The sequence below is a fragment of the Panthera pardus genome, unplaced genomic scaffold (assembly GCF_024362965.1).
Source record: "Panthera pardus isolate Hobbes unplaced genomic scaffold, ASM2436296v1 HiC_scaffold_20, whole genome shotgun sequence".
Lineage (NCBI taxonomy): Eukaryota > Metazoa > Chordata > Mammalia > Carnivora > Felidae > Panthera > Panthera pardus.
This window is the reverse complement of record NW_026526766.1, coordinates 59,554,792-60,131,507: the sequence shown is the minus strand read 5'-3', so window position 1 is coordinate 60,131,507 and position 576,716 is coordinate 59,554,792. Positions and strand designations below refer to the sequence as shown.

At 43.7% G+C, this 576,716-nt stretch overlaps 10 protein-coding genes, 3 long non-coding RNA genes and 2 other non-coding genes across 31 annotated transcripts in view; 5 read left to right on the top strand and 10 right to left on the bottom strand.

The window, feature by feature from the left end:
* The window catches only part of ANP32B (acidic nuclear phosphoprotein 32 family member B), a 24,438-nt gene extending 18,884 nt beyond the window's left edge, over positions 1 to 5,554 (bottom strand). For both annotated transcript variants that reach the window (XM_019454398.2, XM_053908121.1), the window contains exon 1: positions 5,183 to 5,554. In XM_019454398.2, coding sequence (XP_019309943.1) covers positions 5,183 to 5,236 — 54 coding nt within the window. In that variant the 5' untranslated portion in view covers positions 5,237 to 5,554. The remainder of the gene's footprint in view (positions 1 to 5,182) is intronic.
* A 12,198-nt stretch (positions 5,555 to 17,752) lies between these two features.
* Positions 17,753 to 53,878, bottom strand: LOC109270106 (uncharacterized). 2 transcript variants are annotated; one of them, XR_002081433.2, is made up of 3 exons: positions 53,767 to 53,878; positions 53,004 to 53,088; positions 17,753 to 17,801 (listed from the first exon to the last, which is right to left on the bottom strand). It is a non-coding gene; the product is annotated as an uncharacterized LOC109270106 (long non-coding RNA). The 2 variants fall into 2 exon arrangements; XR_008424259.1 differs by lacking the exon at positions 53,767 to 53,878 and having other exon boundaries at positions 53,004 to 53,456.
* On the top strand, positions 31,349 to 48,986 carry HEMGN (hemogen). 3 transcript variants are annotated; one of them, XM_053908120.1, is made up of 6 exons: positions 31,445 to 31,461; positions 32,651 to 32,756; positions 38,083 to 38,208; positions 39,951 to 40,044; positions 44,331 to 45,544; positions 48,320 to 48,986. In XM_053908120.1, the coding sequence occupies exons 3-6, from the start codon at positions 38,130 to 38,132 to the stop codon at positions 48,424 to 48,426; spliced, it is 1,494 nt and encodes a 497-aa protein (XP_053764095.1). In that variant the 5' UTR covers positions 31,445 to 31,461; positions 32,651 to 32,756; positions 38,083 to 38,129; the 3' UTR covers positions 48,427 to 48,986. The 3 variants fall into 3 exon arrangements, with proteins under 3 accessions (XP_053764094.1, XP_053764095.1, XP_019309945.2); XM_053908119.1 differs by lacking the exon at positions 32,651 to 32,756 and having other exon boundaries at positions 31,349 to 31,461; XM_019454400.2 differs by lacking the exons at positions 31,445 to 31,461; positions 32,651 to 32,756 and adding an exon at positions 35,547 to 35,673.
* On the top strand, positions 53,494 to 68,257 carry TRMO (tRNA methyltransferase O). Of its 2 annotated transcripts, none has more exons than XM_019454402.2 (5): positions 53,494 to 53,646; positions 58,225 to 58,399; positions 60,828 to 60,985; positions 63,247 to 63,912; positions 67,002 to 68,257. In XM_019454402.2, the coding sequence occupies exons 1-5, from the start codon at positions 53,571 to 53,573 to the stop codon at positions 67,259 to 67,261; spliced, it is 1,335 nt and encodes a 444-aa protein (XP_019309947.2). In that variant the 5' UTR covers positions 53,494 to 53,570; the 3' UTR covers positions 67,262 to 68,257. The 2 variants fall into 2 exon arrangements, with proteins under 2 accessions (XP_019309947.2, XP_019309949.2); XM_019454404.2 differs by lacking the exon at positions 67,002 to 68,257 and adding an exon at positions 64,491 to 64,799.
* TRNAR-UCG (transfer RNA arginine (anticodon UCG)) lies at positions 56,620 to 56,704 on the bottom strand. The gene has a single exon. It is a non-coding gene; the product is annotated as a tRNA-Arg (tRNA).
* A 37,044-nt stretch (positions 68,258 to 105,301) lies between the features above and the next one.
* Positions 105,302 to 108,726, bottom strand: FOXE1 (forkhead box E1). Its single transcript, XM_019454405.2, has one exon. It carries the CDS (start codon positions 108,063 to 108,065, stop codon positions 106,947 to 106,949), a length of 1,119 nt encoding a protein of 372 aa, XP_019309950.1. The 5' UTR covers positions 108,066 to 108,726; the 3' UTR covers positions 105,302 to 106,946.
* Positions 108,727 to 246,609: 137,883 nt separating this feature from the next.
* XPA (XPA, DNA damage recognition and repair factor) lies at positions 246,610 to 272,753 on the top strand. Of its 3 annotated transcripts, none has more exons than XM_053908118.1 (7): positions 246,610 to 246,896; positions 248,852 to 248,962; positions 253,505 to 253,610; positions 256,519 to 256,684; positions 259,456 to 259,573; positions 262,068 to 262,297; positions 262,968 to 262,997. In XM_053908118.1, exons 1-6 carry the CDS (start codon positions 246,725 to 246,727, stop codon positions 262,187 to 262,189), a joined length of 795 nt encoding a protein of 264 aa, XP_053764093.1. In that variant the 5' UTR covers positions 246,610 to 246,724; the 3' UTR covers positions 262,190 to 262,297; positions 262,968 to 262,997. The 3 variants fall into 3 exon arrangements, with proteins under 3 accessions (XP_053764093.1, XP_053764092.1, XP_053764091.1); XM_053908116.1 differs by lacking the exons at positions 262,068 to 262,297; positions 262,968 to 262,997 and adding exons at positions 267,898 to 269,008; positions 269,270 to 272,753 and having other exon boundaries at positions 246,615 to 246,896; XM_053908117.1 differs by lacking the exon at positions 262,968 to 262,997 and having other exon boundaries at positions 262,068 to 262,955.
* NCBP1 (nuclear cap binding protein subunit 1) lies at positions 270,729 to 308,473 on the bottom strand. 2 transcript variants are annotated; one of them, XM_019454406.2, is made up of 23 exons: positions 308,359 to 308,473; positions 301,679 to 301,767; positions 301,039 to 301,139; positions 299,055 to 299,211; positions 296,578 to 296,685; positions 296,125 to 296,246; positions 293,725 to 293,794; positions 293,050 to 293,265; positions 290,286 to 290,383; positions 289,528 to 289,591; positions 287,779 to 287,889; positions 286,957 to 287,021; positions 285,279 to 285,341; positions 284,970 to 285,044; positions 282,683 to 282,786; positions 280,569 to 280,691; positions 279,294 to 279,396; positions 278,404 to 278,497; positions 278,024 to 278,127; positions 275,868 to 275,982; positions 272,816 to 272,944; positions 272,146 to 272,259; positions 270,729 to 271,261 (listed from the first exon to the last, which is right to left on the bottom strand). In XM_019454406.2, exons 1-23 carry the CDS (start codon positions 308,390 to 308,392, stop codon positions 271,148 to 271,150), a joined length of 2,373 nt encoding a protein of 790 aa, XP_019309951.1. In that variant the 5' UTR covers positions 308,393 to 308,473; the 3' UTR covers positions 270,729 to 271,147. The 2 variants fall into 2 exon arrangements, with proteins under 2 accessions (XP_019309951.1, XP_053764089.1); XM_053908114.1 differs by lacking the exons at positions 301,039 to 301,139; positions 301,679 to 301,767; positions 308,359 to 308,473 and having other exon boundaries at positions 293,050 to 293,173; positions 299,055 to 299,070.
* Positions 308,474 to 308,909: 436 nt separating this feature from the next.
* TSTD2 (thiosulfate sulfurtransferase like domain containing 2) lies at positions 308,910 to 332,883 on the top strand. 5 transcript variants are annotated; one of them, XM_019454410.2, is made up of 11 exons: positions 308,911 to 309,023; positions 309,406 to 309,454; positions 311,250 to 311,462; positions 315,040 to 315,353; positions 317,514 to 317,634; positions 322,604 to 322,729; positions 323,570 to 323,675; positions 326,955 to 327,073; positions 327,586 to 327,744; positions 328,212 to 328,350; positions 330,235 to 332,883. In XM_019454410.2, exons 3-11 carry the CDS (start codon positions 311,298 to 311,300, stop codon positions 330,471 to 330,473), a joined length of 1,488 nt encoding a protein of 495 aa, XP_019309955.1. In that variant the 5' UTR covers positions 308,911 to 309,023; positions 309,406 to 309,454; positions 311,250 to 311,297; the 3' UTR covers positions 330,474 to 332,883. The 5 variants fall into 5 exon arrangements, with proteins under 5 accessions (XP_019309952.1, XP_019309956.1, XP_019309955.1 ...); XM_019454409.2 differs by having other exon boundaries at positions 309,406 to 309,458; XM_019454407.2 differs by lacking the exon at positions 309,406 to 309,454 and having other exon boundaries at positions 308,910 to 309,023.
* Positions 331,757 to 418,080, bottom strand: TMOD1 (tropomodulin 1). Its single transcript, XM_019454414.2, has 10 exons — positions 417,942 to 418,080; positions 397,033 to 397,198; positions 376,724 to 376,880; positions 369,454 to 369,573; positions 360,895 to 360,984; positions 359,812 to 359,942; positions 358,021 to 358,128; positions 352,340 to 352,483; positions 339,871 to 340,015; positions 331,757 to 333,327 (listed from the first exon to the last, which is right to left on the bottom strand). Exons 2-10 carry the CDS (start codon positions 397,150 to 397,152, stop codon positions 333,263 to 333,265), a joined length of 1,080 nt encoding a protein of 359 aa, XP_019309959.1. The 5' UTR covers positions 397,153 to 397,198; positions 417,942 to 418,080; the 3' UTR covers positions 331,757 to 333,262.
* On the top strand, positions 392,404 to 396,801 carry LOC128778618 (uncharacterized). Its single transcript, XR_008424258.1, has 2 exons — positions 392,404 to 392,629; positions 396,574 to 396,801. It is a non-coding gene; the product is annotated as an uncharacterized LOC128778618 (long non-coding RNA).
* Positions 394,460 to 394,567, bottom strand: LOC128778708 (U6 spliceosomal RNA). Its single transcript, XR_008424437.1, has one exon. It is a non-coding gene; the product is annotated as a U6 spliceosomal RNA (small nuclear RNA).
* Positions 418,081 to 418,996: 916 nt separating the features above from the next.
* Positions 418,997 to 421,582, bottom strand: LOC128778617 (uncharacterized). Its single transcript, XR_008424257.1, has 2 exons — positions 421,127 to 421,582; positions 418,997 to 420,895 (listed from the first exon to the last, which is right to left on the bottom strand). It is a non-coding gene; the product is annotated as an uncharacterized LOC128778617 (long non-coding RNA).
* Positions 421,583 to 422,196: 614 nt separating this feature from the next.
* TDRD7 (tudor domain containing 7) lies at positions 422,197 to 499,481 on the bottom strand. 5 transcript variants are annotated; one of them, XM_019454418.2, is made up of 18 exons: positions 499,376 to 499,481; positions 496,334 to 496,404; positions 483,387 to 483,599; positions 480,472 to 480,613; positions 479,294 to 479,507; positions 468,439 to 468,512; positions 465,983 to 466,200; positions 453,288 to 453,874; positions 448,692 to 448,878; positions 444,216 to 444,327; positions 442,353 to 442,555; positions 440,665 to 440,799; positions 438,817 to 438,903; positions 432,983 to 433,117; positions 432,360 to 432,470; positions 430,045 to 430,547; positions 425,517 to 425,677; positions 422,197 to 422,664 (listed from the first exon to the last, which is right to left on the bottom strand). In XM_019454418.2, the coding sequence occupies exons 3-18, from the start codon at positions 483,591 to 483,593 to the stop codon at positions 422,444 to 422,446; spliced, it is 3,297 nt and encodes a 1,098-aa protein (XP_019309963.2). In that variant the 5' UTR covers positions 483,594 to 483,599; positions 496,334 to 496,404; positions 499,376 to 499,481; the 3' UTR covers positions 422,197 to 422,443. The 5 variants fall into 5 exon arrangements, with proteins under 5 accessions (XP_019309963.2, XP_019309962.2, XP_019309964.2 ...); XM_019454417.2 differs by lacking the exon at positions 496,334 to 496,404 and having other exon boundaries at positions 499,376 to 499,479; XM_019454419.2 differs by lacking the exons at positions 440,665 to 440,799; positions 496,334 to 496,404 and having other exon boundaries at positions 499,376 to 499,479.
* A 12,460-nt stretch (positions 499,482 to 511,941) lies between these two features.
* On the bottom strand, positions 511,942 to 576,042 carry CCDC180 (coiled-coil domain containing 180). The gene is given in 39 exon segments (XM_053908113.1): positions 511,942 to 515,797; positions 516,946 to 517,081; positions 517,858 to 517,963; positions 521,372 to 521,483; positions 522,225 to 522,362; positions 522,904 to 523,064; positions 526,000 to 526,141; positions 526,913 to 526,979; positions 532,171 to 532,248; positions 533,849 to 533,982; positions 533,984 to 534,101; positions 534,271 to 534,443; positions 536,052 to 536,171; positions 538,190 to 538,288; positions 541,837 to 541,953; positions 542,369 to 542,513; positions 543,164 to 543,310; positions 544,258 to 544,438; positions 545,812 to 545,987; positions 549,543 to 549,772; positions 551,022 to 551,512; positions 551,640 to 551,679; positions 552,962 to 553,088; positions 554,278 to 554,393; positions 555,246 to 555,419; positions 556,551 to 556,673; positions 558,241 to 558,329; positions 560,860 to 560,939; positions 564,243 to 564,362; positions 565,708 to 565,871; positions 568,219 to 568,314; positions 568,438 to 568,548; positions 568,646 to 568,774; positions 569,859 to 569,962; positions 570,977 to 571,065; positions 573,733 to 573,923; positions 575,186 to 575,281; positions 575,539 to 575,606; positions 575,990 to 576,042. Coding segments are annotated over 37 exon segments (5,025 nt in total). The 5' UTR covers positions 575,255 to 575,281; positions 575,539 to 575,606; positions 575,990 to 576,042; the 3' UTR covers positions 511,942 to 515,665.
* Positions 576,043 to 576,716: the final 674 nt, after the last annotated feature.

The window sequence follows — 576,716 nt, the reverse complement described above, 5'->3', positions numbered from 1 at the left end:
GAAGGGATCCTGACTCACTTGCAAGGGAGATAACAACTGCAGAAGAGGGGGCAGTGGGTAGGGAGTTGGGGATAGATAATCCCGTGACCTCTCAATAAATGAGGGATTCTAATCAAGAAAAGAATGGTCCCAGCTTCTCCTTTGGATGTTCCAAATCCTCCCAGAGCTACTATCTAAGGAGGTAAGGATGGGCAGGCACTTGTACATTTGTGTGTACAAGTCAGGGAGCTGTTTGGTCCAAGATGAAGTTAACTGGACTTCTGCTTGAAGATGGATGGGACTTTTAAGGCCAATTCACTCATCAGCACCATTTTCTAATTAAACTATATATATTTTTTCCAAACATGAATTCAGGATAAACACTTAAAGTAATCCATATTATTTCCTATTTAACTCGTGTTTTTGTTTCCTGCAACTATCGGTAAAACAGTACTGTTTTCTAATACTTTTTCACTGAAAAATCTGAACTATACTGTAGCCAAGTTATGGCGATTGGTGCTAGGGGTCACAGAGAAAAATCAAGCAATTTTCCTTTCACCCTCTCCAACTTGCTCTCACTTCCCGTTCTCCTGGCTACTTAAAAACAAAACAAAACAAAACAAAACCTACCTGGTTTAAATTGCTTGGGTGATCTTCCCCAGTTATAAGTTAGGAGGGGGAAACATGGAAGAATTAGAGTTACCAATTCTTTTAATTAGAAAAGTAATACATGGTTATTGCAGAAAATGAAATCATCCAAAAATGTAGAATAAGTAACTTCTGTCATCCTTGCCAATTTCCATTCTTCTGAGTTAACCAATGTTCAAACCTTTTTCCTTACCATTATTTTAAAATAATGTTTTCAAAATGACAGAACAAATTTAGATCAGTGGTTCTCAGCTGTGTTTAGGTGACAGAACTGTCAACATGAGAGAAGGAAACACTCATATCCTATTGGTGGGTAGGTAAAGAAATGAACCATTCTAAACAGCAATTTGACAGAAGATTCACATTACAAGAAGTTCATTTCAGTACTATTTAAAATGGCAAAAACCCTTCTAACCACCCCATAAGTTATGATCCATGCAGACATTAACAATAAGACTGTAAAATAATAATGACAGAGAGATAAAAAAGCTTACTCTATTTATGTAATAAGATAATATATGCATTAACAGAATTTGACTTTGGAAAAAAGTAGACATTCTGGTAGACCATACACCAGAATGTCTAGATAAAAATCTCACACACACCTGCCCACCCTATTTTATTTCTGTTTATCCATATCCAGGATTTTTGGCTTATCTGTATCTAATTTTTTCTTCAATTTAGATTACTTATAAAGTGAAAAAAAAAAACCCAACAATTAGTTGGCTATGCAACCAATCAGAATACCCCATTGTGCTCAAAATTACATTAATAGACACAAGATGGCAAAAGTTGGGGAAAAAATTTTAAAAGGCATAAAAGTGGGGAAACCGGAGATGTGTCTCTTAAGGAAAGACAATTCTTATGATGGGTGAGAAGTGCCTAGTCTTCGCACACAGCCCACCAGGGTCCCACATGGACATCCACTGTGAACCACAGAACTGCTGGGCTTTCTAACTTTGAATGGAAAACTCAAAAACAGCTAACATCAAGGCTAAGTGTGCTGGAAAAGAGTGTCATGTTTGGTGTAATGGAAGGATGAGAGCCTCACATAAAGAACACATATTTTTTCCCATTTTAGAATATAACTAAATTACATCTCACTATTGAATGCCAGTGTCTCATTTCACATCTGAAAATACCAATTTAAGTAGTGTATACGGTATGTTCCAGCACTGCACAATTTGCTCTCAGTGAAGTAACTGACAATACAAATATTTTGCATAAAGTATTTCTTACCTTCGCCTATAGTTTTAAATGGTGATCTCCATTCTTTATGTAGATGATTTTTAAATGCCATCTTAGGCCATTTTTTCCACTATGAAAACACACCTGATGTGAAGAGCTCTTTTGGTCTTAGAAAAAAACCGAATTATACATTTCTTTGCAAGCACCCTCTTAAAGAAATGTCCATACTTGTTTTAAGGAATAAGGATATGGTAATAGGTGAACTAAACCTATTATCTTGGTCTCATGTATTCTGGCAAGGAACCTAAGAAGGTAAAAGTGTTACCAGGGTCATACTCAAACCTCAAAAAAAAAAAAAAAAACCAAAAAAAACAGCCATGGGCACAATAAAAGCCCATCTGGTCTAAACAAAGAAAAAAAAATGTGATTAAACCTTCATCCTCCTCAAAGTCTTAGTTCTCATTTGATGATTTTAAGGTCAACCATGGGATGCATATATGCATTTAAGAGCTCCTGTCCATATTATACATTCAGTGAAGAAAGGGTTCTTTTTCTTTTCCCAAATGACAAGGGTCCCAGAGGCCAAGTCTGCTCTGTAACTGCTGGCCCCACAACAAACATAAATAGCCATGTGACTGAGTTTGGTTTTAAAGGAGTCATCTTCAAACTTTTCATTTGCCGCAAGGATGATTCTTTTGCGCAAAACACTGTTTAACTCCTCTTTTAGAATTTCCTTCAAAATCCACTGCATTTTTTTCCTGAAAAGCCTCCAGTTTAAGGTCAAAGCTTTCCTTTCTTAAGAACCTGACTCCTGCTGTCTCTGTCTCCTCCTCAGGTTCCCTAGGGCAGCCTTTCTTTGCCTATCCCCCAACCTTGGCAGGCTCCCAGGATGCTCCCAAAGCCCCTAAATCGCACCAGTGCAATAGGCGCCACCGGGTTCTGAGGCTTCAGAGTGGAGGAGGCTGCTCTCTACTTCACCCTGCTTTTCCAGGCCCTGCCATAATGCTGGTACTCAAATATTTATTTAATAAACCAGTGGACTGCTGTAGGCTAGCTAGTCCTGTCCAATACAGTAGCCACTGATCACCTGCTGCTTTTGAACCCTTGAAATGTGGACAGTGCCAAAGATAAACTGACTTTTAACGTTGATGAAACAATCACATGACTCTGACCTGTCTTTGGCAAGAGTGTAAGGCCTAAGAGGATTACCTGAAAAGTTAAAACCTGCACCTATATACCCATTTCTAAGAAGTAACATATTAGATATCGCATAGGAAAAAATTCCATATAGTGGGAACATCATCCCAGCTGTGCTTCCCCTGATGGGAAGAACACTGCTCTTACTTTAGTTTACTACTTTAACAGCACTTTAGTTTGCGGACAAAGAATTCAAATTCCAGATTTTAAAGCGCTTTGAAGTCCCATGTGCATACTTTTAGAAATGTTGGCTAAATCTACTACACATTGCACTGACGTGCAGCTACGCAGTAATAACGCAAAGGTATGAAATTAACAACTCAAAATGGGAACACCACTCTTCAAGTTTTAGGGTGCGAGGAGGCTTAACCGTTCATTACACTAGCACGTGGCCGACACAAAATGTCTGACTGTGGACGGAAGGGACGGCCCTGGTCAAACCTCAACCTTAAAACCCAGAGTGCCGAGCTGAGACGCCCATCTCCCTCAGATCCTCCGGGGACGCTGGGGGGAGGGGGGGCTTGCGGGGCGGCCCGCCCGGTACCCCATTTGTGGGGACACCAGGCAAACCCTGGTTGACGAATTTCCACAAGTTAGCAACTTATTACCCACCGCTACCTGCCTCCACGAAGCGCGCCCATCGCTCGACTAGGATAGGGTGGGAGGACTTCCCCCGGGCTTCCCCAAGGCCAGGGAACGCCACTCACCCGAGGCCCCGGTCTGGCGGAGGCAAGGCCACACCGCGCGGGCGCCGGGGAACATGGCCCCGCGCCCGGCCGCCGCGAGGGCAGGAGTGGAGAAGAAAGAGGCGATTCTCAAAGCCCCGCTCGCCGCTCACGCAGCCGCGGCGGCGGGTGCCGGCCTCCCTGGAGCACGTGCGGGGGCAGAGGCCGCCGGGACTGCGCGGCCCACGAACCCAGCCGAGGCCCGCCAGTACCCCCGCTGTCTAGCCCAGGCGGAGGCGGCCGCCTGGCGTTGCCCTTTTAAGAACGGGGGAGGGGGACGGCAGCGCGCCCGAGAGGAGTCGAGCTGGAGGAGTCGGCTGCGGCCAGAGCGCGCGGCTCCCGCCAGTACGAGCCGAGCCCCGGCGAAGCGGGCGCAAAACAAACCACGGTCTGGGCCCGGGAGCAGCGGCTCGAACCCACAGGCCGGTGTACGCAGCGGAGGGAGACGGGCGCCCGCCAACATGGCGCTGCGTCGGACCGTGGCGCGCCCCGGCTGGCGCGAGGAGCCGCAGCCCGCCCACACCGAGGGGCCAGACTCCGGGCAGGGGCCCCGGGCTCCGCCACCGCGGCGCGGAGTAAAGGCAAAGCCGTCGCCGCCGCCACCACGGCTGGCCTGGGCCGAACGGGGCGCGTCCCGGGAGACCGGGAGCGGGGAAGGCCCGGAGGACGAAAGGGGAGCGAAAGAAATGGGGGACAAAGTTTTATTTTTAGGCTTGAAAAATGGCGGGAACCGCGTCCTTTTTTCAAACTTGGCCTCGGGAGGGGCGGCGGTTGCGCCACCTCCGCCGCCCGGCTCGCCCCTCCCCCGCTCCGCGCGCGCGAGGCCGCGCCCGCCCAAGCCCCCCGGACGCGCGAGGGGGCTCCTTGCCCCCCTCGGAGGCCGACAGCCCCCCCCCTCCTCACCCCCACGGCCCCGGCCCTCAGCCCGGCCGGCGCCAACCGTGAGGCCTGACCGGAGAAGTCCCCGCCCCGCCCGAGCCCCTTCCCAGGCCGTCCGGGAGCGCTCGGAGCCCGGGCGGCCGAGCCCCGGCTAGCCGCGCGGCTCCTCGGCAGGCCCGGCCTCCGCCCGGCCGCGCATCCCGGGAGGCTGCAAACATGGCTCCCAGCGTTACACAACCCCCTCCTCCCTCCCTCGCCGCCGGCCACACGCACACGCGCTCCTCCGGGGAAGGACCCCGGCGGGCGAAGAGCTCAAAGTTTGCTTTCCCCCACCCCACTGCCTTCCCCAGACGGCCGCGGGGGCCCGCGGGCGCCAAAGAGTTAATCCCCGCGCGCTCGCTCCCCCCCTCCACGCCCGCCAACCCGCCCGCCTTCCCTGTCCGAGCCCGCGAGCTGCGCCCTTCTACGAGCCGGGGCTGGCGAACCCGCGGCCCGGGCCCCGCAGGTGGCCACCATTACATGCAAGTCATCGGGGGGAGAGGGCGCCCGACGGGGTCTCTGCTTACAGCTGCCGGAGTCCGGTTCCTCAGCTCCAGGTGGATCCTCCTCTTCATGTCCATGTTCCCCTCTTCCCCCCTCTTCAAACTTAACTTTCCGCGGCGGGGGCGGAGGGGGGAGAGGCGTCCCGGCCTGCGCAGCGAGGGCCGTCGGAAGGGGTCTGCTGGCGGCAGAGGCCGGCGGCGCGGTCCCAGGCGGCGGGCGGCGTGCGGGCAGGCGAGCGGAGCCCCCGGAGCCAAGTTACTCACGGGAGCGGAGAGAAACCATGGAGGGAAAAGGGGGCTGGAGCGCAGCGCTGGTCTCACTACCGCCGCCCCCGGCCGCGGCCCCGCACTGCGCTTAAACCGGCGACGCGGCGCGGGCGGCTGCTCGGCTCGACTCGGCCCCGCGCGGCGCTGCTCGGCTCGGCGGCCGCGGCTGCACCAAGGACGGGGCGGGGAGACGCGCGGCGGGAGGGGCGGAGGCCGGGGGGGGAGAAAGGCGCAGCCCCGGGGACTGGAGCGACTTCCTCCCTCCCTCCGACTGCACGTGGGGTGGCTGATGTAAGACCTTCCTCGGGGGCTTCCCCGCCCGCAACCGATGTGAGACCCCCGCCCTCCCCCCCGGCCCCACCTCACCGCGCCGGGAGGCGGGTCTCCGGCCCGCCCTTGGACGTTTGCCCGGAGGGCTGCGGGGGTCTTTAAAGCCTAGTCTGTCCAGGGAGGCTCCACCAGGCCGGCCCGACGCCCGCGAAGTCGGGAGACGTGAAGGGAGCGCGGGACAGGGGCTTTCGGGTTCGCCTTCCTCTCCCTCATACGGTGCGAAGCCAACAGCCCGAACCCCACACCCCTTGGCCTGGAGGCGGGAGGCCAGTGCTGCGGGGACCCCCGTCGGGGGCGGAATAGCGGCCGTCCCGCGTTGCACCGCGCGGCACCGGGCGGAATTGGCCCTCGCGGCCTGTGGGCACAGGGCATCCCTGGCGCCCGCCTGAGCCACAGAGGGACCGAGCGTCCCCGAGTTTCGGAGAATCTCCCTGGGTTTCCTAACATTTAAACATAGGCTAGCAAGGCAGCAATTAGCATTTCTAATGGGGTCTCGAAGTTTTACGAAGTTTTTCCGCACACTTTTATCTCATTTATTCCTCAGGGTACCCCTGCGAGGTGTGTAATTCTCGATGGGCTGCTGGGCTGCGTTTCGGGGAAGTTTGGCAGGTAGCCTTTGTAATCGTCTGGCTCAGACAGCACCCTGAGAGCCAGGGTTAGAGCACTAAGTTTGTTTTGCAGACCTCCGGGGAGTCACTTCAGGGTGTATTCAGCTTAAAATAAGTAAATATGTCATGGGTCAAGTCAGATACAATCTTAATAGACAGACTCCAAAGATTGAAAACAACTTATGAATGGAGAAAAATGCACAATTCTATGCATTAACAAGGTTTTCTTGAAGTTAAGACAGACTCAATCCCTTCCATTTTACCTGAGTTCGTTTAGTGGCAAACGAAACCACCTATACCAATTTTTAAAGTATCGAATTAAAATTTCAAAGCAAAAAAAGTTTTAGAAGCATTTTGGGAAAAGGCAAAAACTTTTTAGTACGTTGTTTCTTGAGTGTTGTATGTAAAATGTTAGTCTTAGCAGACATCTCTGTGAGGGGAAAATCTGTGAGGGAAGTGGTCTTCAGGATGGCACAGGAGGTCTGTAACTATAAGGTTATGAGAACCACAGGGCCATGAAATAAAGGCTTTAATGAAAAACTAGCAAATCAGTTACATGAGCTAACAAGCAATAATTGAGCTGTTCACTTTTAGGGTTTGAATATGTTCTGTCTCATGTAATCTTCAAACCCTGTGAAGTAGACTGTGTTTTAATCATTTTACAGATGAGGAACTGAAGCTCTGGGTCCTTAAGCTGTATGGCTTAAGAGGCAGAGCTAAGATTTAAACCCAGAGGAGTCTGACTCCAAAGTCTGCCGTCTTTTTTCTGTTACACCATCAGTCCAACTGAAATGAACTCATAGCATGGGGCCTGCTTTGAACAGGAGGTTGAGAGCAATTGTAGCAAGCCTTTAACACCAAACGGAGCATGCAGGTGCCATGTCGCAGGCAAAGGAGAGATGCTGAAGGAGACTGGAACATGGCAGCTCTGTGCCAGAGAGAGTGGTAACCTGGTGGCCCATGGGAGAGGTGGTATTGATCCTTGGGGAGAAAAGGGGCAAATCTTGAGATCCTGTCCTCTCTTTATAACCAACGCAAGGCTATGAAGGCCTCTTTCCCCATGCTACATAGCTCACAGGATAAATGTCTGTTTTATAAGATTACGCTACAAAGTAATTAATAAACATAGCCACAATGTGCAAGCAAATAAAAAGAAAGCAAAAGAGCCAAAGGAGGAGAGACTACAAACCCGGTACTGTCCCTTCTGACACAGCCGGTGCTGGCATGCACCTCTGTGAACAAAGAGCATGTGTTCCAGTGACATGCTTCTTTGTCAGGGGCTTCACTGCCAGAGGCATAAATAACACAGGCAGAACAGGGTGTGTCTCATTGCCCTGCCAACATCTTCCACTGGACGGTCAGTCCACAGGCCTGAAGGGGCTGTTGTCACAGTGCCCTAGTTTTGAGTGTTGCTGTACTTAACATCATTCTGAGTATGCATCTGGGTGTAAGAAAGAAGTAGAATATATAATTGTATCTAATCTACAATGATTACCATGTCCAGGAATTTATGGATTTGAACAAGGGCCGGAAGAGAATAAGCAAAAGTGAAAACCACTTAGTTTCTTGGGGAGTCTGAACTATGGGTGAATCTCTTTTTGCTCCCATTAATGTTAACATTTGCCTAATAAGTTTTTAAAAGTCTGTCAAATAATGCCCGGTTTGGGCACTCATTTGAGTCCTAGAACTGCCCGTTAATCAGAATGTGTATTCCAACAAGCTCCAAAATGTCCGAGGAGAACACTCTGAGCTAGTTTGTAACTCCTTGGCCCTGTTCCACCCCACTGCCTCAGCAACATCATCAGATGACCGGAGCCTTCCACAAACTTTGTCGCTGTGAACAGAATTGAATAAATCTGAAGACGGGAGGAAACAGCCCCACTAGAGCATTGGTGTGACTGGCTTTGAAGCCAGTTTAGCAGAACGGGCACGTTTTCTCTTTAGTGAAGATACTATATGAAGCTGACGTGTGACGTGTGATATAGAAATCATTGTTCTTTAAATACTGAATACTTTTATTCTCCCCCTACTCTCCCATGCATATGTGCGTACACTGGCAAATCTGCCTTTTGGGTTTCCACAACACCCTGTGTGTACCTGCTACAGCAGTCAGACCCCAACTGGGAGTCGAAGGATCTAGATTCTCAAATAGACTATGAGCTCATACAAATAGACTATGAGCTCAAGTATTTCTGAGGGTATGGAGAGTAGAAGTCTGGGGCCATCTTTAGGACACAGGTGCTCTGCAAATGTGTGTTATGTTGAAAAGAATGTCACATGTATTCAAAAATACTGTCTAGGCAGCTGAGATTCTTGAAACAAAGGGAGAAAGAGGCAAACAGTTAGATGAAAATGGAGTAAGGAATGAGATCCTATTAGTCTCCAGATGGTAAAAACAGAGAAGGAGAAGAGTGTCAGGTGTGTAGGCAGCTGCAGGTCTAGTAAGGGGCCCCTGCCAAAGAAACCAGATTCCTTTCTGCTCTCTGAAACAGCTGTAAGTGCTAGGCCTTCCTGGTGCAGCATGAAGAGCTATGACTCGTCAAGTTTAATATTTATTAAACATCATCCTTATGCCAAGTACTGTGCTTGGGACTTTCATGTACATTGCATCTCAGTTAATCCTGGCAACAGCTCACTGGGACAAGATTATGATCCCCTTTTATTGTTTAGGAAACAGGTTCAGTGAAGCCAAGTGGAACTCACGTAGCCAGTAAGAACCTGGATTTCTCTGTCATTAAGGTCTCACTATAATTCACTCTTGTTACTTTGATCCACTAGTCCTCACAACTGCTTCTGAAAAAAGTTTTTGTTTTCTCTGCTTTAAGAAGATTTACATGCTCATCATGGAGGAGGTGGAAAGGAAAAAAAAAAGAAAAAAGAAAAAAAAAGTCAAAACACCAAAGCCCAGACAATAAAATTTTAAATTTAAATTCCTACCACTGAGACATATCCACCATTCCACCATTAAGGCATATATCCTTGCAGCGTTTGTCCACCTGTGTATTCATATTTTTTGTAAACAAACAATATTTATATTTAGTATAAGTATTAATTCTGCTCAGTTTTTCCCTTTTCAGAGAGGGACTCCATTGAGTTGGGAATCGTGTTCTATCACTTATTGGCTGTGTGCCTTTGAACAAACCACATAACCTCTCTGAGCCTCAGGTTGCTCATCAGGGGACTGTTGTGAGGATTAGACCTGATCGTGTAGGTGAAGCTCCTACCTGGCAGAATGCCTGGCATTCTCCTCTGTGTCCCGGGCACAAGTCACCAAAAGCCCAAGTCCCTCCCTTACCCTAAACAGAGACCCAGAGCTTGCTGGCCTCCTCAGAGGCTGTTGAAGTTCTGCTGTGGCCTTCAGTCCTTCACCTCTGCTCCATGTCCTTCATCTCCTGGAGGGACCCTGTGCCTTTGGCTGAGAGAAGGGCTCACCCAAACCTACATAAGTTTTCACTCTCAAAGGGGATGGGCTTATTTTCTGTTTGACTCAGTCCTTGGTCTCTCGTGAGGAATTGGGAATGTGTCCCTGAGCTAGCCTGGAAAATATCTGAGTGGCCCCACAGTGTTGGGCATCCCTCTCCATAATTAGCCAGCGTCCCCACCATCTGGACCCTCTCCTCTACCTCACAGGGATTTCCTTGTCCACACAGTACTAAGACTGATCTCAGAGTCCTGTTCCTGTTGATTGAACTTTCCATCTGTTCTGAAGCTTGCTTTGCCAGCTCCTGCCTGGCCAGGGCCCCTTGGTGGGCACGAAAGGTACTCCTCCCTCACTCTAGACTCTGACACTACTCTGGCAGTATATGTGCTCCCTAGTTTGCTAGGATTTTTTTTTTTTTCTTTTTTTGGTAAAGGCCGTAAGTCCCACTCTACTTCTTCCTTGAAAAGCAGAGCAGTCAGGTTCCTGGGTGGCTTATTTTTTTTTAATGTTTATCTACGTACACACTATAGAAAACTTGGAAACTATATTTAACGAAAAGAAAAAATTAAAATCTCAATTCAGGGCTAAGCACTGCTCATGTTTTGGTGTCTATTCCTCCAGTCTTTTCTCTACACACATATGGCATTTTCTAAAGTCTCAGATTGCCAGAAGCATCGTCTCATTAATAACAGCTTTTCAGGAGGGTGAGGAGGGGGGAGCCTACTACATTAAATATTCATATTGATTATGAGAGACATCCTTATTTCAGAAATAGCAAATAGTGAAAAAAAACATAGTATCTAGGAAATACTGTATATATTACATTAAAATTTTTTGATAAGTGGGATGATACTGTAACCTGCTTTTTTTGGTTAACAATAATATATTATGAACACATTTCCATGCAACTGAAGAGTCTTCCACAATATACATTCCTTGAGGACATTCTTCTACAAAATGAAAATAGCTTTTCTTTTTCTGAATATAAAGACAATACATATTCATGTAGCAAATTCATGCAATGCAAAAAAGTATAAAGAAGAAAATACAAGCCAACCAAATCCCATTACCTAGTGGCAACCACTGTTAACATTTTTGTGAATATTTCCCGAGCTATCTCTATGAATGTAGATGCACATGTAAAATACATAATATATAAATGGAATCCTACTCTAAGTGGTGGTTTGTGACATGTTTTCCTTTTTCTCTTAGCAGTAAATAGCTCCAAATCAATAAATCTAGGTCTCCATCATATTTATTTGTTTGTTCATAAATTTGTTTATCTCCATTTTTACAGTCTGCATCATATTTCATTGTATGGATGTGGCATAATTTATTTACCTGGTCTTCTACTCATAGCCATTTAGGCTATTTCCAGTTGTTCACCACTATGCACAACATCTTTGTACAATTAGTTCCTTGAAATAAATTCCTGGAAGTGCAATTCGTGAATCAAAGTATATATATTTCAAATTTGGATGTGCACAGTGAATTGCCCTTGACAGGCTGGATTTCTTTTATATTCCCATTAGCATCGTGTAAGATTTTCCCTCACCCTTGCCTAAATTAGGCATATTATCTTTTTATAAAAACTTTTAATGTTTATTTTTGAAGGAGAGAGAGACAAAATGCGAGCAGGGGAGGGGCAGAGAGAGAGGGAGACACACAATCCGAAGTGGGCTCCAGGCCCCGAGCTGTCAGCACAGAGCCTGACACAAGGCTGGAACTCAAGAACAGTGATATCATGACCAGGTGTATTATCTTTTAAAGATCGTTGTCAGTCAGTTTTCAACTAATGACAAGGTTGAAAACTTAAGGGCACCAAGACAATTCAATGTGAAAGAATAGTCTTTTAAAGAAGTGGTGCTGGGAGTATTATATATCCACATGCAAAAGAATAAAGTCGAATCTCTACCTCACAGAATATACAAAAATTAACTCAAAGCAAATCATAGACTTAACTATTAGAGCTAAAACTATAAGACTCAGAAGAAAACAAGTTCATCTTCATGACCTTGGATTAGGTAGAGCTTTCTTAGTTGTGACACCAAAAGCCAAACAAACAAAAAAGATAAAGTTGACTTAATCAAAATTTAAAACTTTGTGCTTCAAATGACACCATGAAGAAAGTGAAAAGACAATGCATGGAATGGGAGAAAATATCTGGAGATCATATATCTAATAAGGGACTTGTATTTAGAATATAAAAAGAACTATTAGAACTCGGCAACAAAAAGACAACCCAATTAAAAACGAACAAAAACCGTAAACAGACATGTCTCCGAAAAGACATAGAAACGGCCAATAAACATATGAAAGGGGCTCAATATCAGTAGGCACTGGGAAATGCAAACCCAAACCACAATGATACAACACTTCACACCCACCAAGATGGCTATAATAAAAATGATGGACAACAAGTGTCGGTGAGGATATAGAAAAATTGGAACCTTTGTGCATTGCTGGTGGAATGTAAAATGGTGCAGCTGCTTTGGAAAACAGCTTGGCAGTTCCTCAAAAAGCTAAACAAAGCCAGCAATTTCATCCCGAGGTATGTACCCAGGGTAATGAAAGTATACGTTCATACAAAATTTGCACATGAATGTCTATGGCAGTGTTATTCATAATAGCCATAAGGTGTAAATAAAGCGAATGTCCCTAAACTGATGAATGAATAAACAAAATATGGTATATGCATACAATGGAATTTTTTTCAGCCATAAGAAGGAGTGTGGTACTGATAGATGCTACACCATGGATGAACCTTAAAAATATTATGCTAAATTAAAGAAGCCAGACATGAAGGCCACATATGATTCCATTTATGTGAAATGTGTAAAATAGGCAACTTCATCGGGGCAGAAAGTAGGCTAGTGGTTGCCAAGGGCTGGGAGTAATGGGAAGTGAGTGCTAATGAGTATGGCAGTTCTTTTGAAGTAGCAGAAATCCTCTGCAGTTTGATAATGGTGATGGGTTTAACTCATATGCTTAGTGCCATCCCCTCCCAAATGTTTAAAAGGATTCGAAAGTAAAGTTGAGGAAATTTTCCCAGAAAGCAGAACAAAAAGAAAAAAATTTACTAAAGGCAAAATAGGATTAGAGGACAGCCCAGGAGGTCCAATATTAGATTAATCAGAATTCAAGACAGAGAGAAGAATAAAATGGAGAGAATTAAGTGGAAGTCTATCTGCATCCCAAACTATGAGATATCCTTCCAACTCCCCTTCCCCCACTTAGTTCCAGAAGACTACTAGCTGATCTCCAAAGGCAGAAGATTGGAGGATTCTTTTTAGGGGAAAGTGACTGATTTAAGAGAAAATATCTAAAATAACCAGATTTGTTTTATCTTAGCTATAACATTTTTAATATCCGAGGGCTTTCTCTTCTTCTTTATAATTGTTCATTTTTCATAGCATCCTGTTTTTATTTCATTGATGTAACATCTTTTCTTTGAGGAGATAGTTTTATTATCATATCTGAATTGTGTTCATTTTCTCCACGTTCCTTTTTACTAACTCAGATTTTTGGCTCTTGTGTTAGTCTTTCCTGAGCATCTGATCATTCTTGAATATCCATATTTACAAGAGAGGCACTAAAAATATGAGTGGAAACTCTGTGTGCATTGATAGGTCTTAAAGACTAGGGGGCATCACTCTGTGGTGATCAGGAAGCAAGCTGGTACTTCCACTGAGAGACCCTCAAATGTCAGTATGTTCAGTACCTATAGCTGTAAAGGATGAACTTACCAAGCAATAATGCAACACGGTTCCTTTGGATTTTCAGATTGAAATGGCCCACCAAATCATGGTGTAATGAGATTTCCAAAAAACAGAGATCCTGAAAGTATCCTAAGGGAAAAAACACAGTTCCTTTGGATTTTCAGATTGAAATGGCCCACCAAATCATAGTGTGATGAGATTTCCAAAAATCAGAGATCCTAAAAGTATCCTAAGGATAAAAAATCAAATGTTATGGGGCTCCTGGGTGCTCAGACAGTTCAGCGTCCAACTTCAGCTCAGGTCATGATCTCATAGCTCCTCGGTTTGAGCCCTGTGTCGGGCTCTGTGCTGACAGCTCGGAGCCTGGAGCCTGCTTCGGATTCTGTGTCTCCCTCTCTCTCTGCCCCTCCTCCACTTGCGCTCTCTCTCTCTCTCTCTCAAAAGTAAATAAACATTAAAAATTTTTAATCAAACGTTATGTGACTTAATAGATCATGGGAAGCTAGAAGACAGTGGCGTAATTGATGCCTTATGAGAAAATTCTGAGGAAAAGGATCGTCCTCTAAGTACTTAACATACAGTCAAATGATCATTCAAGAGTGAGAGAAGACTAAAAATGTTTTCAGACATTAAAGATCTCAAAATAGCAACCCTGCATGCACTCTTCCTCATGAAGCTCCTGGAGAATATACTCCCACAAGGGTAGCAGTATGGCAGGCCTCAAGAGCAACCCAGTACAGATTGAGCAAGAGGCCAGAGGACTCCAGGAGGATACTGGAAAATGAAAACAAGGATCACCTCCTGTGTAAGCACACTGAGAGAGAATTTCATAGCTCTGATGGAGAAATGAAAACAATGAAAGGAGGTAATTCTTAACTCCAGGAAAAATAAAAAGTTGTACAAGAAATACAGTTTTTTAGGTGGCTTATCTGCAAACATGAAGTCACATTAACATAAATAACCAGTACTGAAAGGAGGGGTAGTCAAAGCTGTGCAGGAGTGAGGGTGTAAGAGAGCGAAATTCCTATTTTCCATAGTAGGAAGTCAATAGTAATAGTTAATGTGTCAAATAAAAACAAAACCCAAAGAGTAATATAACCACATTCTTTATATAAAAGGAGGCAAACACCAGAGGCAACAACTAAAAGAATGGGAAGCCCTGTCTGGGGAGAATGGGGAGTGAGCTGGGAAGGGCGGGGCAGGAGCTGCTGTTTGGGTAACAAGTGCTATAGACCTATTTGGTGTTAAAAACTGTCTGGTGTATTAAATCTGAAACAAATGAAATTTAAACAGTGAGCAAGCTGGCAGAGGAGGCTCGTGTTGGTGGCTGTGGATACTAAGAAATGGTGTTCTGGCTGCCTTAGATCTGTTCCCAAAGGGCTGGATGTCCCCAGAGTTGGCAGAGGACAGATGGTGTGGGAGGGGCCACGGAGCTTCATACCCTTTCTCAGGCATCTGCTCAGGGAATGAAAGTGGTAAGACATGGGCGCCTGGGGGGCTCGGTCAGTTAAACTCAGATCATGATCTTGCATTTGGTGAGTTTGAGCCCCATCTGGGGCTCTGTGCTGAGGGTGCAGAGACTGCTTGGGATTCTCTCCCTTTCTCTCTGCCACCCCCCTCCCTTGACTGCTCATGCTCTTTCTCTGTCTCTCTCTCTCATAATATATAAATGAACTTAAAATTTTTTATTTTAAAAAAAGTATCATAGCCTGGAGATACCTTAAAAAAAGTGGTAGGATATGATTTTCTTTCCTTTTTTTAAAATATGATTTTCTTAATCCAGCTGCAACATGTACTTTAAAGGAGAAGAATTGATGCCAAGATGCTGGCATTGCATTTCTGTCAGATTTTGTATGGTGCTGGGAGGCTCCGAATTTCCCCAATTCTTCAGATGTTTTTTAGTGAGAAGTTGAGAGAGGGCAGGGGACTACTAAGGAGCCATTGTTTTTCACCAGACATCTGGGTTCTTCTTTCTACAACAGCCTCTTAATTTAAGGAATAATTACATACAGAAAAATGTACAGGTGTTAAGCATATAGTTGGTGAGTTTTAACAAAGGTATACCCATGTGTGACCAACACCCCAATTAAGTTAGAAAGTACATTCCCCTGTATCCCTTCCCATGCCCTATCAGAGGCAACCCTTATCCCAAATGATATCCCCAGGAGATGATTTTGCCTGTTCTTGAACTTCATATGAATGAACTCATACTACAGGTACTCTCTTATATCTGACTTCTTTCACTCAACATGGTACTTTTGAGATTTATCTGGGTTGCTGGGTGCATCAGTAGCTCACTTCTTTGTATTAATGAAGAGTATACTAATGTATAAATACAATGCACCTTGTTTATCCATTTTCTGAGCAAGTTTCTTCTTTTTGGTGACCAGCCTTGTTTCTGAGCTGGAGCAAGTCTTTGCATGGCACTTATGGAGTTTCTTTTACTACGTGGAGTTGAAGGGTAAAAATCTAGGCTTTTTAAAAGACCAGCATAATTTACACACATGCTATAAATGAAAACCAGATGTAATACATGCTCATTTCGGTTTAGGCTATTCCTGCAACCCAGAGGAAGTGAACTAAAAGCCTGTGACAATAACCTACATGTGGGGTAACTCAAGTCCAAATCAGGTTTTTGTGTCTTTGTTGTTGTTGTTGTTGTTGTTGTTGTTTTTTCTGTGAGAGGAAAGAGGGAGGGCCAGGCAGGATATTTCTCAGGAAGACTCAAAAGGGCTTTGTGTCAGATTAGAGGTATGGGATGAAGGAGCACGATGAGACAAGTCCTGTTTCAAGGTGGTCATCTCCCTGTTGAGTCCCTCTTCTCTTTATAGCTTGGGCCAATCAGTCCCTCTGCAGGCTCTGTCCTATTAGGGAATTTAAGAAGCCATGGTTCAGTGGCTCAGCCTGCCCTCCAGGCCCACTTGTACCTTTCATCCTGCTCCTGGTGGCTAAAACCATGGCGTTTTTTTCCAGGCATAGTGACATCGTGGAAAGAACACTGAATTTGGAACCATGTGGACCTAATACCTTTAAAACAAGTAACCACTAAACATAATGAAAGAAACAATCTCTATAAATAGTTGGGCATTCTAGGCCACTGAAAGGGAATGGCCGCCAGAGACTGGCTTCCTCCTAGAACCTTAAAGTCCATTAGACCAGAAGTACTGTCATTCTGGGATAGCTGGGTGATGGGGAATTATTTCAGCTTAATGACAACAAAATATGTCATCTGAGTTGCAGTGGGAAGAACTGTGCTCCAAGAGTAAAGATATCCAGATCCTGGTCATGGTTTTACTGTGTAATTTAAGTTCCTTCCCCTCTCTGTGTCTCCCATTAAATGGAACAGGACTGCATGATCTTTGAGATGCTTCCATCTCTGACATGCTAGAATATAATGCTAGAGGTTATCATGATGTGATATCTGTACAGGATTTGCTAGTGGCATCTTTATATCTAAGACAAGATACCTTTGTTCCCCTTGATACTTAAGTAAATATCCAGAAGTGATAAGTCAAGTGTATTCCAGGAAAAGGAAACTGAGTCGTGTTTCAGTAGTCCTATTGGTACAATCCCAATTCTGGTTGCTGTTAATATTGGGATAAGGGTGTATCAGTGATATTTTGTGAATATAGGACATGTTCTATGGATATCAATGAATAGGATCTCAAAGATCATATACTTCAAATTCTAAGAAGACCCAAACATGAACCTTGGTGCCAAAGAATTCACCTCCTCCTGAGATGCTTCATTCCATTTTCATATTGCTCAAATCATTAGGAAACTGTTCGTCAGGTCGAACTGAAATCTTGATTTCACATAACTATCAGTCCTAGCTTTGCTCTCTGGGGCTACAAACTATACCCGTGTTCTTTCTGGCCAAGATTGCAAACTGCTGAAATGTTGGGCAATGTCTTGTCGGCTCTTCATCAACATTTAAAAACATCGCAGTTAGTTTCCAATGTTAAAACATCATGAGATTCTGGCTTCTCTTGAAAGATCAAAAAAATCTGTATCATTTCCTCCCCAATATGATTTTTCTCTTTTTTATTAACAATTCAGTTTTGTTTCAGTCCCTATCCTCTCTGCTTCAGCCCATGTGCTTTGGGAGAGATTGATCCCAGCCCTGGTCTATAACATGGCGTGCAAACTAGTCCTACTTCATCAGCATAGTCCCACCTCTTGTCACCTTTGTTGATTCAGAAGCTGGCACTGTCTTAGACTGGGGTCCCTGGGAACAGAATCCAAGATGGAGAATTAGAACACACAGGTTTATTGAGGAGAGTTCTCAGGACAGACACCTGTGGGGACATGAAGAGAACAGAGTGGGCGTGAGAAGCTGACCAGCTAACTGCAGTGTAGTTACAACCAAGGCCTCAGCTGATCCCACCAGGAACTTGAGAATGGGGATGGCCTTTCAGAATTGTCCCAAATTGAAGTACAGGAGCCAGGCATTTGTATTCCTACATCAACCAGTTGCTGGCCTCAGGCTGCACCCGGGAAGAGGTAAAACTTTGTAAAACCTTGGGGGAAGTGGCTTTTTGAGACCTGAGACTGACTGCCAGAATATTCCTAGCAGCTATGCCTGCCCTGAAAAGGGGAACTGAGGAGACCTCCCCAGTATCCACTACAGGCACATGACCCAATCTAGACCAACAGAGGTTTGCTAACGAGGCTTCCAGAAATGACTTTCACCTGTCTGGATATGGGTGAGGAGCTTGTGGACTGTTGGCAGCCAACTCACATGGAAGTCAGCATTGATGACATTGGTGTTCGGCTGAATCAAACCAACCTGGAAGCTTGAGTCACCCTGGACTTCTGGTGGAAGCTTCATTGTTAAGGCAGTTTTGGGGCTGTGTTTTGATTACTTACAAATTAACATACTTTGATCCATACTGTCAGCCTGGAGCTGGATTCCTGGCAGTAACCTGATAAGTAGGAGCTGCCTCCCTTTCAGATGGGCCACTTGGCTTCCAGTTGACTGGTGCACACCTGGTTTTTAGGGGTGGCATTGGACAGCTAAACCCTAATCTTCTAATACTAGGAACTCAATATATAATGTCTAAAGTGGGAAAACCAAGGTAAAGCAACAGAAACGTGTTTATAAACATGGAGGTAAAAATCAGAAGCTGAGTTGGCGGTAGTTGCTTCTGGGAAGATCTATCAGGGTGATGTGGGATAAAGAGATACAGCTGGTTTTTGCGGGAAGCCTTGTGCTCTTTGGTTTGAGACTCTGAGTATCCCGTGTAGAGCATGCATGCTCTGGAGCATCTTGTGCTGCTCTGTGGCTCTCCCATCTCTTAGTTCTCCTGCCTTCCCCTGGCCTTTCTCCTGGGTAGGGGGTTTCCTTAGTGCTGGTTGAATAATTGTCTTAAGCTACCATCTCTCTCGGTTAACTTATTCACTCTCTCCGCTTCTGGGAGACCTCTTTCCCCGCTCCTGATCTCCCCGCTTCAGCTCCAGGACCATGTTTCTTCCACAGGACCGGCTGGGAGCACCCCTGCCCTATCTCTAACTTGCACAGGGAGATAGCCAAGGTCCCTCCCAGCTCTAACACTCTGTGAAGTCTAAAAACTATATACAAACATTTAACAAGTCATAAGAATAGAACTCTTTTATTTACCTAATGTTCTTAGCCAGTTTTTCTTTTGCCAGAATAGGCATTTATTGAGCAACAACCATGTGCCAAGCTATAATGTGGTTTTACTGTCACGCAACTTTGCTGTTTTAACATCTTGTGCCCCAAAGTTTTTGTTTCCTCAGGTGAACCATCTATAAAATGTATGTATATAAAGTTATAAGGATTAAATGAGTCAATGTTTGTAAAGCCCTTTTAAAAATACTTAAGGGGCACCTGGGTGGCTCAGTCAGTTGAGCATCTGACTCTGGATTTCCACTCAGGTCATGATCTCACAGTTTGTGGGTTCAAGCCCTGCATCAGACTCTGTGAGAGCCTGCTTAGGATTCTCTCTCTCTCTCCCTCTCTCTCTGCTTCTTCCCTGTTTGCACACGTGCTCTCTCTCTCTCAAAATAAATGAATAAAAAAACTTTAAGTACTTAATATAAAGTTATTAATTGGTACCACATTTGGAGAGCTGTGTGTGTGTGTCTGTGTGTGTCTGTGTGTGTACTGGGATTTTGGGGTAATGAGAAATACTCCCGCTCTTAAGAGTCACCTTTTAGGAGAGACAGATACATTAACAAAAAAAAAAAAAAAAAAAAAAAAAAAAAAAAAAAAAAGATTTATTGTGAGTAACTGTGATACAATTCCTTGCATCAGGAATATGATATAAGGAATATCACCAAAGTACTATAAGAACCCAGACTGGGGGAAAGGGGCCAATTCTTCCTGGGGTAGGGTTGGGGCTGGAGGCCCAGGAACATTTCACCAAGGGAGTGTCATTTTTAGATGGGCTTCAAAGATAAGTAGTAGCTTTCCAGGCTGATAGAAAGGATAAGGCAAAAGGATAAAGCATTAGGCAAAGTCCAAAGAAATGGTTTTAAATAGCCTCGCTTGTCCAGGAAATAAGAAAAATGTTTCCTAACTATAAGAATTATAGCTATTGAAAGGGCCTCACAAACAGGAGAACTTCCATGACTAGAAAACCCTCAAGAAGCTTAAAAATTCTGCATAGGAAGAATTTCTTATGCGGGACAATCTGCAAACTTTCTCCCTCTCTCGTTTTTTTTTTTTTTTTTAATGTTGTAAAATTCACGTAACTTAAAACTCACCATTTTAACTATTTAAAAAAAATTTATGTTTATTTATTTTTGAGAAAGAGAGAGAAAGAGACACAGAGTGTGAGCAGGGGAGGGGCAGAGAAAGAGGGAGACATAGAATCTGAAGCAGGCTCCAGGCTCTGAGCTGCCAGCACAGAGCCCAACACGGGTCTCCAACCCATGAACTGTGAGATCATGACCTGAGCCGAAGTCAGATGTCTAACTAACTGAGCCACCCAGGCACTCCCCGTTTTAACTATTTTAAAGTATACAATTCTGTGACATTTCGGAAATTCACAACCACCACTACCTAGTTCCAGAACAGTTTCCTCACCCCAAAAGGAAACTCTGTACCCATCAAGCAATCGCTCTCCCTTCAGGGCCTCCCCTGATCTCTGGCAATGGCTTACCTGTGTTCTGTCTCTATAGATTTGCCTGTTTGGGACATTTCATATAAGTTGAATCATACAGTATGTAGTTGTTCAATACTGTGAGAAAGACAAATAACACCTTAATATTATTATACAAACAATTTGGTCTTATGGACCTCCTGAAAGAGCAGCAGGATCCCTGAGAGGTCTGCAGATGAGACGTTGAGAACTGCTAGTCTAGGTCATGCAAGGCACGGGGTACCAGGTCCCCAGTACAGCTTCTAACCTAGCACAAGGTGATTATCATGGCCCCATGTCCAACCTGAGGCCCGCCCTCTCCCAGCTCCTCATCACCCTTGTAAACCCTGCCAGCCGTTTTCTGCAGAGTTGAGATTAGCAATATAGCAATGGGTTCACATCTAAACTGCTCAAACGAACCAAGCATCGAAATGGGGACACATTTTTATTAGTAATAAGTCGAACTGGTGCAGCCACTCTGGAAAACAGTATGGAGGCTTCCTCAAAAAATTAAAAATAGAACTGCTCTACAACCCAGCAATTGCACTACTAGGTATTTATCCAAAGGATACAGGTATGCTGTTTTGAAGGGACACATGCATCCCAATGTTTATAGCAGCACTATCACCAATAGCCAAAGTATGGAAAGAGCCCAAATGTCCATCGATGGATGAATGGATAAAAAAGATGCGGTGGGGCGCCTGGGTGGCTCAGTCAGTTGAGCATCTGACTCCGGCTCAGGTCATGATCTTGCAGTCCGTGAGTTCGAGCCCTACGTCGGGCTCTGTGCCAACAGCTCGGAGCCTGGAGCCTGTTTCGGATTCTGTGTCTCCCTCTCTCTCTGACCCTCCCCTGTTCATACTCTGTCTCTCTCTGTCTCAAAAAAAATAAATGAACATTGAGAAAAAATTAAAAAAAAAAAAGATGTGGTATATATATACACATACAATGGAGTATTACTTGGCAATCAAAAAGAATGAAATCTTGCCATTTGCAACTATGTGGATGGAACTGGAGGGTATTATGCTAAGTGAAATTAGTCCGAGAAAGACAAAAATCATTATGACTTCACTCATAGGAGGACTTTAAGAGACAAAACAGATGAACATAAGGGAAGGGAAACAAAAATAATATGAAAACAGGGAGGGGGACAAAACAGAAGAGACTCATAAATATGGAGAACAAACTGAGGGTTACTGGAGGGGTTGTGGGAAGGGGGATGGGCTAAATGGGTAAGGGGCACTAATGAATCTACTCCTGAAATCATTGTTGCACTACATGCTAACTAACCTGGATGTAAATTAAAAAAAAAAAAATTAATTAAATTAAAAAAATTAAAAAAAATTAAAATCTGAATGTGGTTAAAAAGAAACCAAGAACAACAAAAAACACAAGTGTACTGCATCCTTACTTCCAATAAAATTCTGATCACTTCCTGCCACTATCATTACAGTTTATAATCACAGTAATTACCTTTTACCTGTGAGGAGAGCCGTCATGTATTTTTGAATATCAAGCAGCAGCCATGCTATAAATTGCTAGCCCCTTTCTCTTCTAATGATCACGGCTGATTTTATTCTTCAAGTATTCTCAGAGTAATTAGCATGCTTATTATACAGCATATTCAAATGTTAATGTGCATGCCATACTGACGCTATTGTGAGACCCATTTTGCTCAGGAGCTAAAATTATGTTGCCATTCTGCTTGGTGCTAGAGGTTCTGTGCTTGAAACCTGTTTTCCACATGCAAGGAGCCAAGGTTATTTAATTAGAATGCTGAGCTAGAATGAGAAGAATCTGACACTTAATATAGAACCTGCAAGCTAAACGGGGTCAGCAAGTGTAGGGCCTACACATTTGAATGAGCCATCCATCACGATAGAGACAATCCATATTTGAGCAGACTGGCTTTGGGGCATGTTTAACATTGTTCCTCCAGGGTCTCTACCAGACTCTGCCTCTGTAGATTAAACTGCCAAAAATCACAGTTCAATTGGAAATATTTTCCTCCCACTGAGCTGAAGTCTGCTTGAATTTTCACTCATTTGTTTTTTGCTCTGCCCTCTGGAGCCCCTTAAAGCATGTCTGCTCTCTGTTCTGTTACTGCCCTGCAGAGACTGAGGACAGTGACCCTGTCCCTATGGTCCGCTCTCCTAAGGCTCAGTTGTTCCAGTTCATATATGATAGGTTTCCTGTCCCTTGACCACTGTGGCTAGTTTATCAATGTCCCTCCCCTTCCCCCACCTTTTTAAAAGTGCGAGCTCAGAACCTGAAACAATGATCCAGGTGTGGTCTGATTGGTATGGAAATGAGCAGATCTCTCTTGGATAAGAACTTGCTTGTTGGATAGGATTCTATAGTACTTTCCCAGAGTATATTACCTTTCTTGGTATCCAACACTGATTAATAATCAGCAAAAAAACACCAAGCTTTCTAAACTGTGCATTGGTACATAGGTAATTAGCCATTTAGACCCAAACACAGGATCTGGGATTTGTCATCATTACATTTCGTCTTGTTAAATTTGGCCAAATGCTTTGGCCTATCAAGAGCCTTTTTTTTGTACTCTGAATCCATCCTTTTCATCCACAAATGTAATCAATCTATTGATACTGCTATCTTTATACAAATCAAAGTTAAAAATGACCAACAGAAAAGGCCTCAGGATGGAGCCCTTTACCTGTTACCAGAGACCTCAAATCCAAGTATTTATTCAAAGTATTTATTGTTATAACCCTCCCTCCCCACCCTCCATTTTTTCCAACTGTCCCATCCTCTAACTCAGGTTGTCAGGGAGGGAAAACATCCAAGAATAGTCCAGGTTACCAACTGGCTAAAGTGGCCGAGAAAAGAAACCAAGGAAAAGGAGTGAATAAGGCCTGTTGAAGGGCCCAATGTGGCAAGACAGGATTCTCTGAATCCTACTTTATCTAGGTATCTGTTGTGATGAGAGAGAAAATCAATAACCAGGAAACAGAACCAATGTTGGAAGCTGGACGACAGCCAATTAGTACATCAAACTGGAAGGACTAGGCAGACGAGAATAGGGACAGGGGAGGGTCACAAGGAGAATGAAGCAAAGAATGAGCATGTAAAACAGAATCCGGGCATGCCAAATGTACTCCAGAGCTGTGCTGTCCAATATGGTAGCCACTAGCTAGAGTGGCTATTTAAGTTTAAAGTAATACGAATTAAGTTAAAAAGTCAGTTCCTCAATCTATTAGTCACATATCAAGTGTTCAATAGCCACATGCAACTAGTGGTCACCCTATTGGATAGTACGGAAGAACATTTCCATCACTGCAGAAAGTTCTATTGGACAGCCCACCTTCAGAGCACTCTAGGTGCCAGACCGGGTAAGATATCATTTTAGTGCATTTGTTTTTCCTTTGCTTTCCTCCAAGACCCAGCTCAAATATCAATTCTTTTGGGAATTTGCCCCATGCTTGGTCTGTAACTGTATGCTATAGGCAGCAGAGTATTCCAAACTGTACAGTTCTTAGTGATAATGCATGAATCCAGATAGGACTTAGCAAGGAGATCTTAGCACAGCTATTTGCCAATCCTTAACCAAAATGTGGCCTTTTTCTATTTGGGGAAGACATCCTCCTTGACAAAGCAATTGGTTTTGGGACTAAGACATGTGGAGCATGAGAGAAGAAGGAAGGAAATACTGGCTCTGTCAGCCAAATCTGCTGACTCCACCTCTGCAGCTTTAAAAATCATTTGTAAAAAAGAGCTTTTGACCTCCTGTCCACAAACATTCCATAGGCCATCTTGACCGGGCAGTCAAGAAGTTGGAAGTCAAGTTGATGCAAGATATCTTGTCATCTTACCTGTGGGCCCTCACTAAAATTTCAGTCTGCCTTCTTTCTCTTTTAATTTCCTGTGCCAGAAGCTCTTAGACCTTCTCATAATAAGATCTATCAACTCTACTCCCTAAATCTCTCTAGAATCCATCCCCTCCTGCAATACTCTCAGTTAATTTGTCTTCCCTCTGTTTCCCCACCCAGCCCTTACACTGCGACCTAACTGCTCAAAGAACCTTACCTGACCATGACATTCTCCTCCCTAAAATCCTTCGGTGCTTCCCATGACATCATACAGGCCTGCTGCTTGGGCCCCCACTACCTTTCTGATTTCAAGTCTTTTCACTCCCTGGTGTGCATCACACCACACACTCCAGCCTCCCTGTTACCCAGAACCAAGCTGTCCTCCCACATCTCTGCCTTTGTACTTGCAGCTCCTGCTGTCTGAAATCCCCACCCCACCCCCTTTCCCCTGGGGAATTTCTACACCCCTGTGAAGGTTCCCTTTAAATCTCTTCTCTTCTGAGAAGTCAACCCAGAGCCCTCAGCCTGACTTAAGAAGTGATCCAGCGGCTATGCCCGAACACCGTCCGGGCTTTGGTCATAACACATCCTGTGTTTGACACTCATGAGTCTGTTTCTCCCACTAAACTGTGAGGTCTTAGGGGAAGGCAGCATGTCTGACTCATCTCATATCCCCCGTGGCAAGCACAGGACCTGACTCATAACAAACACTTACTAAATGCCTGTTAAAATGAACAACAGTCTGTGCCATTATGAGGTTCCACTGTGACTGAAAACTGAGGACTAGGAGGAACCTCTCTCTGTGTGGGTTGCTACTGCTGGGCTCATTAAGGTTCACCCATGCTGATAGAGGCCTGTGGACAGGTGGTCCTTGTCAAGAATGTGGGGAGGAGCAAGAAGATGGCTGTTCCTGCCAAAAGCCCCTGTGCATGCTGGCCCTTCCTCTGCAGGTGGCAGGCACTGCATGGGCACAAGCCCATTCCTTGTTTGTCATGAAAAAGCACAGGATCCCTTGGTGAACGCTCTTGTAGGGACCCATCTGTGGGTAACTCCATAAAAAGAATTATGGGCAAGGTGAGGAACCCTGTCGTAGAATGGAGAGGGATAAAACACTGCTACTCTTGTACAGCACGGGGCATGTCGCTGGTGAGAGAATATAGAGGTAATAGCAACACTCTTTATGTTTTAAAAAGTACACCATACCTTATGGTTACCAAGACACTTCCACTTCTGTTGTCTTCTTTAGCGTGTTATCCATGCTGAGGGGCAGGCAGGAGAGATCTGGGGTTGTTATTTATAGATGCAGAAACTAATAGCCAGAGAGGTCACAGTTTTGAGCAAAAGCCCACAAAAACGAAGTGACTTTCCCAGGGTCATGAAGTAATAATCATAACTATAACAAATGGGGGTTACTTAAAAAGTCTCTGCTGGGTTTTCTTTAGCAAACTGTTTAAAATCAGAAACATTTTCTAGTAAACTGAGTCTGTAGAGGGCTCTCAGGCGTCTCTTGGGAAATGTGACCAGATGAAATTAAAGGTTTCTTCCAGCGATGAGATTCTATGAAATTTAGTGTTTACTGTGTCCCAGGTTCATACAACTCCATAAAGTACAATTACGAGCTTGCTCGTAATTCCCCAAGTAACTATCCCTCCTGCCCAGCCTGGCATCCCTGTCTGACTTAAGAAGTCTCACGCCCAGTACTTATTTATTCCACCACCTGGTCATCAATCTCTTCTTTCCACTCCTTCTACTCCCTACAACATGGCAACTCTATTACTTGATCAATGGTTCACTTCCTCTGTCAGCGATAACTGGGATTTAGAGCCAGAGGCATGATTTCTATATAAGACGAGAAAGCAGAACTGTCATCATGTATTATTGAGATCTTAATTTAATTCCCATTAAAGGGGAATTAAATTGCCTGGATTAGTGAAGGTTCACTCTATTCTTTCCTCTCAGAGAGATGACTAAATCCATTTTGGTGCCATATTTGGTTGTGGGATATGGGAATGGAGGTTTCCATAAGTCAGAGTAGGTGTGTGGTTTTCTAGAAAGGAAAGTCTGCCTTCACTGGATGGACCGATGAAGTTATTTAAGTTCTGTCTGACAGGATTCTCCCCAGTCTCCGTGCATGAGAATGAAGTATTGTACACCCATCTGAACTGGGTGAAAACAGAAGCTAATAGCAGTTCTGTGGAAACAGATACTCTATTTATCTTCTGATCCAAGAGTCCAGGCTCTATCCACTGCACCACACGCCGTTCAGGGTGGTAGTTGCTTCTTCGAGTTAATGTTTACTGAGAAGTGAAGTGCAGTGTCCAATTATAATGATAAAGGCCATATCAATAATAACATATAACCTCCTATTTCTGTTTTCATCATGAAGCCTAAGGCCCTTCAGATAGAAGAATTATGGGCAATTCTGGGTGTTACTGGCAGTCTTTGAGGATGGCTATTCCGTCTGGGTTTGTTTTAATTTCTCTCTTGATTACCAAGAACAATCTTGCACTCACATATAAGAATAAGATGTGCTTCCTGCCGATGGGGGCTTGGGGGATCCACTACCAAGTGCTGGGCCAGGACTGCCATGTCTCCTGTTGCAGTGGAGTATCAGACATTGTTATGTGACTCCCACACAGGTGTCTATCATGGCTGAGCAGGGCTGGCTTCCTTAAAATGAGATGAGTGTACTAACAATAAAGAGTGGCAATACAACACATAAAGAAGCACAAAGGAAGTCTTCATCCTCACGTTGAACTTGCCCAGGATATATGCTGATAAAATCAGATCTGAGCATATCCTGAACTCCATCTGTTAAAGGCGTTCACAGCCACTTAGGAGAATGCCAGGCAAGAAAGACCTGGCAATACATTTTCTGCCTTCCAGAGTAACTCCTTCTTTTCCTTCCCCAACCTGGCTAAAAATACAACCAAAGTGACACACACACACACACACACACACACACACACACACACACACCACACACACCACACACGTGTATGTGCACACACACACATACACAAAAGGCAAAACAAAAAACCCCAAACACAAAAAACCTAACATTTGTTGAGCAGATTGTGACAGAATATCAATTAGCCAAGTGTTTGGTATGCAAACATCCCCAGTGCTCACTCACCCAGAGGAGGACTTGGAGGGAGGGGAATAGAGAGTGTCAAGAGAATGAGGGAGCCAGGCAGGCTCCGCCAGGGAAAGTGCTGGAGCCAAAGCTCTGACTTAATTGGCAGGTGAGAATGGTGCAGTTGCCATCTCTGTCCACCTAGTGGCAGCACCTCTAGCCAAAGTCACCTCTACCTCAATTGGTTCTGGTGAGGACTACTGGAGGCTTACCTGTGCTAGGCCCTCTGGCAGGCACTGGAGGTGGGACCATTTGGAAGGTTGCAATTCATCACCAGTGGTCCCTTTTAGGTAGGGACTCATCTAGGTTATTCCAACTCTAAACTCCAAGTCTAGGGGATAGAATCTACTGGAAGCAGGGAGTTGAAATTTCCAAATAAATGGAACTAAAGCATCATGTTAGCTTCTTAGTATGTATTCTATGCCAGAATAGCTAAAACTCAAGAGGATGAAGAAATAGCAAAAATAGGAGAGGCTACTGTTCAACTAGAGACACCAACAAAAGTAGCTGATACGAATAATAGTGGGTCAGTAGCAGGCCAGGGAGTGAGGTGAGTCTTGCTTTCTTCCTTCGGAGTTATAAACCAGCCACTGCAAAGGGAAGTTTCACTTTAGGATAGATTTGGACATAATCTAGAAGTTCCATGAAATGAAAAGAGTTCACTGATTAATTACACAGGCCAGTATTTCCCAAGATGTGGTATACATTCCACTGGGGAAGTGCAGATAATTTAGATGAAACATCTTTTATTTTAATAGTTTGGTATTTATTTTAATGTGCCTTAGATGAAATATAATTTATTATGCCACAAGCCTGTGATTGGTTTTCTGTTCATAATGGTGATATAAAATTTCCATTTGATATTTTTTAGTAAAAATGAGTGTATCTGAAGAAAAATTTTAAGTAAGTAATAATATAGAGGACATTATTACAAGAATGTGGCAAAAGTCACAAATAGGGAATGTCAACAATTGTAAAGTTTGGGAAATACTCATTAAGCCAGGGAATTAAATAGACTGATTTATCGACAGGAGAGTTTAGAATACCAGACAAGTGAAGGGAAAACGGTAGAACTCTTGAAGGATCCAGATTCCAGTTCCAACCGTCACTAAGCCTGTGTGACATAGGCCTCCCTCTGGATCTCCATTTCCTTATCCAGAAAATGACTCTATTGTTTTGCTCAGCCTTATTATCTAGCTGTTCTATTTCGCTTACTACTAGTGAGATTATGAACAATCATAATAACAGCCAGAGCATTAAGGTTGGCTGTGAGCTGGATGCTTTCCATAATTCATCATTTAAAATTTCCATAATAGTCATGAGAGGTAGGTGTTATGATGCCCATTCCATATATGAGGGGATTGAAGCTGGAAGATTTTAAGTAACTTTCCCAAGGTTGTACACAACTTGATTGGAATGAACATAGATCAGACTCCAGAGCCTGTGGTTGTGGCTCCCAGCCTTGCTGTGTCACAATAGTTAATTTCTATTCACTCTTCAAAACTAAGCTCAAGGTCATCAATTCCAGGAAGACTTCTTTGACCCTCTCTCTCCATAATGGCTAGTGTTCCTTATCTGTGTTCCCTTACTTTTCTGTGTATGCTGTTTTTTTAGATTTGCCTTTGTAGGAGAGCCTGGGTGCTCAGTTGGTTGAGCATCCGACTTCAGCTCAGGTCATGATCTCACAGTCTGTCAGTTTGAGCCTCACATTGGGCTCTGTGCTGACAGCTCAGAGCCTGGAGCCTGCTTTGGATTCTGTGCCTCCCTCTCTCTGCTCCTCCCCTGCTCATGCTCTATCTCTCTCTCTGTCAAAAATAAATAAACATTAAAAAAATTTTAGATTTGCCTCTGTATCCCTGACACCCTGCATTGTTTGGGGCAGAATAGATAGTCAACAAATGGCAAAAAGAGGGAAAACATGAGGGAGAGGGAAAAGGGGAAGACAGAAGAGAGAGGGGATTGGAAAAGAAAATAATATATATTGCTACTTTATTTTATTAAATGTGAAAGAAGTAAAATTGAGAGGTAGGAGAGCAAGAGGGTTAAATGTATGGTCTCCTAGATCCTACCCACCCAGCTGTGCCACTTACTAGGTGGGTGACTTATGGCACAGGGTCAATGCCTGTGCTTCAGTTTCTTCATCTATAAAACAAGGATATCAATAGTTACTTACCTTAAAGGATGGTGTAGAGACTAAATTAATTATATATGAAGTGCTTAAAATGGTGCTTGGGATATAGTAAGCAAGTGTTCAATAAACATTGGCTATTATTATTATTATTACTATTATTATTGTGAAATGAATTATAAAGTGAAAGAAATCCCACAATACCATCACATACGTACAAAACCTCTTCATTTCCCCAATTCTTTTTTTTTAATTTATTTTTTATTTTTTATTTTTTAATATATGAAATTTACTGTCAAATTGGTTTCCATACAACACCCAGTGCTCATCCCAAAGGTGCCCTCCTCAATACCCATCACCCACCCTGCCCTCCCTCCCACCCCCCATCAACCCTCAGTTTGTTCTCAGTTTTTAACAGTCTCTTATGCTTTGGCTCTCTCCCACTCTAACCTCTTTTTTTTTTTTTTTTTCCTTCCCCTCCCCCATGGGTTTCTGTTAAGTTTCTCAGGATCCACATAAGAGTGAAACCATATGGTATCTGTCTTTCTCTGTATGGCTTATTTCACTTAGCATCACACTCTCCAGTTCCATCCACATTGCTACAAAAGGCCATATTTCATTTTTTCTCATTGCCACGTAGTATTCCATTGTGTATATAAACCACAATTTCTTTATCCATTCATCAGTTGATGGACATCATTTCCCCAATTCTACTTGTTGACCAGTACAAATTCATACTATGGCAGTTCTGAATAAGAATTACAGCCGTAGGGTACACGATATAATATCCTTATCTTTCCACTTCTGTGGCAGTAGAATTAGCACTCCTTTTCTACTCTCAGAACATTTGGAAATATCAATATTAAAATTACCACACTGTATTATAATTCAGATTTACTTGTTGTCTCTCGTCCTCAATCAGACTGAGTTTCTTGAGGGAAAGGACTTTTGTTTCATTCTTCTCTATGTCACCAATTCTTAGTGAAGAGGCTGGCAATAAATGTCCATTATCTGTTTGCTGAATGAATAGTGTAGCAAAGATGTATACATCTGAACAACAAAATTAAAAATATTATGTGATATTTATCATACAAAAGTTCAAATCAAGTGTGATTATAGCTCAGAAAGGAGAGATCACTTCTAGGTAGGAAAAGGTCGTAGAACAGAATGGTGAAATCTGAACTTTACAGACAGCCTACCTTGGTTTTGAGCCCTAACTCTGGCATTTATGAGCTTATATATCTTGGGATATAACCTAATCTCTTTTTTTTTTTTTAATTTTTTTTTCAACATTTATTTATTTTTGGGACAGAGAGAGACAGAGCATGAACGGGGGAGGGGCAGAGAGAGAGGGAGACACAGAATCGGAAACAGGCTCCAGGCTCTGAGCCATCAGCCCAGAGCCTGACGCGGGGCTCGAACTCACGGACTGCAAGATCGTGACATGGCTGAAGTCGGACGCCCAACCGACTGCGCCACCCAGGCGCCCCTATAACCTAATCTCTTCAAACCACTAATGTCCTTACCAGGGAAATGGGGATACTCTGAGTTGGACAAATGAAATGAGATAATATATGTAAAATTTCAGGTACCTATTATAAAGTGACTAACATATCATCATCACCATCATCATCAAAGGCTTTGTGATGGAGGCAACTCAGTACCTGGCATCAAAGGCTTTGTGATGGAGGCACTCAGTATCTGGATGGACAGACACAGGGAGGAGCACTGAACAGTCAGGAGGTGTGAATAAAGGTACTGTGGGTGTTAGAACGAGCCACAGCCAAACAGGGAGGGCAAAGCACTGTTTAATCAGAACAGTGTGGGGGTATTTTCAGGAAAGGAATGGGAGGGAAGGTTGTGAAGTTGGTTTTAAAGGCCAGGCTGAAAAATTGAGTCTGTATCTTGCAAGTATTACTGACACTTTACAGTATTCTACAAAGAGTAGAACCGAGTACCAAGTGAGCCAGTACTGAGTCAGCCATAGGGGGAATGTTCTGGCTGTTAGTGCAGGACAGTCTGGGGAAGGTGAGGGAAAATGGAAGCAGCTAGACCATTTAGGAAGCTTTTCCAGTACTTCCAATGAGAAGTTGAGGTTCCCCTCTGGGATGGTGGCATGGGGAAGGATAAAAGGGAATGAACATGTGGGACACTGGGAAGACGAAATTCATTGAACTGTGCCCAGCTGGAGGCTGTGTCCAGTGAGGAGGCAGAGGCCAAGACAATTGTGAAGGTTTACAGCTGGATGACCAGGAACGTGGCGCCACTACCCTAGCAGAAAGAAACCAGAGGAGACTGGTCTTATGGGGAGGATAAATTTGCTTTTCGCTATGCTAAGTTTGAGGTGCAGTGGGATATTCCATAATGAATGGTATCCAAGAACACGTGAGCTTAGAACTCAGACTGATATTTATTTAGAAGATATCTGTACAGAGATAATAGCTAAAGGGATACGGTTGGATCAACCATCTAAGAAGGGTGGGAGTATACAGAGAAAAGATCAGGGAGTCATCCTTGGGAAATACCTCCTACATCTAGGGATGTGAAAGAGAAGCCTGGGAGCAAGGATGAGGAAGAGGGAGAAAGGGGAAGAACGCACCGCCACAGATGCCAAGGGCAGGGCAGGTTTCCAGGAGAGTGCAAGTGCCAGGAGGAATCACGAGCTATAGGAGGTCAGAGAGAACTGTGGAGGGGCCACTAGGAAGTCACTGATGAGGCATGAGAGAACAATATGTGGAAAGAAAAACTAGACTGCAGGTGTGAAGGAATCTAGGAGGTATGGGGGTAGGGGGAAGAGGTCAAGTTAGTATAGTATGAGTTTGGGAAGTTAGGGAAAGAAAGGATAGAGATGGAATGGGGGCTCAAGGTGGGAGCAGAATGTTCTTCCCCACATAAACCACCACTCACAGCTAATCCAGAGATGCTTATTTGTCTGTACATTTAGAAATAGAAAGAAGCCTTGGGGGAGGATGCCAGAGGAGGAACTTTGGAACAAACTAAATTGAAAGTCAGGTTACCGCCATTCTAAAGTCATAGACCGTGTTATCACTGTGAGTACAGCAGCATCTGTTTTAGCAGAGACAGAACTCATTTATCATGCATCAACAGACTGTGAGAGAAGGAAACCAGAAACTCTCCCTCCCCACTTAGGAAAACAAAGCTTGATCCACACTCTTTGAAAAGAATTCAAAAGCTTTGGAAAAGGATTTTAGCAAGGAAGGAACGCTAAGAGAAATAAATGCACAATATCTTCCCTTCCTTCATTTGTCTACCCAACCGCACTCTAGGAAAATGCCTAGGTGCACTATTAGGACACTCCAATAATACTATGCACACCACCCAAGTTTATGGCACTCTGATCTACACAGTGCTTTTCATTTTACAAGAAGCTCTCACGATCACTTTCATCCTCACAGAATCCCTGTGAGGTTTTACTTTTTTTGTCTTACAAGTAAAGAAACCGAGGGTTAGAAAGAACTGAGCGATTTCCACCCCTACCCGCTAATTACACAGCCAGGAAATGGTACGGCTACATACCCTTTGCTCTTTCTTGTACACATTCTCAGATACCACTCACATGGTCCTCACAGCATGATGTTCTAGGTGTGGTATGACAAACCGAAGTGTAGCAGGACTCTGATCTACCCCTGGTGTGGGGGCTTTATAATTACATCAGTATAGCCTAAAACTACATGAGCTCTGGAGCACTTTTATCAGATCATGTTTTTGACTAGATAGTATCCCGTGCTCCCCTCTCACCCCCATCATCAGAGCCCCGGGGCAGAAGTTCTTAGCAATGTTTCCTTCCTCCCACACCTTCCCAGTTCAATCAGCCCTCTGAAATGCATGAACAAGGCCTCAATATTTAAACTTGCTCCAGGGGTGCCTGGGTGACTCAGTGGTTAAGCATCCAACTTTTGATTTTGGCTCGGTCATGATCTCACAGTTCATGAGTCGGAGCCCTGAGTCAGTTGGGCTTTACACTGGTGGCACAGAGATTCTCTGCTTGGGATTCTTTCTCTCTCTCCCTTTCTCTCTTCCCAGTCTCTAATTGTGCTCGCTCTCTCTCTCTCTCTCTCTCTCTCTCTCTCAAAATAAGCATTAAAACACACACACACACACACACACACACACACACACACACAAAATAAACTTGCTCTAGAGTTAGGAGGCAGGAAAGCAATTCTCTCCCTCAATACCTGGTTTGATCTTGTGGGAAGAAGGCTGAACCAGGAGGCTGAAGGCCCAGGTTCCACACTTACACTGCCAGTCTAGCTCTGTGACCTTAAATCACTCGATACTTAGCACCAGTGTCTTGATCTGAAACATGAAGATCTGTTTTATGTCTGCCGCAAGGATCCGGTGAAACACTTGTGAAATAGGGCCCTGTGTGGAGTTTAATTTTCTGCTGTAGCTGACTTGACCTTCTTAATTTTTGAAAGAGGAGCTGTGCATCTTCATTGTGCACTGGGCCCTGCAAATTAGGTAGCTGGTCCTGCCTGTATGACCTTGACCAAGTAACAACCTCTCTGGGCTCCACAGTCCGTAATTAACTGAATTGAACTGTTAGGAAAGAGACAACCCTCAACCCTTCTTCTATTCTACTCGTTAGCAAAATTCACCACAATTGTTCACCCCCTTCTTCTTGAAATGTTTTTTTCCCTGTGGCTTCTGGGATACTTTACTTTTCCGGTTTTCCTCTGCTTCTCTGGCTGCTCCTTCCCTGTTTTCTCCCTAATCTGTTAACATGTCCCAAACTAAACTCCAATCATCTTCTTCAAGCTTGCTCCTCCCAGCCTTCCTCATATATTTGTGGTAACTCCGTCTTCCAGCTGCTCAGACCAAAACTCTTAGTCTTTGACTGTCTCTCACTCCACCTCCAATTTAGAAGCTACTCTAGAATCTGATCACTTCTTCACCACTCCCATCACAGTGCAAGGCTTCATCACCACTCACTGGGATGACTGCAAGACCCTTTTAACTGGTCTCCCTGCTTCCACCTCCTTTCCTGCTGCTAAGAGTCTATTCTCCACACAGTAGTCAGAATAATCCTTAAAAAATATAAATCAGATCATATCACTCTTCTCTTCAAAACCATCCCATGACTATCCATCTCAATCAGAGTAGAAATCCCTACATGGTGCAACAAACTTACCTCTCTGAACCTACTTCCTACCACCACCGACCATTTGCTGGTGTCCCTTTGCCTAGAATGCCCTCCCAGCTATCAGCCTGGCTGGCCCCTCACCTCTGTCAATTCTGTTCAACTGTCACCCTTTCTGTTAAGCCTTCCCTAATCACCCTATTTAATTAGTTAGTTAGTTAGTTAGTTAGTTATTTTAAAGTTTATTTATTTGAGAGAGAGAGGGCAGGGCGGGGAGAGGCAGAGAGAGAGAGAGGGAAAGAGTGAATCCTGAGCAGGCTCCTCACTGTCAGCACAGAGCCCGACACGGGGCTGGGACTCATGAACCGAACCATAAGATCATGACCTGAGCCAAAATCAAGAGTCAGATGCTTAACTGACTGAGCCACCTAAGCGCCCCTCACCCTATTTCAATAGCAACCAGCATCAACTTTCCCCCTCATTCCTCAGCCTGCTGTTCCCTGCTCAGTTTTCTCCAAAACACTTATCACCATCTGATATATTACATATGTATATATTTTAAATTTGCTTAGTGGTTCTCTCTCCCCACTAGACTGTAGGCTCTGTAAGGGCAGGAACTTTTGTCTTTTAGCTGCCATATCTCCAGTACATAGGATGGTGCCAGTGAATGACAGTAGGCAGAGTTCCAGAACAGATGATGGGATTACTATTATTAAGTCACAGCCACGTCAAGTCCTCTGAGTGTATAAAGTGCCTTCACAGGCTTCCTGCCCTGCATACAAGAGTGTGGACATTTATGGGGAACCACTGTGGCAGCCTCCCACTGGATTAAACTGTGGGGATGGAAAGGTGAATCAGGAGAGGTAACTACCCCCTAAGAGTTTGTGGCTTAGAAAGAGGTTTTGTGTATATATGCAAATAACTCTAGAACAAGGCAGCATTTGTTTAAAAATATCCACCCTTTAATTTAATGGCTAATATCTCACATTCTGGTAATGACTCCAGAGTTTTCCATAGGGAGAAGGGACAATGAACTATGGCTTGTGAACTTACTATGTGGCTACTTCTGTGTCCCAAACAAGTTCCTGCTCTGGCCTGCTTATCACATCAAAGACACCTTGCCTGGCTTCCAATCTACTTTGCTTTGAAGTCTTTCCACTGGCCTCCTCCACCCAAAATTGGCTCTATTTACTGTTAACTCAAGTCCCCACCCTCTTATAGTCCCTCCACACTCTGCTCCCAGATACAGGGAACAGGCAGGGGTGAAATCAACTTAGGAAGGTTGCAACAGGGTAGACAGTCTATTAGCTCTTTGCAATCAAGATGTGGATATATATACCTCAAGTGTACGGTGTACAGAATCCAGGAACTACATCTGTCAGTCTTTGCATCCTGACATTGTTGCTCAACATGTGCACAATATGAGGCGTTCCCTAAGGTTTGCTGAATCATTGAACTGAATGTAATAAGCCCTGAGTAAGGATAAATTTTTTAAATTTTTTAAATCTTTATTTATTTTTGAGAGAGAGAGAGAGAGAGAGAGAGAGAGAGAGAGAGAGAGAGTGAGCAGGGCAGGGGCAGGGAGAGGGAGACACAGAATCCAAAGCAGGCTTCAGGTTCTGAGCTGTCAGCACACAGCCTGACGCCAGGCTCGAACTCACGAACCGTGAGATCCTGACCTGAGCTGAAGTTGGATGCTCAACCGACTGAGCCACAGGTGCCCCGAGGGCCCTTTCACTTCTAATGCCTTAAAAGTCTAGAGAAGTAGGGGGCACATATTCACTTTTTAAAGTTTTTCTCTTTATAAAGGATTCTTTTCAGATTTCCTGAGTTTCTTTAGCACATTTATTTTTTTTTTAATTTTTTTTTTTAACATTTATTTATTTTTGAGACAGAGAGAGACAGAGCATGAACGGGGGAGGGTCAGAGAGAGGGAGACACAGAATCTGAAACAGGCTCCACGCTCCGAGCAGTCAGCACAGAGCCCGACGCGGGGCTCGAACTCACATACCGCGAGATCGTGACCTGAGCCGAAGTCGGACGCTTAACCGACTGAGCCACCCAGGCGCCCCTCTTTAGCACATTTAAAACTATGACTTGGTTTACCAAAATCTGGTTACTGTATTTTATTATTAATAAAAGCAGCTAATACTTGTTAAGCAAGTTCAATATTCCAGGCATATATAAAATGTTTTATACAGACCATTTGATTTAATCACCCCAATAACACCACAAGATAGATACCAATACTGTCCCCATGTTGTAGATTGGTAAAGTGGCCCCTAGACTATCTAACTTGCCGAACTAAGCAACTTTGGAATTCAAACTCTCTTCAATCCAATCTATGACTCTAGAATACTGCTGCTCCTGCATCTCTCAGAAAGGCTGCTCATAGCAGGGTGTGTTCAGTAGTCCTTCCCTACTTGAACAGCCATAGTCCTCTGTGCTTCCTTATCTTCTCAAATGGAGTAACCAACTGGGGATGGGGTAATTCCTTTGGTTTCAACTTAATTTCTGTGACATAACATGGTCATATTTTCATTAAGAAATTCTTTTTGCCCTTCCCTGGATGAGTAACAGTGGATTTCACTAGTCATCTTGAGGCACTTGTGAATGATCAGGTGAGCAGAAAAGGGTTCAGATTTGCTTTGAATTCCTAATTTGGTTCCTTGGGTCTATTATCTAAATTTCACAGCATATACACATGTGAAATTTATTTTGCAACAGATTAAGGTAATAGTGCCACATGCAGGAAAATAACGTAAGGTTAATTTCATAGCTTCATAATTTTCACATTCATGATTTTCACTTTTTCACAAGAACTCTGCGAGGTGGGCAAGTCAGGAATTATTTACCCACTTTGCAAATGAGGAAAGAGCCACAGAATGGGGAGGTGACTTATTCTAGGACATGGACTGGTTAGGTCTTACAGCTAGGGCACTTTCTACACTATGCCATTTCCATCTGGAAAAAGGACCATCAGACTGAGGCACTTCTTGGCAGACAGAAATAAATGACTGCTGTACTGGAGGCTGCACGATGCCAGGCTGTGGCCGTGGGGCTCCCTGTATAACTAGCAACTATACTACAGGATGAAGATAGTAGGACCAACCATGCCCCCTACTCACACCTGTGCAGTGTGATAAAGATAGTAGAAGTAGTCAGCAGCTGTGGTCCAACCAGATAAAACTTTTAGGCGGGAAGTAAAGTGACAAACTCGTGTGTGCGTGTGTGTGTGTTTAACTGTTAGTTGCTTTGATATTTTTAAAAAGGCTGTTTGTGGAAGTCAGACCACATAGCAGGAAGAATTAACAGCAAGATGGATTTGGGAAAGGACCAATCTCGCTCGACGCTCCATCAGACACCTGGTCCTCATCAAGAAGAGAACCATGTTCCAGGTAATGAAAGAGATCTTAAGAGGTCTCTACTGGCCACTAAGATGTCTTAGTGACAGTTGGGAAGAACTGGGCTGTGATTATTTTCCTAATTTTTATGGATCTGGCCCCCAAAAAGCACATAATTGAGTATGTTCATATAACCTTAGATGGGAAGGATTGGGGCTGTATAACCTTCTGAGGTGACTTCTAATACATTAAGATTCTAATAAGCAGAGAAACACAAGGACATAATAAATTCTTGATAATATATTTAAGTGAAAGATAATGTTAAAATACCCGGTACTGAACGGTTGAGGTAAAACAACCATTATACCCCTATACTTCTATGGTAGGGTAAATTTGGTATAATTTTTTGGAAAGAGATCTGGTCTACCTATTGTCAGATCTTTAATAGTGCTTATTCTCTTGACTTCCTAATCTTAGTTTTGGGTCTATCCTAAAGCAGCATTTCTCAAAATGTTTTGCAGAACCCTAGGTCTCGAGACAGTTAATTTTTTGTGTGCCATGGATCCCTTTGGCACTCTGAGGAACCTATAGATACCTTTTTATAATAAATATTTAAAATATATAAAATTAATAGATAAAATTCCAAAGGAAGCAATTGTAAGATATAGCTATTAAAATGAAAAACTGTGATACAGTAATATATATGCTTATTTATAGACACATTACATAACAAGATTATAGTAATGGTGAATCTAACAGCATTGCATCAAATCAAATATATCATCTCAAATAAATTGTGTTTTTAGGTGTCTGCAACAACTGTAATGTGATGTGGAAAAAATCTGTGATTTCTTTTGGTGACAAAGTCACTTACTGCACAAAAATTTCTGTGGTTTGTCACCTACATTCATAATTGAAGGAAATGGTAAATTAACTAGACATCGATAAAAATAGACATATAATATCCCCCAAATCCAAATTTATCATTAAGAACTTCTGTCTTAAGAACAAAAGCTGCTATGGCCCAAGGAGCATGCTCTGCCTTTTGGGGCCCTCCATGCAAGTTTGTCATCACTTTACAGGCTCTAAGAGGACCCATTAACTTTTCACAAACTCAGATGGCAACAGAACCTTTCTTTTGATAATAACTTCCCAAAGAGCTTGGGCAGACATCATCCTAAGGAAAAAACTCAAAAGGAAAAAAACTGTATGCATGAATATTTATTATAGTTTGAGCTACCGTGACAAAAAAAACCCAACAGCCCATAAAATTGGCAACAACCAATACATGTGGAATGACTGGGCAAGTGGGAATACATCAACTTGATTAGAGTTATAATTATGAGGACTATACCATAGAAAATATTTCTGACATGATGTTAGGTTAATAAATGATAAAATTATGGTATGCTATCATTACAACTTTGTATAATATGGAGACTAGATATGAGAAATAAAATGAAAACAGGTTATAATGTTAAGGATGGCAGAACACGGCTGATTTTTTTATGTTTGTGCAATATGTAAAATTATTTTGAAGAAACTAATGGGTTGACAGAACACATATGTATAAAAACTGACCCTTTCATTTAAAAATGCTTACTGAGCATTTGCTCCTAGGCATTCTTTGGAGGCATAAGGATGAATAAAATGTGGTCCTTGTCCTTCAAAAGCAAGGAGAAGAACAGACACCCAGGATGGGGTGGGGGTGGGGGTCTCCACCTTGCCATAGGACTCTTGCTGATAAATGCCACAATTTATCACTATCTCCTATAACTTCCATCTTGATCCTACAGAAATCATTGGAACTTGGAATCTGCGAAACAGAGAACAACTCAGGAAAAGAAAAGAGGAAGCACAAGAGAAGCAAACTTCACAATGGCAATTTGGGTATGGTATCATTGCAGGGGAAGAGGAATGGCTATTTGTCAAGTATATGCTATGGGTCAAGTAGTGCTGAGTGCTTTTACACACTATATTTTATCCAACAATTCCATGAATCAGGAGCTGGTATTCCTATTATACAAAAAGAAAAAAAAAAGAAGCCAAATCTCCAAAAGGTTCAATCTCTTGCCTAGAATCACACAGCTAGTGAAGTGGTGGGAATGGAATTTTATCCCTGTTCTTTTTAAATTAAAGCACCAGGCAGTTGAATTCCATTGTAGAGAGGCCTGGTGTTCTTTCTACTACTCTGGTAATATAAACATAGAAGCATCTTGTCGGGAGCAGGAGATACCTTTGAGGAGAGCTCCTGGCTAGTTTTCCAAGCTTTCTATTAGTAAAATACTAATTGAATGAGTACGATTAACCCTCCATGGAGCAAACCAAAACACTTTATGTAAATAAGTGACAGGAGAGTTTAGGAGTTTTTAAATCTCCAAGCAAAGTCACTTGTACATAATCTTAGGGAGAGAGTACAAGACCACGATTATAAGTGAGACAGCATCTAACTGCATCCGTTTAAAATATGACTATGAAAACAGAGGAGGTGCTTGGAGATAGAAAAGGAGAGCCCAAGGAGCTTGTCTAAGCCTGGGTTTCTCAACCTGGGTACTATTGATGTTGTGGATAGGATAATTCTTTATGTGGGAGGCTGTTGTGTGCATTGTAGATGTTTAGCAGCATCTCTGGCATCTAGAGACCAGTAGCACGCCTCCCACCTGCATTGTGGCAACCAAAAATATCTCCAGACATTGTCAAATGTCTCTTGGTGTGGGGGACTAAGGGGCAAAATTGCCCCCAGTTGAGAACCACTGATCTAAGCACTCTTTTATTATAACAATAATAATTATTATATTATTATTAGATTAGTAGGAGTTATATTTGCATTTCTTCATTGTTGCGAAAAATGTTTCTTTTGGTGGCAAAGATAAAATAGATATACATTAAAAAAACATACAATATAGATGTTTTAGCACTTTTCTTAAGAAAGGGCACCAATCTCCCCTGGGGACTGAGAATCTTCTGTTCTGCTATAACACATGTTTCTATAGCACCAATCAACTCACATATGATTGGTAAATAGGAGAATGATGTCAGTGTAATGTAGAAGCTGTACTGGTCCATGATTTTTCCTAATCAAAAAGGAATACAGTTAAAACCTTCAGCAGGAAAGGGAAAAGCCTTCAGCTTGGCTGCTGCATAAGCAGGGCCCCTTTCAGCCCACATCCAGGGCTCCCTCCCCAGAGGACACCACCAGCTCCCCATAGCTCTCCATGAGTAGGCTGCACTTCCTCCTGGGCCCAACCCAATGGCAGCTGGCTCAGAGCACCACCAGCATTTACAGGATCTCAGCAGCTGAAAGCCTGCGTTTAAACTGTTGCTTTTGCGTATTTTTGCTATCCCCCAGGCAGCCTTCTCATAGTAAGCTGCCTATCTGGACTACTCAAGATATCTCCCCCAGTACCAATTATTGTTTTTGTTAGTGTTAGAAAGTTGCACAAGATTTGAGTTGTTTGCTTTAACTCTATTTTCCCCCATAAGCACTGCACTTTTAGTGTAGGATTTTGCTGAAAGTGAGGCTTTTCAGGAATGCATATATTGTGTTACAGCAGAAACTTCTGTACTCGAGTCCTGTGGCAAGTGACTCTGTTGAAGAATATCCTTATATTCCCTAATTCCATACTCTCCAGGCAACCTTCTGATCATTATTTGGCTTCTCAAATACCTGCTACAGAGAAAGAGTGCATTCATCTGTGAGTGCAAGCATCCTCTGCTGTGTGACGTTGCATTTCTCACTGTTCACTTAAAAATTGGTTTTTAGGTTTATATATCAGCTATTTTCAGCTGGTTGATGAGTTCTATCCCAGATAAATGGAGCTGGTCTCAGTGTGCTGATCCAATTGGATTTCTGGGCTTGCTGGGTGGGGGGAGCAAGGCTGAAAAAGTCACTGAAGTAGAGGACACCTTGGTGAGCCTCTTGGCAGCTGGCCGGCCATGCTCTTAGGACATATCTCTGTGCTACTGAGGGCTATTCTCTCTCTCTCTCTTTTTTTTTTTTTTAACATTTATTTATTTTTGAGAGACAGAGAGAGACAGGGCGTGAGTGGGGGAGGGGCAGAGAGAGAGGGAGACACAGAATCCAAAGCAGGCTCCAGGCTCCAGGCTCCGAGCTGGCAGCACAGAGCCCAACGTGGGGCTCAAACTCACGGACCGCGAGATCATGACCTGAGCTGAAGTCGGACGCTTAACCGACTGAGCTGAGGGCTATTCTTACACAACATACCACACAGCGAAACCTAAGTGGTTCCAGAGAGAAGCAGCAGAGTGTAATGGTTAAGAGCCTTGGCTGTTAAAGCCAGAATGACTACTACATTTGAAGCGTGGCTCCCTCACTTCTAGCCATTTGACTTTGGACAAGAACGTGCGTCTGTTTTGTCATCTGCAAAGTGGAGATAATAATAGTATCTACCTCATAAATTGAGGTGAAGATTATATGAGATAACAGAATAAGCAAATTACTTAAAACAGTGCCTGGCACATAGGAAGCACTATAAGTGTTTCCTATATTAATACGAATACTAATTTATATTTGAATAACTCATTCCTCTAAGTTATTGTATGCGATTCTTACAACGACCGCATGAGGTTGGACAGATACCATTTACTCCATTTTGCCTGTGAAGAAACCAAGGCATAGAGAGTTTGAGTGACTTACCCATGATCACATAGCTGATCAGTGACAGAGTTCAGATTAAATTTTAGACCACATAGATATATATGCATCTTTTGAAAAACTACCAGGAAGAACATGGAACATTACTCAGATTCCCTCATACAGTGATCTATGTGACAAGTTATTTAGTATTCAATATTAGAATAAAATAAGTGTTTCCTGAAAAAGTCACATATACCATCTTTTAAAAATCTGACAATTAGGACTTTATAATTTATCCTGTTACCTTTGTTAGTTGGAATTATACTTTAAAATGGTGAGGTGCCTTTCCATCATTTTTACATAACATTTTCTTGTATATTATTTCTAATATTAATTTTTGACTGTCTTATTACATGTTTACCTTTTTAATATTGATTTCAAACTGGTTTTAGGGAGGCAGTCTTTAAAAAATTTTAATTTTGGAAATTTCAAACATAAAGGCAGAATAGGGTATACATTTAAGTGCGCAAGGACTTACGAGCACTGCGAAGATAGAAAAGCACGGGTTTTATCTCGTTTGCTAACAGAAACAAGAATATTTACTACAAGAATATTTCTCCACAAGTAACAACGGTATGAGGCAGCTCATGTTCCTCACCTAAAAGCATGGCCCTCACAATAAATCCTGAGCAAGGAGAGCATTTCAGCCCCGTGGTTGGCAAGAGGAGGCTCTGTGGAGCAGGTAGCATGGAACAGAATTTCAACAGGTTTAGAAGAAGGATGAAATGTTTATTTTTAGTACCTTTTCCTCCCCACCACCAGCCCATCTGTATTAGCCATCTGTATTTGGTTATAGTTGCAGTACCTAACGAGTTGTCATTGGCCGAAATTTCCATGCATATCCTTTTATCTTTTAGATCCTTAATCTAGCTATTCATTTGGAGCAGGTATAAAATGGACACTCGTACCTTTCCACCAGGCTTCTTTACCTCAAGAGATGTTTTTGAAGCTTTTGACCCAGCTCACAGAACGTCTCATTTGACATGTATTGCTGCTCTTTAGCATTCTCTACACAAGACACTGAATTAGATAAGCAATTAGATATACATCTTCTGTCTGCAGGCTGTGCAGACAAGGAGCTGTGCCTGGATTGCAGATCCAGAAATGCAATTGTATCAGTTTACCCAGGGCATAGTGGGACTAACTCACACATGCTAAACCCAGACAGACCACTGTATAAACCAGAGTGCCAATCTATTAATTTATAACATCAATTATATGTTCTCCATAACCAATCTTTAAGTATATGCTCTCAAACACACATACTCTATGCACTCACCAAGAAGGTTCCTTGTGAGCAAGGCGTCAAGAGACAAAAAGTCCCTGCGGGACATCTCCTCTCCTGACAACTAGCACTGGCTCCTTCATTTTACAAACAAGGAGGTTGAGGCCTAGAGAGATTAAGTGATTTTTTTCATGGTCATAAAACAAGGCAGCCGGAAGACCAGCGGCTGTTATTACTAAGCATTTATTTGAATCCTGTAGGCCCATTGCTGACACTAATTCTGATCTTTCACAGAGAGAAAAAATGCAAGAGGCCAAGGATGGGAAAAGGAAATAAAAGAGGCAGAAAGAGACAGCAAAACACAGACCTGAAGGTGGAGCCTCAGTCACAATTTAAAAAGGACATGAGGGAGAAAGCATTAGCACCTATGGAGAAAGAACTTGAACCACCTAGGACTATAACTGAAGGGCTCTATCTGGTAGCCTCTCCCAAAAAAGTTGTGCCTGAGAAACAAATTTTTGCAATGGATCAAGAAGGCATTATACATCAGGCCAATTCTTCTGAGATACAAGAAACAGCAATACAAAACCACTCTTCTGAAACATGCCAAGATATGGCTGATCCTGAAGTCCTCTCTCCTAAAATAAGCCAAGAAACAGCTGTACTTCAAGGCCATCCTTCCAAAATGTGCCCTGATATGGCTGAACCTGAAGCCCTCTCTTCTAAAATGTGCCAAGAAACAGCCATACTTCAAAACCATTCTTCCAGAATGTGCCCTGATATGACTAAACCTGAAGACCTCTCTCCTAACTTGTGCCAAGAAATAGCTGTACTTCAAGGCCATCCTTTCAGAATGGCTGAACCTGAAGATCTCGCTCCTGAACTGTGCCAAGAAACAGCTGTAGTCAAAGTCCTTCCTTCTAAAACTGAAGACATAGCTAACCTGGAAGGATGCTCTTCCGAAGCATTCACCAAACCAGATGTGCCTAAAGGCTATGCTCATGAAACATACCAGAAAAGAGATGAACCTGAGGAATACAATTCTGAACCAGATCAAGGAATTGCTGAGATTGAAAGCTTCTTGCCTAAAACAGAAGAAATAGCTGTGCCTAAAGACCTTTCTACAAAAACACACCAAGAAACAGTTAAACCCGAACACTTCTCTCATGAAACATATAAAGAAATTGCTGTGTCTAAAGCACCCTCTCATAAGACAATCCAAGAAATGCCTGCTGCTGGGGAATATCCACCTGAAATATACCAAGAAACACCTGAGTCTGAAGACTCTTCGCCTGAAATATACCAAGAAACAGGTGGGTCTGAAGACTATTCGCCTGAAATATACCAAGAAACACCTGGGCCTGAGGACCTCTCCACCAACACATATAAAAATAAGGATGTGTCTCAAGAATGCTTTCCAGAGCCGTACCAAGAAACAGATGGGCCCCAAGGCCAGGATCCTAAAGCACACCAGGAGGATGCTAAGGATGTTTATACTTTTCCTCAAGGTAGGGATGGTTTGTTGGGACAAGTCACTGAAACTGCCACTTAATAGGATTCCCCATTTATAATTAGAGCACCTACATAGGTATCCATATCCCTCAGAGTGATGATTTATAGCCTTCTTTCACAATTTAGGATATCCCCTGTTATCACAAGGGTATCATTCATGTCATTAGCTGGTTTCAAGTAAAAAATGTTTTTTATTCAACCAGGGCCTGTTTGGCACATTTACAAAGAATTAAAATAATTGGCAATATAAGTGTGTATACCAGGTACTTGACAGAGTATCCATTCTGGGAAACTTTAGCCAGTGAAATGAAATAAACCCAATATAGGATGAATTATGTGCAAAATATTTTAAAGAACGATTAAGTTTAAATTAACAAGAAAGTTTGATGAATAAAGTTTTTCTTGAGAATTAAAATGTCCCAGCAAACTAAAGGAAGTAAAGTCATGGTACAAGGTGCCAATGGGGTTATAAAGGTACAAGATATGATCCTGTTACAAAGGGAACTTGTTTTTGTAGGATTTATCAGGTTTGCCAAAAACCCTTTCTATCTCAGTATTTGTTCCTGAAAAGCATTCTCCTAAGCATGACACTTTTAAAGTAATGTGACCTTTCTTCAATTTGGCCTTTGCCTCAGGGATATAACTGAGAACCTTGGTTCTCTTTGTACAAAACCATAGACGGTATATGAAGTGGCCTGAGTCTAGCAGACCATATCCTTTTCTCAAGAAATCCTTCTGGTAGCTTATAAACAAATAAGCTCTTTCCTAAAAGATAACTACAACAGAGACATGGGGTTAGTTGGGTTCCAACGGGTGCAGGTTTTCAAGGGTGAAAACATTAGAGTAAAAAGCAGCCACGTGAAGCACTGTCTGGGCTGACGGGAGCCCCTGTTGGAGAAGCACTTCTTATCCACACAGGGCTCGGTTCGAGCAGTTTCATTCCTGCCAAGGTTAATGTGGGCAATTAATTCATGCTTTTCTTGTTTGGGGTTTTGTCTGGCCAAACAAATGGAAGTATATACCTTTTTACTGATTAGAAAAGGCTCATAGTAATGAATCATAAATGTTCATTATGATAAATTAAAGCAATATGTAAGTGAATATAGAGTAAATCCCCCATGATCCCATCTCCTATCTCTGATCCCCATCCTGGAGGTTGTTTTCCCTTGTTTTAACAAATGACATAGTATAATACATTCTATTCTGTGTAAGCTGCATTTTTTCACATGCAATATATATCACGGCCATCTTAATGACATCTTTTGTAACAATTGTATGGTATTGTGTTATATGTACAATAATTTATCCAACCAGTCTCTGAAATGATGAACGTTTAGGTTACTGCCGAGTTTTACTATTATAACAATGTTCAGTGAACATCATTGGAACTAACATTTATTTGGCACTTTCTATGTGCCACACAAAAATCTTTTGTGTGAATTATTTTATTCAATGTTAAAAAGCTTACCAGAAAAATAATATTATCCCCATTTTATAGATAAGGAAACTGAGGCACTGGGAGCTTAAGTGTGTCTGATTATATCCATTGGATAAATCCCTAGAAATTGAAATGCTGGGCCAAAGGGTACCCACATTTAATGTTTGGATACATTCTGTCAAATGAGCCTCCCAAAATGTTTTAGCAGTCCACACAAACCAAGAGTTTATGTAAGTGCTTTTCCCCCAATACTGCACGATTACATTTAAAAAATCTTTTCCTATGTGTTAGGTTTTAAAAAAACCAAACAAGGGGCGCCTGGGTGGCGCAGTCGGTTAAGCGTCCGACTTCAGCCAGGTCACGATCTCGCGGTCTGTGAGTTCGAGCCCCGCGTCAGGCTCTGGGCTGATGGCTCGGAGCCTGGAGCCTGTTTCCGATTCTGTGTCTCCCTCTCTCTCTGCTCGTCCCCCGTTCATGCTCTGTCTCTCTCTGTCCCAAAAATAAAAAAAAAAAAAACACGTTGGAAAAAAAAAAAAAAAAAAAGAATAAAAAAACCAAACAACCTAATTGTTTTAATTTCCACTTTTCTGATAATGACTGCTTCTAGGCATTAGTATTATTATGAATTTGAATTTCATGACTGTTATAAATTTGATTTTTTTCTTTTTAAAATTATTTTTTTAATGTGTATTTATTTGTTTTGAGAGAGAGCATGCACATGTGAGCCAGGGAGGAGCCGAGAGAGAGGGAGGGATAGAATTGCAAGCAGGCTCCATGCTGTCAGCGCAGAGCCTGACACAGGGCAATATCTCATGAACTGCGAGGTCATGACCTGAGCTGTAATCAAGAGTTGAATGCTCAACTGACCAGGTCACTCAGGCGCTCCTGAATTTTTTCTTTTGAGAATTGCCCATTTGAATTCCTGTTCCATTTTAAATTTGATCTTTTTGTATTGACTTAGAAAATCTCTATGTAATAGTTAAGACTTTACCTACATATAAGTTGTAAATATATTTCCAGTTGTCTATGGTTTAAATTTATTTATAGTGGTTTTTGTCACCTACATGGCAAGATTTTAATTTTAATTTTTGGTAATTCAAACTTGTCATTCTTCTCCTTTCTGGTTTCTGATCTGTTTCCTGCTTAGAAAGGCCTTTCTAATCCTAAGATTATAAGAAAATTTTGTTTATACAACATTTATGGTATTTTAATATTTAAATCTTTAATTCATCTGAAATTTGCTTTTGTGCAAGGTGTGAGGTAGAGTTTTTTAATCTAGTCAATTGTCCCAGTTGACCATTTATTTAACCTATTTTCATATTTTATTTTACAGAAATGAGAGAAAAACCCAAAGCAGAGGAACCAGAGATACCAGCAATTCCAAATGTTCCTCAAGAGATTCATCCAGAAAATGACGTCTATAGTTATGTTTTGTTTTAACGATGCTCAACCATCAGTTGTCCAACAAAATACACATCTTAGTATACGTGTGATTCTCAAAATATTGTATCTCTACAATACTCATTAATATTTTAAGTGGTTTTTTTCCCACATATAGACTACAGCTGAAAGAGTGAACTAAGGTGTTTTTTGAGGCTCTACCACGTAGATGATATCCTGCTAGTTTGTGCGTGTGTGTGTGTGTGTGTATATGTATTTTGGAGTAAGGATAGCGGTGGGGAGAGACAGAAACGGGAAAGGGGGGGTGCTGAATAACTGATTTTTACCCTCAAGAACAAACCTTTCTTTGGTTGATTTTTTTAATTTATTTTTTTCCTTGGTTAATTCTCAAAAGTAGAGAGAGTATATTGTCTGTTCATTTAAAATTTGGGGAGTAATAGTTTTCTTGTAAACTTTGTTCAATTATCAATGTAACAATAGCATCAACATTTTATTCAGGCTTTAGTTGGCTTTTTAAGTTAATTTTAACAATTTATCCTTCTGGGACTCCTTCAAAGGTATTTTGAGGTAATGAGTAATAAATGTAGTTTACTTAAGTATTTGAATTTTGATTTTCTATTTTTCCTTTTTAAATATTGCATTTGTGCAAAAAGTACATTAAATCATTATCACATGCTTCACCGTGTGGACAGCATTGTGGTAAGCACTGTGAGGGTTAGAAGACCTATAGCATATAGTCCTTACCCAGCAGGGGTTTAATCTAGTTTTACGGGGGAATAAAACAGAATATAATTACAAAAGAAAGTAAGAAAGGCTAGTGTCATTTGAATAGTACATAGAATAGAGGAAACACTCCCCTCCCCCCCCCCTTTTTTTTTTTTGCTGGGGTGACCTGAAAAGATTAAATCTCCAAAAGATGAAAAGATGAAAAAGATTTGTATTGTAGGTGAGGATCACAGCATTATTGTATGTGACACAGAGAAGGGTGAATTCGAGACATATTCAAGAGAACTACTTGTAAACTACAGTTAATGCAGGGTCCATGTGGAATAGCAGGCTAATAGGCTAAAAATCTCATATTATTAGTGTGAACAGAATTTTCCATACCAAAGATTACGTAAGGTAATGGGGAACTAAGTAAGACTTTTGAACAATGGAGTGGCAGTTTCAGTATTTTAAGAATATCTATCTGGTGATAATGGTCACGATTAGCTGAAAATGACAAGAGACTGGGGGCAGGAATAGGAACTCTTCCAGGTGGGAAGATGTCTGAAAAACTCCCTGGGATTTGGTTGGGGGGGGGGGGGTCGTTTGCAGTTTTCCCTCTGTAGAAGACTAAAGTAAAGGAGATTTCTGTGAGTAAAGGTTTAGTTTAGCAAGGGCGCAATTGCATAAGCTCTATAGGCACATAGGCACTGTGCTAGGTTCTAGGCTATACAGTGAAGAACAAGACAGAATCCCAGTCCCTCAAGCATTCGTAGTGTAGAACAGAGGTTCTTAACACTCAGGATATATTAGAACCACTGAGGTAGATTTAAAAATTACAGGGGCGCCTGGGTGGCTCAGTCGGTTAAGTGTCCGACTTCGGCTCAGGTCACGATCTCGCGGTATGTGAGTCCGAGCCCCGCGTCGGGCTCTGTGCTGACTGCTCAGAGCCTGGAGCCTGTTTCAGATTCTGTGTCTCTCTCTCTCTCTGACCCTCCCCCGTTCATGCTCTATCTCTCTCTGTCTCAAAAATAAATAAACGTTAAAAAAAAATTAAAAAAAAATAAAATAAAATAAAAAATAAAAATTACAGCTGTGCCTCCCCAGGGATTCTGATTTACCTGCCTAGGACGACATCCAGGCATAGGTATGTTAATTTTTTAGTTTATTTTTTTTTGTTGTTGTTTCAAATATTCTTTGAGGAATAATTTTAGAAATTAAAGAAAATTTGTAAAGACAGTACAGAAGTTTCTGTATACCTCTCACCCAGTTTATCCTAATGTTAACATGTTCTATAACCATGGTCCATTTATCAAAACTTAAGAAATTAAGACAGGTGACATTACCATTATTTGGATTTCATTAGTTTTTGTGCTAATGTCCTTTTTTGGCTTCAGGATCCAATCTCCGATATGACATTGCATTTAGAATATTTAAAAAGCTCTCCAGGTGAACCTTGTGCAGCTACAGTTGAGGACCACTAGTGTATGGGGAGGGTACAATGCTCTTTCCTTCCTGTTTGCACACATTCCCCCACAAACATTACATTTTTTTCCTCTTGGGGTGTATGCATCATACAATGATTACTCATACTCCATTATATTACTCAAGTGACATATTGAGGGCAGAATAACCATATAATAGTCCTTTATATCTGGATGGCACTTCAGAATTTATACTTTGATATACACTGATTTGCTCAGGAGTGTATGAAATTGGCAGGGCAGTGATTATCATTCCAGTTTTATAGATGAGGGAATAACCTCAGAGAGGCTGGGTACTCACCTAAAGTAACATCTAACTTCCTTAGTACTTTTCATGCTGGGTCTAATCTTAGAAAATCTGGTCTCAATTTCATCTGCCAGAGTGGGTCAACATTAGTCAGAAAAGGGTAGATGGAAGTTTCATGTTCTAATAGTGTTGCATTAAAGAGGAACCATAAGAGATTTGCATACGTGCCATGCACAGGGGCATAAAGGTGAAACAGATGACAAAGTAGATGGAATGAAGAATATAGAATGTTAGAAGGAGAGGGATCTTCTCTTTTTACCTTTTAGGACCCTTTCTGCTTGCCCTCTCACCCCACTCCCTGTATACACACAATCTCTGCTTTCTCACTATTCTTATTCAAACACCAGTGTGCATCTAAACATTTTCCAGTTTTCTTCTTGGCTTAAAACGTTGAGGTCACAGAATCAAAAGTTTTGCAACCATCTAAGCCCACTTTGTACTACCCTCCTCTCATGGTAGGTACAATGGTGGTTCTTAAAAATCCATGAAACACATGCTACTAAATCTAAAATGATCTCATGAGAAGTCCCAAAGCTTTAATTGTTTTTCAGGGATCCTTCATCCAAGTGAAAGATTAAGAACCATTGCAAGGGGAAGTGTTCTGTAACTGTAGGCTCATGACCACCTGTATTAGAAGCATTTAGTGTTTTTTTTTAAATTTTTTTAACGTTTTTACTTATTTTTGAGAGAGACAGAGACAGAGTACAAGCGGGGGAGGGGCAGAGATAGAGGGAATCACAGAATCTGAAGCAGGCTCCAGGCTCCAAGCTGTCAGCACAGAGCCCAATGAGGGGCTTGAACTCACGAACCATGAGATCATGACCTGAGCTGAAGTCAGACGCTTAACCAATGGAGCCACCCAGGAGCCCCAGCATTTAGTTTTTTTAAAGGCAGATTCCTAGATTTTACCTCCAAAGAAAAGATTGCCTTATAAAGTTTTTATTTATTTATTTTGAGTGGGGAGGGGCAGAGAGGGAGACAGAATCCCAAGCAGACTCCGTACTGTCCATTTAGAGCCCGACAGAGGGCTCGAACTCACAAACCTTGTGATCATGACCTCAGCCAAAATCATGAACCAGGTGTTTAACCAACTGGGCCACCTAGGCGCCCCAGAAGGTTGCCTTATAAATTACAAATAATCTTACATAACTCTAGAAAGGATAATAAAAACCTCAAATCATATAATAAAAGTGTTACATATTTAAATTCCTATTTTCCAGAACAAAAAATTTTACCTTTGAAATTTAGATGTGGCAATCTACATCAGTGTCTCCAAATCTGCTTTGCATCTCAGTACTTGCCACACTTGGGAATGCATTTTTTTTTTCGTGATTATCATTAGATAATGATATCTAAGGTCAGGAGGGCAAATACATTTCCACACTAGTCTGTCCACAAATTAAGCAATACTATCACTTTCAACACCACCATCTAGTGGCAAACACAGCTATTACAGTGCCAGTTTCACAGAGTGTATATAGCTTAATTGTTCTCAAACTTGTTTCTGCAGACACACTGATTAACAGCATTTCCCCTGGAAACAGATAAATGGCATTTTTTTTCAAATTTTCATGGACAGACGACAGAAGACATATTTATGAATGTGATCAATTTTAAAGTGTGTGTGTATGTGTATGTGTGTGTGTGTGCATGAGTGTGTTTTCAACCACAACCTTCTCTTTCAATCTTTGGCTCCTGCTGGTTATTTTCTGCTAGTGATCTATTTATTACTCCATAACAAATGAAAAGGTTTAGCGACAGCTTTTCATGGTTGTGCGTTTAAAATCTGTGGATTTGCATGCTTTTGAATATTTTATATTGCAAGCCATTTATTCTCCCCACCACAAACAGGATAAAAAGCCCATATACTGAATTACATACGCAGAGAAACTTGATATAGGTGAGAGATGACGTTACAAGTAAGTAGGTAAAAGGATAGTATCGTTACAAGGATAACTGGTCATCGCATGGGATGAAAATACGATTCTATTTGGCCCTTTTCAGAGCTGTCCAGAAACAAAGATTACAATCTCTTCTGTGTACATGGCATATTGACCCTCAATTTCATTCTCGCTTCAATTCCCGCAAAGTATGGAGCACACAAAAAACTCCCCACTTACCCCCTATTCCAGTGTGAGGCTCCCCATCCATTAGACTTTAAATAAGGCTTACTTGGGGTTCCTTGCTGACAATACATCGTTTTTACTGTGGAAAAATTGAATATACATAAGTATAAATAATCATCTGTGTATTCCTACCACGCAAGAATTTCTAACATTTCCCAACATCCGATAATTATGCTAATGTGGTAACTGCATATATCCATCCTTTTTCTTTAAAAATTCGAGAGAGACATCTTAGTGCATAAATCGTCATCGAATGTCCCCACTGGCAAGCAATGGAACGCGGAGTCGCTGACTGGCGGGGAATCGCAGCGGATCCGCTAAAGTCAACGGAGGCCCGGACCCGGGAAAGGAACCGAGGCCGGGCAATGGCTTCAGCGCTCCAACCCTAACTTTACAGGGGCCGCCAGCGCCACCCGCAGTGAGCTCGCGTCCCTCTCCGCGCATGCGCCAGCCCCTGAGCCCGCACCACCCCGCCAGCGCGGCTTCTGCGCAGGCACCAAGTTCGGACACAGGAAGCGGAAAGTCTCCCGAGTTGGGTCGGCACCTCAGTGAAAAGTAGCCATGCGCGTCTTGGAGGAGACAGGGCCTGAAGCCACAGCGACCCCGTGCGGGTGCGTGAAGCCGGCTTTGGAAACAGGTAACTTCTAAGAGACCGGCGGTTCACACCCAAAAGAGGCCTAGGCTCAGGCCTCCGACTTCAGTGCGGAGAGGGACGTAAAATGTGAGAACTTGAATCGAAGTGCGTCATTGTACTTACCGCGAAGCCACGGATCACGTGCACCAGCGACCACGTGATTTTGCTGAGGCGAGTGGGATGATGTCATCTGTTCTGGGTAGCTGTGGTTGGCTTGGTTTAGGCGTGATGGCCGGAACAGCCACGTGCAGTGTAACGGCCTTTCTCTCAGGGGGTTCTTGAGCCTGTGGGAGAGATAGGATGTGAACGTTGGTGTTAACGCGCGTTAGGAACTAATAAATGCCCCAAGAGAGAGGCCTCCTGTGCTGTAGGAAGTGAGGAGGGAGACGTGGGAAAGTTCTGGGGCGGAGAGACGGGAAATCTTTTTAAAGTGGGCCTGGAAAGATGGGCATGGGTTTATTTTCCCTTCATCATAGCAGAATATTACTTTTAGAAATTAGAAGCAAATGGAAGAAAGTCAAAGTGCACCATCATCCAGAGAAAACCACTGTTAATATCTTGGTGTCTACCTACCATACTTGTTTCAGTGCATGCACGCTAGAAAAATGAATTGATATGTGACCCCATTGTTTTGTAACTTCTTTCTAAAACAAGTTTCATATAAATCTGTGACCATTAATAATTTTAAGGGATTGCACATTATTTTTCTTTAGAGATGTGTTCTAACTAACCAGTTCGCTATTGCTGGACGTTTAGGGTACTGCCAGTTTTCATTGTTCTGAAGAAAATTGTTAAAACTAAAATCTTTGTGTGTGTGATAAATGTTTAACTTAGATTAAATTTGCTAAAAGTACTTCTACTTGGTCAGAGGTTGTGCTCATTTTAAAAAGTTGTTGCACAGTGCCAGATTGCAGGCTTATATTTTGACAGGAAGGAGCAGGGCTCAGAGGTCTACATAGCATGGGATTGGGGAGCTGTAAGTCTGAAATATTGGATGGATGAGGGGCGGGGGTGGGTGGGAACCGTTGATTGGATTCAGGATTGTAGAGAACCTTAAATACCAGTGTAAGAAATAGAAAGTCTCTTAATGGTGAAAAGTGGAAAATTTAAAGTTAGAGGGTAGCGGGGTGCCTAGAGTAGCTCCGTTGGTGTAGCTTCCGACTCTTGATTTGGGCTCAGGTCATGATCTCATGGTTGGTGAATTGGAGCCCCTCAATGGGCTCTGCCCTGACAGTATTGAGCCTGCTTGGAATTCTCTCTCTCTCCCTCTCTCTGCCCCTCCCAACTCCCCTGTGCTCTCTCTCAAAATAAATAAATAAACCTAAAAAAAAAGGGGGGTAGCATAAAATTAAGGAACAGAGTCTAGAGGATTGGTGTAGTGTATTTTAACAGGGAGAGGGACCTGCGTGGGGGACATGAATTATATAGTAAGGGTAATTTAACAGTCCAAGCAAGAGGTCAAGAAGACCAGAATTACCTTGTGTACAAAAACTCTGCATTAATAACTGTTGGTTTTTCTCTTATTACACAATTAATACAATTGTAATACTGTTAAAATGAGGGAAAGGCCTAAGTAAGAGCTTTGAAAAACACTCTTTGCTGAGCACTTGGTGTTATACTAGGTGCTTTAAATATTTTTTCCATGATATTGAAGTATTGTGAGATTCTTCACAACTGTTAATTCCACTGTGATAAGAGTTCTTGTTGTTTCTTTTACCCAAAGTTAGCTCAGTGTCTGGCAATTGTATACACCTGGAAAGTGTTTGTTAAATGAAAACAGGACACAGGGATCCCAACTTACTAGGTTAGGGCTGTTTTTTTGGCCATGTTTCTTTATGACATTTTAATGGAACTCTAGAGACTTGTTTGGCCTCAGTTTCTTCATCTTTATTTACTGTCTTTATTCCACAGGAACATGGATAAGGATAAACAAAAGAAGACCTGTAAACATATTGAAAAAATATTTAAAGTCCTCAAAAACATACACAGTATGGAAGTATCTTAGAATCATAATATTGAGAGAGAAAAAGCAAGCCTGAGAAGATAACATGTAGTTTAATACCAGTTTTTATAGAGTTCAAAGACAAAATAAAAATTATGTAGGCATGCATATACATGTGATAAAATTATATTTAAAAAACTACATTAGAAAAAGAAGTGAGTGACAAAGACCCCATTCAGGTACCTGTTTATCTCAGCGGGAAGGATGGGTGTGCCCTAGGAGAGAAACAACATTAAAAGATAACAATTTGTTGGTAAAACTCTAGTTCTTGGGATCTGTGGTGAGTACACAAGATTTCATAATATGATGCTCTAATATATATGTGTTACATATAATATTTTATATGTAGCCAATAATACAGTTTTTATAAGTGAAAAGTAAAGAAGGGTGCTGTGAGGGACACTACCAGGCCTATAATCTCACCACCTATGCTGGTAATGGAAGCTGGAAATAAAATGATGGTCTAGAGTGTCTTTATATCATCTCTTAAAAGAAGTTAGTAAAGCTTTCATGAAACGTAAAGAAAAAAAAAGTTATTTGTAAATTAGTTGTGGATACATTGGACTTTAAACCTATATTGATACTGGCTAGCCAGATTTCCTTCTTTTTTTTTTTTTTTTTAACGTTTATTTATTTTTGAGACAGAGACAGAGCATGAACGGGGGAGGGGCAGAGAGAGAGGGAGACACAGAATTGGAAGCAGGCTCCAGGCTCTGAGCCGTCAGCCCAGAGCCCGACGTGGGGCTCGAACTCACGGACTGTGAGATCATGACCTGAGCTGAAGTCGGACGCTTAACCGACTGAGCCACCCAGGCGCCCCTGGGTTTCCTTCTTTTTTTTTTTAAATTTTTTTTTTTTTTTTGACGTTTATTTATTTTTCAGACAGAGAGAGACACAGCATGAACGGGGGAGGGGCAGAGAGAGAGGGAAACACAGAATCGGAACAGGCTCCAGGCTCCGAGCCATCAGCCCAGAGCCTGATGCGGGGCTCGAACCCGCGGACCGCGAGATCGTGACCTGAGCCGAAGTCAGACGCTCAACCGACTGAGCCACCCAGGCGCCCCTGGGTTTCCTTCTTTTGAAAGGAGTTGCCACTTAGGAAAAAAAAAGGGTTTCTAATTATTATAAAAAGTTCAAATATTCTATAAATTACAAAGTCAAATATAAAAATAATCCAAAAATCTCACTATCCATTTTACATGTTACCACATCCATTTACCAAAATGTTAACATTTTGGTGAACATCCTTCCAAATAGTTTTCTCAGCATACGTGTACATATTTAGGTGAATGTATAAACAAACTTTCATAAATGGGATTATGTTCTTTCACTTTTTCAATTCCCATTTTAATCAGGTTAGACTTAATGCTTTTTTCCATGTAACATGAATTTTTTGAGTATCTACCCCCGTGCATGCAATATAGACAGTGAACACTGCAGTAAACAAGACAAAAACTCCTGCCCACAGGGAGCTTACATTCTAAAGGGGCAGAGAGCTACTGGACAAGCCTAATCTGAAATCTACCCTGTGTCTAGACATTTTAGTAGTATGATCCCATGTACTCCCTTTATTGCTTAAACAACTTTGTTTTGTATGTTCTGTTTTTAATTGAATGCATCCCTATTTGGACACGTTTTCCCCACTATCCAAAAGTAGAGCATCCCTACAAAATGTTTCATAAGCTGAAATGGCATAATGCAAAGTAGTTACCATTAATTTATATGGAAAATATTTTGAGCATTCCTCAATGCAAAAAATAATCTCTCTTAGGCTTTTCTGTTACCTGAGGACACATCTTGCTAGTGGATGCACGAAACAAGATAAACCACAGATGCTCACAGACAAAGTTCAAAAATCTAGTGTCTTGATGCTCAGATGCTTCCTGGGGAAGGACCTGGGTGGGGCCGATCTCACACCTTGAGGTGCACCCTGCATCTATAACAGCTCTCTGCAAAACAGATACTGAACAGTATTTTCAATTTTTGCCTTTTTTGGTAAAAATAAACATTGGATTTCTTTTGATTAGCAAAAACAGGTACTAATGTAGGTCTTCTGTAAATGTGCAGTGGCTTAATGCAGACTTATGAAAAGCATGAGGATATCTGTATACAACCTCTGTCTCCTTATCTTTAATTATTCTTTGCCTTATCTTTCATACTCCAGCCAAGCAAACTAGCTTGTTCCCTACATGTGCTGTGACAGTTCTCATTTAACTTTGTGTGTGTGTTATTCCCTCTATAGTAAATACCGTTTTAGCCCTGACCAAAGTCACATGCCTTAGAAAATGGTAACATAGAATTTGATTTATGGTCATAGTAGAACATCTAAAAATGCTCCCTGTCTTTCTTTTCTTAGACCTGTACTCTTTCTGGCTCATCATCCAAAGGGATATAATAATGCGTATGTAATAATGAGGCTATTTATATATATTCATGATACTATATGAATCATTTTTAATAGTTGCATAACACTTGGTAGATGTTAAAACTATGAATTCAGTGCATTAAAGAAAACATGTTTTCCTACATCTTTATTTGACATTTTGACTAATGATTTCTTACCTGATTTTCTTCTGTAGGGAATCTTTTAACTGAGCCAGTTGGCTACTTGGAATCCTGTTTCTCAGCCAAGAATGGTACTCCAAGGCAGCCATCTGTTTGTAGCCATTCGCGAGCTTGTTTGAGAATTCGGAAGAGCATCTTTAATAATCCTGAACATTCCTTGATGGGCTTAGAACAGTTTTCTCATGTTTGGTAAGTTGTTTTATAATTAGAAGTGGTTCTTTGGGCCAGAACTTGCCCTTGAGTAAAGTATTCCAGTTGAAGGCAATCTTGGAGTCTGCCATCCAGACCATCCTTCCTATTGCATGGAATTCACGTACCATGTTCTCACACGTGATTGTCTGTATATCTTGAGCAACCTCATGGAAGCTTGGAATCCACTTAGGGGGCATGTTCCCATTTGCAGTTGGTTCTGACTATAATAAATGCCTTCTGTCGAGCTGAAATCTGCAGACCTTTTTGATTCTGCCTGTGGGTACCTATTGTCTTCTGGACCAGGGGTCAGCAAGCTACAGCCCATGGACCAAATACATCTACCTCCTATCTTTGTAAATATGTTTATGGGAACACAGCCACTCCTATTCATTTATGTATTGTGTGTAGCTGCTTTTGTGGTTTAGTGGCAGAGTTGAACAGTTACAACAGAGACTGGTTGGCCTGCAAACCCTCAAATATTTACTGTTTGACCCTTTACAGAAAAAGTTTGCATGACTCTACTCTAGACCCATGAAGAATTAAGTCTATTCTTCCTAAAGACAAAAGAGCTTTAGAAATCTGGATACTTTAAATAATAAAGTGTTCCCTATATTAGGACCTGTGTTATACTAGTGTTACTGATTGTCACTTGGAATTCTGTCTCTGTCCATTCTTCCTCACTCCAGCATCACCAGTATGGCTTGGTCTAATTTTAAAGTGAAGACCTAAAATTAGGTATTTATTCTGAAATAGTTTATATTTCACATTAATTTGGAGATGTGGGTAGAGTAAAAACATGAGTGTCTGACCTAGTTTGTAGGATCTTGGTTAAATTAATTAAGTTAAAAACATTTACTGATATAAAAAAAATAGGTCTGGATCTATATAAAGAGATTTTTCTGTATCCCTCCTATTTTTCTCCTCTCTCATCCTCACCCCCTTACACTCTTCAGAGATTATTGTTGTTAACAGCTTGGTGTATATCCTACCAGGCTTTTTCTTTTCCTTTTTTAATACACATAGAAGCATATACATACACATTGGGAGTGAGTGTTTTAAACAATGGAATATGTTTTCTTCACTCAACAGTATATATCATGACAGTACATAGAGATTTATCCTTTTTGCTTTGATGGCTGTCTGCTTTTGGAAAATATGGGTATACCATGATTTGACCATTCTCTTGCTAATGGATAGTTATTTTGGTATTACAGTAGTGCTGTAACAAACCTTCTTAGACACAATTCTTGACACTTGGGTATTTTTTACAAATAGGGTATCAGAAATGGATATCGAGCTAGAGGGGGTGCATATTTATAACTTTGGAGACCTACTGCCAAATTGCACTTTAGTAAGCTTAATTTATGTTTCAAAGATGTATAAAAATGACCTTTTCTCTGCGTTCTTGCTGACACTATATGTTATCAGTTTTTTTTTACATTTTTGCCTGACAGGGAAAAACAGTATTTTATTTTTCAGTTCAATTTCTAAATTATTAGGTTCAACATCTTTTCATATGGTTGCTATTTTTTACTCTTTTGTGAGTTGTCTATTCATGTTCTTGGCTTAATTTCTTATGAGTTGTCCTTTTCTTTGTGATATGTAGGAACAGTTTATATACCACAGATATTAACTCATCATCCATTATACAGGTAGCAGACATTTTCTCCTGAGATGACATTGTGTAGTCATAAACTTAATGAATTCAAATCTGTTGTTTCTCTTCTTGGCTTCCTTCTTTTGTGTTTTGTTTAGGAGTGCCTAGTCAAGTTATTTAACATTTCTGAGCCTCATTTTCCTCATTTTTTTTTTTAAAGACACACTTTTTTTTTTATGTTTATTTTAGAGAGAGAGAGAGAGAGACAGAGCGTGAGCAGGGGAGGGGCAAAGAGAGAGGGAGACACAGAATCTGAAGCAGACTCCAGGCTCTGAGCTGTCTGCACAGAGCACAATGCAGGCTTGAACTCATGAACCGTGAGATCATGACCTGAGCCGAAGTCGGATGCTTAACCAACTGAGCCACCCAGGCACCCCACAATTTCCTCATTCTTAATGGGGATAAATTACAAATCTTACACTTGTTAAGAGAATTAAACGAAATGAGTATAAAATTGTCTAGCATACTGCCTGGCAAACAGAAGGCATTTACTTCGTAAATTTTGCTCATTTAGGCACTTCACAAACATTTGCTAAGTTCCTACCATATGCCAGTAATTGTGTTAGAGGCAAAGGATATGGAAATAAAACTCTGCCTCCCTTCAGGGAATCAGAATGGTATTTTCCCCCTCATTGCTTACATTTTAATACCATTAAAAGCATTGTTTCAGTTCTAATTTATGGGATTAAAGATTGTTTCCCCTCAAATCATTATGATACATTAACTTGTGTTCTTTTCTTACTCAGTGGTTTGGTTTATTTTCAATAGGATTTTGTTTGTTTTTCACAAAAATGGTCATTTGAGCTGTAAGGCGAAAGTGCAGCCTCCTAGGCTGAATGGCGCAAAGACTGGAGTTTTCTCCACAAGGAGCCCTCATCGTCCCAATGCAATAGGATTGACTCTGGCCAAGCTGGAAAAGGTAGAAGGTAAAACATTTCCTTTCTACTTTTATCTTTTTATCCTTACCCAAAAGAAGTCTTCTAAAGCCAATGTAGTATTCACCACTGCCTGTTATTCAGATGATTACCAATGGTGCGAACCCCTGAGAACTGTCAGACGTTGAAGAAAATGAAATGACTCAAGGAATGTTACACTTAGAAATCAGTGCTCATAGGATGCTCAGAGTCTGATTATATCATCACATATGTCAGAATTTATTAAGTTATTTTAAAATAATGAAAGATTTCATAATCTTTACATTAGTAACCAAATTTTCTTTGGCTTGGAATACAATAAATACAAAATAATTCAAAAATAATTGGTCACTTTCAGAATTAATACACAGTAACTGGTTGTATGTGGAGATATGGTAAACACACAGGGTGGTGTTGTATTATTTCTTCCTTGCACCTTTGAGGAACTGGACGTGCGTCCTGGCTGTAGCACAGCTGTTAACTCTGATGTGTGGCAAAGGATCTGTGATGAATCTCGCTATAATATTTAATACCTGTCAGATTGTGGAAGTACCTGTGTAGAATATCAGATTAGTCTTAACTGTGTGTTCATATATAGCCTAGTTAATGGACCATACATTTTTTGGAAGCATCCCTTTCTTTTTTTTTTTTTTTCTTATTAAAGTATAAATGATATGTTAGTTTCAATTGTACTATATAATTCAATATTTATATGCATTGTGAAATCATCATCGTAATAAGTCTAGTAACCATTTGTCACCATACAGAGTTACAAAAGTTTTTTTTCTTATAATGTGAATTTCCAAGATTTACTCTCAACAACTTTCAAATATATGAGACCGTATTATTGACTGTAGTCACTGTGCTATACATCACATCCCCATGACTCATTTATTTTACAGTTGGAAGTTTGTACCTCTTGGTCCATTTCAGCCATTTCACCCATCTCCCCACCCTCTTCTCTCTGGAAGCCACCAATCTATTCTCTGTATTTTTGAGTTTTGGTTTGTATCTTTGTTTTGTTTGTTAGTAAAGCATCCTGTTCTTGAATCACTCTGACCTAATAAGCACATTTGTTAGGCAAAAGATGAAATAGGTATACTGGGAATCAGAAGACCATTCCAGGCCTTAGCTTGCTTGTTTGTAAAATGGGCTCAGGAGCAGGACCTGCCCTCTCTGGAACTCCATAGTATTTTTTAGGGTCTTATGAGACAAAAGTTCTAAGAGTAGTTTTCAGGCTGCTTAGTACTAAATAGGTAAGACCAGTTATTTTGTTTGTTTTATCCCAGAACTTGAACTTCCTCCCCTGGATTGTATTCAGCTGGGCCTTAGGGAGGTTTTCCAGGAAAATTCTGTAGCCAGTTCAACTTGAGCTTTATCAGTTTGTGATGGCTAACCAGCTTGGGTAGTAGTACTGGAACATTTTATGATCATTCATGTAACCCACACATATTTTCTGAGCACTATAAATGTGCCAGGGATTGTTCTAGGTGCTGAGGTATAGTGGTAAACAAATCAGATAAAAAATCCCTGCACTGTAGAAGAACTTAAAATTCTAACAGGGAGATCAAACGAGAAATGTAAAAGGCAAATACAGTAATACTGTAGGCATTCTTAACAAATAAGTGTTATGGTGACTTCTAGTATTTATGTGGTGCTTGACAGTTTGTAAAGAGGGTTCACGTATGTTCAGTGTCTCTTTGGGCTTGATAGGGTAGCAGTCTTACTTCCATGGATGAAGGAACTGAGGCTCTTTGATGTTTGATAATTTTCCTAATAGCATCCAGCCAAGTGGTTGTCTGACTAAATCCCATGAATTTTTACCCATGTTACAATGCCTTTCCTCCTTCTGCAGACGTTGTTAGGCATAATCCATCACCTAGGAAATCCAAAGTCCTCATTCCAAAGTTCCAGGCTCATTCACAGTGAGCATGTTGTAGAAATCAGTTTCCTGTGTTGGTCATGTTTAAAAAAAATTTTTTTTTCTTAACATTTATTCCTTTTTTGAGAGAGAGAGAGAGCCAGAAAGGCTTTGTAGAAGAGATGTTATATTAAGAGCCTTAAAGAACATGCAGGAGTTTGACAAGTAAAGAAGAGGATGGGTTTCCAGGTAGAATGAAAAGGGTGTCTTGGTACCAGGTATCAGAGAGCCTGGCGTGTAAGAGAATTGTGAGTAAGCTTGGTGAGACATAAAAGGATGGTGTTAGTTTATAATTGTTTGCACTATTCTTCATTGTTATTATTTCTAAGACGAGGTATTTTTCACATTATAGGTGGAGCCATATACCTTTCTGGAATTGACATGATTCATGGCACACCTGTCCTAGACATAAAGCCCTACATAGCTGAGTATGACTCACCACAAAATTTGATTGAACATTTACAGGACTTTAATTTACAGAATAACCAATATAAGCACCCAAACACGCCCCGGTCCGGTGGCAAGACTGACAGCTGTGACCAGCAACAGCTCTCAAGGTATGATAAACCACAACACTATGGTCACACTGAGGAGAAACTTAAATGTGCCGAAGACAGAACTTCAGGAGAAAACTATATGAAATGTGACAGCTCAACACAAATCCGGCGAAACTCCCCTAAGCACAGAGAGATAGTGGGAGATTTGGGTGTCGAATCCAGAAGTGATCAGAGTCCAAGTGTGGCAGAAGAGCAAATCGGCCCATATTTCCTGGAGAAGAGGTTCTCAGAGGAAGGTACAGAAAGGAGGCAAAGGAGAGGGAAAGAAGCAGTGATTGCACAAGGAAGTAGTACAGAGGTCCAGCCTGTGGTCCTTCACTGCCGTCCCAGGAGGGCTGATGCAGCCCACTGCAGCGTGGTCCCCGCGTGGGTGAGAGAGGCCCCTGTGGCCACCTTGGAAGTGCGGTTTACTCCTCACGCAGAGATGGATCTTGAGCACCTCAGTTCAGGAGGTGTACCAGGTACTTTCTGTTTCTTATTTCTGAATGAGAACTTTAGTCAAATTTGGTATTTCTGAGGGCAGTCATACAGCATATTTGTCAGGATGACTGGTCGTAAGAAATGCAGGAGTATAAAATAATATTTGGGCAACACCACCATCTGACGACTTCCATTCAGCCACGTTGTTCAGTACAGTGAGTCCCAAAACTCAGTAAAGTGTTTCTGAGAATGGCTGTTGCCTCATGAGGTGGCTCGTGATTTAAGTCCTCTTATCAGTCTGTTACAGTAGTTCCTGGGGTTTTCAAACAGCATTCAGAAGCTAAATTATGCTTGTTCTATACTTATGTCAATTACATTTTTTCATCTGTTTTACTGTCTGACTAGAGAAATATCCCATCTTATTCCATCAGGTGGCACAGAGCCCAAGAGTAAGAGGTAAAGGGTCTCTTAGCACAGTTATTGTCACCATAAAGTCCCAGCCCTAAAGACATACCTTTCACTGTAGAAGAGGGGCCACAGGGCTTTTACTGGGAGCATGTTTACTTTACCACATGGTTTTTAACAAACATTGTAATATGGTTTCCCCTGTCCACAGCAGATCCCGAGCAGCAATCTAGAGTGAAGGAAGGGGCTGTTAAGAGGTAGCTGCAGTGATTCCAGTAAGAAGTAGTCAGTTAAGTTGCCAAGAGTGTGTCTGATTTCGTCCGCCACTCCAGGATGTGTTTCTCGTTCTTCCCTAATGCTTTGTGTTTAAACAAAGCATTTAATTTTTAAATTGACCTCTGTATTTAAGAAGTTCTGTTTATGGGGCACCTGGGTGGCTCAGTCAGTTAAGCATCCACCTCTTGATTTCGACTTGGATCATGATCTCATGAGTGCAGAGCCTGCTTGGGATTCATATTCTCTCTCTCTCTCTCTCTCTCTCTCTCTCTCTCTCTCTTTCTTTCTCTGCCCTTCTCATGCTTACTCTCTCTCTCTCACAAATAAATGAATAAAAAACTTAAAAAACAATTCTGTTTATGAAAGTTGTTTCATCATTGTATACAGTTGATGGGAGGAGGAAGGTAAGTTTAAAAGGATTTTGTGATAGAACAAAGAAAGCAGTGCTGCCTGGAAGATACTTTGTATTTATACTTACTCTTTGGCCTGCGGTTATCAGTGAATGCTTCGTACTTTGGAAAGTTTTATCTTTTTCAAACTCTAGTGCTATGTGTCTGAGAGATTACAGTATGCCTTATTGATTTAAAAAAATCATTAAAAAGAATTATGAAATGTAACTTTAAAACAAGGACTGATTTAGAACAGAATTTGGAGCCAGTACAGAAATAAGAAATGACCTCGGGAAGTTTATAGTCTAGAAAAGAGAAAAGATATTGAATGGCAGCGTGTTGTGTGTGTTGGGTTGGGGGGGGAGGACGTGGGGATTGGTGCTGGAACGGAGTGTTGTGGGTACATGAGGCAGAGAAGGATTGTGACTTGGGGAGCAGAGAGGAAACCTGGGAAGGCTTCCTGGAGGAAAAAGTATTTGAGCTAAACTTGGAAGGTTTAGTTGTCAGAGAAGTGAGGTGCCAGGTGAACAACCAAAGGCCTGGAGCTTTTACCAGTTACACTGTTTAATTAAAGAGTGTGATGTTTTTAAAGCTCCTCTTTTTTGAGTGGCCCTGGAGTCCTTTTATGAGCCATGCAATAAAGGAATATTAGCACTGCATAATTGGTCCTTCTTTTTTTTGTTTTTGTCTTTGTTTTTTTAAAGGATTCTGTGTGATCAGCATTTGAATTGGTTGGTCCTTCGTTTTTGACCAAAAATTGAACTTCATGGCTTTACTTACAAACTTACTTATTGGATATAGCCCAGAGTGATTTTTGGCTGTTGTCTAAAAATTGAATTTACTTGCAGAAGAATAAAGATCTACCACCACTCCAGACGATATTTTGAATAGGGACAACACTGTTTAAATCACATACCTTCCTGGAAGGGCCCAGCCTTCATTTGGATGTATGTTATGTTGTAGCTATTAAAAGTTAGGTCACAGTTGGGGCTCCTGGATGGCTGAGTCGGTTAGGCATCCGACTTTGGCTCAGGTCATGATCTCGCGGTGTGTGAGTTCAAGTCCCGCGTCGGGCTCTGTGCTGAAAGCTTGGAGCCTGCTTCAGATTCTGTGTCTCCCTCTTTCTCTGCCCCTCCTTACTCGTGCTCTGTCTCCTTCTCTGTCTCCAAAATAAATAAACATTTTAAAAAAAAAGTTAAGTCACAGTTAATTTTTTATTTAAGTTTTGTACATACTGTATTTTTAAAAATTATAATACATCCACAATTATATAAATGTAGGAAGTTTGCTACTTAACAGGGTTAAACATCTTTTTACCTGAAATATAAACCTGGGTGGCATGGGGTGGCTTGTTCCCTCGTGATGGTGTTCAACTTTCTCAGCGTATCTGTTTTGTCATGTCCTTGTTCCTTAGGGAATGTGGTGTTACTTTTTTTTTTTTTTTTTATGTTTATTTTTGAGAGAGAGAGTGCAAGCAGGACGGGGCAGAGAGAGGGGGACAGAAGATCCAAAGTGGGCTCTGCACTGACAGCAGCGAGCCCAGTGTGGGCTCAGACTCGCGAACTGTGAGATCATGACCTGAGCCGAAGTTGGACACTCAACCGACTGAGCCACCCAGTCGCCCCTGGGGTGTTATTTTAAGTAGGGGTGTGACACCAACTATCTGAGGCACCTTCTCTTACCTATAGCTGGAGCTCTGGGTATATGTGGGTTTAGTCCTCTTTCTTGTGGCTTTCTGAGAATGCTGGGACTGTGAATGCATTTCCCTGACCATACTTCCTTTCTCAGAAGAAAATGACAAGGAATTGAATTAAAGTCTGTGTTGAGATTAGATAGAAGATTTTGTTTAGCGCATGAAAATTGGGGGCATGCATAAGTTTAATCTAATGATAGTAAATACTACTTGAAAGTGACATTCTGTGTAATGACTGAATAGATTGGCAAACCCAGTTCATTTTACGTGATCATCAAGGAACCAACCAAACTCCACATTAAAGTTCACTGTAATGAAATTTGACGTGCATGACTTTCAGCATTAAGTTGTATTATTCTCATTGCAGATGGCAGTCAGTCTTCATTTAAATATTTTCAATCAGCAGAGGAAGCAAGGCATGCCATTGAGGCTGTGCTGTCAGCTGACCCTCGGTCTGTGTATCGACGGAAGCTCTGCCAGGATCGCCTTTTCTACTTTACTGTAGACATAGCGCATGTCACTTGCTGGTTTGGTGATGGCTTTGCAGAGGTTCTAAGGATCAAGCCAGCTTCGGAGCCTATTCAAATGACTGACCCTACAGAGTCCTTGGTGTCTCTGGGATCGTAAGTAGCCTCTATCGTGTGTTTTAAACAGCCTAATTGACTTTGGATGGGGCTGTTGGATTATCTGTATAAGCTAACAATGTGCCGCCTTTGCAAAAAGAAGCAACACTTTGTGATCTCATTGCTTTGATTGATTTGGGTTGTTCAAAATATTTATTTGAAAAACCTATATTTTAATAAAGTGAGAGATGTAAAATTTAGAGAAGTTGCCATATGCTTTTCAGTTGGTTAATGTTGAAGAATCCAAAGGTGTTGATGTCTCATTGATTTCTGAAAGAAGCTGATTATTCTTGGCACTTGGTAAAACTGGGCGGAGAGCATTCTAGCAGGAACTTACAAGCTAAGGGGATCTGTTCAACAATTCATACTGGTTTTCTTGTCTGGAATAGTTTGACCCCTCTATTTTATTTTAAATCAAACTGAGTTAACATTGTTTTAAGAAACTAACAGATCTGGGGCACCTGGGTGGCCCAGTTGATAGAGTGTCCGGTTTTGGCTCAGGTCATGATCTCACAGTTTGTGAGTTTGAGCCCCGCGTCAGGCTGTGTGCTGACAGCTTGGAGCCTGGAGCCTGTTTCGGATTCTGTGTCTCCCTCTCTCTCTGCTCCTCCCTTGCTTGTGCTTGGTTTCTCTCTCCTCTCTCTCTCTCTCTCTCAAAAATAAATAAACATTAAAAAAAAATAAAAAAAAACGAAACTAACAGATCGAACACAAGTGGTTGTAAAGATTTTTAGAGATTAAACCCCTGTATATCAGAGACTTTGGCCCATACACATATATATGTATGTAGTATGCATATATTTAATCCTGATTCCAAAATAGACACTCTGAAGTTTCTCTGGATGTCTTTGTATCAGAAAAGAAAGTCATTCCAGAGGTCCAAGAAAATAACTTAATTACCGGGTTATTTCTTACTTATTGTGTATTTACTGAAAAGCTACTGTGGGTTAGGTTTTGGTGATAAAAGGAGGTAAAAACAAGATGCAGTTCTTGTTGCAGGTCATAGGGGAGGAATTATTTTATTACAGTTAGATAAATATAGTAATTAAGTCTGTTCATGGTTCCTGTGTAGTACCATGTAGGAAGCAGTTGTAAGAATGTATTGCCTATAGGTGATTTTAATGATGTGATCCCAGATAACTGAAGATTTATGATCAGCATAACCAAATTAGATACCTGTCAACATGAGAGGCTTTCCTAATCACAACTGTAAATCTTTTTTCTTTAATTTTTTTTTTAACGTTTATTCATTTTTGAGAGACACAGAGAGACAGCATGAGTGGGGAAGGGGCAGAGAGAGAGGGAGACACAGAATCTGAAACAGGCTCCAGGCTCTGAGCGGTCAGCACAGAGCCCGACACGGGGCTCGAACTCATGAACTGTGAGATCATGACCTGAGCCGAAGTCGGCCGCTTAACCAACTGAGCCACCGAGGCGCCCCACAACTGTAAATCTTAATAGCTGATTGGTCACGGTTTTGAAATGAGTCCTGCTGCCTGTAGATACTTGGACAGAGTCATTTGCGGCTGATGACACTGCACTCTTGAACCAAACTGGATTGCCTTTGAGGTTGCTTATAACCTCTTGGGGAAGTATCTTTAATTTGATTTTTAAAATCTCTTTATTTTGAGATAATTACAGATTCACAGGAAGTTGCAAAAATAGTGTAGAGGCCATGTGTACCCTTCACCTGGCTGCTTCCCATGGTAACATCTTACATAAACTGTAGTATAATGTTAAAACTAGGAAGTTGACATTAGTATAATCTTTTATTTCGATTTTGATGCCTTTTCTCTTAAAATTATTTTGAGACTAAATCAGGGCTTGAAGCACAAAATGTTGATATTTAATATTGAAAAAATAGTCTGAGGATGATAACAACCAGCCTTCTAGCAACAGGACTGTTCAGTTGTTTGAGATTTTAATATACATTCTCAGGATTTTAGAACTAAAATCCTAAATATAATCCAGGTTAGTTCTCTGCCCACTTACCAGTCTCTTCAGTATTCCCAGTGTTTGGCCTTTAAGCCCCCACTTAAACCCCTGAGTGATGATCCTTCACCCCTGCTCTTTGTAGTTCATTATGTATGATAGTGCTCATTATTAAAATACTCTTTCTTTCTATGAGATAAAGTCTGTTCCCTGATAACCACTGTTATGTAGAGGGGCCACATAACATATGGCTGATAGTGCCCTTGTGTTAGCCTGTCAGATATTATTCTAGCTCCCTACCCCTCAGTCCTGTCTCTCTGCTGAGCCACCCACCCCCTCCCCCCGTTTCCTTCAGCTCTTTCCCATTTAACATGATGTTAAGCCTCTCCCCACTCCCAATCTTTGAATCCCCCATGTGAGCTTTTGTCTCTAGGTATGCATTTTCAGTGTCCTGTTGTGAGGCAGTTTGGATCTCTAAGTCATGAACTTCCATCCCTCATAAAGAGAAATAGTTTGAAGTAAGTCTTACATTCCTTTTCATTGTGGGAACTTTTCCAGAAGAAGGAGGTACAGTACTCTGTATCGACCTTAAATTTTAGCCTTTGCTTTTTGGTGCCTGTAGGGGGAGCCCTTGATAACTGTTTCTTTTCATTTCACTAGACTGGAGATAAATTCCAGTTATTCAAGCTGTTTAGGTAATTTTGGCTTTCAGCCCACTTGTCCCAGCTTTCCTGAACGGTAACTTCCACAAGAAATACTGATGCTTATCAATCTCTTATAGGAATAGATTAGAGGATGTGTGGCATTTATTAAATCTTTAAATTGTAGCTTGGCTTAAGGGCTGGCATGGATTATTTCAGCATGTGGAGGCTGTTCACAACCAGAAAGACTCATTAGCCAAACCCCTGAGCATGCATATACATGGTATTCATGCTTTTTATGTATTTGTGACTTTTTTCTTTGGAGAGAAGAAAATGGAGCTAAAGATACAAATCAACCTCTTGTTGGTAGTTTCCTTTTTGTGATAGAGTCCCAAAGAAGGCAGGTGAAGACTCAGTAATGAAATCTGTATCAGTTACTGAACTTCTTTCCTGTCCTTGGCATGAGGGTACATGCTTTTTCATACATTGATCAGAGGTTAAGTAACATGCTCAAGCTCACACAGCTGGTCAGCCATGCATGGAGGATTTCAACCCATCCAGTCTGGCCCCAGAGTTGGCTCCCTTCCCAGCATGGCTCTGCTGCCTCCCCCTTGCAGATACAGATGCCCAGCAAACCATGCTGGTTTATTTGACGGGTCAGCAATTTCATGTGCTTAGTAAGTGTAGGACACTTAGAGTGATGTTCATGGGAATCCAGCCACTAAATGAAGAACAGGGGGAGGAATGAGAGTAGAAATGCCCATTCCAGATCTCTGTGGGACCTCCTGGGAAGTAGCATGGGAGATGTGGAGAACACTGACTTTGGCCTCAGAAACTTCAAGTGCTGTTTTCTGCTCTGCCCTGTGCTAGCTTTGTGACCTACGGCAAGTCATTTTACCCATATCCAAGTTCCCACCCTTTGTTGTTCCAAGGATAATGCTTGGGAAGGTATTTTCTAAACTCTTCAGTGGTCTACAAATTTAGGTAATATTTTTATTGTGCCTGTTATTACTGACACTATTACTGACCCTTTCTGGCTTACCTGCCTGGACAAGCAGACTCAAGGGAACCAAGGGGTCCTTAAAATACAATGTGTGGGTGACCTCTGTTTTGTTTTAATTACAGTTTTTTTGTTTTTTGTTTTTAGTAAGTAGACTTCATACGCAGCATGGAGCCCAACACAGGTCTTGAACTCACGGCCCTGAAATTAAGACCTGAGCTGACATCAAGTGTTGGATGCTTAACTGACTGAGCCACCCACGTGCCTCCAGAATTTTTTTAAAGGACTCCTGTTAGCAAGTTATAGGATATTTTGCTAAGGGAGATATCACAAAGTGTCCTACCTTAAAAACCCAGGTGACATTAAGCCACATGCCTAGGGCAACGTCTTCCTTCCACCTGGCCTTCCCTTCTGGGATTGCACATGAGCTGCCTTCCCTGCCTGTGTGTACAATCAGAAGACCAACCCCTTTCTCACACATGATCCTCTCAAGTGTCCTTGGTCTTCTACCTTCTTTCCTGATTCCAGCCCAGATACTTCAGGAAAATCTTTGCATTTCTTTTCTTTTTCCTTCTTTTCAAGTTTTTATTTAAGTTCTAGTTAATTAACATGTATGACAAAACTGGTTTCAGGTGCAGAATTTAGTGATTCATCACTTATATATCTGTATTTATTTTATAATAAAATAAAATTGTAGTCATGGTATGAAATTATTAAGGTAAGTTCTACCTCTTTGACAAAGAAGAAGCAAGTCATAAGGATTAAAGCTCAATGAAATATGACAGGGTTTTTTTGTTGTTAAAATAAGGCTCCTGGACGCCTGGGGTGGCTCAGTCAGTTAAACGTCCGACTCTTGATTTTGACTCAGGACATGATCTCACAGTTTGTGAGTTTGAGCCCCGCATCAGGCTCTGCACTGACAGCTGTGCAGAACTTGCTTGGGGTTCTGTCTTCCTTTCTCTCTGCCCTTCCCCTGCTTGCACGTGTACACATGTGCTCTCTCTGTCTCTCAAAAATAAACATTAAAAAATAATAATAATAAATAAGGCTCCTAATATAGGTAGTCACCAAATGACTCTCCAGCATCCACTCTATTCTACTCTGTGTCTTCTCCACCTTTGTAGGTTCTAGCAGGTACAATTCACAGAGAATTCAAGGGTTAGGTCAGTGCATGTGACTGTGAACAGGCACAAAAAAAGCCTTTTTGATGTGCATAGGAGGTAAAAATTCAGTGATTCACTCTGTTTTTTGATGGAGGGGGCCACTTGTCCAGTGAACTCTCATACCACACTAACCAGTCAGTTTTGAGTCAATGTGTGTTTGTGTTATGCTGACAAAAAACGTAGGATTGTATGTAACACAGTGTCATCTACCTGTGCTGCCTTGTAGATCACTTGAGAATTCTATCAGATTCTTTGCTAAATCATGCAATTCAAGATCTATAAACCTTTTTTATTCAGTGTTAACAGTTTCTATTTAAAAAAAAAATTACCCGCATGCTAAACACTGCAGAACTGTCTAATAATTCTTCACATTGGTAGAGACACTATGGTTTACAAAGCAATTTAAAGTATATTATCTCTTTTGGCATCTTAAACCCATTATGGGTTAATCTTGCTTCTGAGAGCTAAGCTTGGCACCTAACTGCTATTTAGAACAGGGGTCAGCAAGCTATAATCCAAAGGCCGACTTTGGCCCATGCCCTGTTTTTGTGTAACAGCCTAAGAGCTAAGATTGGTCTTTACGTTTTAAATTTTTTTTTTAACGTTTATTTATTTTTGAGACAGAGAGAGACAGAGCATGAACGGGGGAGGGTCAGAGAGAGAGGGAGACACAGAATCTGAAACAGGCTCCAGGCTCTGAGCAGTCAGCACAGAGCCCGACGCGGGGCTCGAACTCACGGACCGCCAGATTGTGACCTGAGCCGAAGTCGGACGCTTAACCGACTGAGCCACCCAGGCGCCCCAACGTTTTAAAAAGATTGTAAACAAAAACAAAAAAAACAAGAACATGTGACAGAGAGTGTGGCCTGCAGAGCTAAAAATACTTATATTTGGCCCTTTGTAGAAAAGGTTTGTTGACCCTGATTTAGAATATTACTCCTCTGAAAAGATGTTTTGAGTTCCAGAAAGGTTATTTACAAATTAAGTTTTTGGGTTATTACATGCTTCTAAATCAGGGATTACCTATGTTTTTGAAAGGACCTAGTCATATAGCCATGTGAGAAAACTTACAAATATGACATAAGTACCATGTATGTTTTAAAATATCCTATTTATATGTATAAAATGAGGTTGTACAAATCCATGTTTACACACATGTAGAACATTTCTGGAAGGATAAATAAAAATATGCTAACAGTGGTTGCCTCTGGGGATTGGTCTCTGGGAGCTCATTGGGGAAGGGAACTTTATTCTCTTCAGTATGTTGTGGGTTTTTTCTAGTCATGAACACATTATTTTTATATGTGGAACATAAGGAGAGTAAAATGTCCTAACTAAGATAAGTTAGATTTCTACATCTAAATACATAACAGTGTGCCCTCCTCCTCCTGCCCCAAATCTGGTAAATACAGTTAGAGACATTTTTACTTTTTCCTGGAGCATCACATGTGGATCACAAAACCAGAAACGGCCCTGGTCACACATCAGCTGTGGAGCTGAGCCACTTTGGGGCAGGTAAACTGGTGGGGCCTAGACAGCTTGTCCCTAAGGGTACACTGACATCTGTTCTTCCAGAGACAGGGTTTTGGGTAAGGCATTGTGCCTATAGATAGAAGACAAGCGCCTGTGTGGATGGTGTTGCTGGCAGAGGGCTGAGCCATGGAGAGCACCTTAACCCAGTACTCACCAAGCCTGTGCAATTCATCCAGTCTGGACTAAGGGATAGGTCTCTGCTTGTAGGATCCATTCACTCATCAGCTCCACCCACTGTCCCTGTCTACTTGTATTATTTAGTAAGCTCGCACACTATGTGACTTGGTGGGGATTTCTGTTCCTGCATCCTCAGAGCTGGCCCTTACCCACTGTCAAAATGGAAGCTCCGTCAGCAAGAGAGGAGAAGCTTGGAGCTGGGATCAGCTGTGCCCACTGGGTCAGGAGGCTGTGCTGAGGTAGAGGTAGGGCAGACTAGAAGGAAGGGTAGGCTGGCATGTTGGCAGGTGGCAGAGCAGAGCCTGTGTAAGGGATGGAGTAGGGCTGTCGACTTATTTGGAGGCTCAGGCTCTGCCTGGGTTGGGGAGGAGTTGAGGTCTGAGAGGCAGAACCAAGTCCCAGAGGGGTTAGGCAGGTTATCCAGGGGAGCTCAGGGACCCATCATATCAGAACTGCTTGAAGCCTGCTTGGGATTCTCTCTCCCTCTCTCTCTCTCTCTCTGCCCCTACCCCACTCACTCGCATTTTCTCTCTCCCTAAATAAATAAATTTTTAAAAACTTTAATAATAATAAAAAAAAGAACAGCTGATTTTTCTTTCTTAGTTCTTTGCCTAATGTCCTATCTTTGCCAAGATAAACAGTCACATTGAAAGATACCTTTAATATAGTCAGACAACACGAGTATAGAGTGCATGCAAATGACTATAAGGGGAAAATAACTGACATAAAATTAATGAAGCCAAGCACAAAATATTCACTGGGTCATGAGGTGGGAGGAGCTTCGTCATCAGGGCTTGCCCTTCTGTTCTTCCTCTGGGGAATCCTTCTACTGCCACGTGAACAAGCCCAGGTTAACCTGCTGGATGATTCTCTAATCACGGCTGAGTCTCAGCTGACACCGAACCAGTCACCAGGCATACAAATGAAGCTGTCCTACGTCGTCTGGATCTGAGTTGTCCTAGACCAGAAAAACTGCCCAGCCAATACATAGAAATGAGAAAAAGTGTTAATTTAAGCACAAATTTTAGGGTTATTTGTTACAAAGTGAAAGCTAGCTTTTGTGTATTTAGCTACCACACTCTTGAGGGGAGCAGTAAAAAGCTGATTTATCTAACAGGAGGGGTTAACATGAAAAAGTCCTTAAATGATGAAAGGGTCTTTACAGTAGTATAGATTTTTTTTTATAATAGTAATGAAAGAGTAAATAATGGCTAATGTTTATCAAGCACTGTGGGTCACATATGGAGCTTTACATGGATAACTCACTGTGGGGAAAGATACTACTATCTTTTCCATTGTACATATGAGTAAACTGAGGCTCAGGGACAGTTAATTATAAGATCACATAGCTAGGAAGGGGGAAGACTTAGGATGTAAAGCCTGAGTCAAACTGCAGAACCAACATTCTTAAATACTAACTTCTTAAATACTGGGAGAATCTACAAATGGCAATTCCATTAAAAAAATGAAAAAGCCAGAAAGCCACCTCTTTCGAATCACATCTCTGATTTCTGGATAAACAGAAAGTCCATGCATTTGTTTCTGCTACCTGCTAAAATCCCAATAAACGACAACAAAAAGGGAAAATAAGCTCAAAGTAAGCAGAAGAAGGAAAATAGTAAAGATCAAAACAGAAATCAATGAAATAGAAAACAAAAAAATAGAGAAAAACCAAAAGCTGCTTCTTTCAGAGCAAAAAATTGATGAACTTCTGGCCAGTTGGATTAGAAAAAAAGAAGATACCAGTTAATAATACCGTGAATGAGAGGTGACACCTCTATAGATTCTACAGATATTTAAATGGAATATTATGAACTTTAATATAAAAGATACCAATTATCAAAATTTGCTTAACAAAGAATAAATAACCCTTGTATCAAACTGAAATCACAGTTAAAAACCTTCTCACACAGAAAACTTAAGATGCTGAGGGCTTCACTGGTGAATTCTATCAAATATTTAAGGAAGAAAAATTCTAATCAAACTCAGAATATGAAAAAGAATGTTTTCCAACTCATTTTGCAAGCCCCAAATTACCTTGATACCAAAACCAAACAAAAATATTACAAGAAAGAAAACTGCAGATCAATATCTCTCATAAGTATAGTTGCAAAAGTTCTAAACAAAACTTTAGAAAATTTAATCCAACAATATATTAAGGGATAAAACATCATGACTGAGTAAGATTCATCTCAGGAATGTGGGGTTGGTTTAACATTTAAAAAAAGCAATCAATGTAATTCACCACATTTACAAACTAAAAAAAAGCATGGTTTCAGTAGATGCAGAAAAAGCATTTGACCAAATCTAATATCCATTCCTGGTTCAAAAACCCCTCGAAACTAAGAATAGAAGGGAACTTCCTCAGTCTGATAAAGGGCATCTACAAAATACCCACAGCCAACATCATAATGGTGAAAGACTGAATGTTTTCCACCCCGAGATCCAGAACAAGGATATCTACACACACCACTTCTATTCAATATTGTACTGGAGGAACTAGATGATGCAGTAAGGCAAGAAAAAGAAAAGGCATGCAGATTAGAAAGGGAGAAATAGAAGTTTCCTTATTTACAGATAACATCTATGAAGAAAATTCTAAACAAAAAAAGCCACTAGAACTAATAAATGAGTTTAAAAAGTCATGGAATATAAAGTAAAAAAAACAAAAATAAATTTATCTCTATAAGCAGTGAGCAATTAGAAGTTTAAAAATACCATTTAGATAAAATTTCTAAATACATAGGGATAAAATGTATTGAAATATGTGTAATGTCTATATACAAAATTATAGGACACTGATAAGGGAAATTGAAGAAATGGAGATATCTACAAGGTTTGTGAGTCAGAGGACACAGTATTATTAAGGTGTCAACTCCTCAAATTGATTTATAGATTCAAGGAAATGAAGTAGGCCGACTATCTAAGGCACGGGGCACTTCAGCGGGAAAACCCTGAGGCTTGCTCTGCAGCATACCTCCAATATGAGCCTCAGTCCATCAGCAATCTGCTCTTTAAGGCTCGGCTGTCCCATATCTTGGGCAACCAACACTTGGAGTGGGGCAATACTTCATCACTGGAGCCCCTTGACCACTCAGATAATTCAATTTCTGAGCATCTCTCAGCTCACTGACTCTCAGAACATCTTCCAGTTGTGACTTAGGGGCTGGAATCTTCTTGGACTTCACTATCTCTCTGGACTATTTGACCCTTGAAGGAATCCCTAAATTAATCTCCAGTAGTCTTTTCCTAAAGTGGAAACTCCCAAGAAGATGCTCCGGTCTGTGGTAGTCCCCTCCAGACACTCTTCCCTCTGTTCTCTGCCTCTGGGACACTGCTTCTCCATGGCTGGAGTCTGTTGGTATACAACTCCACTCACATCCCTTGGGTTTTGTCCTGCCATCATTTGACTGGGAATGACTCTGGACTGCCTCTCTTGTCCCCCATACAGTCATACTGTGCCACAATTTGTCGATGATGGGCGAAAGTTTGTCTTCTCTTCTTGGACTGGGAGTCCTGTGTGAACCATGACTAACATCACAGGGCCTTCTGGCTTCCTTGCTCACAGCTGAGAGGGCAGGGAAAGAACTATTCAGGGTAGGAACTGAATTTTTTGTGATCAGCTTGTCTCCTGACTTGCCCAATGGTTTCGTTCAAAGAGCTAATAAGCACCCTTGGCTTAGTCATCCCTGAAACACAGTGCTGAGAGAGAAAAGCAGACCAGGGAAACTATGGTTTGGTCTCTATCAACTTAACAGTTTTACGGATTCAAGGACCTTAAGAGGTAAGTTCTACCTCTGCTGTACCCCAAACCATGTAACCTGGGTTTCTAGTGCTTATCTAATGCCTAGATCAAGGAAGGAAAGCTTCCAAAAGGAATTCAGGCAGTGTTCCTGATTCATTGAAGGTGCCAAATCTCCAGTTTCCTATTGGCTATAGTACTTCACAGGAGGGGGCAATTGGCAACAAGCCTTGAACTATGTACACCTACAGGGGCTCCTGCCAGAGATATCTACCCAACTTTTTGTCCAAGTGAATCTTCAGGGTGTTTTCCAGTTGCTTCTTGATGAGCCTTCCTTGAGACAAGTCACTTTGTCTCCTCAGAATCAGACCCTAGACTCCTCATGGGATAGCTTTGTAAATACTAGATTATTGGGGGGAGGGGCTTCCTTGGGCTATGTTCCAGAGTTTTCGCATGTCATCTCTCGCTGGCACTTTGCCAGGCTCCTCACATAGCAGTTTCCTGGGTGCCTCCATGTCCTCTGGGCTAGATCCTTCCCTGCTGCTTTGGCACCTATGATAGAGGGCTGTAAAGGTCCACATTTGCCCTTTGTTGGAGAAGTCCCTGCCAGTTGGCTTGGAGGCTGTGTCTGTGCTATATGGGCTCAGTGCTGGATGAAGCTTTCAAAGGTGGTGCTGCAGCTGCCCCAGGTCTCATTGCTAGGAAATTCTCCAGCAAGGGTGGAACCTGGTACTTAAGAAAAAGAGGCCCCTGTAGGAGTGTTGGGAGTTGGAGGATTAAAAATTTCCTGAGATCTTTGGGCCAAAAGAGGGTAAACATCACAAATGTTCCAGCTGCTTCTACAATAAGTGCCAATCCAGGGATTGAATTTCCTTTGGGATGAGTGACTGTACTTCATCCTGGGGTCTAGGAAAGGACACTCCACAGGCCCTAATTGGGGCTGAAAGAGTGGGAGAGAAATTGAAGAGGGGCCTGGGGTAGGGGCTGAGGCCAGTGGGGATTCTTTAGTCTGTATATGAACTGGGCCCATTAGGGAATCCACTAAATAAGACAAAGGGAGATGCTAGTGGGGGATCAACCCTGTCCAGAGACCCAGACAGTAGCCCCAAGGACTGGTGCAGACTGGGAAGACCCTGGAAGAGCTGGTTCCATTTCTGCTGCAAAGAGCCTTCTCCCCCCACCCCACCTTCAGTGGGGTTTGGAAGCTGAAGACTGTGCAGTTGCTCTGGTTTATCTATGTTACTTCATAAGGTTGGGAGTCTTCAGTGTCCTGTGTGTCAACAAAAGACTAAAGTAGTCCCAGAAGAATTCACTAATGTGCTTCAATTGTTTGGGAAGTACCCTTCCTTCTGTTCTTTCTCCTCCATAATCTGGAAACTTAGTCCCTTTGTGACTTATGTATTCGGGAGCTCCTAGATATCAGGGCTGAGGGAGAGAGGCTACCACCTCAATGCAACTGCTTGCAGAGTTCCCCAGAGATACCTCTGAGAGAGGGGAGGGCTCAGGCAGAGGAGACATGGAAGCCAAAGGGAACACAGAGGGAGCAGCATCTTCCCCAACCTCCCCAGACATCAGAAGATAAGGTCTCTATCGATCCTCCCGGCAGGGATCTTGCTGTCCTCATTAAGAAGTTAGCCCAGATGGCTGCACAAGACAAGAGGTACAAGTTGCAGCTGGGAACAGAATAGGATGGGGGACCCAGAAGTCCTGGCAAGAGTCACATTCCCCTATATCACTTCACGACACTTCTTTCATTTCTCAAGCAAGGCTTTCTTTCACATATCCTTCCCTATAGATTTACCCTCCCATGCAAGTTCAGCTGCACTGGGGCCCTGGAATCACACAGGCCATGCTAGGAATAGAGGTACAAGAAAGAAGGAGAAGAGATTCATTAATACCTGCTTTTCCAGGGAACAAGCAGGTCCCTGTCATGTGAGCTCCTTTCTGGCAAGCTCTCCAACCTGGGACACCAGGAGAATTGGTCACATGTGGTGAAGGGAGGAGCAAACGGATCTTCCAGGAGGCTGAGTAAAATGATCCTTTGGAGGAGGCTCTTGGGACACTAGACTCTGAGAGCCCCAAGCATTAGTATACAAGACCAGTCAGTGAAAATGGACAGACTCAAGTATGGAATAGTGCTTTATACTTTATCCCAACATATCCTCATAACCATGCTGTGAAGGATGCAGGCCAAGTATATCTCCACAAGGAATATGAGCCTTAGGAAAGTTAAACAGTTTGCCCCAAATCAGGACCTAAAAGGCCAGCCTCCAGATAGTCCTAGCACTGCACCTCACACCGCCACCTAGTGGACAAGACCCACTGGCCAGCTCTCTTACTCTGCCATTCCCTTGGATGGGCCTAGCAGAGAACCCCAAAATATTCTAGGTTCTGACTCCTTCTTATGAGTTCCCCTGCTGAAAGCTTTGTTTTCAAAGAAAGATGGGCTCTGGCAGCTGACATCCTCAGAGATTTATAGACTTCAGTGAGTCTCATGGGAAGGAGAGACTAAGTTCAACCCTTGAGAGTTCTGGACTGTTCAGGCAGAAACTTACCTGCAAATGCTCCCTCTTGGCACCTCTTCTTACCCCTGCATTGATGCCGAAAGACAAGAACAAATGAGGGGCTTGGACTCAATTCTTCCTCTTTTCTCTCTAGGCAGATCAGTATTCATGGATAGTCTTTCTACAGTGCATTAATGGAGCTCTGCGTCCCTTCCCTTTTATTCATTTGTAAAGTGGATAAAAGTATTTTCTATTTTCTTTTTTTAAAAACCTCAGAGAAGGGTCTTTTCTGTAGGGTCCTCAGTTTATTTTCTTCAATTAGCAGACCTCTCCTGAGGAAGGGCACAAAATCTCAAATGGCATTTACTCTAGAAGGTAGGATTCTGCTTCATGAGGACAGCAGTAAGTGGGGTTCCAGCACCTGATTAAAAACTTTCAGAGGCTCAGCATTGCTATCCAGATTAATTGTAACACATAGGAAAGGCTGAGACAAGACACCTAGGTTGGAGGGTGACTGGTGAATGAAGGTTGAGGACTCTGTTCTCCAGGTTTTCTGAACTCTCTGAATAATTTAATTTGTGGTCCCTAAATTGCATGACTGGGGTTTTACCCAGAAACTCTGTACAGCACCCAGACAGGGGGTCTATGAGTGTTGTATAGAAGCCCCTGTCTCTACTCCAGCCCTTCCCTCCCCACAAGGGTGATTCTCTCTTCTTTCCTGAGAGTTTCCATCTCAGTTTTCTCTCTAGGACAACATAATTGATTTAGAAAAGTAGGAAGAGGGATGGGGGATAAAAAAGACTAGATCTGTGCTGGGGGCCGGTTGTCAGTTTCTTTAGGGTGGTGGCTTGAGGGGGGACAAGATATAAGGTGAACTAGCCTCTCAGCCCAGCAGACCCCTCAAACCTCCAGCCCTTTCTAAATCCTCCCTCCCTCCTCTGTGCTCTCCTGTTCTCCAGCTCCATCTTTTCATCATGTCGGATGTATACGTCCTCATGCTATTCCCTCCCTATTCCCCTCACCTAGAACCTAGATATTAACTGGGTCCTTCATTACCCTTTGGAGATCCCAGCTTGAACCCCACAGCCTTTGAAGACCTAAAGTAATCTAAAGGTCTAAAAAATAAAGTTTTACTCATTTCTAGGGATTCACTCAGTAGCCTTTAACTCCAGCTTCTTTGAACAAGCTGGTTTTGCCTTGCATCGACACAGGTGTACAACTCATCCCCACCCCCTTTAGAGTTCCCAGAAGGATCCACTTTCACATGAAAGAACTAGTGAGCAACACAGCCTTTGCTAAAGACCGTGAAGGAGTGACCAGAGGGAAAGAGGCCCATAGCAACACCATGGCAAACAACTTCAAAATCCTCTCTGATTAATTCTTTCCTCCCAAAGTCCCTTTTGTGTTGCTGTGCCCCTAAAGGCTCTCAACTCTCCCTCCTCCACCCATGCAGCATCCCACCCTGCTGACCCTTTCCCCTCTCTCCCAGGTACCTCCCCTTTCCCCAGCATGATGATTCTTCTCCTTTATTTTACTGAATGATCCCCTCTTCCCTGGCCCTGTGCCAGCCTGCACAACCCAACCCATCCTGACCTGAGGAGTAGGAGAGGCCTTCTCTTTGAGGTAGTCCAATTTTATTTTATTTTTTTAAATATGAAATTTATTGTCAAATTGGTTTCCATACAACACCAAGTGCTCATCCCAAGAGGTGCCCTCCTCAATACCCATCACCCACCCCCCATCAACCTTCGGTTTGTTCTCAGTTTTTACGAGTCTCTTATGTTTTGGCTCCCTCCCTCTCTAACTTTTTTTTCCTTCCCCTCCCCCATGGTCTTCTGTTAAGTTTCTCAGGATCCACATAAGAGTGAAAACATATAGTATCTGTCTTTCTCTGCCTGACTTATTTCACTTAGCATAACACCTCCAGTTCCATCCACGTTGCTACAAAAGGCCATATTTCATTCTTTCTCATTGCCACGTAGTATTCCATTGTATATATAAACCACAATTTCTTTATCCATTCATCAGTTGATGGCCATTTAGGCTCTTTCCATAATTTGGCTATTGTTGAAAGTGCTGCTATAAACATTGGGGTACAAGTGCCCCTATTTTTAATGTTTATTTTTCAGAGAGAGAGAGAGAACGAATGGAGGAGGGGCAGAGACAGAGGGAGACAGAGAATCCAAAGCAGGCTCCACGCTATCAGCAGGAGCCTGGCACGGGGCTTGAACCCATGAACTGGAAGATCATGACCTGAGCCAAAGTCCAATGCTCAGCTGACTGAGCCACCCAGGCACCACTAAGGTAGTCCCACTTTTAAAGAGAGCCGTTGGAGTTATTACGAAAATATATTTGGTTAATTTTGAATCATGCTTATACTTACTTCTTCTATGGAGGATTTCTTGATTTTTCTTATCTACGTTATATATTTTTACCAAAATCCCTATTGATATCTTAATATTTTTGAGATTATGTATTTCACATAACTATTCATTTTTTTTCCTTTTTACAGATTTTTTTAAAAAAGATTTTATGTTTAAGTGATCTCTACACCCGATGTGGGGTTTAAACTCACAACCCTGAGATCAAGAGTTGCACACTCTACTGACTGAGCCAGTCAGGCATCCCTCTTTTGACAGATTTTTTTGAGGTAAATTATTTCACATGTATGACTGAGGGGGACCTGGGTGGCTCAGTTGGTTAAGTGTCCAACTCTTGATTTTGGCTCAGGTCATGATCTCACGATTTGTGGGATCGAGCCCTGTGTCAGGGTCTGTGGCACTGACAGTGCTGGAGCCTGCTTGGGATTTTCTCTCCCTCTCTCTCTGCCTCTCCTACACACACACGCTCACATGTGTGCATGCTCTCTCTCTTAAAATAAACTTTAAAAAATGTATAATTGGATGAGTTATGACATATACATATGCCAGTGAAACCATCACCACAATCAGGAAGATGAGCAAATCAACTAATTTTCTAACAAAACAATAAGTTCCAGTCAAGAAGTCTACCTGGAAAAAAAAGAAGTCCAATTGAAGACTCATGATAGACTAACCAGATTCATCTGAGAGTGAGGAAGTGTGACCCAAAAGTGTGGGGATGGGAAGTACAAAGTCTTACAGAAGGTCATTGGGCCTGATGGTTATTGGGGCCACTGCCACTTCCACCCCTTGGTTCCCAGGCCATCTATCCTTCCTAGTGGGGTCACACCACCATATAGGCATCTCTGATTTAATGAATACATTACATCCTAAAGGATGGCTCTCTATCCTTTCAGGGTGTTGCCTCAGACGTGGTACCTGGTGCCTTTAGTAGGGTGTTTCAGCAATCTATGAGGCTAGCTCCTGCGGGTGCAATATGTGATATCGAGAAGTGCTTCCCATGACATTGGGCTCATTCCTATGCCTCGTTCACTATGAAGTGAATCCCCTGATCATATGCTATGCTCGGTGGGATTCTGTGCCTGTGGGTCTGGCAATCCATATGACCATAGTGAGTCAAAAGTAACAAGATGATGAAAATGGAAATCATATAGAGAAAAGAGAGTGTGTCAATATACAGCAATAGGCAAAGGGAAAGAAAAAAAGATTTTGTAGAATCAGAAAGTTAATCTTATTCTGCCAACTTGGACACAAGCTATCTATTTCCAAAATCTGTAAATTCTGGAAATTCCTAAGAACCCTCAGTCTGAGGTCTCCTAATGGAATGGATGTCTTATAGTCAGGAGAAAGTGATGTGTGTTTTTTCAGTTTAGCAAGTATGTATCCAAGGGTTAACACTTTGGAGTTTTATGCTATGTCAGTTTTTTTTTTAAATTTTTAATGTTTTCATTTATTTTTGAGAGAGACAGAGTGTGAGTGGGGGTAGGGGGCAGAGAGAGAGGGAGACACAGAATCTGAAGCAGGCTCCAGTCTCTGAGCTGTCAACACAGAGCCTGATGTGGGGTTCAAACCCATGAACTGTGAGATCATGACCCTAGCCAAAGTTGGACGCTTAACCAGCTGAGCCACCCAGGCGCCCCGCTATGTCAGTTGTTTTAAGTGGTTGATAAGACCCTTTCCATTGAGGTTCAGGGAAGTGTTCCTTGATGTCTTTTCCAGAATCCAAATCTCCATATTTAAGATCCTACAGAGGCTGCCTAGGTGGGTGTTTTGGGAATTTATAAAAACAAAGTAAAAAAAAAAAAAAGTTTCATACACCTTTTTCTCTTGCATGTCTGTTTCTTCCACCAATCTCCCCAAAGATGGGAGCCATGTTTTCATCGGGTCTGTCTTCCTTTGTCTTCTTCAGAGACCCACAAAGGGCCAGGTGCAGATAAATATTTAGAAAAAAAAAATGTTGAACAGAATGGCATTGTGCCCACCTTGCTTGCAGTGGGCTCGCTCTCAGCTAGCAGCCACTCATTCTTCCCGCGTGTCCAGCCTGGCGGATCTGTGCTGTGGCATGCACTGCTTGAGTCCTGAGAGACTGGCCAATTTCCAGGGCAGTACTCACTGCTTGATGAAGCCAGAAGAATGCCTGAAGCGGATGAGCACATTCCCATCCAGTGTGCAAATGGTAGTGAAATCACTGCAGCTTCCTGGGAGGGAGTCAAACGCCATGACCCCAACCCCAGCAGGAAGATGCTGGTGGACACAGTAATAGAAACAGATTTTCCAGAACGCAGAGTCTTTGCATCTTATGCTACCCAGGGCCATTACCATTGGAGTGTAGCTTTATTTTTTCCCTTTGACCTGAACCTGGTGAGACTGCATTTGTAAGAAAAGGTTTTCTGATGTCCTCACTTGCTCAACAGTGGAATGGCTGCCGTGGGAATTATGAGTTCCCCGCCTGGGGTGCTGGATAACTAATTGGCAGAGATGTGGTGGAGGTGGAGAGGACTCCCAGCCCCAAGATGCTATGAGTCCCATTGTCCCCAGGATGCTGCCAGAGGTACGCAATCTGATGCGGATTTCACAATGCAGTTTTGAGGTTAGTGATGCAAGTTCATTCAGGAGAAAACTGTGGCTAGCAAGATGGACCCCAGGCTGCTGCTGGGGCTCAAAGGGCCTGACTCACGCTTCACAGCCCCTGCCAGCATTTCAGAGGGAAGCGATGTTGTCTCTCGTTCTTCTTCCTCTGCTCATCCCCTGAAGGTAGGCGGCTGGTCTTCAGCCCTCCTCTCTTCATTTCATACAACCCCCCACCCCCAGCCTGAGGAAATCTCAGCCACACCCCTGACTTCAACCCCTACCTCTGTGGTGATACATCCTAATTCAGTGTCGCCAGCCTTGACCTCATCCCTTGACAACAGACCTATCTAACCAACAGTTTATTGGACATCTCCCTCTTGTCCTACATTGCAAACACAATGTGTCCCAAATTAGGTTGTTTTCTCCTGCCTTCAAACCTGACACCGTTCACCCAGCCAGTCACCTCATACAGAAACCTTCTCCCATCTCCCTCTTAAGTCCACTTCTACCTTGTGGTCATGTTCTTGTATTCCACCTCTTCAGTACCTCTTTTTGTCAGCCTTTCCTGCCCCCCCCCCACCCCTGCCCAGTTCTATCGCCACTGATTTCATAACCCCTCTCCTGGGCCTTACATTCTAGCCTCATGACTGGTCCTTTTGTGCCAACTCCCTCTTTTCTAACTACCACACGATGCTGCTGTCAGAGTGACCATCCTTTAGCCTAGGTGGGATCGTGTCACTCCCTCCAAACAAACTAGCATAAAACACACAAAGACTGACAATATATAGAACAACCCGAACTCCATGCATTCCTGGTGGAAGTCCAAATGGACAAAGCAGCTTTGGGATACTAACAGTGTCTATTCATACAGATATTTGCATTCCCTATGACTCTGCAATTCTACCGCTAGATAGGTAGCCAACAAATGTACCTCCACGAAAACACCAAAAGACACGCACAAGAAGATTTGCAGCCCCTATCTGGAAACTACGCAATGCTTGTTAATAATTATGATACATTTATACAATGGAATATTAGCAACGGTAAAGGAAAAACTACATTTATGTATAGCAACATGGATGAGTCTTGAGAACATTATGTTGAGTAAAAGAAGCCAAATGCAAGAAAATAGGGAAAACTAATTTATGATGTTAAAGCCAGGCTAGTGCTTTCTTTTGTGATTGGGTAATTCCTGAAAGGGGGCCAAAAGGGATTTGGGGAGTTTTAGTAATGATTTGTTCCTTTTGCTGGGTGATGTTTGCATAGGGGCGGTCAGTTTGGGAGAATGTTTACAATTTTCTGTATGTATGCTATTTTTCAAAATAAAATATACTAAAACACGCCCACCCACACATACACACCAAAACAAAATTGCTTCCATGTTCCCGGTACTCAGAGGAAACATTTCCAGGCCTTAGCAGAACACTCAATATTCTCAATGGGATGACCCAGGCTACTCGGCATCTCCTTCCCTCCCGTGTCCTGACCCCCGTGTGCCAGGCCACCCCCTTCCTACCTGTGGCATGTGTGCCGTCCACACTAGGTCACTCCTTAATCCCCTCGCACATCTCTGTGCCCTTGCTTTTGCAGTTCCTTCTGCCTAGAATTCCTTTCTCTATCTGGCTTTTTGCTGAAAATGCCTCCTCTGTGAGGCGTCCCCTGATTTCTCAGACCAAACAGATCTTCCCTGGTGTTGCACTCCCATGGCATTCTGCTTTCCTTCTCTCACAGCTCTTAGCTCCCTCTGCTTGCTGTGTTTCCTTGACTAGAGAGAAACCTTCCAGGTGGTAGGAACAGTGTCTCATTCGTCTTTTTGAAACATCCTGGGGCCAGTGTCATGTCTCCTACAGTGCTTGAGCTAACAAATGTTTGACAAATAATTGAATGTGTGCTCTGAGGTAAGCTGCAGTCCGTATTGCCAGAGAGCCAAGACACCCAGCGTGCCTGCAAAAAAGCTTTTGCCAAGAGCCAAGTCCCTTTGGAAGTAAACACATCCTGCGGTCCTTTATTGGCTGCTGACAGCCAAGTAGATGTAAATGTGTTGTGCAGCATTGTGGGCAGGTCCAATTAGACTCGGTGAGACCAAGCAGCCCCACTAACATGAATAAGCCGTGCAAATATGTGGTTAATGACCATGTCGCTCCGTGTCAATTCTTAATCCCAGATAATTAGCAGATAGATAATTGGTGGAAGAATGGGAGGTGCTGATGGATGTCCCATCACTTGGGTAAAGCTAATGATCTTCTGTGGATTAAGACCCACCCTCTGTAAGTGTTGATGGCTCCTATTTGAAATGCTCCTTTTGAAAGGGCCTAGATCCAAGAAGAGGTGTCAGGAACTCCAGAGTGGGGCGTAGGCATCAGCGCTAATTCCTGGGCTGCTTCTATTGAAGGTGGGTGGATGGGCCTCATTGCTGCCCGCCTCGTGCAGACAGCTCAGGGTCCTGTACTGCCCCTGACTTGGTGGGTAATCCTGAGTAGATTTTTTTCTCCTCTCTCGGTTTTACCATTTGTCTCATGACAAATGGTGGAAAGGGTGGGGTGGGTATGTAGATTCGCGAACCCACTGCATGAATTTCCCTACTGTTCCTTCCTGGCTACATTGGAGGCATAGTTTGCTGGCCTGGATGATAGGATGCTGTGGAGGGGACATTCTGGAGGAGAAAGCAGTGTCTGAGAGGTGAACTGACAATACCTTACATGAGCTGAGGCAGGACCAGCTAGCTATCCACTAAAATAGAGCACCTAGTTCTGCAGTATCGAGGCATCACTGCCATGAAGCTGGCCAGCCAGCCACTCTGTTTTCCCTTTGCATTGAGCTGGGGTCTTGGGAGTGGTTCTCGCTAGTGGAAGGTGAGTGTAAGTGATGTGTGTCATTTCTGGGCCTAGCTGTGAGGAAGAAAGAGGGTGCTCAGTTGTCACATGGAAAGTCACCTGGTAGCCGGGAACACCCTGGATGGACTGTTCACAATATAATCCCATCGTGTTAAAACTTTTTAATTCTGGGGTTTATTTGTTACAGAAGTCAGACATCCCTAACAGACTAGGTAGGTAATCAAGAAATCAGGTTCTTTCTATGAAGCTGATACTGAAAGCTGGAAAGGGAAATTCACTTATAGTTCACAAATATTACTAAGCACCCTCTCTGTATCAGGTGCTGTGCCTAATGTATGTAGGTACTATGTTGGGTGGCTGATTTGAGATAAAATGAGCCAATATAAAGGAAAATATAAAGTTAATACTAGTATTGGTTGCGTGAAGATATGGCAAAAAACAGAAGGTGGCCTTGAATGACTGGAGGGTAGTCAACATTGACATATATGAGACTATATCTAACACATGGCAGGTGATTTTTTCTCTACTGGTAAACACCTATGTGCCAGGACAATGTTAGACAGGGATACAGTGAGTAAGTGTATAAGTCACTGCTCTGTCCTCGGGGTGCTCATAGCCCAGGGCAGTGGTTCTCAACAAGGGATGATTTAACCCTTAGTGGACATTTGGTAATGTGTGGAGATACTTTTGGCTGTCACAGTGGGACAGGGGTGGGGAAGAAGGGGATATGTATTGGCATCTAGTGGGTAGAGGCCAGAGATACTGTGAAATTTCCTACAATGCATAGGGCAATCTTTATAACAAAATACTGTCTGGACCCAAATCTCAATAGTGTCGAGGCTGAAAAACTGGTTAGTGGAATCCTAAGAACAGAAGGGTAAGGAGATGAATCTACTGGATGCTTCAAATGTATAGAGACAAACACCCAAGGTTGTGCTATTATTGGGTAACAGAGATCCATTTCTACTGGGGAGATTCTGTAGGGGCCTTGGGGGAGGTTGAATGTGAGTAGGTGACAGATGGGACTGCCCCAGGGGACATACAGGAAGAGAGAGGCACCTGGAGAACATCACTGAGCAACTTTCCAAAGCTGAAAGAAACCAGCCCCAATTCTAGATGCAAGTTATGTTAGGGGAAGCATTGACTGGGTGCACCTGAGATAATGGGTGTGAAGATGCTTTGTGAAGGGTAAATTTGGGGCCATGACAATAGTTGTTATAAAGAAGTGGCCTACATGTTGGAGGTTGGTTTGGATTTGAAAGTCTTAACCTTTTAAACTCCTGTGGAATAATTTTGTTGGCATAGACAATCTTTTTGTCTTGAACCCCGTGGCAAATTTCTTTTTCCAGAAGTTCTCCTCCAGTGAGCTAGTAGCACCAAGTTACACAACCCCATGGAGCACCACTTGCATTGCCCGCAAGGGGATAGCAGTTCCATCAACAGTTGTATGCGAGGTGACCTTGGAGTCTTACACCCTGGAAGCTCTGAATACAATGGTTTTACATTTGACGAACCATTTATGTTCAAGAGAATGAAGCTTAAAGGAAAGTCTGCAGTGGAATCAAGTGTAGAAGAGTGACCTCTGGACTCAGGAGGCCAGTTTTGAGGCTGTTACTGTAGGTGGGAGGTGGTTGGGTGGTTGTGGTTAGGTTAGGTTGTGGTTAGGTCACAACCTTTGAGTTTTAGTTAGTAAGAATTTTATGTAGATGTGAAACCTAAGATTTCTGAACCTAAACCCAGTGTTCTTAAAAAAAAAAAAAAAGATTCTAGTGAAATATATCATCCATATAAAAGAAGGAGTTGGTACAATTTTCCTCCTCCTCCTGCTTTTATATCATCATCATCAGCAGCAGCAGCAGCAGCAGCAGCACCAAATGAACATCTTTGAACCAACCACCCAACACCAGAGATCAGAACATTATCATAGATCCCTTGGGGTTCCTCTTCCCTATTGCTTCCTAATTCCACCCAGTCCAAGATAACTACTAACAAAAGTTTTGTGCTAATCATTCTCATGTATTTCTTCTTCTTTTTTTTAATGTTTACTTATTTCTGAGACAGAGAGAGACAGAGCACGAGTGGAGGAGGGGCAGAGAGAGAGGGAGACACAGAATCCGAAGCAGGCTCCAGGCTCCAAGCTGTCAGCACAGAGCCCCACACAGGGCTCAAACTCACAGACCATGAGCATGACCTGAGCCGAAGTCGGTCGCTCAACCGACTGAACCACCCAGGCACCGCTAGCTAATTAAGTTTGAATTCTTTCTTTTTAAGGCTCTAGTTTTCCCTTAAAATGCTGCATCAGCTCCATCCCTCAGGTTTTAATATGTGATATTTTAGTTATGGTTTGATCTTAAGTATTTTTCTATTTCTGTAAGAGTTCTTCTTGGAGTTGTTTTGAATTGTTTTAAATTTTCCAAACATGTAGGGTTCTTTAATTATTATCATCTTTTGTTGTTATTGATTCTTAACTTAAATACATTGTGGTCACCTATGAGGCTTGTTCTGTGGGTTAGCACCTGGTCAGTATTTGTAAATGTGGCAAGTGTGCAAACAAGGAATGAGTTTTCTTCTTTTGTTGGATGCCATAGTTCATAAGTGACCTTAGGTTTATTAACTGAGTTGTTCAAATATTCCTTATCCTTATTGATATTTTTTGTTTGCTTTATTTTTTATTATTGGGAGAGATGTGTTCTCTGTGATGGTGTAGTGTATTTGTTAAAATCCCTTTTAGTTCTGCCAGCTTTTGCTCTATATTTTAGTTATGCTGTTAGATGCATATAAGTTTAGAATTGTCTTCCTGGTGATTTGAAAGTGTTATTATAACGAGATGACCCACCTTATTTCTTGTGAAGGTTTTTTTCTTTTTTGCCATGAAATAACATTTTGTCTGATATCACAGCCACACAGGCTTATTTTATTAACCTGACATTTTTTAATATTAAAATTTAATACTTTTAGGGGTGCCTAGGTGGCTCAGTCAGTTAAGCATCTGACTTCAGCTGAGGTCATGATCTTGCAGCTTGTGGGTTCAAGCCCCACATTAGGCTCTGCACTGGTGGGGTGGAGCCTGCTTGGGATTCTATCTCTCTCTCTCTGCCTGTTCCCCATTTGTGCTTTCTCTCTGTCTCAAAATAAATAAATAAACTAAAAAAAAAAGTTACAAACAGAGAGGGAGGGAGACAAACCACAAGAGAGTCTTAAATACAGAGAACAACTTAGGGTGGATGGGAGGGTGGGGGAGAGAGGGGAAAATGGGTGATGAGCATTGAGGAGGGCACTTGTTGGGATGAGCACTGGGTGTTGTATATAAGCCAATTTGATAATAAATTATATTTAAAAAAAGAAAGAAAAACTTAAAAGCATATGCACTTGTAAACTTTTTTTTAAAAGTTTATTTATTTATTTTGAGAGACAGAGAGCAAGTGGGGGAGGGGCAGAGAGTAAGGGAGAGAGAGAACCCCAATCAGGCTTCGCATTTTCAGTGAAGAGCCCGATGTGGGGCTCAAACTCATGAACTATGAGATCATCACCTGAGTCAGTTGCTTAACCGACTGAGCCATCAGGTACCCGAGATTCATATGCACTTATAAGAAGTAATACAGAGATCCTGTGTACCCTTTACCTAATTCTCCCAATAGTAACATTTTCTAAAACAATAGTATAATAACATAACCAGGATAGCAAAGTTCATATAGTCAAGATGCAGAACATTTCAAACACCACAAGGATCCCTCATGTTGTGCTTTTATATTTATATCCACTTATATAAATGGAATTATACATAATCTATTGGAATAAGCTTTTTTTTCCAGCATGATTCTCTATAGATTCTTCCAAGTTGTTATGTGTATTGATAATTAATTCCTTTTTATTGCTAAGTAGTATTCCATGATGTGGATGTACCAGAGTTTATTTACCCACTGGAAGATATCTGGGATTTTTCTCTTGTGTGTTTTTGTTTTGTTTTGTTTTGTTTTGCTATTAAGATGCTATAAACATTCATGTACGGGTTTTAGTGTGAACATAAGTCTTTATTTCTGTGGGATAAATGCCCAAGAGTATAAATTGCTGGGTGTCTGGTTGTTACATGCTTAGCTTTAAAAGAAACTGCTGAGTTTTCCTCCAGAGTAGCATTACCATTTTGCATTCCCACTCTTACATTCCCAGCATAAGAGTGATCCAGTTTCTCTGACTCCTTACCAGGATTTGGTGTTATCATTCTTTGCCTTATTTTAGTCATTGTGATAAGTGTGCGGTGATATGTCATTGTGTTTTCGATTTGCATTTCCTGACTGGCTAATGATGTTGAACATCTTTTCCTGTGCTTATTTGCCATCTCTATATCATCTTTGGTGCAATATTTCTTTTGCCCATTTTCTAGTTGGATGTTTTTTCTTACTGTTGAGTTTTGAGAGTTATCTATATATTCTAGATCTAAATCTTTTGTCAAATATGTGGTTTGAAAATATTTTCTTCCAGTTTGTAGCTTTTCTTTTCTTCCTTTTAACAGAGCCTTTCACAGACAAGTATTTTTAATTTATTTTGATAAAATCCTACGTAGTGATTTTTTCTTCTATGGATTTTGTTTTGGTGCCAAGTTTAAGAACTTTTTGTCTGCCTTGTCCTACATCCCAACGATTTTCTCCCATCTTTTTTCTAAAAGTTTTAGAGTTTCACATTTTCTGTTGAAGTCCACTATCCATTTTAAGTTAATTTTAATATAAAGTATGAGACTTAGATTGAAGTGGGGTTTTTGTTGTTGCTGTTGTTTTGTTTTATTGCCTTTGGGTGTCCAGTTGCTCCAGCACCATTTGTTGAAAAGGCTGTCTTTCTTCTATTGAATTGTTTTGGACCTTTGTCAAAAATCACTTGGTGATATTGGTGTGGATATATTTTGGGTTTCTCTCTTTTTTTTTTCATTGATCTGTGTGTCTTTCCCTCTACTAACACCACACAGTCTTGATTACTGTAGTATATAAGAAGTCTTGGAATTGGGTAAGTGATTCCTCTCACTTTGAAATGGACTAAACTTTTATGTCCCCTCAAAATTCATATGTTGAAATCCTATCTCCCAAAGTGAGGGTATTAGGAGGTGGGAGCTTTGGAAAGTAATTAGGCTATGAGGGTGGAGCCCTCATGAATATGATTAGTGCCCTTATGAAAAGACCCCAAAGAGCATTCTCATCCTCTTTATCCCACATAAGGAAGATACAAGGAATAGTTGGAAATCGGCAAACTGGAAGAGAGCTCTCACCAGAACCCGACCATGCTGGCAGCCTGATCTCAGACTTCCAGCTTCCAAAACTGTCAGCAATAAATTTTTATTGCTCATAAGCTGCCCACTCTACAGCATTTTCTTATAGTAGCCCAAACTAAGATCTACTTTATTCTTTTTTCAAAATCATTTAAACTATTCTAGTTCCATTGCCTCTACATAAATTTTAGAAGAATCTCGTCTATATCAACAAAAGTTCTTGCTGGGATTTTGATAGGAATTACATTAAATCTGTAAACCAATTTGGGGAGAATTGACAGTTTCATACATTGAGTTTTCAAACCATGAACATGGTATGTCTTTATTTAGATTTTCTTTTATTTCTTTCAACAGAATTTTGGAGTTTTCAGCATACAAGTTCTGTAAATGTTTTGTCAGCTTTACGTCTAAAGTTTTTTTGAGTGATTGCATTTTTAATTTTGATGTCCACATTTTCTTTTTTGTCTTTAAAAAAAATTTTTTTTAACGTTTATTTATTTTTGAGACAGAGAGAGACAGAGCATGAGCAGGGGAGGGTCAGAGAGAGGGAGACACAGAATCTGAAACAGGCTCCAGGCTCTGAGCTGTCAGCACAGAGCCTGACGCGGGTCTCGAACTCACGGACCGCGAGATCATGACCCGAGCCGAAGTCCGCCGCTTAACCGACTGAGCCACCCAGGCGCCCCTTGATGTCCACATTTTCGTTGTTAGTACATAGAAATATATTTTTTGGTATGTTTATATTGTATCCTGTGCCCTTGCTGGACTCAGTTCTAGGAGCTTTTCTCCCTTCTTCCTCCTCCTCCCCCTCCTCCTCCTCCTCCTCCTCCTCCTCCTCCTCCTCCGCTTCATCCTCCTCCTCCTCCTCCTCCTCCTCCTCCTCCTCCTCCTCCTCCTTCTTCTTCTTTTTGTAGAGTCTTTGGGTTTTTCAAAGTAAATAATCATGTCATCTGAAAATAGGAACCGTTTTATTTTTTCTTTTCCAATCTGTATACCTCTTATTTCATTCTCTTACCATAGAACTTCCAGTACTATGTTGAACAAGGGCGATGAGACTGGACATCTTTGCTGTGATCTTGATCTCTGGTAGAAATAGTCAGTCTTTCATCATTAAGTATAATGTTAGCTGTAGGTTTTTGGTAGACATTCCTTATTAAGTTGAGGAAGTTCCCCTCTCTTCCTATTTTTCTGAGAGTTTTTATCATAAATGGCTGTTAATTTTATCAAATGTATTTTCTGCATTGATTGATATGATTGTGTGATTATTTTTTCTTCTTTAGCCTGTCAATATAGTGGACTACAGTGATTAATTTTTGACTGTTGAACTAGCTTTCCATCTCTGAAATAAACTGAATAGTCATGGTGTGTAATTCTTTTTCACATATCACTGAATTCTATTTGCTAATATTTTATTAAAGACTTTTCTGTCTATATTTATAAGGAATCATAATCTATAGTTTACACACACACACACACACACACACACACACACACCTTTATCTGATTTTGGTATCTGAGTAATACTAGCTTCATAAAATGAATTAGGACATATTTGTTTCTCTCCTATTTCTTGGAAGAGATTCTGTAATTGGTATTAATTCTTTAAAAATTTGGTGGAATTCCTTCCAGTGAAATCATCTGGGCCTGGAAATTTCTTTTTTAGAAGTTTTAAAAAATTAACAATTTAGTTTCCTTTATAAGGCTATTCAAATGATCTACTTCACATTGGGTGAGTTGTAGTAGTTTTTATCTTTTGAGGAATTGGCCCACTTTATCTAAGTTGTCAAATTTATGTGTTTTGCATTATTTGTAGACTTCGTTTATTATATTTTTGATATCTGTGGGGTCTGTAATAATATCATTTGTTTCATTCCTGATATTGGTGATTTGTCTCTTCTCTCTTTTTTCCCTGATCAGTTTTGCTAGAGATTTGTCTAGAGATTTTTTTTCATTTTTTCAAAGAACCAGCTCTTTGCTTCCTTGACTTTTGTCTACTGTTTTGTTTTCAATTTCAGTGATTTCTTCTCTTATATTTATTATTGCCTTCCTTCTATTCACTTTGGCTTTATTTTGTTCTTCTCTGTCTACTTTCTTGAGGTGGGAGCTTAGGGTTATTGATTTGAGATGTTTCTTCTTTTCCAATGTATGCGTTTAGTGCTATAAATTTCCCTGTCAGCACTGCTTTTGCTGTGTCCCATAGCTTATTATATGTTGTATTTTCATTTTAATTCACTTTCATGTTTAAAAAAGAAATTCCCTGAGACTTTCTCTTTTACCCATTGAGGTTTTTGGAGTTTTATTGGATGTTTGTTTATTTTGTTTTGTTTTAATCTCTTATACCCAATGTGGAACTTGAACTCATGACCCCAAGATCAAGAGTTGCATGCTCTACCAAGTGAGCCAGCCAGACTCAGCCACTGACTTTTTAGATGCTGTGTAGTTTCCAAGTGTTTAGAAATATTCCTAATATCTTTTTCAGAGAACTTTAGAGAGCTCATTCTATATGATTTCACTTCTCTTATTGAGGTTTTTTTTTTTTTTTATGGCCCAGGATATGGTCTATTTTGGTATATGTTCCATAGACATTTGAAAAGCATGAGTATTCTACTGATGCTGGATGGAGTGTGCTACAAATGTTAATTAGATCCTGTTGTGCATTGTTGGATTGCTCTGCATATTTCTGTTTTTCTGTCTAGTTGTTCTACCAATTAGTGAGAGAGGGATGTTGAAGTCTCCAATTCTAATTGCAAATTTGTCTCTTCCTCCTTTCAGTTCTAACAATTTGCTTTACATATTTTGTAACTCTGTTGTTTGGTACATACCCATTTAGAATTTCTAAGTGTTCTTGCTGGATTTACCTTATTGTCACTATGTAATATCCGTCTGTGTCCCTAGTAATCTTCTTTGCTCTGAAGTCTACTTTACATGATATTAATATAGCCCTTCTGTTTTGGTTTGGATTTCTGATTAATGTTTGCATGATAAATATTTTTGATCCTTTATTTTCAACTTGCCTATATTGCTGTATTAGAAGCGAGTTTCTTATAGACAGCTATATTAATTTCCTATAGCTGCTAAACCAAATCACCACAAACTTGGTGACCATATATTTATTCTCTCACAGTTCTGGAAGTCAGAAGTCCAAACTCAGTTTCACTGGGATAAAATCAAGGTGTCGGCAAGGCTGATTCCTTCTGGAGGCTCCAGGGGAGAATCCGTTATTTGTCTCTTCTAACTTCTAGAGCCTGATAGTGTTCCTTGGTTCATGGCCACATCACTTCCCATATATCAGTTATCTACTGCTGCATTAACAAATTATCCCAAAACTTCGTGGCTTAAAACAATTGCATTTATCATCTCACTTTCTCTGGCCTTCTTTTTCAGGATCGCTCACAAGCCTGCGGGTGTCTCAAGTTTTGACTGGGAAGGACCCACTTCCTAGCTTACTCACTGTGATCCTGTTTGCTGGCAGGATTAGTCCTTTACTACTGGACTAAAGTCTCAGTTCCTCATAAGTTCCTCAGTTCCTTACCATCTGGGCCTCTCCATCCTGCATTTTACAACATGGCCATTTGCTTCATTAGAGCAAAAAAGAGAGAATGCTGGCAAGACAGAAGTCATAGGCTTTTGTAACCTAATCATGGAAGGGACCTGCTCTCATTTTTGCCATATCCTGCTCATTAGAAGCAAGACACTAGGGCTAATCCACATTTATTGAAGTGGAAAGAGCTTACACAGGCTGTAAATACTGAGAGAGGGGAGCCTTGTCAGAAGCTGCCACCACATTGTGCGACTATATGGAGCAGGTAGGAGGGACAAATGGGGTATGAGGCACATCAAACATGAGGTAACCATCAACACTCCATCTGGAAGGTGACTATAATAGGTTGTAGACAGAGGGCAGGGGCTTGCGTATTCAGGCTATACATGGGTCTGACCCTGGGTCAGGCACTCTGGGTCTGAGCAACCTATAATATTGGGCCCAGATCTGGGTAGGTGCTAGCCCTAAACCTCCCTAGACCCCGGCTGAGTACCACGGTGGGAGGTGACTTTCCTTCTTCTTGCTACCAAGCCACTTTCTTAGGTCTGTATGCTGTGAGCAACCACTGCAGGCAAGGCACAGTGCCAGGCACAGCATTATACCTGGGCCAGTAATGTGCTGGGGTATCCATTCATTTGCAGAAATTCATAGTGTAACAGCAGGAGCCCCAGATCAGAGCCTGACATCACAAGTCTAGTGTTGGATCCACCCTACTTGCCGGTGACTTCTCTTTGGGCTTCAGTTCTCCATGCTGTAAAAATAAGTGCAGTAACCGCCCTCCCCCCGCCCCCATATCACACACTTTGGGGTTCTTTTGAGGGCTTTATGAAATAATGACATGAAAGGACTTGGAAATAAACTACACCCTACAATTATCAAAAACTTTCACATTATGCATTTCCATCCTCATTTCATATTCAGGGGAGGGGGACTCAGGCTCACCAAATGCTATGCTAAAGGGACACAGGAGGCCACCTGATTGTTATTGCCATACACATCTACCCAGTGTATAGATGAGACTATTGGAGACAAGAGACTGCCCAAGATCACACACAAAGTTGGTGGCTGTGGATGGGTGAGGCCATGAGTCTTTTGACTTCTAGCCTAGTGCCTCTGTAAGAACCAGGAGCCTTACGATGCAAAGTGTTATCACTCAGAAGCTCTGGTGTCTGATTGCCTAGCTTCAAACTCTGCTCCCACCATTTCTTAGTTCATGGTCTCTATCTCCCAGGGGAGTTTGTGGAGAACCAAAAGCACCAAACCAGGCCTGCCACATAGCTCACTGATTATTAGCCATTGTGATTGGCATTAGAGAGGGAAGGCAGTGTTGTGTCCATTTTTTGTTAGGGAAGGTGAGGCTGAGACTTGCCTAGGTGCTGGAGCCAGGACTTGAACCAGTACTTTTCTGACAAAAGCAGGCAGTCTCTCAGAAAACAGGAAAGTACCAAACTTTGGTAAGATTTGACTGTTATTAATAATATACCATAGACTCTGAGTTCATTTCCTGCATGTGTATATAATGTACAGGGGGGCAATGGAGGGCAGCCCAGGTTTCTTGAGGATGAATTCAGGAGGAAATTTTCAAAATGAGACCTAAAAACCCCTTGCTAAGAAACAAGGTTTCTGCCAGGGCATATAACTTATGGGGCCAGTCAACCTTGCAATAATGTTTTGGGAAAGCTGTTTATGTTAATTGTAGTTTAGGATTTGGGTGGAAAGACTGTTTCAGTTCTGGGGTTTTACTCTCCTATCAGGCCAGCTGCAGGCCCAGACGGGCCCCTGTTGGAAGGAAGTCAGCCCTCCTCCCCCCAAGGAGGAAGGGCCCTCCTGTCTGTGGTCGGGCAGCATTGTACTTGCTGGATTCCAAGCTGTCAGTCTCACGGCAGCACTCCCAGGACGCTTAGGCTGTAGATTGTTTTGTTAGGTTTCTCCTACAATTAATTTGGAAATTACCCAGCTGCCCACAGCCTCTCCCAGGTGTTCTGTAAACTAAGGGCCTGTTCCTGCAGCCTGGGCCTTGGTGGGACCAATGGTGGTGGAGCTGGGGGGGTAAGGTTTGGGTGACAGAAGGCACTGGCTGCCATCGTAGGGCTCATTTTAAGCAACAGTCAGTCCCCTTCAGCTTTAGCACTTACCATCCTACTCTGTAGAATCAGAAGCAACCAGATCCAACACACCTCACAGACATTACCTTTAAGCTTCACAGCTTGAAGAGATAAGTCAGGGGCATCTGATCCACCCCACTCAGAGACACAAAGAGACTGGATTTCCCTGGAGCTCTGGTCAAGATCAACAGGCCAGTCCTCCGATTCCCATATCCAGGAAGGAAAAATCCTCAGACATCTGATTCATTTTGCTGTAGACTTTCTTACGTCGGTTGAGTCCCTCCCATGCCAAGGTCACGTGACCTTGAGCTTATCCTCTCCTCTTGGGACCTCTGTGGCCTCGTCTGAAAAAATGCAGCGGAAACCTGCTGCTTCCTAAGACTGTTGTGAGGACCCGAAGGATGACATATGTGGAAGTGTTTGGTACACTCTGAACACAATCACTCTTTGATAATGTCGGGATTACCAATAGTCAGCCCTGCCCCCGCAGAGCCACTTGAAGCTGGGGAACAACAATGGCATGAGAGAGCCTTGGACAGGGTCTAAGATATTAGCTCATGGCACAACCATAGAAAGTTACCTTCCCTGGCCTGTGGTTTCTCCTTCTATAAAATGAGGGTGGGACTAGACAACCTTTCAGCTGCAAGTTTATAAGAATAGCAAAGGAAATCTCAAAGGGAATAAACTAGGACTCAGTCCTGCCCCCCCCCCCCATCCCATAAGGGTCACCTTCTGTGTCAGTTAGGATGCATTTGGCTGCAAGTAACAGAAAAGCCCAAGGAAAAGCAGCTTAAACTTGGATGATATTTCTTATTTCCAGCAATAGGTGCCTAAAGCTATAATGAATCATTCCGACATTAGTTCAGCAACGCAGTGACATCATCAGACACCTAGATTCTTCCCATCTTTCTGCTCTGCCATCCTTGGCAAGTTGGTTTGTTCTCTTAGGCTGACACCCTCCGGGCGCAATGTGGCTGCCACACTTCCAGGAGTCACACTCAAACAACATTCAGAGAAAGAAAAGGACTGTTTATCTTCCCCTGTCTCTTTTTTAAGAACAAAGACATGTTTCTCAGAAGCCATCAGCACACTTTTCTGGATATCTCATTAGCTTGGAAAGTATCCTGTAGCCATTTCTGAGTAATTTCTGGCAAGAGTGATGGAATTATCACCATGGTTACCTTAGACAAGTCCAACATTGCATCCATGGGTACTCCAAGGGGTAAGTCTTCCCCTAAAACATATAACCAACTGGAACCTGGACAAAATCAGGGTCTTATGAGCAAAGAAGGGGGAAGATAGCTGGGTAGATGACTGTGTCTGGTACACCTTATTCTTGAATATGGCAGAAAGAGGGTGTATTGTTTGTTTTATTTCTGTCCAGAATTTCCACTGTATGGTTGTCCTCAACATGCTCCATTTGATTGCTCTCAGCTCCACCCTCAAGACCCCTGCCAATCCCCACGATAGGATATTATTCTTTGTTTGAGCACCATTGCAGAGAAAATGTGGGCAGACCACACTTCGCATAAGGTTGAATAGTTGTATGAAACTTTGATGAAAATTTAGAGTAAAAGTAAAGTGTTACATGGGAGGGAGAAATTTTGAAAATGCTCATATTAAACATAATTTTGCCATAGTGTAAGAAACCTTTCCCAGGGCTGCTCATGGACATGCCATGCTCCTACTCTCAGTCCCTGGTCCTGAGGTTCAGACCTCTGTGAGAGAGTGACGTGATCTGTTGATGTTTGAGCTGCATCACACATTGGCTACTGGCAGGAAAATGTCTGAGGGAAGCAGAAGAGGGAGAAGGGAGCCCTGTCAGGAGGCTGGTACCTTGATTGATGAGAGAGATAATGGAGGCTCCTATTGGGTTGGTAGCCTTAGAAGTCCCTAGGTGGTATGGGGCTAAGAGGTAATGGTCAGAACAAATTCAAGGTGACAGGAACACATAGAGGTGTCTAGGGAACAGCAAGCGTGCATTGGCTGGAGCCTAGAGGTGCAGGAAGGGCAGCTATGTGAGGAGTGGCTGTGAAGGGGGTTGGCATAGGAATCATAGAGGGTCCTGAGTGCTAGGTGAGGAGTTTGGGCTTTCGGCTGTAGACATCAAGAAGTCTTTCCCTGAAGAACTAAAGTCTGACATCAGGAAGTGAAGCTGGTGGTGGTGGGGTGCAGAGTGGGGAGGCCCTGGCTGGCTGCTGGGAAGGGTAGCCCTGAGAGTTAGGCCCTATGAGGCTGTGGTTCTCACACTTTATCTCTGATTGCTGAGTGTCTCCATGCTTGAAAAACCATGGGGCTTGGCTCTGCCCACACTCCAGGGAGAAGCCGCTTCACGTTCTCAGATACCAAGATAAGCCTGGGCTCTACACCAGGGCTGAGATCCGCCCTGATTCTGGCTTCCCGGTCTCTTCCTCACCCTGGGAGGGGCTTATAGTTGATCCCTGGGCCTCCCAGACTATGTGCTTCTGCACCTGGTTAACCCTGGGATAAGGTGGAAATCTGAGCCTTGGCTCACAGAAGAGGAGTTGTGGGGCTGGCAGAGGGGCACAGGGAATTCTGTAGGGAGCAGGTTTCCTCTCCTGAGGTAGATTAGTGAAGGCTATTCTAGGAACTCTGCAAAGTCTGGCTTTGGCCTCAGCTAAGAAAATGCTGGAGAGAGGGCAGGGATGGGGAAAGACCAGGCACCAAACTCATTAAGGGACTCCTATCCTTCCTGACCCCACCTGTCTGCCCCATTTTTTCTTTGGTTCAGTTTTTAACTTAGGTCATTGCTCAGTTTAGGCTGAGAAGCACCAATCATACTGCTTTCCCTCTAGGTATTTCTAAGCTATTATTTAACCAGTCCCAGCCCAGTTTACCCGTTCATCCAATGGAGGCCCAAACAGGGAAATCTTCCAAGGTGCACTCCTCCCCAACTCCCAGCTCCCACTTTTTTAAAAAAAATTTTTTTTTTAACGTTTATTTATTTTTGAGACAGAGAGAGACAGAGCATGAACGGGGGAGGGTCAGAGAGAGAGGGAGACACAGAATCTGAAACAGGCTCCAGGCTCTGAGCCATCAGCCCAGAGCCCGACGCGGGGCTCGAACTCACGGACCGTGAGATCGTGACCTGAGCCGAAGTCGGACGCTCAACCGACTGAGCCACCCAGGCGCCCCTCCCAGCTCCCACTTTTAACACACCCCCATCTTCACATTGCCTTTTATTAAGATGATAATCAAAGGCAATCTCCCTTGGGGGAGGCATAGGTTCTAGTCCAGCTTGGACACTTACAGCTGTGAGATCTTGAGTAAGTCACATGCCCTTTCTTTAGCTCCTTGGAAGCTCTATACACACCCACGGTATTCCTATTATTGAGAACTCATATGATCACTGAGATGAGAGTCCTGGTTCTCCCAATGAGTTGGTATGTGATCCTGGGTTCTGGCCTCATTCCTCAGTCTGGGCTCCTGCCCCATTCCTCAATCTGGACTCCTGCCCCATTCTTTGGGAGACATGCCCTGTCTGAACTGCTTTCCATCAGGGCATTTTTTGCTCAGTTACCAGGAGTCAGCTCTTCTCAGGAACAGAATGAGCATGGAAACCAGATTCTCCTGAAAGTTGTGTGTTTGAGGCAGGACATGATTCATTAGAGTGTCCAGGATCTTGGGCTGACCAAGGGGCACTTAGAATGTTCTAGTAGAGGATCCCTTGGCCAGAATGGACTCAGAGATAGGGACCCCTTCCTGCTGGCCACTGTGTCCCAAGAAGAGAGCCTTTTTCCTCCTAAACCCCCAACTACCCGAAATTTGGGGCTGGAACTGAGGTATCAGAGGCCAAGTTTATTCCATACTTGGGCAATGACTGCTGCTTGGGGAGGGTACAGAGACCAGAACCCAAGGTCTCCAAAGTGCCTCAGAAGCCTGGGTTCTTGCTCTGGCTCCAACTGGCACCTCAGCTTTCAAGATGCTTTCAGGTATACCTTTGTTGAATGCCATGTCACAGTTACCCATACGGCTGGGAACATGAGGTGAGATGTATTCTAGGGCTAGATTCCAAGACGCAGAAAATACACCCAAGGGAGGAGATGAAATACTTCACCCCGACCAACTTCTCCCCTTGCAGCCCAGCACTCTCCTCTGTGCAGCCAGAGCCTCACAGTAGCACTGGATCACTGGTTGGGGACTTTGGTCAGAAAACAGCAGGCTCCTGGAAGGTAGTCTGAGATCGTTGATCTCAACAACTTAACACATGTTTTTTCATTTCTCTAAATATCTGCCTCTTTACCTAGGCATATGAATCACCTGAGGGTCTTGCTGAAATGCAGGTTCTGGTCCAGTAGATCTGGGGTATGGCCTGAGATTCTGCATTTCTAGTGAGCTTCCACGGGATGCCCATGCAGCTGGTCTAGGGCCCACACTTGGAGTGGCAAGGCCTCAGGGCCTCAGCCTCTTATGTAAAATAGCAGGAAGGGTGTCCTGGCCCTGCCTCCGGGATTCATATGAACAAAAACAGAGAACTTCAAGAATGTGAGAGTAAAAGAGACCTGCCATCTAGTTTTGTAGATGGTGAAAATGAGGCCTACTCAGTGCAGGAAGGGACTTGTTCAAGATCTTACAGGATTTCAGTGAAAAAGTTGAGACTCAGGTCTCCTGCGTAGGAAAAACAAAAACAAAAACTAGAAAACATACTCACCGAGGTGTTTGCTGTGTTTTCTCTGGGCAATCTATGGATTCCTTTGATTTCTTTCTTTCTAACGTGTGTTATTATTATTTTTACAATGAAGATGTACCAATTTTGTAATAAGAAAAAACTTAATTTTAATAAAAGAAAATCCTCACAAAGTTCTTAGTAAATGAGATTATGTTTATGAGCCAGCGGGGTAAACTGTAACTATATACATTAGCTTCGTGTCATGGGTTTGTAATTCAGCTGAAACCGTCCCGAATTTATTTCAACGCCATCACCCTTACTCCTCTGGGCACACGAATCACGGAGATGTGGAGGAAGGCCAAAGACGTAAGGTTACCATCTACAAGCGCCGCCAGCAGCTTCTTGCCCCCCTTTGCCTCTGCTGTCTGGACACTTCCCCCAAACGCTGGCCACAGGAATCTTTCCCCTTAAATTGAGGGAAAAGGTTCCCTAATCCGTTTTCGTAGTAAACGACCTCAGGCCAAGTCTGCTTTTGTTGCTGGTTTCCTAAGCTTAATTGCAAGCAAAGTTAATTTGAAAGAAAATAAATGTTACAGCTCTGGGGCGAATTCTAACGAGCCTTGGGCAATTAGGGAAGAACGCATCTAATTACCCACAGCCCGGGGGCGCCTGCACACGACGCTGGGGTGCAGGGCCCAGAGAGGGGCAAACGATTTTTCTAGTTTCATGCATAGGAAGAAGAAGAAACAAATAAAGAAACGCGCCTCCCGATTCTGAGCTCCCAGATGGGGGAACCGAGAGGTTGTGTTCCACTGTTTGGGGATTCTTAGAGTTGGCATGTTCCAAGACGCTGCAGTGAAATGTTCTCAAGATTAGAGTCCTGAGGACTGCAGTGTCTGCCCGCTCGCTCATCAGGCTGTGGTTGAAGCCGGAGCCGCTCTCACTCGCCTGCGCAGCGCCCATTCTAGGCAGGCCGGGTGGCTCGCGAGCTGCGGATGCGGCCCGAAAGAGGCCGCGAAGGGCTGACTCTCGAGCGTTTCCCTGTCTTCTCCCGGCTGCCGCTGCACACACCCAGTTCCCTCCTCGAGGCGTCCTCTTTCTCTAGGCACAGACCCTCTCTTTGGACAAAATCGCACCTGAAGTCCTAGTCACAAATTGGGGGGAGGGTGCCGAGACGCATGCACTTTCCCACCCCAACCTTCCCGCCCCCGGAGCTTTACCCCCACGCTCCCCAGGCTTCGGGATAAGGCTACGCTTTAAAATTTTAAAGCCCTCCTGTGCCCAGCACTTTATAGTTCACAAGCGCTTTTCACTTCTCTTGTCCCCTTTAGCTTAAGGAGGACACTCCGTGGCAGGAGTCACAAATTCCCCTTCACAAACGTGGACACTGGAGGAAAGGGACTTAAGGTTAACGACCAACGCACTCGACTTGGTAGTTAAAAAAGAGACAAAAGGTCAACTACCGCACTAACTGGGCATATAGACCGCCCTTTCCCAGCCCAAATACGGCTCCTGGGCCCTTGCTAGTCCAGGACTAAACCCCTGAGAGAGGGCTCTCAATTTCTGGCCACTACCAATTAGGCAAGGCATCTTGACTTCTGGGCTGGGAGAGTCAGACTGTCTAGCATGCCCATGGAGAACCTTTGAATTTAACACCCGCAAGGGTCTATATGGAGATGAGAGGGGCCCAATACCTACACTTCTGCAAGGACGCAGGGCTGGATGTGGAATCTGGACCCAGACAGCAAGGTCAGTTCTCCAGAGACCTCCTGCCTCCAGATGGTCATTTACCCACCACTGAAGTCAGGAAAGACCAGCATCTAGACCTGTAGGGTCCAGTACGGTAGCCATCAGCCACATACTGCTATTGAGCACTTGGCATGTGGCTAGTCCAAATGTAGATGAGTTGTGAGTGTAAATGCACTCCAGATTTTGAAGATTTAGTATGAAAAAGGTAAAATATCTCAACAAATTTTTATATTGATTATATGTTGAAATGATAGTTTGGCTATATTGGCTTAAATACAATATATTAGTTAATCTCAACTGTTTATTAATGTGGCTACTAGAAAATTTTAAATTACACGTGTAGTTTCCATTCTGGACAGTACTCATTTAGACAAATACCCGTCTGGACTGAATCACATTCGCATGCCTTTGTGAACAAGAGAGCACAATTCCCAAGATTAAAAATAAAAATTACCACTGGTTTTCAGTCTTTTTTCTCACGCAGCCCCCACCCCTTCGCTAGCAAGTTAACTACTCAGAAAGGTGCAGAGTTTCTCTTGCCAGAACTCACTTGATCAAAGATTTTTTATTAAAACAGTTCATCTGAACACTCAGGTTTATCTGAGAGCTGCATACCGAGCCTCTGAAGTATTTAACCCTGGAAATTTTGGTTCCAGAATAAAAACTTAACAAGGTATCTTAAGAGAAAGGTGGGAAAGTAGTTGAGTTTTCTCTGATTTGGGTCAGCTTGATGTTTAAAACGAACGGATACAAAACAAAGTTAAAAATCCAGTTTCTTTCTAAAGCTTACTTCACTGACGGACCCAGTTAATTTTTCTCTTTCCTTTTTGTACTGCAGAGGCTGCCAGGGATGGAAGAGCCAGCTCAACAAGCTGAAACCAAAGGGCTGCCCTGAGTCCTGTCGTCTCTTTGAATTTTAGTTTTCCAATTTGGTGCAGGGTCACTTACTGAAATGAAAGCGTGGACAATGGACAAATGTATTTTTACCTGTCTCATTGGAAAACCCAATTTATGACCTAGCATAACAGCTGCTGATCAGCACATCATGCTCAAAAGGTTCAAGAAATTATAATATAATTGCTGCCTGGAACCAATCCAGAGACTTCAGGGCAGGAGCTTGTCCTAAGCTCTGTTCCAGTTCTTGGGAATAGGGTCAGGCCCTGGGTGGCCCACCGATGCTGCCAGATTCGCAGGGCAGCATCCAGGATGACGCGGCCCTTAAAGGCCATATGGCGTCGAATCCTGCAGCCTTCTTGTATGGCAGATGAAGAGACTGGGGATGTGGGCGATGGGATTAGGTCACTCTCTGGAGCTGAGGCACAGTCTCCAGACTAAAAGCCAGGTCTGCAGTTCTCAAAGGCAGGGAAAACCAGCCCCAGGTCAAGAGAAGCAGAACCCTCCCCTCCACCCCACCCCCTTTTTTTTTTAAAGGAGGGGGCTACTTCTTTTGCAAACTCATCTTCCTCACCTTAAGGAAGGCGCTATTGCAGCCTTTGCTGTAGTAATCAAAGGCGCAAGAAGCAGAACCGTGTAAAAGGCCCGGCCGAGTTTCTTGCAATACAGGGATGAGTGAAGACATGGTGGTGATTCCCCACAGTTCAGACCTAGACTCTGGCATACGCACTACGCTGCGCCCCCATTATCGCCAAGTACCCTCCCCAGTAGAATGTGAAAGGCATGTCCTTTGGAGCTTCGCCTTACTGAGGGTCCTTTGTCCCAGTCCGTGGGCCCTCGCTGCCTCTCCCCACATCCTCCCATTTCCAAAGCGGACCGGTGTGTACGCGGTGCGCTGGGAGGCTATGCCTCTCCTGCCCTCTCTGTCCCTTCCACGTGGCTCTCAAATCCTCTCTTCAGTCCTGTTCTCAGGTCTCAGGGAAACTTAGTTCATGTGGACAGCCGAGGTATCTATGAATTTTCGACCGAAAGCTCGGCTCACATGGCGGACACATATCGATCCACCCCGCCAGGATAGGCAGTCGCATGGCGAGCATGATAGGCGCCTCCACTGCCGGCTCCGAGCTGCCCCCCAGGATTGTAGCAAGGCCCCAGCGCTCCAAACTGGCCGGGCGATGTGCGCCCATAGAAGTCCACTGCGGTCTCAACGCCACCACTGCTGCCACCCGCGGGGGGCGAGGCAGGCCCCGCCAGCCGGCCAGCCGCTGCGAAGAGGGCACTGCCTGCCCCCTGCGGGTACGCGCCATCGGGGCCTGCGTAGGCGGCCGCGTAGGCAGAGGGGTTGGTAGGTCGGGCCCCCGCGCAGCCTGCAGGCTGGTAGCCGGTGGTGGCTGCAGAGGCGCTGGCCGAGGCAAAGGCGCAGGAACCCGCGGGCCCCGACGACGCGGGGCCCAGTTCTGGACTGAGTGGCCGTTCAGGCACCAGGCCGAACACGCGGCACGGTCCTGGCGACGCAGCGGGGTAGTAGACAGGGGGCGGCGCGGTAAGCGTCGGCGGGGCATAGCCTGCGTAGACGGCGCCGGGGTAAGACGGGCGCGCAGCGGGCACTGCTCCCGGGAAGATGGCGGCAGCGGCGGCGGCAGCTGCAGCGGCGGCGGCGGCGGCCGCGTCGTGCATGTAGGCTGGGTAAGTGGAGAGGTCCGAGCGCTTGAAGCGCTTGCGGCGGCGCAGGAAGCTGCCGCTCTCGAACATGTCCTCGGCGTTGGGGTCGAGCGCCCAGTAGTTGCCCTTGCCTGGACGGCCAGCCTCGCGCGGGATCTTGAGGAAGCAGTCGTTGAGCGTCAGGTTGTGTCGGATGCTGTTCTGCCACTTTTTGGGGTTGTCGCGGTAGAAGGGGAAACGCTCCGTAATGAACTTGTAGATGCCGCCTAGCGTGAGGCGGCGCTCAGGCGCGTGCGCAATGGCCATGGCAATGAGCGCAATGTAGCTGTAGGGTGGCTTTCCGCGCTGCAGGGGGCGCTTCCGCCGACGCCCACCGGTGCCGCGACCCGTGGCCTCCGTTGGGACCCCGGTCGCCGCCTCACTGCGCTCCTCCTTCACGGCCGCCAGCACCTCCGTCTGAGGCGGCGGCGGCGGCGGCCGGCTCTCAGCCGTCATGGCGCAGCCGTCCCGCGTCCTGGGCGTCCCCGCCGCCCGCTACTGTCGAGGGGCGGGGGCGGGTCTCGGAGGCTGCGGGGCCCGGCTGCTGGCCAAAGGAGTGGGCCCTGGACCCCTCTGCGGAGAGCTCTGGGAGTCCTCGCGGGCTGGCACTCGGAGCACAGCTTCTCCAGGGGTGCGCTGGAGTCTTGGCGCTCTCGGTTTCCGGGCTGGCTCGGGGCAGACGGAGGCTCAGGAGTGTCCCGCCCACCGACGGCTCTGCTCGTGTTCTGGAGCTCGAGGCCAGGAGCCGGCAGCGGTGTCGGGAGCGGGACTAGGCCCCAGTCGCGGTCTGAAGGGCCCTTTGCGCGCCGGTGCCAAGCGGTCAAGGGGCCCGGAAACGGTCCAGGGCTGGGGCGCCTGCAGCTGGTCTGCGCCTCCCGCTGACCTGGGGCTAACCGTCGTCGAGTCCTGCGCCCAGAGGAAGCTGCGGGCCGGAAGGCCTGAAGCGAGGGCAGTTAGTGCAGACTTGGGGCACTCCGGTGGGGGCTGCCTAGACCGCGCCTGTGCGGCCCAGCCGGTGGAGGGTAAAGAGGCGAGCTGCAGGCGCAGCGCGGCGACTGTTCCTCTCCGCAGCTTTGGCCTCCGGCCGCCGAGACCGCAGGCGAGGCGCTCCCTTGCACACACCCGGACGGCTCCTCCCTCCACCGGCTTCTCTCCTTAAAGGCGCCAGGAAGCTTGGGGCGGCGCCCCGTCCCCGCCCGCCCCCCGACCGCCCGCCCCCTGGGCCCGCGCGCACCTCTGCAGGTGGGAGCAGCGGTGGAGGCGCGGCGGGAGCCCCACAACGTCAGAGCTGGGAGGGCTCTCGGAGACCGCCCGGGGCCGGCCTCCCTACGCGCCGACGGGGAGACTGAGGCCGGGAGAGGCCGGGAACCGTCTCGGGAGACCTCGGCGCCGGAACTCAGAGCTTCTGGACTTTACCAGCCTCTGCAGAGGGCTGGGGCCCGCGGTGAAAGGACAGGCTCGCTTCATTTTTTATTGTCCAGAGAGGGTGAGAATTGGCGGAGGGGGCGCTTGGTTCTTGTGGGGCAGCGGATGGGGAAGGGAGACCTTCCAGGTGGCTGGCTCATAAGATATTTCAAGGATGATTTTCAAACCCCAGTCAGGGCTGCCTTGCCCATTGCCCGTCCAGCCCCTCATCTTTCAGACGGGGATTCCTAGGCCCCATAGAGGAGGTGACTTGCCCTGGCCTCACCGCGACTTTGCCGGCTAGCGGAGTCTCACACTTGCATCTCTGTTAGGACTGCTCTTTGCCCCCTCTGGGCCTGAGGCAGCCACTTTCTCTTTTTGAGCCCCAGGTTCCTCGACTGCACGGAGGGTTTGCACCTCAAGAGACCTTCCGTTATCGACTTTTAGGGAAAGGCCACCCCACCCCCACCATCTGTCTTTGGGTGACTCAGGACCCCTCTATATGACGGAAAGTGGCACACAGCTTAAAGAGGATGAAGGCTAGGCTTCTGTCCTCTCGTAGTAACCTCCTCCTCCAGTTCACCCAGGCCAGGGAGGGTTCCGCGTGGCTCCCAGGACCCCCGGGGGCCTTCCCGCAGAGGGGCGCGAGGGCTGCGAGAGGCAGGGGCCGAGGTGAGGGCGCTCCAGGTGGGCACGTCTCCCGGGGGAAAGGACGGGCAGGGGGGACCCGTTTGCTTCGCGGGTGTCCGGTTTCTGAGTTCGTTTCAGGCCAGCCCCCAGGGCGGGATCTCCCGCCTCAAGCGAGAGAGACTCCCGGCTGCGGCCGCCCCATTAGCCTGGGTTCTCTTTGTGGTCTTGCACAGGGACACCTCGGGCCCGTCCTTTGTCCCACGCGGGGCCTCAATTTTCTCCTCTGTGAATTGGGGGCGGGAGGGCATATGCAGACCTCGAAGGAGGCTCCTTCTGCCCTTAGGAATCCGGACCTTGGCGCGGACTCCAGAGATTCCAGCCGGGGTGCAGCTTTCCGCGGGGCTGTGGGTGTAGGGCGAGTCTCCAGAGCGCGGGCGACACGTCCTCCAGGGGTTTTAGTCGCGCCCTTCGTGGCGGTGAGCTCTCTGTGGGTTGATCCCCGCTGAGCATCGGGCAAGTACCTTCGGAAGAAAGAGGCGGAGAGCCCCGATCCTCGCTTGGCGGATCCGGGTTTGTAAACAGAAGCGCGGTTTGCATGTGGACCTTCCTCAGCGGATGGGCGCTCGAACGACTGGAGAGTGCTTTTTCACTCGTTCAGCAAAACTCTCAGTTTCCTTCTAACAAAGTAACGAAAATGCGAAAATCCAGATTTCGATGTTACATTTTTTTTTTGTTGTAAAATGGGGGAAAAAAGTTTAAAACAGTTTTATTTTAACCAGATCACATCATAACAATATTTCAGTACTGAATTTTGTGGTGCTATTTTTATTGTTCTATTTTTAATTTTGGACCACTATCCTAACGTGTTTCCATAAATCAAATAATGTGATTCTGTAATTCTAAGAGTCCATGACCAGAAGCCTAAGCTCTTTAACTGTGATTATATTCCTATGACTTTAAGCTTCTGGTCAAATGTAAAAGTGTAGTCCTCATAATGAGATGCTGGGACTAAGATTTTGTGCCTGAAAATATGATGCTACTACTGGGAGCTGCGACTTCCTTAGTTTTTAGATATTTTCATAGCTCTGAAGTATGTATTACTTAATTTGAATTCCTGCCTAAGAGTGTCTGATTAGAAGATTTGGGTCCTATAAATCCACACCTCTATTCTTTCTTAATTCCAAAATGTTAGTAGTACTGGATCCAAAGAATTACCAAATGTCAGTGCTGCATCCACTATTCTGTAACTCAAAAACTCTAATTCTGATAATTCTTATAATATTTGTGACCGTATGCTTTAATGATTGGTCCTATGACTTTATGAGTCTTTACTTTTAAGCCCCAATGGCTGTAGTTAGAAGCCTTGTGTCTCAGGATATCTTAATCCTCAAAGTTTTGTGTCTGTGAGCCCATTCTTCTAGAATCCTGATTCCTCTTTCTCGGATTTTGCTGCTACAGAGCCACACCTGTGCATCAGACCAAGTGTTAGCATCCTGAGATTAGAATTCCTAAGGTCAAGATTTTCATGATCAAAGGAGCCTTAAGATTCTATTCCATAGACGTTTTATTTTAATAATACATTTCAAAATTTTGTGCTTTGAAGATTCCAAAAACCCATGATGCAAAATTTGAATTAAATGAGTTTACTGTTTGGATGAAAACTATACAAATTGATCCCCCTTGATGCCTGGGCATTTTTTCCCCTTTTCTCTGGTCAAGTCCTCCCTCTTCTCTGGTGCAGTGTTCCTTAACATTTGTGGGGGCAGCAGACATCACTGACAACCATTTGGAAGCTTGGAGATCATTCTCCTAGTTTAGCAGGGGTGGGTTGGTGCCGATGTGGGCGGCTGCTGGGTGATTTCCATCTCCTTTGCACCTGCTTCCAGCCCTGCGTGTATTCCTCTTTTGGGAAAACCCCAAAGGCCATTTTACATTCAGTTTTTAGGGGGACGGCGGGGTGGGGGGGGGATGCTGGTGGTCTGTAGGAGACCTTGCAGCTCTTCTCCCAACAATTACTTTCCCCAGTTTTAAAGTGTCCTTGGAGGGTTTGTAAATAAAAAGGAGGGGATCCACAGAGTTATGGAAAATTCCTCCATATCTCTTGACCCAAATGATGCAGATGCAAAGGTAACTAGCTCTTCTCCCTAAGGAAATCTTGGAAATACAAGCCAGAAGGAAACTAGGCCCAGATTGCCAAAGGGATTGCTTAAAGTCTTGCAGAGGTGGTAGTGAGCTGCGAGGGAAACTTGCATCTTGGGCTCCTTATCTCCTGGGCCCACAGCCTCTGTGTCCTTCCCTGAGCTCTCAGAGCCTCAGTTGTGCTTACTGGCCTGGACTGGGTCACTCTCCTAAGCAAATGACAATGGAAACTTCAGGTCCTGATGCTTGCAAATCAGATCCAAGAATCTTGGGACCTTAGGAATACAGGGACCTCTGTTTGGTTTACTCTGGGGCAGTCAGGGTCAGCAGGCTGTATGGCTTCAGAGAACATCAGAACAAGACACTGCCACAAAGGGGGCCCGTGTCACACTCATTACTGGCCCAGAGGACTTGAGCCATCTGCTACTCTTTCAGACCTCAGTTTCCCCATCTGTGAAGTGGGACATCTCCTACCTGTTGCCCTTCTTCAGGAGAAAAGAGAGGATGGAGTAGGACGCGTCACTGACCCGTGATTGTTTTCTCCGCCTTTTAAATTGTTTTCAGGGCAAAACTTCGATCTGGGGGGAAAAAAGCTGCTGGGGGAAAGTCAAGTCGTTCTCACTTATGGACGGAGATAAGACGCACTCCTTGAAGAAGCAGCGGTTGATTAAAGTTCAACGTTTTCGGCAGTTTAGCCCAGGGTGTTTAGACTTCCAGGCCACTTGGGTGTGGTTTCTTTCCACGAATAGCGCGGCTCAGGGACCCCTGGAGCTGGGTCGGGGCAACCGGACTCTGAGCCATTGGCTCACTTAAACTCCGTGAACGCAGAATTATAGCCACTGCCGGAGACAGATTGGAGGAACTGGGGCCCAGAGAGGGGTGCCCTCTGCTTCCCGCCACCCTGCCTAGCTAACCCTGCCAGCAGCCTTCCGACTCACCCCCAGGAAGCGCCTCGCGTCGTTCTTTGCTCCCAATCCCTGCTCCACAACCTTTTCCCAACCCTGCCCGTCAGTCCCCGTGGCGGGGAGCTCAGGAGCCAACTCGGACATCCAGGAGCTCAGCCGTGGCGGCGAATAGGGCAAGCTGGCTCCGAGAGCGCGCGGACTTGGCCCACCGCGCACGGCGAGTCTGGGGCAAAGTCCAGCCTGAGCTCTTCCTCCACCTTGCCCGAGCCCCACTCTCTCCGGCGCTCAGCGCGCGTTCCCCGCCAGGACCGAGGAACTCCAGGCGCGATCCTCGTAGGCTCAGAAGGAGCCGGCCGCCGGGCGGGAGAGAGCTCGGCGTTGGCGGTGGACTCTCCTGGGAAAGCGGAGGACCCGGTCTGAGATGGCAATGAGAGCAACAGCCTGGGTCTTCTCAGCCTGGCCGGCGGGCGCACGTCCTTAGATTCTGGCACCGTGGGCGCAGGAGCAGCGCTCTGGGATCGTCGGGCGTCCGGGTTTCTTAGGTTTTACCGTGCTCTATGTACGGCTTTGGGACTCGGAAAAGCCCGCAATTGGGACGGAAAATTATGGATGTTTATGTTGGGAGATAGAGTTCCTGGTTTGCAAGACAATCTCAAAAGGGCTGTTGATTACTCCCCTTTCTCCCTCAAAGGGGAAATGCACTAGACAGCATTCTAATTCAACCACCTGAGGCACACAGGAAGAGACCGTGACCTGTTCCCCCTCTTCAAGCCAAGCTTGTCCTAGAACCCAGGCCTCCGATTGGGATCCTTGATGTCCCCTGCCTCCTGGCACTTGAGGTCATCAGGATGGTTTGGTGATAGCTGGGTCCAGGTCCCCCGGGGTGGGGAGTGGGGTGGGGCTGGGGTGGGTGCCTCAGGCAGGCCCCTCTGAGAACCCAATACCGCTGGCTGGCTGGCTGGTTGCTCAGGGCCATCGTCTGGGGAACTGGAAGAGTGTATCCCGGAGGCATGTGCAGGTGGTCCAACTCTCCTCTGGCCTCTTTCCTTAGGGCATTTTTGGGCTTCTGTGTATCTCCAGGCCTGGGAGTGTGTGTGTCTCTCTCCGGTCTCACCATCTGTCTTTCTGCCTCTGTGTATGAGTAAGACCGCACCCATCTTCCCCTTCCAGCCCACTGGTGGGAAGTAAGGGGGGCTGCACACTCCAGCCAGGGCCAGGCTGCCCGAGCCAGTCTCTTCCCTCCCAGGGGATGGTGCGGACAGCGGCAAGGAGGGATGGAGGGACTTCCAGCCAGGAGGATGCTACAGCTGGTGGGCGTCCTGATCCTTGGCCTTTCTGCCCAAAGGCCTCTCAGAGTCCCTCACTACCCCCCCACCTCTGCTGAGGTGAAGGGACACAGAGTAATCTGGTGCCAGCCTTCCAGACAAGTCTAAGGCCCCAAACTTTCCTCAGTAGGATACTCCCACTGTCTGTCTCTGCAGAAACCAAGCCACTTGGCTGCTTAAAGATCCTCAGTGGCTCCCCTTGATCCAAGGCCAGATCACATGCCCCTTCCCTGGCCTGGCTACACAATACAGCCCCTTCCCACCTGTCCTCTTTTACTTGGTCTCCACTGCCCCCAACTTCGGAGTACTTCCAGCAAGTGTTCTCCAGTTCCCTTGGGTAAGTTCACGCCCTCAGACTGGAAAAGCTGCCCCCATCCCCACCTCAGCTTAAACGTCTCCTCTTCTGGGAAGTCCTCCTTTTTATGCCTGAGTAAGTCGAACACTCCCTTTTTGAACCTGCCCCAGCATGTTTGGATTTGGGCACTTGTCACATGTTTGGTGGTGTAATGATTTGGTTAATGTGACTGTTCTTCTCTGGGAGCTCTTTCGTGGCAGGAACTGGGATCTCGTGGAGCTGGGCACCCGGGTCACAAACACAGGGCCTGGCACAAGGTACAATGTGGCCCTGCTATGAGAGCCAGTTACTTAGAGTCACCCACTCCTGGGTCATTTCCTGTTTCTACCTCTTCCTAGCTCTGTGACCTTTGGCTACTTAGCCACTCTCAGCCTCAACTTTTCGATCTATAAAATGGGGATGATACTAATGTCATAAAAGAGTTGTGAAGGTTACTGATATCGCAGTACTCTTCTATGTGCACACACTGTTTTAAAACTCTTTACATACTTTAAATACATGAATGTATCAGGACACCTGCAGATCTCAGGCTTGTCACTAACTGGGCCTTGGGGGTACATCCAGGAGAGCGGGCAGAGCACTGGATCTGAAAGGCATGATTGGATATGCCATCTAGCCTGGTGTATGTCTACAGAAAGAGGGGTGTCACAGGTGATAAGCAGGAAATGAGGGAAGGGCCTTGGGTTTGCATGCAGTCTGGGTTTCTGCCCAGGCAGATCTGGCCCAACCTTTTGGCAGGAGGGTGGGGGAAGGCTTCAGCATTGGGCTGGGTATATTCATAGGCATATTCTTTAGTTCTGAAACTGTCCATGTGCTCCACCCATAGGGTAGGACTCCAGGGGCTGCGGGGCCAGTTAGGGGATCTGGGCTTGCCCTCCTGATTGTGTTTGGACATGCTCCAAAAGTAGGGAGGAGGTGAGAGACTGCTGCTGGGGTCCCTTTAGGGGCTCTTACCTTCTGTGGGTGGTGTATGTGGCTTTCTATATTTCCTGAGCTCTGGCCTAGGGCTTTTTCAACGTTCTAACTTTCTCATAGACGCCTACTATTTCCTATTTGTGGTTTGCGGAGCTGCCTCTGATTGTGAGCGCAGTTTTCTGGCCCCGGGATGATTGGGATTGGCTTTACCCAATGAATAGATGGTGCAGACTCAGATAAGCAGCTCCATCTCGTTTAGGTTCACTTTGCTGACCATCTCCTGGTATTCCTCCTTCCTTGGGAACTGGGTTTCTGTCGTTTATGGTATTGAAAAAAAAAAAAAACAAAACAGACTAGCAGCAACGGAAGATTTTCACCAAGAAGAAAAGAGTGTGTCCTTCAACACCACACCCTAGTTCTGTTCAGCATTTTGTCCACAATTTAGAAAACATAGAAGGCAAGCTGATCGAGCTTGTGGCTGACCACGCTGAGGTGCTGATGCTGGTAGCTGATAGATGCAAGACTCAGAATAATCACCAGGTTGGGAGACTGAGCCAAAACCAACAAAGGAAATATTTTAAAAACTGTTATGAAAACATTGTAACATTACAGGAGACAAAACAGGAAGAAAAAAGTCACTCACATGCCAATTACCTATCATTCACCTACTAGGTTTTCCTATGTTCTGTTTTTTTTTCTCCTTTGTATTCTTACACATGTATGTATGTTTGCATAGGTGTTATCACTGTATATGTACAATTCTGTAGTCTTTGTACACAACGCATTTGCATTATTTTGTAAACGTAACTACATGTTGCCCCTTACGTTCCATTTTTCATCTATAATTGTGAATAAAATGGTCTAGTGTTGATTTAACCCTGTCATACTGGCTGGGCAATTACGTAATTCCCAATACCTTTGATATAGGTGGTCCTACTATGAAGGTGTTTGTATAAAGAACTTCTTATTTCTTTTGAAATATCCTTTAAGATAAATTCCTAAGAGTAAGATTTGTGTACCAGCTCTAACTATAGTGCTACCAAATTGCCTCCAGGTCTTGCAACTTACCATAATCAAGATAATCAAGGGGCGCCTGGGTGGCTCAATCAGTTAAGTGTCCGACTTTGGCTCAGGTCATGATCTTGTGCCCTGTGAGTTCTAGACCTGTGTTGGGTTCTGTGCTGACAGCTCAGAGCCTGGAGCCTGCTTCGGATTCTGTGTGTGTGTCTCTCTCTGCCCCTCCCCAACTTGTGCTCTGTCTGTGTGTGTGTGTCTCTCTCTCAAAAATAAACATTAACAAATTTTTTAAATAAAAAAATAATCAAGATAATTAACATATCCATCACCCCTAAAATTTCCTTGTACCACTTGTGATTGATTTATCTGCCCCACCCTGCCACCATCCAAAGGCAATCACTGATCTGTCACTATAGACTATTTTACATTTTATAGAATTTATATAAATGGAATAACACTGTATTCTTTTTGTCTGGCTGCTTTCACTCACCATATTTATTTTGATTCTCATCCATGTTGTGATATCAATACTCAATTCCCTTATTTTTTTTTTTTTTATTTTTTGCTAAATAGTATTCTATTATAGGGATACATCACAATTTGTTTATCTTTTCACTTGTTGGTGGACATTTGAATTGTTTCCATTTTTGGCTTTTACAAACAAAGCTGCTATGAATAGTTGTGTAGAAGTCTTTGTGTGGCCACATGTTTTTATTTCTCTTGGGTAAATACCTAAGAGAGGAATGGCTAGGTCAGAGATGGGAGATGTATGTTTAGGTTTTTAAGAAATTGCCAAACTTTTGTCATAAAGTGGCTGTATTTCGTTCATTTCTACTAGCAGTATATGAGAGAATTCTGTTTTCTCTATCTCCTTACCAACATTTGATATATTCAGTCTTTTAAAATTTTACCCTTTTTAGTGAGTATGTGCTGGTATCTCAGTGTAGCTTTAATTTGCGTTTCCCTCATGACTAATAATATATTTATTATTTATTGCTGTGTAACAAATTACCCCCAAATCATCGGCTTAAACAGCAAACATTATCTCACAGTTTCTCTGGGCCGGGAATCTGGGTGTGGCTTAGCTGGGTGTGCCTAGCAGAACTGACCCATCTGAGTTTGAAATTGCTTTGGAGTGATGCTGGTTGCAGGAAGAGTGGAGAGGGGAACTGAATGGACAAAGGGCTGGAAACGAGGACAGAAGAAAACTGAATTAACAGACTGGAAAGAATTATCCTTCAGAACAAGGTAGTGGTTCTGAGCCAAATGTCAGGCTGTAGCTCTCCTACAGGTTGGAGGAGTTTGTTCCTGATGATTCTGGGAAACAGAACATTTGTTGAGCAGGGTACCTGTATCAGGATCTATATGTTAGTTCATTTAATCAGTCCTCGGAACAGTCCCATTTTACAGATTTAGAAATCAAGATCTGAGAGGTCAAGTAAAATTTGGCCAAGTCTGTATACCTGAGGTGGATTTAAGCTCTGTCTGTTTCTTGCCAGACACTGAGGTCTTTTATCACAGTACCCTAGTATATTCGTGTATTATTACACTTCTGCCTCTGCCTCTCTGTATCCTTTGCCTCCAGGGCCAGTAAGATTTCTCTGAGCAACTTCTAGTGGTCAGTAAGGAAGTCCAACTCCTCCATCACTCAAGTCTCTAGTTGTGGTAGCCTGGGTTCTCTTTGGAGCTTGAGCTGTGTTGCAAAACCTCCCACCTTCCCCCATGTCTGACAGGCTTCAGTGGCTTCTGTAAGGTTGGCCTCACTCAGTAAGAGGACTGTAGATCTTAGCTCTGGCTACCTCCATGAATGATTTTTGCCCCATAATGAAAGTCACTGTGGCCTGGCGCAATATGTCCTCTGCCCTGTCAGCACCCCCTGTTATACGGTTATAACACCCATAGACACAATACATCTTGGATGTGAAACCACTTCAAGTTTTAGCTCCAAGTGTGAGTGGGTTTGAGAAGGTCCAATTTCCTCTCCATCCTTAGTTTCTTCAGCTGTCAAATCAAGGAGGAAGATCTGGTTGGCAAGATTAGTACCCCATGGAAGAAAAGACTACAAAGTCTGCTCCAGTCTCCAAGAGCACTAGACATTGTCTATTGATCACATCATTCACAGGTCTTCATTAAAGCTGTGTCACAAATAAAATACAAATTCATTTACAGATGATACTGAAGTTTTGGTCATTTTTTGGACATGAGACATTTCTCAATGTTTATAAAAAAAGTGTATCTACCTTACATGTATGTGTGCATGTTTTGAGAACTGTGGAATTTATACTTGCTAAGAAGATCATTTGTCCAAATGAGAAGCACTAAGAGATTCTCTATCATCTCTCTAGCCCGATGGAGTAATATTAAACATATTTAACAACTAGGATGTTATTCAATGAGTGTAAAGTTACAGTGATACAAGATGAGTAAGTTATAGAGATGTGCTGTGGGACATAGGGCCTACAGTTAACAATACAGTGTTGTGCACTTAAACATTTGTTAAGAGGGTGCATTACATGTTAAATGTTCTTACCGCCCACACAGGTACAATGATTCTTTTGGAGGAGATAGACGTGTATTTTATTTGGGGTGATAGTATTCACTAGTGTACCCATATATCCAAACTCATCAAAATGTGTGCACTAACTGTGTGCTATTTTTTGTGTACCTATTATACCTCAATAAAGCTGTTAAAAAAAAAAAAACAACAAGACAGGGGTATTGACCAATCAGAATGTATGCACTGTAACACCTGGCAATCAGAATGAAGGACTGCACTACAGCATCCCTGCCCAGTGTTTCAAGCTTTAACCCTTTAGTTATAGAATCTTTGTGTTTCCGGAGAATCCCAAGGGAGGTCCTGAGACAACCAAGAGAGCTGGGAGCATGGGTAGGGGTGGGGGTGGGAGTTTGGGCAGTCACTGTTTATCTATGGCGCATTTCAGTATTTCGGTGTCTCAGTGTTCAGCGATTGCATGTGGGTCATCCTTCCAACTGCTGCACCAAGATGGCATATGATGCCTGGCCTTGGACTCTTGGGCTCTTACATCCCTGTACAGCTGACTTTCCATGGCCAGAGCCCACCTGATAGCAGTGCACTGCACCAGCCTACCCCAAATTTGACTTGAAAATGCTGGGCAGGGGCGCCTGGGTGGCTCAGTCGGTTCAGCATCCGACTTCGGCTCAGGTCATGATCTCGCGGTCCGTGAGTTTGAGCCCCGTGAGTTTGAGCCCCGCGTCAGCTCAGAGCCTGGAGCCTGTTTCGGATTCTGTGTCTCCCTCTCTCTCTGACCCTCCCCTGTTCACGCTCTGTCTCTCTCTGTCTCAAAAATAAATAAACATTAAAAAAAATTAAAAAAAAAAAAAGAAAGAAAATGCCGGGCAGTTTTCCACCCAGGTGGTAAACTTGTGACCCTCCAAATCTGGTTTCAGTGGACTGAGTTAATCTCCTCTTCACTACCTGTGTACAAGTGAGTTGTGTAAAGGAAAGGAGGCAGGATTTGGGGTCAGGAGTTGGGTCTGGGTTCACATCTCAATTCTGCTGCTTTTCTCCATATACCTTCTGGAGATGAAGTCCTCCAGGATTTCATTCCTGTGACCTCAGCTTTGTAGTCAGTTAATGAGATGGTGACATCTGTCCTGTCCCTCTCATAGGGTTGTGTTGAGGTTTAAATGACAGGAAGGAGGGGAAGTGCTTTGCGGACTGTAAAGCACTGCACATAGGGCACCTGGGTGGCTCAGTCGGTTAAGCTTCCAACTTGGGCTCAGGTCACGATCTCACGGCTTGTGAGTTCGAGTCCCTCGTCAGGCTCTGTGCTGACAGCTCGGAGCCTGGAGCCTGCTTCGGATTCTGTCTCCCTCTCTCTCTCCCCCTCCCCCATTCATGCTCTCTCTCTGTCTCTGAAAAATAAATAAACATTAACAAAAATTAAAGCTCTGTGCACACATGAACAAGTCTCTGTTCCATAGACTAGATCTGACTGTTGAGAATGTTGTTTGTCTGCTTCTGATTGAATTGGGGATTACGGATCTGAATGTTCCCTGACTATTCTCAAATGTGACCATAATACAGCTCCAGCTTTTTATGAGGAGAGGGAGGGTGGGCTGCAGAAAGTGAATCTTTCTTTTCCCTTAACTCTGCAATATCAGAGCTGACATTGGCTGCTAGAGAGTACCTAATTCATCTCCTTCATTTAATTTTTTTAATGTTTATTCATTATTATTGAGAGAGAGAGAGAGAGAGAGAGAGAGAGAGAGAGAGACCAGGGGAGGGGCAGAGAGAGAGGGAGACACAGAATCTGAAGCAGGCTCCAGGCTCTAAGCTGTCAGCACAGAGCCCGATGCGGGGCTTGAACTCAAGGACCGTGAGATCATGACCTGAGCCAAAGTCAGATGCTTAACCGAATGAGTCACCCAGGCACCCCTCATCCCCTTCATTTTCTAAATGGGGTTGCTGAGGTCCAGAGAGGGCCAGTGAGTGGTCCAAGGCCACACAGTGAGTGAGTGGTGGAGCCAGAACCAGGTCTGATGCCCTCCATCACAACATGTGATGTGTCTTGTGGCAAACCACTCATTCACATTTTCATTCATTCAACAGCATTATTGCATACCTACTCAGTGCTGGGTCGTGTGCTGTTTTGGGGGTAGACAAGCCAGGTGCAATTCTGCTCTCTAGTTGCTCAGGACACAGGGCAGAGAATGCTCTTTCCGAGTCCTAAGAGGGGACCAGATAAAGTGTTATCCTTATAGGTCAGGCAACCTCTTCTGGGGATGGGGGTAGTTTTTGAGAACAGTCAGAAAGTGTGGTGATGAAGCTCGGCGATGCCACCCTAACACCAGTGAACAACCAACCATCCTCACCTGCCTGTCTTGTTCAGTTTCCCCCAGCCGTTCACGTTGCAGATGCAGGTGTTGAGGCCCCAGGAAGGAACGGGATATGACCAGGGGCACAGAACTGGAAAGTGCCAGTGCCACTTTGAAAACAGAGTGTGATGCCAAGGCCTTGTGGATCTTGTGAAATGGTTCAATTTAGGTAGGAAGAGCACGGGTTTGGATGCTGAAGATACCTGGGTTCCAATCCCAGCTCTGCCATCTCCCAGCTGTGTGAGTTTGGGCAAGTTACTATTTTGAGGACTGTTTTCTCATGTGCAAAATAGAGATCACGGGGTACTTACCTTACAGGGCTCCTGTGAAGGTGAAATCAGTGCCTGGGAGCAGAGCTCCTAGCTAGTGTCCGGCATGCGGTGAGTACCTGATTTGTGTTTTTCTTTGCTGTCCTACCAGCTCTTGATGTGGGTGGCTTGTCAATAGCTGAGGGCCCAAGCACTCCTGGCCATCTGCGCCTGAGTCCTGTGCTTTCATGGAGAAAGGTCTGGAAGATGTTCCTCAGTTGAATAATAAGGGTGGTGGCAAAGGTGAGGTTCGCTGAAGGCTCAGGCTTGAAAGCTGGGCCCTCTCCCCCAAAGTGCTCTTTTGGGCTCTCTGTCTCTCCCTGTCTCTGCCTGTCTGTCTCTCTCTCATGGGTAGGGCCTGCTCAAAGCTCCCTTAGGCCCAGTTTGGATGCCCGGAGTTGCTGCCATGCCTGACTGCACGGGCTGTCAGTTTTGCCTTGTTCCTGCTGCATTCCGGCTTCGTATGTCAGCACCTCATGAAAATCTTCCAGGTCCTGGCTTTGAATAGCCCCTTGGCTGCCTGGGAGTGAAGAGGCTGCCTCTGTTTTGCCTGTCAAATCATCTGCTTTGTCTGTCTACGGGCAGGTAAGCCGGGTCCCCTTACATAATACCGACCGGGCCATCACTGTCAGGGCTGATTTTGTCCTGCTCAGGCTGAACAAACAGCCATTCAGACCCACCAGCAGAGGCCATGCGTGGCAGGAGCTATTCTTCTGATGCAGTTTGATGACAGGCTCTGAGCAGATGCGGAGTGCCCCAGTGGGGAGGGAGCTGAGCTCCGACTTGCCTCTCCCAGCCACTGCAAATCCTCCTTTCCTAGCTGAGTCAAACCTTCCAAAGGACTCCCACGTTCCCTCTTTGCTCACTGGGCATGCAATACAGGGAGTGGGCAAAATGAAACGAGAGGGGGACCCTGATATACAAAGAAAACATACGGAGAGCCTGATAACCTGCCAGATTTCTTCCTTTGCCTTAACTGCCAGGGGCTCTGGAACAAATTTAGTACTGGAGGCAATAATTACCTCATCCCAATCGCCTGATAGCATCTTATTTATTTATTTATTTATTTATTTATTTACTATTTGAGAGAGAGAGAGAGAGAGAGAGTGCGCGCCTTGAGTGGGGGAGGGGTGGAGAGAGAGAGAGAGAGAGAGAGAGAGAGAGAGAGAATATCTCAAGGAGGTTCTACCCTGTCATCACAGAGCTCCATCTCAAGAACCATGAGATCACGACCTGAGCTGAAATCAAGAGTCGGACACTTACCCAACTGAGCCACCCAGGTGACCCCCCCCTCCATAACATTTTTAATCAATCTTTCTTTAATGTATTTTTTATTATGGTAAAATACACATAACATTAAAGTTACCATTAGTGACATTTGATACCTTCACATGCTGTGCAACCATTGCCCTTCTCTAGCTACAGAACTTTTTTTTTATCACCCCAGAAGGAAACTGTTTACTCATTAAGCAGTCATTTTCCATTCATTAACTTTTGAGACAGCACAAGTATCCTTGTGAAGGGTAGGGTAGGGTAGGGTGTATGGTCTGTAAACGAAAAGAATAAGAAGAGACAAAGCATAAATTTCATTGCATCAGCTGGACACATTCACTTTTTATTTTATTTTTCCACATTCACTTTTGTTTCATTCTCTTCTTTGTTCAGTTAGGGACTGAATTATGGCTTATTTCTGATTTGGCTGTGTCATTCCAAATTCCCTCCTTTCTTCTCCCTGCCTTTCCCCTCCTCCTTCTTCCCTTCCTTCAGAACTTCAGATCTACTATCTAACCTACCTATCTTCTCTCTCTCTCTCAAAAAACTATTATCTATCTATCAATCAATCTATCAATCAATCATCTGTCTATAATCTCATCCATCTAACTTCCTACTCTCCATCCATCTATCTGTACCTCTCTTTGTAAACCTAGATCATTGGCTCTCAGCCCTCCACATTGGAATCACCTGGTAGGGTTTTAAAATCTACTGATGCTTGGGTCCCATCTCAAGCCAGTTGAAATGGAAACTCTTGTTGTAGGACCTAGGCATCGGCATATTTTTTAAGAGCTCTCCCAGGTGATTCTGATGCATAGTAAAGGTTAAGAACTATTCACCTAAATTAGCCTCCCTGATACTTATCCTTCTGCAGAAACTTCTTATTTCAGTTTTGGTCCTCTTTTGGGTTTTTTTGCTTGTTTACTTTTGGTGTTTTGTTTTGTTTTGTTTTTTTACATAAATGTTTACCACAATAATGCTGTATAATCTTTTAACAGTATGTACAAACAACTTACTATGACTGAAATTGTTTTTAGGAGCAATATTTTAAAGCTGCCTATGGGTGCCTGGGTGGCTGGGTCAGTTGAACATCTAACTCTTGATGTTAGCTCAGGGCTTGATCTCAGGGTTTTGAGTTCAAGCCCCATGCTGGGCATGAAGTGTACTTAAAAAAATAAAAAACATAAAAAAGGCTGCCTAGTATGCTATTAACATATGTTACATTTATTTATTCAGCCTCCTGTTGGGATTTTGATTAGTATTGTATCAAATCTATAAATGAATTAGGGAAACTTTGTGTACATTTCATATATATATACCTAATTTAATTTAAAATTCTGAAATTTCGAACATATACAAAAACAAATACGATGTCCCCCTGGGTACCCGTTGCCCAGCTCCAACAACTATCAGTTGTATTCAGTTCTGTCCCATGCATATCCCCATCTTATTCTACTATCCTAGTATTTTGAAACAAACCCCAGACATCATTATAAGTTCATCTGCAAGTATTTCAGTATATATCTCTAAAAGACAACAAAACCCCAATACCATTGTTATACCCCTCCCCCCCAATTAACAATAATCCCTGAATATCATCAAAGGAAACTTGATGGCTTGTGATGGTTCCGATATCCAAATGTCTCATAAACGTATTTGTTTTATTTCTACGTTTTCTTTGGGATTAAACCTTTTTTTTTATTGTGGTAAGAAACCTTAGAGTTGTTCTGATTGGTATTAAGTCTCATTTAATATATAAATCCCCACTCCATCCTTCATTTTTTCCTTGGAATTTATTTGTTGAAGGAACTGGATTATTGGTCTTGCAGAGTTTCCCACATTATAGACTATATTTTTATGATGTAGTTTACCTTGTTTCTCTGTTTTCTGTATTTCCCATACCTTGGTGACTTGGGCTATGTGATATTTAGCCTTCCAATTCATGAACATGTAATATTTATCATTTTAATTTAGCTTTTCCTTAATGTCTATTAATAGCCTTTCCTATATTTCTCCATGAAAGTCTTACGTGTCTTTTAAAAAGTTATTATTATTATTATTATTATTATTATTATTATTATTAAAGTTTATTTATTTTGTGTGAGAGAGAAATAGAGAGAGTGAGTGAGGGAGGGGCAGAAAGAAAGGGAGACAGAATCCTGAGCAGGTTCTGTGCTATCAGTGCAGAGCCTGATGCAGGACTTGATCCCATGAACCATGAGATCCTGACCTGAGCCGAAACCAAGAGTCGGACACTTAACCGACTAAGCCACCTAGGCACCCCAATCTTGCATGGCTTTTTAAAAATAAATTTATTTATTTGTTTATTTATTTACTAAGTATTTTTTTATTTTTAGGAAAGACAGAGAGAGAAAGAGCACAATTTGGGGAGGGACAGAGAGACAGAGGGAGACACAGAATCCAAAGCAGGCTCCAGGCTCTGGGCTGTCAGGGTAGAGCTGATACAGGGCTCAAACCCATGAACTGTGAGATCATGACCTAAGTCAAAGTTGGACACCCAACCCACTGAGCCACCAAGGCACTCCTATTTATTTATTTGTTGTTGTTTTTGTTTTAATTTTATTTATTTTGAGAGAGAGAGAGAGAGAGCGTGAGCGAGCAAGGGGAAGGCAAGAGAAAGGAAAGAGAATCCCAAGCAGGCTCCGTGCTGTTTATGGAGCCCAAGATGGGGCTCAGTCTCATGAACAATGAGATCATGACCTGAGCGGAAATCAAGAATCCGACACTTAACTGACTGAGCCACCCAGGTGCCCCAGGGCATAAATATTTTAAATCTGTGAAATAGATTTTCCAAATTTCAGGTAAGTCTTAGACAAAAACTGGATAGCAAACAGTTCATAGCTGAACTCTCTGAGACCAGCTGAACTCTCTGAGATCAGTTTTTCTGCTTGCCCATATCCTTAAAATCTTTTTTTTTAATTTTTAATTTATTTTGAGAGAGAGAGAATGCACAGGAGGGGCACAGACAGAGAATCCCAATGCGGGGCTCAAACTCACAAACCATGAGATCATGACCTGATCTGAAATCAAGGATGCTTAACCAACGGACTGAGCCCACATGGGTGCCCCGCCCATATCCTTATAATCTTAAAGGGTATGAGCAATGTAGCCTTTTTGGAGTGAGGAGTAAAGGCTGGCTGTGTTTGATTTTTTTTAAAGCATTTTTTTTTAAGTTTATTTATTTTTGAGAGCATGAACGGGGGAGGGGCAGAGAGAGACGGAGACACAGAATCGGAAGCAAGCTCCAGGCTCTGAGCCATCAGCAAAGAGCCCGACGCGGGGCTCGAACTCACGGACTGCGAGATCATGACCTGAGCTGAAGTCGGACGCTTAACCGACTGAGCCACCCAGGCGCCCCTGGCTGTGTTTGATTTTTATCAGGTCAGCCTCAACATACTAATCTTCTTCAAACGTGTCTATCCTTATTTTCCTTATTTTGCCTTCAATTTTTTTTAATGTTTATTTATTTTTGAGAGAGAGACAGAGTGCGAGCAGGGAAGGGGCAGAGAGAGAGGGAGACACAGAATCCGAAGCAGGCTCCAGGCTCCAGGCTGCCAGCACAGAGCCCGATGCAAGGCTCAAACCCATAACTGTGAGATCATGACTTGAGCTGAAGTCAGATGCTTAACCAACTGAGTCACCCAAGTGCCCCCTTATTTTGCCTTTTTAAACCATTAGACTCACACCATACCATCCTGTCATAGACACTGACCTTAGCCACAGCTCTCCTCATGCTCATACTATTTTATTTATGCAGTTTATCCAAGGTCCTTCCAATGATCCTCAATTTGATAAGTACTGTTTTTCCCAGAATCAGATATGAACAGATCTGTTTGATGGAAAGCATGTTGAGCCCAGACTCAGGGTTCAGGGTTCATCATTTTGGATTCATCTCCTGTCCTCTCTTAGCCTCCGTTAAAGATGATGAAAATGAGGCTTAGCGAGAGGCAGTGATTTGCCAACATCAAACAAGAGGTTAATGCAGAGTTGGGTTTCGAATCTAGTCCCTTTAAGATGGTGGGACTTAAAACAAAACAAAACCCTTGTGAGTGGCCATGATGAATCTCCCCACTTCATCCCACCATTTCTAGCTCAAGCAGATATTTAATCTGCTACAAAGTTCCAGCACCTTCCTTCAAGATCAGGGCTCTTCCCATGTCTCTGGGCTCCTCCTCCACTACTCCTCCTTGCTTGCTCTTTTCCTCATATATCTCTCTGGCTCCTCTCTTACCTGGTCCTAACCAATCCTCCCCCACCACCCAGCTTTCACTGGGTGACTCCTCATGAGGCACCTCTTCAGGAAAACTGCCCCCTTCCCGTAACTGGTGATTGATCCATCTGTTCTCTGGACTAGATTAGAAGCTCCTTGATGCCAGGAGTGGGTCTGGGTGGCCAGTATATCACCAGCACTGACAGCACTTACACAAGAACTCAAAGCAGTGCTCAGCCCAAAGCGGTGCTGAGTAAATGTCTGCTAAATGGACAGATGAATGAATGAATAAAAATGAATGGAAGACATTTCCTGATTGCCTTGAATGAGGATTTGTTTGAAGATCAGCAGTCAAATTATTTTTTTTTTATTTTTTGTTTTTAAAATAAAAAACGCAGGGCGTGGAGCCCTCAGCAGTCAAATTATTCTAAAGCCCATCCTCACAGAGAGCTAGGGAAATGACACAAAAATGACAGGCAAAATGGCTTCTAAAAATTCCAGAGCCTCAGGGTCTTATTTTTCACACCTGGCTTGGCCAGTTTTGTTTATTCAGAATTCTCATATTTCCATGTAAATCACATTCCCTGATATCAATCTGGTTTTGACTCTCTGTCTTCCTGTCTTTTGGTTAAAAAAAAAAAAAAAACTGCTATGGTTAGTGAGCTTCTGGATTTAATGTCCAGCTATTGTTAAAAGGTACTCGAGCCTCCTCTGTCAGGGAGTGTAATGAGTGCCTGACATCTGATATCTAATACAATCCTCACTGGTCAGTGGTATCTCCCTCATTTTGCAGGTAAGGAAACAGGTCCAGAGAGGTTCACTCATACACAGCCACCTGGGGGGACTTAAATCGTATCCTTTGGTGCTGCAGTTCTTGTCTCCCCAATTTACAGAGAGGCTCCATATCAGTCATCTCAATGGCTCCTTGAAGCTACTCAATGAGGGAAGAGAGCACAGGTCCCTAATCCCACCTTACATGTGTAGAAATTGAGGGAGTTAAGGGCAAATTGAGGACTTCAACTCAGTCCCGCAGGCCCCTCATTTGGCCCTTGCCAGGGATGTGACTGTGGATGACTTACATCCCCTCTCCAAGTCTCAGAGTCCGCATCTGCAAAATGGGAATAGGGCTTTTTTCCTCCCTTGACACCAGAGATGTATGCTTTCTTTTCCAACACCACTTCTCCAACTTTCTGACACCAACTATGATTCATTCAACTCTATTTTTTTTTAATTTTTTAAAATTTATTTTGAGAGAGAGAGGGAGTACGAGCAGGGGAGGGGCAGAGAGAGGGAGAGAGAGGGAGAGAGAAAATCCCAAGCAGGCTCCACGAGTGCAGAGTCTGACATGGGGCTCCAGCTCACAAACTAGAAGATCATGACCTGAGCCGAAACCAAGAGTCCGGTGCTTAACTGACTGAGCCACTCAGGTGCTCTAATTCATTCAGTTCTGACACTGACTACTCAGAGCTGGCGTCAGACTCCACAGGTTAAGGACACAGTCCCATAGTACTGCCCTCACTTCAGATGCCATTCCAAGCATTGGGTCCTCGGGTTACCTATACTTCTGCCAGACTTGGCTACAAAGTCAGGGATTCCCAGGTTCAACAATTAGCTAGAACAGCTCTCTCATTCCAGAGAATGCTATACTTACTACTACAGTTTATTATAAAGGATATAAGTCAACAGCCAGATGAGGAGGTACATAGGGTGAGATCCAAGAGTCCGGAGTGGAGAGACTTCTGTCTCCGTGGATGTGGAGTGCACCTTCCCAGCCCTTGGATCTATTTGCCAACTCAGAAGCTCTCTGAACCATTTCTCAGGTTTTTGGGTGTTTTTTTTTTTTATGGAGGTTTCATGACATATAATTGATTAAATCATTGGCTATTGGTGATTGAACTCAATCTCCAGCCTGACTTCCTGCCACGCCCCTCCCAGGGCAGAGGTGAAAGGTAGGGCTGAAAGCTTCATCCTCCTAATCATGCCTCGGTCTTTCTGTGACCAATCCTGCCTCAAGCTATTTGGGGCCCACAGGAGTGACCTCATTAGCATACACTCAGGTAAGGTTGAAAGGAGCTTATTATGAATAATGATAGAAACTCCTATCACTCCTTTCGCTCAGGAAATTTCAAAGGTTTTAGGAGCTCTGTGTCAGAAACCTGAGATGAAGACCAAATACATATATTTATTACTATGCCTCAGGGGATAATCATGGGACCTACCTGTAGGGTTGCTGGGGACATTTAATGAGACAATGGAGGTAAAGCAGCTAGCAGACATGCTTTGTCTACAGGAAGCCCAAACCTTTCAGGCAAAGGGAGTGAAGACAGAGCACTGAGGTTGGAGTGGATGGCAATAAGGTGGATCCTGGGAGGGGTTGGAGAACAGCAGCCAAGGGTGGATGGCTGGATTTTCCACCGACTACTGGGAAACTGTACCTACACCACGGTAGCTGAGAGAGGTCAGAGCTGAGGGAATGACCAAGCCCAAGCTGCTTAGATGACTTCAGTGAGGGAGAAGTCCTTGACCAGCCCTTCTTCGCTAACCTTTCTTTAGCCCTTTCCCTTCATGCATCCCTCACCAGCCTATCAAAGGTTCTTGTTGCTTCCTATTGCCTTTCAAGTCCCATCTACACACATGCGTGTGAGCGTGTGTGTGCACACATGTGGACACACATGCACACACACACATTACAGAAACACATGCACGCTCCTGGGACTCATGCGCTCTTTCCCCAAAACCAGCCCATCACTTCTCCCAACAGTTAGTAGCATCAGCCTCCTGAGCAGCTCTCAGAGTCATTCATTCATTCATTCATTCACTCATTCATTCATTCACCAAGCATTTCTTGAGCTTTGGGTGTCCTGCATTGGCCTCACTGAACTAAACAAATCATGCCTCCCTAACCAGTAAGGGAGCTTCCCTGTCAATCTCAGCGATGCTTTTTAAGCTGCATACCCTGTCTCCAGATACAGTTCCACCTTGCTGCTGTAGGGCCCAAGGGCAGGCTGCCCCAAGATGGGCCACTTTGGCACATTGGTTATTATTTTATTTTATTTTATTTTATTTTATTTTATTTTATTTTATTTTGTTTTATTTTATTAAATGTTTTTATTTATTTGAGAGAGAGAGGGTGCAAGTGGGGGGGGGGGCAGAGAGAGAGGAAGACAGAAGATCTGAAGCAGATTCTGTGCCGATAGCAGAGAGTCTGATGTGGGGCTCAAACTCAGGAACCGTGAGATCATGACCTGAGCTGAAGTCAGATGCTTAACCAACCGAGACACCCAGGCACCCCCACTTTGGTTATTTTAAATAAAAAAGTTACTTAAGAGACTCTATGCAAGAAGGACACTCAGACCCTTCTCTTTCCCCTTGAAAGCAGAAAATAAATCTCCCCTGGGGAAAGGAACGCTCCATATACCAGGAGGTAAAGAGACATCCTAGTCACTGGAGATGGGAAATTTGGAGCCCAGAAGGCTGTATAAACAACCCTTGTTACTTTTTACTAATTTACTTACCACAGCCCAAATTCTGTTTAGAATTCCTTACTAATTGAAACTCCCAAAGTTAAGTTTTCTTTGTCCTGTCAATTCTTCTCTTCATCTAAAAAGTATAAAAACCACTGGTTTTAGACATTTCTTTGTGTTTCAATTTCATTATTGAGCTTCCACGCTTGCACGCAGTAAAATTTTATTTCTTTTCTTTTGTTAATCTGTCTCATATAAATTTAATTCCTAGTCCAGCTGGAAGACCTTGAGGGTAGGGAAGAATTTTTCCTTCCCTTTACTGCACTTAGGGAATTCTTCATTTGCATCCCATTCCTTATCCTTAAAAATATTTTAAAATTACTATTCAAATAATGTTGGATAAGCATAATGTTATTAATATTATACCCATGACCTATTGCCTGAACTTGCAGCTTTCATATCGGCAAGAATACTACTATGCTTATAGAGTTGATTTTACTGGAAGGTGGTATAACAAAGCGGTTAAGAGCTTGGACTTTGGGGTTGGCATAGACCGCCTGGGTTTGAGTCATGCTTGTATGTCTTAACAACCGTGAGACCTTGAGCATGGTACTTGCCCTCTACAAACCTCCATTTTTTTATCTATAAAAGTGGGGTATTATAACACCCAACTCAGAGAGTTCAAATAATTAGGTGGGATAATGTTTATAATGTGCTTAGCATTCAATGCATGTTGATAATTATATCTGTAGTCAGATTGTATACCTTGCCATGACCTACTTTTCTCTTCTCATTTCAGAAGAATTTTCTATCTTGTTACACATTGTTCATATTTATTGTTTTGAATGGCTACTGAATGTTTCCTCAAGCTTCACTAAAAGGAAGTCATTTCCTAACTGTTAGATATTTAGGTTATTTCTGGGTTTTCTCTAGTATAAATAATGCTGTGATTAATATTTTGCAACTTAAAGTATTTTTTACTAGCAAAACAAATCGAATCCAACAAATTTTTATATCTCAACTCTGTGTAAAATCTGTGATAAATGTGGGGTGCTCCGATCAGATGGGGGGCCACCAAATGTAGGGCGTCCTAATTGGGTGGGGCCCGGTGGTGTGGGCAGTGAAGGAATTCACCCAAGACAGAACAGGGGAGATAGACGTTTGCTGAATACACTGCAAGGGAGCAGTGGGCAGGACAGCAGAGGAGAGACTGTCTGCGATGAGACACAGTTATAGGGCAGGGTGAGGGAGTTGTGTGGACGTATGGGATTTTCCCTTTTTCTGTAATCTTAGGAACTGTGCCTGGTTGAAACTGGTCAGTTAGGGCCTATGGTTATTTTGAGGTGGGTCGGTTAATGAGCATGCTTGCATTCAGCTCAGTGGTCACTGTGGGCCCTTTTGTCTTGCTCTACAATAAATACTCTGGCTACAAAGATGGCTGAGACTGGCTGCCTTCCTTCAGGGATATCACGGTCTGTAGTCAACAGAAGCCTTGGACATACATGTCCATTATGTGAGGCAGAGAGTACCCAGTGCTAGAGAAGAATAGATTGCAAATGGTTGAGGTGAAAGGGAGTGATTAGTGAGGAAGAAGTTATTTGTAAACCTGGAAGCTCCATGAAAGTTCCACTCATCCATTCAGACCTGCATCCAACATGCTAAGCACCTCGACTATGGGGCTGCATCCTGCCCTCAAGAGCTCACACTCTGTTGGGGGTGTGAAAACAGGACTCTAAGCCTAGGTGGGGGGGCCACAGAGAGGTTGACAGCTATTCTCAGAAGCAGGAGAACTTGTGTCAGCTGCCCACTGGGGGGTAGAGGAAGGTTTCTGAGGCAGGGCTTTGGCCTACACTCTGAAGGATGAGAGAGTTGGAGTCTTGGGGGAATTTACAGACAGGAGGAGGAGCCCTCTGGGAGGGGAAATGCAAGAAATAATGACATGTTGTTTCATGCTAGTTGCAATTGTTCTGAGTTCAGGTCCTGGAGGAGGAATTTCTTTAGAAGTACATTTTGCTTCCAAGGAACCTAAAAACATCTAAAGATGAATGTTTGCTGATTTCTGTGTCACTTTCACTCACCAAACCATGACAAAACTGGACAGTAAATGACTGCAGCACTCCCTGGGAGCCAGAAATACATTTTTAAAAAATTAATTCATGTTGGTAAAAAATAAAAACACATCACATTGGATCTTATTTATCATTGGAACCATTTAAAAAATCTCTACACCCATTGTGGGGCTCATACAACCCCGAGATCAAGAGTTACATAGTCTACCAAGTGAGTCAGCCAGGCGCCCCGCACTGTAACCATTTGTAAGCCTACAGTTCAGTAGTATTAAGTATACTCACATTGTTGTGCAATCCGTCTCCAGAGCTCTTTTATCTTGTAACACTGAAACTCCGGATCCGCTAAATAATAGCTCATCATTTCTCCCTCCTCCCAGCCCCTAGCAAATACCATTATATTTTTTGTTCCTAAGAATTTGACTTCTTAAGGTATCCCATATAAGTGGAATCATATGGTATTTGTCTTTTTGTGACCGGCTTATTTCTCTTAACATAATATCCTCAAGGTTCATCCATGTTGTAACATGTGTCAGAATCCTGCCCCCCCCCCCACCCCCCACTCTTGCCTTCTCCTTAGACAACCATTAATCTACTTCTGTCTCATAGAGTTGCCTATCTTGGATATTTCATCATAAATGGAATCATACAATAAGTGACCTTTTGTGAATGGCTACTTTCACTTAGCATAATGTAATGTGTCCAAGGTTTATTTATGTTGTAACATGAGTCAGTGTTTCATTCCTTTTATTGCTGAATGACATCCTATTGTGTGTGTAAAGTACCACATTTTTTTGACCCATTCATCAGTTGATGGGCATTTGGGTTGTTTCCACTTTTTGGCCAATACGAATAATGCTGCCATGAACATCCATGTATAAGCTTCTGTGTGTACGTATGTCTGCATTTCTCTTGGTTATATACCTAGGAGTGGAATAGCTAGATCATGTGGTAACCATGTTACCATTTGAGAAACTGCCTGACTGTTTGCCAAGGTGGCTGCCCCATTGTATATTCCCACCAGCAGTGAATAAGGGTTCCAATTTGTCTACATTCTTTCCAACTGTGATACAGTGTATAGTGGTTTGAAAGGGCCTCCCCAACTCCAAAGATATGTCCATGTCTTAATCTCTTAATCCTTGGAACCTGTGAATGTGCCCTTATTTGGAAAAAGAGTCTGCAGATGTAAGTAAGGATCTCATGATGACATCATCCTGGATTATCCAGGAGGGCCCTAAATCCAACGATGCATGTCCTTTTAAAAAACACATGGAGGAGAGACACAAAGAGGAGAAGTCCATGTGGAGATGGAGCGAAGATTGCAGTGAGCAGCCACAAGCCAAAGAATGCTGACAGCCACCAAAAGAGACATGGGATGGATTCAGATTCCCCTAAAGCCTCTGGAGGGAAGGTGATGCTACCAAACCTTAGTTTGGGACTTCTAGCTTCCCGAACTGTGAGATAATAAAATTCTGTTGTTTTAGCTCATTCAGTTTGTGGTCTTTTGTTATAGCGGCCACAGGAAATTGATACTTGATATTATGTGTCTTTCTTAAAAACATTTTTTTAAATGTTTATTTATTTTTGAGAGAGACAGAGCACAAATTGGGGAGGGGCAGAGAGAGAGGGAGACACAGAATCGGAAGCAGGCTCTAGACTCTGAGCTGTCAGCACAGAGCCCAACACGGGGCTTGAACTCACAAGCTATGAGATCATGACCTGAGCCAAAGTCAGATGTTTAACTGACTGAGCCACCCAGGTGCTCTGATATTATGTGGTTTTTTGATTATAACCATATTGTAGCCATCCTCATAGGTGTGAGGCAATACACTCCAATCTTTCAGTCCCTCTCTGAGTATGGGGCTAGACAAAGACACAGGACTCCAGAAGTGGTCTAAGAGATGTGGAATACAAAATGGTGTCATATATATGTCCTCAGTGCCCATGGCCCCAGAATCTTTGTCCCATATTTTCCCAACTTTTGCCTCCACCCATGAGAAAGTGTTAGCTCTGGATCTTGGCTCCAAATCTCCAGCCAGCAAGCTGAGGTGCCAACATGACATCACGGGTTTGATCCCATGAAGCCAAGATTGCTAGCTGTTGTCCTGAAACACCTCTGCAAATTGATCAATCAGTCCTGGCCATCAAAAGTTCTGGTAAGAGAGTGCAGCCTGTGGACCTGACCCGGCCTTAGAGAGAGGAGCCACATGGGGTTGGGGGTTTGAGTTAGGTCCATTATACTTGCCCTGGCGGCCATCTTACATGTGCAGTGTTTACTACCTTCCCAACATCATTCTAATCCTGGCCCTCTTCTCCATCCCTCCCACCAGTCACCAGACCACTGTAACCATCTTCTTACTGGTCTCCTGCTTCTAGTCTCTGACCGCTCCAGCCCCCTCCCACACAGCTGAAGGAGGGCCTTTCTTAAGGCACAGCAGCCCTGATTATGACTCTTCCTTTCCCAGAACCTGCAATGACTTCTCATTGCCTACATAACAGTTTCAACTGTAAGCCTAGTATTCAAATCCTCCTTGATCTGGATCCTTCATCTCTCTCCAAAATCATTTCCTTCTTCAGCCCACGCCATTCTTTACTTTGACCAAACAGAATGACTCACTCTTCCCCAGATGTACCACTTGCCTTTGCTCTTACTGTTTCTTCTGCTTGGAATACCCTTTTCACAGTATCTTGTGCACTGAAATCTTCCTACTCTTCCAGACTTGGCTCAGATGTCATCTCTCCATAAAGCCTTCTCTTTTCTCCCAATTGTGTGGCAATCCTTGATTTCCTCACCAGGACCAGGGCTGCTGCCGTACACATCTCTGGGGATCAGGGTCGGGGGCAGTCGTTCCATAGTCTAGGAAATTGATTTCCCTCAGAGTTGTGTAGTTAAAACAGCCTGTGCAGCCCTACATGGTCATTGTGGGCAGGGCCACTTTATCCCCTGGAGTTCAGGGGTATGGTCTTTTGAATTTTCCGAGGGCTTTCCAAAGATATATGGGACCTCAAATATAAAAAGAGCATATCTGAAAAGAATCATAAGTTCTAAAGAAAAATTACCAAAATGTCCTACTTTGCAGTAGAAATGCTTACATTAAAATCAGTTTTTATAGTAAAAATTCAATTTTAACTAGGGAGATGTAGCTCCCAAAGAAAAGAGTGATTAAGGCTGATGGTGATGATGATGATGATTGATGATAGGTGACATTTATTAAGTGCTTTCATGTATTATTCACTATTCTAAGTGTTTTACAGAGTTTTAATTAATTTAACCCTTATGGCAACCCTATGGTGTGTTATTATCCCCAAATCAGAGATGAGGAGACGGAGGTATAGCCTATGAATGTCTAAATGGCCCTGCTTGTCTGCCTCATCCTCTGAATCTTAGACAGCAGGGACTATTAATGACTCAATGCTATGTGCAGCTTAGGACTTGGCATATAATGGGTCTCTAGGGGCTGTAAAATGAAGGAATGAATAAATAATTGAATTGAGGGTCCTTTACAGCATCTTAGATGCACCATGTATGTCTTTATGGAATGGAGTCCACTCCTATCTTACAGATTTTTTTTGTTGTTGTTTTTACCTTCGTTCCCAGGCTCTGTTAATGTAACCACTTCAAGTGGTAAGAAATGAGTTTCGGTGATTGCTTTGCTAATGGATTATTGTAAGGATTCATAAGAAAGAGAAATAGAAAACTTCTGAATGGTCACAAAATCAAGATTCAGGAAAACCTAGAGCAGCATTTTGGGTACAACAGGTTTAGGAGTTGTCCTGTAGAAGCAGGTACCTGAAACATTAACCGAGATATTGTATACAAATAGTAAACAAAAGACAACTGGGGTGGGTGTATTATTATCAGACAAAAAAAATTAAATTTTTAAAAAATTTTGACAAAGTTGTATATTTTAAGTCATACAATGTGATGTTTATACTGCAAATTAATTAATTAATTAATTACCCTTTGTGTGTGTGTGTGTGTGTGTGAGAGAGAGAGAGAGAGAGAGAGAGAGAGAGAGAGAGAGAGAGAAAGAGAGAGGGAGAGAGACAGAATACTTGGGATTTATTCTCTTACAAATTTCAGGTATGATATATAATGTGTTATTATTAACTATAGTCACCATGCTGTACATTAGGTCTACAGAACTTTTTATCTTATCTTGTAACTGAAAGTGTGTACCCTTTGATCAATATCTCTCCTTTCCTTCCACTCCCTAGCCTCTGGTAACCACCTTTCTAGTCTCTATTACCCTAAGTTCTACTTTTGTTTCGTTTGTTTTTTGGATTCCACATATAAGTGAAATAATGTGATATTGTCTTTCAGTGTCTGGATTATTTCACTTAGCATAGTGCCCTTCAGATTTATCTATGTTGTTGCAAATGGCAGGATTTCCTTTTTTTTTTTTTTTTTTTTTAAGGTTGAGTAATATTCCATTGTGTTTATATGCCACATTTTCTTTATCCATTCATCTGTCAGTGGACATCTAGGTTGTTTCCATATCCTGGCTATTGTGAATAATGCTTCAATGAATAGGAGATTGCAGATATCTCTTCAAGATAGTGATTTTATTTTGTTTGGATACATACCCTGAAGTGAAATTCCTGGATCATATGGTTGTTCTGTTCTTAATTTTTTGAGGGAACAACCATACTGTTTTTCATAATGGCTGTACCAGTTTACGTTCCCACCAACAGTTCACAAGTGTTCCCTTTTCTCTATAGCCTTACCAACACTTGTTATCTTTTGACTTTTTGATAATGGCCATCCTAACACGTTTGAGGTGATATCTCATTGTGGTTTTGATTTGCATTTCCCTGATGATTAGTGATGTTGAGCATTTTTTCATATGCCTGTTGGCCATTTATAGATCTTCTTTGGAAAAATGTCTATTCAGGTAATTCGGCCATTTAAAAAAATCAGCTTTTTTTTTTTTTCTGTTGAGTTGTAAGAGTTCCTTATATATTTTAGATAGTAACTCTTATAAGATAATTGGTTTGCAAATATTTTCTCCCATTCTGTATGTTGCTTTTTCAATTTGTCGACTGTTTGCTGTGCAGAAACTTAGTAGTTTAATGTAGTTCTACTTGTTTATTTTCATTTTTGTCGCTTGTGCTTTTGGAAACAAGTAGATTTTAAGTGAAAAAGATTACAAGAGACAGAGAAGGACAGTGTATCTTGATAAATTCAACCTATCAAAGGGTATTAAATTATATAGCAATTATAGACATATACACACCTGAAAATAGAGTCCCAAAATCATGAAGCAAAAATTCACAGACTTGAAAGGAGACATTGTCAGTTCTACAGTAATAGTTGGAGACAGGTTGGATTTGGAGTGTCATTCTTCTCCAACTAGTTCAGGCAATTCAGGGTTGAAGAAGAAGAGTTAATTGCAGAGCAATGAGTCACCATGGCCTCCAGAGCCAAGGTAAGGGGGGAATAAGGGCAAATTCAAAATAAGTGGATGGGATGCTGCAGCACACCTCTGTAGTTGAGGGCATGACAATTCATCTGGTGTACAATTACGGGTTTAAAAACAAATTGCTATATTCCCATTATTGGCAGTGGGCATGGGGATCAGCACATCATCCACAGCACCTTTGAGGCTGACTGGAATTTCTTTGGCTGGTAGCTGCCCTCATTTTGGAAGGGTCTCTGGTCTTCATGTGAAATTCCTCAGCCTCTTACTGAGCACCTACAATGTGCCAGGCACGAGTAGGGTGCCAGGCATATGAAATGACTAAGGTGAGGAATAAAGTACTGACACATGCTACAACAGGGATGAACCTCCCCAAAATTATGCTAAATGAAAGAAGCCAGACACAAAACACCGCATATTATATGATTTCATTTATAGGAAATGTCCAGAAAAAGCACATTTATGGAAAGGGAAGGCAGATTAGTAATTGCCTGGGGCTGGACAGGAATGGGAAGTGATGGGTGTGAGGGGTCCTAGTGGGATGATGGAAATGTTCCAGAACTGGACTATGGTGATGAAGGAACAGCTCTGTAAATTTTTGTTATAAATCATTGAACTATACACTTAAAATAGGTGAATTTTATAGTACATAAATTATACTTCAATACGGCTTTTAAAAACAATCATGGAGTCCTTGCCTCTTCTTTGGGAATGTGGACCTTCTTCAGGAAGAGAGACTTGCAGGACACACATTTGATCTTGAGTTGGAGCCAGCATATATCAGGCACAGGGCTAGGCACTTGAGGGGAGGTAAGGAGAAGGGGAGGGAGATGTGAAGTTGACCCATTTTCACTTTGGGAAACATACTGCACACGCTACATGTTTTATACTTCCCCAACAAGCAAAGTGTTCATGCCTAGCCTAGGAGGGGACTACAGGGCCCTGCCAATGTCTGCTCTAATTGGTATGTGTTTTGCTAGTCAGCCATGGGTGGGAATATAAGCCCACTAACCCAGTCTTCTTAGAACACTGAGGCCTAGAGGGGGAAAGGGGTATGATCCTGGTTCAGACAACAACTGAGTGGATTTGAACCCAGATCTCCAGGACCCCACATTCCTGCTTCTTCTCAGCAATTCTCTCTGGGCTTCTGCATAGCAGGCTCTTGAGGACCTGGGTTTGACTCAGAGGCATGGTCTTTTTCTTCTTAGATGGTAGAAATCTGGACATAAGGCCCAGCTCTGGCACTGGGGGGAAAATGTTCCTTCTCTTGGGGACCTGGCATCTGTTTGCAAAATGGGGGCCATTGGACGAGGAGCCATGAACATTGATCTCTTGTGAAATAAAGGCCTTACTCTAAGGAACTTGATAGTTCCAACCTGCCCAGGAGCCTGGGACATCCCCTCTGCTGGGCCAGCCCCTGGAGGTGAGTCATAGGGAAGGAGGAGATAATTCCATTATGGAAGGGGGCCACCCACTGGGGCTTTTATTATCCAACATAATAATAGTAAAGTAATTGCCTCCATTACCCAGTGCCTCATATGAACCTGGCACTGTGGTAGGTGCTTCCCATGTTTTATCCTACTTAATCCTCACAGTAAAATGGCAAAAGGTAGGTGGTATTATTTGTATTTTACAAAAGAGGAAACTGAGGCTCAGAGAGGTGAGGTAAGCTAGCATACGTTCCCTTCCCACATCTGCCTGTTAAAATCTTACACATGACTTGAGACTCATCTCTGGCACCATGACTCTCCTTGAGCCGTCTTAATACCTGCATGCCACTGTATCTGTCTGTCTCCCTACAGCACTTTGGTTGTGGACTGTGGATCTTCGAGTCTAGGTCAGTTGCCCCACTAAGCTAGGAGCTCCTGGAGGGCAGGAAGCAGGCCCTGCTGGGCCCTATCTCCCTAGAGCCTAGCCAGCCCTTCTGGGAATGTGGTTTGGATCAGCACCCAATTTACAAATTGGGTCAAGACCCACAAGTAACAATAAGAAGGAAAAATACAAGGTCAGCAATGGTGAAAGTAAGTCATAATACTCACACCGACCCAATCCCTATAAAGAAGGGATAATGATCCCCCTTTAAAAACAATAAGGAAACTATCTCTGAAACTTGAGTAATTTGATTGAGGCAACTACCAGCATGTGGAGGAACTGGATTCTACCCCTGGTCCATATGATTCAAAAGCCATTTTCTTTTCACTGTTCCAGGGAAGTTGCCCAGATTTTAGTCTTTTGATTCCTTCTTTACAATTTTTGCCACATCCACAAACCACCTGTGAGATTGTTTAATCAATATTTTCTATTTAAATCAACTTACTTTTTTTTAAACATAAATTTATTCTAAAAAGAAACTTCAGATGGAAACCCAGTATCATTTGCCATAATTAATTAATTAGCTATTATAATAACTAAGTTCATCCCAGTGTCTTTTAAAAAAAATTCCTCTTTGATTTCTTGGTTGACCCATTCATTGTTTAGTAGCATGTTATTTAGCCTCCATGTAATTATGTTCCTTCCAGATTGTTTCTTACCAGACTTGTAGTTTCATACCATTGTGGTCAGAAAAAGATGCATGGTATGACTTCGATCTTTTTAAATTTGTTGAGGCTTGTCTTGTGGCCTAATATGTGGTCTATTCTGGAGAATGCTCCATGTGCACTTGAAAAGAATGTATATTCTGCTGTTTTTTGATGTAATGTTCTTAATATATCTGTTATGTCCATCTGGTCCAGTGTGTCATTCAACGCCACTGTTTCCTTGTTGATGTTCTGTCTGGATGATCTGTCCATGGATATAAGTGGGATGTTAAAGTCCCCTACTATTATTGTATTATGGTCAATCTTCCTTTTTGTCTGTTAGTAGTTGCTTTACGTATTTAGGTGCTCTGATGTTGGGTGCATACATATTTATAATTATTACATCCTTTTGTTGGACTGTTCCCTTCATCATGATGTAGTATCTATCTTTGTCTCTTGTTACCCCAGCTTCCTTTTTGCTTCCATTTGTATGGTAAATGTTTTACCATCCCTTCTCTTTCAGTCTGCATGTATCTTTATGTCTAAAGTGAGTCTCCTGTAGGCAACATATAGATGGATCATCCCAGTGCCCTTCTGGGTGGTTTGCACATATACTCTGGGAAATCCATGTCACACATACCCCACGGGTTTCATACTGTTCCCATGATCCCTTTTAAATCTCATCTCTTTTCTCTTATTTACTGTCCATTTTGACACATGATGCCCAGAGTCTTAGAGAGTGAGATTGGAAGGGGCACTAGAGAGGTTTGTGATGTCACTGAGGCTGAGAGAACTTGTGACTTGCCCATGGGAACATGTGAATTAGTGGTCAGATGGCCCAGGTCCCACAGAGGCTTTTCATTGCGTACATTTCATTTGCCAGAACTGGTGCCACCTTTCTGCAAGGGACAGAAAGTTCAGACTCTTATGGAAGGAAAGAATCAAATAATAGTGAGCATTAGTAATATCTCCTACACATTATTCCTTATACCATTCCTCTGGGAGGGGTACTAAATATTATTTCTCATCTATAAATAAAGAACTGAAGCCCAGAAGGTAAGTTGACCAAAGCTACACAAGCCAGGACTTGAACCCAGGCAATGGGACTCTAGAGTTCATGTGCAAAACCCAGTTAGAATGCTTAACATCTAGGCAGCAATCTATCCATATTAGTTTCCTATGGTTGCCCAGACAAATCACCATAGACTTGGTGGCTTAAAACAACATTGTCTTAAGTTCCAGAGGCCAGAAGGGGGAAATAGTTTCACTGGACTAATTTCAAGGTGTAGGTAGGGCTGTTTCCTTCAGGAGGGCTCTAGGGAGAATCCATTTCCTTTTCTTGCTTTCCTGGAATCATTCTGGTCTCTTGCTTTCATTCTCACTTCTCTGTAGTCAAGTCTCCCTCTGCCTCTCTTTTACAAGGATACTTGTGATTACATTTAGGGCCCACCCAGATAATCCAGGATAATATCCCCATCTCAAGTTACTTAATTTCATCACACCTGCAAAGACCCTTTGACACATAAAATAATATTCACAGGTCCCAGGGATCAGCATGTGGACCTCTTTGGGGGCCATTATTCAACCTACCACCCTATCCACGTGAGCTCTTATTACCTGGATTCTGGTTGTCTTTAGTCCATCCCTTTCTTGGGCCCCCCAAGCACTTTCTACGTTGCAAGATAGCAATTTGTCATGGTTTATTTCTTCTTTTGGAATTCAAGCTCCCTGAGGGCAGGGATTGAAGCTGATTCACCTTTTTCTCTGCAGAGTCAGACACATATAAATGATATAATTGTGGAAGTGGTTGAATTGAATGAGCTGAACATTTCCCTTGAGGGCATCAGAAACAGCTATGGTGATGGAGGAGCCAGTGAATGGTGGTGTCCCAATATACCATCTTTTTGAGGAGAAAGTGGTGGTAACCAGCTGTCCCCCAGGGCTCACTGCTGCTTCATCCTGTGCCACTGCCTCACGCCTGTACATTGAGGAGGTGAGAGCGAGGGAAATGTTGGCTGTCTTCTCACCAATGCCTTTGACTCATTGACTCATTCAGTAAATGTTTATTGCCTTTATCTATACATTAGTAACATCTTCAGCTGAGGCAGCCATGGCCTTAGGAGTCTCCTTTTGATGCTTTGTGGAAAGGTTTTGGGTCTTACCTGTTATGTGCTATGTGCAAATTCCCAATCAATGAAGTGAGATGGAAGGAGGCTCAGGACACCCTGGCTCAAGTCCTAACTTTGCTGCTGCCTTGGACAAGTCACACCACTCCTGGAGTGTCCACACAAATCTGTTATTGCATTTGTCACATTGTTAAAATATAATTATATGTGGTTTCTGCATTCTCCTTCTATACTATGAGTTTCCTGAGGAGACGACAGTGTCTATGTTATCTTTGTTTTCCCCTTCACTATCTTTTTAAAAGATGTTTTAATGTTTATTTATTTTTAAGAGAGAGAGAGAGAGGCACAGAGTGCAGGTGGGGAGGAGCAGTGAAAGAGGGAGACACAGACTCCAAAGCAGGCTCCAAGATCTGAGCTGTCAGCACAGAGCCCAACGTCGGGCTCAAACTCACGAACCGTGAGATCGTGACCTGAGCTGAAGTCAGACACTTAACCGACTGAGCCACTCAGGTGCTCCTACCCTCACTATCTTAACACCTGGTACATCATAAGCTCTTAGAAGTAGTAATAACAGTATAGTAATGATGAGGGCAAAAGCTGTTTATGGAGAGCTTACCATGTGCCAAGCACTGTTTTGTGTACTTTCACATTGTAACTAATTTAAGCATTGTAACAATTCTGTGAATTAAATAGTATTATTACCCACACTCTGCAGATGAGGAATCTAAGGCACAGAGAGGTTAAGTAACTTGCCCAAAGTCACACAATTAGTGAGTGGCAGGGCCAGGGTTTAAGTTCAGGTCCTGTACCCATAGTTCATGGTATAAACTACTCTGTGCAACATGGTTTGCTCGAAGAATGAAATAAAATGTGGAAATGTGAAATGAGGATCTCCAAGGTCTCTTTAGCTCTGATATCCTGTCAGTCTCAAAAATGCCTCTCAGCAGATTATACAAAGGACATCTGCTCTGGGATGGCAGTGTGGACCAGGGAAACACTGGTACAGGCAGGGTCTACTGTGAGTGGGAATTTGAATCCCAGCTGTGGTGCTTATGGATATGACCCTGACAAAGTTATTTAACCTTCTTGAGTCTCACTTTCCTCATAGGGCAATAGGACAGTTATACCTGCATTGTAGAGCTACTGGGAGAATAAAATAAAAATATAAAAATAAAACGGAATATCTTATGGAAATGTGCTTGGCATACAGGCATATAGAAAACAGTGGAGTTTGGAATGTAATTGTTACTGAGTTGGATATTCTTGAGAACAGAACTTGGTAGATCATTTAGGTGGGTCAACTTCTCAAGGATTAGTGTAAGAGAGCCCCATGGTAAAAAGTTAAATGAATCCAAGGGTGGTTTGTTTTCTGGATGTATGGAGTTTGGATGGAAATCTAGCAGCTTGCTTCTGTGTGTGTGGAGGGGGGGAATAGTCTTGGCATCAGTTGCTGGGGATGGGGGGTGGTAACTTATAGTAGAATGAAGAGGAACAAGGGAGTGAGGAAATATGTTCAAATTCTGGCTCTGCCATTATCTTCCTGTGCGATCTGGTAGGGTTGGCAAGTCACCGACATCTTTGGGTTTCTGGTCCCCCACTTCCAAGATGAGGGTGCAGAATTTGAAAATCTCCAAGGTCTCTCTGAATACTACCAGCCTGGAAATTCCTGAGCCAAATTCTTCAATGAGTGAAAATTCTTCTAGTATCCATCTCTATCAAAAGAGCAACAGTTTTTCCTTCCTGCTGGCATTGCTATGGATTTGAATCAGGCACAAGTGAGAAGCATTTTGTTCTGGTGTTTAGGCCCCTCCCTTCTCAAGCTGGCAAAGAGCTCTGAGAGGCCTATCTATCCCAGCCAGGTCGGCTCAGGCCTCTGGACAAGAATACCCAATCAGTCAACAAACATTTTATTTTTTCAAAAATCATATAATTAGCAAATAAAGGATTATGGGAGAAAACATAGATAAGCAAAATGAACAAAATTAAAATCTCTCATAATCCCATCATCTAGAGATGATCACTCTTACTATTTTGGCATGCATTCTTCCAGATGCGTTTTTCTATGTGGATTTAAATGAAAAAATTAGATCCCTGAAGTATATACCTAGCATTTTGAACCTGCTTTCCCCAGCTAACATTATACTGTAAGCAATTTTCCATATGTTACATACTCTACATCTTTAATGGCTTCAAAGTATTCCATTGTATGGGTGTGATATTTAACCAATCCCTTGTTGGACCTTTTGGTTATTTCTATTTTTCACTCTGATGAATGTCAGTGTCCTTAAATATTTGTGTACATGTTTCAGGCTTTCTTAAGTTTCTCAGAAGAGGAATTGCTGGGTTGACAGATTTGAACATATTAAAAGATTTTAATACACATTTTTTTGCTTTCTAGAAAGTTTGTATAAAACGATACAAGTTTATATATTACTACTTTAAGAGAAAATAGGAGGGTTGTCTATGTTAGTCAAGGTTTGGGAAGATCATGGAAAGCTATGCAAAGGGAGCAGCTAGGTGGAGATCTGTAGGATAAACAGGAGTGAGCCAAACAAAGAGAGACAGCATGTGAGAAGGCCCAAAGTCATAGCACTCTCAGGACAGGAATAAATTTCATCTGGTTAGAGTTTGGAAGGCAGGCAAGTAACAGGAAACTAATGGGAGAACTAAGGAAAAAAACCGATGCAGAGTGATGGAAGATTTGTATTTTAGGATGGTTACTGTGTCTTCAGTGTAGAGTACATTGGAGGGGACAAGAATGTAGACAGGGTGACAAGTTAGGAGGCTGTTGCAGTCTCCCAGGTGAGCAATATGGCAGTGGCCAAGACTGAGATAATGACAGCAGGAGTGGTAAAGACAGGCTAAAGGGACATTAGAGCGGTAAAAGGATAGGACTTAGTGATTGGATAGGACGAGGATGGGAGAAAGAGAAGCCTTAAAGACGGCTCTCAGGCTCTTTTTTGACCCAGGGGAAGACAGAGAACCTAGACATTGCCCTATGGCTTTGTGATAGGAAGATGATTATGTTCAGTTTTGGAACATGCTAAACGGTTCCTGTAAACATGTGAATCTCTAGAAGAGAGATCTGGGCTGAAGTGGCTGCTGGGACCTGAAGTCTTGGGGAAGATGCAGTGAAGTCACCCCTCACCAAGGAATGTCTAAGACAGAACCTCAAGGCACATCAACTTGTAAGGGGTGTGTAAGGGAGGACAGAGACACTAGGAAGAAATAGCCAGAGGTAGGAAGAAAACCTTGAGTGCCTGTTGTCATGGAAACCAAGGGAAAGGAATTTTTCAAAGACAACGGTTGGCAGAATCTGATACAGATCTGTGCCTCACATTTTCTCAAAGATTACCTCATTTAAACCTCCCAACAGATTACTGGGGTGGGAACCTTCATCATACAATTTTGGAAGAGGAAAATGAAGACCAGAGAGGGAAGACAAATTTCCTAAGGTCCAGCAAGTCAGTGACAGATAAAATTTGAACCCAGGTCTTGATTGGCAGGCTGTGGGCCAGGAGGGAGAGCCTAGCACGTAGAATTTTAGCGTGAGCTCCTGGAGTGGGTGACAGGAGAAATAATTAATGGCCACCATTCAGTGTGTGCCTAATGTGTGCTGGCACTGCTCTAGGCCTCACTTGCATTATTTCTAATCCTCACAACCACCAGGAGAGGTAGTAATTTTACTTCTAGTGCACAGAGGAGCCTGGGGCCCAGAAGCAAGTGACTTGTCCGACTTCATGCCTCTTGGCAGGTGCAGGGCCAGGTTGGGAACCCAGGTCCTCCCCTTCTCCAACGACGAGCATGCGATCACGCTCGCCTTTCTTCCCCGAGTAGGGAGGCGGCCGCTCCAGCGGGAAATCCTGGAGTGCCCCCCCACCCCCCGCCCCACAACCGCTCCGAGACCACCGTTCGCTCGTCGCCCCCGCGCGCATGCCTAGCCGCTGAGGCGTGAGAGCCGCTGCCCGGGGCCCTCCCTCCTGCGCGCCTTGCACAACCGGGCCAGATAAGTGCTGCGTCTCTGGGCAATTATCGCCTTCCTGCCGCCACCGGGGCTGGCCGGGCAGAAAGCCAAAGGCCAAGGGACTCGCAGCCACCCAAGGAGAGCGGGACCCGCCGGTGCGGCTAGGTACCACGCCACGCGGTTGCACAACGCCGGGACGCGGGAGGCGGCACGGCGCGATGACGTCACGCTCAGCCCGGCGCCCAAGCCCCCTTCCCTGCGCCCAGGGCTGACTGGAGGAAAGCCGGCGGGGTGTGCTGCTAGCTAGTCCACTGTGAGGCGTTCCCTTTCATCCCTCCCTCCTTTTTTCCTTCACCTCTCTATCCTTCTTCCTTCCTTTTCCCTCTTGCCTCCCTCTCTACATCCTTCTCTCCCTTCCTCCATCGCTTCCTCGCTCCTCCCCCGTCTCCCTCCTTCCTCCCCCTTATCATTTCTTCACTTTAAAAAATAATTTTCTACGGTCTGTTTTTAATTATGGTAAAAACAATATAAAATTTACCATCTTAAGTGTATGGTGATGTTAAGCACGTTCACACTGTTTTGCAACTATCTCCAGAATTTTTTTTTTCACCTTGCAAAATATCCATCGAATAACAACTCCTTATTTCCTCCTCCCCCCAGCCCCTGGTAACCACGTTCTGCTTTCCTTTTCTTCATTTCTTCCTTTTGCCTTTTTGTGCCTTTTCCTTTATCTCTCCTTTTTCTTCCCCTCCCTCTTTTCATCTTCCTCTGGTTCTCCCTCTTCTTGAAAACCTGATGGCCCTGCTGCACCCTTGCCAGCCCTCTACCGTCTGTGCCAGGGGTTGGGCCAAAAGACCTGTCAGCGAGGCTGTTACAGGGCTGGTGAGTCATCCTTCCTCCCCCGTGTGTCAGGGCCAGTGGGCGGCCCCTGGAAGCTTCACCTGGCTCTTCCCCGGTAGGCAAACATGTCCAGCAAGGAACTTTTGCCAGGACGAGTTAATTAGAGAGAGGCCCTGCCTCCAGTGGAGTCTAGGGTCAGGCTGGGAGCCCCTCTCTCCTCTGGGCCTTCCTCAACCCTGGGGCTCCCCTTCTAGACAGTGCAAGACAGCCATGATGATGGTGATGGTGGTGATAACTTGGACTGACACAAAACTTTACAGTTTACAAAGCATTTCCATAGACATGATCTCATTCTTGTTCTCACCACAATCTTGGGAGGTAAGCCTTATTATTCCCGTTTTACAGGTGAGGAAACTGAGCCTCAGAAAGGTGAAGGGATTTGCCTATGGCCATGGAGCTGGTAAGCTGTAGAGTTGGCAAGGTGGGACCCAGATGTATATCACAAAAGTAGAAAAAAAGTGGTTAGGTTAAAGTTTAAGACCTCTTTAGGAAAAACTCTTGTTCCCATAGCACCTTGTTTAGACCTCTTGAGTGCAGACCCCCCCCCCCCATGGCTTTCTTCAACATCTGCGCATAGGGGACAGCTACTGAATGAGTGAGTAGGTATTTGATGGCATGCATAGCAAGTGTAAAAGAGGTGATTTCTAGGCAGTTAGGAGACTTTTAAAAGTCAAATTGAGTTGCCACTTAGATGCCCCTGGGTTACCCTGAATTTTGGCTCTCTGTTAGGTGTAAAAGAGAATATAGGAGATGTGAGTGTGGATGGAATTGGCAGTTCTCCCACCTTTTCTGGGTAAAATCTCTGGCTCACGGAGTACATTGTTTCAATTCTTTTGTCATATCTTGGTGTGGAAATAATTTTTAGTGCCATGGGAAATTGTGGTACATTATTAATGTTTACCAACATCCATTTCTCCTCTACTTCTGGGCACATGGAGGCATTCACTCCCCTGGCCCCTTGAAATAAAGCTGTACCCTGTGGGCTGGACTTGACCGTTTAGTTCATTCTTCGCCAGCTGCATGGAGGCCACATTTCAGAATGTTGGAGCTTTTTGGCCTGGGTCTCAGAGAGATTACCATGAATGTAACCTCCTATCAACTATTATGGATGTGTAGAGTGAGTAAGAAATAACCCCTGTTGGTATTAAGCCACTCAGATTTAGCTGTTTGTTACTGTGGCTTAATCTAGCTTGTTCTGACCAATACATTTATCATTAGAGCAATCAGTATAATACACTGAGTGCAGTGCCTAGTAAATGTTTTAAACATTACTTTCACCTTTTGGAACAAGATTTAAATATTTTAAAGCAAAAACATTAAAATTGCATAATCTAGTAGAAAATATAAGCTTGATTTATATTTTCTTCCCTAAACCTATATTATCACATATACTTTTAAAATGTTAGGAGTTTCAGTGAGATATAATTGAAATGCAATAAATTCCACATATTTAAAGTGTGTGATTTGATAAGTTTTGGCATGTGTATATACCTGTGAAAAAATGTCTACAGTTATGATGGTGAATATATACTTTACCCACAAAACTTTCCTTGTGTCTTTTTGAAACTCCTTTCCCTGTTGCTTACCACCAACCCCACCTTATCACCTGATCACCAGGAAACCACTGACCTGCTTTTGTCGTAATAGCTTATTTGGATTTCCTAAAATTTTATATAAATGGAATCATACAGCATATACTCATTTCTGCCTGGCTTCTCATCATTCAATTCTTTTGAGATTCTCCCAGGTTGTTGCATTTGCCAATAACTTACTTTTTTGTATTGCTGAGTAGTATTCTGTTGTATGGATATACCATGATTTATCCATTCCTCTGTTGATGGACTGTGGTTGTTTCCAATAGTTTTTGGCTATTACAGTAAAATTGCTATAAACATTTGTGCATGAGTCTGTGTGTGGACATGTGTGTTCATTTTCTTGGGACACCTGGTAAATGAATGGCTGAATCATGTAGTAGTTGGTATATGTGGGACTTTTTAAGAAACCACCAAACTGTTTTCCAAAGTGATAGTAACATACATTCCCACCAGTAATCTACGGTGGAGGCTTCTATTTCTTCCATATCTTTGCTGATAATTAGTATGACTAGTCCTTTAGTTTTTTAAATTTTAATCATTTTAATAAGTGTGTAGTGTATGTCATTGTGGTTTTAAAAATTGCGATAAAATACACAAGCATAACATTTACCATTTAACTATTTTAAAGTGTGCAATTCAGTGGCATTTAGTACATTCACGGTATTGTGAATCATTACCACTGTAGTTGCAGGATATTTTTGTAATCCAAAAGGAAGCCCATACTCGTTAAAAAATTTTTTTTTAATGTTTATTTATTTTTGAGAGAGAGAGAGAGAGGGAGAGAATGATAGAGTGTGAGCAAGGGAGGGGCAGAGAGAGAGAGGGAGACACAGTGTCAGAAGCAGGGAAGCCCCATACTCTTTAAGAAGACACTCCCCATTCTCCCCTTCCCCAGCCTCTGGCAGTCACTAATGTGCATTCTGTCTCTATAGATTTGGCTATTCTGGGTATTTCGTAATGGAATATGGAATAAATGGAATCATACAACATGTAGCTCTTTATGACTGGTTTCTTTTACTTAGTATGTTTTTGGAGTTCATCATGTTGTAGCATGTGTCACTACTTCATTCCTTTTTGTGTCCAAATAATATTCCATTGTATAGATATACCAGTTTTGTTTATCCATTCATCAGATGGTGGACATTTGTTTTTGTTTTTGCCTTTTTGGGGATTGTGAATAGTGCTACTATGAGCATTTGTGTGTGTGTGTGTGTGTGTGTGTGTGTGTGTGTGTATTTTAATGTTTAGCTTTATTTTTGAGACAGAGAGAGACAGAGCATGAGTGGGGGAGGGGCAGAGAAAGAGGGAGACACAGAATCAGAAGCAGGCTCCAGGCTCTGAGCTGTCAGCACAGAGCCTGATGCAGGGCTGGAACTCATCAACTGCGAGATCATGACCTGAGCTGAAGTCGGATGTTCAACCGACTGAGCCACCCAGGCGCCCCTTTTGTGTATATTTAAAATATATATATTGTAAGAACATGAGATCTACCTTCTTAACCAAGTTTTTAAGTGTACAGTATACATCATTTTTGACTATATATATCTTGTACAGATTGTTGTTTGAACACCTACCTTCAGTTATATTGGATATATACCTACGAGTGGAGTTACTGGATCATATTGGTGACTATATGTTTAATTTTTTTGAGGGACCACCAAACTGTTTTCCACAGTGGCTGCATCATTTTATATTCCCACCAGCAAGGCAGGAGGGTTTCAGTTTCTCCAGATCCTTGTCAACACTTAATTGTTTTCCATTGTTTGGATAGTAGCCGTCCTAATGGGTTGAGGTGGAATCTCATTGTGTTGCCTTTGTTTTTAAAAGATAATTTCACTATGTGTAGAATTCTAGGTTGACAGTTTTTCTTCTTTTGTGTATGAAAGACTTTGCTCTACTGTCTTCTACCTTTCACTGCATTTAACAATAAATCCTTTGTCATCTCTTTTTCCCACTGTGCATAATGTGTCTCAGACTGCTTTCAAGATTTTTTTCTTTATCGTTTGTTTTGAGCAATTTGAATACAATGTGCTTTGGTGTAGTTTTTATATTTCTTCTGTTTGGGGTTTATTGGGCTTCTTGGATCTGTGTGCATTTATAGTTTTCAACATAATTGGAAAATTTTTGATCATAATTTTAAAAACATTTATTGAGATATAATTTACATACCATATAATTACCCCATGTAAACTGTACAATTAAGTGTACATAATTATATATATGGATGATGGACATCCATCACCAAAATCAATTTTAGAACATTTCATTATCCCAAAGGGAAACCCTCCTCTTTTTCCTGCTGTCTTCCAGTGTGTCCCCTTTGTCTACTCGTGGTCTCTATAGATTTCCCTATTTTAGATATTTCATATAGATATTTCAGCCATTATTCCTTTAATATTTTTTCTGTTCCCTCCTCCCTCTCTCTTTTAGGTACTCCCATTAAAAAAAAATTATTTTGAAAGCCGTATTTCAGTATAATTGGCTTCCTTTGTAATCCTTTATGTTTTATTTTATGCATTTCAGTACATTCTTCTAAGATGCCCATAGGCCTCACTAGACTGCTAGAGGGGTCCTCGGCACAAACATGTCGAATAGAGTATCCCCATTTTGGATAGAGTTATGGATGAGTGTTTTTCAAACTGATCTTTCAAAGACAGCTATTCCTCAGAATATTGATAGTTGCTGCAGTGGAGATATTCTTTGCTCACATAAGCTTGGGAAACACTGACTGAAACAACATTTGACATCCTTTTGTCATTTCTCAGAGCCTTTTATTTGCTAAAATGCTTTGTGTATCTCTGAGAGAAAATATGATGGGCAACACTTTCCAAGCAACATAGCCCATAGTATACACTTTTTTTTTTCAATTTGTTATTTTAAAAAAGCTTTAATAGCATCTAGTTCAATGAAGTCTACAAATGAAATGCTCCAAAATACAAATCTCCTCAAAAAGGGCCAAAAATCTTTTACATTATATATGTGTTTCTCAGACGAAGGGTAATCATCTAATGGACCCATTTAAAAGGACAAAAATATTATAGACTCCCCTAGTATTGACTTAAATGTATTTTAATTTAATGTAATTTAAATATATATATACATATATAAAAGTAGATATAACCCTCTTATATATAGTAAAATCAAAACAAATTTACAAAGTAAATACAATGCTACAAACCCATCAAAATCCAAACTAATGCATTCATTGTGATGGATTTCTTTTCTTGCTGACACTCACAGGCTATTTGCAACATTACTATGAGGCTGACCTGTTAAGGGGAAGATTCTTTTGAATTTGTCATGTCTTTACTACTGTGTGCATGGGATGACTCAGTTCTCCCACAGTCTTTTTCCATTGAAACTTCTGAAAGCTTGCTTCTTACAGGCCTGTGGTATTGTTTCATCTTTAATTAACACCTTAAGATTAGGTCTGTCTCTCTTTTCTCATTAACTGTTACAATAAAAGCACTATTGGTTTGTCCCTATTCCATCATAAAAATACAAACATGGGCAATGTGATGGTTAATTTTATGTGTCATTTTGGTTAGGCCAAAATGATATTTGGTCAAACATTATTTTGATGTTTTTATGAGGGTGTTTTGGTATAAGATTAAAATATAGATCTTTAGACTAAATACTATTTCGGATTCTCTGTCTCCCTCTCTCTCCACCCCTCCCCTGCTCTCACACATGTGCATTTTTTCTCTCTCAAAAATAAATAAGTAAACATTAAATCATTAGATTGAATAAAGCAGATTTTCCTCCCTTAATGTGGTTGGGCCTCATCCAATCAGTTGAAGGCTTGCACAGACTAAAAAGGCCAGCAGTTTCCTGAGTAAGAGAGAATTCTTACCTGATTGCTTTTGAACTGGGACATTGGCTTTTTTTTTTTTTAATCCCAAACCTGTCAGCCTTCAGACCAGAACTATACCATCAAATCTCCTGGTTCTCAGGCCTTTGGACTTGGACTGGAACTACACCATTGGCTTTCCTGGGTCACCACCTTGCTAACTCATCCTGTGCATCTCTGGAGAACCCTGATTAATACAGACACTGACGTCATGTGGCAATAATTAGGGGTAAAGTATAATTTTTTAGTATTTAAGTATGTCCTATGCAATATCTGGACTGTAATTATACTAAAAAAGTATTTGTTGTTTATCTGAAATTCAAATTTAACTGTGAGTCCTGTGTTTTCTCTGGCAATCCTACCTCTAGATGATACAGGGTATGATTTTATTTTTTTTAAGATTATTATTAATATAGAAAAATTAAAATTCTTCCTGAAAACTTGAAGATGGATCTGCAGACTCCAACTGAGAAACCACCATGGTGTTTACATGAATGACACTAATGGGGAGTGATTTGGGAGGCTGCCCCCACACCACTGCACCACCCAGGAGCAGAGCAGTGGGTTCTGTGTGCCTTGTACTCCAGATTGCCATAACACTGTGTCACCAGAGAGAAAAATGGTTCTAAGGATCCAGTATCAGATATATCCCCTCCTCAGAAGCCTTCACAGTGAACTCCAGGGCTGGCCACCTAGGAGAACAATCCCTTAAGGGGCTCACTCTGTGATTTCTGCCCCACTCACCAGCACAGAAGAGAATTGTTGTCCACCAGCCATGAGCTTTCTGTCTCAAGGCCATCTTTCTCTAGGAAATCCTCAGATTCTTCACACTTCTGTTTGCTTTAGTCATCTCCAGAAACCCAAGCTCTGCAAGTCAGTGGGACCTTAATCTCCGTGCTACTCTAATCTGACTTCATTTCCCACCTCTTCTGACACTCCCAGACTCTTCCTCTGTGGGTTTGTGAACTCATGGCTGTCAACAACACTCTCCCCAATATCCTCAACCTCTTCTCTAAGTGAAAGCTGGATGTCTGCTTGTGACACCGTTTCTTCCACAACCCTTTCAGGTGGAGGAGTCTCTCCTCTTAAACATTGGGTACATGAGGGCCTGAAGGTGGGGCAGGTGGGATAGGTGGGCAGGTGGGGTGAGCTAGGTAGGGCCTCCTTGCTTTCTGTTGTCAATTCCGAATCTGTTTCTTCCTCCTCTTCCTTCAAAACTCCATTCCTCTGAAGTACACCTTAATGCACTGTTTACCCTCGTTCATTAGTATCTTTAGCAATCACATACTGTCTTCCTGTTTGTTCTTTTTCCTGACATCATTCCTGGTGACTTCAGCATCCATGTGGATGAGCTATCCAACATGCTGACCTGTCAGCCCCATGTCTTTATTTCATCTCCTTTGTGATCTCCTCCTTTGATCTGAACCCCCCACCCCCACCCCCACCCCAGCCACCCAGTCCTTTGTCATATCCATGACCATATCATCACCAAAAATCTAGGCATCCTACTCTCTGACCCCCACTTATTCTGATTTCAGCTTCCTGGGGGTAATATTTCCACTTCATCAAGACTTCCAAAACATTGGCCCTCCCACTTTTTCACTCTGTCATTTCCCTCATGTTCTCACTTCTTCTCTTAGCCAGCTTATTTTTGTGGTTCATCATCATAACTGCCCTCTTCAGGCACTCTTAATTCCTTTTTTTTTTCTCTTCTTCCTTCATATTTGCTCTCAGTAAGCCTGCATGTCTGCTTACTACATACCTGAACTCAAGCAAATAGACACCATAGGAGAAAACACATACCCAGACCTGTTGGTCTCACTTTAAACTCCTGGCCACAGATCTCAAGTAAGCACTCAGTCCTGTTCAGCAATCCTCCCACCCTTCTCTGGGTGTTTACTTCCCACTCCCCAACACAATTATTTTACATCCTTATCTCCTTTCTTCCCCACTCATTAGGAGGGCCTCTCAGGAGGGGCTGTCCATTCCATGCCCCTCCCCCTCATCTGATGACCTTACCTTCCAGATCACTGATAAATGTAACAGTTAGATAGGAACACCCTTATCTTCCCACCATACATCCCAATTCATCCAAATTTGTTTCCCTATTTCCTGCCTGATTACATATTGCTATGTATGAAGTGTCCCTGTTTTTATCAAAAGATACACTTTTCAGGGCACCTGGGTGGTTCAGTCGGCTAAGCGTCCAACTTCATTCAGGTCATGATCTCGTGGTTCCTGAGTTTGGGCACCACATCAGGCTCACTGCTGTCAGTGCAGAGCCTACTTCGGATCCTCTGTCTCCCTCTCTCTGCCCCTCCCCCACCTATGCTCTTTCGAAAATAAATAAACATTAAAAATAAAAGATCTACTTGTGAGCTTAATCCTCTGACCTCTTTTTTCAATTCTCCCATCTCTGCTGCATCCCTGGTTGTTTTCTGTCCACCCAGATCTTTTATATATATATATATATATATATATATATATATATATATATATATATATATATACACACACACACACACACACACACACATAACATATATATACACATATATATATACATATATATACACATATATGTATATATATGTGTGTGTGTATATATATATATATATATATATATATATATATATATATTTTAAAAGTTATTTATGTATTTTGAGAGAGAGAGAGTGAATGGGGAAGGGACAGAGAGAGAAGGAGAAAGAGAGTCCCAAGCAGGCACTGTCATTGTGAAGCCTGATGGAGGGCTCAGACTCACAAACCGTGAGATTATGACCTGAACCAAAACCAAGAGTTGGATGCTTAACTGACTGAGCCACGCAGGCGCCTCTCACCCAGATCTTTTCTAACAAAATGTATACTTATTCCGTTATCACTGCTTACAGTGTCTTCCTGCAGCTGATGTCTTATTTCTCTGCTGCCTTTCACGGCAGCCCTTTCCATGCATTTGTCACCTGTTTCTACTTCCTCACCTCCTGTTCTCTGGTTGGCCCTCTGCGATTGGGGTTCTCTTCCTCCCCACCCCTCCCCCGCCTGGTCCACTGGGACTCTGATGAGGTCATCTGACCTCCAGTGGTCACTTTTCTGTTCTTACGTGATCTTTCTGCAGTATTTGATACTCCCTTCTTGAATTACTTTCTTCACTTGGCTTCTAGAGTTATCACATGCTTTTGGCTATCCCTTTGCGCTGGCAGCCTTATTGCTGCTTGCCTTCCAAATGTCAGAGTGCTCCAAGTCTTGACTGTAGATCTCCTTCTCTGCATCCTCTTCTGCTAGTGATCTTCTCTGGTCCAAAGCTTTGGGTACACTCTATGCAACAGAGCCCTCCAACACTCTTATCTCTAGCTCTGCCTGTATCTTAGACCTTGACTCATAAATATCCAAAAATATATTGAGTACCTTCACTTGGATGTCTGATAAATATCTTCGATTTAACTTGTTCCAAATCAAACTTTTGGTTCTTCCCACCTTTAAACCTGTTCTTCCTTCCACCCTCCCTATTCCAATAAATAATACCCATTCACATAGGTTATCAGGCCTAAAACCTTGGATATATCTTTGATTTATTGATCTTTCTCACCCCTTATAACCAAGTCCTATTGAATGTCTCTCTAGAACTAATCAAGAATTTGAAACTTTTCTTAATCATCACTATTTCTGTCTTTGTTCAAGCCAACATTAACTTTAATGCATTATTGTAGTGGTCTCTTAACTGGTCTCCCTGTCTCTCTCCTGTTCCCCTACTCTGTATTTTCCACTCAGCAGCCAGAGTGGTTATTTAAAAGTATAAATCAGATCATGCCAACTCTTCTGCTGAGAGCCCTTAAATGGGTTTTCAAATCACCAAGAATAGGGTCTAAACTCTTTATCCTGGCCTACAAAGCTCTGTGTGATCTAGCCTGTATTTATCTCTCCAGTGTCTTTTTGAACCAGTGTCTTCCTCATCAGTATGCTGGCCTTTTTTTCCTTCCCTTGAACACATAAATTATTTCCTGCCTTAAGGTTTTTGTACTAGGTGTTCCCTCTGCCTGGAACTGTCTCCAGATCATATTTCACGGCTTTCCCTGATACAGTCCATCGAAAGGAGTCATTCTGATAATCTGAATCACATCATCTTGTTTCATTATCTGTGCAGCACTTATCTCTACCTACCATTTTCTTATTTGTTAGGCCTGCTGGGATGAAAGCCCTATAAGAGCAGGGATCTTGTTTGTCTTATTTACAGCTGTGTTCCTAGTGCCCAGGCCAGTATCTGGTACATAGTAAACATTCAATAAATCTAAATGAACAAAAGAATGAGTGAATAAACATGCTAACATAAAACAATTGTGTGCCCCATAACCAGTAGTAAGACTTTCAAGTCTTTAATTAAGGTCTAGTGGAGGTTTGTAGTCTAATGAAGCCTTTTTACATGTGAAGCTCTCCCATACTGGTGTTACCTCCCTACCTTATGCCTGCCCTTGTGGCAGATGTGATCAGTCAATCAACATGCTTTTTCCTGATGAGCCTGGTCAAGGTGCCATAATCCTTTACAGAGAGGAAGAAGTCCATTTGTTATTTCAACGGGGCTGTGGTCTAAACCGCTTTACAGTAGAGTTATGTCCTCACTTGGCTTTGAGAGGTTGGACACAGTTGGCCAAGGTAAGGTGATGGTATGAATTTAGATCTATTTTTTCTTTTCCGTGATCTTAAGTGGTGACATTAATTCTTTGGCAGAACCCCTGAGCTGGTGCTTGGGCTATGGCAGGAGGAAACCTTCAATGCTGGGTGGTGTTGGTTAATTGTAGTGGCTTATAGTGAGTCATGGTGTGGGTATGCAGTCTGTTGGGGGAATCTAGAAGAGATATTTAAACATTTCTCTTGGGATTTCAAGTGAGTAGAGCCATGTGTAGCCCTTGAATGTCATGAATCCTGATCTGAAGGGGAAGCCTTTGGAGGTGGCAATTTTAGAACCAGGCAAGGAATTAGATATTGAAAAGGAAACCTGATACCCTTGTGTACATAGGCAGTCCAAGGAGGTCCACTCCCCTGCTGGAGCAGATTCAGGGATGAAGTTGGTGAGTATGGATTTGGTTATGTTGAGACTGAGGTGTCTGTTGGGTATATGCTGGTCTTAAATCCCAGGGGAAGATTTGGACTGGGGTTAGAGATTTGGAGGTCTTCAGCATCCACCTGGTAGCGGAAGCTGTGGTGAAGGATGAGATCACTTGGTAGGTGTGGCTGTGATGGAGTCATGATGACGACTTGGAGCTCTGATCTTTATGAAACTCTGACCTGTGTCTATCTATATGACCAAAACTAACTCACTGATTAATGTTTCCAGTCAGAACCAACAATCATTGATGTGATCCAAAATGGGTGGATTAACAAATGAATGAATGAACAAATCACTACCATACAGCAACGTGTTCAGGGTCTTCAGTCTCAGCCAGGCTCTTAGTGCCACTTAGCAATCCTTTTATTCATCCTTCCATTTCTCTGAACAACTATTCACACCCCATAGTTTCCCATACCCCTCTCTGTATGTCATATTTCATGGAGCAATTGAGACCATCAAGTGCGACCTTCCCTGTCTTCCCACTTTCTTATCCTCCAATCCAACATCACCCCCTTTATCTCATTCTCAGAATGTCCCTCATTCTCTTCAAGGCCAATCTGTCCCCCTATACTCTGGACCTCATTCATCCCCTCCAGCTTTCTCTAGGATCTTGTTCTAACAATTATCTTCTTCTTGCCTTTCAACTGGTTTACTAATCTTATCCAAATTTCTTTAAAGAATAGTTAGTACTCACCATTCCTACTTCTTTACTGCCTGTTCACTCCAGAGCTCACCATACTCTGCCTCCTGCCCCCACCTAGGTTTCCCTAAGGACACCAGGAACCTCTAATAGCCAAACCTATTGGAAGTGTTTAAATCCTTATCTGACTTAACTTTTTTTTCCCCCTGCATTTTACAGCTGAGGAGCCTTTCCTTTGGTACTACATGCAACACTGAATTTTCCTGATTCTACTCTTACTTATCTCCTTTGTGAGCTCCTTCTCTCCTGACCTTTTAAAAAATATTAATGTTCTTGGGCCATCTAGGTGGCTCATTCAGTGTCTGACTTCAGCTCAGGTCGTGATCTCATGGTCTGTGAGTTTGAGCCCCACATCAGGCTCTGTGCTGACAGCTCAGAGCCTGAAACTTGCTTTGGATTCTGTGTCTTCCTCTCTCTGTGCCCCTGCCTGGCTCGCTCTCTCTCTCTCAAAAATAAATACACATTAAAAAAATTTTTAAAAATATTAATGTTCTTCAGGATCCATCCTTGTTTTACATCCCTTGTCATTCTGTAGACCATTCTTTGGGCTGTCTCATCCACTCCTGTGGTTTTAGTGCATTTGCTTATGTGCTGAGGCAGCATGGGGGTACCATGACAAGGACATCCAGTGGCTTCAAGTTGAATTAGGAGAGCAGTTCTGAACTCCATGATTAAGAGGTGAGGGATCTGGATTCAGAGCAACTCTGGTTAATATTCCATTCCCATTGCTTTCTGGATTAGACCCGATTGTATCTTTCTGTCATCTTGTGTTTGCTTGTCTATTAAAGATGTCCACCTAGGGGTCCCTGGGTGGCTCAGTCGGTTGAGTGTCTGACTTTGGCTCAGGTCGTGATCTCATGGTTTGTGGGTTCGAGCCCTGAGTTGGGCTTTGTGCTGACAGTATGGAGCATGCTTCAGATTCTCTGTCTCCCTCTCTCTCTGTCCTCCCCAGCTTGCATTCTCTTTCTCTCAAAAATAAATAAACATTAGGGGAACCTGGGTGGCTCAGTCGGTTAAGCGTCTGACTTCAGCTCAGGTCATAATCTCACGATTTGTGGGTTTGAGCCCCACATCAGGCTCTGTGCTGACAGCTCAGAGCCTGGAGCCTACTTCAGTTTCTGTGTCTCCTCTCCCTCTGCCCCTCCTCTGTTCATGCTCTGTCTCTCTCTGTCTCTCAAAAATAAATAAATGTTAAAAAAAATTAGTAAAAAAACATAATAAATGTTAAAAAAAAGACGTCCACCTACTAATGACCTATAATCCCTTACAATCTCGGAGTGCCTTTCTTTTTATTCCCTAGTAGATATTTTGGAGTTTTATAATTTTTTAAAAGATTTATTTAAGTAATCACTCCACTCCACATGGGGCTCGAGCTCACAACCCCGAGATCAAGAGTTACCTACTCTTCCAACTGAGCTAGCCAAGCACCCCTAGGACTTTTATAATTTAAGAGTATTTATCTGCTGTATTCATGATGCGCATGGAGAGGGTACCAAGACCCTGAGCTAATTGTTGCACACCCATAAGAGCTCACAAAGTGAGGGTATAAGATTGCCTGGACTAATGTCTTTAAATTAGGGCTGAAGGATGCACTACTTTAGATCTTTTCAGCCTGACCATCTCTTATTTAAGCTGCTGCTAGTTACCACTTTTGTGTGGATGCCAGCTTCCTGTGGGCTCACCCTGATAGTGCCTTATGTAGGCCCATGTTGCATAACTTTCTCCTCCATCCTGGGACTTCCCTGGTGACTCTGCTGTAGAACCCATATGATGCCCATTGATGCACAACCCAGAAATATGGGGGAAATTAGCATCCGTGGGGGAAACTTCAACCACTGGGAAAGGGAGCTGGTGGATCTATTCTTCCCCTTCTTCCCCCAAAACAGTCCTGTGACCAGGGTAGACAAACTAATTCTGATTTGCCTGGGACTTTCCTGGTTTTAGCACTGTAAGTCTCATGTCCTGGGAAATCCTAGGCAATTCAGTACTATGAAAGCCAGGACAATTGGTCACTCTACCTGAGACGCAGATGGCCTGGGGGCATTTCCATGAGCTGGAAAATGAGGCTCCTTTAGCAGCGGCCATCTCCATAATGCATCCTTGTATTGGCCTTCTCCTTTCTGCTTCACTCCCCTTATCCCTCACTGCTACTCCCTAATAAAAGAGTAGCTCATAAGCCCCCTGAATCATGCTCTGCTTTCTGGGGAACCCAGGAAAACTCAAAGGGGTAGCCTGACTTACTCTGATGTCAGCCATAGGTGTTATGATTGTGGGAAGAGGATTGTAAATTATTGCAAGGAGGAAGGCGTTTTTCTGAAATTCATATAACTTTCAGTGGTGCATGTGCAAGGCCTCGTCTTCCAGCCATGTGAGCTGCATCTCTGCTGGCCTTTTTCTCCCACCATACTCCAGCTGCATTTTATCACCCAGTAGCACTGCGCCATTATGTAGTTCCCTATACATGCCACACTGCTCCAGACTCTGGGCTCTGCTCATACCTGGAATCCCCTCCCCACCTTCTTGTGAGCAACTCCTACCCATCCTTCGTGACTCAGCACAGACACTACCTCCCAAAGCCTGTTGGCCAAGGCTGGGGAGAGTTCCCTCATCTCCACCTAGTGCATATCTTTATTATCTCTTTCCCATATTGTTCTCTGTTTTCTCTTTTCACTCACTAGAACATGAATCCCTTGAAGGCAGGGATTTTATTGTGTTCAACTCCATATCTGAGCACTTGTCACACTCCATGGTCAGTATGGATTTGTTGAATGAGTATGAATACATTTTCCCAGCAACTCTGTGAGGTCAGTTGTGGAGGTCAGTTGTAAAAAAATAAAATTGAGGCTTGGAGAAGGGAAGGAGTGATGTGGGAGGTTAGAGGCCAGGTCAGGGGCTCTCTCCACCACACCAGTTGTCTCCCTAGACAAAATAGTCCTGGCTTTTCCAAGCACTGTAAGCAGAGAGCAGTCAGGGACTCCCAGGGAGCCTTCTAGCACAATCCTTAATAAGCTTATCTCCTACTTGGAAGGGAAGCTCCGGGTTCCCTTATTACCTTGACAGCTCCTCTGTAAGACTGCTGCAACTCTCTATCTTTTCTGGGTTTCAGCTCTCCCTTTGTTTTGATCTTGGAAATGCCGTTACTTTCCTGCAACATTTCCTATATATTTAAAATGACTAAAACAAATATTACTCAGCATTTCTGGGTGTTTTGTTGCAGGGAGCTTCTGGGGTATTTCGTCTGCTATTTTGCTGGGAGCCATTCACATCACCTTTACCACCCTCACTCCATCTTGATATGTTTCTCTACAAGTGAAGGGCAATTGTGTCAAAAACCTAAAAGGTTGTCTCTCTTGACACCACAGTTCTGTTGAAGTTATGGAAAGGATTGACCTTGGGGCTGTACAACATCCCATGAGGGTGTGGGCAGGTCTGGGGAGGAGAGCTTCACACCCAGCTGTGGTCCTCTTTTCAAGGCGAGCCCCAGACCTTTGACTGTATGCTGCCTACACAATGAAGTCCAGTCTTCTAGGCCTGATCTTATGGCCTTTTGCCACCTGGCCCTGTTGTTCTCCCCCTTCAATCAACCATATGATCCACCTGCTGTTACTTGGACATAGTCCATCTTTCCTGTCTCCAGACTTGACCTCATGTTGTCTCCTTATTCCATGGTAGCCTTTTGCCAGTGCTTTCCATCTCATATCTCTCCTGTCCTTCAAGAGTCAAGTCCAGGGTCACCTCCCAGGAAGGTTGGGGACTCTTCCTGTCTCCCAGTTCCCTATAGCCCATCTCTGTTCCTTCTTGTGACCTTGTCAGCATGTCTAGGGTCTGTGTCTATACAGTCCTGGTTGGGAAGCCACCTTTGGGTTATTCCTTTCTTGTCAGTGCTCAGCACAACATCTTGCTCATGGAAGGTACTCATTGCATTTGTATAGGATGATGAGAACAGGTTGTGGGGGCCTACCTGCCACAGGGAAGCGTGAGGAGCCTACTGAAGCAGCATGCTCCTGATCACTGGGAAATGACCATCTCGTGGCGACCTTCAACTTGATGAAAGGTGAGCATTGAAGTTGCTCTCCATTTTCTCGTCAACACTGGGGTTGAAGACTCAAAGGCAAAGGAGGGGACACAGCTTTTCTATGAATGGAGGAGAGTGTAAGGCTCTTAACCTTCCAGGTCCTAAAAGGAGACAAGATGCCACATCCCGAAAGATCCCTCAGCCACCATCACTCCATGGCCCAGACCTTGTAACTCCCCCCAATAGCACCTCTTTCAGCACCTTTGAGCAAATTATTGGGAAGTCAGCTGATGGTGAAGGAAATTTAAGAGTAATTTTGAGTATGCTGAGTTTTTACCTTATATGCTTAGTTTAGCCCCCAGCTCCCATGCCAAGTTTGTCTCCACCTCAGCACCAGCACCTGGTGTAGGGCTTGGAGAGAAATACTATTGTATAAATGAATGATTCCTCCAACATTAGAATAAGGAGAAGGAGGACACTTAACAATTGTTAGACCAATCTACATTTTATGGAGAAATAAACTATAGTAATAACCATTTTTTTGAAAGCTGTCTCAGCTCTAGAATCCATGCTGAGCACTTTACAGACATTAGCTAAAAGATATGTGAGCTGGAAGTTACCATCTCTACTTCTTTTTTTTTAAGATTAAAAATATATGAATAAAGAGATAGCATTATTTCCTTCATCTGGTAGTTGTCTTGTGGATTATAATCCACTCAAGGATGATCACTTAGTCTGATCTGATGAAGCCTGTCTCCTTTGACTACTGACGTAAACTGATGGCACATACTGAGACCATATTTCTGGATCATATGGTAGCAGTTTGAGCAGATACAGCAAGAGTGAGAGCTCTGGGTGTAGTTTTGTAGACAACTCCAATAGAGCTGCTGGTGACGCATCTTGTTTTTAGGGGTGCAGGAGGTGAAAGGTTGCCCAGCTGATGACTTGTGGAAACAGCTGTGTCCAGAGCCCCCTGGCTGACCCTGTGCTATATTGCTTCTCACTGCACCTGGAGGAAATAGAGATACACGGAAAGGCAGAAAACTTGACCAGGTCCCCAGCCTCTCAGGACAGCTGCTTTATCCAGAGGCTCCTTCATTCCTGGGCCTTCCAAGACACCTGGCTGCAAGGACACCATGAAGAGGAAAAAAGAATTTCAAGTGCATTCTAAAAACCACCTTCATTCTCTTGCCGTGTAGGGAAGGAGCATGTACTCAAAGACCCAGCCAGGAAGAAAGATTTGATCTCCTGAGCAGGATCCACTTCCCATGGCGACGCCTTCTTGAGTAGAAGCTCTGGTATGAAGTAAGACTTGTTTAAAGCAGTTAAAAGCAGCAATCCCCATTGTGTCAAGTGGTGACAGTATAATCCTCCTTAATAATTTTGTTCCCTCTCCAAACTCCCCTCCATTATGCACCCTTAAAATGTGACTTCAGACTCCTCTTTAGGTCTCTAGTCCTATAAGTGCAGGGGGATTTGGCGAGAGGGGAAGAGGTAAAGACTGTCTCTCTTGCACTCAGATCACTCAGTGATGCATCACTGGAAATACCTCCCTCCATTGTTTTGGCTAAAGCTATTTTTTTTAAGTTTTTTTAAATGCAAATTTAAATTTTATACAAAAAGTGGGGATAATTAGTGTGTGGTGTTTTTTTTTTTTTTGATAATTAGTGTGTTAAACCTCCACATCCCCACCTCCTAGCTTTAATAATATCTACATATATGGCTGGTCTTGCTTCATTTATACAAAATCCACTCCTATCCCCTTACCACTGGATTATTTTAAAGGAAATCCCAGAAGCATCTGGGATACATGTATCTTTTATCTCTAAAGATAAAGATGCTATAAAAAATTATCTACAAAATCCTATCACACCTAAAAAATAAAAATGATTTCTTAAAAAAAATTTTTTTTTATTACATTTATTCATTTTTGAGAGACAAAGAGAGACAGAGTACAAGTGGGTGAGAGGCAGAGACAGGGAGACACAGAATCCAAAGTAGGCTCTAGGCTCTGAGCTGTTAGCACAGAGCCCGATGCGGGACTCTAACCCACAAACCGTGAGATCATGACCTGAGCTGAAGTCGGACGCTTAACTGACTGAACCACTCAGGCTCCCCTAAAAATGATTTCTTAATATCATCAAATATACAATGTTCCAAATATATACATGTTCGAATATATATATCTGTATCTAGAGATAGTCTACACATTGAATTTAGTGGATATATCTTCTAAGTGTCTTTTAATCAGCAGATTCATTCCCCTTCTTCCTCAACAAAAAAGTTATATTTTGAAGAAGCTTGGTTGTTTGGCTTGTAGAATTTACCATGTTTTGTATTTTGCTGATTATACCCCCTGGAGATCATTTAACATGTTCCTCTGGTCCATGGAATGAAATCCAGAAGTGCTGTCAGGCTTGGGTTTGATTTGGGGGCAAGGAAGTTTCAGAGTTGGTGCTGTGTACTTCTTGTTGCCTCATACCAGGAGACCCATAATGGCTCGTTTTCTCTTGTTGTGGTTTATTAAGAAGATATCAATTAGTGGGTTGAAGCGTTTTCAGCCTGATATGTTCATTATAGCGTTCCCCACTTGCTGTTTGCCTAATGATTTGAGCAGTCATTGATGATCAGTGCCTCATGCTATTATTTCATCAGTAATGTCAAACATTCTGTTTATTTTAATATAATAATAAGATTCTAATTCTGGTATTCACTCACATTTATTAGCTGCATTTCTTCTATGAGGAAGAAGTCAATCTCATCAACTCTTTGGTTCCTCTGAAGTACAGTTCATAAAGGAAAGGCAGGATAAATGCTTGATGCTTTACCATCATCTACCTGGAATTATGTTTCTGGAATTATGAGTTTATTCTCAAGCATCCTCCAAAGCTTATGTGCTGGTTTTATACTGCCGCATATTAACTACTCCCAAACTTAGTGGCTTAAAATAACAACCATTTTATTCTGTCCCATGATTTTTTCAGGAATTTGGGCTAAGATTAGCTGATCAATTCTTTTTTTCTTTTTTTTTCTGTTTCATTTTTGTGCTCCATGTGGCACTGACTGAGGTCACTTGGGGGTAATCAGGTTGTGGATGGGCTGGTTGGGAGGATCCGAGACAGCTTTGCTAATATGTGTGATGCTTAGAGGGAACAGCTTGAAGGCTGAGCTTTTCTGTGAGTGTCAACCAGAGTGCCTATATGTGGCTTTTCCAGGATGGCAGTCACAGGGTTCCAGGACTCTCAGAGAGTGTTCCCAAAGACCCAGGTGGAAGCTGGAAAGCTTTTTCTGATGTAGCTGCAGAAGGCATGCATCATCATTTCTGCCATATTCTATAGTTGCAAATGAGTCCCAGGACCAGTCTGGATTCAAGGAGAGGGTGCTACCTAAGTACATGAATACTGAGAGGTACAGTTTATTGGGACCCTCTTACAGTTGCATGGAGCGCAGAATCAAAGGCTCCCCTAGGCTCTTTGAATACACTTGTCTCTCTCTTTCCGGGGGTGGGGAGGAGGTCTGGCCATCTTTTTAATTTTGGCTGCAAGCTGGCTGCAGGAGCACAGCCTTCCTGCATGTGTCCACAGTCTCCTTCAGGGCCAGCAGAATGTGGACAGCCCCATTGTGATCAGAGTACACAGTAAGTTACCAAACTCCTGTAATGTTGGAGTGCCCGTTGCCACCTCCTGCCAGCCCACTGCCACTTTGTATCTTGGGGGCTTTGGCTTAAGCTGAACACCTTCACTGGAAACATCTTGGAGAACTTGGCTTTGACTTACATGAAGACTTGAGCAAGTATCTAAAAGCTTGGCCTTCTCCTGATATGAGAAGCCATCCAACAGTACTCACAGGTTTCATGGGCAGGACTAGGATGCCATGCCCATGCATCCAAAACGATTGCTTTTAATGGCTATAAAATATTTCATCCAGTGGGTGCAACATGCTTTACCAAACCACTTCTCCACTCTTTTAAATGTTTGTACTTTCTTATTATTTATGAGTAATACTATGCTTTTGTGCACAGAGCCTTTTGTGTTAAATTCTTCTCTTAAGATAGATTTCCAAGAGTAGTATTTTGTTTTGGCTCTTGGTGTATTTTATCAGTTTGCTTTCCAAAGAAGCAAACAATTCATATGCAAATAGCACTGTATGTGTATATTGGCTTTTCTGTAACCTCAACAGCGTTGAGAGTTACCATTTTAAAATGTTGTTTTCTAATTTAATAGGTGTAAAACCGAACTTAAGGTTGCTTTGAATTTCTTTTTTCCCTGTTTACTCTGTCCTAAGTTGTCAGTTCTTCCCTCTTAAACCAGTATTATAAAGGGTTAGTTTGTTGAATTTGTATCAATTTGGTACTGGTTGCTTAGGTGAAACTTAGGTCATTCAAAGCAATGGCTCTAGTACAATTTGTATTAAAGCTGTTCTTCTAACCATTAAAAAGATCAAAACATTTAAGTTCTAAATCTCAGAGATAAGCAGCAGCAATATTTTCCTTCTTGGATTCTGCACCTACAGGAAATTCATAAACAGGAGGAGTACCTAGTTATATCTGAAATAACAGAGAAAACACAACACAAACAAAACAAAAAACCAAAACGTTTGGAAATAACCCCTTATGTGTGTAAGACAACTTAGAGGTTGTAAGTAGCTTTCACATTTATTATCTCATTTGAGTTTTATATTCATCCTGGTGGTAAACTGGAGGAATTATTATGACCTTTTAACAGATGAGAACATTGAGGCTCAGAGAAGGTAAGTGCACAGTGACCCAGCTTGTTAACTATGGCAGATCTGAGTAGCATTCAGGCTTTCTGACTCCAAACAAATTTGTTCCACATTTATTTAAAAAGTCATTAGTGGTGACTCATCACATCTCAGGCAATAGGCTAGGAGATGGGGATGCAGTTATAAATAAGAACCTGTCCTCCTGGAGCTTATAGTCTAATAGGAGAGAACAATCACCATATAAACTAGGAAGCACAGGAGACCTAAACTACTCAGAGAGCAGACACTCAGCCCAGCCTGGGGTTGGGGGGCAGGAATTAAGGTAGGCTTGTTAGAGGAAGTCAAGATTAATGAGCTACCTATGCTATGAGGGATGGGGCAGGATTGATTTCGTCCAAGGGAAGTAATTGATCCAGAAGTGAGGGTATGTATGGAGGTAGACATGACAAGCCTTTGTTGGATGTGGGAGGCAAGGGTGAGGGATTCACTGAGGATGAAGCCCAGGTTTCTGCCTGAGTAACTGGAAGGATGGGAGAAGAGGAGTGAGAGGAGTAGAGGAGGAAGAGCAAGTCAGAGGCATGTGGGTGTGCATGCGTGTGATGTGTGGTGATTGTCAAGCTCTGAAAATCCTCAGGTAAACAAGAACCTTTCTTTTCCCTAGAGAAAGCCATAGTCCAATGTGACCCTAACAAATAATTCTGATATAAAGTGAGACGTTCTATGTGGTGGACATGTGTATGAAGTTCTAAGGGCAGAGAGGAGGGCAGGACAAAATCTGTGTGGTAGGAAGAGAACCATCGAGGGGGTTTTGCAGAGGAAGCAATACAAATGTGGAGAGTGCAAGAGGGTTTCCAGTAACAGGTGTGAAGGAGCTGAGAGTTCTGTTTGGCAAGGTGAAGAGTATGAATGTGAGTTCTCTTGGAGCTGGAGAGGCTACAGGGCCGAGAGATATGGACTTCATCTTGATGATGGTCTAGAGTTCAAGAAATCCGAATTCAATCACTAGAATGTAGCTACATCCACTAGGATGTAAGTTACCCAGGAGCAGTCAGTGAATAGTGTCTGACACATAGCAGACACTCAGGGAATATCTCTTGAATGAATGAACAGTTGTTGATAAAGAAATCTTTGCCTTATTTTCCATATTGTTGGGGAAATTTCCCAACATTATCTATTTTTTTTATTATATACATTTCATAGTAAGGCTTAACATAAAAAATTTTTATTTATTTTTTGAGAAAGAGAGAGAGCATGAGCGGGCAGGAGCAGAGAGAGAGGGAAAGAGAGAAAGAGAGAGAAAGAGAGGGAGACTCCCAAGCAGGCTCCGCACTGTCAGCACAGAGACTGATGCAGGACTTGAACTCACGTACCACATGATCATGACCTGAGCTAAGACCAAGAGTCGGACACTTAACCAACTGAGCCACCCAGGCGCCCCCAAATATTTTAAAGACTGTTTAAATTTTATTTATTTTGACAGAGAGAGAGTGCACTCATGTGAGTGCAAGCAGGAAAGGGGCAGAGAGAGAGAGGGAGAGAGAGAGAATCCTAAGCACTCCACACTGTCAGTGTGGAGCCTGACATGGAGCTCAAACCCATGAACCATGAGATCATGACCTAAGTCAAAACCAAGAGCTGGCCACTCAACCAATTGAGCCACCTAGGCACCCCATAAAAATTTTATACCAAGTTAAGAGCAGATTTTGTTCATATGTGATTATGAACAAATAATTCATAAATAATTTTTTAAATAAAAAAAATCACAAATCACAATTTTTTTAATTTTTTTTTAATTTAATTTTATTTTTTTTTAATGTTTATTTCTGAGACAGAGACAGAGCATGAGTGGGGGAGGGGCAGAGAGAGAGAGGGAGACACAGAATTGGAAGCAGGCTCCAGGCTCTGAGCTGTCAGCACAGAGCCGGACGCAGGGCTTGAACTCACAAACCGTGAGATCATGACCTGAGCCGAAGTCGGTCGCTCAACCGACTGAGCCACCCAGGCGCCCCTCATTTTTTTTTTTTTTTTTTATGTTTATTTATTTCAGAGACAGAGACAGAGCATGAGTGGGGGAGGGGCAGAGAGAGAGGGAGACACAGAATCTGAAGCAGGCTACAGGCTCTGAGCAGTCAGCACAGAGCCCGACATGGGACTCGAACTCACAAACCGTGAGATCATGACCTGAGCTAAAGTCGATCACTCAACCGACTGAGCTACCCAGGCACCCCAGAAATAATTTTTTTTAAATAAAAAGCAATGTATAAGTGGTTTTTGTGGGTCTGTAAAATTTCCCCATAAGGGTTGCATATTATGTAAGAATTGAGAAGGGCATTGGACCATTTTGAAAATATGAATAGATGCTAAAGCATTTTACTTGATGCTTTTTTCATTATCATTAAAAAGTTGGGAAAGATTAGATAACTAAAATAACTTGAAAATTTTTATATATTTCTAGACTATGTTCTATCCTGGAACCAGCGAACTTGGTGGGTTTAGCAAGTATTTTCAAATGTCATCCTTGTTGGGGTGATGAATAATACTTAACAACTAACAAAAAGTTATCGGATGTTAGAGATGGGGGATCCCTTTGACTTCTGGTCCATCTTTTCATTGTATAGGTGAGAAACTGGGGCCCAGAGAGGGAAAGGGACTTGTCAAGAAAACACAGTAAATCAGAGGGAGAGTCAAGAATGGCATTAAGATATTTGACTCTTAGTCCCTCACCCTCTTTATTATTCCATGGTGTAGTGGCTACTGTTTTTGTCTATCTAGAACCCCTTCATCAAGTTCAGGAAACTGACTTCATCTCTCTGGCTATAGGGATAGGCATGTACTAGGCCAATCATTTTATATGCTTCACTTTTTCTGGCGTTAGTCATTGGTTCAAGGGATGAGCATATGACCCATACTTGACCAATCAGAATCGTTCCCTGGAATTTGTGGAAAGAAAAGGACCTTTTTCTCTCTAGATGTGAAGCTGTGAAGATATGAACTTAGAGCTGGGTGGCTAATCCTGTGTCACATGGAAAGAATGAGAACAGAAGGAAAACAGAGAGAAAAGAGAGGCAGTCCAGATGGGAGTTGAATTACTTATTCTAGTTGCCAAGGTGTGTCCATCCATCAAACACCAATGATAATATCTTAACAATAACCATACTGTTTTTTTTTTCTTCTTTTGCTTAAACAAGTTGGGCTTGAGTTCCTGTTCCTTTCAGCCAAAGAATCTAGCCCAGGATTTCCTAACAGCAGTAGTATTGACATTTTGGAACAGATCACTCTGTGTTGGGAGGGGCTGCTCTGTGTACTGTAAGATGTTTAGTAGCAGCCCTGGCCTTTTACCCCACTAGATGCCAGTAGCACCTCACCCCAACTGTGACAACCAAAAATGTATCCAGACATTGCCAGGTGTCCCCTGGGGGATGGAACAAAATTGCCCCTGGCTGAGAACCACTGGTCTAGTCTTACTTAAACAAACAAACAAACAAACTAGATAGGAAAAACAAATTCAGTGAGACGTGGGACTTTATTCAAGGTGGCAAAGACAGGGCTACCAAATCAAGCAGAAAGGATCCAGGAAGTGATACTACAAAGATGTTGGAACATGCAGTTGTTGGCTCTCATAGCTGTTGGAATCATAACAAACTCCACAAAATGATTTTGGATTTTACCCATGACACAGGCGGTAACTCTTTACTTACGAATTCTCACGCATCTCATGAGATGGTGAGACAAAGCAATGCCAGTTTTATTTCTGTTGTTTCAGACCTTTCTGGTTAATGACTTGGAGGTTTGGGTTCAGTGAACTTTGGGTGTCTCCAGAAACCTCACCACATACCCTTCTGAAGGAGATAACCAGGAAGCCAAACCTTGTTACAGTTAAAACAAGATTCATTGCACAATGATGTCTGTGTAAGATCAGTGAAATACCATGACGAATAGCTTCATTTTTGTTAGAACTGTTTTTAAGGTATTGCTCTTCAGAGGAGGCATTGTGAGGAAAAGGGGACTAGCCCAGGAATCAAGAGGTCTAGATGTGAGCTTTACCACTAATGCTGTGTGACATTGTGCATGTGTCTGCCTCTTTCTGGGCCTCAGTTTCCTTCTCTGTATAATGAGGGGTTGGATCAGACAAACACTGAGGAACTTTCCAGAACTGACCTTCAAAGATTCTTGTAGGCAGACCCTGTGTCATATTTATCTTGGCACCTCTATCCCAAACCCAAGACCTGGTGCAGCACCAGAAACAAAATAGGCACTAAGAAAATGCTTATTAAATACATACATACCTGAATTACTTAGGAGATAAATGACAAAAACATCTCTACTTCCACAGATGCATAGAATTGGAAAGGATCTTAGAGTTGAAAGGGATCCCTAAGCTTATTTAGTCAAACTTCCCAACCAAAGCTGGAACCCTTTACCTTATTTCTGGCAGATGGACATATGCTTTCTGCTTAATACTTTTGATGACAGGGAACTCACTATCCGTAGGGGAAACTAATTCTACTTTTGGATAGATCTAGATATTAGAAAGTCCTTTTTTATCTGGAACCTAAATGAGCCTCCTTGTAGCTGTCATTTGCTTCTGGTTTTATTTTTTCAGTTAATTTTCATTTTGATCCAAGAATATATGCATATAACTTGAAGAGTCAAGTAATACTAAAAGTCTTATTTATAATGAAAAATAACTGTCTTCCTCTTCCTTTCCCATTCCCTGGGGCTGTTCCCTCCAGACAACTGATTTTCACTCCTTTAGGTGTTCTGCTAGTTATATCTGAATTTCTAATTGATATGCTTATACTGTTATTTCTTTATTTATAAACCTTAGACATTACCTTATTGATTCCTTAGTTTTATTGAAGAGGATTTAGCCCTCTTAACTAACCTCTCCCAATTTTCCCTCCCTCCATCCTCTCACTGTACTACCACAATGTTTGGTTCAGTCAGCATTCAGTGTTTTTGTTAGTATGACTACGTAATACTGTTTAGTGCTAAGTCAAGTAAAATACTGTGTTTTTCTTCTTGTATTTTTTGTTTTTCCTGGAGTTAATTGCTTTGATTAGTTTTCTAGGTACTTTTCTCTGATTATTCTCAAATGTTTTAACTAAACTGTAAAACACTTGTCAACACATCAGTTTTTAAAATGTTTATTTATTTTTGAGAGGGAGAGAGACAGAGCCTGAACTGGGGAGGGGCAGAGAGAGAGGGAGACACAGAATCCAAAGCAGGCTCCAGGCTCTGAGCCATCAGTACAGAGCCCGGGGCTCGAACTCACGAACTATGAGATCATGACCTGAATCGAAGTCAGGCGCTTAACCAACTGAGCCACCCAGGCACCCAACACATCATTTTTAAAAAGTTTTTATTTTTATCAAGGTTATACATATATACAGTTTAAAGAGTCAAATAATTCATAAGATTTGACAGTGATAAGCCCTTGAATTTGTGCCACAGTATGTATACATTTCAGAAAGCACCTTCACCTCTTCCTGAACAATAGCTGTGGTGATAGGTTGTTATGTTTTGGTAACAGATTAATAAATGGAAGCCCAGAGAGGGGAAATGACCTGCCTAAGGTTACACAGCAAGCACCCAGAAGAGCAGAGCCTCTACAGTCCCTCATCTTCCCTGTGTCTGGAAACATTGAGTCCAAACTGGTCAGTGGCAGAATGTGCTTAATCTAAAGATAAGAGGCATGGGATGTGACTCCCGGGATGTGACTCATTTTTAATACGCTGGAAGAAGTCATTTCTGTGCAAAGCAGGACTCAGCAACTGGCAGGACTGAGTGGGGCTGGCAGCCGTCCGAAGCCTCAGTGTGAAAGTTGAGAACGTCTCCACACCCTATAATCCCACAAATAGGGTCTCTATTTTTCAAGATTCCTAAACAGTGTTACACAAACCCTCCAGGGGCTTAAACTTGACACACAGACAGGTAAGCAGGGGCAGGTATGTAATCTCCTCACACGTCCTGCTGCCACCTCCCTAGCTGGTAGAGAACAGTATTGCCTTAATCCCCGTGAGGCAGATCTCTTCTTGCTCCTGTTGGAAACCAAAAGGGAAGGATGAGAAATGGCCCCAGGCCTAAAGTCAAATCACTCTCATTTTGCAGAAATGAGCTCTACAATGTAGAAAGGAAGCTGCTTTCAGAAACAACCAGAATAGTCCCTGCACAGTTAGGACTGTGGGGAGGGCCCCCTTTGACACATGGCTGAGAGGGTTGCTTGAGACTGGCTCATAAGTCCTCCCCCACCCCCTCCCCGGAGGTTGGGAGGATGCCTGTGTCTCCAGTTTTTACCAGAAACAAGGCAGGGAAGATTTGTCTTTCTACCCTTTAGGGCTGTACTGCCAGGGAAGAGGGATGTGATGCCCCCTGTGCAGTCCCCAAATACTCCTGACCCTCTTCTTCAGCCCCAGTCTCCCAGCTCTTCAAGGCTTAAGGTCTCCTAATTTGCAATTATACACAAACCTTCAGAGCAGCACCAGGAGTGACTCAGCAGCCACTCTGGGAATGGACAGACTGTCTGCTGTGGGGACTCACACCCAGAACACCCAGGAGTGGGTGTGTGGAGCTCAGGGCCGGGGCAGGCAGCCTGGCCTAGAAAGGGAAATAGGGAAGTGACGGAGGCTCCCAGCCCACTTCCCTGACTCTGGAGTCCATAGATTGATGTGGGTTGGGAAAAGCTGGTGTTAGAGACCACAGAGCCTTGGAGTTAGAAGAAATCTTTGCGGCATGCCAGTTGAGAGAGAGAAGAATGACAGGCTTTGGTTGGGTGCCTGGGTGGCTCAGTTGGTTAAACGTCTGACCTTTGGTTTCAGCTCAGGTCATGATCTCATACTTTGTGAGTTCGAGCCCCACATCAAGTTCTGCACTGACAGCGTGGAACCTGCTTGAGATTCTCTCCTCTCTCTCTCTCTCTCTCTCTCTCTCTCTCCTGTTCTCTCTCCTCTCTCTCAAAATAAATTAATTAATAAGCAGAATGAGAGGCTTGGGAGGTGGAGGGCCTTGCCCTGGGCCATCTAGCAGATTGGTGCCAGAGTTACTAACAGCAATAACAGTAGTCGGGTGCCCACTGTGTGCCAGCCATGGAGCAGATGTTCTGCATCCATTACTCATTTAATCACCCAACAACTCTCTGAGGTGGGCACTATTATTCTCCTGTCTTCAAGGCTCAGAGTGGTGAAGTAATTTGCCAAAGCCATGGGGCTAGAAAGGGGCAGGAGCAGGACTTGAACCTGGGCTTGTGCCCACGGATTCCGGTGAGAAGTCACGTAGGACAATACTTTGGATAGAAATTGGAGTATTGCATTTCCCTCTGTTTCAGTGTTCATATGTCACTCAACACTAATTTATGGAAGAATCTGGGAGGCTAAGGTGGAGCAGGAGGCCTTAGGTCCCAGCTGCCTGCCTGACTTGCTGTGCATCTCGGAACATGTATCTTCCATTCCCTCTCTGATGTTTCTTTATCTTGGGTGAAAGTACATTCTGTGCTACAAACAGGGATGGTCATGTGTTACAGACATATTCCTTTCCGACCCTCAGTGGCAAAGGGGAGAAAGGCCACCAGAGGAGATTCTGGGTGGTGGCGTAGGCCTGGCCTCCCAAGAGGCTGAGTTGTTTCTAGCCCACCAGCCAGGCCAACACAAAACCTCAGCTTTTGTTTGACTTGGCTTCTTGCACCTTGTTTAGTCTGCAGAGCAGAGAGCTTATCCTGCTGCCTTTGTCACAGGCCATTAGTACACACATAATCCCCAGGGGCTTACTGCTGGCTGCTTTCTCTAGGAATTCAAGGAGGGCCACAGAGGGAGCCCAGCTCTTAGGAGCCATCTCCTTCTGCACCCCCCTCCCTGCCCCCAGCTCCCATCAGAACAGCCTCAGATGAGAACCCATGGCATTGTGTGTTCCGAGTCTGCTATTCTGGCTGTGTGAACTTGGGCCAGTCTCTGCCCCTCTCTGGGCCCCCACCTGCCCATCTGTGCATGCAGAGAGCTGGCTCAGATGGCCTGAAGGGACTTCAGCTCCTCGAGGATCAGAAATACATTCCTGTGTCATTTCCCCCCTCCCCTACCACCCGAGGCCTGCCTTGTCCCCCTACTGTTCCCTCCCCCAATTCTGAAGCAATTTGTAGCATTTTCCAGGCTTTCACTGATCCCATCCCTGCCCTGAGCCTGGGGCCAGTCCCTCTCTCATTCAACCTCCTGCTTGTAAATTGGGGATAATGATAGTACCCAATAACTCACCCTGCTGCTACGGGGATTAACAAATTGGTGGTTATTAAGGGGTGGAGGAACACAGTGCACTGTTCCCATCTAGAACACTTTTCCTCTTCTGAGTTCTACCTATTGTCTGCACGATCCCAGGCAGTAGTTGGAAAACCCTGAGACTCTTAACTTTTAGCACCCTACCGTATAGATGGAGAAACTGAGGCCAAGGAAGAGAAGGAGTAGTCTAGGACCATGCGTTCGTTTTGCAGCAGAGAGGGGACCAGAACTCTGTCTCATGCTCCTCCACCACACATAGTGGTCTTGTCTGTGGCAGTTGGCCCTGGGCTGGAATGGAAGATGCATTCAGAGGCTCCCACACTTGGGCTTGGTTCACAGGGGCTCCACAGCTTGGTGTCAGGGAACAAAATTTGGCTTCAGCCAGACCTGGGTGCCAGTCCTGGCATCTTGGCTTACTAAGTGATCCTGGGTATGTCACCCTTGTTCAGTGCTGAACTATCGGTTTCTTCCTCTGCAAATGTGGGTGATGACACCTCCCTCAAAGGTTGCTGTGAGGATTAGCCCAGAGCAGGCATTCAGGAAACAGTAGGTATTATGTTATTATGTTGTTTTTATTGACTGCCATGATGGCCAAGACTCAACAGCAGGGCTGCCAGCCATTCTTCAGGAGTAGATAACTCACTGAGTGTCCCCGTGGGCTAACCCTGGCTGGGGGCTCCCATGTACAGCACCCCAAGCCAGCAAAGGAGGTATTATTACCCCATTTGATAGAGTTGCTGGTGGAGACTCAGAGAAGAAATGGACTTGCCCAAAGCCATGTTTGCTTTAGAAGTGAGATGACCTAATTTTTAGTTTCTTTTCTTTCCTTGCCGTCTCTCATTTACCCCCACCCTTTAATTCCTGCCCATTTCCCTCTTCCTTTTCTGTAAAGAAGGATGGGTAATGCCTGGCTCACCACAGTAGCAGTCTGTGCCCCTCTTTGCCCTCCCCCCCCATCTCCATTAGCACATCTAAATTGATCTATGAGGTGGGAGCTGGCGAGCTCAGTCGGTCATGCATGTGACTCTTGGTCTTGAGGTCCTGAGTTCAAGCCCCTCCTTGGGCATAGAGCTTACTTAATTAAAAAAATAACAAGGCTCATCTCAGAAGTCAGATACTTGCTGGGAGCCATGAGGGGGTGCCAGAAGCTACTGGGTCTGACCAGGTTCAGCGTGGGAAGGCAAGACTATCAAATATACCTGCCTCAGCACTGCATAAGGCCTCTCTGTAATAATATTGATGATAATATTGGTATTAGCTCCCATTGCTGAGAACTCATGAAGGGCCATGCGCAGTGCTAAGCATTCACTGTTTCTTCATTGCAACCCCCTGGGGTTGGAAGCTCCATTTTACACATGAAGAAATGGAGGTTCAAAGAGACAAAGTGACTTGCTTAAGGTCACACAGCAGGTAAGTGACTGTGATCTAAACCCATGCCTTTTGCCCCTCAGGCCTGTGCACATTACCAGATTCTATATTCCTCTGAACTCCTTCGCCCTCCCTGGGGCCTGGGACTGACCCAGGCTCAAACCTGAATCGTCCCTGGTCACACCCATCTTCCTGATTCTTGCAGTTGTCCTCTCACCTAGGGAGACAGGCATGTATATAAGCAGTCTGTTCATCTGTGAGATGGGAATAATAATAATGATTGCCCTGCAGGGTTTTGAAGGTAAAGTGTAAGCAGAGCATTTATCAAAATGCCTGGCGATTATGGTGAACACATAATCAGTAGTTATTATTATTGACATGACCTTGGCCTCTTGTGGGAGGGGTCTATGGAATAAGGGGGCTTATATGTTAATGCAAAAGGGGGGACAGAGGAGGATAGAGGATCCTGTCTCTGATGACCTGTTGAAGCTGCAGCCAGGACAAAAGCACACTAAGGAGAATGGGTCATTGTCCCTAAGGTGTGCCCTGGGGTAGAGAGAGCAGGTATAGACTGTGGAGGCCCCTGAGGGCAAGCCAGGGGTGGGGGGGCTGCTGGAGAGAGGCTGGTGTTTAAATGCCTGAAGAAGGAAAGGGCTTCCTTGAGTGGTGCTGAGTACCCCCAAACTGGAGGTATAAGAGCAGAGGCTGAGAGCTAACTGGTGCTGGTGTTGCAGAGAGCATTTGAATGGCTGTATCCCATGATTTCTAAGGTCTCAGGACAGGGAAGTTACAAGAAGGTTGATTCTGGCTCAGAATCAGCAAGAGTTTTCTGGCAGGGCTGTCTACAGGTGGATTGTGCTGCTTCAGGGAAAGGCAGTGAGGTTTGAATTATAGGGAGCACTGAAGCAGAAGCTGGATAAACACTTGACAGAAATGTTGTTGAAGGAATTAGTGCATTAGATAGGTTGGATGGTTGGATTAGGTGGCCCCTCAGTGAGAGGTGACAGGGCATTGGAGAAAAAGAAGGGACTCTAACCTGAGGTCCCATCTAGGCTCCAACATTTGCTGGCTGGGTGACCTTGGGCAAGAGCGTTTCCCTCTCTGAGCTTTGGTTCCCTCACCTATAAAATGAGAATTATAATCTCTATCCTGTTTACCTCCCCGGATTTAGTGAAGGGTCAGAGACACAGACCATAAAAATGCTTTGTGAACTCTGAAGGCACTGAGAAGTATTCTTCTGACCCTGTGTGTGTGTGTTGGGGGGGGGGGGGAGGGGGGATAGGGAGGGAGGTGGAGAGGAAGGAGAGAGGAGGAAGGAGGATGTATCTGGCTTTGTGTTGGGTGCCTGACTGGAAAAGAAAGGAATTTGTAGTAGACAGTTTGCCCTTCTTAGAGCTGCAGCAATAATGAGTCTCTAAAACAGCACTGTGCACTAGAATTTTATGCAATGATGGAAATGTCCTATATTTTTGCACTCTCTAATCAGTAGCCACTATCTGCAAGTGGCTATTGAACCCTTGAAAAGCAACTGGTATAACTAAGGAACTAAATTAAAAATTTTTATATTTAGATAGCCACATGTGGCTAAGGCTACCATATTGGACGGCTTAGCTCTAGACAAAGCAACAGGAGCCTCCCTCCTGTCCACCATCTCTACCCTTGCTTCCTAAGCAGGTGCTGTGGCCCCACAGTGGCTGGGCACTGCAGAGCTCACCAAGATGGACAAGACATGGTCCCTGCCCTTGGAGTGCTCACAGCTCTGGGAGATGGGTAGATTGTTATTTGGATAGGAATTACAACCCAAGGTGAGGCATACAGCTCTACAGCTGTCTGGGAATAAAAGGAAGGAGTCACCACTCGCTCAGCTGGGGCTCCAGAGGCTGCATGTGATGAAGTGGGGCATTCTAGGCAGGAAAAAGCCTTTCTGGTGAGGGAGCAGCATAGGCAAAGACTTGAGGGCAAGAAAGAGCACAGAGTGTTTGGAGAGTGAAGGTTAATCCAAGAATGCAGGAGGACCAGTGGCAGGAATCAAATCTCAGGTTCCCTGTTCTAGTCACCCAAGGAATGCCCACTGAACTGATGGGGAGAGGCCACCAGGGGCAGGCCTGACAAAGGACCTGGCTTTCCCGCATGCCAGGCACCATTCAGGACAAGAAAAGGAGATGGCTGTGGGGGTCTTCTCCCTTTGCCTCTTACTCATGGAGTCTTGTCTCCCTGCCTTACCTTCATGGAAGGGCTCAGAGCCCTTATGTCCTCCTTTGGTTGATCCCTGAGAGTCCTCCTTCTGTGAGCATACCGTCTTATCCTCAGCCTTCCCTCCAAAACGTGCTCATGACTCAGGCTTCAGCATTACTGGGCTGGGCTGTCTCCTCATTTCACAGATCCTGGGCTGACAGCCTTACTAACTTCCTGATTGGTAGTCCTGCCTCCAGCCCCACTTCACTCCAGTCCAACCCCCACATCAGCTGGGAGAGCCTTCCTCAGAGTGACTAGAAGAGCAGACAGTGACTGAAAGAATTGCCTAAAAGTTGGTTCTAGACAAGGTGTGTACATGTCTTTACTGACCACCACCCTCTTGCAGAGACTACTGGGAGAAGATACCCTGCTTAAGGATTTGGTGTGGCCCAAGTTTAAAGAAAGCTTTGGCCATAATAGCCATAAGATGTAGTGTAACGCACATGGTAGGCTGCCTGTTCATCACCCTCTCACCTCTCCTACACACACAACCACAGCCATCTGTCTCTGGGGCACTCTGACCCACACCCAGCTTCAGAAATTAGCGTGATTGGTCTAAGGGAAATTCCATTTTGCTTGCCATTGTTTCGCTCCTAATCTATTGGTTGAGTAAAGGCATGAGATCCAAGTTGGCCGATGGAACACGGAAGATACCTGCTCGAGACTTTAGGGGAAAGTTTCCTTGCCTTATCCCTGAGAAAGAGATGTATTAAAAGCTGGAGTAAAAGCCTCTACTTCCTCAGGTTTATGTCATGTGGATATTTCATATGAATGTGATATCTGAAACCACTGTGGTCATTTCCTTTCTAGGCAGTGGGGAGCTTGAAAGAACCTTGAAGATATCATTAAACCCCTGAGTCAACCCACCCTAGAGGGCATCCCACCTCTAGACTTTTGTGTTTTGTGAGAGAATACATTTCTGTTATTTGCAGCTGAAATCTTCTTAACCGGTAGAGTGATGAGGTGTGTTGGTCAGGACTCTTGTCCTTTCAAGTGATAGAAACTCAATACCAACTGGCCTGAGCAAAAAAGGGGATGTGTTACTGTTTGCATAATAATATAAGATGGATCTTCACATGGGCAGAGGAGTCTGTGCAGATTTTGTGGATTTAGGAAATGTTTCTCTTCTAGTAGTCTAGAGTCTGTATTGGCTTTGAGACTTATTGTTTAGCTTTGGAATTGCGTGTGTGTGTGTGTGTGTGTGCGCGCATGCATGTGCATGAATGCACTCGTGTGTTTCCAAACATTACAGTTTGGAAAACTATGGGAAGAAGGAGTAGGCTTATCTCATACTGAAGGAGACACATTGATGAGTATTGTCCTTTTGAGTGCCCAAGCCCCCCCGCCTCCCCGCTTGCCCCCCATATTGACTTTGAGAGAGATACTGATGGAGAGTTACTATGTGCTATTGATCACCTTGACTTTGAGTTAGTCCCATCCCTATGATAGGGGTTGAGCTTTTCCTGACTGGAAGAGTGGAGGCTCCTCTGGTGAAGGACTGACAGAGGCGTTCCTGTCTCAGAGAAGGGAAAGGGAAATGGTCTTGAAAACAAGAAACATGAGGAGACCCCCTGTGCAGGGGTTTTTTGTTTTGGACTCTTAGAAGAGTTCTATTTGGAGTCCAGTTTCATGACTGCAATTCCCCTGTTCTCTCTGGCCTTCAGAAAAGGCTGGTAGGCATATAGAACCTTGTAGATGAATTGTGGGGTGTTTAGGATGGGCTGGGGATAGGAGGGTGACCTTTTCAAACAGTTCCCACATGGTGGAGCCCTGCTTTTGTAGCTGTATCATATGGCATATGACCAGCGCAAAGCAATTGGCAGGCCAACAAGGAGCTGAGAGTGGTGGGCAATTGAGACCCTTTAAATTCCATTCCCCAGTCTCCAGTAGGTCTCTAAATATTTCCCTTTCAGACCCCAGTATCAGGATTAGGGTGGACTTGAGGGTGGGCCCAAGATCTAAGAAGACACACCTCCCCACCCAGCAGCACCCTGCTCCCTTGAGTCCTTTCAGAGCCACCCCCTGGGGATAGGGTCCCCTATTCCCCTCAGAGTCTGAGCTGGGGCCCCAGGTGCCTGAAGACTGGAGTGTTTGTCCTCTACAAGGAGCAATGATGACTGTTACCTCCTCCCTTGTTCTGGGAGGCTTAGGGACTTAGTGTAGCTGTTGAAGAATAAAGCTATTTAAGTGGTGAGCATTACATTTTGATCCACCAGCCTGTCTGTTTCCAAAACTCCCTTGTAGACACTATCAAGCAAAGCCTTGCAGGTGTTACTTATTTATTTTTTCTCCCAAAAGACTGCTAAAGTTGCTTGGTTAGATATGATACAAGAAGCCATTTTTGTGTGTGTATTGTTAGGTTCTACTCTAACCCTCTTCACCGAGGCCACCATCTTAGAAGCTTTCTGGATGCAAGGGGAAGGGACTTCTCCTTGATCCCCCTGCCTTAGCCTGACATTTAGAGATCTTTCATGAATTGGTCCTAACTGTCCTTCTCAGACTTAGCTCCGGCTACTCTCCAGCACATACTCTGTTTTTTTGAAAACAGCAAAGTTGTCTCTCTTTTTAAATCCAGAGACCCAAATATCCCCTTTCCCATTCTATTCTCTTCACCTGAAATACCCTTGTTTCCTTCATCATTTCTGTCTTCCCTTTACATGTCCAAAGTCTACCTAGCTTTTAAAGCCCAGGGCAAATGCCACCTGTCCCACAAAGCTCTGATGAAGTCGTCAGAGAGACCTATGTTCAAATCTCAACTTCACCACCATTAAACATCTGACCTCAGACAAGTAGCATTATCTCCCTGAACTTTATTATCATTGTCTGAAAAGTGGAGATAATAACTCCTACCTCACAATGTTGCTGAGAGGACCAGACACAATGTAGGTGAAGTGCCTGGCACACAGTAGGTGCTTACTGACAGGGGCTTCTCTCTCTGCCTTGCTGGGAGAGTGGTTTGTTCAAGGGCATTCTTGGTTCATAATATGCACGGGCTCCTTCCATATCTGCCTTGAAGCATCATGGCCAAATATGCCTCAGAGTATATTGGGATACTTGGCCCTGCTCTTTTCTGTGTGGAAGCCATAGGACTCACACACTGGCCATCCTGCTCTTGAATGCTGGCTGTAGATTGACTCAGCTTTCCTTCACCACTGCCTTTCTCTGGGATTTTGGTAGAAATGAGTGGCCTGGCCCATAGGCTGTGTAAATTCTTAGGAGGGAATGATCTCATCCAGCTTGGGAACGCTTCCTGGAGCCCTCCATGATAGAGATATAAGCGTTGTAAGCAAAGGCAAAGGAAGCTTGAGGCCTGTTTGGGAAAAGGCAGTGAGTTAAATATGGCTGGAATATTGGATGTGTGATGGAAAATGGTAAGAAATGAGGCTAGGAGTTAGGGTAGTGCCAGATCATAGGGGGATTTGAGGTGTGACTTTACCCTGGACAAAGGGAGCCACTGAAGGTATTTGTACAGTGTAATAGCAGTGTCCAGGATGCCTTTTAGAAGAACACTCTGGGGGCAGCATGGAGGATAGGTTGGAGGAAGTGAGACTCGTTGCAAGAGATGCATGTAACAGAAGCCAGGGAAGAAGAAGGGCTTAGAGAAAGCAGACTTTGGAAGGCAGGATGGAATGAGGGTATCCCCCTAAGGGCATGGACTCCTCTATGCCTGCCTCCCTTTTGGGTTTCCCAGTTTCCCAGACTCCGATAGGAGCTGAGCCTCTCATCTGGGAACCACAGGTGGGACTCTCTCTGTTCCTCTTTATTCTGGCCTCACCTTGGCCCTAGTGACAGCCTTCGTTGTTCCTTTGCTGGTATTGTTAACCTTTTCTATACTGAACACAGCTTTTCTACTCCAATATTATCTGATGCAGTACTAGCCTCCTAACAGTTCTCTCTGCTTCCCTTCTCACTCCTGAAATCTCATATCCACCAGCAGTCAGCAGTATCCTGTGAAATATAAGTCAAATAATGTCGCTTCTGAGGGCACTTCTTGGGATGAGCACTGGGTGTTGTATGTAAGTAATGAATCATGGGAATCTCCTCCCGAAACCAAGAGCACACTGTATACTCTGTATGTTAGCTAACTTGATAATAAATTATATTAAAAAAATAAATGAAAACAGACTTAAAAAAATAACATCACTTCTGTGCCCAGAATTCCGTAGTGGCTCGTCACTCACCCAGAGTAAAAGCCAAGTCCTTATAATGGCCCTTTCTGCCCTGACTCCCTCCCTGCCATCTTCCTGAAATCATTCACCCCTACTTGCCCACCCCCAGCCTCCTCACAGAGCCTCCAACATGCTTGACATTCTCCTGCCCCAGGGACTTTGCACTTGTTATTCCTTCTGCCTGAAATATTCTTCTCTGTGGATGCTCGTGACTCTTCCTTCCCCTCCTTCAGTATTTGCCCAGATGTCACTTCTGTGGTAAAGCCTTCTCTGATCATCCTATTTAAAGTTATAACCATTCCCCTTCTTGCTTGTACCTCTGATCCTCTTCCTTGCTTTGTTCTTTCCATACACAGATCACCTTCTAACAACTGTCTTATTTGTCAGGTTTTTTACCTCTACTAGAAAGAAAGTGATCTCAAAGAGGACAGGGGATTTTGTCTGTTTAGTTTTCTGCTGTATCCTCCAGTACCCAGAACAGTGCCCTCATAGTAGGGCACTCAACAAATATTTGTTGAATGAATGAATGAATGAATGGGAGAGTGAATGAGCTCTGCCACAGTCCAAGAGCCACCTGAGAGCTGTCCCTGGTGCTGCCCTGGCCCAGCCTCTCTCTGTCCTTTCTGCAGCTCTGCACTGACCTCAGCTTGTCTCTACATTCACAGCTCTGCTGGCCTCTGACCCCACTCCTCAGCTGCTGAGTCAGCCAGTCAGAGGGCAGATGAGGAAGCCACAAGGCATAAAATAGGGGGTATGAGGGCCTATGAATTCAACTCTCAAGCGCCCTCAGGGTCAGGTCCAAGCTCCTTGGCATGTGTTACAAGGCTCCTGCCTGCATCCTCACCCTACCCCTGTACTGCTTTCTCTTCCAGCCTTGCTCCCAGAATCTATCTGTTCTTTAAACAGTACATTCTGTTCTGTTTCTTGTTCACCAGTAGCCCCAGATTTCATGCTGTCCCCTCCCTCTGATTCCTTGTCTGGCCAACTCTCAGTCAGCCTTCAGATTTTATCTCAAAGGTTACTTTCTCTGGAAGGCCTTGCTTGATTCCCGGACAAGCTTCACACTCCATGGGGCTTTGACCTCCCCTTTGGCGACAGTTGTTATGCTTGTAATTATTCTTCATTGCTTTGCTCCCCACTAGACTGTGAGGCTGTGAGGGAAGTCTCCAGGTCTGTTTTGCTCCCCTCTGTACCTTTGGAGCATGGCACATAGAAAGGGTTCCATAAATCACTGCTGAATGAAAGACTGAAGAGGAAGAAGGAGGCAGTCCAGAAAGAACATAAGCTTGGACCCAAATAACATGGGTCCCAATCCCAGCTCTGTCACTTGAAATCTGTGTGACTATGGGTAAGTCACTACCCCTCTCTGAGCCTCTATTCTCCTCTCTAAAATATAGATAATACAGCAGCACCACAGTTGTTGGAGTAATTACATGTGATGCTGAGCAGATACTTGGTACTTGGTGCTGACTACATGGGATCTACATTAGTGATGAAATTGAAACACTCATAACATCTCTCCCTGTTCAGCTTATGTGGAAAGATCTTCCAGGCCAACTGTCTTTTTTCATTTTTATTTTTCTTTAAAAAATTTAAAAAATATATTTACGAGTTTATTTCTTATATTCAAATAGACATTATGCCTAGATTACAAGTTGTTTTTTAAAAATATTTTATTTATGTGTTTAAGAAAACACATATTTGTAACATTTCTTCCATGGATATAGTCATATTTTCTGAAACTTGGTAGGCACATTTTAATTATTTTATTACTTTATTATTTTTTTATATTAAAAAATTTTCTTATGTTTATTTTTGAGAGAGAGGGAGAGACAAAGTGTGAGTGGGGGGAGGGGAAGAGAGAGAGGGAGACACAGAATCCAAAGCAGGCTCCAGGCTCCAAGCTGTCAGCACAGAGCCTGATGCAGGGCTCAAACTCAAACTGCGAGATCATGACCCGAGCCAAAGTCGGACACTTAACCGACTGAGCCACCCAGGTGCCCCATTATTATTTTATTTTTTAAATAAATAAATAAATTAATTAATTAATTTTTAAATTTGCATCCAAGTTAGTTAGCATATAGTGCAATAATGATTTCAGGAGTAGATTCCAGTGATTTATCCCCTATGTATAACACCCAGTACTCATCCCAGTGCTAAAGAGACTGTCATTATTTCGTTGTATATTCTTTCCTGCTTTGTCAAACATTAGTTGGCCATACGTTTGTGGGCCCATTTCTGGGTTGGCTATTCTGTTCCATTGGTATAGGTGTCTGTTTTTGTGCCAGTACCATACTGTCTTGATTATTACAGCTTTGTAATACATCTTGAAGTCAAGGATTGTGATGCCTCCAGCTTTGTTTTTCTTTTTCAGGATTGCTTTGGCTATTCGGGGTCTTTTCTGGTCCCATACAAATTTTAGGATTGTTTGTTTTAGCTCTGTGAAGAATGCTGGTGTTATTTTGATAGGGTTAGCATTGAATATGTAGATTGCTTTGGGTAGTATTGACATTTTAACAATATTTGTTCTTCCAATCCATGAGCATGGAGTATTTTTCCATTTTTTTTTTGTCTTCAGTTTCTTTCATAAGCTTTCTATAGTTGTCAGTGTATAGATTTTTTACCTCTTTGGTTAGGTTTATTCCTAGGTATTTTACTGGGCAATCTGGAAGAAATGGAAGAAATGGACACATTCCTAGAAACATATAAACTACCACAACTGAAATAAGAAGAAATAGAAAATTTCAACAGACCCATAACCAGTAAAGAAATTGAATTAATCAAAAATCTCCCAAAAAATGAGTCCAGGGCTGGATGGCTTTTCCAGGGGAATTCTACCAAACATTTAAAGAAGAGTTAACACCTATTCTTTTGAAGCTGTTCTAAAATATAGAAATGGAAGGAAAACTTCCAAGTTAGTTCTATGAAGCCAGGATTACCTGGATTCTAAAACCAGACAAAGACCCAACTAAAAAGGAGAACTACAGACCAATTTCCCTGAAGAACATGGATGCAAAAATCCTCAAGATACTAGCCAACTGGATCCAAGAATACATTAAAAGAATTGTTCGCCACGACCAAGTGGGATTTATACCTGGGATGCAGGGCTGGTTCAATATACACAAAACAATCAATGTAATACATCACATCAATAAAAAAAAAGGACAAGAACCACATGAGCCTTTCAATAGATGCAGAGAAAGCATTTGACACAATACAGCATCCTTTCTTGATAAAAACCCTCAAGAAAGTAAGAATAGAAGGATCATACCTCAAGATCATAAAAGCCATATATGAAAGACCCACTGATAATATCATCCTCAATGGGGAAAAACTGAGAGCTTTCCCCCTAAGGTCAGGAACACGGCAGGGATGTCCCTCTTGCCACTGTTATTCAACATGGTATTGGAAGTCCTAGCCTCAACAATCAGACAACACAAAAATAAAAGGCATCCAAATCAGCAAGGAGGACATCAAACTTTTACTCTTCACAGACATGATACTTTATATGGAAAACCCAAAAGATTCCACCAAAAAATTGCTAGAACTGATCCATGAATTCAGCAAAGTCACAGGATATAAAATCAATGCACAGAAATCATTTCTACTTCTATACACCAATAATGAAGCAACAGAAAGAGAAATCAAGGAATGTATCCCATTTACAATTGTACCAAAAACCATATTTAAAAAAATTTTTTTAAGGCTGATTTATTTATTTTGAGATAAAGAGAGAGAGAACACACATGGAGGGGGGGGTGGAGAGAGAGAGAGAGGGAGAGACAGAATCCCAAGCAGGCCCCACACTGTCAGCACAGAGCCTGATGTGGGGCTCAAACTCATGAACCATGAGATCATGACCTGAACCAAAATCATTAATCAGACACTTAACTGACTGAGCCACCAGGCACCCCTCTTTTTTCATTTTTAGAGTAGCTTGTGGATGAGGGACACTGAGATTGGAGAGGTTAAGCCACTTGCTCAGGGTCACCCAGCATCACAGGACTGGGCTAAGATCAGGCCAGGCAGCATGACTCAGGCCTTTCTTCTAGGGCCCTACCAGTCTCTGCTTTGTATTTTGGTTACTTGGATACAAATCTTACAGATTGTCAAGGGTGAACATTGTGCCCAATTTACCATGGAATCCCTAGTTCACAGTGCAGTCTGACAGCAGGTAGTTGGCGACTGTTGAGTAAGTATACACTTTTTCCATGACTCTCTGCTCACCCAGCTCCCTCTGGCTGCTCAGGTCAGGGCAGGACCCCTGGACTACCTCCCACTGGTAGGGCTCCCAAAGGTAGGCTCCAGAGAGGCAGTGTGCCCTCAGAGGAAGTAGCCATGGGCATCACTGGAGCATGTCCCTGGCTCCACTGAGAGACAAGTCAAGTGTCCTCTGGAGCCCTGGCCCACCTCTCTTTCTGAGTACCTACTTGGGTATCCACTCACCCGTGACATCTAGGTCAGGAGCAGTGCTAGAGAGGGTGTTGTGTGCAGCCAGTTGCCCTGGAATCCCCATGCTTGGCTTCACTGAGGGGCCCTGGGACTTGGATGCCATCTCTGAGCTCTCAGGCAGGTAGGTCAGCCTCCAGGGAGACATCTCAGCTTTGGGTCCTTTGGGAAGGTAGAACCCTGGGTCTGGAGACTCTTGTCTTGGTCGCTCTCTGGGGGAATTTGATTTACCAGGAGTCTGAGGACCTAAAGTATTTGTCTCATTTTGTTATCCCTTAGTACTCCCTGCCTTATGTCTATTTCCATTTGGATCTAAGGCACATAGAAAAATGAGAAGAACCCAAAGGAAAGAATTGGAGAACCTGGGTTTTGTCTCAACTTGGTTCCTACTGTGGTGCATCCTGGGTAAAGTGCTTCACCTCACTGGAACTTAGCTTCTGTGGTTGAGACATGCATCACTGGGAGGCAAGCTCAAAGATACCCCTTCCTTCCCAACCACAGATGAGCAGACAGCCCATGAGCATATAAAGACCACTGAATTTTGAATCAGGAGACTTCTGTGACCTTTAACAGGTTGCCTAACCTCACAGAGACTTAGTTTTCCCATCTATAAAATAGGGATAAATGTATACTTTCCAGCCCACCTCCTAGGTGGCTGGGGGCTCTGGAGATGTCATAAATGTCAAAGTGCCTACTAAGAGTATGAGGGAGTTGACAGTGATCCCATCTTTAAGTATCTACACTTAAAATAGTTAAATCAACTAATTTTCCTTAAGCACCTACCACGTTAGCAATGCATTGAATGCTGGGACACACAGATATATATTTCCAAGGATTTAGAACTTGGAAAGGATTTAGAAAGCCTTTTGCTTTCTAAAAATCCCAAATATAATAATCCATAGATATCATTGCTATAATCACCCAGAACAAGTTTCTAGAGAGTGGAGAAAAGTCAGGGAACATGTGGGGACGATGTGAAACAAGGCAGAGGGGCAAAGTCAGCCCTCACTGAGGGCCCACTGGGGGCTGGGTACTATGTATGTGTGATGTCCTTCAGTCTTCAAGATGACTTCCAGAAGGCAGGTGGGCAGTAGCACAGTCCACAGGGGAGGAGCCTGAAGTGGTGGGAAGCAGGTTGTGGGTCCAGACCCTGCAGATTACCCAGTTCTGTTGCTCCAGTGGGTTGATTGACTTTTTCATCCCTGCTTTCCTTTATTCCATAAGTATTTGTTGTGCTGACATCTGAACAGAAGGATTTGATTTTTTTGTAGGAGCCTCACTTTTTGCCTCCTCCTCACTGGGCTCCTCAACCTGACTGGGTCTTTCCTGTTCCGCAAGGACACACATCAGAGGTCAGCCTGGGTGCAGGCTCCGTGAGCCTGGTCAGCATCAGAAAGTAAAGGTGCAGGAGCTGTTTGCTGGAGCCTGGCAAGGAAAAGGGGAGGTCGAGGGTAGGCTTTTTGACCCCACCCTTAGTAACATCACTTTACATTTCTCATGATCCTTGCTAACGTGATTGAGGGATTTGTAACACTGAATGAAGCTTCAGTTTAGAAGTGAGAAGATTCTTGTGGTAAGGAAAATGCTGGTCAGTGTGGTGGCGGAGTCCTTGTCCACGAAGGGGTAGGGTGTGTAGTGCAGGAGACGTGAATTCAGTCCCAGTTTGACAAGTTACTCTGTGACCTTGGACAAGTCACTTTGTCTTGTCTCATCTGTAGAGGCACTGATGTGCAGTGATTGGGTAATTTCACATATAAAGACTTGGATTATATAGAAATAGAAAATAGGTATAGAAATAGGTATAGAAAAGGGCTCCATAAATGTTAGCTGTTATCTATACGCAGGATGAGAGTTTCATGTGGCTGCCATCACGTGAGGCAAGGTTGGGTATCAGAGTTCTCTATGAAGGGCACAGCACCTTGCAAGAGATAATTACAACTTATACTGTCCACGCTTCCACTCAACTTAGGGCTCAAAAGAGTAAAATAGTCTCTGGCAATTTATTAGCAGATTTATGTTTTGTGTTATGTTATGAATCCCCCATTCACATACTATCCATGCTGTAAGGGCCTATTCAGATTATGTAGCCCTAGGGTCATAAATTCAGATGATAACAATACTAATGAGAATTCATTGAGCACTTATACATGTCAGGCAGTGTTCTGGGCATCACATGTACATTTACTCATTTAATTGTTGCATCATCCCTATGAAGTGGGCATTAACATGATTTCCATGTTCAGGTGAGGAAGCCGAGGCACAGAGAAAATAAGCAACGTGTATCCATCTCAACAAGAAACAGAATCAGGTAGGATGCTTCAAATAGAGAGAATTCAATGAAAGAGTAACACGGTTAAGGGGATAAACGAGAGGTTGGGAAACCCAGAGGCTAGCCACAGTGGCAAGGGACAAAGAGAGGGTTGCCCAGAGAGGGCCCCAGAGAGGGCAGTGCCCAGTGCCCAGAGAAGGTTGGGACTGTGGGGGAGGGTTGCCCAGCAGGAGCCATAGTCTTGAAGAGCTGCAGCTACTGCCCCACAGTAGCTGCCCAAAAGAGGAGCACAATGGGAGTATAGAGTGGTTGCTCTCTCCTCTCACTCTCTGAGCTCATGCCAATGCCTCATGCAGCCAAACCCACCTGGGAGCCAGCCAGCAAGGGAGCCTGGGGAATGCTGTCTGCAGAGTCAGTGTCTCAGAACACAGAGCAGGACAGAAAAGGGCTGAGACAAGATTGAGGTATAGGAGTGGTGCAAATGGAAAACAGCACATTTGCCTGAAGTCATTCTGCTAATAAGATGCAAAACTTGGTCTAAATGCTTAACAGGACCTGGTGGGTCACATAAGGAGGACAGGAGGGGATTGTAGTGAGTGGGTCACCATGGCCCATCCAAAGAGGACTGCTACTGTTCAACTCCAGCTACTTGTTGCCATCTGCGAAGATAGACCCAGCATTACCAAAGCTTCTCTTTTTTAGAGAGAGAGAGAGAGAGAGAGAGAGAGAGAGCGCACAAGCGTGGGAGAGGGGCAAAGGGGCAGAGGGAGAGCAAGAATCCCAAGCTGGCTCCACACTCATTGTGGAGCCTGGTGCAGGGCTCAGTCCCACAACCCTGGGATCATGACCTGAGCTAAATTCAAGAGTCAGATGCTCAACTGAGACACGCAGGCACCCCCCAAAGCTTTGTTTTTAAGAGAAGCTGAAAATATGGACATCAATATGATGCCTTTCATTCTTAACTATTGGCAAATTATTCTAGCTTAAATTCATTGTAGTAAATGTGTAAGGAAACGGTGGTACATCCTTGCAGTGGAATATTACTCAACAGTAAAAAGATACGCACTAGCATGCCATGAAAAGACATGGGGGACCCTTTAGTGCATATCACTGAGTGAAAGAAGCCAGTCTGAAAATGCTACATATTGTATGATTCCAAACATAGGGTATGATAGAAAAGACAAAACTTTATAGACGATGAAAAGATCAGTGGTTGCCAGGGGCTTGGGGGAATGGGAGAGTACAAACAGATGAAATACAGGGAACTCTGAGGGCAGTAAAACTATTCCTATGTGGCTGTAATGGTGAATACATGACATTATACATCTGTCACAACCCATAGAACTGTACAACACAAAGATTGAACCCTAATGTAGGTTCAATGGGCTTAAATTCACAATAATGTAATATGTTGGTTCATCAGTTGCAACAAATGTACCATATTAATATGCAAGATGTTAATAATAGAAGAAACTGTTAAACTGGAGGTAGGGAGAGGAGGCACATGGGAACTCTGCTTCCCACTAAATTTTCTGTAAATCTAAAACTGCTTTATTTATTTTTTAAATGTTTATTTATTTTTTGGAGGTGGGGGGGGCGGACAGAGGATCTGAAGCAGGCTCTGCCCTGACAACCGAAAGCCCCATGTGGGGTTCAAACTCATGAACCATGAGATCATGACCTAAGCCAAAATTGAATGCTTAACCGACTCAGCCACCCAGGTGCCCCTAAAACTGCTTTAAAAATAAGGGCCATTGGGACGCCTGGGTGGCACAGTCAATTAAGTGTCTGACTCTTGATTTCAGCTCAGGTCATGATCCCACAGTTTGTGAGTTCGAGCCCTACATCAGGTTCTGCGCTGACAATGTGGAGCCTGCTTGGGATTCTCTCTCTCTCTCTCTCTCTCTCTCTCTCTCACTCTCTCGCTGCCCCTCCCCCTCTCTCTCTCAAAATAAGTATTTAAAAAATTTTTAATTAAGTTATTAAAAAATGTTTTTATTAAGTTTATTTATTTATTTATTTATTTAGAGAGAGAGAATGAGCACAAGCAGAGGAGGGGCAGAGAGAAGGAAAGACAGAATCCCAAGCAGGCTTCACACCATCAGCACAGCGCCTGGTGTGGGGCTTGAACCCATGGACTGTGGGTCATGACCTGATCCAAGATCAAGAGTTGGACGCTTAACCAACTGCGCCACCCAGGCGCCCCAATAAACATTTTTTTCAAAGTAAGGGCTATTAATTAAAAAAAAAAATACTGAAAGTGCCCCATGGACCAAATACAACACATGTCTGCTGCATCTAGCTATCAGTTTGTGACTTCTGGCCTAATCCAACATGCTCATTTTACAGGTAGGAAAACTGAAGACCAGAGAAAGGAATGGGCCCTGCCCATCTACAAACAGAGCAAGAGCAAGGCCTACCATCTCAGGCTGCTGGGGATCTTCCCAACGAAGGGAGAGCCCCATCCCCCCACCAGAGGTCTGCTTCTTGTGGAAGAAGAGAGAGCTGAGGGCAAAGGCCAGTGTGGAGCTTTGGCTCTGGCCAGACTAGCTGGGCTGAAATGCCCCAGCAGGTCATGAGAGCCTCCAGGAGCCCAGATGCTCTTAGTGTCCATGTTTGTTTAACTGGAGACTAGGCTCCCTCCCAGCTTGGCCTGGATCAGACTCACTGAATTGGATGCGGAAAAGAGTGGACACTTGTGACCCTTGTATGTGCCTTAGAGCAGGACAAGACTCAGAAGACAACAGCTGCCATCTGCAGCTCAGGGACCATGATGTTATGATAACATCAGACAGTTGAGCGCTAGGCCATTTTTCAGCCCCTTATATACTCTGTCTCCTTTAATTCTTTTCTTATCAGGGCTACAAAGCAGGTAGGACAGAGGTTATTATTCTGGTTTTATAGATGAGTAAATTGAGATGAAAGAGAGGTTAAGTGAGTGCCTGACATTGACACAACCAATGGTGGCACAAATTAATGAAGGTATAACAAATTAATAAATCATACATAATGGGAGCCAGGTTTCTCACCTCAGAGAAAGAAGTCACACATGAGCATGGGGAAGACTAGATTGAGCCCTGTGGGAATAGATTAGAGTTGGAGGTATCAGTATGAATTCATGTCCGTTTTATTATTTTTTTAAGTTTATTTATTTGTTTTGAGAGAGAGAGAGCACACAAGCGGGGGAGGGGAATAAAGAGAGAGGAGGAGAGAGAATCCCACACTGACAGCGTGGAGCCCTATGCGGAACTCAGTCTCATGAAACGTGAGATCATGACCTGAACCAAAGTTAAGAGTTGGACACTTAACCAACTTGGCACCCAGGTGCCCTAATTTAAATATATATACAAGATAGATACAGGAGCAAATATAGATACGTGTGTACACAGGGGTTATCATATATCTATATTTCCTTGCTCAGTCTGCTGAGGGGGCCTCGAAGCAGTGACACCCCAGTAGCCATGAGCACATTCGGACTCCAGACCTTGGTTCCTAGATGCCATTCTTCAACAAAATGAGCCAGGTTCCCCTGGTGAAACTGCCAGTTACAGGACTAGGTAAGGAAAATACAAGATGGTCCTAAAGGCTAAAGTAGTGCTAGAAACTAAGGAAGTAGTAAGATGGCACATGTCAAAAGGACATGAGTCTACCCAAAAGATCTTCCAGTGGCTAAAGTAAATACATGTAATATTGGATTATAACTTCAAGAACAACCACAAAAATATCCATGAGTCCATACTGATATTAATAAATAAGGAAGAAGAGCCAAATATTCCTTACAGAAGAATTCCAAATAATAAATATTGAAGGAATGAGGGAAATAGAAAAACACCATGAGAATACCACAGTAATAATCGCAAGATCCACTGATTATGATAAAATTGGAAGGTGAAGCCCTAAGGAGAAACAGGATATTTTTATAGCCTGAAGGGGCCTCTCCCCAAATGTGGTAGTTTTTGCATATGTCCACAAACTCTTTGATATTCCTTCCTCAGGAGGTGGAGTTTAATTCCTCACCACTTGAACTTCAAGTGAAGTGTAGGCTGAAGTCAGTCACTATCTTCTCTGAGCAGACTGACCTGATGCAATGAGGAGGGACCTTTGTCTGTGTGACATTCTTCCGAAAAATGCATTAGCTCTGTCATGTAAGGAGAAAACATCAGACAAACCCAAGTTGAGGATATTGTACAAAATAGCTGAGCAGTGCTCTCCAAAAATGTCAAGATAATGAAAAAATAAATAAAGGAAAGACTGAGAAACTGATTGGAGGTGAGTAAGAAGGCATGGTGACCAAATGTAATGTGTGACCCTGCATTGGATTTTGGAACTAAAAAAAAGGACATAAGTAGAAAAATTTGTGAAATCTCAATGAAGTCTGTAGTTTAGTTAAGAGTTTTGTGCCACTGTTAATTTCTTAGTTTTGGTAATTGTACAGTGGCTATGTAAGATGTTAGTATCAGGGGAAGTTGGACAAAAGATAAATGGGAACTCTCTGTTTTATCTTTTTTCATTCTTTTTTTTTTTAACGTTTATTTATTTTTGAGACAGAGAGAGACAGAACATGAACAGGGGAGGGTCAGAGAGAGAGGGAGACACAGAATCGGAAATAGGCTCCAGGCTCTGAGCTGTCAGCACAGAGCCTGACACGGGGCTCGAACTCACAGACCGCGAGATCATGACCTGAGCCGAAGTCGGATGCTTAACCGACTGAGCCACCCAGGCGCCCCTCTCTGTTTTATCTTTTGCAACTTTTCTGTAAATTGAAAAGTTTCCCAAAATAAAAAAGTTATAAAACAAAATAAATTATATTTGTTGCACAAGGAAGTTGATAGTCACCACCAAGGAAATTTCAAAGCCAATGAGAACTTGCCCCTGCTGTATAGTTCTAACATACACACTGTCAAAATAAAGCCTTCAGTGCTCAGATCCAGTTTACTTGATATTATTGCATGTTGATCCTTCTAACAACCAGGAAGGTGAAGTCAGTTGTTTGGTGCAATGCCCATTGTACAGATGAGGGAACTGAGACACAGGTAATAGTACCCACCTTCTCATTGAACACATGGGAACTCTAGCCCACAGGAAGGGAAGGGTTTGCCCCTGGTCACATGGGTTAGGGGGCCAACCCAGGACTAGAGCTTCTGGCTCTCTATCCATAAAACTGTCTTGGCTGCTATTTCAGGGCAGCTGCAGACAAAGCTTAAATTTGGACTATTTGGGAAGGCAAAGGAAAGCAAAGGAGAGTAATTCTCATCTTGCCTCCACCCCCTTCTCACCTTTGAGTTAAGCAATAAAGCTGAAAAGATCCTTCAACAAACAAATCCCTTCTCATTATAGAATCCACAGGTACATCAACTCTTAGGAAACCTGAAAGGCAAGCTCCTTAGGAAGGAGGGCTGTTCGTACACGCCTGTCCAGGTGCCCTCTTTCCTGTTCACTCTCAAGAAGGCAGAATGTCTCTTCAGGAGCAGCAGCTCACTGGACACTCAGGTTCCCAGACCCCCGTGGCGCAGTCAGCTGGGGCTGGCGGGAGCAGCAGGCTTCCAGGAAGTCATGTTGGTCAAGGCACAGTCTACACTTACCTATTCCAGAGTTGGATTCATCCTCGGTGTTGGGAAATGCTCTGAAGTGTTTGTCGTTGATGGGAAATGACATTTGTGGAGTCAGGCCCATGTGGGCCATCAGATGAAGATTGTCCCCAGGCCGGAGGATGAGCCCTTTTTTCCTTCAAACAAAAAGTGAAGCTCCATTGTCCCTTTCAAATTATGAGAAACCTGGATTAGTAGGAAATAGTTTTGCTTCTCAAATTGGGGCCAGAAACTTTGGGCAAGGTTTTGGCCACACCAAGAGGTGGAATTGCCTTAGAGAAGGAAAATGCTTAAGTTGTAAAAAGGCTGAGAAGAGACCCCACTCAGGCATCTTATTTGAGAGATGGAGAATGCTTTCTCCATTTGCATAACCAAAATATTAAAGCTTTTTGTTCAAGAAGCCTGTATCTCAGGGGAAAGGAATGCAATCATTCCAGTAATTAACAGTCCCCCCCACAAGTGTGGTTTGCATCATGCGGGATCTTCTCATTTTGATCCTCATGGTTCCCAGAAAATGCAGTGTTTCTTCTCCAGGGCCCCATGGAGGAGAGATGGTATTCGCAAGAAGACTTTGCATACCTATGATGTCAGAGTCCAGAGTTTCAACTCTTAGCTTATTGGCTTTTAAGATAAAAAAAAAAAAGTACAGTTTAGTTCAGGGAAAGATTCTGAGTGTTGCTGTCACATTAATCTGGGCTTGAATCCTGGTTCTACTTGGTAACTGTGTGATTGATCTTCAAAACATTGGCTAACTTCTCTGTATCTTTGGTTCTTCCTCTTTAAATTGGGGTAATAACTCCTCTTTAAGGGCATTGGTGGGAATCCCCCCCACCTCTGAGAGTCCCATCACATAGTAGCCACTCAGAAAACATTCTCCTTGAATATCTCTTATCTTCACTTGTTTTCCAGGAATGTGTGTTGATCAATGATTCCTTTTTGTTTCCCTCAGAAAAACAAGAACTTATATCTGCCTGTTCTTTTTTTTATAATTGCCATATGGAGCTATGGAATTTAATTTTAATGATAGCTTTCAAAACATTCAGCAGATTAACCAGAACTTTCTACTCTGAGCAAGTTAATCATAGTATAGCTCTCTCTACCTCTTCTTTGTAGGATTTACTACCATTATAAGTGGCTAACTAATTGTGAAATGAATTGTTCTATGATGATTTGTCTTACTGGAATGTAGGCTTTATGAAGGTAGGGTTAGTAGGGACAGTGTCGTGTTTATTGTCATATCCTTCATCACAGGTGCTGGTGTGTGTGTGTGTATGTTCCAATAAGTATTTGCATGAACAAATGAATTAATGAATGACTAAACTTTGAAACAAAACCAGTCAAAAGAAGGAAGATATGTCTATGTTGAAAGGAAAATATTTCACATATTATGGAAGATGACACAGTGTATTGGCTTTTACTTAAGTTTTGACTGAATTACTTATGACAGTGTAGTCATAAACCATGGAAGATGACAACACGCATATCACTAGAATTGATGGCTTCAGTTCCCAAGTCTGTTACTTCTTAGCTATGTGGCTTTAGACAACTAAATCTTTTTATATCTCTGGGCCTCTATTTTTCCAACTGTAACATGAAATACCTTATTTTTCTCAGAGTTTTGCTATGAGCATTACAGGTAATGTAAATGATTCTTTAACATGGTGCCTGGCACATAGGACATGTTTGGCAAAGACAGCACCTTTGAGAGGTAGTGCAATATAGTGGTTAAGAATATAGCTTTTGGTGTTACCTGGGTTCAAATCCTGATTCTATTATTTATTAGCTGTGTGACTGCACAAGTTACCTAGCCTCTTTGTGACACTTTTTTTCTCATCTACAAAATGGAGGTGAGAATAATGACACTTACCTTTTATGTTCACTGAGATGTAAATAAGTTAATATAGGTAAAATGCTTAGAGCAGTGTTTGGGGTGTGTGTGTGTGTGTACACACATATGTTACGCACAAGTGTTGCTATTATTCTTTGCTAGCAAATGTTTATCCTTTGAGGATACAGTCATTTTCAGAAGCAGCCAAAAGTTAATCTCAGTCTTGTAGATGATCAAGCTGAGAAATAAATTTTTGATAAAAATAAACTGTTTTATTTATTTGTTCTCTTAGTCAATATTTCTTTAGCCCTAAATGTCAGTTGGCAGGAAATCAGGCGTGAATTGGACACTGTCTTTGCTCTTGAGGGGCCTGTGGGCAGGCTGAGGAGACAGATGCATGTAACAGCAGTTGCAGGAAAGGCCAGACAGTCTTGGAGCAGGAGGCAGGAGACTTCAATTCTATTTCCAGCTGTGCTTTGAACTTGCTGTGTGGCCTTGGACAAGTCCAGTTCCCTCTCTGGGCCTTTGTGCCTTTGTATTGGAGGTGTTAAATTTGATATGATCTCTGGAACCATCTTGCTTTGTGGTCCTCGGATCTTAGGGGCATTTTTTTCAGTAATATGGTGCTGCTTCCAGCATTTTCCATCTTTTGAAGCCTGTGCGGCCTCTACAGGATGGTGTGTGAATTCCACTTGCTGAGAGGTTTCCACACTGCCAGCCCCACCAGCCAGCCTTGAGTCAAGACCTTTCTTGGCCCTAAGGAGGGAGTCAGAAACCTGCTCCCTCTCCTCACTTGCTGTGCAAAGAGCACTTGCCATCGTCTGACGCTCAGAACCCCATGTGTACAGTATAGAGGCTCTGCTCAGAGGTCTCCAGGGTTTCTTCAACAGCTCCAGCACAAGCTCTCAGGTTGTTAGGACAGTACCAGGTGATATTTTCTAGCGCAGCATTCACAAACTATTCAGGGAAACATTACATTCTGTGAGATGTGACTAGGATTCAGTAAAACAAAAGGTGAAGATGAGAAGGGGGGTGTGCCAGCCTCAAATATTTACTTTAAATAAAAATCGTCAGGATGTGTAACATGTGAATTACACCTTGTGTTTCCTCAAGGGCCAGAATAGTAGACAGACAAAGGTAGGTTCACAAAGTGGCTGACAGCACCAGCTAGGGTTTGAATCCTGGTTCTGCTACTTTCTAGCTGTGTGGCCATGGGGAAATTCACTAGCCTCTCTGACTGGGTTTTTCATTTGTAGTTCAGAGAAAAGCTGGAGCCTGCCTGTTAGCATTCATTATTGTAGGGATGAAATGCAGCATTGCATGTAAAATGCTCTGCACTGTGCCTGAAATATAAGCACTCAACACATGGAAAGTCACTATTATATCGTCCATGTGGCTCTTTTGTGGAGAAGTAGTTAGAAGCGTTTCTTAAGGATGCTGGTATTCCATGAGCCCTGTGTGGGAAATGCTGGTTGCTTTGTTTGTGTTGAGCACTAGGCTGCCTTGTCACCCTGACATTGGAAGACTCCTGTGAACATCTGCCCCACCTCTTCATCCAGTTGTGCTGATCACAGGGTCTCAGGACATGATCAGGACAGAGTTTGGGCACTGAGCATAGGGTCCTGAAACTTCAGATGAGCCCAAAGAAGGGTGAGTAGGCAGATGTGGTGGCAGCAGGGGCATCTGAGAGGTAACTGTAAAGGATGAAGCTGGAGAGGTGGGCTTGGGGAAGGTCATGGGAGGCCCTGAGGCCAGGATGAAAATTGAGGCTTTGCCCTGTGGTGATGGGGTTGTGCTGGAGGCGTTTGGGCACAGGTGCTTACTCCACAGTGCCCAGAGGCACTGCCTCCTGCTCTGTGTGGTCTCACCTCCTCTGTCCTGGGCATTCAGGCCATGTCTGGGAAGGCAGCAGCCTGAGCAGCTGGACTGGGAGGCAGGAGACAGAGGTAGGAGTGGTGGCCCCCTCTCAGCACTGGGTTCCCAGTACACTGCACCTTGCCTCTCCCAAGTCTCAACCTCCACTTCTGTGAAATGGGAGGAATCACCATTCCTGAGCAGCCTAGCTCACAGAGCTGTGGTGAGGGTTCAGTGACATAATGTATTTCAACAAGCACCTTACATTGAGATCCTACTATGTGCTAGGCTCTGTGTTCAGGCCTCGGAGAAGACCAAGATGAACAACATTGGTCTCTGCTCTTGAGGGGCTCACAATGCGCTGGCTAGGATACAGAGAGATAGGTGGTATAGTCAAGTTAAACCCATGAAAGGGCCCTTCATCCAATGTAGGGGGTGGGAAGGCCAGAAGAGGAGGGAGGCATTCAGGAAGGTTCCCAGAGGGGGTGATGCCTCAGCTGAGTTCAGGCACCGTTGGTAGTTAGTGGATGAAGAAAGAAGCAGTAAGGTTCCAGGTAGAGGAAGCAGTATGAGCAAAGGTGTGGAGAAATGAAATGCCATGGTCTATATGGGGAAGCAAACAGCAAGTGTTATTACTAGGACATTAAATTTGAGCTATGGAAAGAGACTTATGGCACACTGCTGGCAGGAACAATGCTTGCATTTAAACAAAGAACATAGTCCAAAGCTAAAGAAGCAAAGCTCTAACTGGAGAATTTGGGGAATTAGCTAGCATAAAGCTTTGTGTGTCCCCCTTGAAATTGTACCATGGTCCCCTGGATCTCTGATAGGTTACATCAGTGGTGTTGGGCAGAGTGAGGGCCTTGAATGCCAGGCCAGGGGTTTGCTCTGTAGCCTGAAGTCTAATGGGAGAATTAGCCATGAAAGCCAGGGGATTTAGAATGGAATCCTTGGCATTCTTTGCATGTGCAGGGCTGGCTAGGCAAGGAGGTTCCCAGGAGAAAAACAGAGAGACCTTTGCCCTCCACCTGCACTTAGGCAAAAAGTAGAATTAGGGTAAGGTTGGCTGAGTGATCTGGCTATTGTGCCTGCCCTTTGGGCTTCAGCATCCAATCTCCCATAGTGCAGGGGGCTTAAGGCATGCCGCTCAGGAGGCTAAGTGGTAAGCCTTAGCCACTGCCTGGGCTTTGGGGAGCTATTGCATGCAAAAAAGCCTGAGCCATGGAATTAGTCCTGTTGTTACCCAGAGAAAGGAACTTGGCCGTCCCTCCCCAGCTGGGAACACATTTTGTCCAGCCTGCTGCCGTTGGGGGGCGTGTCTCTCAGTCTACTCCACAGGCCCCCCCTGAGCCTCTAAGCATGACAGTTGAAATCTCCCATGTTGGGGGCTGTGGGGTAGAGAGAAGCAAGGGCTGAGCGACACAGGTCAAGCTCTGGCCCTATCCTACTGTGTGACTGTGGGCAAGTCCATTCACCTCTTTGAATGAAGAGGGAGGAAAGTCCTCCAAAGGCTGATATGAACATTAAATAGGATAATGTGTGTGGAAGGGCTTTGCAATGGAAGAGGTATCATTATCGTTATTAAAAGAGGCAGAAGGGGAGAGCAGAGAAGCAGGACAATGAATGGAAATGTGAAGGCTGCCTTATTATTGGATAATCTTTTAAGTTATTGCAACATTTTATGGCATTGTAAGGGTATTTTGGCTATGTTTTTAAAATTAACTTTATCTCTTAAAGACAATTACTGACATATTTATGGATAAAGCTATTTAATATCTGAAATATGCCTCAAAATAAGGAAAGGGTGATGTGGGTGGGGATAGGGGTGAAACAAGATTGGCCAAGGGTTGATTGCTAAAGCTAGGTGATAGGTGCATGGGGGTTCATTATGCTATTCTGTCTACTTTTCTATATTTATATTTTCCCAGAGAAAAAAAGTTAAAGATCATGGCATTTAGAGTCAGAATGACCTATCTTCAGTTAAAAGCTGTGTGACCCACAGTTAAAAGTCAACCACAGTGACTCTTCAGTTAAAAGCTGTGGGACAGTGACTTCACCTCTCTGAATCTCTTTACTCATCTGTTAACAAGTTAACAGGTTATCTTGACTTAACAGCTGTGTGGCCCAGGGACAGTCACTTCACCTCTCTGAATCTCTCTACTCATCTGTTAACAAGTATGCTAATAATAGTACCTGCTTCCATAGGGTTCTCACAAAGACCACATGTGATAATGCACATAAAATGCTTACCCCCATGCCTAGCACACAATGGGTGTGTGGTAAATCCATGATTCCTTTCCCTTCCTCTTTATAGATCTTCATCAAACATTATCTGTCATCTGTCTCCCCTTAGCTGTATGCAGCCAGGCTCTCTGGACCAGGGTCTGTCCCCTCAGGTGGAGGAGGATGATCATGCCCCAAGGCTTTCTCCAGTGGTTGCTGAGCAGTCAGCATGCTGGGCTCTGTTGTGGGAGGCAAAGGGAGCTAATGTGGTATCTCCACCCACCCTGGGAGAAAGGGAAATAAATGGGTGAGGGTAATGCACTTGGATTGGGCATTTTTTCTATACTGGCCACAGAGCTTTGCAACCACCCTATGAGGTCAGGGCTTTCACTCAGCAATAAAAAACTTGTAAGAGTTGCACAGCTGGTGAGTGAAGAGGAAAGAGGAAGGACAGAAGAAACAGCAGACAGGCATAGAGGAGAGTGGAAAGAAAGTGACTCCAGAGGAGTGTCAAGGAGATGAGAATGGAACAAAAGAAGAGGATGAATGGGGAGACAGGCACCAGAAGGTATGGAATGGGGAGAAAGTGAGGGAAGGGAGCAGAAGTGGCCAGTCCCTTTTCTTCTCCTTCTGGTCCTTCAGGTGATGAAATGACTCCAACACCATCAGCCTCTGGTCATGAAGGATGGGAGATGGGAAGACCAAACCTGTCTCCCCCGGGGGTCCCATTTTCCCCAGAAATCTGCTGCTGGTCAGCACTGCAGGGCGGACAGCACCCTGGCCACACCCCAGCTGGGCTGGCATCACCCTCACTCCTAGATCTCTCTCATGCTTGGTCTGAGCCCCACAATTAGCCCTCTCTCCAACTCCACTCCTTTAAGAGACTCTTCTCAGTGGGCTTGGGACCTGATCTAAAGGACCAGGCATGGTATGGGGGTGAGGTGTGGATTTTTGCCAACTACCCTGGATAGGTACTGGGGGCTTCCCAAGAAGTGTGAGTAAGACCCTTCCCACAAAGGCTCAGTGTGCTTGGAGAGTTAAGACAGATGGGTATGAAATCCTTGTAGAGCAATAGGAGGCATCTGGACTGAGCAGAACCTGGAAACCAGCTCTTGCAGCCTCATTGAAACCTAGCCCTTTCTCTCATCAGCTGGGGACAATCTAATCTCTTCACTCTCTTGGCCTTGGTGTCTATATCTGTGAAATGCGGATTACACTGTCTGCCGTGCCTGGCTTTCAGGAGCTGTTGGAGCACATGTAGGATAATGGCTGTAAAAGCACTTTGTGAACTTTGGAACCCTGCATCCATATAGCTGTCATTCCTGGGCGCTAGGCTGTGTGATGTTGAACTTTGTTTCTCTGTCAGGCTAAGTTCTTATGCAGGGATTACATAAGAACTTCCACATGAGGACAGTCCCTCAATCTTCTCAAAGTCACTCGATATTTTTTTATCTCTTGATTTGTTCAGTGTGTGAAGAAACACTTGCTCACTTGTTCTTAGAATAAAATATGAGGGAAAGATGTTTGTTTCTTGAAGAACAGATGTGGTTCCTTTTTATCAGAAAATGAAAATTATATAATCCATCTTGATTCTCTTTTAGCTTCAGCTACCAGGAAGCTCAGAGTACAACTTAAGTTCAATAATAATATAGGTGGTTCTTATACAATGTTCTTTCTCTCCTTTTAACCTGACTTTATTTTTTCTACTGCTTTCAGGGTGAGTAGATGCCAAGCTGATCCAAAGACAAGAACCATGCTAACAAACCTGAAACACTCCATTCAGCCATCAAGAGCAACACTAAACAGGGAGATAGGACACACTTTATATCTGTATTAGTTTCCTCTGGCTGTTGTCACAAAGAACCACCAACTTGGTGGCTTAAAACTATAGCAGTTTATTCCCTTATAAATAGTTCTGGAGGCCAGAAACCCCAAATCAAGGTGTCTGCTTGGCTGTAGTTCCTCTGGACGCATAGGACAGGATGTGTGCCTGGACTCTTCCAATTTCTGGTTGCTGCCAGCATTCCTTGGCTTGTGGCTGCATCACTCCAATCTCTGACTTTGTCGTCACATCACCTTTTCCTCTCCGTTTTCTCCTGCTCTGTCTGTGTAAAACTCCCTCTGGCTCTCTTTCATGAGGGTGCATGTGACCGCATGTAAGGCTTACATGGATAATCCAGGTTAAGCACCTCCTCTGAGGATCCTAATCACATCTTTTGTCAAATAAGGTAATGTTCACAGGTTCCAGAAATTAGGACATGGACATATCTTTGGGTCTGCCATTCAGCCCACCACTCCATCTGAGAAACCTAAATGCATAGAATTATCCATGATCTCTTGTTCATGGTGTTATTTAGTGGTCGGGAGCAAAATCTCTGAGAGTCTGACCCCTGGGCTCCTATCCTAGCTCAGTCATTTACAGTGGGACATTGGGAAAATTCCTTAATGTCTCAGCTCCTGAGTTTCTTGCCTGAAAAATTGGAAATAATATCTCCCTTGTGGTGTTATAATAAGAATTAAACAAAACACTCTGTGAAAAATACATAGTGTAGCACCTGGCACATAGTAAGCACTCAATAAATGTTAGCTATTATTAGAGATGGTGGTTTTAGGATATGTCTACAAATTCTTTAATATTCCTCCCTTCAGTGAGTGGAGCTTAGTTCTCCTCCTCTTGGGCACTGACTGGATGTAGCGCCTCATTTCTAATGAATACAGTAAAGCAGAAGTGACCATGTGTGACTTCAAGGACCAGGTCATGAAAGATGCTACAGCTTGCTACTTGCTCTCTCTCTAATCACTCGCTTTGGGGTTGCAGGTCTCTAGCCAACAACTAGCAGTGAGTAAATTAGGAAGAGGATCCTCCAGCCCCAGTCAAGCCTTCAGAGGCCTGAAGCTCTGGCCAATACCTTGATTGCAATTTCATGACAGACTCTGAGCCAGACCACCTGGCTAAGCTGCTCTTAGATCTCAGACCCACAGAAGCTGGGCGCTAACCAATGTTAGCCACCAAGCCTGAACATCATTTCTCACACAACAACAGATAACTAATAATTATTATTTATTTTTAAACATTAACTATCTATTGCCTGCCAAGCAAGGGGGATTACAGGGATGATGAAATACCTGCCCTCAAGGAGCATTTGGTCTGGTGAAATGTAAAACGGTGTTTGCATAAAGTGTGAGACAGTGCCAATGTACTGTATAACATAGACGAGGTAGAAAAACTCTTTATTAAGACAGCATTCTGTAAAGGGGGCTGCTGCTCTGGTTGGGCCCCTCTGGAGCACTAGAATATAGGCTGACATTCAGGCAGAATCCAATCCATATAACAGTGCCTGGCGGGACTTGATGAAGGAAAAGCTCTTTAAAATGACACACTGCAGCTAAATAGACACCTATCCTATGATTCAGCCATCCCACTCCTGGGTATATACCTCAGACAAATGTAGTCCACCAGAAGAAAAGTACAAGAGTATATATTCATAGCAGCATTGTCTGTAATATCCCTAATCTAGAAATGGCTCAGTGTCCAAAAACAAATTGTAATATACTCACAGACTAGAATACTTCTCAGCAATAAAAAAGAACAAACTACTGATATATGCAGCCACACGAATGAACCTCAAAGACATGCTGAACAAAAGAAGTCAGACACAAAGGGATAGATATGTATATACCAAGATCAAGATATAGGGCATTACTAGTAGACTATATTCACAGAAGCTCAGTTAAAAAATTAAGATAAATGGGACCACTAAAAAAAGAATGAAGCCTATTATTAAATAAGAATCACATATATTTTTAACATATTTATATCTAAGTATATATACAATGCACTATAAACTGATGGGCTGTGCCAGACATCCAGCTTCTTGTTGGAGGGCCCCACTGGCTTAGCTATGTGACTAAAGCAGCAGTCTCTAGCCAGGGTATACTGGAGTACTGCAAAAATGTAAACTCACTTTCAGCTATCATGAGTCCTGATGTGGTTGGAAAACTGAGCTGGAGGGATTCTGGGATGGGGGGTAGCTGGGGTACAACTCACTGTGAGTGAGAAAGAAGCACAAGTAGCAAGGGGTCATCCTGACATAGGATTACACACAGGAGCTCTGCTTTGTGGGTACGTAAGGCAATACAGCCTGAGCAGCCATCAGTTCCCTTACATGGTGTCACCACGTTGAGGGGCAAGCAAGTAAATCCTGAAAACCTGGGAGTACGGTATAATCCCTTCAGGCATGCCTCTAGAAACCCTAGTATTTGACAGTGTGTCCCAATCTCCAAAGATCAAGAATGACCCAACTAAGGAAGGGCCCCCATTCAGGTCTGTTCTGGGCCTGTCTTGTCACACGTCCACACATCTGCCTCTGGACTCCTCTGCCACTTGCAGGAGGGTGATACTTCTTGTCTCAGGGTGTTTATCGATGTTTTAAGAACATCTTTAGGCGTGTCTTAGGACACTACTCAAAGTTCATGACAAGTGCAGACCTTTGTTAATTTATTCCTAGAGAAGTCTGTGTCTTCTGTTCTGTCTTCAAGATCCCAGCCCCTTGCTTTCTGTATCCATCTGGGTGTTGCCTTCTTTGTCTACTGTCAAAGTCAGGCTTTGTCATATGACTTGCTTTGGCCAGTGGACCTTTGCAAATGTGATGCAAGCAGAGATTTCAGGAGCACTTGCACAATGGGGCTTGCCCTCTCTCTTACTGCTGGAAACCTGAGTCCACCATGTAAACAAGTCCAAGCTAGCCTCCTGGAGGATAAGATCATGTCAAGAGAGAGTCTAGCCATCCCAGCTGTCCCACACATCCCAGCTGAGGCCCCACACGTGAGGGAGGCCAGCCCAGCCCAGAAGAACCATCTACCCAAGCTACAGACCTGTGAGAAATGATCAGTGGTTTTTTGTTTTGTTTTAAGCTACTGTGTTTTGGGGTGGTGTGTTACGCAGAACAACCTGACAGATACAGAGAGGATGATGCCATTTACTAAGATCCGGCTGAAGAAGAAGTGGTGGTCTGGGAGGGGGACATCCCTGGAAGGAGAGGCAGAATCAGCGAAGGCACAGAGGCATGAAACAGTATGGCACATGTAGACGCCTCATACTTTGGTCTCACTGGAGCACAGGGATAGAGTTTGGAAATGATGAAGGATACAGCTAAAGAGTAGGAAGGGGCTAGATCAGAAAGAGCCTTCTATACCCGGTTAAGGGATTTCTGGTGTCCTGAGGTCTATAGGAAAACCATGGAAAGCTTTTAAGCAGTAAAGAGGCATAACTAGATTTGCATCCTTAAAACTATTTATAGCTATTATTAATGGAGTGTTTACTGTGTTCCAGGCGCTTTTGACATGCATGGTGAAAAGAAGGCACAGGTTGCAGGGTGGAGAGTGGGTTGGAGGTGGTTAGGAGGCAACAGGCAGACCAGCCAGCAGCTCCCGCAGGGATTTGGGGAGAGTGGGTGAAAGCCTGAACCAAGGCAGTGGCCACCGGGATGGATGAGAAAGGACGGGGCAGATGGGCAAGGTGTTCAGGAGGCAGGACTACCTAACACCTGCACCAGAGGAATGAGGAAGGAGGGGGGGTCTGCGATGACTGTTGAGGGTCTGGCTTAGGTGGCTGTGGAGAGTTTTGGAATGAGTGGCATTGAGGATTCTTGTATCATATAAGCCCAGTTCCAAAGAGCTGAAGGAGGCTTGATGACGGTCTCCCAACCCATTCTTTCCACTTCACTTACCACTGATGATGCCCAAAGCTGACTGTAGGTAGTCTAGGGCCAAGCCATTTTTTCTATGATTGGGGGATTATTTTTATTGTGATAGGAACTACTAGCACGTAAGACCCACGATTTCACAGATATCATTGCTTAGCAAAGGGCCAAGGAAGTCGTTTCAATTTAAAAAGTCAGTTGATAAAAAGAAAAACATCGTCAGTAATGGTACAGGTGTACACAGATATGGCTGAATTTAGGAATGAATGAAGTTCAGGGCACTCTGCACCACCTGGAGCACATATCTTTTCCATAGGATCCCAGGTAGTGAATGCCCATCTCTTCAAGTGGCCAGGTGGGACTGACCTGCTGACCTGCGGCAGAGCCGGGCTGTCCAGTCAGATCTGGCCTCGGCCCTTGGGAACTGATGAGAACATCTGTGTCTTTGAGTCGCCTTCAAAGCCAAGTACAGCTTGTCCAGGTTAAGGATTAGATGGTGGCTGTAAAGAGGTAGAGAAAATGAACATGCCAGTTCCTTAGAGGCCTTCAGGAGCCTCTGGCTCAGGGAGATGAACTTGTCCTCACCTGCCTGCCGCCTGCAACCTACCTGCCTTTTGTGCCGATGTCTGCATTGTCCTGAGAAAAGACTCCTGAACTCAGGCTAAAACTGTGTGCGGATGCGGGGACCTTGTCTTGGGAGACGCTGTGAGGGATTGCACCCATCATGCCCCTGGGAGCCCCAAGCCACCCACTGTGCAGGTAAAGGGCAACACCAGGCACCTGTGAGGGTGCAGCCTCTGGTTTAGCAGATGGTCAGACTAGCTCTGCAGCCCAGCAGCCTGCCCTAGCTACCAGGTGGTGGATTCCCGCCTGGACACAGCCTTTCCCCGTGGGCTGGGCTCCCTTTGTGCAAGTCCGCAACACAATGTGCATAATCCTGCAGACCTGCCCAGCACAGGCGGGGCGGGCAGGAGCGCGCTTGGCTTCCTGTCTTGCTGAATGGCTTGAATGGGCGCTGTGCCTGCTCTTAATCCCCCAGCGGCTGACTGTCCCAGCAGGGGGGCAGAAGAGGAGGGAGGGGTGGAGAGCAGCTCTCATGTCTCCAGGCTGGAGGCTAGCAGGGCCCTGCTCCGACCAGTTCCGCCTATGTTTCTGGGGCAAGACATCGGGGCCAGCAATGACCCTGCTTGGAGTCCCCTCTGGGGACCCTCCGGCCTTCTCCCAGCACTGTCTTTGGCCAGAATTGGGTCTGCTAGGGTTAAAAATAGGGAACTAATGGTGGAGGAGAGGAGCTTTGAGATACCAGCACATCAGAACTGGAAGCACCCTTAGGAATTCCATTGCCTGCCTCTCATTTTACAGATGGGGAAACCAGGCCCATATGGGTCAGGGATGTGTCTAAGGTCATACAACAAGTGGTAGACATAAAATGAGAACCAAAGGCTCCTCATTTCAGTCAGGTGGCCTTTCTAGTAGTCCAGCAACTGTTTCCCGAACTGTTGCCTGGAGCAGCCCCAACTGCTGGGGGACATTTAGGGCTCCTGACAAATTAATTGCATGGTGAGATACACCAGGAAATGCTATATATGCACAAAGCACATTAAGAAGCAAAGGCCATGAGAAGTCTTGCAGTACATAAACTTAGAACTCTTTCCAAACTTACTTGTTTACATGGCATCTTTTCTCACACTCTGAAGCATACAATCTGAAAATTCTGCACTAGACCCTGGTGTGAACTCTCCAGAAGTGATTCCAGAGATGGTGAGGACATTTCTGTTCAACCTCCCTGGAGTTTATCCCACACAGGCGCCTAAAGATAGACAGCATCTCTTTTTAGATTCACAGTCAACCAGTGTTTATTGAGTATCTCTTACTAACAGGGGCCTTCTGCCTCAGTTATCTCTGACAGCCCTGTTGGATGACTAATAGAACCTCAACTATACAATCATGGAAACTGAGGCACAGGGTACTGAGCAAGTTGTTTAAAGTCATTCAGTCAACAGTCAGCAAAATTGGGTTTCAAGTCAAGGTCTGCCTCGCCTTAAATCCCATGTTCTTGGTCTTCTCCATGTTCCCCTCTCCTCTTTTCATAATTTTTTATAAAAAGCCAAAAACATCAAACTAGAAACAAAAGAAAAAAGCCTTGGTTTTTGCCCCACTCTAATCCTGATGCATTGTGTGACCCTGGGCAAGACCCCTATTCCCAACACACGGTGTGACTTTGGACATGATCTTATCTCCCCAGGCCTCATCTCCTACCCTTTACAATGGGAGTGTGAGACAAGGCACTCAGTCCCTGTGGGTCTCTCCTGCTCAGTATTCCATGACTCCATGATTCTGTTCCTCAGACCAAGGCACAGATCATCCTACAGGGTCCAGAAATGGGGTGACATGAGGCTGGGCTCATAGGTGGCACAGGGACATTCCAGTACCTGCCTGAGGAGGCAGAGCAGGTGCCGCTTCACTGCTGGCATCTTTTCAGAGCCATGGGAAACTATCACCCAGGGCTCAGGGATGGAGTCAGCTTTGCATGGTGCTGGTTCTCAGTAGCATGACCTGTGACACCCTCATAGGCAATGACCTCTTTAGTGGGTGGTGGAGAAACTTGTAGGACTGGTGAGGGTGAGTGGCAGGAAAGGGGCAGGCAGGTAGTAAGAAGGCATTGTGGCATTCTAGGCCTGACTTGGATTTGTTTTTTATAGGCTGCATTTGTCACTATTTAGTCAACAGGTCCACTCTCTTTTTAAAAGAAGGTGGTTGTCTTAGTTTGGGTTAAGCTATGAGCAGACTCTAAGACAAAGATTCAAGTGCAAGTAGTTTATTTGGGAGAGCATCCCAGGAAATGCTGCCAGGGAGCATGGAAATAAAGCGAGGCAGGAGAGGACACAGTGAATGGCATGTTATCATGCAAGTGACCCCTGTTGGGCAACTGGGTCTTGATCATGCTGGGGAACCAGTGTGGTACGTATGTTCAGCCTTGGTGTTAAGCCAGCTGGGGGGTGAGACAAGTGGAGTATGTATCCCCAACTTGGGTGTCAGGGCATCAGCCACTGATTAAGGATTGCTCCAGGGAGGGGGCTGTGAATTCCCAGCATGTCTGGCCTGTTCCGGGAATGACCAACAGGGAGAGCTCCCAGGCAGAGTGGCAGGTGCTGAGGGCATGTGGATGAGGCCCCAAGTATCTGCCACAGAGGGTTGTGAGCCAGAAGCTAAATCACCTACCCCTGAGGAGGGGTCTGAGCTCCACTGCAAACTGCTGGGGGCTGGGGTGGAAATGGGGAGGAAGGTTGAGTAAGTCATTTGACCTCTTGGGGCTTCAGTTTTCTCATCCAACAGATAGAATGGGATCCCTGCTGTGTCTATCACACACAAAATCAAATCCCAAATTATAAAAAGATGAGTATACACTCCTCCCTCTCCAGTCTGTCCTCCCCACCTGCCTGCCCCAATACCACATACCAATTGTCATTCACTTCAGCTAGGATTGTCAGCATTTTGGTCCTCCCAGCACCTATATAGCTAGCTCTCCCGCTCATCCTGGCCATGGACCCATCCCCCTTAGAATGGACAAGGACTTTAGATCTAGAAATTAAGATTTTTAGGTTCAAGAGGGAGCAGAGTTATATGGGCCTTCGGAAACAAGAGGTCCGGATTAAAATGTCAGTTCATTCATTCATTCACTTAATATTTATTGAGGACCTACCGTACCCACAGGTTGAGGGTGCTTCTTGAAGAAGACACCATTCCCCAAGGAGCTCTGTGTCCTTGGGTAAGCAGGTTTCTTGCTCTCTCTTGGCTTCAGTCTCCCCAGCTATGAAATGGGCCAGGTGGTTCCTGAGGTCCCTTCCAGCACTGGCATTTTTTGCTTTACATACAGCATCCCCCAATCTCCTTGAGATCTGCGTCCTGGCATCCAAGAGGCGTACAGGGGGACCAGGCCCCAGCTGAATCTGGAGACAGTAGGCAGGAGCAGGGAAAGATCCACGATCTCCAATGAGACTGTCACTGTGCCTGGGCTTTGCCTGCTGTGAGCGCTGCCGTAAGCTCTGCAAACAGCGTCTGAAGATGGTGGATTTGGGCAGCATTAAGCTGTATTAAGTGGAGCTGTTTCTACAAAGACAACGTTTTAGGATAAACCTGGCACCAAAGGCACATTGAGGATGTAGCACTTGTAAGCAGTGGCTTCCTGCCATCCGCAGCACCTAGCACAGAGAACTGTTCCCCCTACTCCACCCACACGCAGGACTCTCTGAGGAGAAAACTGCACAGCATCCCTCTCCTTTCTTACTTCTGGGAACACATCCCTAGCGCCCAAGGCACCTGACCCAGGCTGAGCCAATCAGAGGACACCATCCTCCTGGCTGCTGTGATTGGTCCAAGGGTGACCACGTGACCCAAGTCCTTTCTTGGGATGCTTCTCCTCCTCCTCCTTCTCCTTCTCCTTCTCCTTCTCCTTCTCCTTCTCCTTCTCCTTCTCCTTCTCCTTCTCCTTCTTCTCCTGCTCCTTCTTCTCCTCCTCCTTCTCCTTCTACTTTTTTTGCCCATGAGAAAGAATCCTCTTCTGATGGGTGATGGAGAAGTGAACTTAGAGCTGTTGAAACCATGTCCTCATCATAGAGAAGCCTGCGGAAGGAAGGAATTAAACCAACAGTTAGAGATGAAAAGCTGAGAAGAGTGTTTTGGTGTTTGAGTTCCTGGTCCCAGACCACCCTAAGGCCAGCCCCATCCTTTCCCTTCTTGGTTACTGAAAACAATAAAATGACTTCTTAAGCTTTTTTTATTAAGAAATACAACTTCTTTACCTGAGTTTTATTTCTAACACCCCAAAACCAGAGAATCCTAGATGAGAACAATACCTTCCATGTATAGAGCTTACTGTGTGCCAGGAGCTTTTCACTGTATCACCTTACATGATCCTGCACACAGCCACATGGGCCACAATTATTGCACCCATTTTACGGATGAGGAAGCTGTGAGGCAGAGGGTTGATTTACCTAAGGCCCCTCAGCTATCAACAAGTGACCAAGCAGGGATTCAAACCCAGTTCTGGCTAACATCGAAAACCACATGCTTACCTCTTTGGCCAGAGTGCTCCTGCCCAGTGTGTATCCTGAAGCCCCTCTAGTTCCCATCCTCTGAGTGGCTGCCTTCAGGACAGACACAGCTTTTATTACTTAACTTGACCTTTTGTGTCTTGGTTTCTTGGGCTGCATTTGCATTGCAAATAAAATTACTGCCATAGTAGTTTTTGAATAATGAGGGCTTATGATGGCTCTTAGCAGCTTAGCAGGTTAGAGTCAGTCTCCGCTTTGACCTCTTCTCATACCTTCACTGAACTGAGCAAATCCTTTACTGACATCCTTTGGAATGTGAGCCATTTCTGATCTTATCAAATCCTAGCCTTAAGAACTGCAACCAATATTGTTACCTCCAAAGGCTCAGAGAGGTGAAATAATTTACCTAGGTCACCCAGCTTGTCAGGCAGAGCAGAATTTGGAGCCCAATTCTTTGTTTAATTTATTCCCTTTCTGATAGATTTCTGGATCCTTATAGCCCTCAGGGTTTCAAGCCCTCTGCCGCCAAACCCCCGTATCCAGTCCCAGATGACAGTGATGTTGGAACTAACACTGGTAGAGAGTGGTAGAGAGAGCCTTACCTTTCTGCTTTTACCCAGAAAGAGCTTGAGTTTCCCTCATTAGAACCTCCCATGGGAGCTGTAGACAAGGCTGTGGGCAGGGACTTGGGCTAGAGTAGCTGCCTTACCCTCCAACGACTGAGAGGTCCCCCAAAGCCAGTGTAGACTAGAGGGGGCACAGGTGAACTCAGGGCTGGCTTAGCAGTGGCAGTGAATCACTGAGCAACCTTGGACATGATCATCACCACCTACTCTGCTTCTAAGAAAAAAATAATACAACCCCTCTTATTGAGCAGTTTCGTATGTGCACTCGTAATCACCCCAGTGAAGTAGATCCTACAGTATAGTCACCTCACCTGGCAGATGGGGAGCCTGAGGCACAAAGCAATGAAATCACACTTCCAAGGAAACATGACACACCAGCAAGTGGCAGAACTGGGATTTGGGCCCAGGCAGTCTGGTTCCAGGGTCCATTCGTTTATATCATCTTTCTTTTTATTTATATTTCTTTTCTTAAAACAACAAATGTATTATTGCAGAGTTCTGGAGGCTAGAAGTCCAAAATCATTATCATCTTTCTTTTGAATCATCAACCAGGGTATTTTCTGCCATTGAATCATTCCCGATTTGGTGGGGAGGAAGACAGGGCATGCCAGACAGCATGATTCTGAGGTTGAAATCACCAATTTTGTATTAAAACTAAAGTAAACTTATCTAATCTCATTTAAAGGTAGCCCATATGGCTTATTTTATTATTTTTTTTTAAAAAAGTTTATTTATTTATTGCCAGAGAGAGGCAGAGGGAGAGAGGGAGAGAGAGAATCCCAAGCAAGCTCCATGATGGGGCTCGATCCCACGAACCTCAAGATCATGACCTGAGCCGAAATCAAGAGTTGGATACTTAACTGACTGAGCCACCCAAGTGCCCCTTATTATTTTTTAAAAAAGGAAAAAATCCCTGTACTTTGCCATTTGTGTGGGCAGATTGGATGAGCATTATCTCAGCAGGGTCCTCCCAGTTCTTTACAGTTTGCGCAACCAACTTCTGTGTCTCTGAACTCAGGATCCTCTGGTGAGGCAACGAGCGTTGTCTCCCATTTTACTGATGAGGAACCTGGGGCCAGAGGGGGGAAACACTTGCTAAGTGTGTGCATGAGCTTGCGTGGTTGTGCGCGCACACACACACACACACACACACACACACACACACTTGTGTGTGAAAGTTTCAGTGTGCAGGTGCAAAAGGGCCATGAATGCTCCTGCAAGCCTGGATCCCAGCTGTGAGAGGAGCTTGTCAGTTTCAGTGCTTGGAGGGGAGTGTTCCAGCCCACTGCCTGTGTATGGAGTCACTCAGACTTAGCTAAGTACACAGCAGCCAGGAGCCGGCATTGCAGCAGCTGAAATCAGAGGGCAGCACAAAAATGTAGGTGTAGCTCCTTCCCTCCTACCCCCCTTCTCCTCTTCTCCTGCCTCCCACAGGGTGGAACTGCTTGGAACAGGCCCGGCCCCACCAACGAGTCTGCACATGCAGCATCCAAGAACAACTGCAGGGCAAGACATGTGCCCTGATACACATGCATGCGTGTACATGCAGATGTGGACACACATGGCTTTCTAGGAGGTATGCTCAGGAAAGGTGTGGGGCTCTGGGTTCTGGTCTGGCTAAGCCTTTGCCTCTTTGGTGACTTCTGACCCTTTCCTCCTCTAAGTTTTGGCTTTCCATCTATAAAATGGGCATGATGTTGTCTACCTCCCAGAGCTGTTACAAGTATCCAGAAAAAGATGTTAGGATCTGAGAACTCTAGGTCTGAAGGTGCCCTGGGAGGCAATTGGCCCAATTGTTAATTCATAGACAGAGATACTAAGGCCCAGAGAGGGAGAGGGAATTGCCCAGATCACAGAGCAAGTCAGGCATAGATTGGCTAGAACACAGGCCTCTTGACTCCTGGGACCCACATGCCAAGTGCAAGGCTTGGCCATGAAAAGAGCAAAGTGCTGTCTGAGGTGAGTTCTTGCTCTTGTGTCTAAACATCCATGTAAGTGTGATTTGAGACCAAAATACTTTGTAAATACTACTTATTAACACAACTTCACATGTACTCTGCTGGAGGGATGCCTTTTTTTTGGGTGAAATCTTAGCTCAGAGAGTCAAACAAAAGACATTATGAATCTCAGTTTGCTTAACATCTTTGGTTTGCTTTATGCCTACAAGTTCATACCAAGCGCTTACATATCTGCTGGGCTCTTTAGTGACACTCTATCAATCCAGCTTTCCCCAAACAATAAATGCCAAAATAGGTAGAAAGGCAGGGGAGCCAGGTCTCAGGGCCACTGGGAGCGTTTGCCCAAGTTCTTGACCCGCCACTTGCCCATCTGTTAGCTGCTAGGCTTGCATTCATCTGGTGTGTTTTCCCTGCCCATGCCTGCGTCGGCACCTGGGGCCCACCCCAACTCTACTTCCTCACCTTGATGCTCACTTTGCCCTCTGTACCACAGCTCTCCGTTCACACGCCTGCCTATCTGTCAGGTTGGCTACTGCTGGAGGCAGGAACTGAAATCCCAGTGCTCCTCAGGACCCAGCCTTCTGTTACTGCTCAGGAAATGTGTGTCCCCTGGAGGGGCTCCCAGGTGAGTCCAGTCATGCAGCTGCAAGAGGAAGGAAGAACCGAAAGACAGTAGGTAAGGCATTGGGAGGGTGAGCGTTCCTTCCTTCCACTGCTTCTGCCACCGAGCCCGTGGACTATTCCTGACTAAGTGGCAGCACTTCCTGGGTGACTGAGATTCTCTTCATAGTAATTACATCCATTCATTCCGCACATACCATGTGTGAAACACTTCATATATTTGTTAGCTCTCATCCTAACATCAGCTCTAAACCCATTTTCAAGATTGGGACCTGAGGTTCAGAAACCTCCATTCATTTGCTTCAAAGAGGAGTTAGGATTCGACCTCAGGTCTGTCTGATTTTAAAGGCCACGCTCACTCTGATAACACAGGCCTCTTCCAGAACACTGATACTCTCAGGAAACTCGCAGCTAAGGGATTTCCTTATCGTAGACACAGGGAGGATAGGACCCTCTGTCCCTGTGGACTTTCCTTCATCTCCTTGACCTCAGTTTTCCCATGGGTGCAGTGAGGAACAGGGCCAGATCCACTTAAACTTATTGACAATTCTGATAAACCATCCACATTCTTTATTTGGGCTTTTAGGAGTGAAGACAAGGAGGAAGTGGGCTGGGAGAGAACCCAGTTATAACTGGGGTTCTCAGTAGGGGACAGGGAGGGACTCAGGCTGCCTGGGATGGTGATAATTCACCTCACCAATCCACAGTCGTGGAAACATGGAATCCAGGAAGGTTTGACACCTCGATGAGCAGTAGAATTACCTGGGGATACTTGCTAACATGCAGACTCCTGGATCCTATTCCTGGAGAAACCAAGGTTTGAGGCAGAGACAGGATTGGGGATTTTTAACAAACACTCCTGATGATTCTGAGACCAAAGTTTAGGAGCCACTGCCTGAGAGATCTGGGTTCTAGGATTCTTCTAAGTTTGAACAGTAGGGGCCAGCAAATCTAATATGGGGGCAATACTACTGTGAGTTATAGCTCCTGATTCATTTGACATAGTCACACATAATAAGATATTTTTATATCCTGCCTTGATCCAAATAATATTTAAAATGATATAGGAAAAATATACTCAGAATCCCAAAGTTGAAAGTTAATTAGTACTGGGCGCCTGGGTGACTCAGTTGTTAAGTATCTGACTTTGGCTCAGGTCATGATCTCATGGTTGGTGAGTTCGAGCCCCACATCAAGTGAGCTCAAGCCCCGTATCGGGTGAGCATGAGCCCCACTTCGAGTAAAAACACGAGCCCCGGTGAACCTCGCTTCTCTCTCCCTCTCTCTCCCTCTCTCTCTCTCTGCCCTTCTCTCACTTGCATCCTCTCTCTCTCTCTAAAAAAAAAAAAAGAAAAAGAAAAAAAAAAGAAAAGAAAGTTAATTAGTACTTTCATATATATACCTATTAAAAATGCATGTCTATATTAAAAGATATTTATGAGAATGTTCAGAGCAGCATAGCTATACATTGCTAACAACCGAAGTGTCTTGCAACAGTAGAATGGATAAATAAATTGCAATGTATTTGAACAATGGACAGCTATTTTTCAGTGGAAATGAAATAAACCATTGCTACACTGAAAAACATGAATGAATCATACAGACATAATGTAGAGAGAAGGAAGCTAGACACAGAAGAATACTTATTGTATGATTTCATTTATAAGAATTTAAAAAAAGTATGAATGGAAAAATGAATCATGATGATACCTCTGAGGGGTGTTGATGGGCAGAGGGCAAGAAGAAGTCTCCTGTGGTCTCGTAATGTTCTATATGTTGATCCACAGGCAGAGTCATAGGCATATATATATTTGTAAAAATTCATTAAGCTATACACATAATCTGTATGCACCTTCCTGAGTATATATAATACTTCAATTTTTTTAAATGTTAAGAAAAAGATAGTAAGTAGTGGAAATCTCAGTGAACTACAAAATGTTGCTGCCATGCAAACCATATCCACTGGCCAGAATGCAAAGCAGTTAGAATTCAGTTATTGAAAGATAGCTCCATCTCGTAAATCCATACATCTGGAAACAAAAGCACACTTGTAAATATCAGCTCTCTTAGATGTCGCCAAAGCGGTGCTTGGAGGGAAATTTATAGCTTTAGCTATATTCGCTCTTAAAAGAGAAAATTTTAAAAATAAGCACTGGGATCAGTAAACTTTCAATTCAAGAGGCTAGAGTAAGAATAAAATAAACCCAGAGGGAATAGAAGGATGAAGCTAATGAGGTTGAAATTAGAAATGATTGGAATAGAAACAACCACATCAAACAAAACCCAGTACAGATGATCAACAAAACAGAAAGCCAGTTCTTTGAAAAACTGATGATATAAACTAACCTTAGGAATAATTAAGGGAAATAATAAGATACAAACACTATCAAGGACACATCTAAGGGTAGGAGTTGCAGGAGAAATCTGACTACAGACACAGATGTAAAACTGTATAGAACGGGGGTGTCTGGGTGGCTCAGTCAGTAAAGCATCTGACTTTTTTTTTTTTAAAGCTTATTTATTTTGAGAGAGACCGAGCTTGGGAGGGGCAGAGAGAGAGGGAGTGGCAGAGAGAGGGGTACTGGCTGTGAGAGGGGGAGGGGCAGAGAGAGGGGGACAGAGGATCTGAAGCAGGCTCTGTGCTGACAGCAGAGAGCCTGATACAGGACTTGAACTCACAAACCATGAGATCATGACCTGAGCTGAAGTCGGACGCTTAATCAACTGAGCCACCCAGGTGCCCCACATCAGACTCTTGATCTCAGCTCAGGTCTTGATCTCAGGGCCGTGAATTCAAGTTCCACATTGGGCTCCACATTGGGTGTGAAACCTACTTTAAAAGAAGTTAGGTAGTGTGGAAGCCATGGTAAAAGTAAAGTAGGTACAGGAATGCACGGTGAAGGGCAGACAGCTGCTTGGACTTTCCTGTCTCACTTGGATTCAAAGATAGCAGAATCAGGTAGAAAAACAACGCAGTCAGGCACTGCAGTGTGCCCCTGAAGGGCAGAAATGCTGGTCCAGGATTGGGTGTGCAGGGCCCCCTGAAAATAGCCTGCCCAGATCTCCCACCCCTGCCCAAGTTCCCCTTCTTGAACTTGTCTCCTCTTTGATCTCAAGTGGGTTGGCACTGTGTGAGGAGATAATCTGTCTTTTTCTCATCTCACCTCTGAGATGCTTTGAATGTCCAGGGTCCTCTCTCTCCGGTGGCCCTAAGGTATTTCTTTATGGGATGGTTGGGCTCAGCACAACCTCCAGGCAGGCTCACTCAATGGGAGGTCGGAAGCCACCCCACCCAGGGCTTCCATTTTCTTCCAGAATGCTGTTTGGTCAGGGACCAGGACCAGAGGAATCCAGGGTAGGGAGGATGCTGATCCCTGGGAGATAGCACCCACCTTGCCCCCTACAGTGTCGCTCTGCTATAGAACCTATTTGCAATCTCTTCTTCACCTACTCCTGCCTGTCTCTTCCTGCCTGAGTCCTTACCTGTGGTGTGTTAGTAAATGTTTAACAAAAGCTCTCCTTAGAAAGGATGCATCCATATATATCTGTATATGTTTACTATACCTTTTCCTGATGTAAAGAATATGTAGCATATGACTTACAAATAATATGCTGTAGTCTGTTGTAAATTCCATATACCTTAGCTGCAGTGCTGCTATTCCTTGTAAAATCCACTGTCAGTTTTTCTAATTCTGTCGCCAACAATAGCATTGCAAAACCCAACTATGAACAAATGCTTGGTTACTTCAGGACGCAGCCGAGAAGTCACTCGTGTTATGGAGTGAAGTTCTTTCATGAAGGTTGGCTGGTATTTTCATTTACACTGTGAGTAAGACAAAATGAAATAATGAAGACATACAGTGGAGCTTCACTCATTCATCAGTGACAAAGAGAACTTGTTTGCTAAGCAGTCATTTTCACTCAAATACTGGAAGAATTTCCTCATATTTTGATGCTATTCATAACATAAAAAAGAAAACTATAAGCATGGTAGGCTTTTAAATTTACTCTGAATTATTCACATTTTCTCCATCCCTTTTTAAAAGTCCAAGGTGGGGGCGCCTGGGTGGCTCAGTCGGTTGAGCAGCCGACTTCGGCTCAGGTCATGATCTTGCACTCCGTGAGTTCGAGCCCCGCGTCGGGCTCTGTGCTGACAGCTCAGAGCCTGTAGCCTGTTTCAGATTCTGTGTCTCCCTCTCTCTCTGACCCTCCCCCGTTCATGCTCTGTCTCTCTCTGTCTCAAAAATAAACAAACGTTAAAAAAAAAAAAAAAAGTCCAGGGTGTAAGCTCTAGCCCATCAATGAAACATTAAGCCAAGTTCTGATCTGTAGCATTTGCCCCTCTCCGGGATGCAGATGCTCCCAGAGCTACCTGGGTTCAAGCTGGTGCCACTGAACATGGAGTTGGGAAGGGATGTGCACGGTTAGGTAGGTTCCCATTGCACAGGCACAGTAGGTATAAACAGCCTCAAAGCCATAGATAATAGTAAGATAAAGTAAAATAACTTACAAGTTTACAGACTTCCTCTTTGATGCCTTCCCTGTCCACTTCAGGGAGAGGACATCTTTCCCGCTCATGTGCTCTATAAGGGCAGACACCAGATCTGCCCTGCCTCCGTTCCTTAGGGCCTGTCACTGAACAGGCTTCCTTGCTCAGTGAACACGTGCCAAAGCCACTTGCTGAACCAGCCCTCCCCACCCCCAGCCCCAGATGTCTTCTGTGACATGACCCTCCCAGTGCATGGTCACCAGCTTCTCCAAATTGTGCCCTTTCAGGTACTTCCCCACGTGGAAACTGTAGGTACAGGTTCTCAACAACAGAGGCAGCCAGTTGGCCTCAGTTTCCCTGCCTATAAAGTGCTAAGGAAGGAGGGGGATGGAAAGAATTAAAACACAGTGATATTCCTTGCAGTCCCTTTTTCTTAGAGAAATATGGTTTGGGGCAGTTGTATGTAGTCTGTACATGCAATTTAGCATCTTGTGGTTTCTCATTAACATCATAAGCGATTTTCCATATTCCTGTATAGTTTTCCAATTTTCTACTTTTGGTGGACGCCAAATGTATTTTTATTTTATTAAAATTCACTTTCTCTTTGCTTGATTTTGAGATATTTATATAGTTTTTGGTTTTCTGGAACCAGTTTTACCTTACCATCACCAGTGAGTGTTTTTCATTTCAGAAAATAACATGCTAATTTCAACACCATAGATTTTTATTATTGTTTAATGTGCTTATGTTTTAATGCCTAGTGCTATTGTACACTTTTTTCTGTCAACTTTTCTACTAGCTGTCTCTGCACTATTAAATAGAGAGCACAGATCACAATGCAACTTGATTCTTAGTGTCTTGAGTCATTACCAACACCAGGGCCTTCTGGAATGTGTAGGCTTTTGACCCCAGACTATGATTTTGAATGAATACAGCTGTCATTTATACTCTTCTGGACATTTCTCCTGTCTGGCTGTTAAATACTGCTTTTTCGCTAGGGTCAGTGGGCCAACTTCTTGAGTCTTTGTTTGCTTCTACTCTGAGAAACCAGACACAATAACAAAGCTGGTTAGAACTGCTTGGAAGAAAATACGCTGGGTGTTAGAGCCTGGTTGCTTTATTGTGAGGAAGATGCATGGGTTCATGTCATCTGGTACCTCCAGCCGGAGGCCTTACGACTTTCTATTCTAATGCTTGGCTGGTGTCTGGGTGTCCGAGGATGCTGGATCCATGATACTGAGAAAGAGGAGTGACTGCATTGGGTTTTATAAAAATCAAGCTGTTAGAACAAATGTGGGTAAGATACCTTTATGTGTGCATTAAGCTTGACACTTTATGAAGCCCTTAGATATATTGTGGATCCTCACAGTACCATTATGGACTAGGTATGGCTTTACCACTTTATGAACAAGGATGCTCAGATCTGACAAGATTATACATCTTACCCAATATCTCTCAGCCAGTGTGTGGCAGGGCTGGCCATGGAACTGGGGCTCTGGACCATTGCTTCCTAGCTAGATGCGAGGTCTGCGTGACTTGAGCTCCTGTGTGTCTGGCTCCTTCACATGTTCGCTCATGTTCAGAATGCAGGATGTGGGGTAATTGCCTTTAAGTACAATAAAGGAGAAACAAACGAGTGAGCTCACAAGATCTTTTGTTTGGGATGGTACCTGTTTATCTAACTGACTCTTCCCAAGTCACTAATAATGTTTTTGTAGCCAGGAGACAGGCCACCCTGTATCTGAAACATAGGCGTCTCTCTTTGGGGTTCATAAGGTCATGGTTCAACCATCCTGGTGCCTTGTATTGGACAAATTCAAGAAGAGAGGGGTGACTATGGGGAATGGGCCACTAATGGCCATCCTGAGGACACTCACAGGGGTCTGAGCGTTCTAAAGGCAGGGGCGAGGGTGCGGTCTATAAAATTCTGTGACACATGAAAGATTTCCTCTGGGTGGGCCTCCATAGAAAAGACCCAGTGTAGTGAGCAACATGGAAAGAAGAGGGTGCACAGGCTTTGGCAGACCACATGGACTTCACCCAGGCGGACCAGGGCTGGAATTTTGGCTGCCGTCTGTATGACTCAGGGCAAGCCACTCGACCTCTCTGGGCCCAATCTTCATGTATTTAACTGGTACCTCCCAAAACCTGTCCTATGTGTAACACTGGTTCTCACTTTATTTCCTTTGTTTTGAGTGTCCAGCGCTGATGGACACTTTGGGGCTGATGTTGTCAGTGCTCTACCTATACGCACTCGGATCCCCTTACCATTTTGGAGGCCACCTTGGCCATATTTGCATTTCTTTGTCAGAGGGGCAGACTGCTGGAATCTGCTTTGCCTGCACACAGGAAAGCTGGAAATGCCTGGGAGATTGTCCACTCCCATCCCCTTTTTTGGCGACTGATGGGTACAAAGGCATAAAAGCTCCAGCTCCCTTGCCCCTGACCAGGACACCTCTGGGGGTACAACTTTCACTGGAGTTCATTTGTGGGGTGAGCCAAAGTTATCCTCGGTGTGACTTGTGCGATAGGGTACCTTGCTGGGCCTCCTTTCCTTTCTGATCCTACTTCTCCACTTCCTTACCTGTTTCACTAGGAACACTCTCTAATAAATCCCTTGCACACAAATCCTCCTCCCCAGGTCGCTTCTGGGGAACCTGATTTAAGATGCAGCCATGGAGATGTTGCTGCTTCGGCTGTAAGATAGACCCAGGCGGGCTTCCAGAGGCTCCTTCTCAGACACCCATTTAAAAGGAAACTGGTAGACATTTAAGCTTTCAGTAAAGCACTAAGCAAACATTTTTTAAAAGCTCTCTTGGGGGTGCCTGGGTGGCTCAGCTGGTTAAGCATCTGACTTCAGCTCAGGTCATGATCTCACAGCTGGTGAGTTCGAGCCCCACATTGGGCTCTGTGCTGACAGCTCGGAGCCTGGAGCCTGCTTCGGATTCTGTGTCTCCCTGTCTCTCGGTGCCTCCCCCAGCTCACACTCTTGCCCCTTTTCCAGCTTACACTCTGTCTCAAAAATAAATAAACATTAAAAAAAAAAAAAAGCTCTTGAAGAAAACCACCTTTGTAGTGTTTTAAAGGAATTTTCGTATACGTGGTTTTGTTAGAGTCTTGTTACACGGCTGATATGGGAAGAGCTTGATGATCTCCGTTTTCAGATAAGGAAATAGAGGCTCAGATTGACAAAGTGATTTGCCTAAAGTTACCCAGGTGCACGTGGCAGAACCAAGTTTTAGGAAGCCGCGTTTTCTAAGGCTTGGTTTCCTACTGAGGCACAGAGTTTGTTTTGACAGTATGACGACGATGAAGTGCTTTCTGCGTGTTTCCAATACTATTTGTTAACATCTGAATTTATCCTTTTAGAATGTTCTCAGAGCTGGCCCACTCCCTTATTCTTAGAAAGAAATATCCTTTTATGTGATTTTTTCATTATAAAAATAATACATTCTCATCACATAAAATGTGTGATATACAGAAAAAGAAGAGCAATGTGAAAACAATTCTCATAATCTTCACAGAGTTTCTTCTAGTTTTCTAGCATTTTCTTCTAGTCCTTTCTTTTTTTTCTGTGCCTAGTTATTTCTCTGTGGGTTAAACACTGAGGATAATTATTCCGAGTAAACACCTGTAGTTGCCAGTGCACAATCATCTTTATTAATCTGTAAAGTACCACTTTCTCTCTTTTTTCTAATCCCTATGCTTTTTTAAAAAAATTGTTTTTTAATGTTTATTTACTTTTGAGAGAGAGAGAGGGAGAGAGAGAGAGAGAGAGAGAGAGAGAGAGAGAGAGCATGAGCGGGGAAAGGGCAGAGAGAGAGGGAGACACAGAATCTGAATCAGGCTTCAGGCTCAGAGCTGTCAGCCGAGAGCCACACACGGGGCTCGAACTCACGAACTGTGAGATCATGACCTGAACCCAAGTCAGACGCTTAGTGGACTGAGCCACCCAGGTGCCCCGACCCATGCTTTTCTTTTACAAGATGAGCTTGGTACATCCTGTTGTGCTGGAAAGTCAGGCAGTGCTCAATAAAAATGATGTGGGCATGTCAAAGAGGCATGGGAATCAGCTTGAAGAGGCTCCCATCAGCTGAATCTGGGATAATTCGAGCATCAAGATAATTAAGAAAATAATTGAGAAAATAAACCACTAGAAATAAGAATCTATAAATCTCTACTGATAATGAATACATTGGTAATAAATGGATGAATACCTAGGGAAGAGGAAAGGGCTGTTGCTTACAGTAAAATGCCAACCAGTCAATGCGAAGGGAGTTTGAGGGTTGGAAGATCATTTTGCAGGCATCGTGGTAAAGCTTGGCTTGAATCAGAATTGTCATTCTGAAAAGAGCTCTTCAAGGTGAAATGACAGGCTGCTAATTAGCAATACGAGGACATATGAGAATAGAAACCACGCTGGTAAAGGTGAGTGTGTGGTTCCCAGGAGGCCTCTCTGGAGTCATCATTAGACCCTCTGATCTGTTCTAAGTGAAAGCTGATTGATTCCTTTCAGCTCTGCTGTGTACTTGTTTGATTTGCTTCCCTGTCTCCAGGTAGGAGAAAAGGGAAGGCGAGGCCAGAGCGCTGGTTGTGTGCGGCTGTTGTAGAGAGAGGCGGGCGGATCTCCTTTCTGCCATTCCTGCTCATTCAGATGCCACTCTTCCCCCCTCACCATGTCAGACATGTCGCCCTGTTGTTTTGTCTTTAATGGTAGGTAAAAAGAAAGAAGACACCTCGTCTTGTGTCGGGACAAACATTTATTAGAAGCCTCCTAGGCTGTTTTCTAGTCCCATACAATTTGGAGAGAATGAAGTCCACGTCAGGGAGGCAAATATTTGAGAGTTACGTGTGGGCTTAGGGAATGTTTACCCAATCCAGGTAAGAATCATTTGTCACTAAAAGCCTCCCCATGGCTTGTCCCCATTGCCATGTCACCCTGCAGAAGGTCAAGTGGCCTTATGCATGAGGCTCGTTCTCTGCATTCCTCATCAAAGGGCACAGAGGGGTGGGTGAAATCACTGCTGTCACAAGCCAGTGGTCAGGAGGGGATTAGGACCAGAGGCCCATGGTTGCAGGGGTAATTCAAATACCCCATACCCTTTCTTCAAAGGCCAAAAAGCAGAGGACTGCGACTTGCATCCTTTTGGGGCAGAACTTTAGAAAAAGAAACAGGTAGACTGAGGACTAGGCATCGTTAAGACAAGTGGCCTCAAATGACACTTACATAGTATATTATGGTTTATATTATGGTATGTCTCCTCAGCCTGCTCAAGAGAAAAGGGGTCTCTCCTAAAGACCAAGTTCCAGGCCCAACTCAGCTACTGATTTGTTGGGTAATCCTGGGTAAGTGACTTGCCTTTTGTGGGTCTCAATTTTCTCATCTGTAAAACTAGGAATGGAATAGGTAATGTCCAAGTTGGTACCTGATTCCTCTCTTAGAACCCACATCACAACTCTGAGAAAGGTATGAAAAAGAGCATTATCCCCATTTTACAGATAGAAAAAACTAAGGCTCACCAAATGGAAGGTCCTGGCCAAAGTTGCAGTGTAGACAAGTGGCTCTGAATTCCCTAACTCCTTTCTGTTACCTTGATGACCCTACATAGGTAGGTGCATAGTTGCCTTGGAATTTTTGTACTTGGGACAAAGGGCATTGCAGGTGAGGGAACAGTATGGGCAAAAGCCCAGAATCCTGTCTTTGTAGCCCAGGCACATATGCTTCCCCTTAATGCTCACTACTTTCTCTTTAGGCGTTTAAAAAATTGGCTTATTGATGTTTTGTAACCTTGGTTTTCCTTCAACACTGAAAGAAGATACCATGGGAGACAGTCAGAAATAACCCCAGAATGACAAGAATGCAGCCATCTCTCTTAAGCATGTCAGCAAAGGACACGCCGGCTGATTCCAAGTGGAGAAAGGCTGAGCTGAGAAGCACCCCCCAACAGGCCATGTGAGCAGCAGTGACAGGAGTTCACAAGACGGGGACTCCCTAGGCAGCCTCACACCGGTCTCTGCTGGGAGATTTACCCTTATCATCCCATTGAATCCTCACAGCAGTTACAGAGGTGGGAAATGTCATCATCCCCATTTTATGGAGGAGAAAACCAAGGCCTTCTGAGGCTGGGGCACTTGCCCAGACAGTCTCCACAGATATGTCGGAACTGGAAAAGAATTTGAACCACATCTGTCTGTCTGTAAGAATAAGGTCTGTTTTTTGTAACCTCATGACCACACACTACCTTCCAAATTATTTGGTGATAATTGCAAAATTCTGTAGTCGTACACACACACACACACACACACACACACACACACGAGATTCAATGGTTATTTAAAGCCAATTATAGTGGATGCCTCTGTGGAGGAAAACTAGTGGCTTGTGGGCATGCAAAGGAGGGAGAATTCCTTTTCACTATAAATCCTTTACCCTTAAAAAATTTTGAAACATATGCATGTATTATCAATTCAAAATGAATTCAAATTTAACAAAAGGTTATCTAGTATATTGGTTTCCTGTGACTGCTGTAACAAACGACCACAGCCCCGGGCTTAAAACAACAGAAATTTATTTCCTCAACAGTTCTAGAGGTCTGAAGTCTGAAATCAAGGTGTTTCAGTGCCACACTCCTATCCAAGGCTCTTGGGGAGAATCTGTCCCTTGCCTCTTCCAGCTTCTGGTGGCTTCGGGCACTCCTTTACTTGTGGGACATCACTCCAATCCCTGTGGTCACATTGCTTCTTTCTCTTCTCTGTATGTCTGTCTTCTAAGGTTATGCGTGATTGCATGTAGGGCTTCCCAGTGACCCAGGATAAGTTCCTTTTCTTGAGATCCTTAACTTATTCAATCTTGTGCCGCGTAAAGTCGTATTCGGTCTTTTGCTATATAAGGTACGATTCACAGGTAGCAGGGATTGGGATGTGGACATACCTTTTGGGGACCACTATTCACCCCATTCCAGCTAGGAATTAGCAAGTGAATCTCCACCCCTTCCCATCAGATGCCTCCCATTGTGTCCCTCTGGGTAGGATACTGATGTCAGAACATGGCAGTTGTAGATCTGAAGCTCATCCAGAGTGTTTCTGTGGCCTTCTTGGAGAGTTGTGTGCACAAGCTTGGAAGCCAGCCTGGGTGGGCTCTAATCTCAGCTCCTCCATTTGTCACCTGGGGAGACCTTTAGGAAAACCAATAAGCCCATTTTGCCAGATTAATGTTCCTAAAGTACAATTCTAGGGGTGCCTGAGTGGCTCGGTCAGTTAAGCATCTGACTTTTGGTTTTGGTTCAGGTCATGATCTTGTGGTTCGTGAATTTGAGCTCCAACTTAGGCTCTGCACTGACAGCATGGAGCCTCCTTGGGGGTTCTCTCTCTCTCTCTCTCTCTCTCTCTCTCACTCTTTCTCTGCCCCTCCCCCTTTTGCTCTCTCTCTCAAAATAAATAAACTTTAAAATTAAAAAAATAATAAAGCACAGTTCTAATGACATTACATCTCTTCCTTTAGGCCCTCAATAGCTCCCCAGTACCCACCAAATAAACTACACACCCCTTGCCCTGGTGTTCAAGGCCTGGTCAGGCCCTATGTCCGGGCATTTGTATCTCAGGATACTATGGACTCACCTTGCTTTTTCCAGCTCTCTTGCCTCCTCTCATGCTCCTCCCCTGCCTAGAATTCCTTTTCTCCTCGTGTTCCCTCATCCTTCAAGGCCTACTCAAATGCCATCTCCTCCACAATGGCATTGTTTTCATCTGGGCAGGACCTCTGCTCCTATGACTCCCTCTGCCCACCGCATCTCTTGCACCATAGATGTACCGGGCTTGCCTTTGTTTGTATTGCAAGATTCTCCACTGGCCTCATCGCCCATGATGAACGGTGGCTCCTTGCAGGCAGGAAATGTGCACCTTAGGCGCTGTCGGAACTGGGAACCTGCCATAGGAAAAGTGTAAAAAACGACAGAAACTGTACAAGAAGCCCCCTCGGTGGTTGTGTGTTCAAACCCTTTGGTTTATGGACAAGGAAACTGAGACCCAGTCACATGTCTTCAGCCTGGTTTTTCAAGAAAACTTGAGCAATTAGAATAAAAGATTGAAAGGCTCCCTTTGGGGCCCTAATAGCCTCTGGCTTGCGAAAGTATGTTTCTTGTAATGATGTCAAGTGGCATGCCTTTCGTGGTGAAGTTTACCTGTTTAAAAGAAACAAATGTGGACAGCTTCGTTCCTTGCTCACTATTCTCTGGCATCACCAGCACATTTCAACCCTAGTCTCACACATGCCTGCTTAGAATGCTCTTTTAACTTCATTCTGTTTTCTTTCTAACCTTCCCTTATTCTGAGTGAAGCCTGAACTGCCCTCCAGATTCAAAGTTCCGGAGCTGTTTTTGAGAGCCCAACTTTTCCCGGGAAAAACACAGGAGGCCAACGAAAGCTGCTCCTCGCAGCAAATCCTCCTAGTTGTGTGAAAGCTCAGCAGGTAAACCAGTGTTCATCATCTGTCTTTGTTGTCTGGCAGTGTAACAAGGGGGAAGCAGAAAGGCGGACCGGAACACCTGTGGCCATTATGAAAGCCAAAGCCACCTCCCGGCCCTGCGCGCTTTTTTATTCTCAATGTACAGCATCTGTCAGCGTCTGTCAGATAAAAACCCAGCAATGGAGGACCCAGAACCCAGGCTCAGATGACTTGACTGAGGAATTAGGAGGATTTTGCAATAAGCCCATTAATTCTGTCGGATTGAATTATCTTCTAATTCCACACAGCTAAGGACAGCTGTACTTTTGTCTCACATTTTACAGGGGGTTTTATGCCTGCTTGGAAGCAGGGGTGTCGGCCTGCACAGAAAGGCAGAAGGTCCAAAGATTTGGACACCAGAGAGATGGGGTTCTGGAACTATCACTCAGCAGCCAAAGGGGAGCCTGGCCAAATCACTTAAGCCTCCAAGTCTCGACTACCTTAGATTATGTATTTTACCATAAATTCAGACTATAAGGCAATGTGCAATTGTTCATTTTATCACCACATTGGGAGAAAAGGAAAAGCAAAACTTGATGCTTGAAGGAAGGCCATTGATCTCAATTTTCTGTTACATAAAGGGAGAACTCACCAGTCCCTCCTTGACCTTGGCCCTTTGACTTACCTCTGACCTAGGGAAGGCATGGTCTTAGCACCTCGAGTGGGAGGAGCTTGCAGGGGGACCCAAGTGGACTTAACTATGGAGAGGGGACACTGCAGGGGCCAAGATGCTACATCACTGCACCCAGGGTCATCATCTAAGACAGCCCTCCATTTCTCTGCATTCTGTGTGGACTACTTAATTACTCTTCTGGGTCCCAAATAATTGAAACCATCAACATCTCTTAGAAGGCAGAGAGTCTTATCTTAAATTGTTCTCTTTGTTTATACATTCATTGAGTATTAAAAAGAAAACAATGCCTGGGTGGCCTCATCAGTTGAGTGTCCAACTCTTGATTTTGGCTCAGGTCACGATCTCACAGTTGTGATGAGTGTGGAGCCTGCTTAAGATTCTCCCTCTCTCTCCTTCTGCCCCTCTCCCCCGCTCTCGTGTTTTCTCTCTATAAGATAAAAAAGGGGGGGGGGCACCTGGGTGGCTAGTCGGTTAAGCATCCTACTCTTGGTTTATGCTCAGGTCATGATCTCATGGTTTGTGAGGTAGAGCCCCACTTGGGCTTTGCGCTGACGGTGTGGAGCCTGCTTGGGTTTCTCTCTCTCCCCCTCTCTCTTTCTGCCCCTCCCCTGCTCACACCCTCTCTCTCAAAATAAATAAATAAACTTAAAATAATAACAATAAAAATAAAAGCAAAAGACACACAAATGCTAATATCTTGCTATAATGTTAAATTAATAAAGAGACAACAGAGTGGGATCTCCATGATGTAAAAATTATATATGCATAGAAGAAAAGACTTGATGAAAATGTTAGTAGTAGTTGTATTTCAGAGAATAGACAATGGACTTTTGTCAGCATTTGTATATTTTCTTAAAAACTTAAAAGTGTTCATCAGTTACTCTTATTATAAAAAAATATTCTATTCAGAAATATTTTAGTGCCCCAGAAGGAAAGTTCATTTTTATATTTTCATGAAAATGACATACATAACTTCAGTAAAAATTAATGATGGGGGCACCTGGGTGGCTCAGTCAGTTGACGGTCAGACTCTTGATATTGGCACAGGTCATGATCTCGTGGTCATGAGATCAAGCCCTGCATTGAGCTCTGCTCTGACAGCATAGAGCCTGCGTGGGATTCTCTGTTCCACTTCATTCTCTCTGCTTTTCCCCTGCTCATGCATTCTCTCTCTCTCTCAAAATAAATAAGCTTAAAAAAAATTAATGACGGTCGAGTGTAATACTGAAGAATTTTAAAGTAGGATGTTTATGAATACTAATAGAGATACTAAGTCTGAGTCCATCAGTAAGTGCAATATAGATGAAAATATATTGCAATAAATTTCTTACACAATATAAATGACTGTGTGACCAAAAACTATTCAATTTTTGAAAGTAGTACACTCAATAACAAGGAATGTTAGATACATTTAAGAGCACAGCACAAAAGTGAAAGAATTTGGGCAGCCTCTTTTTTTTGTTTTATTTTGTTTTGTTTTTACAACAACCTCTTTTTTTTTTTTACTTTGTTGTAGTAGAATTTAACCTGCATTTATATAGGCTCCAGAACATTGTCAGCCTCCTTCAAAGTTGTCAATTGGAATTAGTGGCAGATGCATCAATGTTTTAAAATATCGCAACTGTTACTAGCACATGCATGTAATAGAAATGTATGTTCTGTAGCAACACTATGCAAAGTTAAGCTGCGTGGAACCGCTGATCACAAGAGGTCTTGGATGTTACCCGAGTAAAGGGTCCAGGGGCTAGAGATGCTGCACATACCGTAGGTTAATGTGTCCAACAGGCCTCATCCTTGCACCACTTCTTGGAGCCTTAATTATACTGATTTTCACTGTGACTCTCCAAGAGCAGTGTGCAGTAAGTGCCATTTGCTCAAGGCATTTGACCAGAACTTTTTTTTTTTAATCCCTCACAAAGGACACTTCACACTGGGAGGTGCCATGTCATAGGATGCAAGGACTTTATCTTTCTCAGTTAATCTTGAGCCCAGGAAGCAGTGTGTCTATCTCTATTGCCACAAGAGGGGTGTTTTATGAAACTGAAGCACACGCGCAGATCACAATAAACACCCAAGGAGCCATGGCGCGAGGCACTGAACCTAGTTCCCACAGGCAGGTAGAATCTCGTTGGGAGTCATTCCCTTGCGGAAGCTGGGCTCTGATGAGACGGCACAAGACCAGAAGGGACTTGTGAGCTTCATCCCAGGTTCTGTGCTTTGACCTTCTTTATAAAGTGGCTTAGGAATGACGTGCAACTCTGCAACTCTCCCCCTTCCACCCCCGACACACAGCCGCACACCCTTGGCTGGCATGCAAAACGAGCTTAGAAAGGGGAAGAAAAACCCAAACCACAAAACTCTGCATTCCTTTTGAGGGCTGTATGTGTACACACCCCAGACCTTTGACCCTCTTTCCTTGCTGAACAGGGGTTTTTGAAGCTTGGAGTCAAGAGTTCTGGATGGTTACGATGCAGCTCTACCTTGTCCTAGTCTTATGGTTTCCGCATTTACCCTCTTGGAGGCTGTGTTTCTTCGTTTGTCAAATGGAGCCAAGGAGCCCTGGGTCCTGTCTAACCTTCCAAGATTGCGGTAAGGATAAAACTGAATAAAAGTGCTATGAGAAGTTGAAAATGTGAGGCGTGGTTATACCATTATAAATGGAAACAGTCCACTTTCTGTTTCTGAGGTGGTGGGGAGAATGAGAAAAATGGGAAAGGCTGGAAGACCCAATGAATGCTCCCCAAAGACGCCTAGGCTCCTCCCAACCTCCCCCAGCCCCGTTCCCACTTACCTGGTCAGTCTGTCTGCTCACCAAATACAGGGCTTCCATGCACTCTAAATTTAGACAACAGAAGTGGGACAAGACAAGACTCATGAGGTAAAGCGTGTCGAGAACACCATCCACAGCCTCTTTATTCCCATTCTGATAAAACGTTTACACCACTGAGAAATAATGCATTCAAATGAGCAACTTTCTTTAAAAATAATATGTAAAAAAAAAAAAAAAAAAGGCTAGAAGTATCTGAAACAACCATAAAAACTTCTGAAGAAACAAAAGATTCCAGTAACAATTCAGCACACCTCTGAAAACTGACAAGTGAAGCCAGGATCTGGGAAAATTTGCCATTAATTATAAGGCAGAGGGGTTAAAAAGTCTACCAAAGAGGCAGAAAGGGTAGGAAGACCTGGGATTGCATAATGTAGACCCCAGTGTTGTTTATTTTTTTAATTACAAACAAACAAACAAATACTAAAAGAAAAAATAGACATATCTTATATAGACTATTTCTATAACCTGGAAGTGGTGAAAACCTTTCTAAGAATGACTCAGAGACAGACCATAAAGAAAACCATTGCTTTATTTTGCTATGGATAATTTAAAAATTTTATGCATTAGAAAACCATAAACAGGGGCTCCTGGGTGGCTCGGTTAGTTGAGTGTCTGACTTCAGCTTAAACAGGGGCTCCTGGGTGGCTCAGTTAGTTGAGTGTCTGACTTCAGCTCAGGGCATGATTCTTGCGGGTTTGGTTCATGAGTTCGAGCCCCGCATGGCACTTGCTGCTGTCAGCAGAGAGCCCGCTTCGGATCTTCTGTCCCCCTCTCTCTGCCCCTCCTCCATTTATACTCTCTATCAAAAATAGACATTAAAAAAAGAAGAAGAAAACCATAAACGCCTTATACATTGCTGGTGGGATTTTAAAAATATGCAGCCACTTTAAGGGCACCTGGGTGGCTCAGTCAGTTAAGCATCCGACTCTTGGTTTCAGCTCAGGTCACGATCTCAGGGTTCATGAGTTTGAGCCCTGTGTCAGGCTCTGGGCTGGCAGTGCACTTGGGATTCTCTATCTCTCTCTCTCATTCTCTCTCTGCCCCTCTCCAATTCATGCTTTCTCTCTGCTCCTCCCCTGTTTGTGCTAAATAAATAAGTAAATAATTAAGTAAGTAAATAAATAAATAAATGCAGTCACTTTGGAAAACAGTCTGGCAGTTCCTCAAAAATGTCATAGTTACCACTGCTAGGTATATACCTGAGAGAAATGAAAATATACATCTACACAAAAACTCGTATCTGAATGTTCATAGCAGCATTATTCATAATAGCCCCAAAGTAGAAACAACCCAAATGTGTATCAAGTGATAAATGCATAAACAAAATGTGGTGTATGCATTCAATGGAATATTATTCATCCATAAAAAGCAATGAAGTTTTGACACATGCTACAGCAGAGATTAATTCTGAAAACATGCCGAGTGAAAGAAGCCAGTCACAAAGGATCACGTATTGTATGTGTAGTTTGTGTATGTTCACGTATTTATATGAAATGTCCAGAATAGGTAACTCCTTTTGTTCTATCCAGAATAGAAAAGGGAATGGATTAGAGGTACCAGGAGGTACAGGGTCTGGCGGGATGCTTCCGGGACAATGACTACCAATGGGTTCAAGGTTTCTTTCTGGGTGCTGAAAATCTTCTGAAATTAGATGATGGTGATGGTTTCTTAACTGTGAATGGACTAAAAACCATTAAATTGTTTACTGTAAAAGGGTGAATTTTATGGCATCTGAATTATTTTTTCATTAAAGCGATTACTTAAAATATATAAACAGCTATTATAAAAACATAAAATGGTAAAGCTAATGACAAAAAAAATTCTAATATTTCACTAGGTGGTTCATATCTGTAATACCCAAGTTCTTACATAAAAATTTGAAAATAAATAAGCCATTTTAAAAATTGACAAAGGCTGGGGTGCCTGGCTGGCTCAGTTGGTAGAGCCTGTGACTCTTGATCTCAGGGTTGTGAGTTCGAGCCCAGCCCCATGTTGGGTGGAGAGATTACTTACCAAAACAAAAACAAAAACAAAAACAAAAAAAAACCCAAAACAAAACAAAAAACCCAACCTTTAAAAATTGGCAAAGGCCAAGATATCCATTTCATAGGCTAAGCAGCACCAAAAGTCAATAAATGTTTTGCTTATATGTATGTTTATGTATGTTTATGCTTATTTTGAAATTTTGAGGTTCCCGTGATTATGAGGCCTGCTGCTAGAGGTCATCAGGTAGAGTGTTAACAAGGACGCACATATTTTACTACGCCAGGTTCTGAGAAGAGGTCCTCAAGTTTAGCAGAGAACCAGTGTGTGTATGGCACAAAAAGGGTTAAGAATCCCTGAATTACAGGAAACAGGTAAAATGAAGCATGGCACATCCATATGGTGAAATGCTATGTAGCCATTATAATTGGTGTTGTAGGTTAGGATGTAGAGCAACTGAAACTCTCATACACTGCAAGGCAAGTGTGTAAATTGGGAGAGCCATTTTGGAGACCATTTGGCATTTTCTACTAATGCTGAACATTTGCATACCCCATGACCTAACATTTGCGCGTCTAAGCTTATATGCAACAGAAATATATACATATGTTCACCAAAAGACATCTAAAGAATTTATAGCAGCTATAATAGGCAAAACCTGGAAACAAGCCATGTGTCTATCAACAATAGAATGGATAAATAAATTGTGATACATTTGTACAAAGGAATGACATGTGACAGTGTGAATGAACTGTTGCTATATGTAACAACATGAATGAATCTCCTCTCTGTACTGTTGAGTGAAAGAATATAGACACAAGAAGAAATATCATGTAATTCTATCGTATAAAGTTCAAAAACCAGGCAAAACTCATTAGGCATTAGAAGGCAGGAGAGTGGTTTCTTTTGAGGTTGAGGAGACAGTACCTAGGAAAGGGTCCAAAAGATTTTGGGGGGTGCTGGTAATGATCTGTTATTTTATATTGGTACTGCATGTAAAAGTAGACCCCATTTGTGAAAACACTTTAGGCTTTCCATTTATACTTTTTGCATATTTCTGGTTTTTGTTATACTTGAATCAAATGTCTGCTTCAAAATGGCAGAAAAAATTGAATGACATGGGAAGATATTCATATTATCATATTTAAAATTTTTTTTTTTAACATTTATTTATTTTTGAGACAGAGAGAGACAGAGCATGAACGGGGGAGGGTCAGAGAGAGGGAGACACAGAATCTGAAACAGGCTCCAGGCTTTGAGCTGTCAGCACAGAGCCTGACGTGGGGCTTGAACTCACGGACCGCGAGATCATGACCTGAGCCGAAGTCGGCCACTTAACCGACTGAGCCACCCAGGCGCCCCGATATTATCATATTTAAAATACAGGTTAATATAGGTGCAAACTGGGTATATAGTATGCTACTGTCTTTCTTAAGTATCATCACACATAGGTGTTTGTAAATATATAACATCTTTAGGAGAATATACAAGTATGTGATGGGAGTAATTGCTTCTGGAGAGGGAGACTGGGAGAGAGATTTATTTTTTACTTTATGTTCTTTTGTACCTTTTGGTACAAAAGTTTTTAACTATGTGCCTGTATTGTCAATTCAATGCAGCAAGCAGATTACAAACTATCATCTCATTTCTGAGGAAATGAAGTACCATCTGTACTATCAATGTCAAGTTGATAACCATGTTTACCTCTGGGTAATGGGATTATGGATGACTTTTCTTTCTTTTAAAAAAAAATTATCTGTATTTTCTCAGTCTTCTAGTGTGAACATGTATTTCTTTTGAGAATGGGAAAAGTCATAGCAATTTCTTGCAATTCAGTTTTTTTTTTTAATTTTTAAAATGTTTTTATTTATTTGTGAAGGGGAGAGAGAGAGAGAGAGAGAGAGAGAGAGAGAGAGAGAGAGAGAGCGCGCCAGAGAGCAAGAGTGGGTTAGGGGCAGAGAGAGAGGGAGACCCAGAATCCGAAACAGGCTCCAGGCTCCGAGCTGTCAGCACAGAGCCTGATGCGGGGCTCAAACTCACAGACCACGAGATAATGACCTGAGCCAAAGTTGGACGTTTAACCGACTGAGCCACCCAGGTGCCCCTCCTGCAATTCAGTTTTAATCAGTGTTATTCAGGTATCCTTTTTGTATAGTACAGTGCACTGATTTTAAGTGTACAGTTCAGTGCATTTTCCAAAGGCATGTGCATCCATGTCTTTACCACTTAAGACTAGAACGGTTTCCACCGTTAGAAAGGCCCTTCATGTTTCTTTGTAGTCAGCCTTTACCTCTCCCAAGGAAGTAGCCTTGATCTGATTTCTATCACATAGATCGTTTTGTCTGCTCTAGAAGTTCCTAGAAATGGGATTATACTGTAGATGCTCTCATGTCTGGCTTCTTTCACTCCACACAATGCGTTTGGGGTTGATTTATGTTTTGTATGTATCAGTACTTCGTTACAATTTTTTTTAACAAAGAGTAACATCTTCAGGGCTTGCTACTTTCTTATCTGTAGAGACACCCTACACGGGGAAAGCAGCCCTCCAGAGCCTCTCCAAGCATGTCTGCTGCAGTCCAGAGTGATCTGAGAGCCTACATATCCTGGGAAGAGAGACAACAGCCCCCCCCCCCCCACCAGTCCTGTTCCGCACCCCTTCCCCCTGGCGAAGCCAGTCTCAGGTGAGAGCCACCCAGCTCCTTGCCATTGTTCTGCGAGTGACAGCGTCCGGGGCAAATGGAAAGCCGTCAACCTGAGGGCTATCAACTGCAGACAAGAATTCTTTTCTTTGTCAGGCTGGGTGGTCTCCCTGGCTTCGGCATCAGCCTGCACAAAAGATAAGCACGGTGTGCGCCCGCAGAAAAACATCGCCACCACCCGACAGCTCTAACCGCTCTCCTTTGAAAGGCCAGGATTAGCTCTGCGTGGCTTCCCTTGACTGTGTGTAAATCATCAAATCCCAGCCCCCGCGAGGGCATCCAGGGGTCGTTTGGTCCATTCCCCCCCATCCCGACCCCCCCCCCCCCCCCCCCCGCTGTTTCACGAAATGTATGTGCCTCAGAATCTTGGTCATAGACAGCTAGAAAGGCCCTTAGAGATCACCTGGTCCGACCTTCTCCCGCTTCAGAAGGGGGTCCACACACAGGTCACACAGCACAAGGAGCAGGGCAAGGACAAGTAAACGAGTCCCTAGAGGTTTCCTCTGTGGGGTGCTCTTCCCCCGACTCTAAGCTGCTTTTGTTATACCCCAAATAGTTCAGTGTAAAATGCAGGTTCTAATTTTCCAATAAAAGAGGAGAACATGTGCACAAATCTACATACTTGTATGTCCCCCGCAGCCTTTGTACGAAGGGTTTCCTGCGCTTGTGGCCCGGACACCAGGCCGGTTTCGGCTATGGAGTAGTTTGGTGCCCCCTAGTGGTTATCAGTAGCAGCAACAGTAGCTACCCCTACCCAGGCGCCTTAAACATGCAACATTACTTCTAATTTACAATCTAAAGAACAGGACTGTAGAGTAGGCAGTTTTATCCCTGTTTAATAGATGAGGAAACGGAGGCTCATGGAGATGAAATAAGCTGCCCAAAGTAGCTGAGCCTAGATTCAAACCCAGCGCTGTGGAACTCCAACTTCCTTCCACTCCATGTCAATACCACCCATCACCATCCTGACTGTGTAGCACTTTTCTTTTAAGAAATGATTTATAAATACCTGAATATATGCCATGAAGTGGGGGTTAACACCCCTGTTTAACACATGGGGAGGCCCAGGCTGGGACATCAGTGACTTTCCCAGGGCCACAGATCCAGTAAATGCCATGTACCTGCTTGTCAGTGCCCAGGTTGCTGCCTAGAAGGAATGCTGCACACAAGGTCCAGGAGGAAGCTTCTTCCCTCAGGCAGCCTTCATCCAGGAGAGGAAGAGGGAGGCTGAAATGTTCCTACGCAGGCCCCATGTGGGAAGGAGACTCCAAAGGACTCTGAAATAAAATACATTTTCCACTCATGGGGAACTCATACCATGATCCACTGGATTCAGCAGATGGTGTGCAGCTGAGTCCATGGTGTGTGTGTGTGTGTGTGTGTGTGTGTGTGTGTGTGTGTGTGTAAATGAGTGAATGCACGAATGCACGAATGGATGAATGAATGGAGTGGCCTAGGGACCAGAGGCCTAGAGGCCATGCAGGGCAGGAGTGGTTGGGCTGTTGTACTATAAAAAGATTGATTTCCGTTGAATTTGAAGTGTTCATTGCTAGCAGTCAGAGCAGTTCACAGGGAAAGATGGCTGCTTTCATGAGTGTGAGTGCCAATCCCAGGGATACAGGCAGAGTTAGGAAGACCACAGGAGACATGTTGTGGAGGGATTTTAAGCTCGTGTGATGTTTTCTGAACATCGGCATCAGCATTTAGAAGTTGGAGGATTTGGGGGCGCCTGGGTGGCCCAGTTGGTTAAGCATCTGACTTGGCTCAGGTCATGATCTCATGGTTCATAAGTTCAAGCCCCGCATCAGGCTCTGTGTTCTCAGTACAGAGCCCGCTTGAGATTCTCTGTCTCCTTCTCTCTCTGCCCTTCTGCTGCTCTCTCTCTCTCAAAAATAAACAAAACAAAAAAAGAAATTGGAAGATTTCACATAACCCCCCCCCCCCCCCCAGATTCTTAACGCCTTTTTAACAAAGTGGAAGGCTTGGTCTCACTGGACCTGCTGCAGTCCTGTCGGCTGTCCCCTTAGCTCCCCACGGTCACCCCAGCAACGAGGATGACCCGTGATGCCATTTCTCATTGCATGTGTGTGGTTGTTCTTCTTATCGTAAAAACAAAAACAAACATATTTTTCTTATCGGCTTCTCACCGAAAAAGGAAAAATAAGAGACCAAGTCATTTGTTTCAGGAAAAGTTGGGCACAGTATATTTATATGTGGACGTGAGGAAATTTTTATACATTTAAAAGGCAAGTGCCTGGAGTGCCTCACTGGCTCAGTAGGTAGAGAGTGCAACTCTGGATCTCAGGGTTGTGAGTTTGAGCCCCATGTTGGGTGCAGAGATTACTTAAAAACTAAATAGATAAATAATTAAAAACTAAAATAAAAGACAAGTGCTCAACTTGCTTTATTTGTTTCCATTACCAGCTTGGACCCCACAATAGCTTGAATGTGTTACACTATAGAGTCTTTGGTAACATCTTGTCCCTGAAGTCTGACTTGGGTCAGACTCTCACCCTGTTGCCACTTCTGTGTTGAGCGCCTGAGGGATGCAGGGCCACTGGAGCAGGCCGTGAAGGTAGTCCTGAGTTTGGTGGTCTGAGGTAAGAAGAAATCCTGCCCAGTGAGGCCACTGCGACTTGCCAGTTAAGTGAGAGCTTAAAGGCCCAGCAGACCACATCTATGCCCTCTGCCCAGGCGCCTTGATCACGAATTTTTGCAAATGGTCCCCTTCCAGCACTTTCTTCCTATGACAGGGTTTCCTAGTCCTCCCTATCCTGGCCACATGATGGCTCACTGATTCTGTGGGTGTTGTCCAGAAGTGGACACAAGCTCCAGATGTGCTCTAAGCAGCTGAAAAGAGGAGGAGAGACATCTCCCTTAATTCACATGCTCTGCTTTTGTTCTTGTCACTTCCGTTCACATTATCTCTTTTTATCAGTCATGTTGTGTGTTGGCTCACACAGAGTTTGGGGGACACCAAGACCTTCAGATTGTTTTTCATGAATGCTTCTTAAGAGACATCTACCTAGACTGAAAATCACAGACATTGAAGGTTGAACAAGGTCCTGGAGGTCATCTGATGCCACCTCCCACATAGCAGAAGGAGATTGCCTCCTCAAGCATCCTGACAGAATGTTTGAACTGAAATGGGCAGGTTCACACTTACCACACTTGATTTTATATTTGACTCATAGATTCGTTCTCTCAAAAACAGATCTTGATTTTATAAAAAATCAAACTATTCAATGAGTACATTCACTAATCTCAGTTTATAGGCGAGACAACTGAGGCACAGAGATGTCAAGGAACTTGTTCAAGGTCATAAGCTAATCAGGGGCAGAGCTAGGCTCAACTAGGCACAAATGGTTGTTGAGCAGAGGAGTGGTATGGTCAAAGCTGTACTTTAGGGGGGTGAAACTGTAAGGCCAAGTGGGGGATGGATCAGAAGGGGTCAGCCAAGAGGTTGGGAGACTAGTTGGGTGCTGTTAAGGTACGAGATGATAGGAACTAAACTGGGCTAGTAGCAGTGGGACCAGAGCAGGGATGGGGGCCAGAGAATAGCTCATTTCCAAACATTATAAAAACCGTGAAAACAAGTGGTGATAAATAGTTCATCTGTTTAACAGAACCATAGGTATTAGAAGAAGCCTTTGCCAATAAGTGGTTTGTGGTTTGAAGCTGCAACCACGCTTGTTATAAAGGTAATTGAAAGGAAAACCCCAATTGTGTGTGTGTGTGGGGGGGAGGGTAATAAGAAAATAGGAAACCGCAAGCCTATAACCCCATTATGTGGATTGGAGTTCATCCACATAATAGATGAACTCTGGACCACATTCATCCTCCTCTGGCCCTACACAAGACAGGACCAAGCCTCAGGTAGAGACAGTCCAGTCTGTTTCAAGCCACTTGGTTAGCCACATAGGGTATCACAAGGACCTGGTTTCAGCTCTGTACTAACTCAGGCAGAGCAAATACGAGTGGAGGAGGTAAGAGGAAGACTTGTTCTAATCTAGAGACTTACACTTGAGTGGTGGAAAATATTATGCCAGGGCTGGTCTGTGCCTAGCTGAACCTAGCTCTGTTACTTATTAGCTTATGAACCTTGAACAAGTTACTTAACACCTCTGTGCCTTAGTTGTCTTATCTATAAACTGACATTAGTGAATATACTCATTGAGTAGTTATGAAAATTAGGGAACTGATAAGTTTAAAATGCTTAAAGAAACACCTACTATACAGTAAACACCGTACAAGTATTTACTATTGTTATTATTGTTGTTGCAATAAATAATGGCCAAAGCCGGACAACAATGGTTTGGGCTGTTTTGAGGAGCCCAACTCAGCAGAGCTGAGGTGGTTGTAGGGTTCAGCTTTGCACCTTGAGTTTCAGTGCTGGTGAGACATCCAACTAGGCTTATTTAACATTATTCATTCTGTTTATTAATTCCACAAATAGGTACTGAGCATCTGCTCTGTGCTCGACACCGTGGTAGGCCCTGGATGTACTGGGATGAATCAGACAGTCCCAGCTCTCCAGGACCTGATAATCTAGTAAGGATGGGAGGTAGGAATCACCTCTCATGTGGCAAGTAAGTGTTACAACACCAGCCAGTACATAGAAGGTTCATAGACAGCCAGGGGTGGAAGTCAGGGCAGGCTTCCTGCAAGAGGCAGTAAAAAGTAAGAAGCAATTCAGGGAATGGAGAGTAGAGAAGATCTGTCCTTTGCTGGTCTGTGATTAACAAAAGATTCGGGCTTCCGGTGCCAATAGTCATTTTTCCTAGGCCCTGTACTAAGCTGAATCCCTTGGACCTTACCATTCCTTACTGCTTCTGGAAAGAAAATTCTTGTGAGTCTCTAAGATGTTTTCTAAATCTCTTTGCACACACATATTATTGACCTAGGTTCCAGTATGATGGTTTTGCCTCAATCCCTTTATCTTTTGGTTGAGGGAAGTTGAAATCGAAGTTTCTCCAGCAGGAGGGTCAATCTTAACCAAAAGAGACTGCATGTACTGGGAGACTGAATCAATACAGCTTAAGCCAACAGGATGGGGCTAATTTGTGTTGCTGCATCCTGGTCCCAGACAGTTCCCTGCCTTGGCGTGCTCCTTTGCCACAGATGTTCTTCTATAGCGAACTTATGCCAACGATGTTCAAAGTGACCACGTTAAGGGGTGAAGCCCCGGGGAATCAGGGGAAAAATGAAAAAGAAAGCCACACACATGTACTATTTACTCGATAATAAAGACAAATACGTTCACATCCTGTCATCTCAGGCATGAATAACTCCAGTAATGCTCTTAGAGAGGAGGCCCTGTCAGGAAACACTGCCAAGTTTCTTATTCCCCTTCCTGGCTTCTGTTCTTGCCTGTCTGCTCTCTTTCAGGCTCTGGTTAGGGCTTTCAATTCTTTCTGTGCTTTGTTAATTACCCCTCTTTCAGCCAGGATCACGGTTGGTCTGGGAGAAGAGAGGTACAAAGCAGGAAGATAGATGTACTCACACGTTTTTCCAGAGACTGTGTGTGGGAAGAGGCAAGAACACATCCACTGGTCTATTCTACTTACCTGTTTCCCTTTTGTGCTCCCCACCAAGATGACTCATGCTGCTGTGCTCTGGGCAAGCCCTACAGCCCCTGTGACCCTGTGTGATATACAGATCGGGGCACGCACTCTTTCTTTCTCTAAAGGAGGAGTCTCATTTTAGCCTGGTTGAGGCATCAGCTAACAATTCAGACCCAATTACATGAAACTTGCTAACAAAGGTCAGGACGCCAAAGAAGAGGGAGTTGCTGGTAAAAGGAAATCCAATAGGTTGTCAAGAGTTACAAAATACCCGTACAGCATCTGAACTATGGTCCACATCCTTCAAGTTTGGAATGCTTTGTTGGGGAGGAGGTTTTAGGGGCTAGTTATTCTCAAAAGGTTACCTTGGGAGAGAACAGTTACCTTGTTCTCCAGAAATACTGCCTAGCCCGAGAGGCTCTTGGAGCTGTGTAAAGTCCAGAGGGTCATCTAGGGTGTTGGCATTCGAAGTTTGCCACCTATTAGAGTTATAGGGCCCTGACCCATGACGTCAGAATTTCTGGGGGTGGAGCCTAAGCATCACTGTTAATTAAACTCCCCAGGTGCTTCCAGTGTGCACCCAGATTTGAGGACTTCTGAGCTGGACCCTCACTCTTCAAAGTGTGGTTTGTGGAGCTACAGCCCCTACACATTCTCAGGTCCCACGTAGACCTACTGAATCAGAATCTGCATCTTAACAAGATCACCAAGTGACTTATATGTACATAAAAATTTGAGAAGCAGTTATTTTCCCTGAAGCATTGGACAATCTGGCAACTGTGGGCCCAAATTCTGTCTTGGCAACTACCCGCAGGAGCTGGAGTCGTAGCTGCCCCCTTTAAGAGGGGACTTGACCCTCCAGTCCATTGGTAACATGGAGTACATTCACAACATTGTGCAACTGTCACCACTAGCTAGTTCCTGGAACATTTCATTCTCCCAAAAGGAAACCTCATACTTATTAAGCCGTCACTCTCCTGTCCCCTCTCCGCTCAGCCCCTGGCAGCCACTAATCTGCTTTCTGTCACTATGAGTTTGCTCATTCTGAATGTTTCATATAAAAGGAATGCATAATGTTTTCAAGGTACATCCATGTTGTAGCATGTATCACTACTCTCTTCTCTGGCTGAATAATATTCCTTTGTATTGGCACATCACATTTTGTTTATGCTTTCATCATTTGGTGGATATTTGAGTACGTTTAACCTTTTGATTACTCTGAATAGTCCTGCTACGAACACTAGGTGCAAGTTTTTGTTTGAACACCCGTGTTTCAATTCTTTTGGGCACATGGAATTGCTGGGGTATAGAGTTTTGTTAGAACAATCTGGCACACGGAGGTTTCACACTAGTATTCAGTGTTTAAAATTTGAGCAGCACAAGCTAGTGGTTCTAATCGATTATATATATGGTTAAGCTGGAGAACATTACATAAAGCAGGATAAGTGGAATTGCTGACTCATATGGTAATTCTTAAAAAAATTTTTTTTTAAGTTTATTTATTTTGAGAGAGAGTGAGAGAGAGAACATGAACACAAGTGAAGGAGGGGGCAGAGAGAGAAGGAAAGAGAAAATCCCAAGTAGGCTCCCTGCTGTCAGCGCAGAACCCAACACGGGGCTCGATCTCATGAACTATGAGATCATGACCTGAGCTGAAATCAAGAGCTTGGATGTTTAACTGACTGAGCCACCCAGGAGCCCCTCATATGGTAATTCTATGTTTAACTTTTTGACTAGTCAATCTATTCTCCATAACAGCATTTTACATTCCCACCAATAATGTATAAGTGCTCCAATTTCTCCACATTCTTGTCAATACTTGTTACTTTCTGTCTTTTTTCTTAATTCTAGTCATCCCAGAGGTGGTGAAGTGGTATCTCATTGTGCTTTTTTTTTTTTAATGTTTTATTTTTGAGAGAGAGAGAGAGAGAGAGAGAGAGAGAGAGAGAGAGGCAGAGAGCGAGGGAGACAGAATCTGAAGCAGGCTGCAGGCTCTGAGCTGTCAGCACTGAGCCAGATGAGGGGCTCGAACCCAGGAACTGTGAGATCATGACCTGAGCCGAAGTTAGACGCTTAATTGAGCCACTCAGGCGCCCCTCACTGTGCTTTTGATTTGCATTTCCCTAATGATTAGTGATGAGTATCTTTTCATGTGCTTGTTGGTCATTTGTATATTGTCTTTAGGAAAATGTCTCTTTAAGTCCTTTGCTTATGTAAAAACTGGGTTCTTTGCCTTTTTGTTATAGAGTTATAAATGTTCTTTATATATTCTGGATACTAGACCTTTTCAGATATATGGTTTGCAAATATTTTCTACTGTTCTGTGAGTTATCTTTTCATTTTCTTGATGGTGTTCTTTGATGTACAAAAGTTTTACATTTTGATGAAGGCCAATTTATCTAATTTTTTTGTTTTTGTTTATGCTTTTGATGTTATATGGAATTTAAGATTTTGTCACCTGGACAAGGTCAATGTATAGGGAGAGAAAGGGATCTGAGGGGAAAGGGAACAGGGATTCCTTGAGGTGTTGATCTCCAGTTCAACCAGAAGATCTGAGCATTTATCTGGTTTTTATCATGTTCTCCAGCTTATATATATGTGTGTGTGTGTGTGTGTGTGTGTGTGTGTGTGTGTGTATTCAATAAATATCTATATTGAATATATATATGTTCAATAGATTAGAAAATATATATTGAATATATATATGTTCAATAGATTAGAACCACTAGGTTGTGCTGCTCAAATTTTAACTATTGAATTTTAACCATTGAATTCTAGTGTGAAACCTCAGTATGCCAGGTTGTTCTGAAAACTAGTCCTAAATGGTATATGCAGTAATTAGAACATAATGTTTTCTGGTTTCAATTAAATTTCATTTGTAATAAAAAAGCATACATTTTCGGAAATGCATGCAATGTTTCTTGCAAAATGCTCCATTAACCACTCACTTTTGGAAAGTCAGGATTTGGGCCAAATCCAAACCCATTGTTTACCTGGTGGAACCTCACCCTCACTGAAGTAATATTCCATGGAAAAGATAGCCAAGTTTATGCATACCGGCTTTGGTACCGGGTGCTGCATTTGCCTGACGTCAAACAGCAGGTGAGAGTTTGAACCCAGGGGTTTCTCATATCAAATCTAAGACTCTGTCCCCTAGGCCATGCTTTCAAAGTACAGTCAGATGAATCATCTATTGGTCTTTCTTGACTGGCGCTACTATTACTACTAGCTGCCCTTATTTTGGGAAGCTTTCCATATGCCAGGCATTGTGCCGAAAATCCTTACATCTGATCTTTCCAACAACCCAGCGAGTGTTCCATAATTATCCTCGTTTGACTACTGAAGAAACTGAACTGAGGTTAAATAACTTGTTCACCAAGGTCACACAGTGGTAAATGTCAGAGCTAGAACTTAACCCTAGATCTGACTCCAAAGCCCCTATTCAGAACCACCAAGCGAAACTATTATTTTAAAGATGACGGGGTACTGATGGGAATGCAAGCTGGTGCAGCCACTCTGGAAAACAGTATGGAGGTTCCTCAAAAAACTAAAAATAGAACTACCCTACACGCAGCAATTGTACTACTAGGCATTTATCCAAGGGACACAGGTGTGCTGTTTCAAAGGGACACATGCACCCCCATGTTTATAGCAGCACTATCAACAATAGCCAAAGTATGGAAAGAGCCCAAATGTCCATCGATGGATGAATGGATAAAGAAGATGTGGCATATCTATACAATGGAGTATTACTCGACAATCAAAAAGAATGAAATCTTGCCATTTGCAACTACGTGGATGGAACTGGAGGGTATTATGCTAAGTGAAATTAGTCAGAGAAAGACAAAAATCGTATGACTTCACTCATATGAGGACTTTAAGAGACAAACCAGATGAACATAAGGGAAGGGAACAAAAATAATATAAAAACAGGGAGGGGGACAAAACAGAAGAGACTCACAAATATGGAGAACAAACTGAGGGTTACAGGAAGGGTTGTGGAAGGGGGGATGGGCTAAATGGGTAAGGGGCAGTAAGGAATCTACTCCTGAAATCATTGTTGCACTATATGCTAACTAATTTGGATGTAAATTTAAAAAAATAAAAAAAGTTAAAAAAAAATTAAAAAAAAAAAAAAAAAAAAAGACTACCGGGTACTGAAAATTGACCTCGGCCTGAGTCCTCCCAGGTGACCAGCAAGCGGTTTCCCCAGCGCAGGCGCAGACCCCGCCCACCGCCCCTGCCTTTCGTCCCCTCCTCCTCAAAGTGCGCAGGCGCTCTCGGAGGTTGTGTGGTGAAGTCAGCGCCGAGGCGGTGCGGGCGTCGCGGCGGGGCGGTGGGCAGGCTTCGGCGCGCTGATGCGCTTGCGCGGGGCTAGATTCTCTGCCCTTTGGGGAGCGTGGAGATGGCGGCGGTTGGGGGACCTTCGCCGGAGCCGGCGGCTTCAGAACAGCCGGCGGAGCTCCCTGCGTCGGTGCGGGCGAGCATAGAGCGGAAGCGGCAGCGGGCGCTGATGCTGCGCCAGGCCCGGCTGGCGGCCCGGCCCTACCCGGCGACGGCGGCTGCGGCTACCGGAGGTTTGGGCCCTGGCGGCGCTGCCCCTTCCCTCTGGCGGGCCGGGTACCAAGTCCTGGGCGTGGCGTCGGCTGCCCCCTTGTCTGTGCTCCTGTCCTCCCGCAGTCCCGGGAGTCCGCTCGGCGGGCCGTGTCAAAGCGGGCTGTGCGAGACCGCCGGCGGGTCCGCGCTGGACCCCGGGCTTTCCTCACTGCACCTGGGCGGCCCAGCTGCCGTCTTTAGCTTGGGGATGCGGCCGCTCTCGCCGTCGGGAGGTACCAGCCAGTGTCGGTGGGCGCCTCAGCTTTCCCTTTCTGCTCTCTTCCTGCTGTGCCTCCAGCAGTCCTAGCGGTAGTCCTCGTATAAAGCTTTTAGACTTGTAACCCATTGCAGGAATAATTCTGCACCGTTCCCGAATTCATCAACTCAACAAAGGGCGATTGAGTGCATATTCTGGACCCGGCACAGTGCTTGCTACGTGCTGGGGCACCAAGAGAGGTGGTGAGCTCCTGCCTTCGTGGGGCTCTCAAGAGTAGCGCTTGTTGTGCTTCACACCTTTCAAGTTAGCTAATTTGATTCTGTTAACTTGGAAAATAATTAGGGCAGGGTTTGATACTAGTATTTTACTGAGGTGGTAACTGAGGACCAGGAAAGGAAAGGGATCTGCTGGGGTTCATAGGATCAAGTCCAACAGGTTAATCGGGACTAGAATTGAGGTTATATGATACCGGGTTCAGGGCCTTTCCTTGCCACCGACTGCCTCTTCTATGCAGCCATCTCTCAATTTTAAGAAGAAAGGCTGTTATTATGTCTAAATGTTATCTTACCCCCTTTCTTAGGGCAGCCCTTAACTGCGTGTCTGTCATCTATGTATGTACGTTGCTGTGGTGTAATTTTCCACTGGAGCCAAGTAATAATCTTCCCTAGGGATTGAAAATATAGTTTGGTTGACATGCACTTCTTTAGGACCACCTCTGTAACACGAAATACACATGTTCCTAAAGCCACGTCCCATACTGTATGAGTAGTTGAACACATGTAGAGCCCTTTTCACCAGCCAGAAGTAAGGAAGAACCCCAAGAGTCTGGGGCTGGCAGCATGTCTTTATATTTATACTGACCCTGAATCTGTAAATTCCAGCCACTTTTAATGGTTCTGGTCTCATCCTTTCTGTTTTCTAGTACTTTTTTTTTTATTAGTTTCTCAACTTGAGACGTTCTGGAGTCGGGACAAAAAGTTGTTCATTTGCGTTAATATTTGTGATTTTGTAAAGGTTTGTAGATCTGTACTAAATGGCTGTGGAACCCGGGTGTGTAATAGAACAATAAGCTGGCATAAAACTTTTGGTCATGGAAAGCAAGGTAGAATGAATATTCTGTAAGGTTTCCCAGGCACTGACCCAAGAACTGAACGCTGTAACGTGGTATACAACCTGTTGTGCTTCAAGAGTTAGGTTTGGTGCTGAGATTTTTTATCTTTGCAGTACTTTTATTTCAGTGTGCCGTACAATTTTCATTTTCCGACTGAGCTGTGACATAGGCCATGAAAAAGACTACTCCAGCTGGAGTAGTCAGGACCATCACTTGAGCAAGTGCTCAGTCATGCCAAGACAAAGCCCAGTTTCTCCGCTGCCCCACCTTGCTGTTTCCCCAGACCTTTAGCACCACATTCTAAGCAAGATTCTTCTCCGTCTTTTTCATGGCATATGTCATAGATCAGTCTTTATCCACAGATGATGTGATTATGTATGTAGAATATACAGACTGTTTTACTCCTTTCCAACCTTTATGCCTGTTTTATTTTCTTATCATCTTCTGCTAGCTGGGCCCTTCAGTATAACGTTGAGTAGAAGTGTTAATAGTGGACATCCTTGTCTTGTTTGATATCTATTAAATTTAAAGAAAGTTCCTGTTTATGCACAAGGGAACTTAAGGGCTTACCTAGTTAAATCATTGACCACTTTACTTACTTTTTATAGGCGTGGCTAATGTAAAAGCAGCCCCAAAGATCACCGACACAGGAGGAGGCTTCATTCTAGAAGAGGAAGAAGAGGAACAGTGTACAATTGGAAAAGTTGTCCATCAACCAGGTAAAGTGTATTTCCAGAAAGTTGGTATCTAGATTGGTCATTTTGAGTTACATGCATAATTCTTTGCAAACTGATGTTAAATAATACCTTCTTATAATCAGTGAGCAGGTTAGCTTTATAAGAGTGACAAAGTTTGGCAGTTTTGCTGGTAGATTAAAAATTAAACAGATTTAGCAATGGCTAATTTCACTTGGGGTTTGTATACTTAGGTTTGTTTTATGATAGGCCAGGATAGCCAATATATTCACTGGTCGAATACTCAGTTACCTAGATAGGCTGAAATAAGGGGCTAGAACCCAAGAGATACAATTTAGGACGTTATTTCTTTTGTTTGTTTGAAGGAAAAAAAATGGGATATGTATCTGTATATATTTATCTTGGTGAGGCTTAAAAAACCCATTCTAGGGGCACCTGGGTGGCTCAGTTGGTTAAGTGTCCAACTTTGGCTCAGGTCATGATTTTATGATTCGTGAGTTTGAGCCTTGCATCAGGCTCTCTGCTGTCAGGGCAGAACCTGCTTTGGATCCTCCGTCTCCCTCTCTCTGCCCCTCCCCCACTGGTTCTCTCTTTCTCTCTACCAAAATAAATAAATAGACTTAAAAAAAATGCATTCTAGTTTTAGCTGTGGCAACAGAAATGTTATGTATTCACCAAGATGGGTAATAGTCTCGTCCTATTCTATGTGTGCCTAAACTCGTTTCAGAAGCTGAGACTTGAAGGATTAAAATATTTGTTCAGTTTGGGTGCCATATTTAAGAGGGATGTTGACACATGTATAGTGTCCAAAACGGGGGGGTCAAAACAGAAGTCTTCAAATTGACACGTGAGGAACAGTTGTCAAACTGGTTAGGTTTAACTGAGGAACACTTCTAACTGCCTGCAAATGCAAGAAGTGCCCTGTTGTGGAAGAGAGTTCACACTGTGATTTGCTTTGGAGGGCAGAACTTGGAACAGTGGGTGACGATTACAGTATGGTGAGAGAGTATAATGAAGGAGTGCCTTATATATACTTAGCACTTTGCACTTACAGAATGTTGGCACATAGAGCATGTGAGCCTTATGGTGACTCTGTGAAATGGAAAAACTTTCTAACTATGTAAATTGCTGCCTCTAAATAGCAAAGCGTTGGAGGGGTTCAGAGATTAAAAGACCACCTGACCAGGATGTTTTAGAAAAGCCCTGTATGAGGAGGGAAGGCATTGAATGAAAGATCTTGAAAGTCTCTATGCTTTTATGGATATGAAGACTCATTGTAACTTTTTTCTGTAGATTTTGGAATCAACTGTGGGCTGTAAAGCCTATGCTTTTATTTAACAGATCACACAACAAATATTTATTGATAACCTATTGTAGTGCCTTCCTGCTTAACTAAGGTATGCATGTGGCATTGCTTGGTATGCTGCTGCTTGTAATAAGAACTTTGGTAAGGAATCGTGGAAGTTAGGGAAAGTGTGTGTTGGTTTGCAAACTGGTCTGGTGCACAGACGGCAAGAGAGACCAAAGAAAGAGACCACTCCAGATTGGTAAGTGGCAGTGTTAATTAGCAAGGGAACTTATAAGGCTTGTCTTGGGTGGCTGCAAGACAAGCAGATCTCTGCACCCACCTGCCAAATCTTAACAGTTTATATAGAGGCCTTAACTGGGTTCAGTCACATATTCAGGTCAGGTGGCCTCAATGACACTTACTCTCCCAAGGCTTTGTCCCTGGAACAGCTCCCACTGTGGGATTGATGGGCAGAATGTGCATTCCAAGAACAGGGTAGGGAGTGAGGAGTCTCTAATTGCCCAGGTCTGGCTCATGGGTCAGCTGGCCATCATGTCTTCTCCATTACTTCCTTCAATAGTGTCTCCTTTGGGAGGCCAATTAGAAAAGGCCCTCATTCTCTGGGCTTAGTTTGGGCCAAGGTTCATGGCTTAAAAAGTGGTCATGGGCTGCATTTTGGCCCCTGTTTGCCCCCCTTGGCCAGATGCCTTTGCACAAGGGGGCTGGCACAACTTGATGTGGCTGACCTGTGTGGGTAGAAGAAAACAGGGAGAATGATTAATATTTTCTATCACGTTTTCTTTGTTAATTTTAAAGACCTTCAGCATAGCTGAAAAAATCAAAATTATCTGAGTCATTTGCCTATAAAGCAAAGCCTGTCAAATGCTTTTATAATCTAGAACAGAGGTTCGTCAGAATAACCAAGAAGATGATAGGGGAAAGTGGAGGGTGAAGAGGATCTAAAGGTACAGACTTTTAGTTACAGAATAAGTCATGAAGATGTAATGTACAGCATGGCAACTAGTTAATAGCACTGTACTGCACATTTAAAAGTTGCTAGGAGACTAGATCTTAAAAGTTCTCGTAAAATTTTTTGTAACTATAGCAACAGATGTTAACTAGACTTACTGTGATAATTTCACAATATATTTATAAATATTGAATCATGTTGGACATGTGAAACTCATACAATATAGCACTTATACCTCAAAAAGATATGTGTGTGTTGGGGGGGGGGGGTGGGTGTATACACACATATGCATGTGTTAGCTCTGTCCACAGAAAGGGCCTTGCAGTGAAGATAGCCCAGTAGCAATGAGCATACCTGGTGTCCAGATCTTAGATTCTGTTACTGTTCCCCCACTAAAAGGAACCAGGGCCCTTCAGAGAAATAGCTGATTCTAGGGTTGGGGCAGGATGGCTACCAGGTGAGTTTGGGGCATTTTGTAATGCCAGTAATATATAAGTATTCAAAAAGTAATAGAGGTATGTTACAGGGACATAAGAGCCAGCTTGAAGGGGCTCCTGCTGGCCACATCTGAGATAAATTGAGCACCAAAGTAATTAAGGACACTAATAAATTCGATACCATTGGAAAATACAGGAATCCATGAGTCTATGTCAATAATAAATACATGAATAAATGAATGGCCAGGAGGGAAGGATCTTGCATACAGTTGACTGCCAGTTTCCACATGGCAGATTTAAAGGGATGATGGAATTGAAAAATCATTATGTAATTTAAAACTTTTCATTATAAAGAGTTTTTAAAATTAGGAAAATATCTGCACCTTTTATGGCTTTTGATTAGTAATGCTATGCAGTAGCCTCCTAATTGGTATTTCTGACTGCAGTTTATCTCCATTCTTAACACATTCTGTAATCAGTTTTTTGAAGATATCATTTTGACTATATTTTAGCTTTTCCTTTTGTCTATAGCTATGTCCCTCTAATGTTTTACAAGGAAGAGTGATATTTTTGTTGGAGTTTGGAGATTAGTGGAATTGAGGGATGGTAGAATATTAACTGACCTTGTGGTGTTGGGAGTAGGTAAGGGAAGGCAGTGGTAGGAATATATTGAACAAATTGTGAACAAATGACAACAAATGATAACTCTTCCTATTGGGAGTTGTGGCAGTTCTTAGAGCTGGGGCTTGGCAGTAGCAGTCATCCTGAAGAGAACCAATTGTATAGGATAAAGATCCCTAGCTAGGTGTTTGAAGTCCTTAAAAAAACTGAGCTTTACCTAGTGTAGTTTCTGTGCTGGGAATTGAGGGTGGATAGCCAAATATAATCTTTACCCTCAAGTTTACAGTCTTGTGATTGAGATCAATGTATTTGCCCTGTTCATGGTGGTGTTGGGGGCCAGGTGGAATGGAAGGAGAGAAAAAGTTTCCCATTTGGAAGTGAATCCTGTGTTGTCTCTTCTAGTGTTAACTTGCTCTTTGCTGCTTTCCCCATGTTATGTGTTAGTGCCCATCTTCCTGTCTAAGCAGCTCCCTCCCCTCCCTTCGACTCTGGGACTAACCTTTCTCTCAGAAGTATGGTGGTAGGCCAGATATGGTCCCCACAGATGTTCACCGTCTAATCACCCTGGAACCCATGATATATAACCTTCTGCATCAAAAAGGAATTTGCAGATGTTATTAAGGTTAAAGTCCTTGAGATGTGGGAGATTATTCTCTATTATCCAGGTGGGCCCGGTATATTCACAGAGATACTTAAAAGTAAAAGACAGGAGAGAGTCACAGGGAGATGTGATTATGGAAGAAGCCAGAGTGGTGGGAGAAACTGCTACTTCCAGCTTTGAAGATGGAGGAAGGAAGTCATGGGTCAAGGAAGGCAGGCAGCTTCTAGAAGCTGGAAATGGCAGGTAATAGATTGTCCCCTAAAACTTCCGGAAAGGAATGCAGCCCTGCATACATACACCTTGGCTTTAGCCCACTGAGACCTGTGTCAGACCCACAAACTTCAGATCTGTAACATCATAAACTTGTGTTGTTTCAGTCAGTAAATTTGTGGTAATTTGTTACAAGCAGCAATATGAAACTAATACAAGTACCTCACACATAGGTTTTGTGTTCAAAAATACTTGATGAATCGATAGTTTTTTCCTTAAAATTTTAAGGTAAGTATAAGATTACCTAATCATGTTTTGTCTTTTAGGTAAATGTATTTGCATCAGTTATAAAGTACATACTGATAAATTTAAGATAGGGGAAAATCTATTGTTCTGTTATAAAAAAGGACACTTAAAGAATTAACCTTCCTTTCTTTAGGACCTGTTATGGAATTTGATTATGCGATATGTGAAGAATGTGGTAAAGAATTTATGGATTCTTACCTTATGAACCACTTTGATTTGGCAACTTGTGACAACTGCAGGTACTTACTTCAGACAGTGTTCTCAGTTGATAAAATTTAATGTTTGCATGCAGCTTTAGGGCAAATCAATAATTAGAGCCATTTGGATTTAATATTTTCTTAGTAATTATGATTTTTGTTTTGGGTGTTTCCTAAAATTTTTGTGACTTCCATATTGCTAAAGAAATACGGAAGCCCGTGCTTGTGAAAGGTACGATGTGTCGCATAAACAGGAAGGATGGCCCTGATTCAGCCATAGATATGTCCTCTCCTTTCTGTGGGCCTGGTGGGTCTTTACCATCTGTCAGTAGCAGGTTCCTAACCTCTCTCTTCCCCCAGCTGCTAAGGGTCCCCTGTGCTTACCCCAGTGTGTGTAGACATACTGGTCAGAGGACTGGGGCCTTCAGTGAGAGGAAGGGAGTGAAGCGTCTCCAGCCACTCCCCTGGCACTCTCAGAGCACCCCCTTCCATGCACGCTTTAGTCTCCTGAATGGGCAGGGGGAGAAGAGATGAGGAAAACTCACATTCTTCTCTCATCCTTTTTCTTCTTTTCCTAGCTGCTGTCCTCTTCTTCTGTCACCCCAGGATAATCCTTCTCATTCCACATGGTTTTGTCCTTGCTGTTTACCCCGGCCACATCCTGTGTTGGTGTCTTTCATGCCTTAAGACCCTACCTTGGAGTCTTACTTAGCCCTCTTATCTGTTCCCTGGTCCCACTTCTTGGACCTGCTGCCCTAGACCTTTTGCTCACCTGCCTGGAGGACTTGCCCTTTCTGAGTCCCTGCTGCAGCCATCGGGAGACATCCCCATTGACTTGTTGCTGTGTAGGATCTTGAGAAGATAGAATCCTGAGAAGATAGAGATGTTTCTGGTCTTGTGATTGGATCTGTGACTGGAAATGTTTGGAATTACAAATTCCAACATTCCAAAAACGTTGGAATTACAAACAATATAAAGTCTCTTCCCATTGACACACAGTGGTTAAGGTCCACAGTATTGTCACTCTTTAAAGTACGGATAGCTTTCCGGGGCGCCTGGGTGGCTCAGTCGGTTAAGCGTCCGACTTCAGCTCAGGTCACGATCTCACGGTCCGTGAGTTCAAGCCCCGCGTTGGGCTCTGGGCTGATGATGGCCCAGAGCCTGGAGCCTGCTTCCGATTCTGTGTCTCCCTCTCTCTCTGACCCTCCCCTGTTCATGCTCTGCCTCTCTCTGTCTCAAAAATAAATAAACGTTAAAAAAAATATTAAAAAAAAAAAAAAAAGTACGGATAGCTTTTGGGAACAAAATTACCACGTATAATCTTATTTCCATGAGAAATTGATGTATCACTTTAAAGAAAGTTGTGGAAAGTAGTCTGGAAAAAAGATATTTTTAAACTTCAAAGTAATTAGGAACACAGCCTTCCATTCTGTTTCCTTTCAAAATTTTTGAAGATTTTAATTTTAGTACAGTGTTGTTTACCTGTCACCTCCTTTAGCTTAAACTTCCAAATTATTTAGCTTTCATAAAGTTATTTCTAACGTTGAGTCTCCCCTACCTGATCTATACCTCATTTCAGTGAAGGCCAGTTTTATTTACCGTATCTCTGCTTATCCAGTGTTTATTCCAAATCCATTTGCCTCTGTTGTTCATTCCATATCCTCACTCAGTTTATCCCCTTACCCCCTCACCCACTTCTACCTCAGCTGAGGCCACCATCAGCCCTTGCCTGGAGCACCGCACTGGTGGTCTTCTAACTGGCCTGTGTCCCCCACTTTGCACCATTGGCCTCTTCTATGTAGATGTTTTAGTTAGAACTTGTCAACGGTTCTTAATCCATCTGGAATAGAATGGTCTCACCGCTGCTTACAGGGCCCCTGCCTGTCTTTAACTTGATCTCCCATCGTTCCTCACCTTCGTCCCTCCCTTTAAGCCTTCTGGTCACACCGGCTCATTGCAAAGCACATTCCTGCCCTAGAGCTTCTGTTCTCTCTGGTTAGGATGTTCTTTCTCCAGCTCTTCAAATAGGATGTTCTCTTTTTATTTTTTTTAATGTTTATTTATTTTTTGGGAGAGAGACACACACACAGAATCTGAAGCAGGCTCCAAGCTTTGAGCTGTCAGCACAGAGCCCGACACGGGGCTTGAACTCAGGAGCCATGAGATTATGACCTGAGCCGAAGTCGGACACTTTAACTGAGCCACCCAGGCACCCCTTGATGTTCTCTGACTTTTTAAGGGCCCTCTTCAAATGCCCTCTCATCAGTGGCCTTCTTTGATTACCCAGTCTACTAGAAAATTTCTTTTCCCTTGCCATGCTTTATGTTCCTTTATAGCACTTTTATCTGTCATGATGTTTGCTAACCAGAATGGGAGCTTCATGAAAACAAGGCTTTGTTTTCTTCTTTGCTGTATTCCTAGTACCTGTACCTAGTACCTTCCATGTATCTGGCATGTATGTGGAGAAAAAATAAATGAGAAGAACTATGTAATTGACTATGTCTCCGTTTTTACCTTGGCTTTGAAAAAGCTCAAAGCCAACTGGAAACTGAACTGTGTTGGGACAGTTGGACCTTGCATATTTATATTCCTTTTGGCTCACTCATCCTGACTTTGTGCTTTGATTTATATTTTCTCACTCATTGGGTCTTATTTCTCCTTTATATTTACTGTACTCATATTAAGAGATTTCAAATCCATTGTGGAAAAGAGGGACTTTAAGTAGAAAAGAAATTCTTAGAGTGTTAAATGACCTGGATCTTTGGCTAATATAATCTAGCTTTTCCAAATAAGTATTTTTCTGTTAGAATTTTTACGCTGCTAACTTGACTGTGAGAGTCCAAGGAAAAACTTTTATGTTTAGGCACGCATGCCCCTAGGTTGTTGGACTATTTGAAAACTTAGTTTATTTAAAATAGCTAACTTAGTACTGGACTTCATTTGTTTTCAGAGATGCTGATGATAAACACAAGCTCATAACTAAAACAGAAGCCAAACAAGAATACCTTCTGAAAGACTGTGATTTAGAAAAAAGAGAACCAGCTCTTAAATTCATTGTGAAGAAGAATCCTCATCATTCACAATGGGGTGATATGAAACTCTACTTAAAATTGCAGGTCTCTGATAAGTTATACTCATGTTAAACCCTCGATCAGGTGAAGTTTTAACAATAAACTAGTGATAATTAGTTTAGTTTTTGCTTACAGTTAAAAAGATCCTTTTCCTTTTGTTGTTTTTCTTACAAGTTGCGGTCATATGTGATGACATTTAATAACATTTTACTTTTTGGAGTGGTACTTTGGGCAAATATATTACTATGGAGTAATGTTACTAGTGCAATTAGGGAACTAAAAAACTTGGGAGTTAAGGGTTAGGTTCCATTTCCCTACCCACCCACCCTCCAATGAAATTCTTAAAAAGTTTCAGGAATTTCACAAATGCCTAAGATCTAACTCCACTTGGAAATAATCATCTGGATCCCTGTCATGTGTCCAAGTAACTCTACTGTGTCTCACAGTGGATCTTCTCAATTCCTCATGTGGTGGTGATGGTGGTATAGGTGTGCAGAGATAGTTACCCACACCCATAAGGAGTCACTAGCAGCCTCCTGTATCCATCCCATAATGGTACAAAGGTTATATTTTTGTGCCAGTATATAAAAAAATACTGGGAGGCATTGCTTTAGAGCAGTTTGATTGGAAAATACTAGAAAATCCTAGTATCTCCAAATAAAATTAAGAAGCTGCTTTGTAGGGGTGCCTGGCTGACTCAGTCAGTAGTACATGCAACTCTTGATCTCAGGGCGTGAGTTGCTTCATGTTGGTGTGGAGCCTACTTAAAGATTAAAATATATATATATATATATATACATATATATATATGTATATATATATATAGTAAAACCAACCATTTATTGAATTTTATTAAACCTAAGACACTGTTGATTAGAAGATTCACTATTATTTTATGTACCATTAACAATTAAAAAATGCCAACCCATTGCTTTCTCATTACTTGAGGCTTTTATTTTACACTTACTGAAATAGTGCCATCAGACTTAGTATAGTTTATTTTATTTTATTTTTTTGCTATACGTCATGCTTGTGCATACATAAATAGGAGAATGCAAGTACGGATAAGATATTCCTAAACTTCTTTGCATTCAGAGTCCAGTTCTTCTGAATTGCCTTTTGACTCAGTTGTTAAAGTACCAGAAAGCAGATTGCTGCTGCAGCATCTTCAGGGGTATTAAATTGTGGAAAATGTGATGTTTTAGAATTTAGGAAATGCCAGTATGTCCCTTTATTATGTTAAGAGGAAATTTGAGCTTGGCTACCTTGATTGATATTTTGGTCCCCTTAACATTATTGTGAGAGAGAGCCTAAGCATAATTCTTAGTATGTATGTGAGTCTCCTAAATGTAAATAAATATTATAAAGAGTAAAGATATTATAATGCAAAGTTTTTAAACAAGAATAAAGGCTTTTAGGTCATTCAGGTGCCAAAGTTTAAAAAGAAGATGATACTCTAAAGATCAGAAATTAGTCAAGTGGATGGAAACTGTAATGAACTGAAGAGGAGGAAAGGAGTAGTTATGGGTTCTCTGTGGTAGGAGGGTTTTTGGAGGTGACCTCATATTGAGATGGCTGTGGCTAAGTTTTTTGGTGAGTGTGACAAAACTTATCAGATGCACCAACTACTTGTACTTCTGTGAATTTATGTGAAAACAATGTATCCGAGAAATAATTATAGTCAGAGGACAGCTTTTCTATTTATAGTCTAATTAAGCATACATTTATTGAGGGTTTTATAGGCTTAAATAGAAGTATTATTGAGTTTCTAAGCACTAATTTTTAAAAAATTATTTATTTTTTAATTTACATCCAAGTTAGCATATGGTGCAACAATGATTGCAGGAGTAGATTCCTTAATGACCCTTACCCATTTAGCCCTTCCCCCCTCCCACAACCCCTCCAACAACCTTCTGTTTGTTCTCTATATTTAAGAGTCTCTTATGTTTTGTCTCCCTCCCTGTTTTTATATTATTTTTGCTTCTTTTCCCTTATGTTCATCTGTTTTGTCTCTTAAAGTCCTCATATGAATGAAGTCATATAATATTTGTCTTTCTCTGATGGACTAATTTCGCTTAGCATAATACCCTCCAGTTCCATCCACGTAGTTGCAAATGGCAAGATTTCATTCTTTTTGATTGCCGAGTAATACTCCATTGTGTGTGTGTGTGTGTGTGTGTGTGTGTGTGTGTGTGTGTGTACCACATCTTCTTTATCCATTCATCCATCGATAGATATTTGGGCTCTTTCCCTACTTTAGCTATTATTGATAGCGCTGCTATAAACATTGGGGTGCATGTGCCCCTTTGAAACATCATACCTATATCCCTTGGGTAAATACCTAGTAGTACAATTGCTGGGTTGTAGGGTAGTTCTATTTTTAATTTTTTGAGGAACCTCCATACTGTTTTCCAGGGTGACTGCACCAGTTTGCATTCCCACCAGCAATCTAAGTGCTATTTTTTTAAAGTTTATTTATTTTGAGAGAGTGCACTCGAGGAGGGGAGGGGCAGAGAGAGAGGGAGAGAGAATCCCAAATAGGCTCCACACTGTCAGTGCAGAGCCCAACATGGGGCTCAATGTCATGAACAGTGACATCATGACCTAAGCTGAAATCAAGAATGGGACACTTAACCGACTGAGCCACTCATGCACCCATCTAAGCACTATTTAATCTCTTAAAAAAATTTCAAATACTTCCAAAATTGCCTTTGAGTGAGATCATGTTTTGGTGCTCACGGATTTAATCATTAAAACTTTATAATACTTAACAACTCTGAATGACAGCTTATTTAAATATGGATTCTGTGTTGTAGATTGTGAAGCGGTCTCTTGAAGTTTGGGGCAGTCAGGAAGCATTAGAAGAAGCAAAGGAAGTTCGACAAGAAAACCGAGAAAAAATGAGACAGAAAAAGTTTGATAAGAAAGTAAAAGGTAAGTGGCTACATTTATCTCAGGAAGGACCGTGTTTTACTGACTTGCAAAAAGACTTTAGCTAAGTTCTTCTTGTTTAAAGATCTGTCACCAGTAGATTGGTATGTTTTTTCATAGATTAAAGAAAAAAAGACTTAAAGTTTGCCCCCAGTAGGTGTTTGAGGCTCTCGGTGCAAACCTCACAGTACTGCAGTTCTAAAAAGCATGTAAGTCCTCCTCTTAAAGTGAATTATGTTTTTATGTAGGAATAGTGGGAGGATCAGGGATATCTCCCTGGTCAAGGATATGGTATCAGTTCAGTCTTAATTAAATATGACTAACAGGGTTATAAACATCAAGGATATCCACCAGCAAACTTCTCTAATTGCTTAAAATGAAAAAATTCTGCCTCAGTGTTAGTCATCTAATTTAGTAGCTAGAAAGAGCCTTCTCGCGTCAGTGGGTCTAATCCTTTTTTATATGTGAGTAAAAGACCTAGAAAGGTAGAGTGACTTGTTAACTAGATCATTATTAGCGAGGTGGGACTGGAACCAGGCTTTCCTAACTGAAAGTCTGCATTGGTACATTCATTCCTCTGTCCAGACATCTGTTTGTCCATTCCTTTGTCCATCTATCTCCGTATTTGTTTGTCCATCCATCCAGTTACGCATATGTGTGTAAGTCTGTCGTATCCATCTGTCCATCAGTGCATCCAGTAGTTAGTGTCAACTATGTTCCAGGTACTGTGCTGACATAAATGCTGGAGTCAGAGTTGGTCAGAAGAGAAAGGCCAGTAAACTTAATATCATATGGGAGCATGATAAGTACTGTGATAGTGGTGAGCACAGGGTGCTCCCGGAGCACTAGGAGCATTGTTTGCTGTATCGCAGAATCCCTAGAAAGAGTCTTACACAGTAGGCATAAATGTTCCTTATGCAGTAATTGTCGAGTCCCAGTGTGGTGTCAGGTATATATAGATAGCACGTATCCTATGTATTTACAGGGCTCTGCATATACTGAATTGATCCATTTAAAATGAGGGTCTTAGCCATAATAAATACTTTTGTATGTATTTAGGATTTAGAAGAGGTTTTGGAAGATAGTTCAGATGTCTTAAAAAAGAACAAAAAATTTTTGAATATAAGCCTGCCTTGTTTCTTCGTGAGGATATGTTTTCCTCTCTTTTCATCATAAGATTAATTCATGTGCAGTGCAGAGAAGTTAGGAAACTGCAAAGAACTTGTATTCTAATTCCCAGAGACCATCAGTAGTGATGTTTTAATGTCTGGTTTTTTAGTTCTTTTCAATGCATAGATGCTTTAAAATTATTTCTTATAAAAATGGAATTTTATGAAGCTAATTAAAACAACCTCTTAACATCCCTATTTATATTTTTATATATAGTTACTTAAAATACCAGCTCCTGAATCAGAGGGTAAGCACACTTTTATGACTTTGTTAGAAGTTTCCTGTTGCAAACTGTGCCATATAAAAGCATTTCATTGAAGAATCTTCCCCAAATTAGCCACTGCTGTACCAAGCCATTGAAAATACCTGCAAGAATCAACTGAGAGGCTTTGGAAAGACTTTTAAATTTGGTCCTTTTCATCTTTTATTAGGTTATGCTCTACCTCATGCTTTACTCTAGCCCTTCCTTCTTCCTGCGTCAAGGAGAGCCCTGAAGGGTACAGTAACAGAGGGCTTCTTACTGGGTTTGAAAGAGGACGGCAGAGTTACAGACTAGTTACACATCAGCCTGGGGTTTTTACTACAGCTACCCTGAATCAGTCACCTCAACTCTTCCTTCTCTACTGCCTCTTTAAGCAACTTTCCTGGTGGTGTTTTGGTACAGACAGTAATATATGGATAAAGGAGTTAGAAACTTAGACCTGCAGAGTGATCAAATACTTTAAAAAGGAGGGCTATCTGTAGTTTTTATTGAGATACTATTTCTGTAGTTTGGTCAAGATGTCTTCTTCTAAAGGTGGCTAAATTTCTCTAATTTGACCAACAATAAAAGATGATGGCATCTGTTTTATGCTTTTTGCTATAAAAATTAAGATAATCCTGTAGATCAACTATTAGTTTGAATAGAACAGTTCTTTTGAGATTTATACAATTTTCATAGGTATTAAGTATAATTGGCTGTTTCTCTCACTGTATCAAATTGCTGCCATTAATCACCAGATAAAACTGGATTTTCCTCTTCCTTGAAGAGTTCGAATTTTCCCTGAATTTTTTCTTGGACCTCTTAAGACTGGTTTCTTTAATTCAGTTCATTTCCTGTCTGGATGAAGCATGCCTTTTTGAGGAAATTTTTTCTGAGTGGTTACAGAAGTGGTAGAGTTTCCAAGTCCCTATAAATCTTAGAATGTTTTTCTGTTTCCTTTGCATTTGAAAACCTGAGTTCTCTCTCAACTATATAAGCATTACTCCATGTCTTCTGGTGTTTAATGTGCAGAGGTCAGCGTGATACCCTCTTTAATTATGGCTTCTTCTTGTTGGTTTACTTTAGAGGTTGGTGAATATGTTCCAGTCCTCCTGACTAGGCCACAAAGGGCTGAGAGTGGAGTAGACACTGTAGAGATTAGAAACAAGGACCTTACCATGCAGTTTGCTCAGAACAGAGAGGAATAAAAGCAAGTCTAAAAGTCTTTTAGTTGAAAAGAAATTGGAACCTGGTTCCTCTTGGTCTTCTGGTTTTGATCCACAAAGAAGCTGACACAAAGCTTACTTAATGTAAAGGTAAGAGATTACATTTACCTGCTTTTAGAATATGATCTACTTTAGCAGTTTGAGAAAGAATTGATCTTACTACAGAAGAAATTTAAGTATAAATAGCATAAAGTATTTACAAATACAGACAAAGTGAGAGACAAGAATTGTCAGCAAATTCACATTGTTATAGATCTCTCCAATCCAAGAAGGCATAAGTAGAAATGATGGCGTCACCGCTGCTCAGTTTAACTGGATTTCAGAAAATGCCCTGCGTGCTGGCTTTGCTATCAGATGAGAACTTTCAGTTGGTGCAGATACACGGAACGTTTTGGGCTTGCATGCCTCTCCACAAATAAAGTGGAGAGGAGTGTAGCTTTAAAGAAAAGCCTTAAGTTTTCTCTTACCTAGTACTGGCAGAGGTTGGCCTTCTAAAAAATGGAAAGTGATTCTTCATTGTTTGTTACTATGCACTTTCCCCCCAAAAGAGGTGGGTAAGAAAAGCCCATTTGGGGGCTGTTTCTAAGTGAATAGAGATTTTACATCCCGGACCTGTGGTTATATGTATGACCATTTTCAGACTTCTGTCAGCAGTTTGAAGGACACAACTCCGTGTTACTCTGCTTCAGTTTATGGAGGACAAGATCAGATCAAAGCTTCATGTTATTTTGACATTTCCTTGCGATTTTTTTCCCTGTAGTTAACAAGGAGCACCCTGTGTCAGAAGTTCTGTGTCAGAACTTCCTGCCATCCCATCAAGTGTTCAGAAACTTTGGTCTCCTTCAGCTAGTTCTGTTGTGCGTTTACCTCAAAAGCAGCATTGGGCCTCTTCGAATACATGCTGCCTCTTGTACAAAATTAAGATATTAAGCCAAATAAAATTAGTTTTAGAGTGGTATAAACTAAATGTTTCAATGAAACAAGGATTTAAGGGAAAACTTCTTTGGGTAAAAAGTATAAGCAGTCTCTGAAGATATCCATAGCAAGACACTTGTAAATGTCCAAGAGAGGTAGCCCATAGCTTTCTGTGCTGTGAGCTTCTAGGCCGGTGGGACTAGGAGGTTGCAACACGGAAACCCGCTGTGTTGTTCTGCAGCTCAGCTGGGCTTTCTGGGCTGTGTGGCACATTTCCTCCTCCCCACCCGCAAGGTTTCCTTAGATCTCCCCACGGCTAGTGAATCTTTCCCACTCTTGGAGGCTCTGACCTTTCTGCCTCCCTCTTCTCACTCAGCAGTAGGTGGTGACCTCTGCTTTCCAAAGTTTTAAGTTGCTTAAATGAAGTAACATAAACTTATTAATCTTTAATTAAAAACATTTTAATTTCACCAGATGTTGACATTTTGCCACATAGGTTTACACACACATACACACACTGCTGAACCATTTAAGAGTTTTCTTGCAGACATTGTGGTTTTTAATATTTCAGCATGTCATCTCCTGTAAACAATGACGTTCTGTGTAACTGAAAACAGTGTCACAGTAAGTTTAATATTCATAAAATGCTATTGTCTAGTATGTAATCTTTCCCCAGTTGTTCTAATGTCTTTCACAGTGTTTTAGTTGTTGGAACAAAGGGGGCCGGTCAAGGGTGATGCCTGTGTGTACTCTTTTAGGTCCTCACCTGTTTTATCTTTCATGACATTGACATTTTTAAAGAGTCCGCCACCTGTTTTGCAGAATGTCCTTCTATTTAGATTTATTAGGAATAATTAGGAAGGAATGCTTCCTAGGTGATGTGTCCGAGTGTGTCACATCCGGAAGACACGCTAGACCAGTTCTCTAAGAGAGTGATACTCCGTTTGATTGCAAGGTTAAGGCGGCATCTGCTAGATTTCCCCACTGTCAAGGTACCCTTCCCCTTTGTAATTCGTAGGAAATCTTTGGGTTGGACTCTCCCATACTGCGGGAACACCCCATTCCTTAAGTCTCACTCAGGTTTTGGTACAACGGGGATGATTCTTACCTGCGTTTGTTGTTACTAGGGTGGATATAAATGGTGATTTTCTGTTATTCTTTCTGTAATTCTTATTTGGCTTCCTTTGGGAAGACCTTTTTTAGTATCAGTTGGCTTCATGGATTCTTACTTTCAAATCAGTGTTACAGTCCATAACTGATGCATTTTGAAGCTCAAGTGGTCTCAAATTTGGCCTCTTCCAGCTAGCTCCTGACTTTTTAAGTTTCACTTTGGAATGGAGTTCAGACTTCCATAAAATTGCAAAGATAAGTATAGTTAAGGACACCCACGTATCCTTTACCCAGATTGATAATATTGTTGGGGCGCCTGGGTGGCTCAGTCGATTAAGCGTCTGACTTTAGCTCAGGTCATGATCTCACGGTTCATGAGTTCGAGTCCTGCATCGAGCTCTGTGTTGACAACTCAGAGCCTGGAGCCTGCTTCAGATTCTGTGTCTCCCTCTCTCTCTGCCCCTCCCCTGTTCACACTTTTGTCTCTCTCAAAAATAAACATTAACAGATCTATTGTTAATGTGCCATTTGTACTCTGCACACAACACACACTCTTTTTGGAACCATTTAAGAGTGGGTTGTATATCTTTACCCTTTACCCTAGTACTGCAGCATGTGTTTCCTAAAAATAGCAGTGTTCTCTTACAAAACCAAAGTACAGTAGTGATATTTTGATCTAATCTGTCATCCATATTCTAGCTTTGTTTGTTTACCCAGTAATGTCCTGTGTAGTTTTTCATTATAGTAGAGGATCCAGTCTAGAATCAGGCATTGACTTGAGGTACCAAGTCTTTCTAAATTTCTTTATTATGGAATATTTCCACAGCCTCTCAGACATTTTTGAAGAAGTCTGTTCCCTTCCCCACCTTGCCTTTTTAGAAATGTTTTTCATTTGGGGCTTTTCTGATGTTTCCCAATGGTTAGATTCAGGTTATGCGTTTCAGGCTGGAGATAGTACATAGGTAGCAGCACATCTAGGGACAGATGTCCATCTGCCCTTGATAAGCAAAAAAAAAAAAAAAAAAAAAGTTAAGAGCAAACAGATCCCCTTCTTCTCCTTAATACCTCCTTGGAGATTTAGCAGCCATTCATGGATGGTTCTTGCCTGAAGCAGTCTTCAGTATACTCTTTGCAAAAATTTTCTAATTTCACTGCTCTCTTCACAGTTAACCAGTCAGAAGTCCACATTCCACAGCATCCCTTCTGCCATTTATTATTATATGGATTCATGAATTCCTGTCCTTATTTGTCTCAGGTTTGGGCCAGTAGGAGTCTCTTCAAGCTAGCTCCTGTGTCCTTTTGCCATGTCTAATCATTTGTTGAAGGTTTCTTTCTAGCACAAAACACGTGAATATATTTTTATGTCTGCCCATATATATTATAAATTAACACACTGAGTTCACACTGCTATAGCCAGTTCTAATCCAGAATGCTAGGGTTCATTCTAGTTTTCTTCTTTGTAACTCCCTTCTCTGACAGTGAGAACCTGATTCCCATTATCCTTAATGTGGTTATCTGACTGACACCCATTTGTGTGCTGCCTCCACTGTAGGGAGATCCTCCTTCCCTTTCTTGGGCTCCCTCTGCCCTACCACAGATGCCTGCCTGCCTTGCTTCACTGAATGGTTGTTCAGGAAGTGAAAGAAGGCAAAAAAATGATAAACGTATCAGTATTTTAGTACTTATTTTCTAGTCCACTTTTCCAGGAATGTCTAGTAAATACTAAAGATTTACCTTCGTTTCTTGTCATTGTTCTTGATCGACTAGCTGAAGGATGGGAAGAAAAAGCCGTAAAGTCAGTAAAAACCTGTGTTCAGTTATGACCAATTATGGTCAGTAAACTAGATTTTGTTGTAAGTATTCTTTTAGCATTAAGCAAATATTTTTCTTATTTATCTTCTGGAGTTCACGTAATGCTCAAAGCAGGTAGAGGTTAGCTTAGTAGTGACTGAGACTGGGTCAGATTTAGAGTGTGTTTTCTCAGTGGAGTAGTAGAGGAAAAGTGGCTAGGTAGGATACCTTTTATCAGAACAAAGTTGAAAAGTAGTTATTAGAATTCAAACAGGAGACCTCTTCCTGTCACTGTCTGAAGCCAGGAGGCATCTGTGCTGGTCAGCACATGATTTCACTTTGTATTTAGAAAATGTCCTAAGGTAAAATAATAAAAGGATAGGGCATTCCAGATACATCTAGAAAAATTTGCATTCTTCAGAGAGAGAGAATATAGGAAGAAAGATTGTTTGGATGAACACAATTTTCCCCATAGTTTGGAAAGTGTCTAGAGGTGTATACACGGAAGCTTGACAATAATGGTGTGAGATAAAGTGCTTCTCATACTGGAGGTGTGAAAGGCAGCACAGCTTTAGTGGTTAATAACACAAAGACACCTTTGCCATTGACTAGTGGTTTGGCCTTAGGCACAACATATGTAACTTCTTTGGGCCTCAGTTTTCTCGGCTGTTGAAACTGGGATGATAGTTTACTTATCTCAGAGGGTTGTGAGGATTCACTGTGTTTATAGATTCAGTGCTTAGAACAGTGCCTGATAATATAGTCCTATGTTTGCTTATCCTTCTGACGCAGTGAAGGGCAAATTACAAAGATGCAAGTATTTAGATACTGCTTATCATAAATCTGAAAGGGATTAAAGAAAATGTGTGATTACTTGGTGTCCAGTGATTTTTTATGGTTGAGATTGTGTAACCTACTCTTTCTTAGGTAGTGCCCCTGTCAACAACAGTGCTGGGCTTGATGGATCACTGGTCAGAACAGAATAATGTAAACCGTGTTGCTTATTATTCATTAATTTGGAAACTGAGAAGTTACTAGCTTAATTTTCAGTTAATAGTAAGCATTTGGTGTCTTCAGGTAATGCAGTGTGAACTTTTAAAATGTAATTTGGCTTAGTTGCTTTCAAAGCATCCAGCAGTTTTTTTTAAATGATGTTTTCACACGATGCAGTGGGAAACGTTCTAAACACTGGAATAAAGGACTTGGATTCATATGCTATCTTTGTTCTCTTTCCCTACCTGCAAAAAAATAAAGTGAAATAAAATAAAAACTATGGTTCTTTCCAGCTCTTAATGGTCTCTGATTCTTACATTTAGGTAATACAAGAATGCAATAATTGGCAGTCCCTCTTCTAAAATATTGCTCTCATTTTATAGGATAAAGAACTGAATGACCTTCAGGTCAGGTGCAAAAGTAGTTTTTCTGAGATGAGACACCAGCATAGCAACAGAGTTCTTGGCTTTCTAGTTATCAGACATAACTTGACCTGCCTCTTACAGAAGTAGCTCCTAACATATGGAACTTTGAAGTTCTCCTTGTCCTGAGTCGTCCCAGCTGACACCCCTTACCTGCTGTGGCATCATTTTCCTTAGCTGCTTGAATAAACCCCATTCTTTTATGATCTTGTTTCTATTCATCTTCTGAAGTTTTGTGTTTTGCTGTCCCTCTAACCCATTTACCCCATTTCTCTATCAACCACTTCACATGGCTCCCAACAGTGAGGAGTAATTTCACAGGCCAAGCTTGCCATGGTTCTAGAATCAATTTTGTTATAAAAGTAATGTAAACCGTTATTTGGTTTATACATACACCCCTGGTGGATTTGGGGATTCAGCTGAACAGCATCATTGAAAAACTGGCTTTTATTTTCTTAGAATTACGGCGAGCGGTGAGAAGCAGCGTGTGGAAAAGGGAAACAGTTGCTCATCAGCATGAGTATGGACCAGAAGAAAGCCTAGAGGAGGATACGTACCGGAAGACTTGTACCATGTGTGGCCACGAGCTGACCTATGAGAAAATGTGACTCGTAAAGTGTAACGTTGCCACAGATGAACGGGACACTCCTATAAATCATGCTTCAGGAAGAAATTTGTATGTTGTGGCTTAAAAGCAAGTTTCAGTAAGGGTCCAGCAGGTCTGGTTGTAGGCAGAATACTGGGTCTGGGATTGCTTTTTTCTACAACAGGGATGGGAGCCAAGGGGCGGAGTAGGTTCAGAAGTTAGGTTAAAGCCAAAATTGAGAAATAAGAAACCAAGCCAAACCCTATATTGGAACAGGAGGAAGAGCTTTTAATAACAGCAGAAGCTGGCTGAACAGGATCCTTCTCCCAGAAATAACGGACGGTGGTAGATCCTGAACCCAAGGCTGGCCGGGTCTTCTAGACCCTGTCTCCGCATAAGGGAACTGGGGAGCTGTTGTTGGATAAGCCCTGATTCCCAGCAGGAAGTGAGTTGTGGGAGTCTGATCATGTTTCCTGTATCCTTGGGGTTTACCACCATAGGCCTTAACGTCCATGTCTAGGTAGCCCTTTTCAAATCCAGATTCAAATGGAAAAACAGCCATATTGTTTTACTGATCAAAGAAGGTACTGTTAGTAAGTTTATCATAACTTGCTAACATTTTACTGAGCATTTACCATGGGCCGGGCAGGGATGATGCCAAGTGGCTTACGGGTATTCTCCTATAATCCTGGGATGGAAGAGAACTTCTCTGTTTAATTAGCACTTCTAAAGGAAGTGATCACCTACAACCCACCATCACCCCAGACATATGGATCAAGTTTACCCATTTAGTTCTGCCTCTGTCTTATCAAAAGGCTTACAAGGTAGTTATACTAATAAGAGGATTTGATCCAAATGTGCCTGATTACAGGGTTTGTGCTTGTTTCTTACAAAAATATTCAGGTTAAGATAAACCGCATGTTTTCAAATTGTTCTTTGACCTGGCTTTTTTAGTCCTGTTGCTACAATCAGAGAAATAGGATGGTCATATGTTTTCATTTTCCTTTCTAGATCAGATCTTGCAGATTATACTTGAAGAAAGGCAAGTCTGAACAAGTCCAACCCAAATAGGCTTAAGACTGTAATTACTAATTGTTCTCTATACAAGTATCCAATATAGAAATGTTTTATATAAATACTAAAAAGTTTAATGTATTAGTCAAGTTTTTTTTTTTTTTTAATGTGCCAATTATTCATTCAGTAAAAACTGGACAGTGGGCAGCAAGACCTTCCTGGGACCATGAGAAAGCTTCCAGCTTGAGGACAAGAGTACTGAGGGATCCAGGCACCTGACAACAGCATTACTGCATGGGAGATATAGAGCCCTTGAGCCACATGGACCTAGGTTCCAATTCCATTTTTTAGCTGTGGGCCTTGGGTAAGTTACTCTGTGGGCCTGTTTCTATCTGTCGGATGGGCATGATCCTCTCAGGACTGTTTGAGGATTACATATGGCAGATCTGTAGCACGTGGCATCTAACAGCCACTTGTTAATGAGCACATTAATATATATATAGTATATAGTTCCCAATTTGTCTGGTTTCTTATATCTTTGAAATTCAGTCTGCAGTTTTCCCTAAACTTAGCTGCCAGACTGTGAGTGGGGTCACATCAGTGCATTCTTGACATGAAGAGAGGATCCAAGAAATTCCTCTAGAATTCGGATCAAGCAAGTATAATTAGTCAAACTCTGCAATACATTGTGAAAGATTTATAAGTCAGTTTAGGGTCAAAGTTCCCAAAGCCTTAAAGGGTCATCCTTTTGGCTTCTTGAGGACAAGAGCCATGTCTAACTGAATACTGTTTGTGGGAAAGAGGAACAGTATAACCCAAAGAATATTTAGCCGAGAGCCTGGGTTTTAGACTCCTTTCGGTAGTAACCTGCCATGCACCCTTAATTCTGGGAACAATTCTTGTTTTACATGGTATGGTTATTTAAAAATCCTAGGAGTTCCCATCTCTTGACTATATTCTGTAGTCACCAAATGAAGGATACTCCAAAGAGACCACGTAACAATATGAAAAATACTAATACAGCATAAATTTATGACATAAATAAGTGAAAGATACCTATGTTGTACAAACAGAGAAATACTACTTATCAGTTGTGGGGTTGTTGATAAATTTTTCCTCAGGTTTAATGAAGGCTTATTAAAATGCTAGAAATTTGCAATGTCAGATAATTCCCTATTTTGCATATTTTACATGTGTACTCATTTATTATCTTAGTTAAGCTTTAATACCATGTAAGAAACTGGCTCAAGAATTAGTAACTCCTTGGACTTAAATTCTATAGAAACAAAGTCCATACCTACAGTACAGTTTTAGCCAATCCAAACTAGCTACTTCTATTTCCACTTTAGCATGTACTTCATAATTGGACCTTGGACAAATCTGTCTCAGAGAACAGAGGAAATGACTGGACAGCTCTAAGGTAATGGTTCCCAAACTTGTCCACACACTGGCGATCACCTGGGGAGCCTTAAGAACTACGGCTGTGTCCCCCGCCCCCCTGTGGTTTAATTTAGAAAGTAACTTTAAAGACTCTCAGGTGACTTATATTCAAACAGATTTGGGTAGTGCTAAATAAATAACACTTAATATGTGTAACATTTTAAAACACTAAGATCTGAAGAGAGAACTGTGAATGAGGAAATCACCAATCTTAAAGTAGATTGAGATGATAAATCATGAAATACCAAAGTTTAAAAAACATTTTTAGTTTTATTTCAGCCATGTTAGGTTATCCATGAGCTGTGAAAAGCTATGCTACTTGATAGTAAACCCACCAGTTCTATATACTACTTTGTAAGCTGGACCTCTAGTGTTCACATACCTCAAATCGCTTCTCTTTTGTGCCTTAAGGAGAAAAAAATACCAGAACAGTTGTATCTGTCACAGATATAATACATCCTATGGTCATCGTCACATTGTCAGTAGGGAGTATTTGCCTTGTAGGGCCAATTAAAGGTAATCAATTCTCTATTCTTCACTGTCCTCCTCCCCCCCCCCTTTAGTAAGTGAAAGGGTGCTACAAGAAAGCAAGCATTCAAACCATCAAAAATAAGACAAATTATTTTGAGATATTAAAAAAAAAATCTTGACAGGGGAGTAAAACGACCCTTAGGCCTGTAGGGCACAGAACTGCTGGAACACAGCCAGGATATGAGGGTCTAATTCAGCGGTGAAGAGCAGGTTCTCCAGGGTCACCATGTACTGCTGGATTATTTGGTGATGCTGTGGACGTAAAAAAGGGGGTGTTTAGATCAGGAGAAAGACTGCATAACCAATCTCGCAGGATGTTTCCCTCAGCAGCCTGCCCACGTTGTGGAATGATGGGAAGCGTTTGGGGAAAAAAGTGGTTATGCTTGATAGGAAGAATGGGCTCCTGAAAAGCCCCAACATTAAGAACATGTAGAGGGAAATGGAGAAAAAGGTATGTTTGATAACTTAGAAACTGGCGAGAACGGAGTCCTTTACGTAAATGTAATTCATGCTTCAAGGCTTGGCAAGAGTGCCTGGTGCTACAGACTAGGTTCAGCTGGGTCTCTCCTAATTAGGACCAAAGACAGGACTTTGTAAACGGAGCCCAGACAGGGACTGACCCGGCAAGATTAACAACCCAGGAAGGAGGATTAGAATGAAGATTGCTGAAACAAATATTTTGCAATAAAAGTTTTTTTGCTCTTATTGGTTAGAACATTTAAGATTGTAAAAGAATAGAGAATTAGCCAATGACCTGTTAATTTTTTTTAACTATTCCACAAAATAAACCCAAACCTCAGTATAGGTCTTAAATAGCTCATCTGTCTCACTGAAAATCAGTGGCTTGAGGCTATGTGGGAAGAAAGTGTCATGAAATAATCTCTTCTATGTGTGCCTGTCTGACTTACATACACGGAGATCCCTACCGGACTAAAGAATGGCAGTTAGGAGTCTGAACTGCATATAGAACCAATTTCACTCTGAATATTCTGATGAGCCACAGGAGCAAACAGACATTAAAAGGGCCTTACAGACTATTACAAAACTTCCCAACAAATCTGACCATTTTTTAACATGGAAAGCCCTTGTGGCTGAGAATAGTGATGTTCGTTATCTAATCAGGGTTTCCCACAAACCTGTAAGAAGATCTGCTGGAGCCTCTCTATACAGTTCTTATACCATGGTGTTAATACGCTGGTCCCATCGGTTTCACATCGTACTAAGTGCTCGGTCAAGATCATGATAAAACGCTGGAGAGGGGGTATAAAGTTAAAGCAGTGTTAGAGGGAGAATTCTTATACCTCAAACAATCACATTTTTGACCAAAAGACCTCAAAAGGCATTGCTTGTTCCACTCGGTTTTTGTGGTATTGCTAACTTTTGTTAAGTCAATAAATTCTAGAAATAGGCAGATAAGTGATAATGTTAGTATATCCTTTTTTCAGTATGTGAACACTTTTAAATCTAGATTATTTATGCTAGTAACTTTTCTCCACACCCATTTCTAAGGACATAAATAATGTTCATCAGGAAGGAAAATAATCTAAATGATGAACAACTGGGAATAAATAGGAGTGAGGTACTCCACAAAAGGATCCTCAAAAAATGTTTTTAAAGCCTGGAGCAATGGTCATGTAAGAATGCTGTAAACGAAACACACTGTGGAGGTACACATGGTTATTTCCTTTGCAAATTTTTGTGATTTAAATTTTTATAAATAAACGTGTACTATGATTAAAGATAACATTTTTCAAACCTAAAAAATAATACTGCATTTTTACCTATCAGTGTCCCAAGCCAAGATACCTGAAATATAACGAGGAAGAGATTCTTCTGTTCACTCTGAGCAGATTCCACTTTTTCCTGCAGTCTTTCTATTTGCTCCTCTAGAGCCCCATCTTTCCTGTCACTGCTTCTGTCGTCATCGTCACTTCGCTACAGGATGCACAGGAACAAAAGGAAAATGCCTCTTAGAATTCTAGTATGTTAGATCCCATTAAGTAAGAGAAAGGATGTTACTGTGTCTGGTCCAGTGCCACTTGAAGACTTGTATTCTCTAATGAAAGTACTCCACCACCCAGATGCACATGCATACACCCAAAAGTCCTGTGGGCACTTACCTAGGCCAGGGAAACTTGGTGGCACCTGTCTTGATAACAGCAGTAAGAGTATTTGCTATAAAGCAGAAGTGAGTTATACCTTTTACAAGACAGACCATTCAGGGAGGAAGTGTTGGTTACATTTTTCCTCCATTCAAAAAGAAAACAGCTTTGAGCTCCGTGGAAAATGTACAGTAGATTCTTGTTATTTACCATAGTTATGTGGATACATTTGTTGTGAATCCTGAATTAGTACTGAACCACTGCTCAGGGAAATACAGGGTTAGGTTCTTAGGGAGTCTTTGGTTTATTTTTGTCAACTGATCAACATGTAACCTTATGTGTGTTTCTGTCTAAAGATAGCTTATTTAATATATGTGTTTTACAAATAATTATATACAGTAGTTCTTTATATTCAAACACTGCCTGAGAAAGATTTAACGTCTTCTTGACCCGGAGTAACATGACTAAATTTCTTTGGCTTTCAGCCCCGCAAGAATGCTGTCTACTACGTTTTTTAAATCTATCCTTGTCTTATGAATCCATAAATTGAGCTGCTTTTCCACAGCACTTACAGAGGTTACTTCGGTCCTTGATGGAGCAGCCTCACGTACATACTGGTGAATTTCCTGTTCCTTTATCTGGATTATGATATTGTTGATTTATGAACACTGAATTCACGGCCAAGAGCATGGTCGTTCATGCCCAAAAGAAGCTCAACTGACTTATGTGTTTTTACCGTCAGACATGTCACAGCCTTCTTGCACTTAGGAACACTAGACAGCATTTCAGCCTTATGCTTTAGGGCCACTTTAAACCGTAAAAGTTACCAACAAAAGCCCAAACGTGGCAGTAAATACATTACGAAAAGGATGCTTTTTTACAGTATAAGAAATGAAACAAGAAGGCAGAGTATTGCCTTGTTTGACTTTATCTGGGAACAAGCCCACTGGGCAACTCAAATTTTTCTGCCTATGCATATGCTCTGCCTATGTCTAAATGATGGGAAAGCACCAGGAGTATTGACTTTGAGCTTACAAATAAATCTTAAGTGAGCTTGCAAAAATAGAACCTGCAAATAATGAGGATAGATAATATATTCTTAGAACTCTGCTACTGCTCATTTAAGTAGCAAAGTAGATGACCAGGGAAAGACCCGACAGTACTTTCCAGTCACTGATACAAGGCTCTATGACACTTCAGCAGTGACAACGGAGAGGCAGCTTTCCTCTAACGGCCCTACAGAAAAGCTGGGCAGGCCTGCACGCAGCTCAAGAACCTGCTCACCCTGGCAATAATTCAAAAACAGCTCTGACTACATGTAATAATTCAAAGCAGACTGTTCAAGATTCTGCTGGCAATGATGGGCTCAACATACCTCTGTTAAGCTTTAACAACTCCCTCCCAGCTCAGCCAGAATCGAGCATTCACTGAGGTGTCCCTCTGCACTGCCCCCCCCACCCCAACTTCGTGGTTAGACGACTTTCCCAGTGTCACATAGCTAGGAAGTGGTTAAGCCAGAAAGTGACTCCAGGTATATTACACACCAATGTCCTCGTGGTCCTTTTAGCAAGAAGGTAGGCATCACCAGATCTAGAAAGCCCATTTCCTTCTAGATACCCCCCTGTCGGTAAGGCCTCATCTATGACAGCCTCTTCCACCCTTAAAGCGAAATTACCAGAACCCCGTTTTTATAGACTTCTGCTTTTCTCTGTAACAGCATCTATTAAGGGGTCTGCCTTATGTTCTAGGCAACTGGGCACAAGTTAGTTTTCTCCTAATACCACACTAAGGCTAGGTTCTAGAGTACTGTTTATTGCCTGGTAGACCTTTCTATGATGAGGGAGATGTTAAATCTCTGCTGCCCATCACAGTAGCCACTAGCCACACTGAGCACTTGAAATGGCGCTGGTGTGACTAAAGAACTGAATTTTAAACGTATTTAGTTTTAATTAACAGTTACATGTGGCTAGCAGTTACTTTATTGGACACCACACATCTAGGGACCAGTATGGCATAAGGGAAAGTCCTTGGAGTTTGACAGGCTCTGTCACTTACTAACCATGTCACCTTGAACAAGTTAAGTTCTCTGAGCCTCAATTTAGACATGTATGAAATGGGGATGACACCATTTACCTTGCAGTATTTTAAGTTTGTGAGTATATATACCAAACAGACACATATATATGCAGATCTACATGGAGACTAGCATTTGAACCTGCTACAGGTTCATAGATGTCATTAAATTTATTCCCACCCACTCTGGTAAATACACAACAACATTGGAGAATACGGTCACAAAGAATACTAGTACTACTATGCAAAATCATGGAATGCAGCCACTTATTAATATGAGAAGTACCCTGTGAACCTGGGAAGGAATGCCCCATCCTTCCCCACAGGACTAGGGAAGTGAGACACAGACCGGCTTCTCCCTCTCCCCTCTTGCACCAGAAAGTCTTAGGGAAACACAAGCGCCCTCTTTCCTTCTCTGCCTTCCTTTCGGGAAGGGCAATCATGAAGCAGATCCAGATGGCTAACTACAGAAAAGCAAGGTTTGTGCTTCCTTCCAGGCTCACCAACAGGAGAAGAGCGGAGAGCAACACCTCCCCCAGATCCTTCCTCTCCCTCCACTTCCACATAAGTTCTGCATAATTTGGCCTCAGAAAAAATAAGTTCCCATCAAGGTAATGAACTGAAGATTTTCCAGAGATTCTGGTATACTTTCTTGGACCACTATGAATTGACATAAGACTTACCCGTTTGTGTTGCCTTGCGAGTTTTTCTTTTGCTTCTTCCAGCTCTTTCTGGATTTTCAGAACATGTTTGTTCATCTTACGAATTGTGGAGTGCAAGATTTCCCAAACAAACAATCTTAAAAGTAACAGAGTTTGGTTACTGTATGTTAAAGCATGCTTCTAGAAAGACCTCTCAGCTTTTATAACCTACTCATTTTGAAGGTGATTCCACTCTTTAGGCAGAATTAGTCCTATTTCTCCAGTAACACATACTTTTTTTTTTAAGAGATTGAGTGAGCCTGTGAGTGGGGGAGGGGGAGAGAGGGAGAATCCCAAGCAGGCTCCATGCCCAGCTCACAGCCTGGCAGAGCCTGACACAGGGCTCAATCTCACAACCATGAGATCACAACCTGAACCAACATCAGGAGTCGGACGCTCAACCAGCTAAGACACACAGGTACCCCAATTTTTTTGTATTATAAATTGTGCAAACACCTATCTCTACCCATTAGACTCAGGTGAGCTTCCTGAGGCAGTAGTGGGTCCTATCACTTTTATTTCCATCCTCTACTAGACTCGCTAGAAGGTATGTGTACATACACTGAAATGAAATGGCACACCAGGAAAAAACGTATACATTAGGAACAAAAATCTATTTTCTCTCTTCTAAATTTAAACATCAGGTACTGGAATTTTCTCAAAACAGAAGCCCAATCTAAGGCTCATTTCACATGCCTTATACTACTTAACTAGCAGACATTCGGCCAATTCTTTGGAATATTTAAGAAACTTACTAGTTCATACTAGCTATCAACTGCTGGGCCTTTTTAAGAATGAAATAAATATAGGTCAGCTACTTTCTCAGTAAATTACTCAACTAGGATCACCTTGTAAGCGCTTTGAAATGTTTATTGCATAAAAGGTTTATTTTTTGAAGTAGCTTCTTAACTACATCTGTCTATAAATTAGTTCTTCCTAATGCCAAGATATAGCCTCTATAAATCTTGCCTTGGATGATGACAGTTTCAGTGGAAGATAATAAAACAGCTAATTCATAAAACTCCAAAGTCTTATGTTAGCAGACAAGGTACAAGAGCAAAGTACTTCAACTCTGGAAGGGGTGGTCCGGAAGGCTTTGCAGAGTTACAAATACTTGAGCTTGGAGTCCAAGAACAGAGGGTGCTTTTGAGCCCTTTATCGGTTCAAGAATGCCTGTGTCTGAATTCTGACTCTGCACTTAGCTGAGTGACTGTGGACAAGATACTTAAGCACTCTGCAACATTTTCCTATTTTGTACTTAAGAATGATAACGTAACCCCCTCCGTAGTGGGGGGTGAGGATTAAATGAGTTGCAGTGTAAATCGCTCAGGATAATGGTTAACAAATATTTGGGTGGTCAATTTTCTGAAGAGTTTACAGATCTGAGGATGTCTCTTGCCTTAATTTGCGAGTGCCAGTCTGGCTGATATGGTAACTTTAGATCACACCCTTCCACTCTACGGATTCAGTTCACTTTAGACCTGTGTCCTCTGCAATAACAGATACGATGAACAGGGTAAGTGCTGTGATGGATTTTTAGATCCTTGTAAGATTCCTTTGTTTCCTGTTGTGTCAACTCCTGCTATTCCTGATCAGTTAGGAAGCCTGTGGACTCAACTTCGCGAGTAAGAACAAAACTTAATGAGAAGTCTCTTTCCTGTATAGGAAATGGGTCTAGAATAAATCTTGTGGATTAAATCTAGGTTTTTTTCTGACTGAAGTGAGATACCGCCCTTCCCCACAGGCACTCAGGTGCCCACCAGACTCTCCTCAACCCCTCACTGCCATGTGCTTCATCTACTGTGACTGGTTTCTTCCAGTTGCTGGTGTGCGTTCCAGGTCCCCAGCTGAGCTGGAACTCTTCCCCACATCCCACCGTCCGGCTCAGATCCTGGCACATGGCCTGATCTTCTCTCCCGATAGTCTGTATCCTTTATCAGCGTCCTTCAGAGACACTGCAAACTGCCTGGCTGTGTGGATTTACATTGCCCAGGAATCTCTGCCATGTCCCAGTTCTATCTAATCTGGTAGCATCAGTATATTAACAATGTTTCAATCAGAACTTGGAGCTCATGTATGAGACTGAATATAAACTGATTCTTACAGAATACAAACTGTATAAAATAATCCACATTTACCTAGTAAAGTCTCGAGAGAGTTCTGAAGAGAAGATCCAATTTGCCACTGCGGCACAGTCAACAATTTGTGTACGGATCATCTTATCTACTAGCACAGCAATCATCTACAATGAGAAAAGAATCATCAGGGTAAATCACACTTGTATGTAAGCCACAACAATCCCGCTGCTACAAAAGTAAAATAGGAGGTCTGTGAAATTCATTTTCAGTGGTTGTGGAACTGATCCATTTGACCATCAGGAGGTCTTAATTAAGATTCATTCTGCACTCTGTTTGGCTCTGGTACTTACTGTAAGAAAACTAGAACACCAATAAAGATTGAGCAAAAAGACAAACTGAGTGGCAACACTTAAAACTTTGTCTGATTAAATAGTTTTTACCTGTGGATGGTTCCTCCAGACCTCAAACATAACTCGTAGGACATGTAGCTTTCCTTCATCACTCTCAGCTAGGGTTTTGAAGACTTCATGAAACCTTTTTGCGGTGGGGAAAAAATACCACAGATAAACTTACTCATTAAGCATTTTAAGTTTTTCAAAGCCTTTCAATGTTACTGAATTTACAGTGCAACACATAAATGCAAAACAACCCAATGTTAATCATTAAGGATACAAAAGGTATGATTAGGAATTCGTGGTTTGTATGAAATTTGTCACACAACCTTGAGAGATTTACAAATATGCCATTCACTGTCAGCTGAGGACTACAATTTTCGGGGCATCTAAGAATAGCTGAGGGCTAAGGAATGGTCTCCACAAACAGGTGAAGTACCCTGACTGCACTTCCTGTGGGGGTCCTGCAAATCATAGATACTTGGAAGCCAAGGTGGGGAGAGGAGCCCAGTTTGCTCTGCTGGAGGAGTATCTACATATGCTCTTACTTCTTTTGGATTGTCTGATGAATTAGAAAGCTCTGTCTTTGGATGCTAACCTTTGGGTGGCTCCCCAAAATGTAGTCGGCCCTCATTTCTACTTCCCTTCCTTTAGGAAGATGCTTAGATACGGTGGGAGCTTCTTGACTGTATATATGACTGTCCTATGGACCCAGGTTTTTCACTAGGTTCTCCGAGGGGCCATATGAAAAAATGTACACATAGACTGACAGGAGCCAAATAGGGTTGTAGCCACTACAAATCAGAGCTCTATTAAATTATATGCCAATGCTATTAAGATCTTCATGTCCAACAACTTTAGCTACACATTTCTATACCCCTGGTATTCACCGAAGTTCCAAACCCTTAAAACAGAGCGTGTCTTCTTGTTGCACTTACTTTGCAAGAGCACTGAAGGAGTGGCTGAATGATTTGGCTGCCAAGTGTAGCAGAGTCTGTACAAAGACCTCTATTTTCAGTGGGTTAAAGCTGAATCCTTCATCTGAAAAATATTCCACAGTAAGACAGCTAGAAGAATGCTGAGCATAGCAATTCTTTGTTCCCTCACCTGGAATGCTAAATGGGCGGCATACTCACATCCAAACATTAAGCCAGACATTCGTGTCATGTCTCTGAGGACAAATAGACAATAAAAGACCACTGCTGATTTTAAATACTCAAAATATAAAACTAAGCATGATCTTAATTCTTACTTTCTGGGGATTATTTCCCTAATTCTTCTATATGATCCATTTCTTTTACACATAACACGTGGACTTCCTTGTTCATATCGCTCTGTGTGCTGGCAAGATAACATATTAATAAAAAGATTCAGCAAACCCTTAACTAGTAAGTCTAAGTCTTAAGATATCTGACAGCGTCTAAATTTAGGACCATCATTTTGACATATGCTATCTAAACACAATTTCTATCATAATACAAATTTCTCAGAAAAATCCAAACAAAATCCTAGTAATAAATAACCCAAGGACCATTCATGTTTTTATTTTGATTACTATGCACATATCCTTATGTACAGATCTAACAAATTTTCCTCCAAAACGTTACCCAGTTGTCTGTCCCAGTAGACTTTTCATGTTTTCCTGATTTGTCTCTTTTGGTGCCAATATCACATTGTTTCAGTTACCGTATGTTTCAGATATCTTTTAATATGTTCTAAGTCCCTCTCATCTTTTTTTTTTACCTTGTTCATTTACTGATTCAGGTGAACTTATAAATTACTTGCCTATTTTCCCACTGTTGCTCAGAAAAAACCCTAGGGGTTTTGGTTGAAGTTACATAGTACATACTCAGTGGGTGTTACACATCATTGTTACAATAGCTTAAATAGGTGAAAAATCCAATTACAATTCACCAAATCTTCCACTCAGGAACCTCTCTAAAGTTAAAACAGGGAATGTTTAAAAATGAATGATAACAGCATATTTAACTTTGTGGTTAGTTTTTATACTGAATGTAAGCTATGTCACAGGCAGATGAGGATCTCTTTTGTAGAAGGAAGAAAGTTGCCGGCACACTGAACTGACACACTGAACAGGCTACTGCTTAGAAGCATCCGTTGAGACTTAGGAGAAACTCAAACTGCCAGTAATGCTTTATATTTATGCTTTAACCTGGCCTATAGATAGTTCCATTGAAGAAGTGGTCCCTTACCGTCATCATCATCCTGGTTAGGATTTGGTACATCTTTCAGAATGCTGAAGATTTCATCATTGGTTGCTTTACTTTTAAAGGCAACAGCTAAACAGAGGGCAACTGAATGTCCAGGAAGAGAATCTAAGCACAGAATGGGGAAAAGGGTAGGATCAAGTTTTAAGACTGTTCTTATAAATAAATAGCTGAGAACTTTACATAACTGTCTTTTGTCCTCAAATCCCTAGGCTTTTGTAAGCTGAAAAGCCGAGATTCAATGTATTTATTTCATTTTGGTCAATGTCCCTTCCTCCTCATTTCCTCTGAGACAGTAACGACTAAGTTTGTGTTTGAACAGGTGAAGGTTGCCAACTTGTGATAGGTTTTTTTTGCTTTTCTCTTCTGCTGAGGCCATACACTTGAGTCTACAGAAGCCAGATGCTCATATGTTGTGACTCTATGTGTTTACTGTTGGTTATTATCTGTCGAGTCCTTATTTGCGCTAATATATACTGTATGGCATCACTACAGCAACTGGAAATCTTTTAACGTAAGGTGGACAAAGAGGTAATAAATCAAAAGACAATCCTGACATAGGAGTTACTAAGCACTTGGAATGAATGAAGTCAATCACAACAGGTCACAGGTGCTGTTTGCTTTTCCCTAAAAGTGGGAGACAAAAAAAAAAAAAAAAAAAAAAAAAAAGAATCTCGTGTCACTGAAGGGTCTACATTGTAGCATGGGAACCAAGATAGTCACACAGGAAGTAGCCAGAGCAACACAAAACTGGCTTGCTAAAGGGCAGTATTTATAGGAGAGGAGCCTTGCCGGACCCTAGAGAGAGTATAGGAATTAAAGACAGGGCTTTCCAGATAGAAAGGCAAAACCAAAAACCATGAGCACAGGAAAGATAAAAAAGAAGTGGCCTGGTTGGAGCAGGGGTCCATCTGAGAAGTGACAGATAAAAAGCAGGAACAACTGTTAGGAGCGCCTTAACTGTTAGGTTCAGTTGTTTCTATAGGAAAAAAGCAAAGTCCATATTCAACAAAAGTCTGAGCTCTTGAGATCAAAGACTGTGCCTTCTGCTTCTCTGAGCCAGACTGAGGCAGAGCTCAAAACTCAGCACCCAGAGGAGTGCCACACCGCCTCACACTTCACTCTTTCAGGGAAGCACAGTGGTAAGAGCAAGGCTGCTCGGTAAGCCTGGATGTGAGTCTGGGCTCTGCCCCTCGGATGCGACCTCACTCTGGCCTCACCTCTCTGAAGAGATTTCCTCGCCGTAAAACTGGTCTACTAAACACACTTGATTCTCAGAGATGTCTCGAGGACAAAGGGACATAATAACGTAGGAAATGTACTTAGCATTGGGACCAACGGAGTTTACTTCAAGGAAAACAGGTGTAGCGTGAGGTGTAGTGGAGAACCAGGGCACGCACAGAAGGCGAGGGAGGGGAGGGAGTTCCAAGACGCAAAGAACTGCTTCCCAACGTGAGGTGGCAGGTGCGTGGAGGAGCCGCGTGCAGCGCCGTCTGGAAAGACTCCCGTGGAGCAACTACACACCTAACTCTCTGCAGGGACCACCAAGGTACGACGCCTTACCTTTGTTACGTGTTAAGCACAACACAGCACAGCAAATTCTAGGCCCTCTGATTCATAGCATAATCTCAGACACGAGGTGACCAAAGAGTAAGAAAACCGTATTTAAGAATTTCCTTCTACAGGCCTCTTGCTGGTCGGAATGTATCCCGTGTGCACCTATGTTCCCACACCTGAACTGGTACCACAGGACAACCAAGTCAAATAATCTCCACCACCAGGACATTTATTAAGTTTGGGCTTTAAATTCAACTTGCTGTACTTAGCAGCATATTTAAAATAAGGTCATGGATATAACATTATAAGCAATATTAAGAAAAAAGTTCACAAGTAATAACTAAGTAGGTCATGAATCTTCCAAAGGATGACAGGGCAAACAAAATACTGACTACTGTAGATCACCTTTCAAACAGACAAAAAAAAAAAAAAAAAAAAACCCAAGAAAAGAAAAAGTTTACTTTCTCCACCTTAAATAATGGATTTCAGAAATACTGGCATTAGTACTTTTCAAAGACAACGGGATTTACTTTATTACTTACTGCTACTTTCATCTCCATACTTGTAAATGCAGGTTGGGTTTGCAGGGCACAGAGCTGAGAAGGTAGGAGGAACAATATCTAATATACGCTGGTGGTAAGACAACCTACAATGCAAATGAGAGCCTCAGAAAATGCTGTTCGTTAGTTCCATTATTTATGGTAACATCCAACTTACCAGGAAAGTCCCATCTCCAACACCCTGGACTCAGCTTACAACCAAGAAGCCAAATGGGAAAACAAGTCCTTAAAGCTTTTGTCACGACAGCATAACAAACCTCCGGTTTTCTTCAAAATTTACTGGTTTGCAATGAGGGGTGGGCCAGTGGGTCCACAAGCCTGGTGGCCAAGGATATGGAGTGGTACTGGGGTAAAGTGGGGCAGAGGACCTAGTCTCCATGATGAGGAGAGTGGTTACACTGTAGCAAATAAATATATATCAAGGCTAATGGGAGCCAAGTTTCCTATTGCCTGAAAGGGTGTTTAGAATCATGGCAGGGGCGCCTGTGTGGCTCAGTCGGTTAAGTGACTGACTCTTGATTTCGGCTCAGGTCATGATCTCACGGTTCATGGATTAGAGCCCCACAACAGGCTCGGTGCTGACAGGGCAGACCGTGCTTGGGATTCTCTCTCTCTGCCCCACTCCCACTCTCCTTAAAATAAATACACTTGAAAAAAAAATCCTGGCAAAAGGGAAGGCTAGAGAAAAGTGAGGAGCTGAGTTGGAATTGGAGAGATACATACACCTAAGTGGATATAAAAAGGTATGTATGTATGTGTGTGCGCATAAATGCATGTACTACCTTTGTCCATCCAGAATCAATGACATCCCAATAGTAACTAGCACATCAAGAGTCCAAATCTTGGTTCCTAAATACCATACTCCATTATTAAAAACTTGGGCTCTGTGAATAAATAGATGATTCCAGGGGAGGGGCAAGGAAACACATGAGCTTGGAACATCTTATGAAAAAAATAAGGAAATGCTTAATGAATGGAGGGAGATATTATGAGAGGAAAAAAAAGGACACCGGGGCCACAAGGGGCTCCCCCAATAAACAAATCAGGGACAATTTGGGCATCAAAATAATGACAGTAATAGACTGGAACTCACTGAATGAAATAGAAATCTATTAGTCTCTACTAATATATAAACACAGGAATAAATAAATGGGCAAAAAAGGACAAGCTCTTTCTTACAGGAGAATGCCAACTAACAAATGTGGGCAAAAACCTGGAAAAAGAATCATTACTGGGCAATCATCATAGTGGCGGCAGACAAAAGTAACAGTTGTCAGGAGAGGTTTGATGAAGAAGAGGATATGAGTATAATCTCAGATTATCACCCACAGATTATTAATTAGTTACAAAGAGAAAAACGGTGAATTTCAGGTGGAGAAGCCTGGGAGACACTGACATGACCAGGTGGTCAAGGTTAACATGTCAGCGGAGAGATTCATGTGCCTCCTGATGGGACGCGTGACGAAAAGCACCGACAGCACAGGTCCTGAGTGTGGGCAGGAGACACAGGAGGTGGGGGGGGGGGGGGGGACAGTGCAGGGAACTCAAGAAAGAAAGGCCTAACTTCTTTACAACTGACAAGGGCATGGAAAACAAGAACGAACAACTGGTCAAGGGGAGAATGTGAAGAGAATGACAACTAAACGCTACCTGTGTGGTCCTGGATAGGACTGTGGACCAGAAAGAGAACAGACATATCAGGATGGCTGGCAAAATCTCAGCAGCGTCTTGGGGCTGGATGTCAGATTCCTACACTAGAGCCAGCTTCCTGACTTGGAGGGTTGTGTGCCGGCCACCTGGGAGCGCATCTTTGTTTTGGGGGAAGATACAACGGACTGTTAAAGAACGATGCGACATCACATCTGCCGCTTGTTTTCAGAGAGTCCAGTGTAGTGGGTGGGTGTATACAGCAGGGAAAAGGAAGTGAACATTAGAACAAATGTGGTAAAGTGTTAACAACCAGGGAGTCTAGGGTACAGAGTTCTTTGCACTATTTTGGCAACTTTCCTGAAATGTGAAATTATTTCAAAGTACATGTGACAAAAAAAACAAAAAACAAAAGATTTATTGGCCTAATTCACGTGGAATCCAGATGACAAGTCTCCTTAAATTTTTTTAGCCTAAATCTTGACTAAAACTGAAAGGGAAGAGAGGAAGTACTTGGATTTAAAAAATGATATTCTGGACATACATCACACATGCACAGAAGAGAAAAAACCCCCAAAGAACTTAGGAGAACTAAGCTAAGCAGAAAACACAAAGAACTTACCTCATACATTTTTCTAGAACTTCTCTTACAAACTTTGGTTTGGGACTTTCAGGATCTTGAGTAAGACAATCTGACCTAAAGAGAAAAAAGCTAGTTTTATAACCTCTTACACATAATCTGCACTTATACCTAATGTGTACTTAGCTACAAGTTTCCTTGTACATAAGTTATTTATATATATGTAAATACCAAAAATGAACTAGATATTTCAGACTTTGAAGAAGACTGCTTTTGTGTTACAGCTTTAGATACTAAGTTTTATTATGGAAGACTGCAGAGAAAGGAAAGATAAAACATGCCACCACTTACCAATCTTCCCAGCTCCAACGGAACTGGAAGTTACTCAGATGATGGGAAAACCAATTAATAAACCTATAGAGAGGAGTGGGCAGCAGTGGGGAGACAGAAAGGATGAATGGTTGCAATCTGTAACAGAAACTTATGTAATGATTCAGACTAAAACCCTGTTTTATCGAGTTAGAAGCACATACTCAACCAAAGCTGTAAATTCTCCTGCCACTTACCTTTTTCTCTGTAAATCCTACCATTCGTCTTCTCCAAAAAATAAGTCCCGTATCTCAGTCTTTCTAAAAGTACTATCCTTTTTTAGTAACAGATACAATCTGAATGCCTGTTTTGTGTACACACACACACGGCTGAGTTCTCTCAAGTAATGCATTATTTTCCCCATTTCATTAACAATGAAACAGAGCACCCCCCAAAAAAAAAGATCAAAGGAATTGCAGATAAAACATTTTATAAATGGCAGAGCCAAAGTATAGTCTCTCATCACCACACTATGCCCTTTTCACCACAAAATATACCATCTCTTTCCCCCTAAAAATACAAGTGATCTAACCAAACAGAAATCACTTTAGTATAATGCTGTGAAATTTGTTAAGTGCTCAACATATATTTGCTGAATAAATGACAAAACACAATTCCTAGCTTTATTAGACTGGGAGAAAAATCAGAAGACACTTTCTTAAAGCATGTCCTTCATGGATCTGTAATCCATGAAATTACAGATGAAATCTGTAACTTCAATCACTGAAATTACTCAAGATAATAGGTCTGACACAGAATAGTCCTTACTAATAACTTTCAGAAATGGAATCTGAACAATGACATGAGAGATCATGGAGGGGCTCTTGGATGGCACAGCTAGTTAAGCATTTGACTTCAGCTCAGGTCATGATCGCATGGTCCTTGAGTCTGAGCCCTGCATCAGGTGAGCTCAAGCCCTGCTTTGGGCTCCACACTCTCTCTCCCTCTCTCTCTGCCCCTTGCTCACTTGCGCTCTCAAAAAGTATTTTAAAAAAATCACTCCTTTGAAAAAGAAAAATAAAAAAGAAAGATTGTGGAAATTGGAGAAACGTTCAGTACCTGTCCCCATCTCATTTGGGGGACCAAAAGAGGTAAGAAAGAGTACCAGCTGATAAAGGTAGCACACAAGCCTCTCCAAAAAGGAGACAGTGGGCACGTAATTACCACACCTCTAAAAATCCAATATGATCTTTTGTATAAACTGAGTCTTCAAGCTGTAGTTATCTAGAAGCTAATTATTTTAAAAGCAGACAGTATTAACAAACAAAAATACATATATAACATATATTGATACATGATACACCGTATTAGATTCTGCTCCTGCATAGGAATTAGTTAGCACAAAGCCGATTTTAAAAGTTACATACCCAGTTACAGAAGAAAAAGTAGAGCTATACCAAAGCACCAAACAAATGAACAATGAATGAAATTAAAGAAAACCTCAGCATGGTCATTATTTCATATTGAAAGTTGGACTAGAAAATGTAATGTTACAACTATGAGTTTTATTATTATACAAAAGATTATCTTGAGGAGGCGAGAAAGAAAAATCAACTTAGAAACTCTTAAGAAGGCAAATGTTTTGCTGATCAAATTCTTGTATAAAGTACAGGGAGCAGAGCTGCTAACAATCAGTATAGAACTAAGGCAATTACTATACCTGTCTACACACGTAGTATTCATCGTGTCCAAACGCATGTATAACATTTCAGTAGCCTGTGCAAGCTGTGAATTCGAGGATAAGGAAAACTATTCCTCATCCTCCTTCAAAATAAGTTGTGATAAAAAAATAACATTTCTTAGAAGTCTGTATAATGACTGATAATATTGAGTATCTTTTTAATGTAATTGATTTTTTAAAAACTGCTCTAGAGTTATCAATGACGTACAATAAATCTGACCTATATACACCCAGGAAATAAAGACAGAGAATATTGACATCACCTCCAAAATTTCCCCACACTCCCCTATAGCCTCTTCTTCCCCTCTTCCCCCATGTTGCAAGCAAATATGGGTCAGCTATCACTGGATTACTTTTCTAGTAATTTTGTGTAAATGGAATCATATAGTATAAATTTTTGTTTGGTATCTCTTATTCAGCATAAATATTTTCTAATTTATTCAAACTGTTGCCTGCACCAAAAATTTGTTCCTTTTTATTACTGAGTTGTATTCCATTGTATAGATATGACATATTTGTATATACATTCATGTGCTGATATTTGAATTGTCTCATTTTAGGTTATTGCAAATAAAGTTTCAATGAATATTAACGCCCAAGTCTTTGTAGAGAAACGTGCTTCCATTTCCCTTAGGTAAATACCTAAGAGTGGAATGGCTGGATTGAGTGATACATGTATGCTTAATTTTTGAAGAAATGCCAAATTTTTCATGAAGTGATTTAAACCCACAGTAAGAAATATTTAATAATCTTTTAAAGCCAGGCCAAAGAGAGTAAGTTTACAAACCACAGAAAGGATACAACTTGGGGTAGCGAACCAGGCTGAAGCTTGCACAGCTCGATGAGCAGTGTGGTATACATCACATCAATGTGAGGGGGTGCCGGGAGCTGAAACAGCTCTGCAAAGATCACCTATAAAAGAATCATGAGTCAGAACTGAATTCCACAGGTATCTACGCACTTCTATCAGAAAGACCTCAACATTCTAAATGTAAACTCTAACTCCATGGCCTTTCTAATGAAAGAACAATTACTTTTTAATATTTAAAATAATGTTCTTTAAAACATGAAGAACTGTAATTGAATACTGTAATAAAAATTGTATCTCAATTAAATAAGAATATCCATGCAATTAACTCCAACTCTGGAAGTATTGGAGTTGATTTGTGCAGCACTCACAGATCCACCAGGGTCTCATTCTTGTAAGTAGTAAAAACCCTTATTAGACTCTGAGGATAGGAACAGAAGACAGTCAAGTCATTCCAGGCTGCTACATTGTAAAATTGGTGCTCAGGGGCGCCTGGGTGGCTCAGCTGGTTAAGCGTCTGACTTCGGCTCAGGTCATGATCTTGCAATTTTTAAGTTCGAGCCCTGCGTCGGGCTCTGTGCTGACAGCTCGGAGCCTGGAGCCTGCTTCAGATTCTGTGTCTCCCTCTCTCTCTGCCCCTCCCCCACTCACACTGTTTCTCTCTCTCTCAAAAATAAACATTAAAATGAATAAAATAAAATAAAATAAAATAAAATAAAATCGGTGCCCAGAAATCTCTCTGGTAGCCCAAGATTTCTTTGCCATGACTGTTGCTCAGAAACTTGTTTCTGCCCTCCCTGTATAATTTGTGGACCACCTACCTAGAATTCTACAGCCTGGTCTGTGTTCTTTCTTCTCACCCCCATCTCCCATACTTCTATACTTCATTCTGATTATTTTTCAGATTTGAAATTTCAATTGACAGGTCAATGAGTCAAGTTCATAGCCTAACTTATTTATGTTTTCCATTTCAATTGACACATCAACGAGTCAAGTTCATAGCCTAAACATACTCTCAAGTTTTATAAAGATAGGACAGACGCAGTATTTTCAAGAAAGCACATCAGTATGAATAAAAAGTGTATCTTAAATAATACATCACATGAGTATTTTACATAAAGGAATAATGCAGTGGACAGTCTGACTCATGTGTCAAGTGAAAACACTCTTTTTCAGAACATGAGTCTCTACGAGGTGTTCAACTTTACTACTATCGCCCTTCTGTATGACTTAATATGGGGTCAAAAGCATTATTTATTCTTCCTACTTCCAAAAACAATTGGCTCTTTTGTTTTCTAGGAATACACAAAATAATATACTTGTTAGAGGTCTGCTAGTAATAAGAGGTCAGATAGACATCAGTTAAGGATAGGTCATCTGCGTAAAGTAATACAATATTTTAAATTATTCAAGCCAATTATACATCTGGTAAGTGGACAATGTACTGACAGGACTGGAGGTAACAACATTATCTATGATAACTATCCATGAATAAAGACATACTATATAAATAATTTATGGGCAACTCAAAATTCCATTTGGCTACTGGTCTCAACCTCCTCTTTTCTCTTTACTAACATGGCTAACAGAACACCAAAACCAAAAGCATTTTCCTCACTCCTGTGTTAATTTTCAGGGTCTGATAAGTTGCAAGAAAAAAAAAAAAGCCAAGACTCAATTACACTCTAAAATCAGCAGAAAGATTCAGAAACTTAGACACATGCTCCACGTGGAATGCATACCTCAACTATGTGGTAGTTCAAGGGGATCTTGTTCTTCCCCGGATAGCTCACCAGCTGTGCAGCACTATAAACAATGTAACTGAAGTTTAGTAAGTACACAAAGATACATAAAAAATCAAATAAGCAGTTGCAAAAGCAGTGTTCGGATATAAGGGAAAGAAATCTTTTCTGAAATGCTCCAGATTTCAGGTACTTCACTTAAATATAGCACAAATTGTTTAACTCCTTCAAAGAAAAAAGAAGTATAACCAATAATACTAAGAAATCATATTAGGATCTACTACAAAATTTCTGAGCAGATCGCTCCCAAAACACTATCTTCCTTTCCATCTTACAATCTAAACCAAAACTTTCCAAGGCTTAAGGAAATACTAAAACAAAACTTCCAAAGCCTGATATCTAAGTGCTAGAAAACTATTAATATTCATTTATTCCCATGACATTCACACCAAAACCAGTTGGTCATTCATGTTAATTTGTCCATAGCCTTTGGCAAACACCCACACAAAAAAGCCAACATCATGTGCACATCACTATAAAGCACTATAGAACCTTAAAGCATCTGGACAACGACTATTTGAGTGTGAAGGGCTTTGAGAAAGCAAAGAAGTCTTCTCAGAGATTGGTTTTATTTTTTAAAAGGACAGAGCATCAGAAAGAGGAAGATTTTCTTACACTCTTTATATACATTTTGCTCTTACCAAATCAAACTTGCTACTTTTTCTCCACTCTAAAAGTTACCATGAAAACAATCTTACCAAGTCTTCCTTTCCTTCCAGTGGGACTTAATGATGCAGTGAAGATTCTCTTCTATTACAAATCTTTCAACTGAATGGCTCCCTGGCATTACAGGACCCTGAGAAGAAAAGCAAATGTATATATACTGCAAGCTAGAAAAAGATACTTACTTTCATTTATCCAACAAATATTCCAGAGGTTATTATGTTCCACACACTATACTGGGTGCTGAGGATTTTAAAAGTTCAGAAGTGTGAAAACTATTTCAGCAAATCTCACTGTCATGTTCACTACAAGACAATGAGTATCAGCTGCAGCGTTTCTTCTAGCACCCGACACCAGGCTACCATCACCCATCTCAAGCCAAAGAATCTGTATTATTAGCTCCATACAGTTTGACTTTTTAAAAAAATGTTTCAATGTTTATTTTTGAGAGAGAGAGAGAGAGAGAGAGAGAAGTGGGAGAGGGGCAGAGAGAGAGGGAGACACAGAATCCAAAGCAGGCTCCAGGCTCAGAACTGTCAGCACAGAGCCCGATGTGGGGCTTGAACCCATGACCCAAACTGAAGTCAGACACTTAACCAACTGAGCCACCCAGGTGCCTCTATAGTTTGACTTTTTAAACCATGAGTGGATTAACTTCCATAATAAATATGGAGAGGAAATATTCTATTTCAAACTGTATAGACATAAAAGGTATACATGCATAGAAAAACAAACATACTACATTGTTCAAAAAAATGGTTAGAAAACTACCTGCATGATATTTGTTTAAAGTATATGCATAGCAAACAGGTTCAAAGAATTTATTTACTTACTATTTACTATTGTAGACTCTTAATGACCTTTACTTTAATCTCTATTAATTTTTAATTTTTTAAAATAAACATTTTTTTTCAAAGGCCAGGACAAAACAAAATCCTCACCTTGAGGGGAAAAAATATTTTATAGGTATATGCTCTTCTGGCAAAGGAAAATGGGCATATAAGGGAGGCAATACCAATTAAGTATAAACGTTAAGGAAGTGTACTTATAAATTAAGTATAAATACAGAGGCACAATCAATTAAAAAAAAACAAATTTTGGGGCACCTGGGTGGCTCAGTCAGTTGAGCTCTTGACTCTTGATTTTGGCTCAGGTCATGATCCCAGGGTCATGGGATTGAGCCCTGCATCAGGCTCCATCCCCACTGAGCATGGAGGCTGCTGAAGATTCTCTCTTCTCTCCTCCCTCCCTCCCTCCCTCCCTCCCTCTCTCTCTCTCTCTCTCTCTCTCTCTCTCTCTCTCTCTCTCTCTCCCCCCCTCTCTCTCTCTCTCTCTCTCCCCCACTGCCCCTCTGCCCCCACTGGCACACACACTCTCTCTTAAACGAAAATTACAAAAACAAAAAAAGGAAAAAAGAAAAACAAATTTTGAGGTCCTGTTGTAGTTCTCCTTGCATGAACAAATGCCTAATCACAAACATTCCAGCCATCTTAAAGGTAAATTAGATTTCAATCACATAATGTTGACTAAAAGCATTTCGCTATATATGAAATATACCAAAGTGGGTAGCAAGCTGATAATTTTGTATATGAAACTGATTATCTGACGATTTTCTACTCGGAGATAGATTACACGTATACTAAATTTTCACTGGTCAGAAGCAATTTATCAGACAGAAAAGAGAGGACAGGAGAAAGAGAGCTGAAGTTTGACCTCAGGTGGTAATACTGGTTTTTATGCCTGTGGCTCTCAAATGGGGGCAATTTTGCCTTCAGGGGTCACCTGGCAATCTCTGGAGATTGTTGTGGTTGTCACACCTGACATTTGCCCTCTAGATGCTGCTGGTGGAGGTCAGGGGTGCTGCTAATCATCCTCCAGATCACAGGACAGCCCCGCACCAGAAAAAATTCTCCAGTCCCAAATGTCAATTGTGCCAAGGCTGACAAATCCTGCTCTCTGTTAACTAGAATGTACTAAGCAACGGTATGGTACTTTAGCCAAAACCAACCCAGTGATCACCGTGCTTGCTGTTTAGCTATTAAAGCAGTCACCCAAATATATAAAATAAAGGATAGTTAAAATGTAAATTTTGATACCAAAGGTCCATATCAAAATTATACATTTCTTAACTGTTAAAGTGTAATGGCTGCTAATTTGACTTCATAATAAAGAATATGTATATTTAAAAACTATAGTCAGCTTATACTAAACTTTAGGGTTTTCAAATTAAAAATATTTTATAATATTTTTGAAAAAACAATTACATAATATGAATAGTAAGACAAGCTGTGAGGGTTAGAGTGAGATGGATAATCTCAAAAACTGGGGATTTTTCTTGAAAAACAGCCTTATTAAGAATAATAGCTAATATTACTGAGCACTCATGTGTCACAATCTGTCCTATGCATTTTACTTGTTAGTAATTTACTCCTCATTAAAACTTTATTAGAGCATACCATTATTATTCCATTAGGAAACTAAGAGAGGAAACTGACTCACCCACGACCACACAGCTGGGATCTGACTACAACAGGACTAAAACTCAAACGAGTCTGGCGGGTGAACCCACACTCACATGCGCACTGCACTCTCACACTATTTACAAGTGCTAAGGAGAAGTGCTTGCACATGCAGAGAAACCATTCACTAAGTTAAGCCATTAACTTCACTCCTGTTGGTCCTCTCAGATAACGAACCACTTGAGATTAACATGTATCACAGGCATGATTCAAACAGGATTAAACCACAAGTACAATGCAACACGGGCCCTTTGACAGGAACTCTCGGGTGGTAACGCACCTCGGGGTCATCCGTGTAATCAAACATTCTGAAGATGACCCTTGGCATCGGGTACACAGAATCTTCCGTGTGAGGCGGTGGTGTGAAAGGAGGCAGGTTGTGCTGCAGGGCTTCACACAGGATGCTGTCAAAGGCAAGATAAGGTCTTAGGATGTGCCGCTCCTGCCAACGATCCTTTTTCAATTTCTGAATCTGGGCCCACAGGCAATCTAAATACTAAAGACAGATTAATTTTTAATAATTAATATATATATTTGGAGATCATAGGAAAAAACATTTTGACTAGAATAAACCAAAAGTCAGTACCTTCTAAAATACAGGATACAAAAGTAAGCTAGCTTGCAGTTAAATATAGTACAAAGAACAGTGCTTTTTGTCTTTAATTACTTTATAAAGCCTACCTACTTGAGGTTGTTACCACTTACACTTTCAATAAAAATATCATTTAAATAAAAAAGATCTCAACTCTATGATATCTGGAATCCCACAGAAGAGGAAATGCTTCGATTATATTCTAACACTTTTTAAAAATCCACTATATGCCTAGGGCTATGAGGAGCTGGACCTGGATAGGAAGTGTGGAAAAGTAGCTAAGGTATGTAAGTGGAATGATCCGGAATATGTCACTCCAGAGCTGACCGTGCTTGCGTCATGAGAGAGCGCAAATCAATTTACCTCTTCTTGCGGATGCGGTTTCTCAGCAGTCCATACTTGTAACATGGGCACATGAGTCTTCTGGCGTCTTCTAAAGACAAAAATGAAAAATGTACACTTAGGTTTTTAGCAACACGAAAAGATTTCACCTGTTTTGTAATTAATAAAATGCAAATTAAAGCAGTAAAATAACACTTTTACCTATCAGATTAGCAGATATGAAAAATTCTGATAATGTAATTAAATTGTCAAAATGTGGGCAGATTGAACTTTCAGACCTTGCTGGCAGAGGGACTAACTGATACAATCTTTTTAGAGGAGATACAAAAGAGTATAATCTCTTTGGAAGGCAATTTGACTAAATCTACCAAAATTAAAATTGTTAAGGCACTGTAACCCAGCAAAGCCAGTTCTAAGAATTCACCCCCTCCCACAAATATATTCGTACATGTACACACAGACATATATATGGATATTCACTGAAACATTTATAATAGCAAAAGACTGGAAATAACCTAAATGTCTACCAATAAGGGACCAAAAAACTTATGGTACATTAAAAGAGTGGAATATTATACAGCTGTTAAAAAGAAGGACATAGAGCTATACACTTTTATGCAACAAATCCAAGTTATATTAGGTGGAATAAAAAAAAAGTTGAAAACAGTGTGTGTAGACTGGACTACTATTTGTATAAAAAAGGGGAAGGACATGCACTCAAACGCTAGGATATTCATATTCTTTCATTTTTATTCTTTTGCAAACACCTATATTTTATTTATTTATTTTAAAAATTTTATTGTTTTGAAAAGTAATCTCTATACCCAATGTGGGGCTTGGACTTACAACCTCAAGATCAAGAGTTGCAGGCTCTACTGACTGAGCCAGCCAAGTGTCCCAGCAAACATCTACATTAAAAAGAAAGCCACTACAACTTTCAAAAATATAAAAACATTTAAAAAATTTATCACTTAAAAGTAGGTTAATATAGGGGTGCCTGGGTGGCTCAGTCGGTTGAGTGACCGACTTCGGCTCAGGTCATGATCTCACAGTTTGTGAGTTCGAGCCCCGCATCGGGCTCTGTGCTGACAGGTCAGAGCCTGGAGCCTGCTTCTGATTCTGTGTCTCCCTCTCTCTCTGTCCCTCCCCTGCTCATGCTCTGTCTCTGTCTCAGAAAAAAAAAAAATAAATAAAATAAATAAATAAATAAATAAATTTTAAAAAAAAAGTAGGTTAATATAACGACAAAGCATATTTTTATCTTTACGTTTATTTTAGTTTTTTTGTAACTGTCAATTACCTATTAATAGATAGAAAATGAAACTTAAAATTATTCTGGGGCGCCTGGGTAGCTCAGTCGGTTGGGTGTCCGGCTCGGCTCAGGTCATGACCTCATGGTGAGTTCGAGAACCATGTCACACTCTGTGCTGACAGCTCAGAGCCCGGAGCTTGCTTCGGATTCTGTGTCTCCCTCTCTCTGCCCCACTCCTGCTCACGTCTCTTCCTCTCTCTCAAAAGTAAATGAATGTGACAAAAAATTAAAAAACCAAAAGCCAAAAGCCAAAATTATTCTGAAAAAACTTAAGGGGACACAAAACCGTTATCACACTGCTGGGTAATTAAGCCTAAATTTATGAACAACGCCTATTGTTAGTATCATACCTAATAAGACAAACAAAGTTTTTACATCCACTTGGAAGATGTGGGTAATAGGAGGATATGAGGCCTTTTTTTTTTTTTTAAGTTTGAGAGAGGGAGTAGGGGAGGGGCAAGGGGAGGGGCAAGGGGGGGCGGAGACGGGGAGAGAGAAAGAGAATGAATCCCAAGTTGGCTCCATGCTGTCAGAGTGCAGCCCAATGAAGGGCTTGAACTCATGAACTGTGAGTTGGATGCCTAACTGACTGAACCACCCAGGGGCCCAAGAATGAGACTTTTAACTGAAATGTATCCTATTTCTCAAGAAATGTGGGCTGGGTGAAAGTTAAGAGCCACTGTTTTAAGGATTTGGTATAGGATTAACTTACATGAAATAAATACATTGTATGTGCTAATAAGCCTCTCAGATATTGTGATTCAGCAGGTCTGAACGTTAGGTTGGAGCACATTTAAGTATCATGGGTGATTCTAACGCACACTAAGTTTTGAGAACCACTAATGTTAAGATATTTTATGCCTTTGCCAACATACACAAAAGCAGCTTAAAAGGAGCTATGTTACCAAACCCCTTGCACCAGCAAAGTAAGAAAACGTATTTGTTTATTCTGAGGTCTCAGTAAATTACAACAGTAAGGGAATGAGATTACTTAGAGACAGCCATAGGGAACTCTACAGGTTATCTTTTGAGAAATGGAACTGACATGGTTATTACTAACATAAAATATAACACATCACATCAGTAAGAACTATAAGAGGTGCTCTTACTTAAGATAGCTTTCAGTGTTGGCAAAGATGCGGTCCATCTCTGCGTCTTTCTTTTCATACAACTCCTTTCCAACCCAGGGCAAAGAGGACAGAAATGCATACACATACCAATCCCGCCGCACCTGAAGAATTTTTAAAAAGGCAAACTTAAAATATGTGCTGGTTAATATTCATTCTTATTGTACTCATTTTGAATGAAATCCTATAGAGGCTATTTAATAGGGCTTAGGTAAGACACCTGGCTCAATCAGAGCATTTCTGTGTTAGTTTTATTAGACACAGTCATTTAAATTAACATACAGATGTCATGAGAACCAATCACTATGGCAGTTGACTTAACTTCTAGATATTAAGAATGTGTGATAACCTACCGGTATCTTTTAGTTTTTATTACTAAAGGGTTACCAGTAAAAAATTCTTAGTACTATACAGACAAGATTCAGGTTTTCTTACCTGAGGTACATCTTCTTCCTGAGTTACACTTACAAAATTTTCAAACATAGCAACCATGGATGGGGCAGCAATGACGTGACAATTCACAAGATCAGATAAAAAACGGACCTGTTAGGGAAAACAATTTCTATTAAATCTAAATGTAATATAATCACAAAATAAGCAATCTTGTGATGATTGAAACCACATGTCTGAAAAGCTAAACCTCAAGGTCAAATATAGCCTGCTGTCCTTTTTTCGTGTGCACAGCCTGGAACTAAGAATAGTTTTTCATTATTTAAATGCTTGAAAAAAAATCTAAAAGAATATTTTATGATTCATGCAACTTCTATGAAATTAAATTTCAGTGTCCACAAATAAACTTGAATGGAACACAGTACTCTCATATATGAGGTCTATGGCTGCTTTTGTGGCAAAAACATTATGGACAGGAATGTGCATTTATAGGTTTCCACTCCATGCTACACTAAGAACCTAGACTGTAATATAGCTACCTCAACTTATAATCTTTTCTGTTCTCTGTGAAAAAATTTTCACTGGACTATAGAAATGAAAATTTCTAAACAGATATTTGTTGGGTGTCCTTTGAGTGCCACTGCTAAGCGCTCTTAAAGTCCCTGTCGTGTGGGAGCTCACAGTCTAGTGGGACGAGCATAATGTCAATCCGAAGGCACAACTCCTATACTAAAAGGTAAATAAAAAGTGCTCTAGGAACAGTGATGGGGGGGGGGAGGGGAAAGCATCATAGAAGGGGTAACATTTAGGCTTGGCCGTAATGGATGATTGAAGTATACCTCAAGTGGAGAGCAACAAGAGTATTCTAGGCAGAAGGGTTCAAAAAGATGTATTCAGTGATCTGCAAGTAATTGTGATATAGCTGGAGGGTGTATGGGAGGCAAGGATAGAGAAACAGATTGGGGCAACCAGAAAAGGTCAGGCTATGGAGTCTGGACTTAATCTCACAGCCTGATTGGTGTCTACCTTTTTTGGTAGTGTACACTCAGTTAAAGAACTTGATCACATGCTTCCAACATAACTATATGTAATATAAATATTACACGTGACATATATAATATATACTGGCCCACTGTCAATCTATGTATTACATATTATTAAAGCTTATTAATTCCATTTCCATTTAAGATAAATATTTACTTTTCCTAACCCAATGAACCATATTGTGCACAGGTGTTTAAGACCTTCCACTGTGGAGAATGGGAAGGAACTGAGGTTTGTAATCCATAACCAGCATAAGCAGGGAGAGTTACAGAAAGACCACTCTGGTGACCCTGAAGATACAGTGAAAAAGGTAGAGAATCTAACTTCAAAAGGATCAGTTAAGAGGCTGTTTTAAGACATGAAGAGGAAGAGGGTGCCTGGCTGGCTCAGTTGGTAAGGCATGAGACTTTGGATCTTAGAATCATGAGCTCAAGCCCTGCACTGGGCATAGAGCTGACTTAAAAAAAAAAAAAAGAAAAAAAAATGGTATGAGAAGGAAGGCGTGAACTATGCCAGATGCCCTACAGATAAAGGAAAAGGGACAGATGAGACAAAAATTTAGGAGGCAGAAATGATGGGACTTGGGGGCTGCTTACAGGATGAGGGGGCAAAGGGAAGACCAAGATTAATGCTGATCCCTAGATGCATTATGCAGTAGACAGCAGACACTGTGCGTGGGCTGAAGACAGAATGATGCATTAATTTAGGCACTTCCAGGCAAGATACCTCAGGGCTATCCAGGTAGTATTTGGAACATGAAGCCAGAGCTCAAAAGAAAGGCTGAAGCAGGACATACAGATCACCAACTTGTCAGGAAGAGGGTGGTGTCACCAAAATAAACATGGTTTACAAAGCTATAAAAGAGAATGAGAATGCTTCAAGAGGTGTATTTAAAGAAAAGTGAAGGGGTGCCTGGGTGGCTCAGTCGGTTAAGCATCCAACTTCGGCTCAGGTCATGATCTTACGGTCCGTGAGTTCGAGCCCCGCATCGGGCTCTGTGCTGACAGCTCAGAGCCTGGAGCCTGTTTCAGATTCTGTGTCTCCCTCTCTCTCTGACCCTCCCCTGTTCATACTCTGTCTCTGTCTCAAAAATAAATAAACGTTAAAAAAAAAAAAAAGTGAAATGAGGACAGAATCCCGAGAAACACAAAATGTAAAGCATAAAGGAAGATGACCCAATAGAAGGAGACAGAGGTATAGACAGTAGGTGGCAGCAGGAGGTGGTGCAGAAACCCAGACAAGAAAGGAGCGTAAAGCAGCACGAGCTTACAGGAATGTCAACCAGGATTCAGAGTGAAAAGAAGTCACCCGACTTGGTAACGAGCTCTATGGTACCTTTAGTGAGAATGGTTTCACAAGAGCAGCTACTGTGGTGAGCAGGAACTGTATTTCAGGAGAAAGGATAAATTCCTTGCTTGTAGCTCACCTCCTCCCTCCATCCCAACACTAAGTCGTAATATACTAAAAAAGTAACTTACCAGATATACAGCTTCATTGTAATTGTTTGCTTTCAATGATTCTTTAAGTTGACGAATCATAGCTTCTACAAACTCTCCACCGAAGTTGTAATTCCTGGCATTCAGCAGTCCAACTAATGTTGTATAAATTGTCAGCTTCTCAGGTAACAGACGTGCACTGATTTGAGAACCCAGTACAACAAGAAAACCCCAAAACGACAGCATTATGTTACGGTGCTCAATTCCACATCATGCAAATTTTTTATCATTTTATTAACTTTGAGCTGTGTTTTTAAAACTACTTCAGAAAAGGCATAAATATTGAGAGGAGTTGCAGACATGATGCCTGCAATTTTTCATTTCAACTCTGGTTTGTTAATCCAAGATGTAAGAAAGTAAAACATTTTAATTATAAACTTACCAAACTAATATAAATGTAACTAATGCTAGACCAGTTTATCTTCCAATGTATTTAGTGGACTCTAAAAGCAATCCTACAGAAAATGTTTCCATGGTAAAACATCTGGTGAATGCTGGGTGAAGCAAGTTTCTTTAACGCAGAATCATTAAGGGGGAGATGAAACACTCACTATTTCTAAACTTAGCTAACCAAATGTCACAGGACCAAAATTCTACTTCCAGAAACACTATTCTAGTTGCTTAGAAAATATTCAGAACTAACACCACTTTCAGCTATGTTCCTGTCAGTTAAACTGCTGAATGTCAACATGGTACTTGGACACAGTAAAATTTCTTTACAACCCAGATTGCTTACTCCAAGTGTGCTAATTTTCATTACAGTTATTTGAAAAGCAAGGAAGAGGATTACAGTAAAAAACCTTTGGAGAAAGCAAATGTTGCTTCCTAATTTAGGTAGCCTTTAAAATTATCTCAAAAAAGAAAAGCAAACAGGAAGGAGCTCATGATCAAATTCTCATACACAGTTTGTGTTTTCCCAACGCGCCTAGCAGAGTGTAAGGGACAATTTAGATTAAAAAAAAAAACAAAAAACAAAAAACACTTGCACTGATAGTAACCTTCCTCACCACCCCCAAAACCATGGTTTCCATCACAGTTTAAACATAAATCTACTCCATTCTAAAAAATGCTTCCAAAACAGAAGGCACTTTAATTTGTCTTAGTCATTTCTTAGTCTAAGGACAGGTCTTCCTGAATATAAACTGGATTTTTTTTAAAAACTATAACCCAAATTATTTGTACTTTGTGAGGTTAAAATGAAATCCACTGGTAACTTTGATTTGCGTGTACATTTTTAAATTTCAAAAATGAGCTGTAGCATTATTTAATTAGAATATTTGAAATAGTAACTTACAAATCACCTTCGTATGTGAAATTTTAAAATACCTCATGATTTATAACTTCATGTACAGTACAAAGACCCCTTTTATCCAAAAGTCATAACTACTTCTTTGCAGAGCATATAATTCATAGTGATCAAGGTCCATCTGAGAGATGAGAAAGTCTGGATTAATTCCATCACTGGGAGAGACTGTTTCATGATTCTATATAACACTTTTCCCATTTTAATTTACTCACAGATTAAATAATATTTGTTCTAGCAAACCTAAGTCGAAGAAAGAGTATGTCCATTAATAGCTTCAAAACTTCTCCAGTCTTCTGAAAAGGACTATCACTCAAGTGACCAGTTCCCAAATTTGTTTAGTACTACCACTTTAATATATAAATCAAACTCTATATGTTGTATATATTTAAGTGTACATGCTTAAAAGAAAATCTCTGAATGTGAAAACAGTCAACTCAAATGATAATAAGGTTCCAAGAAACAAAATGTTAAGGAAAATGCTCAATTTTGTCCTTTTTATCGCTAAGGTTCACCAAAGGTCATTTCATTTGTATAAGTTTCCCATTAGAAGGAAAGCTAATGAAATACATGGAATATAAACACATCTTCTGAACACTCCCAAAGCATTTAAGAGTAGATAATACATTATCACCTGGACTCACAAATCTTTTGCATACATACACTGTACAAAGAAGCCTTAAGATCTTGCTCTTGTAGTTAGGAAGATCAGCTTCTAAAACACCTGCCAAGCCTTCTAGGTTGCTCTCCAGAGAGCAGGCACTCTGTAGAGGACAGCATATTAAATATCTGTTAAATACTCGGCAATTAGTTAAAATTTTCTGAGTGATCATAATAAAAGTTAAAGTCTTATCTGTAAAAGGCACTATGACAGGTTTACTATAAATCAATTGGGGTAGTTACTGTTCTTAGAAATCCATAAAAAGAGAATGAATGAAAATTTAAAAGCAAGCAGTCTAAGGTAGCAGAATTAGAAATGTGAGGACATTATCGGTTCTCTTTTATCTCTGTAACTGATTCACTTAACATATGCCTCTCAGCAAATTACCTCAAGTAACCAGGACTTGTTTGGTTCTTCATTTATAAATTGAAAGGATTTTTCCTTAATGTCTCTTCCAAGATTCATATTCTATGAAAATTACATTGAACTATCAATTATCTGTACCCCAAGGGTTTTAATATATTTACTTTGGGATATAGATTGCCTAAAACTAAGATCACCAAGTTTCAGCTGCAGAAATCAGTCGAACAAAGTCAACTACAACCATAAGCCCCTCACAGTCTGTGCCTATGTTGCACATACCTTTTCTCCTACTTTGCATATTAAAGATTCCAAATGATCTTCAGTTTCGTTTGCATCAGAGGTCTTTCTCCTTTTGTGAGGCTGTCCCCCTGTTTCAACAATGTAAAAAAATTAACATGACATGATGAGTCCGGTATCACAAATTTAATTTAACTTTTTTAATGCTCTAATCTCTCTCCTGCCAGAAACCCTACTTTTTACACACAGGACAAGATCTTAACTGACCCACCACTTTTCAGACTGGGCTAGAACCACCAAAGACAAAGACCTCCATACCCAGGGACACTATAATAACTGCAAGAGGCATTAGTTATGTTCACTTTTGTGTGAACAGTGCCCCATGGAGCTGTGCAATGCAGCAGCCCTGTGCACTTCTGTGATAGGCAGGAGCAGTGCCTACAACATCCTAACCACCGTTAGTTAGAATACTCTCTGGACCACTCAGGTACTGCTACTCCCTTCTTTAAACTGAACTGTTCACTGATTTTCAGTTGCTTGGTCCTAAAGCCTCTTAGTGCCAGTAGTACTCATTATTCTAATAATGAAAACCAGGTTAAAAAAGGAAAATGTCAAAACATAGGAAAGGGAGCATAAGACATTAGGATTCCTCACTAGTTTTACAAGTGTTTGAGCTTTCAACTCTGTAATTAATAATAGCTTTGGTTCTGTAGAACATGTAGCATTAGGGTATAGTCCCAAATAATGGGAATTACAATCAGCAGACACATACTCAAAGAAAAGTCCTGAGCACTGTATCAAATAACTGGTGGGGGAAAGTATATGTTTTATGATTTCCTACTTTTAACTACTGTTCTATTATGTTCAAAAACTGGTTATCATTCACGGAATCTTTAAAAAAAAAAAAAAGATCTACCACATTGAAATTGTTACCAATCATCTAGGTGTCCTTTTGGTTGCTGAAGAATTCAGGCTGAACAAACTACAAATCAATCTTAGGCATTGGACTATTTTTCAGACTGTTACTGTTAAACATCTCTTACCATTTTGCTTAAAACCTTAATACGCATACCTTGTATCCTTTTGTGGAATAATCTACGGCTTAAAAGTTCTGAGCCATTTTTACAGAACTCATAATCACTTACTTGCCATTGTAACATCTGGCTTGAAATATATAGTGATTGTCATAAAACACAGTACCTGACTACTCTAAGCTTGGTGTTAAAAGTCTCTCCAATGACTGAAATGATCTTCAGGCGCCACCTGAACTCAAGGTGCACAAAACCAATCTATTACTATCCAGATAGGACCTGATGGAAATATTATAAAAGGCCACAGGGTAAAGCACTATGTGCTTTGACCCCCCGACTTCTTAGTTATCATTATGATCTGGCTTAAATAACAAATGAACATAGTTTTGAGAGGATAATGCCATAAAAAAAAAAGTAACACGCATGCAATGTGACAGCTGAGATATCCAGAGATATCTGCTCATGTAAAGTGGACATGTGTGATACAGTGGAATCAGTGACCTCGATTCTCAAGTATGCATAGGATCTATAAAGCTTCTACCACCAACTTTCACAAAAAGGTCTTCTGTTTCCAGGATTTATTCACTGAAAAAACTGCATTTTCAATGCAATGTTTATATAAGCTGTCAGCCAGGATGCTAAAATAGCCTTCTTCTAGAGCAGTGTTCTTAATTGGGTGAGATTTTGTCCCCGCTAGGGGCCACGTGGAAATCTCTGGAGACATTTTTAGTTGTCACAACTGGGGGAGTGCTACTGGCATCCAGTGGGTAGAAGCCAGGGATTCTGCTAAACATATTACATTGCACAGGACAACTCCCAACAACAAAGAATAATCCAGCCTGAAACGTCAATAGTGCTGATGTTGAGCAACTCTGTTCTAGAAAGCAGAATATACTAATGGCCGTTCTTCAGAACCAGATTTCTGGTAAGGTTGGGAAAATGCAGATGCTAAAAAACTAGCCAAATAAGAGCAGTTTTTTTGGTTTTTATGATTGTTTTTTAAAACTTTTAACTACCGTTCGCTTCCTTCTAGCCCATCTACTCTGCCAACCCTTTATCTCACATCCCACCTTCCACATCCTCCCTAAATTAACTATCCAGCTAGCTCGTTCCCAAATTAATTTGGAATCATACCCCCGTCTTTAAAGCAACATTCCCAGACCCTCTGGTAATGTAGAAAAGGAGAAAATAATGCTGTAGGGAGAGAAGGCAGGATTTCTGAAGACAAACTAGAAAATACAAGTACATAGTCCTCCCTGAACTGCAACTCCTATTTTCTCTCTTCCCATTTTGACTGTATCAAAGGACAAGTTTTGTTTAGAGAATGGGAAGAGGCAGAACATATTAAGAAGATATGCCCCACTCTCACCTGAGATATGTGAGGATATGAAGGTGGGGGGTGGTAAAACTATAGACACATCTGAACTCACGGACAGTACCAGGATATTGAACTCAGAGGATAACCTGGGTACACAGAATAAAGCACCCTCATTAAGGATAAAATTTGAGGAATTAACTGAACGTTCTCATATACCCCTAAGAAAACATATCCATGGTAGCTCCCAAAGCAAGAATAGAGTTTATATTAAGTGTAACTATGTAGAAGTTTTACAATATAGATTCAAGTTACATATTGCCACTTCACTCTGACAGTCTTGGCTAGTATAGAAGAAAGACGCAGATCTTTATTAAAACCCATTTGAGGGGCGCCTGGGTGGCGCAGTCGGTTAAGCGTCCGACTTCAGCCAGGTCACGATCTCGCGGTCCGTGAGTTCGAGCCCCACGTCGGGCTCTGGGCTGATGGCTCGGAGCCTGGAGCCTGTTTCCGATTCTGTGTCTCCCTCTCTCTCTGCCCCTCCCCGTTCATGCTCTGTCTCTCTCTGTCCCAAAAATAAATAAAAAAACGTTGAAAAAAAAATATTAAAACCCATTTGAGGGGCGCCTGGGTGGTGGTTCAGTCAGTAAAGCATCCGACTTCAGCTCAGGTTATGATCTCAGGGATCCTGAGTTTGAGCCCTGCATTGGGCTCTGTGCTGACAGCTCAGAGCCTACAGCCCATTTCAGATTCTGCGTCTCCCTTTCTCTCTGCCCCTCCCAGGCTCACGCTCTGTCTCTCTCCTTCAGAAAAAATAAACACACATTAAAAAAAAATAAAATTAAAAAAAAACAAAACCCATTTGACAGGATCTTCATACACCGGTAATTTTTTTCCCTGTAAGGTGATCCTAACTTTATAAGGATACACTGTACTACATCTTGTATCTTTACTTACTATAAAAAACACAAGCAGGAAAACAAAGACCTACCTGTAAAAGAGAAAGTAAAGTAGCAAAACCAACAAGGTAAAAGGGAAAAAAGTAGAGTACCTTGATCTTGCAGCTTTAAAGCAGAGGTGATCACCAGCCTGTATACAAACTACACTCTTCCTTGGAGTAACAAATCCCTTCACTTTTAATTATATTTTTTTTCTGTAGTGAAGTTAAAAAAGCAGTCACGGTCTAAAAGACAAGGACCTAATTCTAAGTGGCTGAAAAGGGAGTTAATATGGGTTTTTGGCAAAGATTATGGATAATATAAATACTTTCTTAGAATAACAAAATAAACAATGTACTCAACAGCTATTGTATGCATATCCTGTAATAACTGCAAAGCTCCAGAGACATTCTTGGAGATTCTAAGAAATGAGTTAGATTTAGCAGTGGACCAGTATCCACACACACTAATTTCCCATTTAGGACTTCCCTTTCCTTCTTTATAAACTGAACTCCAGGTGAACTTCACTGGTATAGTCTCCTAACTTGTTTCCCTGGATCCTGGACACTCCAGCCTCAACAAAGAGATACAATTTTAAAACTGCCCTTTATGAGCTGATCCTCTGCTACCTCTTATCTTAGCTCCTACAACTCCCCCTCAGCCCCTCCTCACTCCTCCAACTCTGCTCCAGCACCACTGGCCTCCTTGCTTTCTGTGAACATGACAGGAATGGTCCAGCCTTAAGTCCTCTGCACTCATGGTTCCCCATACAGCCATCTGGTTTGCTCCCTTACTTCCTGCAAGTCTTCAGATCAGATGCCATTCTCAGTGAGGCCTTACCTGATCAACCTACATAAATAGCAACTCCACCTCAACAACAGTCTCTACCCCCTTTTCCTGCTTTTACTTTTCTCTGTAGCACTTCACACCATTTGACACATTCTATTTTATTTGACTGTGTTCTGTCTGGAAAATGAGGCTTCATCTTCATGTTGTCCACTACTGCATGCCAGTAGTTAGGACAGTGCTTGGCACTGGTAATTTTTGTTGAATAAACGATCGTATCTCGTCAAACACATGGAAAGTCATAGCAGCCAGTGACTGATAAGAGCTGACAACAATCCAGAAATGCTGATATATCTACTTAATCAGGACTATTATAATTCAGCCTATTTTAAAATAGTCTCAAACATTTAGGCATCTACTATTTCAGATCTTTAAAAAAATCAGTAGAAGCTTAACTAAAAAATTCAGATCACTGTTTAGGGTAAACCCTAGTTGATCATTACCCAAGTTGTGGCAATTCATAAAAGTTTCAGATTCGGTATAGTATCCAAGAGGAACTATGAACTGCCCCTACTACTAAATTATTCACCAGAATAAAGTTTAATTAACTCATGTTACTTCTTTCTATTATTTATTCTAAGGTTCCTGCTTCAAGACCCGAACGGACCATGATTTACTGGCCATCTGGTATTAAAAGAAACTAACTCCCAAGAAAAATTTGCTACCATCACAATAACAAAAGCAAAAGTTGTTTTTGTACATATTCACATTCAATTCTCCAGGTTGCCCTCTGGAAACATTTTCTCTCCCTTTAAGGTGCCCTAGAAGCGAGAAGAGTGGAGAAAAGAAAGTATGAGAAAAGCGAAGAAAGAGGGAAGAACTTTAAAAGACTTGAAAGTTCCCTGAATCCCAAGCGATCATTTCAAGCATTAGTTTTTGATTAATCGAATTCCAAGCATAGGGAAGCTGTATTTTCTGTGCCCAGTATGTATGTTATGCAATAAGCCTCATGTATTAAACAACGACAAAAAAATCTAGGCACGCAGCGGAGTAATACCTGTGTCCTGATGACAGCCCCGGACTTGCTTTCACTGGCGTCAAGCCACTGCAGGCTGTGTCTCCGTGTTTATTATACTAAAGCTCTGGACCCTTAGGTGTCAGATAAGGCCGGATTAGAATATCCTCTCAAGCTATTCTCTAGCAGAAATCTGATGTTTCGTTGTTAAAACTCAAAACATGAGGCGCGTCTGGATGGCTCAAATAATCGTCTGACTTCGCTCAGGTCATGATCTCAAGGCTCCTGAGTTTGAGCCCCAAGTCAGGCTCTGTACTGATGGCTCGGAGCCTGGAGCCTGCTTCTGATTCTGTGTCTCATTCTCTCTCTGCCCCTCCCCCGCTCGTGCTCTGTCTCTTTCAAAAAAAAAAAAAAACCACATTAAAAAACTTTTTTTCAAATGAAACTAAACACATGTGATTCTGCTCATATTCCTAAAAGTCCCAAGATTCAAGGTGAGGAAAATGTTAGTGAAAAAAATTAATTAAAAAATTTTCTTCCATATCTTTTCTTACATCGTTGACACCTGCGAAAGGTTATCACCTCTTAAGCATTAACCGATGATAAATAAGTAAATATCATCATGAGATATGTCACATGTATTACTTCATTTAACCCTCACAAACTGAGAAGAGGTATGTAATATACTTCTATATTACAGACTAAGGTTTACAGAAGCGATAAAACCTGGGCAAGATCATGAAGTAATGATAGGGTCTAGCTTTGAACTTAAATCCTCTGATTTGGCCTCTTAACCAATACACCACACACTTTTTAAATAGCGCTACACTGTAATATAATAGAATTACTTAGTTTCTTTCCTGGTGGATGTGTGTTCTCCGCTGATTTCTGTAAGGTAAGCACCTTTTTCCTGTTTTTAACTAGCAAAATTATCCTTGGTTTTTATGGTGGCAATATCATGATCCCTAGGAGCGCAACGATCCAAATGGAATAGAGAACCCCTGATCTACACCTCTAAGAGCTCTCCAGTGTGTTTTCCAGTACTCCTCTTTGACGAGGGAAATGCGCTGCGCTTGCAGTCAGTTCAAAATCTAATGTAACAACGTGCATCTGTTTATTAGTGACCTCGTGAGTATAGATAAGACACAGATTTCTTTTCCTGCAGTTTGAAAGAAGGCAGACCAACGCATGACCGGTACAGCAGAGCTCAGACTGCAATTCGTCAGATCTTCCACTCACCGCTTTGTTCTTTCCCTTCTGAGGGCCCTTTACAGGTGCAGTTTGAGGGTCAAAACGAGCCACTGAGACTAGTGGTCCCTGTCACTGTGCGTAAGAGACGGCCGCACAGACCCAGGTATACTTCCCTACTGGACGGTTCTAAGGACCAAATCCTGAAGAGTCCTTAGAGACTAGAGAGATCCACCAGGCCGACGACTAAAGGATTTGGGGTGGGGGGAAGCGAGGGCTTTCCAGAAGTCGCCTGGCCACACTCCCGGTGTGCCACCCTCCTTCACTCCGTGGCTCCCCGAACGCTCCCGGGGTGGGGTGGGGGAGGGCTTCCCATCCCTTCCCTCGAGCCCCCGGGACCTCGGCTCCCGCCTGGGCGCGGCCTCGGCGGCAGGGCCGATGGCACTCACCGTCGTTCTCGTCGCTGTGCCGCCGCCGGGACATGCCGCACGCCGGAGCGCTGCCTAACCGAGAAGCCGGGAGGGAAGAGCGGCAGGAACTGTCCGACCGCCGGCCGGTGCGAGGACAGCAAGGAGGCGCGCGCAGTGTCCGGCGCGCAGGCGCACTCGCTCGAGACGGGTCCCGGAAGCGCAGGCAGGAGAGGTGCGGAGTGGGCCTGACGGGCTCAGGTGCGAGAGAGCCGGTGTCTGGGAGCTCACTAGGCCGAGGGCGTCCGGTCTACACGCAACCGCCCCCTCGGGCTTCCTCCGCCTCTCGGCGGCTTCCTTCTCCCGCCTTTCGCTTTAAGTCCTTCCGGGGCCACGCGGAAAGCACCGCCTCTTTAGCCAGCCTGAGGCCGCCGGCCGCAAGCCAAGCCTAGCGGCGGCCGGTCCACAAAACACCCTGGAATCCCCGCCTTAACTTCAGACCCTCCCTGGGGCCTCGCAGAGTCTTCCCGGCGGCCCTTTCGCTAACAGCCTCGAAGACTTCCGGGGCGAGGGCAGGTCTCCAGTGTGCCTTCCTTCGTAAACTCCAGGAGGGGGCTGGTGGAGGTTCTTGGGACGGTGCTCAGTGACGATTCCTAGGCGGAGCAGATTCGATGAAGAAAGATGTAAGAAAGAACCAGGACTGGCGGGTGAGTGCTCTTTTTACCCCCACTTCCGGGCCTTTGCCTCGTCGGGGAAAGCTGGGCGGAGCGATCTCCCAGGCCCGGCGCGCGGGGTGGGGCCGGGCTGGGGGGGGGCGGCGCCGCGCTTGCGGTCCGTGGGACTGGAAGACCCGCCAGAGCCGGAACCTACGGCCGCCGGGTTACCCTTGGGCGGTCATTTTACTCCTCGCCCTTCTCGGTTGTTGTTTAGGAAGGAACGGGTGATTGCTCTAGTAATTTTTTCATTGGTTATTGGGTACCCATATACGTGTATGTGAGCATCCCCTGCCCTGACGTCTCCGATGAGCACCGCACCTACTCATCTGATTGCCTTGTTTGACTCTTCTGTCCTAACCCATTCCTCTGTCAGTCTTAACCATTTCAGTGAATGGCACCATCCATCTACTTAATTCAAAAATGTAGGTAAGAGTCATTCTTGGGTCCTTCTTTTCCTTCATTTCCTGCGTAACAATCTATCTGTAAACCTTGCCACCTCTACTTTGAAGACAAATCCTCAATCAGTCCACGTTACTCCTTTGTTTACAATTCTCCAGTTACTTTGCATTGCAAACTCTATACTCTGACCCAAAGGGTTGTGCTCTCTCATCACTATACTCCATCCATTCTTTCTTCCTGTTTCTCTAATAAGGTAAGCTTGTTTCCACTTTAGGAATTTATACTACTTCCTTTGCCTGAAGACTCTGCTCCTAAATCTGCATGGATGATCCTTGTGATTTATGTCTTAGCTCAAACGTCAAGTCCTGAGTGAAGCCTTCCCTGGCTACCCAATCACTGTTTTATTTCGTTCAACAAATAAATTGTGTTTGTTGACATTTAGCATCTCCTATATGCCAGGCAGTGTTCTACATGCCAATGATGCAGAGGTGAACAAAGGAAAACCCTTGTTTTCTTGGTGCTGGGGATCCATTTCGTAATGAACAAACATAGTGCAATCAGAGGAGTGATCAAAGGGATTGTAGTAGATGAGATGAGAGGCGGTGAGAGGGGCTTTGGATGGATTTTGGACTTTATTAGAGTATGTTGAGAAGCCTTTGGACTGCTGTTTAGTTACCTTACTGGGGAGGTGGGCAGTTAAGCTACTGCAATAATTCGGTCAAGAAATCACGGTGGCTTGGGGCGCCTGGGTGGCTCAGTAGATTAAGCGTTGGACTTCAGCTCAAGTCATGATCTCACAGTTCGTGAGTTCAAGCCCTGTGTGGGGCTCTATGCTGACAGCTCAGAGCCTGGAGCCTGCTTCAGATTCTGTGTCTCCCTCACTGCTTGTGCTCTCTCTCTCTCTCTCAAAAAGTAAACTTTAAAAAAATTTAAAAAGAAAGGAAGAAATTATGGTGGCTTGACTGGTAGTTGGTAGTATGTCCATTTTGACAAGATTTGGCCACAGGAGTGATTTTTATATTTTATATTTCTTCTGTTTATTAAAATGGGGCTTTCTTGGTTGTTATTTCTTCTAAGGAATGGAATTTGGACAGCTCTAAAATTAAAGGATATAAAAGGACAAAATATTTGGAATTGAAGTCTAGTACACAGTTTGGTTGATTTTGGTTGTAGCTGGTGCTTTTCGGGTATAATGTACCTTAAATGTTTGCGGGGCTTGCCCCCTAATTTAGGTTTCTGCTCAAATGCTACTGCCTCAGAAAGACTTTACCTAGTCTTTGTTTTAAAGAGCCCCTCCATCACTCCTAACTCCTTACCCTGGTTTTTGTTTTCGTGACCGTTTTCCTATCTGTTTTTTTAAGGGGGGTAGTGGGGAGAGGCAGAAGAAGAGGGAGAGAGAGACTCTCAGGCTCCATGCTCAGCACAGAGCCGGACGTGAGGCTCCATCTCATAACCCTGAGATCATGACTTGAGCCAGAATCAAGAGTCAGATGCTTAACTGACTGAGCCACCTAGAGGCCCCTGCTATCTGACTTTTTAAATTTAATCGTTTGTTTACTTTCTGTCTCTCCCTACTGGAATGTAAACTCCAAGAAAGCAGAGACTTTTTCCATTTCTTTCACTGCTCTATTCCTATTGTCTAGAACAGTGCCTGGCATAGAGTAGGTGCTAAATAAATATTTATTGAATAAGTGAGTGAATGGATGGATGGCTTGGGTTGCTGGGCCCATGCTCATTTGCCTGATTGATTGAGTAGCTTCAAGTTTACTTCAAGTAGTAACCAACGACCGAAATTGTCATTTTTCCCTTGCTTCCTAGGAGATAGTTAACTGAAAGGAATCTGTCCCACTACTGCAACCAAACCAGATGCCTTCTTTTACTTCACCCGACCAAGGAGAGGACCTGGAGGCCTGTGTTTTAAGATTTTCAGACTTAGATTTAAAAGACACAAGGCTTATCAATCCCAGTAGCAGTCTTAAAGCCGAGTTGGATGTCAGTACGAAAAAGAAATACTCATTTGCCAAGAAAAAGGTAAGACTGCCGCATTGCCGTGTATGCTTCAGGATCACATATGTATAGTTAGTTCAGATGCATCTATTAGTAGCTCATCAAGGCTGTCCTCCAGGGAACAGAGGGCTAGTGAGACACAAGGCTGCTGCCATGCTCAAGGCAAGGTATAGTTAGGGTCATTAATTAGTGATCTTAAGTTAGTGCCAGGAGAAGAAGAATCATAGGTAAGGTGTGGTTGTGGAACACTTATGGTTGAGTACTTGAGGGCAGATTCTAGAAAGATGGGCTGAATTCCTTTTTCCACCTAGAGTTAGGGGAAGGATCCCAGGATCCCAGGAGACCTTGTCATACGGAGAACAGACAGGCAGATGGCAGCTGCTATCTAAGACTCCTGATCTGATCTAGCTGGCTGAGTTCTTTTGGTTAGGAGAAGGGACACAACAGCCCAGGATGGATGCAAGCTTACTAAGGACAGTTGGGATTGGATTATAATGGGAGGTGATATTGATATGCTGCTCTTCTATGCCATTTATCCTTTTTTCAGAGATCGTTGACTCAAACCTCCTGCTGAAGGTCAGAGGAAGGAAAACGACCAGAGGACATGCAACTGAGACTTAGTTTTCTTACCTCCAGTCTGCTGTCCTTCTTCCTTCCACAGTTAGCTTTCGTTGGCTTCATGTCAATGAAGGATAGATGTCCCTACTTATAACTTCTCATCCGTCACCCCTCTGTTCTCATCTCACACGGATGTCCTTGAAAATGAAACCCAAAGGGTACAGAAAGGTTTTTTCAAATATTATCTTACAAAAATTTCAGACTTAGAGGAAAGAATTGTACAGAGGACCCTCATATCCCCTTTGCACACAAGCTCCATTCATGTTTCATCAGTTGTCCCAAATGGCTTTATAGATCCATTCCAGGGTGTTGCATTGAGCTGTCACATCTTATATATTCTTCATTCTGGAACACTTTCTCATTTTTCCCCTGAAATCGTGACCATGACATTTTTAAAGATTACATGAGTTATTTTGTAGAATATCTCTTTATTTGATCTTCACTCATGTTTCCTTATGATTAGATTCAGGTTAGTGCTTTTATTAACAAAACCATCCCACAAGAAATGCTGTGTTTATCTGGTGACAGTCTATCAGGTGGTTCACAATGGCAATTTGTCCCATTACTGGTGGTGTTAACTTTGGTTACTTGATTAAGGGAGTGACTGTCAGATTTCTCTGTTATAAAATTATTCTTTTTTCCCTTTTAAGAAGTCAGTATTTGAGGGGGGAGGGGGAATACTTTGAGACTGTGTACCTATCCTATTCCTTATCCAACTGTCATCTACTAATTTTAGATTCATTGGTGTTTCTTTGCTTAATCAATTGTTACTGTGATGGGTGCTAAAGGGTGATTTTCTAATTGCTTCATTCCTTCTAGATTTACTACTTGGCATTTTGCTGTAAGGAAGAGCCTTCTTTTCTCCCAATTTGTTTGTATCCATGTGGACTGTAGGTTTACATTTTATTTGTTGGGTGATAGTCCACTGTGTCATGATTTATTGCGATGCTCAGATCATCTCAGATTTGGCTGGGGGCCCTTTTAAGCTAGTATCTATGTCCTTTTGACTTGCTCCCATCATTCTTTGAGCATTTCTTTACTTTCTGACTCAACAAGATGTTCCAGACTCATCTTGTATTTTCCCTGCCCCATTCCTGGAACCAGACATTTCTTCAAGGAGCTCTGGTTGCTTCTAATGAAAAATCACAACCTGGAGGCTCAGCAAACTCATTGCTACTAAATGTTACTTCTCCCAGGACCTCTGGTGTGTGAAGCTAGGAAAATATGCAGATGAATGCATAAATGTCTACATGTACCATACCTATACTTCTATATTTACTGCCATCCCAATATTACACCATGAGCTCATACCAGCACTTCACTTTCATTCAAGCATCACAAGAGTTTTTCTTAACTCTCCCTTTCCCATATTTATAACTTCCCTATTTGAGGAGGTTTGGTGAGAAACTTGGCTCTGATTAGTCCCAATGTATTTCCTTAGTTGCATATTCTTCTGTATGGAATCAGTATACCCACCCTGCCAAGCTGGGCCTCCCAGGGCCTGCCTTCCTGTAGGCTTCACCCACCTCTGAGCTGCCATCCTGGCTCTGGCCTGACTCTCCCTCTTGAACAGATCCCACAGGGGCTCTAACTGCAGATGGGTCCTCAATGCCTTGTTCACAAGGCCTTAAAAGACCAGATAGGATTTGAAAATCAAAGTTTAATACAAAGAAGCACATATGTTGACATACGTGCTATCTCTTTTGTTTTTGTTTTTTTTGTTTGCCTATCTGGAAGGATTCACTGCAAAAGAGGCTAAAAATGCCCTGCGGTGTAATTTCAGGCTACCCTTCCTGGTACTTTGGTCTGAGACAGTCCAGATACAGTTGTGTACAGCTAGAGGATGGCCCCACAGTGGCGCTTTGTGTCTGTTATCGATGTTCAGAGTGCTTGTTTTTGGATGCTTTACAGTAGTCTCCAAATGCATTGCACACACACACACACACACACACACACGTAAGTATCTCCCTTCCCATTAGACTAGGAGGGAACAGTTGTTGAGAGGCTGATAATCATAGATCCCATTTAGCCTCTATTTGTACATCAAAAATACCACAGAACTAAAGAACAAATGACAAGCTAGGAAACAGATTTGTGATAACTATGATCAATAAAAGGTCACTAAAACTGCTTACAAAACAGAAAATCCATGCCACAGTAGAAAAATAGGCAATAGATGTAAATACGTGGGGGTGCCTGGGTGGCTTAGTCGGTTAAGCATCCAACTTCGGCTCAGGTCATGATCTCACCGTCCATGGATTTGAGCCTTGTGTCGGGCTCTGTTTTATTTTAGATATTTATTTAAATTAGATGTTTAAAGAGGTGTAAAAATGTATGCATGGAATGCTTACTCAGCATTGCTTATTTGCATCACCCACTTGCCCTAATTGCAAAGTTTGGAAACAAATGTCCATTAGTTAGGAATTGGTTAAGAGAATTATGGCATACCCATAGCTTTCTGTTTAATAGTCTTAATAAATATAAATAATTTTTTATAAAAACAACAAAATTATTTTCCAAAAAATCAAAACATTTTGGAACATTTCTTTCCAATCTTTTTCAGTGTAATTTTTAAATGTTGAGGTTACATTGTATAAGCAAATTTTTTCCATTGTTTTTCACTTAACATTATATCATAAATATTTTCTCATATAACTTAAAACTACCTGCTCGATATTCTATAGTAAATACATTCCATAATTGCCTTGACCGTTTTCTTTTTAGATATGACTGATAATGTTGTTTGTAATGTTGTACTAATATTCATCTGAAATTCAGGTTCTTCCTTTAAGAACAGTCCCTAGCAAATTTTAGATAGAGACATAAATTTAAAGTAAAACTAACTCTCTTAAGAAGTTCTTCTAAAAAAACCTGGGACATACACCTAGAAACCCATGTGGACGGATGACGTCAGGGATTCACTGAGACTTCTGCCAGCCTTACACCTAAGGTTAATCGTGGAATATTTGCAATGTAATTGCAGGCATTTGCCCTTTTTGTCAAAACCAAAGAAGTTCCTGCACATCCTTTTGAATGTAAAGAAAAATGGTGGAAATGCTGTCAACAGCTGTTCAAAGACCGGATCGGCATCCATAGACATGTGGCAACACAACATGCTGATGAGATCTGCCGCCAGACTGCTTCCGTGTTAAAGCAGCTAGCTGTGACACTGAACACCTCAAAGAGCCTTAAGCCTGCAGATGATAGGAACCCTCTAAAAGGGTACTTGACCTGTAACAGGGAAGTGTCCGCTTGGCTCCCTGATGTAAGCTGCTTTAGCCCTGATGAGCTGATAAGGTAAGAATTCCATTCTGTACTTTTGGTTTAATTTTACCAGTTTTTCCAGCCACAATGAGATACCACTGCCTATCTACTAAAATGGCAAGATCCTTAAGGCACAGGATTTCTCTATGGGTCTAAGCCAGGCTGATAGCCACATACTCTGTATTATGGGAGCAGTGATATATACCCATGTAGCTGGCAGCGTTCACTAGGTTTCATGAAAGGATACATCTTACCTTTTCTGAGGAGAGGTGATGAACAGAAAATTGTGTTAGTATTTTCAGAGATAAGTTGGAAGGCTCAGAAATGTTAATGATTCCTCTACCTTGAGTATCAGAGCTTACAAAGCATATTTTGTTACCAAATATGGTTTTCTCAGTTGATCGTGTTTTAGAAAGGATGTTAACTTAAAAAAAAATTTTTTTTTTAATGTTTATTTATTTTTGAGAGAGAGAAAGAGGCAGAGTGCGAGTGGGGTGGGGCAGAGAGAGAGGGAGACACAGAATGCGAAGCAGGCTCCAGGTTTGAGCTGTTAGCACAGAGCCCGACACGGGGCTTGAACTCACAGACTGTGAGATCATGACCTGAACCGAAGTCAGATGCTCAACCAACTGAGCTCCCCAGGCGCGCCCCAGAAAGAATGTTAACTTTTAGAACTGGGGCACAGGATTAGAAGTTTAGATCCTACCTTTGCAAAACTCACAAAATTATATTACAGAATTCCGGAGGACAAATTTCTGATTTTAAGCAATTCCTGAACTATTTGGTGAATAGAAAATGTCCAAATTTAATATACTTTTGTCATTACTATTCAGTGCCAAATACCTCTTGTTTATCAAGAAAAGGAGAAAGAGAATTGAACTTGGGCTCAGAGTTGAGCTAGTCACTAAAATTCTTTGTATGTCGTCACCTCTAAAATAGTAATATCGGTGCCTGCCCTGTTTACCTCACAGTGTTGCTATATGAATTATACAAAATGATGGTAATAGCTGAACTATAAAGTGGCATACAAGCATACAAATATGGCCTCTTTGCTTCTGTATGGCCCTGTGCCTCAAGGAATTTGCTCTCTAGGGGGAGAAACAAAAAAAAAGGATACATGAAACATTTAGCAGAGGATATGAGACAGGCTACTTAACTATCAGTTAAATTATGTGGTGCAGATAATTTGTTACAGTAGTTTAGAGGAAGGAAAACAGGCTCTAAAATAGACAAGGTTTCAGAAGAGAGTAGGCCCTGCAGTATGATGAGGGTATTGATGAGGGTGTCAAGATTCCAGAGCTGGATGGGACCTCAATTGTCATCAACCATAGCATTCTCTGGAATCTGTTCTATGCAACACCAGCTCTGAAGGATGATAACAGGTGTTGAAAAGAGGTGCTAAAGACAGATAGGTTTGGGAAGCACTAGGTTAAAATGTTTTTTATTGCAGGACCTTTCAGAGCCTTCAGTAGGTAAGGGGCTTTCCTGAGATTCTCAGAGAGATGTTGTCTGCAAGGTTTCTCCAAAATGGGATTTCATAGAACAGCTTCAGAGCACACTTTGGGAAATGCAGTTTATTTCACTTCTCCAGTTTTAGAGATGAGGAAATCAGTCTCAGAGATGATAGGAGACCCACCCAGCTCCCATGCCTAGTTAGTAGGAGACAGCACAATGCAGTAGAAAGAGTATGGATTCTAGTGTCAGAAGACTGTTCAAGTCTTGACTGTCACTCTGTCACTTTCTCACCTGGAAGGAATCGGCCTTGGTTTACTCACCTGTAAAGTGGGGATAATAATAGTCCTTCTCATGGTTAAGAAGATTACATGAAAAAATGGAAGTGAAACCTTTTTGTACGATGAGAGATTCAAAAACAGATATGACCCTGTCTTAGAGGATAAGCCAGACATTTCTGTAAAATGGGTTATTGATTCCTGTCTCATGAGTATGATGACTAAATGAGGAAATCAAAGTAAACTTACTTTTTGTAAAGTAAGTTGGGTGCAGATAACGTTTTCTTCAGAGCAAATACTGACCGGAGTTGCTGCTTCTCTCAGGCCAACAACAGTAGGAGAAAGTTCGGCACAAGTTGGTCCATCGCGGCCTGCCCTCTGATACTGCCTGGGTCTACTTTGTGAATTGTGGCTGCCTTATGCCAGTGACTCAAATCTTCTCCCTGTGGTTTTCTTCTTCTAGGGGCCAGGGCAGTGATGAAGGAGAGGTTCTACTTTATTACTGCTACTGTGACCTGGGGGATCCCCCCTGGGTCTGTGCCTGGCAGACGGCTCTGTGCCAGCACCTGCGCCTCACAGGCAAGGTAACACCGCACCCTTCACGGGACTCTTCTTGTCTCCAGTTTGCACTACAGAGGTTATGCTCACGACAAAAAGGATTCCCTGTTAGGTTCTGCGAAATCCTGCTAGGCTTTTAAGTAGACCGCTAAACAGTTATTAACATGGCATTTTATGACTGTTTAATGGTATAGACTAAGAATCAGCAGACTGTTCCTTACAAAGCAAAATAGTAAGTATTTTAGGCTTTGCCCAAAACCTACTCACTCTTGCTTCTATTAAACCCTAAAACTGTGTGTGGAATTGTGACGAAATTATAACAGGATACAGTTGGATTAATTATGCAATATTTCTTTTCAGTTGTCTAGCCATTGTATATTGTTTAAGAACTAAAGTTTAAATCTTTATGATCTTTCCTGCTAGATAGGCCATTCCTTGCCAGAAAATTCCTATAGTCTGTACTCAAGAAGTGCCTAAAATTGAATTTGTTGATCTTTAAGTCTATATGTGTTTTCTAAACAAACAAACCAATGAACAAACAACACCTACTCAAGCGTGCTACTGTAACATGAAAACAACCTTAAACAATAGGTACAAGATGTGAAATGGCTGTGTTCCGATAAAACCGTATGCAGAAGCAGATACAATTTGCTGACCCCTGGCATTAGGAAATGTTCTTGATATGTTAGCTGGAAAAAAATTTCATAGAACTATACATATAGGTATGATTCCAAGTTGCTTCTTGATTTTTCGAGAACATGCCAGGGTCTTTTACCATTTTGTGGTATTGACATTTGCTGCTCCCTTCCCTCTAGGATGCTTTCCCGCTAGATCGTCACTTGGCTCATTCCCCACTGCAGATCTCTGCACACATCTTAACCTCCTCAGAACTCTGATCCAAAGTAGTCCTCTCTCTAAACCTTGTCACTTTCTGTCACCTTCTGCTCAGAGAATTTCAAAGAATTTGTTATGTCTGAAAGTATAAGCCTTGTTTAATTTGTTACAATCTGTCTCCCTAATAAAAGCTTCATGAGAATAGGAACTTTGTCTTAATTGATGTATTCTTAGTGCTAGAACAGGGCTTGGTGCATAGCATTACAGTAAATATTTGGCGAGCGTTGAATAAAGAAATGAATATATGTTTGTAATAGAACCACAAGTGTTTGTATATAAAGATGGAAGGTAATAGATACCCAGATGTTAATCATGATTATGTCTGCGTGATAAGATTGTGGATGGTTTTTGTTATTTTCTGAAACGTTCTTTATGATTACATGTATACACACATATATAGCCGTAGACTTATATATGCATATACATATACGTGCATACACATACACACGTATATAGATAAAACTAGAGACAGAGACAGATAATATATTATTTTACATATTTTTTGAAGATGTATTTATTTTTGAGAGGGAAAGTGCAAGCAGGGAAGGAGCAGAGAGAGAGGGGGACAGAAGATCTGAAGCAGGCTCTATGCCAACAGGAATGAGCCCAATGTGGGGCTTGAACTCACGAATCGTGAGGTCATGACCTGAGCTGAGTCAGAGGCTCAACTGACTGAGCCACCCAGGTTCCCCAACAGATAATGTGTTTTTAAAACTCAAAAGGAACTAAAATTCCCTCTGAGATCCCCTCAGGTTATGACATTGTACAATCGTAAGCCTAATCTTTCCCACACATGTTTTAAGTCCCCAGGCAGTTGTTTGATCATTGATATTTTCCACACTGATGTTTTCTAACAGATGGTGCCAAAAGCTTCCTTTACCTCATTCAGTTCATTGTCACATCCTGCCATTTCTACCTCTAAAATATCCCTTGTGTCCATTCATTTCTGTCCTCCCTTCGACCACCTTAGACCATGCCCCACCCTCTCTTATCCATTTCAGGAGCTTTTTTAAATTTTAATTTTTAAAAAAATGTTTATTTAATTTATTTTGAGCGGGGGGGGGGGGGGGGTGCGGGGAGAGAGAGAAAGAGAAAGAAAGCATCAGCAAGGGAGGGGCAGAGAGACAGGGAGAGAGAGAATCTCAAGCAGGCTCTGCATTGTCAACACAGAGCCCGCCTTGGGGCTTCATCTCACAAACCATGAGATTATGACCTGAGCCTAAATCAAGAGTCTGACCCTTAACCGGCTGAGCCACCCAAGCACCCCGAGGTAGCCTTTAATCTACTCTTGTTCTTCTGTCCTTGCCTGCCATTTAATCCATTCTCCACACTGCAGCCTGCATCGTCTTAAAAAGTAAATAAAACACAACTGTGCTCTCCTCAAAATCTCTCAGTGGCCGTCTAGTGCTTTTCGAGTAAAACCCAAATCCTTGATATACCCTTAGGTTCCTGCATGATTTAGCCCCTTCCTAACTTTTCTGCCTATCTGATGTCATTCTTCACTCCTTATACTCCAGTGACATGGTCTTTCAGGTTTTTCTGGAGCCCACAAAGGTTTTTTGCGTCTTTGGGCCTTTTTCCAGGCAAACTGTCTTCAAGGGACTCTCCCACACCCAGTTTCTCTTGCAAAATTTTTACTCAATCTTCAGTTCTCAGTTTCAATGATAGTTCCTCAAAGAGACTTTTCTCGACCTTCAATCTAAATTCATTTTTCCCAGTACACCCTCACATAGCATCTTGTAGTTATTTTTCATAGCATTTGTCAGTTTGTAATTTTTATCTTAATATCTGTGATTGCCCTTAGTCTGTAAACTCAAAGAGGGCAAGAACTCTTTTTTAACTGCTAGATCCCTAATTCCTAGCACAGTTCCTGGCGTGTAGTAAAATCTTTAGTAAATATTTGTGGAATGAATACATTTATTATCACCTCTGTTTGAGAACACCTTGGAAGATGGATGTTCTCACAGTGAACCTGAATGTACAAAATATGAAGTCAATCTCTTTCCTTGTTTGGGGGGCAGATTTTTACTCTTGGCCCAGCCTGAAGTGAACTAGCAGTAAGGGTCCCTATCCACAAGGTGGCAGCACCTGCCTGGCTCTGAGTCTAAAATCTTTAGGCTTCAATGATACGTGCCCAGTTTACTGAGGTAGTTTTCTGCTTTTGGGAGATTTGGTAGAGTATTACCATTTAGGTAGGGAAAGAAGACAAGTTGAAAATTCGAGAAAGAAGCTTCTGATTCCTATTGCTATAAACTCCTTACTGCCTCAAGAAATTTGAAGGGACACAATGGAGGCTTTGGAAGGGAAAAATTACATGATTTGGAATATCTGGTTTGAATCTCAAATCTACCACCTGCTGACTCTGTGTCTTTGGGCAAGTTACTTGATTTCTCTGAGCCGCTGTCTCCTTTTCTGTCAGATGGGGATTATGGTATGTACCTTTCAGGCTTATAAAGCTCCTATATCATAGTAGGTGCCCAATAAATACTAACTGTTGCTCTCCATTCCTGAGATATAAGGCTCTCCTCACCAAGGAGCTACTTCACAGGTTTTTCTGGAGCCTTAGGGATTGAAAGTCTAGTGCGTGAGTTTGGATTGCTCAACAGATTGCTCTGCCCCAGCTTTACAGGGATTAGGTGTCCTTGTCTTTTATTTGGGTTTTGAGATTAAAAGAACATAGGAAAGAATCTACTAGTCTACCTAAAGACAGTTACGTAGAAGTATGTACTTTATCTGCCATGGTCAGAAATAGTTTTAGAGTAAATTTTGTGACACTTCCACTGGTTCAGCTCTATTTTCTATGTAGACCCTTGAAAAAGTATAAGTTGATTGTGGGGATAGTGGTCTATACAGCAGAGATGGCATATTCTTTCTGCTTTCCTCTCCCATGCCCAGAGCAGGTTTTAGCGGATCGTAATTCTCTTTGTCAAGGATCCAGAATGCTCATCATGGAACTCTGGCTAGCCACTACTAGTGAGTTGGCATTGGCTTATGAAATGAATCCCATTTATATACATGCCCTAAAGAACTGGATCGAGGGAGGTGACAGTATTTCCTCTGGGGCCTGAAAAACGGCAGCCTTGTAAATTTTTCAAATTCTCATGCATTGGTAGGTATCATTGTTCTCTAAATGGTAGTAACAGTCTAGGACCTCGAATTAAATGACCTCTCTCTCCGTAGAGTACCATGATACTAGAGTGGTCTACGTTCTCTCTAGCGCTTTTCTCCAGAGAGCTCAGCTCCTTCTAAAGATGATGCATCCTTAAACTCATCCGAAGGGTTCTGTAGTTCCAAGACAATTAACTTGGCACCATCCGCAGAGCATTGCCTCTTAAGGCAGGGGCCTGAATCCAGGTTCGAATGTCCCCTAACCAGCGAAGCATTTTAAAGAGAATACAGTGTTTGAGAAGCCAAAAAGCTTCAGATATGGATACACATCCATTTGTTCAACAAATGTGAATTGAGTACCTACTTGGCAGGCACTGTTCTAAGCACCGGCCATGCAGCAGTGGACAAAACAGACACGCACCCCTTGTGGACCTTGTGTTCCAGTGGGTGGGTTTGCAGCGGTGTGCAGGGGTGTACTCACATGCCCTCCTAGCTCTCAGCCGTGCTCTGTGTTTTTGGACTTGGGAAATATCTCCTCAGCAGTTCTCTTCCATTGTTGCTTCTCTCTTACCTCCTTTTTATGAAGATGAAGAAATTGAGGTCCAGAGAAGTAAGTTAATTTTCTCAGGGCCACAAAGCAAGTAAGTGGCAAAGATGAGTCTTGATCTCAGATCTTCTGACCTGGATTTAGGTTAAGCTCAAAATTTATTTCTTTGGGCATTGGACAACTGGAGCTTTGTAGCAAATGGGGCTTTCCAGAAGTTTCACTCATTGCATTCTCTTCTTCAGCGCACATCTATTGAGTACCTCATCTAAACTGTGGGCAGTGCCATTTTAGAAAACTACAAGTATCTTTGTGTGGTAACACTTTTGTTGTGTCTCTGCTTTTCCCCTTAAACTCACTGACACACACAAGCCTATTCTGCCCCGGGAAGATTTAAACTAAGCTAAGAACAGGCTGCATTCCCTTTCTCTCACCGTCTTGTGTCCCAGGTTCGAATTGCTACAGAAGGAATCAATGGGACAGTTGGTGGAAGCAAACTGGCCACCAGACTCTATGTGGAAGCCATGCTTTCCTGCCCATTGTTTAAGGATTATATGTGTAAGGATGATTTTAAGGTAAGAGAAATTGAAAATAAAATGGATTTTGAGCCATTTGCTTCTGCCTCAGTGCCTCTTCCCTCTCTAGGCTCTGAAGCGGAGATCAGTGTGGAGAAGTAAGCAGCCTTTTTCCCCATTAGGTTGCGAGGCAGTGCAGTCAAAGGAGCATGCTCATTCCACTTCTTTGTGTAGTCGCCATGTGATCTGGGGCAAGTGAATGCCCTTAATCTCCTTTCTTATCGAATAAGGACATTACAGTTTGCACAGTCTAACTCTAAAACTTAGATGTGTTTGCTCGCTTGAGGGACCACCTGGCTGTTTCAGGGCATCACTACTTTTTAGTCAACCTGGAATTACAAGATCAGTACTTCATACCACATGGGGGACAAAGCTGTTGCTCTCATGGCTGAGCTCCTTTGTTTGAGCGACCTGAGCTCCTTTGAGTGACCTTATGCTTTGTCACAGTAGGTGATAAAGGTGGTGGGGACTACCTTACTAGTGTTAGTGCTGGTGATGGTAGGAGAGAGGTGTCGCTCCTCCAGAGCAAAAGCTAGGATGTAATCTTACATGCTGAAATTATTTTGGTTTTATAGTTAAATGCTTGTAGCCATAGAAACACCTTTGCAATTTAACATTTCAGTTCATGGAAGGTATGCAATAAATATTTATTAGAGGTGAATTATCTGAAACATTTTAGGCCCTAAACTCCCTTCCCATTAAAACATTAATTCTTACTTTGAAGTTTCTTAAGACTTCAGCTATTATTACAAAACAGATATAATTCTTGTATTTGGCACTTGGCTTATATCTGGAGATGGGAGAGTAAGACTGTATTCTGTTTTGTTTCTTATTGGCTAGACCAGCAAAGGAGGGGCTTGCTGTTTTCCAGAATTGCGTGTTGGTGTATTTGAAGAAATTGTGCCCATGGGGATCAGTCCCAATAAGATCTCCTACAAGAAGCCTGGTATGCTTGCTTTTAGAAGAAAAATTTTGTTCTTCTTCACAGGGACAAAACTTAATATAGAAACACATGTGGAAATTAGACACTCTGATCAGCAATCCACTCTTTAAAATGGCTTTGGGGGTATGGAATGTAAGAAACAAAACGAAGAAAAAAGAGACAAAAAACAGAGTCTTAGATAGCAAATTGGTGCTTGCCAGAGGGAAGGTGGGCAGGAGATGGATGAAATAGATAAAGGGGATTAAGAGTACACTTATCTTGATGAGCACTGAGAAATGTATCGAATTGTTGAACCACTATATTGTACACCTGAAGCTAATATGACACTGTATATTAATTATGCTTAAAAAAAAAAAAACAGCTGTAGGGTAGCTAGCGTGTGGGTCATCCAGTGCTTAAATTGGTCTTCTCTTTGGTACTATGGTAATTGAAGACTCAGCCATTAGAATGCCCCGTCTTATTCTTCTTGATGACGGTTTGGCAAGAACTTATTTTTTCTTTCCAAAGATAGCAATCTGGGAAGAGTGTAATTATTATTTGTAAATAGTTCATCAACTGAATAACAGGCTTTCTGCTTCAGGAAGCAAGTGGCTTTCAAATCCAAAGCAGTTGGTTTGCAGGTGCTCTAGAATGTTCTCTTCCCCTTCCTCCCTATTGTTACCATAGATGGTTGAAAGACATTTATTTGGTGGGTTTTTGTTTTTGTTTTGCTTTTTACTATGAAAATGATCGAACATTAAAAAAAGTAGAGAAAATAGTATAGTGAACTCCCATGTACCTGTCATACAGCTTCAGCAATTACTGACTCATTGCCACCTTTCTTCTATACCCTGCCCCCTTGCCCCATCCTGGATTATTTTGAAGGGAATCCCAATGTCATTTCATTTATAAATATTTCAGTAGAGACCTCTAAAAGATAAAATTTTTTTTAAATAAATAACTGTAAAACCATTATTACATCTAAATAAAATCTTTTTTATAGTAATTCCTTAATATTATCAAATATCTGGCTAGTTCTTAAAATTGGCTAGACCAGCAAAGAAAAGGGGCTTGCTGTTTTCCAGAATTGCATGTTGGTGTATTTGAAGAAATTGTACCTGTGGTGATCGCATAATTTTTCAAGTTCGTTTCTGTTAAGATTCAAGTAAGGTCCACTCATTGTGGTGGATCCCTATGTCCCTTTAAGTCTCTTTTAGCTTGCACATTTGCCTCCATCTTTGTTTTTTTTCCCCATGCAGTTTGTTTTTTTGAAGGAACCGGGTCATTTTGTCTGTAGTTTCCCACCATCTGGCTAAAGCTGACTGTATCTCCTCTGTCCTCTATTTTCCTATAGATTGATAGAACAGTGCTGTCTAATAGAACTAATGTGAAGCACATAGGTAATTTTATGGTGTTTTTTTTAGTCACCACATTTTAAAAGTAAAAGGAAACAAGTGAAATTCATTTTAATAAATAGGCTTTAATGCAGTGTAGCCAAAATACTTCAATGTGTAATGAATGTAAAAAATTACTAATGAGATAGATCTTTTACCTTTTTTTGCTTACTAAGTACTTGAAATCCTAGATCTATGTCACTCTTATTATAGCACATCTCAGGCTACCTTTCAAAGCCCCGATATCCCCATGTGGCTAGTGGGGATCTAGCCACATGCCTCTGTTACATGCCTCAGATCTAGAGACTTGGTCAGATTCAGATTTGATTTCCTTTTTTCTTTCTTTCCTTTTTTTTCCCCAAGACTGCCTGATAGGTAGCATTGTCCTGTTTTATCAGGAAGCACAAAGGTCTGGTTGTCTGCATTCGCTTTCTAATATGGAGGTATTTAAAAGAATGCTAAGGGTTAAGTCAGAGGGAAATAGGAGTAGGATCCAGCATGAGGGAAAGAGACTCATGCATGAAGAGAGAAGGGCCCAAAAGGGCCATGTGTGCACCATGTCCCTACCTTAGTGGGATGAGTAAGGAGCTCTTTCTTGGTGCTACAGGACGTTGTTGGGAGGTTAGGGGAGAGTGGGCTCCGGCTCCAGGCAGTGCTGTGCTTTCATTTGGGCCATGCTGTTTGAAGGCATCTCTTTTAAACATGTCCATCGGAGTCCCTGGCCAGTCAGGCCTTCGCACGGCCAGTAGAGCAGCAGCAGGGAGGAAGTCGAAGTCGTAGAAGTCGTAGCAGATTTCCGTGCTTCTCATCACAGTTGTGAAGCTCCCTTTCACCCCCGTTTTGGTGACCTGTAATCACTTGATAATAAAAAATCAATTCTGGCTTCATTACATTCTCATAGCCTTAGGTTCGGCAGGTAGGAATCCAGATTCCTTGGCCATGCCTGGGGGCCTCTAGCCCCACCTGAGTACTTAGCAGTTTCGGGTGGTTGTTGGGGTTCACCCTTAAATAGACTGAGGCTCCCTTGGTGCCATCAGGATCCACCAGGTGTGGTGACTGCCATCCCCAGAGTCCCTGTCTGTAAGGTGTGGTTAGTCCGTGCTGCCAAATTCCCCCAAAGTCCTCACAATCGGGATGTCTGGACCCCCTAAGATACAGGAATATTTCTGTTCTGGAGAGTCAAGAAGGCAGAGGGCCCCACCAGACTGAGGTTCTCTCTTTTTAGTCTCCTTGGGTTTTACTTATTTTCTTCATCTCCTTTCTCTCCTGCATGCTTTAGCTCTTCCCTCCTTTTCTGTCTCCTGCCCTGCTTTCTTATGTGTCACTGCTGCTGTCAGCCCTTCCCACCCTCTCTTTTCCTCATGCACACAGACTTACACACATTCTTCTTACCCTTTTGTATTTTTGAAGAATAGCCCACTTTATTCCACAAATGTATACTCGTAGCTGCCTGTCAAGATTCTTAGCCTTGAACTTGGGCTCACCTTTGTTATAGTCAGAAGCCTATAGTCAAGCACATACATGCCCAGGCTCCTCCACATACAGTGAAAATAGAACATTGGCCGTATAATGGACCAGCAAACCCACTTAGCAATTTAGATCCCCACTGTCTGGCTTTTATCACTGGGTTAGACCAAGAGAATGGAAAATTCTTTGACTAATCATTTCTAAACCTCCAGGTCTCCATACCACTTATCTTTGGAGGAAGGAAAAGGAGGATATCTGGAGTTACTAAACTATTTCACTATGGTCATCAAGTAGTGTTATTTTGAGATATAATTGCAATTATGAATAAAGGTTTGGGTGGAAGGAAACGGAATAACATGTGAGTTATCAGGGTGGGCCAATTGTGTTGGGTTTTGAGTTTTGTTTTTGTCTTGTTTTAAGTAGATTCTTGGTTTGGTTTTAGGAGTCCATTTATCTCCAGGTGAATTTCATAAAGAAGTAGAAAAGTTTTTGTCTCAGACAAATGAAGAACAAAGTGATACTATCCTCCTGGACTGCAGAAACTTCTATGAAAGCAAAATAGTAAGTAGAACCAGAATTGAGTTCAGTGAAATGGTAGGCCTTCCCCTACCCACATCATGGCATGTTTCCCGAGGTGCTGCTGTTTATGCCTGCCTGTGCCCAAGTCACATAGATCTCCCCTGACTGCTAGCAGCTTCAGAGAAAACCCTAGCCTTTGAACTCAGGATCTGGTGAGAAAGTCTAAGAAAGTAGGAATTAAAAGACATCTTGGCACATAATGTACTTTTTGGCTCCCATGTGCCTCCCCTTGATATAGGTCAAGGATCCTATAGTTTGCTTTGGGCAGCCTTTCCAGTTTTCTGCGGACTCTGGTAAGGTGACCAATAGCCCACCAGGCTTATTTCTGAGTTCCAGATCTTGAAGTTGAAAGGTCAGAGTGTAGGTGAGAAACAGTAGCTAGTAAGTGGTGCCTTCCAAAGGGGGGCTCTGAGTGGGGCTGACACAGAAAGAACCTTTGTTCTTACCAGGTATGTTTTTCTGATAATTTTCCTTCTGCTTCTCCTATGTTGTAGGGGCGATTCCAGGGCTGTTTAGCCCCAGACATCAGGAAATTCAGTTACTTCCCTAGCTACATTGACAAAAATCTAGAACTTTTCAGAGAGAAGAAGGTGCTGATGTATTGCACTGGGGGTATCCGTTGTGAGCGGGGTTCAGCCTACCTCAAAGCCAAGGTGAGTTAACACCCTTGGAGTCACTGCAGGTGTGGAGATGAAGGTTCTACCAACAGCATGTAGTGAGCCTTCCACTCCCCACCTTCATTCCCTCTGTCACCCTCAGCCAGCCAGGGATTTATTTTTCCCTTGTATGGTTCCAGAATAGAGTTTGTAAGTACAAGATCTGAAGTTCTTAAATCTCAAGATGTGGAAAGCACTTAACAGTCTTAGACACTCATCAGGTACAAAAGGGAAAGATCAGTGAACATCTCCCTTTTCCTAATCCTTATGCTTGATCCTGAGAAGAGCAAATTCACATTACATGTCCCGACAGGTGTCCTTCTATATTTAGGGGACAGCAAAAATAGCCGGGCTTCCCAGGATCTAGTGGAAGGCCCTGACTGCTGTCATCACCTGCCAGTCTCCTGTGGAGCTTCTTACTCGTCTCTGTCTCCTCAAATTTCTTCTTGTTTTTCCTCACATAGGGAGTATGCAAGGAAGTGTTCCAGCTCAAGGGTGGCATCCACAAGTACCTGGAGGAGTTTCCTGATGGTTTCTACAAAGGGAAGTTGTTTGTTTTTGATGAGCGTTATGCCTTATCCTACAACAGTGATATAGTGTCAGGTAGGTTGGCACAGGCTGGAACCTAAATTGATGGTCAGGCATACTCTGTATGAAGCATTCTGGAAGGCAGGCCAGTACTGGTTACGTGAAGAAGAAAATACGGAGAAGAAGTAATGTAGTATGACCATTTCCCATTAGAGTTGGAGATGCAGTAGTGGAGCAGACAGAACCCTGGACCAGGAATCAGGAGGCCTGTACTGCCATCTTGACTTCCTGTTTACTGGTTAGGCAAGTCCTTTACATTAGGGGTGGTGCCACTTGCTTTGCCTGCATGCTGGAGGTTGAACTAAATAGGCTGAATCAAGGGTCTTCACCAGGAGATGAGATATAAAATTCAGGGGTTCTGTGAATTTGGATGGGAAAATAATTATATCTTTATTTTTGCAACCCCACACTACACGTAGCACTTTCCTTGACTGTAATGTAAGCAACAAATCAGTAATATTAGATACACCAGTGACTCTGTCATCAACAGAAACCACAGTATTTTCATATATTACAGTGGCTGCAGACATCCCCAAATAGCATTTATGTTCGTCATTGTCTCAAAATGGAAGTATTAGGCCCCCACTGTCTTATTTCATGTGTTAATATCTTACTATACAGATTTTTGAAGATGTTTTGGTATTTTAGATTTCTATATAATTCGTTTCCTTGTAATACTATGTATTTTATTTAAAGAACCTCCATTTTAGATGGTCTATAGACACATGTGGTAGGTGAGGTACTTTTGAGTGGTGGGTGGGGCATTCCGAGGTAGGAGCTGAACCCACAGCCAAGGCAGGGGTGGCCACAGGAAGGTATGAGCTCAGGAAGCCTGTGGTTTGACTGTAGTTTTGAGTCCTCACCGATGTGTGGTACCCAATGAGGACAGTCAGTAAAAGGAGGATGGAAATAATCCTTAAGAAAAATGGCTGGTGCCCCCGGATGCCATTATCTTGAACCGGAAAGGTCATGGGCAGACAACCCTAGTGACTGTCGTAATTTGCTAGAACTCCTGTGATCGGGGACTGAATTACCACTCAGATAATGAATAAGATTTGAGTGTGGTTGTCCTCTCCCCTTTCTTCTTGATCTTTTTATTAATTTTAACAGTCTTTTATATTTGTGTGTCTTATTGAAAGCTACTTGAGATCTGTTTTGGAGCTAGATGGAGTATAAATTATAAGTAAGTAGAAATAGTGGATTTGAGGAATGTTACTGAGGAAACGTTGGCAGGATATGATGGGTACTTGCATGTGAGTGTGAAGGCAAGAGAGAAGGCCCGAAGGTGGCTTAGATAAACTAGTTAAGGACACTTGAAGAATGGTGATGTTGTTCATGGTAACAGGAAGTCAGCAGGGAAAAACAGGCTGAGAAAATAGATAATGGGGGTTTTAGGAATCAGGTGGTCAGGTGTCCACTGGCAACAGCAGCAGAACCTCAGGCCTGGGAAGCAGGGCCGTGGATAAAGAGGTGGGAAGAAGCTGAATATAGATGTGGGATCATCTGTACTCATGTGTGTTGTTTCCCACCATAAAGGGAATGACCTAAAAAGGGAAAAAGACCATTGAACCAAGGGGTAGTTGGCCAGCTTTGGAATAAAGAGAGAAACAATATTACCTGTTTTCTAAGTGGGAAAAAGAAGAAAGTGAGTCACCGAATGTTGGAATCAGGAAGACAATTCCCAGGTGAACCTACCCCTTCCCCCCCCCCCAAAAAAAAGTGGGGGTGAAGAAGCATTTTTTGGTAGAAGACGGGAAACTTCTAAAACCTTCCCAGGCCCAACAGGATATATTAGCTGATGTGCTAAGAGTTATATTTAGGAATTGGAGAAGCGCCTGTCTACGTGTATACACGTGTATATGTGTGTGTTTATAACTAGGGCTTTTCTCTCTTCCCCAGAATGTTCATATTGTGGAGCCCCATGGGACCAATATAAACTCTGCTCGACTCCCCAGTGCCGCCAGCTCATCTTGACCTGCCCCGCTTGCCAACGACAAGGATTCACAGCCTGTTGTGTCACGTGTCAAGACAAAGGGAGCAGGCTGGCTTCAAGTCCCACCCAGAGCAGCTTTAAAGAGGAATGTGAGTGTACAGCCCGACGGCCACGCATACCCAATGAGCTGCCACAGCAGGTGTGACTGACTCCCCACCAGCTCAGAGCCAAGGCCTGGCGCTGGTGAGGATGGGCCGTGCTTACGTGAGTGGCACCATCAGCATTTCCCTAGGCCTTCACAGAGCTGGGTTCACAGTGACCATACGCTGGAGAACATCAAAGCGGCGGCAACAGAGAAACAGGGAACGCCAGCATCATAAACTGGGTACCATGTTGGCCACCTAAACCTCAGTGTGGGGAGGAAAGAGGGAGTTGGGTTCTGCCCACTTACCTGAAACATTTGACTCAGAAGATGACAGAGGGGCACCTGGGTGGCTCAGTTGAGTGTCCGACTTCGGCTTAGGCCATGATCTTGCAGTTTTTGGGTTTGAGCCGTGTTGGGCTCTGTGCTGACAGCTCAGAGCCTGGAGCCTACTTTGGATTCTGTGTCTCCCTCTCTCTGCCCCTCCCCAGCTCATGCTCTGTCTCTCAAAAATAAATACATATTTAAAAAAAAAAAAAAAAAAAAAGAAGATGCCAGAGCACAGAAAAAAGAGCTGTTGTGGGATCCCAAAGCTGCTGGGGGAGAGAGCCTTGAGCCTGGTGACCAGGTCATGCCCTCTCTGTGCCATGCAGCAGGCTGGTAGTAGTCATTGGGCTTGTCAGCAGACTTGTCCACCCTGGTGGCAGAAGCGTGAAAGCTATAGCCCTGGAGGTGGACTCCTTGGAAGCAGGCCACTCAGGTCACCTACCATCCACCACCTCTGACCTCATCGGCTCTCTGGCAGCCTGAGAGGCTAAGTCAGGATCTGCAGACTATGGCATTTGACTTGCTTCCTGCTTTTTTGTAAATAAAGTTTTATTGCAATAGCCACACCCATTCATTTACACATGATCTATGGCAGAATTAAGTTACAACAGAGACCTTGTGGTGTGCAAGACTGACAATATTTGCCATCTGGCCCTTTATAGAAAAAAAATTGCCATTCCCTAGTCTAAACTAATAGCTCATCTGATGGAGCAGATGGTCTTAAAGATGTGGCCCACCTTCATTTTTTTACTGATTTGGTTTTTGTGAGAGTGCTCCCCCCTAATATAGTCTCTGCTTCCCCCAATACCCACACGCTTAGCTTTAAGTATTCTTTTTGGAAGATTCAAATTAGCTCGAGGACGCTGACATTTGGGCAGTTTTTAGATGAACACCTTGGGACAGAAGACACATTTTGAGGGAGGTCATTCTGCGTTGCCATGGTAGTTTCCCAGCCTTCTGGGCAACATGTCAGGCATGTGTCCCTGTCACCCTAGTCGCAAGAAATACATACGCAACCGTCCATAGACCAACAGATTTAATCTTATATCGCAGTTTCCAGTGATGCAGAATACAGCTGCAGTTGTGTTTCAAGGAGAAGCCTAGTGGGAAGGGCCATCCCTGCAGCATGGTGCCACTCCTGGGCCCACCTGCAGCCTCAGTAGACACTCTCCCTTAGCGGTGAGGCCCTGGCTCCACCTCTGGTTACCCTGTACCGTCCACATCATCACAGTTCAGTGTGCAAGACTTTGCCTTTTTCGTCAATAGCCTCCGCTCGGTGCTCTGCAGCTTAGTCTGTGCTCGTCAGCTATTTGGGCTGTCCTTTGTCATAAGATTTGCTGAATCACTCATGAAAATAACTCCCGAGCAACAGAAATGCTAGTTTAACTGGCACTGTGGTATATTAAAAGGCACAAGGGCATTGTGGCTTAACCTTTTTGCTGGGTCCCAAGAGATGCACATGATGTGAAAAAGGGATCTGGCAGAAACACCAATATTACATTTACAGAATAATCGTCTTGGGATGGTTTGGCCAGGGTTTCCTAATTCTTTAATATCTGGATTTTCTTCACCATTGGCCTTCAGAGGCTTAATTGACAGACGAGATCAGTGGTGATGTGACACATGGTTGAAGTCTTTAACTATGGCCGTAATGGACTAGAAATTTCCCTATTGTTTTACCTCCCAGAAGCCATTGGCCCACTGTGCAATACAGAAAGGTGTTTTCAAGTATTTGGCCATAGGTTTTCACATCGTTGAGGTTGACACTGAGTAAGGAAAACATTATTTCTGATTCCAATATTAAATGGGAAATAAATCCCAGATGTTCCTAAAGAACACTCAGGGAAATGTTTGCTGCCTGGGATTGGTGAAGAAAGGATGGCTTTTGCAACTTGCAATTTCACTGGCTTTTCAATCATTTCCTCATATCCAGCAAAAGGAACCTCATGTTCTTTGAATCATGGCAGAGCTCTGTGGCCTTCAATCGCTCTTTCATGGGGGGCAACATTGTGCTTCCTGACCCACTGATCAGTTGGGCAACTTTAATCTTGAGGTTCTTAAAATTTAAAGGAGGATTAATAACGTTGATCTGTTCACTAAATGCCTAAGATCAAATTCATAATAAAGTATTTTATAATGCTTTTCAGCCATGCGGAAGAGCGTGCTGTTTGTGCGTTACACATTCTAAACACACCTGAAACACCACGCAGTGAGGCCCCTGAAATTGGGCTCCCAGGCTTAAGTCCCATGCTAGAACGTCTTCAGTAAGATCTGTTGGTTTGGGGTCTTCTTAGTTTTTAAATAATAACCAGACTGAACTTCTGTGACTAAAGGAAAACTTCACATTAACCATAGTTTATAAAATTTTCAACTACAACCACTAGTTAACCTAAAAACCTTAGTGCATAAAGAACTGAACCACGAAAGGGTTTTGTGCCGGCACTTTGCCTTCTGGTTTCCACTGCAGAGCACAGATTATCAGTAGAACGTGTGCAGTTCAAAGGCATGGTCGTCCCCTTCACACATTAGACACCACTTCGGACCTTGGGGATGATGGGCCCAGTCAAGTCTGCGAGCCTCCTCTTCCTCACTGGAAAGGAATGGAGAGGAGATATAAGCCAGTTGACTGTGTGCATCGGGAACCATTTCTGTGGCTCTGAGAAAGCCCTGTGAAGCTTCTTGCTAACTTTTTGGTTAGCAAAGTGTGAAGTCTTTCTAAAGGACAGTTACGTGTGAGTTGTGTAAGGGCTCTCCCACTGGTCAGCGTTCACCGATGAGGGTCTGTGTTAGCGCTGACTCATTCATAAATTACTTCTAAGCCGCTGACCACACAGGCATAAAACCCACTTTCTCCACCGCCACGGTTTTTGCTTTGTACACAAGAGGCCCTGCAGTTGAAGCCCTTTCCTCCAGCTCAGATAAGAGCTAAAGTTCAGTTGATCTTAATGAGAGTAGGGTCTTAACCTGCTGGAATCAATTCCCACAGCTCTTAATCAGAGCTCCTGGCCTGCCTCCTGCCTTGTAAAAAAGGTTCCACCCTGAAGATTAACTTGCAGCGTCTGTGTCCCCTCAGTGTTAACCTTGACATTTTCCCAGGAGCAAGACAATTGAAGCTCAAATACTGTTCACATACAAAGTAGTCAAATGCCACAAAGAGGAAAGCACTAGCCGGGAGGTTGCAGGCTCCAGTCATAACTTATAGGATGACTGGGGAGGGGGAAGGAGGCCCTTTGTTGTAACAAGGGGGAGTGTTTTGAAATGAATTACAGTGTAGGCAGATGAACATCAAGCAGCAGCAAGCTAGATCAGCCACAAGAGAAAGGTCAAAGAGGTCTGTAGAACTGGTGGGTGGCAGTCAAGGGGGCTGCTGGTGTGGCAGAGACAGGTAGCTATTGCAGAAGAGGAAAAAAGGCTGTCTATACTTAGATGTCTTCCAGTTCCCGAGCTGAGCCGGTAGACCTGCGGCCACCAGATCGACGCATACGAGCTGCAACAAGAACCGAATCAGCTTGTGCGTGACACGGAGCATATAAAGCAGAGCCGCCCGGGAAGGCGTGGTTACTCAGGTTGTGGCTGGGAGCAGGGGCACACAGGTCACCCAGTCCAGGGCCTGGAGTTCACCCTGTGCCTGAGCTCCTCCTACCCACCCCTCCACCCCTGTGAGAAGAGTAATGAATGGATGTCGGTGGGCAGTCTCCCACAGAGAAGACACTGCATCCGGCTCAGGTCCTAGAGACTACCAGAATGTCTGACAGCTTGGAAATGTCAGGGAACAAAACCCAAAGAGTGGAAACATTTTGTCCAAAGTGACCAGAGGGTTTACATGAACTAGACTTTTAAGTATCACGTTAGCAAGCATGCTAATACTCAGTACCTCGCTGGAGCTCCACCACCAATTCTGGAATGTGGGCGTTGTTACCGTTCCCACTTACAGATAAGGAAAGTATGGCAGAAAGGCTATGTTTCTTGCTCGAAGTAATAAAGCTGGTACCAGACAGAAACAAGGTGTGTGGCTCATCTGGAGGCTCAGTCCAGCACCTCCCTCAGTACAACCTGGGTCTGTCTACATAGATTTTACACATCTGATCCTCACCAGGACATGAGCTCCTTTTCCCTGGAGAAGAAGAAAAGGTCTCAGGGTCCCTAAGAGCGAGTGGCAGAATCAGGACAGGAACTTGTCTCCAGCCCATGGCTCGGGGTACAGATAGGGATCCCAGATTTCTTTTTCCCCCACGTGCCCTCGCCGTGTACCCTGGGCTGGGTCTGTGCAGTTTCCCTAGCTGGCACTCACTCTTACAAGGACTGGATGGGGAGAAGGGCAAAGCGGCCACTTACTCAAGTATTATTTTTCTCCATTTTGAGGATGAAGGAAATTGAGGCCAAGAGAGGGAAGTAACTTGGCCCAAGTCACGGTGAGTATGTGACGGAACTACAAGTAGGAGCCAAGTCTCCCCATATCTTCCCTCAATTCAGTCTGCTTTTTACTTCCATTAAAGCAAAACCCGTATCATTGCAACTGCCAGACTCATTTACTGTCCAAGCCAGAAGGAATCTCAAGTCTTCTGGGCCAGCCTCTATCTGCTGCTCGAACTCCTTGCACCACTTCCTGCCAAACTTGAACATCTCCATCATGTCTTTGAGAAGAATTTTAGATTCATTTATATATTCAATAGCATGTACTGGGTGCTATTATATGCCAAGCACAAGGATCAGAAATAAAGATCTAGCTTAACAGGGCACCAAGCTATACCAACAGTAAGTTTGATGAAATATTACAAGTACTCAGGTAGCTCTCTATCAACTATGAGGCAGAATGAATGGTGGGGTCAGAAGGATGGCAGGGAACGGGTCCACTGAACCTTGAAGGGTAAAAGGATAGACTGTGGGAAGGGAAAGGTTAGGAGGAATGGCCCTCTACAGGGATACTTTGGCCTGGGTCACTGGGAGGCTCACTCAAGCTACCTGGCCTGGTTGGTGCTAATACAGAGCAAGAGGATGGCCTGTCAGGGGTGTCGAGAGAGAAGTCCAGCAGGGCCTCTCACCAAGAGGGGAGGTGGGGGGCACAGGCTCCGAGATCAGGCTGCGGCCCAAACCCTTCTTGCATCCAATGACTGCAGGTATTCTTATCTCTTGCCTCACTGTAGACTGGGGATGATAGTAGGATCTAATTCACCTGGTTGTTGGGAGCCTCACATGCGTAAGATAGGAAGTGTTCACAGCAGTGCCTGGCACACAGGAAGCGCTGTGTAAGCATCAGCTATGATCGTTAAGGGTCATGTGGGCCGTGCCCAGGACTTGCTCCTGACAGCAGTGGGAGCCCAGCAAGTGTACTAAGCAGAGCGACAGAACAAACCTTGGGATGGGCACCCCGTGAGGGATCCTCGCCCTAGAGAAGCTGGAGAGCCCACAGAAGTCGCAGGATGTGAGGCGAATGCGCTGAGGGCTTGACATGAGGCAGGCAAGGGAGGTGGCCAGGAGGTGACTGACCGGCTGGGGAGGGGGCAGCATACAGGGAGAGGCCCAGATTTCTGGCTTGAATGGCTGTGAGGGAAGTTAACACCTTTTCCTGAGATGGTTTTGGGGGAAGATGATGGAATTGATCTGGGGTACTTGTTAGGAAAGTCTTCCTTGAGAATACAGAAGAGAGACTTTCCCATGAAGGAGTGTTTGCTGCCTTTAAACATGTTAATCCTCCTCCCCTCCCCACCTCCACACGTACAGCGGTCTTCACTTGGAGTTGGCAATTCAGATTTCATTAAGTGGAGAGAGCTTCGGGGGCAGATTTACAGGACCTGAGAGCCATGCTTAGCCTCTGAGCTATAAATAGTGTAGAGGGAGGAGTCATCTGAGGTATCGCTGTGGGAAAACATAGATGGGGATCCGCGGCTCCTCCCTGACACCGCCGTAGGCCTGGTGCCCTACTCTCTCTCCACAGGACACTCTGTTAGCAGCTCAGTGCACAGGATGGGAAGGACCCAAGACACGCCAGTCAGAATGGGTCCCGGAAAGCTGCAGAGGCACTGGCTGACCTCTGGCCTCGGGGATCAATATCCCCCAAGGAAGAGCCCACCCACCCTACAGGCAGGCAAAACCCACTGGAGACTACCAAGTAGGGGGCCAGGAGCCAGCAGAGGCAGGCTTGAGTCAGAAAACTGGAGAGGCTGGGCCCGGTCCGCTCTCCTTGACAGTAAACACTGCTGACCACCACAGTGGCTGGGCAGGGCCTGCAGGAGGCTCTCGGGGATAAAGAAACATTCAGCTGGAAAGCATGGAAGCTTGCTTCATCGGAGCACTGACAGCGGGATGAGAACATGCTGCAAAGAAAGGACTTCTCTTTTGCAGGAGGAGACTGGTATGCTATCAGAAGCAGATGCGTTTCTGTTATAAAAATTAGCAGATGGGCACAAACTGGCCTTCAAAGCTAGAAATACTACTTCACCAAACAACACTCGATGTTGCATGTAATCACTTAAATGACTCTGCTCTAATTCCTTTGGCGGGAAACCCCGAAGGAAGAGCTGCACAGTTCCTTGGGGTGACCCGGAGGCCCATTATTTTTATCACCTGTCAGTCCTGTCCAGGAAACTGCCACAGTCTCACTTCCCACCGGCTTTCATCACCAAACTCCTGGTCCTACCTCTGCCCATTCTGTTCCTTCTGCTTGGAATGCCCTTCCTTCCCTTCTCTGTGAGTTCCTGCTTTTCCTTCTAGGTCTAACTCCCTCTAACAGTCCCTCCAAACCTTTTGGATCTTTGTCTCTCCTATCTAAAATACTAGGTCCCCCCACCAAGAATGCCTCCTGACCTCCCCCACCATCTAGCACTTCCTTGCAAGGCTGGCTAAAGGCCCACTTCCAATGGGGATGTTTTGCTTAACTGGACTCTGTCTTCGCAAGTCACTTCCTCACGTTGTCTGGGTACAGGGTGTAGGCATTCTTGAATTTTTAGGCACGCCCTTGAGTCTTTTCTCTCCCGTAAGGTTGTTTTAAAGGCTCTGGAGTCAAGGAACTAGCCTTTCTGCTCCCTTTATGTCCCCTGGCACAGTCCTGGGACACAAAAGTTGCTCCAAAAGTGCCTGTTGTAATCTCTGGTGTGATTTGGCTGAGCCACTGTCTAGAAGGACAGTCCCTCCCAGGCTTCTGTTTTCCTGTAAGGGAACTGGGGGGTGAAGGCCTTCCAGCTCCAGCACCCTAGGGTCCGGCCAGAACCTCAGAAGCTGCTGGAGATAGGAGTCAGGCCTGGGATTTGGAGTCACAGACTCTCAGGACTGGGCGTGTCCCCAAGGGCCAGGTTATCCAACCCACAGCTGATCCTGGTGCCCCTCCCCCACCGCAGCACCCCTGACCTCCAGTCATCTGGAACTTCCGTCCCTAGAAAAGGCCTCCAGACCATTTTGCCACTAGAAGACAAAAGCTGGGTTAGCCCTGGGATAGGCAGCCCTGGGCACAAAAGCAGCTTAATCTAAACTGGGAGGGGAAAATGTCAGGCTACGGCATGTTGGAACAGAACTCAAGGCCTTTAGTGCTGGTTTTGAAGCCAGATGACAGCTGGCCACAAGCATCTAGATTGCTGGCCTTCCTCAACAGTTCAGGGTAGCTATCACCTCTGTTATACAATAATGACTGATAATTATTTGTGTTTATTTTAAATAAGGGCACTTCAGATAAACCAGGATACTAGGTGCATTTTTGTCTCTTTGTTGTATGGACTTTTCTAGACCCGCAGCTCTAGAAAAAAGTGGCATCTATGTGGCGAGCAATGAATGAATAACTTCTTATAGGTACTGTGGTAGCGCTCTATCAACTGAGGCATAAGAACGATGTGGTCAGAAGGATGGCAGGGAACATGTCCCTCTAGAGCAGGAACCTGTAACTTCAACACCCAGCGCCCTACAGGACTTTGACCAACGTTTGTTGAATTGAGTAACTCAATCTAAAGTGTACGTGGTTCTCTGTGCATCGGGTCTGTGCACACACACCTACACACCCCCCTCTATTTTTCCGGGTGTTAACCTAGCCTCAGATTTGAGATGTGCTTTAGTATTAGGCTATTTGCATTTTGCTGAGTGCTCGAAGCAAAAACCAAAACCCCCATGTGTAGAACAGGCTTGAATCTGATCAAAAACTCACTGAAGACCTTTTCCTTTAGAACATATAGTTATTTCATAATCCAATCCCAGAAAGAAGCTCTCATCCTTTTTCTTTCTTTCTGAACTTGTTACACTTCCTTCTCTTTGGTAATAAGAATAATGTAACTTGGTTTGTCTTCTTCCCTTGGTTCTAGAAAACTCACAGCTAAATGTAATGATCAATTATGTTAACATATTAGGCCTCCTCCTTTTCTTGCTGTTTTTCCTTCTTATTTTCCTACAGCCTTAGCAGACATAGTCCATTTTGGACACAGTATCAAGTCCTTTTAGCATCCAGCAGGAATACCCATCATAAATAACTATGCACAGAGGTTGAGAACAACAGAGGCCTGTAAGTCAGTCAATGACTGATCTCACTTTTCATTAACTGACTTGTATACCTATTGGGCAGATGCTCATAAAAATGTGACATTTTCTTTTGTTTCCTTTTTGGAAAAAAACTAATAACTATGCCTTTAACTGAGAAGAAATGAATGTAACCTGTTTAACTTACATTTTCAACTTTTACCTTAAAGTGCTATGAGGTTTCCCAGGCATGGGGTTTGGGTAGTGGTGCTAGTTGGTGGCTTTGGGGGCAGGGACTAGAGCCAGACCCGATGGTCCTGAGAGGACTCTGAGCTCAGAGGAGGGTATTCAAAGAGGAAAAGACTCACGGTGAGCCTGTGGCCCGCCACATGTCCTCTCACTCAGCCCAACAAGGCGCCCAGGGTGCGCTCGGGCTCCAGCCCTGCGCTGTGCTGAGCCCCCCGGGGAGGGGAGGAGTGCTCAGTGCAGATGAAGCACCCACAGTCTAGGGGAGGCAGCAGGCCGGGCGCCAATACAGAAAACTAGGAAATGTAACCAAGGTGGTGAGGCTCAAGAAGAGGGCTCCCTTGGAGAAGGTATCAGTGGAACATTCCCTGCCATATCCGCACACCACCCCCACAACCTCCAGGACAGGTGGGAAAGCCACGGGCAGGTTTTTGGGTAGCGCATTTCCACTTACCAAGGTCGTTGTTGTTCATCATTGCGTTGGACGCCCGCAGCCGGGGCCCCTGCTGGGTAAAGTGGTAGCCGAATTTGAGAAGCGTTGCGTTTTTTTCCAACATGTTTACTATCTCCATTTCCACTTTGTTGCCCAGAGGTTGGCTCTTTGGTCAAGAAAAGAACAGGAGTCACTACTCATCCCTTTTGTGCAGGAATCTTTTCTACTAGCAGAAACCCTGCGTGGTGGGCGGGGATTTTAACCGCTCCCCGACTCCACCCCCAAGAACGGGGAATTGGAAGTTTGGAGAAGGTGAAGGGTCACACACCAGGAGCGAATGAGCTGGGATTTAAACCCAGGCCTGCTGGATGCCAAGAACAGATCTTTTCGTTGCCCCACAGCATCCTTTCTACAAAACTCGAGCAGGAAGGATCTTCAACGAGTCTCAAGGAGATTAAAAATTCCACTGCCCTGGCTATACCCCATATTAATTGAATCCAACTCTCCAGAAATGAGACCCAGGTGTCTGTGGCTTTTAAAACTCCCAGGTGATGTCAATATACAGCCAGGTTTGGTAACCAGTTACTTAGACGAATCCTTTCAATTTCCAAATGAAGGAAATGGAGAGACCCAGAGAGGGGAAAGGATTTGCCTAAGGTCCCACAGTAAGTTGGGAATGCCCAGAGTTCATTTTTCTGAAGCCTCCTTCTGATCATGTTAGTTCCCTACCCCAAGATCTCTAGTGACAAAGATTGAAAGAAAACAAAAGAAAAGGAAAAACCTTACAATATACAATCTTGAGAAGGATATAATGAGGATGTTCAGTCTTGCTTATAATAGTGGGGGAAAAGGGAAGCAACTTAGACATTCATGGAGAGTTGTTCCAATAATATCAAATGATAATTGAGTTTTACAAGAGAACATGACAGATATCAGATGATAATGCAAATCTTTGGTCACAGGCCTGGGAAGATGACCATGAGACAATATGGAGAAAAAAAGCCCAGTTGCAAAACAGGTCATATTTAAGTAAAGTTACATGGATTTTCCATACACATATATATGCCTAGAAAGAGCCAGCCAGTGTGCTGGTGGTGGTGGGATTTGGGAGAGATTTTATTTTCTTCTTTGTATCTTATTGAGTTTTCTGTTACTATGTATAATAACACATACAAAATAAACATAATCTTGGGGCACCTGAATGGCTCAGTCCGTTGAGCATCTGACTTCAGCTCAGGTCACGATCTCACAATTTGTGGGTTTGAGCCCTTGCACTGACAGTGAGGAGCCTGCTTCAAAGTCTCTGTGTCCCTCTCTCTCTGAGCCTTCCCTGCTCGTGCACACTCTCTCTGTGTCTCAAAAATAAACATTAAAAAACATTCAAAATAAACACAATCTTTTAAAAAGTTTTTATTTATTTCTGAGAGAAAGAGGGGGTGGGGAGAGAGAGAGAGAGAGAGAGAGAGAGAGAGAGAGAGCGCCCAAGCAAGCTCGTGTCCAAGTGGGGGAGGGGCGGAGAAAGCAAATCCCAAGCAGGCTCTGCACTGTCAGTGTAGAGCTCGATCCCATGATCTGACTGAGGTCACATCATGACCTGAGTCAACATCAAGAGTCAGATGCTTAACCGACTGAACCACCCAAGCACCCCTCAAAATAAACATAATCTTAAAGAGATCCGAAAAGACATGGAGAGCAAACTAAACATTACATCAAGGTTTAAAGACCTTCCCCCTCAGGGCAGGAACAAGACAAGAATGTTCACTTTCACTAATACTGTCCTGGGGGTCCTAGCCGGGACAATGAGGCCCCCTTCACCCATCTCACCCCCCACCTCACCCCTCACCTCTGGCAACACCAATTTGTTCTCTGTATCTATGACCTTGGTTGTCTTCTGGTTTTGTTTTTGCTTAGATTCCACATATAAGTGAGATCCTAGGTATCTGTCCTTCTCAGTCTGACTTACTTCACTCAGCATGATGCCCTCAAGCTTCATCCATGCCTTGCACATGGCAAGATTTCCTTCTTTTTTAGGGCCGAGTAATATTCCATTGCATATATATACACCACATCTTCCATTCACCCGCTGGTGGGCACTTAAGTTGTTTCCATATCTTGGCTACTGTAAATAATGCTGCAGTGGACACGAGGGTGCATATATCTTTCTGAATTAGTGTTTCTGTTTTATTCAGATAAACACCCAGGAGTGGGATTGCTGGATCTTATGGCAGATAGATTGGTTTAATTAACATTTTGAGGAACCTCCATACTGTTTTCCACAGTGGCTGCACTGAGTCACATTCCCACCAGTAGAGCACAAGGGTTTCCTTTTCTCCATATCCTTACCAACACTTGTTATTTCTTGTCCTTTTTATTTTAGGTATTCTAACAGGTGTGAGGTGATAGCTTATTGTGGTTTTGATTTGCATTTCCCTGATGATCAGTGGTGTCGAGCATCTTTTCATGTACCTGTTGGCCATCTGTATGTTTTCTTTGGAAAAATGTCTATTCAGATCTTCTATTTTTTGATCGAATTTTGAAATCTGAATAATTAAATAAAATTTAAAATTCAGTTCCTTAGTTGCACTGGCAATTAGGTCAGTGCAGATACAGAACATTTCCATCATCACAGAAGATTCTTTTCAATGGTGCTCCCCTAGACTGTGAGCCCTTGGATAGCACATAATACCCAGCATCTCCAGGTCAAGGTCAAGGAATTGAGCTGAATGGAGGAAATAGGAACACGGTTGATGCACAACAACACAGGAGGGTTGAGAGGACACATTAGCCCACCATCCAAAGGGACAAGCATGTACCACAGTTGAGACTCTTGCTGGAGGACTCCTCCCAGGTACTCTGACTTCACGAGAGCCTGTCTGAGTTCACTCGGGGCCGGCAACGCCAAGCTGGGCAGGTAGAGTGACACTGGCGAAGTTCCATCACCCATCTGTCACGGCTCCTGAAAGGGCTGAGAAGAGCTCAGGCCTGTCCTCAGAGGACTCAGCACAGCCCTGGGCTCTGGTCCGCTTGGCCTGGCCGGTAGTACAGGGACCATATAAGGGCCCGAGAAGGAACTGGAAGGTCCTCCGCCCACCCCACTTAGCAGGAAGCCTGGCCTCTCCTTGAGGTCACTTTCCGGGAAAGCTCTATTAGGACTTAGGATGGGGTGGTCTTAGGAAGCACTGATCTCCCCTGAGTGGAGGGGCTTCCAGCATCTTCAAGGGCTGCTTCCGCAGAGCTGACACTCCATGCCACTCGGTCCAAAGCACCAAGCACCCAGTGCAAACTGCCCCCTTTCAACCTCCCTAACCACTGGGGAGGCAGGGCAGGCAGGGACTGGCCCTTCTGTCTTAGAGATGAGTCAACTGAACCCATGTGTTCATGGGAGCTGGACTGTGCTCCCTCTGTTTAATGCCAGAGCCAGGGCTTGACCTTGACCTGACACTGGAAGGACTTCAGAGGATCCTCTAGGCCCACATTCTCAAACTAGGGTCCAATATCCCTGGGATACATGCAGAGGTTTCTGGGTATATTCAAGAAAATACAGGATTCTACTAGATAATCATGGCCAGCCTTCCCAGAGTGTCAATCTTTGACCAAAACTATTATTTTTACATTAAAGAGTAAAATAGAAAATGTGCACACATCTTAAGAAGCGTCACACTTGCTTTATCTCAGGCTGTCCCTCTTCAGCGACTCTGAGACTAGAAGGTCTCAATCATTTCAGATGAGAGAAGAGCCCATGGGGACACTGCCAGGACTAAAACTCTGATCTCTTATTTTTCAAATATTTGTTACTGAGTGATCGTTGTGTGTGAGGCAATGCCATAAGCACTTTTGATAAGCTAACTCATTTTCTCCTCCCCATACATCTATGGAGCATGTACGATTAATTTCATCCTGTAGGTGAGGTACATGAAGAACAGAGTATTAATAAATTTCCCCCAAATCACAGAGCCAGTTGGTTACAGAACCTGGATTTGAACACAGGAGTTTCACTCCAGGGTTTGCTGGTTCCCACCTCACTTGGGTGTAGGGCTGATAACGGGGGCTACAGGCAGATGGGGTTTGGCTCAGAGTGCGGGATTGTGATCTAACCAGTAACAGTGTCTGCACATGGAAGGAACTGTCTGGTAAGGCCATAGACTGTCCGTCCCTGGAGGTGTATGGACAGAGGGCAGGGTGGTGCCTTGGGAGAGTCTCCTAGACGTCATTAGGAGTGGGGAAGGCCTAGGTTCTGTGACCCTTAAGGCCCCTGGGACCTGCATTCTGTGCATCCATGAATGGCTTGCTTGGAGGGCATTAAAAAATTAGGCCACCTGGACAGTGGGTGAGGGGCAGTTAGGAGCCCCTGGACAGCAGAACCCAAGGGCAGGTCATGCCAGGACTGGCCACAGCAGACTCTGGCAGCACAGCCAGGGAGATAAGGGTGGGGAAGAACTCTTGCCACCCCCACCTTCAGATGTGCTTAAGAATTAAACCAATCACTTGGGAATAAATATAATCTCATTATTAAACATTCAGATGATACTAAGACAGATTGAATAAAGTCAGAGAGTTTCCCTCACCTCCCTTATCCGAATCCTACCCCCTTTCTACAGAGTGAGCACCATGGCCAATGGGGCGTGTTGCCTTGGATTGTGTCTATGAAGTATATAATAAAAGTACACGGAGTTTTAAATGTTTTTCTTAAATGGCGTCGTATCATCTGCATTGTTCTGCAACGTGCGTTCTTCATGTAACATTTTCTGGAGATATTTCCAAGTCAGTACATTCAGAGCTTCTTCATCCCTTTGAACGGCTTCAGGGGATGCCCGGATACAGCTGGATATTTAGTTCGCTTCCGTTTTCCTCGTTACACGCCAGGTGGCAGTGGCTTTGCAGGGGCGGGAGCCAGTCTTTCGGCTGGACGTGAGGCTGTGGAATGGCTAATGGCTGGGTTCAAAGACAGGCGTATTTGGGGTTAAAACTGTGACTGCTCTGCCAAGAGGGTACAAATGCTGACGGGCCCTTCGGCAGTGACAACGGCTCCCGTTTCCTCACACCTTTCCTGTGGCTGAGTATTATCAGTCTGATGAGAAGATGACCAGATTCGCTGGCTTAAGAACCACCAACCAATGCCTGAGGTGGAATTCAGCTGTGGCCTAGAGTGGCTGGCTCTGAGACCCCCATTGTGGCCAGAGGCACCACGGGCATCAAGAAGCTCACTCTGTACATCTGATGGGGCCAATCATAGCCTTTTCTTTGTGATACAGAAGATGTGGGCAACTGGGAATACTTGAGAAAACAATAGAAAGGAGCCCTGGGAATTATCTAGTCCGAGTTGAGTCACAAATGCCGGCTGATATTAAAATTCCTTCAAAATCGCAGCTGCCTAGTTCGGTTCTCCCTACACGCTCCTGGGGATGGGAGCACATCACCTGTGAGGCACCCTGCTCCATCCCTGGGTACCTCTGCTGGTTAGAAAGGTCTTTCTGGCCAAACTGCAGCAAAGGAAAAGAGCCCAGCGGATTCTCACTTTGGTGATTTTAAAGTATATCTGTCAATTCTTTGATCCTTCTCCCTTCCAAAGGCGGAACCTAATTCCCCACCCCTTGAGGGTGGTTGTGCTTAGTAACTCACTTCTCACAGATAGACCATGGCAGAAGTGACTGTGTAACTTCCAAGGTTGGCTCATAAAAGGCATTTGTGGCTTTCTTCTTTCTCCGCGTTGGATCGTTCGCTCTGGGAGAAGTTGGCTACCATCTAGTGAGGACACTCAAGCAGACACTCAAGCCTGGTGAAGAGGTCCACAAGGCAAGGAACTAATCCTGCCAACAGCCATGGAGGAAGCCATCTTGGAAGCAATTTCTCCAGCCCTGGTCAGGCCTTCAGACTGCACTCTACTGCAATCTTGTCAGAGATCTTGGGCTAGAACCATGCGACCAAACTGCTCCTGGATTCCTGGCTCTCAGAAACTGTGAGCTCATACATGTTCATTGTTATTTTAAGCTGTTAAATTTTGAAGGGTAATCTGTTACACAGCTATAGATAACTGATACACTCACAGGCAATGCTGAGCAATAAAAGCCAGACACAAAACAGCACATACATGGGATTCCATTTACGTGACATTTAAGAGCAGGCAAAACTTATCTATGGTGATAGAAATCATGACATGATTGCATTTGGAAAGTATTAATTGAGGGGGCAGCATATGAGGTGCTGGAAATGTTCTGTGCCTTGATCTTGGTGCTGATTACCCAGGTCTGTGTATTATACAATATATTATTATATAATAATATAACAATTATACAGGTATATAAATCCATATAAATATAAATATAAATATAAATATAAATATAAATATAAATATAAATATATATCCATTGAGCTGTCCACTTAGGGTATATTTGTTACTATATGTAAGTTACACTTTCATAAAAAGTAAACATAAGTAGAAAAGAAAATAAGGGAGGAGAGGAAGGAGATAAAAAGTTGTTTCCTGCAGGAGCACCTGGGTGGCTCAGTCGGTTAAGCGTCCGACTTCAGCTCAGGTCATGATCTCACGGTTTGTGGGTTTGAGCCCCGCATCGGGCTCTGTGCTGACAGCTCATAAGCCTGGAGCCTGCTTCGGATTTTGTGTCTCCCTCTCTTCTGTGTCTCCCTCTTTCTCTGCCCCTCCCCTGCTTATGCTCGCTCTCTCTCTCACTCTCTCTCTCTCTCTCTCAAAAATCAACAAAATTTTTGTAAAAAGTTGTGTCCTGCACAGGATACAGCTAGAATCTCTCAGAGGTCAATGCCCCCCAGCCTACTCTTCCACCACCAACTGATCTAATTAACAATAGAAATATCACCTCTCCTTTATTGGGAGAAGACACATTCCAGGTCCATTTTAGAGGTGAGGAAACTGAGGCATTGGTACATTAAGTGACTCCTCCCCACCATTACACAGCAAGAATGTGACAGAGCTGAGGCTTAGCTTGGATTTGATCCTTGTTTGACTTCAAGTGTCAGAGACTTGAAGACAGATAACCCCTGGGTCAGTCTGTCTCCTGTCTGGAAAGCTCTTGGCTTTTCAGAACAGAGTGTAGCCTCCACTGGGGGCTGGACATGGTGCAATATGGTTATGGTCACAAATCTTTATTCTGACTCATGCTGATCTGCGTAGGAAAGTGATTTTTTCAACATCATATTGTTTTTCCCTCATTTCCACTGACTCTATCTCATTTCTCCCTGAGGAGCAAGGTCAGTAAAAGGCCATAATTGGCATTTCGAGGAAGTGATGGTGACACATGCCTGTTCTCCCACAGAGGCTGGGTATTTCCAGGCTGAATTACTTTAGTACACACAGACACAAAAATTGTGCACAAGCCAGGAGCTGCTGCCTAGAAGCTGAATGTATAAGGAACAAAAGAGAGAACATGACTGGTCAAGAGGTCTTGCTCACGTGGTTTCAAGAGTGTGTTTTCCTTTTTTTTGCAGACAAAAGTCATATTCATCCTATCCTCATTTATTTTTTTTTAAATTTTAATGTGTATTTATTTTTTGAGAGAGAGAGAGAGAGATAGAGCACAAGCAGGGAAGGGGCAAGAGAGAGAGGGAGACACAGAATCCGAAACAGGCTCCAGGCCCTGAGCTGTCAGCACAGAGCCCAACGTGGGGCTCGAACCCACAGACCGTGAGACCATGACCTGAGCCAAAGTCTGGCGCTTAACCGACTGAGCCACCCAGGCGCCCCCTATTCATCCTCATTTAAAAGAAAAATTTAGCCAGCTGCCATGAGTGTGTAATCTAAAGGGGGTGTCACCATGTGTGAAAACCTTCAGGATCTTAGTCCAGTGTGGCTTTTGTTTTCTTCCTTCCTTCCTTCCTTTCCTTTTTTTTTTAAATTTATTTTTGAGAGAGAGACAGAGCATGAGCAGGGGAGGGACACAGAGAGACAGAAACACAGAATCTGAAGCAGGCTCCAGTCTCCGAGCTGTCAGCACAGGGCCCGACGCAGGGCTCGAACTCGTGAACAGTGAGACCATGACCTGAGCATGACACTTAACCGACTGAGCCACCCAGGTGCCCCTTGTTTTCTTTCTAAATTTATTTGCGCTAGGAAGCTAATCCAATCTGGGTAAACAAGAAAATGCAATCTATTCCTTTAGCCTCATTTCAAAATATGAAGTATATCCTCACTGTCAAATATTAGAATGAAATGTGAGAAATCCAGCCAATACCCCCCAGACATTGCACATACCTTTATTTGGTGAGGGGTCATGTTTCAAGGGGAGACCTTGTCTGTTCTGAGGGGCAGGGAGAACCCTGTGCCCTGGGGTCCTAGGGAAGGGCCTACTGGGGGCGGCTTTGATGGGAGTAAGGAGGGCAAAACAAGAGGGACAGAGAATCACCATTTGGATTTGGCCAACTTGGGATGGAGACGGCTGGCAGGCACCCCATTTGTGGCCCCTGCTCCTGGGGGCTGAGGGTCTCTCCCGTCCACCCGTAAATGCAGCCCGTCTGGAAGGTGGGATACCTCAGTTCTGGCCCAGGTCTGACACTAACTTGATCCGTGACCTCAGCACGTCCCATCCCTTCTTTGATCCTCAATTTCTCCACCTGCAAAAGGAGGGCTGGGCTAGATGTTTCCTCAATGCCCTCATCTCTGGGTCAGGACCTCTCTGCCCCCTCCCACCCTCACTGCCGGCTCAGGGCCACTTCAGATGGCAGCACAACATTGCTCGGAGATAAAGAGAGATGGCTAGGTAAACAAACAGCCCCAGGATCCCAGTTCCCAGATTTGGGTCCTGAGCCAGCCAGCAAGGCTCTTGTCACTAGGGTAGAACTCCACAAGTCCCTTTCTCCTTTCTTTGGCCGTATAAGGAAGAAGGAGGACAGAGGCTCACTAACACAGGTTACAGGCACAAGAACTGAAGGGAAAGCTGTGGCCTCTGAGGACCGCGGTGACTAACCAAGAATGAGGAATAAATCAAATGCCACTCATCACCTCCTCTTTGGCACATGCCTCAGGGCCCAGAGCTGGGGCACCGTGGAGAGTTGCACTGTGAGAGGCACGGGTGGCCTTCCCTAGACTGCAGGCCTGCGGGAAGACCACCCTACGGACTCCCCTCATCTGGGCAGTCATAGCACCCCTGCCCCCCCCCCCCCCCCGCCCCGGTCTCCCAGGTGCTGATGCCTGCCCTCAATTCTCTCCTACCCAGGTAGGAACCATCTTCCTGGAACATGGCACGGACTGGTGCAGATCACAGCCCACAGCCCACTTTCACTCAACCTCCCCAGTCAGAGCCCTTTGGATGTCCAGCTCCATTTCTGGCTTCCTCCAGGGGCACCATTAGTCTTGTTTGGATGGGCTCCACGGCTTCTTCCCTCTCGTTCTTTTTGTTCATGAGGTTCACTGCACCTGAGATGTCATGGCCTCTGACTCACACTCTGAGATGCTATCCCCCCTATGAGTTTGTCTCAAACTCCATCTCCCCCAGCAAGCCCTCCGTGATGCCCGCTCCTGACTGAGACTGCTTCCCCAAAGGCCTGCCGTCTGTGGCTGGCTGAAGCACCCAGTTTGATGATCATTTCTGTACTTGTCTGCCTTCCTGTCCAGCGTGGACTCACCGGAGGGCACAGCCGGAGCCTCGTTCACACACAGAGCCCACGGTGCAGCCCTGGGGTTCAGCCAGCAGTCATCAAACGCTGAGATGAACCAGAAAAGAGGCTCCCACGATGGCGGGGGGAGGTGGTGACCAGCACTCTAGCCTCACACCAAGGGAAAGGGACTGCTGAGGAAAGCCAAGTAAGGCCCACACAAACCAAGGAGGAGTTGAGGGCCCAGGGAGGCACACTTCTCGGACTGTGGAGTCACATCAACCTGGGCTTAATCTTGCCTCTGTCACTTCCCGTGTGCCTGTGGGCAGGTTACAGAACCTGCCTGGGCCTTTCGTTTCCTCACCTACAAGACAGGGGTGGGTCATAATACCCACTCACAAAAAGTCTTTGGGAGCATTAAATGAGATAATGGATGCATGGTACCTACTCAGTAAATCAACTCTTAGAATTGTGTGTGAATTCTCTAGGTCACCTTCAGAGTAATTATGAAAGTCAACAACTTTATAGATGATATCTGCCATCTCCTTAGAAGTAGAGATTCTTATTATCCCCATTTTACATGTGAGGAAACTGAGGCTCAGGGAAGTGAATGTTCTCACCCCGGAGTGTTCAGGGAAGGGGAGGGTGATAGTCCTGGCTCTGTCTCTGTGCTCAGCAGCGGTGGACAACAGTGAGAGGGAAGGTAGGCAGCTCACTCTCTGTCAGCTGTCAGCACAATGACCTGAGGCCAGTGCTCTGGGTCACTTTTGGCCAACATTCTGCCCTAGGAGTCAGGTTTCAGCTGACACTGGGTAGACCCTGACTCCCTGCCCAGCCAGGCCTGGAGTCACATGAGCAGCCAATCCCAAGCCTTGGCCCAGGGCTGCTGCTAAGCCTGCTGCATGCCTTCGTTCCAGTTGATCTGCCCCTCCTGCCTGCAATAAAGCAGGATCAGCAATGGCAGGAAGAGTGGGAGTGGGGAGGGGCTGGGAACGGGCGACGCAGCAGCAGGCCCCTGGCACGCGAGAGATGCAGGAGTCCGACGCAGCAAATTCACATGACAGGGCTGCCGAAGGCTTGTGTGGCTTCTTTATAGGAATTTTAAAAAAGGGCCTTCTCTGGGCGAACAAGTCCCATACCAAGGCTTCGAGAGCAGGGTATAGGTTAGATATTTCCCCCTGCCCCCTGTGCAGTGAACAACATACACAACCACCCAGGGCAGGCCTGCTTACCAAGTGTCACCGAGGGGCCAAGTTCTGAGCTGGGTACTGGAATAAAGAGATGGCTCAGATACAGCACCAGCTTCTGGGAAGCTCATGGGAAGCCGAGGTGCTGGGAGAACACAGGGAGGGGACACCTAACTCTCTCTGAGGAGAGGGTTAGAGGCCCTATGGCAGGCTAATGGGAGAAAGTAGTGATATGCAGGCTCTCAAAAAAAAAAAAAGTTGGATTTGTGGTGTTTGCCAATTTCCATAGTATAAATGCTTCCACCAGAGGTGACTTCAGGGTACCAGCGTGCTGTCACTGAAGTGGAATTGAGGACAGAAGCCTACAACCAGCTCTGGCATGCTGGCTCTAGAACACCACTGGGAAGAGAGGCTTCCACCACATCCAGAAGGAAGAGGAGGGATTCTCCAGGCAGAGAAGGGGTAGGGGCAAGGGAGGATGTTCCAGAAGGAGAGACGGCGACAGCAAAGACATGGAGGTGCACAAGTAAGTAGTGAGCAAAGGTGAATCAAGGGGTTATGGTTGGGAAGGGCCGTCAAGGCCTTCTGGAACCTCGTAATGCTTTAGTTCTTGACTCACAGAGTGGTCACATGCCTGCCATGATTCATTAAGCTGCACATTGAAGTTCTGTGCGCTTTACCACGTGTGTGTGATATTTCACAATAAGGATGAAAAGCACAGATAGTCTCATTCAGGAATAACCGCTGTTTACAATTCTATTTCCTTCCCATCTTTGTCCTGTGCACGTATTTATACGACCATTCAGCAAACATTTTCAGGTAGGAAGACAAAATTTCCCTATTCATAGACCACAAAGAAGAAAGCATTTCAACAATGAAAGCCACATGGTGTCATGGAAAGAGTGTGGGCTTTGGAGTCAGAGAGACCTGAATTCGAATCCTGCTTCCCAAAGGGCTAAGTGGGTGGTACTGAGAAAGTCGCTTGTCTTAGCCTGTCCGAGCTGCTTCTCTTCTGCAGGCTGAGTCAGGCAACACCCACGTCCTTCAGGGTTGTTGGGAAGGTCAGAGATGATGTGCGTTAGAGGCACTGCACAGAGCCCAGCCCACAACAGACCCTCAACACATGCAATATACAAGATATTATAATTGGCATCATCTTAGAAAGTCAGAATTGAAAGGATTGCCAGATAATAAATGACTGACCCACAGAAGTTTCAGAGAAATGGTAACCCTATAAGGATAAAGTCAAATTAGCGTTTGCCCAGAGAATAAACTCAGTGGTAGGGAGACTCAAGAGCCCATTGAGTGGGGCAGGGGGGTGTTTGAAGAAAATAGGGATATTTAGCCTGATGAGGAAGACGCCAATGGTTTATCAGATCTGTGCCCCAGATGTGTCCCATGTGCAGCAGAGAACAGAATTAAGTGCAATATACAGGACTTATAGGAAGCTGATTTCTATTGGATATGAGGTGGGATATTCTCACCAAGAGCTGAAGGGGTGATGTTGGGAAGGAGTGAGCTCCCATAACTAGGGGGTATACAAGTAGAAGCCAACAGAGCACTTGATGGGCATGATGAAGAAGGAAGATGAGCACGGTGGAGGGTGTGGACCATGACCTTTGAGGTGCCGTAATGCTGGGCTCTGGATCTGCTCTGTCCAGCAGCATCTACCATCCAGCAAGTGAGGAACAATAAGCATCCTGTAGTGAAGGACACAAAGAGACGCTTGTCTGTCTTACCTGGTTATCGATTTTCAGTTCCACTAGAGAAGTGTTGTATGGGAGAGCTTCCACCAGGCGCAGGATCCCGGCTCCAGAAATGAAGTTGGATTCCACGTTCAGCGTCTTCAACACCTTGTTCACCTTGAGCATCTCAGCAAGGGCCTTGAAGCGCAGAAGAAAAGCGAGGGTACCTGTGAGTCACCCTGAGCAAGGCTGGAGCCCCTCTTGGATAGAACCTAAAATACTGAGAGGTCCTTGCTGGGAGCGAGAGTTCCTTGCACACTCATGCTGTTCGAGCCAGCGACCAGGCAAGATGATCTGTACAGCCTCCTTCACGAAGTACAACTCTGTGGCCCTCCTCCCCTCCAATGCACCATGGCTCCCGAACCCTAACTGGAGAATTCCACACTCTATTACCTACATCCAGCCTCTATTACCTGATTCTTCTCCCTTGCTCGGCTTCAAGGCTCACTGATCCCTTACAGAGGGGCTGCCCTCAGCTCCCCATGCATGCCTAGTGCTCTCCCACGATTTGCTTTTGCCACCTGGGATGCCCCTTCCTTTCTGCTTCACTCGTCCAAACCCTGCCCGTCCTTCAAGGCCATTCTCAATTCCTCTTTCTCCAGGAGCCTTTATACTGATGGCCGCAGTTAGCTGTGGCCTGCGCTCTTGAACTTTGTAGCATTTACTCATAACCTCCCTCATGAAACTTGTATTCTTCTGTTCAGAGTTGTTTTTAGTTCTTGACTCACAGAGGGGTCACATGCCTGCCATGATTCATTAAACTGCTTGTTGAAGTTCTGTGCACTTTTCCATGTACGTGTGATATTTTACAATAAGGATGAAAAGTACAGATAGTCTCATTCAGGAATAACCACTGTTTACAATTCTGTTATATTTCCTTCCCATCTTTGTCCTGTGCACATATTTATATGACCATTCAGCAAATATTTTCAGGTAGGAAGACAAAAGTTTCCTATTCATAGACCATAAAGAAGAAAGCATTTTGACAATGAAAGCCACATGGTGTCATGGAAAGAGTGTGGGCTTTGGAGTCAGAGAGACCTGAATTCGAATCCTGCTTCCCAAAGGGCTAAGTGGGTGGCCCTGAGAAAGTCGCTTGTCTTAGCCTGTCCGAGCTGCCATTAGACTATATACTCTTGGGGGGATGAAAATGTACTTTATTTATCCCATGGTGCCCACATTCTCAGCACACAGTAGCTTCTTAGTCATTGTTCACTGAGCGACTGACTGGTGGAGTCCCAACCTCCCTATATACCCTCTACTTGTTGCTTATATTTCCCTGTTGGGATTCCATGGAGTCATTGTCCTCTTCATCTGAGCAGCAGAGAGCAGAGAAGGAAGCCTGGGAAACCACCCCACTGGGCAAGTGACCAGAGCAAATGGGAGGGGAGGAGCTCAGGTGGCCCCCAGCACGTTTCAGAGGAATTCAGCCAGAGGGTGTAGATGACAATCAGAGCCTCTGAAGGAAATGAGGTAATTAGCAGTTGGTGGAAACGATGTGTCATGGAGGAAAGGAGACACCAGCAGCTGATAGCCCAGGGTGTATGACCAGTGGGCCCCGGTTGTCTGAAATGACTCTCTGAGCCAGGAATGCCCTTCCCACCATCCATGCTTGCTGAAACCCTATACAAGCTCAGCTCCCAGAAAGCCTTCCTTGTTCATATTGTCCTTCCCTCCTCCCCCCGCTTCCATGTGCCTCCCGGATGGCCTGTCAGCTTTCCTTATGACCCCGAGGAGGTTGGACCCTCCCAAGGAGAGGGCCTCAGGCTGTGTTCTCTCCACAGCATCCCTCCCACTCTCCAGAAAAGGCCTGTCCAGGCCTAATAATCAAAATATTTAACAACTGGTAGGCAAGTGCACCAGGCCAGTCCAAGTGGACATGCGAGTGGCTAAGTAGGTCCTGGAGGCCCTGTCATGCCAGGTGTCAACTCTTCTGTATCATGGCAGAGGAATGAAGGTGCAGGGAAAAGAGCTGGGGCAGGGAGTGGGGGCACTTACAGAGCTTTTCACTCATGTGTGGAATTTAAGAAACAAAGAAAAAAAGAGACAAACAAAAAAATAGACTCTTAAATATAGAGAACCTCCAGAGAGGAGGTGGGTGGGAGAGATGCGTGAAATAGATGAAGAATTAAGAGTACACTTATCCCTTCTTTTTTTCTTTTTAAAGTTTGTTTATTTATTTTGAGAGAGAGAGAGGGAGAGAGAGAATCCCAAGCAGGCTCTGTGCTGTCAGTGCAGAGCCGGCTGTGGGACTTGATCTCACAAACTGTGAGATCATGACCTGAGCCAAAATCAAGATTTGGAGGTTTAACTGACTGAGCCACCAGGCACCCCAAGAGTACACTTATCTTAATGAGCACTGAGAAATGTACAGAATTGTTGAATCATTATATCAAACACCTGAAACGATTATAACATTAATTATATTTCAATTAAAAATTAATTGATTTAAAAAAATAATTGATTGCTACTAAATAGACTTCAAAGCAAGGAAAGTTATTAGGGTTAAAGAAGGGCATTACAGAACGATAAAGGGGTCAATTCTCCAAGAAGACATAACAATCCTTACTGTATATGTGCTAACAACAGAGTGTCAAGCTACAGGAGGCAAAAGCTGATAGAACTGCAAGGAGAAAACAGATGAATCGCTGGTAGAGTTGCAGATTTCAATAGCCTTCTGTCAGAAATGGAAAGATCCAGAAGGCCAAAAATCAGTCAGGGCATAATCGAACTCAACAACACCATCAATCGACTGGATAGAAGTGACATCTATAGACTACTTCATCCCACAAGAGCAGAATGCACTTTCTTCTCAAGTTTGCATGGAACATTCACCAAGACAGACACATTCTGGGCCATGAAACATACCTTAACAAATTTAAAGGAACAGAAATCATACAATGTCTACTCTCAGAGCTCAAGGGAATTGAACTAGAAATCAGCAGCAGAAAGATAACTTTGAAAGTCCCCAAACACGTGGCAATTAAACAACACATTTTTAAATAACACATGGGGCAAAATTTAAGAAACACTAAAAAGTTTTTGAGCTAAATTAAAGTGAAAACATAACTTATCAAAATTTGTGGAATGTAGTGAAAGCATGCGCATGTTAAAAAAAATCTAAATTCAATAATCTAAATTTCCATTTTAGAAAATTTAAAAAAAGAAGGGCAAATTAAATACTAAGTAAGCAGAAAAAAATAAGTAAGAATTAGAGCAGAAATCAATGATACTGAAAACAGAAAATTAATAGAGAAAAATCAATGAAGTAAAATGCTAATTCTGAAAAAAGATCAATTAAACTGATAAACCTCGAGCCAGCCTAAGAAAAAAAGAGAGAGAGAGAGAAAGAACACAAATTACTAATATCAGAAATCAAAGAGGCCCATTCCTACAGATCTCGTGGAAATTGAAAGGATAATAAAGGGATACTATGAACACCTCTTATGTTCACAAATTTGATAACCTGGATAAAATGGACCAATTCCCTGAAAGAAACAATTTGCCAAAGCTCACATAAGAAGAAATAGACAATTTGAATAGGCCATTACCTATTAAAGAAATAGAATCAATAATGAATAAGTAACCTTCCAAAACAGAAAGCACCAGGCCCACATGGGTTCATTAGTGAATTTAAGGAAGAAATGATACCAATTTTCCACAATCTCTTTCAGAGAACGGAAGCGGAGGGAATACTTCTAACTCATACTCTGGGGCCAACATTATCCTAATACCAAACCCAGACAAAGACGGTACAAGAAAACGATATCTCTCATGAACATAAATGTAAAAATCCTCAAAAATATAGCAAATTGAATCCAACAATGTATAAAAAGATTATACACCATGGCAAGTGGGATTTGTCTCAGGTATGCAACAGGCTGGTTCAACATTTGAAAATCAATTAATGTAGCTCATCACATCAACCAGCTAATAAAGAAAAATCACATGGTCATACCAACAGATGCAGATAAAGCATTTGACAAAACCCAGTACCCATTCATAATAAAAATTCTAAGTAAATTAGAAATAGATAGGAACTTCCTCAACTTGGTAAAAAATATCTATACAAAATCTACAGTTAATATCATGCTTAATGGTGAGAAACTGGTAATGTTATTACTAAGATTAGGTACAAGGCAAGGATGAACCCTCTCACCATTCCTAAATCAGAATAGACATTTTAGCTAATGTAGTAAGGCAGGAAAAGGAAATAAATGTATATATATTGGGAAGAAAGAAATAAAATTGTCTTTGTTTCAACAGATATGATTGTCTATGTAGAAAATCCGAAAGAACTGACAAAATACCCCTCCTGGAACTAATAAGTGATTACAGCAAGGCTGCAGTATGCAAGGTTGCTATTCAAAAATCAACCACTTTCCTATATTCCAGGAAGGAACAAGTGGAATAGGAAATTAAAAACACAATTCCATTGATATTAGTACCCTCAAAAGTGAAACACTTAGGTATAAAGCTAACAAAATATGTAGGAGATCTATATGAGGAAAACTATGAAACTCTGATGTATGAAGTCAAAGAACTAAATAAATAGATATTCCATGTTCATGAATAAGAGGGCTCAATATTGTCAAGAAATCAGTTTTTTCTCACTTGATCTACAAATTCAATGCAACCTTAATCAAAATTCTCACAAGTTATTTTGTGGATATTAACAAACTGATTGCTACTAAATGATTAATTACCACCCCCGGTAAGCTAATTCTTGCACTTTTAACCTGCTATGAGTGTTGTAATAATCACACTGCCCTGTCATCCTTTCATTGTCTGCATGACCAAATGGACCATTATGTTCATGGAAGTGGGAATATGACTGTCTCAGTCACAGTTGTATTTTCAGAACCTAATTCAGTGCTGGACACAGACAGACTCTCAATAAATAGGTTTGAATATTTAAACAAAAAGGAATCGATGGCTACTTTATAATAAGTACAACTTAATTTGATCATTAGGTAAAAAACAAATAGAATTGATCATCAGGACCCACAGATTAAGAAAATGATTTTGGGGGTGCCTGGGTGGTTCAGAAGGTTGAGCGTCTGACTTCGGCTCAGGTCATGATCTCACGGTTCGTGGGTTCGAGCCCCGCGTCAGGGTCTGTGCTGACAGCTGGGAGCCTGAAGCCTGCTTCGGATTCGGTGTCTCCCTCTCTCTGCCCGTCCCCACTCGCACTCTGTCTCTCTCTCTCTCTCAAAAATGAATAAACATTTAAAATGATTTTAGATATAGAGAAACTGAAGCCCAGAGAAGGGCAGGCCCCTGTCCAAATGTGATGTGCTGAGTGGAGACAGACCTGCTGTAGAGTCAACATTACTGGCATTTAAATCTCAGCTCCACCTCTCACTTGCTGCTAACTTTGGACAAAGCAAAATGCCTGGACTCCCTGCACCGCAGGTTCTTCATCTGCAAAGTGGGGACACCTGCACCCCCGGGATCAGGGGTGGTTGTAGATATCAACTAGGATGATGTACAGATGTTGTAGGGTTAACGGCCGTTGTGTCCACATCCTCTCCTGTCTCTTAGCCCAGTGCCTTTCCTCACACTACGCTGGGTCCTTCCTCAGTGGGGTTGGGCCAGCCCTGAGGCCACGAGCATCAACCTTCTGTTTCTGTGGCCCCCCCACTCTCAATGCAGCAGAACAGAAAGGTACATACATACGCCACAGGGTCATTGCTCCGTGTTCCCACAATGCTGAACTTCTTCACATAGGAGTTCTCTTTCAGGGCTTCTGCATAAGCCTTGAGAGTGGGTATAGGGATATTCTGCAGAGAGAAAGGCAGACAGTAACGAGCAGCCCCCACCGGGGTCAGGTCGGGCAGACAGATGGGGCAGTAACCCTCTCACACATGCAGCCTGATTGTTAGCAAGTCTCTGACCAAACAGCTGAATGGCCAAAGGGTTCTGGCTTTGCCCCAAATGGTTGAGATCTGAAGAGAACTTTCTGGTCAACAGATTGAGAAAATCCTCCCTGAAGTTTTCACAACCATCTGTGCAGGCAGAGACCAGAGAAGGGAAAATCAAGGCAGAGGATGCAGAGGAGCGTTGTGCCAAGAGTTCAGGTCTAGGGTGTGGGAGTGGACAGGGCCTCAGCCTCTGTCAGGGTGACTGGCAATGTTTCTGACTCACTCTGTGACTCTGAGGGAAGTCTCTTCCCCACTCTGGGCCTGTTTCTGGAAAACAAAGGTGGCGGGGTGGTGGCGGGGGTTGGGCATTGCCCTACATGATCTGTAAGAGACATCTGTCCCGGAGGGTCTCAGTCCTAACGCACACCAGAGGCTCCCAAGGAACTTTAATAAGATGCTGTTGCTTGGGTCTGAAGCAGACCAATAAGATCAGAATCTCAGTGGGGGTGGGAGTTGGTACATATTTTTTAATCTCCTCAGGTGAAAACCACTCAGCTAGTCCAACTTTCTCACATGCAGAGGGGAAAATGAGGGTGGGGAGGGACGAGCCTGAGCGGCCAGGGTGAAGGCACAGAGCCACGGCCACTACACTGCTCCAAGCCAGTGTTCCCTGCCAGGGTATACGGTTCTGAATTGTACCAGTGTCTCCCACTGGGCACATGGCAGACAATGGCGGCCCCGGAGAGAAAACCTGGCTGTGCTTTCACGGATCTCTCATTTCAGAGTGTCACGTTAGCTCCCCGTGGGAGCAGAGCCTAGGGAGGCCAGGTGGAGGAGAACACTGTGGGTGCAGGTTTCCAATCAGATTGTGCCTTTGGAGCTGGCAGCCACTTAAAAGAAAGTGGAGAAGAAAGGAAAGAGGAGCCGGGGAGTGGGGGGGCCCACTCCTTGCCTTACCCCACACCGTCCCAGAACTAATTCCGCTGGCCCCCGGGCTGAGCAGGTGGGCAGGCAGCTGGGCCTGCTTCTGAAATGCCTCCTGCAGCCTGTCCAGGATAGGAGTGCTTGTCCATCTGACCCTCCTCTGCCCTTGGTGGTCACACAGGAAACATCGGACACATATGGGCCGACATCTCCCTGCCTGGGCTACAGAATGAGGCTGACTGTGTGTATGATATAGCAGTGACGGTTCAGGGGTAGGCCCCTCCCAGGGCTGTGTTACCCCATGAGCCTGCTGGGCACGGGCCTTTTCCAGCCTTGAGATCTCCTGCAGTCGGATGTGTCTGAATTAATATTTTAGCTCGGAGAAGCTCTCAGTGTTTTGTATAACATGGCAGGTTTCCAGAATCGAAGCTGTGTTGACCCGTGGTGAACACCTGGGCCTGATGTCGGTCCTCAGAAGAAACCAGGACTATATGACGCGTTTGTTTACACTGCCCGGGCCTTTTAAGGGTTTTGTCCTTTTCTTGATCCAGAAGCACCCAGAACCCAAACAGGACCCTGTTGTCCTCACACAGCCAAGCACGGGCCACATGCATTGCAGTGACACGGACATAGCTCCTCCCACCCACCCCAGGAGAAGTGAAATAAAAAGGACTCTACCCGGATGTTGTTGAGGTTGACCTCCTCAAGCTTGGGGTCGTTGTTCTTTATCCGCTCCAGAGTCTCCTCTACATCTGTTGAATTTGGCTCTTCATCGGGCACAGGCTTGTATTGTGTAGGTTTGATCACACCTAGAGTGACGGACACAAGAGACAGGTGGCTCACAGAAGCACGGGGACCCTTTCCGTCCACACTAGGGCACTTCAGAAGGAAGCAGCGGCCAAGTTCAGAGACAAGAGAAGGCTGTGCATTCCCAGGGGCTGCCAGGAGGGGCGGTGCACTGGGGAGAAGCCATGCAGGGGCCGGTTGGTCTTGGCCCTACTTGGGCTCTGCCTCTGCCATCCTGCAAGAACTGGGTGAATTACTCAAATCCTCAGAGCCTCCGTGTCCTCCACCGTGAGTGTGGACAGTCACTACCTCAGTGGGCTCTTGTGAGGATAGAACGAAGCCTGAGTGTGAAAGAAATACATGAGCTTTCCAGAGGGAGGGTTGTTATTCTCTTGACACCCTCATTTGTTTTGGGAGCCCAAATGCCAGCTTGGAACGGTGCAGTGGGGCAAGTAAGACAATGCAATATTGGCACAGGAAAGGCCAAGGGGACTCAGGGGACAAAAGAGGCACCCGGAGACAGACTGGTGTGGGTATGTAGACATTCACCATCATGACGGAGTCCCAAGCTGGTGATGAAGGAATGAACTTGGCAAAGAACAGTGTGGGTACAGCCAGACAGCCGTTAAAAAGTGACAGTTTGAGCGCATCTTCACGCCACACACGTACACGAAGCGCAGGGGGCGTAAGAAGTTGGAAATGAGAAGCAAACCTCTAAAACTCCCAGGAGAAAATACAGGAGGATGTTTTTTATAATACTGGGATGGAGGAGTCCTACATAAACGAGACATAAATCCCAGCAAGGGAAAAGGTGGACAGACTAGGCTTACATCAAAACTTAAAACTTCTGCAATGAGCCAGAGAGCAGGAGGGGACCGCGGAAGCAAGAAGCATGGGGGCACCTTCGTGTCCAAGGTGTCCTCGCTGGGAGCAGGGCAGGGGTGCCAAAGCCGGCGGTCAGGGCCGTGTACTCACTGTTGAGTCCCTCCTTGTTCACGATGGAGCTGCTGCCGAGGGCCTGGTAGTACTGCTGGTTGCTCATGAGCGTGTGCATGCCCAGGATGGCTGCGGGGACAGGGGGAGGCCCGTGACTCGCCTCTCTCGGACAGAAGGGCCTCCTGAGCACAGACACTCCACACCCCAGCAAGATGTGCTCACGGAAGTGGCAAGGAACACGCGCATGACTTTACGTTTTATTGGATTTTTGTCCTCATCTCTGTTTACGTGACTCTCACATCTCTACACTCAGCTGAGACTCCTCTAACCCAGGCCTCGGGTTCCTCGGTGTCCCCTGATGGCCCACTGGCACAGCCAGTCCAACCTGGCCGAGACAGAACTCATCTTTCCCGGAAGCAGACCCTTCCTTTGGATCACCTTCCATCTTGTCATCCCGCCTGTCCCCTCAGGGTAGAACCTCAGTGACATGGCACGCCCCACCCCCCACCCCCCCAGTCCCTTCCCTCTTAAGAACTGTCTCTCATCTGTCCCACCTCTCACTCCATCACCTCTCTTCTGATTGAGGCCCCACCATTTTGTGGCTGTATTATCATAACTGTGTAATCACTGCTGTCCTGGCCCCAGTCTCTTCCTACCCTCCCCCCACCAGCATTCAGCACAGAGCAGCCAGAAAGATCTTTCTGGAAATGCAGATCTGAAAACATCACTCCTGTGCTCAGTCGGGCTTTCATCCATTTGTTTGTTCAACATTTATCAAGTAGCTGCTTCCCGGGCCAGCTGTGGGTGGGGTGGTGGTAGAGGGAGTAGGGGAGTGGGGGAGATGGGGGAAGAGCGGGGCGGGGGGACACAGCAGGGAACACAGAGTCTGTCAGGGGAGAGAGATGCTGGGCAGGTACCCACACGATTGAAAACATAAGCACAGACTATACGTGTTGTAAAGGAAAAGTTCAGGGTGTTCTGGGGAGAAAAGAGCAGAGGGATTTGGAATAGGAGGGATGTGTAGTGTTGGCCAAGTTAAGAGAAGGGAGGCAGAACATTCTGGGCAGGCAGAGGGGATGGTGGGAAAGCCCTCAAGCTCACGGACTGGAAGGCTAGGGAGGGAAGGGGAAGCAGAAGATGGACAGAGCTGAGTCGGACACGTGTTGAACCACAGCACACCCCCACTCATTAAGCACTTGCTCTGGGTCAGAGAATACATCGTACCCCAGTGACTCTCACTTTCGTTGCACATTGGAATCACTGGGGAATCTTTGGAAACTCCTGATGCCCCGGCTTACCCCAGACCAATTAAACCACAGTCCCTAGGGGTGAGGCCAGGCATCTGCCTTTTTCAAGGCTCCCTAGGTGGTTTCAGTGGGCAGCCCAAGCTTGAAAACTGCCTGAAACCATCCCCCTGAATCCTCACAACAACCCTATGGAGGAGATTTAATTCAAACAGGCAAAGGTCGGATCCTGTGGCATCTTCTAGGGTGAGGTAAGGAGTTTGGAGGTCTTTCCCTAGGTGTGGCCTGGAAGCCACTTGGGGGGAGGTCTTGGCAGGCACTGAGACAGCCCGACTTGGGTTCTGGAGTGTTACTCTGGCTGTGTGTGGAGGATGGACTACAGAGGGAGGGAAGGACACGGGGACCATGAGGCTTTGCAGCCACCGGGTGGGAGGATGGTGGCCTGTGACACCAGAGCCTGGCTTCACTGGCTCTCCCTGGGCTGGCAACTTCAATGGCCTTGTCCCTCGCCCACACTCTTTCTGCTTTGGTGACACAAATGGTCACAGCTCAGAAGATTCTCCTGCTTCTGCCAATGCCGTCCCCTCTACTGGCAATTCTCTCTCCATGTGCCATGTGCGCAGCTGAAATGTCCCCAGTAGAGTTGCTAGATTTAGCAAATAAAAATACAGGACACCCAGTTGAATTGGAATTTCAGATAAGCAATAAATAATATTTTAGTACAAGTATGTCCCATTCAGTATTTGGAATCTACTTCTATTTAAAACTGATTTCATTGTGTATCTGAAATTCAAATCCAGCAGAGCATCCTGTATTTGACCTCACAACTCTACCTTCTCCTCCTTTAAGACTTGGAATAACGCTTCTTCCCTCAGGAAGGCTTCCTGGATTCCTCGCTTGCCCTCTCTAGTTCTCCCGCAGCACCCAGTGTCCTTATCACAGTGTAGTCTACACAGCTTTACAGATAGCCGGGTGTGTGCACGCTTCCTCTACTGGACTTTGGGTTTCTAGAAGTCAGGGAAGAATATTATCTCCCTTCTGCTCCTCCAGAATACAGTATTTGATAAATATTTGATGTTTTTTTTTAAATTCCCCCAGCTACTTCATTAGACATACCTTCTTTCTAGTGAGAGAGACAGCATGAGAGCCCTTGGTGAAGGGTCAGGAGACCCAAGTTCCGGTCCTGACTATGCCCCTGATTCTGTGTGACTTTGGGCAAAGGTCCCAAGCCCTCTCTGGGCTTCAGCCTCCTCTGTACAATGAGGGGTGAGGTAGGACCACTGGTTCTCTATCCTGGCTGCACTTACAAATCGCCTGGGAGCTTCAAGACAATATTGGTGCTCCTCCTGGACCAGCTGATCTGAATCTCTGTAGATATATTTTTAATCTCCTTGCATAATTTGATGCTCAGTGGGGGCTGAGAACCACAGGATGAGAGGATCTCAAAGCCCTTCTGTTTCTCACATTCTAAGAGTCTTCTCTGCTAAAATTAGATTCTCCTGCTCGTCACTGAGGAGAACGAGTAGGAAGAGAGGCATCTGCATTTTTTAGAGCTTTCTGGGCTTTAATTTAGGCTGCTTCTACGAGGGCAGTGGGGGCCAAGGCCTGAGTCAGCGGCAGGGGGTCGGATCACCTGAAGCCACCTTCTGGAGCTGCTTTTCCAACTCCCATGGGATGTGGGGGAAGCTCATGATGGTTCTGGGCTGCTGCTGGGACCCCGGTTTGGGAAAACAGTTTGGAAAGTTTGCTAAGAATCACAGGACAGATGTAACCTCACATGGCTGGCTGGTCTTGCTGAGAGGTATAGAGTGGTGGGAAACGGAAAATGCACTTTGCACTCCATGCCAGCTTCCTGTAATGGTCCAGAAAGGGGGCAGGAAGGTTACAAGGAAGTGCCAGGGGACAGAGGCAAGAGACCCGGGCTCCAGGCTGGGCCTTTGGCACTCATTTGCTGGGTAATCTTGTCCAGGACACTTCTACTTTTTGGGCCTCAGTTTTCTCACCTGTAAAGGGGACTATGTTTGAATGCTAATCTCTTACCTTCACATAGGACTTAACAGCCACACAACATCTCATCTTTCTATCCTGTTTGATTTTTACAGCAAGCACCCAGGGTGGGTGGCCCCACGCTTTTCCAGCAGGCTCAAGAGGGAAACAGTTTGTCAAAGCCTATTTGGTAAGGACCCTCCCGGCTTCTGACTGAGTAGTCCCACCCACTCCTCCACCAACTAGGTCATCAGCAGTTCCAAAGTTCTAAAATTTCCCCTCCATGTCAGAATTCTAAGGACAGATAACATGTATTCTAGGAGGTGATATATATGTCAATAGCAGTCCTCAGAAGAAATAAAACCATTTTGCAGTTCAGAGGAAATTAGGTTTCCAAGAAGGAAGGAAGGGAAGGAGGGAAGGAAGGAAGGAAGAAGGGAGGGAGGAAAGAAGGAGGGAGGGAGGGAGGGAGGAAGGGATGGGGGAGGGACAGAGGAAGGAGCAGGGAGGGGTGAAGCAAAATCTCCATTGCTGAGCAGAAGGCTTGGTGGCTCTGATCCCTTCGGCCTGCCCTAGGCACCAAATGGTGATTATCCCCCTGCTTGATTTTGCACACTCATGTCACAAGAAGTGAATGATGGAGGAAAATAGCACATCAACATTGCCTGCTGCTTCATTCTTTGTAGATATTGGCAAGGCTGAATTTAGCACTGGGGAACTTGATTTTTTTTTTTTTAAAAGACCAGATCTTCCTCAAAACTCAAAAAGGACTATTTTTGAACTCTGAAAAAGAACATCGAGTTCTCTTTCCTCTTCTGCCTTGGCAGGGCTCACTCAGTTGTAATTCCATTTAGGATGAGAGAGATCGCAGCACACATCCTGGGCCTCTCCAGCTGCCAACCGCTTGTCTGGCTCTGGGCTGACAGCAGGAAGGTGTTTTCCTGCATCTTAGAAACAGATGGAAGAAGCCTGGCCCAGGACTTGGGTGTGGTTAAACTGCTCCTGGATAAGCCACACCCTGACCCTCACAGAATGTGAGGAAACCTGGTGCCTAAGGACATGAGAGTACCCCAGAAGGCGGGGTGGAGGGGGGGTGGGGGGGGTGGGGGGCCGGCGAAGACTATCTCTGAGCTGGGGGTGCCAACTGCCCGTGGAGGGGGGGTGGCTTGGGACTGGCCCTTCTGAAGGGTGGGTCTCTTACCCCAATTCCTTTTTGGGTCCTGCCCCACCTGAAGGATCCCTAAAGGTGAGCCAGGATCACATCCCTGACTGGGGAGGGGAGGCACTGATAATGCCAAGTGCTTGCAGCTGACTCCCAGTGGCCTCTGAGCTACAACCCAACGCCACACGCCAAGAACTTAGCACTGTCAGCTGCTCAGCACCCTGTGGTAACACCTCTCTTGTTGAAATTTATGTTTCTGGTCTGTGCTCATCACATCCTGGGTCCCCCAAGGGCAGAGCCTCTTTCTGATTCATCCTAGCAAACGGCAGCTTGATCATGCACGTCGACTCAGTGTGTGAATGAACGAATGCATGAATGGTTCACAGGCAAGAAAACAAACGGACACGTGCGAGCTCACAGGCTCTGCCTTACTCGCGCCACACCTGGGTCAGCGTGGCACGTGTGCTGGGTGTCCTGTGACATCATCCAGACGCTGCCGAACATCCAGCCTGCTGCATGTGCACCAGGCAAGCCGTTCAGACGGGCCTGCTGCTTCCCCAGCTCAGAGAGGTGGTAGCTTCTCTCTCTCCTGCTGTGTCCCAGCCTGGGACACATCTCCCCCACTGCCCCTAGTTCACCCCTGCTCTCCCTGCTCCTGGCTCTGCTTCAGCCTCTCCCCTCCTCTCCCCTGGCCCCACCACCTAACCAAGCCTCCTCCTTGCACTCTGTCCTTTTTCTGTACGACACTCACTCTCACCTGTCACTTCTTTGGGGCCTAAGTATTTGTTTAACATCAGCTCCGCGAGGGCAAGAACCAGCTGTTTGCTTACGCTTCTCACCAGGGTTCGTCCAGGGCCTGGCACACCGTGGGAAAACCCTGGATAAATGACTGCTGGGTATGTGAATGAGTGAGTAGAAACTAAGTTAATGGAAAGCTCTGCCTGGGGGTGGAATCTCCAAGACTAGAGATGCCCCGCAGACCCCATGCCCTCATCTCCTTACTTGTCTTTCTCTGCTGAGTCATCTGCACCCATGGCTCCAGCAACCCCATCTTTGAGAAAGGAGCTGAACCCCCAGCATCAGTCCAAAGTGGGTTTGCCGCACTGGACACTCAACAAGGTCCTGCCTCCACCTTCCGTGGCGTTTTTGACTAGACCCCTGGCAAAGCGGTCTCCCCGAAGCCCCTCAGCTTTCTGGTGCCTCAGGCCTGAATGCCTGTTGTCCTCTGGACATCTTGATTTCTTGGCCTCTGATCCAGCACTTGAAACAGCAGTACCACAGACACAGCTCCCGGCTCCACCTTAGCCCTTGGACCTACCTGGAGCCTCCCTCCTATATCCCCTGTCCTCTGAACACCACCACCTCTCTGCCTAAACCCCTGCTTTCATCTGGCTTCTCCCAATACTTCCCTCAGCCCCATTGACCCTGAGGGGTCCATGCCTTCAAGTGTCATATAGAGGCTTTTCTAATGTGCCCGCCCCCACAAGCCGGCTTCATGGGATTTGGCCGTGTAGCCCCTCTTGCCCCTCCTCTGTGTCCACCTCCCCTACAGAGGAGGGTTTCATCCAGGTCGCGCTGGATGGTGCTGCTAACAGGATGAAGCTGCCTGATTTCAAGCCCCACGGGCAAGGCATTTCATGTCACTGTGTCTCCTTTCTCCATCCACCAAACAGGGACAACAGTAAAACTTACTTCTTAGGATTGTTGTGGTCAATAAACGCAGCGAGGTATTAGACGCAATCCCCATAGCACCTGGGGTATAGGGATGGGGTGGGGGGGTCAACAAATATTCAGTCCTTCCTTCCCCAGAGACACTGCCGCCTTTCATAGGGCTAATGTACAGGGACAGGCGCCCAAGGTTAGCCAGTTGACACTGGTGTTGACTTACAGCTCCCCATCTCCTCTCCGGACAACGGAAGGGTATGGTATCATGAGCAGATAATAATAATTAGCCACGCCAACAAAAATAAAAGAGAAATCGTTTCAAGAAATCAACACAGAAACTTAGAGCAATATTGCAGTTCTATTTTGGCACAGGAACTGGCGGTTCTGACAGCGGAGTCATTTGATAATCCCTCTGAGCTGCCTAATGAGGCCAGTGACATCACGGAGGGTGATCGGAGGGGAAAGATTGGGATAAAAACAGCTCCAGGGTGAGTCAGTGGGGGAGATGCCGGACCTCCCTGCTGCACAGGTTAACTGGAAGTCAGGGGGACCCCCGATCGGGGAAATAGATGGAATAGATGGAAAAACTTGGAAATAGGTGAGCATAATGAGGAATCGAATCCGATTTTGGGGGCTTTTGACAAAACAAATCTTGAACTGGAAAGCAAACCAGTTAAGTTCCCCAAGTTAAGTGTTCCGTTTCCATCTGGGTGAAATACTCACTGCCTCAGTACTCGATTGCGTACTTTCTCTCTCAGCCCTGACGCCCTTCAAGCCACTGTCCTGTGTCCTTTCCTCAATGTTCTGCCTCCTGAGGAAATGGTTGTTTGGACTCAGAATCTACACGTTGACTCTCCCCATCATTCATTCCTTGGGTCACTGCAACCTGGCTTTGGCCACCAGACCCACCGGGGTCACCCCTCATGCATACAGAGACTTCTCACTGCCCATCCCCTCATGGTTCCGCTACAGATGAGAGGCACGCCCTTGCTGTTCCCCAGCACAAATGCCACCAGGACTCACGCACAACACCCACGAGGAGCCGGAGGGTGTGAGGAGGCAGAAGACAGCTGCAGCCTGCCGAGTCCCCTAGCACTGCGGCCTCACTTGACCTCTGGCCTCACACAGCCCTGGGTCTCCCAGCCAGCCCGAACCCTCATTCTGTCTCCCTAGTTCTCGCCAACCCCCATTGTGACTAGCTTTGCCCCATTTCCACGCATCTGTCAAAGGCTTCTAAGGTAGCCAGGGCTACTTGCCTCCAGAGCCCCAGGCCCCCACTCAGTCATGCTTTCTGCCTGGAGCTGGGCAATGCTAATGAGGTCCACATCCGCATGCTAATGACACCACAAAGATTGCAACAGGACCTCCTCGTGGCATTACGGCATTACGGAAGGCTTTCAAGTCTACCTGTCCCCACCTAGGTGACCTCAAACTCCAAAGGTCCCAAATAGAGCATAGTATGAGCTGGGGTCACCTGCAAGCCAAGGTGAGAGGGCTCAGGAGAAACCAAATCTGCCAACACCTTGGACTGCTAACCTTCAGAACTGTGAGAAAATAAATTGTTGTTTAAGCCACCCAACCTGTGGTATTTTGCATCACAGCCCGAGCAGACTAATACACCCACCTTTATTAATGGCACCAGCATCCACTTTAGTCCCTGAAGCCAGAAATCTGGAACCTTCCTTGACTCCTCCCCCAACCTCACTGTCACAGCCAGATTGTCACAGTTGACTCTCTATCTTTCTTTCCCATTTCCACTTGCCTCGAGTCTCTTCTCACCCCATCTACCCTCCTGTCATTATCTGGGAGGCAGTTAGCAGCTCCCAAGTCTCCCCTGTTACCCCCCAGGCCAGGGAGCACAACTGCGGTGGGCCCGCAGGGTGTTTGCCGAGTCCGATCCCCTGTGGGGCTAGGACTCAGGGCACACAGGGCAGGGACTAGACTGTAATAAGGAGACAAGCGTGGTGAAGGGCTCTGAATATCAAATCACCTTCTGGAGCTTTAGGGGTTGTTTGTGAAGATCATATGGAAACACACGTGGAGATGGACGGTGCTGTACAAATATGTGATGCGGGGGTGGGCTTCCCAAAGTCTGGTTCTCTGAGCCATGCAAAGTTGTAAAGTTAAATGACTTTGCTCCAGGCCTTTGTGAGCCTCCCAAACTTGAGAGGTCTGCACCCTCTGTCTGTCCCCCTCTGTTTTCTCTTCCTGGGCGGGGGGGGGGGGGGGGGGAGGTGGGGGTTGGGCAGGATTTGATGCAGGGGCTGGTAAAGGACCTATGCTTGGCCTTCCCTGGGATGCTTCCATATCTCTCTGGGATGGGTTCTCATGGATCTGCGGAGTGATGGGTTTGGGTGGTTTTATTTCTATTTTCCTCATTTTGGTTTTGATAATGGGTTCCTGTCTTAATACTCGTGGTCTCCTCTAGTCCTTTGTAGAAACAGAGAGTGTGTTCATGTGAAATAAACTGTCCAAGGCTCTCTGCAGATGCAGGCCAAACCCTTCTAGAAGACATGGGGAAGGTTCCAGAAAGGCTGTTACCTGCAATGTCACAGAGTTCTGCATCTGAGGCATTTGCCAACGCTTCCTCCAGCTCTGGCTCCAGCGTCACACTTTCCAGCACAGGATCCATTGGCTTCTGCTTGGGGACCCAGACCTTTCCTGCAAACACACGGGTGTCCGTTACAGGGCGTGCGGCTGCGCTGGGGCATCCTCTGGTGATGGTGCCGGGTGGACTGTCCCACAACCCTGTGGACCCCTCTGTGCTGAGACTTGCTTGAGGTTTCCCCTTTGGGAACCCAGTGCCAAACTTCTCCAGAGAACAGGAATCAAAGATCTCCAACCAGAGCACCTCTCACATTTGAAATGAATAACTTTAAAACTTGGTCAGACCAGACTGCTTGCTATTGAAAACATTGGTCATTAGGGAAAACAACCTGTAAGTCGGAAAGAGATACAAAAGAAAACTTTTATAGACTGTCAGGGTCTAGGGTATCCTACCCAAGGGGTCTGATGTGAGAACAATTTAGAAGCATATCTAAACAAAATGCATTCAGATTATTAAAAGAATAGGGAGCAAAAAGGTATCCTTGCCTCATGCGACATTATATTTTTTAAGGTGTCAGATGCATGACTGGACGAGGAAGCAAAAAGGCACACACCAGGATGTGTGTCACTTTACTGACCACTAACAGGGATTGCTGAAGAAAGCTGGGGCGTCCATATGATGGAGTTCTTGCAGTTAGTATAAAGGATGGTGGAGATGTTCACTCACTAAGAAGGATATGCCTAAGACATAATGTGTGAAACAGCAAGTCTGTGACAGAGCATGAGCAATTTAATTCCATGTAAGAAAATTGCGTTTTATCTATTCATCCATCCATTCATTCATGCATGCACTAGATATTTATTGGATGCTTCCTGAGTGCCAGGAACCTTTCTAGGGGTCAGGGGCGGGGCAGCACTGAACAATTTATAATTTAGTGAAAGGAGACAGGTGAGAAATAAACATGCAAAGATATCACACGGTATTAGGCATTGTGGAAGAAAATAAAGCAGAGTAAAAGACTACGCAACTCCAGGCTGGGGTGCAGGTGAGGAGGACGCTGCTCTTTTGCGTAGGTGGTCAGGCCTCACTGAGATGATGGCCTAGGAGCTGGGACCTGACAGACGGAGGAAAGGAGCCCTGAAAATCAGTTGCAAGACAAGGGTGCCTGCCTTTACTGCTACCGTTCAACATTGCACTGAAGGTTCTAGTCAGAGCAAACGGACAAGAAAAAACATGGCATCCAGACTGGAAAGGAAGAAGTAACGTTCTCTCTGTTTGTAGATGACATGATCTAATATGTAGAAAACCCTAAAGATTAAACAAAACACTGTTGAGGACTAATAAACACTGTTAGGGCTACCTTACAGGGTACAAGATCAATGCACACAAATGAGCGGTGTTTCTGCTCAGCGGTGATGAGCAATCTGAAAGGGCATTTAGCAAAACAATTTCACCTACAATAGCATCCAGATGAATAAAATGCTTAGAAATAAATTTGACCAAGGATCTAAAGGATTTGTGCATGGAATGCCAGAAAACATTGCTGAAAGAAAGGAAAGAAAACCTAAATAAATAGAAAAATATCCCGAGTTCGTGGATTGGGAGACAATATTAAGATGGCAATATTGCCCAAAGCAATCTCCAGATTCAATGAAACCCTTATCAAAATTCCAAAGGCCTTTTTTTATTTTTACAAAAATAGAAAAGCCAATCCTCAAATTCATATGGAATCGCAAAAGGTCCCAAACATACAAAACAATCTTGAAGGAAACACAGCTGGAGGGCTCAGACTCTCTTATTTCAAAACTTACTATGAATTTAAACCATGTGGCACTGACAAGGATAGACATGCAAACAATGGGATAGGATTGAGAGTCCAAAAATGAACCCATATACCCATGGCAAATTGACTTCTGACACGGATGACAAGCCCGTTCAATGGGGGAAAGAGCAGTTTCTTCCAGAAGTGGTGATGGGGCCGGACATCAGCATGCAAAGGATGAAGCTGTACCCCTATCTCACACCATATACAAAAATGAACTGAAAATGGATCAATGACTCAAACATAATACTTAAAACTATAAAACTCTTAGAGGAAAACATAGGCATAAATCCTCATGACCTTAGACCTTGGTAACATATTCTTAGATGTGACAACAAAAGAAAAAAATAGATCAACTGGACTTGATCCAAATTTACCACTTTTGTCCATCAAAGGACATTATCAGGGAAGTGAAAAAAATCCTATATTTGATAGCATCTAGTATCTAGAAGATATTTAAAAAATTTACAATTAACACCAAAAACAACCCAATTTAACCCAGAGGACTTAAAGACATTTCTACAAAGAGGACGTGCATATGGCCAAAAAGTACCTGTAAAGATACTTAACATAAATGGTCCTTAGGGAAATGCAGATCGAGTAACGATGAGATACCACTTCACACCCATAAGAACAGCTACAATAAAACCAGAATCAAAAACCAAAATGGAAAATGACAAGTGTTGGCAAGGATCTGTATGTTGCTGGTGGCCATGTAAAACGGTGCAAACATAGAATTACCATGTGATCCAGGAATCCACTCCTAGACATCAACCCAAAAGAACTGAAAACAGGTACTCAAACAATTTTCTGTACAGGAATGTTCATAGTAACACTAATCACAACAGCCCCAAAGTGGAAACAACCGAAATGTTCATCAGTGGATGAATGGATAAACAAATTGTGTAATATTATTCGGTCAGAAAAGGGAATGAGTGAGTCTCAAAAACAATATGCTGTGTGAAAGAAGCCAGACACACAAAATCACATATTAATATGATTTGATTCATAGGAAATATCCAGGATAGGTAAATCCATAGAAATAGACAGGTGGTTGCCAGGGGCTGGGGGGAGCAGAGAATGGGGAGTAACTGCTTATTGGGCACAGGGTTTTATTTTGGAGTGATGAAAATGTGTTGGGTCTACATAGAGATGGTTGCACAGCATTGTGGGTGTAATAAATGCCACTGAATTGTTCACTTTAAAATGGTTGATTTAGTGGGGGGCGCCTGAGTGGCTCAACTGGTTAAGCGTCCGACTTCGGCTCAGGTCATGCTTTCACAGTTCGTGAATTCGAGCCCCATGTTGGGCTTTGCACTGACAGTGCGGAGCCTGCTTGGGATTCTCTCTCTCTCTCTCTCTCTCTCTCTCTCTCTCTCTCTCTCTCTCTCTCCCTCCCTCCCTCCCTCCCTCCCCTACTCTCTCTATGTCTCCAAATAAATAAATAAACTTGAAATAAAACCTCAACAGCTTTAAAAAAAAAAAGGTTAATTTTGGGGGCACCTGGGTAACTCGGTCAGTTCAGTATCTGACTCTTGATTCCAGCTCAGGTCATGATCTCGTGGTTCATGGGATCAAGCCTGTGTCAACACAGAACCTGCTTGGGATTTTTTCTCTTTTCTCTCTCTACCCCTCCCCTGTTTGTTCGTTCTCTCTCTCACTCTCTCAAAATAAATAAATAAATAAACTTAAAAATATATACAATGCTTAATTTTATGTTATATGAATTTTACCTCAATTTTTTAAAAAACCCTGCTCAGTTTGGCTATTGATGGAGAGTCTCCAGTAGGGGGACAAGCAAGAATGGGAGCCAGGGGCTGGTGAGGAGGCTCCTGCAATAGTCAGGGCCAGAGATGATGGGGACTTGGACCAGGGTTGTAATGGTAGCAGTGGGGAGGGGTGGGCAGCACAGAGAGAAAAGTCCAGAAGAATATTCACTAAAATGGGATCAGTGCCTATTCGCTCAGTAGAGAGAATCACTTTGAGTTACTTTATTGTTTAAATTGTTTATAGCAAAAATCAATTACATATTTGAGCAGAACATATAACAAGGTCATCTGGGGGGGAAATGCATCATAACCTCCACCAGAGGTGGATCTGGAAAAGGGCAAAATATGCAAAGAAAACAAAATGGTTAAAAAGAAAATCTACTGTAAAAATGACAGATGGAATGAGTAGGATGGTCATCCAATAAATGTGTAAGACCTGTGGTTTCTCACACCCTGGCAGCAGGTGCCTCCAGAAAGGGCAGTGGCTCTAAGACACAAGAGGGACTTGGACTTCTTCCCTTCCTTCATCTTACTAGTTGGAATGCAGATGTGATGACTGGAACTTCAGCAGCCAGATGGACCATGAGCACAAGGACATATTGCAGGGAAGGCAGAATGAAAAACTGGAAAAGGGTCTTGATTGCTAATGCCAGGGAAGATGCCTTGCTAGCCCAGAATGCCTAAACCTGCAGCTAAGCGAAAGAAAAACCTTTATCTAAGTTTGTCTCATTTTATTTTACTTTTTTCCTCGGCAGTCAAATCTAATTCTGCACGGACAACTCAATATAATTCTGCATTAAAGATATCATGTATGAAGCTCTATTCTGATCCTCACCACTTGAGTAAGAGTGAATGAGAGTCCAGGTTCCTCAGGACTTTGCACCGTTTCATGGCTCTTACCACATTCTGTTGGGTCTTGTGGAGACTGGGGTGCTGTTTCCCCTCAACCTTGACTGGTTTTAGGCCTGGCGTTGGGTAAATAAATGCTCAGTGAGGGCTGGACACCATGGCCCTAAGTCTTCCTGTTACAGCCAGAAAGTCTCCTTCCCCACACTCTCTACTGAGACCTGTACTTACTCAGCCTACAAAGACTCCAACAATCATCATGTAAATACTTTATGATGATAATGATGCTGGTTGTGGTGGTGATGATGATAAATCTCTTAGGCATGTCATTCTATGGAAATAGAATAGATTCTAGGTACCTTCCTTGGGCCAGTGTACTTTTTCCTGAAGGCAATCAGGCTCTGGGAGTCTGGAGAGCTGTTCCTGGCTCCATACCATTCCAGCATTCCATGGAGGGGCAGCAGGATTGGTTTGCCCAGATTCCCTTTCCCACCCTCCACCCCCACCTCCAATCTCCAGCTCCTTCCCTCAGAGGGAGGTGGGCACGGGGACAATGACTCACCAGCAGTCCACCCAGCTGTGCTGCAGACTCTCACAGCCTCAGTTTCCTTTCTTTTTAAGTTTATTTATTTATTTGTTGAGATAAAGAGAGAGGGAGAAAGAGAGAGAGAGAATGCATGCATGTGAGAACAAGTAAGGGAGGGGCAGAGACCGAGGAGGAGAGAGAGAAGCCCAAGCAAGCTCTGCGCTCTGTGGAGCCCCACATGGGGACCGAACTCATGAACCATGAGATCATGACCTGAGCTGAAATCAAGAGTCAGACGCTTAACTGACTGAGCCACCCAGGTGCCCAGGTTCTCCATTTTTCAAATGTACAGGTGGGAAAATGGGAGTTTTAAGTCCCCCGCAAATCCTGATATTCTATTATCTTTATTTGCTGCACAGAAATCACTCCTCACAGCACAAGCACCTTGCTTAAAAACCTCTCATGCCCTCACTCTCAGGGGGGTATACTTGGCCCTTAGGGTCAAGACCTCCTTCCTCTGCCACCCCTCCAGGGTGCCTCAGACCACACAATCCTCTCCACGTCCGTAATCCAGATGCCCCTTGGGCTTCCCTGACCTTCCAAGTTTTCCATAAAATCTGGACCAAGCTCCAAGTCCACGTTTGTGATGCCAAAGTCCTCCCCATGATGCTACTTCTGTTGGCTTTTTCATTTGATTATTTATCACACAACAGGGATACAGAGATAAAAGCCACAGACGTGGACCCTTGGCTCATCATGTTTACAACCTTGGGGGTGGGGGGAATGGAAGACACTGAAAATGAACCATTACACAATTAATTAATTAGAATTAATGCTTTTATTCAACAGATGCTTATTAGGTGCCTACCACATGCTAGCGTTTACTAGGTGTAGACGTAATGATGAACAAAACAGATGCGGCCCTCATACTTGTGCGGCTTATATTCAAAGGAAGTAGCCCACAAGATTCATTGTAATTTATTTGATTTTAACTCACTCATTCAGCAACTCTCTGCTGAGCCCTACTGGATACCAGGCCCTGTCCTGGGTGCTGGGGGTACTGGGTGAGCAAAACCAGTCTGAGCCTGAGTGCCTGCCCTCATGGGGCTTATAGCCAGTGGGAGAGACAAGTGACACACGACAGGAAAATTATAAAATGGAAATTGCTATGAAGGACACACCCACAGGCTCCTGAGATAGAGAGCAACCAAGGGAGGAGCTGAAGGGACTACATGTCCTAAACAGGATGGACAGGAAAGGCTTCCCTGAAAGAGGAGACAGTATAGTTGAGACCAAAAGGGTAATAATAGCTGGTACTTACACAGCATTTGCTATGGGCCAGGGGCTAAGTGCTTTATATATATCTTAACTCATAACAACTTTGTCAGCTTGGTAATACTATTTTCCACATTCCCATTTCACAGAGGAGGAAACGGAGGCATGGCAGATTCAAAAATGTACTCAAGCTCACACAGCTAGTAAGTGGTAGTGTCAGAATTGCAACCAGACTACATGTAGCTCCGGGCTATTTCTAAGCATTAAGCCTCTTATAAGGGAGGAAGAGCCAGCTATGAAGACAGCATGGAGCCAGACAGCAGGAGCAGCGGTCCAGGCAAAAGGAGTACATGCAAAGGTCCTGAGGTGGAAAAGATCTTGGAATGCATGAGGAATAGAAGGAGGCCTGTGGGGCAGCAGTGGGGCAAGCGAGGGCAGACACAATATGAGGACAGCAGAATGGTTTGGAGAGCAAAGGGAAGTCCTAAAAGGGTTGGACAGTCAGGGAGTGCCTCTCTGTTCCCCAGTCTTCTAAATGACTTGCCTTAGGATGGGGCAGAGAGTCTTAAAGGGACAGATAAAGGAGGGGATGCAGGTGCCAGAGAAAGGAACACAGCAGAAAGAGCACGGATAGTTAGGGTACAGCTAGGTTATCTCATTCCCAATTTGCATAGGACGAGCCTTGTGTAGGCCTTATGCCCGGATATCATGATTAATAGTTTCCTCTTTCATTTTCAAAGGTGCCTAGGTTTGTATGAGAAATGATCAGACACCCTGATTAAAGGGGGTTTAGGGGAAAGCTTTGCTGGGCTGGTAGAGATCACTCTTTCCTCAGTTTACCCAAAACTTCACTACATCCACACCATGCATTGCTGCTTTTGGTGTTGGTTTTGTGAATTTGGTCCAGGCAGGCATGTGGGCAAGAAGGCCCAGTCACATGTGGCTCAGCAGAGGGCCTGGCACGTAATTGGCACTCAATGATGCATGGGGAGCGATATATTCATAAGAACAACATTATTCAGTACCTCGCTTTTCCCCTGTGTAGGGGACCAGATCTTCTCGGTCTTTAAACTCCTTTGCTTGCTTTTCCAAGTGATCCAAGAGCTCCTCCCTTTTAAAGGGGCCCGTGGGCGCCTTGGTGGTCTGATCCTTCTGCCTCAGGCCTGCGGGCAGCAGTGCATTCTACAGTGGAGGTTGTGGGGCCGGGGGACATACACAGAGAGAGAGAACGAAAGAGAAAGAGAGTGGTCAGCTGCTGAAGACTTGCATTTCTCCCAAAATTCGTCATTGAACAGTGGGATCTTAGAGCCCAGCAAATCGATCCAGGTCGCTCATTTACACGTGAGGAATCTGACACCCAGGAGGGGCAGGGACTTGCTCAAGGTCACCCTGCAGACGAGGGGCATAGCTAGGCTGGGACTCAGGTCTCTTAATGGTCCAGAGTCTCTAAACCTGCAATGTTTCCAAAGGCAAGGGGGTAAGGAGGCAGCCGACATGGGGCTGAGCAGAGAGGGGCTCTCCAAGAGCATCTGTGAGTGTGAGTCTGATTAGGTTGGCATTTGGATGCAGGAGGATCGTTCCAGCTATTGTGTGTACAGTGGCTGGGGAAAGAAGCCCGAGGGGCTTGAGTTAGGGCCCTGGATGCAGTATGAGGCGAGAAGCGACAGACTCAATAACCAAGCGGCAGGGTGGGGGGGGGGGAGGCTCAGCAGGGGTGGGTGAGGCGTGCTTTGGGGCTGTATCCCTGGACGGCCCTCCCCGGCTGCTTTCCACCCTCCTGACAGGCTGTGTTCCTGCCTCTCTGTTAAATATTTTGAATGTCGCCCTTGGAGATGGGTCTCTCAGGAAAGATAGCATCAACCAATCAACGTGTTCCTTCTTCAAACATGGTTAGGCTTCTAGGTGTGGGCTAGAATTAGGGTAGATTTGAGTCACACAGGCTTCGCTCACCTCAGCCCCCAGGACCTTGGAGATTCAAAGAAGTTCAGGGTTGCAAGGATGATTAGAGGTTGTCGAGGGCACACACCTTCCCTTCAAGGGGAAACTGAGGCCCGGAGCAAGGAAAGATTTGCCCAAGGAGTTTCAGGGGCAGATCTAGAACAAAAACCAGGGCCCTTCTCTAGATACGGGGGGAGGAGGGCAGTCTTCATTTCCAAATCATTGCTCTCTCCCTACCCCCTTTCATTTGGGAACGTGGTGGAGGATACTTGCAAGGCAGAGGTGAGGGGAGCCTCACCTCACTTCTTGCCGCACCCCCACACTGGCTAATCTGGAGAGCCATCCCACCTCCAATCTCTGTACCATCAAAATGCATAGCTTCAGCCACACCAGATCCTTTTGCAAGCCCCCCTCTGAGAGGGGATGATACCAGGTTTACGAAGACGGCTGTGTGCCTGGCACACCGAGAGCTAAAGCTTGGGAGGGCAATACTGCCGCTTAACTGCAGTGTGGTTTTTCACAAGATGTTTTCCCACTGTTGACAGCGTGCTCCAGTCAGACACTGGCTGCAAATGGACTCGGGCTGTGAGTCAGCAACAACATCTGGGAGTCGGAGCATGTGATGAGAGGATGGCCAGTAGGTAGGAAATCAAGCCGTGACTGATTTGGGGGTGAACATCAGGAACACAAGAGATGCCACGGACACCCCAGTCTCCCTCAAGCGGTAGTCCTTGGGTACCGTCCACCATGACACGTGGGACGGATGAGGCCCACAGGGGAGGCAGGCTTCTGAGGACACATCCTGGGTGAGCTGTGTGTCCACTCCCTCTCCCCCGCGTTGGGCCACTCATGGCGACTCAAGTGAGAGAGAGAACAGCCCAACTGTCCTGCAAACCTCCATCTGTGATTATCCACGGTGAGCAAGACAAAGTCTCTGTGACGTGCCTGCACCTCACAGGTGACCCCCATCAGGCTTACGCCCAGGCCTGAGGCAGTGCTGGCTCCTGTTCTTTAGTCCTGGGCAGGTCACCTGATCTCACCGGGCCTCCATTTCTAGGGCTGTAAGATGTGAGTAATGAGAGCTGCTCTCTTGGAACTGTTGAGGAAGTTAAATGAGATAATGCATGAGGAGTGCTTAGCTCACTGCCAAGCACTCCCAAAGTACTACTTATAATCAGGTGAAATACATTTTCCCAGGAGACTGGTTACCCAAATACGTATATTGAAATGGAGATGTATTATCCAAACATACCTCAAAATTCAGAAAATGAAGATGTACAAATATAAAATGAAGTAAGCACTGAAAGCAAGTGTTTTCCCAATGATCCCCAACCAAGATGACCTGATAGATTTCTGTCACTGTAAAGGGTTTTGACGGCAGTAAGGTGCTGGGGCACATGCTGTCCCCTAAGGGCTCAGTGCTAGGAGAAACCCACCAGGCTGTAACTGAGGGGGAAAGAGTTTGCCAACTCACATCATTTTGGAATATATCTGATAGAGGCCACTGACTTACTTAAAGTAGGGTCTCTTAACCTTGGCGTAATTCACATTTTGGGCTGGGTGATTCCTTGTCGTGGGAGCTGTCCTATGCACTGCCAACTGTTCACCAGCATCTGTGTCCTCTACCTCATGGATGCCAGTAGCACCTCACTTCCACGATGTGACAGCCACAAATATCTCCAAACATTGCCAGATGTCCCCTGGGTAGCAAAATCACCCCTAATTGAGAACCACTGTTTTCCTTTTTTTTTTTAAAGTTTATTTATTTATTTTTGAGGGAAAGAAAGAGAGCACAAGCCGAGGAGGGACAGAGAAAGAGCGAGAGAGAGAATTCCAAGCAGGCTCCACACTGTTAGCACAGAGCCCGATGTGGGGCTCAATCCCACCAACTGTGAGACCATGACCTGAGCTGAAATAAGAGTTGGACACTTAACCGACTGAGCCACGCAGGTGCCCTGAGAACCACTGTTAAACTGAAGCCCATATCATTGCAATAGGGAAATAAAGGTGTTTTCAACGTCCTTTAAAAATACTACTTATATAGCATGTTAAAGTATGGCTTCATTTATTTACATCTTTACTGAAAGCAGTTGGTTTTTTAAGAAATAAAAACATCAGGGGTGACAGGGTGGTTCAGTTGGTTAAGCATCCAACTCTTGATTTCAGCTTAGGACATGATCTCACTGTTCATGAGATAGAGCCTCTTATTGGGCTCTGTGCTGACAGCATGGAGCCTGCCTGGGATTCTCTCTCTTCCTCTCTCTCTGCCCCTACCCTGCTTGTGCATGTATGTATACACACACACACACACACTCTCTCTCTCTCTCTCTCAAAATAAAATAAATAAAATAAAATAAAAGAAACAAAAACATCAAAGGCCTTTTCTCACAATTCTTAGCTTACTGGATTTTAAAAGTAAATATTGAGAATATCATCCTCTTTAGGAGTTAAAGTTTCCCCCCCCCCATTAAATGGTACATTTAATAAAACATAACATGGTATTCAATTAAAACCAAACACAAGTGAAATAAGTCATACAGAGAAAGACAGATACCATATGTTTTCACTCTTATGTGGATCCTGAGAAACTTAACAGAAGACCATGGGGGAGGGGAAGAGGAAAAAAAAAAGAGAGGGAAGGAGGCAAACCATGAGAGACTCTTAAAAACTGAGAATAAACTGAGGGTTGATAGGGGGTAGGAGGGAGGGGAAAGTGTGTGATGGGCATTGAGGAGGACACCTGTTGGGATGAGAGCTGGGTATTGTATGGAAACCAATTTGACAATAAATTTCATATTAAAAAAAAATAAAGCTAAATGGAAAAAAAAACAAAAAACCAAACATAGTTGCATATTTTAAAACTCCTGGTTATTTCTCATTTTAACTTGTTTTCAAAAATTGGCATGTGACCTCACATGATATACTAAACTTAAGTCCAAATGGATCAAAGATCTAAACGTAAGAGCTAAGACCATAAATTTTTTAGAAGAAAACAGGCATAAATCTCTGTGACTCTGGATTAGGCAATGGTTTCTTGGATATGTTACTAAAACAATAAACAACAAAAGAAAAAAGTCGATAAATTGGCTTCATCAAAATAAAAAATGTTCATGTTTCAAAGGAGACTATCAAGGATATGAAAAGACAACCCACTGGGAGAAAAGTTTTACAAGTCATCTATCTGATGAGGGTCTAGTATCCAGAATACGTAAAGATCTCTTACAACTCAAAATATAAGACAAATAAACCAATTTTAAAATGGGCAAATGATCTGAATAGACATTTCTCTAAGAGAGACACAAAAATGGCCAATACACATAAAAAAGATGCTCAACCCTATTAGCCATCAGGGAAATGCAAATGAAGCCCAGAACGAGACACTACTTCAGACCCACCAGAATGATTATAATAAAAAAGACAGGGGCACCTGGGTGGCTCAGTCGGTTAAGCTAAGTTTCTGACTTTGGCTCAGGTCATGATCTCGCGGTTCACGAGTTTGAGTCCCACGTCAGCCTCTGTGCTGACAGGTCAGAGCCTGGAGCCTGCTTCGGATTCTGTGTCTCCCCCTCTCTGCCCCTCCCCTATTCATGCTCTCTCTCTGTCTCTTGATAATAAATGTTAAAAAAATAAAATAAAAGACAGATAATCACAAGTGTTGGTGAGGATGTGGTGAGAGTGACACCCTCATGCACTGCTAGTGGGAATGAAAAATGGTGTGGCCACTTTGGAAAACAGTCTGGCAGTTTCTCAAAAGCTTACACATAGTTATCATATAGTGCAACAATCCCACTCTAGGTAAATACCCAAGAGAAATGAAAGCAGATGTCCATACAAAAACTTATAAATGAACTTCATATATTATTCAGAATAGCCAAGAAGTTGAAACAACTCAAATGTCCATCAAGTGATGAATAGATAAGCAGAATGCAGTACATCCACACGACAATACTATTTGGTGATAAAACAAAACAAAACAAAACAAAACAAAAAGTAGTACTGACATATGCCACCACATAGACGAAACCTTGAAAACATGATGCTAAGTGGAAGAAGCCAGTCACAATGGACCACAGTACCTGAATCCATTTATATGAAGTGTCCAGAATAGTCAAATCTATAGACACAGGAAGTAGATTAGTGGTTGCCTCAAGCTGGGGAGGCTGGAGAGAAATAAATAGGGAGTGAGAGCTAATGGGCATGGGTTTGTTAGGTGATGAAATTGTTCTAAAATTGATTGTGCTGATGTTTGTATAACTCTGTGAATACACTAAAAAACACCGATTTGTACATTTCAAATGGGAGAATTTTATAGCATGTGAATTATATCTCAAATAAAGCTGTTATTTATAAATGGCATACGTTATCTAGGGAAAAATTAGAAAAGTGGCTAATGCAGTAGCTAACTAAATGGTCACGGACCACCAAGGGCAGAAGGCTCTTCGTGTGCCAGTGGTCAGCAGTGATGCTGAGACTGGCCAGGCTGGAGCTGGCAAAATTTAAAATGGAGTCCTGTTTGATGATGTGATAAGCCTCACCAGGTAAATTAGTCATTGAGAAGTTAAATGGGTAAGAAAATACTGCCTTGGATGTCTCAGGACTCTTAAAACCTAAAACTGAGTCTCAGACCCAAGCTATCCAACAGGGAAGGTAAATACTACAACCATTTTCTTGGTGGCTCTGACTAGGAGAGTTATTTTGTGAACAGGTATATGTAGAGATGTATCTTTCATTCTTGTACTGCTTGTTCATTCAATAAATATCTGTGGGTATTATGTATCCAGGTTGCTAACAGGCAGGGACAGGACCCCGCAAAGAGATATCTAGTTTGGAGCAACTGGGGAGGGGGCAGGTAGATGGGGGAGGTGAATTGAGAGGAAAGTCTCAACTCCTGCATGTATGGAAAACTCTGCATTGCTTTGGTTTTCAAGTTAATCAAGATCCTAAAAGGAGGTCTATTTCACTGAATAGCAGAGAACGTCTATCACTCGCCTCCACATTGCCTGTTAAGGTTGTATACTTCCACACTGCCCGCGGTAACTGGAACCTCTAACTTTGAAAGAATTTGTCTCGTTCTCCTCACCTTAAAGTGTGTACAGGGTTAATCTGCTGGGCAGGTCCTTCTTTGTAGTAACTTCAAAGGGAAGCATCAGTGTGGCTTCTCCAGGGCAGTGATCAATTAATTCTGAATTAGGGGAATAGGTATTTACATGCACACACCACACATGTATCTCCACTCCAAAGACAGGTTGGTTAGGGATGAGATTTTCTTTGGGAGACAACCTTGTTAGGTAGGACTCAAATCATGTCTTCATGTCCTTACAGTTGGAAATGTACTCCTATGAGGAGGGCGGCTCTCTGATCTTAGGCTAAAATTACATCTGGTAGTTGCTTGTAGGGTGATGGGGTCTGTGGCACACTACAGTGCCTCTACACTACTCAACTCCAGAGAATTATTGCCATGTAAGAATATGGGTGACACCATTATATCTGCTCATCTTTATGTGGAAGCTCTTGGTTTTTAAATATTGGCACAAAATCCAAATATTTTAAAAACAATGTTCAGGTCAAATAAAACACATCTGCAGTCCAGACCAAGTCCGTGGGCTACTGCATTTTGCCATGTCTGACCTAAGGTTCCCATCAGACTAGAATTCAGTGTAGAGAAGGTCACGATATTCATTCATTTATCTGATAAATATTTACCTGAGTGTCTTGCCCATGTCAGGTTTTGGGCTAGAGGAAGAAAGAAGTGTGTGTGTGTGTGTGTGTGTGTGTGTGTGTGTGTGTGTGTGTGTGAGTTTTAAATTTAGTGGTTTAAAATTTTTTAAAAACACATGAAAAGTTTAATATGTTTTTGGAAAAATCACAAGGGAAAAAAATTAGGCAATCTCTTTCGGTGTTTCCCTACTCTTGGGTTTTTAAATGGTGACTTCCTTCTAAATGTTGTAAAATTAAAACTCAGATGTGCAGCTTGACAGGTTAACATCTTAATTTAACTTTCACACCCACACTCTGGGGTCCAGTTGTCCACAGGACAATGGAAACTTTGCTGTATCCTTAAATGTGCTGTTAGGAGCTCTAACACCCTGCCAACAGGTGCCCGTAAGGCCACATATCAAATATCTGCACAATTATCATTGCTATAGATAGTTAGAGCTATGTCAGAAGCCATTCCAGCCAGGACCACTGTGGGCTTGTTGAGATGTGCACACATGTACAACGTGTAGGCAACACAGGCACACAACACACACACACACCACACACACACACACACACACAATGTATTGAAAGGATCGTGGATTTCTGGCAGCTCAGTGCTGCAAAGCTCTAAGAGAGACTCTGGGCCAATTCTTTCATTTCCACTGAGGACACTGAGGCACAGAAAAAGCCAGGAAGCCTGAGTTCATATACGGATGACACTGTATTAGCATACCCAAGAAGCAGTATGACTATTTCCAGACTGGTGACTAATCATACATAAATTGTCCCCTAATCTGATTCTTCACGGCAACAAAAAAACAAGCAGTTTTATCACTTTTCTTAAATAAATCAGCTTGTATCTAAAGACAAGGGAATGTTAAAGGTGCCCCCACCTTTAACTCCAGCTCCAGGAGACCTGGATTCCTGTTCTGTGATTGAACCACAACACGACTCCTCAGAAGAGGACAGGTCATGTGGTACAATCTCTACTGCATACTGGGAGCAGCCGGCTGAGGGTCAGGAAGGGGAAGGGCCTAGCTTGAGGTCATATGCTGGACTGACAGCCTAAGACTCTTGACTTCCAAGCCACAGAAAATGTTCCACCCCACCTGATAGCCTTCCTCTAGGAACAGATCCCGGAAACCAGATGTGGTGCCATATGAGAACCAGTTTTCCTCTCCAAGTGTTAGAAAGCCAGAGCTCACCTCCTTATCAAACTAGTCTCGTTTTGCAGATGGAGAAACTGAGGCCCAGAAGCATGGAGTTACAGTCCTGGGGGAAGAGTGAAACCCGGGAGGCTGAACTTTGCAAAATGCCTACTGACTTCTCTCCTTCACCCCATTTTAAACGACCTAACCCTGTCCTAGATGGCCCCCCTCCCTCCCCTTCCACCACATCTGCAAGACCAACATTTTATAGGCCAGTCACCCAATTACAAGGTATCTGGCCACAGAATATCTTTTTAACTGGACTTGAGGACTTTTATTTTCCAGTTATCTCCCAGGTATGTTTCCCCTTGTATAAAATGAGGCCCTCTAGCTCCTCGGGGCCTGGATGATATAGAGCACTCTGCCTCTGCATTCCTGACCAGTGACTTCTAGATCCCACTAGAAATCATTCAGTGGGGCTTCAACAGAGCTCTCTTGTCTGGTGGGGGGGGGCGGGGAGGAGGACTTAACCTGAGAGTGTAGAAGGGTGCCACAACACTCATATCCCAGGCACAGAGGGGACAAGCAGGGTCCAAACCTTTAAGTGCCCCCTCCTCTTCGAACATATTCCCACCCCAACACACTCTGGGCATCTTCCCCCCTTCTCTTGCTCTCCAGAAAGATCCAGGCCTTTGGCTCCGCTGCCTTGACCTTGCTACGGGACCGGTGAAACCCAATAGTTGCTACTTCCCCCGGTTAACTTTTTAGGGCATTAGTGCTGACATTCAAAGGCACGTTTGTGGCCAAGTCCATTTGTGGTGGGGCTTATTGGTCCTAACAGCACATTTATCTCGCTCTGGTGTTCATGGCACAAGGTGGGCCAAACCTTCCCTTCCCCCATGTTCTGATCCTCCTTTTCTGACTCACATTCAAGAAAAATCTTCCACGTTCCCTGCTGTGCTGGGCCCTGGGCATCCTGAGACAATGAATGCGTGATTCTGCTCCACCGGGGCTCACAGCTAGAGGGGAGACACATGTCCATGTGTGAGCAATTGTACTCAGCTTCTTGGAGGAGGTGGTTCCTGAGCTCAGTGAGTCCCAGTGGACCAGGCAGGAAAAAGGCAGGTGAGGAGGACAGAGGAGAGGGTCTTACAGGGGACAGAAAGCACATTACAGACGAGGGTGTGGCGGGACGAGGGGGCGTGGCCTGCTAGGGGAAGGAGTCTGGGTGAGTCTGAAGCTGCAGCATTCTGAAGTGTCTGCATCCTGTGCAGACCATCCCCCATCAACTGTCATGCCTCCAAGTGGGACCATCAGAGCTGCCTCCTGGCTGGCTTCCCTGCCTCACGCCTCTCCCTCTCCTTTCCCCTCCCGCCAGCCAGACAGACCCCCCCAACATCAACGTCTGTGTCATTCCTCAGTACTCTCACAACTGCTCAGTGTCTCCACTAACCTCCAGAATCACCAACATATTCATCAGCCAGGTACAGAGAACTTCTCATGATTTGACCCCAACACACTCTTGTCCTCAAGTGTTCCCTGTTCCAGCCTCTCTGGGCTGCTCCACATTCCACGGCCGCGCCCTGCTCTCACATCACCATGCCTGTGCTCAGGCTGTGCCCTCTGCCTGGCATTCCCCTCCACCTACGCCCCTGAATTTGTCTTTTAAAGCCCTTCCCTCGGGCACCCTGCTCGGCCTTTGCAGTGCTCCCCACATCGATCCGGTAATTCTCTGCCCAAACTCTCCTAGGCTTCCTGCCAGTGCTTATGCAATGCTCATCGTATTCTGTCTTGGAGCCCATCTATGCTGGATCTCTCCCTGGGGAGACAGAGTGCCCCTCAGGGGCCAGCTGCGATGTATATTTGTCTTCTCTGCATCCCCAACACCAAGCACTGTGCGCTAAGAAAATGTACTCTGAATAGTCCAGAGTCATACAACACTCTGCTCCAGCTCGGGAATGATGGTATCGCCCATACACCCTTCGGGTCAACATCACACCTGCTGCCCCAAGCAGGGTTGGGGGTAGGGGGATACATGAGAGGTGCCAGGGTGGGGGTGTCCAGGATGGGGTTCACCCACTGACGGGGATTTTGGGAAATGCCAAACTGCCCTTTTTGTGATGTTTTCTTTAAGGGCCTGGATTTGGTTAATTTCCTGCCAACTTTTTTTTTTTTTTAATGTTTATTTATTTTTGAGAGAGACAGAGACAGAATGTGAGTGGGTTGGGACAGAGAGAGAGGGAGACACAGAATCTGAAACAGGCTCCAGGCTCTGAGCTGTCACACAGAGCCCGACGCGGGGCTCAAACTCACAAGCTGCGAGATCATGACCTGAGCTGAAGTCGGATGCTCAACCGACTGAGCCACCCAGGCGCCCCAATTTCCTGCCAACTTTTCTCACTCTGCCTCAGAGCCTTAGGCAGAGCAGGACATTAGGCCATCAAACTGGCAAACTCACAGTGACAGACTCCAAACAGTACCCGATATCATGTCTCCCCTTCTTTGGTAATAAAAGCACTCTACTCTTAGAGCTGAGCAGAAAGCCACTCGGATTAAAGACTACTTTTCCCAGGCCCCCTTGCAGGTAGGTTGATCCACAGAACTCAGCCCTGGTCCATGAGAAGGGTCTAACGGTGATTTCCAGTAACCTTCCTTAAAAGGCACTTACATAATGGCTTTTCTCCTTTCCTTTTTCTCCCCCTTCCCTCTATTCCGATGCCTTGTGTGCAGCTATCACGGCCGCCACCCCGGACCGTGAGGATGAAGACTACACCCCAGGGATGGCCAGAGACGAGCTGGATGGAATCTGGGACGCTGGGAAGTTTGGGGAGCTGAGCTCCATACCAGCACTAAACTGCCCACTTCTGGACTTGTACTTGAGGGGTAAATAAACCACTGTTCAAGTAGTGTTATTTTGAGTCTCTTATACTCGTAGCCAAACTGCCTCCTACCTGACAACCTAGGTTCTCATCCCAGGGCTGTGAGGCCGCAAGAAGTGTGCTGGTGCTCTCTGGCTTTGGATCCTCCTTCTCTAAAATGAAGTTCAAAAGCCCTATTAGCGTCATACTGCAGAATAAAGGTGTGAACTCCATACAGATAGAGCTTATTGCCAGGGAGTTTTATCATCATAGGGCATAATTGTTCATTTCCATTCAACCAAACAGATACCGCATTATGGGGACACTCAGGATATCTGCATTTGATTGTGCAAGTTGTGCACTGCACAACTCCAAGGACATTACCTGCTTTCTGGTTTATGTGAACAACGTCTCCTGCAATGCACAACTTACACATCTGTACCTGGCTGCCCTACATCTGGTGGTACAATGTGGCTTCAAATTTAGGAAACCTAGATTCTAGTGGGCAAATCATATATTCAGTTTTGACAAACATTTGTCAAGCAGGTACTATGTGCCAGGTACTGGGTTAGGTGCTTTTCATATATCTAACCATATTTATATATATTTGTACGTGTGTGTGTGTGTGTGTGTGTGTGTGTGTGTATAAACAGAAACAAAAGCCTGTCATAAGAAACAGAGCCTGAGTTGCAAACTAGGAAGCCTATAGTCCAAACAAATGCCAAAACTTGGGCTGGTTTGGTCTGTGCATTTAAATGTGGTGTCAACATTTTAAAAAGAGGGAACTTGCACGTAAAAATTCAGATTTCCACCATTTCTTGAAAAATTAAATGATCTGGCCATATTGGGCTTTCCCTTCCACATTGGCAACAACTGGTGGAGCTGAATGGCAAGTGCCCTTTAGTCAAACACAAAATGTCCTGTTTGCTTCTGTCCCCACTACCCCCTACTGTCACTGACACAGGTCAAGAATCAGTTACCATTCATCACTGACTGTGTTGTTACTTACCTTCCTGGAAGGTTAAGTGGCAATGAAACTTTCTTCTGTCCACATCTCTTTCAAGAGTGGAAAAGTGGGGGCGCCTAGGTGGCTCAGTCAGTTAAGTGTGCGACTCTTGATTTCAGCTTAGATCATGGTCGTGCAGCTCTTGAAATTGAGTCCCACATTGGGTTCTGTGCTGATAGCACAGAGCCGGCTTGGGATTCTCTCTCCTTCTCTCTCTCTCTCTCTCTCTCTCTCTGCCCCTAGCCTGCTTGCTCTTTCTCTCTCAAAAATAAGTAAACATTAAAAATAAGAGTGGAAAAGTAAAAGATGAACCAGGATGAAAAAGGTAAAGATGAACCATGTGCCTCAAGAAACTGGTGTATCTCCCTCCCTTCATGTATATTACCTATCTGATGTTGTGGGTGCTTGGTTTGCTGCCTCTCAAGCAGACAGTGTTCACAGAGTGAGAGAGATGGGGAAGAGACTAGAAGGCAGGGTTTAAACTTTATCTACTGTGATTTTTTTCTTTTTAAGGGTGATCTGAATAAAATAAGGTAAAATTTTTACTTTTGTTAAATGCAGATGATGGGAGCATAGGTATTGTCTGTACCTTCCTATGGGTTTTGAATGTTTCCCATTAAAAATGTCAAAAGAAAACTGCTCAGTGTCCTCAGTGTGGGGCAGGTGCAGTGCTGGGGGCTTGGTGGGAGGGCAGGGGGGGTTGGGAGAAAAGGGAGGGTTTTGAACTGAGGAGTGAAGGGCTTCAGGACCACCAGGTCTCCTAGCAAAGAAGCAGGAGAAGAGGGACCAAGGAGAGAGGAGGGCTCTTCGCAGAGGCTAGAGAGGGGTGTGGGGAGCTAGTCATGGGGCCAGAAGACAGAGCTTAGGGTGGGGACACACTGACACCTGGCCTCACTCACCCTCCCCCTGCCAGGCCCATCCTTGGTTCTGTGCATGGCCGGCAGTGTTTCTAAGGATGTGTGCCTATTTTTAGAGCAGAGATTTATTTCTTTCCATTTCAACTGTTTACTTCTGTCCTGGGCTTGCAATTCTGCTGGTTTGTGTTACAAGGGAGAACCATAGCCCTGTGGACCAAACTTGGCTGCTTCCTGCATGGCCAAGAGTGTCCTCTGGCTTACTGGGTGCCATTTGGGGCATGAGTAGGGAGGATTTTATGATTTTGTGGAGTCTGATGGAAAGTAGCGTGATGTGACAGGAAGTCCCAAGTTCTCATCCTAGGTCTGTGGCTGACTTGCTGTGTGACCTTGAATAAGACCTTTGTCCTCTTTGGGCTTTGGGGGGGTTTCGTTGTTGTTTTTTCATCATTAAAATGTCAATATTACCACTTACCTCATAGGGTTAGTATGAGGAGTCAATGAAATGCATAAAGCACCAAGTGAATGAATGACATGTGTCCGGGAGGGACGCCATAAATGTGGGTTTCTTTCCCTGCATCATGTACCTTTATGCAAGGGGCAGGGGAGGGAGGGTTAGAGGGTTTCTAAGGGTCCTTCCAGCTCTGAGATTCCGCAGTTCGAAGTTTTCTCTTTCATCATTTCTTCCTGCAGTTCATGGCCCCTTGTTCTCAGAGCTCTTGATGCATATTGTGGACTAAGAGAAAGAGGTCTGCCTGAACTTGGCCTGTAGCCTACCAGTTGTGTGATTCTGGGCATCTATTTCTCTTCGTAGGATGGTTTCTTTTTTTATTTTTTTTAAACGTTTATTTATTTTTTGAGACAGAGAGAGACAGAGCATGAATGGGGGAGGAGCAGAGAGAGAGGGAGACACAGAATCTGAAGCAGGCTCCAGGCTCTGAGCTGTCAGCACAGAGCCCGACGCGGGGCTCGAACTCACGGACCGCGAGATCATGACCTGAGCCGAAGTCGGCCGTTTAACTGACTGAGCCACCCAGGCGCCCCATGTAGGATGGTTTCAACCCCAACCTTGAAGGACCAATCTCACAGGATCCTTGTAGCAATTTTATGAGATGATGCCCATAAAACACTTAGCACAGTGCCTGGCATGTAAAGAAGATCTCGCCTCAACAGAGAAAATAGCTATCATTACCACTATCATTACTATTATTATTTCGGGCCCTGCAGGGGGACTGTAGTTTTCCACTGTTGTTTCTGTGGCTATAACGTGCCATGGAGTCCCGATGGCTGACTTCAAAACCAACTCATAGAACTCGATTTCTTTATAAGGTTGGGATTAGCTCTACCAACTTCCCTCTTGCTAATATTTTAATCCTTTTACTGAGACACTTAAGAAAAAGTCTTCCTTTTCCCCAAAGCTTCATTATCAAGCAATATTTACAAATAAACTCTTTACCTTGATGGTATTTTTCTTTCTTTTTTTAAAGATTAGTATTGATGGAGAAACTAACACAACTTCAAAGGAAATCGTATTGGAAAAAACAACCTGCTGGTAACTCCCCCCTCTACCCCCTGGGCGGCCCCATCCCACATGTGCTCCTAGGAGGCTGTGGTTAACAGCACAGGCTAATGGCTCAGGACTGTGGGCTGGAATCCCAGCATTATCTGTGTTGCATCCTGGGCAGATTATTTCATCTCCCTGGGCCTCAGTTTCCCCATCTTTAAAATGATGCCCATGACGGATCCTCTCAGAGGAATGAAGGAGATCAGCTATGCAAAGCTCTGCCCATGGCACAACCAGGAAATGTTAGCCATCTATTGATCCCATAAGAGCTTGCACACTGGTCCTGGCACAAGTCACAGCGTGACCTGTCATTCTTGAATGTTTCTGTGTGTTGCCCATTTTCCCCACTGCCTGGTGCAAAGGCGATCTGAACCAAGGAGTTGGCTCGGCCTCAGAGCAGCATCCACTTAACTCCAGAGAGAGAGAGAAAGGGCAGATCCTCTTGGGGAATCAGTCAACAGTGGATACTTTTAGCACAAGGAGCATTCCTCTCCCGCGGGAGTCTGAGTGCAGCAATCTCATGATAAGCTCGAGTTTTTCCAGGCCGCAGAGTGAGAGATAGAAAGTTTCAGGGACTTTTTTTTTTTCTTCTTTTTTTCATGCGCACAAGCTTGGAACCCTCTGCTGCAAACAAAGCTGCCTTCCAACTCCGAGTACTCTACCCTGTCACGTGACACGGGGCTTAACAATTGCATCACTGAAAACCTAACCCTCTGAAGCGTCAGCTGAATTCAGGTAACAAGATTGCCAGCAATAGCTCATAAAATCATAGCTGGTTAGAGCCGGAAGGGATGTCTGAAGGCACCTAGGCTGACTGCATCCCTTTCACAGATAGGGAAACTGAGCCCTGGAGAGGGAAAGCGCCTGCCTAGGTTGGGAGCAGAGCCAGGACTGAACCTGGACCGCACTGCAGGTTGCATCCAGGAAGAAAGGAGGATGGTCTGCCATACAGCAGTCTCCCCAGTTACAAAACCAGAGCACATCTGTGGCTCAAACTATCTTCCTGAGACACCCATGAAGCTTCACAGGGGCTCTCAGAACCACGTCATGGCTCATCCACTGCCTAGATGTGGGACCTTAGGCGATTTACTTCACCTCTCAGTTTTCTCATCTGGAAAATGCCTGCATCACAGGATTATGATGATGGTTGGATGAATTAATATTTTAAAAGTGCCCAGAATGCTGCCTGTGCACAGAAATTGCCAGACAAGCATGTGTTAAACAGAAATGAAAACGCAAGCCATAGAGCGTGCAACAGACAGGGCAGTGGACCCGGGGCCTGGTCTGGTTCTGTTGGACATGTGACCTAGAGCAACCTCCTTCCCCTTTCTTGGTCAGCTCCTGCTCTGAAAGCTGGGGACATGGACTCTCCTGGTCCCTGTGCCCCTCCCAGGTGCCTGGCTCCGAGACCTCTCCTGGTCTGCATACCTTTGGCCTCTCCCATGCTGACCTCAGAACTCGGGCCAAGGGTGGGTGAAACCGAGCTGGAATGTTTGCACTCTCAGAAAGTAGGGAGGCCCCCTAGATCTCTTCAAAAGTCACACACTGACTTGCAAATCAGGTAACAGAGACATCTCCATGAAGGGGCCAATTGTGTGGCTGGGACAAAAAAACCCACTGGCCTCTGTTACCTCCTATCCTCTTTCTGACTTCTCTTTCCTTGTCCTTGAACTTAGAGAGAAAGGGGTCTTTGAAAATGTCCATTTTGAAACCACAATGGTATGAGAATCACAGGTCTCTGATTGCTCAACCCTCCTCCAAATCCAAATGCGCATTTACTTTCCTCCTGCCAGAGTGGAAATTGTGTGAGCACCTGAAGCCTGCTTGGAATCTGAGTCTCCACACCCTGGTCCCATGACCTAGGTAAGTTAGCTTTCTGGGTCCCGGGCTCTCCATCGTTCCAGGGGGCACCTACCTTCTTGTTGACCTCCTGGGCGGAGGGCTGGGGGAAGCTGGCTGTGTGAGAAGCACAGGGGCTCTGGGAATTTGCTGCTGAGGCCAAAGACTTTGAATTTGGGTGGGGTGACTGGCAGAACTCTTTGCCAGGTTAGAGATGAAACAGAGCTCCCAGCTGGGGCTCAAGCAGACCTTAGGGCCCACGCCCCCAGTTCTGAAAGGGCTCTTCTACCCACCCCCTCCCCTGCTCGGGTCTGATGCTTGGCTCTGACCCTTGGCATCACCTACCTGACTTGCAGACACAGCCTCATCTAACCCCATCTCCACCCGGGGGCTCGGAGCAACTCCAACAGCCAGAGAAGGCCGGAGGCAGCAGGCCTTGCAGGGCCTCTGGGAGCCTGCACTTCTCTGCCCCAGGAACAGAAACATTCTACAACACGGTGGGAAGTTGCAGAGAAGGGCAGAGCCCTTCCTTATCTTCAGAAAGGAACTCTCCCACCACCTGCTGGGCCTTCCACCTTTCCCCCATCTCACTGGCACCTGCTCTGGTCATTGGTTCTCAGAGCTCCTGGAACCAGCAAGCTCACCAAGTCACTGCCCCTCAAAGATTCCTCAGGCCTACGGAGAAAAGTCTAAACTCTTTGGCTGGCCCTGCAATCCCCCTCCCTCCACCATTATCCAGCCTAAACCTCCTTCCAAGTTCATCTAACCCCCTACACAAACTGCACTGAGATTCTAGTTACCATCCCCAATTACCTTCTGCACACGAGACTTTGCTCATGGCTTCCAATTGGCCTAAAATTCTTTGTTCTTATTCTTGACTCAGAAAAACCCCAGGGCCCAGTGCATCAATCATCTGCTCTGTGGAGCCTTTCGCCAGTAAGAACCAGTCCTTTCCCTGAGCTCCCTGTCTGGGTCCATTTAGGACATGTGTATCATGCCTGCACTCCCAGCCTGAGTGGGCTGAGCACTGAAGGGCAGAGTCCCTGCCAGGCTCCTGTGGTGGTGGCCAGCACAGGGCCTGGCACCTGACAGGTAACTAAGCCATGTTTACTGAGTTGACGAAAGTAGCTACACCCTCCTTTTGTTCTCACTTTTTAAAGCTGTTCATTCATATAATCCTATGTGACAGTGGTCTCGGATCAAATTACAACAGAATAATCTCACAGCAATAGAGCTGGAAGCTTGCTTATTCCTTGCCTAGAGCACTCGTTTCTCCCAAAGCCCAGGCTTCTGGGGGAGCGGGGGTGCAGGGGAGGGAAGAAGAGACCTAAGCCTCTTGCACCAACACTTCCTCCCAGTCCCCTAGAGCAGTCTCATCAGAGGAACCATCTGTGGCTGCACAAGGGGAAGTCATGAATAGCAAGAGAGCTCTGTCATTCTATGGGGCCTGGGACCCAGGGACCCCAGAGTAGGAATCTGGGTTTTCTAGAAATACGACATTTAATTGAATCTGGAGATAAGACGAGGTTATAAGCTCAGGGCAGCTTAGCCCTGAAGGGAACAACCAACTCCATCATTTCATGGCTGGGGGACACTGAGGCCTAGGGAAGGACAGCAACTAGCCCAAGGTCACACGGAGAGAAAGAGCCAGGGCCAGGGCTGGAACTGTGACATCTAACCTCTTGTGTTTCTCCTGCTAACCTACATTCCCCCTACACTAGCTGTGATTACTTGAGGGCTAGTGAAATGGTATAGTAGTGTTCTTTTCTTTATGGATCACTGTTAAACCACAGTTGGACAATGACAGGTTTTAAAAAAAAAAAAAGGTGTGAAACATTCCACTATTTTTTTTTTTTTTATACAGAATGTTTTACAAATATGTGTGTCATCCTTACTCAGGGGCCATGCTAATCTTCTCTGGGTTATTCCAGTGTTAGTATATATATGTGCTGCTGAAGCAATCACTGAAATGTTCCATTTTTTCTTGATGTTTATTTACTGAGAGAGAGAGAGAGAGAGAGAGAGAACACAAGCAAGGGACAGGCACAGAGAGAGGGAGAGAGAATCCCAAGCAGAGTCTGGGCTGTCAGTACAGAGTCCGATGTGGGGCTCAATCTCACAAACCATGAGATCATGACGTGAGCCGAGACCAAGAGTCAGAGGTTTAACCGGCTGAGCCACCCAGGCACCCCTGAAATTTTTAGTTAAAAATATATATAAATATATGAAATGGAAAATTCAGTTAATTCAATACTATTCATTATCTACTTTCTCTGGGCTGAGCATTGACCTGGGTACTTGGGTGTAAATAGAGGACAAAGGCCCCTGTCTAGTAGGCCACCTGGGAATCCCTTTCTCTGCCCTGCTCGTGGCTTTGAGGTGGCTGGCCAAACCACAAGCTTGATCAGGGAGCCTCCTGCCGCTTGCTACTGTCATCCTGACTGCAGAGGCAAATTCTGAGCATTAAACACACTCCTTAAATGTGCCAAGCATGAAATGCAATGATAAAAACATATTCCACAAGTGAAAGGGGCTCTTCTAGTACTTGATTTCTCTGTTAACTCATTCCATGACACATGTTTCCTACTACCCTAACACAACCAGCTGGATAGAATGGTGGAATTGGCTTTTGCAGACTTCATTACAGGGCCATCCAGGTAGCAGTACCTTGTAGAGCTGGGGCAAGGTTCTCCAGAAGATTGTATCTGGTCTGAAACAGCGTCCAATTATATGGTGCTGTTTCTCCCCTAGCCAGGATTCACGGGTCCAGGAATCAAGGGTAGAAATGGCAGTGGCACCCCTTACTATTACCGCTGGTGACCCACTGGCAAAATTTTTTCTTCCTGTTCCTGTGACCCTGTGCTCTTCTGGCCTAGAGGCCTTAGTTCCAAAGGGAGGAATGCTTCCACCAGGAGACACAATAATGATGCCATTGGACTGGAAGTTAAGTCTGCCCCCCGGCCACTCTGGGCTCCTCATGCCACTGAATCAATAAGTGGAGAAGGAGTTTCTGTACTGGCTGGGGTGACTGATGTTGATTAGCAGGGGGGAACTGGACTACTGCTCCACAGCGGAGGTAAGGAAGCGTTTGCCTGCAATACAGAGATTACTTAGGGCCTTCTTACTGTTACCACGTCCTGTGATTGAAGTCAATGGAAAACTACAACAACCCAATCCAAGCAAGGCCGCTAACGGTCCAGACCCTTCAGGAATGAAGGTTTGAGTCATCCAACCAGGCAGAGAATCATGCCCAACTAGGTGCTTGCTAAAGGCAGAGGGAATACAGAAGGGGGAGTGGAAGAAGGTAGTTATAAATACCAGCTACAACCATGTGACCAGTTAGAGAAACAAGAACTAAAATTGTCACGAGTGTTTCCTCCTTATTTTGCTTTGAACGTGCATGTGTTAAGCAAATACCTTTGGTTTTTTTCCCTCTCTTATTCTCTTACAGTGTAACATAAGAGGTATTGATTTTATACTGTCGTATTTTAAGTATTGTTATTTTTATACCACAGTACTTAACTTTTGGGATGTCAAGGATGGAATCACTCAAAGACTTTAGCTCCTCTTCTAGGAGGTTGTACATGGAATAATTAGTTGTATCATGTTAGGCAGAATTATGACCTTGTTACTATCTTTATAAGGAGAGAAGTACTATTTAAGGAGAGGTGTATGGAGTTGCAAAGAGTAGACTGTGATAGTTAATTTTATGTGTCAACTTGACAGGGCAACGGGGTGCCCACATATTTGGTTAAACATTTTCCTGGGTATGCATGTAAGGATGTTTCTATATGACAGTAACATTTGAATTAGTAAACTTGAGTAAAACAGATTGCCTTCCCTAATTTGGGTGGGCCCCATGCAATCAGTTGAAGTTCTAAATGGAACAAAAAAACCCCTGACCCTCCCAAGAACAGGAGGGAATTTCCTGTGTTGAGCTGGGTAATTGATTTTTCTCCTGCCTGCAGACTCAAACTCAAACGTGGGCTCTTCCTGATGGGTCTTGAGCCTGCCGGCCTTCAGACTGAAACTATACCATCAGCTCTGTTGGTTCTCCAGGCCTTTGGACCCAGGCTGGAACCACATTGCCAGCCCTCCTGGACTTCCAGCTTGGTGCCTGCAGATCTTGGGACTTGTCAGCCTCCGTAATTGTGTGAGCCGATTCCTCATAATAAATCTCTTCCTATATGAATATACATCCTATTGATGCTGTCGCTCTAGAAAACCCTAAGCAACACACACACACACACACACACACACACACACACACACACACACCTGCAAGGGCAGTGTTATTCCAGCGTCATTGTCATCAAAGGAAACAGGAAGTGGTAGCTATAAGAAGTCTGCACCTGTCCCTCCCCACCAGGTGGTAAAGTTTGCTGCCCCTGTACCTGTGATGACTGTCCCCTTTAGTGCCTACTCACATCAGGGTCCAGCTCATCCAGCTCATTTTCCAGGGTCCTGAGTTCTTCCTCTGTTAGGGCTCTGAGGATTTCATCTTCATCCAGGTCACGGTATTTCTCTAGTTCTCTTCTGTATGACATTGTAAGAGAATGTGTGCTTGTCTTCTGAGTTTCTGAGATCTATGACCTGCCAGAAAGAGAAAAATCTTAGGAAGATCATTCTTGGATTTTCTCTCACAGACCAAATCAATGCTTGTCATTTATACGGTGGCTGGGCATGTTCTATGAATCATCAGGATGATAACTAGTAGAGTGGAATGCTGCACTAAGTTGGATTAATTCTCCAATAAAACTGTGCAAGGTAAAAACCCTGATGGCATGTGAATGAATATATTGTAACTGGTTGCATTGGCCCAGCCATTAATTCCAAATAAATAGGTGATTGGAAATGGCTTATGAGTGCCTGAAAACTCAACTCTTCTTCAAGCAGTTCAAATACTTTCTGTACAACCCTCCACCCTTCACCTCACGCCCTGATGGAAAACATGAATTCTGGAAGCTCTGCCAAAGCTGATTGTGTAAGGGAAGGGGTATCAACTCAACACCTGCTGCATGCGGGTCCTTCACCTGTAACATCTCAATTGATCCTCACAAAAAGCAGCCAGCAATAACAGTTAACTTTTACTGCCATATTCAAGCCCTACATTAAGCACTTTGCAAGGATTTTTTTTTCTTTTAAAAAATTTTTTATTTTAGAGAGAGAGCGAGTGGGGGAGAAGGGCAGTGGAGGGGAGAGAGAGGTGGAGAGAGGAGGGGAGAGAGAAAGAATCTGAAGCATTGAGCCTGACATGGGGCTCGATCCCCAGACCCTGAGATCATGATCTGAGCTGAAATCAGGAGTCGGAGGCTCAACCAACTGAGCCACCCAGGTGCCCCAAGAATTTTCTAATTTAACCTCTGAGGTAGATATCTGCTGTTCTCCCCATTTTACAGATGAGGACATACAGCTCAGAGAGGTTGAGTGACTCGCACAAATCACACTACCAGGAAGTGCCAGAACCACCATTTGTATCCTGATATGCCTCAAGCCCTCTGTCCTCCCTCTTGGCTAAAACTGATAACAGGACAAGCCTAGCTCCCATATCACCTCCTCTGTGAAGCCTCAGTGTCCCCTCACTGAGCAAAGCTCATCATGGCCCTAGCGCTGGGTCTGTACCTCTCCACTCAGCTCACATCCATCTTCCGTGGCTTCCCCAGGGGCAGGGTCTCAGTTTGCTGCATCCCCCCCTCTCCCCAAGGCCCAAGTCAGGGCCACACAAACAACAGAATGTTTTGTTTTGTTTTATTGAAATCAACCCGATTCCAGTTCTACCTGCCTTTATTTACCCCATCAGACAGCCCTAAGGAGACCCTAGGCTCTTCTCCTCTTGGAAAATGTCAGCTTGCTGCAGAAGGTGCTAGCATCTCTATGTTCAAGCCTGTTCTTACCTGTCCTACATAAGCTGAGCTGTTAACCCTCTTTTCTGAAGCTGATGGGCTAAAAAGTGAGGCAGGAGCTCGGGGCTTCCTTAGACTCTGCAGAATGGAATATACTACTGTGTCCAGGATTGGTGTTATGGGTTGAATCGTGTGCTCCCCAGTTCATATGTTGAAGTTCTAGCCCCCAGTACGTCCATACGCCAGCACCACACTGCAAGGAAGAATGTGATGTGACTTGGAAATAGAGTCCTTGCAGATATAATTAGTTAAGTTCACATGAGGTCATACTAGAGAAGCGTGAGCTCCCGATGCATCATGACTGGTGTCCTCATGAAAAGTGGAAATTTGGATGGACACACACGCAGGAAGAACACCATGTGAGAGTGAAGATAGAGATCAGGGTGATGCTTCCAATGAACCAAGGAACGCCAAAGGCTGCCAGAGAACCACCAGAAGAGGAGGGAGAGGTCTGCAATGGACCCTCACAGCCTTGGAAGGAACCAACCATGCTGACACCTGGATCTTGGATTTTTAGCCTCCAGAAATTTGAGACAACAAATTTGTGTTGTTTAGGCCACTCAGTTTGTGGGATTTTGTTACAGTAGCCCCAGCAAACAAATACAACCAGTATCTCCTTTGTCACAGCAGTTTTTGTTTTTAGACTCCTGCGCAAACACACACACACACACACACACACACACACACGCACGCACGCACACACACGCACGCACACACACGCACACACAGCATGGCTCATCCATGAAATGACTGATGGGATTTTCCAGGGTAGAGAGAAATGAAAGCCAGGAAAAGACAACCAATGAACCAATCAAAAGCTGGAATAGTTGTTAACTAAGAACAATTCGTGTACTTAAATGAAAATCAAAGTTCGCTAAGCTGACAGATAAAGCCTCCATTTCAGAAAGGAGAGATATGTGTTATTAATGTAAGTTTGTACACATGTGAGCATATTTGTAGGAGAAATATGACAGCTGGCCTGATAAGAAAGGACTTGATTTCCAAATACAGAAAACCCCAATGCCATCCTTTCCTCTAAGAATGGATTGGATTAGCCTGATGTCTTCCTTTGCCCAGACCCCAATGCAATGTTCAGACCATAAATGGGTCCCCCTTGATTCATTTCTATTTACTTCCAAAGAAAGCACAAGCAGCTGACAATGCTCTGGTATAGATGGAAAAAAAAAAAAAACCTTCGTGAATGTTCTCAGAGAATAACCTAATTTGGCTTTTCTTGAGTGGAGCCAGGAGAGGATCTATGGCTGAAAGGGACCCTAGTGAAGGGTTCAGAGGCTTCCAGAACTAACTCACAGAGACACCTTTGAACTAGCTGCAAAACACGTTTTTTTTGGCTCTCAAACAGATTTTGTGTCATACAAAGTTCCACAGGATTTGAGACCACAGGATTTCTCAGAAATTTTGGTATGCTTCCACACAGTGGGTGTCTCCAGGAGAAACAGGTTATAAGCAGAATTTTCCTGGTCTTTGACCATGAAACCATGTGTCTGAGGAACTGCTCCTGGGATTGGGATCCCATGAAACAAAGTTTGGGTAACAGCCCTAGCCTCACCTCTGGGCCACTCAGACTCACACAAGAAGGGACTTGGGGACAGGATGAGCTGGGACAAGTTTGGGACCCTGGGAGCTTCCCAGTTTGCCAGCTGACCCATTTCCTAGATGATATGCACTATAATCCTTAGAAAAAAGTCATGGACGGAGCCTGGAGAAGGGATGAGTCAGGACAAGGGAGAGTAGGAAAAGGAGCCATGAAGGAGCAAGAAGAGAGAAGTAGGTGGCGACCATGGGGCCCGCTGAAGAGGGACGGGTTGGGTGGCAGGCCACCTCCAGAGATGCCACCCTGCGGGGTGCAATCATCAACTTTCCTGAAGGAGCCTCCCTCTTAGTGCACACAGGGAAGGGAAGTTAATGTTCCACTTGCACACTCCAAGGTGCTGTTGAATTCAACATCCTTTTTCAGAGGACTTAAAGGCCCTTTCTAATGTCAAGTGTCCTGTGAATATTACGGGGTGATGAGGCATTGCATGAAATAAGCTGAGAGGAACAGAGGACTCCTAAGGTAAACTATGAAGCTGTCAGCTTCAAGCCACACTCACCCACTTGGCTCCCAGAAATGGCTTCTCCAAAGCAAGATTCTCCTCCTAATGTCAGTGATGTGGGGAGCTGGAGGTGGGGAAGGGCAGGGTAAGAGGGAGGGGAAAACCACGTTCACAGAGCCCACTGTAAGCTCCGCTTTAAAATACGGCTGGAAGAGATGGTATTTCTAGCTGTTAATAAAAGGCCTCCATTTCCTAATAAAAGAGATATTACTGATGGACAAAGGGCTGAGATTCATAAGACTCTGGTTGCAGTGCTAGTTGTGGCGCTAACTCCCCAGGTGACCCTTGCTGAGTTCCTTCCTCCCTTCCTCTGGGTCTCTGTTTGCTCATCTGTAAAATGAGCATAAGCGGACTGCGGACTGGGAAATTCTGCTGGTAACCTATCCCTCTTGGAGACATCCAAACATTGGATCAGATGGGCGGTCTTTAAACTGTGTTCAGGGAGAGCTCAGGCCCCTCCAGGGCCCCTGCTGGGGGTTAAGTAGGAAAGGCTAAGTGAGGGGGCTCACCCTGGTTTTGCCTGATTTATTTGGGGCTCCATATCAGACTTCCCTTAAAGAAGGGATTCAGCTACTAAAATAAAAAGTTGACCATCACTCTGTACAGTGAGAGGGTAACCGTACTCGTTCACTCCACAGGGTGTGAGGATTAAGCGGACACAAGCAGAGAAGGTGCAAAGTCTGGGACTGCTGTGTGGTCAATGCAGGCTCAGCATACTAGTCATTATTATGAGGCTGCTGCTGTCCCTGCCACTCCTGCCGGGGTCACCTTCCCATCCCCCTCCTGCTCCCCCATGCACTGTCATCAGACTGTAACTCCCCTAAGATAATGACATATGTCTTATTTGCCTTAATGTCCCGATTGCCTAGCCCTGTGCCCGGTAAGTGTGCTAGTAGAGAATGAGCCCATCTGGGTTTGGGTCTAGTGCCCTTGGGCCTTTGGGCAAGTCCCTTCTCTTCTTGGATCCTTTGTTTTCCCATCTTTAAAACGGAAAGATGGGACCAGGTCTCAGAGGACTGGGAACCCAAGAGGGGAGGGGCCGGCAGGAAGGGGGGTGATGAAGCCCCCAGAATGGCCCACCTGAAGCACCTCTGTTACCTGCTTTATAAATTGAATCCTCAGTAAGAGTCAGTGAGAAAAATAAAAGGGCAGCTCAAACTTAAAACACATTGAAAAACTTAATTCTTCCAAATCTAGTGTATATATTACTCTGGCAGCACATCTGGCCACCCTGCTTCTCAACGGCAGAAGCCTTAAACCACTGCTCCACATGAAAAAAATAGACTTTACAGGCTGTGCCAGGAAATACAACTAAGCAGGTTGGATAGTAGAAAAATAGTGGGTCAAGGGCTGAGGCCATCCATCAGGAAGCGTCAGAAATGAAAGCTCTGAGGCGGGGAAGTTCCTGGAGTACCAAATGCACTTTTAAATCTTTCATGGGAAGTGGGTCCAGTCACTTCTGCTAATGGCTTTTCCAGCATCCGTCCCCGTGGGAAAACTCTGGAAAGAGGCACTGGAGCAGGATCTTGATTTATGGACTGCACTTTCCTGAGGTCAGGAGGGCGGGGCCTCAAGTTCAGAGGAATATTTTCCAGTTATACCGTCTTCTTGTTCCAGCCACAGTGAACATCTCCATGATAGGTGAAGAAAGGGTGATTTACAAAGTTGAGTCTTCACACCCCATCTTTTCATGTCCTTCTCTTTTGGAAGACACTTTGATCAAAGAGATTTTAAGCCACTATCCCTCATCACTGAAGCCTGCACCTCTCTCTCCCCTTGGCCTCAGGGACACAAGCACCTGAGAGGTCCCCTGTTCCTCTTGAGAGAGCTGATTCCACTGCTCTCCTTCATGAGGCACTCTGCTACATGAGGGCAGCCATGCTTTATATCATGTGACACCTCCCCGCAGCTGATTGGACAAAGTGGGTGCCTGTCTCAAGGGCAACAAACTGATTGGCTAGTCAATGACCCATGAGGTGGGTTGGAAGAAAAAAGAAGAAGATGAGTTGGGTGAATGAGCTTTTATTTCCTGCCATTTGTATTAATTCCTGGGATTGTCTTAACAAAGTACCACAAACTGACTGGCTTAAATAACAGAAATGTTTATCTCCCTGTTCTGAAGGCTAAAAATTCAAAATCTAGGTGTTGGCAGAGATGGCTCCTTCTGAAGGCTCTGTGGGAGTATCCATTCCATGTCTCTCCCCTAGCTCTGGGAGCCTCAGGCATTCCTAGCCTTGAGGATGGTCTCCCTGTTCTGTACATGTCTGTGTCCACACGTTCCCTTGATATAAGAACACCAATCATATTGGATTCGGACCTGCCCTCATGTCCTTATGTCAACTTGATCATCAGCAAAGACCCTATTTCCAAATAATGTCCTATTCACAGGTGTGAGTTTTGGGAGGATACAATCCAAGCCACAACAGCACTCAACTGGGACATAAGGAGAAAGTGAGGCAGGTGGCAGGGGAAGCTGCGGGTGAGGAGAGGACACCACCATGAGCACATGGAAGCTGAGGCCATGAGGGAAGAGACATTTGGGGGAGTAAGAGTCCTCAGAGGAGGGTGAATTCACAGGACTGAGAGAGAGGTGGAGAACGCCGTGTCCCTGAAAGTGCCCGGCTCCCTCAGGCCTGGATTGCTGTAGCTCATGCTGTATTCCCATGAGACCCACCCCCCCCCCCCACCCCGATCCTCCCACAATCCTTTGGAGGACCACTCTCTCTCCCACACACTCCCCTCACTGCACTCAGGAGTCTTGAATGAACCCTTCTTCTTGTAGTTCCACAAGAGCAAGAGCTCAGACTCTACTCTCAGTTTCCCTCCTTCCTTTCTGCCCCTGCTTCTCAGTCTCCCTGATGAGGCCTTCTCCTTGGCCCACCCATCCTGGGGGTTCTGCCTTCTTCTCACGTCTCACGCTTCCCCTGGGGCTTCTCATCTTCTCCTGTGTGGGGTCGGTTACCAGCGATAAGCTGATGACTCTCAGCCAGTCTCTGCAGCCCAGGCTCCTGCCAGGCACTTCTGGAGTCCCCCTGCCTCACCACCACCACCTTCTTCTCCCCTGGGGGACCGCACCTGCACCTGTGCAGCCTGTCAGCAGGGGGCCAGCCTGCACACTCCCTTCCCACTCCCCTCACTCTGGGAAGTCCCCATGCCTGCCGGCCTCTCCCTTTTCCTCTCTTATTTTGTACACATTACATTTTTTTTTGAAATTGTGATAAAATGCACATAACCTAAAACGTGTTAACCGTAAATAGGTTACCATTTTAACCTATTTTAAGTAAACAGTTAAGCACAGCCACACTGTGCACCATCACCACCGTCCAGCTCCAGAACACGCGCATCTTCCCAAACCGAAACTGTCCCCATTAAGCACAAACTCCTCATTCTGCCCTCTGGACCACCCCAGGCCCTGGCAGCCGCCACCCTATTTCTGTCCTGAGGAATGTGACTAGGTACTTCACCCAATTGGAGTCATACTCTAGTTGTCCTTTGTGACTAGAAGCCTACCTCTCTCACATCCTGTCTGTCCCCTCTCTCCCTTCCTACGGGGCTTGCCTTTTTAAAATCTATGCTATCACCACGGCCCCCCAAGCCTGTCTCCCTGCCTCAGTTCCCCTACTTTCCTGTCCACACCCAACTCAGCCTCTAAATGATCTTTATGAAAAGCAGATGTGATGCTGCTCCCGAGCTGAAAGCCACCTTCAGTAGCCCCCATTATGATGACAGATAGCAAACTCTGGCCTGGAGTTCGAGGCCATGGGAGAGCTGGTGGCCTATGGGCCTCCTCCGCTTTTGATCCAGCCCAGGCCTTCCCTTTCTGGCTCTGCCAGACCACTCACCCCAGGCACCCCTGACATTTCAGGCCTCCGGGATGTCCTCTCAGCCTTGAGTAGCCTCTCCCAGCCTCTACGCTCTTGGAAGCCCTGCTAAGTCCTGGAGGCACAGCCTCTCCAGAGAGCAAAGCATCCCCCCCTCATTACTAGAGTAGCTGGCCTCTCCCTGCATTGAGGAAGCAGTGCTGCCCTGCCTAGTGGGGAACTCTGTGCTCCCACACCCCTCAACTCCCCCCCCCCGCCCCCTGCTGGCCGGGACGGGGGGGGGGGGGGGGTGGGGGGGGGTGGGGGGGGTGGGGGGGGTGGGGGGGGTGGGGGGAGGAAGGGGGAGCACCCTCTGACCAGCTCTGCATCTCAGCATGCAGCTGTGACCTAGCTCAGGGTGAGGGTGCCATCAGTGCAGGTCAGTCAGGGATACAGGCCTGGGGACAAGCGAATTCCATCCTAGGCCAGTGACCCACAAGGGGAGAAAGCCAACCAACCCTCAATCAGTGCGGGGTGGGGACTGCCAGGTAGGGTGTGGTGGGGTCAACCAGCAGGTAATGGAAGCTGTGGGGGGTTTAATTTCTTCAATGGTTAGGTTTAAAAGAGGGTCGTAGAATGGGATGCAATAATCACGCCAATAACCACGCAATATGCAGAGACATTTGCAGCTCATAAAACCTCAGCCACTTCATGCCTGCAGTTCTGTGTCCCCTGCAGGGCAAGAAGTGAGTGCTTTGGGGCATGCTGTCACCTGTGATGAGATCCAGTCAGAGAGCAGCCTGAGGCCCACATCCCCTGCCATCTTGCTTCCCCAGGGAGCGCCTGCATGACACTTAACCCCTCACCCTGCCCTGCCTCGAGATCCTCCCAGGCAGGACTGGCTCCCGAATTTGCTGGGTCTGGGTCTGGTATAAAATAAGACTATAGGGTCCTCTGTTCAAAATCAGGGAAAAAGTGTCATTAAAGGTACCAAGATACAAAACTTTGCTTTTTTCTCATAGCTTCGCTTTTGATCTGTCATAGTGTTTTCTTACTTATTATTTAATGTCTTGATCACACAGGTGCCCGTGTGCTGTGACACAAAAAGCGGGCACACCAAGTCCGCTAGCTGCCAATTCCCTCCCCTGCCCGAAGCAGAACACACACACCCTGCCCTGATGAGGGGCCAGACAGTTGAGCCAGGCATCTCCCTTTCCCACAGTTGGGCCACTGCCCCAACACACAGAAATGGGCTATCTGAGGGCATCCGACCTCTGTGTTAGGACACTAGGTGCCTGGACCCGGGGTGGACAAGAGCCTTGTCCTGCAGAATTGCCAGCTGAAGGCACTAGAGATCCCCAGTGGTAGCTGGGCAGGGGGAGTAGGGGGAGACTGGCGGGATCTGGGAGCACCAGGAGGTGAGGCAGCTGGAGTCTAAGAACCTGTCCCCAGGAAGCAGAGAGGCAGCAGGAGGTGGGACCTTGTTGGGGCCAAGGCTCCAAGCCCTGGTGTATGCTCTGTTGGCCATGGGACTTCACGTAAAAATCCAAATCCAAAGATAAATTTAAGAATTTCAAGAGAGTAACTGCATAGCCTACAACCTGTTCCCAGCCCACTTCCCAGGACACACACCCTGAAGGCCCCAGGGCCAGACTCGGCCTTGTCTTCCCTGGGCCGGGCCTTTCCTTCCTCCTTAGTAGCTTCCAACCCATGAGAATCTCCAGTCCCTGAGGTCCACAGGAAGCTGGGGCCACTGTACAATGGCAGAAGGAGCATCTGGATGGGAGTCAGGGGATCTGGTTACAAGTCCTATTGGTTGAGGACTTGCAGTGTGACCTTGGGCAAGCTGCTATACCTCTCTGGAGCTGAGTTTCTACAACCCAATTCACTTATTTACTGAGAACCTAGTATGGGCAGGACATGGTGCCCCTTTGTGGCACAGACAGAAATTGTTATTTCCTGGCCCTCAAGAAAATTATCATTAAGTTGGGATGATAACAGTCACACAGAAATTCCTGGGGTGGTGTCACACACATGGTCTCTTCCTCCACCACCAGGGGCTACAAGCTAGGCCATGAGCCCCGCTTTACAGATGAGGCCTCCTCTCTGGTCAGTCTGGTGAAAGGCAAAGCTTGGACTATGGGTCATGCAGACTAAAACCCCTGCCTTGCTCTGAGATTCACGGATTTGTTTTTATAGTGAAGGCACAACATTCACCTCACAAGGGGTGCTATACAGAGGAAATGAGATAAAGGATGATGCAGTTCAGATTCCTGGTTTCCTTCCCCTCTTCCCAGTCCCACAATGCCTGGGGCCCAGCAAGCCAACCCCATAATCACTAGGCCGGTGGACATAGCTGAGCAGCCACGAGAAAGACTTAGTGGTTCTCAAATGACTGTTGACCCAGGGTAAGTCAACAGTGTGGGGCCTCCCAACTCATGGTGGGATCTCAGTTGAATTAATCAAAGGACAGTGACCAAAGCAAGGCAATGGTGGTTTTGCTTGGCCTCCTGTGGGAACTCAGCTCTGGGCCCCCACTCTTTCACTTGGGGGGGGTACTTTTTTCTTTTTTTCTTAAGGCATTGGTTTTATATACAGTCAAGTGTATAAGTCTTGAGAGTATAGCTCCCTGAATTTTCCATGTCTACACCTGTGTAAACACCACTCAGATGAAGACACAGGACATTTCCAGCACACGAGAATGCTCTTATACTTCCTCCCATCCATCTCCCTCAAAGGTAACTACTACTGTGACTTTTACAACCACAGATTAGCTTTAACTGCTTTTGAACATCATGTAAATGAAAACACACAGTGAGTCTGTTCTTGTGTCTGTCTTCTTCTTCTTCCTTTTTTTTTTTTTTTTTGGTCTATTTATTTTTTGAGAGACAGAGAGCAGGGGAGGGGCAGAGAGAGAGGGACAGAGAGAATCCCTAGCAGGCTCCACACTGTCAGCACAGAGCCCAATGCAGGGCTCGATCTCACAAACCGTGAGATCAAGACCTGAGCCGAAACCAAGAGCCTGACGCTTAACCGACTGAGCCACCCCGGGCGCCAGTGTCTGGCTTCTTTCACTCAACATTTCATCTGTGAGATTCATCTGTGTTGTGTTTTAGCAGCAGTTCATTCTTTTTCACTGATGGAGACAGTATTCCATTAAATAAACTATATAATTTATTTATCTACTCTACTGCTAATGAACATTTAAATTATTTCTAGTATTTGGTAACTATAAATAGGGCTACACATGTCTTCGGTAGAAACAATCTCTTATTTCTCTTGGGTACATCCCTGGAGTAGAATTGCCAGCTCACGGAGTAAGAGTACATTTAGTTTCAGTAGACATTGTCAAAGAGTTTCTCCCAAAGTGATTGCACAATTTTACATTTCCACAAGTGATGTATGAGAGTTCCAGTTGCTCTGCAAACTTGTCATCTCTTGCTATGGTCAGTACTTTTCATTTTAGCCACGGTGGTGGGTGGTAGTCGTACCTCATTGTGCACTTCCCTGATCGCTAATGATGCTGAGTACATTTCATGCATTTATTGGCCATGTGAGTGACCTCTTTTGTGAACTGGACCTTCTCTCACGAGTGGCGCTAAGTCCAGAGAAGGGGAGCAGGGGGGACCATGTGAAGAACAGTTGAAGGACCCTGGAAGACATGGTCATACTCTTCAAACCTGCAGGGCACTGACAGGGAAGGAGCAACAGATGTGGTCTGTGGGTCCCCAGCATGCAGAAAACATAGATTACCGAGATGACCAGGACATGGATTTACAGTCTGCGTAAGGAACTTTCTAACAGTAAAAAAATGCACAAAGATACTCTGGGCTGATTCTGGAGCTGGTGGGGAGGGTTACAACAGGCACGTGAGCAGGGATGACACAGTCCCAGATGAGACCTTCCAGGGACGGCTGAGATCCCGATTGATGGTGGTGGTTGGGGGAGTTGAAAGATGAGATTTAAGGCTTGATTCTATTATGAAAGATGCTCGGGGCCATTGGGTGGGGAGGATGGGGACTCAGAGACCAGCTATCTTTAAAAGACTTGTTTTTTTGGCCCGTTTGCTTTTATTTTCCCCAGCTGATCTCATCCTCTTAGTCATACAGGAAAGCACCTGCTGAAAAAGCAGGGAAACTAAACACAGTGTTTGACTTTGCCTCTTTCTGCAGTTGCTACGAGCCCCGTCCCAGGACACAGTGGGCTTCAAAGGTCTACATGTGAGTCAAAATTGGCCAATGGTTTGAATTAGAAAGGCCACGTGCATGTGTGTGCATGCACCAGGGTGTATTTCATTTTGCGTCTCTTGAGGTCGTCAGTGTCTGAGTCACCGCACAAATCACTGTAAGCAACAGGGTTCCAGGAAAGGGCTCTGACACCATCTCCCGACCATAGTTGGCCTACAGACCATGTCATAGTCCACTCGGTGGCTCCTTCTCCCCACCTCGCTGCAACGCCCCTGGTTTGAGCCACCGTGAGTTCTCACCAGGCCCAGCCTCTTCCAGGTCATCTTTCTCCCGGTTGGAAAGGGTCAGGCAAGACAAATACCTTCAGACAAATGGGAGAGGCCATCGGGAACATCGTCTTACTGCACCCTCTGCCCCCAAGACTGGAAGCTACTTGAGGGCAAGCCTCTCTCTCCCCCACTGTCCAACAGGAAGCCTGCACCTCTCAGGTGCTGACGGCAGGTCTGTTAAGTAAATGAGCGAATGCCTAGCATTATTACTGGCTTTGACAAAGCAAAAGCACTGGTAGAATAAAAATTAGAAGCCTGTGGACTTCACTCCTCTCCTCATTCTCCATTTTACAAACACAGCTTGTCACCTTGCCTTACAGCAGGTGTTAACGTAAGCTTATGAAGCTCGTCTTTGTATTTACTGAAAAACCAATATGAAAATTAGCATGAACAACGCCAAAAGGCAAATGGGGGAATTATTTGCTGCACATTGAACAAAGGGATAATTTATTTAGCAGAGTCTTACCAAAACACTAAACCAAACCAGAAACAAACACAAAACCAGTCCAGTGAAAATGTAGAATGAGGAAAGGAACAGGCAATTCACATAAAAATACGAATGGCTAAAAAGCTCACTCATAATCATGTAAAGGTAAATTGAGAAGCGAGCCATCAGTTCTCATCTATCACACCGACAAAGATGCAAAGGCCTGAGAATTCCCAGTGTTCACAAGACATGGGGGAGACGGGCACTGTCGCATACAACAGAAGCACACATTGGTTTACCCTCCTTCAAGGCAAGTTAAGCCCTATCTACCCAACTGCACACGCCCTTTGACTCAGCAAGTCCACTTCTAGGAACTCATCCCACTCGTTGACTCCCTGAATTTTACAAAGATACATGTACAAACCATCTGATTATTATCTGTATTAGCAAAACACTGGGAACCACATGAAAGTTCATCCATGGGGCATTGGCTACACAAGTTCTAATGCAGACAAACAGCGGAATGCTGTTAACCCACCCTCGGGGCTATTACTGCCCGCTACGTCACTGTACCTTATAATAGCAAGTGCTATTCTGTACATACTGCATAACGGGCGCAGTGATAAGCTCTTTATATAGATCATGTCGTGCAATCTTAATAACTGTGAAGCAGGTACTTTTTAATCCCCGTTTTACAGATGAAGAAATGAAACTGCAGTAATCTGGCTGTATTAATTTCCCAGGGCTGCCATACAAATGACCACAAACTGGATGGCTTAAAACAGCATAAATTTACTCTGTTGCAACTCAGGATGTCAAAAATTGGGAATCAAGTGTCAGCAGGGCTGGTTCCTTTTGGAGGCTCGGAAGGAGAATCTGTTGTCCCATGCCTCTCTCCTAGCTTCTGGTGATGCCAATATCCCTTGGCATTCCTAGGCATGTACCTACATCACTGACTCTGCCGTCACAGACCCTCCTTCCCTGTGTATGTCCACTCCTCATCTTATGAAGACACCAGTCATTGGATTTAGCGCCCACCCTAACCCAGTAAGGCCTCATCTTAACTAAATACATCTGCAAGGACCCTATTTCCATATAAGGTCACATTCTGAGGTTCCAGGTGGATGTGATTTTGGGGGGACACTATGTAACTTAATACAGTGACCAAGGGCACAGAGCTAGTAAGTAGTAGAGCCCGGATTTGAGTCCAGACAAGATTCAATTGGACTATATTCATCATCACTACTCCATGCTGCTTTCCCATAATAGCTCACACTTGTGTAATGCTAACAATATCCCAGGTACTGTCTTAAATGTTTACATATAATAACTAATTTAGTCCTCACAACAACTCCCTTTACAAAAAGAAAAACTGAGGTACAGAGCATTTAAAATTACCTGAATTTACATAGCCAGTAACAGGCAGAACTTTGATTTGAACCTAGGGAGGTGGTCTCCAGAGTCTATGTGTTGTTGTTGTTTTTTTTAAGTTTATGTATGTACTTTGAGAAACAGAGAGAGAGAGAGAGGCAGAGAGAGGAAGGGAAAGCATCCTAAGTAGGCTCTGCATTGTCAACACAGAGCCTGATGCGGAGCTTGAACTCATGAACTGTGAGATCATGACCTGAGCTGAAATCAAGAGTTGATGCTTAACAGACTCAGCTACCCAGGTGCCCCCAGACTCCATGTTCGTAAGCACTATGCTAAACTGCCTTCCACTGAGTATTCCAATGTAACATACACTCTGAGAAGACATACAGTCTCAAAAGACCCCATTCTCTCTCCTGAAGGGCTGGTGTTCTTTTCATCAGACACCAACCGTCCCCCAGTTCATCTCATCTCCCTTCCCCCTTGGCTATCGTGATTCATCCTAGAGCTGACTTGGGTGTTCACAAACAGTTGCCATCTCAGCCAAGATGCTGGCTGAATTTCCTCTCCTTATTCTGTGTTGGGCATTCTTAACCTGGGCTTCCAAGTGGCCTTCAAGGGAACCCAGTGGCTCGCTGAGGTGACAGGCAAACTACAGGGCACGAGTGCATTCGTTCTGCTGGAACAAGGCCCTCGGGTCCCATCAGATTCTCAGCGTTTCACGATCCTGATTTTCAAGCCTGCCCTGTCTTTTTAAAACTTCTGTTCTTACCAGTTATGTTGCCTGTGCAGGTTTATTTTAAGCCACCTCAACCCTTTTAATGGTGTAAATGGAATGCAGTAGAAAACCATAAACAAATGCATACGATGTTGTCATCCAATCTGACTTTTTAAATCTTCCTGGGTTTGCAAGGAAGGAGTCCCTCTTCAGGGCTCCCCTCACCCTTATCTTCTGAGTAGTTTTTTTTTTTTTTTAATTTTTAATGTTTATTTATTTTTGAGAAAGAGAGACAGAGTGTGAATGAGGGAGGGGCAGAGAGAGAGGGAGACACAGAATCCGAAGCAGGCTCCAGGCTCCGAGCTCTCAGCACAGAGCCTGACTTGGGGCTCGAACTCACAAACTGAGACATCATGACCTGCACCAAAGTTGGACACTTAACCAACTGAGCCACCCAGGCACCCTTCTTCTGAGTGGTTTTCAGGGCGGCATCTGGGTCCTCATTGCAGCACCTGGAGCACTCACCCTGTGCTCACAGATACCACACCTGTAAGCAGTGCGCCCTGAAAAGGCAAGGGGACACAGGAGTCTGAGAAGAGGTTCCAGGCTGGCCGAGAGCTGGGCAGTAGGGACTCAAAAGCCCTGCCTGGGCCTAAATTTCTCTAGAATGCAAAGGAGAAGGAGGGAAGGTAGCAGAAGATGGAAATAACCCACCGCTGCTCAGCCTGACCCTTCCAGCAGCAGGCCAAGGCTGGGGGCCTATCTCACCAGCAACACTGCGGCCACATGCCCCAACACCAGAGTCCCTGCCACCTGCCTGTCCTGTTCCCCCCTCCTACCACGTGCTCCACCATGTCCTGTGCCCCTACCAACTGTCCCATCAGGCTCCATCTGTGTGTCCTCTGCGGGCTCCATTAAAAAACAAACAAAAACAAAAACCCAGAAAGAGCCCTGTATTTTGAGTCAGGGCCTAAATGAATTCATTTGTAGATCTTAATAAAAACAATGCCTTAATGCAATGGCCAAGGTAACTAGCCCTCACCTTGGTGCTCAAAGTGTGGTGGTCTGTGTGTACAGGACAAGCTTCACACTATTAGGTGTTCATTAGAGCTTATTAGGAATTAAGCCTATTGCTTAATAAAATGATTAGAGCTTATTAGAAACAAGGAGCTAATAAGAAATTCCGTATTTCAGAACCCCTCCCAGGCCTACTGAGCCAGAGTCTGCATTTTAATAAGATCCCAAATGATTCAAATGCTAGAGAGGCCTTAGGATAGAGTGCAAGGACTTTCACTTCTCAAGCTTCCCAAACCCTGGAAAGCACTTGGGTTTTTCTGGAATACGCACCCCAATCGCATGACCTGGAACAATTGCTATTTGGGTTCACTGTCCTATCAACAAAAGGGGGTTAATAATACCTGCCCTTCCTCCCTTACAGGATTCCTGAGTTTCAAACAAGATCATGGATTCATTCTATTTATTGCGATGGGGCTGACAGGGGCTGCGGAGTGAGAGGGGGAGCAGAACAGGTGTGGTTTCTGCCGCCACGGAGCTGATGGTTCTGTGGCAAAACATGTTGTAGATGCTGGTTGATGGTTTGTGATTGTCATGGCCATCACTGGGCTTTCATTGGCATACCTGTTTCCTCATTCATCCATTCAATGGTCAGTCATTTGTCATCACACGAAATACCTACACTATGCCAAGTTCTGAGCTCTGAGCTCTGGAACACTGGTAAAGGAGAAACAAAGGAGCCATAAACCATCTTCAAGAAGCTGTCAGTCCAGTCAGAGATGAGAATGTGAGCAGGTGATTACATTTAGGACACACTACGGCTGGTGCTCTGAGGTCCATTTAGGGGCTGAGGGAACACAGATAAGGCAATGAAGAGCTTTGCTTTAAAGGATGATTACAAGTTTGCCAACTTAGGAAGGGAGAGAACAGCATTCCAGGCAGAATGAACAGCAGGGCCAAAGACAGGCAGTCACGAAGGCACGATGCTTGCACCATGACCAGAAGGTAAGGAGAATTTGCAAGAGTGCCAAGAGATGGTTTTGGAGAAGTAGCTTGGGGCTAGACCTTTGATGGTCCTGGGTTCATTGCTAAGGAATCTGGTAGGAAATGAGGAGTCCCTGAAGGGAGAGGGATAACACAGTCAGAGCTACATTTCCTAAAGATCTACTAACAGCAGTATAGAAGAAAAGGCTTGATGTGGAAAGACTTTTACAAGGCTCTGACAATAGCTCAGGGGAGAGATGGCAAATACTCGATTGGGGTCATGATTGGAGTACTTGTTAACCCCATTCATGGAGACAGAAATGAATGGAAGGAATATTTAGGAAGACAGGATTGACAGGACTTGACAAAACAAATGGGGTGGTAAAGAGAAAGGAGATCTCTGGCTCGGTGTCTGGGTGGATGGTGTTACTGTTAACCAAGATTGGGGACACCGGAGGAGGACAGGGTGATGAGCCCGCATCAGGCCTGTTGGGTGTGACGTGCCTTTGGGACGCCCTATTGGCTTTGTCCGATTGGCAGGAGTGACAGGTGCCTGGAACTGAGGAGAGCAGTCCCAGCGTGACACATGAATGTGGGAATTGTGAGTCTGTAGGGGGTAGCTGGACCATGGGAATAAATGGGATTATAGGAGGGTGTGGGGTGGAAAGAGAGTAGGGTTGAGAGTGGCACCACCATTTAAGGGATGGGAAAATATGAGTTCATTAAGGAGGCTGAGTGATGCCAAGAGGCATTTGCTGCTTCCCTCAGTTCCGGGGGCATGGAGGGCGAACACCCCTGTCGCTGCAACTCATCACCCACCAGAATCACCTCCAGGAATGGCCCTGGAGTCACCGCCCTAGAAGCCCCAGGGTGAGTGGTGGCTCAGGCTGGGGACCCTGAGTAGATGGCTTGAGATGGGAACACATGGGTGCATGGGCTGGGCTGGCCTCACCCCTTTTCCTCCCCACGCACGGTAACTTCAGCCTTTCACAGATCAGTTTTCCTCTGAGAGAAAAACGAAAGGATGCAAGAAAAGAGACACAGAAGAAATGCTTGAGTTTGTTTAGTTTTTCAGATCAGGCAAGGACTCAGCACCTCCTAACATTGAAGAAAACCTCCCAGACGTGTCCTAGGTTGACTCCGATGAGCTCATTCTCTCGCTATCATTAAGAGCAAAGAGTCTGGTCCTTCCACAATTAACCAAAGGAGGATTTTATAAAACAAAACAAGAGAGAGGAAATGGCCCCAGAATTATGCTCTCTGATTCATGTTTCCCCACAGAAACAGGACTGTGGCTTTAAACTGATAATGGCTCTGAGTAGCCAAATAATTGATCTATTTGGTGTTCTGGCTTTATGTAAAAAGTGAACTGGCCTCTTTAGAAATGTTGGCAGTCTGGCTGGTCTATTAGTAAGACTAAAAAATCAAAACATTGACTGGAAAAGGCCATTATGACTCCTGGACTCAGCAGGAGTCATCGATAGATGATGTCATTTCAGAAATAAGCAAGCCAAGGTCACAAGGCTCCTGGGCAGAGTCAAACTACCCTTCGTGGCCCATCAACACCCTCCTTCGCAGATGAAGTCTGCCAAGGGGACACAGGGGTCTGAGCCAGGACTGGCTTCATTTTATTAACTTCACTTCTTTGCTCAGCCTGATTCTAGAGGAATGCGATTCTAGAGCTCTTGACACTCAGCAGGTGATTAAGGCAGGACCTGGTCCTCCCAAAAGCACACCCCTCAGATTCTCTTTTCACCCTCTTCCCTTCTTTTGGGTCCTTCTCCACCTCTTCTTACCAACCTCATTCCAGAAGCACCCGCCTGCTGCCCATGCCTGTCTCCAGCTCCCACTACCTTCCCTCTCCCCTCCTTTCTCAGCCAAGTTCTCAGGAATGGCAGGCCCGGTCCCCACGTTTTGAGCTCCCTCTTGTCGGGCGGGCGAGCGGAGCTCAAAGAGTAAGCTCCCTCTTCCACTTACTAACCTAGAAATATCATTGCAGGTACCAAGCACTGGTGAGGTCTTTCCCAGCATCCTCTCCACTTAATCCCCACAGCAACCCATATGAAATAGGTGCTATTATCATCCCCATTGGGCAGAGGAGGAAACTGAGGCTCAGACAGACAGGCTGGGTCACTGGCCCCGGTAAAGCAGTGGCAGATTCCCATTTTTGAACTGTCTGCAATGCCCTGGCCAAAGTCACCTGGGACCACCTGCCAATCCTGGTAGCCCCTTCCCAGTCCCCAGCCCCCTCTGTCTCTCTGCAGCAACTGACATCTCTCCTGGGAAACCACTTTCTCCTGCACCTTCCCTCCTCTTCATGGGGTGGGTTCTCCTCAGTTTCATCCCGGGCACTCCACTTTTCTCATGCTAGCAAGGCTTCCAAGGGAACCTCTGAGGTCTCTTGACTCTACTGGGGACCATCTCGCCCACCCGCTCATAGCCCAAGGTCACTCTAAATGGGTCGCAGAGCTGGGGTTGGAGCCAGGGGTCCTAACCTCCAGGTCAGTCCACCTCCTGTTACTCAGAGCTGACACCACCTACTCCCCATTTTTGCATTTTTGCTGAGCGGCAGGAGCAGGAGGCAGCTGTACCCTGGATGAGGGAGAAGGTGTGAGGCTCTGATAAGGTGGGGTGGAGGCTATTTTTAGAGGACACTGCCTTTCCACTTAGGCTGGGAGCAACTCAGGGGCCAAGACGGTCGAAAATGTGTTTGCAAGTTTGGCTCATTAAAGGGAGTAAATACACCAAACAACAACATTGCTCACTTTCACTCTGCTTGTTTTATGGCTCAAGTTGATGAGACTCTATTTGTCTTCATTTCCCCTTACTTCTTTATCAGTGAGGCTCTGAGGTGAGTTTAGAGAAAATATATCATAGAAAGTAGAAATAAAAATGAAATTTCAGAACGAGGGCGCTATCATCTGAGCAAGGGAAAGTCCTGGACAGCAGTAGATCAAAGAACAGGGGGGAATTGGCGGGGTGCTCAGAGATCCCCAAGACCGGCCTGAGCAGCAAGAAGGGGCAGGAAAGAGAGGAGAAAGGTTAGTGGAGACTGCAGGCCTCCTGGTGTGTCCAGCAGCATGTGACCTTGAGCAGGGGGTTCTGTGGCCCTTGTTAAAATAAATGCCATCACGGGAGAAAGATAAAGATTTGGGGGATGCTTCCTCTGAGGGCCCAGAACCTGAGTTAGGGTCTGGTTCTGTGATCTGGATAGAGAAAAGCTTGGGCTAAGTCATCTCTAAGAGTCTGAGAGGGTTAAGGCGGAGACCAAGGGCAGGGTCCGTAAGGTATATCAGGAAGCGCCTGGGGGTCTGGGAGGGTGTGATGCTTGGCATGGTTCCAAGTTCATCTCATAGGCACTGTATAGGTGGGGAAACTGAGACCAGGGAGCAGCTGGACTGGAGCCTCTGGTCCTGCCCAGTTCTTTGGGTCTAAAGCTGTTTGAGTCACGTGATGCTTTGCGAGGGTGATGGCTGCTCCCCAGCAGAGGTGCCCGTAAGTACCGTGGGACGCTCTTCCTGGAGGTATAGGGCCCAGGCTATTCCAAGGACCCTAATAGGTCCCAGTATAGGCCTGAGTCAGAGGGACTGCCACAGTGTCCGGTTTCTTTCCACAATGCCTCCGGATGTGCAAGGCTCTGGCCCCAGCGTCCCAGGCCGGAGCCGATGAACAGGTGTGGGGGAGCGCCTGCCGTCAAGAGCGCGCCCTGCTGCTCTCACCGCCAAGACTCCTAGCTTCATCTCCCGAACCAAACCCCGCCCCTACAAATGGGGAAACTGAGGCCCAGGGAAGGGCAGGGGCTCGCCAAGGCCACCGTGTGACTTGGCGACAGCGAGGGGGCTTCTGCCTCCAGGAGCTTGCCCGCTCTACCTTGGCCCGAAATGCGTGTATGTATCATGGTGCTTTAAACCGCGTCCTCTCGCGCTGTTTGGGAAACTTTTCCTGCCTCAAACAGGCGCAGCCCGAACCCCGGTTCCCCGTCCACCAACCACATACGTCCCACTCCCACCCCCAAACTTTCGGCAGCCGGAGGAGGGCCACGCCTCGGTGCCGGGCTCAGGCGGGCACCTGTCCCCAGCAGAGTATCCGCGGGCGCAGAGCCCCGCCGCGCGGGAGTCGAGCGGCTAGTGGGTGGCGGGGGCGGCCGCTCCTTCAGGACCCCGGCCCCCGCGCCTCTCTGCGTGCGCGCAAGGGTCCTTCTGTCGTTTACAGACACGGCGCCGAGGGCCTGAGAGGAGGGCGCTCTGGCTGGGGCCGGGGAGCCTAGCGGCGCGGACGTGAGCGCGGGGCTCCGGACCCCGAGACCCCCGGCTCCCCAGCCCCGGAGGCAACCCGAGGCGGCGGCTATTTATAGAGGGAGCCACGCTCAGTCCCTCTTGGCGGCGGCGGCGACAGCTGAATATTTTGCCCAGATATGGCTGGGGCCCCGGCGCGGGGGCAGGGAGCCCCGCGGGCGCGAGGGGTACCCCGGGCCGGGTGGGGGGCTTACCGGGCCGTGGAGCCGCCGGGGCGGGCGCGGGCGCGGGCGACGACGGGGCGAGCGCAGGCGGCAGGCGGACTGGCGCGGGCGGCGGACGGCGGGCGGGCGGGCGAGCGGAGCGCGGGGCTGGACGAGCTCCCGGGCGGCCGCGGGCGGGCGGGCGCTGTGGGCTCCGGGGGTGGGAGTCAGGGGCGGGCCCGGCTCAGCGCTGTCACCGCGCCCCGCCCCGCCCGCCGCCCTCTCCCTCCGCTCGGGGGCGCCGGGCCTCCGCGCGCCTTCCCCAGCCAGGGAGCGACGCCCGCTGGGGGCAGCGCGGGGCAAAGGGGCCGGGCCGCCGGGAAGCTGGGATCCTTCGTTGGACAGGGGGTTGTGGATAATCGTGAGTCTGAGTCTCTATTTCCCCAGCTGTACCATAAGCAGCAGTGGAGTTATCTGGAAATAAGTGGGTGGGTTTTCATTCCTGTGGCGTCTGAGATGTAAGAACCGGCAGGTCTTTGGATGGAGCAAAGCCTGCCAGCCAGCTGTTGCACCTTTACCTCTTTTGACTACAGCAACCACCTGTCCCATCTCACCGGCAGCCCAGCCAGGTCTGGCAGGAGCCACAGCTTTAACAACGATCATTTTGTGAACAAATAGTTCTAAAAGAGTCGAATGCATTCTCTCTGTACTTGGAATGGAGTGTCCAAAATACCGATTTAAAATACAAAAAAAAAAAAAAAAAAAAAAAAAGTCCCACTTTCTTAAAAGGCTAGTACGTTTTTCAGAACAAACCACTTAAACCCAAATAGAAACTTTGTTTTAATTTTTAAAATGGTTCATAAAAAAGAATTTGTGTGGACAGAAGGTACCGTGTGCAATTGTTATGGGAAAGTTTCTGGTGGGGTAGACCCTAATATAACTCTTTTTACTCCTGGCGTATAGATTACTGATGAGAAACATTCGTTTTTGTTTTTGTGAATCTTGTTTTCCATGAAAATATATTTCTACATTACAAAACTCTCACAGCTGTAAGAGAATGCTCTTTTCAAGGAATATGTGCCATGCATTTTTAAATGAAGCAATGATTTAATATTTCAGATTATTTTTATTTTAAACCCTTTTGTTGCGGAATCAAACATTTAAGAAAAGTACATACATCCTAAGTGTGCAGGTTCAAAAATTTTTATCACATTGAACACTTGTTGCAAGAAACAACATTGCCAGCAGTAGCCCAGAAGCCAACCCTCTGGGTCCTGGGTTCCAGCTTCCTCCTAAAATGATCGCTTAAGGAAGTTTAAGAGTACTCTTAGGGTAATCACTTCCTTGCCTGCTTTCCTCCACACTTTGTCTTCATTTGCTCAATTCCACCCTGTGAGATTAACCTGCGTGGTTTCATGTGGCTGTAGTTTGTTTACTTTTATTACCTTAGAGGTTTCCATTGCATGAATACAGCACAGTTTTTTTTTTTAATCCATTTTACTATTAATGGACATCTGTCTCTAGGTTTTGGCTATTGCCAATAGTGCTGCTGTGAACATTCTTTACTGGCATCCTCCAGCACAAGTGCAAACATCTTCAATAATTGAAATTAACAAAAGTTGAAACATTTTCCCAGTTTTGGTAGGAGTATTAGGATCTCACTGAAATATGATTTCCATGGGTTGAGGGCCTTTTCATGTTGATTGGCCAGTTGGATTTCCTCTTTGTAAAATGTTCAAATTTATTGCCATTTTGTTTCTGGATAGTCTTCTGTTTATTGAATATATTCCAAATACAAATATTCCTCCGTTGTGTGCTTTGCCTTTACACCATCATAATAATGCCTTTTAACAAACCGGTGTTCTTCATTTTAACATAGTCTAGTATATCAATATTTGCCTTTATTGTTAGCACTTTGTCCTGTTTAGGACATCTTTCCTACTCCTGGATTATCAGGGTACTTTCCTGTGTTATCTTCCCTCATTAGGCTCTCACGTTTAGGCTTTGAATCCACCTGGAATTGACTTTGAATATGGTATGAGGCAGGGGCCAAGCTTCATTGTTTGTCAAATTGCCCTAGCACCAGATTAATTTTTCACTTACATCAACAACACAATTGCTCTATTTTAAAAAATGATGGAAGCTTTTCTAAAGTCATTGAAACAGAACCCACCTCTTCTTAATCTGTAGGCAATTTGAGGATTTTTGTTGTTTTTGTTGGTAAAAGAAACCATTATAAAATACATTCATACTACTTTGTTTCACTTAAATGTTTGTGTCAGGATATTCTGATTTTATCATAAATGTTTAAATCAGTGGTGTAAGCATTCCTCAATTTTGAATCACTTTTTTATTAAATATGAATTTTAAAAAGCTAGAAAGATAATTTCAACATGTTTTACATGAAAAACTTCAAATATCTGGTCTTTACCTTCTTTCTGCTTTCACTTTTCCTATATTTTCTCAAATAAAAATAAGCAAATGAGTTTAAGAATGTTTATCTCCAGCCTGGCCTTCTCCCCTGTGAAGACTCCACATTTCTAATAGGTTATGCATATCCTCACACAGTGATCTAGTCCCTTAACTCAGTATGTTTAAATTTTTTTTAATGTTTGTTATTTATTTATGAGAGAGAGAGACAGAGAGAGAGACAGAGAGAGAGGGAGAGAGACACACGGAGCATGAGCAGGGGAGGGGCAGAGAGAAGGAGACACAGGATCTGAAGCAGGCTCCAGGCTCTGAGCTGTCAGCACAGAGCCTGATGCGGGGATCGAACTCACGAACCGCGAGACCATGACCTGAACTGAAGTTGGGCGCTCAACCGACTGAGTCACCCAGTGGCCTCTAAACTCAGTATGTTTAAAACAAAAAATTTCAGTTTCCCAAATGGAATAAGCGTCATCATCCTAGCCTCTCAGACCTTAAGACTTGGCTTCACTTTTTGACACTTTCTTTTTCCTGTCTTTTGGATCTAAAATGTCAGTTCTAATAATTCTAGTTAAAAACTTCAATGGGGCGCCTGGGTGGCGCAGTCGGTTAAGCGTCCGACTTCAGCCAGGTCACGATCTCGCGGTCCGTGAGTTCGAGCCCCGCGTCAGGCTCTGGGCTGATGGCTCGGAGCCTGGAGCCTGTTTCCGATTCTGTGTCTCCCTCTCTCTCTGCCCCTCCCCCGTTCATGCTCTGTGTCTCTCTGTCTCAAAAATAAATAAAACGTTAAATTAAAAAAAAAAAAAAACTTCAAAAGGCCTTTAATTTTTTTTCTTGATTCTCATTGCTCCCCTCTTAGTCCAGGGCCTTCCCCCATCATCTTTGGACCACTGATAAGGCCTCCACCTATCCCTCTGTCAAGCCGTCCTGCCCATCAATTAGCAAGGACATAATGGGTGCCTGATGTGTTAAAGAGATCATTCTGTCTGTTGTGGAGTACGCAGACAGTGGTATGTTCTGAAGTCCATTGTACGGGCTCACAGGAGCTGCTGGGGTGTCTTCTCCCAGCTCCACATTCAGTGATGTCACATTGTTAGCTGGAACTCAACAACGGTGGAAGTATTTACAACATGGGAATCATCAGATACTGTGAATCAAGGCTCATTCCCGGCCCACACCCATCAGAACCAATTGTCAAACATTTACCAGTATGTCATCAAAGAGATGAGTAAGACCCCTTCCTCCTTCAGGGAGCTCACAATCTAGCTGGGGAGACAATCTAGTGTCAAAAAGTGTCTACAAAGCTCAGTGAGGTCTTGATACAAAGAGAGGCGTACTCCAAATGCAACAGGGTAGGAGGGGTACCAGGGAAGGCTTCATGGTCAGCCCGGGATGTCACAGAGGATACTGGCAAACAAAAATGGTGGGGGGTGAAGGATGGGCAGGCTCAGGGAACAGAATAAGCATGGTTAGGAGGGGAGCAAGGCTTGCTGAAGAATATCAATAGTCCTGGGTGTACAGGGAGCCAGACAGGTGCAGTGTGGCTGGTTGAGGAGCCATGGACAATGAGGCTGGGTAGGGAGACTGTGGAAGGTGTAGACACTCTGGGTAGTGATATGCCACTCAAGACTTGGGGTGAGGAATACGCTTTGAGGTTCATCTGGGTTGCTTCTCTACAGCACCACTAGCAATGCTAATGTGCTAAAGACTCAAGATCATCCTCACACAATTGGCTTTGGGATAGACCACTGCGCCAGGGTTAAGTCATAAATTCTCACAATCTAACTATAAAGGAACCCAGCACCATAAAGAAGACATGAATAGAAAGGGAAATCCTTCATCTTACGATCATAAAGCCTAGAAATTATAAGGTAGTCAGTTTTTATATTGATAAACATTTTATTCTAATATTATAGTAATAATTCAAGTGCAATTTTCTTGGAAAAGTCAACTCTGTTAAAACAAAACTTGTTAAATATCTTTCATCAAACAGAAGCATATTCTTTTCAATCCCCACAGCAGTCAGAGCCCTGTAGCAGAGATAAGATTTCTTTTTTTTAAGCCTACTACATTTTGTTATTGCTAAAAAAAATCTGAATTAGTTGTCAAGGTCTCAGAAGCAGTGATTAATTAACTTTTGAAAGCTCTACCAGATACTCTGACATAAAATCATGAATCCAGATATCTGTGTCTGGCAATGATGTGTCCACTAAATAGACCACTACTTTCCGGTCCCAAGGGTTGGCGTTTTCTATAACTGTCTGAACCAGTGCCACCAGAGGTTTCTTCTCCACATGATTTCGAAATACCATCGAAGCCTCCTCAGACCACTGGTTGCACTTGACCCCTACGAGAAAGACAAGGAGTACAAGGATCAGTGAGTGTCGGATGCACCTTTCTTTGATCCATAATAATGGAAAACGGTTAGTTCCAAAGTAGCTGAAACGTACCAGGTTAGACTTGCCTAATTAAAAAACCAAACCAAAGAGTTACCCACCAATCTTAAAACAGTCCAGCTTATCATAGTTCTCCTATTGTGAATGGGGTTATTTCTGTAAACCTTCACCTACAGACACAAGTTTCATGGAGATTTACTGCTGTGTTATAAAATGAAGTTATAGGGGCACCTGGCTGGCTTAGTCAGAAGAGTGTGTGACTTCAGGGTCATGAGTTTGAGCCCCCCTTGAGGTGTAGACATTACTTAAATAAATTTTTTTTAATCTAAAAAAAAGTGAAGTTATAATAACTACTGCCCATTTCCCTATATAAAGTATAGGCAGATTTAAATGGATAATGGGGATACCCGAGGGGACTAAAATATCAACAGTATCTGTAACATTGTGTGTCAACTGCACTCAAATAAAATAAAATATCAATGATATCAGTGATACATCTCTTATTTACAGATTTTTTTCCCTGATGAACCAGATGTAGTGAAGGATGAGGAGAAGGAGAAAGAGAATTAATATACTTAGACTATACTGATTTTTAAAAATTATATATAATACCATGGCAAAAGCACTGGATTGAAAGTCTAGCGACCTAATTACCATTCCCAGCTCTTCCTCTGTCAAGTGGTATGGGATTTGGGCAAATCAACTGGTCTCTCAGGTCTCAGTCTATCAGAAAATAAACTGGTTGGACCAGATGAATTGTAAATCCCATGTGTTTCTAAAGTCCCTATGACTTTTGAGGGCTCAAGTTAGAGAATTCAAAATTAGATTTTAAAATGAAATTGAGAGAGTATGTGTTTTTCAGAAAATACTAGTAAACTAACATGAATTAAGTGCACATATACTAGATTCGAGAAACTATACACAGTGCCCCGTAGTGATGGGAGATCTGGGAGTTTCACACATCATTTAACAGACCTGCTATCCATATAGTGAGGTGGGCTAAGTTCTCTGAGAACAAGAGAAGCCTAGAGTAGTCCCCAGCCTGCTGTTTCCCGACCTTTAACAGCGATAGTTAACAGTACCTAACCCTCCTAGTGTGTGGGAGAAGTCAGTGAAATGGAGTGGCTGGTGGAGACCTTTGCCCATAGTAAGCCCCAGTGACTGTCAGCCAAGGTGCTGGCGATGGGGATGATGGTGCCATGCACTTGTTCCTCACAGAGACTCCCTCTCTGGACAGTTTGACTGTCATGCTTATGTTAGCAAGCATGTTAGCAAGATCTGAACATCCAAAAGTGAAAATTAAAAAAAAATGCAATCATTAAATCTGAAGAAACTATTTAGAGGTCTGAGTTCAAAGCAGATCAGTGGTAGACATGCTCGTCTGCAAAATGCTGTTTTTGGTTCATATCTAACTATCATGGGAGTTTCCTGTGAAATCTAGCAGGAGACACAAAGAAAGAAACTGAAAAATACTTCAAAATAACGGTATATATAGATATAGATATCTCCAACAAAAGCTGGTCAAAAATTAAAAGAAAAATATATATACACACTTCCTTTCGTTTCTGAGATCACTTCTGCTACTGTGCTGAATGGGTGGCACCATGTGGTCACGACCCCCCATATCCCAGCAGAGCAGGACACAGACAGTCCTAGATGGCTGGAGGTCTGCATCCCCCAGCCTTTTTCGCCCCCACGCCCTCTGCTAATGCTGCTGGACCTTTGCGCAAAGCTTTGCCTCAGTACATATGCTACGTACTGGGGGGATGCACAGAGGAGCCACCAGCATTTGCACTGCTGTCACAAAACTCTAACTGGACAGTATTTTAAAGAAGTGTCCCTGTATACCTGCTAATTTACATCCTCAGATTTTAATAATACTAGTCAATAGGGTGTATGAATGTAGTAAAATCACTTACTTGCATGCTGTTAATTACAATGCAACTGGAAACTCACCTGGCCATAAAAATGGTCATATTCTATGACCTAGGATGTTTTATAATTGTGGAAACCCATTATGCATTTGTATTATAATATATACAATAAGTTGTCAAATATTAGCTGAGCAATGTGCTCCTCCTATTGGTCGTTTATGTTGTTTCATTGTTTTTGTTTGTTTTGGCTAGTATACACAGCTGCAGGTTTTTTCCTAATACTACAATAAAAGTATAAATAACATAAATGCTTAACAAAAGGGAAATAATGATTAAATCAAATCTTTTGCAGCTATTAAAAATCATTACAGGGGTGCCTGGGTAGCTCAGTTGGTTGAACATCCAACTTTGGTTCAGGTCATGGTCTTGAGGTTCGTGAGTCTGAGCCCTGCATTGGACTCTATGCTGACAGCTCAGAGCCTGGAGCCTGCTTTGGATTCTGTGTCTCCCTCTCTTCCTGCCTCTCCCCCACTCATGCTCTGTCCCTCTCTCTCAAAAATAAATAAACATTTAAAAAAATCATTATGAAGACCATCAAACAAACACTCAAAAAGTAATTAGGAAAAAAAACGCTAAAAATGAAGAAAGCAGCATGCAAGACCATACCTTTCCTGACTACAGCTTTAGAAATATACTCATATGTGAGACCACAGACAGAGAGAAATACGGAAAAATAGAAACAGCAGATATAGTGGAAAGGCATGGCTGTGACAGATCATTACAAATTATTTCTATTATGGTCAGGAAGTTGTTTGGAAAAAAAAAAAAGTTAACTTAATAGGCCAGTGACTCTGTACTCCCTAAGTGCCCATGACAAAAGGACAATATAAACCATGTTGTGACTTGAGTTCAAGTTCCACAGAAATTACCTGCAAGTTGAGCTGTGACTGCTTGGAATGGCAGCTTTCTGAACATGTCCACTAACGGCTGTACTTTTCTTATGTTGACTAGCTCGTGCTTGCCGTAGTCCAGCTCATACACAGACACCAATCCATTGGTCAGGATTCCTTTTAAAAGCACCCTGTGCCACCTAGATGTGCATTGGATTAAAAAGGAAGAAAAAAAAACACACAAAGTTGACATATGCTTTAAGGGTAACAATTTATGATTAAAAAATTAATGCGAAAGATGTTTATCAAAATATAAAACTGTACTGTCATTGAGGTTTTAAAGAGATTGCTTCTTCTTACGCCAAAGGTTACTATTCTCTGCTTTGCCACCAGCTTACTTGGTGGTATTTCTTCGCTCAACACCCATTCACAGGCCTCATGGAGCTGCTACAGGAGACCGACACATAAACTAGCAACCACCACTAAGCAGAATCAAACAGATGGAGGCTGATCAGGACAAGGCAAGGAGATCCCTCCACTCTGACAGGGAGACAAAGGTCAGGTCTGGGACAGGGTATGTATGTAGAAGATGGGAAGAGGGAGTAACTGGAACCAGGCCAGGCTGAAGACATGCATGAGAAGAAAAAGCACAGAAGATTCTACAGGGCATGACAGCTGGGAGCAGAGCAAACACCACAGTAGAGCTAGAAGGCAGAATGTGTGAAGGAATGGAAAAGAAAACCAGATGGGGAAGAGAGTGTGGGAAGAGATTACAAAACATTTTGAATGCAAAGGTGGCAATTTTAGCTATGCCGAGTGAGGACATTAAAAAACAAAATAAAACAAAACACAAAGTCCAACCCACTGCCTAGAATAAAGAGCCTGGAAAAGATAGGAGAGTAGGGGGGAAGAAGAACATGGTTTCCGATCTGGAGTTCAAGGTGCCAGTCAGAAATTCACATGAATATGCTTTTCTCCTCCGGGCCTGCATTCATCATCATTACAATTAGAAAAGCTTAGACTTCAAAGTTAAGATATGAAGGACCATATTAAAGTCCTACAGTCTTCGGGTGCCTGGGTGGCTCAGTCAGTTAAGTGTCCAACTCTTGATTTCAATTCAGGTCATGATCTCACGGGTTCATGGGATCCAGCCCTAAGTTGGGCTCTGGCTCTGAGCTGACAGCACAGAGCTTGCTTTGGATTCTCTCTCTCTAAATAAATGAGTAAATAAACTTTAAAAAAAAAGTTCTTTAGTGTTAACTATGTGATTGAAGAGTATCATCACACTAAGGAAAGGAAGTTGTTTGTAACATCTAAAAGGTTAAGTGCCTATGGAGATAGCCTCTGCCCCTGCAAGGTATGAGTCAGGCTCTGCCATGGATGGTGGACTCAGCCATCCTCTGAAACAGATTTATTAGCTATAAGCCGCAAGCCCAGTGCAACAGCAGGCCTTTCACTGCAATACACTGCTGGGCTGGAAGCTGGCTAGGCTGGATGGATTCTCCAGCACACCGGTGGAGAATGGGTACAGGAAACCCACACCACTGCTATGGGGTAAACTATAGTAAGAAAGCTATGAAGAGGCCAACTTTGGACACTAGTGATTGGGGGTTTGGGGAGGAAACTCCAGAAACCTGTTTCTGAAGGCAGAAACAAGCCCAAAGTGCAGCAAGCGATAATCCATGAGTCACAACAGGGAGGCGCAAAAAGATATCACAGTAAGTATGTGAGTTTTGGGAACCAGCAGACTTAGGCTGGCATCCCCCCACCCCACCCCCAGGACATGTTCCAGCTATGTCACCTTGGGCTCCTATTAAACCTCTCTGAGCCTCAATTATCTCATGTGTAGTATTTAATTTTAACTCACTTGCAGAAATAATATATATAAAGTGCCTAGTACATTACTTGGCACACAATAGGTGCTTGGCAAATGGTAGCCGCCATCGTTATTATATAATAATTATGATAATTATTAAAATGAAGATAAGCTGTGTAAATATAAGCATGTCAGAGAAATTTTCATATGTGGAAATGCCAGTTTGGTGCAGGTTGTTAAATCTGTGTAGGTGCAAAAGGAGATAAAAATCATTTGGTTTCCACCTATAGCACTGTCTTTAAATTGTACAGGGCAAATGCTGGTGGTCTGTGTATAAATGCTGTTGGTTTTACTGTATAAATACAAGGTACAGAGCAGCGAGGGAAGAGCTACCAGAAGACTTACATGTCACATGTCATGCCCTTCGGTAGCTTTTAATTTTCAACACTAATAGCTTAAACTAAAGGTTTCTGTTTGGACCAGTTAACCGATTTCAGTGCAGGGCTGCTTGTGAATCATCTGGAGAGTTTGTGAAAAACACAGATTCTGAAGTTCCACTCCCAGAGACTCTGATTCAGGATGTCTGGGGTGAGGAAGGAGAATCTGCATTTTTAGTAAGTTTCCAGGTTATTCTTAGCCCACGTGGATTTGGAAACGGCTGCACTCAACAGTGTATCTGAAAATTCCTAAGTCTTAATTCACCAGAGTTGGGACCAGGGTTTTTAGTAAATAGTCCTGTGATACAGACAAGATGGAAACTCTAAACACTTTACACTGATTCAGTTCATGAAGTTTAAGAAAATATTGGACAATCTGTTCTTATATATATGAGACATCCTTGATTATCTAGAAAAAAATTAGCTGGTGAAAGTCCCAGCCCCAGAACAGGACTGTTGGACCCATGTTGGGGGAGGGCCGAGTCTGAAACACCACACTGAAGGTCTCCGGTTTGGGTTCTCCTGCCCCACAAAATTCTTGCCCTCAAGTAGGATCTCCCCACAGTTAATCACCATCAATCTGCCCTTCAGATTAATAGTTAACACTGGTTTTGTTTTAACTGTGATTAAATTATTCTGTGAAGAGTTCTCATGTAGGCAAATGATGTTCCTGTGTGGAATTAAACCCATGCATGCTTACAGTTGTAAATAACATGACATAGTAAAAATGGTTTTTTGAAAGTGAAAAGCTTGTGACATACAAGCTGAATCCTTTTTAAAATGAGAGCTATGATACTTTTCACTCTTAAGAATTAAAAATTGTTTTTTTTCTCTTACGGGAATAATAAAGTTTTCACAAATGTCTATGCTTGATATCTTGAGAACGAACCAAAGCATTTTATTAAAAAAATAATAAAATAAGCAGTTTGACCTTTTAAACTGAGTTCCGGGTGTGTGTGTGTGTGTGTGTGTGTGTGTGTGTGTGTGTGTGTGTTGTTGTGGGAGAACAGTTCTTTGTGTTTGTCATCATCAAATAAGCTTGGTCAGTTCCCCTAAGAAAGCTGGCAAAGGAGACGGGACGGGGCTAAGTTGTCCCTTTTTCCAGGGCTTTTGTGACCTTGTACTGTGTGGGGTGGAGTACTTGGGATTCACTGGGTTGGAACCAGAACATATTGGAGGGCTTGAAGGAGGATGTGATCCAAATGGGAAATGTGAAAAAACAGACCAAAGTGCTGCACCAGTGAGTCCCAGCTGGAGAAGTGCATTGCTGCACCATACAGAAGGTGGCACGGCCCTCCAGGAGCAAGTGACAACCTACCTCAAGAACCTTCTAATCCTTAAACAAGTAATTTTTCTTCTGGGAATCTCTCTCAGAAATAATCAGAGATGTGAACAGAGATTTATGTTCGATATTATCTAGAATAGTGAAAAATCTGGGAGAAAAAACTACATAACAAGAGAGAATGATAAGTAAATTATGATTTCTCTATATGATGGACTATTATTCAGCCTTAAAAATGTTTATGAAGAAGTTTTATCACATGGAAAAATGTTCACAGGATTATGTGAGGTGAAAAAAGTAGGTGTGGAATTGTATTTAATAATAATACTACACCAACTGTATGAGTATATGTAGAAACGAATGAGAAGAAATACATGAATAGTTTAACAAGGGTTCTGTCCGGTTGGACGATTTTCTTATATATTTTTGTATTTTTCTAAATCTTCTACAATAAGTATTTGTTTTTAAAATTGAAAAGTTGGGGCGCCTGGGTGGCTCAGTCGGTTGAGCATCCGACTTCAGCTCAGGTCACGATCTCGCGGTCCGTGAGTTCGAGCCCCGTGTCAGGCTCTGGGCTGATGGCTCAGAGCCTGGAGCCTGCTTCCGATTCTGTGTCTCCCTCTCTCTCTGTCCCTCCCCCATTCATGCTCTGTCTCTCTCTGTCTCAAAAATAAATAAACGTTAAAAAAAATTAAAAATAAATAAATAAATAAATAAATAAATAAAATTTAAAAGTTATTCAACCAAAAAGCCATTATTTCCTAAAGAAACAACAACGTTTTGTCTAATAGAAAAACAAAAACATTTAAACCTTCGTTTTAGATATTTAACAGAAATTTAATATATGGTGACTAGATATTTAGATAAATGACATCATGTCAAATATTAAAAGACTGCACAATTCATTAGTCTCGCTTCACATTCAAAATTTCCCTAAGTGCAGTTCAAAGTCCCCCTGCAGAGATTAAGGACTCTTGGTATCACTCCACACATTTTTCGTAGTCGGACCACACGCTCTGTCCAAGGACCTACTTGTTTTCCACTTTGGCAGCATACACTTGGTCTTTTTCCACGGCTACGTGGCGCTCCTCAGACACACTGTAATACAGAATCATCTCCTCCATCAGAACTTCCAGCTTATGTATCTCTTGCCATGGCTGGATGACGAAGTAGCCCGGGTGACAGGCCACAGGCACGTACACATCCATGTGCTCCCCCGGCTTCGACAAGTGGACGGGAGGGGGGAGTTCCTCTGTGGAGAAAGAGCCGGTGTGGTCCACCACGGACTTCTTGATGACGTCTGTCAGGCTCTTTCTCAGATTCTCTCCAGCGGTGCCTGGAATGGGGGTGCCACCGCCTTTGCTGTGGGGAGAGCTAGCTCCACTGGATATGGCACTCAAAAACACATCCTTCTGATGCTTCCACAGGTCTGCATTTGTAATCTGGCGATTAATACTGTGGTGAGGATCAGGGAAGTTCTTAGGGGTGAATAAATAAATGTGTGAGATCCCTCTGGTTTCGTCCACTTTTGTAACCTATGGAAAACACACAAGGCATTTCAAGGAATCCCAGTTCACCATAATATTAACCTTAAATATTAAAACACAGTATTTTACAAGGAACCCAACTTGCTAAAATTCATTTTATTGAAGGTAAGATAAATGATCTATCACAGCCACAGCAGTGAATAGGCTCTTAAGTCCAAGACGCCAGCAGCTGGCTTATGGAAACGAAAACTTTATTAACCTCTAAAAACCGAGGATAACTTAAAACTCACTAGAGGTCATTATCACTGAGATGGAGTCCGCATACCATTGGTAAAAACTCTTTTTATTGATGACATTTAAGAACACTCAAAGTAAAAGGAACAGTATGATGCACCCTCAAGGGCTCATCTCCCAGCTTCAACAATAAAAAATAATCACAAAAATGGCAAAAGTGTTCCATACGCATTCTACCTATGCTGGTGCACCCACACACTGGGAAGTGAAGGAGAAATCTTTGACAATTCACCATACCCTTGGGGACCTCGGCCTAAATGCCTTGTTTGGTCATAGTATCTACCCTCACCCTTTACCCCTTCCCCAGTTACATGGGAGGAACCTGGGGAGAAAAAGGAAAAAAGCTCCACTGAACAGGTCAAAACCACAGCTTTGCCCCTTCTGTCCAGGAGACCTCTGGCTACCTTTCTACCTCTTTCTGCCAGAGGGATGAGTGTTATATGGGAATGCCAGACACTGACGCCTGGGACTGGACAGCTGTGTGTCCCAAAGGACTGGCTGCCTGGTAATTCTTACCAGCTCCTCCGGTTTACCCTGGGAAGGACAAAAATGAGACACTTCCAGCCACACTGATCTCTTATCATAAAGGGCCGCAAAAGAAAGGCAGGAACAGAGGTCTCAGACAGGGAGACAAGGCAATCCATCTACAGTGATTTGCTTAAAAATATTTTTCCCAGCAAGATGGATCTATTTAAATTAATTAACATTTCAAAGTGCTAATGAATGAATGACTGCTAATTTATTTTGCTATTTATGATACAGAAGTACCATTTCAAAGATCAACCATTAAAAAATATTTTTATTGAGTACCCAATACTCTGGCTTTAAGAGCTTAAAACATAGTTGATAAAACAATATTCATTTATCATACGGCAATTGAAGAATATAAAATGGTAATTAAGTGTGTAATTGTATAAACATAGGAAAATCCCTGTGAACCAGAATAATTTGAAGATTTTCATGAAGATATTTCTCAAGGACATTTCACTGTTTAATGCTTATAGAAAATAGCATTGTTCATTAGTTAAACAAAAATATCTTATGTTTTTATACTTGGAAATAAAAATAATGTTTTTGATACAAAGATGCAAAAGTACAAAAAAATAGGAGCTAGTGAAATAAAACAGTTTAAACTTTTAACAGGCAGAAAACAAGATTATGATCAAATTATTTGCTTGTAATCTATTATACTTTTGAAAAAAAAAGAAACAGAAGATTTATTTGAATGACCTTTACAAACATTTATCAAGAGATATATGGTCCCTCTGTTGGGAATTTAATTCCTTATCATGGAGCAAAATAGGAGCAGAGAACTATCTCTGCTACCTTATTAATACTGGAAAAATTATATAAAGGGCTTAAAAATAATACTGGAGATACAGGATAAATTCTTAAATAAAAATCAAACCATGAAATATCTTATCATACATGTAACCAACCTCTTAACTACCAAAATGTGTCACATATGAAAGCATCAATTTATGGTAAGACAAAATTCTTTCACAAAAAAACAAATGAGCCCTTCTGGCTGACAGCTCCCTTTCCAAATGTATCAAGATAACTAACCTTAATGCTACAGTCCGAGCAATTCAAAACAGAATCTCTTAACCAAAGCACAGCATCTGGTGTCCACATGCCAATAGACTGTGGAAGATCTGCTAAGCAGCACTTTATAGCCTGGAAAGAAAACATGATGGAAAAGCAAACACACCATCTTAAAATAGGTACTTATAAGTAATGTCAATGTTATTTTCCTGTAAGTCGGACACGTTGCCAAGATAGAAAGCAAGCAACAGCAATAGCTAACAATGACAATCGGAGCTCTGGAGCTGGAGCGTGTGCTATGTTGCTGGCTCTATTTATATCGCCTCTATTGTCTTTACTCCTATTTGAGCAGGGCTTATACCAGGCAGTTCACATACTTATCCTACGATACCTCTGCAAGATGGGCCAGTGTTGTGACCTCATTGTACAGACAGTGAAATGGAATCCGAGAGACTTACGTGCATCAAGTCACAAAGTTGTGAAAAACAGTGAACAACCACATTTGGACCATTTCCAATTGTGTTACAAACTTGGACTTCTTTTGCTCATTATCAAGATCAAAACTGAGAGGGCATCTCACAACATGATTATAAATACATCCAAATCTCTTCCAGAAAATCTCTCAGGCTTGTAACATATAGTACCTGAGGTGGTATCACAATTATTTCTTGTAGAAACCGAGGGGGAATTTCCCTGAGTTCGGACACTTTTACGGATGTCACAGTACCAGAATCCAGGAATTGAACATCAAGAGCTCGACTGCTATGAACGTTTGTGATCTGCAATGAGACAAGTGTTGGCTAATTTATTAGCACATTCAAAAGGCCAAAACACTTCTGTGCGATTCTATTTTGTATAACTCTAAAATGCATATGAAAATCAACAAAGACTATCAGTGTTAATGAAGTTTTCTTAAAAATGTACCTATTTGCAATAGGTACTCTTTTAGAGCAGAACTGATGTCAACATCTAGTTGTTAAATCATTTAATCAATAGTAATCACCAAACTAATAATAATCAATAAAATCAAATAGGTAACGTTTACTATGCTTTCAACTCTAGGACACTACTGATTTATAAAACAATTTGAAACATCATTATATACTGTTGATTAAAGATGCCGTCTGTTCTCCAAAATATTAAAATGTGAGGGAAAAAACCCATTGTGTCTCAGCAATGAAGAAATAAAGAATACAAAGAATTCAGACACAGAAAATTTCTTGTAGTAGGTAAATACTATGTCTTTTTAAATCATAACCTATTGTGGCATTTTATAGTTTTGTCAGAAAGCCCAATGATAATTTTTATCATTTGTCCTAACTAAAACATTGAAACTCAAAAAGTCAGAAAGGTAAAATAAGCCAAATTAATAATTCAAAAATGGGAAAATTACATACAGGGTCAAAGTAATAATTACCTGTGATCAAATGGCAACATCACAATATTAAGATTCTGGGTGCACCTTTAAATGCCGTAAGTTCCCTTAATAAGCCATTGTGATATCTGCCGTCACTGAATATAGTTAACCTTAGCCAAAGATAGCCCCGTCACGATGGTTACCTGGGCAGGGACTTCGTGCCTACAACTGCTCTCACTGCCACCTTATGAAGGGCGGTGCTTTCAGTATGGTGACTGTTAAGAACTGAACTTCTCTTGGCATGGAAGTCAGATATACCAAAAGTAAAGCCTTTTTCTGTGGCCCCAGTAAATGCTTTATTAATATAACAGCATAATTCTTTAATCTCTTAAGATTATGATAGACACAAACAGTATTACAACAATATCCTAAAATGTATTTTATTCAAAATATGTTGGCATGGTTGGTATATACTGAATGCTTATTATGGCCAGGCATAACTGGGTAGAGACATATACTCCCCCATCTCAAAGAGCTCCTAGTCTCACAAGAGACGATGACACAAATAAATAATTAGGATATAAGGTAGTAGGGCAATAATAGAGTTATGCATGAGGTACTATGAGAACATAGAGAATGGGTACCTGACCCAGCCAGGAAGCAGATGTTAGGGCAAGCTTTCAGGAGGAGGGAATACCTAAAATTGATACTTTCCTTTAAAATGTACTTTTTTCTTCTTATGCTAGTAAAATGCCTTTATCATAGAAAATTTAGATACTTCAAAGAATGATATAAAAATCACTTATAATCTATAATCAATTGTAATTATCCTTGTAGTCTTTAATCCATACATTTATAAAGAATTAGATTTACAAAAACTAGAACATTATTTGTATATACTATTTCCTAATTGGCTACTTTTCACTAAGTGTCTCAAAAATATTTCATGTCATTAGTCTTCTATAACATTTTAATATTACATAATTGTATCATGCAGATACGTTATGACTTATCTAATAACCCCTTTGGCTTTATAATTTAAATTGTATAAATTTTTGCTCTTTTAAGAAATAATCATACTTACTGGGCATTTGTATTTCCTTTTTCATAAATTAAAATTTCACAAATGTCACAATTTCAGCTGGGCCTTACATGATGAATGGGAATAAACCAGGTTGGTAGGAGTCTAGTTAGGGGCTAATCCAAACATTTCAAACAGAGGGGGAAAAGGATGAGCAAGACATTTATATTTCTTATGTGTGGAAACTACAAGCATTTTGGTTATGCTGGGATGTAAAGAGAGAGGCAGGGCAAGGCAGGAGATGATGCTGAGAGAAAGGTAAAGGCAAGGTAAGGTCTTGGAGAGCCAGACATTATGTCTTAAAGAACCGGATTTACCCTGCAGATGAGAAGAAGCCAATGTCAAGTCTTGAGGAGAAGAATGAGATGGTTGGCTTTGTAAGAGGCCATGTATTTTTGGTGGTAAGACTGGGTGAGGGCTTTGAAATCAGACAGATTTGGTTTTAATCTCACTTCTCACTTTCTAGCTGAATGACTTTCCTCATCAATAAGAATGGGATCATAGGGTTTTGTGAAGATTAAGTCAGATCAGTCATGTTTATAAAAAAAAAAAACAAAAAACATTTTAGGACACCTGGGTGGCTCAGTTGGTTAAACGTCTGACTCTTGATTTTGGCTCCGGTCATGTTCTCACCATTCAAGGGATCAAGCCCCACATCACATTGGGGTCTGTGCTGACAGCACACAAAACCTGCCTAGAACTCTCTCTCTCTCTCCTCTTTCTCTGCCCTTCCCCATGCTCATGCGTGTGCTTTCCCTCTCTCTCCCTCTCTCTCTCTCTCAAAATAAATAAACTTAAAAAATAAATAAAAAACATAAATAAATAAATAAATAAAAATAAATTAAAAAAAAAACATTTCGTGTCTGGGAAATAGTAAGCCTCATTAAACATTGGAAGTATTATTGCTTGCTATTATTTACATTTTGGGTCACTCGCTCTAGTGGCATGGAGCTTGACTGGAGGAAGACAAGAGTAAAGACAGAGGAACCATAGTATTGCAGTGATCTAGGCAAGAAATGACAAAGATGCAAAATGTCACCGGGGCTGAGGAAGATTCAGGAATCCAAGATAACTCTTAAGAAGCAGCCTCAGTGGCTGCATGAAGAAAGATACCACCAAAATACAGATATAGGAGGAAGATAAGGATGGGAAAAGATAATTTTGGTTTCAGACATGCAAAGCTTGAGGACTATGCGAGATGGACAATTAGGCTGGCTTTTGCATAAATCTGAAGCTCATCGAGGGCTGGAAAACAAACTGGGGAGTCATGAGGACAGAGTTGGTAACTGAATCGATGAGACGGCATTGCCTAGAAGGATGCAGAGGCCTAGAAGAACAGTGAGCTGGGACAGGACTTGGGGGGCACTGACAGTGACACTGTGGAGTGTGGTGGGTGGGGGAGGTTGGGGTAAAAAACAGGAGAAGCAATCATTAGAACATCATGAGGAAAATTAGGAGGATTTGATACCATGGTAGCCTCTCTACAGCGAGAGGGGTACTTCAGGTTTCGACACTGTTAGTGTTAGATGCAGCCAAGAGGCCTGGTAAGACCTGGAAGACTCTAGCTGGATTGTGCAGCTGAGGTCCTGGTGCTCTGTTGGAGTACAGGCAGCAAACAGCCGTGGCTGAGAACTGGCTGGAAGGTGCCATAGAAAGCGAAGGCAGACCACTTGGGATGTGTTTGAAGGAAACAGGAAGAGTGATGACCACTGAGTAGAGTTGGCTGGATGTATGGAGTAAGTTCAGAAGGTATAGGCACTAAATTAAGCTTAGATGAGTTACAATGTCGGGAACAAACACATCATTTAAACACAGGATCTGCTTCTCATTAATCATTCTTTCTTCCTTAACTTTCTACGTATCACTAAGAGAACGAATACTTTTGCTACCTCCAAGGCAGACAACTCACAGTTTGATAGTAAAACAAAAATAATACTAGACATTTATCTCAAGTATTTGAGCATATGATGAAAAGGTATTTTGCCAAAAACGCATAACCTGATTCTACACATGAAGAAACTCAAGCAGTGACATAGTCTGCAAAATGCTGCTACTATTCAAAAGGTGAATAACAAAGAAAGCCAGAGCAATTGCCAGATTGGAGGAAACTAAGAAGGCATGACAATTAATTACAACTTGGGATCCTGGACCAGAAAGAAGATATTTGCAGGACAATCTGGGATGTCAACAGAGTCTGCAGATTAGTTAATAATATTGTATGAGTGTTGATTTGCTGGTTCTGATAATGGCTATGCCAAGATGTTAACAACTGGAGACAGTGGGTAAAAGGCATATGGGAACTCTTGGGACTATTTTTACAACTTTCTAAAAGTCTGAAATTATTTCAAATATGTGTGCATTTATACGTAATACACTAAACAGCACAGAACTTTAAAATTTTTAATTTTTAAAAATCTTTATTTATTTTTGAGAGAGAGACAGCGTGTGAGCAGGGGAGGAGCAGAGAGAGAGGGAGACACAGAATCTGAAGCAGGCTCCAGGCTCTGATCTGTCAGCACAGAGCCCGATGTGGGGCTCGAGCCCACAAACTGTGAGATCATGACCTGAGCTGAAGTCGGACACTCAACTGACTGAGCCACCCAGCTGCTCCTAAAATTTTTTTAAATGTTTATTTATATTATTTTTGAGAGAAAGATAGACAAAACGTGAGTGGGGGAGGGACAGAGAGGGAGACACAGAATCTGAAGCAGGCTCCAGGCTCTGAGCTGTCAGCACAGAGCCCAACGCAGGGCTCGAACCCACAAACCGTGAGATCATGAGCTGAGCTGAAGTCTGAAGCTTAACCAACTGAGCCACCCAGGTGTCCAATAAACAGCACAGAACTTTAAAATTCAAATGTCATGTTCTTTTGAATGAGTTATGTTTTTGAAGTTTATAACTAAACATACAACTCTTAGTCACATAACCCCCGCCCCACTGCTTAAAGTAGAGGTTCTTGCATCTAGATTAAGAACCTCTGAAACAAAGACAAAAAAGGAAAAAAAAAATCAAACCCAAGTTTGACACTTTAGCAATTGGGAAAACTAGATATCAAAAATAGAAGAAAGAAAGAAAAAAGGAAAGAAACAGCAACAACGAAAATCTAAAACCCACCTTTGAAAAACATATGAAAATATATGATAAAATATAACAAACCTCTTTTCAAATTTGTAACTGTGCTTGCAAGAAAATAAGATAATTATTAGAGACTGGAATTAGAGGAGCATGTAAACACTGAAGCCAAAGCTGTCCTCGGCAGGAAGGAAGATCTGAGACACCCCCCCAAACCCCTGCCAAGAAGTCAGAACTCTCAAAGGGCTACACCCTCAGCAGAATGGTGACTCTAGAGAACAATGAAGCAATATCTAGTGAAACTGAAGACAGGCATTCTCTCTACCCAGAAACTCCATTCCTTCCTACGTACCCTGGGAGATGTGCACAGGAAGGTTCATAAAAGGAGGTTCCATTTATAACAAAAAATTAGAAAAAATCTAAATACCGACGATCAGGGTGCTGGAGTGATAACGTTGGCACATTCGTACACCGTTAAATCAAACAGCAGTGAAAACAAATGAACGAGAGCTGCACACATCAACATGGATGAATCTCCCGCAGAATGAATAAAAAAACATATTTCAGAAGCATCAATACATTTTACCATTTACATATATTTTTTAAGCATTTGTGTTAGATTTTATTAAGTTTTACTATAAATATTCTATATACATTTTCATTTCTGTATTCCCACTACCTCTATATTAAAATATATAGATAGCAAAAGCTCGTACGTATAAATGCAAATACAGTGAAAGTATAAAAAGGCATAGGAATTAGAAACATTACACTCAGTGGGCAGTTCCCCTCCTCCAGAGTGGGAGTAGAAGAAATGGAGGCAGGCATAGAGCCTCAACCATGTTGGTCATGTTTTATTTCTCCCGTGGTGATGAATATGTGGGTACTTCTTCCATTTTTTAAAAAACTTGTTTGTATATCTGAAATATTTCACAATAAGCTTTAAAAAAGAAGTGACTGATTTTTACCTCTACTCGTAACCATTTTCCTTTGCAGTGGAAGAGGCAGACTTTCCCACAGAAGGGTAATGAAACGAAGTACTCGGAGGTCATGTGCTACAAAACAGAAATGCGTGACACTTTTATTACTCTTAGCAAGGAGCGTATTGCTACACCACCAGAAAAACATCACTGTGGCTCAGGCTCACTGGGGCACCCGTACTTCGCCAGGCTTCCCATGAGGAGTCTGCTGTAGTGCGTGTACGAGGGTGATGGGATTTCTACCTTATTTCTCAGACATTACTGATGGCATCTTCTACTCTCCCTCCTCACACATGGCCCATAAATCAGACCTGTTAAAATGTCTACAAACATAAGTGTACAGGTCAGTATGATGCATCCAGGCACGAGTGCCATCAGTTAAACATGAAGAGGGAGGATGAATCTGCCAAAAAGGAGGAGAAGAGCCTGGATGAAAGTGAGGTTGGGCTAGCTGTCCAGAAGGCCTTTTCCTGCCAACTTTTAACATTTAGATTCAAAGCGAGATTTTTACTTCCAAAACAAATGTTATCAACACAAATATGGGTGTCAGTGCCAGTGAAATGGCAATAAATCACGACCATAGGCCTCTTCATCCTCCCCTTTGCTGTAGCTTGAAGCTGAGGACCTGTCACGGTCTCCTCCATTCAGGGTGAATGTTTGTACTCTCCCCAAAGGCAGTGTCTCCATTTGGGTTACCAGCGCACTGGGGACGATCGAGAGGACTTTTCACCACCATGAATAATAAGCACATGCATGCAAATGAGTCACTGGAGTCAGCTTATCTAGATGTCTTAGATTTCTCCAAGATAGATTAGCAAACCAAACTTAAGCAATGACCCTGAGATACAGCTAAGACATCTGTAATACAGAAAGAGACAAAGCTACAGATCTGATGCCTCAGTTCTAGGCTGTAGTCTGAATACAAGTCTAACCCGATTCAGCACAAATATTTTAGAATACCTATTCTATGTAGGATACTTGATTAGATACTGTAGTACCTAAATGAATTAGGTCCTTACCAGTACCTGCCAAGGCTCTGTCTCTGCCCTCAAGAAGCCTACACTGTGTAAGGCAAACGAATACCCAAACAGCAAAACTACAATGTTGCAAATGAAGCCACGAGGCACTTTGGTGTGCTTGGGAGGTTGGAGGGAAGGGTTCACTTCTAAGGGCAAGAGGGTCAGGACCCACATGGCATTAGGATTTAATCACTCAAAACCAAGCATATTCTGGATTACAATTGTAACGCCCTAAGAGAGGTAAGAACATCACCTTAGAACTTTAAAACAAAACCTCCTCAGATCCTGGTTTAGAAAATAATACTAGAATCAAAGGGTAAGGAGCTTATTAATAAATTTAAACACAGAACCACATTTACCAAGGCATTAGGTTCTCATGGACCATAAAGAGCTTGGGGAGTGATGCTTTAGAAGTTTTCTTCTCCTCCTAGATTCCATGGTTTTGTCTTTGCCCGAGGCAGGGGAGTCAGCTGGCTCTAGCACACAAAGTCACAGCGGCCGCACCGTAGCATCATCAACTGTGCCTTGTAAATAACAAACCTGCCAGTCGCTGGGCCCTTACTCTGTGCCAGGCGCTGTGCTAAGCAGTTTGGCCGCTACTCTTCACAACAATCCTATGGATATATACACTGTTATTATCCTCATTTTGTAATGCAGAAACCAGTAGTTTTTTGTTTTTTAAGTTCTGCAGTCCAAGACTCTTACCTACCATTCTACAGCTTCTACCTCAAATTGTTCAAAAACTACACTTATACCATTTGGTGACCATTCTTGTTTGGAACTGAGAATTTTCGAGGTGGATGTCACTCTGCCGTACCTTACAATGGAAGTAGTCCTCTATCTTATGCAGAAGGTCGTTGAGCTTGTTCAGACCTTTACAAGGCACCTGGCAGTAGAGTGTGCCATCAGAGCAAATATTAGTCACTCTGACATTTGTGTACATAGCATCAATCTGGAACAAAGGACACACCAAGGAAGCTTGAGACTAGAGCACAGCTCTTACCTACTTTAGGGGTATCTACCTAAATAATCGCATTAAAAGTCTTTGCATTTTAACATCTTTTAAGCAAGCAGGAGAATAGATAGGATGATAGAATGAAATTTGAAACTTAAATGTGAAAACCTCATTTGGAGACCTCTCTTTCCAAAAGGAATATCTGATATCATTGTTTCAGGGACAAAGTACACATTTTGCAAACATTAATTACCACATTTCATTGCCTGAAAGGCTAAGTGTCTTTCATTTTGGTTTATTTTCTACCTATTAATTTAGAAAAATAATTATTACATAAAAAATACTTTTTGCAACATTAACATAAATGAAAATAAAAAACTCTCACAAAATCAGTCCCATTATCAGCCTACTTTCCTACCTGTGTTTATCGGCTGCATGAATGTTAGTAATTTTTAAAAATTATAATCATAGCAAAGGCTTAATTTTGGCCAACTTTTAGTCAAATCATAATATAAAGAGAATTCACTGTTGTTCTACTTATTAAACAAATGTTTTCCCAATGTTGCCATGGGAAACCATTTAAAATGGGTGATGGGCAGGGGTGCCTGGGTGGCTCAGTCAGTTAAGCATTCGACTTCGGCTCAGGTCATGATCTCACAGTTCATGGGTTCAAGCCCCTCATGGGGCTCTGTGCTGACAGTTCAGAGCCTGGAGCCTGCTTTGGATTCTGTGTCTCCCTCTCTCTCTGCCCCTCCCCAACTCACGCTCTGTCTCTCAAAAATGGATAAAGTTAAAATAAATAAATAAATAAAATAAAATGGGTGATGGGCATTGAGGGGGCACTCGTTGGGATGAGTACTGGGTGTTGTATGTAAGCGATGAATCACGGAAATCTACTCCCAAAACCAAGAGCACACTGTATATATACACTATATGTTAGCTAACTTGACAATAAATTATATATATATAATATATAATATATTATATATATAATATATATTTACAAATACTTAAATATATATATTTAATAATAAATAAACATAAATAAAATATAAATAAATATAAAAATATATATTTTTAAAAATAAATATATAATAAAAAAAATAAAATGACCATTTTTGACATCTCATCTTATGCTTTAGAGTAGCTGTTCTATAATTTATTTAAAGATTTCCTTCTTTGTGGAAAATTTATGTTTTTTACCTTTTAAAACTGTAAAAGCTAACAATTTAATAAACATCTTTACTTATCTAACTTTCTGTTCTTTTGTATTATCCGCTTCTATTATCTTTGCAAAATAATTTCTTATAAAATACAATTTTACTCTAGAAACTGGGAAATAAAACAAAAACCCAATTCCTAATAATTCCTATTTATGTTTTGGCCTTCTTTTCCCCTCTTCCAGTGACCCCCCTCCCCCTCCTTTTCTCCCTTGACACACAGGCAACCTGTCCCTATCAGTTGTTAGCCTACAATTTATACCATTCTTTTCCGCTACCTTTCTTCCCTACAGTGTGTGTGACAGACAACTAGAGTGGTCACAGTGCTACCTGAAGGTGAACCTCTAGAGACTTGTCGCAGATGGCCTTTAAGCAGGTGGCATTAATATTGACGTCATCTTCTCCCGAGGTGTCGTACAGAACAACAAGCGGAATATCTGCTTTGTCAAGTATTTCCACAGCAAAGATCTTTCCACAAGTTAAAGATTCAACCACCTTCACTAAATCAGGATCATCACTTAAAACCTCCAACCCTGAAAAATATTGACTATTTTAATTTCTACTTAATTAGCAGAATCATTTTAAGATAAATAGACTGCATGGGACTGTTTGGGCTGCTTACTGTAACAGTGAATCTACTACCAAATCCTTATAAATTTTCTAGGGAAGCTTTGTTTTACAGTCTTGTTCACATTACCCATTCTTAGGTTTTAAAATATATATATTGTAGTGAGAATACCTTTTTGAATGATTACACAAAGGCAGGCAATCTTACAACAAAAAGAAAAGTTGATGGTCTATCAGAATTTCTACCTTAGCAGAAATGGACTTCACTTTATATACCAACACATATTTAAAACAAAAAGACTAATACACACAAGAAGCTATCAGTCAGTCATATCTGCCAGTTATGTATTTGTAATGTTTTTCCTAAAAATTTACCCTTGACCTTTAAAATTTTCTAATTGAATATACAATTGTTTCATATAAAATGAACATGCATTTATTGGAAATTTATACAATTATTTTCTTTCTTTATTTCTTCTTAAGTACACCGTGATGGTTCTGAGTATACCAAAGAACGTTGTGATTTATCAAAGAAAGATTAAATTGTATTTAACATAATATAGGTATCAGGTGAATTTCACTGTGGTCTACTTAACTCTTTAAATTCTTTGAAAATTGTAATTCTATGTAACATATACATGACAACTCTAAGTTATTCTTTTAAACTAATTAAAACTAGCTCATCATTTCCCCAATGGTGTCATGAGGTCCATTTCTGTATTTTCCCCTTGAAATCCATAAGCACGAGTTCAGAGTCCCTGTGAGCTACCTCTCTCTTCTTGTTCTCTCTTCCGGACACATAACGTCACAGCTTTCACCAAATCTCTCATCTCAGCATCCTGAATCTTGTCCTACACTCCTGATACGTTCTTTTCAAAACTAACTCCCACAGGCTTGTAAGAGGCTTCTAAAACTACTTGGGATTTACCTCACAGACAGAGCCATACCCGCCCCACTGGCATAAAAACCCTTTCTGGATGAGAAGGAGGTATTTCTCACAGGGCTAATTTTCACTGAAGAATTGTGATCACTTTCTGAATTTAGCTCAGGCTCTCCTGGCATGATGCTAACACACTCCCGTGTCTTTCCTCATATTAACACGGCCACTATGTCCTCCATGCTTGTAGGTTACTCCTACAGCATCCCTCTCACACACAAGAGGAGGAAAGAAAAGAACAATGGTATGTGGACTGTGCCAGAGAAGGATGAACTTGGGCTTGGGTGCATGAAGGTGCATTAGGTGGTAACAAGCAGTAGCCAGAGGCCACCTCAGTGGGGAAGAAGCGGAGAGTCACTTCCCAACAGGTCAAATAACAGGATCCAAACTGATCAAATCCCATGATACAGGGACTCTGGCTGGCATTGCTAGGGCAGTTTGAACAACAACAACAAAACCTTTAAGATGGCCAATAGACATTCGCATAATAAAGTATAATAAAAACATTATAACATATTGATAATGGTCACATCTTGTAAAGACATTAAACATGAATTTATTTATACCTTTCAAGAAATAACTCATTATAAGACCTTGAGATACTTAGGTCATTTTGGGATTTAACTGCCCAAAGGTACAATGGTAATAATGTATCAAAATGGAGAGAGCTTTAAAAAAGTTCCTCTTACCTGCTAGCTTACACTTTGTAGCTTGGAATGAGAGTGAACAGAACTTTGGGTTCAATTTGTATGCTTTGCTCTTTTCAATATTTTCACTAAAACCATAGTCAACATAGCATACCTAATGATAAGAAAAACATCATTTAGGCTCAAATAAAATTCTTCATCCTCACTTCTTAAAAAACATCCGACACATTTGATTGGTTCCATTTATTCCCTAAAAACATGTTCAGTGGCTCTAGACTTCCTGGAAAATGGCAGGGGTGGTGCCCCTGACTTAGTTCAGAAAGGAAAGGCTAGGGCTGGGACCAGGGAAGCCAGGGCTCCAGACTCCAGGCCTCACTCCTCTTCGCCAACAGGAAGAACGAGGTAAGACTGAACTCAGTCAGATGCCTTGTAGCTGCCAGCTCCTCAGCAGCACAACTGTCCAGATCCACAGCCCTGACTGCCCCTGCCCCTTCCTGTCTTGATTTCCGTACTTCCACTAATGATGCACATCCTTAGGGAGCAGGATTGGTTTCTAGAGAGGGTGTCACCTACAGAGGAGTATTCATCAGATTTGAAATCCCCAAAATAGCACTTGTGACTACTTACTCCCAGCTATGTGCTTTGAGAGATCCAGATGCTTTCTGTCGATGACAACAATGGCATTATGACTAGATAACAGGGAATTCTACACTGTAAAAATAGGTACTTCCCAGTGGAGCAAAGCTGGGTTAGGCCTTTGGCCAGCTCAACAAAAGGCCCCAAATCTGCTGGACAGAGCTCTGTGTTTGCAGAAACCTGCATGACTCTTCCTCACCATTAGCACAGATCACTGAGAGCTTGGATGTTATCTCTGGAATATTAACAACATCTTCTATTGGAAAGAAATGTATTTAAAAAAAAGCTTTTTTTTTTTTTTTTTTTTTTTTTTTTTTTTTTTTTAGAAAAATAAAATCTAGGAGTGCCTGGGTGGCTCAGTCAGTTAAGTGTCCGACCTCAGGTCATGATCTCAGTGTTTGTGGGTTCGAGCCCCATGTCAGGCTCTGTGCTGACAGCTTGGAGCCTAGAGCCTGCTTCGGATTCTGTGTCTCCCTCTATATCTGCCCCTTCCCAACTCATGTGAGTTTTCTCTCTCTCTCTCTCTCTCTCTCTCTCTCTCTCTCTCTCTCTCTCTCTCTCAAAAATAAAAGCATTTTAAAAATTTAAAACCATAAAATAAAACTAGAAATAATGAGCTGTGGTTTAGAATGATAACTATAGAACGATAACTAATAATCTGAGGGAAAGCATTAAAAACCTGTATGCTTCTCTAATTAAAACAGATGACAGCTATTCAAACAAAACAAAAACCAGAGCGAAGGCACCACTAAGAAATACCATGTAGCAGAGAGCCAGGTGCTTTCACTTTCTGTAGAAAAATTAAGCCCAAAGGCCAGCTTCTTAGTACCTAGATTCTGGTACTAAACAGACAAAACAGAAATTCTCCCCAGCAGGGAATCAAATGAAAAAAAGAAGAGATGCAGAGACTGCAAATACCTTTCCAGACCACCTGATAAGTGGGTCTGTGGGGCCTGTATGTCATGATGGAGATAATCATCTCCCAGAGTCCCTATCTGGATTCAGGGCTCCTGTAGGCCGAGATCTGTGGCGCAGCCATTTAGGCGTCCGGGCCCTTTACTCCAGTCCCAAAGCAGCACCTGTTCTTCTTTCCCATAAGCCTCAGGAGTCAGGCAACACTTGTTTCCTTTAATAGCTATCACTATCTACAACCTGGACTCTGCTCTTCCCAGACCTAGAATGCAGAGAACACGGTCTACCAATAGGACATAATATCAGTAGGACATAATCATCATTCCAGGGAAATTCAGTCTGTATTCCTAGCATCAAAAGACTAAAGAATAACTGCTCCAAAATCTTCAAAGGATTTCCGTAACGTTTGGAGCTTGTTCTCTTTCCTTTCTTTCTTTCTGAATCAAACACTGTGCATTTGTATGGCAGCAGCGGTGTACAAAACACTTGCTCGTGGGTTGTGAGTTTGACTCACACCGTACTCTGCCCTGCGCTGCTGAGTGGAGTTTCTCTCCCTAATGCCCTGGGATCAGCACAAGCAGCCCAGGCCTGGAGCGGAGCCGCAGTCAGTTCCTGGTTCTCTGGCACCATCAAGTGGCCGTAGATCTCACCGCGCCACCTGAGTGATAATCAGACATCCTTGGGATGCCGGTCTGGGTTGGGCCCGATCCAGCACCCACTTCAGGGCATGACTTCATACTCCTGTTTCCCACACTCACCAAAGATTGACAAGTGGAAAGCAAGGAGGGAATTGTATTCGTTTCCAGGCACAGCACAGCTCAAGAGAAACAGACTTGCTAAGTAGCGGGGCTTTCTCCAGAGAAAAGGAGAACTGCATGTCTGTCTGCTTCACGGGGTTGAGGGGAACAAGCTCAGAACAGAATTGTTCCATGGAATGCAGTCTAAGAGCTTATGAGACCGTATAACATACTGAGATGCCCCCTTCACCCCCAACACCAGCCACGGCTCTTAGCAATCCGATGCCACAGCTGGTGATCTCTCCCCGATGGGATACTTTCTTCTTCTGGCTTTCATGACACTGCCCTTTTGGTTTTTACTTCTTCTTTAGCCAATCTTAAGATTCTGTGAAAGGTTTTCTTTCCCAGAGGAGGTTCCAGTTGAAGACAGCGTCACAAGATCAGAGTGTTTTTATGCAGGGAAGGGCATCTGAGATACAGATAAGGGGATGGAGGGACTTGACCAGGGGCACATGACTATTCCCAGGCAGAGGCAGGACTAAGACCCAAGCCGCTAATCACACTGTGCTTCCCACTGGCCCAGTTCTCTGCTTGGTCCTTAACGTGTTCCAGATTTTTTTTCCCCAAACTTTATCCACATATAATTTACATTGAATGAAAAATGCCCATTTAAAGTATACAGTTTGATGAGCTGTGATAAATGTATATATCCATACAATGACCACGATAATCAAGATACAGACCACATCCACCACTTCAAAAATTCCCCCTTACCCCCTTCCAATTAAGCCCCCTCCACCTCCTGTCACAGGCAACCATTGATCTGATTTCTATCACTATAGATGAATTTTTAGCTGTTCTTAGCCATCACTTATCTGGAATCAGACAGGATAGCTCTTTTGTATCTGACTGCTCTTACAGTTCATGAGTTTTAAACATGTGACTCTTTTCAGTAGTTCATGCCTTTTTTTTTTTTGTTGACTAGTATTCCATTCTATGAATATACTACAATTTGCTTATACATTTACCTATTGGTAAGCATTTGGGTTGTTTCCCATTTGGGACTAGTAATAATAAAGCTGCTCCAAACTTGTGTCCAAGCCTTTTGGTGGACCTATATTTTCACTTCTCTTGTGTAAAGACTTAGGGGTCAGATGGTAAGTGTAATAACTTTCTAAGGAACTGCCAAACCATTCCAATTTTCAGATTTTTATAGTCAGGCCAAATTGCTTAAAAACTTTATCTTTGTAGATTTAGTTAAAGAATTTCCTAAATTTCTCTGTGAGTGGCTAAGGGTGGCTCAGTGGTTAGGGTGAGCTTGCTTCCATAGAGGGCCAGGGCCTCTTGTATTGAACCATCTGGGTAAGAAAGAGCAAGTACCCTTTCTGACCCTCCTGACCCTGTGCCTGGGGCCAGGGGTTTCAGGGCAGAGTATCTGATGGACCTAAGCCCAGGTTCAGTGAGCAGTATCTGCACTCAGTGACACACAAAGGTTATTTGCCAGGGACTGACAACACCATAATTAAATAGGTTTCAAATTACGGAACAGAGGCTGCAGAAATAGAAGTATATTTCCCTGCTTGCAAAACCCAGACAAAACCATGCCTTGAGAGTAAGAGACTTCTCATTCTCCATCTCTGCACTGAAGGAAAGAAGAGGCCATGGGGCAGAGGTTGACAGCCAAGAACATGGCCAAGTCTGGAAGTCTTAGAGCCTGCTGATGCAAGAGACAGGCCAAAGAGTCCTCTGACTTCTCCAAGAGGACGGAGAGTGCAACACTCAGACAGCTCTCGGGGCACAACCTGAGTCCTGTTTGGGGTCCTCGGCTGGCTGCATAAGAGGGGAGAGGGGGGATGTCACGTCCTCTAGTCTGTATTGCTTCCCTTACTCCAAAGTGCTGATCTTGATAGGAATCCCACAGAGCTTTGATCAGTAATTATTATGTCTCTCCTGAGAATGGAAATAAAGACCCTTTCCTGATTATATCATGGGTTATGAATACTGCCATGGAGAAGACTTTTTTTTTTCTTTTTTTTTTAAACTCAAACTCTGAGATCATATGACTACCACGGACTTAAAAGCTGATAGGGATAATCTTTTACAGATATTATCTTGTCAACTTCTGAAAAAAACTAAATGGAGTTAGGAAGGACACAATATTAGAAGGAACACCTACGTTTGAAAAATAATGTGTGCCTCTTCATAAAGCTATGACAAAGTAAACAGTGCTTGCCTTTATTTTGTTTTCATCCATCGAGATGATCTGTGCCCGTAACCAAGCATCCTCCTCAGCATTTACAGCCAGTAACTGCCCGACATGCACAGTCTGGACTGGTGTGATCTTGGGGTTCTTACTGTAATACTCCTTCATCTCATCTTCCATTAATTCCTGAGCAGCAGAATAGTCTTTGCCCACATACCTGAATTAGTTAAAGGAAGAGACCACAAATGAAGCAACCCAGAAGGAGGAAAATGACAGGAATTCACTAGGAATTCACTAATGACACTCTCATTTTTTTTCTACTGCCATCTTTCCAGTCTCAGACATGGATTATGTCAATGGGTAGGAGAACACGTATTTAGTAAACATTTCTGTCTTGATAAAGGAAAGTATAATATTATGGGGCTCATGTAAAACAACACCAGGGCCGAACACACCAGATCAAATGCTTGACAACAATCCAGACAGCTGGAGGATGTAACAGTAAGCGGTCAGGGAAACTTCGGTGAGGGTGAGGCTGAGAAAAGATTCAAGGGAAGGGAAGAGAGGAAAATATGGTAGAAAATGGAGACACCAGTGCAGGCCAGATTAGCAAGAGTCTATTTAAGATTTTTTTACTAAGGCTGCTGGAAATCTTTGTGGATTACTGAGAAGAGAATCCAGTTGGTGGTTTTGCCTTAAGGCTGGGTTTGAACAAGACTCAAGCCCTGAAAACCAACGAAATTTTAAGAGAGAAAAACAAAGCCTTAAATGCACTAAACACAACCATGTGACAACCCATCTCCCCAGCTTACTGGACAAGTTTAAACAAATTACAACAAAACATTGAGCTCTGATACCCTTAAAGAGATGATATCTTCTAGCTAAATCTCTCTTAAATTGTATGCTTTCTGAGAAGGCTTTTTCAGGATATGGCCTATCTCCTTCTACAATTTTCTGCTGTTAAAACTGCAGTCACCTCATCCCAGTTGATTATTAAAACACACTATTTCCAGAAAGAGCCTAAATGTCCATCAACTGATGAATGGATAAAGAAATTGTGGTTTATATACACAATGGAGTACTACATGGCAATGAGAAAGAACGAAATATGGCCCTTTGTAGCAACGTGGATGGAACTGGAGAGTGTCATGCTAAGTGAAATAAGCCATACAGAGAAAGACAGATACCATATGTTTTCACTCTTACGTGGATCCTGAGAAACTTAACAGAAACCCATGGAGGAGGGGAAGGAAAAAAAAAAAAAAAAGAGGTTAGAGTGGGAGAGAGCCAAAGCATAAGAGACTGTTAAAAACTGAGAACAAACTGAGGGTTGATGGGGGGTGGGAGGGAGGGGAGGGTGGGGGATGGGTATTGAGGAGGGCACCTTTTGGGATGAGCACTGGGTGTTGTATGGAAACCAATTTGACAATAAATTTCATATATTGAAACAAAACAAAACAGGGGCGCTTGGGTGGCTCAGTGGGTTAAGCCTCCGACTTCAGCTCAGGTCATGATCTCGCGGTCCGTGAGTTCGAGCCCCGCGTAGGGCTCTGTGCTGACTGCTCAGAGCCTGGAGCCTGTTTCAGATTCTGTGTCTCCCTCTCTCTCTGACCCTCCCCCGTTCATGCTCTGTCTCTCTCTGTCTCAAAAATAAATAAACGTTAAAAAAAATTTTGAAAAAAAAAGAAACAAAACAAAACAAAACAATACACTATTTCCCTTTGTGCCACAAATAAGCTCTTGTGTTCTTGCCTTTTAGTACTTAGAGACAATTCCATCAAAGGTCTCGTTCTAGGATGTGAAACCCAGCAAATCAAGTTCAGCTCCTATAACAGGAGCTGTCTCAACCACAGGATGAAGCTTTTTAGCTGGAAGCTATGCCGTAACGGCACCAGAATCACTGACTAGGGAGATGGGGGGTATGCCAACAAGCACATTGCCCTTTGCACTGTTCCGCTTTTACCCAGGGCCCAAGTGCTCCTATACAGCTTTAAGAGACTACTCCTTTGAAAATGTTTTCATGCATTCTTGGTAACTATTGGCAGGACAGAAGACACCCTATTCAATCTATTTGTTACTAGAGTTAAAAAAGCTTTAAAAGGTCCTACACAAAATGAAAAGAATGCCTCTTTTGAGCAATGGCTATTTTAAAACCAAATATTGCATGCATCTTATTTACTCCAGAAACAGCTGAAGAAGCTTTGTCACACTCTGCTGGTTAAGTTTACTGAGCTTTACAAATGGTAAGGTGCTGCCTGGGGTGCAGCTGCCTCTCAGCTCTGACGTCCCCCAGGAGGTCTGTAGCTCTGCCGAGTGCCCATTTCCCAGACCTGGAGTCTCACAGGTCCTCCTTTTAACGTTTTTTTTTTATTTTTTATTTTTGAGACAGAGAGAGACAGAGCATGAATGGGGAAGGGGCAGAGAGAGAGGGAGACACAGAATCGGAAGCAGGCTCCAGGCTCTGAGCCATCAGCCCAGAGCCCGACGTGGGGCTCGAACTCACGGAGTGCGAGATCGTGACCTGAGCTGAAGTCGGATGCTCAACCGACTGAGCCACCCAGGCGCCCCACACAGGTCCTCCTTTTAGTGCTGCCACGGCCCTGGGAGCCTAACCGGCCCGGAGGCCTGGGCAGCAGCCTGTGACTTGGTTGTGTGCTCAGCACAGGCACCCGCTAGGGAGGAGGAAGGTGGAGAGAAGCAGCATGAAATCCACTCTCAATGACAACTGGCAGAGAAGAATGGCTACTTGGCTTGGGTGGAGGTGATATTATGGTTGGTGTGATGGTGGGTAGTGGGAAGAATGAAGTCCTGCACTGTCTCCCAATTACCTGAACAAGTGGGCAAAGAATGATATGTAGGCTAATTCAGGTATTCCGTAAGTACAGTTTCACAAAGTTAATTTTTGACACTGAAGACAAGGCATTCCCACACTTGGTATGAGGTCTGTGCCACAACCCCTCCTCAGACCCTTCATGAGTCACAGGCCTAGTTTCCAGAGCCTACTGTCTACCTGGGTGAAGACATGAATATAGAATAGGGCTCAGCCTGGTTGGAATCTACTGAGTCTCTGGGTTGGTGGGTGGGGGATGCCAATGACCTTGGGTCGATCTAACAGCACACATTACCCATCATGCTTGCTGGCTGCCAGCAACTGTGCTGAACAGGTAGAATGCTAACTCCAGGATTCAAATTTATATTGGAAAAGGGGATCTAAACAATCTGAAGACCTGGACCTAATCATCCTGACATAGATTAGAACCCTTCTACTGAAGTCCTGGACCTGATCCAGATTCCTGCCAACCCTTGGTTAGAACATCAGAAATCATATGATCTGTCGATGTCGAGCCCAGTGCTGGGTGCTTGGTCTCTGACAACAGATCCGACAGCTAATAGTAACAGACACCAAAGGATCCTGCCAGGGAGGCAGACTTAGACTTCTTCTAAACGGTAGGAGTTAGCAACGTGCTCCTCAACATCTTTCCTTTACTTCAATTTATTAGTGAACCACAGTGGAATCCCCAACCCTCAACAATCCATTTACATCTTCAGGCAATACAGCATCTTAGAATAAAAGCTTTATTCATTTACTACCTCTGTACAGAATAAGACCTCTCTAAAGGTTCTGTACAATCTAGTTTGAGCATACCAAGACACTTGATTCCACTTCATTATCCAGTCAGACTTTTACCTAAGATTCTCTGGAGGAGTAACAGCCCACATTTCAACATTTTGGTTGAAGAAGACTGGACACTGCTCTGATTCAGCCTTTTCCTTTTCTGTCCACAGCCATACTCTAGGCTCGTGCCTCCAGAGATCCAGCTACACTGGTTCCATTCTTTATCCCAAGTTAGAAACTACAAATTATAGTCTTTTAATATCTTCTGTGTATTCTATATTTTCTCCAAAAGTCCATGTCAGGTGCCTGGGGCTGAACCATCTTTTGTAATTCCAGCTATCATCAGCCACTTTGGCAATGGTTCTTCTGCCCAGGCAACGATGATATCAAAAGGACCAAGTAACCAGAGAGTACCTTTGGCTCCAAGGGCTAATCTTATGTATTGTACTAGGTAGGCAGTGCTTGGCTATTTTGACTTGTGTAAAATGCTACACAGTCCCAGATTAAATAGTATTACCTACCTAGTGGGTGACTTACTTATTCTATGGATTAGACATTCATTGCTTTTGATATACACAGTTATCATTATGCTTTTGACATAGATTCTTCTTGCATTCAGACCATATTATCATTCCAATTTTAATACTGTTATCTTTTCTGAGAACAGTTGCACATTTAACAAATCTACCAAATATTCAGAATATATGCAGAGATTAATTTTTTAAAGTGCTTTGATTTCAACATGCTCACTGTCTACTGGGAGAGACGAATGTACATATATAACCATTAATGTAGAAGAAATGAGAATTAATCTCCTAAAAGATACAAACACAGTTCTGGCAGTTGAGAGAAATGTACAAGATGTAAAAACAAGAATTACGGTTATACTTCATTATAACTCTACAGAACTAAAAATATACTATTCTTCCTCAACTTCCAGCATCCACGGGAAGAATAGCCAAGTGACAACAGTACAGCAGTATCCTAAAGAATTAGAAAATAAAACTCGCCTGATAACCACTTCATTTGTGTTGCTCAGTTCAACCACCAATACAGATGGGGATGCCTCAGTCGGAATGATTAACGGAGGAACTGTTGTATTCTCCACAAAGGTATCAGCACTTTTGGCAATGTTTTCTTCTATCTGCAAATATTCTTGTTCGACCATAGACTTGATATCATAATCGCCATGTGATTGCCCTGCATCCTTTGGGATTTTGTCAGTGGGCAATGGAAGTTTAGCATAGAGAATGGCCTTCTGGGGATTTCCAGAAATGTAGTCTATGGTGCATACATCAGAAAGCAAGGCAAGATTTTTTAAGGCATCCTCAGGGAATTTCATTTTGTACATGTCCTCAAATGCTTTGGGGAGTGCGCTGGCCCAAAGACCACTTGAATATTTCACCAGAAGCTCCGCGACTTTCTCTTTAAAGTCTCCTGGCATAACTGCTGGACACCCTTTTAATGGTGGTATTTGTTTTGGAGCAGGTAGTGGGGATGGAGGCACTTTTTCACCATCCAGTTCACTTCTCAAAAGCTGCTTTCTCTTAGCTGGATAAAGAAGTAAATCTTGACCACCACTGCAAGGTTTTTCCACCTGAAATTTTTAAATAAAGCAAATGACAGATATTTCAATGGCTGTAAACAACCTGAAAACACATCAATGCATTTTAAATGAGAATGACACTGTTTTCAAGTTAATCGAGAGAAACAAAAGTGTACATTTTACTCTCCTCAACCACTAAGACTTAATCCCTTGCCTTCATCCACAAATGACATCATGAGCCACGTTTTAGAAATAAACAGGGAAATAAAATAGCACGAATTTCCCTTATGAGGCATCTGGCCTCCAACAACCCTATGAAATCATGAGAGTTTCTGCCCCATAAGCCAGGTATCTCATTTAGTTCTGTCAAATCCAAAGCAACAGCTTACAAACTGACTAAATACAAGGTGGGATGAAGCCATGAAAAGGTATCAGAACTGTCAGGAATAAACCACTGGGAAGAAAGTTAGGACATCTTTAGACAAACCTAAAGAGCTAGCTTTTTTCTTCTTCTTGTAGTATCCTGAGAAAACCCTTAGCTTTACGTTATTTAGAAAAAGACTCTCCAGAGACAAGGTACAGTTTTTACAACCACTAAAGTAGAAAGTTAGCTAAAAGTTGCCCCTCCAAAGAACAAGAGATAAAAATGCCTGGCATTTGTACATCATCCAATCTCTAATTTTATCTGTGTAACATTTCTGAGAGTTATGGCTCGATGGCATCTCTTTGTATAAGAGAAGAAAGAGAAGAGAAACTGATGCATGGTGCCACTTTGTCCAAGTTGTAAGCCTTTCTATTACTAGACCAGGGTACAAGCTGATCTTACCACCTGTTTTTGCCTTGCCTATGAGCTAATATGATTTGTGTATTTTTAAATGGTTGAAAAAAATCAAAAGAATTATTTTGTGATGTGAAAATTAGATGAAATTCAGTGTACATAAGGTTTTATTGGAACACAGCCATGCCCATTTGCTTATGCATCGTGGAGGCCTGCTTCTGCAGTTCAGTAGCAGAGTTGAGTGGTTGTGCCAGACTATGGGTAACAATGACACAGCTGTTGGCCCACAAAACCTAAAATATTTACTACCTCGCCCTTTATAAAAAAAGGTTTCTCAACCTTTGATTAGACTGAAGTTAGCATTGACAGCCCTCTAAGATGTTCCTATTTTGTCAGATCCTATTCAGTTATTCCTTAGCTGCAATTTGAGTCCTTGGAAAAACATTCCAGACCACTAAGGTAACAATACAAGCTTATAAGAAGTCCTCCCTCTCCCAAGAAGAATAGAATATTAAAGTACACTGAGTAGCTTGTTAGTAAAGAACATTGACCTCTCTAACTCATTTTCTACATAATGCTTAGGAAGAACATAAATATGTACACACAAAGAAGGTATTGTGTTGTTACCCAAGAAGAGCATTAAAAAGTCGAGAGGTGTAGTCAATTGAATATTAAGATAGATACCTTTTAGTCCTGACTATATATTCTAGGTGATACATGAGAAGGATGAATATTAGCACAAGTATAAAACATTAGGTTTTCCTCCTCACATTCTTCTGCCAATGTGTGTTGAAGTTTTGAGGACTGGGGGGGAAAGTCCATGCCCAAAACCCCAAGCATCAATAAAAGCAGAGGCAACTTAGTCTGCATTTAGCACCTGCTGGCATTCCCTATCATCGTTGGTGGACTCCTGCTGCTGACACCTTTTGACACTCTGGTTGGTGCATTATAGGACAGTTACAATTTATGTCCCTAATTTTAAGACTTAGGGATATAAATATTTGGACCATTTCTCATTTTGCTCTCAATGGTCTTGAGATTCATGTTTTTATTTTTTTAATTTTTTTATTCAGTTAAAAAAAATTTTTGGTAACGTTTATTTATTTTTGAGAGACAGAGAGAAACAGCATGAGCGGGGGAGGGTCAGAGAGAGAAGGAGACACAGAATCCAAAGCAGGCTCCAGGCTCTGAGTTGTCAACACAGAGCCCAATGTGGGGCTCGAACCCATGAACTGTGAGATCATGACCTGAGCTAAAGTCAGCACTCAACGGGGTGCCTGGGTGGCTCGGTTGGTTAAGCGTCCAACTTCGGCTCAGGTCATGATCTCACGGTCCGTGAGTTCGAGCCCCGCGTCGGGCTCTGGGCTGACCGCTCAGAGCCTGGAGTCTGTTTCGGATTCTGTCTCCTTCTCTCTCTGACCCTCCCCCGCTCATGCTCTGTCTCCCTCTGTCTCAAAAATAAATAAATGTTAAAAAAAAAAATTTAAAGTCAGCACTCAACCAACTGAGCCACCCAGGTGCCCTGAGATTCATGTTTGTAAATCTGAAATCTTAAAATGGCAATCCTCACCGTGCTTTAAGACACTTAATAAGATACAAGAATACAGTATCCAGAGAAGGGTTTGAGAAACATACTTTTGGAGCAAATGGAGATATAAAATAGAGTTCTATGTGAATTATCCACTTGTCATATAGAATCCCAATTAATGTAATCTTAGATTTAGACATGACAGTCCTCCATATCGAAAGCCAGCTGAGGCTTCGGGGCCCATCTTCGTTCTTTGCCTACAGACCTCTTTTCAACTTTTTGCAATACCTTCTCCAAGGTGGATGGTAGAAACTAATTTCAGTGGAATATCTTATTTATCTATAATAACTCTCACAAGTCCCATGCCCCAACTGTCCACATGGCTTCTTCTAACTCAAGAGAGGATAGGAAGGGTTCTTCAGCTTTATGACCCTTTTCTTTCCAGTGAGTGAACTGGAACATGAGATACTTCAGTGTTTGTTCAACAGTCCCCTAGGGGTGTCAGGGTGGCTCAGTTGGTTGAGCATCCGATTTTGACTCAGGTCATGATCTCACGGTTCCTGAGCTCGAATCCATAATCAGCCTCCATGCTGACAGTGCAGAGCCTGCTTGGGATTCTCTCTCTCTCTCCCTCTCTTTCTGCCCCTCTCCCTCTGTCTCTCAAAATAAATAAATAAACCTTAAACAAAACAAAACAAAACAGCCTCCTCCACTTCCAGTCCCGAAGCTTCCATTCCCACCTGTGCTTTAGATGTGATCAGGACCAATTACCTAACAATGCCCTTTATCAAATCTCTAGACATGATCTCTGAACATGGCCAGCACACTGAGTTCTTCTCACCAGGAATTACTACCTTAACAGAAGTTTATGAACATTACAGCCACTTAAGGGGCACAAAATTCCCTTTCTTTTCTGACCTTTGTATCATAATAATGCTAAAAGATCATCTGGAATTAGTAAGCTTCCAGGGCTGTGTCTACAACATTTAAGTCAAGCTTCTCCAGTCAGCCTATAAAGTAGATTTTTAACCAACAAGCCTAAGTTTATCCAAATTTCTAACAGCCAAATAACTACCTGAACTAGAAGACAGATTTCTTTCCTAAGCAGTTTCATCTTACTGTTATTGTTTAAAGAAGATAACCACCCCCTATCTCCAAATGACTAGTTCCTTGAATTGTAGGCATTTTCCAATGTGCTTCTTCCTCAATCTCAAGAGGATTGGTTATGAGCCTAAACTCTACTTTGTTCTCCAGTAATTTGGCCTCTTTAAATTCAATTCAGCCTTTACTAAGATTAAACATAGGCCTGATTTCCGGAACTGAACCTGACACTAACCAACGCTGAATGAGATGCCCTTCAATACATTAGGCAAATATTCATGGATAAGCTTGGTGATATGGATAATATGTCTGGTCCACATGCTTTCCAAGCAATCTTTGGAGACTGGCTAAAGGGTTACTGAATTCAAAGGGAAAAATCATGAAATTCGTGTCATTTCAAGTTAAAAAACCTAACTCTCACAGATGTAATTTTTGAACTTATATGTAATTTTTTTCAACTTCAACTTTGTTTTAAAATTTTCATATGAATGAAAATTTGCTTTTCCCAGGCATTCTACAGTGATTGCTACCTATCCTCCACAAAACGTGTCTTTGTCTCTCTTTAATTTTCTGGTAACTAGGCTTAGGAAAGATACCTACTACTGTATCCCAAACTTATGGCAATCTCCCCAAAGACAAGGAATTGCTATAACGTGGGTTACAGTGTGGTGTCCATTATTCACTGTGCTCTGGTGCATCTGACCAGACTGACATGTGATCTCCTGTCACAGCCCCCAAGTAGAAAGCTTTCTTTAGCCTTCACAAATGACCAAGGTAAGTCAACAGCTACTTGAAATATGGCTTTTATTATATTCTTAGTTTGATATATCAGCAGCTCATCATTTCAGTTATCTCTTACAAGGGTGCTCTACACCTTTAGTTTACCTGATCCAGATACGCATCTGAGGAGGGAGTCATAAGCCTTCTGTAGAAGAAGATTCAAGATCATAATCCTACTCTTTTCCTCCATGTTTTGTTTTGTGGCTCTACATTTTTTGGTGGGGGGGAGGGGACTTTGGATATCCACTTAAAAAGCTACCATTTCAATGACTGGGAGGTGGCATGACCTAGAACTTCATATCTTTACTCACCCCCACTGCACCTCCAGACCCCACAGGAAAGACAGGTAGGTAACACAAAAGATTAACTCCCTACACCACAGAGTTCAAGCCATCTCCTTTGGTACTCATCAGAAGATTCTGGTACCTGATATGCCTTAGACTTTATCCCCACAAGTTCATTATATTTAGTTTGATTTCTGCCTCATTTGGAATTGCAGTGAGATACTTCTCTCACACACCTCTGGGATTTTGTAAATTGAGGACAGACATAGTAGGTTTGGTATAGGTAAGGCCCAAGACTTTCAAACATCAATCTCTTCAGGAGCCCCATTTGTTCACACACATAAAAGTCTTTACCCTATGAGTCTAGAAACTTTCTTCTTCTTAATTCTAAGAGGTCTTTACTTCTTCCTATCTGATTTTACCTGTGCTGTAAACTTAAATTCCTGAAGCCAAAATCCTTCGAGTCTATGGAAGTCTCATCTGCTAACTAAACAGCATAAGCTGCTGAGGTAACCTTACTGTGTTTCATAGAATTAGAATTTTCTTTATGATTCTATGACAGAATTGGTATTGTCCAATTAAATAAAAGTTTTCCAAAACAGTTGTATAGGCCTTATCCAGCCACAGTTGTATTTCCACCAGTACAATAAAATCATATTTACCTGGAGATCTGATTCCCAGTTCTCCAAGCATTGGCAAGGTTTTGAACTTCAAAAAGAAACCAGTTTAAAAACTCAACTTCAGCAGTGAATAAAGACCCCTGAGTACCTTGCAACAGTGAAAACATTGAAGAGTTACTGACCAAGAAGCTAGTGCCCTATGAATAGCCAGTTCACAGAAAGAAAGATTGAGTGGTTAATGACCTCCATAAGAGCTCAGTCTTTTTTTGCTAAAGCTGAGAAGTACTGGAAAAGTCAGACAACAAGAAAGAGATGAGAAAATGGTCCCCAATGGCATCATTGGGCCACAATGAAGACAACCTAGGTTGGGAGGTGAAGCCTGTAAGGGCAGTGGGTGGGGCATAAATTACACACAGAGAAGTCCAGAGATGAGCTAACCCCCACATCTCAAGGTTCCACACCACCAACATCTGCCACCCTCTCTGTAGTGCTTTACCGATGCTAGTGATGCCAAACCCGAGATATTCAGAAACAGTTACAAGTTTTTAGTTGCTTCTGTTCAAGAAAGTACAAGTGTTTGTAGAATATTCCACAGATATTTAATCAAAGGTAAAAGTAAAAAGTTTCTTGTAGAGGGTAACCCCTGACTGTTTCCAAACCATCTTCTCAGAGAAACTAAACTCTTTCCACCACCTTGGATGAGTAGTTTTACAGACTGTATACATTTCAAGGCTCATACTCTCTCTCACCTCTCACTCCTTTTCCTACTACGGACTTCTAACTGATGCTGACTGCAACTATATTAGAATAGACTTCAAGTCTTTTTCATTCAGCATGGCTCAAGGTCAGGCTCTTGCTCAGTTTCTCTCAGGAAGACAAGGGCATCTTCTCCTGGCTAAATGTGTGCACAGCTTTTTGGGATGATCTTGGCCGGCAGTGGCGGCTTTCACTGTGCCTTCTAGGCTAAGTAGGTATTCTAGGTATGTTCTCATTACCTTTGGGGGTGGAGGTTGTGCCCCCAAGATAACAGAAACTCACCTCATCTCGGAGTTTCGATCCCTTTCACTTCAGTCATCTATTGCTCTTTATCTTCTCTCAATTTAAACTTTTGTTCTTCCTTCTTTAATTTTTCCTCTATCTTCACTGAGATAAGTTCCTTTGTAGAGCTTGCTGGGCATGTCTCTGGTTTACCAGTGGGTTATATATAACCTGCTTTAGTTTAAGCTGGGCTGCCCCTCAAAAAATAATAGCCTTGAATCCCCTGGGTGGCTCAGTTGTTTGAGCATCTGACTCTTGATTTTAGCTTAGGTCATGATCCCAGGGTAGTGGGATGGAGTCCCGCATTAGACTCCGTGCTGAGCACGGAGCCTGCTTAAGATTCTCTCTCTCCCTCTTTCCCTGCCGGTCTTCCTTCTCTCTCTCTCTCTCTCTCTCTAAAACAAAACAAAACAAAAACAGCCTTTTCCTAAATACCTGCTATGTGTCTGATATCATAGTGGCAGCTGCTTTTTATAGTTTCTCTCACTTTACTCCAACAACCCTATGCGATGGGTACAAATAGTCACACTTTATTTTTTTAAAAATTTTTTTAAGGTTTATTCATTTTTCAGAAACAGGGCGTGAGTGGGGGAGGGGCAGAGAGAGAGGGAGACACAGAATCCAAAGCAGGCTCTGGGCTCTGAGCTGTCAACACAGAGCAGACGTGGGGCTTAAACCCATGAACCATGAAGTCATGACCTGAGCCAAAGTCAGACATCCAACTGAGCCACACAGGTGCTATGAAACAGTCACATTTTAGAGAAGAGTCGGGACCTGAGAGGATGATTTGTGTGCTGAAAGTAATGCAGCCAAGAAATGGCAAGGCAAACATGGAATTCCAAAGCCCAAACTCTTTTTTTTTTAATGTTTATTTATTTTGAGAGAGAGAGAGAGTGATGAAGGGGGAGAGAGAGGGAGAGAGAGAGAGATTCCCACGCAGGCTCTATGCTGTCAGTGCAGAGCCCAACGTGGGGCTTGATCTCACAAACTCTGAGATCGTGACCCAAGCCAAAACCAAGTGTCAGATGCTTAATGGAATGAGCCACCCAGGTGCCCCAGCCCACACTCCTTCTATCATACTCTAGGGTCCGATGGGCAGTTGCTCTATTCAAGTCCAGCACAGCAACATCATACACACCAATGTCTCTGTTCTGATTTTGCCACAGAGCTATTCTTTCTCCTATTCAGATGCTCACTGAAATTAAATTTAAAAACTGTTCCAGTGTGTTCACTACATATTTTTTTACTGGTGAAAAGTGAGAAAAGAAATTGGATTCCAATGAGATATTATGGCTATACTTTCAAGGCCTCAGTTTACCTTCTCACTGTGGCTTTTGCTGGCATTGCTATATAGATTGTATCGATACCATTAAGTCTGAGCATGCATCACTGCTGTTCGATTTACACGCACTTCCTTAGAAATGCAAGTTGTTCATTCTTAGCCCAGAAATATCCAGGCTTTAAAAAAAGGGCAGTTCACTTTGCATGGGCTGACAGGTGCTTTACTATCTTATGTAATTAATTACCACAGAAACATTCCTGAACATCCAAAACTATAAAAACGTATCTTTGTAAGTGGAGAGACAGCCGTCACCACCGTGACGCATTTTTTAAAGTCTGAGGTATTACAGTACTAAACAACTTGAAGTGTAGTGCTTTCCAGTGGGTATGAAGATGACATTTAACAAAAATGCAGATTAACAGTAAAAACTTTTTATCAAAGCATGAATAATTAGTACAATTGGGCATTTTTTTTAATCACTCACATTTCATGTTCTAGGATGTCATGCTCTCATTCACGAAATGCCACATTTGTAACGAAGCCCGCTGTGCCTCCAGGACAACTCAGAGTGTTGCCCAATGCTCATCCTCTAGGTCACTGAGGCGGGGTACAAATTCTCAGCTGAGTGCCTGTGGTCCTGTCTGGCTCAAAGAATGAGCCCCCCAGCTCTCTCTGCAGCTTTAGGTAAGACATTAAATACAGACAGATGTTCTGGCTCATGTGGGAATGGAGAGGTTTCTCTCTCTACCCATACTGCAGAAAGTAGAGAATGTTGACAAAATCTCTGAGGCTCAACAGTCATTGTTATAAGATCTGGAATTTTACCAGAAATCCAAGTCTGCTGAGGCTCTGGATCCTGGGTGACCTCATGGTGGGGGGAATCCGCTAAGTTCCCACCAAATGATGACTCTTTCACAAGGTGACCTAGCCTCTGCTTGCCTCTTGAGTTTCTTCTTGAGCCACTCTCTCCTTACTTTCTTTCAGTTGAAAAAGCCCTGTTTTTCTTTCCATCTCAGGGCTTCGGTATGAGCTGCTTCCTTTGCCTAACTTACTTCAGTTCACCTGTTAGGTTTTAGTGTAGCAGCCACCTCCTCTGGGAAGTTCTTAACTCATCATGCTAAGTTGGGCCCTCCTGTTTACACATTTCCTCAGCACCCTGCCCTTCTCCTTCAATACAATCACAGGTTTATCATTATTTGTTCCATGTTTATTTTCTCTGTTAGACAGGAAGTTCCATAAGGGCAAGGATCATGTTTGTCTTGTTTACTATTATTCCAACACCCAGGTCAGTGTCTGGTTCACAGCAGCATTTCATAAATACTAGCCAAACACAGCAGTTAAGAAGAACATTATTAATAAGACCAACAACACCCAAGAGGTGTTGTCCTCCTCCAAGGACTGAATGGAAATGCTTGGACTCCAGTACCCTTGGTCTAAGGCCTGCCATCTTGGGCTCTTTGCCTTTCCAGGACAGCTCCTGCAGTTTCCATTTCCCTCACAAGTTGCCTAGAACACTATGCAACTGGTTCATCATGGTGAGTATGACTTTATATTCTCTTTAGCTTTCAAAACTCAATCCACACTTTGTTGTTGGAATGATTCCCAAGATGAAGCACAAAAGAGTCAAAGCATCCTTCTGCCTGCATCAAAATGTAATCCAACATCCCTGCGAAATGGAATACTGCATACAGCTGATCAAAACCTCCATGAAAGTAAAATTTCAGAGCTGCTATTTGGCCCCAGAAGCTCATGTTGCCCATTCTGATATTCAAATGGAAATACCTGCAAGTGGTTACCTCTGAGTCTTGCAAGTATATATGGTATCCACTGTACATATGTATAAATGGGTGATTTTACTTTCATAGTTTTACTTTTTGTATAAATGTTTATTTATGAGAGAGAGCATATGCGTGCAACTGAGGGAGGGACAGAGAGAGAAGGAGACAGATGATCTGAAGCAGGCTCTGTGCTGAGAGGGCTTGAACCCATGAACCATGAGATCATGACCTGAGTCGAAGTCAGATGCTTAACCGACTGAGCCACCCAAGTGCCCCTCATAGCTTTATTTTTAATTTTTTATATAGAATGTTTTATATGATCGGGGGAGAAAGTCCTTTTTATAAAGCTTTTTTAATGTTTATTTTTGAGAGATGGAGAGAGACAGAGCATGAGTGGGGGGAGGGGCAGAGAGAGAGGGAGACACAGAATCTGAAGCAGAATCCAGGCTTTGAACTGTCAGCACAGAGCCTGAAGTGGGGCTCGAACTTACAAACTGCAAGATCATGACCTGAGCCGAAGTCAGACACTTAACCGACTGAGCCACCCAGGTGCCCTGAGAAAGTCCTTTAAAAAACAATATGGAAATACACTGCACTTGGGTTTCTTCTTCGGTTACATGATAAGCCATATAGAGAGATACATACCGAATACAAGACCGAATCTTCCTTACCCTAACTTTTCTGTGCTGCATTTGAGGATGTCTGTCCTTGCCTGTAATAGTATCAGCTCTGGTCATGCTCTCAGTGTTTCTGCTTTTCACCAAAGTGGAAAGCAAGAAGTCAGAAGAAAAGAAAAACAAGCATGGTAGTATAACTATTTAAAACGGTCTATAAATAACCATGGTGTAACTGTTTAAAACTGTTTACCAGTAGGCTATTAAAGAATATTTAGATGTTATAAAAAGAGTTTTGAAAAATATTAATAGACATCAATAAGACTGGCAGTTTTTGGTATCTTAGATGTAATGCTTTTACACTAAGCAATTTTCATCCCTAATAATTTATAGTGATTGCACCTAAGAAGTCCTACTCAAAGTTGAGAGACACAGCATATAGATAAGGAAGGTATATCATATTTCTGCTTCGGGTTCTACCCTTACCTCCTGAACAGAAAATAATCACGCAAGAAAGATAAATTTGAGCAACGAAAAAATAAAAAAGTCAGTTGTTTCAGCTCCTGAAATTTAGTAGGAAACCCTTCATTTTAAGTAAGGTTTTAACATCAAAGAGATACTCTCTCACCTATAATCCTAGCAAGAGAGATTTTGGGGCTTTGCAGACACGTAGATAACACAGATGAAGATTTCCCCCAAAAGCTATAAATTAAGCTACACAAACAAAAGTAATTATCATGGAGTATAAAATAAAGTAACCAGAAACAACAATACATTAAGAAGATTCTGTGGAGTTAATTTTTAAAACTTTACTCCAAAGACAACTTTTTTTTTTTTAAATCAAAGCTTTATAGTGAGTTATAGGTGTATCCTGACAAAAAAAAGGCTCTAAGTTCACTGAGATGTGCTATAAGTTCATGCCTGTCTATGGATTTAAGAAATAAAAGAACCCTATCCACCCCTGAGAAGGGTCTCCATGCCCTGAACCTCTAAACTGAGTAGCGCGGTGAAATATCAAAAATGCCCTCAAGATGAGGGAAATCTGAGTGGGCACATCAATGCTGCTGAACCTGCAACCAGTGAGAAAACTCTCCTTAGAAAGGAGTAAAAATGGAATGAACTGAACAGCAACTAATAGGAATTCCCATTATAAGGATAAACCCTACATTCCACATAAACCAGGGTAACATTCTTACAGTCTGTAAACATTCTTGACTTCGTAAGGAAGAAAACAGCCTATTGCCAGAGTTTGCTATTTCTTCTTGTTTTCCCACTTCCTACTGAATATTCTGACACGTGACACGCCTCTAAGGTGTTCTTAGCATCTAAGTCAGTGACTGGTACCAGCAGGTGCACAGTAAATCGTGTATGAATAAATAGGTTGGATGCATGAAAGAATGACTTTTGCCTGGAAAGTTACTGGAACTCGAATGCATGTCAGTGACCTGGAGGAAAAAGTGGTTACAAAAATACATGTCTTCAGGCCAGGGGCTTAGAACAACAGAGTGGCCTGTGCATTACCCAACAAGGTCAGGGGCCAAAATACATATTCAATTAAATAAATGAAAGCCTTCTATAAAACAAAATTGTATGTATATTTAATTCCAGAAGCACCAAGTAGCGGCTAATGCTACCATTTAGAATAGTTACGATTGAATACATTCTATGTAAATGAAAACATTAAGAAACCTGAAAGTTAGTTACTTTGGTTTAGGAATTTAGTTGTCTCTATCGCTGGCTGAACTAAGATTTCTAATAAACTATTCTGATCCATCATTGTATTATAACAGATACTCAAGTAGAAACAGGTATAGAAATTGATGTCAGTTAACTTGTCAATTTTTTCCTCCAAAGAATTTTGCAAAAATTTTAAATCATAACCCTACGTTCATTTTTAAATTAAAATAAGATACTGTATAAATAAGTAGTCAAAATAACTAAAATCAGTTCAGCTGAATGTCTCTAAAAAATGCTCAGGAACCAGCATGTAAAATTTTGAAGCAAATGCAGTTTTATTACCAGTAAGTTCAAGTTATTAAAATGGCAAAGTTATCAGTATCCATTGGTAACAGTTTGATACAAAATGGTATACATATTACCACATATAAAATGCACTTAAAAATAATTTAAAACAAAATATGTAAAAACAGCAATCACAACACACACAGTCCTCGACCTTGACCTATCTCCGTAAGTAAGAACCAATATATATTAATCTTAGAGATAAATATTAATGAAGCAATATTATGTCAAGTGCGTCATGCTCCCTGTATAAAAGGTGATGTGATTAATAACTCAAAATCTGAAAGAAGGGCAGGGAGCAGGCATCAGAAGGGAGGAGTAAGGAGAAACGTACCGTGCAAATATGAGGCCAGTGTTCAAATTGTTGTAAAATTCCTTGATTAAGTTCTTCTTTATATAACTCTTTGTAAAAATGTGGAAGCTTAGATATCCAAATGCCATTGTTATGCTTGTTTAGTATTTCCTTTATGCGGTTTTGAACCTCATCCATTTTATAAGTGTAAGAGGCAGGAGGCGTGACATTTGGTTTTTCAACAGTCTGATTTAAATTATCTTTAAATTAAAAAAATGATAGAATTAACCAAAAGGCTTAACATTTTAGATTATCCCCATTACCTAGTATCTGTGTTATTAGGCTTTGTTACACTTCAGGCTTATGGGGGTCAAGGGACTTAGAAGTGGACAGGATAAGGCCAAGAAGGACACTGACAAGGGTGCTTCCTAATTTAAACATCAGGATGATCTTGTTTCATAGAGAATAATAAAATTTAGTATTTAACCAATCATTCTCTAACTGCAACTAAGAAAGGTTAAACTTTAGACAATACTGGTTTATATGCAATGCTTTATTTAAACCTGTATTCCACAAAGCATTAGGATAGTGCTTTAATAGTAAGATCAAAGAACATTTTATAGAAAATTTTGAAAATGTGTTTTGAAAATTTTTAAAATATGTTTTTCTGCTTTATTAATGAGAAAAACAATTTAGCAATACACAGAAGTTCTATTTTAAACTGGCAGGTAGAGAGATACACAGACTGGTCTGGGGCCTCTAGCGTCTGAGGATGCCAGGAAGCCAAAGGGTGAGCAGCTCCTTGAGGAGGGCTGGATGCTAACTCTGCTCTCACCCAGCACAGGGCACTAGACTGAGTTTGGCTCGGCAAACAAAAGGGCACACAATGTCCATATAAGGACATCACTAATTTATTTAGGTTCTTCCCAAATAACGATATAAAAGGATCAGGAATAAGGAAAAGATGAGCTTCTGAGAACTGGTCAGACCCCCTTAAAGAGACAGTGTCAGTAACTAATGCACAGTTGGAGTCTGCAAATGCATCTGTTTTGTGGGGTCACTGGGAGTCCCCTAAGCTTGTGTGGTTTCTGTTAAATCAACGAAGGAGTCTGTTTTATAACAGGTAGGAGAGGCTGTGTGTAAGCATGTACATATCAGCTGTCCCGTGAACTGCAATCCTCCTGAAACAAGTCCTCAGCGTTCTGCAGAAAAAAAGCTTACTCTAATTTAAAAGGATTTACAACCTCTAAGGGAGTAGCCATGTTTCAGAAAATACATGTGTAGGGGCACCTGGGTGGCTCAGGTTAAGCGGCCGACTTCGGCTCAGGTCATGATCTCTCAGTCTGTGAGTTCGAGCCCTGCGTCGGGCTCTGTGCTGACAGCTCAGAGCCCAGAGCCTGTTTCAGATTCTGTGTCTCCCTCTCTCTGACCCTCCCCTGTTCATGCTCTGTCTCTCCCTGTCTCAAAAATAAATAAAACGTTAAAAGAAATTTAAAAAAAGAAAATACATGTGTAAAAGTTATTGACAGAAACAAAAATCATATGATTCAAGTAGTTTCCATAAGAAATACTGGAGATGTGTTCATATGGAAAAAATGATCTTGACTCAGTCAGAATCACACTTGAGACAGATCATTTAAAATCACACTTAAATTTCATGCAATGTAAATACTGATCCTGAAACACTGTTCCCTCAGATGCATCTATGAGCAGGGAATTTATACTTTGGTTGGAGGAGACCAGATGCCGAGTGTGTGCATTTTACTTTTTTTAATGTTTTATTTTTTTTTTTCATTTTTGATAGAGCGTGAATGGAGGAGGGGCAGTAAGAGAGAGGGAGACAGAGGATCTGAAACGGGCTCTGCACTGACAGCAGTGAGCCCGATGCAGGGCTTGAACCCACGAACCAAACCATGAGATCATGACCTGAGCCCAAGTCAGATTGTCAACTGACTGAGTCACCCAGGCACCTCGACAAGTGTGTGCAATTGTAATCTTCAGATTCTTTGACTTTATTACGTTTCTCACTGTTTTCTTAACAGCTCTTTTGGATCTTCTAACCCAAGGAATCATTTGTATCATACTAAGATGCTTAGTGGTCACTGTGTATAGTTTAGGGTCCCAGTTTTTAAAAATGGTGGAGTATCTGAAACTATTTTCTGAGTTGAAACCTCATATTTATGTGCTTTAAATCTTATCCTCTGAAGAGTAAGAGGGTGACAAGGCACATAAGTATCTCTCGGTGACACATGGAGCGAAACAGAACTCGTCTAATATGCGGAAGGCCTTATGTCAGAATAATGATATCCCTGGAGGTGCTATTTTCTCTTTAGATCACTTCAATTCATAATTTAAAGAAATGAGGAAAGAGGGGAAGAAAGATAATAAATAGGATAGGGTGAGAGCAAATGCGCACAGCCACCACCAGATATTTTTCTTGGGGTTCTAAGGCTCTAGAAGCCGAAATGTTTCATGAAGATAATGTTTAGAAAACATACCATTTATTTCCTTAGCACAGGTTCTTGAGAGATGCATCTGAAAAGGTGGTGGGAGGGACGCCTTTGGGCTAAACCTAAGGTGTTAAAAAAAAAAGTAAGTTAAAAATCAAACATCAAAGTCTATGCCAGGTTTTAAGCATTGTGCTTTTCATTTAAAGTTTCTGTGGCACTGAATAGCAAAAGAATTCATTAGAATATTTCAAAATGAGCAAAAATGAAATGATACTGGTATCAACTTTCATGTTTCATATTAGAGAAAATGTGTTAAAAGCTAAATTTAAACTAGGACTTTAAGAGAACATGGAAGTTAGATTTCCAATTAATCACCTTTAAGGGACCAGCAATACAAAATAAATAAAACCATGCAAAGAATAAGTAGTTGATCATAAAGAATATTTTGGAATACAAGCAAAAAATGAAGGACTTCTACCACCAGATACTGAAGTGAGTTATAAAGTTACAACATTTATAATATTTAAACAGATAAGTAAAATGATACAGAGCTTAGAAACACTCAATTGACGCTGTATCTTAGCACGTGAGAAAGGTGGCATTCCAAACCACAGAGGGACTGCTCAAGTAGCAAGTTAGAAAAGAAAAAGCATTGTCTCCCCACACTTCATACACTCACCAAAATAATTTTTATATGAATTATATTGGATATACATAGGAAGATTTTTCCAAATATGAGGACAATGAAACCAGACACACACACACACACACACACACACACACACACACACACTCATATATGTTCATGTCAGTCTCCCTCACTAGGCTCCAAGTGTCTTAATAACCTGTTCCCAGAGCCTAGGGCAGTGCTTGATACTTGCAAAGGGCAGTGAATGTTGTAGGAATGAATAGGATGATTGAATTAACCTATGAGTACAACTTGCCCAGCAGTGGGTATGGGACTAGAAAAGGTGACAATGACACAATATACATATTTTCCAACTTTTAGATAGTATGGAATACTCTAAAAATTAGATGAATTCTTTGGAATAAAAAACATCTCTTCATAATACTTTAATTCTACAAGAAATTATTAAATGGTAGGCTACCAATACAACTTATTTAATATATGATGCTATGCAACTATAAGAACATCATGTTTATATATTAATGCATCTAGGTAATAATGGAAGATGCCAAAAACATATCCAACTTCTATTTTTAGAGAACTGGCAGGGAGACAGCCCTCTTTTCCCTTGCACCAGAGCCCTAAAGTTGTAAACTGGAACCCTCCTCTGCTTGGAGTCAGCTGTGAGGGCTCTATTAGCAGGCAGAGGCTTATGAGCAAAGAGGGAGCACAGAGAGATTATGGCAGGGACTGATATGGCTCAGGCATAGGTAGGTCTGATGGATGGGACAGAAAACAGTTGACATAGCAAAAGAAAGATTTCAAGGGAAACTGCAGGAACACGTGAAAAACAAACATAATAAGATGAAAGTGGTCCAACCAGTCTTATAAAAGTAAGTATAAAAATTTTATTATTTTGTATTTTAAAAGACAAATTATTAAGTATTTTAAAAGACAAATACTTAGACTGGTCCAAAAACCACCCTATCAAATCTAAACATATGCCATTTATTAGAGACACATTCTTACCCTACAAACACTTATTTCAGGACCTACTATGAGCTGGGCATGGGCAGACAGGAATTGTATACAATTAAATAAGAGAAACACACCCCTATCTCATGGACTATACATACAGTTGAGAAAACCGACTGTAGTAAGCTGCTGTGACATGGCCCCCAGTCATTCTTGCCTCCTGGTGGCCAAGCCACAGCCTTATATAACCTCATTCCCTTGAGTAACTTGCTTCTAACCAACAGAATATTTCAAGGTTGAGGGGATTACAAATGATGAGATTACAAATCTCCCCTCCCCCCCCCCCCCCAGCATAATCTCTCCCTTGCTGGCTTTGATGAAGCCAATGGCCATATTGGGAAGGCCTGTGTGGTAAGAAATTGAAGGTGGTCTTTGGCCAACAGCCAGGAAGTCAAGCGCTGAGGAAAAAAATGAAAGTGATTTGGCCAACAAGCATGTGTGTCAGCCCAGAGGCAGATTCTTGCTCAGTTCACCCCATCCATGGCCAACACCCACAGCAGCCTCATAAGAGACTGAAGCAGAGGACCTAGCTAAGCAGTACCAGATACATGACCCACAGGAATTAGGAAATAATAATTAGGTGTTGTGAGCTGCTAGATTTGTATAACCTCTTACACAAAAATAGGTAATAATGCACTGACAAAATCTATAAGAACAAAACCTACTAAGTGCTATGATAGTGGCAATAAGTGTAATAAAAGCACATGTTAGAAGCAAGAAACCAAATCAGCAGTAGAAAGAGGAGGAAGTAGAGAGTAAAGGTTATTAACACCTTATAAAGTTATAATAATCTGAATAGTTTGGCACAGCAAAAGAATTAGACAGGTAATTAATGATTCCAAATGAAAAGGCCAGAAACCAAGTCATATATTTATAACAATTTACAATTGGTAAAGACAGCATTTTAAACCAGCATGGAAAGAAAAAAATCATGTAATAACTGGTATCAGGACATCTGGCTAACAAGACTGCTAACTCTCATGATACACAACCACATAAATTCTGGATTAAAGATTTAATGAAACCATAAAAATTCTAAAAGAAAACAGAAGACCTATTATATAGTATTGGGGTAAAAATGATTTTCTAAGCATAATACCTAAAGACAGAAGCCACAAAGGAACAGATTGGTAGATTTAGTTAGATAAAAAAATATAAAATTTTAAAGTTTTTGTATAGTGGAAATACAAAAATTAAATAAACTGAGGAAATATTGCCAACATATTACAAAGGGTCAACATCCTTAATTTATAAATTATTTTTACAAATGAGAAAGAAAAAAGAAAAAACCAACAGAAAGTTTGTACAAAGGGCAAAGACACGTAATTCATAAAAGATCTATAAATGGTCAAGTAAACATATGACAAAATTATAACCCCCTTAAGAATGAAAGTCAAAGAAATAGAAATTAAAATATAGGTATATTTTTTCACCTTTTGGCATCAACTGAAAAAGTGGTGCCCAGTACTGGCAGGGGTACAAGTAAATAATCACTTCCATATGCTTCTAGAATATAATTGGTATAATCTGTGTAGAGCACAAATTAGTAATACCTTTAGAATGTATACCCTCTTACCCTTTTCCTACCAATTTATTGTAAGGAACTAGTCGTGAATATATGCAAGGACTGTTCTACAAATATGTTTCATTGTAGAATTGCTTACAATAGTGGAAATAATTTATATTCAGCAATAGGAGGCTGGACAATGGATCTCCCTGACATTAAAAATGATAGTGTACTAGTATACTTAATCATGTGGGTTAACAATATATTATTACTTAAAAAAAAAAAAACTTTTTTAATGTTTATTTATTTTTGAGAGAGGGAGAGAGAGTGTGAGTCGGGGAGGGACAGAGGGAGACACAGAATCAGAAGCAGGCTCTAGGCTCCGAGCTGTCAGCACAGAGCCCGATGCGGGCTCGAACTCACAGACTGTGAGAACATGACCTGAGACAAAGTCGGACGCTTAACCGACGGAGCCACCCAGGTACCCCAATATATTACTTTTTAAAACAGGTTATAAAATAGTAAGATATAGCAAGAGCCCATTTGTATTTTTAAAAATTTATATATCCACAACTTTTAAAATGTTTACATTTATGTTTAAACGTTTTATATATCCACAGCTTTTAAATGTTTACATTTATGTTTGGATTAGAGGCAATTTTTTTAAGTTTATTTATTTATTTTGAGAGAGAGAGAGAACATGAGCAAGGGAGGGGCACAGAGAGAGGGAGAGAGAGAATTCCAAGCTCAATCCCACAAACTGTGAGATCATGACCCGAACCGAGATCAAGAGTCCAATGCTTAACCAACTGAGCCACCCAGGTGCTCCGGATTAGAGGCAATTTTAAAAATTCCTTTTACTTCTTTACACTTTGCAAATTTTCTATGCCATACACATAGTATTTTTACAATCAGAGCCAAGCAATAAATGTATTTTAGAAAATACTTCCTACAAATATTTAGCACATACTAAACATACAACAGTTTTAAACATATGCAAAGAAGCAGAAACCAACAACAAATTCACATTTATTTAGCTTAATACTTGAAAGATGCCTTTTCAATCATAGTGCCTGTTGGTTAGTGCCAAACAGCCATTTGTTCCTATCCAAAGTCCATGATCTTACTCATTACAATATACACAGTAATTTCTTCTCTCTTTCTAGGCCTAATGGGAATCTTGAACTTCAGTACCATATTTATCTGTGTTTTATGGATAAATATATTAAATACCTCATTTAGTAATCTTATCACTTTAATAAAAATACCATGGTTATATATTATATTATTTTAGATATACACATTTCCTTCCCTCATATAAACCAGAGAAATCACAAATCAATCATATATCCTTACTCCTGACCCCTCTTTGTATTTTACTGGACACATGATAAACTTAGATTGATGCCTACAATATCAGAAAATATCAGCTATGCTATTTTTCTAGAACGCTTTCAGTTTGTTAACTGGCAGGCATGAATTCTTAACCAAAGATCCTGAGAAGGGGCTTCTGAGGTCCATGAATCTCTTGAATATACAAAGATGTATGTATATGTGTACACATATATTTTTCTGGGAAAATCATTTATACCTTTTATCAGCTTCCCAAAAGATTTGGTGACCCTCCAAATGTTAATAATAGTTTTTACTACTTACTATTACTGCTCATGTATTTTATAAGTAGATAAAACAGCTTTTGCTCTTGTCCTATTTTTGGTAAGAGTAATTTTTTTGATTTTATAATTAAAAGGGATGCACATAATAGCTGCCACCAGGTGGTATTTAGATTCCTCTTAAAAGGATTCTTTCAATTTGTATTATGCTCTTAAAAAAAGGGTTTGATTAAGATGTTTTATGACATCTTTAACAGTTTATAGTTAAAGTAGTCTGTAACATAACCTATGTAAAGCAAGACAGCTGAAGACAGCTAGGTGTATAGTTTTAGAAATTATTGTACAAGATATTCTACCATATGAAATTTGAAATTTTTACAGTGAAAGGCAGAAGATAAAAGGATATATTAATTCTCAAAACTAAAACCATAAAAATAAGGCTTTTGCTATCCCTTTTTTAACTTTTTACACTTTTTAAACATTTTTTAAAGTTTTTATTTATTTATTTTTGAGAGACAGAGAGAACGAGCAGGGGAGGGGCAGAAAGAGAGGGACAGAGAGGGAATCCCAAGCAAGCTACACACTGCCAACGCAGAGCCCGATGCGGGGCTCAAATTCATGAACCGTGAGATCATGACCTGAGCCAAAACCAAGAGCTGGATGCTTACCCGACTGAGCCACCCAGGTGCCCCTACACTTGATTCTTAAACAACATGAGTTTGAACTACACAGGTCCACCAGATGCATATTTTTTTGACAAACACAGTACAGTACTGTAAATGTATTTTCTCTTATGATTTCCTTAAAAATATTTTTTTTGCTCATTTTATTGTAAAAATACAATGCATAATACATATAATACACAAAATATGTGTTAACCTACTGTTTATATTATCAGTAAAGCTTTTGGTCAACAGTAGGCTATTAGCAGTCAAACTGGGGGGGGGGCCTCAAAAGTTGTATGTGTATTTCTGACTGTGTGTGGGGTTAGCACACCTAACTCCATGTTGATGGTGTTCAGGGTCAACTGTATTCTGAAGTACTTTTAAGTTCATGGGGAGTTGCAAAAAATATACATAGAGGTCACATGCACCCTTCACCCAGTTTCCCCCAATGGTAACATCTTTGCATAGTACATCGGCAGAACCAGGCAACTGACATTGGTATAATCCAGAACTTAGCAACTGACATTGGTATAATCCAGAACTTATTCAAACTTCACCAGTTTTACATGTATGCGCATGTGCATGTGTGTGTGTCTGTGTGCATGTGGTTCTGTGAAATTTTACCACATATATAGATCCTTGTAACCACCACTGTAATCAATAACTTATTGGTTATAATCATCAGACTATAATCATTATAATCACAACTGTCCCATCACAAGGCCCCTTCTTGCTATACCTTTATAGCCACACCCTTCCGACTTCCTAAAACCCTAACATTTGGCAAACACTTATCTGTTCTCCATCTCCACAATTTTGTCATTTCAAGAATGTTATATAAATAGAATCACACAGCATGTAACATTTTTGATACTGGCTTCTTTCACAGAGCAGAATTCCCTTGAAATCCACCAAAGTTGCTGTGTTATTAATAGTTTGTTCCTTTTTATTGCTAAGTATTCTGTGGTCTGAATGTACTACAGTCTGTTGAACCATTCACCTACTAAAGGACACTGGGGTTGTTTTCAGTTTGGGACTATTATGAATAAAGTTTCTATGAACATTTGTGTACAGGTTTTTATATAAATATAAGTTTTCATTTCTCTGGGATAAATGCCCAGGAGTGCAACTGCTGGGTCATGTGATAGCTGCATGTTTAGTTGCTTTTGTTTTTTAATGAAATTTCCCAAACTGTTTTCTAGAGTAGCTATTAATTTTACATTTTCAACAGCAATGTACGATTGATCCAGTTTCTCTGCATTCTTGCCAGCATTCAGTATTATCACTATTTTTTACTTTAGTCATTCTGATAGGTGTGTCATGATGATATCTCATTTTAATATGCGTTTTAATATGCATTCCCATGATGGCTAATGAAGTTGAACATCTTTTCATGCATTTTTACATTTAAAGTAATTAAACTTACATTGAAAGTAATTAGTCAAACCCAACACCCCAAAAACCAAATAATCCAGTTAAGAATTGGCAGAAGACATGAATAGACATTTTTCCAAAGAAGACATCCAGATGGCTAACAGACACATGAAAAGATGCTCAACATCACTCATCATCAGGGAAGTGCACATCAAAATCACAATGAGATACTGTCTCATACCCATCAGAATGGCGAAAATTAACAACACAGGAAACAACAGATGTCGATGAGAATGCTGTTAGTGGGAATGCAAACTGGCACAGTTACTCTGGAAAATAGTATGGAGGTTCCTCAAAAAGTTAAAAATAGAACTACCCTACAACCCGCAATCTCACTACTAGGTATTTATCCAAAGGACACAAAAATACAGATTCGAAGTGGTACATGCACCCTGATGTTTACAGCAGCATTACCAACAATAGCCAAACTATGGAAAGAGCCCAAATGTCCATCAACTGAGGAATAGTTAAAGAAAAAGTGGTATAGGGGCGCCTGGGTGGCTCAGTTGGTTAAGCGTCTGACTTTGGCTCAGGTCATAATCTCACAGTTCGTGGGTTCAAGCTCTGCATCAGGCTCTGTGCTGACAGCTCAGAGCCTGGAACCTGCTTCAGATTCTGTGTCTCCCTCTCTCTCTGCCCCTCCCCTGTTTGATCACTCTGTATATCACTTTGTATAGCTTTCCTACTAGTTGGTTTAAGCATTCCAATATATATATACAACATCACATTCCATTGGTATCAACGTTTTACTACTTTAAGTGTACAAACCTTACTTCCTTTTAGGTCTCCTCTCCTCCCCCCAGTTTTGCAAATTTAATTAAGTTCTTTCTCTATATATGTTGAGCACTTATCAGATAGTGTTATAATTTTTGTTTCAACCTAGTATGATTTAAGAAACTCATAAGAAGGATAATCTTACATTTACACCTGTTTTTACCAGTTCTGCTCTTTCCTTTCTGAAATTCCAAGCCCATCTTATATTATTTATTTTCTCTTGAGAGAACTTCCTTTAGCCACTCTTTAAGAGTAGGTCAACTAGTGACAAATTCTCTTAGTTTTCTTTCATCTGAGAATGTCTTTATTTCCCTTTCATTCCTGTTGTATATTTTTCCTGGATATAGAATTTATGGCTGACAGTTTTTTCTTTTAGTACAAGAAAAATGTGCTGTTTCCTTCCTTCAGGGTTCCTCCATGGTCATAGATGAGAAATCCACTGTCATTAAAACTGGTAATCCCCTATAAGTGATGTGTCATTTCCTGCTGTTTTTAAGATTTTTTGTCTTTAGTTTTCGGAAGTTTAATATGATGTGTCTTCATGTGGGTTTCTTGGATCTATCTTTTTTAGGATTCTCTGAACTCTTGAATCTGTAGGTTTATATTCTTAGCCAAATTTGAGAAGTTTTCAGCCATTTTGTGTTCAAATACTCTTTCAACCCCACTCTTTCTCTTCTCCCAAGACACTGATAATACAAACGTTAGATCTTTTCTTATTTCCCCCCACAGATTCCTAAGGCTCTGCTAGGTGTTTTATTTCCAAAGGCCCCTCAGGCTTTGGTAGGTGTTCTTTTGTTTGTTTTGTTTTTGAAGGAAGTCTATTTACTCTGTTGGTCAGATTGTGTAATTTCTATTGCTCTATCTTTGAGTTCATGGATTCTTCCCTCTGTCATATTCATTCTGTTGTTGAGCTTACCCAGTGAGTTTTTTAGTTTGGTGTTCCATTTTTTTAATACTACAGTTTCCATTTCATTCTTTTTTATATGTTCTACTTCTTTGGTGAATTTTATTTTTTTTTCCATTTTGCCCCCCAAATTCTTTTCATTTGCTCATTGAAGCATTTTAGGAGAGCTGCTGTAAAATTCTTGCCAGATAATTCCAACATCTGACTGATCTTGCTCTTGGCATTTGTCAACTGTCTTTTCTCATTCAAGTTGTCATTATCCTGGTTCTTAGTATAACAAGTGACTTTTTATTGTATCCTGGACATTTGGACATACGTTAGGAAACTATTAATCCAATTTAAAAGTCCTATTTTAGCAGGCAATCACCTGCTTAGGTTTAGCACACAGCTCCTGGCCCACATTTGTAGCTGTAGTTCCAATGATAGCTGATTTTTCAGAGCCCTTATGGGCTAACTTAAATTTACTTGTTGCTGTTGGGGCTCCTTCTTGATCAGGTGCTGCCCACAGGAACAGAATGCACTCCCCTGGACCTAATGCTGCCAGGTGAAAGAGGGTGAGAACACACTAGGCTGTAGGTCAGAAAGCACGATCTTGGGCCTGCTCTTTGGGCATCTTGGTGCTTGCACAGCCCCCTCTCAATCACTGCTGGTCCTACCTGGAGGAATGGAAGGCACTTACCTGGGTTGCCCATTGCCAGTAAGAGATGGGTAGGAGACACCAGACCATGGGGTAGAGAATGTTCTCCTGGGCCCACAATCCAGTATGTCTTGGTTTTGTTGTCATTTTATAGATTCAATTCAAAATGGGAACTTGAAATGGAGGCATGGAAGCAGAGGACACAGTGGTACCTCAGTCACATGCTGGCCCTAACTAGTGCTTTGGGTCAAGATCCAAGTTCTAACTATGTATTTTCTAGACCTTATCAAAATTATAACAACTAACCATAAATAGCACTAAATATATACCATTATAAAAAATTTTAAGTTAAAAAAAATACTTCTAAATATTCTAGTATAGTAGGGGGAGTGCTGGGGTGGGGGAGGTGTAGCTTTTACACAAAATGGAATATTTGAACACCGATTTAAAGGGATATAACATGGGGCGCCTGGTTGGCTCAGTCAGTTAAGTGTCTGACTTTTGATTTCGGCTCAGGTCATGATCTCACGGTTTTGTGAATCCAAGCCCCACGTCGGGTTCTGTGCTGACAGTGCAGAGCCTGCTTGGGATTCTCTCTACCCCCACCCCCACCCCTTCCCCTGCTCATGTTTTCTCTCTCTCTCTCTCTCTCAAAATAAATAAACTTAAAAAAAATAATACAACAAAATTTGTTTTATAAAGGCACAAAAAGAATGAAAGAATGGGATACTCATTCATCTATATCAGGAGTTGGTAAATGTTTCCTGTAAAAGTGTCCACTAGTGTATCTTTTAGGTTTGGCAGGCCATAATGTCTCTGCACAACTACTTAACTGCAGTTGCGCAAAGGAAATCACAGACAATGATATAAACAAAGGGATGTGGCTTTGTTTCAATAAAACTTTATTTACACAAAACAGGCAATGGGCCAGATTTAGCCCGTGGGTCATAGTTTGCTGACCTGAATTACCTTACAAAAAGTATAAGATTTAAAGCCGAAAAGGAACTTTGAGGTCACCTAGTTTAACATTTTCATTCAACAAACCACAACAACAAACCACAGCCCTAAAAGATGAAATCATTTCACTTGTTCACCTGGCTAATAAATGGCAGCACTCAAACTAGAACTTGAAGGTTGTGTTAATATTGCCAGTCGGATATGCTGATGCATGGATGTGTGATTATAGATATAATCATATAATATAATATATGTATAATAATATATATATGTATGTATACATGTATACATGTATATATATGTATAATATATATATAATATAATATATAATCTATATAATTATAGATATGATTATTGGAGCACAGTGGAATGTGCAAATCAAGAATGTTACTTAGAAGTTATAAAACTAATTATAAGAAAGGTTTTCAGAAAAAGTTGTAAGTTATCCTGAAATAGCATCTTAGAATAGCCTTCAAGAGCCTTTTCTTTTCCTGTGAGAGCTTTCAAAATGAATTTTACAAGGAGAAATTACCAACAATGCAGAGAGAAAATATAAAATGAAGATACTCAGACAATGACATTCAGGTAGCCAGGAAGAGTGGATTTACTAGTAATGATGCATTTCTCTGCTACATGTGAACTTACATTAGGTAAAACAGAAAGTATTTCCTTCTTTTCCGGAACGCTTTTAACATTTATTATCATAGATTCACCAAACTTCTCCTTTTAGCCAGACAAAGCCCAAATACCTGTTGCTGGTAGACATGGTCACATGTCTCTGCACTGGAACGTCTTTGAATACTTCACTTCCAGCAGTTGTGTGTAACGTGTAAGGCGGCGTTTCAGCATCAGACTTAACTCCAAGAGAGTTTCCTCTGTCTCTTAGCAGTGTTGGATTAGGTTTTTTGCTGATAGAAAAATCTGAAGAAAATCCTGGTTGTCTGAGGGTTGCTTTTGGTTTTCCTGTGAAGTTAGGCATACATAATGGAATCAATTAGCTTCCCAAAAGCTTCATGTCACTATGCCACTCCCCTGTCCAGATGTTTTCTGGGAGTCTCTATTCTCAGAATAGTTTGTAAGAACACGAGGAAGTTGCCACTATAGGGTTTGTCAGTAGGGGAAGTAGACATTGGTATTCAGCAGATGAGATTTCTTCAAAACGTGGCTTCATCTGCTAAATTAGCCAGTTACCTTCCCTCTCTACTCACCAACCAACACTTCAGTGGCAGCCACCCCATGTTGCTACAAACGTAGCACACTCAGCCATATCTCAGGCCTCCCATTTCTTCTCCATCAATTGAAATTCTTCCCCTCATTCAAGATCTGGGTTCAATCCCCCTTTGCCATGAAGCCCTAAATGGCCATTCTCCCATGACTGTTCCCTTGTCTAAAATGCTCATGGTGGCATTTGGGGGTCTACTCCTTCATATTATCATTGAACTATATCTTGAGAATTTAGTTTTAGAACTGATTAAAAGCTCTCTGAGATAATTGTTCAGTAAACACTGGCTAAGTTGCCTATAACACCTTTGTGTACAATTCATGTTTTTCCAAAAATAGAGGATCTTGATATAAAAGACATGACTTGCTAAATAAGACATTAAATCATAGGTTCTTGGTTCATCCAACATTCTGGATGAGGCTTCCCCCCCCCTCAAAAACCTAAAAGAATAAAACAACACTTTGCCATAATAAGCTTAATTAAAACTGAATTATCTCACATTGTGTAATAACTTAGTGAGTCATGCTCATCATCTTCACTTAATTTTAAATGGAAATACAGTACTAGCTTTAAGATTTCCCTCTTGACATATGAATGCTAACGAATATAGGTGTTTATCATGAATACAAGCAATATTTCCATAATTCCATATGACAATGTATTCATAGATAGGTTTAAAAATTTTAGCATGTGAAAAGACCTTACCTTCTAGAAAAAATGGCATAGTTTTCTTCACTCTCATCTGACAATTAACTTGCCGCCCAGTTTTCCTTTTAGAACTCCTCTGACGAGCCACAAGCTGAGCAATTCTTGCAGTTTCTGTGCAGGCCATGGCATAGCAGGTAATCTATTCATGAGAGGCAAGGTGAGAGGAGAAACATTTCTCAGATTCACTGCTGCCTAGAGGCTGATTTTTAAAAGTGGATCTTAGTGAGTTTACATGTTCCAACTCAAGCTGTATACAAATATTCACACCCCTCTCTCTTTTTGATACTGTTAGAGCAAAATTACATTCTATAAGAGACATCAAGAATAGTCTAGCACATTGAATGATCTCTCCTCAAATTGAAAATTTCATTTATTCCTTAAACAAGTATTCACTAAACATCTATAATGTGCTAGGTACTATGGGATTAACCAATGAACCAAAAGAAACCTGTGATCTGCACATATTATCTCATATAATCTGTGAGATATATTTTATTTCGATTTTATACATGGGAGAACAGAGGCTCAGGGAAGTTAAGCAACCTTCCCGAGTGACACAGCTAGGTTATCTCTCTGAATCCAAAGTAGGTACTCATAATCGCTATTTTTCTTACCTCTCAAAGACAACCCAATCCTAATCTTGCCACTGAAACAGATTAGCTGGGTGACTTGGGACAAAGCAGCTTAGCTCCCACATTGTAGTACACTCTCTCAGCTATAAAACAGGAGTGGGCTTAGATCTAGGGTTTTCAAACTGTTCATTGGTGCCACCAGATTCCATGAAGGTAACTCTGGAGCCTCACAGTGGCAGTGCAGTGAGGGCAAGGCAGGGCAAGCAGAGGCCCTGGACCCTGCAGCACCTGCTTAAAACACAGCAGCTCAGCTTTTCATCTTTTAAAAAATTGGTGTGATATATGGGAGATTTTTTTCCAGTGTGTAGAATACCGGGACTAGATGGTCTCTCTCTAAAGCCACCTCTAGTGTTAAAGGCTCTGGTTCTAAGTAGAAATCAAGAACAGGAAAGCAATGAGGCTTTACAAAAGCCAAGACATACTCCTATTCTTTGGCCCGGTATTTCTATTCCTGAAAATATATTACAAGAATATAACTGAAAAAAAACTTTACATACCCAAATATGTGCAAGAGGGGTTATTTTAATTTTCAAAACCTGGAAACAGTCAAAATGTCCATAATAGGAGAACAGGGTTGAGTAAATTACAGCACAGTAACCACATGAGGCATTATTAATTCATGAGACATTTGATCATTCATATAGTAAAACACATATTTATTAAGAACTATCTGGAGTTAAAAAACAATCATCCATCCTCAAGAAACTTACGAAGAAAAAGAGAGACACAAAGAGACTAAATAGAAAGCATTATGTTAAATGCTATATTGGATGTATTACAAAGTGTCAAGTAGACAGAAAGGGGGGCTTAAATCTGTCTAGAAGAATCAGGGATATTGAAGCAAGTTTTATTATTAATATAGTATTTAATTAATTTAGACACGATCCTTATAAAAATTATTACACACAGGTGAACCTTCCCTTTGATCACTCTCCTGATCCTGCTCCCCTTTTCCCTCCTCCACCCACTGCCTTCCCCATGCCCCCAAACAGAACAACTATTACAAGTTTGGGTAAGAAATACCCCAGATCTGTTATATCTATTTACCTATGTAGAAATGAACCCAGAAGAATATGCTGTTTGGTAAGGTGGGTGCTTTTTGTCTTTTGGACAATGGTTTGTCCATATCTTTTATACTATATATTGGGGAGATACCAGGGGGTGAAAGTGCTGGGTCACAGGGTATGTGCAATAAAACATTTCATTGCTACCACCAAATTGCCATGCTCTATATAAAATATTCTTCCAGAGAAACTAAAAGATTTAAATAGTCTTATCATATTGGTGTGAAGGGTAGAACAGCCTAGAGAAAGAAGGGATTAAGGAGGACAAGGAGAATGGTAGGGAAGGCCCTGTAATAATCAAAGTGTTGGGGCGCTCCGTGGCTCAGTCAGTTAAGCATCTGATTCTTGATATCAGCTCAGGTCATGCTCTCACAGTTCATGAGTTCGAGCCCCACATCAGGCTCTGCACTGACAGTGTGGAGTCTGCTTGGGATTCCCTCTCTCCCTCTTTCTCTTCCCCTCCCCTGCTCATACTCTCTCTCTCATAATAAATAAATAGATAATAAACTTAAAAAATATTTTTAAAAAATCAAAGTGCTGAATGATCCACTAGAGACTCAACTAGGGTCCAGATAGTAGGAACAAATAGGAATGAGGTCAAACAATGAGAATTTAAGAGTATCTATTAGCTCTGATAATCAGGAGGTCATTAGTGACCTGAGCAAAAACAGTTGTAGCAGGTGTATAATGCATGGGTGCTGACACCTGGCATTTAGGTCTCCAGTACACTTATTTTGCTTGAATGCTAATGACTGGGTAAACTTTAAATTTTTTCATCTATAGTGACTAGAGTCTAAGTTTTACATCAAAAAGAATCTGAGGGATAAAACAAAAGACATCAGAATTTAGGCTGTGTCTTGGATGCTTTCTATCACTAACAATCTCAAACCACTTAGCTAGTACTTTTCACTTTGACTTCTGTCCTAGTTAGGAGATTAGAAGTGCCAGGCAGGCAATTAAGAATTGGTCTGACTCTTGGGGCACCTGAGTGGCCCAGTCGGTTGAGCGTCCTACTTTGATCTCGCAGTTGACGAGTTCGAGCCCCACGTCGGGCTCTGTGCTGACAGCTCAGAAACTGGAGCCTACTTCGGATTCTATGTCTCCCTTTCCCTCTGCCCCACCCCCACTCATGGTCTGTCTCTGTCTCAAAAATAAACATTAGAAAAAAAAAAAAAAGAATTGGTTTGACTCTTGACATGCACAATTACCTTCTTACCTCTCCAGATCTACTAGTCTCTATCCTCACAACTGCTGGCATACTTCTCAGATAGGCTTCTAATGTTGGGTAACCTAACTGCTTAAAGGGAATCCAGTCTCCAGTCAAGGATCTGTACTCTCCTTGGAGGCGGGGTAATACTATTCCGTTCTTATGAGACTGCAGAACAGCTCGTAGCATTTTTGAAACCAGATCTGCTTCCAGCATCTTCACCTGTAAGAACACAATAGAAGGTTTCTATAATATGATTTATTAGTCTATGAACTCATTCGAAGTTGTTAGGTTATCCCATCAATTGTTACTGAATACTTTCAATGCTGTTACAATATAGGGAGATTACTATGGTGGAGAAAAGCACAGAATACTATGAGAACACAGGGCAAGTCCAAGATGCACAAAGACTAATCTGGGGAGGGAAGATATCAGGGAAACATTCCCAGAGGGGAGGTCAGAATGGAATCCTGAAGGACAGGAAGGAATCAGCCAGGCAAGGAGGAAAAGGGTGTGTGGTGGGGTGAGGATGGGGAGAGGTATCAGCCTCAAGTAAAGGGAATAGAAAGTTCAAAGGGCACAGAGGTCAGAGGGAAATAGATGGTTGATTCTGAGGAGTTCCAGGCAGTTAAGTGGCTGGACATGATTGAATGAAGACTCTAAGATTCTAAGTTGAGGACTGAAAGACGAGGATAAAAGAGGTGGGAAGAGGTGGGAAGAGGCAGACTCAGAAGAGACCCCTATATTATGTTTACATGTGCGCATTTTTGCCAAACATAATGTGGGGCCTTAGAAGAATTTTAAATAGGGGAATAAAGTGATCAGCTTTGCATTTTAGAAAGATAACTATTCAGTAGTGGAGAAGACAAATGGGAAGGAGAAAGACTAATGAGTTTGTAAGAACACTTGAAAATATGGAGGATTTAAAAACAGGAAGTTGGGAATAAACAAAAAATCAATTTGAGAAGTAATTAGGAGGTAGAATCAACAGAAATTGATTAACTGGTTTGGATTATGAGGGAGTTTCCAAGTTTCTGGCTCAAAAACACGGCAGACAGTAATGACCCACATTGAGATGGGGTAGAGGCAAGTTTGCAAGAGAAGAAAAGAGTGAATTCATCTGGGACATATGGAGGCTGGGATGCATACAGGGCAGCCGCACAGATATATTCATGAGGAACTCAGGTTAGAAGTCTGAACTGGGGATTTGTTGACCTTTAGCAAATATATGGTATTTGGTGCCCAGGGAGTCAAAAATAAAGTTAAGGATGGACTTCTGTGGAAGGCTGTCATTAAGGGATAGGCAAGACAAAGAAGAACCTATGAAAAAGTGACCAGAGATAGAAGTACAAAAGGCAGAACTGGTGTCATATAAACAAAAAGAGGAAAGAACCAAGAAGAATAGCATATTCAAAAGCGTCATACCCAGCAGTCAAGTGAGAGAAAAATGAATTTTGGTACCTTGGAAACCTGTGGGGGCCCTGGCTAAGGATCTTCAATAGTCAGTGATTGGCCTTTTTAAGGATTAACCACTCATATTTTCTCTGGACTGATAGTAAATAGAATGGTGATACATTCAGAGAATGGCATTCAAGAAACAAGGAAAAGCAGACTTAGAAAGGTAAGCCATGGACAACTAGTTAATTCCTCCTTCAACAGTGCTATCCAACAGAATTTTGTGCTGATGGAAATGTTTTACACCTGCACTGTTCAATACACGTGGTGACTGAGCACTTGAAATGTGGCCAGCATGACTGAGGGCCTGAATTTTAAACTTAATTGGAATTAAATGTGGCTAGTGGACACTAAATTGGACAGCACAGAATTCTAGACAGCCTCATTCTTTCTCTGGTTTAGAAAACAAAAAGGAGAAGGGCACCTGGGTGGCTCAGTCAGTTAAGTGTCTGACTCTTGATTATGGCTCAGGTCATGATCTCATGGTCTGTCGGATCGAGCCCCACATTGGTCTCTGTGCCGACAGTGAGGAGCCTGCTTGGGACTCTCTTTCTCCCTCTTTCTCTGCCCCTCCCCTGTGCATATGCTCACTCGCTCTCACTCTCTCTCTCTCTCTCTCTCAAAATAAATAGATAAATTAAAAAAAAAAAGGAGGCATAGCATACAACTCTAGCAATTTCCTCATCTGTCCATTTTAAAAAGGATGGAAGATATCAGCTCATTTGTGAGTGCTCTTAATAATAAATATGATACTCAAATGACAGTGAGGTTAAATGGCAAATATCCTAAGTACTCATTATGTACTTCCCTCCATTAAACATCAACTCTTTTAGAACTGTCACCACCAGCACCAAGATTGAATTAATACTATGTATATATACACAATGTGTAGTATATCATTATTTGAAAGGGGAATGTGATAAAGACATGTATCATAAACCTTATGGCAACCACCACAAATGCTTTAAAGAGATATAATTAATAATCCATTAGTAAATATAAAACAGGATAAAAAATTCAATCAAAAAGCAATTAGATGTACAACTGAAACTAACACTGCATGTTAACTACACTGGAATTAAAAAAAAAAAAGCAATTAGGAGTAAAAAAAAATTGGGCAAAAAAAGGGTGGGGGGGGACAGAAAAGAGATAACATCTAGCAAAATGGTAGATTTAAAGTCAACCACAGCAATAATTACATTAAATGTAAATGATGAAAATACCTCAATAAAAATTTAGGATCAGTAGAGTGGATATAAAAGACTTACCTATATACTATGTACAAGAAATTTATTTTAAATACAAACACATAGATTCAAAGTAAAAAGAAAAAGATATGACATCCAAATACATGATTAATTAATACTAGAACAAGGAATATCACCTGGGATTAAGAGGGATATTACATAATTAAGGAGTTAATTCATCGGGGAGATATAACAATCCTAAATGTGACTGCACCAAATATCAGTGCTTCAAAACACATGAAGCAGAAACCAATAGAGCTGAAAGAATAAATATATTCATGATTATTTGGAAAATTCAAAACTCCTTTCTCACTAATTGGTAGAACCAGTAAGCAAAAAAAAATCAGTAAGGATATAGAAGAGGTTAATAACAATATCAACCACACTGACCTAAGTGATATCCATAAAATATTCTACCCCAACAGTAGTGGAATATACATTCTTTTCAAGAGCACGTGGGACATTCACCAAAACAGAATATATTCTTGGACTTAATACAATCCTTGACCAATTTAGAATATTAGAATAATTGAAATTATACAAAGAGTATCCTGTGACAAGAAAAAATTAAATTAGGCATCAGTAACAGAAAGATATGTGGACAATCCCCATGTATTTGCAAATTTAATGATATACCTCTAAAACAAAGGTCAGAAAGGAAGCCTCCTTCAGAACAAAAACATCAGAAAATATTTTTAAATAAATGAAAATACATTGTACAAAAGTTTACTGGGTGCAGTTAAAACAATATCTAGAGGGAAATTTGCAGCATTATATGCTTATGTTGGAAAAGAAGAAAGGTCCCAATTCAGTGATCTAACCTACTACCTTGAGAAAAGAGAGCACATTATACCAAAAGTAGAAGAAAGGAAGGAATAAAAAATGAGACCAAAATCAATATTGAAATGATGAAAGATTAGTAATGAAATAGAAAAGGTAAAGAAAAAAATCATGAAACCAAAACTAGTGTTTTGAAAACATCAATAAAATTGACAAACTTCCAGGTAGATTAATCAAGGAAAAAAAAAAGAGAACACAGGAATTATTAATAATGGGATTAAAGAAGGGGCCATCAATATAGATCCTATAGATATTAAAAGGAGAATATTATGAATTTATGCCAATAAATTTGGTCAATTGGAAGAAATGGAGTAAATTCACTGAAAGACACAAATTCCAAAGCTCACTCAAGAAAAAACAGATAACCTTAATATCTTTGTATCTACTAGAGAAGTTGAATTTGTAGTTAAAAACCTTCACACAAGGAAAACTCAAACCCATATGGCGTTATTGCCAATTCTACCAAAAACTTTAAGAAAAAATAATAACACTTCTACACAAACTCTTCCAAAAAACATAGGAAGGGAATACTTCTAAATCTATTTTTCAAGGCCAGCACTATGCTGACATCAAAACGAGACAAAGACATTACAAGAAAAGCACAGACCAATATCCCTCATTAACATAAATGCAAAAATTTCCAGCAAAATATTAACAAATCAAATCCAACAATATGTAAGAAGGATAACACACCATGATCAACGATAGTTTACTCTAGGAATGCAAGACTGATTCAACATTCAAAGATCAACCAGTGTAATGGACTACAATCAAGAGACTACAGGAGAAAATCCCCATGGTATCAATAGGTAAAGAAAAGACATTTGACAAAGTTCAAAATCATTTATGATAAAAACTCTCAGAAAATAAGAATAGAAGGAGACCTCCTTAACCTGATAAAGAATATCTGTGCAAAACCCACAGCTAACATCATATGTAATGGAAAAAATGAATGCTTTCTCCCTAAGATTGGAACAGGGCAAGAATGTTCACTCTCTTCATCCCTATTCATTTATCACACTGGAGATCCTAGCCAGTGCAAAAACACTGATTTTAAGACTATAAAAGTATATTAATCAAAGTAATGTGGGTATTGTCAAAAAAGCAGTCACATTAAAAGAACACAAAACGTAATCCGGAAAAAGACCCACACGCACATAGTCAACTGATTTTCGACAAAGTTAACAAAAGAATTCAATGAACAAAGTTCAACAAATAGTGCTGGACCACCACTCATCCATATGCAAAACATGAACCTCATACCATATTCAAAAATTAACTCAAAACAGATCATTTAGGTCCTACTTGAAAAAGCTAATACTGTAAAATGTCTAGAAAAAAACAAAGGAGTAAATCTTTGTGACCATGAGTTGGGCAAAGATTTTTTAGAACCACAGCAGAAAAAACTGACAGATTGGATCTCATCAAAATTTTAAATTTCTTCTCCTTTAAAGGCTCTTGAGAAAATGAAAAGACAAGCCACAGACTGAAAGAAGATATTTTCATAACACAGCTGGTAAAGGGCTGATAACCAGTATATATAAGCAACACTCAAAACTCAATAAGAAAACAAAGAGGGGCACCTGGGTGACATAGTCAGTTAAACATCTGACGTTAAAATTTTTTTTTAACGTTTATTTATTTTTGAGACAGAGAGAGACAGAGCATGAACGGGGGAGGGTCAGAGAGAGGGAGACACAGAATCTGAAACGGGCTCCAGGCTCCGAGCTGTCAGCACAGAGCCTGACGCGGGGCTTGAACTCACGGACCGTGAGATCATGACCTGAGCCGAAGTCGGCCACTTAACCGACTGAGCCACCCAGGCGCCCCTAAACATCTGACTCTTAATATGAGCTTATGTTGTGATCTCCTGGCCATGGGCTCGAGCCCCACACTGGGCTCAGCACTGAGCATGGGGCCTGCTTGGGATTCTCTCTCTCCCTCTGCTCCTCTGCCACTTATGCACATGCGTGCGCGCGTGTTCGTTCTCTCTCTCTCTCTCTCTCTCTCTCTCTCTCTCTCTCATTAGGATTATTGTAGTCAAAAACCTTCACACAAGGAAAACTCAAACCCATATGGCGTTATTGCCAATTCTACCAAAAACTTTAAGAAAAAATAGTAACACTTCTACACAAACTCTTCCAAAAAACATAGGGAAGGGAATACTTCTAAATCTATTTTTCGAGGCCAGCACTATGCTGACATCAAAACGAGACAAAGACATTGAAAGTCTCATTAGGATTATCTCATTTAGTCATTAATAAATGACTAACTTAAAAAAAATAAGAAAACAAAGAGCCCGATTAAAAATGTGCAAAAGATTTGAATACATACTAAAGTAGAGATGTAGATGGCCGAAAAACACATGAAAATATGCTCAATGGCATTATTCATCAGGGAAATGCAAAATTAAATCCACAATGAGGCATCACGACACATCTGTAAGAATAGCTTAAATTTTTAAAAAACCACTAATATGAAGTGCTAATGAGAATACAGAGCAACTGGAATTCTCATACATGCCTGGTGGCCTTGCAAAACAGTACTTTGAAAAACACCTTGGCAGTTTCTTACGAGGTCAAAAGCATACGCTTAATATTCAACCCAAAAAACTTACACATAGGTAATTACCCAAGAGAAATCATGACTATGTCCACACAAAAACCTGTACTTTAAATGTTTATGGTAGCTTTATTCATAAGTACCTCCAAATTGGAAACAATCCAAATGTCTATCAACAGGTGAATGGATAAACAATGTGGCACATTCATGCAGTGAAGTAGTACTCAGCAATGAAAAGGAACAAACTATTGATACCTAAAACTGTATGGATGACTCTTTCCATCATGCCAAGTGGAAGAAGCCAGACACAAAAGGCTATATACTGTATGATTCTATTTATGTAACATTCTGGAAAAGGCAAAACTATAGGCACAGAAATTAAATCAGTGGTTGCCAAGGACTGGGAGTATAGGAAGGGGATTGACTATAAGAGGGCACAAGGCAATTTTGGGGTGATGGGAATATTCTACGTCTTGATTGACAAACTATATTAGTCAAAATTTAGAGTGCTGTAAACAAAAAAGGGTGACAGTTACTACATGTAAAGTATATCTCAATAATTCTGAGAAAAAAAAAAAGCTCTTTCAAGTTGTGCCACTTTGCAGTCAACTCTCACCCTCTCATACACACTGTCCTGTCTCCTGGCAACCACTGATCTGCTTTCTGTCACTATAGATCACTTTTGCCTCGTATTCTTGGGCTTCACCCGTGTTACCCCATTTCTCAGCAAATACTACTTATGCTATGATAAGTACTAATTTCACTGTGCGGATGTGCCACAATCCATTTATCCATTCAAATGCTGACAGACACTTGGGTTGCTTCCAGTTTGGGGATATAAATAAGGCTGCTTTCAACAGAAGTCTTTGGGTAGACATACATATTTTTTTTCTCTTATACAAATTCTGAGATTTGGATTTTCTAAAAATTTAATATACATACTAATTCTGGGAAGAAAGTAATCTCACCCTGTAGATGAGAAAACCAAAGCCTAGGGGAAATAACCAAGATACTGTAACATATATGGAAGCCACTCACAGGGATGCTACAGATTCTAAGTCAGTGAGACAGGCACTCTAAAGAGTAAGCAGCAAAATATGACAGCTATAGGGTCTGAGCACCTCCATTGCCCCTGATGTCCAAACACACTTTGAGTATGCTGGGGAGCAGGTAAGAGAGGATGGCTTTGGGACCTCTATCTCAAGGCTGCCAGAAGTTGAATCTAAAGTATGAATTCAGGCTCTTAAATAGTAAACTCCTGATTACAAGAGAAATACTTTGATTTGTAATGGTTCCTGACTCAACAAAGATCAATGAACTTTAACTACACGGTTATTTCCTCATGTCGGAAAAACCAACTGGCCAAGTTTTCATTTGCAAGAGGAAAACCTGAAGGATCACCTACTCATGTCTCAGAGCCAAGCCTCCCCAACATTTTTACCTCCACCTTGCCCACCTTCTTTCCTTCAAAACTCTGTCCCTCCCACCTCTTCATTTAGAGCTCTTCTGAGTAAAGCTAGACTTTGCATCTATGTATACCAGCATTTCCAGGCGGGCCTTGACGATGAATTATACACATATAATGTGTAGATAAAATGCCAGGTGGTCGGCACACAAGTAGGAACACACCTGCTTGGGTGTTAGCAGTGTACCTGGATCGGCTTAGACTAGACTGTTTAGTACACCAGGCTCCTCCCCAGTCAGAACCACTATAAATTCCCCTGCCCAGGGTTTCAGTAGGAAGGACTTGCCCTTCACCTTGAGGAGTTTCTACTGCCTCCTCCTTTCCCTTCTTTCTGGAAAGAGCATCTATTCCATTACTACCTCCCCAGTGTGGTCTACTTTTCCCCAGCTACATTAGGGAGTGAGCAGCAATCACACTAATTTATGGGGTAAAAAAATTTCTGACATTCTACTCACTAATGGACATCCTATGACTAAAACATAAGAGAAGCCCAATAGGATGGTTTGAAAGGCCAAGTCTAATCCCATCTTAGAAGCTAATCAGAGACTGGTTCTACAGGCTGCCCTATATGAAAGCCTTCTACTCCTTCCACCCTTGGGAGAACCACTTCAGACTACTTCCCCTCAGATGTCCCCCTCTACCTTCCTAAGATCTACTCTGAAAGAGCTGCCTGCAAAGACCTCCTAGACATTAACAGTTTGGGGGCGCTGATAATTAGTAGTTGATATACTGATTTTGATTTGATTTGTGGGGAGAGGCAAGGGATTGTGGAAGGCTGTGCCCATGCCTCCCCTTGCTGGCGTCTCCACGTTCACTATCACCACACAGAAAGCATTTATTTTCCTGGGACAAATCCTTTCTCCCAGGCCCCCCTCTCCTTAGCTGTAAAACAAAAGAGTTCAGTATTAGTGGCTCTCAACTCTTATCACCATCACCACATGGTGTCAGACAGGCTGACATCCATAATTCCCCCACTCCTCACCAACTCCATGGTGACCCTCCTTAGCCCATACCAACAACATCTCTTGCCTGGATTGGGGCAATTGCCTCCTAGCTGGTCTCTGCTTCCACTTAACCTCCTAGAATCGATTCTTCACATAGGGACCACCAGGGCCCTATACAATCTGCACTCACCCCGCTTCTCTGACCTCAGTTCCTCCTTCGCTTATGTTTCACTCCCTCCACTCCACCCAGCCTGTCCTCCTTGCTGTCCCTCAAACATGCCTGGGACAGCCTCACATCAGGACTTTGGCACTTGCCATTCCCTCTGTCTGGGAAGTCCTGTCCCAGGGGGCTACACAGCTCACTGCCTCAGCTCCTTCAGGTATTTGCTCAAAGGTCACCTTCTCAGCAAGGTCTTCCCTGGACACCCTAGTCCAAATCAGAACTGTTATGCCAGCTGCCCAATATTCCCTACACCCCTTCCCTACTGTATTTCACTCCTTAGCACTTATCACCACCCAAGATTCTTTAATCTTACCACCTGCTTCCCCAGCATGACTATAAACTCCATGAAAGCCAGGATGTGTAAGGTTTTGTTCACTACTGAATCTCTAGTGCCTCGCCCACAAGAACTCAATAAATACTGAGTGAACGAATGCCACGTGCTCCATCCACCTAATACTCCTTTTCTCTTCTACTTACTAAAATATAGCATAATGCATGTGAGGCTATTAAAGGACTCATCTTTAATTTACTTTATTAAAAAATGACTTGCAAATTTTCAGGACTGTTATGAACTGGCTGAGAGAGCCAACTGCATCACCAGGCTGTGGTTGAGAACCATCAGGTAGATTACCCCGGGGCCTTTCCACTCTGAGCCAGCACTCTCAGTGAGCAAGCCCAGGTCAGGGACACAGTGTTATGGTAAGAAGTCCACACATCCCTATGAGCAGGAGGCACTGCTTGAATACTGGCAAGAGTCTCATGCTTACGTGTATTCCTGTTTCCCAAACAGTGTGCGTATACTGGGATTCACAAACACAAATCGATACTGAATTCACAGCAGCACTTAGTAGTTACATGCTTTATCAGCCAATGGTAGAAGCCTAACTACTAGTAGGCAAAGTTCCACAAAGTTTTTTAAAACATTAAAAAAAAAAAAAAAAAAAAGACCTTATACTTGGCAGGACTGGGAAGCAAGGCTTGACCACATGGCTGCAATCCAAATTAAGTATCTTTATCCTTCCCTTCCACTCCCCACCCCGCCTTTTTTTTTCCTTTACATATGCTATTTTCATGGAACACTATGATTCTCTATTTGCAAAAAAAAACTTTTTTGAGGGAGAAGTAGTCCCTGGACTGAGACCGAACATCTCAAAGCTGGTGAGAGGCATTTAAGCACAGTAAAGCCTGGGAGGGAAAATGTGACTATTCATCTTGTTCAGATGTAGGTCATATTCTCATGCTTGTCAATTTCTTCCAGTTGGATTTGCAACTCCTACATTAGCAATGCTACTTTAGGCAATGAACAAAAAGAAAGTTACAACTAAAGCTTTAAAGGGATGCCTGGGTGGCTCAGTCACTTGAGCTTCTGACTCCTGATTCTGGCTCAGGTCATGATCCCAAGGTCATGGGATGGAGCCCAGAGATGAGCCCCCTGTCCGGCTCCAGGCTGAGCGTGGAGCCTCCTTGAGAGTCTTTGTCTCTCCCTCTTCCCCTCTCCCCTGCTTGCATGCTCTCTCTAAAAAAATCTTTAAAGAAATCATTATTTTCTAATCTGTATTGCCTTAGCAAGACCGTGTGAGTGGGGGAGAGGCAGAGAGAGAGACAGAGGATTCCAAGCAGGCTCCATGCTGCCAGCACAAGCCTAGTGTGGACCTCGAACTCACAAAACCATGAGATCACGACCTGAGCTGAAAGCGAGAATTGGATGCTTAACTGACTGAACCACCCAGGTGCCCCTAAAATGCTCTAAAATTTAATTCCATGATTATCATGGAATTTTTCAAGATTTTCTATAGATGGCAAATTACACTTAAGAATTTTTTGTAAAAAGCACACAAGAATACTTTCCTCTATAAAAATTAAGTTTATTATCTTGGATGTCATCCATTAGAAGCACAAAAGGAAGTTGATGGGAATTTCAACTGTGCCTCAATGACAGGATTTTTTAGGTATCTTCCCCCCAAAAGATTAAGTTTGCAAGTTTCCTAAAGTGGCTCCCTAAATTTTTAAAGCTGCCATTTTGATCTTCCAACTCTCTTTCCCCTTTTATTTCTACTCTCTGAAAGCGTTGTGAGAAATATAATTTCTAGTTTAAAAAAACTCAAATTACTTTTATTTTGAGAATGTTATGCAAGCCCTGGTGACTAAGTTAGGCTAGGTTGGGAGAAATAAGGTTGGTTATCTCTGTTTTAGACCACAGCTTCTCAAGTTAAAATTCTTAAGGGTTTCCTTAGACAATACAGGGTCTGCTTGAGCTGAATAAGAATCATAAACACCAGAGTAAAGTGGAGTTATGTCTGGGGAATTATTTAATCAGAGTATGTTTAATTTCAAAAACTGACCAAGATCAGCTAGCAAAGACCTCAGGGGGAAGAAAATGGCCACAATGTGGGGTGTCTGGGTGGCTCAGTTGGTTAAGCGTCCGACTTTGGCTCAGGCCATGATCTCGCGGTTTGTGGGCCCGAGCCCTGTGTCAGGCTCTGTGCTGAGAGCTGAGAGCCTGGAGCCTGCTTCGGATTCTGTGTCTCCCTCTCTCTCTCTGCCCCTCCCCCACTCATGCTCTGTCTCTGTCTCAAAAATAAACATTAAAAAAAAAAATTTTTTTTAAGAAAATGGCCACAATGTGTCACAACAAATTGCACTTTCCTCGCTTCTCTTCCAAATGACAAGCATCAAAAGTGGTCACCTGTACTTACCATGGTACTTGGCATTCAAAAGTTACCTGCATTTCCTGGAAGCATGGTGCGGATGGAAGACTACCTATGAATATATGCATTAAATGGCCAAAAGTAAAATGAGCATTGGCATATTGGAGAAATTTTTAGAACCACATTAAATTTGAAACATCGGAATTTTCCAAAGATTTTCTTATTTGCCTCATTAACATACTTATGAACTGGAAAGCTTGCAAAGAAAGCCACTGGATCTCCTCCAAGATTCCTCACTTAACTAGTAGGCAAAAAGTTACTTACTACTTTGGCAAAGGCTCACAGAGCAAAGATTCCCTGCTAGACTACAATCCCACAATGTCCCCACATCCCGCCTGGCTTAGGAAAGCAGCATAGGATGGAGGTCCGACTTGACAGTAGGGAGCCGAGAGAAGCATGGAATGCTGGTGAGCACCTTCAGACCATCTCCTCTAAACCCTTCCGTTTAAAAATGAGGAAACTGAGGCCCAGGGTAATTATTCCAGGTTTCATATACCTTTAGGGCCAGAACCACAACAAGAACCCAGGGCTTCTGGTTCCCACAACTAGGGCTTCCTTTTAGACAGCTACTCCAAATGTAGAGTTGGCTTCTGAAAGTAAATTGGACTTATGGAATACTGACTTCGTGATCAGCCCTTAACTGATCATCTGGCATAAAACAGGGATCTGCCACGTTCTGATTTAAGGGTGTGCACCCAAATCTGAAAGCATCTCTCACTGCTGCAAATATTCAGTGGTGGCGATTGACATCTCATTTTATCCTTTCTTTTTGTCCTTTTTCTTTTCCCTACACAATAAATCACAGTATCCCAAAGTGTTAACAATGTATAAGAAATGGGGCAAGGAACAGGGGAAAGTAATGACCAACTTTAACAAAGAGATATTTAGAGGCACCTGGTCATGATCTCTCAGTTTATGGGATTGAGCCCCACATAGGGCTCTGTGCTGACAGCATGGAGCCTGCTTGGGATTCTCCCTCTCTCTGCCTCTCACCTAATCTCTCTCGCTCTCTCTCAAAATAAATAAACGTTTAAAAAAAATTATCTTCCTTTAAAAAGAAAAAAAAGAGAGAGATTTAAGTAATTGAAATAGCCTGAAATAATTCTCACACTCAAAACTGTATTTTGGAAACTCATAGCTTTTCTCTTTAATACACCTGGTAATCATCCTGAGAAAGTCTTACTCAGAAGAAGGTGGCTTCTGTGTCCTCTAGATACAGCCTTTACCACCAACCCTCTGTGACTCAATCATTTGCATGTTATCGCTTTCCCATTGCCTGACTTTCCTCACTCCCTACACCCAAAGACCTTTAGCCCAGCTGCTCTGGCTCTCACCTGTGCTTTCTCGTCTTTAAGTTTCTCTTTTCTTAACTATTTTCAACTGTACTGTTTGGCTCATCTTCCTCAATGCATTTTTCATGTCATAAATTTGAGCTGCAAAGTGGCACTAAACCCCAAAATATATCTGAAGAATTATTAGGGTAAACTGAAATCACCAAGTAATCTCTCTTACCTTCTTGGGCAGCCACTCAATTTTTAGTATCTCCTCAGGGCATATACTTCTGGTAACTGGCTGTCCTTTTACTTTAAGACAATATTAAAAAAAAAAAAGTTCATTTGTTTGTTTTTGAGAGAGAGAGAGAGAAAGAGAGAGAGTGACAGACAGAAAGGGAGAATCCCAAGCAGGCTCCATGCTGTCAGTGCAGAGTCGAACGCAGGGCTCAATGTTATGAACCGTGAGATCATGACCTGAGCCGAAATCAAGAGTCAGATGCTCAACCGACTCAACCACCCAGGTGCCCCTTGAAGACACTATTTTAACATGCCAAGGCCTAAAAGTTCAGAACGTCCGTGCTGAAAAAATTTTAGACATCATCTAGTTTATCCCAAACCCCTCATCTTATAATAAATTGAGGCTAAGAGAGGGAAGGTTTTGGTCTAAGACCCTTCCCAGATGATTTCTCATCTTGCAACATGTTAACATGTTCTCTTTTCTTTCCAATTACAGTATAGTCTACTTGTTACCACCTGAATTAGTTACTCCTTTACCAACTCTTTCAAAAGGAAAGATAGTAATTAATGCCTTCAGGTGGTGATCTACCCCCACAGGGTATCTTTAGGGAACAGGGTTTTTACTATTATTATTATTATTATTATTATTATTATTATTATTTCAAGCTCTAAAGTGTACATGCATTACTAACTACATATTATGAATAATAAGTAAGGGCCTTCCATAAATCTACATATTAGTGAAAAAAACTCTGGAGATAATAAAGTGACCTAGTTAGGATTTGGGGTCTTAAGCCCAGTCTGCTACTAATTAGCTATGATCCTTTGAGTGAGTCACTTCAGGTCTCTTTTTTTCATATGGATGGGTGATAAGGAAGATGGACAAGATCTGTGATTCTCAACTTTCAAGTTCTGAGATGAGATCCAAAGATCTAAAGGAAATCACAGGTTTGCTTCCTCCTGACACAGCTGCACAGCTAAAATATTGAGTATGTTTGCAAGTCACTAGGTATTTCATGCCGACCAGAAGCTCTCATTGGCATGTATACACATCTCAGCTAAATTACTTTTGGTTTAAGAAAAAATGTAAAAACACACACACACATTTGGCCCACTGAAGAAATAATAAAAAGAATGAAGCTTTCAAAAGCACAAATATGGGAGTAGAGGGCAGAGAAAAAAGTTTTGCACAAAGAAAAAGCGATTCACATAAATATGAAATTAGATTTCACTCAAGTACCAAGGAATTTCTGTCCTTCCTGTATTCATCCGCTGATCCTGAAAATGCCCAGATGCAAAGCACTCTGTCAAATCTCAGTTCTTGAAAAGAGCGCTTGATCAAACACAGAATAGGCACTTAAGAGTTGGATTATAAAGTATTTTCCTTTACATTCATACCAAGTCTCCAACAAGATTCTATTGCACAGAGAATTTAAAGAGAAGTCCTTCAAGGAGTTTAAATGTCTTGGTACAAAACACAGTAGTTCATTCAGCCGTGTTCAACCAATACACTTAAAAGGGCATTAGCAGGGATTATGTTCCATCTCCAATCTACAGGGACTGAAATCTGAAGGCACTGCCAACTGCTGCCTCACCGTCTCACTGTGCTTAACTAGCAAAGAGGAAATCTGTGTGCCACCAAAGGGCCCTGGGCCGAGGCACAGGAGATGTGAATTCTAATCCAGCTGGCCCCAGGAGCAATTCCCTGCACAGAGCACAGTGCTTTGCCTGTAACTGATGCTCCGAAATGTCAACTAAGTGGAAATGCAAAAATCCCCACCAAGTGCCCATGAATATTATACAGAGAATTTAAAGATGCCTCCAAGAAACTGAAATCCAGTTAGGTAAAATATAGGAACTTTGGTGTAAGGAAAAGAACTAACGTGTCTCGACCATTATAATAAATCAAAGGATTTACAGCAGTTACCTCACAAAAGCTTTGTGGAGTAAGTTAAACATTTCCATTTGATAATACAGAAAACCAGGCTCAAAGAAAGTAGTTTATTCACCATCCACAATTAGTAAGAGGAGAAGCCCAGATTTCCAACCCAGGTCTGCGAAGCCCACAGTTTGCAGTATGCAACGCCTACACATCAAGGCAGCCCAGGATGAGTTAGAAATTCGGGTCTAAGTTTCACTCTTGTCTCTAAGTTGTTTTATACCACTAGACAGAACACTTGTTCTGCAATTTTCCCACCGCACCATGGGACGTAGGGGGGCGGGGCGGTGACCTAGATCAGTAGTTTGTTTTGTTTTGTAAGGCGGTCATCAGAATCCTTTGGGGCCAGGACTTTTTTCTAATATAGGCATACGCCTTTCTTGCTCTTTGAAACTATGTGGGACTGGTACGCTTCAGTTGTAACTGGAAATGCATTACACCCCGCAAACGGAACGGAGCAGAAAAGTTGTGCGGGCCCCAATCCCCCTCCCGTTAACTTGAGGCTGAGCACCTGACCCTGCAGGATTCGTGTTTCCTTTTAGCTTAGAGCTGTGTGCCGGCCCCGGGGCTCCCGGTCTGAGAGCAATGTATAGTATGCGCGTCCTGCATTACCTGAGCGGCCTGCAGGGGCTGGTCTGTAGAGAGAGGCCCGTGCCTTTGAGGGGCTTAACGCTCACCGTGTAACATACCGAGCTCAAACAGCCGGCGGCTCTGATATGCCCTGCTCCGGAGGGGCGGCAGTGGAACCACTTCCTGGTCAGCGTCTCCCGCCCTTCGTCCACACCCCTACTGCTGCATTTCCCCCGCTGCACTGACTTGCCCGGCGGCAGGAGGGTCTGTCAGGCTCCCGGGCGGACGCCCAGCCCGTCACCAAGCGGCCGGGGGAGGGGTCCGATCAGAGATTTAAAACAACGCTCTGGAACTCCGACTCCCCGCCCCCCCTGCGGGGCATCTCCTGCGGCTGCCTGGAAGAGGCCCCGGGCCCGTTCCAGTCCCGTCCGGGCCACTGTCCCTCCAGTGACCCAGGTGCGCCGCGCCCGCCCGAAACCCCGTCTGACGCCGCCCGGCACCTGTCGCGCCCGCAGCGGCAAACCCTGCGCTCACCTCGTCCCGGGGGCCCACGGCCCGTCCCCGCGCCTCTGGGCCCAGCTCCCGCCGCCGTCTCCGCCAGGCCCACAGCCGCGGCCGCCGCCCACTTTCGGTTTCCCCGCACGGCCAGAGCCGCAGCCACGGCTCGGGATTCACCTCAAGCCCCCGCCCCGCCCCGCCCCGCTCTGCCCCGCCCCGCTCCGCCCCGCCCCGAAGGCAGCCCGGCCTCGGCTCTGCGCACGCGCGGGGTCTCCGGCCGCGTCGGCCCACGCCGGCGTCCGCGCGTGGGGAGGGAAACCGACGCCGCCTAGCGGTTTCTGCGCGTGCCCACGCACGGGCCGACGGCGGAAGACGACTGCGGGGCGGGTTCAGGCGCGCCTCCCCGTGGACAACGCAAGTACCCGCGGGCTGGCCCGGCCCGGACCCGGCACTTCACACCCAGCAGGACCTCACCAGCAGTTAACACGCTCTTGTATGCTTGCTTCACGCCCAAGTCAGACGTTTCAGTCAACTCTTGCTCATTCTTTTGGTTAACAGGAACAGTTACTTTTAACCCTCCCAGACGTCCACCTGGTCCGCTCATTTCCTTTAGGTTTTTCCGAAGCGTCACCTTTTCGAAGAAGGTGCTACTTTAAAAAATGTCAATCTGCTTCCCGGAGTTTCTCACTTCTCAGCTTTCTCTCTCTTGAGCGCACTGTATGTATTTTACTTATCATGTCCTCGAATTAAGCTCTGTGAGCACAGGAATCTTTGTCATGCTCCCTAACCTATTCCTGGAGCCTAGGATTGTGCCTGGCACATAAGGGTTAAATAAATATTTGTCGAATTCATTCCTTCATTCATTATAAAATTATTGAACATCTAATATTCATTCACTTATTTCTTGTGCACATTAATTCTACCAATATATATTGGGCGTGTCGGTTTGTATTCCTTAAACCAACATTGAACACTTCTCTGCACTTATTCTATAAGCATTCACTGAGGTCTGCTGTTTTTTCGAGGAGTATATATTTTTACAGCTCTATTGAGGCATACTGTAAACGGCACATTTAGAATGTACAATTTGATGTTTTCACATATGTATACAGCTGTGAAACCATCACTGCCATAAACATAACAGCACACCATCACCTCCAAAAAGTTTTCCCTGGGTCACTTTTATAATCCTCATCTCTTGTGCCTCTCTGTCCCTTGCCCCTTCAACTGCTGATCTGCTCTCTGTCACTATGGATTAGTTTGCTTTTTCTAGAGTTTTATATAAATGGAATCATACAGTATGTGCTGTCTTTTTTGGTAGGGGTCAGGAGGAAGGTCCATTTTTTTTCACTCAATGTAAACACGTTGAGATTCATCCATGTTGTTTTGTGTAACAGTAGTTCGTATCTTTTTATTGCTGAGTAGTATCCCATTGTATGGGGGTACTAAACCTACCATATGACCCAGCAATTCCATTTACCCAAAGTTTGCCCAAGAGAAATGAGAGCATATGTCTACACAAAGACCTAGACAAGAATATTCATAGCAGCCTTGTTTACAATAGCCAAAAATAGAAAAAAAAACAATACCCACTGGTAGTTGAATGGACAATCAATTAGTACATATTGAACACCTGCTGTTACATAACAAACTTTCATGGAATGCCTACTCTGCTAAGGCACAAGCCTATGCTTGAGGAGCATTTTAAAAATTATTTCTTATTTATTTATTTTCTTACTTATTTAATAAACTGCACATCCAACATGGAGCTCAAACTTACGACCCTGAGATCAAGAGTCACGTGCTCTACCAACTGAACCAGCCAGGCAAGCACCCTTGAGGGTCTTTTGATTCAGTGAAAAGAGATAGCAAGCAATGAAAAGGTTGGCTGAAAGTAGATCACAGAAGGCCCTATTGCCCATGCACAGAAGTTTGGGCTTTTCCCCAAAGGCAATGGGGAACTGTTCAAAATCTCCTTTGAATGCTGTTCTCTTTTATACTCCCACATCTAGTCCCTAACTAAATCTGCCCAAATGTCTCTCCCCGGCACTTCTCTTCATCCCTGCTACTGTATTTCAGTCTATTTAGGATCTCTCTCCCTTGCAATCTGCTCCAAACACTGCAGTGGGTTTAATAGACCTAAAATATAGCCAGACCCAGTTTGGACTCTGCAGTGCTCATGACATCTTCTGACTCCACATTTATGATAGGAAAGATGTAAAAAGCAGCTCCCAGTGGAAAGAGTGCCACTGGAGAAGAAAATTAGGAAAAACTCCAGAGTCCAACATGCAAAGTAAATCATAAAAGCAATGTATGTTGACCTCAAGTCTGAGATTCTTCATCCTTTCAAAGGGATTCTATGGACTGTACTGTATAGAAAGACAAATGACGTTCTGCAGCTAGTTTTTTAAAAAACTGATTTTGGGGGGCACCTGGGTGGCTCAGTTGGTTAAGCATCCGACTTCAGCTCAGGTCACGATCTCGCACTCCGTGAGTTCGAGCCCCGCGTCGGGCTCTGTGCTGACTGCTCAGAGCCTGGAGCCTGTTTCAGATTCTGTGTCTCCCTCTCTCTCTGCCCTTCCCCCATTCATGCTCTGTCTCTGTCTCTCTCTTTCTCTGTCTAAAAAATAAACATTAAAAAAAAATTTTAAATCAGATTTTTGATGAATAGTTTACATATAATAATAATACATATTTTAAATGTATGGTTTGGTAAATTTTGACAAATGTATTCAATCGTGTGTCCACCACCACAATCAAGATCTAGAACTAATTCATCATTTCAGAAATTTCCCCTGTGCCTCTTTAGAGTTAATTTCTTCCCCCTACCACCAGCCCTTGGCAGGCATTGATCTATTTTCTGTTACTAGAGCTTTGCCTTCTCTAGAATGTCATATAAATGGAATCATACAGTATGGAGTCTTTGTGACTGCCTTCCTTCACTTAGCAGAATGCTTTTGAGAGTCACCCACGTTGCCACATCTATCAGTAGTCTGTTTCCTTTTATTGCAGAGTAGATACCATCACCGGTATGGATATGTCACAATTTGTTTATTCACATTTGATACATGTTTGTGTTATTTCCAGTTTGGGGCTATTGTGAATAAAACAGCTGTAAACAATCACATACAGGTCTTTGTGTGGTCATATAGTTGTCTTGCATAAAGACTTAGGAGTAGAGTTGTTGGTTGCAGAATATGTGTATGACTAACTATAAGACACTATCAAATTGTTTTCTAAAATGGCTGCATCATTTTGTTTTCCCTCCTCCCACCTGCCAGCAGTGTATGACAGGTCCAGTTGCTCTAAATCTTCTCCAGTCCTTGCAATTGTCAGTCATTTTAAGTTTAGTCATTTTAGCAGATGTATACAGATATCACATTGAGGTTTTTTAATTTGCATTTCCCCATGACTAATGATATTGAGCATATTTTCATGTGTTCACTGGCCCTTCATATATGTTCTTGGGTAAAGTGTCCATTCTGCAGGTAGATTTTTGGCTAAGACATACCAGGAGGTTCTCAGAAGTCCATGGAAAGCTGACATAGCAAGGACAGGTTAGGAAGTTTGTTAACTTTCTTTGGAAATGGCCCCAAACCCAGGGAATTCAAGAATTAACTCCCATGCCCTGGATATATAATTGCATTTCAGGGAAATCGGAGATGATATCAAAGGATGACAAAAACTGGTTATTCTTCTGACACAATGGCTCTTGCCTCTTGTGGGATAGGAGGTCAGAATATGGGAGAGTAACACATGGATACGAAATTTGGCATATGATGTCAGAGAAGATTTTGGGGGCACCTTAAGTCCCACTAGGAACCTGTATTAAAAACTGCCTTAGGGGCGCCTGGGTGGCTCAGTCGGTTAAGCGTCCGACTTCGGCTCAGGTCACGATCTCACGGTATGTGAGTTCGAGCCCCGCGTCAGGCTCTGGGCTGACTGCTCAGAGCCTGGAGCCTGTTTCAGATTCTGTGTCTCCCTCTCTCTCTGACCCTCCCCCGTTCATGCTCTGTCTCTCTCTGTCTCAAAAATAAATAAACGTTTAAAAACTGCCTTAGATGAGGGCATATATCCTGAGGCCAAAGAACGGAGTTTTCAGAATGAACAAGACTGAGGTGGAAGGTATTCTCTCTCAGCAAAAGCCCAAGCTCATCTTTGGATGACTGGAGTCAGGGCCAGGAGCATCTGTGTCTCTCTTTCAGGAGAGGCAGGAACACTTCCCATCCTCAAGGGCTGTTGAGAGGTTGTGATCTGCTCGGATGGCTTTTGAGTGTAGGCAAGACAGATAGTAGGGGGACCAAGACCAGCTGGCCAGTGGGCAACAGCCTGGCAAGTAATCTGTGCCCATCCAAATACTTCCGAGAGGTTGTCATGGGAAAGGAGTACTAATCAAGGCCCAGGCATAAGAAAGGAAGATGGCTTTATTGCCACCTTATCCTGGGCTGAGAAAGGTGGGAATATGTCCAGTGCGAAATGTCCACCTAAAGCCCTTCATGCATTTTTGTCTACACCTGGGGAGCCTGTTTGGAGAGAGCCACACTGGACACAAACACCAAAACACCCGTACAAGGCAGACAAGACCAAAGCCACTGGTTGAGGTGCATCTCTGTCTTTCCCTCCTTCCCTTTTCTCAGTCCAGCAAGCACCACTTAGGAAGAAGGGGAGACAGCAACCACATTCCAAGAGCACGCCCGTAGCTCATTTTGTTTTTATCTCACCTGATGGGGTTTCTGGCATTTGCAATGCGGTCTAAGAAAGAGATACTCCCAACCCTCCCTCACAGGGTCTCTCTGACATTTCTGCTGTGGTGGGCAGTTCTTCCACTCTTCAAACTTTGGAGTGGCAATTTTAGACACCCCAGTTGTCCCCATTTCACTTCCCATCTGACCTCATCTGCCTCTTCTCTAGATTGTCTCCTATGAGGAAACCCAATCCCAAACTCTCATTTCTATCTCTTTGCCTACCACCAGATGAGCTGCAGGGACTTGGCTGTGGCATTATTTGGGGTCTTCATTAATTCCTCTCCTGGGAAATCTTCCTTGAAGCCCCACCCAAAAGTGACCTGCTCCCTTAGTGGAGCTCCTGTAGCACCTTGTCTGTCCCTCAAAAATGTTTACAGTAGGGGAGGATGTAGGAGATGGTCCCAGGTCTCATCTTCCTTGTGAACAACTTGAAAAGACTTATATTGTATTCATCTTTTTTCCTCTGAGTTATTTAATTGCAAACAATTTTAGCAATGATAATTCTAAGTCCTTCTTAAAGCTGAACAACACGTTCAAAGTTACATACGTGGACTAAGTCCAGCTTCACCTCACCTTTTTGCTTACATAAGGCCAGGAAAAATAGATGCATAACAAATGGAATATTTGGACAGATCTACTTTTAATCATTAACATCATGATCACACCCTCTCCTGTCAGCTATTGCCTCACCAACAAATGCAGAGGAATTTCTAGACAATTGCGTTTGTTTTAACTGAGTAAGGAGAAACAAAACAAAACAAAACAAAACACTGAAGGGAGAGATTGCTGGGGCGCTGCTGAAATCCAGGCCCTGGTAAAGCTGAGGATATGCTGATCAAGCAAAACTCCCTAATCTGCCCACAAAGGCCTCCAAGGTGAGTCAGCTGAAAGGGGTTAATCCCCAGAAGGGACTGATCCCTAAAGCTGTAGAGGCCACCCAGCCACTGAACACTGGAAAACAGGGGATAATGAAAGCTTAAAGCCACATTGTGTAGAGCAAGGTCATAGGACCAACGGGGGAGGGTCTTGGCTCTCTAAGAGATGGCCTCTGCCCCTCTAGAGCTGTGGCTCATTTGCACAGCCCAGCCCTGGGCAAGGCCCAGAGAGAAGGACAACTCCCAGGATGCAGATATTAAGTTGGCAGCAGGTTAAGGACCCAGATGTGGGGTAGGGCATGGAGGTGGGTAACTAATACTTTAAGCAAGGCAAGCAACTATAGCATTACTGATTCTGTAACAATCAATAAACAGACTGGTACAAAAATTATACTGCAGTAGATGCTAGGGGTGAGGAAGGAAGGAGGCAAAGAGAAGGAACCACGTAAGTCTACGGCTTAATATAGCTTAGCTGATCCTGAAATCAAAAATGCAGACAGTATTCAAGAAAATGTGGTTTCAGAGCCCCCTGACTGGTATAGTTGTTAGAGCATGTGACTCTTGATCTTAGTGTCATGAGTTTGAGCCCCATATTGGGGGTAGAGATTACATAGAAAAATAATATCTTTTTTAAAAATGTGTGTTCAGATTCAAAGTGTAATACTCTGGGAGGATCATTGCCACTTAGTTGTTTGACCTTGAATAAACCAAAATCTTTTGTTAGATTCCCTTTAAGTGGCAAAATTAACCCAGTAAGTAGCAAAAGAGACTTCACTAGAGGCTTTTTGGACAATTTCCATTCTTTAGTGGGTCTCCATGAGAGCAACATCATCCCCCCCCCCCCAGGGCACGTTGGACATTTGTGAGGTTAATTTAGGTTTTCACAGTGATGGGGGGCACCTCCTCAGATTTAGTGGGCTTGGCTGGTTGCTTTTTGTCCTGCTGCCAGCAGAACAGCTCCCCGATATCCAAGGAGTTCCCTTTGTCCCAACCAATATGTGACTGTCTTGCCAGTCATTCATGTAGCTGAAAAGCCTCTGATGTATAAACACAAATAACTTTTTTGTAGTTTTATATATAACACGTTTTCCAAGTTATTTGATCTGTGAATTTCAGTTCAGGAAAGTAAAGGGAGGGGCTATAAAATATTCATTATAAAAGAGGGTGCTGGGGGCACCTGGGTGGCTCAGTCAGTTAAGCATCAAACTCTTGATTTTGGCTCAGGTCATGATCTCATGGTTTCATGAGTTTGAGCCCCACATTGGGCTCTGTGCTGAAAGCATGGAGCCTGCTTGGGAGTCTCCCTCTCTCCCTCTCTCTCTGCCCCTGCCCCGCTTGTGCTCTCTCTGTCTCTCTCAAAACAAATAAATAAACCTAAAAGAAAAAAGAGGGTGCTAGGTCAGATAGGGGTTGAGTGCTGCTTCTAGAAATCCCCCAACAGCCATTCTTACCCAAAGAGAAGCTGAACAAGACATTCTTGTTTACTCCAACAGACAGGGATGAATGCATGTCTTTATTAGAATTCTGCATCACCCCACTCCCAAATTACCTGATTTTCCCTAGCACTTACAACATGCTGAGGAGATTAAACACTGTTTTGAGAGTTCTTCCTGGAGTTCACTTAGCCCATAAGTAGAAGAGATGGTCTTCTTTCCAATTCTCTCTTCATCCTCTTGCACTTAGCCTTTTCCATTTAAAACTGGAGCCCCTGCTCTCAGTAGCAACTTCCTTCAAACAGGGTGTTTTATATTTGCAATTAGAAAATTATAGCACCTTGGGGCACCTGGGTGGTTCAGTCTGTTGGGTGTCCGACTTCAGCTCAGGTCATGATCTCGCGGTTCATGAGTTCGAGTCCTGCGTTGGGCTCTGTGTTGACAACTCAGAGCCTGGATCCTGCTTCCGATTCTGTGTCTCCCTCTCTCTCTGCCCCTCCCCTGCTCACACACTCTCTCTCTCAAAAATAAATAAACATTAAAAAAAAAGAAAAAAAATTATAGTACCTGGAGGCTAGCTGTTGCCTAAGAAAGGAGCTAACAAGGTATTGGCCAGAGCAAGCCACCAGAGGAGATTTCCTCCAGATAAGTGGTTCTTAATATGAAAGTAACACAGTCTGCAAGCACTAACACAGCATTTCCCTCTCTTCGTGCAGTACATATTCCAAAAAAATGGATTAGAAGGTTGATATGTATATATATCATATATGAATATATATATGATATATATGTGGTTGTGTATATATCATATATGAATATATATATGATATATATATGTGGTCCCTAATCAGAACGACTGCAGTGTTCTAGCACTGGGAAATGCATAAAAAGTATAAAGACAAAGTAAACATCCCCCCCCCCCCATGAAAATCTCTAAGGCAAGCCATAGACCTGCATAATAGAGGTTAACAAATGGCTTGCACCAAATCCAGGTACCAATTTACTGGCTGACAATTGTTCAGAAAGAGACTTGATCTTTACTTTGCCATTCTATATCCATGGAATTTTTCTTTTCATGTCTCCAAATGTTTCCAGTCAATTCTTCCAATTTTCTTCTCTACACCCTTTCCATCCTGGGAAGGCACTGTGTTCACCTCCAAGCCTGGTGTGGTAAGGTGGAGAACAGGCTGGAGGAGTGTGACCTGATACTTCTCCAGATGCTTGCTGACAACAGGCCAGACAATTAGACAGACAGCCCTTACAGACTATTTGCAAAATATTGTTCCTCTGCACGGACCACCTCTGTATCAGTGGGGAACTCCCCCTTGTGTATGAGCCCTGCCCTTATTGGGAAGGCAGCTATGAATGTCCAAATGCCATTTTGATCTAAAAACTCTCTAGAATGTCTACCTGTGAACTTTAGTGTTACCTGTTGGCTAAAGAGAAAGAATGGAAACTTCCCTAAAGCGGGGGTTGTTTGATATTTGGAGAATGCTGTCACAACCTTCTTAAAATCTTCTCTTGGTCAATTGCCACACTTACCTCCTCTAAGCAAGCTTTAATTAATTGAATTTCTTGAAAGTGGCACTCAGAAAAAAGTTCTAATTTCCAGCTGGCTATTTCTTTGCAAATAAACAAGACCCATTTAGAAGGTATTTGTAACTCAGATAATGGCCAGTTGTTCTAAATAGCAGAATTGGTAACTTGTCAGAATCTTTCCTTGGGTGTTTTGGAGCCTATACTGCTAAAGTTGAAAAAAGCATTGCTCTGGGTGATTCCAAGTCTCAATCCTGATCTTGTAATGTGTCTGGGAAGATCAAGTGGCCTCTATTTGAAACTACAAGATTTGTGGGTGGGTGTTATGACATGTTGCATAAACCCCATTGCTGGAAAGCTGATTTTATAACTTGTGTGCAATGTTTACAACATCACCAGCAACCTGTTTAGGGCTGTGGTGCTAACAAGATAGAAGTGAAATGGAAATCTAGGTCAATGTTGTGTAAACCGGTGTTCTTGGACTTATTCTTAAAGGTCTGAGGTTCTCAATAAGAATGTAAAATATTTACATTTTCATTTAGATGATTATTTAAATAAATACAGCCACATTTTGCATCTTCTGATGACTACTTTATAACAAAGCAGTGCCATGCTAACAGTTATATATAAGATCTTTATGAGGAAAACTACAACTCTTGCAAAAGGAACCAAAAAACCATTAAGTGGAGAGATATTCTATGTTCATGGATAGGAAGACCCAATATTGTCAAGATGTCAGTTCTTCCCAACTTGATCTATAGATACAGTGTGATCCCAATCCAAATCCCAGCATGTCATTTTATGGACATTGGCAAACTGATTCTACAGTTTATATGGAAAAGTTAAAAAAAAAAACAACAACAGAATAACTAACACAGTATTGAAAGAGAAGAAAAAATTGGAGGACTGGCATTATCAGACTTCAAGACTTTTTATAAATAAAGCTACAGTAATTGATATAGTGTGTTATGGATGAAAATGGATCAATGGAACAGAATAAAGAACCCAGAAATATACCCACAAAAATATAGTCAACTGGTCTTTAACAAAGGATCAAAGGTAATTCAATGGAGAAACAATAGACTTTTCAACCAATGGTTTTGAAACAACTGGACATCCACATGCAAAAAAAAATAAAAAAAATTAACCTTGATACAGAACTTTCACAAAAATTAACCAAAAATGTTGTGATGTAGAATGTAAAACTATAAAACTCCTAGAAGATAACACAGGAGAAAATCTAGGTGAACTTGAGTTTATCAGTAACTTTATTTTATTTTTTTTAAGCTTTTACTTATTTTTGAGAGAGAGACACGCACACAGAGAGAGAAAGCACATTTACACACATGCACATAAGTGGGGGAGGGACAGAGAGAGGGGGGTAGAGAATCTTAAGCAGACTCCATGCTCAGTGTGGAGCTCAATGTGGGGCGCAATCCCACAAACCATGAGATCATGACCTGAGCTGAAATCAAGAGTCAGATGCTTAACTGACTGAGCCATCCAGGTACCCCTGTCAGTAACTTTTTAGATAAAACACCAAAGGATTGATCCATGAAAGAAAAAATTGATAAGCTGAACATTGAAATTAAAAGCTTCTACTCTGCAAAAGACATTGTTGAGAGAATGAGAAGATAAGCCACAGACTGGGAGAAAGTATTTGTAAAACATATTATATGATAAAGGACTAATACCAGAAATACACAAAGAACTTTTCAAACTCAACAGGAAGAAAACAAAAATTAATTATTGAGGGATGCCTGGGTGGCTCTGTCAGTTAAGCATCCAACTTCAGCTCAGGTCACAATCTCATACTTTGTGAATTCGAGCCCTATGTTGGGCTCTGTGCTGACAGCTTGAAGCCTGGAGCCTGCTTCTGATTCTGTGTCTCCCTCTCTGTCTGCCCCTTCTCTGTTTGTGCTCTCTCTCTCAAAAATAAATAAATAAACTTAAAAATTAATTACTGAATTTAAAAATGGACAAAAGATCTGAACAGACACCTCAGCAAAGAAAATATGAAGATGGCAAATAAGCATGCCCAAAATACACAAAGAATCCTAACACTCAACAATATCTCAACAAATAAAATTTCAAAAACAAAATAAACTCACTACCTCCAGAAAAAGTATCTCAAACAAACCATTTTAAAAATGGGCAATAAAAAAAAGGGGCAACAGATCTGAACAAATATGTCATCAAAGAAGACAAGAAGATGGTAATAAACATATGAGAAGATGTTCAATATCATATGTCATTAGGAAACTGTAAATTAAAGCCACAATGAGATACCACCAAACACCTATTAGAAAGGCTGAATGCAAAAAATCCCTGGGGGCACCTGGGTGGCTCAGTTGGTTAAGTGTCTGACGTTGGCTCAGGTCATGATCTCATGGTTAGTGGGCATGAGCCCCACATCAGGCTCTGTGCTGACAGCTCAGTCTGGAGCCTGCTTCCAATTCTGTGTGTCTCTCTCTGCCCCACCCCCGCTCCTGCTTCCTCTCTTTCTCTCAAAAAATAAACATTAAAAAAAAAAAAAAGAAAATTAAAAAAAAAAAAAAAAGTCCTGATCATGTCAAATGCTGACAATAGTGTTGAACAACATTCCTGGTTGGAATGCAAAATAGTACAACCACTTTGGAAGACAATTTGTCAGTTTCTTAAAAAGCTAAACATAGTCCTACCATATGATCCAGCAATCGTGCTCCTAGGTATTTACCGAACAAGTGTTGGAAACATGTCTACACAAAAACCGGCACACAAATATTTAACAGCAATTGTGAATAATAACCCCAAACTGGAAGCAACCAAGAGGTTCTTTAATAGGTGAATGGATAAACAAGCTATGGTACATCCAGATGATGGGTATGATTCATCAATATAAAGAAATGAGCTATCCAGCCACAAAAAGACATGGAGGAACTTTATTATTTTTTTATTTTTTTTTCAGTATATGAAATTTATTGTCAAATTGGTTTCCATACAACACCCAGTGCTCATCCCAAAAGGTGCCCTCCTCAATACCCATCACCCACCCTCCCCTTCCTCCCACCCCCCATCAACCCTCAGTTTGTTCTCAGTTTTTAAGAGTCTCTTATGCTTTGGCTCTCTCCCACTCTAACCTCTTTTTTTTTTCCTTCCCCTCCCCCATGAGTTTCTGTTAAGTTTCTCAGGATCCACATAAGAGTGAAAACATATGGCATCTCTCTTTCTCTGTATGCCTTATTTCACTTAGCATGACACTCTCCAGTTCCATCCACGTTGCTACAAAGGGCCATATTTCATTCTTTCTCATTGCCCTGTAGTACTCCATTGTGTATATAAACCACAATTTCTTTATCCATTCATCAGTTGATGGCCATTTAGGTTCTTTCCATAATTTGGTTATTGTTGAGAGTGCTGCTATAAACATTGGGGTACAAGTGCCCCTATGCATCAGTACTCCTGTATCCCTTGGGTAAATTCCTAGCAGTGCTATTGCTGGGTCATAGGGTACATGGAGGAACTTTAAATACATATTGCTAAATGAAAGAAGCCAGTCTGAAAGGCTACATACTGTATGATTCCAACCATTTGACATTCTGGAAAGGGCAAAACTATAGACAGGGTAAAAAGATCAATAGTTGTCAGTGATTGGGAGAGGAAGAGAGGAAAGAATGGGTGGAACATGGGGCCTGAGGGTTGGTTGTACAACTGTTCTGCATGATACTATAATGGTGGATACATGGCACTAAAGCATCTGTCAAAATTCATAAACCATGTAACACAAAGACTGAAACCTAATGTAAACTATGGACTTTAGTTGGTCCGTAAATTTTAACAAATGAATCACACTATTATAGGATGTTACAAATAGAGTAAACTGTGGGGGCAGGGGATGGGATATATGGGAAATTGGTGTTCCTTGCTCAGCTTTTCTATAAACCTAAAACTGCTCTAAAATATGAAGGCTGCTAAGTATTAAAAAGTTTAAATGAGATAATATTTGAGAAATATACATAGCACAGAAAGTCAACTGTAGTTTATCTACTTTTATTATTAATTCATTGCAATTATTTATGTCAGGATCAATTACTTTTTATGTAAGTTGATTTGGGGTTCATATCATAATTTACTGATTATAGATTCTGCTATTGTAAATTTTAGGGATTATTATTTTTAAAAAAATTTTTAATGTTTATTTATTTTTGAGAGAGAGAGACAGAGAGACAGAGTGTGAGCAGGGGAGGGGCAGAGAAAGAGGAAAACACCAAATCCAAAGCAGGCTCCAGGTTCCACACTGTCAGCACAGAGCTCTACATGGGGCTCAAACACAGGAACCTTGAGATCATGACCTGAGCCAAAGTCAGACGCTTAACTGACTGAGCCACCCAGTCATCTCTAGGAATTATTATTTTTAATAATAATTAAAATTATGCATATCAAAATGTTTTCCAAATGTATTTTTTCTTCCATTAATCTTTAGTCCATGATAAACTTTGCCACGAGAAGTTTTAACTACTATTAGTTTTATTTTGTGTGTATTATTTTTCCTAGTATTCACCACGAGGGTCAAACATGGTGGGGTCAACAGATTCTATTCTTTGATTTACAGACATATGATTTTGACTCAGCTTTTTAGGAACATGTTGCTTGCCTACAAGACTTCACAACCCCACCTCTCTCCACCCCATTTATGAAATAGAAGAGGGTTTTCTGAGGTCTTCTTATAAGGGACAAGCAGATAAAAATCAACACAATCCCACTCACACACTGGTTTAGAACAGACTTTTTGTTCTCTCTGTGAATGAGTGAACACCAAGGAAAGAGAGGCTGTGGATGCCCCACGCACCTGAAAATAACCCCCTCTCCTCTTCATCTTGAAGTTCTGTGCAGGAAAGAGCACTGGTAGTTTCCACATTTTCATTCCCACTTTGCTTAAAAACCAGTTTTGATTTGGGAAGCAATTCAACAAATGAAAAGACTAAAGTTCTTAACCTCTCTGACAGCTAAGAGTGACCGAAGTTTAGGTCAATGACATGTGAACAGAGTATGATGGGGGACTTTGGGGAGGCTGGTCAGATGGGACAGATACAGCTGGGAGGGCCTCTTTTCCCTCCTTCTTTTCTCCTTCCTGCAGTCTCAAGTGTAGACCTGGACCATGGGCAGCCTTGATGATAGAAACCACATGCTAAGATGCTGGGGAAGGACAGATGACCCGTGGTCTTCCATGATGAGCAGTCAATAAGGACGGCCTGCCTCTAGAGTTTTTTTGGGTTTGGGGGATTTGCTTTTGTCTTTGGTTTGTTTTATTAGCAAATGTCCTCCCCCATAGGGGTTGTAGGAAAGTTTTGTGAATACAGAAAAGGGCAGGTTAAGAGGACGGCCCCTCTCCTGGAACATAAGTGATTTTCTCTGGTTATTGTCAGTAAGTCACAAATAAGTCAGTGCTATCGTCCAGTTGCCTGGGGTGGGGGTCACTGGAGTTGTCCCACAACAGAAAAAAGAGCTCTTTTATGTGAAAGAGATAGAAATCTCTTTGTTTGTGCCACATTATTTTTCTACTGGATTTTCTACTATACATAGGCAAATGTAGGAGCTTTGCCATTGAATCACTATGTGACCTTGTACAAGATAGGCCCTTTCTCTGGGACACAGCCCTTTGTGCATAGTGGCAGAGACAGGTATGCAGGCAGCTTGCATGATTCTGAGACTTGGTGTTTCTGCCTGGCTGACATTCATGCCCTCTTCTGTTGGGAACAGGACATTAGTGTTTCTTTAGGGAACTGCCCCTTCCCCACCCTTCATCCTAGTGGCTAAGTGAGACTGACAGCCCTTGCTGGGTCCAGTGGTGAACATATGACCCAGGCCTCGGCAGCTGTGGGGTGCACAGAGCTGGCTGAAGGAGACCCACCTCATGTGTGGAGCTACTAGTACAATGTGCACGCGTACACGTCAACTTGCGGGCTCGTGTATGCACTCTTCTTGGGTCTTCCCCAGGACCCCTTGTGTGTGCCTGGCCATGGACACAAAGCCTGGCTACCATACACTGTGTTCCTTTCTGTACCCATATCACTCCATCTCAACACCCCAACCTGTTTCGATGGAGCTGGACCTCACTGAGCATCCACTTATGTGGTTCTGTATCAGGCTTTTGTTGCACAATTGGGAAACTGAGGCCAAGAGTGAGTCAAGGACCAGTCTGGGGCCCAGGAGGTGGGCAGAGTCCGGAGGATAAGGAAGGGCTTTGGCCTTGTAGGCCAGGGCTCAACACATCCTGAAAGAGTTTACTTGGTGATGAGAAACTCTAGGATCCCAGGGGGCCCCTGCCCACCTCCTCTCCATTGTAGAGGTCATTTTCCTCTCCACATCCTCACGTGTGCTCAGGCACATTCACTCACACTGACTTCTTGGGTGGGGAACATGGAGGCATGGTCAAGAAAGAGCAGACATGGGAGAACTTACAAGAGGGAGAATGGAAAGAGGTTGGAGGCAGCTCTATCATGGGGCAGTGGCATCCATTTCCCTAACTACCTGCTCGATAGGGAAGTCCCTAAGGTTCCAAGGGTAGCTTTGAGAGAAGGACTGGGGTCTTGCAGTCCACCTCTGTGAGCACCTGGAACTACAATGAGCCCACAGTCCCTAGTGTGGACAGTGGCTACAGGAAAACAGGTCAGGAGGTAGGTCAGTGACAGGCCAGGGGACAGGCAATGCAGGGTGGGGGACAGGTGAGGAGGACAGATGTGTCTGGTGTGTGTGGAGGAGGGTTAGAAGGGGTCTGGAGCAAGGCCAAGGCTTCTTCCAGGCTCCCCTTCCCCATGACCTCATTCATGCTTCTTGGGATCATCTCCAAAACAATGGCTTGCCCCCAAGTCTTTGTCCACTTTTGGGGAACCAAAAAGTACGCTGAGGCGCTATACTGGCTGTATACCTTTGAGGAGGTTGTCTTGACCTTCTGAACTTGGGTTTCCACATCTGTAAATGGGAGCAAAAGCCTACCTCATCAAGTCATTAAAACAGGTAAAGCATAGGAAAATCCAAACTGATGCAAAGTCAAAATGCAAACCAGGTAAAAGGAACAGGAGTTGATGAAATCAAGGAAGGAATATAAGCAGTCCATCGAAGTGCCACGAAAAGTATTAACAAATGAGATGTGGCATGGTTAGGCCATTTAATCAAGGAAGAGAAAATCAACAAGGAAGATGCAAGATGGAGGCTTCCAGAGGGAAGGATCTGAGTCTCACAAGATTTAAGGGGCCCCTAGGAAAATTAAGGAGTCCTGGAAGATTTTCCTCAAAATACTATAATTTGGTCAGGCAAGTTGCCAGGCAGATACCCAATCAAGACTGGATGAATTCTTTGTGGGTTGCATGGTTGCAATTATCTTACACTTTGTTAAATGTAAATATACCCATGCCCAGATAGTTTTATTATTTTCTTTTCCAAGATGAAGTGCCAAGCATGCCTATTGGAATTATGTCCTCTGAATTACTGGTCTCTATTTTAAGTGGCCCACTCCTGTGACCCACCAACCCTGATAACCACATGGAACCCCTTTCACCTCTGTCCTCCTTACCCATCCACGTGGGCAGGGACCACACCATGTCCTGGTCACTGATGAAGCTACAGTGCTGCGTATAGAGCAGGGATGGATGAACGGATGGATGGATGGATGGATGGATGGATGGATGGATGGACGGACAGATGGATAGAGAAGGAGTCCATAAAAAATGAACCTTTATGTGGGGTGGGTTGAGGGTGTCACAAGTATAGGCCCTGGATGGTATCCACGGAGCGCTTCCAGCTGTCCTTCCAGCGCTGAGCCTCCTTCACCTGCAATGTGTTGTCGTCCTGGATCTTCTTCAACTCCTCTTCAAATAATGCTAAATATTTCTGGGAGCAAACCAGCAGGAGGAGGCCAGATGAGGAGGGACTTTTGGATTCTGGGACCTACAGGAATGCAATACCCCACTGGCGGGTGGTTTTTAACCTACTCCAGACACTGACAAGGGTTCCACAGATCACTTCTCATGTAATCTGTCCAGCAACCCACTCGGCAGGTCCAGTCGTTTTATAGATGGGGAAACTGAGGCTCAGAATCTTGCCTGGGGTCACCCAACTAGAAAGAGGCTGAGCAGGGACAAGGACCCATCCCCCTGACTCTGGACTCTGCACCATTCCTAACTGCCATCCCGCACTGTGGCTTCCTTGGAGCTCAGGGGACTTGGTTTCCATGTAAGGCTGATCCCTCCACACCTTGAACCCTTACTGAACTCGACAGAGGTGTCCCCTCTGCCCAAGCTTGGCATAGTGGCCAGGGAAGGGTGTGGGCTCTCCCCCAGTGGGGTCAGCCTATCTTGTACCCTGGGCAGGACAAGATTTCTCTCTCGGCACCAGGACCAACACTGCCACAGGCAGCATCTGGGTGCAGCCTCCTCTTTAGACAGGCCCCAGGGGTGACTAATAGGCACTGGGCTCAAATCCTGCCTTTGTTACTTCATAGCAGCACGAGGGGGACACATTTCTTTAAGCTTCAATGTCCTCATCAGTACTAGGTGGACAATTCTTTTCCTCATGGGGCCATTATGAGGAGTCAGTGAGATGCCTCATGTTGAGAGAAGCGTGGCAGGTGCTCAGTAACTGCCAGCTGCTCTACCCACTGCCTCCCACTGCTCCCATGGCCTCTGTGCCTCTTACTACTCTGTCCCCTCACTCTGACTCAACTGTTCTTCCAGAGGTCTTCCTTCACCCCTCAGTCTGGGTGGTGTCCCTCAGCTGGGCTCCCCCTGGCACTGGGGCTCATGCCATCAGACCCACACTATCACTGGGATTGGACATGACCCACGAACATGGGTCTGCGAACATTAACTGTCTTGAGTGTTGACACTGTGCTCTGGGGCCCCCTGGCATGGGTCACCTTCCCCATGGGCCAAACATGAGGGCACCTTGGGATGGGAAGCTCCCTTCTTCCCAAGGCAGCCAAACTGAGCTGCCCTGTGCTCCCTAGGACATGCCCATCTGCACCCTGTCTCTCGACTCACCAGGTAGACGGCATCTCGGGCTTCCACGGCCGCCAGGTGGCCCAGGGTCGTTTTGGTGGTGATGATGGATGATGTTTTCCGGAGGAGAATCTTGTTTTGGATGGTGACGTCAGTGGGTTTGATTCCTGGCCACTTCCTACAAATAAACATGCATGTAAAAGTCTGACATGCTTGTCATCGTCCTTCATAGCGCACCCTCCAATCCCGGTGGAAACGTTTGGCATATCTTTGCCTTTTTTTATTTTTTAAAAGATCATGTTGTGAATGTCTTCCTTAAAAGAAAAACCTCACTGAGCATTTAACATTAAGTTTCTTCAAGTTCTTTTTCCTACTTTCACACTGAATCCGTGTGTGTAGCCGGTCTTGGCTTCTGCACAGGAGAGAGGAATGCTGCACTTCTAGTTGTCTCCCTTTTGCAGGCCTCAGTTTCCTCAGCAGTGGGCCAGCCAGGTGGCAGTCACCGATTCCTGGCCCATTTTTCCCACTGTGTTGGGCAAATCCCCGCCTTACTTCCTCTTCCAGAGTCACATTCTTGGGGCACAGAGAACAAGGACTTTGACAGCTCTTATCACACATTCAGCGCTCCACAGTGCGACCAGTGACTCAAGAATGTGCCCCATACTGGGATGGGCCTCCCTTTCTTTGGGGGCCCCTTTGTGGGTCCTTATCAAAGGAACTAATAGCTGCTGAGCTCTTAACTGTGTGCCAGGGGCACTCTAAGTACAATCTCATGAAACTTTCTCTTTGTAATACCACAGAAGGTGGGCTTCCATGCCCATTTCACAGGCAAGGAAACTGAGGCTTAGAACATAATGCCTTTCCAAGGCTTCCAGTTGCCCCTGACTATGCCGCTGCCTCGTGCTCCAGCAAACTCAGCCATTGGTGGTATTCTTCAATGCTCTTGGCTCTTACCTGCTCCCCCGCTCAATCAGGGGCTTCTCACTTTCTTCCTTCAGGGAAAGCCTAGCGAGTTTCCTCCGTATGAGGATTGATGTTTTCTGTTTGGTAGGCTCCATCCCTGGCAGGCAAAAGACAGGTTATGACCATAGCTTCACACACGGGCTGAGATCAAGGGGATTTCCCCTGACCCTACGTTTAGAGGGATGAGGGCTTGCTCCCTTCCTCCTGACTTGGAGTGTCCAGTGGGAGGCAGAGCCCAGTCCCACAGAGAAGCTGAAAGCACCAGATCTGAAGGCCCAGTGGGGGTGGGGGGGCTGGTGATGGGAGGTGTGATTTAGGCGGTCTTCCCAGCTCCAAAGCCCAGAGCCCGACGCTCTGACCTTCACACAGCTTCCACAAGCCTCCAAATAAGCTTTATAGACCCCTCTTTGGCTTATACCAGCTCAAATGGGTTCTGAACTATCCCTGGGGCAAACACATTCAATGTTGTCCCTCTGGCTCACTGACCTGTCCTTTCAAGTGCCTTCCTGACGGGGCTGCAGCAGCCGAGTGACAGCCAGCAGGCAGGAGCTGCCCCGATCTGCCAGGGAGGGCAGGGCCAGGCTGCTTGGCCCAGAAGCTGGAGTTACAGCAGGAGAGGCCTCCCTGGGGCTGGTACGGGGCTCTTCCAGCTCTACGGTTCCTTCCAAGTTACCAAGAGTGGATTCCCTGCTGCTTGCTCTGCCCAGCCTCCTTCAGGCCTCATCTCTAGTGCCTCTGCAGGCCCTGCTTTCCCAAACAGGGCCTGCACTGGACACAGAGACTTCCAATATGGGAAAATGACCACTACCTCAAAATGCATATACATTGTGACCCAAAAAGTCCACTTCCAGGAACCTATTGCCCTGGAATAGAGATATAAGGATGAAGATGTTCCCTTCAGCACAATTATAGGAGTGAAAAATTGGAAATGGCCCCACGTTCAACAGCAGGGGACTAATGAATAAAGTACAATGCACAGCAAGTAAAATGCTCAAGAAGATGATTGACTGGCTTGGCCAATGTCCACCCGAGGGCGAATTAGGTCATGGAAGAGCACACACCCTGTAACACACACACACACACACACACACACACACACACACACACACACACACTCAGGTCTGTGCCCAAAAGGAAAGGACTGGAAAGATGGGACAGCAAACATTAAGGGCACTTAGTTCTGAGTAGAAGGACTGTGTTCTTCCCTTTCTTTGTAATTAAGATTGAGTTTTTAATTAAAAATAATTTTTTAATGTTTTTATTTATTTTAAGAGAGAGAGAGAGTGATCAAGCAAGGGAGGGGCCGAGAGAGAGGGAGACACAGAATCTGAAGCAGTCTCCAGGCTCAGAGCTGCCAGCACAGAGAGTGATGCAGGGCTTCAACCCACGAATTGTGAGACCATGACTTGAGCCAAAGTCAGACGCTTAACCAACTGAGCCACCTAGGCACCCTAAGTTTTTAATTTTTACCATAACAATGTATTGTCTTTGTAATAAAAACTTTTGAGAGTGCACGTGTGAGCAAGTCGGGGAGGGGTAGAGGGAAAGGGAGAGACAGTTAAGCTGGCTCCATGCTCAGAATGGAGCCTGATATGGGACTTGATTGATCAAACCATGAGATTACGACCTGAGCCAAAATCGAGAGTCAGACACTCAATCAGCTGAGCCATCCAGGGATCCCAAAAGCTCTTAAAAATAAAAGTAATCTATTTTAATTACTCAGTAGGTAAGTAAATGGATAACATTTACTATATGATTTAAACCTTGGGGTGCCTGGAAGGCTCAATTGGTTAAGCGTCAGACTTCAGCTCAGGTCATGATCTCGCAGTTCAAAAGTTCGAGTCTGGGGGCGCCTGGGTTGCTCAGTCAGTTAAGCGGCCGGCTTCGGCTCAGGTCATGATCTCGTGGTCCATGAGTTCAAGCCCCGCGTCGGGCTCTGTGCTGACCGCTCAGAGCCTGGAGCCTGTTTCAGATTCTGTGTCTCCCTCTCTCTGACCCTCCCCTGTTCATGCTCTGTTTCTCTCTGTCTCAAAAAAATAAATAAACGTTAAAAAAAAAAAACAAAAACCAAAAGTTCGAGTCTGGCATCGGGCTCTGTGCTGACAGCTCAGAGTCTCAGCCTGCTTCAGATTCTGTGTCGCTCTCCTTCTCTGACCCCTCCCCTGCTCATGCTCTGTCTCTGTCTCTCTTTCTCTTTCAAAAATAAACAAAATAAAAAAATATTAGTCTTTATATAGTTATAAAAGCAAAACACATGTTAGAAAAAGTTTAAACATCACCTAACGGGGGAAAAGAAAAAAATTTAGGAGTCTGTCACCATTCCACCCACCAGAGGTGATCATTGTCAACAGTGTGGGACCTGTCCCTCAGGCTCTGTCTTTCTCATTCTGTGTCTGTCCCTCACACAGATTCACATACATATATGTGAATATATGTTTATATCACATATGCACTTTTTAAAAAAAATGGTATCATAGATAAGTACTAATTGTGAACTTGCTTTTTCCCATAACAGTATTCCTTCCTGACTCTGCACACTGGCACGCGTAGACACGCTGACCCCCTTTAACGGCTGCCCAGTATGCACTATGTACATCGGGACCATAATTTACTGATCCAATCACCTACACGTGGATGTTAGTGTTGTTTCCAGTTCTTTGCGACATCAAATGATGCTGTGATGAATATGCTTGGAAAGATATCTTTGGAAAAATTGTGTAAGTATTTCTGTCAGATATATTCCTAGTGTTAGAACTGCCAGGTGAAAGGTATACACCGTCTGAATTTCGACAGGTGCTGACAGAGGGCTCTCCAAGACAGGGATATTGATGTACACCTCTCCAGGGGTCTCTGTGGTACCTGGGCTTTCTGACATTCTCACCAGGGGTGGGTGTCACTCAATTTGCAAACCTTGCCAGGCTGTTGGTGAAAAGTGATACCTTAATAGTGTTTACATTCTCATTATTCATCCTCAGTGAGGTCAACATCTTTTACACTCACTGGACATATGAACTGCTTCTCTTTTGCATTGCATGTGTTTGTCCTTAGCCTCTTTTTAGAAATGTAACCTCTACCATGGGGGAGGTTACGTCTTTTTCTGGCCTATAGCCTGTTAGGAACATTTGTCCAGTTGTGGTTTTTCTTTCAAGTTTTTGACATTTTTCTTCGTTTTTATTTTGGCCATGGAGGAGTGCCAGCCATCGCCTTCACAGCTTCTGGCTCTCATCTCCTACTTAGGGAAGCTGTCCCTACTCCAAGATTATGAAAATATTTACTATTAGGGTTATTTTTTTACATATAATTTTTGACCCATTTGGGATTTACTTTTTTAATTAAAAAAACAACAACACCTTACTGTTAACGAAAACCAAAAACCATCAGTCCTCTCGGTAGAGAATCTGGTTTCATTCCAGTGAGCTGGGGAAAAGCAGATGCCCTGGGCCCGTCTGCCTCCACCTCACCCCCACCCCTGGGGCTCAGGCACAAGGTCCACGGCACCACTTACTTGCAACCCGGACATCGTCGATGGTGACCACTTCATCCAACTGCAGCAGGAACTTCTCGGTGAAGGTGGCCAGGCTGGCTATGAAAAACCGGCCGTACTTCCTGGTGAATTCCTGCAGGGAACATGGGGAGTCTGCTGCTGCAGGGAGAGGGGTCTGCCCCCAAGGCCAGCTGAGGGAGGACTTGGGAAGCTGGCAGGTGAGACGAGACCAAAGCCATGAGTCAACTATGTCCGAGTTAAGTGGCATCTGGTCCTCAGCCAAGAGGCCTCTCCCAAGAGCTGACTGGGCTCAAAGATAGGAAATGGTTTAGAACTGGTCAAGCTGGGCGCCTGCGTGGCTCAGTCAGTTAAACGTCTGACTTCGGCTCTGGTCATGATCTCACAGTTTGTGAGTTCAAGCCCCGCATCGGGCTCTGGGCTGACAGCACAGAGGCTAGAGCCTGCTTTGGATTCTGTGTCTCCCTCTTTCTCTGCTCCTCCCCCACTTGCTTACTCTCTCTCTCTCTCTCTCTCTCTCTCTCTCTCAAAAATAAATAAACATTAAAAAAAAAGAGGTGGCCAAGGAACACCCAGAGGTTATTCACTAAACACAAAATACATAGATGTGGGTCTTGAAAAAAGTTCTCATTAGTAATTTTGTAATTAATTCATTTAGAAATCAAAAGATGCAAGTTAAGCCAGCCAGTAATGACCAGCCAGCTCTATGAAACCTGCTGGCTTTCATGCCCCCTTTGGCCAGGGTACCATCTAGGGGCCATGCTCAGTGCTGTTGCTGGACTGTCATTTGGGGGAGACTCTCTGGGGGCAGTACAGCCCTCAGCACCCAGGCCTGGCAGCCAATGGCACCACTGACCTCAAGCTTCTCCCTGGTTGCCATAATCACAGTGTCTAAATCGTTCTGCCTTTTCTCTTCCACTTGACACAGAGACTCCATTTCTTGGATATGTGCGGGATGTCCGAGATTTTGATGGAGCTTCTGGGCATTTTCATCCTTTAATCAAACAATCCAGAAATCAGTGGGGATTTTGACCTGGTCTCTAGGTCAGGGCCAGAATGTCACGGGCCCATGCCCTCTGCTAAATGGCCATAGTCAGACTTATGTGCTCTGACCCGGGTGTGGGAAAGGCCATGGATGGACAGAGGAAGGCAGAGAAGGCAAGATGGGGGCATGACTAGAGCTGACTCTGAGGGCTGGGGAGTGGGAGAGCTGAGCAGCAGCCCCAGTATAACCAGAGCCTTAAGTCCAATAAAATCAATGGCATCCATGTCTCTGTTCCAAGAACCAGGTAGACCTTTGCTGCTCATGTCAATGACCACACTCCCACAGAATCAGCAGACCCACTCATTAAATCCAAAAAAGGAGTTTATTGAACACCTTCTATGAAGAAGAAGGCATTTCTCCAATGCCCTGTGTCCCTTAGTCCCCATGCAACGATGCCAGCCTGGCCAGTTCTGCCTATTCCTTGCCCCCATTTCTGAGCTCCCAGGGGCCCTTGGTCCCAGAGAAGGAGGACTAGTCCTGGGGCTCCCACCTTCCTTATCTCCAGCTTCTCCTGATAATCCCAGAACTGTCCCCGGATCTCTTTGGCAGATGCACAGAATCTTTTCCAGTGGTGTTCTTTGAAGTTCTCCATCACCAGCCAGCAGACCTGGGGCAGCAGCTCCTCAAATCTCCTCATCTGGGCCCGTAATTCTACAGGAGTTGGGAGGTGGGGGACCAGGCAAGGGAACAGAGCAGAGCCAAGCTGCTGAAGTGATCTCTCCCACAAAGCCCCAAAGCAATTTCCCAAAGAGAAGGACTTGGTCTACAATGTGGTCATAGCTATCTCATTAGGAGGGATCCTATGGTCAGAGCAGTACAGAAAATACTGGATTAAGCAAATTCAAAGGACTTCTCTTCAATACTCTACAGGACTTCCCAGCTTATGAAAAGTGCATGGAGCCTTGAGGAGTCTGTTTTATCCATTATCTCCTCAAAGATTGCCTCGACCCTGGTCCCCTTCTGTCCCTGGGGACCCCTAAGTAGCTCTACGTTACACCTACCTTCTCATCCATATCCCTTTACCTCTCCCAGACTATCATCTCTTTGTTTCTCTGCATTGTGTTTTGGAAATTTACTCTGATAGTAGAAGCCATTCACAATTTCAAAATTTCAGCTATTTATTTTTCCAATATAGAAGTTCTATGTGGTTCTCTTTCCTATCTATTTGGTCATTTTCATAGTCTCTCACTCCTCCCTCATGTTTCCAGTATCCTTTTTAATTTAACTGTAATAAATACATTATTTTATATTCTGTGTCTAATAGGTTCAGTATCTGAAGTCTTTACTGATCTCCTTCTGCTGCCTCATGCTTTAGGGGCCTTTTCCCTGTGTGTGTGTGTGTGTGTGTGTGTGTGTGTGTGTGTGTTGTTTGTTTATTGTGAGCTCTTATTCTGGGAATTTGACTTGTGAGAATCCTTAGAGGCATGAATTGAAGGTGGGTTTCTTTTCTAGAAAGGATTTATGGCGTCTACCAGATAAGCATCTGGGCACCACTAATTCAAGACCATTTTAAGCTAAATTGTCGGTTGGAGGTCTTTTGGATGATCTACAAAAACAAAGTTAACTTCAGGCACCAAGGCCATTTTATAGCTACAGATTCTTATTAGAGTTTCCCTTCTGCTTTACCCAGTACCAAGGTTTTTTAATAAGACAGTTTCCTTCTAGTTGCTGCTGCTGGTGGTGCTGAAGGACAGGGGAGGGGGACTTGGTTTCTGTCTCATTTACCCCACTTTGCAGCTAGAGCCCTGAGGGGGTGGTCCCAGTTTTCTGTGGCTTGTGTCCTTCCGGACTTTGCACCATGGGTGGTCTGGGGCTTTGTCTTCTGCTCCCAAAGCCCTGGAGGCCATGAAAACAAAGGCTCAAGCTCACCTGGGAGTCAGCAATATCCTTACGGCAATGTGTTAGTGTTCAATTTCTTTCTTGGAGTTCCTATTTTCACCCAATGTGGGACCCTTGTGTATTTCTTACTTTATGGGTAGCTCATCAATTAAAAGAGCTCATCCCAAAAATGGTATATCCAATACTTGTAAATGTTTTCAGTGGGAAAGGTGGTCAGGATACTGGACTCCCAAATTTCAGGAAATGGAAGTCTCCATTTAATGGGAACTGTGACTCTTCCAGAGAGGGACATAATCTTCGGCATTTCCCAAACCCATACATTTGACCACAGAACCTTTCTTTTGAGGAAGGTCACATAGGATAGGATCCCAGACTTCACATGGGGACATTCTGAGCTAGAGAAACAAAATGCTCCAGTAGTTTCAATGCCAGTCATTCTACAGCCACAGTAGTGAGAGCCACCACTGGTTATTTCCTCTGTATATGGCAAGTCTGTGTAGTGGGCTTAATCCTCAAAACACTTGCACAGTGAGTGTTGTCTTTATCTCCAGTTTACAGACAAGGAAACTGAGGCTCACAGAGGTGAGGTGACTTGGTCAAGGTCATAAGGCAGAGAGAAGGCAGTGCTGGGCCTTGAAACTAGGTCTAGCTCTCCTCCAATCATTTCCCCCTTCTACCCAACACAGCAGGAATAATTAGGACTTACAACCGCATAAAACACGCATGGCTACGGACAAAGATGCAGAGGAACGTGGAGAAATGGGCAAAGGTGGGCGCTGGGCGTGTTTTCACAGCCTCTTTAATGTCATTACAATAAATGTAAATGGCAAGATGTATTCTACCTGCCTGTTTTCACGTCCCTATTCTCCAGGAGGCTGTGTCTATCGGGGTCATCAGAGCCCAGCATGGGCCAGGCATACAGTTGATACTTAACAAATACCCGTGGAAAGTTTTCTTCAAACGTTCAAATACAGAGTTACCACATGACCCAGCAATTCCACTCCTAGCTATACATCCAAGAGAAAGGAAAACGTACGTCCACACAAAACGTGTATGTGAATGTTTATAACAGCAATATTCACAGTAGCCAAAGGTGGAAACAGACAAATGTCTACTGATGCAGGGTAAACAAAACGTGGCATATGCACACAATGGAATAAGAGTGAGTCATGAAAAGGAATGAAATACTGACACATGCTACAACACGGATGAACCTTGAAAATGTTATGCAGAATGAAAGAAACCAGTCACAAAGGAGCACACAGTGATTCCGTGCATATGCAAGCTCAGAATAGGAAATCTAAAGAGGCAGAAAGTAGTTGAGTGGCTGCTTAGGGCTGGGGCAGTGATGGAGGGACAGGGAAGTAGTGATTGTTGCCCAACTCTGAGCATATACTAAAATCCACTGAATTGGAGATTTTACACGGGCAGATTGTGTGGTATGTGACTATCTCAATAAAGCTGTCAAAATTACCTGTGCAATGAACAAAACATTTTTGGTGATACATATCACCAGATTTCTCAAGAAAAGTGATTTTTTTTCAGCGTTGTTGTGCCTCCCAGTTAAATCTGATCAATGTTTTTACCTAATTCCAAGATGGCAGCTTTTCACAGGGAGGCTCCTGTGCCTCCCTCAGTGACCTCCGGGTCAGGAGGGCACCCTCCAGGCTGTGAGGCCCAGGCTCTGCTCAATTGGTGGCATGTGCCACACCCTCGACCTGCCTGCCCACCTGCCGCCCAGACCCACCTATGAGGCAGGAGTTATGGTACTCGTCTGTCTGGACGTGGTATTCCAGGATCCTCTTGCAGATATTCTCTGCACACTGGTCAAAGTTTTCGTACATGCAGTCAGGCCTGGTGACTGAGTGCTTCTCTTTGCGGTAAAACTCCTGCAAAAGAGGTTGATGCTGTCTGGGCAAGGATGCTCACCATGGGGCTCTGGCCCATGCTCCTGCATCCTCCACCCCACTCTCCACACCTCCTAGCCCATTCTCCTGATGTCACTCTTCCTACCCAACTGCCCTTTTTACCACTGCCAATATCCCAGTACTCAAGGCATAAGTGACTGAATGGCAAAACTCTTTTTTTGTCCTTCAAGACCCAAATGGAATCTCATTCCAATGACCAGGTTGAGAGCGTTCTATGAAGTGCCAAACTAGGTACTAGGCCAAAGGCCACAAATATGGATGACTCACAGACCCCATTCTGAAGCATTTGCAGCCTAGTGGGAGGCCGACAGGAACGCACACAGACAGCCCTGTATGGGGTGTGCTGGAACTGTGCACTCGGTAGCTCCAGCAGCCCCATCCATCTCCCTGTGGTGCCGCCATGTCTGTTGCCCTACGCGGGGTGCTGGCCTCCCAGGGACAGAGACTGGGCTTGTTCCTCTTAGCCCACCCAGTATCTGACATGTAGTAAGTGTCCGAGAAATGTTTGGTGGCTCAGTAAATGGATAAATGAATGAATGAGGTTTAATTTTTAGGATGAAGAAAACACCACATGAAGTGACAGAAGCTAGGTAGCTGTGATTGTGGGTCCCTTTCTCTCAATTTCACCCACAAAGCCATTATCAGCAAAATCTAAGAGGCAGAGGTGGCTGGGGACATATGGCCAGCAGCCAGTCCAGGGGCACGCAGAGGCCTCTGGGCAGCAGCCCTCACCTCCACAACATTCAGCAGATGCTCATTGCTCTCCCAGAGGAGGGTCAGGATGATCCCTTTAAAATCCCTGAAAGACACAAAAGACAGATCCCTGAGGGGTCTTGTCTAATCACACCAAATGGTGTGGACAAAACCAAATGGACAGAACATTCTGAGTGCTCAGCAGCCCAGCCAGGATTGGACAGTTCATGTGATTCCCAGGTGTGTTCTCACCTAATATTTCTATTTGTCTAGTTTAATGGCTCTTGTATGTGATAAGCTGGGTTTGGCCCCTTCCAAGAGTCTATTCTCTTTTGGCCTCATCACTCATTGTAGCTACTTGCTCCTGCCCTGGGACCTTTGCACACACTGATTCCTCCCCAGAGAACATGGTTAACTTTCTTCCTGGTCACATTTGCTCCTGCTCTTCCTCAGATCCTAACCTGGTGGCAATTCCTGACCATCCTGGTCCAATGCTCTCAGAGTGGTCCTCAGCCCTACAACACTCCCCACAGAGGGATTTGGGATTGATTTTTGTGACCGGCTTCTCTTCTAGAAGATGGTAAAGTCCATCTAGACAGACCGCATGTGTCTGTTTTGCTCACCATGGGACCCCCAGTCCTGCTACAGGGTCTGAACTTATTTGTACCTCAGTATTGGTTGAAAGAAGAAAGAACAATTTCTTATTAATCAAATAAGCAGGACTTCCTGTAGGACCAAACATCCGCCTTCCGGTACCTCTGCCATTTAGGCTGACTCTGCACACACTGGGGCTTTATTAAACAAAGTTGCACAATACCAGTGGATATTCCTGGCCAGTTAAGTCAATTATCTCAATAGTAAAAGTGAAATAAGGGAAGGGATAGATGTATTAGAACTTAATTTAACTTAGAACCTTAAGATGTAGGACACTTAATTTTTCACAATTTTTGTTAAGTGATGCAGCCAATTTCTAAAACATATGTATATAGGCCACTCACTGTTTCATTTTAAAATTCACTCATCATAACTAAAGAAAATTAGAAATATACTGAAAAGCAAAGGAGAAAATGAATGCCAACATTTTATTGTATTTCCTTCTGGCTGCTTTTAAAGTCAGTTTGGAATTAGGTTCATGTGTATTTTACATTCTGTTCACTTGTTAAGTGTTCCCCCACATTAAGATATCTTTTTAAATGGCTGTGTAACACCATCTAGTATGTAAGCACCATGGTTTGCAATCCTCTATTTTTGGACTGTTAGGTTTTCTGATTTTTTTAAATCTTTCTTTTTTTAAAATTTATTTATTTAAATTCAAGTTAGTTAACATACAGTGTAGTATTGGTTTCAGGAGTAGAACCCAGTGATTCATCACTTACATGTAACACCCAGTGCTCACCCCAAGTGCCCTCCTTAATGCCCATCCCCCATTTAGCCCATCCCCTACCATCTGTATTGAAGAGTCTCTTACGGTTTGCTTCCCTGTTTTTATCTTATTTTTCCTTCCCTTCCCCTATGTCCATCTGTTTTTTAAATTCCACATATAAGTGAAATCATATATTTTGACTGACTTATTTAGCTTAACATAATACATTCTAGTTCCATCCAGGTCATTGCAAATGGCAAATTTTCATTCTTTTTGATTGCCGAGTAATATTCCTGTGGTGTGTGTGTGTGTGTGTGTGTGTGTGTGTGTGTGTACCACCTCTTTATGCATTCATCAGTCGATGCACATTTGGGCTTCTTCCATAATCTGGCTACTGTTGATAGTGCTGCTATAAATATTGGGGCGCATGTGCCCCTTGAAATCAGCATTTTTTAAAGTTTATTTATTTTGAAAGAGAGAAAGCACAAGTGGGGTAGGGGTGGAGATGAGAGAGAGTTCCAAGCAGGCTGTCAGTGTAGAGCCTGACGTAGGGCTCAAACTCACAAACCATGAAATCATGACCTGAGCCAAGTTCAAGAGACAGATGCCCAACCAGCTGAGCCACCCACGCACACCCCAAAATCAGCATTTTGTATCCTTTGGATAAATACCTAACAGTGCAATTGCTGGTAAGATACTTCTGTTTGTTTGGGGTTTTTTTGGAGGAACCTCCATACTGTTCTCCAGAGTAGCTGCACCAGTTTGCATTCCCACCAACAGTGTAAAAGAGTTCTCCTTTCTCTGCACCCCTTCCAGTATCTGTTGTTTCATGAGTTGTTAATTTTAGCCATTCTGACAGGTGTGAGGTGGTATCTCATTGTGATTTTGATTTGTATTTCTCCAATGATGAGTGATGTTGAACATCTTTTCATGTGACTGTTAGCCATCTGGATGTCTTCTTTGGAGGTGTCTATTCATGTCCTCTGCCCTTTTCTTCACTGGATTATTTGTTTTATTGGGTGTTGAGTTTGATAAGTTCTTTATAGATTTTTGATACTAACCCTTTATCTGATATGTCATTTGCAAAAATCTTCTCCTATTCTGTCGGTTGCCATTTAGTTTTGTTGATTGTTTCTTTCGCTGTGCAGAAGCTTTTTATCTTATTTTTTAATGTTTACTTTTGAGAATGAGAGACAGACAGAGTATGAGCAGGGGAGGGGCAGAGAGAGAGGGAGACACAGAATCTGAGGCAGGCTCCGGGCTCTGAGCAGTCAGCACAGAACCCGACACGGAGCTCGAAGTCATGAACCATGAGATCATGACCTGAGCCAAAGTCAGTAGGTTAACCACCTGAGACACCCAGGTGCCCCCAGAAGCTCTTTATCTTGATGATGTCCCAATAGTTAATTTTTGCTTTTATTTCCCTTGTCTACTATTTGACTAGGCCTCATCCTTGGACACCGCCTTTGGCTTGCTATGTCCTATGTTAGTAAGAATACTACTAAGTCAGGGGCACCTGGGTGGCTCAGTTGGTTAAACATTGGACTATTGATTTCGGCTCAGGTCATGATCTCACTGTTCATGAGATCGAGCCCCGTGTTGGGCTGTGCACTGACAGCATGGAGCCTGCCTGAGATTCTCAATCTCTCTCTCTCTCAAAATAAATAAATAAAGATTTTTAAAAATAAATAAATAATTAAAAATACTGTTAAGTCAGTTCAGATACTACCCACCCACCCCCACCCAATATCTGAGCACCTCTGATTTCCAATAGCCATGGCCTGCCTGCAGCAAGAATCCTGCTAAGTAGGCAAGAATCCACTACCGTTGAATTTTCAATCTACTGACCTCCTCACTCTGCATTTTGGCTATAAATCTTCTCTTGTCCTTATTGTATTCTGAGTTGAGCCCCATCCCTCTTCCCTGTTGCAACAGTCTTGGCACCTATTGCAATGGTCCCACATAAAGTATTCCTTACTGTTTTAACAAGTATCAGAATAATTTTTTCCTTAACACCTCCCACTGGCAGTGCCTGGGAGGGACCATCTGCACCCTCCCTTGATAAACTGGGAACTTCCTCTAAAATCTATTTACATACTGGTTAATGTTGGGAAAAATATGGAATGGATTTGTTCCCTTTTCATTTGTTTGCATTCTAGTGAGAATTAGTGTTTTGTCCACATGTTTGTTCCTAATTTTATTTCTTCCTCGCTTGTGGTCTCTTCCAATTCTCCCCTTACCCTATTGTGTGCTGGAAATTTCTTTAGCAATTTTCTGGGGGAAGGGGATGGGGAGAGGAGCCAATTTTTCCTTTGTTGTCTTTATTTACCACTATTGTGTCTTGACTGGTTGTTATCTAACTTTTAATTGCATTTTATCTCAAAGGAGTTTAAAAATTTATTTGCCAAAATTTTCCATCTTTTTCCTTGTGATTTCATCTAGTGCTTCTTGGAGTGATGATCCTGCATTACTCAAGGGCGGCCTGTAGACAACTTGCTGGCTTGTCTTCACAATTCCAAGAAGAGGACTCTCTTCTACCCACGTGCACAGGGAAGGTGAAGGCTTGGGGAGAAGTCACTTAGCCAGAGTCCCAAGGTAGGGGTAAAAACATCATCAGTCTGATTCCATTTTCTGAGCAAGTCACCACTGTGTTATGCTAGGTAAGTCTCTCCCTTTCAGAGATTTCATAAGTGCTTGATTTTTTTTTCTGTTTAGCCTGTGATCTTTTTTTTCACCACTAAAATACTGTGGTGCATCTATACTGTGGCTAACTATTTAGCAATACAAAGGGATGAACTACTGATACATGCGACCACTTAGGTGGATCTCAAGGGCAACATATTGAGTACAAAAAGCCACTCTGCAAATGTCATACACTGTATGAGACTGTTTATATGAACTTCTTGAAATGACAAAATAATAGGGATGGAAAATGATCAGTGGTTGCTCAGGGTTAGGGATGGAGAGGGAGAGGGCATGGGTATGGCTATAAAGGGGTGACAGGAGTGACATACAGTTGGTGGTGATGGAACAGTTCTGTTTCTTGATTGTGGTGATAGTTACATGAATATACACATGTGATAAAATGACAGAACTATAAAAAGTTGAAAGTCAAGATTTTGATGACGAGGAATGCCTTTTTTGAATGGGACAAGGGAGCATCTAGCTGCTGACTTGGACCCAACTTCTAGGTCCTGAAGTCACTCTTCTTTTCTTTATTTTTTAATGTTTATTTATTTCTTAGAGAGAGAGCTGGGAGAATGACAGAGAGAGAGGGAGACAGAGGATCCGAAGCAGGCTCTCCGATGTCAGTTCAAAACTTGACATGGGGCTTGAACCCACGAGCCATGAGATCATGACCTGAGTCAAAGTCAGACACTTAACCAACTAAGCCGCCCAGGTGCCCTGAAAACCACCCTTCTTTGCAAACTTCACAAACCCCAGAGATAAGACCAGTGGGGCAAAAAGGCTGATGGTGAGTTCCCTGATTAAGGGGGAGAGGGTATCTCTGAGTCTCTTTGATTGCTTTCAATTTTCTGAAGTTGCTTATTTGCTTGAAATGCAGCCATTAAGTGGAACAGAGTTTGTTTTAATAAATGAAATTAAAATAAAGGGAAAGAGGAAAGAGGGAGGTGAGGCATTAAAAAATTGAAGAAAAAAACCCACAAACAAATCCCAGACTTGAAAGAGGTGTGCTTCCCACTACCCCAAAAAGCTTAACTTAGAAAATGTGAAATTTTGGTGAAAATGTCTCTCAACAAATTTAGGTGAAATGGGATGAGACAAACTGACCTTGACCCTCATCTCTCCCCTTGCAAATCTCTCCTGCTCTGCCCCCCCACTTCTTATTTTCCCCTCAGCTGTGTCAGATTTAGCCACCCCCTTCACAGAGACAACAAGTTAAAATGGACTTAAAGGAAAAGGTGCCACTTACTCAGCTGGTGGCGGTGGCTTCTCCCCGAGCACCTGGTACTTTCTGTCCATTCGGTTGGGCTTGGAGTACCGTGTGATGCTGTGGGACAAAGGTGGATCAGTGTTCTGGAGGCTGGGGTAGACAGGCAGGTCTGTGGGAGCCCCACCTAACTTGCTGGAGGCCCTGCATCTGCCTGTGGGACACCGTGACCCCCATGTATGGGCCTGAATCCTTCAAGATACTTCCCTACTCCTCAAAGCTTTGGAGATGCTTATCGTGGGGGTCAAGTCCTTATTGCTAAAACTGACCCAAGGCCCCTGGGAAGGGGCAAGGGGCCAGAAATTCATATCCTTGCTTTCCTGTGGGGAGGACCCAAAGAAAAACAGGTTGAAGTGCTTTTCAAACAAAAATACAATGTGCCCAGTTAAACTTGAATTCCGTATAAGAAGCAAATAATTTTTAGTGTAAGCATGTCCCATGCAACATCAGACAGCCCCAGCAACATGGACTTCATTTTGTAACCACTGAGAGACTGAATATACAGATGGGCAATAGCTGGACTGTACAAAAATACAGAACTCTGACCCAGAACCTGCAGCAACGTGCCCAGGAAACCAATTCCTTGTCTATAATAAACAACTCGGGAAGCCAGCCTGATAGAAGTCAGATCTGGAGGAAGCCATATTGTCATCTCTAGTGGCAATCCAGAATGCCAAACAATAACTCCTGTAACAATCATCTCCAAATGGCCGGGACTTGATGACTAACTGACAGCTTCCCTGAATTTTGTCCCTGCTTGCAACTTAGAACCAATCAGGGAAAGTCAAGTACACAGCCCTAAATAATCACATAGAATGCCCTGCTGCTAGTTGGCCTGTCTCCGGCTTCCCCACATCAACAGCCTCCAATAAAGGCACACTTAAAGCCTTCCTTTTCTCCACTATACAGTTTTTCACTCTTGTCTGCCTTTGAGTCTCTGCTAAAACATAAGTAATGATGGCTGACTCCATTGCTGTACCAAGCTCCGAGTAAATAGCCTTTGCTTTTCTCATTTGGTTTGTCTTAGGTTTATTTCCACGTTGCAGATGGCATTCATGTTCATGGACCTTTTGGAGGTATGCAAAGCAGGAACTGCCTCACTGCTACTTCCTCAAAACCAGGAATCAAACCATATAAATGAGGGCTCACAGAGGACCCAAAAGTCAGTTCAGCCACTGGCTCTGTTACTTGCCTTCTGTTGAATCAGTGTCACTGTGGGCCCACATTCACTGAGTAATGAGTCTAATGACCCCTACAGGGGCATAATGGGCAGAGTGCCTGGCCAGGATGCAGAGGCTCAGGATTTCTCCTGGAGAGAAAGCCATCTCCAATGTCCCTCTTTTTGACTGGGAAGAATGGGCATGGGAGGAGGGCTGGGATCTACCAGTTGTGACCATGGAAAACCACTGAATGCCCAGATGGGCTCTCAAGGTGGGAGGCTGTGTGAGCTGCATCACTCAGCAGGAATGAGCACAGAGCTGACTAACACCAGCTTCAGAGCAAACTTCTCACTGGGTCCATTGGGGTCTCAGAGCTGTGAGTACAGGTGGTACTTTCCGAGGACAGTCTGATAAATGGACAGGGTGGTCTCTGGCCTATGTCTAGGGGGACAGGGAAGGCATCTGGGAAGGGGAGATCCTCAGCAGCCCAGCAGACCTACCTCGTTGTTGAAGTGGCACTGGCACTGGACAGGGCCTTTCTCACGACATGTTCTCCCCGGTTCCGGTGTCGCTTCAAGCCTTTGGGTGATGAGCACCCAGGACAAGAACAGAGGACCCAAGGTGAGGATGGACCAGGTGGCAACACTGGCTTTCCCACCGCCAGTGCCCCAAGACCCACAGGCCTGTTTGTCTCTACCTGTCTGGAACCGATCTTTGTCACACTGCTGGGTTGAGCATTTTGAGTTGGGAAGTCTGAAACCAAAGGAAAGGATATGAGCTTTTCCCCAGTGACCATGAGGACAGCTCAGGGCAGGCATTGGGTACCATCCCAGTTAGCACATAATACCATGTGAATGTGTCCTATTATGAGGCCCATTTTAGAAGAGGAAACTGAGGCCATGTACACCCCATGGCCACTCACTGCAGGATCTTCTTGACCACTTCCACAGCTGGGTCTTCAATCATGGACTTCCCCATGCGGCTCGGCTGGGCAAAGGACTCAGGGGTGACCAAGTCTACCTTGGCTTCCTCTTCAAGGACTTCTGAAGACACCAGGATGTCACTCTCCACCTCCATATCGATCATGATGTCATCCTGCAGGCCCAAGAGAAGAGCCTGAGTGTGTGGGCCCAGTCTACATACTAGGGATGAAGGCAGCTGGGTTCATGTTCCAATGCCACCTTGCCCAGGGGCTGCAGTGGGAGGCTAGCTGCCTGATTCTCTGAGTCTGTATTTTCCTTCTAAAAAATGGTAATGGTCATATCTCCTTTAGAGAGTCATTCATTCATTCATTTATACGTGCATGTGGCTTTCAAAAATATTTCCCAAGTAACTGCTTTCTGCAAGGCTCTGGCTGGGTCCTGGGACACAGGGTGGAGAGGTAACATGTGATCTTTGTTTTTATAGGGCTTACAGTCTAGTCAGAGAGACAAACATTTAACATGCACTTCTACAAATAAACGTCTAGTCAAAATTGTGACCAATGCTATGAAGGAAAAGTTCCAAAGTCTTCCATGAGGCTGAGGGTCGTGGATTTACAAGGCCAGCCCATAGATGTGTCCAGGCAGTGTTCTTAAAATGGGTGAATGAATGAATGAATGAATGTGTGGACAAGTGAGTGGCCAACAGGCCCTACAAGTCGGACCTTAGAGAAAGGGTAGGAGTAGTGGCCTGCAATGAGGGCTTAGTTAGGCTATTCCCTATTTTATTTGAGTCTTGTCTCAGCAGTGGACTATAAGAGGGAAGGACCCTAGCTGGACTCCAGAGTTCTTTCTTGAAGGGCGCAGGTGGTATGATGCTGGTGGTATGATGGAGGGTTAGTATTGGTGGCATGGTGGGAAGCGCCTCCCCATAGAAGGAAGGACTGGTTCAAAACATGGCAGTGAGAGCAGAACTTGAGGGATGTCCACTTATTACCATATTGTTCTATGTCACACACTCCTGGAAGTGGTTGAGTGTCTCTGGTGTTCAAAACCTGATGTGAGGGGCTGAGTGCAGGGTGGGGGTGACAGAAGCTCTGCCCTCTTGGGGTACACAGTCTGGAGAGACAGCCCCTAAAAATGGAGACATCACTGTGGTCTGTGAGAGAAGGCCCAGTGGGAAGTGATGTCTTTTGGGTGGGAGTGGGGGTGAGAAATGAAGAGACCATGGAGGGCAGACCAAAGAGGCTGCTGTGAAGGCTCAGTTGAAGGATGTGGATTTCACCCTGAGTGATCAGGAGAGTGGCACAGTCAGACTGACCTTCTCCAACATTATGTCTGGCTGTAGTTCAGGGAGTGGATCATGAGGGAACATGAGAGGAAAAGGGCAGCCATGTGGGCAGGAAGAGGTTGGTGGAGGTGGGGTGGGGAGAAGCCAGTGGTTGCTTATGCGCGTGGGTGGGAAGGAAAAGGCTGAAAGGCAAGGGTAGCCTGAGAGCTGGCAGCTGGTAGGTCTTGGTGAAGGTGAGGAGATGGTGCCAGGAGTGAGGAATCTCCTAAGATGGCAGGGAAGTGGACTATTTGGAATTTGAATCCCAGATCTGACTGCACAGCCTATGGTCTTTCCAAGGCAACCTGGTAGGCCTGGTGTTCAGCAGGACCCTGGGAGCCGTCTCTTCCCTTAGGCTCTACTGAGCTCTGCAGGTCTCCTGAGAGCCCAGCCGTGACAGCTCACCCACCCTTCCCCACTTCCCATTCCCTTCCTCTACTGTCTGTTCCTTACAGTAAAGACAACTTGAGTCGTGTATACGATGTCCAGCCTGCAATTCAGGTACTGAATCCTCTGGCCCAGTTTTTCTTTCCAAGTCCGGACCAAGCCAAGGAGGTCATCCGTGGCCACCACCTAGGAGAAGAGAGCTGCAGGAAGCAAGCTGCAGGAGGGCCGCCTGCCTCCATCTGAACCACAGGCCTCTGGATTCGATGGAGGCCCCTCACTTGCAGGGAGGGCCCTAGGAGAGTGGGCGGTGCTGGCTGGCTCTCTCGGGCAACTGCAGTGGGGCAGCAAATCTTTCACTGACTGGGCATCAGGAGTTCTAGTCCTGGTTTTATGGGTTCATTCTGGGCAAATGATTTGAGTTAGCTCAACTTGGTCTCCCCATCTGTGTGGTGGGACACAGAATGTTCCTTGGAATCTCTTCTAGCTTTGACGCTCTTAGAAGGAAATGTTTGGCCCCAAATGGCCACGTTGTGTGTGAGTGAAATGACCACAGCCTTTCTGGAAAGTGATCTAACCATTTCCACAACAAGGTCAGATACACACCCCCTCAAGCAGCAACCCCACACACCCTGCCCCCAGGTGTGCAGGAAAGAACGTGTAAGGACGTTCACCTTTACGTGTACCCACACATCACTTGTCAGTCCTCACACTTGGTCCCCTGCATTGTTCACTGACCTATGTACATGACCCAGGCCAGGAGGTGCCTTGGCCTCTTCTGCTTCCTTCATTTCTAGTGCATTCTGAGTCCTAACCATTCCCCCTCTACTCAACTCTGGAACTGGAAGGTGTCCCTGGTGGTACCTTGTCCAGGCCACAATTCTCTGTGCTTCAGTTATGACACGCTGCCTCACTCCTCCCTCCCTCCCTGCCTTTCTGCACACAGCAACCTGAAGCCCCTCCATGTATGTGGCACTGAGCATGTGACCCTGGCCACACCTGTCCATGGTCCCCACTGCCTTCACCATGCAACTGATGCATCGTTCCCATCTCCTGATCACTGTTTTGCAGAAGTGTCCAACCAGTCTCCTCCATCAACACAGGATTGCCTGCCCACCCAAGTTCAAGTTCCCCTGACCTGGCCAGAAGGCTGTGAAAACCTTCCCCTGTCCAACACTCTGATACCACAAGAAGAGGGCAGTGAGGGGGTTGGAGAGGTGAGGAAATGCAGGAGAACAAATGTTTCTGCTCTGGAGAGGCAGAGCTGTCCCTAAAGGGACTGATAAAGAAGTCATGGCAGATTAAGCTGGTTTCCCCCTGTTCCCCAGGGGTCATGCAGAAATAACTGCATGAAAACACAGAGGTCACAGGGGCTCTGCAAAAAAATGAGAATAATATGAGGGATGTGTATTCACTTAGTGCTTTGTGGATGTTTGAACTTTTCTCAAGAAGCATGTGTTACTATGCAAGAAAAAGCATAGAGACTAAATGTCCTCTCAGTGCTAACAAACATGAAACCTCAACTCAGTCACTGAAACGGAAGAGAAAAGACAAAGCTTGGTGAGGAAGGAACATCCCATTCAAGAAACCTCCAGTTGAGACATCTGGTTCTCGAGTGCCTGGTCGAGCTGTTGGGAAAAGATTGCCCGGGGAGGCTGGGACAGATGTGGAACAGGGGACAGAGATGTGTGCTGGTGGCAGAAAAACAAGCATGTAAACAACGTAAACATCCAGAGACCTGATGTGCTGATCCACACTGCTCTAATTTGGACATTTTAACCAGTAGTAACCGTAGAAAACAGTAGTAACCAGTTCATGTGCAATGATCAAAATGAGCAAATGAAAAATCAAACAAAAAGTGGTTGTTCAGAAGGCAGAGTCTTGCCTGCTTCTGTTTTTCCTCTAGGGCTGAGTTCCAAATACAGGGAGGGAAGCCTGGTGACATTAGCAGGGGAGCGAGGTCAGACTGAAGCCCCACGTTCACTGGACTCTACATGCTTGCCAGGGAGGGGCTGGGGGCGAGAGAAGGTGGCTGTTTTCTCTTCTCTTCCTTAATTCCAATGGGTCCAACAGGGGTTAAGTAGGAAGGCTCAGAGGCCCCTCTGGAGCTGGAGAAATCTTGATGACAGATGTAAATTTACTTTCAGTTTGATTCTTGTATAATGGCATCTTTACTATTCATAGCTTAGCAAATACTGAATACTTACTTTTTTATCTCCCTTTGAGTTTCGACACATTTCTATTTTCCTTTGAAGCTGTTCCAGAGACGAATTCAATCCATCTGTTTGCAGATTGGATTTTGCAACCTAGAAAAACCAGAACTTCCAAGGTTTGTTTCTAGAATACTTATTTTTTTATTTATTATTTTTTAAATATGAAATTTATTGTCAAATTGGTTTCCATACAACACCCAGTGCTCATCCCCCAGGTGCCCTCCTCAATACCCATCACCCACCTTCCCCTCCCTCCCACCCCCCATCAACTCTCAGTTTGTTCTCAGTTTTTAAGAGTCTCTTATGTTTTGGCTCCCTCCCTCTCTAACCTCTTTTTTTTTTTTTCTTCCCCTACCCCATGGTCTTCTGTTAAGTTTCTCAGGATCCACATAAGAGTGAAAACATATGGTATCTTTCTTTGTATGGTTTATTTCACTTAGCATCACACTCTCCAGTTCCATCCACGTTGCTACAAAAGGCCGTATTTCATTCTCATTGCCACATAGTATTCCATTGTGTATATAAATCACAATTTCTTTATCCATTCATCAGTTGATGGACATTTAGGCTCTTTCCATAATTTGGCTATTGTAGGAAGTGCTTCTATAAACATTGGGGTACAAGTGCCCCTAGGCATCAGCACTCCTGTATCCCTTGGGTAAATTCCTAGCAGTGCTGTTGCTAGGTCATAGGGTAGATCTATTTTTAATTTTTTGAGGAACCTCCACACTGTTTTCCAGAGCAGCTGCACCAGTTTGCATTCCCAACAACAGTGCAAGAGGGTTCCTGTTCTAGAATACTTGTTTTGATCAGCAACATATTTAGCAAAACATTATCTAAGAGATGAATTAAATATTGGAAAAACGAAATTGGTGGGGGGAGATGCACAATGTTATCAGAAACTAGATCAATGCAAATGTAAAAGTTTTTGTTTTAGGGGTGCCTGGGTGGCTCAGTCGGTTAAGCGTCCGAATTCAGCTCAGGTCATGATCTCACAGCTTGTGAGTTCGAGCCCCGCATCAGGCTCTGTGCTGACAGCTCAGAGCCTGGAGCCTGCTTCAGATTCTGTGCCTCCCTCTCTCTCTGCCCCAACCCACTGGCATTTTGTCTCTGTCTCTCTCAAAATTAAATAAACATTAAAAAAATTTTTTTAAGTTTTTGTTTTGTTTTTTTACTGTCAAACAGATAAGGTTTAAAAATAAAATCGACAACCCACAGTAGTGGTTGAGGGTATGAGGAAGAACACACTCATGACCAGCTGGTGATGAGTTGTCTGTAAAAGCCACCTGGAAACATGTGAAGCCTTAAAACATTCATGCTCTACCCCAGTAATTCTAGCTCTGGGAGATACCTTACAGACATAATCAGAGTTCCCTGCGCAAGGGTATTTATCATATCACTGGGATAATAAGTGAAATCCAACAACTTATTTCTCCAAAAAGGATTGGCTAAGTAAAAATGGCAACACATTCAGGAGAGGGAAGCCAGAACAATAGTGTTTTGAAATAATCTTTAAAGATTATATAGCTTACAAAATTGTATAAAATAGAAAGAGGCTGGATTTTGTGTGTGTGTATGTATATGTGTGTGTATATCTTTTATATATTATATAATATAATGTATATATAAAATCTTTATATGCATAGAAAAAAGCCTAAAAATAATTCAAAGTCTTTCCTGGCTTTATTGAGATATAATTGACATGTAACATTATGTAAGTTTAAGGTATACAACGTATACCTTATTATAAAGGTATAATTTGTATAATTTGACATGTGTATATATTGCAAAATAATAGGAGATTGGATTAGTAATCAAAACCCTCCTGACAAAGAAAAGCTCAGGACCTAATGGTTTCATGGGTGAATTCTACCAAACATTTAAAGAAAACTTCACACCAATTCTTCTCAAGCTCTTCCAAAAAATAGAATAGGAGGGAATGTTCCCAAACTCATATTACAAAGCCATCACTACCCTGCCGCCAAAGTCAGGTAAGAATACTACAAAGAGGGTGCCTGGGTGGCTCAGTTGGTTAAGCATCTGACTCGGGCTCAGATCATGATCTCATAGCTCATGAGCTCAAGCCCCACATCGGGTGAGCTCGTGCCCTGCTTCAGGTAGCACAAGCCCTACTTCCAGTGAGCATAAGCCCCGCTTTGGGTGAACACGAGTTCCATTTTTGGGTGAGCCCTGTTTCTCTCTCTCCCACCCTCCCTCTCTCTGTTTCTCTCTTTCTCTCCCTTCCCCTCCCCCCTCTCTCTGCCCCTCCAGGGATTTTCTCTCTCTCTCTCCCTCTCCATTGCTCACTTGCACCCTCTCTGTCTTCCTGGCTCTCTCTCTCTTAAAAAAAAAAAAAAATAGAACACTACAAGGAAACTACAGACCAATATCCCTTATGAATATAGATGTAAAAATCCTCAACAAAATATTAGCACATGAAATTCAACAGCACATTAAAAGCATTGTATACCACGATCAAGTGGCATTTACCTCTGCGATGCAAGGAGGATGGTTCTACAAATGCAAATCAATCAATGTGACACCACATTAATAGAATAAAAAATAAAAATCATTTGATCAGTACAATAGACACAGAAAAAGTAATTGACCAATTGGTCTATTCAGATTTCCTATTTGTTCATGATTCAATCTTGGTAGATATATTTCTACAAACTTACCCATTTCTTCCAGGTTATCTAATGTGTTGGCATATATAATTGGTAATAGTCTCATGATTCTGGTATTTCTGTGGTATTAGTTGCAATGTCTTTCATTTCTGACTTTATTTGAGTCTTATCTCTTTTTTTTCTTAGTCTGGCTAAAGGTTTGTCCATTTTGTTTATCTTTGAAAAACCAGCTCTAGCTTCATTGATCCTTTCTATAGTTTTTCTGGTCTCTATTCCATTGATTTCTGATCTGATCTTTGTTATTTCCTTCATTCTGCTAACTTTGTTTTTTTTTTCCTAGTTCCTTGAGGTTTACAGTTAGGTTGTTTATTTGAGATTATTGACCTGGGTTCACATTTTGAAATTTAAAAACAATTTTTTTAATGTTTATTTTTGAGAGGGAGAGACACAGAGCACAAGCAGGGGAGGGGCAGAGAGAGAGGGAGACACAGAATCTGAAATGGGCTCCAGGCTCTGAGCACAGAGCCTCACATGGGGCTTGAACCCACAAACCCCAAGATCATGACCTGGGCCAAAGTCAGATGCTTAACCAACTGAGCCACCCAGGCGCCCCTGAGCTAGGTTCACATTTTGGCTCTACCATTTAAGAGCTCTGTGTTCTTATCTAAGTCACTTAATTATTCTCGGCCTCAGTTTCTTTATCTCTAAAGTAGGAATAAAACAGTACTTGCCTCCTACAGTTCTTGTGAGGACTAACATTGCTAATCAAAATAAGTCAGTTATCAGGATGCATGGTGCGTAATAACTCAATGAATCCTAGAGGCTACTGTGATTTAATCTCTGTCTTCCTGGCTGGAATTTAAGTTTCATGGGGGAGAGCCCACAGTGGTATCCCCAGCACTTGGGACAGTGCCTGGCATGCAGGTGTGTGTGTGTGTGTGTGTGTGTGTGTGTGTGTGAGAGAGAGAGAGAGAGAGATAAACATCTACCAGGTAAAAAGTGAATCTGTCCTACCTCGCTCTTGATGTTCACTTGTAGATTTGTCAGCAACCGCTGGATTTTCTCTATGAAAATAAGGTCCACAGACAGGTTATGAAATTTGCTTTCAAACTTATTGATGACATCATTGGCCTGTAGAGAAATATAAAAAGTAAAGGAGGGGGCCGCCTGGGTGGCTCAGTCAGTTAAGCATCAAACTTCGGCTCAGGTCATGATCTCACAGTTTGTGAGTTCGAGCCTGCGTCTGTGCTGGCAGCTCAGAACCTGGAGCCTGCTTTGGACTCTGTGTCTCCCTCGCTCTCTGCCCCTCCCCCACTCACACTCTGTCTCTGTCTCTCTCAAAAATAAATAAACATTAAAACAAAATTAGAAACTGATCCTTTTTTTAAAAAAAGTAAAGGAGGGAGGTTTACTTGGAACGTATGAACTTTGGAAGCAGAGGGGGACAGGCTCAATTTTTTGGAAAGGGGGCTTGGCAGGGCTCATCAGGCAAAGTACAAGGGCGCCCCGGATGCCTGGCTGGAGGTCAGGGGCAGGGCTCCCCAACCTGGTCCAGGTATTCATTCTCCATCTTCTCCATGTTGATCATGATTAAACTTTCAACAAACTCTATTCGAGAAGCTTCCTTCTCCAGTCGATGACACAGTGAGTCAATTTCTTCAGCAGAAAAGTTGCCTCCATCAGAAAACAATCTGAAAATAGTTTGGGAGAAAGAAAAGCCACTGATCAGACATGAAACTTCCCACCCATTCCAAATCCTGTGGTTGACAAGGCTTTAGATTAAAAGTTTAAGATCATAGAAAAATGAATGCAGGTCGTTCAAAGATAGAAGCAGTGAAATAACCCAAAAGTCCTTCAAGGGATGAACAGAGAAACAATATGTGGTATGTACACAAAATGGAACAGTATTCGGAAGGAATGAAATTCTGACACGTCACATGGGTGAGTGTTGAAGACACTATGTTAACTGAAATAGGCCAGACACACAAAAGGACAAATATTGTGTGATTTCACTTATACGAGGTACGTAGAGAAGTGAAATTCATGGAGACAGAAAATGGAATTGTGGCTGTTGGGGGCCAGGGGGAGGAGAATAGGAGTTAGTGTTTAATGCGTTCAGAGTTTCAGTGTATAAAGACAAAAAATTTTGGAGATGGATCGTGGTGATGGTTGCACAACAATGTGATTGTACTTAATGCCACTGAACTGTACACCTGAAAATGGTTAAAATGGACGTTGTACGTCCTATATATTTTGTCACAATAAAAAATGGAGGGGAAACAAGACCACTTCTCGATAGAGAAAGCCCAGTGTCCACAGAGGCCCCGACGCTGGCTCCCACCTGCAGTGCTTGATGAACTCGATGTTGGCGTAGTGAAGCTTGCCCAGGTTCTCCTCCAAGTACTGGCGGAAGCTGCGCAGGGACACCTGCACGACGTCGATGTAGCTGAGCAGCTCCTGGTGCAGTGTGCTGCTGAGAGTAACCAGCCTGGGAGACACAGGAGGGCAGGATGATGACGTGGGCATGGCAGGGCAGCCTGGGGGCGCTGCTTGAGCTCCACTGCGGTGCCCATCTGTGGGGCTACCAGAACCACTGCCATGTTCTTCTGGGTAGAAAAAGAGGCTTTGAAGGAAGCTCAGAATGCCAGTGTGTGCAGGGCACAGTGCGGAGCTCTCAGTGTGCTGGGTCAGAAGACATCCCTCTCCTCTCTCTGGCCCTTGCCATCAAATTACTAAAGGAATTCCTAGGTCCAACTGATCTGGCTCCTCCCTGCAGCACAAACTTTCTCTCTCACTCCTGCGCCTGGTGTTCTCCTGAGGGAACACCCTGCAAGTTCCCTCTTCACCTTTAAGTCCACCCTAACCAGCGATCTCTTGTGTATCTGACCGCTGTCCAGACACCTGTGAGGGCTCCTCACCTGTTACCTGAGGTCTCCCTAAGCACGCAAGGGCCTCCATCTAAAATCCCTGAATGGCTTCCTTGGAGCCCTTTGCTCTGCCGTGAGCATATCCCCACCTCGAGCTGGGCCAGTGCTCCTTGCTGAAGGGAAAAATTCTGTCTCCTCTTCACCTTCCTCCATCTCAGACCAGGAGGCCTCCTGCAGGAAGTTCGTCCCGATTTCCCTTGATGGAAGTGGTCTCTCCCAGCACAGACGTTTCAGGGCAGGTTAGTAGCATCCCTGCATCCTGAACATGTGTGCCCTTTTCTCCCTAGCTGCTCACCCAGCCCCCAGCCCCCTGCCCCCGGAAAGAGAGTTCATACAGTTAGACTCACTTGTGTGGAGAGGAGAGCTGAAGAGCTGAAAAGAGAAGGTTGCTGTGGGGCCTGGCAAATGGACTCTTTTATCCACCAGGGAGGAACCACTCCTTTGAAAGCAGCCACCTGGCTGAGATTCTAGGGCTATGGGGCCAGAGCGGAGACTCCCAGGGCCATACCTCTGGCTCTTTGTGGCATTCAAGAAGATATGCTCCATGTCGTAAATCTTGCGGCGGAAGTTTTTGCTCTTTATGTTTTGCTCTTCTTGGAACCGGTAGAACATCAGCCTCTCCTTCCTCAGCGTCTCGATCACCCCAGCACAGTGGCTGTCCAGCTGCTCTTGATGAAGCAAGAGCTCAGCTGGAAAAGAATGAAGGAGAGCTGAGGCCCTCTGGGATCCCAAGTCACCTCAGGACGTTCCCCTCCCAGACAGTGACAGCTGTCCGTGCCAGGGGTTAGCTTGGGAATGGGTGCAGATCTCAGAGAGGCCAATCTGACACTGCCCCTGGGTGTCTAACTAGAGAAGAGGCTGTCCAGGCTGTGTGAAGGGAGGTCTCTGCTGGTAGAGACACCTGGGAACAGGTGGGATGGGTGGACATGTTGGGAAGGGCAGGGGTTGTGGTGAGAGGCTCTGGAGAAAACAACCAGCACAACACTGGGCAGTCAGAGTTTATTGCTTTAAATCAGTGACTACTCTTTCCAGGAGCTTGAATTCCAACAGACTTCTACGGTGGAGTAAACAGAAACAAGATTTGGCTTCAAAGGCTCCATCATAGGCCTTTAAAACTGACAGATAGCCCCAGGTCAGTCCACCCTACCTCCCTACTACCCACAGTGGTGAAAATTCTGTCATCCCAGCCATGCCAAGAATGAGCGCAGTGACTCTGGGGCATTGTTTCTCTGACCTTGATCTCCCGATCACGCATTGGGTCAGGGAGCCAGGGAAGAGCAAGAAATAGAGCATCTCAATTTATATTTAGTTTTAATGCACATATTTTCTAAATGAAGACAATGAGGTTCCAAAGCCAAGCAGGTCTCCCAAGGCCACAAGCATTGGGACTCCAGGCCAGGCAGGAAGAGTTTGTCACTGCTCCAGGCAGGAAGAGTTTGGGTCGGACCATGTGTGGTCTCTCTGGGAGCTGGAAGGGTCTATGAAGAAGCTTGAATTGTGACATAAGTGAAAACCAAACAGGGTCATTGAGGATCCAACTAAAAGTATGCCACCCCCTAATGGGGACCTCTGCCTAAGAGAGAAATGGCACCTCTTTTTAAGTTATAAACTATAAGCTGAAATTAATGCCTACCACTTGCTCAAGATTCCTCACTGTACCATTCCAGGGAGAGTTGATTACCACCAACAATATCCCCTTCTGCAAGCAAGGGAGGGATCAGAGAGGTCAGGTAACCTGTTCAGAGTCACATAGCTAGAGAGGTTGAGCCTGATAGCTCTGATTCCTGAGCTACAGGAAGCATCTGCTATGCAGGTATATATCTGACAGGTGTGTGAGCAGATCTGAGATTCACACTGCTAAAGCATGACAATACTCTTCATTTTAGCATCTAAAAGTCCTGTTTTTAAAAGAAAATTTTTTAAAAATCTCAAATGTGGGTACCTTCTCTGCCAGCCTTGGAGATGGAACCCTCACACAGGGGCACCTAATGAACGCAGAACTGTGGTGGCACAGACACCAGCTGTCTGGGGCAGGGTGGCCTTTCCCAGGATGGGTCTGTACCTGCTCTGACATTGTGGATGTCCTTTTCAATGTACTCAGCTCTTGGCTTGTGTAGGTGCAGATGCAGCTCTAGTTCTGAGTCCAGCTCATCAATCTTGGTGGCCACAGTGACCTGGGTTTTGAGGACACGTTGGTCAAACCACTTCTCTAGGTGCTCAAAAAAACCAGCTCGAAGTCTGAGGGAGAAACCAGTGAGGGTCAGCCAGTAGGAGTGGCCACAGAGAGAGCTTCCATATTGTTATATAAAGCATTTCCCTCTTTCACTTCTTATTTTATTTCCTAACTACATGATATTCTTTTGTCTGGATGGACCATCATTCATTTAACCAGATCCCCTTCTGGCAGACACTTTATGGTTTCCAACCATTTGTTCTTCAAAAAAGGCTGCAGTGAATAACCTTGTATATAAGTCAAGCGTAGAAGCATTCCTGTAGGATAAATTCCCTGAACTGGAATTGTTGACTCAAAGGCTAAAATACATATGTGGTTCTTGAAGATATGGCTTGACTGCTTTCCTGGCAAGGCAGTCTGTTCCTATTTCTCCGCCGCCTTGCAGTGTATTGCCAAACTTTTGAATTTGACAATTTTGTCATGTTATGACCAAAACTGGGCATATTGTCATATGTTTAAGACTATATAATTCCTTTTTCTGCATACTATGCATTAATATATTTTGCCCATTTCTCTGTTGTGAAGATGCTCTTTTTCTTTTCAGTCTCTTTATATGGGAGCTCCTTATATATTAGGAACGTGAGGTCATTTGACTGCAATGTGAGTTGCAAATACTTTCCCCAATTTATCACTTTTTCCTTTTCAAAATTTATGTATTGTTAAGAAGGCTATGTGTTGTTAAGGTGTTGGTTGTCCCCAGATTTATCTATAGATTCAATGCAATAACAATAAAAATCTCAGCAGACATCTTCTTATAGACACCAGTGAGCTGATCTCAAGTTTATGTAGAAATGCAAATGGCCAAAGATAGTTGAGGAGAAGACCAAAATTGGAGAACATACTCTACCAGATATTAAGACTTGATATAAAACTGTAGTAATCAGGCAGGGTGAGGCAGTAATGCAAGAATAGATACACAGAGAAACAGAAAGGAGGTGTGGCAGAGCCATGGGGAGAGGGGAGTCTTCTGGGGTCAAGTGATTATCCATATGGTAGGAAATGAATCTGACTCCTATCTCACAAATTAATCCCAGGTGGATTTTACATATAAATGTGGAAATGTAAAACAATAACATTTGTAGTAAATACCATAGGAGGATATTTTCATGACCTTGGGGCAAGCAAAAATTTCTTAGATAAGAAAGAAAGTACACTAACCCTAATGAAAAAGGTTGATGAAAAGGACCTTATTACAAATAAGAATTTCTTTCTATCAAAAGATACCTTAAGAGAGTAAAAAAAGGCAAGCAAAGAGAGGGATAAACATTTGCCAGGTATTTACCTAACAAAAGCCTCATATCTAGGATAGGTAACTTTCTCACATAAATTGATAAGAGAAAAGATTGACAACCCACCAGGAAAAAAAAATGGGCAGAAGATTTGACTAGACATTTCAAGAAAGACAACCAAATGTTCAACACTACTACACATTCACCAGAATGGCTAAAACAAAAACTGCTGACAATATCAAGTGTCGATGAGGATGTGGAGCAACTGGAACCCTCACACACTGTTGTAAACTGTTAAAACAAAATCGCTTTTGAAAACTCTTTGGTGGTATCTTTTGGTTGTATCTCCTCAAGAGGGACACACATATTACCCTATCTCTCAACAATTCCACTCTCAGTTATATATCTAACAGAAATGTAGCCGTATGTTCACCAAAAGACTTATACAAGAATGTTCAGAGTGGCATTGTTCCATTCCCCAGTGAAAAACAAGCCAAATGTGCATCAGTAGTAGAATGGATAAATAAAATGGGTTATGTATTTTTATAATGGAATACTATACAGGAATAAAAATGAGCTAACCCCACATTCAAAACTACATATTATGTCACTCATATGTGGAATTTAAGAAACAGAACAGATGAACATATGGGAAGGGAAGGAAAAATAAGATTAAAAACAGAAAGGGAGGCAAACCATAAGAGACTCTTAAATGCAGAGAACAAACTGAGGGTTACTGGAGAGGAGGTAGTTGGGGGGTGGGCTAAATGGGTGATGGACATTAAGGAGGACACTTTTTGGGATGAGCACCGGGTGTTATATATAAATAATGATTCACTGGGTTCTACTCCTGAAACCAATACTACACTGTATGTTAACTAACTTGAATTTAAATAAATAAATTTTAAAAAATACATATGAATTTTACAAACATAAGGAAAGAATCCTGACATAAAAGAATGCATTTTGTATGATTCCATTTAAATAAAGTTCTAAAATAAGCAAAACTACTTCATAAGTTAGAATATTTGCTGTCCTTGGGGAAGAGAGGTCAATGACTTGAGATGGGTACATAAGGGGGCTCCTGGAGAGTTGGTAATGTTCTATTTCTTGGGGGTGCTGGTTACCAGGTGTGTTCCCTTTGGATAATTCATTGAGCTGTACATTCATGATTTCCATACTTGTCAGTATTGTATCCTTCAACATGCAAATACAATCAGTTTGATCCAATTTTTTTTTTTTTCTGGTTAGTAGCAAGGCCAGATGGCATAGTGTTTCTTTCAAAACTCTGGAATCACATGGTCTAGATTCATATCCTAGATCTAACCACTTCCTATCCCAGAGATCTTATCCAAGCTACTAACTAAGCTTCAGTTTCTTCATCTGTAAAATAGGCTAATTATGGTACCCCTGTCATAGTTATTGAGAGTATTAAGTCCTCTCAATGCATATTAGCTCTGGTGGTGATCCTTGCTTTTCTTCTTTAAGGGGAGAACAGAAAATGGACTGTGGCAGAGGAATGAGAAAGGATGAGTTTCAAGTCAAGAGATGTTTTCAAGGTGAGATGATGCTGAGGTGAAAGAGAAGACTCCAAAAGCCTGACTTAACTCCTTCTACTCCATGCCCATGTATACACATAGGAGATACACTAATCAGGTGATCTCTGTCTGGTAAGTCCTGCGATGATATCATAGAGTCAGGAGTGCAGTGGAAATGCTATCCTAAAGCCAATTGTAAATTTCCACATTTGGTCCAAATTCACTCCCAGAAACTTGGGAGTTAGGGGAGGTAAATTCTCAGTGGTAGAATTATGGGTCATTTTTATATTTTTCCTTGTACTTTTTCAATTTTCTAGTTGTCTGCAATTAATGTGTCATATAATCAGAGCCAAACACCATACTGATATACCTAGCATCTATAGTTATATAATTACCCCCCCCCAAAAAAAGAAAGAAAGGAAGGAAGGAAGGAAGGAAGGAAGGAAGGAAGGAAGGAAGAAAGGGAGGGAGGGAGGGAAACCCTAAGGTTACACATATGCCAGGTTAGAATCCCAGAAATATCTTACAGAGAAAGCACTATTTCTTATGTACAAGGCCCAAGCCAGCAAGGCATCATTGGACAGGTGAAGGGGGTCACTCTCACAGAAGATATCTATAACTACAAATAATTACTGGAAATTTGTTATTTTTGTTTGTTTGTTTCTCATCTCTACCTTCAGTTACCTACACATTTTCTTTTTCCAGCTGAAACTAGTCCAATCTTTTGTTATAATACCTCACCTTGTTAATAAAACACAGGACAAGAGAATGAGAATAAAGGGTTTCTACTCACTGCTTCTTAATTCCTAAAACTAGTCTGGATGGAATTATCACTTGGTCTAGGAGGTTGGCACTGGAAGTGTCATTGATGAGAATGGTAGAAAGGTTGGAATTGGGCCTTTTGAAACTCTCTTCTTCTTGTTCCAGGGGTAGAAAGACAAAATAAGTGTGTCCGCTGGAGGTTGTGAAGGACTCCATGTCTTCACAGGAGATCTCCCCCAGATGCTCTTCCTGGGCTTCGGCCTATGCAGAAAACAAGACTTTAGACTTGACATCATCACACATACCTGGGGACCCAACCCAGGATATATCCTTGATATCCAACCCAGACTATATCCTTGATATCAGGGTTATGGATCTGTGGGTGAAATCCCGCCTATAATTATTTTTTGCCCATATAGTGCTTTCAAAATGGGAAATTCTACAAATAGTCTAGATTTCTGATTTCTCTTAAAAATCAGAAAATCTGGCAATTCTGAGTCTCTCCATTCCCATGTGGCATTATTGTCTGGAGCTGAGTAATGACTGCCTAGTTTCCATAGACTGAATATTGGATGCTCTCCAAAATTCATATCCCCAATGTGTTGGTATTTGGAGGTGAGCTTTTAGGAGGTGATTAGGTCAGGAGGGCAGAGGCCTTATGAATGGGATTAGTGCCCTTATAAAAGAGACCCTGGAATGCTCCCTTGCTCCTTCCACAGAAACACAGTGAGAAGATGGCTGGCTCTCTATGAACCAGGAAGTGGGCCCTCACTGCACACCAAATCTGCCAGAACCCTGATCTTGACTTCCTAGCCTCTAGAATTGTGAGAAATAAATTTTTGTTGTTTATAAGCTGCCCAGTCTATGGTATTCTGTTATAGAAGCTCCAAGGGACTAAGACAATAATAGTTCTCATCACTTGTCACTACTTTACACTTGGGTCTCCAGACCTCTTCCTATTACATGCCTGTGGGCATTTGAATTTGGGATCCCTGTTGCAAAACAAGTATGCCAATTCTCCACAGCAATATAGGAAAAGGGTCTTTTTCAATTTTGCAATTATGGCATTCAAGTTACATTCAAGATTTATTAATATGAGGGTCACTTCCCTGCACTCCAAGGAGAGCTCTATCTGCCGACTTGGATGTGGATCTTTTGTGCTACACAACAAGAGAATGGGAAAAGAGGAGGAATGGAGAGACTAGGTTGGTCTGTACTGTAAAGAGGAGCTGGGAAAGAGATGACCAAAAATGGACAAGGGAAGTCATACAGTTCACGGGTGAGTTAAGAGTAAGTTGCAGGCTAAGATGTTAGGAGAAGAAGGTAAATTTTTAAAAGCATTGTTATCAGATAAGAATTGGATCCCTGTTGGTGGAAGTAAAAGATGTGCACACATGTGTAAATCCCCACAGAGACTGCACCACTGGGGACTCCAGCTTGTACTAGGGATAAGGACAGAGAGCCTAGCACACTTTCTCCATACACAGGAATGAATCCATTGTTGGCCTACCTCATCCATAGATAAACTCTCATGTTCTTCCTTTTCCTCCTCCTCCTCCTGCTTTTCTTCCACTTCATGTTCCTCCTCTTCCTCCTCCTCCTCTTCCTCTTCCTTCTTCTTTTTCTTCCTCCTCTTCTCCTTCTCCTTCTTTTTCTCCTCTTCCTCCTCTGTCTCCTCTTCTTGAACCATCACATTTTCCTGGTTCTGGGATGGTTTTAAGGAGCTGTCTCTTTTAACTTGCATTTCTTCTAACCCCTGAATAGACTCCTCACTGGACTCATCCATCTCGTCGCTCAGTGCAGATTGTTCCTGCTGGCTCGCTGCCATCTCTTCATTTAAGGAAGACTCGATGTCTTGATCTTCTCCTTCCATCTCTTCCGCTAGCCTGGATGAACTTGTTCCTGCGCTTTCACTGTCCTCACTTCTGCTCATTTCCACTTTAGCTCTCTGTTTACTCCTCCGTTTTCTCATACTCTCCTGGAAGAGCTTTTCCTGTGCTTCTGTTGATGACCAACCCCAAAGCACAAGGAAAAAAATGTTACCAAGGTCACCTGGATTGGGCCAGCTGGCCAACAAATGTACAGAGTGAAGTCAGAGAGGATCAGACTTGAATTATAATAGTGTTACCTGGTTCCCTGAGTTTGAAAATGACTTCCCCATCCAAGGTCTACAAAGAAAAAACACAGGACACTGAGTGAGCAGCACTGCCTTTCCCAGAACGCCACTTCTAAGGGCATCTCTTTTAAGTAAAAGGACCCATCCCTCCCCTTCATCTGATACAGGCCTTGATTACTTATTTCACTGGGATAATCAGAGTATTCCCAAACCAGGGAATCAGTTTTCTTTAATCCCAAGCAGGCTAGCAAATCTTTTTATCACACAATAGGTGTTAATAAATAAACTCTCATTCTGACATTTTGGTAGTGATCTGGGGCAAAGAGCAAGAAAGTATAAATTGAGAGATGCAAACAGGTGGAAAGGAATCTGCTGCTCCCAGTGCTGGATGTGAACATACAGAATGAACATAATTTACGTGACCTGGGAACCCCTTCATTAACCCTATAAATTCTGAATGAAGTCACGAATGTACTGTGTTGTGGATAATGTCGATAACATGACACAGTGTGGGCTGTAGAGTTTGCAGTCTGGATTTGAATCCCAGCTCCTTTCAAGCTGAGTTACCCTGGCCAAGTTCCTTAAGCCCCACGGGACTCAGTGTCCTCCCTTGTGACACGGAGATCCTAATGGCACCTAAACTTTAACCCAGGCAACCAGACTGATCTCAAAGTGCAGATGGTAAGCCCACCCTTGTATAACTTGAGCTCCACCTTAACCCAGGTACCATATGAAGCATTTACTAACAAGTGGAACAGAGCTCCATCCAGAGAGGAAGGATTCTCTGAGGATCTGGGGACCCTGTATATATGAGAAAGCCTCATCTAGTTTCAGTGTTAACCACAAGTATTTTCAGGTCTGGCCATACAAGACTCCAGCTGGGTGTGTGGGAAAAAGACAAACTCTAGGAGTGTTGGACCAGGACATTCCAGGTATTCATACATTTACCCAGGGAGCATTCATTGTGTCTGAATCATGTGCAAGACACTGTGCTAAAGTCAACTGAAGCTGAATCAAAATTAGTGACGTGTACCTGCCCTTCAGGAAATACCCACTCTGGATGCTCTGTAACTGCTGTATTTGACTGCAATAGATATGCAAACACATCCAGACAGAGAATGCCTGAATTCAGAGCGCTTCAACCTCTTTTAATCTAAGCAAGAGATGGTCTCTTTTAGAAATGCCTCTAGCTTCTTCCTCCTTGATTTCCTGATAGATTCTCACTGGGCAGGAGTTAAGGAAGGTGTTCAAAGTTAAGGCAGATCAGAGCTAGAAGATATCCTCTCCCCTTTGCTCTTTGGTGAGGGGCTGGGCTTTTGCAGCCCTGTCCATACCTGTTCAAAAATCTCACGAACATAGAAATGTTGGCTAAGGGTGGAGCTGTACGAGTTGAGTTCTCTCAGTGTGAGCACTGGGTACTCCATCACTTCCTTTGTCAGGGTCTTGTGGAAACACTCATACCTGGGAGGGAGGGAGGCAAGAACTAAGTACTGCAATCATTTGACAGCGCAATTTCATATCTGTGAATGGTCCTTACAGAATTAGATGTACAAAGGCATGAAGACTTAAGGTAATTCACAGAGAACTGTTTTTAATATTGAGAAATTGGAACGAATCTTAAAAAGCTAATCAATTGGGAGATGGTTAAACCATTATGAAGCATCCATATTAAAGAATTCTACATGGATATTAGAAAATAGAAAGATATCTGCAGTTATAGATCTATTTGCATTGGATGATCTAGACTTTATTTTAAAACACTCTGTATGTGTATATATCCACATAAAAAAATGTACATGTCCACAAAAAGAAGATGTGGGCAGAAATGTGGGGAAATTTTCTACATGTTTGTATTGGTTAACTTTTTTTTTCTTTTACAAAGAACACATATGTTTTAAATTTTCAAAAGGTAGTAGGAGGGCCCACCCCCTGACTTTTTAAAAAAATTTTTTTTAACATTTATTTTGAGACAGAGAGACAGAGCATGAACGGGGGAGGGTCAGAGAGAGAGGGAGACACAGAATCTGAAACAGGCTCCAGGCTCTGAGCTGTCAGCACAGAGCCTGACGCGGGGCTCAAACTCACAGACTGGGAGATCATGACCTGAGTTGAAGTCGGATGCTTAACCGACTGAGCCACCCAGTCGTCCCCCATTCCCTGACTTTTAAACTACATGGCCCTGGGGTGCCTGGGTGGCTCAGTCGGTTAAGCGTCTGACTTTGGCTCAGGTCATGATCTCACAGTTTGTGAATTCCAGACTAGCATCAGGCTCTGTGCTGACAGCTCAGAGCCTGGAGCCTGCTTCAGATTCTATGTCTCCCTCTCTCTCTGTCCCTTCCCTGCTCACACTCTGTCTTTGTCTCTCTCTCTCAAAAATAAATAAACCTTAAAAACTTTTGAAAAAAAAATTAAACCACATGGCCTTGAAATAGCCCTCCATAAACATTTCGGATCAAAATTCTCCCTGGAAGCTTCTGTGTTGGCTGAAAGCAGACCTGCTAAGGACCAGTAGGAGATTCTCCAAAGCTAGAGGCAACATTTTCATCTTGAGCTTGCTAAGCACACCCTGGACTCCAAAGCAGGCAGCCTCTGACCTTGATTATGAATTTCAGGCCATCCCCTTCTGTCTTTTGGGGTCTGGCCTGCCTACCTGTGTTTCATATTCTTCAAAAAATCTTTGGCCTTTTCCAGGTGAAGCTTCAGTGTTTCCTCAAGGCTTTGCTGCCTCAGTTGGTCCAAGAGCTTATCAAGGTGGGCTTCCTGGGCCTGGAAGTCATCCCCAAAATAGGAAGAAGTAGATGCGAGTTACCAAAGCTCAGAGAGGGCATGTGAGTGGCATACAGAGACCCTGCCACTGCAGATGCAGGCACCCCAGGGCAAATGCAGGACTTTTTCCTATAAAAAGGGGCACCAAATGTGCCACCACATTTACCTTCAATATTCCAGGCTCTTCTCTCTGCCTATAATCTTCTCTGTCTACATCCCTGGAAATCCAGCTCAGATGGGACTCCTCAGGGACCACCTGTCCCTTACACCCACCGGGCCCCGGCAGGCCCCCACTACACCTTCCCATGGTGCCTGCTCCTTGCTCTCCTTGTCACCAATTGTATTTGAAATCAGATGCTGGGTGTGCCCCTCCATTCCCTAGACCTTGTGAAGGCAGGTGGGGTGGGGGCCCAGATCATCTCCTGGGGGCACAGGGTGACTGCTGTAAGTAAATGCCCCACACCCCTGGTCTGTCTGTCTCTTATGCACACTCTCTGACAAACACATTTGGATCCAAGGACCCATCACTAGCCCAGACCTGACTCAGGTATAGATTTCTTCTATGACCATCCAGGCCCATGACCAAGGTGAGCCTTGGTTTCTCCATCTGTGCAGGTTTTTTAGCTTGAGGCTTTTACATTTGAGTCTAAGATAAGTTTGGGGTTAATTTTTATTTACGATGTGAAGTATACATGGTGGGATTTTTTTTTTTTCATTTTCTTTTTCTGGCTTTGCCTCTGAATGCTGGCTAAGGTTACAGGCCACCAAACAGAGTCATCTGGGCATTGACAACCTGGGTGTGGCCCTTTCCTCATTCCCTGCAGGGGCTCCCCTGGGTGCCAGGAGCCACACCTGTTCTTCCAGGATGTGCTTCTGCCGCTGCTGTTCCATCCTCTTCTCCAGCTCCAGCTCCTGCTCGGACAGCGTGCTCTGATGTGCCTCCCACAGCCTCACGGCCTCTTGGAAGTAGTTGAGGAGATCCGAGCTCTGACATTCTGTCTGCTTGGCCAGGTCCTCGAAGGATTTCTGCAGGGGCAGAACCCAGAGAAGGGGCCCAGGGTGGGGAGAAGGCCCTCTCTCATGGGGCTCCCTCACCAGCCAGTGGAGGTCCCACGTCGCCAAGGGCTGGCTGTCACTGCCTGGGCACCATCCTTCAGGGTCATCTTCCTGGATCCCACATTGGCTCACGGCCCTCCCTCCTCTGGGACAGCTTCTGGTCTGCCCAAAGCCAAGCCTTCAGTTTGGCTGACCCCGAAGTCCCATCTCTAGACCTGTCCCATGCCCACCGAAGTCCCTCATGGGAACAAGGAGAAATTTCAGACCTAGAAGAAAGAAGAAGCCATCCTAGACACCAGCTTGGGCCCTTGGGTGGGCCACACCCATCTCAGCCTGGGAATCTTTCCTTCTTTGGAGTTTCTTGACTCTCAGCATCTGAGCCAACCACCACACTTTGCTGTTAAATCCTCACCTCTCCCCATTTTATAAATGTATTTTATGCATTCATTGGGGCCAGGGGTCAGCAAACTTAGCCTGTGAACTGAATTTGGCCTTCGGTCTATTTTTGTTTGGCCCTGAGAGCTATGCATAGATTTTACATTTTTTTAGCTGCAAAAAAAAAAAAAAAAATCAAAAGAAGATATTTACTAATGTGAAAATTATATGAAATGCAAATTTCAATGTCCACAAATAAATAAAACTTTACTGAAACACAGCCACACCCATTCGTTTCCGCACGGCCCCTGGCTGCTTTTGGGTGACAGCAGCAGAGCGAGAATTTGTTACAGAGACCTGACTGGCTCACAGAGAACTGAAATATTTACTATGTGGCCCTTGCAGAAAACGCTTGCTCACCCAGCTCCAGACTCTAAGCCTCTTGGGGGGGGGGCTTATTACTGCTCCTGGCCCTTCAGTGCCCAGACTCAGCAGGGGCTCCAAGGAGCACTCGCTACCTGAGTCCTGTGCCGCACGTATGTCAGAGGGCAGCTGGGGTGTCGAGGATGAGCCTGGAGCACCAAAGGGGCTGGCTGTGAAAAGGGGGATGGACTCACTAGTGACAGGAAAGTTGAAGGTCCCTGGACTCCTGGTCTTCTCACAGCCTGACACTCCGGGTAACACCCCCTCCCTGCTCCCCAGCCGTGCAGGTCCCCAGCTACGCACATCCAAGAGCTCCAGCTCCTCTTCCACCTTGCTCTGGAGCACTCCCACCATCTGGAAGAAGTATGGGCTCACCAGGCTCTCTGCCTCCTCCTCAGTGAAGGCTTTCCAGTCCAGCAGCTGCTTCTGGAGGGGAGCAAGGCCGAGCCTGGCTTAGGACCAGTGGGGGCTTGACCTCGGTGCCTGGCCCTGCTCCCCGAGGGCTGCCTCTCACCCACCCTCAGGGGAGACCCTCACAGCGGGGGAGATGGTCCATCTTTATGGTCCGTCCGAGGCCAGGTGCTGTGTGCTGTCCCTGTTGTCTCACAGAGTCCCCTGAAGGTGTTCCAATTAGCCCCGTTTCACAGATGAGGAAACCGAGGCTCAGAGAAGTGAAGGAACTTGCTGGAGGCCACACCTCTGGCAAGGGGTGGGGCCGGGATCTGAACTCAGAACCGACCTACCATAGATTCTACAGGTATAATCAGGCCTCAGTGTTGCTGCACGTCAGACCCGGCTCCTATTTCCTAAAACTGAATTATGTCAACTGGCAAGCAGGCTCTTCATATTAATAAAGCCTTGTTTTTTACACAAAATCTACTATAAACCAATCTCCCCCAAAATGAAAACTTGTCCATAGTTGTATACTTCCGATGCTGCTGAATAGGAGTAACCAAGTGCCCTTCCTCTGTCAAGTCTAATACGCTCCTGGGGTGTGTGCTGACTTCAGCTTATCCCCTGCTGTGCCCGACAAAGGAAGGGAGGATGGGCACAAGGGTCAGCACCCAGGACTAAGGGCCACTGGGCTCCTGGGAGGTCCCAGGCAGCAGGGGGATGGGAGGAGGCTGTCAGGGTCATGGTCCTGGGAAGGTTCTCCTAGGGCAATGGTTTCCCTCCCTTCTCTCCCTCCAGGCTTTACTTCTGAGGTTTGGCGCCCTGATAAAGCTGAGAGGCATGTGGCTGCCCTGAAGGCCACAGAGCAAATGCGCAGCCCTTGGGCCCTTTGCAAACTTGGTCTTCTCATCGCCAGATAGGGCCGGGGACACCCACCCTGCAGGAGCTTGTAGGATTCAACGCGAGTGTCAGCCCACAGGGATGCAGCACCGGCCCCACACGGCACTGTAAAGCACTCTGCGCCCTGTGAATTCTGCTCACCTCCGAGTCTTGGTGGCAGAACAAAAGCTCTACAGACTCATGAGGGGTGAAGTAGCAGGAACTTGTTGGAGCCAGGATGCAGGGAGGGGGCATATCGACAAAACATCTCCCTGCACCCCAGAAAACCAGGCATTGTAATCGAAGCGGTTTGTGAGTGAACTCACCATCTCACTCGGTAACAGAGGCAGGCGGGGTGGACCGAAGGGCTGGGTGTGACAGCAGTGGTGGCACTACTTATAAAAAGTGAAGCCCTGGAAATAACCTCCCCCCCATACGACCTCCACTGAATAAATAATGTCAAGTGCTGTAAGTGGTACAGATGGTCAAGGTTGAAGTCTGACATGATCAGAGAGTGTACAACTTCATCCGTGGGGTCAGGGAAGTCTTCCTGCAGGAGGTCATGCAGGGCTATACCTTGAGCGATGGGTGGGAATAACTGGGGGTGGGGGGTCTGGGAAGGGGGATGCCCAGAGGCCATTGAGGGCCTGGGGCACGCGAGGAGGAAAAGCAGGGGATCCAGGCTGGAGAGGGGCAGGGGCGGGCCAGGAAGGGCACCCACCTTGCACTCCTGCACGCGGGCCAGGCACTCCTGCCAGGTCTTCTCGTACTGCAGGCGGATCTGCATCACACAGCCCATGTGGTAGGCATCTCCATGGGCAGAAACAAAACATGTCAGCTGCTCTTCCAGAGGGAAGAGGGGAGATTAGAGTTTCCCCTTTGCAAGGGAGGCAGTGTCTCCCTTTAGCGAAGATAACTGAGGTGAGATCATTGGCCCAGAGGCTGGAATCTCCTTCCTCACAAAGTCCCAGACAGCCCAAGATAAGGACCTCAAATGAGTTGTCTTTATCTGCTTTGAATCCATTCTAACCCTCATTCTTGACTCCATTTCAAGGCTAATAAAACCCTTTTCAGATGGCTGTACCAAATCATAAAACAAGGGTGTAAACTAATCAGAGTTTACAGATCGTGTCTGTGGTTAATTCCTTAAGTGAACGGACTAGCAGAACACTCAGATGCTGACTGATTGATTTTCTCTCCTACGCTTCTACTGCTTCCCACTTTACAATCAACTCAGCACAACTCTTGGTATAGAAGATAAGCAGCTGATGTTTAACGTTCCTGGCAGTTCTAGAAACTGAAAGACAGCACAAAGATGCTGCGGTGGTTGGTCTTTGACAAGGGCTGAGGAAGAGGATGGGGCAGAGGGAAGCTGGGGATAGATTTAGGACCCCAGGGAGGGCAGACATGCAGTGGAACTGTGAGGAGAGGCTCTGAAGCTGGTTCCTCCATCCCCAGGGCAGCTTCCTACGCCGGCACATCCTCACCCTGATCTGTGCTTCCACACTCCTGTACCGCGCTGACCTCTTCCTGCTCTGACCTCATCGTCTCCAGCTCAGAACTCTGCCCTGGGTTCCCACTCCCGCAGGATGAAGCCCAGCCTCCCCCACAAGGTCACGTGGCCAGTACAGTCTGGCCCCTTGGCATGTTCCCGCCTCACCTGCCATGTTCTCCTTTCCCCCAAAGCCCCAGCTCTGTCTTACCCCTGAGCCTTCTCATGTGTGCTATTCTTCCTTCCTGGAAAGCTCTCCCCAGCCCTGGGCTTGGCTGACTCTAACTTGCCTTGCAGTTCTTGACCGGATGATCACTTCCTTGGCAAGATCTCATATGACCCTTAACCAAGCTGTGACCCCAGAAATACGCTGGTCACCTGTCTGCTCTGCTGTAACAGCCTGCGTGGTCTGATTCTGCTCTGGACTGGAAACACCCAAGGGGTGATCCACCCTGTTGGTTACCAGGGCCCAGCACCATGTCCATCTGTAGGAGGTGCCTGACAAATGGCAGCCATTGCTATCACCTAGGGTCTTGGGACATTTACCCTCGGCATTGTAAGTATATCTTTGCAATTCTTTTTTTTTTTTTAATGTTTTTATTTATTTTTGAGACAGAGAGAGACAGAGCATGAGCAGGGGAGGGGCAGAGAGAAAGGGAGACACAGAATCCAAAGCAGGCTCCAGGCTCTGAGCTGTCAGCACAGAGCCTGATGTGGGGCTCAAACCCACAGACTGTGAGATCATGACCTGAGCCGAAGTCAGACGCTCAACCGACTGAGCCACCCAGGCGCCCCTACCTTTGCAATTCTAAACCTGAGAGCCCTGGGAGCAATGGTGGGTACTATTAACCAAAGTACCCAGGTCAAGTGCAGGTGTGACACTTCATCAGCTGTGTGACTGTGGGCGGGATCCTTCACCTCTCTGAGTCCTTCTCTATCACAGGGGGACAATGACACCACTGACCTTACCAGTTGCTGTCAGCCCCAAAGGAGATGGAAATATCATATATCTTCTAAATCAAGGCTTGACAAACTTTTTCTATAAAGAGCTAGATAGTAGATATTGCCGGCTTTGCCAGCCATAACGTTTGTGTTGCAACTACTTGTTTCTGCTATTGTAGAGCAGAAGTGGCCAGACACAATATATAAGCAAAGGAGATCAGCTGTGCTCCAGTGAAACTTATTTGCAGACAAGCAGGGACCCATGGCTGGGAGTTTGAGGGCCTTTGATATAGAACATTTTTAAATATTACCATTTATTATTGAACACTCTCCATGTAAGCCAGGCATTGAACTACAACTGGACTGTAGGCTGTAATTCTCATATCAACTCCACAAGGTAGGTACCTTTATTATTCCTCTTGAGATCCCTATATTATACAGGAGCAGTTTAAAGCCAAGAGACACCATGACTCCCCCAGGGTCACAGAGCTGGGACAACACAGAGCTGGGGGTAAAACCCACAACTCTCTGACTGCAAGAACACATGTTTGGCATCTCACATGCTTAGGATCTGACCCCCAAGCTGTCCTCACAGGAGGCCATTGGAACCATTGCTCTGACTCCTTGCTGGGGTCAAGGTTCAGGGGTCAGAGTGTGTGGCTGGTGTGGCTGCCAGCTGCGCAGTGACCAGGAAGCTGTGGGAGGGAGGAAGAGGGCTCCACCAAGCAAGGTTTCAGAGATCCTACATGAACTCCCAGAGTTCACTCTTCCATCTACATTCCCTCCTTCCTCCAGGGGGACTTGCCCTCACCCCTGAATTCATGATAGACTCTCACAGAAATGATTGGCTACTACTTGAACAGAGTTCTGAAGAGACCCGAGTGGAATCCCACAAACTTCACTCACCGAGGTGCTTATTTAGGGAGTTGAGAGAAGAATGCCATTCAGTCAGCTGAGCTTTGCTGTAATTGGGGGGCAGAAGGTCACTGGGGAAGGAAGATATGACAAGTAAGCCACGCTTGGGTAAAATGTTCACTTACCAGAATTGGTAGCATCTTCAAGGAATGTAGCCCCAGAGTAGTATCTATATAAATACTGAAGAAACAAATGATGTGCTGGGGATTCCTGATGCCAAAAAATATCACTCATAAAAGGTCTTTTTTAATATCAACAAGTCTGCTATTTAGAAAATCAAATTGAATTTTCCTAATGGGAAAAAAACCAAACAATTCACATCACTTGACAAAGAAAGGAAGTCTACGTCTAGGAATAGAATCCAAGATAACGATATGAAATGCATACAAAGTTTATGGATTAAGAGAGTTGCTTAACAGTACTGTTTATAAGCACTCAAAAAAATCATAAATAAATTTCATATCCAACAATAGGGATCTAAATAAAGTACAGTGAATTCTCTTCTGAAGTCATTAAAAATAGTGTTGCAGGGGGGCTCCTGGGTGGCTCAGTCAGTTGAGTGGCCAACTTCAGCTCAGGTCATGATCTCAGGGTTTATGAGTCTGAGCCCCACATCAGGCTCTGTGCTGTCAACCTGTCTGCCAGAGCAGAGGCTGCTTGGGATCCTCTGTCCCCCTCTCTCTGCCCCTCCCCCACTTGTGCTCTCCCCAGAATAAATAAATATATTTTAAAAAATACTGTGGTAGGGGCACCTGGGAGGCTCACTCAGTTAAGCTTCCAACTCTTGATTTCTGCTCAGGTCATGGTCTCAGGAAGGGTGAGATCTAGCCCTGCACTGGGGCTTTGCACTGACGGTGCAGAGCCTGTTTGAGATTCTCTCTCTCTTCCTCTCTGCCCTACCCCCCAAAACCCCCTGTCTGCCCCTCCCCTCTGGCTTGCTTGCCTTCGCTCTCTCAAAGAAAAAAAAATAGTGTGGCAGATTGAAAGATGGACAATATCATTAGCTCCTCCCGTCAGTCTATTTCTCCACCCCTGGGGCTGGGCTTGACCCCGTGATTTGCTTTGGCCAATGAGACATTAGCAAACAAGTGGAGGCAGAGTTGGAAAGGCTTGGGTATTTGCCTTGCCCTCTCCTGTTACAGGCAGACTCTGCCACCACCACCAGGCCTCCCAGCTGGGATTAGCCTCCTGGAGACTGAGAGAGCAAGTGGAAAGAACCTCAGCTGCCCCAGCCTAGGCTCCAGATGCAGGAGTGAGGCCACTCTAGACCATCCAGGCCCAGCCAAGCCAGCGCAGACCAGGGGGAACACCCTGTGGGAAACAGCCCGCAGAACAGCGAGAAACAAGAAATTCTGGTTGTTTTAAGCCACTAAATTTTGGGTGGTGTTTAATGGTGTGGAAAGATGATCAAGGCTTTGCAACTTTAAGTTGTACGTTCCAGCCTGTGTTTGTAGTATACACCTCCAGACACAAATTGTGTCGTGTCTTCACCCCTTTCTATACTCCCTGTGAAGGAGCTGCGGGGTCGCGTATCTGCACACCCTTGCCTCTGATTTCATAGAGTAGCCTCCAACTTCCTCAGGTCAGGTTGAGTCACACACCAGCTCCATGCTCTGCCTGCAGATGCTGCCATTTTATAGTGTTTCCCAGTGGTGTCCAGAAGCACCAGGGAATACATTTTTCTCTGTGTCTTTGGCCCTGTCTCTCCCTTCCATTCAGGCAGGTAGCCAGCCAGCGCCATGTTCACAGTCTGTCAGAGATATGGTGGTGCAGAAAAGACAGCAGCCTAGAAATCTTTCTGGACTTTGTTCTCAAAGACTAAGTTCTGGGGAGAGCCTAGAGCACTGATGATGGAAGCCTGAGCTGGAGTGGGCCGAGAGCCCTGCAGGGGGAGATGGGCTGGCAGCTGAGAGCTGAGGACCAGGGTTCTCTCCTCACCCAACAGAAGGGGGCTGGAGGCAGGGGTGGACAGAGAGGATGGCAGGTGCCTGGCAGTGGCAGCCTGGGTCCTGCTTCCTGGTGGAAGACTGTGGGGGCAGCTGCCAAGACCCAGGTCCCCGGAGGGAAACACTGCCTGGGCATGAGGACATTCGGGCTCAGGGTAGCCTCCTCAAGATTCTCGCATCCAGCTGTCTGGAAAGGGCAGCAGTTGCCCTCAGGCATGTGGGTGGATCAAATATAGAGGAACAGACTCTATCACCAGGCTTGCATTGGATGGGGTTTCACAGTTCCCCTCCATGGACAGGACCCCAAGAAAAACTGAGTTTTGCCCAGTTCAGGGACTCAGAGTCAGAAATAAATATAGAGTGGGGCACCTGGTGGCTCAGTAGGTTAAGCGTCCGACTTGGTTTAGGCTCAGGTCATGATCTCACGGTTCGTGAGTCCGAGCCCTGCATCGGTCTTTGCAATGATGGTGCTCAGCCTGCTTGGGATTCTTTCTCTCTCCCTCTGCCCCTCCCCTGCTCGTCCTCTCTGTCTCTCTCTCTCTAATAAACAAATAAACTTAAAAAAATTTAAATTAGTATAGAGTTACAGGAAACAAGAAAAACTATTTACTTTATGTTGATATTTTTATTCACCTTGTTAATTTTACACCTGCACGAAAATGTGTCTGCCCTGGAGGAGACTGTGTGAGGTTCTAATTGTCACTGATACTTAGAAGAACTTAGGTTCTGTGGTGGGGAGACAAGAGGGTAACCCAGGGTTACCAGGGTTAGGGGTAGGAGGGCCCAAGTTTCATAGGAAAAGGAGGAGCATTTCCCAGCATGTGAAGTGTCTCCACTTGCAGAACCACGCAGGCTCCATCCCTTTACTGAGGGTGGATGCTACAGGACCCCCACATAGTGGGCTTCCAAGGTCTAGAACATTCACTGTGCCCCTCACCAAACAGCTTATTAAGGATCAGAACTGAGTGGGCCTCTACACATCCACAGCCTCTAACAGGTTCCCTGTCTGATGGCAACAGCCTCCTCACTGACCTCCAGGTTTCAGCCTCAGACCCTCCGACTCACCCCCGAAACCACAGGGCTGTTGGAGATACTCTGCTCCCCACCAGATCTTAGAAAAAAATCCAACCTCTTAACCTGGCCCCTCCTCCCCCACTAACACCCCACCCCCTTTGCCATTGCCTCCTTCCACGTTTCTTGGCACAGTCACACTAAACTTCTTTCCCCAGCAAATGTGTCATGTTCTTTGTCACCACTGGGGCTGGAATGCCCCAGAACAAAGGCCCAGCCAGCCAGTGCAAGACCAGAGAACAAGGAGATGGCCAGGCCTGGAGGATGCCCCAAGAGAAGGGTCAAGGCTGAGGACTGTGACTGCCTCCCCCATGAACCCCCAAAGGCACCCCTCCCCAGGGACCCCTCTCAGTATACCAGATGGTGCAGAGATGCTCCAGCCGCTTTTGCTGCAGGGCTTTCTGGTTCTTCAGCATGCTCTCTATCTCCTTCTTCACGTCTGGAGGAGCCCGGATCCTCTCACTGGCCATGAACTCACTGGGTGTCCAGACACGTTGGCACCATGGAGAGGAGGAGCAGGGTGGGGGGTGGGAAAGAGGGGATGAGGCCCATGGTAAGAACATTCACAATCTAAGCACCCTTACACCACTTCAGCCCCTCCCTCCCCATTGTAGGCCTCTGGGGCAATGATGAGAGGGGGGATCGAAGAGCCAGGGGGCCACCAGCGAGACTCTGGAGTTAAGAGCATGTGACCACTGGGCACAGATCCGGGTGTGGGTCCCGACTGTGGCCTGCCAGCTCTGTGACCTTGGGCAAGTCAGTCCCTTCCTCTGAATCTGTTTCCTCTTCTGTAACGGAGCTAATGAGAATACCTTCCACAGCAGGACCCAGTGAGATACTGCAAGCAAAGCCCCTAGCACCATGCCTGACTCACGGGAACTGCCCAGTAAATGCCAGCTCCTGCCATCACTGTGGATGATTACTGACATTTGTAACTTCCAGGCCCAGACCCAGACCAGTCACTTTCCATAGAGCACCTTGCTGATCATCACTGAAACCCTGTCACTGGCGCATCATCACGCCTGTCTGCATAAGGAGAGAAAGGCTCCGAAATGTTCAAGTGCTTGATCAAGGTCACAGGGAAAGTACAGGTGGAGCCAGGTCTCAGTACGCTTTTCTTTCACCCGGGGTGTCAGACTCTGGTGTTCTCCATCTGGAAATCTAGGTGTACAGATGGCCTCCCATCCCCAGACCCACAGCACAGACAGACAGACATTCTTTGGCATCCTCAAATATCTTGACCTGACAAGCAAAAGAAAGCCTTGTTTGTTGGCCAAAAGCTGCAGGATCCTTGAGTCAGTATTAACAGAAGTGCCACCTGGCAGAGGAAGCAGGGAGATGAGCCCTCTCTTCACCCCTGCTCCCATGGGGACCAAAACCTGAGGGACCACCATTTGTCTTGGCCCAGTAACACAGGGTTCTGAGTAACAGTCGAATGGAAATTGGGCAGATAATCAGACTGGTGTTTTCAAACAATTTGTACTGTGATAATTCAGAAAATGCTTATGCGATAACATTTATGAAGAAAATAAGACAGAAAGTGACATACACAGTATGGGTCTAAAGAAGCCTGGGAAGAAATACACCAAAATATCAGCTGTGCCTCTCACTGTGGTGACAAATTAGTAATGATTTTTAATTTCTTTTTTATACTTTTATCTACTTTAACTTTTAAAAAAGAAAAGAGCACATATTTTTACCCCCAGAAGAACAGGAGTGTTTTGGAGCGAGGACAGAAAGGAGGGTGAGGACCACTGGCTTGCTGGGCCGGCCTTCCAGGTGGGCTGGGGGAAGGCTGTGGGAAGTGTGGGCAGACACGGACCTGAAACTCTGCACCAGGGCCTGCTTCTTGAGAGCCTTCCAGGTGTCCACCAGGCCCTGCCAGCGGTGATGGGCCTCGAGCTCCTGCTGCAGCGTGGCCTCCATCAGGTTGACAAACAGCTGGGCGATGGCCCTCCGGTTGCCCAGGAGGGCCTGGTTTATGACCTGTGGTACAGGTGGGCAGGCTCTACATGAGGTGGGGGCTCTCCAAGGTCAGAACAAGGTTCAGTTGGAGATGGACAGGGGGAGGCTGCAGAGGGGCCAGGTGAGGTGCCGGCAGAGGGCCTGGGGCCCAGCGGGGCTGAGTAGGGCAGTGGCAGCATCTGAGGGGCACGGAGGGGTCACTGGGCACTCACGGAAGTTGCCTGGGGCTGAACAGCCGTGGACTGTGACAGGGGTCTTTCCTGAAGACTCACCTATGAACCTTGACTTAAGCATGTGCCTTCAACCCAGCCCCAAGACCGTATCAGATTGTTAAAGAAGCTGATTTTAGCTCACTGGAGATACGTACTCCAGTGGGTTCTTAGTGTTTAGCTGTTTTCTTTCCTTTTCTTTAAATGAGTTTGTTCCAAAAGCAGAGTGCTCATGCCATCAGGGACCAGTCAGTCACCTATGGTTGTGATGAGAACGAAGACCCAATTACCAAATGAGACCAGGGCTAGAACATTCTTCTGCAGTCCTCCCAGTGATCCTCACCGGGCATCCTTGGCATGGCAGTGGGGACAATTCTTCATGGTGTGGTACTGTTCTGCTTTTAGTAGCCTGCCCCCCTCAATGAGAGCAGTCTCTTCCATGCCCCCAGGGAGTGGAACAGCCAAATGTCTCCAGAATTCCCCAAAGCTCTCGGGGCACCGCCCTGGAGCAAGGGTGGGAACCTGCCAAGCTCAGCGGGTAGACATTCCAGTAACAATTTTCACTGGAACCTGAGGTTTATTGCTGGCTCTACTTCCTAGCTGGTGGTGGGGGGAGAGGGGGACTGGCAGGTATTTCCTAAACCTCCAATTCTTCAGCCATAAGGCGAAGATAATGTTATTGGCAGCACAGGGATTCTGTGAAATTAAATGAGATAAATGCACATAGAGTAAGTAGCAAGTGCCTGTTGTTGTAATGAGTAAAATACGCATATGGACGTCAGACATTGAAACATCCCCGGGATACTGCTCTGACCCCACCTAAGGGATCAAATGGATAAAAGTTAGGAACTCTTGTTTCTTTCAAATGACAGTGGCTACTGCTGAGACCTCTTTTGTCACCCCCTCCCCCCAACAGGTACTTGTTTAAGTATCGTTACCCCTGTTTTATGGGCAGGGAGTTCCAAGTGCAGGAGCGGAGTTAGTTTGGGAGCTTGTGTGTCTGGGCAGTGGAGAGGGAGGTCTGTGCTCACTCCCTGTCTGTGCTTCATCCAGGACTCCAAGATGTGGACCCGAACAGGAGCCCATCTGTGATTCTGAGTGCTGGGTTCCTTTCACCCCGTGTATTGCCGGGAGGCCTCCGCAAACCCGGCTTTCTGCTCAGGCCCTAGAAGCCCATGCAAGCAAAATGTGCTTCTGAGTAGCCAAAGGAAGCAACAACATGGATGGGCCTAGAGGGTATAACGCGAAGTGAAATAAGTCAGACAAAGAAAGACAAATATCGTATGATTTCACTCATCTGTTGAATTTAAGAGACAAACAAAGAAAAAAAAGAGACAAACAAAAAACCAGACTCTTAACTGCAGACAACTGATGGTTGCCAGAGGGGAGGGGGGTGGGGGGATGGGTGAAACAGGTGAAAGGGATTAAGGGTACACTTGTCATGATGAGCACCGAGTAATGCACAGAATTGTTGAATCGCTGTACTGTGCACCTGAAACTAATATAACACTGCATGTTAATTATATTTGAAGAAAATACATACACACACAAACATCTGTACATAGTGTCTTTTCACATGGCAGAGGAGTCAGGCTTAACTCTGACTTTGGAAATATTATGAACAACCTTGAATTTCTTGTTTTCTACACCCAAAGAAAGCAGCTGGGCGAGGGTGGGGTATGGACAGGGAAGCAGTGGGGACAGAGACCGGAGACAGGCCTGGTTCAGCACTAGACGCTGATGGCCAACAAGAAGGCAGACAAGCACCACTAGGAAAACAAACGGAGCAGGCTGGGGTCACCTGTGAGGGCACAAACCACTATGAGACCAGGACAGCTCCACCATCCAGCACCTATTGCATTGCACATGGTGGCTGAGACACGGCTCAGTAGGTGCTCGTAAAACCGTCAGTGATGAAACCAGTGCTGCTGTGTTAGGTAATCGGGATTAAGACAGCAGGGATGTAGGACACGCACTTTAGAGAGACTTCTACTGAAAATACTTAATAAAAACTCTGGTTCTGAACCCAAGTGACTAACCCGAGTTAGTTGGAAATGTGACACATGAGAAACCCATCGGTCCTGAGACACCAGGTTCTGGGGCATCCTCAGGTCCCGCCCCTTCTGTGGGTTGATCCCCTGCACATGAAAACCACTCACCATGGCTTCCTTATTTATCAGCGTGTACACGTCGGGCTGCATGAGATAGGAAGTTTTCTCTATGATTTCCACATATTTCTTCAACACGCTTCTGAGCTAGAAACAACAAGGTGTCATTGTTAATGACTTTCTTTTCCTGGAGACCTGCAAGCAAAGAGACGATGCCTCACAAACCCCACAGGTGAAAATCACCAAGAGCCCATTCGCAGGCCAACTCACTTTATCTGCCCGAGAGAACTCGGTCGAGGTCAGTGTCTCATCCAGCTCCTTAATCCCCTGCTTCTGGAACTGGAACTTCTCAGCCACCTGATCCCACAGCTCCATCAGGGTCTATACCAAGAAGCTGGGGTCAGGCTGGGAGGACAGATGGCAGGGAGGGAAGGAGTGGGACCCCGGTGGGGCAAGCCCAGCCACAGGGAAGCCCTACTTGGATGGTGTAGTCTTCAAGGTTGATGTCACTTTCCACCTTTTTGAAGAGTTGGTCGATTTCCTCATCAGACGCCGCCAGCTTTTTTAAAAGAAGTGCTCCTGGCTCTAAGATGAGAGGTTCCATTTCCTACAACAGGCCAGTAGGGCAATGCCTGTGGTCTCAACACCACCAGGGCAGGGGGAACCTGTCCCTTCCCCCAATTCTCTGCCCTGTGGTGGGAAAGTGCTAGCTGTGGTCCTGCCTCAAAACTAATAATCATTACCTAGACCTAAGGAGCTAGGATTTACTATTCACAGCCAGAGCACAAGGGCAGGCACCATTTATCTGGGCATGTGCCATGTGCTGGACACTCTGCTCTAGGCTAAGCCCTTGTCCTCAGACTCACTTGGTCCTCACCACAGCCTGTGAAGTAGGTACTGGCATCAGGCGTGGCCCATGGTTGGGGCTCAACAAACATCCATTAAAGAAGTGGCCAGTGAAAGGATTCCAAGTTTACTTCAGATAAGGAAATTGAGGCTCAGTTATGTTGTATGACCAAAGCCACAGAGTCATGGACAAAAGTAGGGCTCATATACAGTTGGGACAGATGAGTAAAGCAATGACTGGCTGGGGGAGCTTCTTGGTGCTTTGGGTACAGAGCCAGCTGCATGAATCCAAGGGAATGACAGAAGTCAGTGAAGACATGGGGAGAGAATGGTGACTGCAGTCCAGGGCTCAGAGAAGAAGGGCAAAGAAGGGCCTCATTTAGGGAATATTCTGGGGACCAGGGTGGTTAGAGACGGAATGTCTCTGGAGAGGAACAGAGAGCCAAGTGAGGGTGGTACCAAAAGGCCAGATAGCATGAGGGGTGGGAAGCCAGAGGGCCAGGCCCTTTGGGCCCTCATTAGTAGGACTGCGTAGGGAGATCATGGGCTGGGCTTTGGCATCAGCCCTGGAGTCCAGTTCCCAGCTGGCCCCTTATGTGCCAAATCAGGCAAGACTTTGTGAGCCTAAACTGTAAAGTGGGAGTAACAGTGGTACCCGACTTAGAGAGCTGTGCTCATAACGAGCACTCATCATGAGCCACTCAAGCTGGCTACTCTGATTTCATCTACACCACTGGTGAGCCACTCAGGGCCTCTGAGCTGGGCGGGAAGGGAGGGTGGGTGCAGTGACAAGCCTGCCTTGAGAATGGCCCCAGAACAGAAGGGGAGAGAGGGAGGAGTCTTACCATCCCAATCTGAGCAATCTCCTCCTTAAAACTCCCCAGAGCACTCTCGTAGCCCTGCCTCTTGGAGTCTCTGTCCAGGGTGGTTGTGTGGATCCTCTCTGGAACTGGGGGAGAACAACAGAGGTGAGGAGGCTGCCCTCAGAGCTCCAAAGCAAGGGGAGGGCTCCCAGGAAAAGGCAGCAAGGCAGAAAGTGCCTTGGTTCAGGAGATGGACCCCCAAACCAGGTCACAGTGTCAGAGGCTTAAGGAAAAAGAGAAAAAACAAAGGTGATCTGTAAGTGCTATAAGGAATGAAGTCTCACATACACAGTTAAATGCCAGAAAAAGTTTCCAAATGGTAGGTACAGAATGGGACCATTTATATTTTTTTTTAAAGTTAATAGAAGCAAATGCATATACAAATAAGAATAACCAACACTTATATAGCACTTATTATGCACCAGGCATCGTTCTAAATCAATTACCACTCCTGAAGAGGCCAAGAGGCAGGTTCTATTTTTTCAGCCCCATTTTACAAGTGAGGACACTCAGGCATGGGGGTTAAAGAACAAACACAGCAGTGGCTGAGCAGGGGTTTGGACATGAGCCATCTGCTCTAGAGTCTGCATTCCCGTCTTGAGCTCTGCGGTCCCCTGAATCTGGACACCATGTGATTTCATGGTGGGGAACATTCTTGGGAAGAGAAGCAGTGCTATCATGAAGGGAGAGTTTTTCCTTTCTGTTTATCTCCTTCCTTTGCTTTTCCACAGTGAGCCTGACTGGCTCAGTGGTAGATAGCACATGTGACTCCCAATCTCAGGGTTGTAAGTTCAAACCCCATGTTGGGTGCAGAGATTACTTATGGTGAGTATGTATCATTTTTTTTTTAATCATAAAGGAAAAGAACCTTCCTCTATAGTATGAAGGAAGACAATGCAGATTGAAATGCTCTTGGGAAATTGCAATAAAGCAAGGAATATCCTTTACCAACTGACTTTCATCGGTAAATTCTGACTGCGCAGAGCCCCCTGCTCCCTCCCCAGCTCCCTGCACTGAGGAGAAGGTCCAGAGGAGCAGGCTCAAGGGAGGAGCCAAGGGGAGAAAGCCAGCCCTGCCCTCATAGCTGAACAGAGACTCACCTATGGTGTCCATGAGGCCCCGGACCTCTCTGGCTTCAATGATGCTCTCACTTTCTTCAGCTTTTTTCTTCTTGATTATTTCCTTTTCCCTGAGGCACAAGTAGAGAAAACAATAACTCCCAGCCCCCTCCCCTACCCCAGGGCAGCTCTGGCACAGAAGGGAGTCTTCAGAGAGACCTCACACATTGGTGATAAGGTCCACCCCATTCCAGAGAGCTCCGAGGCTATGCCAGACTCCCAACAGACGCTGCCTGGGTATCTGCTGCCAGTAGGCACCATGGTCCCTAGACAAGAAATCAGGGTCTGCTTCTGTTCTGGCTGCAAACCAAGCGTGGGTAGTAGGCAAGAACCATTTCCACATGGGGAAACTGAGAACAGTAGGGCATGATCAGCCTGGGAAAGGCAGGCCAGTGCTGAGTATTCAGGATTTGCTCCTTCAGCAACTCATCATCCTATGAGGCAGTCACAATAACCCCCTTGACAGGGATGAGGGGAGGGCGCTTAGAGAAGCGATTATACAAAGCACAGCTGAGACTCCCTGACCCACATGTGTCATGCCAAGGTCCATGGTCCTTGGGGTTTAGGTGTGGGAGGAGAAAGCTGAGACCCCAGAACAAGCTATCTCAGCAGGGAAGACCAGGGTGAGTGAGAATGACCTTAGCTTTGGAATAAAAATCTCTGAACGCACTGCCCATAGGACAAGCACCACAGAAATGCAACAGGTCTCAATGACACCTGCCATTCCTCCAGGCCTCCACATGTGCAGCGCTTTCTAGTCATTTCTCATCCAATCCTCACTGCACACCTACCAGCAAGGAAGACTGCAGGGTCTAGACTGACCCTCCAGAGGTGGGTCTTTCAGTCTTGTCAATCAGGTGCCCGTGGACTAAGGTGGCTCTTTGGGAACCTGGGTGCTCTGACTACTGAGCTAATGGCTCTGGCTCCTCGGGCACTTGACCCGAGGACTTGGGTCTACACTAGTGCTGATCTATCCCTACCTTGGGCTCCTCTTCTGCTCACCCAGAGGCCCTGCCCTGGGTGAATGAACACACAGGTTCACTGGCTTTGGCTGGCTGAACTTTCAAGAAGGGAACAAGGGACTTCAGAGAGACGCCAATGCTGAGTTAGTGACCCCAGTCATTTTGAGGGTGGCAGAGCCTGGCAGGTTACAAACACATCTTTCTCCCTGTCACAGGCCACAGGAAGTTGTTGTCTAGATCTACGTCCAGGGCAGAGCTGACTTTGTCTCGGGAAGCTAGCACAGCACAATGCCAGCACCCTCTATGGAAAGTGTCTTTCCTAAAACGCTGTCCTGTGGATGCTAAGAGCTCCTGATGGATGCTATATGGTTATTGGGATAATGGGTGACCTTAGGCTAAACTCTGGGGAAGGGGGGACCCTTAGGAGTGATAGGTAACTCGCAAGTCAGCTGAGAGGGGACTTAGACCCTTGTAGGAGCCAAAGTCACAGCCAGGGGCAGCATCAACAGGCCCCAGATGTCTGTGCTTCAATCCCCACACTGGGCATCAGGCACATGGGCTAGAGAACACCGACCTCCAGTCTGGGCTTGGTGGCCAGTGGGTTTGCCCATCAGTAGGTAGTTAAGGGTGCTGAGGGTCAGAAGCCTCAGGGGAGATTTCTCTGGGAAGAGTCAAAGGTCAGGTCATCTCTGCCCCAAAGCAGGTGAAACAGAAAACAAAGACAGGTAGAGAAAGACCGACTTCCCCTGCCAAGTCTCAGAGGGGACTGCGGCTTGCTCAGAGCTTGAAGAGCAAAGGGAAGATCAGCTCCAGGCGCCCCAAGCTCCCCGGTGAGGAAGATATTGCCCTCCTTTTCCTTTTCTTTCCTTTCTCCCTGCTTGAGGAGTCTGAGCTCAGGGAGTTGAAATGGCATACTCAGGAATCTCAAATTTCACTCCTGATCTCTCTGCTCCTAGACCATATGCGCCCATCTCAGGGAATGGCGCCTGCTCTGTCCACCCAAGCACTCGTGGTACAGACCTCGGGCTCTTGGGAGCCCTCTCCTCCCTCCAATCCACCACCTAGTCTGAGGGGTTCTGCCTCTAAAATACACCTGAAATACCCTACTCTCCCTCTTGTAGCCCCACCAGGCTTAGAGGGACAGCAGTAGCCTCCTCCCTGGCCTCCCGGTCTCTTCTTGCCACTCCCTACATTCTGCACACAACAGCCAAAAGGCCTTAAAAAGGCAAATCAGCTGCTCACTTCAGTAGTTCAAAATCCCGACTGTGGTCTGCAAGCCTATCCCAGCCTCATCTACCGCCTCTCCCCCCCAGGCCCACTAACTTCTTCAGCCTTCCAGAGTGGACCAAACCCTCCCTTCCTCCGCGCCTTGCCCCATGCATCTATGCCCTCATCCTCTGGTCTCTGCTGAGGCCCCTCCTCAGGGGCTTTCCTGAGCCCTGTGCTACCACTGTCCTCTGGGTCAGAGCCTTCCCACCTTTAGGGGGACTTGCCTATTTATTTATTATCAAGGCCTCAAGTTCCAGGAGAGTGGGATCCCCAGACCCAGTACCTGGTCCTAGGCACTCAATCAATAATTACTGAGAGGGGAGGAAGAGGAAGAGAGGGAGAAGCAAACAGTGGAGCAAAGTAGGTGCTATTACCTCTCTCTCTCAGAGGAGATACTGGGACTTCATTCCTAAATGGCACTCATCTTGTGTGAGGGCTTTCTGAGTTTCTAAAGACTCTGGCACACCCCCCCGGGTGGGGAGGTACAGTGTGGACCACAGGACCCACCTGTAGAGAACAGGATTTTCCGTGACCCAGTCATTGGGTAGGCTGTGAGCCCACTTCCGCTGCCGAGGACACATCGTCTCCCCTTCAGGAATATCCATCTTCTTCATCAAGGGCTTCCTGCCATTCTTTGGGGTCATGGAACTCTCCACAGCGCGCTTCCTGGTGGCTGCCAGAGAGTGGACCAGCTGCACCTGAATGCACAAAAGATCCGGTGGGGGGTCGGAACTGCAGACTCCTCAGCACCCAGGGCTCACTCTGCAGTCTTAGAAGGACACGTGAGAACTTGCCAGCAGGAAGGCACTTTGCAGGGAGGCCTTCAACCCTCGGGTACATTCCATGCAAGTACCCCCCAGAAGACATTCAGCCATCTAGAAGGGTATCTCTTAAGAAATTTAGTGAGGACCAAGATGCTTATCCTAGCATCTTTTATAATCACAAGGAATTAGAAAAATGGGGCTGTCCAATAGCAGGGGACTGGTCGAGTAAACTTCTTATGTCCCTCCAGTGTAATGCTAGGCATTTATTAAGAATGAGACTTACAAAGGACTATTTATGACATAGGGAAATGTTTATGATATGATATACCATAAAACATCTTAATTAAAAGCACAACTTAAAAAAATTATAACCCAAACTATACAGTGTGATCTCAAAATTTTAAACTCATAGAAAAATGACCAGGAGAAAGTGTGCCAAACGTTAAGAATGGTGTGCTGCCTCCAGGCGGCAGGATCATGTGAGTAATTTGTTTCTTTGGCCTCCTTATACTTTTATAATTTCCAAGCCTCCTACATAGAGCATTATTTAGGGCTCAGAGTAGGAATGAAAATTCCTTTTAAATAAGCAGTACAGAACATCAAAGGAAAGGTTCGAGTTTGTGTGTTTCTTTTAAGATACTGTTCTTGTCTGTGCAGTTTTTTATAGACAAGTTTTTTATAGGCAAGGCAATTCCAGCAACCTATTTGGCTGTCAAGAGAGTGTTACTTTAATACACTATGGGAAGTCCTGGATTAACAACTGGGCAGCCTCTAAACATCTTGAAGTTGCATTAATGCCCCTTGACATGCAAAAGGTCTGTGCAATACTGTTAACAGGGAAGAAGCAGGTTTCAAAACACTGTTATAGAATCAAACCCAGGTTTTAAAAAGAAAAATTAGAAACGCTTTGGTGCATAGGAAAAGGTCCCAAGACACCCACTGGTTAATTTTGGCGATTTCTGAATAATTTAACTTTTAATTTAACTAAAACTTTAATGTACATTTTTTAATTTTCAAGAACAGACATTCTAATATTGTATTCCTACACTTTAAGAACCAATAAGAATTATTTTTTAAATCAAAACAATTTCAAAGCCCTTATTTCATTGGGTTCCCGGACAAAGAAGCCTTCAGAGGGAGGGAGGTTTGGGGTGCAGAGGGAAAAGGGCACAGAGGGACACAAGGGACACACCTACCTCAGCCTCGAAGATCTGCTGGTAGACCTTCCCGCTGGGAACCTGGGTCACCTTCCCCACTGAGGACATCTTGGCCGCTGGCTGAACGGGGCGCCCCTGTTAGGAATTCATTGTCTGGGAATCATGTCAGAGGTTTGGAAACCGAAGCCCCAACCTCCAGGACAAGTCCTCCGCCTAGGACCTGCGCCCCTCCCCACCCCCACCCCCCCCCCGCCCCCCGCGGGCAACCAGGCTGGGGCAGGACCCACCCCACTGCTCTGAGAAAAAGCAAGCCCCGCCCCCCTCCCTCAAGCCTCAGGGGTTTCATTTTAAGCAAAAGTAAGGAGTGGCAAAGAAGCAAAAAGGAGACAAACCTCCAGCAAGAACCGAACTCCCGGAGAAGGCTGGCTTTTCCGGCCACGCAGTGTGCAAATCCAGAGGACTTTGGTGGGGAAGAATAATAAATCGTTATTGTTTTGTGCTTCACTCTCCCAAGCTCTCCTGGGAAAAGTGCTCAAGGTGTCATCTTGGATTTCAACCTGGCCTTGACCCCCCAAACTGGAGCTGAACAAAGTTGAAGGATCCCTGACTCCCTCCTTCCCTCACTCCCCGCCAAGAGTGGACAAAGAGAGGCGGAAGTGGAGGGAAGGAGCAGCCTGACTCTGGCCGTGCTAATTAGGCACCTAATGTATGCTGAGAAGACCCAGCAGGCTCCTCTCACGCCACCAGCCCGCCAGCCTACCGAGGAGCGCGGTGCAGTCCCCGGCCATCCCCTCTAAACCCGGCCAATGGAGGGAGGCCCTGCGCCCGGGGCTGGCGCCCCACCTGCAGAAGGCACCACTAGCCAGGGCCAGTCCAGCCTCAACTGCAGCTGGACGCACTCGGTCTCCAAGGCAACGCAGAGGGGCGGGAGCCCCGCTGGCCCCGCCCTCACTTCCTTTCCGAGGAGGGAGGGGATGATGGCCCGCAGCCGCCCGAGCGCCCCACTGGGAGTGGGGAAACTGTTAGCAAGTATTCCCTTCAAGCCCGTTTCTCCTCACAGCAAGGGGGCGCCCCGGCGCTGTCAGGAGCGTCCAGAGCAGTACACTGAATGTTCTGAAAACTGTAGGAGACCTGAGATGTAACTCCGAGCCACGGCAGTCAAGAAAATCCACCCTGTCTTCTTTACTTGATTAAAACCAACCTCTGCTGGCAAGCAGCACAGTGCTTGGCTGTAAGATGCAGAAAGCCTCTCTAAATAAGGCCAGCTCTTTCTCAGATTACGAGATTGAAGGGCTCAGAATTCAGGCATCAGGCTTGTATGGCATTACAATGAAAAGATTAATTTCTAGGACTCTTGAGTTCCATTCATCCTCCCACCACTGCCACATAACCCTGCTAAAATATGGCTCTGACCTACCCTCTCTCCTGCTCAAAAGTCCCTCATCAACTCTGCAGCCCCTGCAAAATCCAACTCAGTCTTAGATGACCACAGAGCACCCCCCCCCCCAATCTGGTTCCCACCCTGACTCTCCCTGCTTTAGCAAACTCTCCACTCCTCCTGCATATGCCC

Coding starts and splice junctions, on each gene's coding strand:
- HEMGN (XM_053908119.1), top strand. CDS start 38,130: ATGGATTTGGGAAAGGACCAATCTCGCTCGACGCTCCATCAGACACCT. Junction 38,209..39,950: donor AGAAGAGAACCATGTTCCAG/GTAATGAAAGAG, acceptor TTGATCCTACAG/AAATCATTGGAACTTGGAAT. Junction 40,045..44,330: donor ACTTCACAATGGCAATTTGG/GTATGGTATCAT, acceptor GATCTTTCACAG/AGAGAAAAAATGCAAGAGGC.
- TRMO (XM_019454402.2), top strand. CDS start 53,571: ATGCGCGTCTTGGAGGAGACAGGGCCTGAAGCCACAGCGACCCCGTGC. Junction 60,986..63,246: donor CAAGCTGGAAAAGGTAGAAG/GTAAAACATTTC, acceptor TTCACATTATAG/GTGGAGCCATATACCTTTCT. Junction 63,913..67,001: donor CAGTTCAGGAGGTGTACCAG/GTACTTTCTGTT, acceptor TTCTCATTGCAG/ATGGCAGTCAGTCTTCATTT.
- FOXE1 (XM_019454405.2), bottom strand. CDS start 108,065: ATGACGGCTGAGAGCCGGCCGCCGCCGCCGCCGCCTCAGACGGAGGTG.
- XPA (XM_053908116.1), top strand. CDS start 246,725: ATGGCGGCGGTTGGGGGACCTTCGCCGGAGCCGGCGGCTTCAGAACAG. Junction 246,897..248,851: donor GGCGGCTGCGGCTACCGGAG/GTTTGGGCCCTG, acceptor TACTTTTTATAG/GCGTGGCTAATGTAAAAGCA. Junction 259,574..267,897: donor GTTTGATAAGAAAGTAAAAG/GTAAGTGGCTAC, acceptor TTATTTTCTTAG/AATTACGGCGAGCGGTGAGA.
- NCBP1 (XM_019454406.2), bottom strand. CDS start 308,392: ATGTCCCGGCGGCGGCACAGCGACGAGAACGACG. Junction 299,212..301,038: donor TTAAGGCTTCTTTGTACAGT/GTATGTATGCAA, acceptor TTCTCAAATCAG/TGCACGTCTGTTACCTGAGA. Junction 285,045..285,278: donor CGTTGGAGCTGGGAAGATTG/GTAAGTGGTGGC, acceptor TTTTCTCTTTAG/GTCAGATTGTCTTACTCAAG.
- TSTD2 (XM_019454407.2), top strand. CDS start 311,298: ATGCCTTCTTTTACTTCACCCGACCAAGGAGAGGACCTGGAGGCCTGT. Junction 317,635..322,603: donor ACCTGCGCCTCACAGGCAAG/GTAACACCGCAC, acceptor CTTGTGTCCCAG/GTTCGAATTGCTACAGAAGG. Junction 323,676..326,954: donor GATCTCCTACAAGAAGCCTG/GTATGCTTGCTT, acceptor GTTTGGTTTTAG/GAGTCCATTTATCTCCAGGT.
- TMOD1 (XM_019454414.2), bottom strand. CDS start 397,152: ATGTCATACAGAAGAGAACTAGAGAAATACCGTGACCTGGATGAAGAT. Junction 359,943..360,894: donor GAACAAGGAGGGACTCAACA/GTGAGTACACGG, acceptor CCGTCACTCTAG/GTGTGATCAAACCTACACAA. Junction 358,129..359,811: donor TCAACCTCAACAACATCCGG/GTAGAGTCCTTT, acceptor TTCTCTCTGCAG/AATATCCCTATACCCACTCT.
- TDRD7 (XM_019454418.2), bottom strand. CDS start 483,593: ATGCTGGAAGCAGATCTGGTTTCAAAAATGCTACGAGCTGTTCTGCAG. Junction 480,614..483,386: donor AGACTAGTAGATCTGGAGAG/GTAAGAAGGTAA, acceptor TCTCATGAATAG/ATTACCTGCTATGCCATGGC. Junction 468,513..479,293: donor ACCATGTCTACCAGCAACAG/GTATTTGGGCTT, acceptor TTAACACCTTAG/GTTTAGCCCAAAGGCGTCCC.